The following is a 576,716-nucleotide window of genomic DNA, read 5'->3' as shown; positions in this document are numbered from 1 at the left end:
TGTCCCCAGGGGTCCCTACGGTGCGGGTGAGTCCCTGCTTAGCGGAGGCTGTACGCCGGCACTGTCAGGACCCTGATATTATAACTGACCCTTAAGTTTTTTTGGGGTTTTTTATGCAGAGAGTTATGAATCCCATACAGTCTCTGTCTGACCGGATGAAAAGTCTGAGTCAGATGTTTCAGGGTTTATCTCTGGAGCAGCAAGCTCTGGCTCGTTCTCAGCAGCAGGTTTCTGAGACAGTGTGGGGAGCTCTAGCTGCTGGGTCTCTGGGGGCTGGGTCGAATGATGTTGTTTTAGTGTCCCCAGAACCACCTGTTAAACTGCCTGACTTTTTTTCTGGAAACCAAAAGGAGTTCAGGGTATTCATGGAGGGGTGCAAACTTTTTTTTAGTTTGAGACCACGTTCCTCTGGGGATGAAAGTCAGAAGGTCGGGGTTGTTATGTCTCTATTAAGAGGGTCCCCACAAGCTTGGGCTTTCTCCCTTTCTCCCACTCCCCCTGAGAGAGTGTCCGTGAATGCATTTTTTGAGGCCCTCGGGCACATTTATGATGAGCCTGACCGAGTGCGATTGGCAGAGGACATGGTGATTAGTGTCTGTCAGGGGAAACAATCAGCTGAGTGGTTTTGTACTGAGTTCCACCGCTGGGCCGCAGAGGTCTCTTGGAACGACGCCGCACTCCGAGGATTCTTTCGCAGAGGCTTGTCCGAGCGGCTGCAGGATGCCTTGGTGTTACATCCCCCACCTAACTCTCTCGAGGACGCCATGACCCAGGCCGTCCGGATGGACCGCAGGCTGCGGGCCAGAGGGGTGATGCAGGTGGAAACTTCATTGTTCCCCAGTGGAAAAGAGACTGCCCCTGAGCTCATGGATGTAGACGCCCTCTCCCTGAAGGATATGGAGAGGAAACGCCGGAAGGACAAGCAGTTATGCTTTTACTGCGGTAAAACGGACATTGGAAAAGGGAGTGTCCTGATTGCCCGTCTTCAAACCTGGTCGGCGGGAAACGACTAGGTCTGGGTAGTCAACGGGGAGACTGCTCAGACCCTCAGGTACCCTTTTCCTCGTTTTCTAAAGTGTTACTGCCTTTGGAACTGTTCTTTTTCCTCTACAGACTTCGTGGACTGCGGGTCATCGATTAATCTCATTGACTCATAATTGGTCACACACTGCAAGATAGGGACAGTTAGGCTCAAGGTTCCGATCAAGGTGATGGCCATTGACTCCTCTCCCCTCACTAAGGAGGGAATTCGCTTTATGTCTGACTTGTTTTCGCTCAGAGTGGGCACTACTCATGTGGAAAACCTAAGTTGTTTTGTGCTGGACAATCTACCTGCAGGGTTGGTGTTGGGCATGCCCTGGTTACAACGCCATAACCCAGTTATTAACTGGAAAACGGGGGAGATTGTTCAAAGGGGGTTTAATGATTTTGAGTTATGTGATAAATCCTCACTGCTGGTTGAACCTGTTAAATCTGTGTCTGTATCATCTGTCGAGCTGGAAGGTATTCCGGAATGCCTGAAGGACTTCGAAGATGTATTCTCCGAAAGCGAGGCCGAGACGTTACCGCCACATAGACCCTTTGACTGTGCTATTGAGCTGGTCCCGGGGGCTAAATTACCTAAAGCCTGTCTGTTTAATTTGTCCGGTCCTGAGCGCTTGGCTATGAAGGAGTACATTGCTGAAAGTCTGCGCAAAGGACACATACGTCCTTCAGTCTCACCTCTGGCGGCAGGTTTCCTTTTTGTAAAGAAAAAAGATGGCGGGTTAAGTCCCTGTCTCGACTTCCGGGAGCTTAATCAGATTACTGTACGGAATACGTACCCCCTTCCGTTGATTCCCGATTTATGTAACCAACTATCAGGGGCAAAGTGGTTTTCTAAACTGGATCTTCGGGGGGCATATAATTTGATAAGGGTCCGAGAGGAGGATGAATGGAAAACCGCGTTCCTCACGACCGAGGGACTATTTGAAAATTTATGAAGAGGAGGATGAATGAACTCATGGAGATCAACATCCGACACTGCGGAGACACCATCACGTGTTTCTCAACGCAGTGATTCTAGAGCACTGCCCCCATCCCTTATGGGAAGTATGTAAAACATGCAAAACAGAAGCCGCGGAGACACCATCACGTGTTTCTCAACGCAAGCAATGACCGGCCAGGTCTTTGCCCGGGAAGGAACAACCACGGGAAGGGCAGTCTCCAATGAAGGAAACCACCTATGCCAAAACATGGTATCCATCCACAGACAGCTGTTTCGGGGTATTGCCCCTCATCAGTGTGGAGTAGGAAACTGGCTGGTAGGAGCAATGCCTAGTAAAAAGACTATGAAGAGGAGGATGAATGAACTCATGGAGATCAACATCCGACACTGCGGAGACACCATCACGTGTTTCTCAACGCAGTGATTCTAGAGCACTGCCCCCATCCCTTATGGGAAATATGTAAACATGCAAAACAGAAGCCGCGGAGACACCATCACGTGTTTCTCAACGCAAGCAATGACCGGCCAGGTCTTTGCCCGGGAAGGAACAACCACGGGAAGGGCAGTCTCCAATGAAGGAAACCACCTATGCCAAAACATGGTATCCATCCACATACAGCTGTTTCGGGGTATTGCCCCTCATCAGTGTGGAGTAGGAAACTGGCTGGTAGGAGCAATGCCTAGTAAAAAGACTATGAAGAGGAGGATGAATGAACTCATGGAGATCAACATCCGACACTGCGGAGACACCATCACGTGTTTCTCAACGCAGTGATTCTAGAGCACTGCCCCCATCTCTTATGGGAAATATGTAAAACATGCAAAACAGAAGCCGCGGAGACACCATCACGTGTTTCTCAACGCAAGCAATGACCGGCAAGGTCTTTGCCCGGGAAGGAACAACCACGGGAAGGGCAGTCTCCAATGAAGGAAACCACCTATGCTAAAACATGGTATCCATCCACATACAGCTGTTTCGGGGTATTGCCCCTCATCAGTGTGGAGTAGGAAACTGGCTGGTAGGAGCAATGCCTAGTAAAAAGACTATGAAGAGGAGGATGAATGAACTCATGGAGATCAACATCCGACACTGCGGAGACACCATCACGTGTTTCACAACGCAGTGATTCTAGAGCACTGCCCCCATCCCTTATGGGAAATATGTAAAACATGCAAAACAGAAGCCGCGGAGACACCATCACGTGTTTCTCAACGCAAGCAATGACCGGCCAGGTCTTTGCCCGGGAAGGAACAACCACGGGAAGGGCAGTCTCCAATGAAGGAAACCACCTATGCCAAAACATGGTATCCATCCACATACAGCTGTTTCGGGGTATTGCCCCTCATCAGTGTGGAGTAGGAAACTGGCTGGTAGGAGCAATGCCTAGTAAAAAGACTATGAAGAGGAGGATGAATGAACTCATGGAGATCAACATCCGACACTGCGGAGACACCATCACGTGTTTCTCAACGCAGTGATTCTAGAGCACTGCCCCCATCCCTTTTGGGAAATATGTAAAACATGCAAAACAGAAGCCGCGGAGACACCATCACGTGTTTCTCAACGCAAGCAATGACCGGCCAGGTCTTTGCCCGGGAAGGAACAACCACGGGAAGGGCAGTCTCCAATGAAGGAAACCACCTATGCCAAAACATGGTATCCATCCACATACAGCTGTTTCGGGGTATTGCCCCTCATCAGTGTGGAGTAGGAAACTGGCTGGTAGGAGCAATGCCTAGTAAAAAGACTATGAAGAGGAGGATGAATGAAATCATGGAGATCAACATCCGACACTGCGGAGACACCATCACGTGTTTCTCAACGCAGTGATTCTAGAGCACTGCCCTCATCCCTTATGGGAAATATGTAAAACATGCAAAACAGAAGCCACGGAGACACCATCACGTTTTTCTCAACGCAAGCAATGACCGGCCAGGTCTTTGCCCGGGAAGGAACAACCACGGGAAGGGCAGTCTCCAATGAAGGAAACCACCTATGCCAAAACATGGTATCCATCCACATACAGCTGTTTCGGGGTATTGCCCCTCATCAGTGTGGAGTAGGAAACTGGCTGGTAGGAGCAATGCCTAGTAAAAAGACTATGAAGAGGAGGATGAATGAACTCATGGAGATCAACATCCGACACTGCGGAGACACCATCACGTGTTTCTCAACGCAGTGATTCTAGAGCACTGCCCCCATCCCTTATGGGAAATATGTAAAACATGCAAAACAGAAGCCGCGGAGACACCATCACGTGTTTCTCAACGCAAGCAATGACCGGCCAGGTCTTTGGCCGGGAAGGAACAACCACGGGAAGGGCAGTCTCCAATGAAGGAAACCACCTATGCCAAAACATGGTATCCATCCACAGACAGCTGTTTCGGGGTATTGCCCCTCATCAGTGTGGAGTAGGAAACTGGCTGGTAGGAGCAATGCCTAGTAAAAAGACTATGAAGAGGAGGATGAATGAACTCATGGAGATCAACATCCGACACTGCGGAGACACCATCACGTGTTTCTCAACGCAGTGATTCTAGAGCACTGCCCCCATCCCTTATGGGAAATATGTAAAACATGCAAAACAGAAGCCGCGGAGACACCATCACGTGTTTCTCAACGCAAGCAATGACCGGCCAGGTCTTTGCCCGGGAAGGAACAACCACGGGAAGGGCAGTCTCCAATGAAGGAAACCACCTATGCCAAAACATGGTATCCATCCACATACAGCTGTTTCGGGGTATTGCCCCTCATCAGTGTGGAGTAGGAAACTGGCTGGTAGGAGCAATGCCTAGTAAAAAGACTATGAAGAGGAGGATGAATGAACTCATGGAGATCAACATCTGACACTGCGGAGACACCATCACGTGTTTCTCAACGCAGTGATTCTAGAGCACTGCCCCCATCCCTTATGGGAAATATGTAAAACATGCAAAACAGAAGCCGCGGAGACACCATCACGTGTTTCTCAACGCAAGCAATGACCGGCCAGGTCTTTGCCCGGGAAGGAACAACCACGGGAAGGGCAGTCTGTTTTGCATGTTGATGAGGGGCAATACCCCGAAACAGCTGTATGTGGATGGATACCATGTTTTGGCATAGGTGGTTTCCTTCATTGGAGACTGCCCTTCCCGTGGTTGTTCCTTCCCGGGCAAAGACCTGGCCGGTCATTGCTTGCGTTGAGAAACACGTGATGGTGTCTCCGCGGCTTCTGTTTTGCATGTTTTACATATTTCCCATAAGGGATGGGGGCAGTGCTCTAGAATCACTGCGTTGAGAAACACGTGATGGTGTCTCCGCAGTGTCGGATGTTGATCTCCATGAGTTCATTCATCCTCCTCTTCATAGTCTTTTTACTAGGCATTGCTCCTACCAGCCAGTTTCCTACTCCACACTGATGAGGGGCAATACCCCGAAACAGCTGTATGTGGATGGATACCATGTTTTGGCATAGGTGGTTTCCTTCATTGGAGACTGCCCTTCCCGTGGTTGTTCCTTCCTGGGCAAAGACCTGGCCGGTCATTGCTTGCGTTGAGAAACACGTGATGGTGTCTCCGCGGCTTCTGTTTTGCATGTTTTACATATTTGAAAATTTAGTCATGCCGTTTGGTCTTACCAACGCCCCCGCCATATTTCAGAATTTCATCAACGTGGTATTCTCGGATCTCATTGGTCGTTTTGTCGTTATCTATTTAGATGATATTTTGATATACTCCACCGACAAGCATTCTCATTTGGAACATGTACGAACAGTTCTCCAAAGACTGAGAGAAAATTATCTGTATGCCAAATTGGAGAAATGTGCATTCTGTGTGCAAGGATTGTCTTTTTTGGGGATAATTATATCCGGGGAGGGTTTTCGCATGGACCTCAAGAAGGTGCAGGCCATTGCGGATTGGGTGCAACCCCGAGATCTTAAGGGTCTTCAGCGCTTCTTGGGGTTCGCCAATTATTACCGCAAATTTATCTGGGGGTTTTCGCAAGTGGTCAAACCTCTCACGGATCTAACATGCAAAGGTGCTGATGTGAGAAATTGGTCCTCACTCGCAAAAGAGGTGTCATGGGAAGCCTAGGTAACTTTAGGCTGAAACCCCGGGGCCCCTGCGGTGTCCCTCAGACTAGGGGAAACCCTGTCTGTCCCTCAACCCAGGGTTTACACTGAAGTTGTGCCTGCCTGGGCCTCCACCCTATCCTTGTCTCCTGTCCAGCCCTTAGCTGAACCCACCACCCTCCACCCAGTGAGGAGACCAAACACCAGACCCCACAAATAAGTATTGACAGGGATAAAGGAAACGCACCACACCGCGTACACACAGGAGAATACAATAGTGTGCAAGGGCAACCAAAAAATACAACACAGGGAGGCAAAAATGGCAACAACGGAATATACTACACCAGAAACCGTATGCTCCTTAGACCACCACTCCAGACCGGTATCGCTAGCAAGAGCTATAGTCGGCGACGCCCATAGTCACGCAGGACAATTTAAAGACAGAGGGCGTGGCTAAGCCCTCAGCCAGAATGACAACCTGGTTAACCCAATCCAAGCCGGATCAGAAGACCAACCAGCGCTGCTGAGAACCAAGTGGTAGGATGGGGTATTACCGCTGTCTGCCGGACACCCTGGTGCGAACAGTGTCCGACATGACAAGAGGCCTTTGCGACGCTGAAAAAATGTTTTATGCCTGCTCCTGTCTTGATACAGCCAGATCCTTCCAAGCCATTTGTGGTGGAGGTGGACGCCTCCGAGGTGGGGGTGGGGGCGGTGTTGTCTCAAGGGACTGCCACTCTAACCAAACTCAGGCCATGTGCATTCTTTTCCAAGAAGTTCTCTGCTGCTGAAAGAAATTATGATGTAGGCAATAGAGAACTTCTTGCGGTTAAGTTGGCGTTTGAGGAATGGAGGCACTTTTTGGAGGGGGCAAGTCACCCGGTTACTGTGATCACTGATCACAAAAATTTGTCTTACATCGAGTCTGCTAAAAGATTAACGCCCAGACAGGCCCGTTGGTCACTTTTTTTTTCTTGTTTCCAGTTTACTATTACATTCCGTCCAGGGTCAAAGAATGTCAAGGCTGACGCCTTATCTCGTAGTTTTCACCCTGTGTCTGTCCCTGAGCTACTGTCCTCCATTCTGCACTCTGGGGTGGTGTTAGCAGGGATCTCGTCTGAATTGGAATGGGAAATTGAGGGGGCCCAGTTGCTGGCTCCTGCGGCCAAACCAGGGGGCAAGTTGTTTGTCCCAGAACAACTTCGCCTTAAACTCTTGCAAGAGTTCCACGAATCCAAGATGTGTGCTCATCCTGGTATATCAGCCACGCGACTGGCGGTGGCTAGGATCTTCTGGTGGCCTACTCTGGGTGCTGATATAAAGAAATTCATTTCTGGTTGTGGGGTCTGCGCTCGTTCTAAAAGCTCCCATAGCCGGCCGGCGGGGGAGCTGATGCCCTTGGAAGTTCCCGAAAGACCATGGACCCATCTGTCCATGGATTTTATTACCAATCTTCCCTCCTCCAGGGGTAATACGGTGGTATGGGTAGTGGTGGACAGATTTTCTAAGCAGGCTCATTTTGTACCCCTGTCCGCATTACCTTCTGCTGAGATCTTATCCAGATTGTTTGTGCAGCATGTGGTCCGCTTGCATGGGGTACCCCTGAATGTGGTGTCTGATCGTGGTGTGCAGTTTGTGGCTAAGTTTTGGCGTGCTTTCTGAAAAAAATTAGGGATATCTCTGTCCTTTTCGTCTGCATACCATCCTGAGAGTAATGGTCAGACGGAACGCACTAATCAGTCTCTGGAACAGATCCTCAGATGTCTGACTTCTGCAAGACAGAATGACTGGCGTTGGCTGAATTCGCCTTCAATAGTCGGGTGAGTCAGTCCACTGGTATGTCCCCTTTCTTCATCAACTATGGGTTCAGTCCTCATTTTGGTGAGTTTTCTCGTCTGGATTCGGGGTGCCCCGGGGCTGAGGACTCTGTTCAGCGGTTAAAAGATACATGGGCAGAAGTCCAGCGGTGTATATCTAGGTCTCAAGGCAGGTATAAGTTTTTCGCGGACAGGAAACGAACACCTGGTCCCATGTTTCAGGTGGGAGAGAAAGTTTGGCTCTCCATGCGAAACATTAAGTTAAAGGTTCCGTCAGCCAAGTTGGGCCCAAAATTCATTGGCCTGTACAAGATTGTGGAAAAAATCAACCCGGTAGCGTACAGGCTGTGCCTTCCACCCTCTTTCAAGATCCCTAACTTCTTCCATAGATCTCTATTGAAGCCGTTTGAAGCAGTCCGGGAGAGAATCCGAGTCCGCTGCTCCTCCGGTTTTGGTTGAGGGACATGTGGAATATGACATTGGTCACATGGTAGATTCTAGGTTGGTACGGCGGTCAGTACAGTACCTAATTCATTGGAAGGGGTATGGGCCGGAGGACAGGTCCTGGGTGCCGGCCCGGTTGATGCATGCGGATCGTCTGGTTCGGGCTTTCCATGCTAGGTACCCGGGCAAGCTTGGGGGTCCAGAGGCCCCCCATTGAGAGGGGGGTACTGTCATGATACCAGTGCTGGGTGACCGGCACTTCTGGGGTTAATGTTCTGATCGCAGTGCAGACTCTCACCTGCACACCTGGGACCTATTAGGGTGGCCTCTCATTGGTTCTGGGGAGGCTTCTTATAGCCTCAGGAATTTCCCATCCCCCGTCAGTTATACTTTCGCCCTTGGCATTGTGTGGTGACCCCTGAGTGTGTTAGTGCTGTGTTCTGGTTGCTTGATTCCCTGTGTATGACTCGGTCTGTTCTCTGGATATCGCTTTGGATTCTGCTTGGTACCTTCTATGTCCGTTTGGTTTTTGATCTCTGCTTGGCCCTGACTGTCCGTTCTGTCTCATCCCTGGTACTGTATTGATATCTTGTGTATCAATCCAGTATCTTTGGCTTTGTCTGACCTCCCGTCTGTTTATCCCTCCTGTACCTCGCTTGCCTGTATTGTGCCTGACCTCTGGTTTGCCCGACTCTGAGTTTTCTTCCTCCTCTGAAAGCAGGACGCTAAGCCCCACCCCCTTGCAGTCACATGACCGTTCCCATGACCGTAGGTCCTGTGCCGGCTTTCTAATCTTCTACATTCAGGTCCCGTGCATCTTTATTGTCCGGCTGTTCTTGTCCCCAGGGGTCCCTACGGTGCGGGTGAGTCCCTGCTTAGCGGAGGCTGTACGCCGGCGCTGTCAGGACCCTGATATCCAGGTGTTAGAATGGCCAATTCAAAGTCAAGACCTGAATCCAAATCGAGAATCTGTGGAAAGAGCTGAAAACTGCTGTTCACAAACGATCTCCATCAAACCTCACTGAGCACGAGCTGTTTGCCAAGAAAGAATGGGCAAGAATTTCAGACTCTCGATGTACAAAACTGATAGAGACATACCCCAAGCAACTTTCAGCTGCAATCATAGCAAAAGGTGGCGCAACAAAGTATTAAGTTAAATGGTCCGAATAATATTGCATGCCCCACTTTTCAGTTTTTGAATTTCCACAAAAATTTAAAATAACCAATAAATTTCATTCAACGTCATAATTGTGTCCCACTTGTTGTTGATTCTTCACCAAAAATTTACATTTGGTCTCTTTATGTTTGAAGCATTATATGTGGGAAAAGGAAGAAAAGTTCCAGGGGGCTGAATACTTTCGCAAGGCACTGTACATGCTAGTGTGTCCAGGAAAACACTAGTCGTTGCAGGAAGGGGAGAGGTATTTAACCTAATTGTGTTCCTGTCCCCTATTAGGGCGGTGAGACAACCTCCGATGTGGCTATCGTGAAAGGTTCCTAGAAACCGAATTACCGGTAAGTCTCATTCTATTTTTTCTCTAATAATTGTAGTGCAGTGGTGTACACGCTGTGCAGTGATGAGGCAGCGACCCAAGCAAGTTCAAAACAAATTTTTTTATTGTCCAACAAAACCCACACAGTGCACAGCACGCTGTATCCTCCGGATCGCAGCCGGGAAAACAAAAAGACAGTCCGGGTCTAGTTGCCGTGAGCGACCGCACTGCCGTGTATGCACGGGGTACCAGACCTTTTGGCTCTGCTTGGCCCTGTGTTGCCTCACACAGGGAGTGCTCTGAAGACCACCTGCTCTGTCTCCGTGCAAGACCAAAACTGACACACCTAAAACTCTTCCTGCAGGGTTTTTTTACCCTTCACTTCAATCTGTGGCCATAGGCCATTTATAAGATATGGGCTGGAGGAAACGGACCAGACCCTACTACCATCCTGCAGTCCGTTTCAAAAATAAAAGCCCATACCAGGTTTTCCGGAACAAGCTCCTTGGTCAAAAATAACTTGACCATGGTCAAACTTACTTTTATTCTGCCTTGTGAGTCATAGGCACGCTGCTGTGACCACAAGGCACTCCAGCAGATCTAATACGCTTCTGAACGCATCCTGGGGAGACACACACAGTGCCTTGCGGAAGTATTCAGCCCCCTGGAACTTTTAAACCTTTTCCCACATATCATACTTCAAACAAAGATGCCAAATGTAAATTTTTGGTGAAGAATCAACAACAAGTGGGACACAATTCTGAAGTTGAACAAAATTTCTTGGTTATTTTAAATTTTTGTGGAAATTCAAAAACTGAAATGTGGGGCGTGCAATATTATTCGGCCCCTTTACTTTCAGTGCAGCAAACTCACTCCAGAAGTTCATTGTGGATCTCTGAATGATCCAGTGTTGTCCTAAATGACTAATGATGATAAATATAATCCACCTGGGTGTAATCAAGTCTCCGTATAAATGCACCTGCTCTGTGATAGTCTCAGGGTTCTGTTTGAAGCACAGAGAGCATCATGAAGACCAAGGAACACAACAGGCAGGTCCGTGATACTGTTGCGGAGAAGTTTAAAGCTGGATTTGGATACAAAATGATTTCCAAAACTTTAAACATCCCAAGGAGAACTGTGCAAGCGATCATATTGAAATGAAAGGAGTATCATACTACTGCAAATCTACCAAGACCCGGCCGTCCCTCTAAACTTTTATCTCAAACAAGGAGAAGACTGATCAGAGATGCAGCCAAGAGGCCCATGATCGCTCTGGATGAACTGCAGAGATCTACAGCTGAGGTGGGACAGTCTATCCATAGGACAACAATCAGTCGTACACTGCACAAATCAGGCATTTATGGAAGAGTGGCAAGAAGAAAGCCATTTCTCAAAGATATCCATAACAAGTGTTGTTTAAAGTTTGCAACAAGCCACCTGGGAGACACACCAAACATGTAGAAGAAGGTGCTCTGGTCAGATGAAAACAAAATCGAACTTTTTGGCAACAATGCCAAACGATATGTTTGGGGTACAGGCAACACAGTTCATCACCCTGAACACACCATCCCCACTGTCAAACATGGTGGTGCCAGCATCATGGTTTGGCCCTGCTTTTCTTCAGCAGGGACAGGGACGCTGGTTAAAATTGATGGGAAGATGGATGGAGCCAAATACAGGACCATTCTTGAAGAAAACCTGTTGCAGTCTGCAAAAGACCTGAGACTGGGACGAAGATTTGTCTTCCAACAAGACAATGATCCCAAACATAAAGCAAAATCTACACTGAAATGGTTCACAAATAAACATATCCATCTGTTAGAATGGCCAAGTCAAAGTCCAGACCTGAATCCAATCGAGAATCTGTGGAAAGAGATGAGAACTACTGTTCACAAAAGATCTCCATTAAACCTCACTGAGCTCGATCTGTTTGCCAAGGAAGAATGGGCAAGAAGTTCAGTCTCTCGATGTACAAAACTGATAGAGACATACCCCAAGCGACTTGCAGCTGTAATTGCAGCAAAAGGTGGCGCAACAAAGTATTAAGTTAAAGGGGCCGAATAATATTGCACGCCCCACTTTTCAGTTTTTGAATTTCCACAAAAATTTAAAATAACCAATAAATTTCGTTCAACTTCACAATTGTGTTCCACCTGTTGTTGATTCTTCACCAAAAATTTACATTTGGTATCTTTATGTTTGAAGCATGATATGTGGGAAAATGTTGAAAAGTTCCAGGGGGCCGAATACTTTCGCAAGGCACTGTAGCAACCCTCACATATGACTCCAGTCACTGCCTCACATACCCCTCCTCTGTTCAAACTTGTGGTGTTGAACATTTGTCAACATACAGGGGGCCGTGACAGGGCATCCGCATTTCCCTGTTATTTCCCCATCTGATGTTCCACTGAAAAACTGAAATTTTGTAGGGACAGGAACCATCTGGTGACTCGGGCATTCCTTTCTTTTGCATTTCTCATCCAGACGAGGGGTGAATGGTCTGTTACCAACCGAAACTGACGCCCGAGCAAACAGTAGCGTAGGGACTCCAAGGCCCATTTAATGGCCAAGCACTCCTTCTCCACTATGCTATAATTTTTCTCTGCCGGGGTCAGTTTCTGGCTCACATAGGTGACTGGATGCTCATCCCCGTTCACCTCTTGTGACAGCACCTCTCCTATGCCTACCTCTGAGGCATCGGTTTGGACAGTAAAGGTTTTCTTGAAGTTGGGGCTGATGAGAACTGGCTGTCCACACAACGCCGACTTCAGAGACTGGAACGCTTCCTCCGCTTGAGGATTCCACCGGACCATCACCGTCTTCTTCCCTTTTAACAGGTCTGTTAGGGGTGCTGATTTCCCAGCAAAATTGAGTATAAATTGGCAGTAGTACCCTGTGATGCCAAGGAATGCCCTCACTTGCTTGGTACTTAAGGGGTTGGTCCAGTTTTGAATAGCCTCAAATTTGTTCACTTGGGGCTTAATAACCCCACGGCTGATCACGTATCCTAAGTACTGGGCCTCTGTGAGACCTATCTCTCATTTCTTTGAGGTTGCTGTTAACCCCACTATTCTAAGAGACTCCAGCACTGCTTCTATCTGGGACAGATGGGCATCCCTGTCGGTACTAAAGATGACTATGTCATCCAAATAGGCTGACGCATAATCCCGATGAGGCGCCAACACAATGTTCATCAGCTTCTGGAAAGTTGCCAGAGCCCCATGTAACCCAAAAGGCAAAACGACATATTGATTGATAGAGACCCTCTGGTGTTATAAAAGTGGTATTTTCATTCACTGACTCGGTTAAGGGGACCTGCCAGTAACCTTTTGTGAGATCCAGCGTGGTGAAGTACTGGTCCTCCCCCAGTCTCTCAATTAGCTCATCCACCCATGGCATGGGATAGAGGTCAAATTTTGACACTTCATTTAATCTCCTGAAGTCATTACTGAAGCGTAATGACCCATCTGGTTTTGGGATTAGGACAATGGGGCTGGCCCACTCTCTTCGGGACTCCTCAATGACTCCCAACTGGAGCATTTGCGTTACCTCGACCTCGATGGCTTGGCTTCTGGCACTTGGTACGGTTTCATCCGCATCCTTACCCGGGGCTCAGTGAAAATGTCATGTTGCATCACCGAGGTCCGCCTCGGCAGCTCTGAGAATATGTCCATATTATTCTGCACGAGGGCCCGAGCCTCCCACTGCTGCTGTTTAGTGAGAGCATCATTTATTTTAACCTGACCCTCTGCTGTGTCCTTGGCCAGTGCCAGAAGGATGCCTGTTGGTATGACTGGAGTCGCCTCCGTGACCAAACATTCCCGGTCCTTCCAGACTTTTAGCAGGTTAACACGGTACAGCTGCTCGGGTTTCCTTTTCCCGGGTTGGTACACTTTATTATTCACTTCCCCCACTTTCACCTGTATCTCATAAGGCCCTTGCCACTTGGCCATGAGTTTACTCTCTGGGATGGGTACTAGTACCAACACCCGTTCTCCTTCTTTAAAGGTCCTGACTGTGGCCCTTTTATTATACGTGCGGCTCTGAGCGGCCTGGGCATCCAACAGATGCTCCTTTACTATGGGCCTCACGGCAGCAATACGATCCTGGATGTTTGCTGCCACCTACTCAATAACACATTTATGTGGAGTGAGCTCCTGTTCCCATGTCTCTTTAACTACATCCAGCAGTCCCCTCGGGTGCCTGCCATATAATAACTCAAATTGGGAGAACCCCGTGGATTCCTGAGGTACCTTGCAGATGGCGAACATTAGATAGGGCAGTAACATGTCCCAATCCCTCCCATCCTTGGCGACCACCTTTTTTAGCATGGCTTTGAGAGTCTTATTAAACCTCTCCACCAACCCGTCGGTTTGTGGATGGTACACCGATCATAGAATCGAAAGGAACCTCCTGGGCCATCTGGTCCAACCCCCTGCTCAAAGCAGGATTCACTAAATCATCCCAGACAGATGTCTGTCCAGCCTCTGTTTGAAGACTTCTATTGAAGGAGAACTCACCACCTCTCGTGGCAGCCTGTTCCACTCATTGATCACTCTAACTGTCAAAAAGTTTTTTCTAATATCTAATCTGTGTCTCCTCCCATTCATTTTCATCCCATTGCTTCTAGTCTTTCCTTGTGCAAATGAGAATAAAGATGATCCTTCTACAATGTGACAGCCTTTGAGATATTTGTAGACAGCTATTAAGTCTCCTCTCAGTCTTCTATTCTGCAGGCTAAACATTCCCAAATCCTGCAACCTTTCCTCATAAGACAGGGTTTGCAGGCCGGTCACCATTCTCGTTGCTGTTTTCTGAACTTGCTCCAGTTTGCTGATGTCTTTTTTAAAATGTGGCACCCAAAACTGGACACAGTATTCCAGATGATGTCTGACCAAAGAGGAGTAGAGGGCAATAATGACTTCACGTGATCTAGACTGTATGCTTCTGTCAGGGCTGTGGAGTCAGAGTCGGAGTCGTGGAGTCGGAGTCGGTGCTCATTTTGGTGGAGTCGGAGTTGGAGTCGGTATAAAATGGACCGACTCCGACTCCTAAAATATATAATAAATTGGGTACAGTAATTCAATGCAGGATGTGCTGAATATTTTTTCATAGGAGTTTGGGAAAGTTATGAAATGTCCTATAAATGGCTGTTATATTCCTGATCTAAGGCTACATTCACACACAGCATTTTTCCTGTGTTTTTTGAGGATACGTTTTTCAGCTGCAAAAGCAGATCAGCTTTTTAAAAAACTGCATCACCTGAAAGGTTTTTGAGCTCATAGATAATGTTTTCAATAGCAAAAGCAGATTAGAAATCTGCTCTATCTATCCATTTATCCATATCTGTCTATCCATATCGTATCTGTACCAAAAAGAATGAAAACCGGGTAGTACACCAATATATATTCTGTTCTATCTAAATATCTTGATTATTGGATCATAAAAATGATTAAATGTCTGAGGTTCACATTGTACTACAATAAATTTTTCACTTAAATATAAGCAATATGTGTGGGAGTCGGAGTCGGAGTCGTGGAGTCGGAGTCGGTGTAAGGGAAATTGAGGAGTCGGAGTCGGAGTCGGAGTCGCAGGTTTGGCTTACCGACTCCACAGCCCTGGCTTCTGTTAATACATCCTAGAATTGCATTTGCCTTATTTGCTGCTACATCACACTGTTGATTCATATTCAATCTGTGATGTATTAGTATACCCAAGTCTTTTTCACATGTGCTGTTGCTTAGCCCTATTCCTCCCATTCTGTATATGCTTTTTTCATTTTTATTGCCCAGATGTAGTACTTTGCATTTTTCCCTGTTAAAAACCATTCTGTTAGTTGCTGCCCGATGTATGTAGCTGTTTAATTTGGAGCAGCTTACACAGCTCCCTGGTCACCTTAGACATAAAAGAGGTTCCCTTATCTGTGAAAATCTCCTTGGGTAGCTGAAGGCAGCAAAATAAGGCAAATAGTTCATGAGCTAATAGTTTAGCCGAGGTGTGGCGGACTGGTATCGCCTATGGATACCGGGTGGCATAGTCTAAGACTACCAATATGTGTTGGTGACCCCGGGCAGACTTTACTATTGGCCCTACCAGATCCATCGCAATCCGCTCAAAAGGTACCTCTATAATGGGCAGAGGCACCAATGGACTCCGGTATTTCGTGGTGGGCGAGGTCAGTAGGCACTCTGGACACGTCTCACAATACCTTTGGACCTCAGTGTAGACACCTGGCCAGAAGAACCGCTGCAGTATGCGCTCCTGTGTCTATTTGGCTCCCAAATGCCCTCCCAGCATGTGAGTGTGAGCCATATTGAGCACCACCCGATGGTAGGACTGGGGCGCTACCAGTTGTTCTACGACCTCACACTGGATTTTATCATCCCTGTACAGTAATTCCTGGTTGATCACCATCCGTGGGAACTCCATCTCCGCACTCAGTTGCGGAGCCACCCCATTTACCTCGATTACTCTTTCCCGTGCCCATGTCAAAGTGGGATCCTGGAGCTGAGCTGTCCCAAACTTACCAGAGGACAACTCCAGCTCTGGGATTGGAGGGAACTCCTCGACCTCTCCTGCCAATACCTCTAAGGGAAACCTATCAGGGTTACATTCTGTCTGTAGGTTGGCGACCCCTATGACAGGTATCCCTGTCTCAGGATCTTCATGTTTGGTGCCTGGAATACCATTGTCCCTGGGAGGGTTAACCCTGGTCTCCCACAGGGACCACAACAGGGGTAAGTCTCTTCCCAATACAGTCCCATATGGAAGTCTTTACCACTCTCACCACATGTCTTATTTCCTCAACCAGGGTGGAGAATGTGACCTCCGCGGTCGGGTACTCTCAGAGGTCCCCATGTATGCACATCACCCCCAGCTTACATCTATAAGGACTGTCCCCAGCAACCAGGGGACCCATGTACCAGAGTCACCAAGCTCCCAGAGTCCAAGAGATCTTCCGTCTGGTACCCATTAACGAGTACCTTGCACAGTTGACGTTTGGTACTGGTAGGGTCTGTAGTGGCAGTGCAGACTGGCTGGGCATACATAGATACCCGGCGGGTATACCCACAGTCCATGGGTTCAGTTGTTATGAGGCAGTTGGCAACCACAGGTCCGGGCCATTGGCATCACCAACACTTAACAACTGCACGAGGAAACCTTGGGGACAATTTAGGGGATACAGGTCTATTGTCACTCTTCTTCCGAGATACCCCCTCAGTACGGGCTCGGTCTGGTTTTTTCCCAGTGGAGGCTTGTGGAGTTTCCTCAGGCCCCTGAGTTGGCGGATCCTTACCTGACAGCTGAAACGGAGCAGTGTCCCGTATAAAGTCCTGAGTGGCCATATACCGCTCTATCAGTCCTACCACCTAGTCCAGGGTACCTGGGTCCCCTTGCCCCATCCAACGCTGTATGGCTGCTGGATGGCTGCTGGCAGAGCCCTCAACAGCCGGTCGACCACCACCCTCTCTACCATCTGGAATGGGGGTAATATCTCAGGCTGGGGCCATTTTTTAACCAGTTACAGCAAGTCATAGGTCTGAAATCGGGCAGGGCGAGTCTCGGAAAAGGACCACTGAAATACCCATTGGGCCTGCACATATGTATTAACCCCCAGTCTGGTGATCTCACCTTTCAGCCTCCCATAGTCCAGGGCTCATCCCGACTGAGGTCCAGGTAGGCGTTCTGTGCATTTCCCGTCAAGAAGTTGGCCACCACCTCAGCCCACTGAACCACCGGCAAACTCTCCAGCTCTGCAGTACGTTTAAAGATAGTGAGAAAAGCTTTCATGTCGTCCTCAGGTGCTATCTTCCTCAGCGCTGAGCGGACCTTGTACCAGCCTTCCGATCGATATATGGTTGCTGGGGCACCTGCCACTCGCAGAGCTGCAAACTGCTGCAGAATGAAATCGTTGGTTTGCTGCTGCTCCTGTAGCTGCTGCTGCTGCTGTTCCGCCTGCAACTTCTGCTGTTGCACTTGAGAGGCAGCCAACTGTTTCAGTATTTCCTCCATCCTATCAGTCGGCTTAAGCTGCAGTGTTGCAGGCCTAATATACGATATGCAGCACGCTTTGGATAAGCCTCAGTTCATACTGCCCGCATTCTCCAACATATGCTGTGCAGCGGGGTCCATGCTGTGCAGTGATGAGGCAGTGACTCAAGCAAGTTCAAAACAAAATGTATCAGAAATAAATAGAAAGTTGCCACGCTAAGAATGCTGTTTGGCCTGAAGTGCTAAATAACAAACACACAGTCAGCTGGAATCATGCAAATCAAAGCAAAGTACTCACTGGTTTGCGTGATGTGCCCTGTCTGTGATCCGTCTCTCCGTGGAGGCCAGTGAGAAGTGATGTGATAAAAAGCCTTAAGCTGAATGCAGGGAGCATCCTCCCGATTGCATTTATAAAGCCCCCTGATGCGGTGGGCCACAAACTTACGGCGAGCAGCATCGGCCGATGGTGCCACTGTGTAGTAGCGTGGCGAGCGAGGGGCGTGGTAATAGCGGTGATGTCACCAGTCCGTAATGACGAACATGTGCAGGGGCCAATCCTGACGCGTTTCGGGGGAGTCGTCCCCCTTTCTCAAGAGACCTTGAGAAAGGAGGATGACTCCCCCGAAACGCGTCGGGATTGGCCCCTGCACATGCCCGTCATTACAGACTGGTCACCGCTATTACCACGACCCCCGCTCGCCACGCTAATGCATGGCGGCACCATCGGCCGAGGATGCTTGCCGTAAGTTTGTGGCTCACCGCATCAGGGGGCTTTATATATGCAAACGGGAGGATGCTCCCTGCATTCAGCTTAAAGGCCCCGTTACACATAACGATGTCCCAGCGATCCCACCAACGATCCGACATGATGGGATCGCTGGGACATTGTTAGGCTGATCGCTGGTGAGCTGTGACAAGACAGCCCCAGCAATCAGGACCAGCGATCAGGACCAGCGACGCTGGACGCTGGTTTCTAATGTAAACATCGGGTATCCAGGAGCCGTGCGGCTCCTGGAAACCCACTATTAACCTTGGAAACCGGCGTACACGCTGGTTTCCAAGGTAAACATTGGGTATCTAAGAGCCGCGCGACTCCTGGATACCCGCTGTTTACCTTGGAAACCAGCGTGTACGCCGGTTTCCAAGGTAAACAGCGGGAATCCAGGAGTCGCGCGGCTCCTGGATACCCGATGTTTACAATAGAAACCAGCGTCGCTGATCGCTGGTCTCTCGCTGCCACACGCAGCGATGCGTGCTGGCCAGCAGGAGACCAGCGATCGACAAACGGCCCAGGCCGATCGAGAACGATCAGTAATACCCGGCATGGCGGCCGGTCGCTGATCCTCGTCACACACAGCGATTTCGCTGGCGAGATCGATGTGGCGTCACAAAATCAGCGATCTCGCTAACGAGATCGCTGTGTGTGACGGGGCCTTAAGGCTTTTTATCACTTCTCACTTCTCACTGGCCTCCATGGAGAGACGGACCACAGACAGGGCATATCACGCATACCAGTGAGTATTTTGCTTTGATTTGCATCATTCCAGCAGACTGTGTTTGTTATTTAGCACTTCAGGCCACACAGTGTTCTTAGCGTGGCAACTTTCTATTTATTTCTGATTGATTTATGTGGCAGAACAGCACACGTTATCTGCCTGTTTGCCAGCTGCTTTCTATTTAGCTGTGACAGGATTTAGCATTGGTGTGGTATTTATTCTTTTGTGTCAAAACAAAATGTGTTTAATGTCCACCAAAACTCACACAGTGCACAGCACGCTGCATCCTCGGGTTCGCAGCTGGGAAAACAAAAAGACAGTCCGGGACTAGTTGCCGTCAGCGACCGCACTGCCGTGCATGCAGGGGGTACTAGACCTTTTGGCTCCGCTTGGCCCTGTGTTGCCTCACACTGGAACTGCTCTGTCTGCTTGCAAGACCAAAACTGACATACCCAAAACTCTTCCTGCAGAGTTTCTTTTTCCTGCACTCCAATCTGTGGCCATAGTACAGTGTCCATTTTAGGACATGATCATATATCAAAATCAATTTTAGAACATGATCATATATCAAAATCAAACATCAGAAATACTCCGTCTCATACCTGATTCTGATACCTGATACCTGACTCTGATCAGGTATCAGGTATCAGAGTCAGGTATCAGGTATCAGAGTCAGGTATCAGGTATCAGAGTCAGGTATCAGGTATCAGAATCAGGTATGAGACAGAGTATTTCTGATGTTTGATTTTGATATATGATCATGTCTTAAAATGGACACTGTACATAGGCCACTTATAAAATATGGGCTGGAGGAAACGGACCGGACCTGACTACCTTCCTGCAGTCCATTTAAAAAATAAAAGCCCATACCGGGTTTTCCTGAACAAACTCCTTGGTCAAAAATAACTTGACCATGTTCAAACTTACTTTTATTCTGCCTTGTGAGCCACAGGCACGCTGCTGTGCCACAAGGCACTACAGCGGATCTAGTAGGCTTCTAAGCACATCCTGGGGGACACACACAGCGACCCTCACATATGACACCGGTCACTACCTCACATAATATATGTTTGATTGACATCATGCTGTGCATACTCATACTTTGCAGAGTAGGATGTCACTCAAAGAGAAATGGGAGTGCTTACAGTGCTTGTTCTGGGTACAGAGATGACTGCTCATTGCTTCTGCTCAGCCCAGACTGGAACTGAGCAGTTACAGGCAGGACATAATTTAATTTTCTGCTTGCAGATAAACATCACATTGGGCCGAGATCATATGTGGCACCCCAGGAGCTCCGTTGCCACAGTGGCCTTGCTTTCCTCCAGTGGGAATTGATGTCATGCCTGGAAACAAGGAAGGGATCTCCTTAGCAGGTAGTTCCAGCATACAACACAGTCACTGCTACAGGCCAGCAAAGGGAGCTCTAAACCCGACTTCTTGGGAGCTACTCTCTGGTTGGAAGCAGGAAGTTAAGGGAGTTGATGCCTGAACAGGGAGACGAGAGGATGTGTGGAAGAGAAGCTGGGGGCAGGAGCCAAAGAGGAGTTCATCCCTAGCCTTGAGTGCCAGAGACCGCACGCTGGAGTCCGAGGCTGTGTGGGTACTACAGGTCCCAGAGCAGAATCCGGAGGACAAGAGGCTGCAGATCTTCTGTCCCCAACTGAGCCTCAATGACATGGCAGCACGTGTGAGCCAGAGACGCCATAAAGGAGCGATCCCCTGAAGTAGGCTACAGCTGCCTGTCATGCGAGTGGAGTTCTACGTAAGTAACAGACAGAGATAGGAACTTGAGTGGAGTTCACAACAGCAAGTACCTCAGAGAATGACGCTAGAGAGGAGACCTCACAACCCACCTGTATAAGGATATTCCCAAATTGCTTTCAGGCTGACCGACTCCAGTACCATCTGTAACTTGAGCCCTGGACTGTACCTACACAGCACAGTAAAAGGTAAAAGGAACCTTCACTCTGTGGTGTCCTTTGAATTCCTTTCTGCAACACCTTCTCAGCACTGCTACATCTACCAACATTACTATCTTCAACATCTTACATCTGCCCTGGGACAACAGCTCTACCTGTGGAGAGCTATTCCAACTCTGCTACATCCAACCATCAGTCCCAGAGGCTCTGCACTGCAGTGCTGGTCATTTCTGATCAGATACCACAGGTGGCATTACGAACACTTTACAAACTCTTTAATTTTCCCCTGTAAATATCCCTGTTTTTTAGACGTCCAGGTCCACTGACCGGGTCATCGCCGCTGTGACACTGCCCCTTTAAGAAGTGGCCCAACACCGAGTATCCTCACTGCCCTGGCGGGGGGCTCCAACCTGGCATCACGAACCGGATATCGAAGCCCGGTATCACCGGGTACTGAGTGCCATAGACTGTATTGAACTAACTGTGTGATTGCCGCCATTACAACGCTACATGGTGCATGGGAAGCCGACGGGGCATGCCGTTGTGGGCGGAGCCGGAAAGAGAGCGTGAAAAGAGTAGTGCCGCGCACGCTCTGCTGTCAGCTGATAGCGAGCAGGGAGCTGAGGCCTGGAATCCCGATGCATACCGTTCATCCAGCCAACGGAGAAACAGCCTGGCAAGTCAGTGGAAACTCAGAGCCTGGCTAAGACTAACTAGGGGGGAAGAAAATGTCTAACGTGGGAGATTTAGCAGCAGGCACAGCCGCAGCCCCCATAGCAACGCCGCAAGATACAGAGACAGGTGCAGCTGCAGCCTTGATAGCACAGCAGAACCCAGCGGCCGGCGCAGCCACAGCCCCTAGAGCACAGCAAGATCAGGCGACCGCCGCTGCAGTCCCTATAATTATTATTATTATTTATTTATATAGCACCATTGATTCCATGGTGCTGTACATGAGAAGGGGTTACATACAAATTACAGATATCACTTACAGTAAACAAACTAACAATGACAGACTGATACAGAGGGGAGAGAGGACCCTGCCCTTCCGGGCTTACATGCTACAGGATGGTGGGGAAGGAGACAGTAGGTTAGTGGGTTGCAGCAGTTCCGGTGTTGGTTGAGGTGATATCACCGGTAGTGGTGAGAGAGAAGGAGATAGCCAGGTAATTGCAGGCTGTAGGCTTCCTTGAAGAGGTGGGTTTTCAGGTTCCGTCTGAAGGATCCAAATGTGGTTGATAGTCGGACTTATTGGGGCAAAGAATTCCAGAGAATAGGGGCTATTCGGGAGAAGTCTTGGAGGCGGTTGGGTGAGGAGCGAATAAGTGTGGAAGAGAGAAGGAGGTCTTAGGAGGACCGAAGATTACGTGAGGGAAGGTATCGGGAGATTAGTCCATATGGGGGAGACAGGTTATAGATGGCCTTGTAGGTCAGTATTAGTCATTTGAAGTGGATACGCTGTGGGAATGGGAGCCAGTGAAGAGATTTGCAGAGGGGAGAAGTGGAGGAGTAGCGAGGAGAGAGATGAATTAGTCGGGCGGCAGAGTTAAGGATGGACTGGAGAGGTGCGAGGGTTTTAGCAGGGAGACCACAGAAAAGGATGTTGCAAAAGTCGAGGCGGGAGATGATGAGGGCATGCACAAGCATTTTAGTAGATTGAGGGTTGAGGAAAGGACGGATTCTGGAAATATTTTTGAGCTGGAGGCGACAGGAGATAGAAAGAGCTTGGATGTGCGGTTTGAAGGACAGGGCAGAGTCAAAGGTTACTACGAGGCAGCGGACTTCTGGTACTGGGGAAAGTGTGATGTCATTAATTGTTATAGCTAGGTCGTGTCATGATCCCAGTGCAGGTTTTTGAGCTGCAGGTCAGGGGTTAATGTCTGGAGCTCAGTGCAGGTTTTGACCTGCACACATGGGGTTAATGATGGTGGCCTCTTTCTGGTTCTGGGAGAGCGTCTTAAACCCCTGAGAAGCTTCAATCCCTGCCAGTTATACTTTTGCCTTGGGCCTAGTGTGCTGACCCCTGTGTGCCTGTTTGTTGTTATAGCTTGTTTATATGGTTCTGACCCAGTTCTGTTTCCCGTTGTGAGTTTGTTTGTTGATTCTGTACTGCGTTATTATCTCTGTGTATGACTCATTGCCTGTGATCTGACTACTCTCTGCTTGCCCCTCTTGTACCTTGTAGCCATCTCTGTGTGTGACTCATTGGCTACGTCCTGACTATTCTCCCTGTCTATGCCCCTTGGTAACTTTGTCTCGCAGTTACCCTGCTAGGAGTTCTCTTGCTGCTCCTAGCTTCCTGGAGTTTAGGCCATGCCCCTAGCAGTCACGTGCTTCAGGTCCTGCGGCTCCGAAGTACGCATCTACTCGGCTGCTGCCCGCTCCACAGGTATCGTTGAGCACAGTTCGCTTTACTCAGGACACACGCACTGGCTCAGTGAGCAAGTTCTGTGCGGTGTTCCTGACATTATAACTGGCCTTTTCAGTTTTTTTTTCCTCTGAAGGAAAAAAAAGCGTGTTATCCTCATGGATCCCATACAAGCTTTGGCTAATCAGGTCAAGCACCTGACCCAAATGTTCCACAAACTTAATGTGGAACAGTGCACGATGGCCCATGCCCAGCAACAGTTGGTGGATACTGTGCGGGGGGCTGTCGCTGCAGGGGCTACTAGTGCTGGGGATAGAGATGTGTCATTGGCATCCCCTGAATCTCCGGTCAAATTGCCAGATACGTTTTCTGGTAACAAAGATGATTTCAGGGCATTTAAGGAGGTCTGTAAGCTCTTTTTCTCTTTGAGACCCCGCTCCTCTGGGGATGAGAAACAGAGGGTGGGGGTGGTTATGTCCCTGCTTAGGGGGTCCCCACAAGCCTGGGCATTTTCGCTTTCCTCTTCTGCCCCAGAGAGAATGTCTGTGGATGCATTTTTTGAAGCCTTAGGGTTTATTTATGATGAGCCTGATAGAGTGCGCTTGGCTGAGGACAAGGTGATGAGTGTCTGTCAGGGGGAGCACTCGGCCGAATAGTTCTGTACTGAATTCAGACGTTGGGCAGCCGAGATTTCCTGGAGTGATGCCGCCCTTCGGGGGCTGTTCCACAGAGGCCTGTGTGAACGTCTGAAGGATGCTTTGGCACTCCATCCTCCGCCTGACTCCCTGGAGGATGCCATGACCCAAGTGGTTCGCATGGATCGCAGACTGCGGGCTTGAGGCGTTATGCAACGGGAAACACCGTTATTCTTCAGTGGAGATGAGACCCGGACTCTTCCTGTGGCTATGGAGGTGAGCTCTGTCACCTGTGAGGAAAAAGAAAGAAGACGCCGCCGGGAGAAGCAGTTGTGCTTCTATTGTGGGGAATCTGGACACTGGAAGAAGGACTGCCCCTCCTGTCCGTCATCCTCCAAGATGGCGGGAAACGACTAGGTCTGGGTAGTAGTTGAGGAGGCTACCCAGACCTTCAGGTACAATTTTCCTCACGTGCAAAAATGGTGCTGCAGGTGGAACTGGAACTTGGTTATGGTCCTGTTCAGACTACTGCTTTTGTTGACTGTGGTTCTGCTGTGAATCTGATTGATACCAAAGTTATGACTCTCAATAAGATAGGGACAGTCAGGCTTCAGGATCCTGTTAAACTTGTGGCAATTGACTCGTCTCCTCTTACCCGGGGCGGTATCTGTTGCAGGTCTGAACTTTTTTCTCTAAAAGTGGGTTCCACTCATGTGGAAAAACTAAGTTGTCTTGTGCTAGATAACTTGCCTGCAGGACTGGTACTGGGGATGCCTTGGCTTCAACGCCATAATCCTACCATTGATTTGGTTACAGGGGAAATCACTCAATGGGGATGCAATGGTAAATGTGGTAACCTGGGACATCTTGTTAACACTGTTAAATCCGTGTCTGTCTCATCTGTCGGTCTGGAAGGTATTCCGGAATACCTGAAGGATTTCGAAGACGTTTTTTCCGAAAGCGAGGCTGAGGCGCTGCCACCACATAGACCCTACGATTGTGCCATTGATTTAGTAAACGGAGCCAAGTTACCTAAGGCTCGATTGTTCAGTTTGTCTGGGCCTGAGCGCCAAGCCATGAAGGAGTACATAGCTGAGAGTCTCCGCAAAGGGCATATCAGGCCTTCTGTGTCACCTGTGGCAGCAGGATTCTTCTTTGTGAAGAAGAAAGATGGTGGTTTGCGGCTGTGCCTCGACTTTCAAGAACTTAACAAGATAACGGTTAGGAATACTTACCCGCTTCCCCTCATTCCAGACTTATGTAACGAGTTAGCGGGGGCCCAATGGTTCTCCAAGTTAGATCTGCGGGGGGCCTACAATCTGATAAGGGTTCGGGAAGGGGACGAGTGGAAAACTGCATTCCTCACATCAGAAGGACTCTTTGAGAACCTGGTTATGCCGTTTGGGTTAACTAATGCACCCGCTATTTTCCAGAATTTCATCAATGTTGTGTTTAATGACCTGATAGGCCGTTTTGTTATTATTTATTTGGATGACATTTTGGTGTATTCCCCGGACAGTCAATCTCACTTGCAACATCTAAGGACAGTTCTCCAGAGACTCAGGGAGAACCAATTGTTCGCTAAATTGGAAAAATGTTCGTTTTTTGTACAGGAACTGTCTTTTTTGGGGTTGATTATGTCCTGTGAGGGGTTTCGTATGGATCCTAAGAAGGTGCTGGCGATCGCTTACTGGGTTCAGCCTCGAGATCTCAAGGGGCTCCAGCGCTTCTTATGATTTGCAAACTATTATCGAAGATTCATTAAAGGTTTCTCACAAGTGGTTAAACAACTCACAGATCTTACCTAGAAGGGCGCTGATGTAAAAAATTGGTTTGTACTCGCTAAGGAGTTCTTTTCAGCGATTAAGAAATGTTTCATGTCTGCCCCAGTGTTGGTACAACCAGACCCGTCCAAACCATTCATTGTGGAGGTGAATGCTTCTGAAGTGGGTGTGGGGGCTGTGCTGTCCCAGGGTCCGGCCACCCTTACCAATATCAAACCCTGCGCCTTCTTCTCCAAGAAGTTCTCCTCAGCTGAGAAAAACTATGATGTAGGCAATAGAGAACTTCTTGCGGTCAAGCTGGCATTTGAGGAATGGAGGCACTTTTTGGAAGGGGCGGCTCACCCTATCGCGTTTGTCACGGATCACAAAAATTTGGCATACCTTGAATCTGCTAAGAGGCTTAATCCTAGACAAGCCCGGTGGTCACTTTTTTTTTCACGATTTCAGTTCTCCATTACTTTTCGACCGGGGTCCAAAAATGTTAAAGCGGATGCCTTGTCCAGAAGTTTTGATCCAGTGTCTTCCCCTGAGCCGCTGTCCTCCATTCTTCCCCCAGGGGTGGTAGTAGTGGAGGTCTCAACTGAGTTGGAACAAGAAATTCTAAGGGCTCAGGCCCTAGCTCCGGCAACCAGGCCAGGGGATAAACTGTTTGTTCCAGATTCGTTGCGGCCTAGACTTCTGCAGGAGTTTCAGGAGTCTAGGCTGAGTGCTCATCCAGGTATCACGGCTACTAGAGAGGCAGTAGCCAGGGGTTTTTGGTGGCCTTCACTAAGGTCCGATGTCAAGGATTTTGTTTCTGCTTGTGGCATGTGTGCCTGTTCCAAAAGCTCGCATAACCGACCGGCTGGGGAACTCATACCTTCACCGGTTCCTGATAGGCCATGGACTCACCTTTCCATGGATTTTATTACCGGCCTTCCACCTTCCAGGGGTAATACCGTGATCTGGGTGGTGGTAGATAGGTTTTCTAAACAGGCCCATTTCATTTCCTTGGCAGCATTACCCTCAGCAGAAACATTGTCAAGGTTGTTTGTGCAGCATGTGGTCCGATTGCATGGGGTACCCCTGAATGTTGTGTCTGACAGAGGTGTGCAGTTTGTGGCCAAATTTTGGAGGGAGTTCTGTATGAAATTGGGCATCTCACTCTCCTTCTCGTCGGCATATCACCCGGAGAGTAATGGTCAGACAGAACGCAGCAATCAATCTCTGGAACAAATTCTCAGGTGTCTGACCTCCGCCAGACAGGAGGATTGGTGTGATGCATTACCGTTGGCGGAGTTCGCTTTTAGCAATCGGGTGAGTCAGTCCACCAACATGTCCCCATTCCTGATTAACTATGAGTTTAATCCGCATTTTGGGGAGTTTTCACGGGTGGATTCCGGTTGTCCAGGGGCAGAGGGGTCCGTTCAACGGTTAAAAAACCTCTGGGCTGAAGTCTGGCGTAATATGTCTCGGGCCCAGGGGAGATACAAATATTTTGCTGACAAAAAGAGAACTTCGGGAGACATGTTTCAGGTGGGAGAGAAGGTCTGGCTCTCCACACGTAACATTAACTTAAAGGTACCATCAGCTAAGTTGGGACCAAAGTTCATTGGTCCATACGAGATAATGGAGATAGTCAACCCAGTGGCATATAGGTTGCGTCTCCCCGCCTCTTTAAAAATATCCAATGTGTTCCATAAATCTCTGTTGAAACCCGCAGGGTCTGTCAAAGAGGACCTTGAGTCTGTTGTTCCTCCAGTGCTGGTGGAAGGTCAATTGGAGTATGAGGTCGGACATATTGTGGACTCTCGGCTGGTGCACCGCTCTTTGCAGTACCTGGTCCACTGGAAGGGATATGGACCAGAGGAGCGCTCATGGGTCCCTGCTCGCTCTGTACATGCAGATCGCCTCGTTCGAGCTTTCCATGCCAAGTACCCGGGGAAACCTGGGGGTCCAGAGGCCCCCCCGTTGAGAGGGGGGTACTGTCATGATCCCAGTGCAGGTTTTTGAGCTGCACGTCAGGGGTTAATGTCTGGAGCTCAGTGCAGGTTTTGATCTGCACACATGGGGTTAATGATGGTGGCCTTTTTCTGGTTCTGGGAGAGCTTCTTAAACCTCTGAGAAGCTTCAATCCCTGCCAGTTATACTTTTGCCTTGGGCCTAGTGTGCTGACCCCTGTGTGCCTGTGCCTGTTTGTTGTTATAGCTTGTTTATATGGTTCTGACCCGGTTCTGTTTCCCGTTGTGAGTTTGCCTGTTGATTCTGTACTGTGTTATTATCTCTGTGTATGACTCATTGCCTGTGACCTGACTACTCTCTGCTTGCCCCTCTTGTACCTTGCAGCCATCTCTGTGTGTGACTCATTGTCTACGTCCTGACTATTCTCCCTGTCTATGCCCCTTGGTAACTTTGTCTCGCAGTTACCCTGCTAGGAGTTCTCTTGCTGCTCCTAGCTTCCTGGAGTTTATGCCACGCCCCTAGCAGTCACGTGCTTCAGGTCCTGCGGCTCCGAAGTATGCATCTACTCAGCTGCTGCCTGATCCACAGGTATCGTTGAGCACAGTTCGCTTTACTCAGGACACGCGCACTGGCTCAGTGAGCAAGTTCTGTGCGGTGTTCCTGACAGGTCGGGTAAGGAAGATCTGTGAGATGGAGGAAAGATGATGAGTTCAGATTTGTCTACATTGAGTTTTAGGAAGCGAGAGGAGAAGAAGGAGGATACGGCTGATAGACACTCTGGGATTCTGGACAGCAGGGAGGTGACGTCTGGGCCAGAGAGGTAGATCTGAGTGTCATCAGCATAAAGGTGGTAGTGGAATCCATGGGACTTTATGAGTTGCCCCAGACCAAGTGTATAGATTGAGAAGAATAGGGGTCCTAAAACAGAGCCTTGGGGGACTCCAACAGAGAGAGGGTGGGATGAGGAGGTGGTGTGGGAGTGGGAGACGCTGAATGTGCCGCTATCCATGCCATATATACCGGAGCGGCCTGGCTACCGTAATACTCAATGGAGTCACATACCCTGAGCGATTTCAAGGAGAGACTGTGCAGTTTATTTGAAGTGTACCCCGTCTGAAAGCCAAAAAGTAAACATTCTCATTGAACGGTTAACTGGTGAAGCTCAAAGAGAAGTTTACTCCTGGCAGGACACTGAAAAAGAGACTGTTAAACAAGTTCTGGCCAAGCTAAGGCACACCTTTGACACCCGCACTGTAGCAAAAATAAAAATGAGGTTCTTTGGGTGCAAACAAAGGGTGCAGGACTATGCTCTTAACCTTCATGAGGTGCTGCGGGCCATAAAGCAGAATGACCAAGACAGCGTGCGGGATGGAGACAGATTGTTAAAGGAGCAATTTATTGAGGGACTCCTATCCAGCACCCGCAGAATACAGCTGCGCAGCATAGCCCTACAGAACCCTGATCTGAACTTTGCAGACTTTAAAGACAGGGCTATCCGAGTGCTGCATGTACCAAATGTCAGCCACCCAGCGCCCCCTAGGCGCCTAGCAATTACATACCACCAAGAGGCAGCATCCTTCACTCAGAGCCCTGTTGAGGCTGACGCACAGACTCTGGATAATGATCCATCTGCAGAGGTACATCTTCAGATCCAGGAGCTGACCAAAAGTATGGCTGCACTCGCCAAAACCGTGCAGTCCATGCAAGCGCCCCCAAATGAGAAGATCCAGCTGGCCTCCAGTCCAGATGACGTCCCGTGGCGATGGCAGAAGAGGATCCCACCAATCAGAGGGAGAGACAACGATCGCTATGACCAGAACGGAAGACCTATTTGCCACCGCTGCAGCAAAGCGGAACACATCGCAAGATTCTGCCATTTAAACGAGCAACACCTGGGGAAGAGGGCCAACCCCCAGGATTAGGACGACCAGGCCCACAGAACTGGCGAGCCAAGTACGTCAGAGGGCGACCGGTCCTCCCAGTTGTGATTGATGGCATCCCAATGAACGCCTTACTGGACACCAGCTCTCAGGTGACAACTATGCCATATACTCTTTACAAATAGTATTGGGCTGATTCTGAACTTACTCTCAGCCCAGGTGATGAGCTGACAGTTATAACCAGCAATGGTCAGCCTTTGCCACAAGTGGGGTGTAAGGAGGTGACCATTAAGGTGGGGCGAGTAGAATTAAAAGACCAACGCCTGATGAATGTAGACAATGATCGACGAGAATGTAACCCCATAGTGACCTTAGGTACTAATGTGATGGAAAATGGTCTTGCCGAGGTTATTGTTTTGTTGCAACAGGTAGCTGAAACTGCTGGTTCCAGTGAGCAATGGGTCCTGCAGAAGGAGATCAAGGCCCTGATGCAAAGGCAGCAGGTAGAGCAATCTGGCGGAGAAGTCGGCAGTGTCAGAAAGAGTGATTAATTCCTCATTGCAATACCCCCAAGGAGTGAAATGTTAATTTGGCGTCGAGCAGCCATGGGCCTCAGGGGAAGAGACTACCAAGCCCTGGTAGAACCAGTGTATTCTGATAGTAGGCCCACTGTCCTGACAGCCAGAGGGGTAGTTGATGTCCGCAAGGGGAGGGTACCTGTATGTTAGGGCTGGCGGAACGCACTAAATAATAAAATAATAGTAAGATGCATTTGCAGCCTGGGGTCCACCATGCAGGGGTGGTAAACTGCTGCTTAGTAATGGCGGAAGTATAAAGCGGTATACAAAAGGTCACACGTGGGTTACCGTCACCCAATGTGAACAGGGCGAACTCTGTTACCTCACAGAGCCGCACTACCGCAGAACATAAATGCCGGAGCCTGTTTAGCTCACAAAGCTCGGCAACGGAGCGCACAGAATACGGTCACAGAACTCTGCCCCAAGGACACGGGGTCAGAGTCGCTCTAGACCTTCTGAGCACGCGGTGTCACACCTGCGGACGCCACTATAGACGCTGACTATGGTGGAGTGTCGAGCACGTGCACCGTGGCGTGCGGAGCCACCGGTGGACACTGATGCCAGTCTCAGACTCTGCCTCTACCTACACCTAAGCCTGGGTGCTTAACAGGCTAGGCTGCACAACACATGCATACCAAGGGTAGGGGTTTCTTAATAAGTCATTCACCAGAGACATTCATACATGCATACAACACTCACTCCTCATAGTCTGGTAATGCAGTCTATACTAGCGCATGGCTGAGCGGCCATGCAAACCTTTTATAGCAGTGTCCTTCCGGGACCTTCCTGACCTTTCTGATGGTCCAATCTGAGCTGCAGAAGGACCTGAGCATGTGACCTCCGAACCCCAATGAGAGATCGTTCCACGGGCATGCTCAGTGAACCAAAAGGAGGACTTAGTCCCTGGAGTAGCTTGCTGCTGACCAGCATACATTGCTATAGCTGGACCAGAGGTGGTGGCAGCAACCAAACCCACAGAACTGGTCTGAGCAGAGCACCGGGATTGACAAGTCTGCTGAGCAGCCTCCTCTGCGGCCGGAGAGGAATGGGAGACTGCCGAATGCAAGGCTCGGGATTCCTGCTGTGCAGCGACAGGAACCCAACGCCTAACACTGTACGCATCTTAAATTGTGGGGAGGAGGAGGCCTCGGTATGCCACAGTTGCTAAGCTGTTCACTGTCAATAACAACGCAATTCAGACAGCAGAACCCTTGATCTAATCCGACCAGGTGGAGGACAATGGTTCTGCAAAACAGCTGGAGGAGTGGTGTCAGCAGCTGCATGTAGGCACTGACCCCACCCTCTCGAACCAAAAGAATGGGGTTTACCGAGTAGTCCAAGAGTTTGAATGGGTATTCTGCAAACACCCTTTAGACTTTGGCCAGGTAAAAGGTGTCCAACATCATATCCCCACTGGAAATCATCCACCCATTAAAGAGAGGTACTGGCCTGTACCCCAGCTCACTACCAATGTGCCAAGAGTATGTTACGAGAGATGAAGGAGGCTGGGGTGATAAGAGACAGTTGTAGCCCCTGGGCAGCTCTGCTAGTCCTTGTTAGAAAGAAAGATGTTTGTGACGGACTCAGCTCCTGCTGAGCCCATTTTTTGAGTGGACCCTCTGGGTCGTGGCACCCACCCACCGAGGGCGAGCTGACCTTGTGAGAATCCACCCCCTATACAGGGAGTGTCAGGGGCAAGACCAAGGGGGTGAGCCACCACGACTGCTGGGACCAGACGGCCGGCTCAGGGGACACTAGACGAGTGTCTGACGACAAGGACAAGCAGGAAGCAAGACGAGACTAGACGTAGGTGCAAGGTATCTTCATTAGAATAACACAAGATCACATACAGAGAAAACAAGCAAAACGTGCAAGGTGCGCGCGTGGGCACGCCAAGGTCCATAACATGGTACGTGCCAGATGGCACGCCTAAGCACAGGTAATGGCAAGATGGCATCGGACTCCGGACTGCTGGCAAACCGACAGGGTCCAGGGATCAGGCTGCGGACGTCAGCTCCGGACATCAGGCCGTAGTCATCTGGTTCCGGACCTCTGGCAACGGTCGGCAGGTTCCGGGCATCCGGCAGGCAAACCAGGGTTCAGGCAAGGAGGCACGACAGATATCCAAGCAGGGTGCGTGTTTAGGGAACACGCCAAGGTCCAAGGCTAGGTGCGTGTGTAGGGGACACGCCAGGGTCCAAGGCTAGGTGCGTGTGTAGGGGACACACCAGGGTTCAAGACTAGGTGCAAGGCAAGGTGCGTGTGTAGGGGACACGCCAGAGTTCACAAACGAGACAGGGTGCGTGTGTAGCCACGCCAAAGCATAGAATAAGACAGTGCGTGTAGAGACACGCCAAGGCACAAGGTACAAGACAGTGCGTGTAGAGACACGCCAAGGTCACAAGACAGGGTGCGTGTAGAGACACGCCAGGGTTCAGAGCAGGGTGCGTGCTAGGAGCCACGCCAGGGCACAAGGAAGGGCTGCGTGCTAGGAGCCACGCAGGGACGCACACCTCACTGGCCAATGCACACGGCTGTAACGCCAGCACGAGGCACGACTAAGGCACAGGAGGGGGCAAAGGAACCTTCGTGCTAGGAGCCACGCCAGGTTCAGGGCAGGGTGCGTGCTAGTAGCCACGCCAGGGTTCAAGGCAGGGTGCGTGCTAGGAGCCACGCCAGGGCACAAGGAAGGGCTGCGTGCTAGGAGCCACGCAGGGGGCACGCCACACTGGCCAGTACACACGGCTGTACACAAACACGTGGCACTTACCACGGCACAGGAGACGGCCAAGGGGAACCCACGCCGGGGTTCAATGCAAGGACAAGGCAGGGAACAAGGCAAGGAATACAGGCAGAAACAGAGCCAGGTCAGAGAGAGGACAGAGTCTAGCAGCGGAGCGTAGGCAGAAGCCCAGAGCCGGGCCAAGGGAAGACCTTGGGACTAGACAAAGAAACGAGCACTAAGGAGAGGAGAAATGGTGCGTGTGCCAGGGAGCACTACAGAGCACCATAGGAGAGAGCGAGGCAGAGCAAGCAAAGACTGAGACCATAGGGAGGAACACAAAGCAAGGAATAGCAAGGCAGAGAACACAGGGAGGACTACAAGTCAAAGCATAGCAAAAGCAAGACATGGCAAAACAGGCGAGGCAGAGAACACAGGAAGGACTACAAGTCAAAGCAAAGCTAAGGCAAGACATAGCAAAACAGACTAAGACAAAGAACAGCAGAAGGACTACAAGGCAAAGCAAGGCAAAGACAAACATGGCACGAGAGACAACACAAGACATGGCACAAGACAAGAGGTGGAATACGAGCACGGAGTGTGTGCAGAGACGCTATTATAGATGGCCTTGTAGGTCAGTATTAGTCATTTGAAGTGGATACGCTGTGGGAATGGGAGCCAGTGAAGAGATTTGCAGAGGGGAGAAGCGGAGGAGTAGCGAGGAGAGAGATGAATTAGTCGGGCGGCAGAGTTAAGGATGGACTGGAGAGGTGCGAGGGTTTTAGCAGGGAGACCACAGAAAAGGATGTTGCAAAAGTCGAGGCGGGAGATGATGAGGGCATGCACAAGCATTTTAGTAGATTGAGGGTTGAGGAAAGGACGGATTCTGGAAATATTTTTGAGCTGGAGGCGACAGGAGATAGAAAGAGCTTGGATGTGCGGTTTGAAGGACAGGGCAGAGTCAAAGGTTACTACGAGGCAGCGGACTTCTGGTACTGGGGAAAGTGTGATGTCATTAATTGTTATAGCTAGGTCGTGTCATGATACCAGTGCAGGTTTTTGAGCTGCAGGTCAGGGGTTAATGTCTGGAGCTCAGTGCAGGTTTTGACCTGCACACATGGGGTTAATGATGGTGGCCTCTTTCTGGTTCTGGGAGAGCTTCTTAAACCCCTGAGAAGCTTCAATCCCTGCCAGTTATACTTTTGCCTTGGGCCTAGTGTGCTGACCCCTGTGTGCCTGTTTGTTGTTATAGCTTGTTTATATGGTTCTGACCCAGTTCTGTTTCCCGTTGTGAGTTTGTTTGTTGATTCTGTACTGCGTTATTATCTCTGTGTATGACTCATTGCCTGTGATCTGACTACTCTCTGCTTGCCCCTCTTGTACCTTGTAGCCATCTCTGTGTGTGACTCATTGGCTACGTCCTGACTATTCTCCCTGTCTATGCCCCTTGGTAACTTTGTCTCGCAGTTACCCTGCTAGGAGTTCTCTTGCTGCTCCTAGCTTCCTGGAGTTTAGGCCATGCCCCTAGCAGTCACGTGCTTCAGGTCCTGCGGCTCCGAAGTACGCATCTACTCGGCTGCTGCCCGCTCCACAGGTATCGTTGAGCACAGTTCGCTTTACTCAGGACACGCGCACTGGCTCAGTGAGCAAGTTCTGTGCGGTGTTCCTGACATTATAACTGGCCTTTTCAGTTTTTTTTTCCTCTGAAGGAAAAAAAAGTGTGTTATCCTCATGGATCCCATACAAGCTTTGGCTAATCAGGTCAAGCACCTGACCCAAATGTTCCACAAACTTAATGTGGAACAGTGCACGATGGCCCATGCCCAGCAACAGTTGGTGGATACTGTGCGGGGGGCTGTCGCTGCAGGGGCTACTAGTGCTGGGGATAGAGATGTGTCATTGGCATCCCCTGAATCTCCGGTCAAATTGCCAGATACGTTTTCTGGTAACAAAGATGATTTCAGGGCATTTAAGGAGGTCTGTAAACTCTTTTTCTCTTTGAGACCCCGCTCCTCTGGGGATGAGAAACAGAGGGTGGGGGTGGTTATGTCCCTGCTTAGGGGGTCCCCACAAGCCTGGGCATTTTCGCTTTCCTCTTCTGCCCCAGAGAGAATGTCTGTGGATGCATTTTTTGAAGCCTTAGGGTTTATTTATGATGAGCCTGATAGAGTGCGCTTGGCTGAGGACAAGGTGATGAGTGTCTGTCAGGGGGAGCACTCGGCCGAATAGTTCTGTACTGAATTCAGACGTTGGGCAGCCGAGATTTCCTGGAGTGATGCCGCCCTTCGGGGGCTGTTCCACAGAGGCCTGTGTGAACGTCTGAAGGATGCTTTGGCACTCCATCCTCCGCCTGACTCCCTGGAGGATGCCATGACCCAAGTGGTTCGCATGGATCGCAGACTGCGGGCTTGAGGCGTTATGCAACGGGAAACACCGTTATTCTTCAGTGGAGATGAGACCCGGACTCTTCCTGTGGCTATGGAGGTGAGCTCTGTCACCTGTGAGGAAAAAGAAAGAAGACGCCGCCGGGAGAAGCAGTTGTGCTTCTATTGTGGGGAATCTGGACACTGGAAGAAGGACTGCCCCTCCTGTCCGTCATCCTCCAAGATGGCGGGAAACGACTAGGTCTGGGTAGTAGTTGAGGAGGCTACCCAGACCTTCAGGTACAATTTTCCACACGTGCAAAAATGGTGCTGCAGGTGGAACTGGAACTTGGTTATGGTCCTGTTCAGACTACTGCTTTTGTTGACTGTGGTTCTGCTGTGAATCTGATTGATACCAAACTTATGACTCTCAATAAGATAGGGACAGTCAGGCTTCAGGATCCTGTTAAACTTGTGGCAATTGACTCGTCTCCTCTTACCCGGGGCGGTATCTGTTGCAGGTCTGAACTTTTTTCTCTAAAAGTGGGTTCCACTCATGTGGAAAAACTAAGTTGTCTTGTGCTAGATAACTTGCCTGCAGGACTGGTACTGGGGATGCCTTGGCTTCAACGCCATAATCCTACCATTGATTTGGTTACAGGGGAAATCACTCAATGGGGATGCAATGGTAAATGTGGTAACCTGGGACATCTTGTTAACACTGTTAAATCCGTGTCTGTCTCATCTGTCGGTCTGGAAGGTATTCCGGAATACCTGAAGGATTTCGAAGACGTTTTTTCCGAAAGCGAGGCTGAGGCGCTGCCACCACATAGACCCTACGATTGTGCCATTGATTTAGTAAACGGAGCCAAGTTACCTAAGGCTCGATTGTTCAGTTTGTCTGGGCCTGAGCGCCAAGCCATGAAGGAGTACATAGCTGAGAGTCTCCGCAAAGGGCATATCAGGCCTTCTGTGTCACCTGTGGCAGCAGGATTCTTCTTTGTGAAGAAGAAAGATGGTGGTTTGCGGCTGTGCCTCGACTTTCAAGAACTTAACAAGATAACGGTTAGGAATACTTACCCGCTTCCCCTCATTCCAGACTTATGTAACGAGTTAGCGGGGGCCCAATGGTTCTCCAAGTTAGATCTGCGGGGGGCCTACAATCTGATAAGGGTTCGGGAAGGGGACGAGTGGAAAACTGCATTCCTCACATCAGAAGGACTCTTTGAGAACCTGGTTATGCCGTTTGGGTTAACTAATGCACCCGCTATTTTCCAGAATTTCATCAATGTTGTGTTTAATGACCTGATAGGCCGTTTTGTTATTATTTATTTGGATGACATTTTGGTGTATTCCCCGGACAGTCAATCTCACTTGCAACATCTAAGGACAGTTCTCCAGAGACTCAGGGAGAACCAATTGTTCGCTAAATTGGAAAAATGTTCGTTTTTTGTACAGGAACTGTCTTTTTTGGGGTTGATTATGTCCTGTGAGGGGTTTCGTATGGATCCTAAGAAGGTGCTGGCGATCGCTTACTGGGTTCAGCCTCGAGATCTCAAGGGGCTCCAGCGCTTCTTATGATTTGCAAACTATTATCGAAGATTCATTAAAGGTTTCTCACAAGTGGTTAAACAACTCACAGATCTTACCTAGAAGGGCGCTGATGTAAAAAATTGGTTTGTACTCGCTAAGGAGTTCTTTTCAGCGATTAAGAAATGTTTCATGTCTGCCCCAGTGTTGGTACAACCAGACCCGTCCAAACCATTCATTGTGGAGGTGAATGCTTCTGAAGTGGGTGTGGGGGCTGTGCTGTCCCAGGGTCCGGCCACCCTTACCAATATCAAACCCTGCGCCTTCTTCTCCAAGAAGTTCTCCTCAGCTGAGAAAAACTATGATGTAGGCAATAGAGAACTTCTTGCGGTCAAGCTGGCATTTGAGGAATGGAGGCACTTTTTGGAAGGGGCGGCTCACCCTATCGCGTTTGTCACGGATCACAAAAATTTGGCATACCTTGAATCTGCTAAGAGGCTTAATCCTAGACAAGCCCGGTGGTCACTTTTTTTTTCACGATTTCAGTTCTCCATTACTTTTCGACCGGGGTCCAAAAATGTTAAAGCGGATGCCTTGTCCAGAAGTTTTGATCCAGTGTCTTCCCCTGAGCCGCTGTCCTCCATTCTTCCCCCAGGGGTGGTAGTAGCGGAGGTCTCAACTGAGTTGGAACAAGAAATTCTAAGGGCTCAGGCCCTAGCTCCGGCAACCAGGCCAGGGGATAAACTGTTTGTTCCAGATTCGTTGCGGCCTAGACTTCTGCAGGAGTTTCAGGAGTCTAGGCTGAGTGCTCATCCAGGTATCACGGCCACTAGAGAGGCAGTAGCCAGGGGTTTTTGGTGGCCTTCACTAAGGTCCGATGTCAAGGATTTTGTTTCTGCTTGTGGCATGTGTGCCTGTTCCAAAAGCTCGCATAACCGACCGGCTGGGGAACTCATACCTTCACCGGTTCCTGATAGGCCATGGACTCACCTTTCCATGGATTTTATTACCGGCCTTCCACCTTCCAGGGGTAATACCGTGATCTGGGTGGTGGTAGATAGGTTTTCTAAACAGGCCCATTTCATTTCCTTGGCAGCATTACCCTCAGCAGAAACATTGTCAAGGTTGTTTGTGCAGCATGTGGTCCGATTGCATGGGGTACCCCTGAATGTTGTGTCTGACAGAGGTGTGCAGTTTGTGGCCAAATTTTGGAGGGAGTTCTGTATGAAATTGGGCATCTCACTCTCCTTCTCGTCGGCATATCACCCGGAGAGTAATGGTCAGACAGAACGCAGCAATCAATCTCTGGAACAAATTCTCAGGTGTCTGACCTCCGCCAGACAGGAGGATTGGTGTGATGCATTACCGTTGGCGGAGTTCGCTTTTAGCAATCGGGTGAGTCAGTCCACCAACATGTCCCCATTCCTGATTAACTATGAGTTTAATCCGCATTTTGGGGAGTTTTCACGGGTGGATTCCGGTTGTCCAGGGGCAGAGGGGTCCGTTCAACGGTTAAAAAACCTCTGGGCTGAAGTCTGGCGTAATATGTCTCGGGCCCAGGGGAGATACAAATATTTTGCTGACAAAAAGAGAACTTCGGGAGACATGTTTCAGGTGGGAGAGAAGGTCTGGCTCTCCACACGTAACATTAACTTAAAGGTACCATCAGCTAAGTTGGGACCAAAGTTCATTGGTCCATACGAGATAATGGAGATAGTCAACCCAGTGGCATATAGGTTGCGTCTCCCCGCCTCTTTAAAAATATCCAATGTGTTCCATAAATCTCTGTTGAAACCCGCAGGGTCTGTCAAAGAGGACCTTGAGTCTGTTGTTCCTCCAGTGCTGGTGGAAGGTCAATTGGAGTATGAGGTCGGACATATTGTGGACTCTCGGCTGGTGCACCGCTCTTTGCAGTACCTGGTCCACTGGAAGGGATATGGACCAGAGGAGCGCTCATGGGTCCCTGCTCGCTCTGTACATGCAGATCGCCTCGTTCGAGCTTTCCATGCCAAGTACACGGGGAAACCTGGGGGTCCAGAGGCCCCCCCGTTGAGAGGGGGGTACTGTCATGATCTCAGTGCAGGTTTTTGAGCTGCACGTCAGGGGTTAATGTCTGGAGCTCAGTGCAGGTTTTGATCTGCACACATGGGGTTAATGATGGTGGCCTTTTTCTGGTTCTGGGAGAGCTTCTTAAACCTCTGAGAAGCTTCAATCCCTGCCAGTTATACTTTTGCCTTGGGCCTAGTGTGCTGACCCCTGTGTGCCTGTGCCTGTTTGTTGTTATAGCTTGTTTATATGGTTCTGACCCGGTTCTGTTTCCCGTTGTGAGTTTGCCTGTTGATTCTGTACTGTGTTATTATCTCTGTGTATGACTCATTGCCTGTGACCTGACTACTCTCTGCTTGCCCCTCTTGTACCTTGCAGCCATCTCTGTGTGTGACTCATTGTCTACGTCCTGACTATTCTCCCTGTCTATGCCCCTTGGTAACTTTGTCTCGCAGTTACCCTGCTAGGAGTTCTCTTGCTGCTCCTAGCTTCCTGGAGTTTATGCCACGCCCCTAGCAGTCACGTGCTTCAGGTCCTGCGGCTCCGAAGTATGCATCTACTCAGCTGCTGCCTGATCCACAGGTATCGTTGAGCACAGTTCGCTTTACTCAGGACACGCGCACTGGCTCAGTGAGCAAGTTCTGTGCTGTGTTCCTGACAGGTCGGGTAAGGAAGATCTGTGAGATGGAGGAAAGATGATGAGTTCAGATTTGTCTACATTGAGTTTTAGGAAGCGAGAGGAGAAGAAGGAGGATACGGCTGATAGACACTCTGGGATTCTGGACAGCAGGGAGGTGACGTCTGGGCCAGAGAGGTAGATCTGAGTGTCATCAGCATAAAGGTGGTAGTGGAATCCATGGGACTTTATGAGTTGCCCCAGACCAAGTGTATAGATTGAGAAGAATAGGGGTCCTAAAACAGAGCCTTGGGGGACTCCAACAGAGAGAGGGTGGGATGAGGAGGTGGTGTGGGAGTGGGAGACGCTGAATGTGCCGCTATCCATGCCATATATACCGGAGCGGCCTGGCTACCGTAATACTCAATGGAGTCACATACCCTGAGCGATTTCAAGGAGAGACTGTGCAGTTTATTTGAAGTGTACCCCGTCTGAAAGCCAAAAAGTAAACATTCTCATTGGACGGTTAACTGGTGAAGCTCAAAGAGAAGTTTACTCCTGGCAGGACACTGAAAAAGAGACTGTTAAACAAGTTCTGGCCAAGCTAAGGCACACCTTTGACACCCGCACTGTAGCAAAAATAAAAATGAGGTTCTTTGGGTGCAAACAAAGGGTGCAGGACTATGCTCTTAACCTTCATGAGGTGCTGCGGGCCATAAAGCAGAATGACCAAGACAGCGTGCGGGATGGAGACAGATTGTTAAAGGAGCAATTTATTGAGGGACTCCTATCCAGCACCCGCAGAATACAGCTGCGCAGCATAGCCCTACAGAACCCTGATCTGAACTTTGCAGACTTTAAAGACAGGGCTATCCGAGTGCTGCATGAACCAAATGTCAGCCACCCAGCGCCCCCTAGGCGCCTAGCAATTACATACCACCAAGAGGCAGCATCCTTCACTCAGAGCCCTGTTGAGGCTGACGCACAGACTCTGGATAATGATCCATCTGCAGAGCTACATCTTCAGATCCAGGAGCTGACCAAAAGTATGGCTGCACTCGCCAAAACCGTGCAGTCCATGCAAGCGCCCCCAAATGAGAAGATCCAGCTGGCCTCCAGTCCAGATGACGTCCCGTGGCGATGGCAGAAGAGGATCCCACCAATCAGAGGGAGAGACAACGATCGCTATGACCAGAACGGAAGACCTATTTGCCACCGCTGCAGCAAAGCGGAACACATCGCAAGATTCTGCCATTTAAACGAGCAACACCTGGGGAAGAGGGCCAACCCCCAGGATTAGGACGACCAGGCCCACAGAACTGGCGAGCCAAGTACGTCAGAGGGCGACCGGTCCTCCCAGTTGTGATTGATGGCATCCCAATGAACGCCTTACTGGACACCAGCTCTCAGGTGACAACTATGCCATATACTCTTTACAAATAGTATTGGGCTGATTCTGAACTTACTCTCAGCCCAGGTGATGAGCTGACAGTTATAACCAGCAATGGTCAGCCTTTGCCACAAGTGGGGTGTAAGGAGGTGACCATTAAGGTGGGGCGAGTAGAATTAAAAGACCAACGCCTGATGAATGTAGACAATGATCGACGAGAATGTAACCCCATAGTGACCTTAGGTACTAATGTGATGGAAAATGGTCTTGCCGAGGTTATTGTTTTGTTGCAACAGGTAGCTGAAACTGCTGGTTCCAGTGAGCAATGGGTCCTGCAGAAGGAGATCAAGGCCCTGATGCAAAGGCAGCAGGTAGAGCAATCTGGCGGAGAAGTCGGCAGTGTCAGAAAGAGTGATTAATTCCTCATTGCAATACCCCCAAGGAGTGAAATGTTAATTTGGCGTCGAGCAGCCATGGGCCTCAGGGGAAGAGACTACCAAGCCCTGGTAGAACCAGTGTATTCTGATAGTAGGCCCACTGTCCTGACAGCCAGAGGGGTAGTTGATGTCCGCAAGGGGAGGGTACCTGTATGTTAGGGCTGGCGGAACGCACTAAATAATAAAATAATAGTAAGATGCATTTGCAGCCTGGGGTCCACCATGCAGGGGTGGTAAACTGCTGCTTAGTAATGGCGGAAGTATAAAGCGGTATACAAAAGGTCACACGTGGGTTACCGTCACCCAATGTGAACAGGGCGAACTCTGTTACCTCACAGAGCCGCACTACCGCAGAACATAAATGCCGGAGCCTGTTTAGCTCACAAAGCTCGGCAACGGAGCGCACAGAATACGGTCACAGAACTCTGCCCCAAGGACACGGGGTCAGAGTCGCTCTAGACCTTCTGAGCACGCGGTGTCACACCTGCGGACGCCACTATAGACGCTGACTATGGTGGAGTGTCGAGCACGTGCACCGTGGCGTGCGGAGCCACCGGTGGACACTGATGCCAGTCTCAGACTCTGCCTCTACCTACACCTAAGCCTGGGTGCTTAACAGGCTAGGCTGCACAACACATGCATACCAAGGGTAGGGGTTTCTTAATAAGTCATTCACCAGAGACATTCATACATGCATACAACACTCACTCCTCATAGTCTGGTAATGCAGTCTATACTAGCGCATGGCTGAGCGGCCATGCAAACCTTTTATAGCAGTGTCCTTCCGGGACCTTCCTGACCTTTCTGATGGTCCAATCTGAGCTGCAGAAGGACCTGAGCATGTGACCTCCGAATCCCAATGAGAGATCGTTCCACGGGCATGCTCAGTGAACCAAAAGGAGGACTTAGTCCCTGGAGTAGCTTGCTGCTGACCAGCATACATTGCTATAGCTGGACCAGAGGTGGTGGCAGCAACCAAACCCACAGAACTGGTCTGAGCAGAGCACCGGGATTGACAAGTCTGCTGAGCAGCCTCCTCTGCAGCCGGAGAGGAATGGGAGACTGCCAAATGCAAGGCTCGGGATTCCTGCTGTGCAGCGACAGGAACCCAACGCCTAACACTGTACACATCTTAAATTGTGGGGAGGAGGAGGCCTCGGTATGCCACAGTTGCTAAGCTGTTCACTGTCAATAACAACGCAATTCAGACAGCAGAACCCTTGATCTAATCCGACCAGGTGGAGGACAATGGTTCTGCAAAACAGCTGGAGGAGTGGTGTCAGCAGCTGCATGTAGGCACTGACCCCACCCTCTCGAACCAAAAGAATGGGGTTTACCGAGTAGTCCAAGAGTTTGAATGGGTATTCTGCAAACACCCTTTAGACTTTGGCCAGGTAAAAGGTGTCCAACATCATATCCCCACTGGAAATCATCCACCCATTAAAGAGAGGTACTGGCCTGTACCCCAGCTCACTACCAATGTGCCAAGAGTATGTTACGAGAGATGAAGGAGGCTGGGGTGATAAGAGACAGTTGTAGCCCCTGGGCAGCTCTGCTAGTCCTTGTTAGAAAGAAAGATGTTTGTGACGGACTCAGCTCCTGCTGAGCCCATTTTTTGAGTGGACCCTCTGGGTCGTGGCACCCACCCACCGAGGGCGAGCTGACCTTGTGAGAATCCACCCCCTATACAGGGAGTGTCAGGGGCAAGACCAAGGGGGTGAGCCACCACGACTGCTGGGACCAGACGGCCGGCTCAGGGGACACTAGACGAGTGTCTGACGACAAGGACAAGCAGGAAGCAAGACGAGACTAGACGTAGGTGCAAGGTATCTTCATTAGAATAACACAAGATCACATACAGAGAAAACAAGCAAAACGTGCAAGGTGCGCGCGTGGGCACGCCAAGGTCCATAACATGGTACGTGCCAGATGGCACGCCTAAGCACAGGTAATGGCAAGATGGCATCGGACTCCGGACTGCTGGCAAACCGACAGGGTCCAGGGATCAGGCTGCGGACGTCAGCTCCGGACATCAGGCCGTAGTCATCTGGTTCCGGACCTCTGGCAACGGTCGGCAGGTTTCGGGCATCCGGCAGGCAAACCAGGGTTCAGGCAAGGAGGCACGACAGATATCCAAGCAGGGTGCGTGTTTAGGGAACACGCCAAGGTCCAAGGCTAGGTGCGTGTGTAGGGGACACGCCAAGGTCCAAGGCTAGGTGCGTGTGTAGGGGACACACCAGGGTTCAAGACTAGGTGCAAGGCAAGGTGCGTGTGTAGGGGACACGCCAGAGTTCACAAACGAGACAGGGTGCGTGTGTAGCCACGCCAAAGCATAGAATAAGACAGTGCGTGTAGAGACACGCCAAGGCACAAGGTACAAGACAGTGCGTGTAGAGACACGCCAAGGTCACAAGACAGGGTGCGTGTAGAGACACGCCAGGGTTCAGAGCAGGGTGCGTGCTAGGAGCCACGCCAGGGCACAAGGAAGGGCTGCGTGCTAGGAGCCACGCAGGGACGCACACCTCACTGGCCAATGCACACGGCTGTAACGCCAGCACGAGGCACGACTAAGGCACAGGAGGGGGCAAAGGAACCTTCGTGCTAGGAGCCACGCCAGGTTCAGGGCAGGGTGCGTGCTAGTAGCCACGCCAGGGCACAAGGAAGGGCTGCGTGCTAGGAGCCACGCAGGGGGCACGCCACACTGGCCAGTACACACGGCTGTACACAAACACGTGGCACTTACCACGGCACAGGAGACGGCCAAGGGGAACCCACGCCGGGGTTCAATGCAAGGACAAGGCAGGGAACAAGGCAAGGAATACAGGCAGAAACAGAGCCAGGTCAGAGAGAGGACAGAGTCTAGCAGCGGAGCGTAGGCAGAAGCCCAGAGCCGGGCCAAGGGAAGACCTTGGGACTAGACAAAGAAACGAGCACTAAGGAGAGGAGAAATGGTGCGTGTGCCAGGGAGCACTACAGAGCACCATAGGAGAGAGCGAGGCAGAGCAAGCAAAGACTGAGACCATAGGGAGGAACACAAAGCAAGGAATAGCAAGGCAGAGAACACAGGGAGGACTACAAGTCAAAGCATAGCAAAAGCAAGACATGGCAAAACAGGCGAGGCAGAGAACACAGGAAGGACTACAAGTCAAAGCAAAGCTAAGGCGAGACATAGCAAAACAGACTAAGACAAAGAACAGCAGAAGGACTACAAGGCAAAGCAAGGCAAAGACAAACATGGCACGAGAGACAACACAAGACATGGCACAAGACAAGAGGCGGAATACGAGCACGGAGCGTGTGCAGAGACGCACTACAGAGCAAAGTGCAAGGGCACAGAATAGAGGGAGCAACCCCACAGACCCAGAGCCTTGCAGGGAAGCAACACAATAATCAGGCCCTGAGCATAGGAAGAGGCGGCCTGATATAGGGCATAGCACCTCCTCCTCCAGGTCAGGACCAGGGGAGAACTTCCGGGATTCTAGACATGACGAGATGATAGCAGAACCAGACAGTGCAGGATCTTAGGAAACGTCACATGATCAGGGTTTCAGACATGACGAGATGATCACCGAACCAACCAGTGCAGGATCCTAGGAAGAACACATGATCCGGGATTCTAGACATGACGAGATGATTGCAGAACCAGACAGTGCAGGATCTTAAGAAACATCACATGATCAAGGACTCCAGACATGACGAGAAGATCACAGAAGGCCGAGCAGAAACGCAGGGATCCTGCAGCTCAGACATGAGGTGAGTCTGCACACAGCTCTAGCGAACATGCAGGACAGCAGACAAAACATGCGCATGCACATCGCTCCAGGAGTTCTTGAGACAAACAGACATGGCAGACATGGCGGACGTGACAGTACCCCCCTCTTTAAGCCCCCTCTCACCGGGGCTGGAAAGAAGAAAAAAAAAAAAATTTTCTTCGGCAGAAACCCGAGTTTAGTACAAACCACTCCAACAATGTTGATCCGACATCTGAAACGGACACCTGCACCGGTCAAGACACAGGAGCCGCTAACGAGACATGAAGATCCAGTGGGGAGGACTGCGGTTAGACAAGCAAGTCTTCTTACTCTGGCTGCCATCATTTCCAAATGAGTCCAGAGGTCAAGGGCCAGGTCTGATTTACATCAGAAGAGTGGCCGGGGTACCGCCATATTCAGGAGAGTCCAGGAGACAGAGCAGATCAGAATCTATAACAGACGGGTCATCAGACGGGTAGCCGAGGTACCAGCGGAGTCCATGGCCTGATTAAGTGTGACGGACTCAGCTCCTGCTGAGCCCATTTTTTGAGTGGACCCTCTGGGTCGTGGCACCCACCCACCGAGGGCGAGCTGACCTTGTGAGAATCCACCCCCTATACAGGGAGTGTCAGGGGCAAGACCAAGGGGGTGAGCCACCACGACTGCTGGGACCAGACGGCCGGCTCAGGGGACACTAGACGAGTGTCTGACGACAAGGACAAGCAGGAAGCAAGACGAGACTAGACGTAGGTGCAAGGTATCTTCATTAGAATAACACAAGATCACATACAGAGAAAACAAGCAAAACGTGCAAGGTGCGCGCGTGGGCACGCCAAGGTCCATAACATGGTACGTGCCAGATGGCACGCCTAGGCACAGGTAATGGCAAGATGGCATCGGACTCCGGACTGCTGGCAAACCGACAGGGTCCAGGGATCAGGCTGCGGACGTCAGCTCCGGACATCAGGCCGTAGTCATCTGGTTCCGGACCTCTGGCAACGGTCGGCAGGTTCCGGGCATCCGGCAGGCAAACCAGGGTTCAGGCAAGGAGGCACGACAGATATCCAAGCAGGGTGCGTGTTTAGGGAACACGCCAAGGTCCAAGGCTAGGTGCGTGTGTAGGGGACACGCCAGGGTCCAAGGCTAGGTGCGTGTGTAGGGGACACACCAGGGTTCAAGACTAGGTGCAAGGCAAGGTGCGTGTGTAGGGGACACGCCAGAGTTCACAAACGAGACAGGGTGCGTGTGTAGCCACGCCAAAGCATAGAATAAGACAGTGCGTGTAGAGACACGCCAAGGCACAAGGTACAAGACAGTGCGTGTAGAGACACGCCAAGGTCACAAGACAGGGTGCGTGTAGAGACACGCCAGGGTTCAGAGCAGGGTGCGTGCTAGGAGCCACGCCAGGGCACAAGGAAGGGCTGCGTGCTAGGAGCCACGCAGGGACGCACACCTCACTGGCCAATGCACACGGCTGTAACGCCAGCACGAGGCACGACTAAGTCACAGGAGGGGGCAAAGGAACCTTCGTGCTAGGAGCCACACCAGGTTCAGGGCAGGGTGCGTGCTAGTAGCCACGCAGGGGGCACGCCACACTGGCCAGTACACACGGCTGTACACAAACACGTGGCACTTACCACGGCACAGGAGACGGCCAAGGGGAACCCACGCCGGGGTTCAATGCAAGGACAAGGCAGGGAACAAGGCAAGGAATACAGGCAGAAACAGAGCCAGGTCAGAGAGAGGACAGAGTCTAGCAGCGGAGCGTAGGCAGAAGCCCAGAGCCGGGCCAAGGGAAGACCTTGGGACTAGACAAAGAAACGAGCACTAAGGAGAGGAGAAATGGTGCGTGTGCCAGGGAGCACTACAGAGCACCATAGGAGAGAGCGAGGCAGAGCAAGCAAGGATTGAGACCATAGGGAGGAACACAAAGCAAGGAATAGCAAGGCAGAGAACACAGGGAGGACTACAAGTCAAAGCATAGCAAAAGCAAGACATGGCAAAACAGGCGAGGCAGAGAACACAGGAAGGACTACAAGTCAAAGCAAAGCTAAGGCGAGACATAGCAAAACAGACTAAGACAAAGAACAGCAGAAGGACTACAAGGCAAAGCAAGGCAAAGACAAACATGGCACGAGAGACAACACAAGACATGGCACAAGACAAGAGGCGGAATACGAGCACGGAGCGTGTGCAGAGACGCACTACAGAGCAAAGTGCAAGGGCACAGAATAGAGGGAGCAACCCCACAGACCCAGAGCCTTGCAGGGAAGCAACACAATAATCAGGCCCTGAGCATAGGAAGAGGCGGCCTGATATAGGGCATAGCACCTCCTCCTCCAGGTCAGGACCAGGGGAGAACTTCCGGGATTCTAGACATGACGAGATGATAGCAGAACCAGACAGTGCAGGATCTTAGGAAACGTCACATGATCAGGGTTTCAGACATGACGAGATGATCACCGAACCAACCAGTGCAGGATCCTAGGAAGAACACATGATCCGGGATTCTAGACATGACGAGATGATTGCAGAACCAGACAGTGCAGGATCTTAAGAAACATCACATGATCAAGGACTCCAGACATGACGAGAAGATCACAGAAGGCAGAGCAGAAACGCAGGGATCCTGCAGCTCAGACATGAGGTGAGTCTGCACACAGCTCTAGCGAACATGCAGGACAGCAGACAAAACATGCGCATGCACATCGCTCCAGGAGTTCTTGAGACAAACAGACATGGCAGACATGGCGGACGTGACAATGTTATAATGAGGATGTGTGTCGATTACAGGAAAATTAACAGCATTACCCACAAGGATGCCTATCCGTTACCTAGGATAGAGGAATCACTGGCTGCACTGAGAACCGCTAAATATTTCTCTACCTTGGATCTCACTAGTGGGTACTGGCAGGTTCCCGAGGCAGACAAGGAGAAAACCACCTTCTCAACACCAATGGGCCTCTCAGAATTCAATTACATGCTGTTTGGGCTTTGCAACGTGCCAGGAACGTTCCAGAGGTTGATGGAGTGCTGTCTTGGACACAAGAACTTTGAGACAGTGCTGTTGTACCTTGATGACATCATTGTTTTCTCGAAGACCATTTGGAGCACCTTGCCAAGGTGTCCGAAGCCCTGTCCAACTTTGGCTTGAAAGTGAAACCATCCAAATTCCACTTCCTGAAGCCCAAGGTGCAGTACCTGGGCAACGTAGTGAGCGTGGAAGGTGCGGCACCGGACCCTTACAAAGTCACTGTTATCCGGGATTGGCAGAGGCCCAGCAACATCCATGAAATACGTCAATTCCTTGGGTTGGTAGGCTACTACCAAAGGTTCATCAAGGGTTTCACTGAGATAGCCACACCCCTGCAAAACCTTCTTGTGGGCCAGCCCAAGAAGGCCAGGAAGAAGAGTCCTACATTTGACTGGAATAATGAACTGGACAGGTCCTTCACTCGGTTGAAGTTGGCTCTCATTGGAGATGAAGTTCTGGCCTACCCAGACTATGACCAACCCTTTGTCCTTTATACTGATGCCAGCAACATGGAACTGGGAGCAGTACTGTCACAGGTAGAGAAAGGCAAAGAAAGAGTGATTTCCTACGCCAGCAGGAAGCTTCATCCCATAGTTCCTCGCCATAGTCTGGGCAGTGACCGAGCGATTCAAACACTACCTAGCTGCTGCAAAGTTTACCATCTTCACAGGCAACAATCTGCTGACTCACTTGGAAACCGCAAAGCTAGGTGCGCTGGAGCAGCGGTGGATGGCCCAGCTGTCCAACTACGAGTTTACCATCAAGTCCCGAGCGGGACATATGAACGCCAATGTTGATCCGCTGTCCAGAATGCCCAACTTGCCAGATGGGAGAGAAGGTCAGAAAGCACTTGAAGAAATCGAGTTACCAGCCTTTCACCGGCCAGTTGCTGCCCAACGCTCCCAAGGGGTGAAAAACAAGTGCTACATCATGAAAGAGGCCACGCTAAACCCATTGCCTCACCATAAGTGAGCAGAGATGCAAGATAGCGACCCAGTAGTCTGACTGGTGATGGAGCTACTGACACAGGCTGACTCGTGCCCTGGTCCAGATGCTCCACAAGAGATTCATCAGTTGTGTAAGGAAAGGGGCAGGCTGTTCATCTACGAGGGAAAGCTGTGTCGGAGGAGTGTCAACGTCCAAACTCACGAACTGGTCTGGCAGGTGGTAGTCCCGAAACGAGATGCATCAATGGTCTTGGAAGCGTACCACAATGGAGCAGGACACTTCGGATGAAAGAATTTGGAGGCCCTACTTCGAGAGAGATTTGACTGGGCTGGTATGAGCAAGGCCATTGATGATTGGTGCCAAGAGTGTGGACCATGCAACCTGTGCAGGAAGGACCGTAACAGCCAGCGAGCCCCATTACAGCCAATAATCACCAAGCAGCCGCTTGAGTTGGTAGCCTTAGACCATGTGAAGCTGGTCCCATGCCGTTCAGGCTATGTCTACACCCTCACCATCGTTGACCACTGCTTAAGGTTCCTGGTAGTCGTGCCTGTCATGGACCAAACAGCAAATACAATAGCCAAAGCGTTTCAACAACACTTTTGTCAAGCTCACGGTTACCCTGAACGAGTGCTTACAGACCAAGGCCCAGCCTTTGAAGTAGAGTTCTGTCATCTGTACGGCTGCAAGAAAATCAGGACCACGCCATATCATCCACAGACAAATGGCATGTGTGAGAAAATGAACCAAGTATTAATTGACCTATTGAAGACCTTGCCCTTGGAAGAGAGAAACCTGTGGCCAGAGAAGTTGCCAGATCTGGTAGGTTTCTACAATCACATTCCTGTAAACTCCACCAACTGTACTCCAGCCTACTTGATGAGAACAAGACCTGGCAAGTTACCCATTGACTTGGACATGGGAGTCCTGACACCTGAAGTAACATCTCCAGACACAGACTGGGATACAGAGCGGCAGCAGCAGTACCGCAAAGTGCAAGAGTGTGTAGAACGAAGCCTGTCCCAAGCATGACAGAAGCAAGAAAGAGACTACAATCAGCGTGCGCCTGCAGTTCCCTTGTCGCCTGGAGAACAGGTTCTCAAAAGGAAGAGACGAGTACACAAACTTGATGATCAATGGGAAGCTAAACCATATACCATCATGCCTTCATGCTTTGACAGTACCAAGGTGTGCCTTATCTGCAAAGATAAGGGGGAGACAGGGCGCTTCCATTGCGTAGGTCTGTATGGAAAGTAGATGAGTGCACAGCAAGTGTTAGGCTCACCTGATAGGGTTGTGAGAGTGACAACACCTATAATCGCATAAAACAGCTGCAGCAGTCTGCACGAGGTCCAAGGACTTGGTACAAAGAGAAGGCTTTTAGTGCAATAAGAGACTGCGCTGCTGTGGTAGAATTCAATGTATCTTTATTGCCAACGTGTTTCCTGAGCCAGTCCCAGCTCACTTCATCAGGGCATGTTACAGAAGTTCATTGCACTGGTATATATACACATTAAAAAACAAAACAAAACAAGGGGGAGGCGCCAAGAATAGTGAGGTGACACGTCAGCATGGATACATATACATGAATCATACAAAACAATAAAACTTTATTACAACCATATTAAAAACGATGTTTAAAATGCCATAAAAAGAGTGTTGGTATAAAAAACGTGATTAAAAAATAAAACGACATGGGGGGGGATCACGAGGTAAAAGATTAAAAAATGGCTCTCGAGTCCTGGGGTGGATTATAACTTGCCTCAGAGGATATAACTCATGGTATTAGTCCACTATGCTACATGTGAAACTGGAAAGTAAGGAGAAAATGGTTAAAGTCATGTGTAAATAGCTAAAACTAGTCTCAAATATCTTTTTTCTAGGTGGAGAAAAGAGAAGAACAACAAGAAGAAACTCTCTGGAATAGGTGATATAAAAATGGTTAAAAATTGAGTGTTAAGACATAATAAAAATAAAATACTTTTCCTCTGACTGTTCCATTCCTGGTTTTGGCTTACAGATATTGAGGTAAAATACTGACCAAATACTGAATGTGTGAACGTGGCCTAAAAGTGAGACTTTTGCCGTTTTCATGCTAGTATCTTCCAGTTCCTCGAAAATGGTTGGAGCTGGGGTGGGACGAGGGCATGACGCTGTAGTTCGTCGTAATTCATGAAGAAGTCTGGCGTTTCTTACACTAGATATCTTTCTACAGTCTCAAACTAAAAATGGTTAAAAATTGAGTGTTAAGACATAATAAAAATAATAAAAAAAAATAAAAAATAAAAAAAATTCATGGGTGAAAAAAAAATGCATAAAATTTTTTTTTTTTTTTCCTTTAAAAAACGAAGATGATGATATAAAGGAATTGAAAGGATAAGATATTAAAACACAGGGTCAAAATAAAATCAATAAAAAACATCATTGATGATATTAAGACCATTGGGCTCAATAGATTTGAGTTTGTAGATCCAAAAAACTTCCTTTCTGCATAGTGATTGAAACCTATTGGGGATGTGGTCTGGTATGTGATCAATGGGATAAATGGTGGCTTTACTAAAATCTCTGGAATGTGTGGTGTCAAAGTGTCGTGAAAGTCCATGTTTTTGGAAACCTATTTTGATATTGTGACGGTGTGAATTCATGCGACAATGTAGTGCAGGGGTCCTCAAACTTTTTAAACAGGGGGCCAGATCACGGTCCCTCGGACCATTGGAGGGCCGGAATATAGTTTTAAAAAAATTAGGACCAAATTCATATGCACACTGCACATATCTTATTTAGAAATAATAAAACAAAATAGGAACAAATACAATATTAAAAATGAAGAAGTAGTTAAATCAAACTTACCGATTTTTTTGGGGTTCTTCGAATATCCTACACTTGAGTCAATTTTTTCTCTTTCTTGATATCATTGTTTCCTATGGATTCAAAATTGCTATTAGTAAAATACCAACATATATACAGCGCTACAAAAATATACCAGCAATAAAATTTCCCACACAGAGACATACAGACTGCACTGCCCATCAATGCGGCCTGATCAGCGCCCATCAATGCGGCCTGATCAGCGCCCATCAATGCGGCCTGATCAGCGCCCATCAATGCGACCTGATCAGTGCCCATCAATGCGGCCTGATCAGTGCCCATCAATGCGGCCTGATCAGCGCCCAGCATTGCAGCCTGATCAGAGCCCATCAATGCGGCCTGATCAGCGCCCAGCAATGCGGCCTGAACAGCGCCCAGCAATGCGGCCTGATCAGCGCCCATCAATGCGGCCTGATCAGCGCCCATCAATGTGGCCTGATCAGCGCCCAGCAATGCAGCCTGATCAGCGCCCATCAATGCAGCCTGATCAGCGCCCATCAATGCGGCCTGATCAGCGCCCATCAATGCGGCCTGATCAGCGACCATCAATGCGGCCTGATCAGCGCCCATCAATGCGGCGTGATCAGCGCCCAGCAATGTAGCCTGATCAGTGCCCATCAATGCGGCCTGATCAGCGCCCAACAATGCAGCCTGATCAGAGCCCATCAATGCAGCCTGATCAGAGGCCATCAATGCGGCCTGATCAGTGCCCATCAATGCGGCCTGATCAGTGCCCATCAATGCGGCCTGATCAGTGCCCATCGATGCAGCCTGATCAGTGCACATCAATGCAGCCTCACCAGTGCCCACATTGGTGGAACTCCACTTTTACCACAGGCTCAGACTAGTGTGGTGCAAGAATCCCCAATAGGCAGCATTGGTCCCTAAAAGGCAGGTAAATGTCCCCAATAAGCAGCACAGGTCCCCAATAGGTAGCACAGGTTCCCAATAGGCAGGTAAATGTCCCCAATAGGCAGCACAGGTCCCCAATAGGAAGGAAAATGTGCTCAATATGTAGCACAGTTCCCCAAAAGGCAGCACAGTTCCCCAATAGGCAGCACAGTCCCCAATAGGCAGCACAGTCCCCAATAGGCAGGTACAGGTCCCCAATAGGTAGCACAGATCCCCAATAGGCAGCACAGGTCCCTAATAGGCAGGTAAATGTCCCCAATAGGTAGCACAGGTCCCCAAAAGGTAGCACAGGTCCCCAGTAGGCAGCACAGGTCCCAAATAGGCAGGAACATGTCCCCAATAAGTAGCACAGGTCCCCAAAAGGTAGCACAGGTTCCCAATAGGCAGGTAAATGTCCCCAATAGGCAGCACAGGTCCCCAATAGGCAGGAAAATGTGCTCAATATGTAGCACAGTTCCCCAAAAGGCAGCACAGTTCCCCAATAGGCAACACAGTTCCCAATAGGCAGCACAGTCCCCAATAGGCATCACAGTCCCCAATAGGCAGGTACAGGTCCCCAAGAGGTAGCACAGATCCCCAATAGGCAGCACAGGTCCCTAATAGGCAGGTAAATGTCCCCAATAGGTAGCACAGGTCCCCAAAAGGTAGCACAGGTCCCCAGTAGGCAGCACAGGTCCTAAATAGGCAGGAACATGTCCCCAATATGTAGCACAGGTCCCCAGTAGGCAGCACAGGTCCCAAATAGGCAGGAACATGTCCCCAATACGTAGCACAGGTCCCCAAAAGGTAGCACAGGTCCCCAGTAGGCAGCACAGGTCCCAAATAGGCAGGAACATGTCCCCAATACGTACTGTAACAGGTCCCCAAAAGGCAGCACAGGTGCCCAGTAGGTAGCACAGGTCCCAAATAGGCAGGAACATGTCCCCAATACGTAGCACAGGTCCCCTAAAGGCAGGACAGGTCCCCATTATACAGCACAGGTTCCCAATAGTACCCGGAGTTAAAAAGAAAAAAAAAACAGTACTCACCTATGTCCCCTGCTGCTCTGAAGAGGCGCCCGCTCATCTCCATCTTCTTCCAGCACAGGCACAGGCGGCGTGACGTCATCAGGCCGCGCAGGCGGCGTGATGATAATCACGTCGCCTGTGTGGTCTCTGCTGCATATTGAGGGCTGCGCAGCGCCTTTCCTTGGCGCCTCGTCCCGCCCGCTATTACATGGCCCGTCGGCCCTGTAATCAGTGCAGTTTAATGTATGCCTGGCCAGGGGCCAGATAAAAGTCCTTTGCGGGCCGCATGTGGCCCGCAGGCCGTAGTTTGAGGACCCATGATGTAGTGCTTGTGTAGTGCGACCTACATACAATCTGGGACAAGGACAGGAAATGACATATATAACATGAGAGGAATGACAAGTGAGGTGGAATTTGAGGGGAAATTTTTCAAGTGTAATGGGGTGGACAAACACAGACGTGCAGTGTGAAATGGTATGACAGCAAGCACAATTAGGACGGTGACACTTATAAATCCCTGGTGATGAAATGGTATGGGTAGTAGGCTTCTGGGGTAGAAGTCTAATTGGAGCCAGAATATTCTTTAATGACCTGGCCTTTCGGAAGGTGATAGCAGGTTTGTCTGGAAGGACCCCATTAAGTATCGGGTCTTTCTTAATGATGGGCCATAAATTATTTAGAACATTTCTTATCCTGTTCTGTTGTGAACTGAATGTTGTAATAAAATTTGTTCTAAAGAGTTCAGCATCATCTTTCTTTTGTTTAGTCAGAGATTTGCTGAGGAGAATATTCTGGTTAAAATTTTTAAAAACATTATCACATGTAGAACTAATGAGTTTTTTGGGATACCTCTGAGCAAGGAACCTTTCCCTCAGGACCTCGGATTGTGTGTTAAAATCCTCATCATTAGTGCAGCTCTTTCTTATCCTTTGGAACTGATTGTGAGGAATATTAATATTGTAGTGTCCACTCTTAAAATGTACATAACTATTAGAATCCACCTCTTTAAAAAACGTTTTACTGCAAATCTTGGAATCCCTGATGAAAAATGTGATGTCTAAAAAATCCATGGACTGATTATTAACATGTGGGGTAAAAGTCAAGCCCCATGGATTATTCTGGATGGAACAAATAAGAGCACCCACATCTAAAACGTCATTGTCCCAGATTAAGAACAGGTCATCAATGTATCTTCTGTATAAAATGATGCCTTTATTAAAAGTCTCATTGGTGATAAAATTTTGTTCAAAGACACCCATAAAAAGATTTGCATACATAGGTGCTACTCGTGATCCCATAGCGGTCCCACGTGTCTGGTGATAAAATTCCCCCAGAAAAGTAAAAAAGTTATGCAAAATAAAATCCATCCCTTTGTAGATAAAAGCTTTCTGTGCAACAGATAAACGAATGTCTGATAAAAGGAACCTGTTAAAACTTTCAAGACCCACCTCATGTTCAATGTTTGTATATAAAGCAGATACATCAAATGAAATAAAATAATAAGAGTCTTTCCATAACACATCATGAACCAGATTAATCAATTCAGTGGAGTCCTTCAGGTGGCTGGGTAACAAGAGAACATGATGTTGCATTATTCGGTCAATAAAAAAGGACAAGTTACTTGTAAGGGACCCTATGCCAGAAATTATGGGTCTACCTGGGGGGTTGGTTGTAGATTTATGTATTTTAGGAAGATGATAAATGAAGGGAGTGGATGGATTTTTATTGACCAGAAATTTCTTCTCTTGATCATTGATGGTTCCTTCAGTAAAAGCTTCATTGATTAAAAGGTTATAAGCAATGGTGGCAGAAGGGATGGGATTGTGGGGGAGTTTTTCATAAAAATTGGTGTCAGATAAAATCCTGTAGGATTCCTGTACATAGTCTTTCCTGTCCTGTATTACAATACCACCGCCTTTATCAGCAGATTTGATGATAATATTGCAGTTTTTCTCAAGCTTAGTCAATGCTGCCTGCTCCCTATTAGTAAGATTTTTGTTGATAGAGGTATGCTCCTTATCTAGATCTTTCAACTGGTCTAGAAGTAGATCAGAGAAAGTTTCTAGATGGTGGCCTTTACTTTCCACAGGGTAAAAGGTGGATTTGCCTTTCACATCCAAGTGGAAGGAGGAATCAGTAGAATTAACCCCATTAGTGGGAGGAAGAGATTTTTTTATCTCAAAGTGTCTGAGGAGTGTGATTTTCCTGATAAATCTTTGGGTGTCAAAAAACAAATCAAATCCATCACTCCTGGACGTGGGGCAAAAAGACAAACCTGAGTACACAGCAAGTGTTAGGCTCACCTGATAGGGTTGTGAGAGTCACAACACCTATAATCGCATAAAACAGCTGCAGCAGTCTGCACGAGGTCCAAGGACTTGGTACAAAGAGAAGGCTGGTAGTGCAATAAGAGACTGCGCTGCTGTGGTAGAATTCAAGGTATCTTTATTGCCAACGTGTTTCCTGAGCCAGTCCCAGCTCACTTCATCAGGGCATGTTACAGAAGTTCATTGCACTGGTATATATACACATTAAAAAAAAAAAGGGGGAGGCGCCAAGAATAGTGAGGTGACACATCAGTATGGATACATATACATGAATCAAACAAAACAATAAAACTTTATTACAACCATATTAAAAACGATGTTTAAAATGCCATAAAAAGAGTGTTGGTATAAAAAACGTGATTAAAAAATAAAACGTCATGGGGGGGGATCACGAGGTAAAAGATTAAAAAATGGCTCTCGAGTCCTGGGGTGGATTAGAACTTGCCTCAGAGGATATAACTCATGGTATTAGTTCACTATGCTACATGTGAAACTGGAAAGTAAGGAGAAAATGGTTAAAATCATGTGTAAATAGCTAAAACTAGTCTCAAATATCTTTTTTCTAGGTGGAGAAAAGAGAAGAACAACAAGAAGAAACTCTCTGGAATAGGTGATATAAAAATGGTTAAAAATTGAGTGTTAAGACATAATAAAAATAAAATACTTTTCCTCTGACTGTTCCATTCCTGGTTTTGGCTTACAGATATTGAGGTAAAATACTGACCAAATACTGAATGTGTGAACGTGGCCTAAAAGTGATACTTTTGCCGTTTTCATGCTAGTATCTTCCAGTTCCTCAAAAATGGTTGGAGCTGGGGTGGGACGAGGGCATGACGCTGTAGTTCGTCGTAATTCATGAAGAAGTCTGGCGTTTCTTACACTAGATATCTTTCTACAGTCTCAACCTTCATCCACTTTGTCAGATGTGGGAAAAAAATCTGAGAAAAATGACAAAAGTTGCAACATTTTTGCACAGCCTTGCTTTGAGAAAAAAGTGCTACTTTCCAAATCTTTTTACTCCAATTTTCCTGCTTAAAGAGAATCTTTCACCTATTTTTTCGAATATGAGCTGCCGGCACCGCCATCAGGGGCTTATCTACAGCATTCTGTAATGCTGTAGATAAGCCCCCGATGTAACCTGAAAGAGAAGAAAAAGGAGTTAGATTATACTCACTGGGGGGCAGTCCGGTCTTGGTCCGATGGGTGTTACGGTCCGGCGCCTCCCATCTTCATACGATGCCGTCCTCTTCTTTCCTTCCTGTTGTGGCTTCGGCGCAGGCGCACTGCAGGACTCTGCTCTGCCCTCAACAGGGCAGAGCAGTGCGCCTGCACAGGAGCCACGACAGAAAGGAAAGAGGAAGGCATCGTATGAAGATGGGAGGCGCCGGACCGTAAGCCGGGGTGAGTATAATCTAACTCTTTTTTCTTATCTTTCAGGTTACATCGGGGGGGGGGCTTATCTACAGCATTACAGAATACTGTAGATAAGCCCCTGATGTCGGTGCCGGCAGCTCATATTTGAAAAAAGGGGTGACAGATTCCCTTTAAAAGCTTTATGAATCAGGAACTTAGTTTCTGCTGTCTATTATAAAGGAATTAATAAATCTGCCCCTTGTGCAGATGTGCAATAAACTACTGACAGGAGTAAAAAAAAAAGAAAAAAAAAGAAAATGCACTGCTATCAAATATACTGAACGTGGGTCCATTTTGGAAATCTGTGCATTCTGGATGACCACAAGTTGCATAATGCTAAATGAATACATTTTTCTGTACTCAAGTTATAGAAATTGGTTAATTCAATTTGATTTCTTACCCCACATACAGTATATGTTACAAAGAAATGTAGTCATTCTCCGACATCTAGTGGTTATTTTTGATTATTACAGAAAAATATATCATTCAAATTCAGAAATCAGGTCATAAAGCTGACCCCAGTAGGAATAAATCTATAATTCTGGACGATTTTGAAATGAAGTTGTAACTGAGCTCTATGTAGAATAGATATGTATATATACAAACACCGGCGCTCCACTGGAAGTAGGTAGAATAAGATAAATCGTGGGAAGCTGCTGGTGATTGAAAACAGGTTCCATGTATGACCTGTATATAATGTAAAAAATAATAATACTGATAATCACCTCGCTAAACCACTACGGAATTTTCAGGAATTATTACCAAAAATTATGTATACATAGATGTACTTACTACTGGTAAGTGATCAAGCCTATTCAGTGTGGATCATTGATAGGATGATGTGGGTATCCAGCAGCGTTGTGGGATTGTATTTCCACTAGTAGAAATCAAAAAATAGGAAATAAATGGGCAGAGCTAGATAACAATGTTGTCATTACCTAGAAATGGAGGGGTTAATTGTACTTACTTGCTGGTGAGTAGATAAATGCTCTGCCAGGTTAGTGTAGTGAACTTGCTTTGAAAAACGTAGTACTAAGGGATGATGTACCCTGTCTGACTTGTATTGGTAAATTCCCTTAAAATAAGTGAAATAGTGTTTGAGACCATTAAATTGATAGCAGGAAGGGAACAGTGAGTTTTATAAAACTGGTGTACTCACTAATTCCCCCATATATAATATGTCACAGGACTTCCGTTGTTGAGGCTCCTGCAATGCTGAGGGGCCGTTCCCTGGTCAGCACAGTGGCTGTTTATACCCTGATAAAAAATATATGTATCCACAGGGGAGATTTACTAGTCACACTTAAGTCGGAGGCGAAGGGTATGCACTGCAGGTTTAGTGAACTAACCTTGCCGTTGGTGATAGAGCGTGCAGGTCCTCAGTGCTTGTGACCGCTGTGTAGCGTGTGCAGCGGGAGGATAAGCACTGTGCTGGGGACTGCTGCAAGCCGCCAAAAGTCTCGCGTGCTCCGGCCGGAAGCACGCTGAGGACGCGGCAAGGGAGAGAGGGGCGGGGTAGTGGAGTGACATCACCAAGCTAGGCGGACAGGTGCACAGAGGGCACAATTTCCAACGCGTTTCGAGGAACGCTCTTCGTCAGGGATGTGCTATCTGTGTCTGAACCCATCTTTATATAGAGATACAGCCGCCCTCCTCACCTGTGTAGCTGAGATTAGTCCCTCTATATGTGGGGGATTAAGGGATCAATTGAAGGAATGTAAACAAATTTGAAAGTTGCCATGAATGGTCAAAATGCCCTATAGTGAGATGGTTTTAATGATACAGCAATTGTGTGTGGCTGAGCCTGAGATCTAATAAGGGGAAAATAATAAAAATCCATATTGTTTTATGATCAAAATATAGTGATGCATGAAATAAAAAGGTATTTTATTAATTGCCATAAAAAGCGCATAGAAATTGTGGTGAAAAAATGAAACATTAAAACCATTTTTTATTATTTATATAGTCTAAAAATAAAATATCAATGGGAATATGGATGTGAATAAAAGGGTAAAAAAAATACTCTACATATTACATTGTAGATTGGTTAAAAAAATGATTAAATAAATGAGTGGGTGCATAAAATGTGGTAAATGCAAATTCATTATGTCTATTAATGGTATATTTAAAATGCATATAACTCAATTTCCTGGTTTAGTCCCTTTGGTGCCAGTGTATCAAGATTTTGAAAATCCATTTTGATTCTACTCTTGACATGAGATTAATGCATTTACCACATTTTGCCCTCTTCTCCTCACTGATATCTTCAGCTGCTACATATAGATACAACAGTGCTGAGTTATGTATCATTACAAACACTTCCAGATCTTATATCATGGCAGTCAGTGTAGGAGAAGGGTGATAGCTCACAGCACTGTTAGAGGAGATTGGGAAGTGATTGCAATGATACATATCTCAGCTCTGCCAGGGACACATTTGTCATGAAGCAAGGTGAACATCTTGCCTCAGTTGACAGTCTAAGGTGATTTTCAGGGGGGATATTTTGCCGTCATCACACTTCAGGAGCAGGTTTGATTTAGATGTGGGCCACATCAGCCTGCAAGACTTAACAGTCTTGGGATCCTCAGGATATGTACACTATTAACAACTGTAGCCGAGCAAAGAACCATTGGCTTTCTGATCTGCCACTGACTACTAGCCTGCGGACTGTTGGAGGCCAGCACCAGGTAGAGGATGTGGGAGATCATGATGTTGTCACTGCATTGTGCCTCTGAGGCCCACAGTGAGACAAGCTGGAAGAGGAGCCTGCATTAGGTGTGTTTAATGGGGTATTCCCATCACCAAGATCCTGTCCCAATATATAGTACATGTAATAATAATAATAATATTAGGAAATACCGCTAGTTAGAAATGTAGTATAATTTTACTGATTCGCTATGTGGCATACTCCAAAAGCAGAGTATTGCAGTAGCTTAGCTATTCATAATAATAATAATAATAATATGCAGTTAAAAAGTTAACTTAATTTGTTCTATTACAGTAATTAGCTTTTGCAATCATCCTTTGAAATGTGTCTACTACATGGATCGCTCAGCAGTGTTAGAGAACTGGGAGAATGCGTCCTTTTACCTTTGGCCTGATAGGTGCACATATAATCAGGAGGTAAATACACAAATGCGGCCACAGTCTAGGTAGATACCTAATCATCCATCCAAAACAAAGAGCCATTGCAAGAAAACATATACCAAATGGTATACTTTTTTTTAGAGAGTCTCTTGTATACTTCTGGAAACCGAAAAGAGTAACTGTCAATACGTGAATGTTTTCAAACTTTGCACATGACTTTATCAGGCAATTTGACTTCTGTTCAAAATATGATCAAATTGGCCTTCAAACCCCCCCACTTTCTTCAGTCTTTTCTAATAGTTGCGTAACATCTGTACTCCCTAGAACACAGATTTTGTCTGCAAAGTAGGTTGCAGTTCAGGAGAATGCTTGCTCCCAGACGAGGTAATCCTGTCTCTTGCATCCTGACATTGCACTAAGGGCTCATATTCACATGCGAGAAACTTGGACGAGTCTTACACTTCAATACCCGGCACTGCCGCCGGGCACTCGGATCGGAGCGTTCAGCTGCATAAAAATACATGCAGCTGAACTGAACGCTCTGATCCGAGTGCCAGCGGCAGTGCCGGGTATTGACGTGTGAAACTCGTCCGAGTTTCTCGCATGTGAGTATGAGCCCTATGAATGAGAGCTGCCAGCACAGAAGCATGATCCTGATAGAGATAAGGGTCTGTTCACCTGTTGCATCTTTTGCAGCAATTTTCCAATATTCTGGCAAAAATTAAACGTGTCAACGCCATATAAAGCGGTCTCCTGCATTTTGGCATCGCATTATAAGTGAGAGATCATGCAGGCATAGCAGCAAGAGAGGTGCGCATCTTCTCTTTATCCAGCACTCCTCTCTTACTGCTATGTCTGAATTTGTCATTCATAATGCAATATCAAAATGCAACATACAATGTGCTAAACAGCAGAGCTCTCATAAGACACAACACGTCATCATACTATTTCCCTCAGGAGAAAGGACCCTCCTGCGCTAGTTCCCCACTGCATATAACATCTGTAATCCAATTATATAGACACAGAGTATGGATGTTGTGCAACAATATGAAAAGCCTGGAGAAAGCAAGAGGTTCAAAGGCAACTTTGATTATATTTTTGAACAGGAAAGGAGCCAAGCTTCCTAAAGAAGTCAACTAATTAATAAAACAAAAGGTATGAACTAAGATATAAACTGGTGTGCATGCAGCATGTAAGCACACGTTCACACTAGACACTGAATAGAAAAACTAATATTAAAGCTAAGACTGTCCCACTTGTGGTCACCGTGAGGAGGTGGGTTGGTTTTTGCATTTTTTTAAATCAAAAAACATGTTAACTAAGTTCAGTAAATTGTTTGTTTGCATGCACTATGCTATTTATTTATTTACGGCATAGTATTTAATCATTTTGTTTTCTGTCTTTGGTTTTTCAATTAATAATTATTATAATAATATTTCTATATTGTCAAACATATTTTGCAGTATTTTACAATTCATAGGGTACATGTACAGACAATTAAGACATTGCAGAGTAACACATAATTCAAAGAGGAGTTACCGCTATAAATCTGAGACGTCAATTTCTCAACCTCCAAATGAGCTCAATACAGGGGTGGGCAATTAATTTTACTGAGGGGCCACATGAGAGACCATGACAACCTCCCCATGGCCAGCATCTGAGGCACACACAGCCTCCCCATGGCCCGCATTTGAGGCCCACACAGCCTTCCCATGGCTACCACAGGGCTGCCACTAGGAATTTTGGGGCCATATGCTGGCAAAATTTTTGCGCCCCCTTGAGACTCAACCCAGGCTCCAACCGAGCTCCGCCTCCATACATCGAACCTTCCACAGTCACACGGCACACTCTTGGAAAAACTCAACTTCTACATCACGTCCTCACCAATCTGATATTAACAGTTCCCAGCAAACACCAGATCACATACATAGCTTTTGTTTTGGCCAAAGGAATTTTTAAGTCACCACCATGACAAGGTAGACTCTTTTGGCCGGGCCCTGCTCAACTCTTACCTATTAAACATTTCCTATATCCAATACTCTTTTTAGGTATATTTTTATTTATTTTTCTTTAAGGGAATGAGTCACATATATATTTTAGAATGACCATTAATGCCACATACAAGGAACAAATACCTCCATGCTGTGACCAGATCACATATTACCATCACATAGTGACCAAATAATACCATATACAGGGAGAAATACCACCACATCATAACCAGATCACATACTACCACCACATAGTGACCGAATACTACAATACTGATCATTAATAAAAAAAAACCACAACACTAATGCCATTATACACAGGAGTTCTGTATATAATGTCAGTGTACAGGTAATACAGTGATCACCAGTGACATTATACACAGGAGCTCTGTATATAGTGTACAGTGAACAGGTAAAAGAGTGTATAGTGTCAGTGTACAGGTAACACTCTGACTCACCATTTACATCTCTAGGTGAAGTCCCTCATCTTTGCTTTTCCTTTTCATGCAGCACAGACCGCCATCATTTCTTCCAACCAGGACACGTCTCTGCATAAAATAACACATAGTTACCTAGAGCTCTGCTTCCAGAACACATTCCCCACTTTTTCCCTTTCTTCTACAATACACATCTAAATACAGATGTACACCCACCATTAATATATAATTAGTTATTATGCAATCCACCATTCCAAATCTAAATTATAATCCACCACTGCGCCCCCACCAACTATAAATAGCAATTTTCCCCACCTAATAAATATATACATTAATTAGCCCCTGTACTCTTTCCTCCAAATCATTACCAGTTACTGCATCCTTAACGCCCCCCTACTATGTGCCTCCCACTCCCCTGATTCATTATATTTACATGCCCCTTACGCCCCAATTCATTGTCATGTCTTCTCTTTCCCATCTCCACCCTGTATTCATTATTAAGTGCTCTCTCCTCACATTCAATACATCATTTACTCCCACCACCCTCAAAATTCATCACTATTTGTTCTCCCCCAGGTCCTTATTTGCTCTCCCAATCCCCCACCTTCAATTCAATTGCTGTGCTACTCCCTCACTTCATCATTTGCAGTCCCCCTCACTTCATTTGCTGTCCTCCTTCCTCCTCTCTTCATCATTTGCAGTCCCCCTTCCCCCTCACTTTATCATTTGCAGTCCCGCTCCCCCTCACTTCATCATTCGCAGTCCCCCTCCCTCTCACTTCATTTGCAGTACCCCATTCTCCCCCACTTCATCATCTGCAGTCTCCTTCCATTCATGGGCAGTCCCCCTCCCCCACTTCATGTGCAGTCCCCTTCCATTCATGTGCAGTCCCCCGTCCCCTTCCTCACATCAAGATTTGCAGCCCCCACTCCATCATCATTTGCAAACTGCAGCCCCCTCCATCATTTGCAGCTCCCCTTTCATCATTTACAGCACCCCCCATCGTTCGCAGATCCCCCTCCATCATTTGCAGCACCCCTCCATCATTCACAGAACCCCCTCCATCATTTGCAGCACCCCTCCATCATTTGCAGCACCCCTCCTTCATTGGCAGCCCCCATTTCAGCATTTGCAGCCCCCTCCATCATTGGCAGCCCCCATTTCAGCATTTGCAGCCCCCTCCATCATTGACAGCCACCCTCCATCAAAGGCAGCCCCCCTCCATCATTGGCAGCCCCCTTTCATCATTTGCAGCCCCTATTTCAGCATTTGCAGCTCCCTTTCATCATTTGCATCCCCCCTCCATCATTGGCAGCCCCCTCTCCATCACTGGCAGCCCCCTCCATCATTGGTAGCCCCCTCCATCATTGGCAGCCCCCTTTCAGCATTTGCAGCCCCCCCTCCATCATTGGCAGCCCCCCTTTCATCATTTGCAGCACCCCTCCATCATTGGCAGCCCCCATTTCAGCATTTGCAGCCCCCCTCCATCACTGGCAGCCCCCCTCCATCACTGGCAGCCCCGCTTTCATCGCTGGCAGCCGCCATTTCAGCATTTGCAGTCCCCATTTCAGCATTTGCAGCCCCCCTCCATCATTGGCAGCCCTCCTTTCATCATTGGCAGCACCCCTCCATCACTGGCAGCCCCCCTCCAGCATTGACAGCCCCCTTTCATCGTTGGCTGCCCCCATTTCAGCATTTGCAGCCCCTTTCCATCATTGGCAGCCCTCCTTTCATCATCATTGGCAGCCCCCCTCCATCACTGGCAGCCCCCATTTCAGCATTTGCAGCCCCCCTCCATCATTGACAGCCCCCCTCCATCATTGGCAGCCCCCACGCCATCATTGGCAGCCCCCATTTCAGCATTTGCAGCCTCCCTCCATCATTGGCAGCCTCCCTTCCATTATTTGTGGCCCCCCTCTGTCACTGGCAGCCCCCCTTTCATCATTTGCAACAACCCTCACAGATTTAAATAATTTTATAAAAAAAAAATGTTTTTCATACTTACCTCACAAGTGATCCCCAGCAGGCGCAGCTCCGCTTCTTGTCACAGTAGACACTATACCTGGAAGAAGCCCATACACCCTAGTGTTTACAGCAGTGAAACAGATAGAATGTATGGGCTGCTGACAAGACCTGGAAGGAGACATTACAGTCTAGCGCATTCACTACTGAGACAGCTAGAATGTATGGGCCGTAGTCAGGACCTGGAGGGAGCGCATACATTCTAGCTAAACCATGTCCGACACCTGACCAGAAGTCAAGGGAGGGCAGAGGGAGTCAGAGCTGCACAGCCATTAAGGTAAGACGGCTGTGCACAGCTCTGAGAAAGCTCCCGGGCCCCGACGCCGACGTGTTCACAGCAGGCCCGCAGCACATTAGTGCACATGGGGCCCTGGCCCGATGAGCAGAAGCACGAGGTCGGACCCTGCAGGCCCCCCTGTGTGCCGCTGGTCACCGAGCCCCATACTGCAGTAAGGGCAGTAATGCCCTGATAGCAGCCCTGGGCTACCATATGAGCCTCACACAGCCTCCCCATGTCCAGCATGAGTCCCACACAGCCTCCCTATGGCCACCATATGAGCCCCATACTGCTTCCCTATGGCCAACATATGAGCCCCACACAGCCTCCCCATGTCCATGCTAAGACTCCCATAGCCTCCCCATGTCCTTGTTAAGACCCCCATAGCTTCCCCATGTCAAGATCCATATAGCCTCCCCATGTCCTTGATAAGAGCCATATAACCTACCTATGTCCATGATAAGACCCATATAGTTTCCCTATGTCCATGATATGACCAATATAGCCTCCCCATGTCCATGATACGACCCATATAGCCTCTCCACGTCGGTGATACGACCCATATAGGTTCCCCACGTCCATGATAAGACCCCATAGCCTCCCCATGTGCAGCCATACATCCCATACACATAAATAAAATAAAATAAAAAACATGTACTCACGTTTCTCCAATTCTTATAATGCTCTGCTTCTGTCTCCGGTGCGCTGACAAGCCGCGGTACACAGCTGACGAAATGACGTGACGTCATCGCATCATCTGTTTCACTCGCTGATTGTTGGAGGAAGGATCCAGAGGCCCCTCCTCCACCAATGCGGTCAGCAGGGATAGAGAGTGACTGCAGAGACAGCGAGCGGGCAGATGGAGACAGTGGGCGGGTTTTCAGACCCTCGATTGTCTCAGTCTGCAAGCCAAACTGAAACAGCCAGAGGGCCAGATGTGTGCTTAAGCACTAACATGCAGTTAATGGCAACTTACCTGCCTGTTACGCATGACACTGTTCTTTTCTGGCACACAGCGGTCACATGTAAATGATGTAAAGAACTGAAGATATAAAAAAATTATTTATTAATCCAAATGGTGATTGCTGCTGAGTCACACCTGTTGTCATCTTAGAAGAATTCTGTGGACTTTGACATGTTTGTTCCAACATGTTCTGCTTTTGCTAATAAAGATTAAAATAATGATTAGTGCTTAGGTAACAGAATAGAATTATAAAAGGCACTGAATATTGATTAACCCCTTCGCTCCCGAGCCTTTTTTCACTTTCATGATGGGCCAAATTTTACAATTCTGACCAGTATCATTTTATGTGGTAATAGCTCTTGAATGCTTCAATAGATCCCAGTGATTCTGAGCCTGTTTTTTCATGACATATTGTACTTCATGATAGTGGTAAAATTTAATCGATATGATTTGCGTTTGGGGAAAAAAAAAACAGAAATTAGGTGAAAATTTGGAAAATTTAGCAATGTTCAAACTAAAAAAACGCATGCACAACACCTTGCAATGGCCCCAAATGCTGCCAAAACACATCAAATGAGGGGCAGACACCAGGAAAGTGGCCTCAATTCACCCACAATACTAATTGTAGCATGACACTGCAGCAATCAGCCAGGCATGAGGTATCGGGGTCTGGGACAGCATTTACAGCTTTCAATTGAAAGTCACAGTAAGACAAGGTGGGAGAGGGATCAGTGTATCCCTTCTGTGCTGGGAGCCCTGATACCACATGCAACAGCTCAACCTGCTTTCACACTCAGCCACACTTAGGTGACACAAATATCAAATAAATTTTGTAGACTACTATTGTCAGAAAAATCTAAGGATAGTAACACTGGTAGTTAACTCCAAGAAAGTGGAGGCCTGACGGTCTTGGATGCCTACTGCTACAGGTAACACGCATGAAGGAGACCCAACCAGGAGTGTACACATTTACAAAAATTAGTGGCAGACACCAACAAAGTGGCATCAATTGCAATAAAGTAGAATTACTATAGCAGGGACCGACACCTCTTCCACTACATTCAACCCAGCAGATGGAGACTGTAACGGGCATCGTGGTGGAATCACTGTTCCATATCTCTCTGAAAGCCTGGAAGGGGCGTAAATAGGTGCAGTACCAAATCCTCACTCAGATAAGGTGCAGCAGGCGAAAACTGCGACCCAAGGAGGTACAAAGAGGTGGCACCAGGTGCTACTCCATAGCTGACCTACAGAATGTGGCAGCTGACCCCCTGAGTGGGTAAGCTGCTATGGCCCAATGGGGGGGATGAAAAATGCAGGCAGGCACTGTAGGGACTCTGGAACAACAAGTGCAGATGGGAACAGAAAAGCACTGGCAGGTGTGGGCTGGACCGTGTGTTAGTCAGATAGGCACTGGCAGGTGCGATCTGTACTGGCAGCTGAACAGAAGAGTGCAGACAACCAAACCATATCACCCACTTTAAATCGGGGACCAATGGTCCTATGCCGGTTGGAAAACCATTGGGCTTTTTCCTGAGAGTGGGACAACTTATCCACCACTTGGTCCCAAATCTGCTGCATTCTCTCTACCACAGAATCCACACTTGGGCAGGCCGAAGATTCCACCTGCCCTGAAGAAAATCGAGGATGAAACCCAAAGTTACAGAAAAAGGGCGACATCAAAGTGGCAGAACTAGCTCTATTGTTTAGCACGAATTCGGCCAAGGGCAAAAATGAGACCCAGTCATCATGATCAGCCGATATGAAACATCTCAAATAGGACTCCAAAGTCTGGTTTGTTCTCTCAGTCTGCCCATTGGTCTGAGGATGAAATGTAGAGGAGAAAGATAACTGAATTCCCAGTTTGGAACAAAAAGCTTTCCAAAATCTGGAAACAAACAGGACTCCTCTGTCCGACACAATGTTTTCAGGAATCCCATGCAACCAAACCACCTGTTGTAAAAACAAGGGCACCAACTCAGAAGAAGATGGCAACTTTGGGAGTGGTACAAGATGGACCATCTTAGAAAATCTATCACAGATCACCCAGATAACAGTCATTCTCTGAGAGACAGGAAGATTAGAAATGAAATCCATTGAGAAATGGGTCCATGGCCTCCTGGGCACCGGCAGGGGCATCAACAACCCACTAGAACGAGAACAGGGATTGGACCGAGAACAAGTCCCACAGGACTGCACAAAATTCCTGCATCACGAGATAAGGCAGGCCACCAAAAATACCGACTCACCAAATCTCTGGTACCAAAAATACCTGGATAACCAGCCAACGCAGAACAATGAATTTCAGACATTACTCTTTTCCTCCACTGGTCAGGGACATACAATTTTCCCATAGGGCAACGTTCAGGTTTGTCCTCCTGAAATTCCTCCAGGGCATGTCTCAAATCGGGTGAGATGGTGGAAAGAACTACACCCTCATTTAGAATGGTAGTAAGCTCAGTCACATAAAGAGAATCCACAAAGAAACTCCTAGAAAGGGCATCCGCCTTAACATTCTTAGTGCACGGAAGAAAAGAGACCACAAAATTAAAACGCGTGAAAAACAAAGCCCACCTAGCCTGTCTAGGATTCAAGTGTTTGGCTGATTCACGATAAATCAAATTCTTGTGGTCGGTGAGGACCACAACTTGATGTCTAACTCCCTCCAACCAATGTTTCCACTCTTCAAATGCCCATTTCATGGCCAACAATTCCCGATTCCCCACGTCATAGTTATGTTCAGATGGGGAGAATTTTCGAGAAAAGAAGGCAGAGGGATTCATCTTAGAAGTCACAGGGTCTCTTTGGGACAAAACGGCTCCTGCACCAATCTCAGAAGCATCTACCTCCACCTGAAATGGGAGTGAGACATCAGGTTGCCGCAGAACCGGAGCAGAAGTAAATGTACGCTTAGGCTGAGTTCACACGTGGCGTTTTTTTCGCGTTTCCGCAGCGGTTTTAACCGTGCGATTTTGCCGCGAAAACGCGAAAAATAAGCATCCCATGCATTCCTATGGGATTCCGCAATGCTGTACTAATGCTGCAGTTTTTACCGCGGCGGAATCACTTCGCGGTAAAAACCGCAGCATGCTCATTAATTTGCTGTGCACACCATGCGGAAAGTAAGCAGAACAATTGCGGATGGTACCCACGGTCTGGAGGAGAGGAGACTGTCCTCCGGGCTTTGGGTACCATAACCCTGTAAAAAATAGAATTATAAAATAAAAAATATTGTTATTCTTACCTTCCGGCGTCCCGCGCAGTCTTCCCGCTTCTCTTCACGCTCCCGTTCCCAGTAATCCTTTGCGAAAATGCCCGCGATGGCGTCCACTCTCGCGGGATCGCGAAGTCTCGCGGTCATTCGCGCGACGTCATCGCGAATTACCGCGAGATGTCGCGATCCCGCGAGAACTGACGTCATCGTGGGCATTTTCGCAAAGGATTACTGGAAACGGATGCGCGGGACGTCGGAGGGTAAGAATAACACCATTTTTTATTTTTTTTTTACATTTTATCTTTTACTACTGATGCTGCATAGGCGGCCTCAGTAGTAAAAAGTTGGTCACACTTGTCAAACACTATGTTTGACGAGTGTGACCAATCTGTCAATCAGTTCTCCAAGCGATGCTACAGATCGCTTGGAGAACGCTAGCATTCTGCAAGCTAATTACGCTTGCAAAATGCTAGTTTTTCCGTGGGAAAATCGCGGGAATTTAAAATGCGATTTTCCCGCGGACTGGAATTCCGGAATTCTCGCGGTAATTTCCGCGAGAGTTCCGGTACGTGTGCACTTAGCCTTAAGCTCCTGAAATGCCGAGACTGCCTCTGGAGACCAATTCACCACATCAGCGCCCTTCTTGGTCAAGTCAGTCAGTGGTTTAACAATACCAGAAAAATTACTTATAAATTTACGGTAGAAATTATCAAAACCCAAAAACTTCTGGACATCCTTCAAAGAAGTGGGCTGAACCCAATCATAAATGGCCTGTATCTTGGCCGGGTCCATTTCAATAGCAGACGGGGACAAAATGAATCCCAAAAATGGAATCCTCTGTACACCAAAGAGGCACTTCGATCCCTTAACATACAGAGAATTTTCCCTCAAGACCAAAACCAACAGGCACTTTTAACTCTGGAAAATAAATCAGAAATCAGGGATAACGGGTACTGATATTTAACAGTGATTTTGTTAAGGGAACGATAGTCAATACATGGCCTTAATGAACCATCTTTCTTGGCCACAAAAAAAACCAGCACCTATAGGTGAAGAGGATGGTCTAATATGACCCTTCTCCAACGACTCCTTGATATAAGATCGCATAGCATCATGTTCGGGTACAGATAAGTTGAAAAGCCGACCCTTGGGAAATTTTCACCCAGGCATTAACTCAATTGCACAGTCATAACTCCTATGAGGAGGCAAAGACGCAGACTTACTCTCACTAAGTACATCAGAAAAATCAGCCAAATAGTCAGGATTATCATGAGACTGGGGAGAGGTGGAGAAAACAGGAGTGTCAATAAGAACACATTGACAACCCCAACTCACCACAGACACAGATTTCCAATCCAAAACAGGATTATGAGTTTGCAACCAAGGAAAACCCAGAATAATAGTATCATGCAAATTGTGCAACACCAAAAATTTACAATTTTCTTGGTGGTCCGGGGCGACCCGCATTATCACCTGGGTCCAAAACTGGGGTTTATTCTCTGCCAAAGGAGTAGCATCAATACCCCTCAAAGGGATAGGATTCCGCAGGGGTATCATGGGAAAACCACAACGTTTAGCAAAGTCCAAATCCATCAGATTCAAAGCTGCTCCTGAATCGACAAAAGCCTTAGCGGAAAATGTAGATGTGGCGCCCCTGAGGCTTCAGTCGCCACAGAGGTACTGCACCTTCTCCTAAGGTGAAGTGCCCCACCATCCAGGTAAGGTGGGAACTCCTAACCATGCTCCACACCTGCATTCCACACACAGGATAGTTCAGTGGGGCCACCTAACAGCTTCAAGCTGGGGGTTAGCAGAGCACCCCTCGTGGAACCCTGCTTTGTAACACAAGATGTGCTGGGAGGCGGGTGGAGTGCAATGATACAAAAGAGAGGGAAAGTGTAAGATTTCAGGTCAGTCTGGGGGGGAGACCCAGAAGAAGTCAGTCTGGGGAGAGACCCAGAGGAAGTCAGTCTGAAAGGAGGTCAGCAGACGAGGGTCTGAGAGAGAGAGCAGGCTGACGGCAGGTCACCCTGAGAGGAGCTCAAGGCGGAGGAAGGCAGTCAGTCAGGAGAGGCTGAGGACTGGTCTTAGTGGAAGAGCTTCTCAGGAAAGGAAGAGAAGGAGAAAGAGACGTAGACTGAAGACTACAGATTCCATCAGAGAGAGATAGAACAGATCGGAATGAAGGAGAATAGAAGGACGGTGGGAAGCTGGTTGAGAAAGAGAGAGAACCCTTCCAGGCCAGAAAGCGCAAAGGCCGGGGCCCGGTCCCCGAGGTTGATTGGATCTTTATACCCAGCAACAGACACCGGAGGAGTAGTGAGCCGCTAACGCCTTGCTCCCACCATAGACTTGGGACACAACAGCTAAACAGATAGAGAGCCGGGACTCTGGAGCTAGAGTTCCCCGAAGCAGGCTACAGCTGTCTGTCATACAAGTAGAGACTAGGAACACCTAGAGAGAGGCATTCCAGGGTAACTAAGTACTGGAGTGCTTCGCACCTAAAGGCGCATTGGAGGAGTCGTTCAGTAAGGTACATGTTGGTGGAGTGTGGAAGGGAGAATCCTATCCTCCTGGAGGTTGGCTGGAGCCCTGACCTGGAGAACACAGTACGGAGGCAGGCAGTGGTGTGAACTGCAAACAGTGAGTAAAGCTTTGGAACCGCATACCCTGGTGTCCTCCAGTTATTCCCGCACCGCTACACCTGGGTAACAACATCCATACCATTCTGCGCCTCTCCTCATCCATTGCGCACCTACACTGCCCTGGGACTATGGCTCCACCTGTGGGGAGCTATACCATCTTTGCTGCACCACGCCATCAGTCCCAGTGGATCTGCATGCAGCGTTGGCTCAACATCATACTTGCCATATACCACGGGTGGCGTCACAAACTATTCTAATAAATTCTAACACCTTTAACATCACCGCCATTGATATTGGGGCCCAGGGCCACGGACCGGGTCACCGCTGCTGTGACACACCATCCCCCTTGCACCGGCCCGATACCGAGTACTCCACTGCCCTGGGCGAGCCGAGGGGCGACCCATAGACAAGAAGCAGATCAGGGCAATGGCCAAAAGGAACTTAGGCTGTACACTAGGGTGACCGGATCTCATATGGGGGGGAAAAAATGTTGGAATCTTGTCCGTCTGGACCCCACAAAACGATTCCCCTTTCCAGATATTCAGATAGCCAAAATTTGAGCTCGATCAAACGACGTTAACCCGTGCCGCTCGTCGCTCAAAGTTTGAAAAAATCCAAATTGAGGTTTTTTAAGATTTAGGTATTTTGCATAGTCTGTTAGACTATAAAGAATGTGACAACAACATTGCAGAAATAGCCCTGACCAAATTTTCGAACCATTTTTGGTATTTGAATGCAGAGTTGGTGGGATTATCGTTTTTTGATCCCACCATTACAGACAATGAAAAGTTGTTAATGGCTAATAAATTGCTCAGTAGCACAGATGAACCATCAGAGCACGCTAACCTACATGAGTTGATAATTTTACATAGTTATCTAATCTATTCTAGAGCTTTTGTTAAAGTAGTTTTTGAAACGTCAGAATATAATGCTCGGCATTTGCTTACAACTTGCAGGACATGTTGCTTTTGTTCTTCATCTTTTGTCAGAAGGTCGTTAAAGTCGGTTACTTCCTACCTCTTTTAATTTTTCTTTCCTAAGTTTTGGCTTTACAACCCTAGCATGCTCTGATGGTTCATCTGTGCTACTGAGCAATTTATTAGCCATTAACAACTTTTCATTGTCTGTAATGGTGGGATCAAAAAGCGATAATTCCACCAACTCTGCATTCAAATACCAAAAATGGTTCGAAAATTTGGTCAGAGCTATTTCTGCAATGTTGTTGTCACATTCTTTATAGTCTAACAGACTATGCAAAATACCTAAATCTTAAAAAACCTCAATTTGGATTTTTTCAAACTTTGAGCGACGAGCGGCACGGGTTAACGTCGTTTGATCGAGCTCAAATTTTGGCTATCTCAATATCTGGAAAGGGGAATCATTTTGTGGGGTCCAGACGGACAAAATTCCGACATCGATTTTTTGCGGTCACCCTACTGTACACTGCCCACCACAAATGTGTGAGCAAAACACTTTTCTCGTTTAGGGCAGACAGAAATAGTATGAGAGGCGTCCCCGCAGAAAAAGCACAACTTATTATGCCTGCTAAACTCCTGACGTTGCGCCCTAGACAAAACCATATCGCATTGCATGGGTTCAGAAATTCGTTCAAAAGGCGGCAACGCCTCTCGTGTAGTTTTATGTTCACGTAAATGCCGATCAATTTGAATGGCCAATGACATAGAGTCGTCAAGACCAGAGGGAGCAGGAAATCCCACCATAACATCTTTTACGGTTTCTGCCAAACCCTTCCGAAAGAGAGCTGCTAGGGCATCGTTATTCCATTTAGTAAGGACCGCCCACTCTCTGAATTTTTGACAATATAACTCTGCAGAATCCTGACCCTGGTTCAATGCCAATAAGGTTTTCTCAGCTTGATCAATAACATTAGGTTCATCATACAACAACCCCAAGGCTTGAAAAAACGCATCCACATTAGCCAGACTAGGATCTCTGGGTGTCAAAGAAAAGGCCCAATCCTGGGGATCATTGCACAGCAGGGAGATGACAATTTTAACCTGCTGCACAGAGCTCCCCGATGAGTTAGGTTTCAAAGCAAAAAATAGTTTACAATTATTCTTAAAATTCAAAAATTTAGACCGATCCCCGAAAAACACATCAGGAGTAGGGATTTTTGGTTCAACAGCAGATGATTGAGCGAGATAGGCAGAAATTCCCCGCACTTCAGCAGCGAGCTGCTCAACACGATCAGACAATTGCTTAGTCTCCATTTAGAGAAAAAATATCCTCCTACAGCCCCAGAAAAAAAAAAAGAGGAAAAAATATATAAAAAAATATTCTGACACTTTTTCTTTTTTTTTTTTTAAATTCTTTCCTTCTTTAGAGTACCCTAGAGTCTACAGTTAGGCTTGTGATTCTGTTATGAATGGGTTACCAAGGAGGATAGCAGGCCCAGGCTAAGCCACAGAAAACCAGAGAGGTTGGTAACTAAGCAGATTGCAGACCCCTGATCTTAGCCACACAACTAGCAGTAGCCGTGGAGCGTACCTACGATGATCCTAGACGCCTTGGCACAGCCGGAGAGCTAACTAAGCCTAAAGCAAGAAAGGGAAAATCTAAACTGCCCCGGAGCAGACCCCAAAGGAACAGACAGCCCCAAACATATATTGTTGGTGAGACAAAATGAAAACACTAACGCAGTCAGGAAAATAGACTGAGCAATGATGGGGCCCACACTGACTAGACAGGACAGGAAAGGAAAGACACTGTCTGCAATCATGCAAAAAACCCTGCAAAAAGTCCAACACGTCTGATGCACAAAAAACACTGAAGTCGCACGACTTCGCCCCCACTATATCAGCACTCTGGTATATTCTGAAAGCAAAGCAAAAAGAGACCAATATAACAGGGGACAAAACAAACTGGCACAAGCAGTAACATATGGGCGGGGATTCAGCACAGCCCCCGCCGGAGCTTGCTGACCCACACAAAGCAGAGATAGACAAACCAAGATCAAATGCAAACTGAATAGCAAATGAACCACTTAGCTGAACCATGCAGGGACAGAGCAGGAGACATCAGACCTCAGAAGGCACAGCAAGAAAATCACCAGCAGGGATAGAGGGTGTTAGGCATCTGGTTACTGCCACTGCACAGCAGGAATCCAGAGCCTTGCACCCAGCAGTCTCCCAATCTTCTTCGGCCGCAGTGGAGCCTGCTCAGCAGACTCGTCGGTCCAGGCGCTCTGCCCAGACCAGCAGTGTAGGATCGGTTGCTGCTGCCACCTCTGGTTCAGGGTTGACAACGCATGCTGGCCAGCAGCGAGCCACTCCAGGAACTAAGTCCTCCTTTCGCTCCACTGAGCATGCCCGTGGGACGATCTCTCTTTGGAGATCGGAGGTCACATGCTCAGGTCCTTCTCCAGCTCGGATTGGACCATCTGAAAGGTCAGGAAGGTCCCGGAAGGATGCAGCTATAAAAGAGCAGCATGGCCGTGCGGCCATGCGCTAGGAAAGACTCAAATAGTTTGGAGTGTATGACGATGGATGTATGTATCTGGTGACTGACTCATTATGAAACCCCTTCTGTTGTGAGCTCATCTGTTCATTCACCTTTTGTGTCCGAGGATCTCCCTCTTCTGGTGAAGGAAGGTAGTGAGGCTGATTTGGATGAAAGAAACCAAACACCTGATCAGGTGGATTGTGACTGGGTAACGGGAACTTCAGACTGGATATAAGGCAGCCGTCGCCCTTCTGAGTGGCTGGTGATTTCTCTGCTGGATTCTTGGAGACCAGTCTGATTCCTGCTTCCCAAAAACTTATCTTTGGGAAGCAGGAATCAGACTGGTCTCCAAGAATCCAGCAGAGAAATCACCAGCCACTCAGAAGGGCGTCGGCTGCCTTATATCCAGTCTGAAGTTCCCGTTACCGGGTCACAATCCACCTGATCAGGTGTTTGGTTTCTTTCATCCAAATCAGCCTCACTACCTTCCTTCACCAGAAGAGGGAGATCCTCGGACACAAAAGGTGAATGAACAGATGAGCTCACAACAACCTTCCCTTTTGATACGTATGTTTATAGGGTTTAGAGTCTGAGTCAGCGCCTGCCAGTGGCTAGTCTATAGGCCACAGTGTATACCAGCCGTCTGCAAACTAGCGTCCGATGGTGTCGCCCACTACAGGGCACTATCGAACCGCAGTAAGTGACAGCCACGGCGGTGCAACGCCTTGCGCAACCTGTGCGCTCACTTGGCCCAACCCAGGGCGATTAGTGGCGTCCACCTGAGCGGCACTGTGCAAACTTGCACATGGAATTTATTTAACCCTTGCTGGCATCGTAGTCACGGTGCCGAGTGCTAGCGGTCTAGAGGGACTTCAGTCCTGCGGTCTAAGGACTGAGTTCTGTGACTATACGCTAGCGCTCACACTGCCGAGCTCTGTGAGCAATAACAGGCGGTTATTTGGCGGTTGTGCTGCTCTGTTAGATAACAGAGTCCGCCTCGGTACATATTGGGTGTGGTTAACCCCGTGTGTTCCGTTATTATACCGCCATATCGCATCTGCCATTACCGAGCAGCAGTTAACACCTCTGCACGGTGGACCTCAGGCTGCGAACGCACCTAAACGCCATCTTTATTATTTGGTGCGTTTCGCCAGCCCGTAACAGAGGGATTCAGCTGTCTTAAATCCCAATCTGAAACCCCAGATCTCCAATCGTCATCCTCATTATCAGGTGGCAAGCCTCTGTCAATCAGATCAGCTCCACTACCTCCAGTAACTCCCAGAGGAAGCCCAGAATGAGAACTCGCAACCCCTCTGTCAATCTGACCAGCTCCACTACCTTCAGTAATAAACAGAGGGAAGCCAGAAAGGGAATTCACAACACCAATGCATCCTGAGGCCCAACTATGGCAGTGGACAGCAGCATTCATGGTTCTGCAGTTGACCATCTTGGGTCTTTTTTCAGACCGGCAAAAATCTAAAAAATCATGTTATCTGTCAACTTTTTTAAAAACAACCTAGTAGAGTAAAAAATGAAATCATTTCAGTACTACATGCATGACCTGGCACATGTGCAATCAACATGTGCTAATCTGGGAATGTCATTGTGCTAAAATGCAGACTAGTGGGTCTCGCCAACCACCGTCCACCCCATCTTCTGACTCTTCCTCCTCTCTCACCATGGCAAGTGTTGTCACACAGGTCTCTGGCCGAAGAACCTCCACTTGTTTACCCCCTACAGTTGGGGTGAATGAGAGCCTGCCAGCTGATATGGAATTGTATTGTGAACTCTCTTAATCCGACTTTTGAGGCAAGGCTCCCTCTGGTGGATACTGCTGGTAGTGGAGCTGGTCAACATGATGTTAACCCAAGAGCTGCAGAAGATATTTGGAGGAGTGGGGGTAGTGACTGGGACTACATAAGCTAGCAGACTTCTCTCAGTATCTGCCGGTGATACTTTCTTTGCTTATTGAGGATTTCTGTCTCCTGCCTGATCCTGCATTTTTCAGCTAAGTGTCATTTGCTAAACCCTTTGCATCTGATTTTGCCTTGCTGTCAGGGGTCAGCTTGCTCCCCCCAGGGGCTGCTGGCTCTTGCCCTGTATTTTTGTATCTTGTGTTTGTTTGCTCAGTTCCCTGCTGTATTAGCCTGTTGCTAGCCACCAGTTCACACCTGAGTGCTGATATAATGGGGGCGAGGTTTGTGCAAACCTCATTATTTTTGTACATCAGTCGTGTTGGAATTGTTAGGGGTTTTGCATGATTGCAGACAGTGCCTTTTCTGTCCTGTCCTATCTAGTCAGTGTGGGCCCCATCATTTGCTCAGTCTATTTTCTGTCTGTGTTTGTGCTTCATCTTGTCTCACCGACAATATTTGTTTGGGGGCTGTCTATTCCTTTGTGGATCTGCTCCGGAGCAGTTTACATTTCACCTTTCTGTCTTTCGGCTAAGTTAGTCCTCCAGCTGTGACGAAGCGTCTAGGGCAATGTAGGGACGCTCCACGGCTACTGCTAGTTGTATGTGACGTCCGTCCGTGAATCTGGGCTGCATTAGGGACAGCACCCTGAGAAACCCCGAGACCCCTAACCAATATACAGGGATCTGGAATTGTAGCAAGGCCCAGGGGGTGGCTGTCTAGAGGAGCAGTGGACCAGAGCAGGACGGTCGCCAAGGGAAAAAGGCAGGGAACCAAAAACGTAGACTGAAATCGGGAGAGCAATCGAGGTACTGGATCGGCAGGCAGGACAGAGTAGACAGTCCAGGCCAAGGTCACAAAACAAGAGAGTGGCAAAGGTACAAAAACGGCAGGCAGTAGCAGAGTCGAATATCCAGGCCAAGGTCACAAACCAGGAGAGTAGCAGAGGTACAAAATCGTCAGGCAGTAGAGGGGTCAGAAATGCAGGCTGAGGTCAGAGTCAAACAATAGCAAATCACACCGTAGCACACAGGGGAACCAAGAATATATCCTGCGGCTTGTAAGACCAGTCCCAAGGTATTTGAGGGATCAGGTCATCCCTCACAGGTTTCTGGACTGATGATGTCATCAGGACCGCCCCCAGGACCAGGCCAGATGGTGATGCACCAACCCCTCCATGACTGACAGAGGAGCGGAGCCTGCGTCCACTAGATGCCTGCGCAGGAGCCCCTTCTCTGTCGCCGCCATCACTCGGGGGCGAACCACGGCACCTCCCAGTGGCTGAGGCAGGAACAGCAGGCCCCGAGTCAGACGACGATGTGACAGTCCGGCGCCTCCTAGTGGCCGAGGCCAGGACAGCAGGCCCTGAGTCTGACGGCGATGTGACAGACCGGCGCCTCCTAGTGGCCGAGGCCGGGACAGCAGGCCCCGAGTCTGACGGCAACGTGACAGTACCCCCCCTTAAAATGGGGCCTCCGGACCCTCAAAACCCGATTTGTCAGGGTGAAGGAGATGAAATCTCCTAATTAATGCTTTGGCATGGATGTCCCCCGCGGGGACCCAGGGCCTCTCCTCCGGGTCGTAGCCCTTCCAGTGTACAAGATACTGTACAGACCCTCTTACAAGGCGGGAGTCAAGGACACCCTGGACTTCATACTCCAAGGTACCCCTGACCGAAACAGGAGGAGTAGGGGACTGGACAGGATGAATTGTAGAACGATACAGCTTGAGGAGAGATTTATGGAAGACGTTGGGCAATTTGAATGACTGAGGGAGTTTTAAACGGAAGACTGCCAGGCTAATCACCTCTATAATTTCGTATGGACCAATAAATCTGGGACCCAGTTTGGCAGACAGCACTTTAAGCTTGATGTTTTTGGTGGAGAGCCAGACCTTGTCTCCAACTCCCAGGTGCAGCCCCTTAGATCGCAGTCTGTTCGCAGCCGAAGCCTGTCTAACCTGAGCCCCTTTCAAGTTCGAGTTTACCTCAGACCAAATCGTTTTTAAGCGATGTATATTTTTCTCTACCCCAGGGAGCTCCGACATCCTGGCCGAGAATGAACCAAAGCGCGGATGCAGTCCATGGTTGCAGAAAAAGGGGGTAGTCTTAATAGAGTCCTGGTACTGATTATTTAGGGCAAACTCAGCTAATGGCAGATGTTCCACCCAATCGGACTGATGTTGTGACACATAACAGCGAAGGTATTGCTCCAGAGCCTGGTTGGTACGCTCAGTTTGACCATTAGTTTTGGGGTGGTAGGCCAAGGAAAAGGACAACTCAATACCAATGCATTTGCAGAACGCCCTCCAGAACTTTGAAACGAACTGGGTACCTCTGTCGGACACAATATTGACCGGAGCACCGTGCAGACATACAACATGCACAATGAACAGTTTACTCAAAGTTTCGGAGTTAGGTAACCCCGACAGGGGGACAAAATTACACTGTTTACTGAACCTGTCCACCACCACCCAGATACACGTTTTCCCATCTGAGGACGGCAGGTCCGTAATGAAGTCCATGGAGATATGGGTCCATGGACTCTCAGGGGTGGGCAAGGACTGGAGCCAGCCGGCAGGGCGATTACGGGGGGACTTGGCGTGGGTACAGACTTCACACGCTAAAACATAGTCTTTACAGTCCTTAACCACCGTCAGCCACCAAAAATTCCTAGTTACCAGTCTGGTGGTATTATTGAGACCAGGATGGCCTGCCAGAAGAGAGTCATGCGATTCTTTAAGAATTTGTAGGCGAAATGTAGCCGGAATGAACAATTTTTTGGGGGGCGTAGTGTCAGGAGCTTGTTCTGGGGACCTACTGATCTCCTCCAGAAGGTCCAAAGACACTGCCGACACAACGATCCCAATATCAGGACTGGTTCACAGTCCTCGGCTTGTGAGGGGCAAAAACTGCGAGAGAGGGCATCGGCCCTCACATTTTTAGTACCAGGGCGGAAGGTGATTATAAAATCAAACTTAGAGAAGAACAAGGTCCACCTTGCTTGTCTAGGATTTAGTCTTTTAGCTGACTCCAGGTAGGTCAGGTTCTTGTGATCAGTAATTACAGTGATCTTATGTTTGGCGCCCTCGAGGAAGTGGCGCCATTCCTCGAAGGCCCATTTAACTGCCAATAGTTCCAGATTACCTATATCATAGTTTTTCACAGTGGAAGAGAGTTTGTGGGAAAAAAAAGCACATGGACGAAGCTGAGTGAGGGATGCAGTGCCTTGCGATAGCACTGCTCCCACTCCGACTTCAGAGGCATCTACTTCTACAATAAATGGCGGTCCAGATCAGGCTGAACCAAAACTGGGTTGGCCACAAAGCACTCCTTTAGCGTAGAAAATGCCTGAATTGCCACAGGGTTCCAATTGGCCACGTCTGCCCCTTTCCGGGTCAAATCCGTGAGTCGTTTGGCAATTTCTGAGAAACCCCTGATGAACTTGCGGTAGTAATTAGCAAACCCTAAAAATCGCTGCAGTGCTTTTAGCGATTTGGGTTGTACCCAAGCTTTAATAGGTTGGATCTTGGCAGGATACATGCAGAACCCTTTGCCTGAGACCATGTACCCTAAAAACTGTACCTCCTCAGCAAAAAAAAACACATTTCTCCAGTTTAGCAAACAAGAAGTGTTCTCGTAGTCTCTGCAGCACAGAACAGACGTGCTGAGCATGTCACAGGATCAGCAGAGTAAATCAGAATGTCATCCAAATACACTATGACATACACCCCATAAATGTCTCTGAAAATATCATTAACGAACTTCTGGAACACGGCAGGTGCCTTACTGAGTCCGAACGGCATTACAAGGTACTCAAAGTGGCCAAGGGGTGTATTAAAGGCGGTTTTCCACTCATCCCCCTCTCTTATGCGGACCAGATTATATGCCCCCCGGAGGTCAAGTTTAGTAAACCAACGGGCTCCCATTAGCTGATTGAAAAGATCAAGGATGAGTGGAAGCGGATACTGGTTCTTTATAGTCATTGCGTTTCATTCCCGGTAATCAATGCAAGGTCTATGACCCCCATCTTTCTTCTCCACAAAGAAGAACCCGGCCCCAACTGGTGAAATGGATGGTCTAATAAACCCTTTTTTTAAACTGTCCGCTATATAGTCATTTATGGCCTGATGCTCTGGACCAGAGAGATTATATATTCTCCCTTTTGGGAGACGGGCATCTGGAATCAGGTCTATAGGGCAATCATACTCTCTATGGGGGTAACTTCTCAGATTCTACAATAGAAAAAACATCCTCATAGTCTCTGAAAGCAAACGGTATGAGGGGGTTTTTAACCTTAACTTGGTTTACTGCTAATGATATGCAGTTATCCTGACACTGCGAACTCCAGCGCACAACATCACTCAGGTGCCAGTCAATAACAGGATTATGCTGGCGTAACCATGGCATCCCCAAAATAACTGCAGCAGATAAATTATCCATCACAAAAAATGACATAAGTTCGGTATGTAATGTTCCCACAGACATAGCAATTTTGGCCGTAACAAATTTAACCCCCTCCTGAATAATAGATGTGCCATTGATAGCCGTGGTTTGAATAGGGGCATTAAGCCTTAGCAGCGGTACAGCAAGATTCCTAGCAGCCAAAGAATCAATAAAATTTCCTTCAGATCCACAATCCACATAAGCTTTTAAACACAGAGATTTCTGACCAAATGAAAGAGAGATGGGCAATAAAACTTTGGCCGCATCTCCGGGCAGTACCTGAGCCCCTGGGCAACCCTGGCCAGAGCCGTTCAGGGGCCGATGTCCCTGGAGTGTGGATCTCTCACGTTCAGCTTTCTTCCTGAAGTCTCCGGACTGCAGCATGCTTGTGCAGGAAGATGGGAGTGATCCTCAAGGCTGTGCACTGAAGCGAGTAACAGGAGTTTAGGCCAAAAATCAGCTCAGGCAGAAGAAGGAAAAAAAAAAAAGTTCAGGGAGACTGCTTTTGCATATGTTGGATATATACACAAAAATTTTCTTTTTTTTTATGACTGGATATAATGTGACATCCGTCCGCGAATCTGGGCTGCAATAGGGACAGCACCCCGAGAAACCCCGAGACCCTTAACACACATACACATACAGGGATCTGGAATTGTAGCAAGGCCCAGGGGGTGGCTGTCTAGAGGAGCAGTGGACCAGAGCAGGACGGTAGCCAAGGGAAAAAGGCAGGGAACCAAAAACGTAGACAGAAATCGGGAGAGCAGCGGAGGTACCGGATCGGCAGGCAGTGGCAGAGTAGACAGTCCAGGCCAAGGTCACAAAACGAGAGAGTGGCAAAGGTGCAAAAATGGCAGGCAGTAGCAGAGTCGAATATCCAGGCCAAGGTCACAAACCAGGAGAGTAGCAGAGGTACAAAATCGTCAGGCAGTAGAAGGGTCAGAAATGCAGGCTGAGGTCAGAGTCAAAAAATGGCAAATCACACGGTAGCACACAGGGGAACCAAGAATATATCCGGCAGCTTGCAAGACCAGTCCCAAGGTATTTGAGGGATCAGGTCATCCCTCACAGGTTCCCGGACTGATGATGTCATCAGGACCGCCTGCAGAACCAGGCCAGATGGTGATGCACCAACCCCTTCTTGACTGACAGAGGAGCAGAGCCCTCGTCCACCAGATGCCTGCGCAGGAGCCCCTTCTCTGTCGCCGCCATCACTCGGGGGCGAACCACGGCGCCTCCGAGTAGCCGAGACAGGAACAGCAGGCCCCGAGTCAGACGACGATGTGACAGTCCGGCGCCTCCTAGTGGCCGAGGCCGGAACAGCAGGCCCCGAGTCTGACGGCGATGTGACAGTCCGGCGCCTCCTAGTGGCCGAGGCCGGGACAGCAGGCCCCGCGTCTGACGTGACATTGTGTTGTTAAGATCAGAGGTCTGCAATCTGCTAAGTGACAAACCTCTCTGGTGTTCTGGTGGCATAGCCTATTGGCTCTCCTCCCCGGTTACCCATTCATAACAGAATTGGACATACCTGCTGTTTTTGACTGATCTTACATACCAAGCACACCCCATCTTTCTCAATCCACTATAACATCCCCGCCTGCACCTCTCTCACAGCTTGTCGTGTTCACCCTACTCCACCCTGTGTCGGCAGAGCAGAAAACCCTCGTTTGTGCAGATGTGTGTAAAAGATTCTTTACTCTTACACATCGCAAAGTTAACAGCTTGAATTTCACCATCTTCAATCTACAAATAATAATGACCTTTATTTATATATCGCAAACACATTCAGCAGTTCATATAAAACAGTCAAAAGTTAGCAAGTTTAAGATAATCTAACAATTAGGCTAAGTGCACACGTAGCAGAAAATTTCTGCTGAAAAACCTGACTCCCTTCCCAGAAACCGCGCGTTTTCCGCGCCGTTTTTGCGCAGAAAACGCGCGGTTTTTATGCATTTTTTTCCGCGCGTTTTCAAAACGCATAGAAATAGCCAGAAACGCGGAAAAATCTGCGAAATTAATGAGCATGCTGCGTTTTTTTACCGCGATGCGTTTTTTTGCGGTAAAAAGCACAACAATATGCACAAAAAGTGCAAAATGCATAGAAATGAATGGGAAGCTTATTTTTAGCGGTTTTATTGGAAAAACCGCTAAAAATACCGCTAAAAAAACACTGTGTGAACACAGCCTAAAAGCAAAAATAATGACAACCCTGCTCTTCAGAGCTTACAATCTACAATGAGGTGAGGTGACACCAATTAATTACAGGTGCTTATTTATAATGATGATACAACCATCTTGAGGAAATGGGGGGTAGATAAAGGCTGCAAGAGCCTTTTGGGTACAGTTGAGTTTGATGGTGAATTATGTTCAGAGAAGTAGCTATTGTGGTACAGTACAGGGTGTTTTACTGGTTGGGAGATACATTTCTCCCAGCAGATTAATGTTTGGCCGGGTTTTTCCCTAAAGACAGGACCTGTGATGATGTCATGGTCACGTGATCAGCCCATGTGATGTCTACCTCACCGGTGGGAGGGGTTATGGGCTATGTAATGGAGGTTGGTATTTGGCACATGGTGAGTGTGTGTCTGGAAGTTACAGGAACTTGGCTGGGCTTAGCCTGAACTTGTATACAGGATCCCGTGCTGCAGGACTATAGCAGCAAGACTCTCAACAACCCTGGGAATGACACCTGGCGGATGCCGCAGGACCTGGAAGCCACTTAGTTAAGCCCGTCCTATGCAAGGGGTGAGTCTGGGACCAGTGGTTCTCCAAGCTGGAGTACATTTATGTTTTTCCCTTATTTTCTGTTAACCTGCTGTTTGCAAAGTGACATTAAACCACTGAAATTAGACTTTAAGCCTGTGTGTTGCCTAGTTACTGCAGCCCTGCCATTACCTACCAGAGTGAATCCCCACAATTGGTGAAGAATGCGGGCAAACGCAGTGAGGCCAGGCTGTTTTTGCTTATTTTTGATCCGTACCCCAGTCTATGTCTTGGGTGAAACAAGTGCACAGACACAGGCGGGGAACTTTCCAGAAATGGAGGTCACGGTCAAAACGCTCATAGAGGCCATGCGACAGCAGCAGCAGGCTATGCAGTAGCAGGCTACACAGCAGCAGGCTATGCAGCAGCAGCAGGAAACCAATCAGCTGTTGATACAGCATATCATGACAGCGCAGACAAAAGGAACTAACCAGGGAATCCATGATGTCCGGAAAGCGGTTCGTACAGGGGTTCCCAAAATGGAGAAGTCGGACGATGTGGAGGCGTACCTGGAGATGTTCGAAGGAGTCGCTGAGAGAAGCTACCCTGGGACCAGTGGGCAGAAAGCATCGCTCTGTTTCTGGCCCCAGGACCTTTGAAAGCAGCCTGAGGTGTTGTCCCTCACAGCCATGCTGGACCGCATAGCGACTGATAAGTTTTGGAGGGCTTTGCCCCACTCCCTCCAGACATGGGTCGGACAGGCATCCCCTACTAATGCCATGCAAATGATAGACCTCATAGAAAGGTATGGGGCTACCAAACAGCTACAGGGTGGGACTCTCCGGAAGGTAACAGGAAGGTTCCCTAAGTCTCCACCCCTGGTTCGGCGAGCGGAACCCAGGAAGACCGCTCAGGACTTATCTGGGGAAGTAAGGAGCCCCATAATCTGCTGGCGGTGCCAGGAACCAGGGCATATGAGAGCTGATTGCCCCCACCTGGCTGAGCCCATGAACACCAACTTTGGGTACCGCCAGTCTCACTATGCCGAACTGATGTGTGCAATGGGCACCCCGAAAGGTCCCAATATGGAACATTTGTGTAAGGTTGAAGTGGAGGGCACCCTGGCTGTGGCCCTATTAGACTCAGGGAGTCTTGTAACCCGGGTACGAGCCAGCTGGATACAAACCAGCGAGTATACGGGTCGGAAAATTGGGGTGTTGTGTATACATGGGGACTTATAAGACTATCCCACCGCACTTGTGGTGATCAGCACGCCAGCGGGGAGGTGGTGCCACGAGGTGGGGGTTGTGACTAATTTGCATTATGAAGTGATAATTGGAAGAGACTTTCCTTTATTTTCTATGCTGTGGCCATCTGTTGTCTCACCCACGGAGCAACTGCCGGCACCAGAGGCAACCAGGTTACATTCTCCAGAAGTAGGGCATGAACCTGGTGGCCCAGAGGAAGAAGTGCTGGCAGTAGGGGCAACCTTCCCTTCGGTGGACGAGGGGAAGAGTTCTCCCATAGAAGTATTGGCTGGAGAGGTGGAAGACTTGCTGCCGGGACCTGAGTTGTCAGATTTGAATGTATCAGGTGACAATTTTGGTACGGCGCAACTCCGAGACCCTACTTTGGCCCGGGCCAGAGAAAATGTACTGTTTGTCAATGGCGAACCCCAACAACCTGGGGCAGCTACAGTGCTGCCACGCTTTGAGCTACACCAAGATTTGTTGTACCGAGTGGAGAAAATAAGTGGGGAACTGGTAGAAGTTACTCGTACCTCAGACATGGCTGGTAATGGACTTAGCGCATGTTCATGTACTTGGTGGGCATTTGGACCAAAAGAAAACACTAGACCAAATTCTGCAGCGGTTCTACTGGCTAGGTGTCCATGAAGAAGTTAAACGGTACTGTAGTTGCTGTCCAGTGTGCCAGGTAACCAGTCCCCAGCCTCACTTTCGGGGTCCTTTGGTGCCTTTGCCAATTATAGAGGTACCCTTCGAGAGAGTGGCAATGGATTTGGTGGGGGTCTCTCAATAAGTCAGCAAGGGGACACCAACACATCCTGGTAGTTCTAGATTATGCTACCCGGTATCCTGAGGCCATTCCTCTACACCACACATCAGCTAAGCTTATAGCAAAGGAACTCATGGGTATGTTTTCGCAGGTGGGAATTCCTCAAGAGATTTTAACAGACCAGGGAACCCCCTTTATGTCAAAAATTATGAAGGAACTCTGCCGTTTACTAAATGTTACGCAGTTGCGCACATTGGTCTATCATCCCCAAACAGACGGTCTGGTAGAAAGGTTCAATAAGACGCTGAAAAGCATGTTAAAGAAGGCAGTTTCCAAAGATGGGAAGGACTGGAATCACTTATTGCCATAATTGTTGTTTGCAGTGCGGGAGGTGCCTCAGGCATCTACGGGGTTCTCGCCCTTTGAACTATTGTACGGCAGACATCCACGGGGCTTACTTGATATAACCAAAGAGGCCTGGGAGAACCAACCTACCCCCCACAAAAGTGTGATAGAACATGTTGCAAAAATGCAAGAAAGAATGGAAACAGTCCTACCCTTAAGGGGGCTTCACACATAGCGATATCGCTAGCAATATCGCTAAAGCGATACCGATTATGTGACGCAGCAGCGATATTGCTAGCGATATCGCTATATGTGACACTTACCTCCGACCGGCTCCACTCGCTGGCTATCGCTGATCGCGCGACAACATCCTGGGCCATTTCTCGGCGGCGGCTTCCTGCTGGTCTTCCTGCTGGCGCCGACGAGCGACGCGTGGTCACAGTGTATTGCCAAGTTTTTAACACTAAGGTTTGGATACGGCTTTAAAGAAGGCTACTGCTTGCGATATAATGCAATTTTATTACAAGGTATAAAATTAGAGGAATAGTTTGATTAGATAGTATGATTGCGTACACTTTTGTGTATTTTAAGATACAAAAGTTAAGTACAGATAAAGATTAAATACATATAATGAGTAAGTATATATAAAGATTAACTATATACAGTATATTCACATCATCAATCACCAAAAGGCTTTTAAACATCATCCGTCTGGAATATCAGAAGCAACACCAAGACAGAGAATCCCTGGAAGATTCACAACACTGCACGGGCGTCACCACTTATGTAGGTATCAACACTGTACACATACAGGTATCCAGTTCTGCTTCTGTCCAAGTCATGTTTCTCTGGCGTTATATAATAAATTACACTAATGTGTAACTAATAGTTTCATCCCATCTTTCAAGTGGCCAGCTTTCAAGATTGGATGAAACAGACAACACGGCATCATCAGACAATGGGTCGTAAACCCTTACAATATAAAAGCCACATGGTTTTAGATAAAACCAACACAGACAGAGGTTAAATAAACCTTAATGTTTTACAATGACAAACATAGAAACTTAGAACTATTTGTGAAACAACAGTTCTGAAGATTGTGTCACTTGCGAGCATTGTCTGTCACATCAGAAATGCAGCTGTCTAATGGTCTGACATGGGCGGGAGGACGTCTTCATCGCCACGTCTGACAGGTAAGTAACGACCGCCGACCACTGCTACGTCGCTGGTGAGATCTGCCTGTTTGGCAGCTCACTAGCGACCATTTAGCGATGCACCAGCGATCCTGACCGGGTCGTATCGTTGTCAGGATCGCTGGTGCATCGCTAAATGTAACGGAACCCTTAGTCCGGGAACATATGGAGGCAGCACAACAGTCACAGTCTATAACCGGGAGGCTCGGGTAAGAACCTTTAGCCCTGGGGATCGGGTGTTGGTACTTGTGCCTACCGTAGATGGCAAATTCCTTGCTAGGTGGCAGGGACCCCATGAGATCATGGAAAAGGTGGGGCCAGTAGACTACAAGATACACCAGCCAGGACGGAGAAAGCCAGAACAGGTTTACCATGTTAATTTGCTTAAACCATGGAAAGATAGAGAAAACCTTCGTGGGGATAGTCTGCTGCCTGCATTTCAGATGGAGAAGGCTCCATTACCTCAGGGCGAGGCAGGAGAAGCCCAACCTGCAGTCAAAATTGCAGATACTTTGTCTCCTAGACAGGTTCAGGATGTCCAGGAGTTCATTAGCCGAAATACAGATGTTTTTTCGGAGCTCCCCAGACGCACCTTCCTAATCCAACATGACATTGTCACGGAGCCACAGGCCAAAGTCCGACTAAAGCCATATCGGGTGCCTGAGGCCCGGCGACAAGCCATCTCGGAAGAGGTGAAAACTATGCTTCAGTTAGGGGTCATAGAAGAGTCCCAAAGTGAGTGGGCCAGCCAAATAGTCCTAATACCCAAGCTTGATGGGTCTCTAAGATTCTGTAATGATTTTAGAAAGCTTAATGACATTTCAAAGTTTGACGCCTACCCCATGCCCCGGGTTGACAAGTTGATAGAGCGATTTGGGCAGACATGGTATTTTACAACTCTGGACCTCACAAAAGGTTATTGGCAGGTACCCCTAACAGAGCCGGCGACGGAAAAAACGGCTTTTGTAATGCCCGAGGGGCTGTTCCAGTATGAGGTGTTAGCCTTTGGGTTGCATGGCGCACCAGCAACGTTCCAGCGATTAATGGATATTGTTCTCCGTCCCCATCGCCGCTATGCCTCAGCCTATCTAAACGATATTATTGTGTACAGCACCGACTGGGAAAGTCACTTAGCAAAAGTACAGGCAGTGATAGACTCTCTGCGACAAGCAGGGCTAACTGCCAACCCAAAGAAGTGTTCCATAGGGTTGGAGGAAGCTCGGTACTTGGGTTACGTCATTGGGAGAGGAGTTCTCAAGCCCCAAGTAAACAAAGTGGAGGCCATTCAGAACTGGCCCCGTCCTCTTACAACAAACAGGTAAAAGTTTTTTAGGTTTGGTGGGATATTACAGGCGGTTCATTCCCAACTTTGCAACCCTGTCCGCGCCTTTAACAGACTTCTTAAAAGGAAGGAAATCTGTGATGGTCCACTGGAATGATCAGTTAGAGGGGGCCTTTACAAAGTTAAAAGAGGTACTGTGTGGTACACCAGTCCTGATCACTCCAAATTTCAAAAGAGAGTTCGTTGTGCAAACTGATGCCTCTGAGATAGGACTCGCTGCTGTGGAGGAGGAGGTTAAAGGGGAAGAGCATCCCGTTAGTTTCCTAAGCCGGAAGCTTACCTCAGCTGAAACTAGGTACAGTATTGTGGAGAGAGAGTGCATGGCCAACAAGTGGGCACTGGAGTGATTGCGCTATTTGCAGGGGAGAACATTTCGGTTGGTGACAGATCATTCCCCTTCTTACGCGGATGAGTCAAGCAAAGGAGAGGAATGCCTGAGTCACCAGGTGGTTCCTGTCCCTGCAAAATTTTAAATTTTCAGTAGGCAGACTACAGGGGAATGCAGATGCCCTGTCCCGAGTTCACTGTATGTCATGTGTCCACCCCTCTAGGGTTGAACATAGGAGGGAGGTATGTGGTACAGTAAAGGGTGTTTTACTGGATGGGAGATACATTTCTCCCAGCAGATTAATGTTTGGCCGGGTTTTTCCCAAAAGACAGGACCTGCGATGATTGATGTCATGGTCACGTGATCAGCCCATGTGATGTCTACCTCACCGGTGGGAGGGGTTATGGGCTATGTAATGGAGGTTGGTATTTGGCACATGGTGAGTATGTGTCTGGAAGTTAAAGGAACTTGGCTGGACTTAGCCAGAACTTGTATACAGGATCCCGTGCTGCAGGACTATAGCAGCAAGACTCTCAGCAACCCTGGGAATGGCACTTGGGGGATGCCGCAGAACATGGCAGCCGCTTAGTTAAGCCCGTCCCGTGCAAGGGGTGAGTCTGGGACCAGTGGTTCTCCAAGCTGGAGTACATTTATGTTTTTCCCTTGTTTTCTGTTAACCTGCTGTTTGCAAAATGACATTAAACTACTGAAATTAGACTTTAAGCCTGTGTGTTGCATCGTTACTGCAGCCCTGCTATTACCTACCAGAGCAAATCCCTACACTATATATATTAAAAAGGACTTTGATTAGGGAACGTGATAGGCAGCCCTAAACAGATGTGTTTTTAGGGAGCATCTAAAAATGTCTAAGTTGTGGAAGTGGCTGGGTGAGCCTAGGTGCAAGTATATGGCTGCTACTCTGAGTGAGAGGGGATGGAACACCCTGATGGTGTGAACTTCTAAAGAAGAATGGCGTTCAATTGGCCTGCATTTATTTATTGGGTTAAAAACAGGATTTTTGTTGGCAACGAGGAGTGTAGAGTAATCGTGGAGTTAGCAATGATCGTACAGCGGTATATACGCATATTCCATGTGTTGTAATCAGGACATGGATAAGCCATACGCGCTCTATTACTTTTCTGAGAACTGATTATTGTGAACAGCCTACGGCTTCCTCGGATGATTCGCCGCCCAATCGTGTCATTGTCTGGACGATAGGGGCCAGCTGAGAGCTATTCGCTACAAAGATCACAGAGCTTGTATGACTCATGGCCTGTGATCTCTGTGATTATTGCATGGCCATGCCAATCTGTTGGCCACGGAAATGCAGCCTTTCTGCCTTATGATACAGGCGGTTTCCAAAGGCTGATGGCCGTCGCAGTTCCCCCAATACCAGTTGCCCAGTCACCATTACTTCTCTAAGAAAGATGTGCCTGCGCTACTGCAGGTGCATTGCAACAGTGACACCTGGACTAGCAAGCATGGACAGGGGAGTTACATCTAGATGACTGGGCACTGGCTGACTCTGGTGGCTGTAGGGGCATCCGGGGAAGGGGCTGCTCCACAAGTCTTGCAATCCCTAAGGCTTGCAGGGCGATTGGGGATAGAGAAATACACCACTACACACCATAAGATGGATAACTAAACTACTAGACAACAGAGCTGGAGAACTAAACTACTAAACAGCTAGGGTTGTAGAACTAAACCACTACACACCATACGATGGATAACTAAACTAATAGACAACAAGGGTTGGAAAACTAAACAGCTGTGATTGCAGAACTAAACAAATTAACACCAGAACATGGAGAATTAAACTAATAGACAACAGGGATTGGGGAATTAAACAGCTTGGGTTTGAGAACTAAATTAGTGCACACCAGCGGATGGAGAACTAAAGAAGCAGACACCAAGGTGTAAATATAGACAGCAAGTCTTGGAATCCTCAGGGCTTGCAGAAAAATTTTTTTTGCAAAAGTTACCGCAGTGCTTCTGTTTCCTGCACCTCCTCTAGGGCCTCCACCTGCGCACTCAACTCGTGCTTTAATTAAACACAACACAAGTTCCAACACTGCAGAGAGAATACCTCCTCCACCTCCATACTGCACAGCCAGGGCTCACAGTAATCAGGCAGTGTTTACAATAATATGCCTTGGAGATCACAGTCATACAGATCAACATTTGTGGACAGCTATCCATGCAGAGTCTAAGCAATGGCTGTCTACACTCAACCTGGAGCCAGGGAAGACCGTGTGCGATAACCATGGGCGGACATACCGCCCGTTCAACTGGTGCATTGCACCGGGGCCCAGAGCCTCCAGGGGGCCCCTGCAGGGCGGCTAATGATGAGGGCAAACTGGCTGTTTTCTCCGGGCCCGAGGCTCCGGGGGCCCCTGGTCTGATTGCCCTCATGTGTAGCGGCGGCCAGGGAGCGATCCAAGCAGCTCCGCTGCCTGCAAGAGGGAATTGCATGAGTGGAGCTGCAAGGACCCGTCCTGGTTCCTGCCCGCCGCCCGCGCTTCCTGTCTCTGACTAACACAGAGAGGAGCGCGCCACTGAATGACGTCATCATTCAGTGGCCGCTGCTGTGTCAGAGCGAGGAAGCGAGGGCGATGCTGCGGACAGATGAGAGGAGAGAGGTGGTGTCTGTGTGTGTGTCTGTCTGTGTGTATATCTATGTATGTGTGTATGTCTGTCTGTCTGTGTGTGTATGTATGTATGTGTTGTGGCAGGGCTAAGGGTCGTGTAATCGATGGGCGATATGTGCCTCATAAATGGCTTGTCTCTATAATGTAAAGCCTACCAGATATTATTACTGTTGTTGTTTGAAGGACCTGTGGTGAGGTCACAGTCAGGTGACCAGTCAGCTGCTAGGTTTGTGGGTGTGGCTACAGCCTTATAATGTGGCCTGCTCCTGAACCAGGGAGCTGTATGTGGGGAGGACTAAGCCTCCCATGTGTGCTGAGACTCCTGCTCTGAGTCTACAACCACGGACATTTGTGTTATTTTGCCTGAGCTAAAGGCTACTTTTTTGGTGTTACGCTGCCTTGTGCGTTTATGACGGGAATAAACCGCAAGCACTGTTGAAAAACCTGTCTCATATTTGTCTCCCACTGCACCTAAGCGAGTCGCATCCCTACAGTGTGTATGAGTGTATGTGTGTATGTCTGTCTGTGTGTGTGTGTATGTATGTATGTATGTATGTGTGTATGTCTGTGTGTGTAGGTTAGCCTGGCCCTGGAGGAGATGGGGACATGAGGAGAAGACCGTGATGGGGAGAGAAGGCCATGATGCCTGGGGTGATGGGAGAAGGCCATGAGGGGGTGATGGGAGAAGGCCATGAGGGGGTAATGGGAGAAGGCCATGAGGGGGTAATGGGAGAAGGCCATGAGGGGGTAATGGGAGAAGGCCATGAGGGGATAATGGGAGAAGGTCATGAGGGGGTAATGGCAGAAGACCATGAGGGGGTAATGGGAGAAGGTCATGAGGGGGTAATGGGAGAAGACCATGATGGGGGTGATGGAGAGAAGGCATTGATGGGATCAAGGGAGTGATGCGGAGAAGGCAATGATGGGAGTGATGGAGAGAAGGCAGTGATGGGGTGATGGAGAAGGCAATGATGGGAGTGATGGAGCACGCAAGGATGGGGGTGATGGAGCAGGCAATGAGGGGAGTGATGGGGAGAAGGCATTGATGGGAGTGATGGGGTGATGGAGCAGGCAATGATGGGAGTGATGGGGAGAAGGCAGTGATGGGTTGATGGAGAAGGCAATGATGGGAGTGATGGGGTGATGGAGCAGGCAAGGATGGGGGTGATGGAGCAGGCAATGATGGGAGTGATGGGAAGAAGGCAATGATGGGAGTGATGGGGTGATGGAGCAGGCAATGATGGGAGTGAAGGGGAGAAGGCAATGATGGGAGTGATGGGAAGAAGGCAATGATGGGAGTGATGGGGTGATGGAGCAGGCAAGGAAGGGGGTGATGGAGCAGGCAATGATGGGAGTGATGGGGAGAAGGCAATGATGGGAGTGATGGGGTCATATAGCAGGTAATGATGTTAGTGATGGAGCAGGCAATGATGGGAGTGATGAGGTGATGGAGCAGGCAATGATGGGAGTGATGGGGAGAAGGCAGTGATGGGAGTGATGGGGAGAAGACAATGATGGGGGTGATGGAGAAAAGGCAATGATGGGGGTGATGGAGAGGGCAATGATGAGGTGGTGGGGGAAAAAGAAATGATGATGGGGTGGTGGGTGAGAATGCAATTATGGTGGTGGTGGAAAGGGCAATAAATGGGGGTGGTGGAGGAAGAAATGATGGAGGTGGTGGAATGGGCAATGATGGGAGTGGTGGGGGAGAAAGCAAAGATAGTGGTGGGGAGATGAAAATGATGGAGGTGGTGAAGGGGGCAATGATGGGGTGGGGGAGAGGACAATAATGGGATGTGAGGGGAGGAGGACAATGAGGGGTGTGGGGGATTGAGATGGGAGGAAGGGGGACTTATAACGGCCTTAGGAACTAGGGGAGGTGGAGGAAGACATTATCGCTTATTATGTCTAACACAGTCCCTTAGTATATAGTGTACTCACCATGTCTAACACAGTCCCTTAGTATATAGTGTACTCACTAATTCTGTATAACACCATCCTTAGTTACATAGTTTCCTCTTTTATTATATATAACACCATCCCTTATTATGTACCATCCTCTCTAGTTATATATGGTGCCGTCCCTTATTAGATAGCTTCCTCTGCTGTTATGTATAGTGCTGTCTCTTACATAGTGTATTCCTGTTAATTTTGTTATTTACAGTGCCCTCTTTTATTACATAGTCCCCTCTCTTTTTAGATATAAAATGACTGCTGATCGAGGAGCCGGTGACCAAACTACCAGTCCATCAGCTCCTCCATTCGAAAGGAAGCTTTCCCATGTTTCATCAGCCATCATTGCATTATACAGCTAACAAGACAGGACTGGATGTAATAAAAAACAGGGCTCTATATAATTCAATATGTAAGGGACAGTACTGTACATAACAAGGGAGGGCACTGTGTAAGGGACAGCAATATACATAATAAAGGAGACTATGTAATATATATACATGTATGTGTGTGTGGCGATATATCTATCTATCGATCTATCTATCTATATACACACACACTCACACACTCGTAGCTTTAACACCATAAAAGGAGGGGGGCCCAGACACATTTCTTGCACAGGGGCCCCAAGCTGTCAGTGTCCGCCCTGGTGATAACGGTGCAAACCTGGTGGCGGATCTACGCCAGGCCACCCTAACACACATGCCTTTCATGGTTCGCATCCTCAACCGGATGGAACAGCAATTCCTCCAACACTATCCCAGCCTGGATGCTGCTGCAGAAACCACTGTCATGCTGACTTCCACCATTCCACTTCAATTGGTATAGATATCTTTCAGACTACCAGTTAACTGGTTGATATGAGATATGATCACACCGTGGAATTAAACTCTGCATATGTTGCAGCGACGAGACCTCGTGCAGGATGACATTTTCCTGATGCCGTCATCTACATGCTGGAGCACACATTAAATAGTGTGGGTGAGCAGGGGGGGTGGCCCTGGGGAAGAGGAGGAAGCAGAGGAGGATACCTTTAAGGTTAACAATATCTATAAGTTCAGGACTGTTATCTCCCAGACGTTTGCCATGGGAGGAACAAATGGAGAAGGACCATGAAAAGGACAAGAAGGAAGAGGTTATGGACGCGCAACAGATAGGAGATGACGATGATAATTATTCCTTCTATGTTGCCCATGGTTGTCAGGAGGGGATGGAGGAAGAAAGCTTGAGTGTTATACCACCACCAAACACTATGGGGTTGGACCTCATGAAAGAGACTGACCCATGGGTGCCTTCTTATAGTAGTATCTGCAACATGATTGTTACCCGTATAGTTATGATTCCAAATAATGCTGACTACTAGGTTGCCAGTGTGTTCTAACCGCAATACAAAAGTAAATTTTGCCTGTTGCTTCCCTCCTAGAAAGGGTCGTGCCCATGCTGCAGTATCAAAACATGCTGGAAGATTTTGATACTGCAGCATGGGCAGTAAGACACCCAATTTGAATTGCAGTGATAGCCTTCCAACCACAGAAACGTTCAGTTGTCAACGCAAAAACATTAGCCATCTTGCAGCGCTGTAGTCCTGTGATACAACCCCACCAAAAACAGCATCTACATAGAGTTTGTATATTCTACCAGTGTTTGTGAGGGTTTACTCCCAGTAATTATTTTTCTACCTACACTATAAAGACATACAGATAGTAAATTTAGATTGTGAATCCCAATGATGACAGTGCAGTAATGTCTGTAAAGGGAATATTGAATTATTGGCGCTATATAAGTGATAAAACCCCCCCAAAACTGAAAGTGATGCTCAGCCACATTCTGGTGACACACACCAGTTTCGTACAGTTGTGGCCAAAAGTATTGACACCCCTGAAATTTTGTCAGATAATACTCAGTTTCTTCCTGAAAATGATTGCAAACACAAATTCTTTGGTATTATTATCTTCATTTAATTTGTCTTAAATGAAAAAACACAAAAGAGAATGAAGCAAAAAGCAAAACATTGATAATTTCACACAAAACTCCAAAAATGGGCCAGACAAGAGTATTGGCACCCTCAGCCTAATACTTGGTTGCACAACCTTTAGCCAAAATAACTGCGACCAACCGCTTCCGGTAACCATCAATGAGTTTCTTACAATGCTCTGCTGGAATTTTAGACCATTCTTCTTTGGCAAACTGCTCCAGGTCCCTGATATTAGAAGGGTGCCTTCTCCAAACTGCCATTTTTAGATCTCTCCACAGGTGTTCTATGGGATTCAGGTCTGGACTCATTGCTGGCCACCTTAGAAGTCTCCAGTGCTTTCTCTCAAACCATTTTCTAGTGCTTTTTGAAGTGTGTTTTGGGTTATTGTCCTGCTGGAAGACCCATGACCTCTGAGGGAGACCCAGCTTTCTCACACTGGGCCCTAAATTATGCTGCAAAATTTGTTGGTAGTCTTCAGACTTCATAATGCCATGCACACGGTCAAGCAGTCCATTGCCAGAGGCAGCAAAGCAACCCCAAAACATCAGGGAACCTCCGCCATGTTTGACTGTAGGGACCGTGGTTTTTTCTTAACCAATGTCTTAACCAATGTATTTAAAACCTGACAATGTGAACAGTACCCATATGAGCGGGATTCAGAAAGGTAATGTCTGAAGTGGACACGCTGTGCAAGACGGCTTTATATGTGCATGGCCCACAAGAGAGGGGTGGGAACATCCCAAAAACTTGCAAAAACATTAGACCAATTTAATACAAACGCATGGGCCATGTGGAGCGCAGGCGGGCAGGGCCGTGGGGTACTCGGTACCGGGCCTGTCGACTTCAATGGGGGACGGTGTCACGGCGGTGGCGACCCGGTCCGTGGCCCTGGGGCGTCCATTAAATAATAAATAGGATAGGGGGAAAAGTTGTTTGTGATGTTGTTAGATGTGGTAAAAATGAAGATAAAGTTTATAGATGATTAAATACGTGACGCCACCTGTGGTATTCTAGTCAGAGGTGACCAGCGGTGTTGTTCCCCTGAGACTGTTAGTGTGTCGCAGCTGAGGTGAAAATAGATCTCCACAGGTAGAGCAATAGTTCCAGGGCAAAGATGTTTGATTAATAGTTAAGATGGCTGTGAACGTTGGGGTGCAGAGAAATGAGAGGACACAGAGAGGTGCAGTTTCTTTACCTTTTACTGGCAATTGGTTGCAATCCGGAGTACCACATACAGGTGGTGGCTAGAGTCCGGCTCGCCTGGAGGCATTCAGGGGATCCACCTTGCGAGCTGGGGGTTTAGGACCTTCCTTCTGCGCTTTTTGTGTGGGTCTCTGCTGTTTGTAACTAAGATGAGACCCTCAATTGCATGATGATTTCACTAACCTGTACGGCTGTCAGCATGAGCCTATTCCACGGGTACCGTCCTTTTCACTGTCAGCCCTGGGCTCCTTATCTGCTGCCATGCCTTCAGGTGTTCAATGTCGCACAGGAACTTACAATCCCCTGTACTTTCAGATTCGGCTATCAGGGCGTACAGCTCCTGTCAACCTAGGACTCTGGCGTCCTCTTTCTCTCTATTAGCGCTTCGCTCTGGGGTCGCTACACGCAGTTTTTACCTTCCCCAGAGCCTCTCTGTTTCTGCTCATGTCCTTTCCCTCTTCACAGATCAGCTTCCCCTCACCAGCTCCTCACAGATCAGCTCCCTGTCTTGAACTCACTGGATCTTCCAGAAAGATCTTTTTACCTCACCTTTAACTGTCTATGACAATTCCCTCAGCTCACTTCTAGCTGACTCACCAACCCCCTCTGCTCCCTTTTCTGACCTGCAGCAGGAATTGTGATTTAATCTATGTTACCTGGCATGGGGGTCCCCTTTCTGCCTCCAAGTATGACTTCACCTCTTAGAGGGAGGCAATGTCACTGTGACTACCGGACTCTGGGGTGTCACAATATCATATTGCAATCTCCTGAGAGAGTGACGCCTAGATAGTTAACTTGAGTAGCTAGCCAGTTTTTTCTGCAGACCAGGGGAGTTAGCATGGGAGAGAAATTTTCCCCCTTCCTTGCTAATCTCGTTGTGGCTGTCTGGGAAGAGATTTTTTTATCTTCTTGTAAAAATACATTTCATGATCTAATTTTTTTTATGGTCGTTATATTGATGACGTGATTGTAATTTGGAAGAACACAGAGCTAGAAGTTAATTCATTTATTATGTTCATGAATGATAATAATTTTAATTTAAAATTTACTCACACTATGTCTACTACTCAGGTTAACTATCTAGATGTCACTCTGTCAAGAGATTACAATACTCACAATATATTAGTCAGTCCATACAAAAAACCTACAGACAGTAATTCTATTCTGGATGCTAGATCATGCAACCCTACACAAGTCATTTGAAATTTTCCCGTTGGGGAGTTAAAGAGAATTAAAATAAATTGATTTTCCAAGGATATTTTTGACATCCATCTTTCCTGAACTCCAATCACTCCTGTATCTGTCTGCTATCAATGGTATGTCCCGTGGCTGCAATACCTTCAGCACCCATCTTTCCTGAACCCCAATTACTCCTGTATCTGTCTGCTATCAATAGTCTCTGTCCTTTTGGATCTTTTTTTTTTTCTCTTTTCTCTCTTCCTTCCTGACTTCTAATTAATCCCCTCCTGTGTGTGCAAGCAGTGTCCCTTCTGCTCCTCCCTCCTGATCACACCTGGGCCTGTTTGATGTGCATTTGAGCTGTTATAAATTCTTAGAGATTGGTCTACCTAGACCCTGGTCTGCCATTGCAAGGATGTCATTATAAGGATAACAATTGAAATATGCTGAGAAGAGAGAGAGCACATAAAAAAATCTAAGCCTTAGCCTCCTATATATTCAGACATAGCTTGGGGGAGCATTTATGCAGGGGACATTTATGCACATGTAATCGAAGTACATGTATCAAAGTACTGGAAGTTATAACATGGCAGTTAGACAGGGCAGGAGACAGGTAAGACATTTATATACATCTATTCCCTGTACATTTGGAGTACAACAAATATATACCATATGCATTTGTGTAATTTATATCCTGGCCGCTGCATTCACACACATCCACCGCCCTGGCATTAACTCTCTACACTCCATCCATATCGGCCCCTCGCTCCTTTCCTCTCCTATGTATAGCACTCACACTCTTTTCACATTGTTAAAGTGCACAGATCCAGTCAGTCCCACCATTCAACATAAGAGATGCTCTCACAAATCACTTAACCATCGGCTCACTCTTTCTATCCTCCTTCTCCTAGTCGCAGGAGACATTGCTCCCAACCCTGGTCCCCCATGTTATAGAAAGTCAAACCCCCCCAACTGCTACACTCAGAAACCCCTCTAATCTTATTAATATTCCCTGCATGCCATCTGTCTCTTTTAATTGTGCACTTTGAAATTCTCGCTCAGTGTGTAACAAACTCTCCTTCACTCATGACTTTTTCCTTTCTAATTCTCTTAACCTCCTGGCTCTTACTGAAACCTGGATGCAGCAGTCAGACACTACCGCTGCTGCTGCTCTTTCATACGGGGGAATACACTTCTCTCATACCCCAAGATCAGACAATAGAGCAGGTGGAGGCGTTGGCCTGTTCCTATCACCAAAATGTACCTTTCAGGTTATCTCTCAACTACTTTCACTAGTCTTCCCTTCTTTTGAGGTCCATGCCGTCAGACTCTACACCCCCTTCTCCATGCGAGTGGCGGTGGTGTATCATCCTCCTGACCCCTCCCATCAGTTCCTGGATCATTTTGCCCCTTGGCTTCCACATTTTCTCTCCTATGACATCCCTACCCTCATCATGGGAGATTTCAACATCCCCATTGCTCTTCCCCTCTCCCCATCTGCTACTCACCTTTTATCTCTAACCTCCTCGTTTGGCCTTTCGCAGCTTACTAATTCTCCAACATATGAAGACGGAAACTCCCTCAACTTGGTCTTCTCTCGGCTTTGTGCAGTGGATGATTTTGCAAACTCCCCTCTCCCGCTCTCTGACCACAATCTTCTTTCTTTCTCTATCAAGAACTGCCAGGCTGCTCAGGTCACCCCCACTGTCCATACTTATAGAAACATACAGGCCACTAACACCCAGAAACTTATGAAGAACTTGCAGTCATCATTGGCCCCTATCTCCTCCCTCTCATGTCCTGATTCTGCATTGAAGCATTACAATGAAACACTTCAAAGTGCCCTGGATGAATTTGCACCCCTATAAATAGAACACCACAACATAGATGATCACTGGCTCGCTCTTGTCATCTGCACCTCAAAAACATTTCTAGAATTCGACCTTTTCTTACTTTTGACTCTGCAAAAACTCTTACTGTTTCTCTTATTCATTCTCGTCTCGACTATTGTGACTCTCTTCCAATCGGTCTCCCTCTTTCCAAACTCTCCCCTCTCCAATCTGTCTTGAATGCTGCAGCCAGGATCATATTCCTCACCAATTGTTACACCGATGCCTCTACCTTGTGCCAGTCATTACACTGGCTACCCATCCACTCCAGAATTCAGTATAGACTTATTACCCTCACCCACAAAGCCCTCCATGGCTCAGCACCACCCTACATCTCCTCCCTTGTTTCAGTATACCACCCTACCCGCGCCCTCTGTTCTGCTGATGACCTGAGGTTAGCATCCTCAATAATCAGAACCTCCCACTCCCGTCTCCAAGACTTTACACGTGCTGCGCCAATTCTTTGGAATGCACTTCCCAGGTCAATACGATTAGTCCCCAATCCCCACATTTTTAAGCGTGCCCTGAAACCGCATTTATTCAGACTGGCGTATTGCCTCAACACATTAACCTAATCTATCCCTGTGTGGCACAGCCAAAAGTTTTACCATAACCAGGTTCCCCACATCATGTTCCCACATGCTTTATGTCTGTCACGGCCCCTTACCTCTCTGCGCGCTCCATCCGGCGTGCTCCTGTTTTGCAGCGCGTCCCTGCGCCCGGCCTCCGGCTCCCACAGCGTAGGGCACTTGCTCACAGCCTTACTCCCGGGGCACAGCCTCCTGGGTAGCGTGATGCGCTGGCCCCGCCCCCAACATGGCGGCGCCCACCGCGACATATGCTTGGCATTGGGACAGGTAAGACGCCTGATTATCAAATACGGTGACTCTGCCCCGTGCGGCGTTCACTGTGTCCTCAGGCCCCTTCTCCTGTGTTTCTGTCTGCGCTGTGCTTCACCTCCGCGTACCTCGTAGCTGTCCTCTCTCTGCGCAGCCTCTGTCTTTGCCCTCTGTGCTCTGGGTTCCTAGCCTCCCATACTCTTTGAGCTCCTCTGTCCGTTTCCGCCTCCATCTTGTCCCACACCGTACCTCCCTGTTGTTCGTTCTCTCTCTCGCCTTATACTTCATTGCGCTCCTTCTCTAATTGCAGCCTCCAGCCCTTGTTACCCCTGGCTCTCCAGTCCGGTGCCTTACTAGGTCCCTGTGTGTCTCGGTGTCTAACTCTACGGATACTTCTGTGCCTCCTTACCCATCTATTTGCCCAGTCGCCCCTTTGGTTCCGGCTGTCGCGGTTCTATCCCCTGGGGGTCTGTCCCTAACGCTCCCTGTATAGGGGGCGGTCTTCACCTGGGCGCTCGCCCTCGGGGGCTCTGGAGCCGTGACCCAGAGGGTCCCCTTTCGGGTACCTTTTCTGTTCTCTTTCGTACTAGTAACACCGTAACAGCCGTAACAATGGCTGGTCCATACAATCAGGGCAACTGTTACCACCCACCTTTCGTGTCTACCTCTTTCCTCATAGACTGTAAGCTTGCGAGCAGGGCCCTCATTCCTCTTGTTATTTGTTATAATCTATGTGATTATTGCTATGCTGTAATGTCTATTGTCTGTACAAAGCCCCTCTGAAATGTAAAGTGCTGGGGAATATGTCGACGCTCTAGAAATAAAATTTACTATTATAATTATGCCAGAAATGAGCCAGAAGTGACCAGAAGGTACGTCAAAACTCTGTTTAAATATACCAAATTTCTTTCTGTCAGCTCCACACTTACTCTTACCATGCTGAAATATGCTCTAATGGTTTTGCCTCCATTACTCCTGACTCTCCTTCGCTATCCACAGACCCCCAGCAACAAAGTAATAATCTCTTCTTCCCTCTTGCCCCCATCTGACCTCCTCCGCTGACCTGCTCCTCAACTTCAGATCGCTCCTAATAACACACAAAACAAATCGCCCACTCTCCTCCTCCCACTTGCTCTTCCTCTCTCTGCTTCTCCTCACTACTGGCGACATATCTCCCAATCCTGGACCTCCACAGCTCATACCTCCCATTACTACCCCCTTCTATCACTCCCAATCCAAAAAAAACACCCGAAATCTTTCCAACCTCAAATCCGTGCCTTTGACGCCCACCACCCTGCTCCCTCTCTCTGTATCACTCTGGAATACCTGCTCCGTCTGCAATAAACTCCATGTGATTCACAACCTCTTTACCTCTCGCAATTTTTCCTTCCTTGGCCTCACTGAAACATGGCTGACACCCTCCAACACCGCCTCCCCTGCTGCGCTATGCTATGGCCGCCTCCACTTCAGCCACACGCCTCACCCTGGCAACAGACATGGTGGAGGAGTAGGCCTGCACCTTCAACCCAATCCCACCTCTTCCCTCCCTTGTCCTCCCCTCTTTTGAAGTCCACTCTGTCCGCATCTACTCTCCCTCCAACCTCCAAGTGGCTGTCATATACCGACCCCCAGGCCCCACCACTGCCTTTATTGACCAATTATCCACCTGGCTCCTTCACTTTCTCTCTGCTGACATTCCCACCATTATCATGGGTGACTTCAACATCCCCATCGACACCCACCAGTCAGCTGCTTCCAAACTCCTGTCCCTTACTTCTTCCTTTGAACATACTCAGTGGTCCTCCTCAGCTGCCCACACAGACGGACACACATTAGACTTGGTCTTCACCCATCTTTGCTCCCTATCTAACTTCACAACCACCCCTCCTCCCTCTATCTGACCACCATCTACTCACTTTCTCATCCCTGTCCTCCTCACCTGTCACCCATGTCCAGCAACACGCGCACCCCCGCAGAAACCTTGCACATCTAGACACTCACACACTCTCTGACTCTATCCTACCACTGTCCTCCATATCCTCACTCCACGATACAGACACTGCCACTAGTTTCTACAATGCCACTCTTGCATCAGCCATCGACTCGGTCGCCCCTGTCATGCATAACAGAGTGCGACAAATCAATAGACAACCCTGGCACAATAACACCACTAAAAAGCTTCATCAAGCATCCAGAATTGCTGAACGGCGCTGGAAGAAAACGCATTCCCAAGACGACTTCACTGCACTCAAACAAGCAACACTTGCATTCAAATCAGCTCTCACCTCTGCTAAACAAGCCTACTTTACATTCCTTGTATCTTCCTTATCCCACAACCCTAAACAGTTGTTCAATACTTTTAACTCCCACCTCCGCTCACCACTGCCCCCTCCAACTTCCCTAATCTCTGCTGAGGACTTCGCCATGCACTTCAAAAACAAGATAGACCAAACACGGCAAGTCTTTATTATTCAACCACCACAACCCCTTTGTATACCAGACCAATGCCCAAACGCCATAACCTCCTTATCCAACAACGCTGAAGGGGAGCGTGCTCATCTTCTCTCCAAATCACACCTCACCACTTGTGCACTTGACCCCATCCCATCCCACCTCCTCCCCAACCTCGCCACCACTCTTATCCCATCTCTAATCCACCTCTTCAACCTATCACTAACTTCCGGTACCTTCTCTTCTGCTTTCAAACATGCTACAATCACGCCTATCCTTAAAAAGCCAACCCTCGACCTAACCGCTATATCCAGCTATCGCCCAATATCGCTGCTCCCATTCGCTTCCAAACTCCTGGAGCAGCATGTCCACGCTAAACTTTCCATCCATCGCTCATCTAACCTGCTCTTTGACAATCTGGTTTCCGCCCCCATCACTCCACTGAAACAGCCCTAACCAAAATTACTAACGACCTACTTACAGCCAAAGCGAACGGACAATACTCTATACTCCTCCTTCTAGGCCTGTCCTCTGCCTTCGACACAGTTGACCACTGCCTCCTACTACAGATCCTCTATTCCTTTGGCATCAAAGACCTTGCCCTATCCTGGATCTCCTCATACTTCTCCAACTGCACATTCAGCGTCTCCCACTCCCACACTACCGCCTCATCCCACCCTCTCTCTGTTGGAGTCCCCCAAGGCTCTGTTATAGGACCCCTACTCTTCTCAATCTGTACACTTGGGTTTGGGGCATCTGATAAAGTCCCATGGATTCCAGTACCACCTTTATGCCGATGATACTCAGATCTACCTCTCTGGCCCAGCAACGTCACCTCTCTGCTGTCCAAAATCCCGGAGTGTCTATCAGCCATATCCTCCTTCCTCTCCTCCGGCTGCCTCAAACTGAATGTGGACTGATCATCTTTCCCCCATTTCACAGATCTTCCTTACCTGACCTATCTATAACAATTGACGACATCACGCTTTCCCCCGTACCGGAGGTCCGCTGCCTCGGAGTAACCCTTGACTCTGCCCTGTACTTCAAACCACACATCCAAGTTCTCTCCATTTCCTGCCGCCTCCAGCTCAAAAATATTTCCAGAATCCGTCCCTTCATCAACCCTCACTCTACTAAAATGCTTGTGCATGCCCTCATCATCTCTCGTCTCGACTACTGCAACATCCTTTTATGTGGCTGGCCTCCCTGCTAACACCCTCGCACCTCTCCAGTCCATCCTTAACTCTGCTGCCCGACTAATTCATCTCTCTCCTCATTACTCCTCCGCTTCTCCCATCTGCAAATCTCTTCACTGGCTAACACTCCCTCAGCGTATCCAATTTAAATTACTAATACTGACCTACAAGGCCATCTATAACCTGTCTACTCCATATATCTCTGAATTAATCTCCTGATATCTTCCCTCACGTAATCTCCGATCCTCCCAAGACCTCCTTTTCTCCTCCACACTTATTCGCTCCTCACCCAACCGCCTCCAAGACTTCTCCCGAATAGCCCCCATCCTCTGGAATTCTTTGCCCCAACACGTCCGGCTATCAACCACACTCGGATCCTTCAGACGGAACCTGAAAACCCATCTCTTCAGGAAAGCCTACAGCCTGCAATGATCCCTGCTGCCCCCTCACTATTACTGGTGCCACCGCCTCACCATTACTGGAGCTGCTGCAACCCCCAACCTACTGTCGCCTTCCCCACCATCCTGTAGCATGTAAGCCCGAAAGGGCAGGGTCCTCTCTGCCCTCTATATCAGTCTGTGATTGTTAGTTTGTTTACTGTAAGTGATATCTGTAATTTGTATGTAACCCCTTCTCATGTACAGCACCTTGGAATCAATGACGCTATATAAATAAATATGAATAATAATAACATAGAACAATCAAAAACGATCGATAGATTGAAACAAAGAGGATATAGTAACCGCCATTTATCGATTCTAGGGCTACATTTATTGTAAGCAAAATAAACAATCTTTATTGATAGATAATCCTAGGAGAGACAAAGATAAATCTATTACTTTTTCTACTGAGTACAGTCCTCAATATTCTGAGATCACTAATATTCATACGCAAATATTTACCGATTTTAAATGATGATGAAAAAGTATGTGAAGTTTAAAAAAAATCTAATATCAGATTTACGGCCAGAAAATCTCCTATATTAGGCAATCTTCTTTCACCAGTTTTTTCAAGAACTGCATGTTTACACACAGCCCACTTAGCTTTCATATAAAGGTTTTTTTTAAGTGTGGTCACACTTTTTGTAAAGCGTGTTCACATACTGACCACAACAAACGCCCCTTTAGTTCCACAGTTACGGGCAGAAATTTTTCTGTAAATAGCTTTATAAATTATAACACCACGGGTGTCATCTATTTAATAGAATATGTGAAATACAACATCCAGTATGTAGGATGTACTACTGGCCCTTTAAAAAAGCACATTAGAAGACACATATCAGCTCTACAGTGCTTAATACATCAGCGGTCTCAAAGAATTTTTCCCACAAGCATAATGGTAATACCAATGCATTAAAACTCATGGGTATTGAGAGTGTTCAAACCAAAGAGGGGTGGGAACCTTAAGAGGAAAATTCTCAACAGAGAATCGTTCTGGATCTATAGACTACACACCAGATTACCTTTAGGTATGAATTCCTGACAAGATCTGATTCTTCAGTATAACTGATTTTTTTTTTCTTTTGGATCTTTTTATTGTCATTATCATTCCAAAATGTATTATATTTTATGTCTGTGCTCTAGTTAATAATTCATTTATAGTGTATCTGTGTCTAGGTGACTAATGGGTTAAAAATTTGGACCGTTTAACCACTTGATTTCACTAACCTGATATCTCTAGCCATGAACTCTTTATAATCTGTTTTACTCTTACCTGTATATACCATGACTAAGGCTTATTACTGAAACGCGTAGATTTCTCATATGTGCATCATCTGTACAGTTACCCATATTGGTTGCATACTATTTTAAATGGTTTAAATAAAAAATTGTTTATATCCCTCCATTGGGACCATTTTTTCATCGCTGGAGAACTTTCCTTTATTTTTTCCTTCATCGACTGAGCCTGAGACTGGGAATGCTCTGCGCGTGATACTCATGAACAAGGTGCAAGGCATTTCGATCAGCTGATTTTCCTTATTTCCCCTTTCTGATTTTTAGTGTTTTTCAGCTGCAGAGACAGGACGACTGGTTGCAATTGAAGGAAGTAAGAATGCGGCCAAGTACAGAGATATCCTGGCTGGAAACCACTTCCAAAGTGCTCTAGACCTCAGACTTGGCCGAAGGATCACCTTCCAACAAGACAATGACCCTAAGCACACAGCTAAAATAACAAAGGAGTAGCTTCAGAATAACTCTGTGACCATTCTTGACTGGACCAGCTAGAGCCCTGACCTAAAGCCAATTGAGCATCTCTGGAGAGACCTGAAAATGTCTGTCCACCAACGTTCACCATCCAACCTGACGGAACTGGAGAGGATCTGCAAAGAAGAATGGCAGAGGATCCCCAAATCCATTTGTGAAAAACTTGTTGCATCATTCCCAAGAAAACTCATGGCTGTACTAGCTCAAAAGGATGCTTCTACTCAGTAATGAGCAAAGGGTCTGAATACTTATAACCATGTGATATTTCAGTTTTTCTTTTTTTAATAATTTAGCAAATATTTCTATTTATGCTTTTTGTTTTTTTCAGTCAAGATGGAGTGCAGAGTGTACATTAATGAGAAAAAAATGTACTTTTTGAATTTACCAAATGGCTGAAATGAAAGAAAGAGTGAAAAATTTAAAGAGGTCTGAACACTTTGCAAACCCACTGTAAGTTCTTTAGTTGATACACCTGCTCTACCCAATTTTTCAAAGCGGATAGAGTGGGAGACTTTGAAGGAAGAGAAGATAGAGTACATATAGTGTCTAATTTGTAGATATCAATATTGAGAATTGAGGGGTAGGTTATGGCCAAATTGCAATGTTTCAAAAGGTATTAAAAACCCCAGAATGCTTATTGACTATATCTGCAAAGCAATAAAGCGATAAAGTTGTTTGTTGGACCTCGGCCTAATCAAATTGTTTTCCAGGCTATCAGGTAATGCGCAGTTGAATAAAAAGGAGGTCATAGGGGAGTGCTTGGACATTAATGAAATTTTTTCAGACATGTTTTCCTAATCGTTTTAGAATGCCTTTAGTTTTTCACTGATCTCCATAGACTAAAATGGAGTGGACACATAAATGTGTTTTTAAAGCTGATGCATGTATGGAACAATGAAACTCTATGGGTCAATGTACAGTATGAGAAAAAAAACGGACATCTACATGACACGTTGGCCGTATTTCTCCAGCAAACTTGCACCTTACCAGCAGCAACTATAGGAAAGAGGGCGTTCCAATGCCACGGACAATCTTCTAGATCAGGGGTCCCCAACCGCTGGTCCGCGGCCCAGCACCGGGCCGTTGCAGAGCTCTTGCCGGTCCGCGGACACAAGGGGAGCCAGGGGCGGTGCAGCATCTGATACTCACCCTGCATCCCTGTCGGTGCAGCGGTTCATCCAGTGCTGAGCAGTCAAGTGTACCACTCATTTAAGGTCATGAATATGGACGGCACTCCTCTCCCATAGGGGTGGCGTCCATATTCATGAACCTTAATGAGCGGTAGCATGTGACCGCTCCGCACAGGAAGAAGCTGAAGCGCCGCGAGATGCAGGGAGACAAGTTCAGCGACGGGAAGGAAGTTCAGCGACGTGAGGGTAAGTATGATGGGGGAGGATGGGGGAGCCCAGCCATACATACACAAGTGGGAGCGGAGCCATAAATACATGGGAGGGAGAGTGGAAGCGGAGCCATAAATACATGGGAGTGAGAGTGTGAGCGGAGCCATAAATACACTCACTGGCCACTTTATTAGGTACACCATGCTAGTAAGGGGTTGGACCCCCTTTTGCCTTCAGAACTGCCTCAATTCTTCGTGGCAGAGATTCAACAAGGTGCTGGAAGCATTCCTCAGAGATTTTGGACCATATTGACATGATGGCATCACACAGTTGGCGCAGATTTGTCGGCTGCACATCCCTGATGCGAATCTCCCGTTCCACCACATCCCAAAGATGCTCTATTGGATTGAGATCTGGTGACTGAGGAGGCCATTTGAGTACAGTAAACTCATTGTCATGTTCAAGAAACCAATCTGAGATGATTCGAGCTTTATGACATGGCGCATTATCCTGCTGAAAGTAGCCATCAGATGTTGGGTACATTGTGGTCATAAAGGGATGGACATGGTCAGCAACAATACTCAGGTAGGCTGTGGCGTTGCAACGATGCTCAATTGGTACCAAGGGGCTCAAAGAGTGCCCAGAAAAAATTCCCCACACCATGACACCACCACCACCAGCCTGAACCGTTGATACAAGGCAGGATGGATCCATGCTTTCATGTTGTTTACGCCAAATTCTGACCCTACCATCCGAATGTCGCAGCAGAAATCGAGACTCATCAGACCAGGCAACGTTTTTCCAATCTTCTACTGTCCAATTTCGATGAGCTTGTGCAAATTTTAGCCTCAGTTTCCTGTTCTTAGCTGAGAGGAGTGGTACCCAGTGTGGTCTTCTGCTGCTGTAGCCCATCTGCCTCAAAGTTCGACGCACTGTGCGTTCAGAGATGCTCTTCTGCCTACCTTGGTTGTAACGGGTGGCAATTTGAGTCACTGTTGCCTTTCTATCAGCTCGAACCAGTCTGCCCATTCTCCTCTGACCTCTGGCATCAACATGGCATTTCCGGCCACAGAACTGCCGCTCACTGGATTTTTTTTCTTTTTCGGACCATTCTCTGTAAACCCTAGAGATGGTTGTGCGTGAAAATCCCAGTAGATCAGCAGTTTCTGAAATTCTCAGACCAGCCCTTCTGGCACCAACAATCATGCCACGTTCAAAGGCACTCAAATCACCTTTCTTCCCCATACTGATGCTCGGTTTGAACTGCAGGAGATTGTCTTGACCATGTCTACATGCCTAAATGCACTGAGTTGCCGCCATGTGATTGGCTGATTAGAAATTAAGTCTTAACACACAGTTGGACAGGTGTACCTAATAAAGTGGCCAGTGAGTGTACATGGGAGGGAGAGTGGGAGCGGAGCCATAAATACATGAGAGGGAAAGTGGGAGCGGAGCCATAAATACATGGGAGGGAGAGTGGGAGCGGAGCCATAAATACATGGGAGGGAGAGTGGAAGCAGAGCCATAAATACAAGAGAGGGAGAGTGGAAGCAGAGCCATATATACAAGGAAGGGAGAGTGGGAGCGGAGCCATATATATAAGGGAGGGAGAGTGGGAGCGGAGCCATAAATACAAGGGAAGGAGAGTGGAAGCAGAGCCATATATACAAGGGAGGGAGAGTGGGAGCGAAGCCATATATACAGGGGAGGGAGAGTGGGAGCGGAGCCATATATACAAGGGAGGGAGAGTGGGAGCGGAGCCATAAATACATGGGAGGGAGAGTGGAAGCAGAGCCATATAAACAAGGGAGGGAGAGTGGGAGCAGAGCCATATATATAAGGGAGGGAGAGTGGGAGCGGAGCCATATATACAAGGGAGGGAGAGAGGAAGCAGAGCCATATATGCAAGGGAGGGAGCGTGGGAGCGGAGTCATATATACAAGGGAGGGAGAGTGGGAGCGGAGCCATATATACAATAGAGGGAGAGTGTGAGCGGAGCCATATATACAAGGGAGGGAGAGTGGAAGCAGAGCCATATATACAAGGGAGGGAGGGAGGGAGCGGAGCCATGCATACAGGATGGGACAGGGGAGCCATGCATACAGGATGGGAGGGTGGGAACAGAGCCATGTATACAGAATTGGAGGGTGGGAGCACAGCCATGTATACAGGATGGGAGGGTGGGAGCGGAGCCATGTATACCGGATGGAAGGGTGGGAGCAGAGCCATGTATACAGGAAGGGAGAGTAGGAGCAGAGCCATGTATACAGGATGGGAGAGTGGGAGCAGAGCCATGTATACAGGATGGGAGAGTGGGAGCGGAGCCATGTATACAGGATGGGACAGGGGAGCCATGTATACAGGATGGGAGAGTGGGAGCAGAGCCATGCATACAGGATGGGAGAGTGGGAGCAGAGCCATGTATACAGGATGGGAGAGTGGGAGCAGAGCCATGTATACAGAATGGGAGAGTAGGAGCAGAGTCATGTATACAGGATGGGAGAGTGGGAGCAGAGCCATGTATACAGGATGGGAGAGTGGGAGCAGAGCCATGTATACAGGATGGGAGGGTGGGAACGGAGCCATGTATACAAGGATGGCAGGATGGGAGCAGAGCCATGGATACAAGGATGGGACAGGGGAGCCATGCATACAACAGGGGGATCCACACAGAGCTGGACAGGACGGGGTGTTATGAATGAGTCACCGTAGAAGGCAAAAACAGAAATACTAGCTAAGTCCAGAAAACCAGAGAAGTTGGCAGCTATCGGACTGCAGACCCCTGAACCTATCAACAACAACTAGCAGTAGCCGTGGGGAGTTCCTACGGAGCCCTAGACCCCTCGATCACAGCCGGAGAACTAAATAGCCTAAAGACAGAAAGGGAAATCTAAACTGCCCCAGAGCAGACCCCAAAGCAATAGGCAGCCCCCAACATATAATGACGGTGAAGCAAGATGAAAAAACACACAGATAGAAAGATAGGCTGAGCAAATGATGGGGCCCAAGCTAACTAAATAGGACAGGATAGAAAAGCTGCTGTCTGCAATCCGCCAAAACCCTATCAAAACAAGAGCCAACAGACTGATAGGGAAAAAAGCCCTGAAGACGCAAGGCTTCAAAAAGACTACATCAGTACTCAGGTATTTTCTGAAGACAGAGCAAAAAGGAATTCAGCTCACCCCAGCAGGGAATGGCAGAAATCCAGAAAAACAAGGCAAAACAAAACCAAAACACAAATGCAAAAAGGAGAGCAGAAAACTTAGCTTTTGAGGAGCAGGAATCAGACTGGTCTCCTAGAATCCCTCAGACAGATTACCAGCAAGGCAGAAGGGCGTTGGCTGCCTTATATCCAGTCAGCAATTCCAGTCACCCAGTCATCATCATCCTGCTCAGGTGCTTGGTAATCAGCCTCACTACCTTCCTTCACCAGAAGAGGGAGTTCATCAGACCTCAATGGTGAAGGGGAAAATGAACTCACAACAGTACCTCCCCCTTGAGGAGGGGTCACCGAACCCTCATCCACGCCACCAGGGCGATCAGGGTGAGCCCGATGAAAGGCACGCCCCAATCTTTTGGCATGAATATCAGAGGCAGAGACCCAGGAATTATCCTCCTGACCATAACCCTTCCACTTAACCAAATACTGGAGTCTCCGTCTAGCCAGACGGGAATCCAGTATCTTCTCTACCTCATATTCCATGTTACCTTCAACCAATGCAGGGTCCGGAGGTGCCACCCCAGGAACAACTGGTTCAACAAACCTCTTCAACAAGGACTTATGAAACACATTATGGATTTTAAATGTGACAGGAAGAGCCAAACGAAAAGAGATCGGATTAATAATCTCCAAAATCTTGTAAGGTCCAATAAATCTAGGCTTAAACTTAGGAGAAGCCACCTTCATAGCGATATTTTTTGATGATAACCAAACCATATCACCAACCTTAAACTGGGGACCAATGGTCCTATGTCGGTTGGAAAACCGCTGGGCCTTTTCCTGGGAGAGAGATAACTTATCCACCACTTGGTCCCAGATCTGGTGCATTCTCTCCACCACAGTGTCAACACCTGGGCAGGCAGAAGGCTCCACCTGCCCTGAAGAAAATCGAGGATGAAACCCAAAGTTACAAAAAAAAGGTGACATCAAAGATGCAGAACTAGCTCTATTATTTAAAGCAAATTCTGCCAAGGGCAAAAATGAAACCCAATCATCCTGATCAGCGGAAATAAAACATCTCAAATACGACTCCAAGGTCTGGTTTGTTCTCTCCGTCTGCCCATTGGTCTGAGGGTGAAAAGCAGAGGAGAAGGACAACTGAATTCCCAGCTTGGAACAGAAAGTCCTCCAAAATCTGGACACAAATTGAACTCCTCTGTCAGATACAATGTTCTCAGGAATCCCGTGCAAGCGAACCACCTGTTGCAAAAATAGGGGCACCAACTCAGAGGAAGATGGCAACTTAGGGAGTGGTACAAGATGAACCATCTTAGAGAACCTATCACAAATCACCCAAATAACAGTCATTCTCTGAGAGACAGGCATATCAGAGATGAAATCCATTGAAATATGGGTCCATGGCCTCCTGGGGACCGGCAAAGGCATCAACAACCCACTAGAGCGAGAACAAGGTTTAGACCGGGAGCAAATCCCACAGGACTGCACAAAATTCCTGACATCACGAGACAAGGTGGGCCACCAAAAAGACCGACTCACCAGATCTCTAGTACCAAAAATACCTGGATGACCAGCCAATGCAGAGCAATGAACTTCAGACATCACTCTCTTCTTCCACTGGTCAGGAACATACAACTTTCCACTGGGACAACGCTCAGGTTTGTCCTCCTGGAACTCTTCCAGAGCACGTCTCAAATCGGGCGAGATGGCAGAAAGAACTACCCCTTCGCCTAAGATGGTAGCAGGCTTGGTCACCACAGGAGAATCAGCAAAGAAGCTCCTAGAGAGCGCGTCAGCCTTGACATTCTTAGTGCCAGGAAGAAAAGAGACCACAAAATCAAAAGGTGTAAAAAACAAGGCCCACCTAGTCTGTCTAGGGTTCAAGCGTTTGGCCGACTGCAGGTAAATCAAATTCTTGTGGTCAGTGAGGACCACGACTTGATGTTTAGCTCCCTCCAACCAATGTCTCCACTCCTCAAATGCCCATTTCATGGCTAACAGTTCCCAATTCCCCACATCATAGTTACGTTCAGATGGAGAGAACTTTCGGGAAAAGAAAGCACAGGGATTCATTTTAGATGTTACAGGATCCTTCTGGGACAAAACAGCTCCTGCACCAATCTCAGAAGCGTCCACCTCTACCTGGAACGGGAGTGAGACATCAGGTTGCCGTAAAACCGGGGCAGAAGTGAATCTTCGCTTCAGCTCCTGAAAGGAAGAAACAGCCTCCGGAGACCAATTCAACACATCAGCACCCTTCTTAGTCAGATCAATCAATGGCTTGGCAATAGTAGAAAATGTTGCTATAAATTTCCGATAAAAATTAGCAAAACCCAAAAACTTCTGGAGGGCCTTCAAAGAAGTGGGCTGAACCCAATCATAAATGGCCTGTACCTTGGCTGGGTCCATTTCAATAGTTGACGGAGACAAAATAAATCCCAAAAATGAAATCCTCTGTACCCCAAAAAGGCATTTCGATCCTTTGACATACAGGGAATTCTCCCTCAAGATCCGGAACACAGTCCGAACATGTTCCACATGAGAATCCCAATCCTTGGAGAAGATCAAAATATCATCCAGATAAATAATCAAAAATTTATCCACAAAGTCTCAGAAAATGTCGTTCATGAAGCACTGGAAGACAGAAGGGGCATTAGTGATCCCAAAAGGCATCACCAGGTACTCAAAATGTCCCTCCGGAGTATTAAACGCCGTCTTCCATTCATCCCCATGCTTAATGCGGATAAGATTATATGCCCCCCTGAGGTCAAGCTTTGTAAACCAGCAAGCACCTTTAACTCTGGAGAATAGATCCAAAATCAGGGGTAACGGATACTGATATTTAATAGTAATTTTGTTGAGGGCACGATAATCAATACAAGGCCTTAATGAACCATCCTTTTTGGCCACGCAAAAAAACCCGGCACCTAAGGGTGAAGAGGATGGTCTAATATGACCCTTCTCCAACGCCTCCTTAATATAGGATCGCATAGCCTCGTGCTCGGGTACAGATAAATTGAAGAGCTGACCCTTGGGAAATTTACACCCCGGGCTCAGTTCAATTGCACAGTCAAAACTCCTATGAGGAGGCAAAGACGCTGACTCATTCTCACTAAATAGATCATAAAAGTCTGCCAAATAGTCAGGAACATCATGCGACTGAGGAGAGGTGGAAAAAACTGGAGCCTCACTAAGGGCACACCGACAACCCCAACTCACCACAGACATAGATTTCCAATCCAAAACTGGATTATGAATTTGCAACCAGGGAAACCCCAGAACAATGGTATCATGCAAATTATGCAACACCAAAAATCTGCAATTTTCTTGATGGTCTGGGGCGACCTGCATTACCACATGGGTCCAAAACTGAGGTTTATTTTTCGCCAAAGGAGTAGCATCAATCCCCCTCAAAGGGATAGGCGTCCACAGAGGTGTCATCGGAAATCCACAACGTTTAGCAAAATCCAAGTCCATTAGGTTCAGGGCTGCTCCCGAATCCACAAAAGCCTTGGCGGAAAATGTGGACAGGGAGCAGATCAGAGTAATTGCCAGAAGAAACTTAGGTTGAACACCACCCACAGAAAGCGTGTGTGCAAAACGTTTCTCTCGTTTAGGACAGACGGAAATAATATGCGAGGCATCTCCACAAAAAAAACACAGCTTATTACGCCTTCTGAACTCCTGACATTGCTCCCTGGACAAAACTCTATCACATTGCATAGGTTCAGACACTTGCTCAACAGGTGGCAACACCTCTTGTGCAGTCCTGCGTTCACGTAAACGCCGATCATCCTGAATGGCTAATGACATAGAATCGTCAAGACCAGTGGGAACAGGAAATCCCACCATAGTATCTTTTACGGCTTCTGACAAACCCTTCCGAAAGAGAGCTGCCAAGGCATTATCATTCCAGGTAGTAAGGACCGCCCACTTTCGAAATTTTTGACAGTACAATTCTGCAGAATCTCGACCCTGGCTCAATGTCAACAGGGTCTTTTCAGCCTGATCAATAGCATTAGGTTCATCATACAACAACCCCAAGGCTTGAAAAGATGCGTTCACATTAGTCAGAATAGGATCATCTGGTTTCAAAGAAAACGCCCAATCCTGGGGATCGCCACGCAGCAAAGCGATGACAATTTTAACCTGCTGCGCGGAGCTCCCCGACGAGTTAGGCTTCAAGGAAAAAAATAATTTACAATTATTTTTGAAATTCAAAAATTTAGACCGATCCCCAAAAAACACATCAGGAGTAGGGATCTTTGGTTCAGCAGCATGTGAATGAGCAAGGTAGGCGGAAATTCCCCGCACTTCTGCAGCGAGCTGCTCCACACGATCAGACAATTGCTTTATCTCCATTGAAAGAAAAAAAATTTCCCCCTACGGCCTCAGAGATATAGAGGAAAAAATATACACACTTTTTTTTTTTTTTTTTTTACAATTCTTTCCTGCAATTGAGTACCCTAGGATCTGCGGTATGGCTGGTGATTTTGTTATGAATGAGTCACCGTAGGAGGCAAAAACAGAAATACTAGCTAAGTCCAGAAAACCAGAGAAGTTGGCAGCTATCGGATTGCAGACCCCTGAACCTATCAACAACAACTAGCAGTAGCTGTGGGGGGTTCCTACGGAGCCCTAGACCCCTCGATCACAGCCGGAGAACTAAATAGCCTAAAGACAGATAGGGAAATCTAAACTGCCCCAGAACAGACCCCAAAGCAATAGGCAGCCCCCAACATATAATGACGGTGAAGCAAGATGAAAAAACACACAGATAGAAAGATAGGCTGAACAAATGATGGGGCCCAAGCTAACTAAATAGGACAGGATAGAAAAGCTGCTGTCTGCAATCTGCCAAAACCCTATCAAAACAAGAGCCAACAGACTGATAGGGAAAAAAGCCCTGAAGACACAAGGCTTCAAAAAGACTATATCAGTACTCAGGTATTTTCTGAAGACAGAGCAAAAAGGAATTCAGCTCACCTCAGCAGGGAATGGCAGAAATCCAGAAAAACAAGGCAAAACAAAACCAAAACACAAATGCAAAAAGGAGAGCAGAAAACTTAGCTTTTGAGGAGCAGGAATCAGACTGGTCTCCTAGAATCCCTCAGACAGATTACCAGCAAGGCAGAAGGGCGTCGGCTGCCTTATATCCAGTCAGCAATTCCAGTCACCCAGTCATCATCATCCTGCTCAGGTGCTTGGTAATCAGCCTCACTACCTTCCTTCACTAGAAGAGGGAGTTCATCAGACCTCAATGGTGAAGGGGAAAATGAACTCACAACAACGGGGGGAACCACACATACATTTTCTGATGATTAGAAAATAATCAGCATGTACAGTACTCCAGTACAATTTTTCTTAAGTGCTCAATGCTCCATTTCCTTGTAGGTTCCAATCATCATTAGCAGTGATGGTCATCAGTAGAAGTAGCCCAGTGCTCCCACTGAAACAGAGAAACAAACCAGGTGCTCCCACTCATTCAAATCCTATGGTGAGTTGAGTCACATTATAAATGTTATAATTAAGTGATAAGTATGCACTGCTAAACTACAACCCCGTCCATAGCCCCGCCCCCTTATGACTAATGCCCCGCCCCTGTCACACCTCCTTCCCCGCCCTGCCAGGCCATGGATGAATGGTCTTGCTTGAAGCCGGTCCCTGGTGCAGAAAAGGTTGGGGACCACTGTTCTAGATTATACAGGGCCCATCCACACTAAAAAAAGTTTATTTTATGTTACTAAATGAATACAGATGGGGATATTTCAGTTTGAAATTGTTTTAAGCATCTAGTTAAAGTTATATAGACCTTATCGACAGGCCTCCCAAAAATTCTTCTGTTACTAATATCATCACTAACATGTTTTAGTCTCTTCGTGGTGTGAATATTGTCCTACCAACTTATTCACTATGTGCATGTGGAGCGCGAGCAGGCAGGGCCGTGGGGTACTCGGTACCGGGCCCGTCGACTTCAATGGGGGACGGTGTCACGGCGGCGGCGACCCGGTCCGTGGCCCTGGGTCCTCCATTAAATAATAAATAGGATAGGGGGAAAAGTTGTTTGTGATGTTGTTAGATGTGGTAAAAATGAAGATAAAGTTTATAGATGATTAAATACGTGACGCCACCTTTAGTATTCTGGTCAGAGGTGACCAGCGTTGCGGTGTTGTTCCCCTGAGACTGTTATTGTGTCGCAGCTGAGGTGAAAATAGCTCTCCACAGGTTGAGCAATAGTCCCAGGGCAAAGATGTTTGATTAATAGTTAAGATGTCTGTGAACGTTGGGGTGCAGAGAAATGAGAGAAGGACACAGAGAGGTGCAGTTTCTTTACCTTTTACTGGCAATTGGTTGCAATCCGGAGTACCGCATACAGGTGGTGACTTGAGTCCGGCTCGCCTGGAGGCATTCAGGGGATCCACCTTGCGAGGTGGGGGTTTAGGACCTTCTTTCTACGCTTTTTGTGTGGGTCTCTGCTGTTTGTAACTAAGCTGAGACCCTCAATTGCGTGATGATTTCACTTACCTGTACAGCTGTCAGCATAAGCCTATTCCACGGGTACCGTCCTTTTCACTGTCAGCCCCGGGATCCTTATCTGCTGCTGTGCCCTCAGGTGTTCAATGTCGCAGTTTTTAGCTTCCCCAGAGCCTATCTGCTTGTGTCCTTTCCCTCTTCACAGATCAGCTTCCCCTCACCAGCTCCTCACAGATCAGCTCCCTGTCTTGAAGTCACTGGATCTTCCAGAAAGATCTTTTTACCTCACCTTTAACTGTCTTGTCATTTGCTCACAGCTGCTCTCGTTTCCATGACAACTCCCTCAGCTCACTCACCAACCCCCTCTGCTGGCCAGAATTTATAAGGCAGCTTCCTTTTCTGACCTGCAGCAGGAATTGTGATTTAATCTATGTTACCTGGCTTGGGGATCCCCTTTCTGCCTCCAAGCATGACTTCACCTCTTAGAGGGTGGCAATGTCACTGTGACAACCGGACTCTGGGGTGTTACAATATGTTATATGCAATATGACAGCAGAATTATGATCCCCCACAACCCACCATATAGTATAATGTTTCCCTCACACATAGCACCATTACAGTATGATGGTCCCCCACAACTCCCTATATAGTTTGCTGGCCCCATCCACAGCACCATATATAGTATGATGGTCCACCTTACAGCACCTTATATAGTATGATGGCAACCTCAATATCCCCCTATGTAATATAATAGATTACATTACAGTCCCCTATATAGCATGCTGGCCCCATCAGTATGATGGTCCACCTCACAGCACCTTATACAGTATGATGGTCCACCTCACAGCACCTTATATAGTATGATGGTCAACCTCACAACACCTTATATAGTATGATGGTCAACCTCACAACACCTTATCTAGTATGATGGTCCACTTCATATCCCCTATATAGTATATTGGTCCATCTCATAGTCCCCTATATAGTATGATGGGCCACCTCACAGTCCCTTATATGGCATGATGGTTCACCCCACAGCTCCCCATATAGTATGGAGGTCAAGAACACAGCATCTTATATAGTACAATGGTCCACCTTACAGACCCAAATATAGTATGATGGTCCACCCCACAGTCCAATATAAAGTATGTTGGTCAACTCCTCAGCCCCCTATATAGTATGATTGTCCCCCCTATAGCACTGTATGCAGTATTATGGTTGACCCCACAGCCCCTATATAGTATGATGGTCCCGTCATGGTATAGGACATGGTTAATGTCCTGCTCTCTCAGGGTTAACTTTTGCTGGCCTCCCTTTGGATCTGGAAGGGGTATTTATACTTACTTCAGACTAGGATTCCCTGTCAGCTATACTGTTGTTTGACTGTGTGTCTGACCCCCTGGTGTGCGTGTATAGTATACTGCAGTGCTTGATTGCCTCCCGTGTATGACCTGGTCAGTCTGCTTACTCTGTTTTCTGTCTCACGATTTGGTACTATTGTCTTCTTAGTGTCACGTCGCAGCCAGACTCAGGGCCTGCTGTTCCGGCGTCGGCCACTAGGAGGCGCCGGACGTCACTACCAGACTCAGGGCCTGCAGTTCCGGTCTCGGCCACTCGGGGGCGCCGGACCGTCACGTCGCCGTCGGACTCAGGGCCTGCTGTTCCGGCGTCGGCCACTAGGAGGCGCCGGACGTCACTGCCAGACTCAGGGCCTGCAGTTCCGGTCTCGGCCACTCGGGGGCGCCGGACCGTCACGTCGCCGTCGGACTCAGGGACGGCTATTCCTGCCTCAGCCACTGGGAGGCGCCGTGGTTCGCTCCAGGGTGAGGGTGGTGGCAGAGAGGGGGCTCCTGCACAGGCATCTGGTGGCGCAGGCTCCGCCCCTCTGTCAGTCATGTAGGGCTTACTGCATGTCCATCTGGCCTGGTCCGGGGGCGGTCCTGGTTACATCATCGGGCCGGGAACCTGTGAGGGAGGACCTGACCCCTCAAATACCTGGGGACTGGTCTTGCAAGCCGCCGGATATATTCTTGGTTCCCCTGTGTGTTACTGTGTGAATTGCTATAGTGTATACTCTGACCTCAGCCTGGATTCTTGACCATTCTATTGCCTGCCGTTTTTGTACCTCCGCCTCTCTTCCGACTTTTTGACGCTGACCTTTGCTTGGATTCCTGACTCTCCTTCTGTCTGCTGATTCTGTACCTCGCTGCCCTCCTGGTTTTACTGACCCTGGCCTGGACTTTTGACTCTCCTTCTGTCTGCTGATTTCGTGCCTCTGCGGCACCCTGGTCTCAGACTCCTGCATCCTGACCTTGATTACGGGTTTTAGTTTTGACCCCTTGGTGGCCGTCCTGCTCTGGTCCACTGCTAATCTAGACAGCTACCTCCTGGGCCTTGCTACAATTCCAGATCCCTGTATAGGGGTTAAGGGTCTCGGGGTTACTCGGGGTGCTGTCCCCACTGCAGCCCAGATTCGCAGACGGCCGTCACATTATATCCGGCCCAAAAAAGCACTGCTTTTTGTGTATATTTCCATCATATATAAAAGCAGTCTCCTGACTTTTTTTTTTTCCCTGAGCTGATTACCTGGCCTACACCTGCTCCAGTGCACAGTCTGACGGAATACCCCATCTTCCTATACCATCATGCTGCAGCCTGGAGGCTTCAAGGGAAATGCTGAGCGTCAGAAATCCACATTCCTGGGACGTCTGCCTCTGGGCAGCTCTGGTCGTGCTGTCCCAGAGGCTCAGGTATTGCCCGCAAATGCGGCTAAACTTTTGTTACCCGTTTCTCTCTTATTTTCAAAGAAATCTTTGTGTGTGAAGGCCTATGTGGATTGTGGTTCCGCAGGCAACTTCATAGATTTTTTGCTTGCAAGGAAACTTGGTGTACCTCTTTTAAGGCTTAATGCCCCTATTCAAACCACGGCGATTAATGGTACATCCATTATCCAGGGTGGAGTGGAATTTGTTACTACAGAGATTATGTCAGTGGGGGCATTACACACAGAACATATGTCATTTTTTGTTATTTCCAATTTATCACATGCAGTTGTGTAAGGTATGCCATGGTTGCGCCAGCATAATCCTATTATTGACTGGCACCAAGGGGATATCGTGCGCTGGAGTCCACAATGTCAGAATCACTGTATGTCGCTGTCAGTGAACCAAATTAAAATTAAAACACCCTTTATACCATACGCATTAAGGGACTATGAGGACGTCTTTTCCATAGTGGAGTCTGAGAAATTACCGCCTCATAGAGAGTATGACTGTCCTATAGACTTGGTTCCAAGTGCTCGTCTCCCTAAGGGGAGAATATTTAACCTCTCTGGTCCTGAGCGTGTAGCCATGAAGGACTACATAGCGGACAGCTTGCAAAAAGGTTTTATTAGACCCTCCACTTCACCTGTAGGGGCTGGGTTTTTCTTTGTAGAAAAAAAAGATGGTGGACTCAGACCGTGTATTGATTATCGTGAGCTGAACGCGATTACTGTGAAAAATCTGTATCCGCTTCCACTCATCCCTGATCTGTTTAATCAGCTACTAGGAGCCCGTTGGTTCACTAAGCTTGATCTCCGGGGGGCTTACAATCTGGTTCGCATAAGAAATGGGGTTGAGTGGAAAACAGCCTTTAACACACCTCTTGGTCATTTTGAGTACCTTGTGATGCCGTTTGGGTTGAGTAACGCGCCCGCCGTGTTCCAACACTTTGTGAATGATATATTCAGGGATATTTGTGGGGTATATGTAGTGGTTTATTTGGATGACATCCTGATTTACTCCGCTGATGTTCTTACACACGTGCAACATGTCCGTTCTGTACTCCAGAGACTTAGAGAACATTCTCTATACGCCAAGTTGGAGAAATGTGTTTTTATGGCTGAGGAGGTACAATTTTTGGGGTACATGATTTCTGCTAAGGGGTTTCGCATGGATCCTGCCAAGATCCGACCCATTAGAGAATGGGTACAACCTAAAACTCTAAAAGCGCTGCAGCGATTCTTGGGATTTACTAATTACTACCGTAAATTCATCAAAGGCTTCTCTGAGATCGCCAAACCGCTCACGGATCTGACCCGGAAGGGGGCTGACGTGGTTAATTGGAAGCCAGAGGCACTTCAGGCATTTTCTGTTTTAAATGAGTGTTTTTCTGCCAACCCAATATTAATTCAGCCTGATCTAGATCGCCCCTTTGTGGTAGAGGTTGATGCCTCTGAGGTTGGGGTAGGGGCAGTGATTTCCCAAGGCACTGCCTCTCTCACTCAACTCCGCCCATGTGCCTTCTTTTCCCGAAAATTCTCCCCTACTGAGAAAAATTATGATATAGGGAATCGGGAATTGTTGGCCATAAAGTGGGCCTTCGAAGAATGGCGCCACTTTCTCGAAGGTGCTAAACACAAGGTTACCGTGATCACAGATCACAAGAACCTGACCTACTTGGAGTCAGCTAAAAGACTGAATCCTAGGCAGGCCAGGTGGGCCTTATTTTTCTCAAGGTTTAACTTTGTGATCACGTTTCGTCCAGGGACGAAAAATGTAAGGGCTAATGCCCTCTCTCGAAGTTTCTGCCCCTCACAGGCTGAGGACTCGGAACCAGTCCCAATACTGGCCAATGGGATCGTCGTGTCGGCCGTTTCTCTGGACCTTCTGGAGGAGATCCGTAGATCCTCAGAACAAGTCCCGGACACGACGCCCCCCCAGAAATTGTTCGTTCCGGCCCCGTTGCGTCTACAAGTTATGAAAGAGTCGCATGACTCTGTCCTGGCAGGCCATCCTGGTGTTAATAATACAGCCAGACTAGTGACCAGGAATTTTTGGTGGCCGACTGTGGTTAAGGACTGCAAGGATTACGTACTGGCTTGCGAAACTTGTGCTCGTGCTAAGTCCCCCCATAATCGGCCTGCCGGCTGGCTCCAGTCCTTGCCTGCCCCAGAGAGTCCATGGACCCACATCTCCATGGACTTCATTACTGACCTGCCACCCTCAGAAGGGAAGACATGTATCTGGGTGGTGGTAGACAGGTTCAGTAAGCAGTGCCATTTTGTTCCCCTGTCTGGACTACCTAATGCAGAAACGCTGAGTAAACTGTTCGTTATTCATGTAATACAACTGCATGGCGCCCCGGTGAATATCGTGTCCGACCGAGGAACCCAGTTCGTTTCTAAATTCTGGAGGGCGTTCTGCAAACGGATTGGCGTTGAATTATCCTTCTCCTCCGCTTACCACCCTGAGACCAATGGTCAAACTGAGCGCACTAACCAGGGCCTAGAGCAGTATCTCCGCTGTTATGTTTCGGAACATCAATCTGATTGGGTGGAACATCTCCCGTTAGCCGAATTCGCCCTAAATAACCAATACCAAGAATCCATCAAAACCACCCCGTTCTTCTGTAATCTTGGTTTACACCCACGTTTTGGTTCATTTTCGGCTAAGATGTCGGACCTCCCGGGGGTAGAGAAATCCATACATCACTTAAGGACCATCTGGTCAGAGGTGAACTCAAACTTGAAAGGCTCCCAAGTCAGACAGGCTTCGGCGGCAAATAAACGGCGGTCCAAGGGGCCGCACCTGGGAGTTGGGGACAAAGTTTGGCTGTCTACCAAGAACATTAAACTTAAGGTACCATCTGCCAAACTGGGCCCCAGATTTATTGGTCCCTATGAGATTTTGGAGGTAATTAACCCGGTAGCCTTTCGCTTAAAGCTCCCTCAGTCCTTCAAAATACCCAACGTTTTCCACAAATCCCTCCTAAAAACGTACCGCTCCCCAATTCAACCTGTCCAGTCCCCTCCTCCTCCAGTTTTGGTCAAGGGTACCTTGGAGTACGAAGTCCAAGGTATCCTTTATTCCCGTTTAGTGAGAGGGTCCGTGCAATACTTGGTGCATTGGAAGGGCTACGGCCCAGAGGAGAGGTCCTGGGTCCCCGCTGGTGACATCCATGCCAAGGGGTTAATTAGAAGATTTCACCTCCTTCACCCTGACAAACCGGGTTTTGAGGGTCCGGAGGCCCCTCTTAGAAGGGGGGGTACTGTCACGTCGCAGCCAGACTCAGGGCCTGCTGTTCCGGCGTCGGCCAATAGGAGGCACCGGACGTCACTGCCAGACTCGGGGCCTGCAGTTCCGGTCTCAGCCACTCGGGGGCGCCGGACCGTCACGTCGCCGTCGGACTCAGGGCCTGCTGTTCCGGCGTTGGCCACTAGGAGGCGCCGGACGTCACTGCCAGACTCAGGGCCTGCAGTTCCGGTCTCGGCCACTCGGGGGCGCCGGACCGTCACGTCGCCGTCGGACTCAGGGACGGCTATTCCTGCCTCAGCCACTGGGAGGCGCCGTGGTTCGCTCCAGGGTGAGGGTGGTGGCAGAGAAGGGGCTCCTGCACAGGCATCTGGTGGGCGCAGGCTCCGCCCCTCTGTCAGTCATGTAGGGCTTACTGCATGTCCATCTGGCCTGGTCCGGGGGCGGTCCTGGTTACATCATCGGGCCGGGAACCTGTGAGGGAGGACCTGACCCCTCAAATACCTGGGGACTGGTCTTGCAAGCCGCCGGATATATTCTTGGTTCCCCTGCGTGTTACTGTGTGAATTGCTATAGTGTATACTCTGACCTCAGCCTGGATTCTTGACCATTCTATTGCCTGCCGTTTTTGTACCTCCGCCTCTCTTCTGACTTTTTGACGCTGACCTTTGCTTGGATTCCTGACTCTCCTTCTGTCTGCTGATTCTGTACCTCGCTGCCCTCCTGGTTTTACTGACCCTGGCCTGGACTTTTGACTCTCCTTCTGTCTGCTGATTTCGTGCCTCTGCGGCGCCCTGGTCTCAGACTCCTGCATCCTGACCTTGATTACGGGTTTTAGTTTTGACCCCTTGGTGGCCGTCCTGCTCTGGTCCACTGCTAATCTAGACAGCTACCTCCTGGGCCTTGCTACAATTCCAGATCCCTGTATAGGGGTTAAGGGTCTCGGGGGTTACTTGGGGTGCTGTCCCCACTGCAGCCCAGATTCGCAGACGGCCGTCACACTTAGGTTCTGACCTCCTGGCTTGGCTACTGATACTCCATTACACTTTGTCCCTATTGTACCGCACTGCTCGTTCTGGCTTTTTGACCTCTGGCTTCACTTCTGACAATCCCGTCTCACCTCATTGGTACCTCGTGATCTCCTGGTTCTGATCTTAGCTTGTCTGATTATTCTCCTGTGTTAATCGTCTCCTCTGCACCCCGGTGTCTGACTCCGCCCCTGACCACCTCCTACTCTGTCACATGGTTCTGGTCCTTGTTTGTACCTGGTGAGTTCCCACCGCTCTGCTCTCAGCTCCCCTGCTGCTGTGTGCAGCTCTCCCCACAGCAGTAATACCCAGAGTCATGACAGGTCAACTCCACAGTCCCCTATATAGTATGATGGTCCACCCCAGAGCCTCCTATATAGTATGATGGTACCAACATCCCCCTATAGAGTATGATGGTCAACTCCACAGCCCACTATATAGTATGATGTACCCTCAACCACCTATAGAATATGATGGTCTACCACAGCTTGCTATATAGCATGATGGTACCCCAGCAACCCCAGATATAGTATGATGGTCCTTCAACAGCACCCAATATAGCATGATGGTCCACCCCACACATCCCTATATAGTATGATGGTTCCCAAAAGACCTCAATAAAGCATGATGGTCCACCCCACAGACCCCTATATGATTGGCCCTCACAGCCCCCCAAAAATAAAAAAAAAACTTATACTCAGCTAATCCAGACACCTCATCCTCTGCAGCCTCCATCTACTTTTCTATCTGGTCTTGCAGTGGACGCTGGTGGCACGATGCAGAGACATAATCGCACCACCGACTTCACCTGTGTGGCACTGGCCTGAAGACGCCAATATTGTTTACAGTGTAGCACACAATGCAGCCCACGGTTGGACAGGCCCTTCTGTCATTTGCCAGATGGCCAGTCTGGCCCTGGTCCTCAGTACTCCAGAAATGAAGAGCAACGAGTTGCTACTGTGATCTAATACAGGGAGATCCGCAGTCCTGGGTTTTCTCTTTGCCGCTGGATTCAGTTTGTCTCCAGTCTGTGGAGGGATTTTTTTTTTTGGCTCTAGCCATTATCTATGATGACCCTGACTGAGTCGCCTTGGCTGAGTCCAGGTTGTGTCGCCTTCAGTGGGAGAATTGGTCAGTGGAGACGTTTAGCTCTGAATTCCGCAGGTGGTCAACTGATACTAAATGAAATGACCCGGCTCTCAGAAGCCAATTTCTTCAGAGTCTCGCTGAAGGATGCTTTAGCTGTATATGAAACCCCTGAGTCCTTGCAGGCTGCTATGTCATTGGCTATACGTGTTGACAGATGCCTTCGGGATAAGTGGGTAAGACCACCTTCTACAGAGCCTCTTTTTCAAGATATTTCCCCTTTGCCAGGGGAGCAGTCCAGCGGTGAACCCGGACTGGGGAGGGTGGAGGAACCCATGCAGTTAGGGGGTGCCTCTGCATTGTACATTTGCCATGAGATTCGCAAAAAAAAGGGTGTGTGTTTTTTTGTGAAAAAAGGGACATTTTATTGGGGCCTGTCATTTCATGCCTAAACAAAAGGAGACTCGTTTAACTCTTGGTAGTTTAGAGTGGAACAAGCAAGGGATGCATTTATCGCCAACCTGCAGTTCCCAGTTTGTCCTGACAGCAGAGGTGGTGCTGGAGAGCAAAACTTAGGAGATTTCTCTGTTTGACAGTGGTGCTGAAGTCAGCATGGTTGATGCTGAGTTTGCCAGAACTCACGGGCCGGTTTGCTGTGTTTTAGCTAAGCCCATTCACATCTTCACCATCGACTCAGCGCCACTTGCAAAGAAAGCTCACTCAAATTGTACAGAATGTAAGACTGAGGGTGGGGTCGGTTCATTCTGAAATAATTCCTTGCTATGTCCTGGATGGTCTTTCCACCCCAATTGTATTGGGTCTTCCCTGATTGGTGAGACATAATACGTTGGTGGGTTGGCAAGCCAGGTAGGTCATTGAGTAGGGGGATTACTGCCATGAGAACTGTTTAAATATTTAACTTTCTACAGTCTCTAGAAACCTTACCTGCATATTTGTCAGGGTTTGAGGACATTTTCTCTGTGAGGGGGTGTCAGGATTTGCCTCCTCATCATGAATATGACTCCTATAAATCTGACCCCCAAAGCTAAATTTCCAGACTGAATAATCTTTCCGGTCCTGAGAGACAAGCCATGAAGGATTTCATTACAGAAAGTCTGGAGAAGGGACACATCAGACCCTCATCTTCGCCTGTGGTGGCAGGTTTCTTCTTCGTGAAGAAAGAAGATGGTGGTCTATGATCCTGTTTAGATTTCCGGGAATTAAAACATATTACATTCCAAGACCCATACCCTCTTCTGATTACTGATCTGTTCAGCCAGGTTGTGGGAGCTCAGCTAAGGTGTTCTCCAAGTTGGATTTAAGGGATACCTACAACCTGGTTAGGATCAGAGAAAGGGATTAATGGAAAACGGTGTTCAATACCCCTTAAGGTCATTTCGAGAGTCTGGTCATGCCTTTCTGTCTGACCAATGCACCTGCAATATTTTAGCATTTCATTAATGATATTTTCCATCATTTGGTGGGTAGATTTGTGATGGTCTATCTAGATGATATTTTGGTTTATTCTCCTGATTTGGAGACACATCTGGGGCATGTTAAACAGGTGCTGCAAACATTAAGAGATATCAAATTATATGCTAAACTAGAAAAATGTGTTTTGCCATCCAGGAGGTGCAGTTTTTAGGGTACCTGTTGTCATCTTCAGGTTTTCGGATGGATCCGTAGAAGAACCGTGCGGTCCTTGATTGGGACCATCCAGAGAACTTAAAAGTTCTTCAACTTTTTTTTGGCCTTTACTAATTTTTACCTGAAATTCATCCGGAATTATTCAGTAATTATGAAACCCCTTACTTACATGACAAGGAAGGGGTCGGACTTTTCAAAATGGTCGGACGACGCCCTGTGGGCTTTTTCTCCCTTAAGAGCTGTTTTGCCACGACTTCTATACTTAGTCAACCCAATGTTTCAAAGCCCTTTGTTATGGAGGTTGATGTGTCGGAGGTGGGGGTTGGAGCTGTGTTGTCTCAGGGTCCATCCCCTAGTAAATGGCGTCCGTGCGCTTTATTTTCTAAAAAATTTTCTTCGGTTGAAATTATGACGTGGGTAATAAGGAGCTTTTGACAATTACGTTGGCATTTGAAGAATGGCAACATTGGTTGTCCATCCTAATACTGTTATCACTGACTATAAGAACTTGTCATATCTTCAATTGGCTAAATGTCTCAACCCTAGGCAAGCTAGATGGTACTTGTTTTTTAATAGGTTCAATTTTGTGGTCATTTTCCGTCCAGGGGTCAAAAATGTCAAGGCTGATACTTTGTCCCCGAGCTTCCCTGGTGGTGGTGACCATGATGACCCTGCCCCAATTTTGCAGAAGGAGGTAGTCATTTCAGCATTGTACCCTGAGCTGGATGGTGAGGTGTTGGAGGCCCAGGAGGATGCCCCGGCCTCCTGCCCTCCAGGAAAGTTTTTTTTTTGTACCACCAAATCAGTGTCGCAAGGTAATTAGGGAACATCAAAACTCTGTTTGCTGATCACACAAGTGGTAAGGCAACTATGGACCTCCTTTCTCATTGTTTTTGGTGGCTGCTTGTAGTATCTGCACACGTTCTAAAGTATCGCATACTCGTCCATCTGGTACTCTTCTGGAATGGAGGATGGAGCGCCGAGAGATGGCTGCTCTGGCATGAGGCTCCTGAGTTTTTTTAGTTTTTTACCCCGTTTAATTGTTAATTCTCCCTTTGGTTCACTCACCATTGCGTAGCTACAGGATTCGGCAGAGCTGGGAGTAGTGTGGAGACTGCGATCAGCTGGGACCGGTGTCTTTCTGTCCTCGTGGAGCTCCGTGCCTGGATTCAGCTGGGAGAGAGTGAAGCTGCTGGCTGCCTGCCTTGTACCCATTTCCAGCATGCAGATGATCCCAGGATAGGAAACCTGGTGGAGTGTGCGGTGCTGGAGTTGTTCTGGAGATCTTGTGGTCCACATGGAGCTGTAGGGCTACAGGATTCGGCAGAGCTGGGAGTAGTGTGGAGACTGCGACCAGCTGGGACCGGTGTCTTTCTGTCCTCGTGGAGCTCCGTGCCTGGTTTCAGCTGGGAGAGAGTGAAGCTGCTGGCTACCTGCCTTGTACCCATTTCCAGCATGCAGATGATCCCGGGATAGGAAAGCTGGTGGAGTGTGCGGTGCTGGAGATGTTCTGGAGATCTTGTGATCCAGGTGGAGCTGAAAGGGTGAGCTGGGCAGGTTTGGACTGACTGTTGGCGTGTCCCCTGATGTCCCTGTCTTGTTGCACCCATGCCCTCCCCCCCCCCAGCAGTGCTGGGAGCACCCTTTATGGAAAGTTGTACATTTAACTCTGCTAAGCTGTGACTGTTCAGTCTTTATAGCTACAAGCTGAGTGTAGTCATGGCCACTGCACTCTGTAAACCTACTCTTATGATTTCAAGGGACGATTTATTATTCTGGAATCATCCGCAATTTCTCATGGACTCCCCTTCTTGGAGCATGATTGCTAATTCAACAATTGAGTACATAAAATCCATTACTTCTGTGAAACCTGTGGAGGTGTACTGCAAGAGAGGTAGGAGAGGAGGAGTCCTGGCACGCCTTCGGAGGAGAGGGTTCAGAACAGCTCTTCCTTCACTCCACTTGGCTAATGTCCGTTCCTTATCTAACAAAATGGAGGAACTGAACTTACTTTGTAACATGAGATCTGATATGGCCAATTCAGCTGCTCTTTGTTTTACTGAGACCTGGTTGAATGACACCATCCCTGATTGTAGTCTGGATCTACCTGGTTTTGTTATCTACAGAGCTGACCGTGATTGTGTAGCTTCAGGTAAACAAAGGGGGGGTGGGGTATGTCTCTACATCAACACTAGCTGGTGCTGTGATGTTAACATACTGGGAAAAGGTTGCTCTCCAGATCTAGAGTACCTTGCACTCAATTGTAGACCATTTTACGCTACAAGAGAGTTTTCATCTATGGTTCTGGTTGCAGTATATATTCCCCCTCAAGCATCTGTTAAAGCTGCTATTGGTGAATTAGCTTGCAAAATATCAGAATGGGAGAAAAGATCTCCTGAAGCATTTGTGATCGTAATGGGGGACTTTAACAAAGGAAAACTCAACCTGGATCTCCCCAAATTTACTCGACATATAAACTGCTTCACGAGAGAGAACAATACGCTTGATCACTGCTATACTGTCTTAAAAGGGGCCTACAGGGCAGTGAGGAGAGCAGCAGTGGGCTTTTCAGATCATTGTCTAATTCATTTAATTCCAGCCTACAGGCAAAGGTTGAAAACATCCAAACCTACAGTTTATACAAAGAAGACATGGTCTGAGGAGGCAAAATTGCAACTGCAAGCATGCTTTGAATGCACGGACTGGGAGGTATTCCAGGAAACATGCTCGGGTCTGGATGAATGGGTTGATGCAGTGTCCTCATATATCCGTTTTTGTGAAGACACGTTTATTCCATCCAAATCTGTCCACTTTCGGGGAAACAACAAGCCGTGGTTTACAAATAAAGTCAGGTTGATCCGTAAGAGAAAAGAGGAGGCTTATAAAGCAGGCGATATTACTGAATTCAAGAAACTTAGGAACTCGCTATCTAAAGAGATCAAGTTAGCCAAACACGAGTATGCAAAGATTCTGGAGGAAAGGTTCTCATCAAAAGATACTAGATCTGCATGGAGAGGATTAAGAGAGGTCACCAATTATAAAAGCCACCCCACTATAGTGAACCCCAGCAGAAGTCTGGCAGCAGAGTTAAATGAATTCTACTGCAGATTTGAGGCAAGCTCTACACACAGTGGCTATTCATCTCTAAGCTCCTCAGTCTGTTCATATAAAGATCATTCATTGTGCAACACCCAAGTAGTGATCTCCGAGGCAGAGGTGATGCGCATCCTGAAGGGACCTAAGGTCAAAAAGGCACCTGGCCCTGATGGTGTATCTCCAATGTGTCTGAAAGTATGTGCTACCCAGCTTGCCCCTATACTGACAAATATATACAATGTGTCACTGAAAGAGTGCGTTGTACCTCAGTGTTGGAAAAATTCCACAATTATCCCTGTCCCCAAGAAAGTGGGATCCTCTGAGTTGAATGACTATAGACCAGTAGCACTCACATCTGTAGCTATGAAAGTCTTCGAAAGAATTATGATGTCCCACCTGATAAAATTCACGCAGAAGCTATGGGACCCGCTTCAGTTTGCCTATAAGGAGAATCGTTCGGCAAATGACACTGTCAATCTGGCACTGAAGTACATTTTGGATCATACAGATGAACGGCACTCATATGTCCGGATTCTTTTCATGGACTTTAGCTCAGCGTTCAATACCATTGATCCGAATTTACTTCATAAGAAAATGGTAGCTCTTGGAGTCCCTCTCAACTTATGCTTGTGGATTTATAACTTCCTGACAGCCAGGATACAGAGTGTAAAAGTTGGACCATTTACTTCGGACACCTTGGTCACAAACATCGGGGCACCTCAGGGGTGTGTTTTGTCTCCGTTACGGTTTTCTCTCTATACGAATGATTGCATCTCTTCAGCAGACTCAGTAAAAATCTTGAAATTTGCCGATGATATGACACTGATTGGTCTCATCAGGGGAAATGCTAAAGACTTGTATCGGAGTGAGGTGGAAAGAATATGTGACTGGTGTAAAGCCAATAATCTTGTACTCAACACTAAAAAAACTGCTGAGATGGTTGTGGATTTTTAGAAGTATCTCATGTTGATCTTTCCTATCTACATCCATGACGAAGTGGTTCTTAGGGTCACAGAGGCCAAATTCCTTGGTGTTATCATCTCTCATGATCTTAAATGGGGGAAAAACGTGGATGCTGTTATAAGAAAAGCACAACAGAGGATGTTCTTCCTGCGTCAGCTGAAAAGATATCGTTTGTCTAAGAATCTGCTGATCTTATTCTTTAATGCTGTCATCAGATCTGTGATTTGTTCCTTTCTGATAGTCTGGTATGGGGGAGCCACTGCGCATGACAAACTCCGCTTACAAAGGACTTTCAGAACAGCAGAGAGAATTATAGGCTCCCCCTGCCTAAAATCCAGGATCTTTATGATAAGAGTATTCGATCCCACGCATTGAAAATTTCATCCGATCCCTCTCACCCGGGACACTCCTCATTCCAACTACTCCCTTCAGGACGTCGCTTCAGAGTCCCCAAATGCAGCACCAACCGCCATATGAACAGCTTCTATCCACTCTCTGTTCAACAATTAAATCGTCATGTGTAGACTATATACTGTATCTGTCTTGTTAGATGTTACTTGTTGTATCTGTTGCCTCTTTGCCACACAGAATTCCTTGTATATATGTAATATGTACTTGGCGATAATAAATTTGATTGATTGATTCTTCCGCTACCTATTCCTAGTAATCCATGGACACACTTGTCAATGGATTTTACTACTGACCTACCGGTATCTGCAGGTAACATTGTGGTTTTGGTGGTTGTAGATAGGTTCAGTAGAATAATACATTTTGTGGCATTACCGGCACTTCCGAATGCCAAGACTCTTGCTCAGGTGTTTATAAAAGAGATTGTGAAACTTCATGGGGTTCGCTCCGATGTGGTGTAAAATCCGTGGACCCAGTTTGTTTCCAAGTTCTGAAGGGCGTTCTGTTCTCGACTGGGGGTGCAGCTGTTCTTTTCCTCTGTCTTTCATACCCAGTCGAATGGACCGAGCACGTTAACCAGAATTTGGAGACCTACCTAAGGTGTTTTGTCTCCGAAAATCATGAGTATTGGACACCCCACTTACTGCAGGCAGAAGTTCCTATCAATAATCACCGTCAAGAATCTACCGGGAGGTTCTTTGGCGCATATGATTACCATCCACAGTTTGGCACCTTTAGTGGCGGAGAGGCTTTGAGAGTTCCGGTGGAGGAACGTTTTGTTTCGTCACTCTCCTCAGTGTGGAGGGGGGTTCTGAATAATTTGATGATTATGAGACAGGTACAAACTTATTGCTGACAGAAAACACTTGCCAGGTCCAGACCTGAATGTGAATATCTTTGTGTGGTTGTCTACCATGAATATCAAGTTGAAGGTTCCATCCTGGAAGTTGAGACCTAGATTTATTGGTCCTTATAACATAACGAGATCATTAATCCAGCAGCGTTTCGTCTTGAGCTACCTCAGACTCTTAAAGTTAAAATCCACGTCTTTCACAGGTCTTTGCTCAAAAAATATGTGGAACCTTTTGAGCCCTCACCTCTTCCACTGTCCCCAATAATGGTTGATGGAAACCTACAGTTTCAGATTTCAAGGATTGTAGATTCTCGCCTACGTCGTTCCCTACAATACTTGGTGCAATGGAAGAGTTACGGCCCAGAGGAAAGGATGTAGGTCTCGGCATCAGATGTGAATGCCCCCAAGCTAGTTCGTTCATTTCATACCTCATGTCCCGAGAAGCGTGGTGCTGAGGATCCAGAGGCCACTCGTTGATGTGGGATTCTGTCACAGGTGTCAAGAGGCTGCAAACAGTCACACAGCATCTGGATGCAGAAGGTCTCTTTGGTTGGCTTTGCAGACGCCTTCCTAGTCCTTCTGACTGTTGGACCCAGTGTCAATCTCCCCCTTGGCTCTAATTGACACACCTGGACCTGGGTGTTTATAGACTTCCTGGCTGCTTCTGGGAATTACTGGTTATATCTCTCCATTTCCCCCTGAAGAGGCTTGGAGCTATAGTAGTCAGAAATCTTCTTGTTTGGTGCTGTTGGAGGATGTCTGTGTTTTCTCTCTGAGTCTACTCAAGATAAGTGTTCAAGCAAATAAAATAATCACAAAGCACTTATTTGTGTTAGTGGCCGAGAGCATGTTATATATAGCCCTCCCAAATATCTCAGAAGGAATTAGGTGAGAAACTCAAAGCATAACATTTTAAACCACAAGAAAAGGAGTACTTTGACCACCAAAAGAGTTAATGCAAAATTACACTTTTATTACATAGAAAAATACACAAATCAATACCACATAAATAGATATAAAGGAGGAGACCTAGGTAAAATCTCAGCAGGAGGATAACCAGCCCATAGTATGGCTTGGGTAACCAAAAAAAGTGTCAGTATAGAGATCTTAAATAAAGGTGAACGCAATAAACATCTCCACATTCCTAACCAAAGTCTATTCCATAAAACACCATAACATCAGTCAGAATATATACCGCAAACACTAAAGTATGCTTACCCATAGTTAGCCGGGACACCAAAGTGATCCTCCCGCACCCCTGACGCGCATTTCGCGTGGATGGCTTTCTCAAAGGGGAAGTAATACCTAAGTCCTGTCATATGGCTCTATTTATAGGGAAGTGATATGCCGATCAACACGGCGTATGCGCCCGCAGTCGCCCACGCTAGTAATTACACATCCAGTCAGCGTCAATCCAGACTGTGCATGCGGGTGATCAATCACCCAATGACGTCATTAAACATGCGCAGTGCGTACTTATTAGACGCCGGTCATAGAAAGTGCCGCATTGGGCAGATCGCAGTGCGCACGTGCACTATCAGCAGACATTTTCCCGAAGCATGCATACACATATAAGGTCTGTCAGCGGCCATTTTCCTGAGGTATAACCCTAAACTAAAAAGCGCTAACCTTAATATAAAACGAAACAGACAAGTCAACTAAACACAGTAAGTATCATACATAAATATATATACAATTAATAACAAAATGGCAATTAAATATTACATCATTATATGGAATAAACCCAACCATTGGATAAATAGACAAAAGTACATATTTCATAAATCCACGGGTGAAACAAGATTTCATATGAACTACTTAATGTGAAGTTAAATATATATATATATATATATATATATATATATATAATACACAACAATAGTGCATAATAAGTGTATTAAAAGATCATAAAATACATTGAGTGAATAATAGATACAGCCATATAATTAACAGACAATACTATACTATACCATAGTGTAACATACCATACACACATTAATAGACATAATATACATAATCCAAAACTATACAATAGCCAAATAATCATATACTACACATAACATATCTTCATCAGAGGGCAAGAGGGTATTTCATGCCCTAATTTTCAAACTACAGGAGCGGCCACGACAAATATGATCACACCCAAAATAGATGAATCCATCACAGAAGACAGTTGTGGGACAAACTAACCAACACTAAATAAAAGACAATACAAACAAGAATTAAAAATCAAGTATGTAGGGAAATAGATACAGGTACTGTGATAAAACACTCCAGGGTCGCCTTTGCTGGGGTCAAAGGTCACATGCGTTCCGCATGAAACTCAGGCGCAGAGGTGGGATTCGGGTGTAACTGACCCTGGGTCAGGTTTATTAAGAGTGAAAGCAATGCAAAAGGAAATAAAACATAAAACAAATCCTTGCCTGTCCGGCACTAACTAAACAATGGACAACCTAACTACCAACTGGCGGGCTTCTCCCGTCCAGCCAAACCACAGTTGCAGTGGGCACTGCTTTCACTCACGTGTGTGTCTCTCACACAGACAGGCTCTCTGTGTTCCCAGGCTGAGACACTCACACAACCACCTTGCATCCTTTTATATCCACCTCCCATTATCCATTAGTAAGCAGGTGCGATACTGACCAGACTGGGCCACATAGGAAAGGAATCTGGGCGAGATATACCTGCCCTCATCCACTATTCCCACATGATTCTCACAGTACACAAATATACATCTCTACACAAATACCTGGAGAGGCTGTAAGGGGAAAGGGCATCTTTAAGAAATAAATCAAAGGAAGTGTACAAATGTCAACTCTTCATTTTGACCTCTCGGAGATAGGGTGTCAAGGGTAACGATCCACTTGCACTCTCGTTGGGCAAGAATCTGTTTTAGATTGCCACCCCTGACACCACCATCTTTAAGCAGCTAGGATCGGACCCCTGATGTTCTCTGAAGTGTCTCGGTATTGTCTTCAGTGTTGAAACATCAGACACCTCTTTCACAGCCATAATGTCACGTACGTGCTCCCGGTTTTTAGTTCCCTAGATGTGAGACCAACATAGATCAGAAGGCAGGGACCAGTAGCATAATAGATCACATAATGCAGTATTACACAAAATATATTTGAATGTTAAAGTCCCTGCTACCATCTGATGAACTGAAGGTCCCACATCTAAGTATATTTGGGTACGCCACACACGACCCACAGGGGAAGCAGCCATGCCTCGGACCACCCGTGTTGAAGATTTTAGATTGTTTTGCCACATAATGGCTTTTCACCAGGTGGTCCCTTAGATTCCTGCTCCTCCTCTGTCATGTGCGGGAATTGCGGTAAATGGACTGCCAAAGTGGGATTTGGATGTAACACTGGCTAGTGTTTGTTTAAAACATCACGGATCCGGTCCCAGTGGCAATTGGAAGAGGAGGTATAGCTCAACCCATATCTCCCTTTCTTAGTTGTACTCTTCTTAGGGGGCCTCAATAAATTATTCCTCCCTGTTGATTTTGCTCATCTATATCCTGCCTTGATACACCATGCATTATACCCCCTGGCCCTAAACCGTTCCACGAGAATGGCAGACTGCTTTTCAAATCTGGTCTCAGTAGAGCAGACCCTTCTATTCCTGAGATATTGTACAACTGGGATGGCCTTAATCACCGAATAACTGTGTGCCGAGGAGGCATGTAAGAGAGAATTGACAGAAGTCTCTTTTGTCACGATCCATTTTTGGATCTGTGGCAGATTTTTATTCTCACATTATGATGTTTTTCCTTTCAGGCCATCGGGGGTTAATATCAGTTTTTCCCCCCAGTGGCTGCTGGTGTAATTACATGGCTAGTCAGTTTGGTGAAGCAGGTGGTGACCACTCCCACATTCCTTTAAAAGGTTACCTGGTGCATCAGCTGACTGTTGGGTATACAGGTCTTTTTGGATACCAACCATGCTGAAAACAGTACAAAAAGAGTACAACTGAGACAGGGAGATATGGGTTGAGCTATATCTCCTCTTCCAATTGCCGCTGGGACTGGATCCATGTTTTAAACAAACACTGGCCAGTGTTACGTGCGGATCCCACTTTGGCTGTTCATTTACCGCAATTCCCGCACATGACACAGAGAAGCAGGAATCTAAGGGAACACCTGGTGAAAAGCCATTATGTGGCAAAACAATCTAAAATCTTCAACACGGGTAGTCCGAGGCATGGCTGCTTCCCCTGTGGGTCGTGTGTGGCGTGCCCGAATATACTAAGATGTGGGACCTTCAGTTCATCAGATGGTAGCAGGGACTTTAATATTCACGAATATATTTAGTGTAATACTGCGTATGTGATCTATTATGCTACTTGTCCCTGCCCTCTGATATATGTTGGTCTCACATCTAGGGAACTAAAAACCATGACTCGGGAGCACGTACTTGACCTTATGGCTGCGAAAGAGGTGTCTGATGTCTCAACAGTACTTAGACACTTCAGAGAACATCAGGGGTCCGATCCTAGTGGCTTAAAAATAAAAGGGATTGACTGTGTCCATGGTGGTGTCAGGGGGGGCAATCTAAAACAGATTCTTGGCCAATGAGAGTGCAAGTGGATCGCAACCCTTGACACCCTATCTCCAAGAGGTCTAAATGAAAAGTTGACATTTGTACCCTTCCTTTGATTTATCTCTTAAAGATGCCCTTTCCCCTTACAGCAGGGATGGGGAACCTCAGGCCCCAGGGCCATTTACAGCCCTCGAGGACCTTTTATCAGGCCCCCCAAGCAGATTCTCAGAGACCGCATTCTTGAGCAGGGAGCTGTATTTTGATTGCCACAAGCTCATTAATTTCTCCTTGCTCTGTTAGCGCACACACACGCAGTGTCCACTACTGAACATTGAAGGGCATGCAATGAAAGATTAAGTCATGAAACCAGTGCCAGAGTCAGGATGTACTTTGTGGGCGGAGTTTGTACGGCCCCCTAAGGATGGTATAAATATCCAAATGGTCCTTGGCAGAAAAAAGATTCCCCACCCCTGCCTTACAGCCTCTCCAGGTATTTATGTAGAGATGTATATTTGTGTACCTGTATCTATTTCCCTATTTGCTTGATTTTTAATTCTTGTTTGTCTTGTCTTTTATTTAGTGTTGGTTCATTTGTCCCACAACTGTTTTCTGTGATGGATTCATCCATTTTGGATGTGATCATATTTCATAGAGTTATCATAGAGTTATCATAGAATCGTAGAGTTGGAAGGGACCTCCTGGGCCATCTGGTCCAACCCCCTGCTCAAAGCAGGATTCGCTAAATCATCCCAGTTAGATGTCTGTCCAGCCTCTGTTTGAAGACTTCCATTGAAGGAGAACTCACCACTTCTCGTGGCAGCCTGTTCCACTCATTGATCACTCTAACTGTCAAAAAGTTTTTTCTAATATCTAATCTGTGTCTCCTCCCATTCAGCTTCATCCCATTGCTTCTAGTCTTTCCTTGTGCAAATGAGAATAAAGTTGATCCTTCTACAATGTGACAGCCCTTTAGATATTTGTAGACCGCTATTAAGTCTCCTCTCAGTCTTCTCTTTTGCAAACTAAACATTCCCAAATCCTGCAACCTTTCCTCATAAGACAGGGTTTGCAGACCGGTCACCATTCTGGTCGCTCTTTTCTGAACTTGCTCCAGTTTGTTGATGTCTTTTTTAAAATGTGGTGCCCAAAATTGGACACAATATTCCAGATGAGGTCTGACCAAAGAGGAGTAGAGGGAAATAATTACTTCACGTGATCTAGACTGTATGCTTCTGTTAATACATCCTAGAATTGCATTTGCCTTTTTTGCTGCTGCATCACACTGTTGACTCATATTCAGTCTGTGATCTATTAGTATACCCGAGTCTTTTTCACATGTGCTGTCACTTAGCCCTATTCCTCCCATTCTATATATGCTTTTTTCATTTTTATTGCCCAGATGTAGTACTTTGCATTTCTCCCTGTTAAAAACCATTCTGTTAGTTGCTGCCCACTTCTCCAGTTTATTTAAATCTTTTTGAATCCTCTCTCTCTCTTTTCTAGTATTAGCTATCCCTCCTAGCTTTGTGTCATCAGCAAATTTAATCAGTTTACCCTCAATTCCTTCATCTAAATCGTTGCTAAAGATGTTGAACAATACAGGGCCCAGGACAGAGCCCTGTGGTACCCCACTTGAGACATTCTTCCAACTGGATGTGCAGCCATTTACGACCACTCTTTGGGTCCGATCACTAAGCCAGTTATGAATCCACCTAACAGTTGCCTTGTCCATTCCATACTTAGTCATTTTTTCAATAAGGATTGTATGAGAGACTTTGTCAAATGCTTTGCTGAAGTCAAGATATACTATAGCTACAGCATTTCCTTGATCCACCCAATCAGTAATACCATCATAGAAGGAAATTAAATTAGTCTGACATGACTTATTAGTTACAAACCCATGCTGACTCTGTTTAATCACTTCATTCTTATCCAGGTATTGACATACATGTTGTTTAATAATTTGTTCAAAGATCTTTCCTGGTATAGAAGTCAGACTCACCGGCCTATAGTTGCCTGGGTCCACCTTCTTCCCCTTTTTGAAGATAGGAACAACATTTGCTCTTCTCCAGTCTTCTGGCACTTCTCCTGTTCTCCAAGAATTTTCAAAGATTATGGAGAGGGGTTCAAAAATTTCTTCTGCTATCTCCTTCAGTACTCTGGGGTGTAATTCATCTGGACCTGGAGACTTGAATACATTTAGGTTAGCTAAGTGTTTCCTCACTATCTTTCTGTTTATAGATATCCTGGATTCTTCTATTCCCTTAATAGGACAGTGCATAACAGTTGATGTTACATTTCCTTTCTGAGAGAAAACAGATGCAAAATAGGAATTTAAAAGTTCAGCCTTCTCAACATCCTGTCTTACCATTTCATCATTTTCATCCTGTAAAAATCCTATAGCATCTTTGACTTTTCTTTTACTTTTGACATATCCCCAAAATCCTTTATTATTGCTTTTGACATCTCTTGCAAGCCTCAATTCATTTTCAGCTTTAGATAATCTGATTTGTGCCTTGCAGGTTCTGCAGACAGCATTATATTCTTCTTTAGATATGCCTCCTTCTTTCCATTTTATAAACATTTTTTTCTTCCTTTTTAGCATGTGCTTAAGTTCTGTGTTCATCCATCCTGGTTTCCTTAAATGCTTCCTATTCTTCCCTCTTTTCGGAATTGTTAACAACTGTGCTTTGAGAATTTCATTTTTCAAGATTTCCCATCCTTCCTGGACATTTTTGTCTTTAAGGATATCCAGCCATTGGATCCCTCCAATTCTCTTTCTGAATCCCTTAAAATCTGCCTTTCTGAAATCTAACCTTGACGTCTGAGCCTTCACAGGTCTTCCGCCTCTAGTTATCCAAAATTCTAAAATGGCATGGTCGCTACCTCCTAGGGTCCCAGCCACTTTTACCTCCTCAACCATTTCCTCCCTGTTTATAAGGATTATATTGTCATGGCCGTTCCTGTAGTTCGAAAATTAGGGCACAAAATACCCTCTTGCCCTCTGATAAAGATATTTTATGTGTAGTATATGTTTATTTGGCTACTAGCTGAAGAGCCCGGCGCTGCCCGGGCATAGTAACTTACTGTGGTTAGTTATAGCAAATTATAATTATCCTCCATCCCATAGTCCCGTGCCCATACACCCATCATACATATCCACGATCCCATAGGCCCGTGCCCATATACCCATCATACATATCCTCCATCCCATAGTCGAGTGCCCATATACCCATCACACATCCTTCATCCCATAGTCCCATGCCCATATACCCGTCATACATATCCTCCATCCCATAGTCCCGTGCCCATATACTCATCACACATCCTCTATCCCATAGTCAACCATTATGGCATCATAATGAGCGGTGGCGCTTGCAACCTATGATGACATCATAATGAGGGGCGGGGCTTGATACGCACACACTTTTTCCCCATTATGTAGATAGGGGTAAAATTGTTTGGTGAATTGGAACTCACAGGGTTAAAATTTTGCCTCACAACATAGCCGAGGACGTTCTCGGGGTCCATACGTGTGACTGTGCCAAATTTTGTGGCTGTAGCTGCGACGGTGCGGATGCCAATCCCGGATATACAAACACACAAACACACAAACACACAAACACACAAACACACAAACACACAAACACACAAACTTGAGCTTTATATATTAGATTGTATTGGATTATGTATATTATGTCTATTAATGTGTGTATGGTATGTTACACTATGGTATAGTATATCATTGTATGTTAATTATATGGCTGTATCTAATATTCACTCGATGTAATTTATGATCTTTTGATACACTTCTTATTATGCACTATTGTTGTGTAATTTTAAACATGTTATATTTGACTTCACATTAAGTAGTTCATGAGAAATCTTGTTTCACCCGTGGACTTATGAAATATGTACTTTTGTCTATTTATCCAATGGGTGGGTTGGGTTTATTCCATATAATGATGTAATATTTAATTGCTATTTTGTTATTAATTGTATATATCTTTATGTACGATACTTACTATGTTTAGTCGACTTTTCCGTTTTGTTTTATATTAAGGTTAGCGCTTTTTAGTTTAGAGTTATACCTCAGGAAAATGGCCGTTGACAGATCTTATATATGTATGTATGCTTCGGGAAAATATCTGCTGATAGTTTGCGTGCGCACTGCGATCTGCCCAACGCGGCACTTCTTATGACCGGCGTCTAATAAGTACGCACTGTGCATGTTTAATGACAACATTGGGTGTTTGGTCACCAGCATGCACAGTCCGCATTGACGCTGACTGGATGTGTAATTACTAGCGTGGGTGACCAGCATATCACTTCCCTATAAATAGAGCCATATGACAGGACTTAGGTATTACTTCCCCTTTGAGAAAGCCATCCACGCGAAATGCGCGTCAGGGGTGCGGGAGGATCACTTTAGTGTCCTGGCTAACTATGGGTAAGCATACTTTAGTGTTTGCGGTATATGCTGACTGATGTTATGGTGCTTTATGGGATAGACTGTTGTGAGTTCATTTTCCCCTTCACTATTGAGGTCTGATGAACTCCCTCTTCTGGTGAAGGAAGGTGGTGAGGCTGATTACCAAGCACCTGAGCAGGATGATGTTGACTGGGTGACTGGAATTGCTGACTGGATATAAGGCAGCCGACGCCCTTCTGCCTTGCTGGTGGTTTCTCAGAGGGATTCTAGGAGACCAGTCTGATTCCTGCTCCTCAAAAGCTAAGTTTTCTGCTCTGCTTTTTGCATTTGTGTTTTGGTTTTGTTTTGCCTTGTTTTTCTGGATTTCTGCCATTCCCTGCTGGGGTGAGCTAAATTCCTTTTTGCACTGTGTTCAGAAAATACCTCAGTACTGATATAGTCTTTTTGAAGCCTAGCGTCTTCAGGGCTTTTTTCCCTTATCAGTCTGTTGGCTCTTGTTTTGATAGGGTTTTGGCGGATTGCAGACAGCAGCTTTTCTATCCTGTCCTATTTAGTTAGCTTGGGCCCCATCATTTGCTCAGTCTATCTTTCTATCTGTGTTAGTGTTTTTTCATCTTGCTTCACCGTCATTATATGTTGGGGGCTGCCTATTGCTTTGGGGTCTGCTCTGGGGCAGTTTAGATTTCCCTTTCTGTCTTTAGGCTATTTAGTTCTCCGGCTGCGATCGAGGGGTCTAGGGCACCGTAGGAACCCCCCACGGCTACTGCTAGTTGTTGATAGGTTCAGGGGTCTGCAATTCGATAGCTGCCAACTTCTCTGGTTTTCTGGACTTAGCTAGTATTTCTGTTTTTGCCTCCTACGGTGACTCATTCATAACAGAATCACCAGCCATACCGCAGATCCTAGGGTACTCAATTGCAGGAAAGAATTGTAAAAAAAAGTGGATATTTTTTCCTCTATATCTCTGAGGCCGTAGGGGGAATTTTTTTTTTCTCTCAATGGAGATAAAGCAATTGTCTGATCATGTGGAGCAGCTCGCTGCGGAAGTGCGGGGAAATTCCGCCTACCTTGCTCATTCATTCACAAGCTGCTGAACCAAAGATTCCCTACTCCTGATGTGTTTTTTGGGGATCGGTCTAAATTTATGAATTTCAAAAATAATTGTAAATTCTTTTTTGCCTTAAAGCCTAACTCGTCAGGGAGCTCCGCGCAGCGGGTTAAAATTGTCATCTTTTCTGCGTGGCGATCCCCAGGATTGGGTATTTTCTTTGAAACCAGATGATCCTATTCTGACTAATGTGAACGCATTTTTTCAAGCCTTGGGGTTGTTGTATGATGAACCTAATGCTATTGATCAGGCTGAAAAGACCCTGTTGGCATTGAGCCAGGGTCGAGATTCTGCAGAATTGTACTGTCAAAAATTCCGAAAGTGGGCGTTCCTTACTACCTGGAATGATAATGCCTTGGCAGCTCTCTTTCGGAAGGGTTTGTCAGAAGCCGTAAAAGATACTATGGTGGGATTTCCTGTTCCCTCTGGTCTTGACGATTCTATGTCATTAGCCATTCAGGTTGATCGGCGTTTACGTGAACGCAGGACTGCACGAGAGGTGTTGCCACCTGTTGAACAAGTGTCTGAACCTATGCAATGTGATGGAGTTTTGTCCAGGGAGCAATGTCAGGAGTTCAGAAGGCGTAATAAGCTGTGTTTTTTTTGTGGCGAGGCCTCGCATATTATTTCTGTCTGTCCTAAACGAGAAACATTTTGCACACACGTTTTCTGTGGGTGGTGTTCAACCTAAGTTTCTTCTGGCATTTACTCTGATCTGCTCCCTGTCCACATTTTCCGCCAAGGCTTTTGTGGATTCGGGAGCAGCCCTGAACCTAATGGACTTGGATTTTGCTAAACGTTGTAGATTTCCGATGACACCTCTGCGGACGCCTATCCCTTTGAGGGGGATTGATGCTACTCCTTTGGCGAAAAATAAACCACAGTTTTGGACCCAGGTGGTAATGCGGGTCGCCCCAGACCATCAAGAAAATTGCAGATTTTTGGTGTTGCATAATTTGCATGATACCATTGTTCTGGGGTTTCCCTGGTTGCAAATTCATAATCCAGTTTTGGATTGGAAATCTATGTTTGTGGTGAGTTGGGGTTGTCGGTGTGCCCTTAGTGAGGCTCCAGTTTTTTCCACCTCTCCTCAGTCGCATGATGTTCCTGACTATTTGGCGGACTTTTATGATGTATTTAGTGAGAATGAGTCTGCGTCTTTGCCTCCTCATAGGAGTTATGACTGTGCAATTGAACTGAGCCCGTGGTGTAAATTTCCCAAGGGTCAGCTCTTCAATTTATCTATACCCAAGCACGAGGCTATGCGATCCTATATTAAGGAGGCGTTGGAGAAGGGTCATATTAGACCATCCTCTTCACCCTTAGGTGCCGTTTTTTTTTTCGTGTCCAAAAAGGATGGTTCATTAAGGCCTTGTATTGATTATCGTGCCCTCAACAAAATTACTATTAAATATCAGTATCTGTTACCCCTGATTTCGGATCTATTCTCCAGAGTTAAAGGTGCTTGCTGGTTTACTAAGCTTGACCTCAGGGGGGCGTATAATCTAATCCACATTAAGCATGGGGATGAATGCAAGACGGCGTTTAATACTCCGGAGGGACATTTTGAGTACCTGGTGATGCCTTTTGGTCTCACTAATGCCCCTTTTGTCTTCCAGTGCTTCATGAATGACATTTTCCGGGACTTTGTGGATAAATTTTTGATTATCTATCTGGATGATATTTTGATCTTCTCCAAGGATTGGGATTCTCATGTGGAACATGTTCGGACTGTGTTCCGGATCTTAAGGGAGAATTCCCTGTATGTCAAAGGATCGAAATGCCTTTTTGGGGTACAGAGGATTTCATTTTTGGGATTTATTTTGTCTCCGTCAACTATTGAAATGAACCCGGCCAAGGTACAGGCCATTTATGATTGGGTTCAGCCCACTTCTTTGAAGGCCCTCCAGAAGTTTTTGGGTTTTGCTAATTTTCATCAGAAATTTGTAGCAAAATTTTCTAGTATTGCCAAGCCATTGACTGATCTGACTAAGAAGGGTGCTGATGTGTTGAATTGGTCTCCGGAGGCTGTTTATTCTTTTCAGGAGCTGAAGCGAAGATTCACTTCTGCCCCGGTTTTACGGCAACCTGATGTCTCACTCCCGTTCCAGGTAGAGGTGGATGCTTCTGAGATTGGTGCAGGAGCTGTTTTGTCCCAAAAGGATCCTGTAACATCTAAAATGAATCCCTGTGCTTTCTTTTCCCTGAAAGTTCTCTCCATCTGAACGTAACTATGATGTGCGGAATCGGGAACTGTTAGCCATTAACTGGGCATTTGAGGAGTGGAGACATTGGTTGGAGGGAGCTAAACATCAAGTCGTGGTCCTCACTGACCACAAGAATTTGATTTACCTGCAGTCGGCCAAACGCTTGAACCCTAAACAGGCTATGTGGGCCTTGTTTTTTACACGTTTTGATTTTATGGTCTCTTTTCTTCCTGGCACTAAGAATATCAAGGCTGACGCTCTCTCTAGGAGCTTCTTTGCTGATTCTCCTGTGGTGACCAAGCCTGCTACCATCTTAGGCGAAGGGGTAGTTCTTTCTGCCATCTCGCCCGATTTGAGACGTGCTCTGGAAGAGTTCCAGGAGGACAAACCTGAGCATTGTCCCAGTGGAAAGTTGTATGTTCCTGACCAGTGGAAGAAGAGAGTGATGTCTGAAGTTCCTTGCTCTGCATTGGCTGGTAATCCAGGAATTTTTGGTACTAGAGATCTGGTGAGTTGGTCTTTTTGGTGCCCACCTTGTCTCGTGATGTCAGGAATTTTGTGCAGTCCTGTGGGACTTGCTCCCGGTCTAAACCTTGTTCTCGCTCTAGTGGGTTGTTGATGCCTTTGCCGGTCCCCAGGAGGCCATGGACCCATATTTCAATGGATTTCATCTCTGATATGCCTGTCTCTCAGAGAATGACTGTTATTTGGTTGATTTGTGATAGGTTCTCTAAGATGGTTCATCTTGTACCACTCCCTAAGTTGCCATCTTCCTCTGAGTTGGTGCCCCTGTTTTTGCAACAGGTGGTTCGCTTGCACGGGATTCCTGAGAACATTGTATCTGACAGAGGAGTTCAATTTGTGTCCAGATTTTGGAGGACTTTCTGTTCCAAGCTGGGAATTCAGTTGTCTTGCTCCTCTGCTTTTCACCCTCAGACCAATGGGCAGACGGAGAGAACAAACCAGACCTTGGAGTCGTATTTGAGATGTTTTATTTCCGCTGATCAGGATGATTGGGTTTCGTTTTTGCCCTTGGCCGAATTTGCTTAAATAATAGAGCTAGTTCTGCCACTTTGTCACCTTTTTTTTTTTTTTGTAACTTTGGGTTTCATCCTCGATTTTCTTCAGGGCAGGTGGAGCCTTCTGCCTGCCCAGGTGTTGAAACTGTGGTGGAGAGAATGCACCAGATCTGGGACCAAGTGGTGGATAAGTTATCTCTCTCCCAGGAAAAGGCCCAGCGGTTTTCGAACTGACATAGGACCATTGGTCCCCAGTTTAAGGTTGGTGACATGGTTTGGTTATCATCAAAAAATATCGCTATGAAGGTGGCTTCTCCTAAGTTTAAGCATAGATTTATTGGACCTTACAAGATTTTGAAGATTATTAATCCGTTTTCTTTTCGGTTGGCTCTTCCTGTCACATTTAAAATCCATAATGTGTTTCATAAGTCCTTGTTGAAGAGGTTTGTTGATCCAGTTGTTCCTGGGGTGGCACCTCTGGACCCTGTATTGGTTGAAGGTAACATGGAATATGAGGTAGAGAAGATACTGGATTCCAGTCTGGCTAGACGGAGACTCCAGTATTTGGTTAAGTGGAAGGGTTATGGTCAGGAGGATAATTCCTGGGTCTCTGCCTCTGATATTCATGCCAAAAGATTGGTGCGTGCCTTTCATCGGGCTCACCCTGATCGCCCTGGTGGCGTGGATGAGGGTTTGGTGACCCCTCCTCAAGGGGGAGGTACTGTTGTGTGTTCATTTTCCCCTTCACTATTGAGGTCTGATGAACTCCCTCTTCTGGTGAAGGAAGGTAGTGAGGCTGATTACCAAGCACCTGAGCAGGATGATGATGACTGGGTGACTGGAATTGCTGACTGGATATAAGGCAGCCGACGCCCTTCTGCCTTGCTGGTGATTTCTCAGAGGGATTCTAGGAGACCAGTCTGATTCCTGCTCCTCAAAAGCTAAGTTTTCTGGTCTGCTTTTTGCATTTGTGTTTTGGTTTTGTTTTGCCTTGGTTTTTCTGCCATTCCCTGCTGGGATGAGCTGAATTCCTTTTTGCTCTGTCTTCAGAAAATATCTGAGTACTGATATAGTCTTTTTGAAGCCTAGCGTCTTCAGGGCTTTTTTCCCTATTAGTCTGTTGGCTCTTGTTTTGATAGGGTTTTGGCGGATTGCAGACAGCAGCTTTTCTATCCTGTCCTATTTAGTTAGCTTGGGCCCCATCATTTGCTCAGCCTGTCTTTCTATCTGTGTGAGTGTTTTTTCATCTTGCTTCACCGTCATTATATGTTGGGGGCTGCCTATTCCTTTGGGGTCTGCTCTGGGGCAGTTTAGATTTCCCTTTCTGTCTTTAGGCTATTTAGTTCTCCGGCTGCGATCGAGGGGTCTAGGGCACCGTAGGAACCCCCCACGGCTACTGCTAGTTGTTGTTGATAGGTTCAGGGGTCTGCAATCCGATACCTGCCAACTTCTCTGGTTTTCTGGACTTAGCTAGTATTTCTGTTTTTGCCTCCTACGGTGACTCATTCATAATAATAGACTTTGGTTAGGAATGTGGAGATGTTTATTGCGTGCACCTTTATTTAACATCTCTATACTGACACTTTTTTTGGTTACCCGAGCTGTACTCTGGGCTGGTTATCCTCCTGCCGAGCTGTTACCTAGGTCTCCTCCTTTATATCTATTTATGTGGTATTGATTTGTGTATTTTTCTATGTAATAAAAGTGTAATTTTGCATTAACTCTTTTGGTGATCAAAGTACTCCTTTTCTTGTGGTTCAAGATAAGTGTTCCCCTGATTTGTCTATCCCATCTGTCTTTAGTTGTAGTGGGGATTTACAAGTGCTTGACCATCTTTCCCTAAGCAGTGCTTATTGCCAGGGCCAGGCAGGGATTAGGTTCCTGTTCAGTGATCGGTGCAGAACCTATATAGGGATATTCAGGGCAGACAGGGTGACTTTAGATCTACATAGGGGTCTCCACTCCCTTTTTTCCTAGTGCTGGGCTCTCTTCCCCTCATCCCTTCGTGTTGCACTTAGTCTTTCCCACACCGTGCATGACAGGTGTGTATTATAGTGTACGGAACACTGTGGGGTGTGTATTATACTGTACGGAGCACTACGGGGTGTGTATTATACTGTATGGAGGACTTTGGGGTGTGTATTATACTATGTGGAGGATTATGGGGGGTGTATTATACTATATGGAGGACTATGGCATTGTGCATTATAATATATGGAGGATTAGGCGGTGCACTATACTGTATGAAGCACTATGGGGTGTGTATTATACAGCACCTTCACTGTAGCATAATTGGACCTAAAATAGCCATATTTTAATTTTACTTGGTCATATAAATATCATGAGAAAAAAAATTCTTCCTCAAAATGGCGCTGGTCATGCAGGCGTCGATCATGCTACAGTGCAGGCGCCTGCATGATGAATGTTTTTTATTTTTCCAAACAAAAAGATACACAGTATGTAAAATAGGGGGCAGGTCACTGAGGGATCAGTGACCTGTCAGAAGCCATACAGATGAATATGTAAGCAGAGCACTACATGAAGACCCCCCACATAGCCCTGCCAAGAGGCTGCCCCGAAAATAAAGATTAAACAACAACCACAAGACAGATTTCATCAACCCAGGTATCATTTTAAACAGTATAATGGCACTAACCTGACACTGTCTGTAGGTTACTGTGCACAATTCTGCTGACAGGTTCACTTTAATGTGATGTGCGAATTCAACCTTTCACCCATAGAAATTAATGAGAAAGTTAAACGCAGCATAACATTCTGCTTTTTGGAGAATAAAACTATATGTATTAAAATATACTGTAGAGAAATCACACATGAAATTGGCCTGACAAATGCAGCGAAAAATACAGGAGAAAGCAGATTTTTATATGAAGTGTTTTATTGCCAAGAGTGAAGTTTTTGGCTGGAGAAAAAAATGCTGCAAAAACTCCACGTGTGAACATAGCATTCCAGTTTGTAGGTAATGTACCCTCCAGAGATTTTTTGTAATTTCATAGCTGGAGTGGTGATTCTGATCTAAGGTCCCTGCATCTAGTATTATATTCGCCATCGGCCGTCTTCAGCACTACCCGCCACCCCTCTGGTCCCGGAGCCGCCATCTTGTGACCTCAAATACTGACTGACTGAACGTAAGAAGTGCACAAACACTCAATGCAAATCTATGGCAGACAGCACAAGGCTCTTATAGACTTGCATTGAAAAGTGACATCCGGCTAGCTTCATCAAACACTGGAACGATCCTACAGGTCACAAACTGCTGGAGACCAACTGGAGGGGCATGGAAAAAGATGGCTACTGGTGGAATGGTGCTTTGCTTTAGTCCCTTCGAGTGGGCGCAGGTGTATGGAGGGGGCTCACCTGTATGCACTACAAAATGTTGTTAAGAATATGAGTATCAAAAAAGTGCTCAGCTCAGGCAACGTAAAAATGAAACTGTTTCTCAAAAAAGTATGACTTACCGTATATGCTTGCGTATAAGCCGAGTATATACGTAAGCATTGTCCTCTCATCACCATCCTGGTATGAAAGGGCTCATCATCCCTATCCTTGTACGCCAGGCTCCTCATCCCTATCCTCGTTTGCAATACTCCTTATCCCTATCGTTGTCTGCATGGCTCCTCAACCCTATCCTTGTATGCATGGCCCTCATTCCCATCATTTGTATGCATGGCTCCTCATCCCTATTGTCATGGCTCTGGACGGGAATTCCTTTCCCTGCCCTGGGCTTTACGAAGTTAACTTTGCTGGCGTCCTTTTGGTTTGGCCAAGGCTATATTAACCCGCTCTCCTGTGGGGGTTTTGTCAGTGATAGTTCTGTCCTCGGCTGAGCAGCTAACCTAGCTATACTTGTGTATACCATTTGTCCCTGTGTGCTTGTCCAGTGTATTATCCAGCTTGTCCCGCGTTTTGTGACTGTGTTCTGATTCTGTACCTCTATTTCTCTGGTTCTGATCTCTGGCTTGCCATCTGACTGCCCGCCTTGTCTTTACCATTGGTTACTGCGTTCCTGTGCGACTTTTCTGACTTCTATCCAATAAGTATCATTTCTCCTTGCGGAGAATGACATGCTAAGCATGTCGAGGTGAGGAGACTTAAAGCCACAATGCTCCTCTGGGAAATATGCTAATTATGCAAATTGTCTCTTCAGAGAGGAAGAGGACTAGAACTCTAGTGCCACCTATTGGAGGTAGCAATCCTTAAAGTCAATGTTGACCCTTTAACGAGCTTGGCTTGGCTTTTATCCTAAGTCATGTAACTAGGCTCGTTAAAGGGTCAACATTGACTTTTAGGATTGCTACCTCCAATAGGTGGCACTAGAGTTCTAGTCCTCTTCCTCTCTGAAGAGACAATTTGCATAATTTTCTGACTTCGGCTTGTATTTGACCATTCTTTAGTCTGTGCCCTTGGATACTGTTTCCCTCTGGCTATTGAACCCGGCTTGTCTGACCACACTCTCTCTCTCTCTCTCTCTCTCTCTCTCTCTCTCTCTCTCTCTCTCTCTCTCTCTCGCACGGACCTTAGCTCCTTCTCCAGCCACTCCCCCTGTGATCACGTGACTCAGGTCCTGTTTAGTGCAGCTTGCTCTCAACAGCAGCCATACACTTCTATTAGTTTCTGCTGTCTCCCCATTCACTCCCCCTAGTGTTCATTCCTGGACACAACCTATGTGTCCGTCACATTATCACTGACCTAAGGCTAGTTTCACACTAGTGTTTTTCTGTGCTGTTTGGTGCGCACATCAAACGCGTGACAAAATCACATACAAACGCTTGAAAACGCTGCTTTATATTTTCGCATCATCGTGCGCGTAAATTGAAAAAAACCGCAGCGTCTGTATGCGATTTCCATGCGTTTGCGTTTTTTTGCGCATGAAGGCACAATCACAGGAGGAAAATCCATGACCAATTAGTGCATCAGACTACACCAATTGGACAGCAGTGGGCGTGTTATGGGAATTCTTTATATAGACCCTGTTTACCTCTAAAGTATTCACATAGCTTGCTTTTATCTTGACGACATGGATCTGCGCTGGAAGAGTTTTCACTTCAACTTGGATCTGGACATCAGGATGACTCAGGCTTTTGCAGTAGCTTGCCATGAACAAAGGGAGAGAGAGAAGACGGCAGCGGCGGCGTTTGTGGATACATCCAATTGTTGAACTCCATGAGAGCCGTGGAGCGTACCACACCCTCTACAGCGAGCTCAAGGCAAACCTGGAGAAATTTATGGACTATACACGGATGTCTCAACAAACCTTAATGTATTTGCTTGGTCGTGTCCAAGATGCCATCCGGAGACAGGACACACAGCTCCGTCATGCGATTTCTCCTGAAGAACGGCTCCTGGTGACTTTACGGTATGTAATATTTACAAAGCAAAGCCTGCATAATTTTTTTTTCTGCCATGTAATATTCCATAGCATGCATATTTCTGGGTCGGCAATGTAATAATTGTTTTCTTTTATGGTTTAAAATAACCATTTACACCATTATTATGATTATGTTGTCTATAAGATTCCTTGCAACTGGAGAGACCCTATCTTCACTACACTTTCAGTTCCGGATTGGAATCTCCACCTTGTCGGGAATTGTTTTGGACACCTGCCGGGTTTTGTGGAATGTTCTTTGTCCAGAATATATGCCCCTGCCCACCGTGGAAAAGTGGATAGAAATTGCTGACAAATTCAGGACAGTCTGCAATTTCCCCAACTGTTTGGGAGCTGTTGATGGGAAACACATCCGTATAATAAAACCCAAAAGAACAGGCTCGGAGTACTATAATTACAAAAAGTACTTCTCTACAGTACTCATGGCCATTTCTGATGCATACTGTAAGGTTGTAGCAGTGGACATTGGTGCATTTGGCCGTGGGAATGACTCCCAGGCTTTTAAGAACTCGGACATGGGCCGCAGGTTGTATGGCAACCGATTTAATTTCCCCATGCCACGTCCTCTTCCCCACACCGAAGTTCCACCACAGCCCTTTGTAATGGTTGGGGATGAGGCATTCCAGATGTGCCAAAACCTGCTGAAACCCTACTCCAACCGGGACTTGGACCACACCAAAAAAATATTTAATTACAGACTGACCAGGGCCAGAAGAACTGTAGAGTGTGCCTTTGGTACACTTGTCTCCAGATGGCGCATTCTCGCCACAGCCATTAATCTTAAACTGGAAACTGTTGATGAGGTGCTGAAGGCCTGTGTGGTTCTCCATAATTTTGTGATGTCTAAAGAAAACCCTAATTTTGAACTAGATTCAAACCCATTGCCTGAATTCACTCAGCACCCTCTCAGGTCATCTGTCGAAGTTGGCCAAATGAGGGACCAATTTGCGGCCTACTTAATCTCAGATGTTGGCCGAGTGGAATGGCAAGAGCAAATGGTGTAAAAAACTTTTATTGTGCTTGCTGTAAATAAACCTGTCTTGATACCTGTACCAAGTGCACTAGTTCTTTTTACACTGCAATACAATATACAACTGTTCACAAGTATTCTTGTGAATTCATGATGCTGTGTTTTGTGCATAGTGAATTTACTATAACTCCTGAGTAGGTGACTAAACACACCCTATTTGTATGTCCTTTATCAAGTCAAAAAGTGTGTTCATTTGTAGCGGCAGTGTATAATACAAATAATATTTGGGTCCCATGAACTGAAGTTAAAAATTGTGAGTTGGCTATTCAATAGCATACGAAATTTTTTAGGGGACGCCTGACCATGTGACTATAAATATTATTTGTAGTATCAGCACTGTGGCTTGAGTTCCAACTGAGACTGGACAGATAATAAAGTTTATACAACTTCTACAATCCCCAGGCCTAGTGTCATGGTGAAGTGAGGATGCCCAAAAAACAAGCATTCTGACTTGTGAATGTTATCACATCTGGCAAGGTAAATACACATATGAGTTTTAAACTGCATCATCGCTACAGTCTGCTTGAAATATATTCACACTGAAGCGATGCTGCAGGTTACAAATCATATGTGTATTCAGCAGCCCAGTTTTGATATATATTGATTATACTAGGCCTGGGTATTGTACATATGACGTGTATTTTACCCATCATTTCCTCTGTTTAGTCAACACACACTGAATAGAGGGTGTGGTTAATTACAAGGTATATCTACAAATTCCTTGGCTGGTATCACAAAAAGGAGGATGGAAGAACAGACCATCCTCAAGTCATTTTTTATCATACCTGCCAAGGTGACAATAGATATGCCTTGCACTCAACACCATCCTCTATTTAGTCTGTGCAAGTTTGTCAAACTGCAGAGAATGGTGGTGAACATACAAGTCATATTTGTTTTGTTGACAACACATATGTCCTTGAACCACACAAGAAACATGTGTAGTGGAGATATGAGTGGCCAAAGAAACAAGGTGTATGGCGCTGTGTGTATACGGCGCAGTGTGTGTAGTCGGCGATAAAGACATTAATGAAACATTTATTATGGGAAACCATATTTTCACTTTTATTTTAAAGAAAAAAAAAAAATTAAAAAAATTATTTTTTCCTTCGTTTGGGAGAAATGGGTATCACGTTTGGGGTGTGCATTACCGACGACAAACTAACAGTGGACGCAGGTGTTGTCGGTCAAGGGGCTACAAAAGTGGTGTGGGAAGGGAGGTCATAGTAACATAGTTAGTAAGGCCGAAAAAAGACATTAGTCCATCCAGTTCAGCCTATAAAATTCTGTCAGAATAAATCCCCAGATCTACGTCCTTCTAAAGAACCTAACAATAAGGCTAATTTCACACATAGCGGAACTCTCGCGGAAAATCGTATTTTAAATTCCCGCGATTTTCCCGTGGAAAAACTAGCATTTTGCAAGCGTAATTAGCTTGCAAAATGCTAGCGTTTTCCAAGCGATCTGGAGCATCGCTTGGAGAATTGATTGACAGGTTGGTCACACTCGTCAAACATAGTATTTGACGAGTGTGACCAACTTTTTACTACTGAGGCCGCCTATGCAGCATCAGTAGTAAAAGAGAAAATGTAAAAAAAAATGGTGTTATTCTTACCTTCCGACGTCCCGCGCAGCCTTCCCGCCTCTCTCCACGCTCTCGTTCCCAGTAATCCTTTGCGAAAATGCCCGCGATGACGTTCGTTCTCGCTGGATCGCGACGTCTCGAGGACATTCGCGATGACCGCGATACTTCGCGATCCCTCGAGAACGGACGTCATCGTGGGCATTTTTGCAAAGGATTACTGGGAACGAGAGCGTGGAGAGAGGCGGGAAGGCTACGCGGGACGTCGCAAGGTGAGACTAACAATATTTTTTATTTTAAATTCTATTTTTTACAGGGATATGGTACCCAAAGCCCGGAGGACAGTCTCCTCTCCTCCGGACCGTGGGTACCATCCGCAATTGTTCTGCTTACTTTTCGCATGGTGTGCACAGCCACATGCGGAAAGTAAACAGAACAATGCATTCCTATGGGTGCGGGATCACCGCAATTCCGCAAAATTAATGAGCATGCTGCGTTTTCTACCGCAAAGCGATTCCGCCGCGGTAAAAACCGCAGCATTAGCACAGCATTGCGGAATCCCATAGGAATGCATGGGATGCTTATTTTTCGCGGCAAAATTGCGCGGTTAAAACCGCCACGGAAATGCGAAAAAAACGCCACGTGTGAACTCAGCCTAACTGTAAGATACAATATTGTTACACTCCAGGAAGACATCCAGGCCTCTCTTGAACCCTTCGACTAACTTCGCCATCACCACCTCCTCAGGCAGGGAATTCCAGATTCTCACTCCCCTAACAGTAAAGAATCCTCTTCTATGTTGGTGGAAAAACCTTTTCTCCTCCAGACGCAGAGAATGCCCCCTTGTGACCGTCACCTTACTTGGTATAAACAGATCCTCGGAGAGATATTTGTATTGTCCCCTTATATACTTATTGTCATTATTAGGACATGGTTAATGTCCTGTTCTCAAAGGGTTAACTTTTGCCGGCCTCTCTTTGGATCTGGGAGGGGTATTTATACTCACTCCAAACTAGCATTCTCTGTCAGTTATACTGCTGTTTTGGTGTGTCTGACCCCTGGTGTGCGTGTAATCTGCGTTGTTTGTTTGCTTCCCATGTATGACCTGGCTTGTTCCTTCACTCTGTACTCTCTCGTTTTTGCACAATTGTCTTTTCTGGTTCTGACCTCCTGGCTTGGCTATCGTTACTCCGTTACAGGTTACCCCTATTGTACCGTCTAATGCCCGTTCTGGTTTTCTGATCTATTGCTACGTCCTGACTGCCCTTTCTGTCTAATCCTTTGGTACTGTATTCCTATCTCAATGTTTCGACCTCGGCTTGATTTGGTTTCTGTCTCTGTCTATGCCCCTTGGTAACATTGTCCTGTAGTTACCTTTCTAGGAGTCTCCCTGCAGCTCCTAGCTCTGTGGAGCTTAGGCCACGCCCCCAGCAGTCACGTGCTTCAAGTCCTGGAGCATGCATTGTCACCACTGCTGCCCGCTCCGCAGGTATCTTTGTGCACAGTCTTTGTACTCAGGACACGCGCACTGGCTCAGTGAGCAAGTGCAGTGCGGTGTTCCTGACACTTATACATGGTTATTAGATCGCCCCTCAGTCGTCTTTTTTCTAGACTAAATAATCCTAATTTTGCTAATCTCTCTGGGTATTGTAGTTCCCCCATCCCCTTTATTAATTTTGTTGCCCTCCTTTGTACCCGCTCTAGTTCCATTATATCCTTCCTGAGCACCGGTGCCCAAAACTGTACACAGTAGTCCATGTGCGGTCTAACCAGAGATTTGTACAGAGGCAGTATAATGCTCTCATCATGTGTATCCAGACCTCTTTTAATGCACCACATGATCCTGTTTGCCTTGGCAGCCGCTGCCTGACACTGGCTGCTCCAGGTAAGTTTATCATTAACTAGGATCCCCAAGTCCTTCTCCATGTCAGATTTACCCAGTGGTTTACCGTTCAGTGTGTAATGGTGATATTGATTCCTTCTTCCTATGTGTATAACCTTACATTTATCATTGTTAAACAGCATCTGCCACCTTTCGGCCCAAGTTTCCAACGTATCCAGATCCATCTGTAGCAGAATACTATCTTCTCTTGTACTGACTGCTTTACATAGTTTTGTATCATCTGCAAATATCGATATTTTACTGTGCAAACCTTCTACCACATCTTTAATAAATATGCTGAAGAGAATAGGTCCCAAAACCGACCCCTGCGGTACCCCACTGGTCACAGCGACCCAGTTAGAGAATATACCATTTATAACCACCCTCTGCTTTCTATCACTAAGTCAGTTACTTACCCATTTACACACATTTTCCCCCAGACCCAGCATTCTCATTTTGTGTACCAACCTCTTGTGTGGCACGGTATCAAACGCTTTGGAAAAATCAAGATATACCACATCCAATGACTCACCTTGGTCCAGTCTATAGCTTACCTCTTCATAAAAACTGATTTGATTGGTTTGACAGGAGCGATTCCTCATAAACCCATGCTGATATGGCGTTAAACAGTTATTCTCATTGAGATAATCCAGAATAACATCCCTCAGAAACCCTTGGAGGAACTGGAGGGAAAAAACCATAATCCTTTGCAAAGGCTCCAGAATGCACTGCAAAAGCTTACCAGAATGCACTGCAACAGAGGGAAAAATACGAGCCTCAAAACTGAAAGTAAAATAACACAATAACACTGCGGTTATGACTCTGGTCACTAGAGGGAGCCAGAAACAATGAAAGCAATAGAATCTATGGAAAACTAAACATTCTATATATTCTCCAGTAAATCATCGAACAGACAATCAGAGATTAGAAATTAAATGTCAGAGACAGAACAGGACGCTTTATAAAAAGTTGGGTGTTTCTTTGTTCTTTTCCTCTGCATATCATCCGGAGTCAAATGGCTAGATGGAACGTACAAATCAGTCTCTGGAACACATTTTATGATGTCTAGCCTCCACCTGACAATAGGATTGGTGAGGCGCTTTGCCTTTAGCAGAGTTCGCTTTTAATAATCGTGTTAGCCAGGCCACTGGCATGCCTCCCTTTTTTGCCAATTATGGGTTTAATCCACATTTTGGGGAGTTCTCTCGTTTGGACTCTGCTTGTCCTGGGGCTGAGGGCGCTGCCCCGCATCTAAAGGAGCTATGGACGGAGGTTCGACAAAACATTACCAAGGCATAGAAAAAGTAAAAACTTTTTGCAGATAAGAAGAAAGTGTCTGGTCCTACTTTCCAGGTTGAGCAGAAGGTTTGGTTGTCCACTCAAAACATTAAACTTAAGGTTCCCTCTGCTAAGCTGGGTCCTAAGTTTATTGGCCCATATGAAATAATTGAGATTGTTAATCCAGTTGCCTTTAGGTTACGCCTCCTAGACTCCTTTAAGATTTTCAATGTGTTTCACAAATCTCTTTTGAAGCTTTTGGGAACTGTGGATGAGGGGTCTTTGTCTGCTGCTCCCCCGGTACTTGTTGATAGTCACATGGAGTACGAGGTGGGACGCATTGTGGATTCTCGGAGGGTGAGTGGTACTTTGCAGTATCTCGTTCATTGGAAGGGGTATTATAGTTTGGAGGACAGGTCATGGGTGCCGGCTCGTTCTGAATGTCATCCGCTCAATGCCGACTTTTACTTCCCATTGACTTGCATTGGGGTCGGGTTTTGGACGAAACTCCGACTTTTTTTGCCCTAGTCGGACCAGTTTCATCCGACTCAAATTTTGTTTCATTTGGGTTTCACGAAACCCGATCTGACCAAAGTCGCTCAACTCTACTCAGAGTGGCTCAGATTTTCTCCAAGTTAGACCTCAGAGGAGCCTACAATCTGATCCGTATCCACGCAGGCGACGAGTGGAAGACCGCCTTTAACACTCGAGACGGCCACTATGAGTACCTAGTCATGCCCTTTGGTCTGTGCAATGCCCCCTCTGAGTCCCGAACACCTTCCATGTCTCGCTCCTGAAACCTGTGGTACTAAATCAGTTTTACTCCTCACCCTGTTCCATTCCTCGGCCGGTTGGTACCGACAATACCTTAGAGGTAAGGGCTATTCTTGCCATGAAAAGAGTCAGGGGGAGGACCTTTTTTCTTATTGACTGGAATGGCTTTGGTCCCGAGGAGACGTCCTGGGAACCCCGGGAGAACATCAACGCTCCCCGCATTCTCAGGAGATTTTTTGCCAGTCGCAATGGGGGGCGACTTAAGGGAGGGGGGTACTGTCACGGCCCTCGTCTCGCCCCTGTCTACTCACCTGCTCGCTCCCGCACCACAGCCTCTCACCTCCCATCAGCCGTGACGTCACTGCATGCTTTGCGCATGCATTGTAGGCCGCGGCCGCGTCTCCCTCCACCTCCTTGTGCTCCGGCGGTGCCCTAACCCAGAAGCACCGCCGGACCAATGGGAGGCTGTCCTTGGGTATTTCAGGCCCCCTCCTGTAATGGAGGTGCCTGATCCTCGTGTTTAACCTGCACATTAGACCCTTCTCCTGTGTTCTGTGCTCATCTCTCTCACTCCTGTGCTCATCTCTCTCACTCCTGTGCTTGCTTCCCTGCAGTCCCTGCTCCATCCTGCTGTCCATGTCTACCTCCTGCCGTCCCACTCCAGTCCTGTGCCCCTGCTCCGTCCTGCTGTCCGTGTCTACCTCCTGCCGTCCTACTCCAGTACTGTGCCCCTGCTCCGTTCTGCTGTCCTACTCCGGTCCTGTGCCCTTGCTCCGTCCTGCTGTCCGTGTCTACCTCCTGCCGCCCTACTCCGGTCCTGTGCCCCTGCTCGGTCTTGCTGTCCGTGTCTACCTCCTGCCGTCTCACTCCGGTCCTGTGCCCTTGCTCCGTCCCAGGAGGAGCATTGCCGCGGCACTTCTCTTCGGCCGGAGACCGGGGCAGGAGTGCGGCCGGAATCGCGCATGCGCATAGCGCGATCCGACACCATTTTACTGAAGACACATTTGCAGTGTGTCTTCAGCAATATGGCGCCGGACAGCGCTACGGGCATGCGCGTACTCCGGCACCAGACTCCTCCCCCGGCCTCCAGCATAACGTGACAGGCAGCGCTGGAGCACAGGAAAGAAGGGTGAATATAAATGTTTTTTTTGTGTGTGTAGCTTAATAGGGGTGAGGGGGACCATGCATACCAGGAAAGGGGGGGAGAGGGGACCATGCATACCAGGAAAGGGGGGGGGAGCGGGGACCATGCATACCACGAAAAGAGGGTTAGGGGACCATGCATGCCACAAAAGGAGGGTGAGGGGACCATACATACCACGAAAGGGGGGTGAGGGGACCACGCATACCATGAAAAGGGGGTGAGGGGACCACGCATACCATGAAAAGGGGGTGAGGGGACCACGCATACCACGAAAAGGGGGTGAGGGGACCACGCATACCACGAAAAGGGGATGAGGGGACCACGCATACCATGAAAAGGGGGTGAGGGGACCATGCACACCATGAAAGGGGGGGAGAGGGAACCATGCATACGAGGAAAGGGGGGGAGGGGACCACACACCACGAAATGGGAGTGAGGGGACCACGCATACCATGAAAGGGGAGTGAGGGGACCACGCATACCATGAAAGGGGAGTGAGGGGACCACGCATACCAGAATAGGGGGGGTGAGGGGACCATGCATACCAGGATAGAGGGGGTGAGAGGACCATGCATACCAGGATAGAGGGGTGAGAGGACCATGCATACCAGGATAGGGGGGTGAGGGGACCATGCATACCAGGACTGGGGGGGTGAGGGGGCCATGCATACCAGGATAGGGGGGGTTAGGGGGCCATGCATACCAGGATGAGGAATAGGGTGCCATGCTTAACAGGATTGGGGGGTGAGGGTACCATGTACACCAAGATAGGAGGTGGGCAGCACATACCAGGATGGGAGACCATATACCAATAAAAATGCTCACCACCCGGGCATAGAACGGGTTCATAGCTAGTATAGTATAATGCAGCCACCCCATAGACCATAATGCAACCACCCCACAGAGTATAATGCAGCCCTGCCATACAATATAATGTAACCCTCAATAGAATATAATGCAGCCCCCCTCTTATAGTATGATGCAGCCACCCCTTAGAGCATAATGCAGCTACCCCTCAGAATATAATGCAGCCACTCCACAAAATATAATGTAACCCCCTCATAGAATATAATGCAGCCCCCTCATATATTATAATGCAGCCCCTCCATAGAATATATGGCAGCCCCTTCACAGAGTATATTGCAGCCCCCCATATAGTATAATGTAGCCCCTCCATAGAATACAATGTAGCCCTCCTCATATAGTATAATGCAGCACCCATAGAATATAATGTATCCCCTTATAAAGTATAATGGAGCCCCCATACAATATAATCTAGCCCCCATAGAATAAAATGTAGCCTCCTCATATAGTATAATGTAGCCCCCCTCATAGAGTATGATGCAATCACCCCCTATAGAAAATAAATATAATACAGCGGCAGCCCACCTCCCCATAGGATATAATGTAGCCCCCCCCATATTATATAACACAGCCTCCCCCATAGAATATAATGTAAAATGTACCCCCCATGGTATATAACACAGCACCACATGGTATATAGCCCAGCACCACATGGTATATAGCACAGCCACACATTGTATATAGCCCAGCACCACATGGTATATAGCACAGCCACACATGGTATATAGCCCAGCACCACATGGTATATAGCACAGTACCATGGTATACAACACAGCACCACATGGTATATAGCACAGCAACACATGGTATCAGGATCCTGACAGCGCCGGCGTACAGCCTCCGCTGAGCAGGGACTCACCCGCACTGTAGGGACCCCTGGGGACCAGAATAGCCAGAAAGTATAGGTGCACAGGACCTTAGGGATGAAGTTTAAAAAGCTGGCACGGGACCTACGGTCATGTGACTGCAAGGGGGCGGGGCTTAGCTTCCTGCTTTCACAGAGGACAGCAAACTCAGAGTCAGGCAAAACGGAGGTCTTTCACAGTACGGACAGCGAGGTACAGAAGGGGTAAACAGACGGGAGGTCAGACAAAGCCAAAAGGTCATACACACACAAGAGGGTGACGCGTTACCAAGGGGACGAGCAGAGAGAAGTCGGGTCACAAGCAGAGAGTCATACACGAGAGGTAGCGCAGTACAAGAGGGACAGGCAGAACTCGTAACAGGGACAGAGCCGAATCAAAACCAAACAAACAAGATATCAGGCACAAGGCACACGTACGCACAAGGTCAACTAACTTAGCCGAGGGCAGGAGAATAACTGACACCAGACCTAGATCCAGTGAGCATTAAATAGCCGCCCTCTGCCAGGGAGAGGCAGAATAATTAACCCCCAATCAGACCAGGACGGGCCAAAGCGAAACCCCGTCCTGGATCATGACACATGGTATACAGCCCAGCACCACATGGTATACAGCCCAGCACCACATGGTATACAGCCCAGCACCACATGGTATACAGCCCAGCACCACATGGTATACAGCCCAGCACCACATGGTATACAGCCCAGCACCACATGGTATATAGCCCAGCCACACATGGTATATAGCACAGTACCATGGTATGCAACACAGCCCCACATGGTGTATAGCCCAGCCCCACATGGTGTATAGCCCAGCCCCACATGGTATACACTCCAGCCCCACATGGTATACAGCCCAGCCCCACATGGTATACAGCCCAGCCCCACATGGTATATAGCTCAGCACCACATGGTATGCAGTCCAGCACCATGGTAAAGAGCCCCCCAGCCGAGAATGGCCCCACAGTCCAGAACACACAGCGATATATTAAAAAATAAAACCACTATTCTCACCTTCTCCTCGTGCCCGCGCTGCTCCCGGCTCCTGTCTCCTGCTCTGCACCACATGGTATACAGCCCAGCCCCACATGGTATACAGCCCAGCCCCACATGGTGTATAGCCCAGCCCCACATGGTGTACAGCCCAGCCCCACATGGTGTACAGCCCAGCCCCACATGGTATACAGCCCAGCCCCACATGGTATACAGCCCAGCAGCACATGGTATACAGCCCAGCAGCACATGGTATACAGCCCAGCAGCACATGGTATACAGCCCAGCCGCACATGGTATATAGCCCAGCCACACGGTAAAGAGCCCCCCAGCCGAGAATGGCCCCACAGTCCAGAACACACAGCGATATATTAAAAAATAAAACCACTATTCTCACCTTCTCCTCGTGCCCGCGCTGCTCCCGTCTCCTGTCTCCTGCTCTGCCTGGCACACAGTGAGAGCACGATTAAGTCATTGCACACCCGCTGTGTGTCAGGCAGAGCGGGAAATGACAGGAGCGAGCGTCTATTACACTGGTATAGTTCAATGTGGCAGCGTGAGGTGTCGGTGCTGGGGGCAGGTGGGCGGTATGATGTGCTAGCTCGGGGCCCCTGTGATCACGTGTCTCAGGTCCTGTTTAGTGCAGCTTGCTCTCAGCAGCAGCCATACACTTTTATTAGTTACGGCTGTCTCCCATTCACTCCCCTAGTGTTCATTCCCTGGACACAACCTGTGTTTCTGTCACACCTATCCTTGTAGGCATGGCTCCATCCCTATCCTTGTAGGCATGGCTCCATCCCTATCCATGTAGGCATGGCTCCATCCCTATCCATGTAGGCATGGCTCCATTCCCTATCCATGTAGGCATGGCTCCATTCCCTATCCTTGTAGGCATGGCTCCATTCCCTATCCTTGTAGGCATGGCTCCATTCCCTATCCTTGTAGGCATGGCTCCATTCCCTATCCTTGTAGGCATGGCTCCATTCCCTATCCTTGTAGGCATGGCTCCATTCCCTATCCTTGTAGGCATGGCTCCATTCCCTATCCTTGTAGGCATGGCTCCATTCCCTATCCTTGTAGGCATGGCTCCATTCCCTATCCTTGTAGGCATGGCTCCATTCCCTATCCTTGTAGGCATGGCTCCATTCCCAATCCTTGTAGGCATGGCTCCATTCCCAATCCTTGTAGGCATGGCTCCATTCCCTATCCTTGTAGGCATGGCTCCATTCCCTATCCTTGTAGGCATGGCTCCATTCCCTATCCTTGTAGGCATGGCTCCATTCCCTATCTTTGTAGGCATGGCTCCATTCCCTATCTTTGTAGGCATGGCCCCATTCTTATCCTGGTATGATTGGCCCCCATAAAAATATAAACCACTACACTTACCTTCCTGTGCTCCCTTGCAGCGTCTTGTTCCGATGCCAGCAGCTGCTTTGCTTTACGCTAGTAAGCAGCGCATGGCAGGGATGCCATGCACTGCTCACAAGCAGAAGCAGAGTACAGCTGCCATAATACTCACTGCTCACCACGCCGGAAATATATTCACCTCTCAAGTAGCGGCATATGTGACCGCCTGGCAGCTGCAGGAGCCGGCTGCTGTGGGTGACGCTGTGCGCGCTATTACAGGGAAATGAATATTAATTGCCAGTGGAGTGAATATTCATTTCTCCTTAGCAGCGGGCACAGGAATTAGCCGCAGCAGCCGGCTCCTACCTCTGTCACCCGCTGTTCCGCCGCTGCCCCTCCCCCTCCCTGTTTTGGACACCTCACTTGAGTATAAGTCGAGGGGAGTGTTTTCAGCACAAAAAAGTGCTGAAAAACTCGGCTATACTGTAAATCTAAGATTTTGTTTTTTCAATGCTTCAATAATTAAAAATGTATGAGTTTTGTGCTGTTCAAAATCATACTGACCTGCAGAATCAGGTTATGTAAATTTTACTGCACAATGAACGTTGTAAAAAGGAAAAAAAAAAACAGCTGAATTTCCTTTTTTTCTCACTTTTCACCACATTTGGAATTGTTCCCGTTTTCAGAACATTATTCAGTTATGGTCAAAAGTTTTCAGGTTTCCACAAATTTTAACTTTCAGTTTGTTGCTTCAGCGTTTATTGATCTTTGTTGGATGTTTCTTTGGTTACTAAAGTACTATTATGCATTTCATAACTTTTTATATTTTTATTGACAAATAAAAGATTATGTAAAGACTCAATATTTACAGTGCTGTTAGATTTCCAGACTTTTGCCCTTCGTCCTGGCAGCTGGATATCAGCTTCTGGGCTCATGCACACTTGCGATGAAATCGGACAAATTCAATCCGATAAAAAAATCGGATTGAATTGGTACCAATATTAATCTATGATGGTGTTTTCATCAGTGTTTTTTTCTAGATTGGATCGGATCAAGATCTGGATGGAAAAAAAAAATTGCAGCATGCTGCGATTGTAATCACAAATCGGATCGCATCCTGCAATAGAAGTCAATGGTGCGATAAAAAAAAAAAAAAAAAAAATCAGACAGCTCTCTGACCATGCGAGGGCTGTCCGATTTATACGCACCAGTGTCCTTTGAAAGCCGGCAATTCATATGCGGCTACTGTAAAATCACACTGACAGCTCAGAAAAGAATAGATTGAATAAGCCGGATTACTTACCGGTAATGCTTTTACTGAGTCCACGACAGCACCTACTGGAGGTATCGGATCTGCCCCACTGGAAGAGGAAACCCTACAGAAAGATAAAAGGGGGCAGTCCGCCTTTCCTCCTCAGTTTTGTATTTCAGAGTACCAGGAGGACCGCCAAGAGATAGGCAATATTCTTGCATTTCTAGATTTTATTTCTTCATATTAGGAGATACACTTTAATATGTGGTGTATTTATCGCTATTGTTATCTTTATAGGGAGGGAAGTGAGCGGGTGCTGTCGTGGACTCATTAAAAGAGCATTACCAGTAAGTAATCCGGCTTTTTACCCTTCGCCACGATAGCACCCACTGGAGAGATTCCAGAGACCATCACCTGGGTGGGACCACCGTGCCAAGGACAGTCCTGCCAAAGCTTAGGTCAGAAGATGATGAAAGGACACGAGCGGACCGCCCGGTAATCCTGTAGGCTGCTCTGAGGTAACGGTTTTTTGGGGTATTAACCCCATCTGGGTGGGCTGTGCATATATCCCTCAGTGGTAGGAACAATTAGCTGCTCCATTTAACATGTGTTTCAATGGTATAGTCGGTCGTGCCTTGTGGCAGCAGCATTAGATGTTTTCTGGCATTTAGCCGGATGTTGTACAGCACATGTTGATAATATCTGATGGGGATTAGTTCTCTTAGTGTGATGATCATTGAATTGGACATGCGCTGCTGTCCTAGTGATTTATGGTAGCTCATCCTTCACACTGTTTAAACCATTTATTTAAATCCTCTTAGCCCATGAGGGTGTAATATATGCCTCTTTAAATAGATTTGAATATCTTGATAATAGCTATGTTTACAGCCTATGTTTAACTGTGGCTAAGTCCTGCGTGTTTTTGCACTGCTGCACTTTGTTTGCTGTTTGCACAAGTCCATCATTTGTCCTATTTTGTCTGTTGTTTAATAAAAAAGTGATTTATATATTCAAACAATATGGATTTTTGGTCACAACTTTGTGGTTTCCACATTCTCGTCTTATGTATTATAGCGATTGATCCTTGATTGTCCAACTAAATAAGCACCTGTGTGCTAATTCATGACATACAGGATGCGTTTATATACCGTTGCTATTGTGTTTAGTGATTATAGAAGGTAGAAGGGGATGACCAAATTGCCGCCTTACATATGGCTTTGATTGGAACGTCTCCCTTCTTGGCCCAGGAGGATACCATTGCTCTGGTAGTATGCGCTCTATTGTTCTCCGGAGGGTCTTCACTTCTCGCGGAGTAGGCTAAACGAATGGCATCCCTGATCCACCGGGATAAGGTGCTCTTCGTGACTCCATACCCTTTTTTACAGCCCTGAAAAGATATGAACAGAGCCCTGCACTGCCTCCAGCTCCTGGACCTCTCAATGTATTTTAGTACAGTCCTTCTAACATCCAAGGTATGGAATTTCTGCTCCTCAGGAGTGGAGGGATCTCTAAAGAAGGTCGGGAGGAGTATCTCTTGAGATCTATGGAATTTTGTTGACACCTTAGGAAGGTATGAGGGATCTGGTTTTAATATTAACCTATCCTGGTACATCTGAAAAAAGGGTGGGTCTATGGCTAGAGCTTGGATGTCGCTCACTCTCCTAGCAGACGTTAGTGCTACTAAGAGGGCCATCTTGAGTGACAAATATTTTAGAGATATTGTGTCTATTGGTTCGAAGGGAGCTTCCGTTAAGGTGCCTAAGACCAAATTTAGGTCCCATGGAGGGATTGTAGGTATGTGAACCGGAGTCGTTCGTTCGCATGCTGTAATAAATCGTGATACCCACTTATTCCCTACTATATTGTGGCCATACAGTGCCCCTAATGCGGACACTTGGACTTTTAGGCTATGGGCCCACGTAGCGTTTTAAAACGCACAATGAAAACCGGACTCCTTCCCAGAAATCGCGCGTTTTTTTCCGCACGATTTCACCGCGATTTTGTTCGATTTTTACAGCGATTTTCTCAAGCACTTTCCAAGCAATTTGAAACATCGCTTGGAAAGTGATTGACAAGTTGGTCACACTCGTCAAACATAGTGTTTGACGAGTGTGACCAGCTTTTTACTATTGAGGCCGCCTATGCGGCCTCAATAGTAAAAGATAAAATGTTAAAAATGCTAAAAAAATAAAAAATCAGGGTATATTTACCTTCCGACGTCCCGCGCTGCCATCCCGGGCCTCAGCGTTCCCAGCGATGCCCTGCAAGACCTGTGATGACGTTGGTCTCGCGTTACTATAGCGATCTTGCGAGACCGCTAGAGTCACGCGAGACTGTCATCACAAGACCTTGCTGCAAGGCATTACTGGGAAAGCTGAGGCCCGGGAATGCAGCGCGGGACATCGGAAGGTAAATATACCCCGATTTTTTTTTTATTCTTTATTCTTTTTTTACAGGGGTATGGTACCCAGGGCCTGGAGGACAGTCTCCTCTCCTCCACACCGTGGGTACCAACCGCACATGAGAAGCTTAACTTCCCGCATGGTGGGCATAGCCACATGCGGGAAGTAAGCGATTCTCATGCATTCCTATGGGTGCGGAATCGCGGCAATTCTTTGCGATTCCGCACAAAAGAATGATCATGCTGCGATTTTTTTTTTTTTTCCGCGATGCGATTCCGCTGCGGAAAAAAGCGCAGCATTAGCACAGCATGTGCGGAATGCCATAGGAATGCATGGGGTACGTTCTGTACAAGATTTTTAAACGTTTTTGCGCCAAAAATTGCGGCAAAAACGCTTAAAAATCGCATCGTGGGCACACAGCCTTAGCGTGTTTACTGCCAGACCTAATTCTTTCCCTTTTTGTAGAAATTCCAGGATAGGAACTATCGGGATTTCTGTGGTATGAGGGGTTGTATGGAACTGCAGAAATTTCTCCCATATTTTTGTATAAATCTGAGTAGTGGACTGCTTCCTGCTTTGTAGCAGCATAGTAATTAGTGTTTCGGAAAACCCTCTTGATCTCAGTAGCTGCCTTTCAAATTCCACGCCATCAAGTGTAAACTGTCCACTTGGGGGTGGAAAAAAGGGCCTTGGGAGAGTAGGTTGGGAATCGAAGGGAGAACTCAAGGATCTGACACCGACATGGTTCGTAGCCATGAGAACCACGGTTTCTTGGGCCAGAATGGTGCTATCAAAATTACCCTCACCTTGTCCTCTCTGATCTTCCGAATGACCTGTGGCAGAAGGATTATCGGAGGAAAGGCATATGCCAGGCTGAATTTCCATGAAAGCGGACATTCAGTGGATGCGGCCATGCCTACTAGTCAAATTGCTAAGTCTGCAGTCACTCAGTGTGACTGCAGACTTATGAATTCCCCCAGCGCACTCAGTGTGAGCTGTAATGATTCGCCGTGATCGGTGGGTACGTGTGCGTTGGGCATACTCCCGGCAAAAGCCCGAATAGTGGGCGCAGCCTCACTTCATACACTTGTATTGAGAGCGGACATTCAGTGGATGCGGCAATGCCCACTAGTCAAGTATGTCTGGATGATCTGACGGGGACAGGGAGGCATATGTTTCTATTTGTCTGTTCTCTTTCGTGGCAAAGAGGTCCACCTGAGGTAGTCCCCACAGAGCTGCTATGTCCTTGAAAATTTGGTGATTGAGGTGCCACTCCCCTTGCTGAAGTGTGTGTCGGCTTAAGAAGTCTGCCTATTGGTTGTTCCCTTCCCTTGATATGGAGGGCAGAGAGGGACAACAAACAATTTTCGGCTAAGTTTAAGATTTTTGCAGCAGAAAACATCAGAGTCTCTGATCGAGTACCTCCCTGTCTGTTTAAATAGGCCACTGTAGTGATGTTGTCTGACAGGATCCTGACGTGCTTCTGCTGGAGCTGTGGAAGAAAATGATGTAGAAAATAATATACTGCCGTCAGTTCCTTTTAAATTAGATGAGTAGCCCAGTTCATCCCTATTCCACCTTCCTTGACAGAAGCTATTCTCCATATGGGCTCCCCAGCCGTGGGGGCTAGCGTCGGTGGTTAAGACATGGGATGTTAATATTACCCATGGGACTCCCGTGGACAGATGATTACTATCTAGCCACCATTCTAGAGAAGCCAAGACTTCCTGGGATAGGGTTATCTTGTTCTCGAGGTGACCGTCGTGTCGCCTGCCCTCCTGGAGGATTTGATATTGCAGTGTGCGGACATGATATTGGGCCCACTGAACTGCCGGGGCGCAAGAAGTGAGCGACCCCAATAGGAACATTGCCTCTCAGAGACATTCGTGGTCTATCCATTGCTGCCTCAACTTTATCTTTTATGAGTGCAATTTTTACCTGAGGGAGCAGACATCTCTGGGTCTTAGAGTCTAACTGGAACCCTAAGAACATCTGAAGGGAGTGTGGAACAAGTCTGGACTTCTGGAAGTTGATGATCCAGCCTAGATCCTGCAAAGATGAGACCGTATAAGCCACCCGTTTAGTACACTGGGTGATCGAGTTCCCGATAACTAAGAAGTCATCAAGGTACGGCACGATTAGGGTGTCCTTCTGACGAAGATAGGCCATCATCTCTAACATCACTTTGGTGAAGATTTTCGGTGCTGTAGAGAGACCGAAGGGCATGGCATACTGAAAGTGATGGATCTTGCCTTCGAATACCACTGTGACCCTTAGGTACCTTTGGTATCTATTATGAATAGGAAGATGGTAGTAAGCATCCTTTAAGTCAATTCCCGCCATTACATAGTTTGGAAAAAGAAGTTTAATGGTGGATCTGATTGATTCCATCTTAAACTTAGAATTTTTTATAAACGTTTTAAGCTTCCTCAAGTTTATGATTGTCCTAAACGTACCATCTGGTTTGGAAACTAAAAATAAAGGAGAGTAGAAACCTCTAACTTCTTGTCCCGCTGGGACTTAAACTAAAACCCCCTTGGATAGTAAGCTCCGAATTTCTATTTCGAGGGCCTTCTGTTGTACTATTGAGTTAAGGCGGGTTACGATAAAACAATCGTGAGGAATTTGAAGGAATTCGAATTTTATTCCTTCTTTAATTATATTTAGAATCCATGAACTTCAAGTTATTTGTTCCCACTTTGAAAAAAAAAATTTTAGTCTACCCCCTACTGGGGGGACTGTTTGTTCAGTATTTATTTTCTTTTGGAACGTTGAACCTCTAAACATGCTACCCTTTTGCTTCTCATCCTTTGTGGGCCATCTAACTGATCTATCCGCTTGTCTAATTTTCCCAAACGGTCGCCTTTTAAAGGTTCTCATGTAGAAAGAGATAGAAGAATCAGGGAAAGCCTTCTTCCTTTCTTTCGCTTTGGCGAGTAGGTCATCTATAGCTTTCCCAAAGAGAAACTCGCCCTCGCACAGGGTTGTGCAAATCTTGGATTTTGATTGCGCGTCCCCCTTCCAGCTCTTCATCCATAGCGCCCGCCTGGCGTTGTTTACAAGACCAGCCGATCTCGCTGCCAGCCGCAGGGTGTCTGCTGATGCATCGGCCATGAAGGCTGCCGCCTCTAATTAATGGAATAGTGGCCTGTAGCTTTTCCCTAGACACCTTCTGCTCGATCTGTTGATCCAATTGGTCCAACCACACGAGCATTGACCTGGCGGTGCATGTGCTGGCTTAAAAATCCCTGTAGTAGATTCCCAAGACCTTTTTAATGATGACTCTGCTTTACGGTCTAGTGGGTCGGACAGTAAGCCTGCGTCCTCTACCGGAATAGTAGACTGCTTCGAGGTAGAGGCTACTACAGCATCGACTTTTGGAATTTTGGTCTATTTCAATAGCTCGTCATCGCTAAACGGATATTTCCTCGTTGAGGTCGATGGGAGAAAACTTCTTTGATCGTGTTTTTCCCATTCTCTCTTTATTAGGGCCTTAATCGCCGGTATTAATGGGAACGCCCTCCTTTTCCTTTCCGCCAAACCCGCAAACATTATATCTTGCGTGGTTTGGACACCCTTTGTCTCCTCACACCCCATAGTGTTCCTTACGGATTTGACTAAGTTATCCACACCATCCAGGGGAAAACATGATCGTCCCTCAATTTCGAATGACGATGATGATGATGACGTGAGTGAGGAATCAGAGATTATCCCCTGTTCCTCCTCCGAATCTGAGCTGAGAGTCACTTGTCTTTTGCTCCTTGTTTCTGAGGGGGTACTGGAACGGGTAATAGCCTGTAGTTCCTCTCTAATTATGGTCTGTATGTCCTTTGATGACACTGCGGTCCCCTGTCTAGTCTCACTGGTGCATTGCTTACAGAGCTTTTTGGGGTAGGAGTCAGGGAGAGGCTGAGCATATAAAGCGCATTCTTTGTGTTTAGATTTCTCTTTTTTTCTTCGCCTGGAAGAGGGGGAGACATGGCGAAAGACAAGGGGGAAGGGAAGTCAGCTTAATAGGCAGAGTGTATATATTGCACATTCAACCAGTGAAGCTTATAGTACCGGATCAGATGGCTGAGACCCCGTCCTAGATCTTGATTCTCTCGCCTCACTCCTGCGAGCGGTGTCCGTGGATCCCTTGGCGCGGTCCCTGGAGGAGCTGCCCCCAGCAGAGTCCCCTGCCGGAGCGTGCACTTCACCTGAAGAAGACATGGCTCACTGCCGCTTACCTCGCGGTGCTTCTTTAAATAGTTTCCCCTCTCCTTTTTTTTTTTTTTTCTCTCTCCCTAGCCAGAAGTCGCTCCTCCCCTCTGGGTTCCTCGCGCCTGCGCACTTTCGCTGCCTCAGCCATCGTGCCCCGGAAGTTCACCCATTATTTCCGGGGCTTGGAGCATCTGCGCCGGCCGGCTCCCGCGCCTCCGCTCTGTCTGCGGCCCGCGCCTCTCACTGCTGCCGCCACCGCTGTTTTGATTCTTCTCCCTCTCACTCTTTCCTTTTTTTTTTTTTTCCTTCGCGCCACTGACGCACTTACCCCAGCGGCGGCCTTGAGAGTTCGGCGTTCACCCGGCGTGCTCCCCGGTGAGACCAGGCGGCCCTCCCCGGACCCGGTCATCACCCTATCCATCAGACGAGGGGGGAGCCGTCTAACGGAACCTCCCCCGATGCTGCCTCTAGACCGCAGTTCTCACGGATACCGCACAGGCGGCGTGCACTGGCCCAGGTATGCCTTCCTGTAGGATAATCCTGGAGTTCCCTGGGAACAGGAAACCAAAACTGAGGAAAGGCGGACCGCCCCCTTCTATCTTTCTGTAGGGTTTCCTGTTCCAATGGGGCGGATCCGATACCTCCAGTGGGTTCTGTCATGGCGAAGGGTAAAATATGTATACACATAGAATGCATATATGTGTTTGTGTCACTGACATGTATATATCTATCTAATATATAAAGCTCAAGTATGTGTATGTATGCATGTATGTCCAGGATTGGCATCCGCACCGTCGCAGCTACAGCCACAAAATTTGGCAGTCACACGTCTGGACCCCGAGAGTGTCCTAGGCTAGGTTGTCAGGCGAAATTTTAACCCCGCGCCTTCCAATTCACCAAACCATTTTGTCCCTATCTACATAATGGGGAAAAAGTGTGTATCAAGCCCCGCCCCTCATTATGATGTCATAATGGTTACCATGGCGACGCTGATGTCGTCATAGGTTGCAAGCCCCGTCGCTCACTATGATGTCATAATGGTTAACTATGGGATGGAGGATGTGTGATGGGTATATGGGCACTGGACTGTGGGATGGAGGGTATGTATGACGGGTATATGGGCACGGGACTATGGGATAGAGGATGTGTGGGTATATGGGCACTGGACTATGGGATGGAGGATAATTATAATTTGCTATAACTAACCACAGTTAGTTACTATGCCCGGGCAGCGCCGGGCTCTTCAGCTAGTGTGTGTGTGTATGTGTGTGTATATATATATATATATATATATATATATATATATATATATATATATATATATATATATATATATATATATATATATATTACTATGAACCCGTTCTATGCCCGGGTGGCGGGCATTTTTATTGGTATGTGCTGCCCCCCTCCAATCCTGGTGTGCATGGCACCCCTCATCCCTATCCTGGTAAGCATGGTCCCCTCACCCCCCAATCCTGGTATGCATGGTTCTCTCACCCCCCTATCCTGGTATACAAAGTCCTCTCGCCTCCCAATCCTTGTATGCATGGTCCCCTCACCCCCCCTATCCTGGTATGCATGGTCCCCTCACCCCCCCTATCCTGGTATGCATGGTCCCCTCACCCCCCCTATCCTGGTATGCATGGTCCCCTCTCCCCATTTCCTGGTATGCATGGTCCCCTCTCCCCCTTTCATGGTATGCATGGTCCCCCTCACCCCTATTAAACTACACGCATACAAAAAAAAACATTTATACTCACCTTTCTTCCCTGTGTTCCAGCGCTGTCACGTTCTGCTGGAGGCCGGAGGAGGAGTCTGGCGCTGGAGTACGCGCATGCCCATAGCGCTGTCCGGCGCCATATTGCTGAAGACACACTGCAAATGTGTCTTCAGTAAAATGGCGCTGGATCGCGCTATTCGCATGCGCGATTCTGGCCGCACTCCTGCCCCGGTCTTCAGCCGAAGAGAAGCGCCGTGGCAACGCTCCTCCCGGTCAGGTAAGTATGGCGCCGGACATAGCGGTATGCAGTGTGTGTGCGTACCACCATCTCAGACCCCATACACACTCCTCACCGCTGGCTGCGTCATTCTGTCTGGAGTCGCGCCTGCGCAGTCTATAAAGGCTTCGGACAGAGTGGCGCTTAACCGGTTATATTATAGAGATATATATATTAGCTGAAGAGCACAGTGCTGCCCGGGCATAGTAACTAATTGTGGTTAGTTATAGAAAATTATAATTATCCTCCATACCATAGGCCCGTGCCCATATACCCATCATACATATCCACGATCCCATAGGCCCGTGCCCATATACCCATCACACATCCTCCATCCCATACTCCCGTGCCCATATACCCGTTATACATATCCTCCATCCCATAATCCAGTGCCCATATACCCATCATACATATCCACGATCCCATAGCCCCGTGCCCATATACCCGTCATTCATATCCTCCATCCCATAGTCCAGTGCCCATATACCCATCACACATCCTCCATCCCATAGTCAACCATTGACATCATAATGAGCGGCGGGGCTTGCAACCTATGATGACATCAGCGTCGCCATGGCAACCATTATGACATCATAATGGGGCGGGGCTTAATACACACACACTTTCCCCCCATTATGTAGATAGGGGCAAAATTGTTTGGTGAATTGGAACGCGCGGGGTTAAAATTTCACCTCACATCCTAGGATAGTCTCGGGGTCCAGATGTGTGACTGTGCCAAATTCTGTGGCTGTAGCTGCGACGGTGCGGATTCCAATCCCGGACATACATACATACATACATACACACACACACACACACACACACACACACACTTGAGCTTTATATATATATATATATATATATATATATATATCTCGCACACACAGTATATATGTCAGATATATATATATATATATATATATATATATATATATATATATATATATAATATATATATATATTTCACAGAGAGATACATAGCAGAATCTCTATATATAAATCTGAAGGTGTGCATCACCAACCAATCACGAAGTAGCAGAGTGGGACACCAACCAATCACGAAGCAGCAGAGTGGGACGCGGTTGGACAGCAGGGCTGAGGACGGATACAGCAGGACAGTGCATGGAGAGCGGGGCTGTGAGGAACACAGTCTTCAGGACAGGGGCCGAATAGTGACGGCACCCTCCCAGCACTGTCCCGGCTCAGTCGGCGCTCCCCGTCGCCAACTGCGCTATCCCCCCTCTGCAGCTTCCCGGCCTAAATATAGTCCCCGGCTTCTACTGCGGCCTACTACAGCGCTAGGCCACGCCCCCCACAGGCCGCCCAATCACACGTGCTGCAGCTCTGCTCTAGCTCCACCCACACTAGGCCATGCCCAATCACACACACTGCAGCTCCGCCCACTCCACCCAGCGCCGCCCACTCTGGCCAAACGAACAATCTGCGCACCTCTCTCCTGGTCCCTGCGTCACCGCGTGTGGTGCATGGAGAGCGGGGCTGTGGAGGAAGGAAGACAGCGGGGCTGTGGAGGGGGAGAGCGGGGCTGTGGAGGGAGAGAGCGGGAGAGCAGGGCTGTGGAAGAAGAGAGCAGGGCTGTGGCGGGAGGACACCAGGAATGGATGTAGAGCGCAGCTGCGGAGGGATAGAACAGGGCGGCGGGTGGGGATGTTAAGGAAGACAGCGGGACCCACAGTTAGGTACTATGCCCGGGCAATGCCGGGCTCTTCAGCTAGTAGGTGATAATTCATTTGTCGGCTTTTGTAAAATCACGCTGACAGCTCACAAAACACTAGATATATACACATAGAATACATACATACACATATATATAAAATATATATATATATGTATGTGTGTGTATGTATGTATATATATATGTGTGTATATATATATATATATATATATATATATATATATATATATATATATATATATATATATAATATATTATGTACATAATATAAATATACTAAAGACATTATAGATATTGTGAGGTAGCGCTGTCATTTGGGTAGGGGATACTCGCTTGGCAGCCAATAAATCACATCCGGCACAGGTTTTCCATAAAAACAATCACAGTCCATGCGGTTTATTTAGGCATCATAAACCATGACCAGCAACATAAAGTTCATAGCAACAGCATAGCGTCCATGACAGAGCTTCCCTCTGTTATCCCTGTGGTCACACAGGTTGTGCAATGTCCAGCACACAGGCTCTCTTAGCCTCACAGTTATAGCCCCTTTCTGGGTTTACCTCATGGCCGCTTCTCCATACTGCAGACATTCATTCCCTCCAGGGAACTATCTGACACGTGCAGCCATTAACACAGCGTTCACTTGCTGTCAGGAAGACAGCCCCATCTCACTCAGACGGGACCATCCAAAACGGACCAACCGGGTCCCTGCATTCACTCCATGTTATCTACCCTGGCCACCTTATATGGTCCGTAGCCACACCCACCGGGTCACATGGCTATGACCTCATCACAGGTCCTTCAACCACTCATACACACTTTACAATAGCGTTCTTAAATATACCCCCTGGGTGGGTTTGTAGGTATCTGGTTCTGCCCATCTCACCAGCTACCTGGAGACTTCTCCCTGACACATTGGAACAAAAGATCAGCTCTGCTGATCAGCACATAAGCAAGCCTCCGTCCCAAGGCCACCCACCTTGAGATACATAATGATCCTTTAGCACCCTTCTCCTGTTACCACTCTGGACAAGGCTATCCGTTTGTCCTGGGACACCCATTAAGAGCCCCCTAGCGGACACAGTGGTCACTACACCACAATAAATATATATTTCAAAGAGAGATATATATATATATATATGTTAGTGCCAAATACAATTAGTCTAGTGGTGTTCTAAATTATGGACATTTATTTAATAAATAAATGATTTTTTCCAGGAACAAAATGGCGTGGGGTCCCCCTATAATTTATAGACAGCAACACTATACTAACTGTATTTGTCACTGACATATACATATATATATATAATTTACAATGTATATCTTATATGTATAAATTATATATACCGTATGTGTGTATAATCCGACCCGTGTATAAGCCGACCCCCCCCCCCCCCTAATTTTGCCACAAACTGGGAAAACTTATTGACTCGCGTATAAGCCTAGGGTAGAAAATGCAGCAGCTAATGGTAAATTTCAAAAATAAAAATAGATTCCAATAAAAGCAAAATTAATTGAGATATCAGGTTAAATGTTTTTGAATATCCATATTGAATCAGGAGCCCCATATAATGCTCCATACAGTTCATGATGGCCCCATAAGATGCTCCATACAAAATACACCCCATATAATGCTTCACAAAGGTTAATAATGCCCCCATAAGCTGCTCCATAGAATAATATGCCCCATGTGCTGTCCCATAAAGGTTATGGCCCCATAAGATGCTCCATAGATTATGCCCCCATAAGATGCTCCATAGATTATGCCCCATAAGATGCTCCACAGATTATTCCCCCATAAAATGCTCCATAGATTATGTCCCATAAAAAGCTCCATAAATTATGCTCCCATAAAATGCTTCATAGATTATGCCCCAATAAGATGCTCCATAGATTATGCCCCCATAAGGGTGACAGGAAAAATGCCCACAGGAAAAATGCCCACAGGAAAACAGGTGGATAGTATGCAGGTATAGGTGAGATGCTCTGCAGGGCAGAAGAATAATCTAGAATTCTAGGTGAGATGCTCTGCAGCACAGAAGCACATTTGCTTCGGCTTTTTGAGGGCAGGAGTCATGATAATGTTCTTTTGGTTCTTGAACTATGTTGTCATCTTTTGTTTTGAGAATTGAATGGCAATTTGAAGAGCGATGCAGTCGGCATCTCCAAGTCACCACTGCGTTGACAGTATGAAATGCAAGATATTCAAACCCCAAGTAAATCATAACTTTGCTGTTCTTCTGGCTAGAATACTTTAGATGAACTCAAAATACACTTTTATTGAAAAGAAATTAAAAAATATGGGGATAGATCTATTACAGTACATGTTTTAACTAACCAAAACACAATTAGCTGGCACAGCAGGAAAGCCAATGTTCACTGGGGTTGTACCAAAAGGAATGACGATTGCCAATTGGAAATAATGGGGGTGGGGAAGCGCTGGAAGGAACATGTGAAATAATGTCAAGGAAACCCAGTTGACTTCCATGGGCTCCATTGAAATACAATACAGCACAACACAAGCAGCAAAGAAAATGCAGAATGGATTTCACCACAGGTCTCTGGGCCCAGCTTACTTCTCCGGGTTCTACAGGTTTGGTTCACACATACCTAGTCGCAGAGGACAGATTCTGTTCTTATGAGTTGTCATTCCACTCTCAGTGTGGTGTGTATGAGCCTAGAGACCCTTATTCAAATCCATTCTGCATTTTTTTTCATCCTATGCCTTCCTACACTTGCAGTATATGTGTATGATACATAACTATGTAGGATCTGTTCACTTCAAGGGCCCGTCACACATAGCGACTCACCAGCGATCCCGACGATATCAACTTGTCAGGATCGTTGGTGAGTCGCTACATGATCGCTGGTGAGCTGTCAAACAGACAGCCTCACCAGCGATCAGCACCAGCGACGCCGAGCGCGCGGCGTCGCTGTGTACTTTAGTAACCAGCGCGCTGATGCAGGGAGCTGGTAACTAAGGTACACATCGGGTTTCTAAGCGGCGTGCGTCACTTAGAAACCCGATGTGTACCTTGGTTACCAGCTCCCTGCATCAGCACGCTGGTAACGGAGGTACACATCGGGTTTCTAAGCACTGCCCGGTGCTTAGTAACCCTGCGTTTACCTTAGTTACCAGCGCGCTGATCGCTGATCTCCCGCCTGTCACACGCAGCGATGCGTGCTGGCCAGCGGGAGACCAGCGATCAAAAAAATGTCCAGGGTTTTCCATCAACGATCAGCGATACCGGCAGGGGGGCCGGTCACTGGTCAGTGTCACACACAGCGATCTCGCTGTTGCGTCTCAAAACTTGTGACTCAGCAGCGATCTTGCTAGCGAGATCGCTATGTGTGACGGGGCTTTACTCTTGGTAGTCATAAGTAGACATGGAAGGAAGTGCAGGCGCCAGATTCACTGCCACTGAATCAATAGGAGAGCGGGGCTGCTATGGCACTTCCGATGTAACAGGCCAGATTAACCCCCCGCCCAGAATATACCTGGGGTTAAAGTGGCCTAGGCCAGATTATATACCTCTGGGCCAGAATATACCATGGGGTATAGTTTGGCCTAGGCCAGATTATACCCCTCCGGTTCAGAATATACCCCAGATGTCAGGCAGCACGGGGGGGCAGAGACAGTGACCGGAGTCCCAGGCAGCACACAGGAGCAGAGACAGCGAAGGGGCTCCCAGGCAGCACACGGGGCCCCAGGCAGCACACGGGGCCCCAGGCAGCACACGGGGCCCCAGGCAGCACACGGGGCCCCAGGCAGCACACGGGGCCCCAGGCAGCACACGGGGCCCCAGGCAGCACACGGGGCCCCAGGCAGCACACGGGGCCCCAGGCAGCACACGGGGCCCCAGGCAGAGCACGGGGCCCCAGGCAGCACACGGGGCCCCAGGCAGAGCACAGGGGCCCCAGGCAGCACACGGGGTCCCAGGCAGAGCACAGGGGCCCCAGGCAGCACACGGGGTCCCAGGCAGAGCACAGGGGCCCCAGGCAGCACACGGGGTCCCAGGCAGCACACGGGGTCCCAGGCAGAGCACAGGGGCCCCAGGCAGCACACGGGGTCCCAGGCAGAGCACAGGGGCCCCAGGCAGCACACGGGGTCCCAGGCAGAGCACAGGGGCCCCAGGCAGCACACGGGGTCCCAGGCAGAGCACAGGGGCCCCAGGCAGCACACGGGGTCCCAGGCAGAGCACAGGGGCCCCAGGCAGCACACGGGGTCCCAGGCAGAGCACAGGGGCCCCAGGCAGCACACGGGGTCCTAGGCAGAGCACAGGGGCCCCAGGCAGCACACGGGGTCCCAGGCAGAGCACAGGGGCCCCAGGCAGCACACGGGGTCCCAGGCAGAGCACAGGGGCCCCAGGCAGCACACGGGGTCCCAGGCAGAGCACAGGGGCCCCAGGCAGCACACGGGGTCCCAGGCAGAGCACAGGGGCCCCAGGCAGCACACGGGGTCCCAGGCAGAGCACAGGGGCCCCAGGCAGCACACGGGGTCCCAGGCAGAGCTCAGGGGCCCCAGGCAGCACACAGGATACCCAGGCAGCGCACAGGGGCCCCAGGCAGAGCACAGGGGCCACAAGCACCATATGGGGCCCCAGGCAGCACACGCGGGTCCCCGTGTGCTTCCTGGGACCCCGTTCACTGTCTCTGCCCCCCGTGTGCTGCCTAGGGCCCCGTGTACTGCCTGATCTACAGCAGTTGGGGTATATTCTGACCCGGAGGGATATAATCTGGCCTAGGCCACTTTAACCCCGGGTATATTCTGGGCAGGGAGTTAATCTCGCCTGTTACACCGGCTCCTCTGTTGGTCAGTGACATCACTATGTGCTCTTGTCTGCTGACCCGCCTGTCTTTCGAGAGCCTGCAAGAACCAGGGCTTATCCCACTGAACACCCGCACTCAATCCCCATGGGTAGAACACCACTCAGACAACACAGGGTGAGGGGAACACACATGGGTAAGACTATTGGTTCACCAACAGAAAAAAAAACAGAGGTGTAATGACTGTGCTCTCTGGCATCAAGGCCACAACCAGGCACGGGGATACAGGTGCCTGCTTCTGCTGGATCTCCGTCCTCACTGAAGACGCAGATGACATGCAGCGTGTTGCAGAGATCCGTTGGGTCCCTGCACTGCGACACATGCAGTGGCTGTGAGCTGACGTCGGAGGTGCAGCCACAGGGAGCGGCGCATGACAATGGCGCACACTCCAATGTCAGCTTCGGTGTGGTTGCGGTGGCTACAAAAGACACTGGGTTATGTGGGAGCAGAAGAAAGGTGAGTAGAATGTTTTTGTTTCTAATTATGCATTAGGGGCAGAACAGGGACACATACACTAGGATTGGGGACCATATAAACCAGGATGGGGACATATATACCAGGAAGTGGGCATATATACCAGGATGGAGACCATGTGGACCATATATACCAGGATGGGGACCATATATACCAGCATTGGGACATATACTGTTTACCAGGATGCGGACATATTCACCAGGATTATATTCATATATACCAGGATGGGGGACATTTTACTACATAATGAAGGGGGCAATTCATGTCTTTTTGTGAGTACTGATGCAGTGATGGCTCCTCTGGATCACACTGCTTCTGGTTCTGCATGTGCTGCTGTTTTGGGCTGGTGGGAGGAGTAAGACAGAATCAGTGAGAGATGAGAGCAGACTATATCTATTGCTGATAATGACAGACTGCTACAAACACAGATCTTCATTTTTGCAGTTTTGCACTAGATCAACGGTAAATCTCAAGTTAATCACATATCATGTGAACATCCTCATCTTGTACCTCAAATATCATAGATCTGAAACTTTGTGATGCTGCATTTGGCAATTTTCCGTGTGGGCAATTTTCCATGTGGGCAATTTCCTCTGTGGGCATTTTCAGGGAACCCCCCATAAGATGCTCCATACATTATGCCCCCATAAAATGCTCCATAGATTATGCCCTCATATGCTGCTCCATAGAATATGTCCCCATATGCTGCCCCATAGAATATGTCCCCATATGCTGCCCCATAGAATATGTCCCCATATGCTGCCCCATAGAATATGTCCCCATATGCTGCCCCATAGAATATGTCCCCGTATGCTGCCCCATAAAATATGCCCCCGTATGCTGCCCCATAGAATATGCCCCATATGCTGCTCCATAGAATATGCACCCATATGCTGCCCTCATAAGATGCTCCATATATTATGCCCCCATATGCTGCTGCTGCAAAAAATGCCATACTCTCCTCTCCTGCTCAGGACCCGGCACCTGAGATATTCACCTGTCCGGGTTCCATCACTGCTCACCGCTGTCTGCCCTTCCTGTGTCAGTGACCACTCAACCGGCAGAGGGCGCAGCACACACTAACCACATCATCGCGCCCTCTGCAGCCTAAACGTCCCTAACACAGCTAGTGTATATATATCTTTTACATATATATTTATGTTGCACAGTAAGATTGAATAAAAGCCGTTAATTCATTTGCTGGCTTCTGTAAAGTCATTCCAAAACCCGACATGAAATGACACATGGTTTACATACAGTAAACCTTTTTATTTCATTTATTTTTTTAATATGTCTTTGACTAATAATTAGATTAGGGTATGTGTGTAAAATTAGGGACATGTAGGTGTTAAATTAAGGGGTTAATTCTTTGAAAAAAAAATTGCGTGGGCTCCAGCGGTAAAATCGCAACCTATCCATTATTAACCCTTGACTATTAAAGTGTTAAAAAAAAAAAACACAGACCTTAAATAAAAATTATTTTAATGAAATAAAGACACAAAGTTTTTAACCATATTTATTCCTCTGCTAATCCATAAATAAACCATGGACCTGTAACAAAAATAAAACAAAAAACTAACAATATACTTACCTCTCCGCTGGTCAGTCAGGTCCCCTGCTGGTCATATTAGGGCTGGTCACATTAGCATCGGTCCCGTTGTAAACCATCTAACTCCTTTTTTACATCGGTTCAGATGTATGTAAACTGCCACGGTCCTATTCAACTGCTCCCCCCTGTCTTGCTCTACACAAGAAGAAATACATAGAGCAAGACAAGGAGGGAGGGAGCAGTTGAATAAGCCCCGCCCAGCGGACCGGACAGCGGCAGTTTACATACATCTGAACCGATATAAAAAAGGTATTTATGCATGAAAGGTGCGGGGTCAGGGGGAGCAAAAGTACTAAGAGAATCCTTATGTGACACACAATTGAATGATATCATTATATGATAGCTCAAAAAAGGGGTGACAGATTCCCTTTAACGGCTATTCTGCTATCTATCTCCATCTCAAATATATATACATACGCGTATATGTGTGTGACATATAGCCATATATAAATACACCTATTCTACGTGTATATATCTATTCTATCTATTCTAGTCTATTCTTTACTGTATGCGGCATCTGCCGGCTTTTACTGTATCTATTTATATATCTATCTATGTAATTGTGTGTGTGTATGTGTGTGTGTATATATATATATATATATATATATATATATATATATATATATATATATATATATATATAATATATGATCCCAGCAAAGAGCAAACAGATGAACGGCATACTAGGGCACACAAATCACCACATTAACAGACGGAGCTATTTATCTGAAGTATTGCGGTATATATTTCAGTCAAAAAACGGAGGTGCTTGCATGAAAAAACATGAATGTTTCAATGTGAAGCGAAAAAAGGAGAAATATGCAGCACTCACCAATGTAGCTGAAAAACTGTGTGTCTTTGTTTTACATGAATTCCATCAATAGATATGTGGACATGCAGGACGTTAGAGGAATGCTAGGGGAGGGAGGTGCTGCATATTTCTCCTTTTTTCGTTATATACACACATATACAGTCATATGTAAAAGTTTGGGCACCCCTATTAATGTTAACCTTTTTTCTTTATAACAATTTTGGTTTTTGCAACAGCTATTTCAGTTTCATATATCTAATAACTGATGGACTCAGTTATATTTCTGGATTCAAATGAGGTTTATTGTACTAACAGAAAATGTGCAATCTGCATTTAAACAAAATTTGACCGGTGCAAAAGTATGGGCACCCTTATCATTTTCTTGATTTGAACACTCCTAACTACTTTTTACTGACTTCCTGAAGCACTAAATTGGTTTTGTAACCTCATTGAGCTTTGAACTTCATAGCCAGGTGTATCAAATCATGAGAAAAGGTATTTAAGGTGGCCACTTGCAAGTAGTTCTTCTATTTGATTCTCCTATGAAGAGTGGCATCATGGGCTCCTCAAAACAACTCTCAAATGATCTGAAAACAAAGATTATTCAACATAGCTTTTCAGGGGAAGGATACAAAAAGTTGTCTCAGAGATTTAACCTGTCAGTTTCCACTGTGAGGAACATAGTAAGGAAATGGAAGAACACAGGTACAGTTCTTGTTAAGCCCAGAAGTGGCAGGCCAAGAAAAATATCAGAAAGGCAGAGAAGAATGGTGAGAACATTCAAGGACAATCCACAGACCACCTCCAAAGACCTGCAGCATCATCTTGCTGCAGATGGTGTCACTGTGCATCACTGTGCAATACTACGCACATTGCACAAGGAGAAGCTGTGTGGGAGAGTGATGCGAAAGAAGCCGTTTCTGCAAGGACGCCACAAACAGAGTCGCCTGAGGTATGCAAAAGCACATATGGACAAGCCAGTTACATTTTGGAAGAAGGTCCTGTGGACTGATGAAACAAAGATTGAGTTGTTTGGTCATACAAAAAGGCGTTATGCATGCGCTGTATTGTTGACCGATGCACAGTGACACCATCTGCAGCAAGATGATGCTGCAGGTCTTTGGAGGTGGTCTGTGGATTGTCCTTGACTGTTCTCACCATTCTTCTTCTCTGCCTTTCTGATATTATTCTTGGCCTGCCACTTCTGGGCTTAACAAGAACTGTACCTGTGTTCTTCCATTTCCTTACTATGTTCCTCACAGTGGAAACTGACAGGTTAAATCTCTGAGACAACTTTTTGTATCCTTCCCTTAAAAACTATGTTGAATAATCTTTGTTTTCAGATCATTTGAGAGTTGTTTTGAGGAGCCCATGATGCCACTCTTCATAGGAGAATCAAATAGGAGAACTACGTGCAAGTGGCAACTTTAAATACCTTTTCTCATGATTTGTTACACCTGGCTATGAAGTTCAAAGCTCAATGAGGTTACAAAACCAATTTAGTGCTTCAGGAAGTCAGTAAAAAGTAGTTAGGAGTGTTCAAATCAAGAAAATGATAAGGGTGCCCATACTTTTGCACCGGTCAAATTTTGTTTAAATGCAGATTGCACATTTTCTGTTAGTACAATAAATCTCATTTGAATCCAGAAATATAACTGAGTCCATCAGTTATTAGATATATGAAACTGAAATAGCTGTTGCAAAAACCAAAATTGTTATAAAGAAAAAAGGTTAACATTAATAGGGGTGCCCAAACTTTTACATATGACTGTGTGTGTATGTGTATGTATGTGTGTATATATAATATAATATATATATATATATAATATATCTTGAAGATTCTTTTGTTTTAAAACGATGTGTACTGTTTTTTTTTTTAACAACGCTATTTTAACATGAGCATTTACATACAGAGAACTGCTCGATGTAAAACCTCATGTTAAAATCACATTGCATACGGATTGCATACGCATGTCAAACAGAAAAAAATCACACCGAAATCGCATTACACTTGCATAGCACTCGTCCGAATCTTTGACCTGAAATCGGACCTTTTTTTTTTTTTTATCGCAAATGGGGATGAGCCCTCTGGGCCAAATCCTGACTGAGAAGCCATTCTTGTCTAATCAGTGTTAGGTTAAGTTCACATGTTCAGTATTTGGTCAGTATTTTACATCTGTATTTGTAAGCCACAACCAGGAGTGGGTGATAAATACAGAAGTGGTGACGTGTTTCTATTATAACTGTTCCACTCCTGCTTGTGGCTTACACATGCTGAAGCAAAATAATGACTGAATACTGAACGTGTCAACGTGGCCTTTATTGAGTCCGTCACGCTGCAATGATGACCCGGCCTAATAACAAAGTGTTCTGCATGCCGGCTTTTTTTTTCATTGTGAAAAATGAAAGGACGCCAAGTTCCTGTTCGCTTTGCATGTCTGCAGTGTGTCCGGTGGTTCTGCCTGAATCCTACTCAGACTATGCTCGTGTCCGGTGGTTCTGCCTGAATCATCCAAAGACTATGCCCGTGTCTGGTGGTTCTGCCTGAATCCTCCAAAGACTATGCTCATGTCTGCTGGTTCTGCCTGAATCATCCAAAGACTATGCCAGTGTCCGGTGGTTCTGCCTGAATCCTCCAAAGACTATGCTTGTGTCTGGTGGTTCTGCCTGAATCCTCCAAAGACTATGCCCGTGTCCGGTGGTTCTGCCTGAATCCTCCGAAGACTATGCCCGTGTCCGGTGGTTCTGCCTGAATCCTCCGAAGACTATGCCCGTGTCCGATGGTTCTGCCTGAATCCTCCGAAATAAACAGAGAAAACAGAATTCAAACTTACTATATATTTAAATAAATTAATAACGCATGTTTGACGATATATACTGTCTCAAAAACTATGTTTGAACCAATTCCCCTCTGAATTAAAAGGATGGCAGACCATCCAGTGTATATAAAAATAAAATGACTCGAAGATGGATGGAAATAAAGTCCCGCAGGGTGAAAAATAAATCTAATAAAAATTCCTAAGATAGATAGAGAGATAGATAGAGAGATAGATAGAGAGATAGAGAGAGAGATAGATAGAGAGATAGATAGAGAGATAGATAGAGAGATAGAGAGAGAGATAGATAGAGAGATAGATAGAGAGATAGAGAGATAGATAGAGAGATAGATAGAGAGATAGATATATATCTATCTATATCTCTTAATAAAAATATATATATATATATGATATATAAAATTTAAAAAGGGAATATATACAGTAATAATAAATGATTCAGGAACACAATACTTAATTATATTAAAATTGCCTTTATTAAAATATTGGCACAGCATATAAGTGCATAATAAGAACAAAAATACACTGACCACATTAGCAATATATGTATGGAATAAGGAAAAACCAGTCCATAACATAAGGCTTAATTAATAAACCAGGTAAATAATCAAGTGACACAAAAAAAATTACCAAATTTATATAAGCAATATATGCTCAAAGTGCTATAGTGCCACTGTGCAATCCTACTAAGAAATGTGCAACATAACCGCAATAAACAAAGTGCAGTGTATAAGATACCTGTAAGCCTGTTTGCGCTGTGTGGAGTGTATTTAAACGCGCCCCGACGCGCGTTTCGGAAATAAATCTCCTTCGTCAGGGGGGTTAATTGGTATACAATACGTCTGAAAGGTTTATTTATAAACGAATCAATTACAGGCAAAGAGCTCAGCAGTGCATGCGCCATCATTACAACCCGGAAGTCACAGGGCGATGCACACCATGTGACTAAATACTTCCGGGTATATTGAGTGTCAGTCACTATGAGACGCCGTTTCCATGAAAACCAGCGGCGTACTCAATAGCGCGTGCACATAGCTCAATGCCAATTATTTCTAATGAGGTTGATCACGGGCGGAGACCTTAACGGCGCATGCGCAACCAATGCAACACAGATGTCACAATGCGATAGGCATCATATGATGAAAGACGCCGTCGCCATGCGAACCACCGGTGAATTAGATAGCGCATGCGCACAGATCAACGCCAATGACAACATCAAACTAATTGCAGTAAAAAATTAGGAAAATAGTAGTATGTGGTAAAGTGGATATAACTCTATCACATATGAGGTATAATATGCAAATCATACCCCACAGACTAATATATATATACTGTGTTCCAAATTATTATGCAAATTATATTTTTCTCTGATTTTCCTAAATAGTCGGTACAAATGACAGTCAGTCTAATAAAAGTCATCACCCGTTAGAGTATACATCAAATTTTATTGAAGAAACCTCCTAATGATAACAGTATAATCTTCAAAATTACTTAAAACTCAAATTGCACTGTTCCAAATTATTATGCACAGTAGAATTTCTAAACATTTGATATGTTTTAAAGAACTGAAAATGCTCATTTGTGGAATTTGCAACATTAGGTGGTCACATTCACCGAACAAAAAAGCTATTTAACTCCAAAACATCCTAACAGGCCAAGTTACATGTTAACATAGGAACCCTTCTTTGATATCACCTTCACAATTCTTGCATCCATTGAACTTGTGAGTTTTTTGGAGAGTTTCTGCTTGTATTTCTTTGCATGAAGTCAGAATAGCCTCCCAGAGCTGCTGTTTTGATGTGAGCTGCCTTCCACCATCATAGATCTTTTGTTTGATGATACTCCAAAGGTTCTCTGTAGGGTTGAGGTCAGGGAAAGATGGTGGCCAAACCATGAGTTTATCTCCTTTTATGCCCATAGCAGTCAATGACTCAGAGGTATTCTTTGCAGCATGAGATGGTGCAGTGTCATGCATGAAGAGGATTTTGCTCCTGCAGGCACATTTCTGCTTTTTATACCATGGAAGACAGCTGTCAGTCAGAAACTCTATATACTTTGCAGAGGTCATTTTCACACCTTCAGGAACCTTAAAGAGCCCTACCAGCTGTTTCCCCATGATTCCGGCCCAAAACATGACTCCTCCACCTCCTTTCTGACGTCACAGCCTTGTTGGGACATAGTGGCCATCCACCAACCATCCACTACTCCATCCATCTGGACCATCCAGGGTTGCTCGACACTCATCAGTAAACAAGACTGTTTGAAAATTAGTCTTCATGTATGTCTGGGCCCACTGCAACCATTTCTGCTTGTGAACACTGTTTAGGAGTGGCCGAATTGTAGGTTTATGCACCACAGCATGCCTTTGAAGGATCCTACACCTTGAGGTTCGAGGGACTCGAGGCACCAGCAGCTTTAAATATCTGTTTGCTGTTTTGTAATGGCTTTTTAGCAGCTGCTCTCTTAATCTGATGAACTTGCCTGGCAGAAACCTTCCTCATTCTGCCTTTATCAGCACAAACATGTCTGTGCTCAGAATCAACCACAAATCTCTTAACAGTACGATGATCACGTTTACGTTTTTGGGAAATATCTCTAATGTTTTCATCTCTTGACCAAGGCATTGCACTATTTGATGCTTTTCAGCAGCAGAGAGATCATTTTTCTTTCCTAAATTCCTTGAAACCTGTGCCCTGCTTAATAATGTGGAACATCATTCTTAAGTAGTTTTCCTTTAATTGGGCTCACCTGGTAAACTAATTATCACAGGCATTTGAGATTGATTTCAGTGATCCAAAGAGCCCTGATACACAATACCATCTATGAGTTTATTTGAAAAGCAAAAAATTACATCTTTATGACACTTAAATCCAATTTGCATAATAATTTGGAACACTGTATGTATGTGTGTGTGTGTGTGTATGTATGTATGTATGTGTATGTATGTGTGTGTGTGTATATATATATATATATATATATATATATATATATATATATATATACACCCAAATAAGAACAGTGCTATTATGATTTATAAAAGTGTATGTGACAACATATATACCCTAATTATAATGTATAAATGCACATAGAAAATATATAATAATAATTAGTTCCATAATTGCATGGAATTACATTAAATATAAATAGAAAATGCAAAATACAAAATTACACCCTGAGAGAAACAAATATAAAGTGCCACAAAAAATAAATAAATGAAAAATAAAAATAAATGATGATGATAATAATAATACAAGGAAAACCCCATAAATAATAACTGAAAATACATATACAGTATATATAGGAAAAGATGGAGGTTCTTCTTGCTTCCTCTTTCCACCAGAATAAAGATGAATATGATAATCCTCATATAACCGCATCAATCACACCACTTGTCCAAGTGTCGATGTATTTGTCAAAACAGTTAGTAGGGAATTTAATAATATTTCACCGAAAATACATATGGTTATATCCACTTTACTACATACTACTATTATCCTCATTTTTTTACTGCAATTAGTTTGATGTTGTCATTGGCGTTGATCTGTGCGCATGCGCTATCTAATTCACAGGTGGTTTGCATGGCGACGGCGTCTTTCATCATATGACGCCTATTGCATTGTGACTTCCGTGTTGCATTGGTTGCGCATGCGCCATTAAGGTCTCCGCCCGTGATGAACCTCATTAGAAATAATTGGCATTGAGCTATGTGCACGCGCTATCGAGTATGCCGCTGGTTTTCATGGAAAGGGCGTCTCCTAGTGACTGACACTCAATATACCCGGAAATATTTAGTCACATGGTGTGTATCGCCCTGTGACTTCCGGGTTGTAATGGCGCATGCGCTGCTGAGCTCTTTGCCTGTAATTGATTCTATTATAAATAAACCTTTCACACGCATTGTATACCAATTAACCCCCCTGACGAAGGAGATTTATTTCCGAAATGCGCATCGGGGCGCATTTAAATACACTCCACACAGCGCAAACAGGCTTACAGGTATCTTATACACTGCACTTTGTTTATTGCGGTTATGTTGCACATTTCTTAGTAGGATTGCACAGTTGCACTATAGCACTTTGAGCATATATTGCTTATATAAATTTGGTAATGTGTTTTGTGTCACTTGATTATTTACCTGGTTTATTAATTAAGCCTTATGTTATGGACTGGTTTTTCCTTATTCCATACATATATTGCTAATGTGGTCAGTGTATTTTTCTTCTTTTTATTATGCACTTATATGTTGTGCCAATATTTTAATAAAGGCAATTTTAATATAATTAAGTATTGTGTTCCTGAATCATTTATTATTACTGTATATATTCCCTTTTTAAATTTTATATATCATTTATGTATGTATATATGTGTGTGTGTGTGTGTATATATATATATATATATATATATATATATATATATATATATATATATATATATTTATTTATATTTATTTTAGGAATTTTTATTAGATTTATTTTTCACCCTGCGGGTCTTTATTTCCATCCGTCTTCGAGTCATTTTATTCTGAATCCTCCGAAGACTATGCCAGTGTCTGGTGGTACTGCCTGAATCCTCCTCAGACTATGCCTGTGTCTGGTGGTTCTGCCTGAATCCTCCTCAGACTATGCCCGTGTCTGGTGGTTCTGCCTGAATCCTCCTCAGACTATGCCCGTGTCTGGTGGTTCTGCCTGAATCCTCCAAAGACTATGCCTGTGTCTGGTGGTTCTGCCTGAATCCTCCTCAGACTATGCCCGTGTCTGGTGGTTCTGCCTGAATCCTCCTCAGACTATGCCCGTGTCTGGTGGTTCTGCCTGAATCCTCCTCAGACTATGCCCGTGTCTGGTGGTTCTGCCTGAATCCTCCTCAGACTATGCCCGTGTCTGGTGGTTCTGCCTGAATCCTCCAAAGACTATGCCCGTGTCTGGTGGTTCTGCCTGAATCCTCCAAAGACTATGCCCGTGTCTGGTGGTTCTGCCTGAATCCTCCTCAGACTATGCCCGTGTCTGGTGGTTCTGCCTGAATCCTCCTCAGACTATGCCCGTGTCTGGTGGTTCTGCCTGAATCCTCCTCAGACTATGCCCGTGTCTGGTGGTTCTGCCTGAATCCTCCAAAGACTATGCCCGTGTCTGGTGGTTCTGCCTGAATCCTCCAAAGACTATGCCCGTGTCTGGTGGTTCTGCCTGAATCCTCCAAAGACTATGCCCGTGTCTGGTGGTTCTGCCTGAATCCTCCTCAGACTATGCCCGTGTCTGGTGGTTCTGCCTGAATCCTCCTCAGACTATGCCCGTGTCTGGTGGTTCTGCCTGAATCCTCCTCAGACTATGCCCGTGTCTGGTGGTTCTGCCTGAATCCTCCTCAGACTATGCCCGTGTCTGGTGGTTCTGCCTGAATCCTCCAAAGACTATGCCCGTGTCTGGTGGTTCTGCCTGAATCCTCCAAAGACTATGCCCGTGTCTGGTGGTTCTGCCTGAATCCTCCTCAGACTATGCCCGTGTCTGGTGGTTCTGCCTGAATCCTCCTCAGACTATGCCCGTGTCTGGTGGTTCTGCCTGAATCCTCCTCAGACTATGCCCGTGTCTGGTGGTTCTGCCTGAATCCTCCAAAGACTATGCCCGTGTCTGGTGGTTCTGCCTGAATCCTCCAAAGACTATGCCCGTGTCTGGTGGTTCTGCCTGAATCCTCCAAAGACTATGCCTGTGTCCGGTGGTTCTGCCTGAATCCTCCAAAGACTATGCCTGTGTCTCGTGGTTCTGCCTGAATCCTCCTCAGACTATTCCCACACACAGTATTTGAGCAGATTTTACACCTACAAAGACCAGAGTGTTGGCAAGAAAAATACTGCAGAAGATTCACTTTCGCTGCAGTTACTGGCATTTTTTTCTGTCCATTGGAATGGCTGAAAAATTTACAACCTGAAAGAAATGACATAAAGATTTGAAAGAAAAAAAAAAAAAAAAATCCAAATACCCCAAACCCCTCTGAAGGTTCAGATCGGCAAGGAAAAAAATGAGCAATTCCAAACTCTCACTAACTCGGATTTCCGTAAAACGCTGCTTTTTCCAGTGGCAAAAACGAAACAAGTGAAAAGGTCTAAAAATGGGATTCAGCCGAACCACCCACAGGGCCACAGGCAAAGCGCCTGCACTCACGGACACGGTCACAGAAAAACCGCAGGCGGGTGAATTCACACTCTGTTCATGTCATTACAGTATATTCTATTGCGGTTCTGTGGAGTCCCATTTTTAGGGCAAATCAGAAAGAACCCTTCAATTCACAATCCAGTGTGAACAGGGACTAAACTAACCCAGACGGACGCCATGAAATGCACCAGGCCCATCCGCTTCCGTTTGCCAGTGACACGGATCGCTTGTGCACATGAATTCCGTCTGTCCGTCACAGTCCTCGTGTGAACTGTCCGGAGCCTGTAGGTTTCGGCCACGGACGCGTCGGTAAAGTTTTGGTGACAGACAGCTGCCCGGGAAAGCCACGCCCCCCGGCGCTCCCTACCTGTCAGTGCTGCTGCCTGCGCCAGTCAGTCACGCACTCGCAGCGCAGTCACTATGGCCACCAGAGCCTCCAGCCGGCCGTACCAGATTGTCGTATTCGGGGCCTCCGGCTTCACCGGGCAGTTCGTTGTGGAGGAAGTGGCCCGAGCGGCTGATGGAGAGGACTACAGAGGCCAAGAGCTGCGCTGGGCTGTGGCCGGCCGGAGCAAGAAGAAGCTGGAGGAAGTGCTGAGCTTGGCCGCGGACAAGATGGGTGAGTGACATGATGGCGTCCACTGGGGGGCGCACTGACTCGTTCTGCCTCCCGACTGCAGTAATGGACACCACTTCCTTCAAGTGGCTGAGAATCAGCTGATGTGGGACTGCAAGGCTCAGCATGCCATGGGCCACTGTGGCTTGTATGCCATGCTGGAGAACTACAGGCTGCTGCACAGAGCGGCGCCATAGTGGCCCTCTGACACCGGCCGGACTGGGACAAAAAAGCAGCCCTGCCACACAAACCCCACCAGCCCACAAACAATAACACTCATCAGCCCCGACAGTGAATTTTTGCTATACTTTGTCGTCCCCTCATCACTCTATTAAAGGAGTTACAGTATTTAAAGAGCCACATGTTAATGGCGTCACAGTGCGTATGATTGGACCACAGCTCCATTTACATGGTGCTCTTCAAAGCTACGTTTCCCAGGATCATGGGGGTCCCAGCAGTCACATCCACAACAAACAGAAAGTCATCCCCTATCCAAAAGATAGGGGAGAACTTGCGAATTTGGATAACCCTCCATACAATATTATGGGCACCACTTAGTCCTCCTTACATTGTTATTGGTACCACTTAGTCCTCATTACAGTATTATGGGCACCATACAGTCCTCCACACAGTATTATGGGCCCCGCATAGTCCTCCATACAGTATTATGGGCACCATATAGTCCTCTATACCAGTGGTCCCCAACCTTTTTTGCACCAGGGACCGGCTTGAACCAAGACCATTCTTCCATGGCCCGGCAGGGCGGGGATGGAGGTGTGACAGGGGCGGGGCTTTGGTCATAAGGGGGCGGGGCTATGGACGCGGTTGTAGTTTAGCAGTGCATATTTATCATTTAATTGTAACATTTTTAATGTGACTCAACTCACCATAGGTTTTGAATGAGTGGGAGCACAGGGCTTGTTTCTCTGTTTCAGTGGGAGAACTGGGCTACTTCTACTGATGACCGTCACTGCTAATGATGATTGGAACCTACAAGGAAATGGAGCATTGAGCACTTAACAATTGTACTGGAATACTGTACATGCTGATTATTTTCTAATCATCAGAAAATGTATGTGTGGTCCCCCCCGTCCAGCTCTGTGTGGCTCCCCCTGTTGTATGCATGGCTCCCCTGTCCCATCCTGTATACATGGCTCTGCTCCCACTCTCCCATCCTGTATACATGGCTCCGCTCCCATCCTCCCATCCTGTATGCATGGCTCTGCTCCCACTCTTCTATCCTGTATACATGGCTCCCCTGTCCCATCCTGCATGCATGGCTCCGCTCCCACTCTCCCTCCCTTGTATATATGGCTCCGCTCCCACTCTCCCTCCCTTGTATATATGGCTCGGCTTCCACTCTCCCTCCCTTGTATATATGGCTCCGCTCCCACTCTCCCTCCCTTATATATATATGGCTCCGCTCCCACTCTCCCTCCCTTGTGTATATATGGCTCCGCTCCCATTCTCCCTCCCCTGTGTATATGGCTCCGCTCCCACTCTCCCTCCCCTGTATATATGGATCCGCTCCCATTCTCCCTCCCCTGTGTATATGGCTCCGCTCCCATTCTCCCTCCCCTGTGTATATGGCTCCGCTCCCACTCTCCCTCCCCTGTATATATGGCTCCGCTCCCATTCTCCCTCCCCTGTATATATGGCTCCGCTCCCATTCTCCCTCCCCTGTGTATATGGCTCCGCTCCCACTCTCCCTCCCTAGTATATATGGCTCCGCTCCCACTCTCCCTCCCCTGTATATATGGCTCCGCTCCCACTCTCCCTCCCTTGTATATATGGCTCCGCTCCCACTCTCCCTCCCTTGTATATATGGCTCCACTCCCCCCTCCCCTTTATATATGGCTCTGCTCCCATTCTCCCTCCCCTGTGTATATGGCTCCGCTCCCATTCTCCCTCCCCTGTGTATATGGCTCCGCTCCCACTCTCCCTCCCTTGTGTATATATGGCTCCGCTCCCATTCTCCCTCCCCTGTGTATATGGCTCCGCTCCCACTCTCCCTCCCCTGTATATATGGATCCGCTCCCATTCTCCCTCCCCTGTGTATATGGCTCCGCTCCCATTCTCCCTCCCCTGTGTATATGGCTCCGCTCCCACTCTCCCTCCCCTGTATATATGGCTCCGCTCCCATTCTCCCTCCCCTGTATATATGGCTCCGCTCCCATTCTCCCTCCCCTGTGTATATGGCTCCGCTCCCACTCTCCCTCCCTAGTATATATGGCTCCGCTCCCACTCTCCCTCCCCTGTATATATGGCTCCGCTCCCACTCTCCCTCCCTTGTATATATGGCTCCACTCCCCCCTCCCCTTTATATATGGCTCTGCTCCCATTCTCCCTCCCCTGTGTATATGGCTCTGCTCCCATTCTCCCTCCCCTGTGTATATGGCTCCGCTCCCATTCTCCCTCCCTTATATTTATGGCTCCGCTCCCATTCTCCCTCCCTTATATTTATGGCTCCGCTCCCATTCTCCCTCCCTTATATTTATGGCTCCGCTCCCATTCTCCCTCCCTTATATTTATGGCTCCGCTCGGCTCCCCCATCCTCCCCATCATACTTACCCTCACGTCGCTGAACTTCCTTCCCGTTGCTGCACGTCCCTGCATCTCGCGGCGCTTCAGCTTCTTCCTGTGCGGAGCGGTCACGTGATACCGCTCATTAAGGCCCATGAATATGGACGCCATGCCTATGGGAGATGAGTGGCGTCCATATTCATGACCTTAAATGAGCGGTAGCACGTGACCGCTCAGCGCTGGATGAAGCCGCCGCGGGATGAAGCCTCAGCGGGATGCAGGGTGAGTATCAGCTGCTGCACCGCCCCCTGGCTCCCCTTGTGTCCGCGGACCGGCAAGGGCACTGCAACGGCCCGGTGCTGGGCCGCGGACCGGCGGTTGGGGACCCCTGCTCTATACAGTATTATGGGCACAACATAGTCCTCCATACAGTATTATGGGCACCACATAGTCCTCCATACAGTATTATGGGCACCACATAGTCCTCCACACAGTATTATGGGCACCACATAGTCCTCCACACAGTATTATGGGCACCACATAGTCCTCCACACAGTATTATGGGCACCACATAGTCCTCCACACAGTATTATGGGCACCACATAGTCCTCCACACAGTATTATGGGCACCACATAGTCCTCCACACAGTATTATGGGCACCACATAGTCCTCCATACAGTATTATGGGCACCACATAGTCCTCCATACAGTATTATGGGCACCACATAGTCCTCCATACAGTATTATGGGCACCACATAGTCCTCCATACAGTATTATGGGCACCACATAGTCCTCCATACAGTATTATGGGCACCACATAGTCCTCCATACAGTATTATGGGCACCACATAGTCCTCCATACAGTATTATGGGCACCACATAGTCCTCCATACAGTATTATGGGCACCACATAGTCCTCCATACAGTATTATGGGCACCACATAGTCCTCCATACAGTATTATGGGCACCACATAGTCCTCCATACAGTATTATGGGCACCACATAGTCCTCCATACAGTATTATGGGCACCACATAGTCCTCCATACAGTATTATGGGCACCACATAGTCCTCCATACAGTATTATGGGCACCACATAGTCCTCCATACAGTATTATGGGCACCACATAGTCCTCCATACAGTATTATGGGCACCACATAGTCCTCCATACAGTATTATGGGCACCACATAGTCCTCCATACAGTATTATGGGCACCACATAGTCCTCCATACAGTATTATGGGCACCACATAGTCCTCCATACAGTATTATGGGCACCACATAGTCCTCCATACAGTATTATGGGCACCACATAGTCCTCCATACAGTATTATGGGCACCACATAGTCCTCCATACAGTATTATGGGCACCACATAGTCCTCCATACAGTATTATGGGCACCACATAGTCCTCCATACAGTATTATGGGCACCACATAGTCCTCCATACAGTATTATGGGCACCACATAGTCCTCCATACAGTATTATGGGCACCACATAGTCCTCCATACAGTATTATGGGCACCACATAGTCCTCCATACAGTATTATGGGCACCACATAGTCCTCCATACAGTATTATGGGCACCACATAGTCCTCCATACAGTATTATGGGCACCACATAGTCCTCCATACAGTATTATGGGCACCACATAGTCCTCCATACAGTATTATGGGCACCACATAGTCCTCCATACAGTATTATGGGCACCACATAATACTTCTCCCTGTCCCCACTGCTTTGGTCTCCTCAGTGTATTCTGATCCTCTGCACTACTTGGCACAGACAATTCGCTGTAGTGATGTCATTGTACCCTCTGCACTAAGACGTGACAGAGCTCAGACGCAGAGGGGGAATGATGAGAGAGGGAGCATCAGCAGATGGGCTCCCTCACTCATTATTGTATTCAACTGTGTCGGCGCTGGCACCGGAGCCCCACTGCTTACGAGCCCCATAGCATGCCAAGTCCCTGACAGCACTTGCCCGCTTTTGCCGAGTGGTGATATCAGCCTTGATATGTGTCATAATTGAGCACCACCAAATATTAAGCAGTGGGTGAAATGCTTTTAGGACACACATCCTTAAATCCAAGGCATTTATAAAAAGAAAATAATCAGCATACCGATTAAATAAGAGAAAAGTGGAGGACTCTTTATTAGCTCATGTGGTAATATTTCAATTCCATAGCAGAGAAATAATCTGTTATAGATCCAAAACTTTGTCACATGGGCTAATAAAGAGTCCGCCACTTTGCACAATTCGTCGGCGTGCTTTTTATTTTCATAGATACACACACTTAGAGTAGATACTTATATTTACGCCATGTATACAGGACAGGAGGAGTATACACAATGTACACAGTTCTACAATATATACTGTGGTAAGGAATATAGAGTGGAGCTGTGTATATACTGTATAGTGTAGAGATGGGCCAGTGTATATAGTGTGGATTCCACACTATATACTATATACACAGCAACATACTAAATACACACAACTCTACATTATAATTGACAGTATTAGGCTATGTGCACACATTGCGGATTCTGCTGCGGATCCGCAGCGTTTCTGGCCCTGCAGGTCTGCAGCAGTTTGTGCTGCGTTGTACATTACCATTCTTTGCAATGGTAACATCAAAAACGCTGTGCACATGCTGCGGATTTTTCCGCGCAGATTTGCTGAGGGTTACAATCCGCAGCATGTCAACTCTTTGTGCGGATTCCGCTGCAGTTTCACACCTTCACCATTGTGAGGTGTGAAACCGCAGGGCTAAACCGCAGGCTAATCCGCAGGTAAACCACAGGTATTTTGACCTGCAGATTTACCTGCAGATTTTTTAAAATCCGCAGCACTTCCAACTACGTGTGCACATAGCCTTATACTATATTATGTTACATACTGCTGAATATATATCACATTGAGACTACTGTATAAATATATGTATATACGGGTGCTGGGGCTGATGTATATACTGGTGCAGGGGGCTGATGTACTGTATATACGGGTGCTGGGGCTGATGTATATACGGGTGCTGGGGCTGATGTATACACTCACTGGCCACTTTATTAGGTACACCATGCTAGTAAGGGGTTGGACCCCCTTTTGCCTTCAGAACTGCCTCAATTCTTCGTGGCAGAGATTCAACAAGGTGCTGGAAGCATTCCTCAGAGATTTTGGACCATATTGACATGATGGCATCACACAGTTGGCGCAGATTTGTCGGCTGCACATCCCTGATGCGAATCTCCCGTTCCACCACATCCCAAAGATGCTCTATTGGATTGAGATCTGGTGACTGAGGAGGCCATTTGAGTACAGTAAACTCATTGTCATGTTCAAGAAACCAATCTGAGATGATTCGAGCTTTATGACATGGCGCATTATCCTGCTGAAAGTAGCCATCAGATGTTGGGTACATTGTGGTCATAAAGGGATGGACATGGTCAGCAACAATACTCAGGTAGGCTGTGGCGTTGCAACGATGCTCAATTGGTACCAAGGGGCCCAAAGAGTGCCCAGAAAAAATTCCCCACACCATGACACCACCACCACCAGCCTGAACCGTTGATACAAGGCAGGATGGATCCATGCTTTCATGTTGTTTACGCCAAATTCTGACCCTACCATCCGAATGTCGCAGCAGAAATCGAGACTCATCAGACCAGGCAACGTTTTTCCAATCTTCTACTGTCCAATTTCGATGAGCTTGTGCAAATTTTAGCCTCAGTTTCCTGTTCTTAGCTGAGAGGAGTGGTACCCAGTGTGGTCTTCTGCTGCTGTAGCCCATCTGCCTCAAAGTTCGACGCACTGTGCGTTCAGAGATGCTCTTCTGCCTACCTTGGTTGTAACGGGTGGCAATTTGAGTCACTGTTGCCTTTCTATCAGCTCGAACCAGTCTGCCCATTCTCCTCTGGCATCAACATGGCATTTCCGGCCACAGAACTGCCGCTCACTGGATTTTTTTTCTTTTTCGGACCATTCTCTGTAAACCCTAGAGATGGTTGTGCGTGAAAATCCCAGTAGATCAGCAGTTTCTGAAATTCTCAGACCAGCCCTTCTGGCACCAACAATCATGCCACGTTCAAAGGCACTCAAATCACCTTTCTTCCCCATACTGATGCTCGGTTTGAACTGCAGGAGATTGTCTTGACCATGTCTACATGCCTAAATGCACTGAGTTGCCGCCATGTGATTGGCTGATTAGAAATTAAGTCTTAACACACAGTTGGACAGGTGTACCTAATAAAGTGGCCAGTGAGTGTATATAGGTGCTGATTAGAGGCTGATCAGTGATGTATATACATACAGCCCATATATACATCAGCCTCAAGTCAGCACCAGTATATACATCAGCCCCAGCACCTGTGTATTATACAGGTGCTGATGTATATACTGGTGCTGAGGCTTACGTATAGATAGATGCTGACTCGAGGCTGATGTATATACAGTGTATATACATCAGCCATTTTGGGCACAGTGGCTGGCACTGAGGAAAAGAAAGAAAGAACAGAGAGAGAGAAAGAAAAAAAGAAAGATTAGAGAGAGAAAGAAACAAAGAGATAAAGAAATATTCTATAAAGATACTATAGCAGCCGCGCTCCCATTGTAGTGCCCACCTGAGCATCCCGCTGCAGGACAGATCATGATCCGCTCACATGGCCGGCATTCCCGACTCCAAGGCAATCCCGCTGTCCGCACTGTTGGAGGAGGACACGGTGATCTGAAGCATTCCCTGAAGTGCCTCCATGGTTCCGTCACAATCTCCTCCCAAAATTAACTAATTTCCGGTCAGCTTCTAGCACATCACTTCCGGTAGAACGTCACGTGCGAGTTTTAAAGTGCTCCTCGGGGCTCCGCCGTGTACTCCTGTGTCCGAGGGAAAAGTAAGCTCCCGGCTGGGGCAGTCTCTTTCTCTCAAAATCGGGACTGTCCCATTGGATACGGGACGGTTGGGAGGTATGAATGCTTCCCACCATACACCTCGTACACGCATGGCTTCGCACGCCTCATACACACACGGTTCAGCTTTGTATGCCTCGTACACACACAGCTCCGCTCCGTACACCTCGCGCACACATGGCTCCACTCAGTACACACTTGGCGCCGCACCGTAAAACTCGTACACTGTTCACACGCGGCCACGCTCTGTACACCTTGTACATACATGGCTCCACTCCGTAAACCTTGTACATATGCGGCTTTGCTCCATACACCTTGTATACACGCGGCTCCGCTCCATACACACGCGGCTCCACTCCGCTCCGTACACCCCGCACACACGCGGCTTCATTCCGTACACACCCGGATCTGCTCCGCTCCGTAAACACAAGGCTCAGATCCGTACACGTTGTCCACACAGGGCTCCGTTTCATACACTTCGTACACACACGGCTCCGCTCTGTAAACCTTGTACATACCTCCACTCCGTACACCTCCGGCTCCGCTCTGTAGACCCCATACACACACTGCTCCACTCTGTACAGCTCGTGCACCTCTGGCTCTCCTCCGTACACCTCATGCACCTCCGGCTCTGCTCCATACACCTTGTACACACACGGCTCCGCTCTGTACACATCCGGCTCTGCTCCTTACTCCTCGTACACATCCGGCTCTGCTCCTTACACCTCGTACACACACGGCTCTGCTCCGTACACTTCGTGCACACACGGCTCCGCTCCGTCCACCTCATACACGCTCTGCTCCGTACACCTCGCACACAAGCAGCTCCGCACCGTACACCTCGTACACACATGGCTCCGCTATGTACATCTCGTACACACATGGCTCCGCTCCGTACAACTCGTACATACGGCTCCGCTCCGTACACATCCGGCTCCGCTCCTTACTCCTCGTACACATCCGGCTCTGCTCCTTACTCCTCGTACACACACGGCTCTGCTCCGTACACTTCGTACACACACGGCTCCGCTCCGTCCAACTCATACACGCTCTGCTCCGTACACATCGCACACAAGCAGCTCCGCACCTGAATCCTCCGAAGACTATGCCCGTGTCCGGTGGTTCTGCCTGAATCCTCCGAAGACTATGCCCGTGTCTCGTGGTTCTGCCTGAATCCTCCTAAGACTATTCCCACACACAGTATTTGAGCAGATTTTACACCTACAAAGACCAGAGTGTTGGCAAGAAAAATACTGCAGAAGATTCACTTTCGCTGCAGTTACTTGCATTTTTTTCTGTCCATTGGAATGGCTGAAAAATTTACAACCTGAAAGAATTGACATAAAGATTTGAAAAAAAAAAAAAAAAAAAAACAAATACCCCAAACCCCTCTGAAGGTTCAGATCTGCAAGGAAAAAAATGAGCAATTCCAAACTCTCACTAACTTGGATTTCCGTAAAACGCTGCTTTTTCCAGTGGCAAAAACGAAACAAGTGAAAAGGTCTAAAAATGGGATTCAGCCGAACCACCGACAGGGCCACAGGCAAAGCGCCTGCACTCACGGACACGGTCACAGAAAAACCGCAGGCGGGTGAATTCACACTCTGTTCATGTCATTACAGTATATTCTATTGCGGTTCTGTGGAGTCCCATTTTTAGGGCAAATCAGAAAGAACCCTTCAATTCACAATGCAGTGTGAACAGGGACTAAACTAACCCAGACGGACCCCATGAAATTCACCAGGCCCATCTGCTTCCGTTTGCCAGTGACACGGATCACCGTACACCTCGTACACACATGGCTCCACTATGTACACCTCGTACACACGCGGCTCGGCTCCGTACACCTCGTACACACGCGGCTCGGCTCCGTACACCTCGTACACACGCGGCTCGGCTCCGTACACCTCGTACACACGCGGCTCGGCTCCGTACACCTCGTACACACGCGGCTCGGCTCCGTACACCTCGTACACACGCGGCTCGGCTCCGTACACCTCGTACACACGCGGCTCGGCTCCGTACACCTCGTACACACGCGGCTCGGCTCCGTACACCCTGTAAACCCCTCCTGACCCCACAAAAACTTCCCTCATCCAGCACCATGACAACCAGCGCAGCAGACTCCTGCAGACACCAAGAGGCAGGGATGTCACAGGAGGGGAGGAGTCAGCGGTGACATGATCAGGTGTCTGGACAGAGGAACCTGATCATGGGACCTCTCTGACTCCTCCCCTCCTGTGACCTCATCACAGGTCCTGTGCGCAGAGAAGAGAGCAGAGTGGCTGCGGAGGCGGGGGGGGGGGGTTCTCTGGAGGGCGAGGATTGGCGGCGTGGCGGCTTATCTCCCTGCCATAGCCACCGTGCCCGCAGAGGGCCGGCGGCATGAAGAACAGCCAGGCCAGTGGCCGCATCAGCTGGCAAGAAGCCAGATGAGCTGGCGCTGCCAGCCTGCAGCCCAGCGGGAAAATGCCCGGTTGGGCACATTATCAATCCGGGCCTGCCTCTGACCTTTAATGGGGTCCGGCTGGTCACTGCCCGGCTGCTGCACTACAGGCTCTGCCCTGGATATCCTCTATATCTGCAGAGCAGGGGGCCGCTCGTCCATCATGCCCCCGTTATCTCTGTATCCCACAAGCATGGGATTTAAAGGGGCTCTCCAGGTACAAGTGATGCTAAAGCCCCCCAGTCCGCCGCAGATTCAGGACTAAATGTGAGCTGTGACTGACACTTTCTGCACAAACCCTGGGCTCCAGAGGTAAACTCTGCTTGTCTGTCTGCTGCAAGTTTCCACTAGGGATTTCACCCGCTCAGTGTTGTCTGCCGCCTGTGTACCCGATCTTGGGTTTAGATCACTGATGGAATACTTTTCCGCCACAGATTACGATGCAGAGTGGGCTGTGGATCTGCGGAGAAAATCTGCAGCTTTTCACATTTTAGGGAGCAGGAGAAACTCAGTAGGATTTAATGGGGTTGTCCAACCCGGCCCACTTCTTCATCGGTAGGCATTGCCGCCATCAGGGCATTACTGCTCTGACTGGTGTATGGGGCCCGGTGAGCAGAGACGGCCCACAATGGGCCCCCTCGCCTCTGCTCAGCGGGCCCTAGCGGCAAGAATCTGCCGGTGCAGTAACTGAACCTGTGTCTGAGATGCAGGTTCAGTTAAACTCCATTGCCGTGTGGGCCCACACGGCAATAGTTAAAATCCGCCAGCTAATCGGAGGCTGGCAGCTGACGTCAGCACGCACATCGCCGGCGTATGATGTCATTTTCATTTGCCGGCGAGTACATGCTTGAACTGCATGTAGGGAGCATCGGCGCAGGAGCGTGGCCAGGTAAGGAGAAAGCTTTTTTATTTTTATTGAAAGTGGCAGGATGGGAGACACAGGGGGCAGGATGGAGACATGGTGCAGGATAGAGACAGATGGGGCAGGAATATGGGACAGGATGGAGACAGATGGTGCAGTCAGGTAAGGAGAAAGTTTATTTTTTATTTTTGATATCGGCAAGAAGCAATATGTTTCGACGGCACACTGTACACTGACACTATACACTGTATACTATATACAGCGGTCCTGTGTACAATCTCACCAGTGATCACTGTATTACCTTTACACTGACAGTATATACAGAGTTCCTGTGTATATCATTGATCACAGTATAACCTGTACAATATATACAGCTCTCGTGTGTGTATAATGTCACTGTTGATCACTGTATTACCTGTACACTGATACTGTATACAGAGCTCCTGTGTATAATGTCACCGGTAATCACTGCATACTAAGTACAGATCTACTGTGTATAATGGCACTTATGATGATATTAGTATTGTGGGTTTTTTTTTTTTTTTTTTTTTTATTAATGACCAGTATTGTAGTATTCAGTCACTAAGTGGTGGTAATATGTTGTCCGGCCATGGTGTGGTGGTATTTGTTCCTTGTATGTGGTATTATTGGTCACCATGTGGTGGTAAAATGTGATCTGGACATGGTACGGTGGTATTTGTCCCTTGTATGTGATATTATTCGGTCACTGTGGTGGTAATATGTGGTCTGGACATGGTGTGGTGGTATTTGTTCCTTGTATGTGGTATTATAGGTCTCTGTGTGGTGGTAATATGGGGTCTGGTCATGGTGGTATTTGTTCCTTGTATACGATATTATTGGTCATTTTAAAAATTGAAAAATAAATAAAAACATACCTAAATTGTATTGGATATTTTAACAAATGATTAATAGGATAGAGTAAAGTAGAACTCGGCCAAAAGAGTCTACCTTGTCGTGGTGGCGGCTTAGAATCATAGAATCGTAGAGTTGGAAGGGACCTCCTGGGCCATCTGGTCCAACCCCCTGCTCAAAGGCTTAAAAAATCTTTTGACCAAAACAAAAGCTGCTGGCTATATGTGTGATCTGGTGATGGGAACTGTTAGGCTATGTGCACACGCTGCGGATTCACATGCGGATTTTTCCGTGCGGATCCGCAGGTAAAACCGCAGGTAAAGTTATCTACGGTTTTCCTGCGGATTGGCCAGTGGTTTTCCCCTGCGGTTTGACACCTGGACAATGGAATAGGTGTCAAATCGCAGCGGAATCCGCAGAAAGAATTGATATGCTTCGGATTTCAAACTGCAGCTTTTCCGCACGGAAAAATCCGCAGCATGTGCACTGCGGATTTGAAAACCCATAGGATAAAATTATACTGTACACTGCCTGCGGAACTGCTGCTGATCCGCAGCATGTGCATATACCCTTAATGTGTGATTGGTGAGAAGTGGAGTTTTTCCAAGACAGAGCGGTGGGGCTGTGGACAGTTCGAGGGGTGGAGCCTGGGCGGAGTCTCAAGGGGGCCCTGAAAATTTTTACAGTATGGGGCCCCAAAATTCCTAGCGGAAGTCCTGTCGGAAGGAGAGCGGCGCTGATGTCGCGTCTGCATGTAACCGCTAGTATGCGTGCATGATTGGCAGGTATTGCCCACCCGCCATGCTACAGTAGGATACAGCACGATACTTGCCGCTCGCCCAGACTTGATGTCATCATCTCCTTTACTTCCTGTTGTGGAGGGAGCAGTCAGACTACTCTTTTAAGCTGACCACACACATTAGATACTCTGGATCGTGTGCATGAGGCACATGTAGCATCTGATGAATTTCAGCATGCCCAATCCGTTCCTTGGAGAGGTGTTGCCATAATGACAATGTAGACCTGCTAAGGTATAGGGGACCTGAGAACATGCAGAGCCGCATGTATAACGCCTGTGCTGCAGGAGAAAAGCCACTTCCATCCAGCATCTGATGGCGCACGCTGCTACCTTTTACTTTTAGTTTTGTATCGTAAAGGTCCCATGCAATAGACTAGAAGGCTTATAGGTCGTGTAATGAGGCTTTACGGTAAGATTAATTGCTTGTCTTCTTCTGCACCCTCAGCCTGTATTAAAGGACAGTGCAGGGCTTTTTACCATTGTAGATCTAACCCGTAACTTCGTACCAGTCACTGCTTCTATCCATTATTCATCTGTAGGAAAACCACAGCTGAAGTCTATTGACATTCTAATCTCCGACGTTGCTGATGAAGCCTCCCTCGCTGAGATGTGTAAGAAGACCTCTGTTGTTCTTGACTGTGTGGGACCAGTAAGTACTATATGTCATATAAACGGTTATAAAGTCATCACTGTCCGCATGACGTGGGCACTCCCAACTTCTGGGTTCTCCTGGCTGCGCATGCGACTGCCACATCCCGCTTTTTAAACGTCCCGGTTTACTATTGACGCCACCCTCTTATGAAGGACTTGATCTGAAACACACGTTGGGGCGCGTTCCTGCACTTACCAGTGTGACCATACTGGTAACCGCTTATCACAGCCGTTGTAAGTCATGTATTCAATTGTGTTTGTGCCCGTTACTCTTTGCTCTTGCTTTACCTTCTTGCTGCATATTGATTAGTCCCTCCTGCACCATTTTAACAAGCTCATACCATGGCACTATACAAATAATTATTTTAACCTTTTTATGTACAGTATATGTGCACAACTTTTATACTCCGTTTTATATTGCTACAACAGTGGATTGGATTACCATCATAGTAACATACATAGTTATTAAGGTTGAAGGAAGACTTTAATTCCATTTAGTTCAACCCATATCCTATCCTAACTTGCTCTAACATGTTGATCCAGAGGAAGGCAAAACCCCATGTGGCAAACGGTAAGCTTCACATTGGGGAAAAAAATTCCTTCCCGACTCCACATATGGCAATCAGTCTAGCTCCCTGGATCAGCGCAATATCAAGGAAACTAGTGTATATACCCTGTAATATTATACTTTTCAAGAAAGGCACCCAGTCCCTTCTTAAATTTTAGTAGGGAATCACTCATTACAACATCATATGGCAGAGAGTTCCAAAGTCTCACTGCTCTTAGAGAAAAGAATCTCTGTCTGTGATTATGTTTAAACCTTCTTTCCTCCAGACGTAGAGGATGCCCCCTTGTCCCCGTAACAGGTCTAAGAGTAAAAAGATCATTAGAAAGGTCTTTGTACTGTCCTCGCATATATTTATACATTGTAATAAGATCACCCCTAAGCCTTTGATTTTCCAAACTAAATAACCCCAAGTGTAATAACCTGTCTTGGTATTGCAGACCACCCAATTCCGTAATAACCTTAGTCGCTCTTCTCTGCACCCACTCCAGTTCAGGTATGTCTTTCTTATACACCGGAGACCAGAACTGTACGCAGTATTCTATGTGTGGTCGCACTAGTGACTTATATAGAGGTAAAATTATGTTCTCCTCATGAGCATCTATGTCTCTTTTAATGCATCCCATTATTTTATTTGCCTTTGCAGCAGCTGCCTGACACTGGCCACTAAATGTGAGTTTGTCGTCCACCCATACACCCAGGTCTTTTACAGTGACAGTTTTGCCCAGTGTTTTACAGTTAAGCACATAATTATATATCTTGTTCGTTCTACCCAAGTGCATGACCTTACATTTATCACCATTAAAGCTCATTTGCCATTTATCAGCCCAAGCTTCTTGTTTACATAAATCCTCCTGTAATATAAAATTGTCCTCCTCTGCATTGATTACCCTGCAGAGTTCAGTGTCATCTGCAAATATTGAAATTCTACTCTCTATGCCCCCTACAAGGCCATTAATAAATATGTTAAAAAGAAGCGGGCCCAATACTGACCCCTGTGGTACCCCACTGCTAACCGTGACCCAGTCCGAGTGTGCTCCATTAATAACCACCCTTTGTTTCCTATCCCTGAGCCAGCTCTTAACCCACTTACATATATTTTCCCCTATCCCCATTGTTCTCATTTTATGTATCAACCTTTTGTGTGGCACCGTATCAAGAGCTTTTGAAAAGTCCATGTACACCACGTCCACTGCATTCCCTTGGTCCAGTCCGGAACTTACCTCTTCATAAATGCTTATCAGATTAGTCTGACAGGAACAGTCCCTTGTAAACCCATGTTGATATTGGGTCATGAGGTTATTCTTCTCCAGATACTCCAGTATAGTATCTTTTAGAAAACCCTCCAGGATTTTACCCACAGTTGAGTTTAAGCTCACAGGCCTATAATTTCCAAGTTCAGTTTTTGTCCCCTTTTTGAATATTGGCACCACATTTGCCATACGCCAGTCCTGTGGTACAGACCCTGTTATTATGGAATCTTTAAAGATTAAAAATAATGGTCTGTCTATGACTGTACTTAATTCCTGCAGTACTCGGGGGTGTATCCCATCCGGGCCCGGGGTTGTGTCAATTTTAGTGATTTTTAGACGCCGCCATACTTCCTGCTGGGTTAAGCAGGTGACATTTAATGGAGAATTTTTATCCCTGATCATGTTATCCGTCATGGGATTTTCTTGTGTAAATACTGTTGAAAAAAAGTCATGTAGCATATTGGCATTTTCCTCATCCTCACCCACCATTTCGCCCAGACTATTTTTAAGGGGACCAACACTATCATTTTTTAGTTTCTTACTATTTATGTAGTTAAAGAATATTTTGAAGTTATTTTTACTTTCTCTGGCAATGAGTCTCTGTCTAAATCTTTGCTATCTTGATTTGCTTTTTACAGAATTTATTTAATTTTCTGTATTTATTTAATGCCTCACTACTACCTACTTGCTTTAATTCTCTGAATGCTTTATTTTTGTCACTTATTGCGCCCCTTACAGCTCTATTTAGCCATAGTGGTTTCCTCCTATTTCTAGCATGTTTATTCCCATACGGTATATATTGTGCACAGGTAAACGTCTCTCATTTTCTTTGTGTATTTTTATGTCTCAGGATATCGTCCCAGTTAATTGCACCAAGATTATCTCTCCTCCGTTGGAAATTTGCTTTTTTGATTTTTAGTGTCCTTGTAACACCTCTACTACGCATCTTATTAAAGGATACATGAAAACTTATTATTTTGTGATCACTATTACTCAAGTGACCTTCAACCCTTATATTTGATATGCGGTCTGGTCTGTTGGTTAATACTGTATTAGGCCTAGCAGTGCCCTCCCTCTTGTTGGGTCCTGAACCAGTTGTGAAAGGTAATTGTCTCTCATAGTTGTCAAAAACCTATTACCTTTTCTGGAACTGCAGGTTTCGGTTCCCTAGTGTATTTCAAGGTAGTTGAAGTCCCCCCATTGTAATGACTTCTCCTTGAGTCGCAGCTTCATCTATTTGTTTGATGGCGATATTCTCTCTTGCTTCCATTATTTTTGGAGACTTAGGCTGAGTTCACACGTGGCGTTTTTTTCGCGTTTCCGCGGCGGTTTTAACCGCACGATTTTGTCGCGAAAACACGAAAAATAAGCATCCTATAGGATTCCGCAATGCTGTGCTAATGCTGCGGTTTTTTCCACGGCGGAATCGCTTCGCGGTAAAAAACGCAGCATGCTCATTAATTTCGCGGAATCGCAGCGATCCCGCACCCATAGGAATGCATTGTTCTGCTTACTTTCCGCATGTGGCTGTGCACACCATGCGAAAAGCAGAACATTTGCGGATGGTACCCACGGTCCGGAGGATAGTAGACTGTCCTCTGGGCTTTGGGTACCATATCCCTGTAAAAAATAGAATTTAAAATAAAAAATATTGTTATTCTCACCTTCCGACGTCCCGCGCAGCCTTCCCGCCTCTCTCCACGCTCCCGATCCCAGTAAGCCTTTGCGAGCGATGACGTCCATTCTCGCGGGATAGCGAAGTCTCGCAGTCATTCGCGCGACGTCATCGCGAATCACCGCGAGACGTCGCGATCCCGCGAGAACAGACGTCATCGCGGTAATTGTCGCAAAGGATTACTGGAACCGGGAGCGTGGAGAGAGGCGGGAAGGCTGCGCGGGACGTCGGAAGGTGAGAATAACAATATTTTTTTTTTATTATTTTTTACATTCTATCTTTTACTATTGATACCGCATAGGTGGCCTCAATAGTAAAAGGTTGGTCACACTCGTCAAACACTATGTTTGACGAGTGTGACCAACTTGTCAATTAGTTCTCAAAGCGATGTTCCAGATCGCTTGGAAAACGCTAGCAATTCTGCAAGCTAATTACGCTTGCAAAATTCTAGTTTTTCCGCGGGAAAATCACGGGAATTTAAAATGCGATTTTCCCGCGGAATGGAATTCCGGAATTCTCGCGGTAATTTCCGCGAGAGTTCCGCTACGTGTGAACCCAGACTTATAACAAACCCCTATCAGTAATTTATTATTTATTCCCCATCACCTTATCTCCACCCACAGGGACTCTACATTTTCATTAGATTCATATATATTATCATGGAGGATGGGTTTTAACCCCTTTCTGCCATTAGACGTACTATCCCGTCCATGTGCCCTGGGACTTAATTGCCAGGGACGGGATAGTACGTCTAATGCGATCAGCGGCGCCCACGTGGTGAGCGCCGCTGATCGCGGCCGGGTGTCAGCTGATTATCACAGCTGACACCCGGCACAATGTGTCAGGGGCGGTCACGGACCGCCCCCGACACGTTAACCCCTTGTACACTGCGATCAAACACGATCGCGGTGTACCGGGGGTTAAAGGGAAGCATCGGCAGGGAGGAGCTCCCTCCGTGCTTCCCTGAGCCCCCCACGGCAGCGTAATGTGCAGCGCTGCTGCGGGGGACTCCTTCCCTACAGGCCCCCGGATCCAAGATGGCAACGGGGGCCTGTAGGGAGCTGACTTCCTCACTGCCTGCAAAGCGCAGGCATGAGGAAGTCCGCAGAACTGCCTGTGACAGATTGCTGATCTGTCACAGTGATCTGTGATGTGACAGATCAGCGATCTGTCAAAGGACAGTGATGTCCCACCTGGGACTATGTAATAAAGTAAAAAAAAAAAAAGTGTAAAAATAATTTAAAAAAAATCGCTAAATAAATTAGTAAAAAAAAAAAATATTCCCCAATAAATTCATTTTTTGAAAATAAAAAAAAACAATAAAAGTACACATATTTGGTATCGCCGCGTCTGTAGCGACCCGCCCTATAAAACTGTCCCATTAGTTAACCCCTTTAGCGAACCCCTTAAAAAATAAAAATAAAAAACGAAGCAACAAATGATTTATTATCATACCACCGAACAAAAAGTGCAATAACGTGCGATCAAAAAGACGCATATAAATATCCATGGTACCGCTGAAAACGTCATCTTGTCCCGCAAAAAATGAGCCGCCAGACAGCATCATCCGCAAAAAAATAAAAAAGTTATAGCTCGCAGAATAAAGCGATGCAAAAATAATTATTTTTTATATAAAATTGTTCTCATTGCAAAAAACTGACAAAACATAAAAAAACGACCTAAATGAGGTATCGCTGTAACCGTACCGACCCTAAGAATAAAACTGCTTTATCAATTTTACCGCACGCGGAACGGTGTAAACGCACCCCCCAAAAGAAATTCATGAAACGCTGGTTTTTGTTCATTCTGCGTCCCAAAAATCGGAATAAAAAGCGATCAAAAAATGTCACGTGCCCGAAAATGGTATCAATAAAAACGTCAACTCGTCCCGCAAAGAATAAGACCTCAGTTGACTCGGTGGGTCAAAATACGGAAAAATTATAGCTCTCAATTTGTGGTGATGCAAAAACTACTTTTACAATAAAAAGCGTCTTTTAGCGTGCGACAGCCGCCAGACATAAAAACCGTCATAAAATAGTAAATCAAACCCCCATTATCACCCCCTTAGTTAGGGAAAAATAATAAAATTTAAAAAAAGTATTTCCATTTTCCCGTTAGGGCTAGGGTTAGGGCTCAGATTAGGGTTAGGGGTGTGTTGGGGTTAGGGTTGGAGTTATAATTGGGGGGTTTCCACTGTTTGGGCACATCAGGTGCTCTCCAAATGCAACATGGCGTCTGATCTCAATTCCAGCCAATTCTGCGTTGAAAAAGTCATATGGTGCTCCTTCCCTTCCAAGCTCTGCCATGCGCCCAAACAGTGTTTTACCCCCACATATAGGGTATCAGCATACTCAGGACAAATTGCAAAACAACTTTTGGGGTCCACTTTCTCCTGTTACCCTTAGGAAAATAAAAAATTGGGGGCAAAAATATCATTTTTGTGGGAAAATGATTTTTTTATTTTCACGCCCAGGCGTTATAAACTTCTGTGAAGCACTTGGGGGTTCAAAGTGCTCACCACACATCTAGTTAAGTTCCGTGGGGGGTCTAGTTTCCAAAATGGGGTCACTTGTGGGGAGTTTCAATAGTTTAGGTACATCAGGGGCTCTCCAAACGCACATGACACCCGCAGACCAATCCATCAAAGTCTGCATTCCAAAACGTCACTACTTCCCTTCCGAGCCCCGACGTGTGCCCATACAGTAGTATTCTCCCACATATGGGGGTGTCAGCATACTCAGGACATATTGGACAACAACTTTTGGGGTCCAATTTCTCCTGTTACCCTTGGGAAAATAAAAAAATGGGGACTAAAAGATGATGTTTGTTGAAAAAATACGATATTTTTATTTTCACGCCCGGTCGTTATAAACTTCTGTGAAGCACTGGGGGGTTCAAAGTGCTCACCACGCATCTAGATAAGTTCCTTAGGGGGTCTAGTTTCCAAAATGGTGTCATTTGTGGGGGGTTTCCACTGTTTTGGTACATCAGGGGTTTTCCAATCGCAACATGGTGTCCGATCTCAATTCCAGCCAAAAGCGTCAAATGGCGCTGCTTCCTTTCCGAGCTCTGCCATGCGCCCAAATAGTCATTTACACCCACATATGGGGTATCAGCATACTCAGGACAAATTGCACAATAACTTTTAGGGACCTGTTGCCCTTGGAAAAATAAAAATTGGGGGTGAAAAGATCATTTTTGTGGAAAAAATATGATTTTTTAATTGTACCGCTGTACGTTATAAACTTCTGTGAAGCCCTTGTGGGTTCAAAGTTCTCACCACATATCTAGATAAGTTCCTTGGGGGGTCTAGTTTCCAAAATGGGGTCACTTGGGGGTGTTTCCACTGTTTAGGTACATCGGGCTACCCAAACGCCACATGGCGTTCCATCTGAATTCCAGCCAATTTTGCATTGAAAAAGTCAAACGGCGCTCCTTCCCTGCTGAGGTCTGCCATGCGCCGCAACAGTGGTTCCTCCCCACATATCAGGTATCAGTGTACTCAGGACAAATTGCACCATAACTTTTGCTGTCCAATTTCTCCTGTTACCCTTGGTAAAATAAAAAAAATTGAACCTGAAGTATTTTTTTAGTGAAAAAAAGTTAAATGTTCATTTTTTTTTTTAAATATTAAAAAAATTCCTGTGACGCACCTAAAGGGTTAATAAACTTCTTGAATGTGGTTTTGAGCACCTTAAAGGGTGCAGTTTTTAGAATGGTGTCACTTTTGGGTATTTTCTATCATATAGACCCCTCAAAGTGGCTTCAAATGTGATGTGGTCCGTAAAAATAAAATGGTGTTGCAAAAATGAGAAATCGCTGGTCAATTTTTAACCCTTATAACTTCCTAATAAAAAAAAAATTGTGGCTTCAAAATTGTGCTGATGTAAAGTAAACATGTGGGAAATGTTACTTATCAAGTTTTTTGTGTGCCGTATCTCTGTGATTTAAGGGCATAAAAATTCAAAGTTGGAAAATTGTGAAATTTTCAAAATTTTCGCCAAATTTCTGTTTTTTTCACAAATAAACGCAAGTTATTTGAATGAAATTTTACCACTAACATGAAGTACAATATGTCACGAGAAAACAATGTCAGAATCACCGGGATCCATGGAAGCGTTTCAGAGTCATTACCTCATAAAGGGACAGTGGTCAGAATTGTAAAAATTGGCCTGGTCATTAACGTGCAAACCACCCTTGGGGCTTAAGGGGTTAAGGATGATTTAACATATAAACACATGCCTCCCCCTCGCTTATTTGTACGTTCATTTCTGAACAGACTATAGCCCTGTAAATTAACAGCCCAGTCATGACTCTCGTCCAGCCATGTCTCAGATATCCCCACCATGTCATAATTATATTCCAACAAAATTAACTCTAATTCCTCCATTTTGTTGGCGAGGCTTCTGGCATTAGTATACATGCACTTTATGTATCTCTCTGTACCTCTATTCTTAAATTATTAACTGTTCTAACCCCACACCCCCATGCCACCCCCAATTTCATTATTTGTGCCCAGGTCTCTATCTGCACTGTCTTCACCTCCTATAAAAAGATTACCCTCACCCCCCCCCGTCCCTAGTTTAAACACTCGTTCCAGCCTTCTAGCCATTTTCTCCCCTAGCACAGCTGCACCCTCCCCATTGAGGTGCAACCAGTCCCTACCTTAGAACCTGCAGCCAACTGAGAAGTTGGCCCAGTTCTCCAGGAATCCAAACCCCTCCTTCCTACACTAATTCCTGAGCCACTTATTAACCTCCCTAATCTCCTGTTGCCTCTCTGGCGTGGCACGTGGTACAGGAAGTATTTCCGAAAATACCACCTTGGAGGTCCTTGCTTTAAGCTTGCAGCCTAATTCCCTCCTGAAATCATCTTTAAGGACCTTCCACCTACCTCTAACTTTGTCATTTGTGCCAATGTGCACCATGACCTCTGGATCCTCACCAGCCCCTCCCAGTAATCTGTCAACCCGATCAGCGATGTGTCTGACTCGAGCGCCAGGTAGGCAGCACACCGTTCGACGATCCCTGTCTTTGTGACAGATTGCTCTATCTGTTCCCTTAATAATTGAGTCCCCCACTACCAGCACCTGTCTGGCCTGCCCTGCTCTCCTATTTCCCCCCTTACTGGAGCAGACACTCCTCCGGCTTTCAGAGGACATGCCTTGCTGCAGCAGTGCTACTCCTGCACTGACACTCCCCTCATCTCCAAACTTAAACTTATTGGGGTGTGCCAGATCAGGACTCGCCTCCCTGGCGCGCTTCCCTCTACCCCGCCTTCTGTCACCCAGCTGGCTGCTTCACTGTCCTGCAGCTCCAACCTAGCATCCCCCCTCATCTATCCCATTGAGTGTCTGCTCAGTGAGCAGAAGACTCCTTTCCATATTGTCTATGGATCTCAGTGTTGCCAGCTGCACATTTAGATCCAGTATCTGGGCTTGCAAATGCACAACGTACTCGCATCTCGCACAGCAGTATGCACCCTCGACCGGCTGTTCAAGGATTTCATACATGCTGCAAAACGTACACTGGATGGCATTGGCAATAGTGGAGCACATCCTAATGGGGATTGCACCAGACAGAAAAGATAAGTACAAATAAATAAAAAGTATTAATAAAATATAACAGTAATTCAGTAATTCCTTCCTTGGAAACTCCCTGAATCCAAAGTCACTGAATCACAAGTCACACACTTACCACAGTTCGCACTTACGCTCAAGTCACACTCAGCTCGTTCACACTCGCTCAGGCAGAAGCTTTAAAAGAGATTTTTTCTTTTCCCTTTTACCAGCAAACCACCCTGCTGCTCAAAGCACTTCCAAAAGGAATCATCTTGTATTGTTGCGTCACTTTATACATGTTTAGTACATTTTTCTTTGATTCTTGTCAGCAATATTTGATCACATGTGTATGTGCAGATACTCACTGCATGTCGTTAGTGCCACCTTTTTATCCCTTCTTTTTTGTCTCAATAAACTGTTTTTTATTCCTAAAGCCCCCGTTACACATAGCGATATCGCTAGCAATATCGCTATAACACCACTGATTTTTGTGACGTTATAGCGATATTGCTAGCGATATCGCTATGTGTGATACTTACCTCCGACCGCTCCCCTGCTGGTTATCGCTGATCGCGCGAGAAGGTCCTGGATCATTTCTCGTTGTCTGCTTCCTGCTGGCGCCGACGAGCGACGCGTGGTCGCGGGCGGGAGGACATCAGGATCGCCGCGTCAGACAGGTAAGTAGCGACCCCTGACCCCTGCGATGTCGCTGGTGAGATCTGCCTGTGTGGCAGCTCACTAGCGACCACTTAGCGATGCACCCGCGATCCATATCGTTGTCGGGATCGCTGGTGCATCGCTAAGTGTAACGGTACCCTTACAAATGTCTTCACCCATGTCCCAGTGTCTCTGCTTCCATTCGTTACATGTTGTTGGTATTTATTAAAGATAATTTGTAATTTTCTGAAGTTGTCTTTGCGGATTGATACAAGAAATAAAAATTTGTGTTATTTCTTCATTATTGTCAGGATATTGAAAAACTCTCTATGGCTCGAAATTTTTTTTATTGATTTATTAAGAGCATCCTTGCAGTCTAATTATGTTTTTTCGATCTCATTGGTTCCTATAATGTTTTCACAAAAAACTGCACATTTGGAAGCGGTCTCTTAATTTTTACCAGAGCTGTAAATCCTTCTGGGTGGCATTTGCTTTCAGTCATAGGGGCGGTGTAGGGCTAGGTTCACATTAGCGTTTGAGTCCGCAGCATATCATGTTTAAGCAGCGTTTTTTATGCGTATCATCTTACGCATGACGGGAAAAAATGCTGCGTGTGCATGTGTTTTTATGCGTTTTTGCATGAATTTGCGTTGTTTATGCGCATGCGTTTGATAGGACATCAGACAAAAATGGGAGTGTCTCATGGGATTTCTATATGTATTTTGAATAACGCATGCGTATCAAACCCATGTGTGTGCATGTGTTCACATAGACAGTAATGCATTTATTTGATGCACTCGTCCATATGCATTTTTTTGAAGCGTCAATGTAAATGAAATGTAAAAACAAATAACATCCAATATTAAAGTGCATAGTGCGTAATGTATAGATGCATCAATAACAATACATGTGCAGAGGCATCACAACAAGTCACAAAGGGAAAGTGTATAACATGATATGTATAATACAAGGCAAAACATATTGGCCATACATATAACACCCCACTAAACCCACACAAAAGTCCTGAATAGGGGGAAATGATCAGTAAGTACCCTCAAAAAAGCTTAAAGAAGTGATAACATCACATGTTCTTACCTATAGTGAAGACCCACCAAGATGCAAGTGCCCCGACGCACGTTTTGCTGTTGCTTTCTCGGGGGGAAATGCATATTGTCTCAAGCGCTGTCTTAAATATACCACCATGATGCCCAGCAACAATGGAGGAAAGCACACTTCCGGCCGCGTCTGACGAGTATGCGAAGGAGGCGCTCCACGCAGTCACGTCCGGCATCATAGAGGCAGCGAATAAAGAACAAGTGTTCCATCTGCCAGCTAGTAATTCGCCGCCCCCGTGTCGGTGCCTTCTGTAACGCACACTGGGTGGAGACCGCCGCTGCACGCTATTCGTGGCAAAAGAGGAAGTCAGAATCAATCATGTATATAACACAGACAACCATGTTAACTGTGGTCAACAGGGCAAAAGTCATAACAATAAAAAAAAATCAGATATGGAAATTACAATGACTTAATAGTTAGATATATTATATATTACAACATGATATAGCACATATTAGTAACTATTAGTATATCATAAACCCATTCCCAAAATCCAACATTTAATATAACATAATTTTCTGCTCCACAACGTCCATCAGATGTCAGTATGATTAGTAGGGTCATTCTCTGTGTAGCATCTTCCATCCAAATCAGCAGTCAGATGTTAGCATAAAATCATAAAATCGTTCACTGCATCCACGGATTAGCTGGTAGTTAGAGTATCATCATGAGGGAATTTAGATATTAAGAACCAAAGCGCAGGTTAAATGCCAAGATAACATCCGCAAATAAAAAAACAACTAAAAAAAAACAAAAATAAAATTAATGGATTAAGAATGGATTCCAGAGGCATTTATTAGACGAACATCAATGGGAAGGCATAGGGACAAAGAATACTATTCGTATTATAGAAAGGATGAAAAGCTCAGCTTCTCATTAAGATCTAAAGGGGTCATAGTATTCAATCTTATTTTCCACTGACACTCAAGCTGCGCCAGCCTGCGCCTCAGATCACCTCCCCTAATACCACCATATAATTGGTCAATACCACGTATTTTTAAAAGATCCGATTTGCAGGCATGACGCAGCCTGAAATGGCGAGGAATGGTCTTTAAGGACGCTATGTCAACACTTTTCTGAGCTGCCTTAATATCTCTGACATGCTCCCTGGCTTTAACCCGTAGTTCCCTGGATGTTAATCCCATGTATATTAGACCACAGGGGCATGTCTCATAATACACAACAAAATCGCTTCTGCATGAGCTATATTCTCTGACTTGGAAAATTTGTTTTCCATCAGATGAACAAAAGTTTGTGGCCCTTTCTATATTCATGCATGCCAAGCAGTACCCACAAGGAAAATAGCCAAGACGTGGTCTCCGATTATAGAAAGAAAAAGATGGATTTGTCACATAGTGGCTGTTAACAAGAAGGTCCCGCCAACTCCTACTACACCTTGCTGTTAACAGTGGTCTCTCGGGGAGTAATCCACCCAAAACTGGCTCAGTCTTGAGTATTGACCAATGTTTATCAAGAATGTTACGAATTGTACGCCACCTGTTATTGTATGTGGAGATAAACGTAATTTGATGAGGCTCATCCACAGTCGCCCTGGAATCGGACAGGAGCTGGTCACGGCAAGACACTTTAGCCCTCTGGTAACCACTCTTAATACAGGGTTTGCTGTAACCCTGCGCATGAAACCTATCACGAAGGTCCAGGGCCTGCCTCTCAAAACGCTAATCCGTAGAGCATAAGCGTCTGATAGGCCAGTTCCGGATTTGGGATAGCTTGCACAGTTGATGGAGTGTGAGCTGATGATGCATGCAAAAGTGCATTCACCGACATCTCCTTCCTGAAGACATCGGTTTGTACCCTGTTGTCATTGCCAACAAGAATTTGGATGTCCAAAAAATCTATTTGTCTATGAAATTTATATGTAAGTTTAATGTTATAGCTGTTCATATTAAGATGAGAAATCAACCTACAAAGATCATCACAAGAAACCTGCCAAATCATTAATTCATCAATGTGGCGGTACCAGCCTTGTACCAGTGTCACGGCGCATTCCTCTTCTCCAAAAACCTCCCTCTCCCAGTACCCAAAAAAGAGGTTAGCGTATGACGGCACACACGCAGTGTCCATTGCGGTACCGCGTTTCTGTAGAAAAAAAAAAGATTTTTAAAAACAAAAAAATTATGCGTCAAAATAAAATTACGTAATTCAAGAATCAAAAGTTGAAGTGTGACATCCAGATTACTTGTTCCTAAATAGAACTATGAGGCCCTCAGTCCATCTTGATGTGAAATTCATGTATACAGGGGTTCAGTGTCTGCCGTGACCAGCCACATGTCCTGCTCCAAAGTCAGACTGTCCAACCTCCAAATGATGTCAGTGGTGTCTCTGACGTAAGAGGGAAGCGTCTCCATCAAAGGATGTAAATAATGTTCAATGAACTTACAAATGGGATCGCATAACCCTCCTATGCCAGAGACATGGTTATATTGCTGCCCGCCTGTTCTCTTAAAATATTAATTGATTTTTGGTATTGGACTTAATTTTTATTATGCACTTGTGTTGTTTGGTATTGTTAATGGACTGGATAAAGAGTGAAAGAAAAGCATTCTTTTTTTTATTTTTACCATTGCGTCTCACTTGTCCTGTATCTTGTGGGTGCAAGTAATTTCTCAAGTCTATTTTTCATATTTTAATTGAGTCATGTGACATTAAAGCTTCCCCTGTCCCATACACAGTAGATAGCTATTCGTGATGAGCGAGTGTGCTCGGATAAAATGTTAGATGAGCGTGCTCTAATACTGTGTTTGAGTTGTCGTGGCTACATGACTTGCAGCTGTTCGACAACTGCAAGACATGCATGGATTGCCGCCTGATTGTTAGGCACAAGACATGCAGCCACAGTGATTCAAACATAGTATTAGAGCACGACGAAAATGCTCTATTAACACTTGAACATGCTCGTCTAAGGCTAAGTTCACACCTAGCGGAACTGTCGCGGAAATTACTGCAAGAATTCTGGAATTCCATTCCGCGGGAAAATCGCATTTTAAATTCCCGCGATTTTCCTGCGGAAAAACTAGCATTTTGCTAGCGTAATTAGCTTGCAAAATGCTAGCGTTTTCCAAGCGATCTGGAGCATCGCTTGGAGAACTGATTGACAGGTTGGTCACACTCGTCAAGCATAGTGTTTGACAAGTGTGACCAACTTTTTACTACTGAGGCCGCCTATGCAGCATCAGTAGTAAAAGATCAAATGTAAAAAAAAATAAAGGTTTTATTCTTGCCTTCCGACGTCCCGTGCAGCCGTTCCCAGTAATCCTTTGCGAAAATGCCCGCGATGACGTACGTTCTCGCGGGATCGCGACGTCTCGCGAATGACCGCGAGACTTTGCGATCCCGCGAGAATGGACGCCATCGCGGGCATTTTCGCAAAGGATTACTGGGAACGGGAGCGTGGAGAGAGGCGAGAAGGCTGTGCGGGACGTCGGAAGGTAAGAATAACAATATTTTTTATTTTAAATTCTATTTTTTACAGGGGTATGGTACCCAAAGCCCGGAGGACAGTCTCCTCTCCTCCGGACCGTGGGTACCATCCACAAATGTTCTGCTTACTTTCCGCATGGAAAGTGCACAGCCACATGCGGGAAGAAAGCGGAACAATGCATTCCTATGGGTGCGGGATTGCCGCGATTCCGCAAAATTAATGAGCATGCTGCGGTTTTTACCGCAAAGTGATTTCGCCGCGGTAAAAACCGCAGCATTAGCACAGCATTGCGGAATCCCATAGGAATTCATGGAATGCTTATTTTTCGTGCTGTTAAAACCGCCGCGGAAACGCGAAAAAAATGCAACGTGTTAACTCAGCCTAACACTTTATCCGAGCACGCTCGCTCGTCTCTAATGGTTATTTCTCCTAACTCCCTCATACAGCATTACATCGGTGTTTCTCACCCCTTCTCAGCGGTACCCTACTCATTTTGTTTACCGTTCTGCTTCACCAGTGGCAGACCATCTCTCTGAATTGCCTTGTGCTCACTGCCAGCTCTACTCAGAGAGTCTCCACCTAGCTATAGGGAGGCATGGCCAGATCCTGCAGAAATTTAACCCGGCCAGTGTCGGACTGGAGCACCTTGGGCCCACCAGAGAAAATAATTCTTGGGGCCCACAATGTAGCTAGATAGAAATAAATACAAGGCCACCAACTGTGCAATATAACACACTAATATCAGGGTATAACATAAGGTAGTACACTTCTTAATGATATATCAGGGGTTGGCGCCCACATTTTGGTTCAAACTCAATGATAAATGTTCCCTGGTGTTTATTAACCACTAGGCCAATGTGTTATAGCACCAGTGTAGTGGAGGGGATTTTATGACATCTCATCTATACGCTGAGAAAATCCTTGGTTGGAATTGACCGATGCAGTTTTAAAGGGGATCTGTCACCCTATTTTAGCCCTATCAGCTACCGGCACCGCCATCAGGGGCTTATCTACAGCATTCTGTAATGAATTCTGTAATGCTGTTGATAAGCCCCCGATGTAACATGAAAGATAAAAAAGAGAGAGATTATACTCACCCCGGCGTTCGGTCCGGTCCGATGGGTGTCGCGGTCCGGTCCGGCACCTCCCTTCTTCATACGATGATGTCCTCCTCCTTGCTTCTCCCTCGGTTTCTGCGCACGCATACTTTATCTGCCCTGTTGAGGGCAGAGTACTGCAGTGCGCAGGCGCCGGACCTCTCTGACCTTTCCCGGCGCCTGCGCACTGCAGTACTTTACTCTGCCCTCATCAGGGCAGATATAGTACACCTGTGCAGGAGCCAAGGGAGAAGCAAGAAGGAGGACATCATCGTATGAAGATGTGAGGCGCCGGACCGCGACACCCACCGCCCCCGGTGAGTATAATCTAACGTGTTATTCTTATCTTTCAGGTTACATCAGGGGCTTATCTACAGCATTACAGAGTACATTACAGAATGCTGTAGATAAGCCCCTGATGGTGGTGGCCACAGCTTATAGCGCTAAAATTGTGTGACAGATTCTCTTTAACAAATTCACCACCAATTTCATCCTTTGCAAGACAAAGAATCATGTCAGTGGTAAAGATGCGACATTACATAGTAGTAAATGCAGCAATATCTGCACAATGTCTGTGTGGATGTTTTTGCTGTTCATTTGCTGTTTGATTTCTGCAGCAAATACATTATGTGAATGCCCCCTCTTCTAGTGGTGGGGGGTCCTAAATCACTTATATCTGACATTGGAGTAATATCAAGAGTTTTCCCTCACATCCCCCCATACACTTTTTACAGAAATCTCTCTGCCACCTATAAGACCATAATGTTTTATGAAGAGCCTCATTTTGTTAGTAGTAGGGAAAGAAAAGTTTTAGTCAGGGGTGATAAAGGGGCAGAGGGGCTCAATCAGGGTGATACAGGGGGAGGTGGTGCAGTCTGTCAGGGGTAATGCAGTGAGAGAGGGGCTCAGTCTTTGTGATACAGAGTGAGGTGGTGCAGTCAGGGTGATACAGGGGGAGGTGGCGCAGTCAGGGTGATACAGGGGGAGGTGGCGCAGTCAGGGTGATACAGGGGGAGGTGGCGCAGTCAGGGTGATACAGGGGGAGGTGGCGCAGTCAGGGTGATGCAGAGGGAGGTGGTGCAGTCAGGGTGATACAGGGGGAGGTGGCGCAGTCAGGGTGATACAGGGGGAGGTGGCGCAGTCGGGGTGATACGGGGGAGGTGGCGCAGTCGGGGTGATACAGGGGGAGTTGGCGCAGTCGGGGTGATACAGGGGGAGTTGGCGCAGTCGGGGTGATACAGGGGGAGTTGGCGCAGTCGGGGTGATACAGAGGAGGGTGGCGCAGTCAGGGTGATACAGGGGCGAGGGGGTGCAGTCAGGGGTGATTCCGGGGCGAGCGGATGTAGTCGGGTGATTCCGGGGCGAGGGTACAGTCAGGGTGATTCAGGGGTGATTCCGGGGCGAGGGGGTGCAGTCAGGGGTGATTCTGGGGCGAGGGGGTGCAGTCAGGGGTGATTCCGTGGCGAGGGGGTGCAGTCAGAGGTGATATAGAGTGAAGGGTGCAGTCAATCAGGAGTGAAAGGAGAGATGAGGTAATGGGGCCCTGATTTATCCCTAAGTAACTTAGCCCCTCCCCCTCTCTCCCCCCCCCCCCTCTCTCCCCCCCTCTTCCCCCAGACTAAAGGCCCCCCCATTTACACTTACATTTAGGCTGGCAGGGGGCCCTCCTTCAACCAATGCAGCTGTAGTAGGGAGTCCTCTATCTCCCTCTGCTGCTTACACTGTGGGGGAGGGGCATTATTGATAGCAGCTCATTACCTGAGCTGTGCTGTACAGCTGGGGAGAAGAGGACACAAACTTGAGCTAACACTGATTAGCTGTGCTGCAGCCAATCAGTGTTAGCCTTGCCAAGAGCAGCTCCACTCTCTGTGCTTGCTCATCGCAGGGAAGAGCAGTAACATAAAAAGTCATCAGGACATAAGAGCACTTACTACTTACAAATAGCGCTCCCCAGTCTGCAGCAGCCGAACATGTGATGCCCGCCCGCACTGCTCTCTGAGCAGTGAGCACGGAGCTGGGAGTAGTGGTGGTGACGTCACGCTGGGAGGAGTCACAGAGCAGTGAATATTTAATTTTTCTTTAGTAGCGGGGACAGCAGAAGCCGGCTTCTGATTCCTGGCACCCCCTGCTGCTCCGCTGGCACCAGGGGGGGCCCCCATAGCAGCTGGCCACTGGCGGGGGACCCTTGGAGCAGTGGGGGCCCTAGACAACTGCTAGCCAGTATGCCAGCAGCTGCCTATGCTTGGGCCCACCGGAGAATCCTCCGGTTCTCTGGTGGGCCAGTCCGACCCTGATCCCGGCTGTGTCCTGCAGGATTTGCCTTTTCCAGGAAAATCCCTAGGCAGAGTTTTTAGGCAGTTTCTCACAGTACTCTTGGCCAGATTGTTGGTTCCCAGGTGCTTGTCTGGATCCTGTGGGTATATTTTTGTTCTGTCTCTCCTGTTATCAACCTGGCTTGTATACCTGTCCTGTCTGACCTCTCCGCCCCTGACTTCAGCTATAGGGCTCCTGCTCACTTGCGATGAAATCGGACGAATTCAGTACGATAAAAAATGGGATTTAATTTGTGTACCAATGTTAATCTATGATAGTGTTTTCATCAGCGTTTTTTTTCCAGCTCGGATCGGATCAAGATTGGGCTTGAAAAAAAATCGCAGCATGCTTTGATTGTAATCACAAACCAGATCGCATCCCGCAATAGAAGTCAATGAATGCGATAAAAAAATCAGACAGCACTCGGACCATGCAAGTGCTGTCCAATTTATACGCACTGGTGTCCTTTGAAAAGCCGGCAACTCATATGCGACTACTGTAAAATCACACCGACCGCTCAGAAAAGAATAGATATATCCACATAGATATATACATGTCAGTGACATACACATATATATGTATTTATATTAGATTGATGGATAGAAGAAAAGCCGGTAAATCAACTGCGGCTATACAGTAAAATCACACTGACATGTTAGAATACACAAGATATAATACATCTGGGCTACACGTATGATATAATATTGCCCAAGGGAAATTTTATATTGGTGACCTTTGCATTAATATATCCCACTATATACCTTTTTGGCTGGTAGAATAACTACATTTCATTGTTCAATCATTTTACATCATTAATTTTTGTGGTATTGACTTCGGATATCCATTCCCATCACAGGCTGCCCACTTGTTTGTTTTTCTAGTATCGGGCCTTATGTGATTACCCATTTTATTGGATTTTTGTAATATCCTGTATCTCTGATATGTGTCCCTCTTTTTGACAAATAAATTTATATATGTTTTGCAATGGAAATGGATTCTATGTCCTCCTTTTTCTCAAGATATAATACATGTATACACATAGAATAGGTGTGTGTATATATATATATATATATATATATATATATATATATATACTGTATATGTCTCACTGATATACCGTATATATTTATATATACTGTATATCTCTTTATATTTCATAGAGAGGTACATAGCAGAATAGGTGATAATTCATTTGTCGGCTTTTGTAAAATCACACTGACAGCTCACAAAACATTAGATATATACACATAGAGAATATACCCGTATTTTTCGCTTTATAAGACGCACCCCAAATTTTGAGGAGAAAAAAAGAAAAACATTTTTCTTTTTTAATAAAATGGTGGTGCTTCTTATAATCCATGCATCTTCTTATTGCTTACCAGGGGTGGTGGCGGGGGTGCTGCCAGGGGTCTCTGCTGCCAGCAGGGCTGTGGAGTCGGTAAGCCAAACCTGCATTTCCGACTCCTCAATTTCCCTTACACCGACTCCGACATATATTGCTTATATTTAAGTGAAAAATTTATTGTAGTACAATGTGAACATCAGACATTGAATCATTTCTATGATTCAATAATCAAGATGTTTAGAACATAATATCTATTTATTGGAATACAACTTTAGAACACAAAAAAACTGTAATAAATTGTAAATATGTAATACACTGTATAATATCAATTACATATATACAGTACAGACCAAAAGTTTGGACACGCCTTCTCATTCAAAGAGTTTTCTTTATTTTCATGACTATGAAAAGTGTAGATTCACTCTGAAGGCATCAAAACTATGAATTAACACATGTGGAGTTATATAATTAACAAAAAAGGGTGAAACAACTGAAAATATGTCTTATATTCTAGGTTCTTCAAAGTAGCCACCTTTTGCTTTGATTACTGCTTTGCACACTCTTGGCATTCTCTTGATGAGCTTCAAGAGGTAGTCACCGGAAATGGTCATCCAACAGTCTTGAAGGAGTTCCCAGAGATGCTTAGCACTTGTTGGCCCTTTTGCCTTCACTCTGCGGTCCAGCTCACCCCAAATCATCTCGATTAGGTTCAGGTCTGGTGACTGTGGAGGCCAGGTCATCTGGCGTAGCACCCGATCACTCTCCCTCGTGGTCAAATAGCCCTTACAAAGCCTGGAGGTGTGTTTGGGGTCATTGTCCTGTTGAAAAATAAATGATGGTCCAACTAAACGCAAACCGGATGGAATAGCATGCCGCTGCAAGATGCTGTGGTAGCCATGCTGGTTCAGTATGCCTTCAATTTTGAATAAATCCCCAACAGTGTCACCAGCAAAGCACCCCCACACCATCACACCTCCTCTTCCATGCTTCACGGTGGGAACCAGGCGTGTAGAGTCCATCCGTTCACCTTTTCTGCTTCGCACAAAGACACGGTGGTTGGAACCAAAGATCTCAAATTTGGACTCATCAGACCAAAGCACAGATTTCCACTGGTCTAATGTCCATTCCTTGTGTTCTTTAGCCCAAACAAGTCTCTTCTGCTTGTTGCCTGTCCATAGCAGTGGTTTCCTAGCAGCTATTTTACCATGAAGGCCTGCTGCACAAAGTCTCCTCTTAACAGTTGTTGTAGAGATGTGTCTGTCAGTTTCTTTGTAGCGCTTGATGGTTTTTACCATTGCACTTGGGGACACTTTCAAAGTTTTCCCAATATTTCGGACTGACTGACCTTCGTTTCTTAAAGTAATGATGGCCACTCGTTTTTCTTTACTTAGCTGCTTTTTTCTTGCCATAATACAAATTCTAACAGTCTATTCAGTAGGACTATCAGCTGTGTATCCACCAGATTTCTGCGCAACACAACTGATGGTCCCAACCCCATTTATAACGCAAGAAATACCACTTATTAAACCTGACAGGGCACACCTGTGAAGTGAAAACCATTTCCGGTGACTACCTCTTGAAGCTCAAGAGAATGCCAAGAGTGTGCAAAGCAGAAATCGAAGCAAAAGGTGGCTACTTTGAAGAACCTAGAATATAAGACATACAGTATTTTCAGTTGTTTCACACTTTTTTGTTAATTACATAATTCCACATGTGTTAATTCATAGTATTGATGCCTTCAGAGTGAATCTACAATTTTAATAGTCATGAAGCTGCCCGGGCATAGTAACTAACTGTGGTGGTTAGTTATAGCAAATTATAATTATCCTCCATCCCATAGTCCCGTGCCCATATACCCATCATACATATCCACGATCCCATAGGCCCGTACCCATCATACATATCCTCCATCCCATAGTCGAGTGCCCATATACCCATCACACATCCTCCATCCCATAGTCAACCATTATGACATTATAATGAGCGGCGGGGCTTGCAACCTATGATGACATCAGCGTCGCCATGGCAACCATTATGACATCATAACGAGGGGCAGGGCTTGATACACACACACACTTTTTCCCCATTATGTAGATAGGGGAAAAATTGTTTGGTGAATTGGAACGCGCGGGGTTAAAATTTCGCCTCACAACGTAGCCTAGGACGCTCTCTGGGTCCAGACGTGTGAGTGTGCCAAATTTTGTGGCTGTAGCTGTGACGGTGCGGATGCCAATCCCGGACATACATACATACATACATACATACATACATACACACTTTGAGCTTTATATATACTAACTGTGGTTAGTTATAACAAATTATAATTATCCTCCATCCCATAGGCCCGTGCCCATATACCCATCATACATATCCTCCATGCCATAGTCGAGTGCCCATATACCCATCACACATCCTCCATCCCATAGTCCCATGCCCATATACCCATCATACATATTCTCCATCCCATAGTCTCATGCCCATATACCCATCATGCATATCCTCCATCCCATAGTCCAGTGCCCATATACCCATCACACATCCTCCATCTCATAGTCAACCATTATGACATCATAATGAGCGGCGGCGCTTGCAACCTATGATGACATCAGCGTCGCCATGGCAACCATTGTGACATCATAATGAGGTGCGGGGCTTGATACGCACACACTGTGTCCCCATTATGTAGATAGGGACATTATGACATCATAATGAGGGGCGGGGCTTGACGCGCACACACTTTTTCCCCAGTATGTAGATAGGGGCAAAATTGTTTGGTGAACTGGAATGCACAGGGTTAAAATTTCGCCTCACAACATAGCCCATGACGCTCTCGGGGTCCAGACGTGTGACTGTGCCAAATTTTGTGGCTGTAGCTGCGACGGTGCGGATGCCTATCCCGGACATACACATACATACATACACACTTTGAGCTTTATATAATATAACTTGTCACGCAAATTTCTTGATCTTCTGGCCGCGACAGCAGCCCTATCCGGCAGGAGACTCGACAAGACCGGATCCGCCTTCAATATGTGCCAAGATTTATCCAGAATCTTACGCATACGTGGGAAGTGTGAATGATAATTGCTAACAAACCTCACTTTACCCGATTCTTTACTAGATTTCAGCAAAATTGTTAATTGTGGATAGTCATATATTTGGAGGTGTATAGGTTATACCTTCAGGTGCTGGTTATGTGCGTCTTTTTAGATGTGTAATCACACTATACATATGTGTATGTTTACTTCCCCTTAATCCCCTAATTGGTGATATGTAATATTTTATCTGTGGTTCTAAATAATGAAGTTTCTCTTATATTAGTGATAAAAGCCTTTTAATCATCGTTCTTTTCCGTTCGATATGTTATATTTGATGATAGGCATAACTAATCCGAGTGGACACATGGGGACTTAAACTAATTATATGTAATGACTATTACCATGTGTCCTAGTCATACCTGGTATATTTACACCCCTACACTTGAAAATAAAGCCTGCACCTTAAGAAGATGTGGTGATGAATGAAGTCTTTTTATTCCAACTATCAATTGATGTTGATTTGTTACTGAAGACGAGCAATGCCTGTCCTGGGCGTCCTATTGGCAGCTATGAGGTGTACCTGACTGGTGCTAAAAAAAAAAAAAGGAGTGTTAGTGTGTGTGCTATCCGGCTTTCATTCTTTTTGGTACAGATATGATATGGATAGACAGATATGGATAAATGGATATATAGATAGATTAGAAATCTGCTCTGCTTTTGCTATTGAAAACATCTATGAGCTCAAAAACCTTTCAGGTGATGGGGTTTTTTATAAAGTTGATCTGCTTTTGCAACTGAAAAACGTATCCTCAAAAAACGCAGGAAAAGCGCTGTGTGTGAATGTAGCCTTAGATCAGGAATAGAACAGCCATTTATAGGACATTTCATAACTTTTCCAAAATCCTATGAAAAAATATTCAGTACATTCTGCTTTGAACTACTGTACCCAATTTATTATATATTTTAGGAGTCGGTCCATTTTATACCGACTCTAGCTCCGACTCCACCAAAATGAGCACCGACTCCACGACTCCGACTCCACAACCCCGGCTGCCAGAGGTCTCTGCTGCTGCTGCTGCCAGGGGTCTCTGCTGCTGCTGCTGCCAGGGGTCTCTGCTGCTGCTGCCGCCGCCAGGGGTCTCTGCTGCTGCTGCCGCCGCCAGGGGTCTCTGCTGCTGCCGCCGCCGCCAGGGGTCTCTGCTGCTGCCGCCGCCGCCAGGGGTCTCTGCTGCTGCCGCCGCCGCCAGGGGTCTCTGCTGCTGCCGCCGCCGCCAGGGGTCTCTGCTGCTGCCGCCGCCGCCAGGGGTCTCTGCTGCTGCCGCCGCCGCCAGGGGTCTCTGCTGCTGCCGCCGCCGCCAGGGGTCTCTGCTGCTGCTGCCGCCGCCGCCAGGGGACTCTGCTGCTGCTGCCCGCCGCTGCTGCCCAGGGTGTCCGAGGCAGCCAGTGCCTGGGATTTTGGCTGCTGCTGCCCACTGCCGCTGCCCGGGATGTCCGCCGCTGTGGGGGGCTCTGTCGACATTTCTTGAAAGACCAGAGCCCCCTGGAAGTTCCGTAGTTTCAGCCTGTGCGTGTGGACTCCAGTAAAATGGCCGCCGACGCATGCGCAGATGGAGATCTCAGCATGGACTCACAACTGCCTGGGGGGGGGCTCTGGCCTTTGTCGGAAGAGCCCCCCGCAGCGGCGGATATCGCGGGCAGCGGCAGCAGTAGACGCGAACACCCCGGGAAGCAGCAGCGTGGCGGCAGCGAACACCCCCTCATCCCAGCCTGCAGCTACTTACGGGTAAGCGGTTACCGTTATATCCACATTGTAAGACACACCCCCATTTCCCGCCCAAATTTGGGGGAAAAAAGTGCGTCTTACAAAGCGGAAAATATGGTAATACTCTTACATCTAGTTTTCTAGTGATTTTGTTGTTATCTATTCTTTGTCTATGTAGAAATAAACTAATTTTGATATACCTTTAAGACAGATTTTATGACTCTAATTGTTCTAATTTTATACATTTATGGGAGTTTTTCTGTCATTTTGACAAATTTGAATGAAGCATTTCTGACATGGTCATACATTGTATGATCTGGATTTTTGCTCTGATTTAAATTGTTCAGGTCTAGAAAATAATGCTGCAAAGGAAGAATGCTTTTCAAAAATAGAAATTCTAATAGTTTATTTATTTTTAACAATTTACAAAATGCAAAGTGAATGAGCATCGGTTCTTCTAGGTACACTTGCACACAATTTTTGAAGGATCTTAGAAAAGAGTTTGTTCCCCTCATCTTGGAGAAAAGACCACAGTTCTTCTGTGGATGTTGTCTTGTGCAAATCCTTCTGTCTCTTCATTTAATCGAAGACAAACTGGATGACAAACTGCACTCTGATCTTCTTTCATGCCACATGTCATTTACCATGGGAAAACTGAGAAAGCAACAAGACACAAAGTAGGCTGAGCTCCATAAGAGAATCACAATGTTACTATTACTATGGTAATGCAGTACATCATTGATTGAACAATCACGGGTTCAAGTCCCCTAAAAAGGCTAAGAAAAAGTCAAGTAGGAAAGATAAATATACACAATTTTAAGTCCCCCCATGTCATACAAAAATAACAAACTTATGAAAAATTAAGCATATATAGTTGTGTCCCCCCAAAAGTAGATCTATAAAACTATACAGTTATTTAAATTATACATCCCAAAAGAAAATAAAGAGTAATGCAAAATTTACCATTATTCAGTTGCACTTTCCAAAACAACACAATAAAAACATATGTATGCCTGATACCAATAAAAATAAATATCAGCTCAGAGTGTAAGAAAACAAGCTGTTACACAGCTCCATCAAAGTAAAAATAAGTTATTATTTATTACTTAACAGCATTCAACTTCCATTTTGAGCCATGATGACTTTATGGATGAACGATCTGTAAGAACATTGATCTTGTACAAGCCTAGATAGGTCCACCAGGGTCTTCTCTGCCATTATTTTGACTGTATAAAGCCATTGAGTTACTGGTCTTCCCGCTCTGTGTTCCTTCTATTCTTCCGACCATGATGTCCTCCTCCACTGACTGCTCTCTTAGTATGATGTGTCCAAAGTAGGCAAGTCATAGCTTGTTGAGCAATGATTTTGGAAAACTGCAGAAAGTAAAACATAATTAAACTTATTTTCTGGCTATAAGTAAAACTCAGAAAAGCAAAATAAAAAGATCAATAGAACATAAAAACAATAAGTCTTTATTAACCATGTATAAAAACCAATAAAAATATTAACTATTATGCCTCAAAAAAGGGGACACTAAAGTAACCTGATCAAGGAAAAAATATTCAAAAGCTCCTTTGTCATTATTTACAATAGTTGACTATAAAAGGTAAAAAATAATACAAAATTGAAATATATATGCATAATTAAGTCAAGTGACCACCCAATATACTGGGCTAATATTATTGGCAGTTTATATAGCTAACCACTCTCCGAAAAAATATGACACAGTATTGACAAAAGATGACTTGATTATGTCTATACAAAGGAGGAATAGGACAACATAATAACTTAACATATTTTATTTTTATTATTCTATTTTTTACATATTAATTTTTGTCTTCCACATTTATATTCTAATATAAATTCAATGTCTTATCTCAAGTCAAACGCAATTGTTGCCCCTGCTCCTCGACGACTATCACTTCTAACCCTATAAGGCCCTGGCAAAGGGGCCAAGAAAGGAATATAGGGACACAAATGTTGGACACTGCCTACGAGCGGAGGTTGGCACCCTATGTAAGCCCAAGTGGCGCCCCTGCTCCTGACGGCTTACCTTCTGTCCATATTGGCACAATCAGTGAGGGGGGGCAGTCTGGTGCGGTCCTGTCTGATGGGTGTTGCAGGTCCAGGTCCTGCGCCTCCCATCTTCTTGCGACACCGCCCTCCTGCTTGCTTCATCACTCTCTGACATCGCTCTCTGTTGCAGGCGTAAGTTTCTGCCCCGTTGAGGGCAGAGCAAAGTACTGCAATGCGCAGGCGCTGGGCCCCTCTCACCAGAGAAGTATGCCAAGGTAAGAGCACATTGCCAGGGAGTCATGAAGTATGCTGGAGGGCGGCGTCACAAGAAGATGGGAGGCGCTGGACTAGGACTTGCGACACTTATCGGACCGGACCGCCCCACTCGTGAGTTTATTAAAACTTATTTTTCTTTGCAGGTCAGATCGGGGACTTATCTACAGCATTATAGAATGCTGTAGATAAGCCCTGAAAGACAGTGGCCGCATCTTATAGTGGCCAAAACAGCTGACAGGTTCCCTTTACCCCCGAGGGCGGTTTGCACGTTAATGACCGGGCCAATTTTTACAATTCTGACCACTGTCCCTTTATGAGGTAATAACTCTGGAACGCTTCCATGGATCCCGGTGATTCTGACATTGTTTTCTCGTGACATATTGTATTTCATGTTAGTGGTAAAATTTAATTGATATATCTTGCGTTTATTTGTGAAAAATACGGAAATTTGGCAAAAATTTTGAAAATTTCGCAATTTTCCAACTTTGAATTTTTATGCCCTTAAATCACGGAGATATAGTGCACAAAAAACTTAATAAGTAACATTTCCCACATGTTTACTTTACATCAGCAAAATTTTGGAACCAATATTTTTTTTGTTAGGAAGTTATAAGGGTGAAAAGTTGACCAGCGATTTCTCATTTTTACAACACCTTTTTTTTTAGGGACCACATCACATTTGAAGTCACTTTGAGGGGTCTATATGACAGAAAACACCCAAAAGTGACACCATTCTAAAAACTGCACCCCTCAAGGTGCTCAAAACCACATTCAAGAAGTTTATTAACTTCACAGGAATTTTTTGAATGTCTAAAAAACAAAAATGAACATTAAACTTTTTTTCACAAAAAAATTATTTCAGGTCCAATATTTTTTATTTTACCAAGGGTATCAGGAGAAATTGGACTGCAAAAGTTATTGTGCAATTTGTCCTGAGTACGCTGATACCTGATATGTTGGGGGGAACCACTGTTTTGGAGCATGGCATAGCTCGGAAGGAAAGAAGCGCCGTTTGACTTTTTCAACGCCGAATTAGCTGGAATTGAGATCAGACTCCATGTCACGTTTGGAGCGCCCCTGATATGCCTAAACAGTCGAAACCCCCCACAAATGACACCATTTTGGAAACTACTCGTATATCCCCCAAGGAACTTATCTAGATGTGTGGTGAGATCTTTGACCCCCCCAAAGGGCTTCACAGAAGTTTATAACGTACAGCCATACAATTAAAAAATCATATTTTTTCCAAAAAAAATGATCTTTTCACCCCCAATTTTTAGTTTCCCAAGGGTAACAGGAGAAATTGGACCCTAAAAGTTGTTGTCCAATTTGTCCTGAGTACGCTGATACCTCATACGTGGAGGTAAACCACTTTTTGGACGCATGGCACAGCTCGGAAGGGAAGTAGTGTCATTTTGACTTTTTTGGCTGGAATTGAGATCGGACGCCATGTTGCATTTGGAGAGCCCCTAATGTGTCTAAACTGTGGAAACCCCCCACAAGTGACCCCATTTTGGAAACTAGACGCCCCAAGGAACTTATCTAGATGTGTGGTGAGCACGTTGAACCCCCAAATGCTTCACAGAAGCTTATAACTCCCTGTGTGAAAATAAAAAATCATGTTTTTTCCACAAACATGACCTTTTAGTCCCCATTTTTATTATTTTCCCAAGGGTAACATGAGAAATGGGACCCCAAAAGTTGCTTTGCAATTTGTTGTGAGTAGCATGGCAGGGCTTGGAAGGGAATGAGCACTGTTTGACTTTTTCAAAGTAGAATTGGCTGGAATTGACATCAGACCCCATGTTGCGTTTTGAGAGCCCCTGATGTGCCCAAACAGTGGAAACCCCCAACACACCTGTAACCCCTAACCCTAGCCCTAACCCTAACGGGAAAATGGAAATAAATCTTTTTTTTTTTTTTAATGTTATTATTTTGCCCTAACTTAAGGTGTGATAAAGGGGGGTTTGATTTACTAATTTTAGCGGGTTTTTGTTTGTCAGCTGCAATACGCTGAAAGACGCTTTTTATTGTAAAAATAATTTTTGCATCACCACATTTTGAGAGCTATAATTTTTCCATATTTTGACCCACAGAGCCATGTGTGGTCTTATTTTTTGCGGGACGAGTTGATGTTTTTATTGGCTTCATTTTCGGTCACGTGACTTGTTTTGATCGCTTTTTATTCCGATTTTTGGGATGCAGAATGAAAAACAAACAGCATTTCATGAATTTCTTTTTTTTTTGGGGGGGGGGCGTTTACACCGTTCCACGTATGGTAAAATTGATAACCCGGTTTTGTTCTTCGGGTCAGTATGTTTTGTCGCTTTTATACAATAAAAACAAATATATAAAAAATAATTAATTTTGCATCGCTTTATTTTGCAAGCTATAACTTTATTTTTTCGCTGATGACGCTGTGTGGCTGCTCCTTTTTTGCGGGACAAGATGACGTTTTCAGCGGTACCATGTTTATTCATATCCGTCTTTTTGATTGCGCGTTACTGCACTTTTTGTTCTGCGGTATGATGATAAACCATTGTTTTTTTGCCTAGTTTTTTTTTTTAAGGGGTTCACTAAAGGGGTTAACTAGTGGGACAGTTTTATAGGGCGGGTCGTTACGTACGTGGCTATATTAAATGTGTTTTTTAATTGTTTTTTTTTTATTTACACAAAAATAATTTATTAGGGAATATATCTTTTTAATTTATTTTGGAATTTTTTTTTAAATTTTTACATGGTTTTTTTTACTTAATTATTTTTGCCCCGTGTGGGACATCACTGTGAAGTGTCAGATCGCTGATCTGACACTTTGCAGTGCAGTGTCAGATCAGCGATCTGACACAAGCACTGCAGCAGGCTTTCTCGGCGCATGCTCTCAGCAGGCACTGAGGAAGCCGCCTCCCTGCAGGCCCCCGCGGCCATATTACATCCGGGGGCCTGCAGGGAGGAGACGTTTGGTGCAGTGCAGCACATCGCGCTGCTCTGAGGGTCTCGGGGAAGCACGCAGGGAGCCCCCTCCCTGAGCTATTCTTCCCTTATCCCCCGGTACACTACGATCATATTTGATCGCAGTGTGCCAGGGGTTAATGTGCCGGGGCGGTCCATGACCACCCCTGACACATAGTGCTGGGTGTCAGCTGTGATAATCAGCTGACACCTGACCGCGATCAGCGGCGCTCCCCCCACGGGGGCGCCGCTGATCGCTATGACGTACTATCCCGTCCTTGGGAACTAAGTCCCAGGGCACATGGACTGGATAGTACGTCATATGGCAGAAAGGGGTTAAGTAAATTACAAATAATCACAATCAACCTTCAATAGAAGAAAACAGGCCATTAAATCAATATAAAAAAAAATGAATGACATATAAAGTGCATAGTGCACAATGTACACATTTATCAAAATTAATGAATATTAAAGAAAAAGCCAAATCTCAATAAGAAAGCACAAAGTGCATTAGTAAATAAAGGCTACTGACTGGCTCATGATAAAAGCCAGCGCCTACAAGTGGACCCCCCCCGCTTGCTTAGGGCCCCAGTACTAGCAATACTTACCTCTCCCTGTTCATCCGCTGCATCGTCTTTCACGTGTTCTCACTCTGTGATGCTTCAGGTCAGAAGGTGCAATGATGTGACTACTGTACGCTCTCTGTTCTGAACAGTCAAAGTGCAAAAATCCGGATGACTGCGATGCTGAGGATTTTGGGGCAGAGCAGCGGCCAGCGAGGAGAGGTGAGCATTTAATTTTTTATTTTTTACGCTTTGTGCAATATATGGGGCCCATCATGTACTGGAGCATTATATGGGGCCCATCATCCTGTATGGAGAGCTATGTGGAGCACATAATACTGTATAGAGGACTAAACTGTCTGGTTTCTGAGCTAAATAAGGTAACACTCATGTAATGTAAGAAGTAAGTGAAATCTTTGGCATTGTACTATACCTGTTTTTTTCTGCCGTATCTGTGCATCATGTATCGTGGTATGTGTTAAAGGGACCCATTGATACGCTTTCACCCGGGGCCCACGAAAACCTGGAGCCGGCCCTGTACATATCCACTATGCTTTCCTGATGTATATTGAATAATGACTAATTATAGAGTGTAACCTATATGTACTGTGTTTATACTCTGTGAATGTTGATCGCTTGAGAAAGGTTCACAGTTTGAAAAGCTGAAATGTCTGTGCATATCTGGGTGAATAAAGACCCCTGTTTTTTTCACTATATCATGCCTAGAGTACTGCTATTTTTTTGCCGTATATCAGTATAATTAAATGTGTATCTACATCAATCTCTATTCATATGGTTACTGTAATGTTAAGTAAGATATGACTTCTGGAACACTCCAGAATCTTCCATTCCTCTACACTACAGATGAGAAATCTGCCTGTCACGGCTGCAAACCCCCCCCTTATTCACCCACTGCTTTGCCTGCATCTGTAATAGGACACCAGCCATTTCCTGTACAGACATTCCCTCCAGCTAAGGAATGTTGATTAGCTAAGTGAAAGGATTTCTTTTATTTGAAGCCATGAGGCCAATTCAGCTATGGGGAATATTAAAAGAAGCCCTAGCATGCACTCCGTTCGTGGCAGAAAAATGAAACGGACATTTCTGTGATATGCGCTGACCTGGCTTCACTACAGTGGCTCTTCCAAAGTTCTAACCTCAGCAGAAACAGAGGACTGGATTTCTCTGTTACGGTGTAACATAACTACTGCATGTTTGCTTTTGAATTATTGTATTCGGCCGGCTAAAAAGAATACCATGTGCGTGTTTATACGAGGTACCCTCTACAAGATAGTAATTATAAGTTTTGTAGTTAGATTATAACTCCAAGAGTGGGGGGCCGACCCTCTCCAGACTGCCCCTCTCGTGAGGTCACAAAGGCAAAGCTTTAAGGCATCCCCTGCCAAAAATCATTCAGATGAGCTGGAGGTTTTCATGCCTAAAGGACCCCCCAGATGCAGGGCGACGTGTGGCTGCTGCCCCTCCCCACATGGTAGCCTACAGACCATCTAAGCAACTGTAAGTTTAATTTCTGCTGTTAATCCCTTTTATTTTGTATTTGCATTGTACATATATAATGTCTCAACTTTATAACATCTTTTATCTGTGTACTCACTGCCCCCCTTTTGGGGAATAAACTATAAAATTTATTAGTCTGTCTTCATGCTCTAAGAACGAACGTACACGTGCCTTTAAGATAATTGCTACTAATTTGGGGGTTTGCTACGGACCCTCTTAATTAACTCATTGATTAATTGATTTGTAGCTGGTGGCAGCGAAATGTGATCCGGGCCCCGGGTACTGCTGGCTGTGATGGAAAGAGATCTTATATGCTAATTGGGTGGCTGCTGCCAGAGCATTTATAATTCCCTCACTGCAGCGTGCCAGGTGACCAGACCTCATTGAAGCAGCCGGCCGGTGACCAATTATCCCAGGTGTAGTTCCCTGACTGACCTGAGGGTAAGGGGGGTGCCGGGGAGCTGCGAGTTCCAAAGTGGGACTGAAAAGCTTTGTGGAAGATTGATAGCAGTGGTGGGACATCCAAAATAACCCCTCTGCGATAAATTGGTAGGGCAAGACTAGCTTGTTGGTTTTTTTGTCACATGGTGCCGGCGGTGGGATAACTAAGATAAGCCCTCTCCTGCGCCTGTAATAGCCGTGCGTCGGCAGTACGTCACATCCGTTCGTCCGTGACATACCGGTGTCAGTGGTGGGTCTGTGACAGTTACATTTTTATAAGTAAATGGCTGCATACATATGTACACATTATATTTATATATGTGTGTGTGTGTATGTGTGTGTGTGTGTGTGTATATATATATATATAATCAGCGTATATTACACAGACTCTATTATTCTGACACAAGCATCCTGGCTGAATGTGGCATGTAATACAAGAGTGTACTATTTCTTCACCAAATGTGTAACTTTCCATGACCCTAATTGGATTCCCATGGAGTCCTGTAAATCTTTTGATTCAGCTTTACTTTACAGTACACTATATTACACTATATTATATACTGATTTTGGGTTACACAATGATTTTTGCCATGGTACAGGTTGTGCGGCATAAAATCATTGTAAGCCGCTGCTACATGACATAGCAGCAGAAATAAAGTGATTAGGGTCACAATACATCCCCTGGGTACCATGAAAAGCAGATTGAAAAAATATCAAAACTTGTCACACCATCAAAACTTGTCACACCACTGCAGGGGTCCCAGTGTGACCCTCCTCACCTGTATTAGTGGTATGAAAAAGTTTGGCAGCTTGATCTATGTTGTGACTAAACATGTTGCTTCAGCATATGTTTATGGGATAACGTTCCTGCCTTGCGACGACAATGCCGTGCAAGTCGATGTCAGCTGCTATCCTGATTAGCGGTATGTATTGCAGTGCAGGGACCTAGTGTGTCTCCGCACTGCAACACACTTGGACACACATGCTACTGAAGTGGGGTCCCCCTCCAGTATGGACCCAATTGCACCCTCTGTGATTGCAATTGTTACGCCAATGAGTAATAGAGGACATGTGAGCGCTATCACCATTGTGATGTGAGGTGTAGTGATTGATGCTGCACTGCCACAGATGGAAGCACATGACCCTGGACAGGTCGACCTCCCGTGACTCACCCAACACACCTGCCTCCCCCTTCCCAGCATACCTTCCCCTTGCCGAATAAAGGACACACCATAACCTTAGTCTTTGGATATAATCATCGTCGGGTGCCCCCCATAATGTTTACCATGCACCCGATTTCCATTGTCAGGTGCCCCCCATAGTGTGACCCCGACTTCCTCACCGGGTATCACCCAAGTCTCACCAGACCACCACCAACACCTAACCATCCAATGGAGGGGATCCCTGCAATGCAGGAATCCCCAATTCCATCATTTTTACCAGCTTCGAGGACCCACCAATGCTTCAAATTATCAATCCATTGAGTGTACAGAAAACCTCCGGCTCACGAAGAGCCATCCGACGCCAGTCAGGAGAGGAAAACCCCCCTGGGGGGGAACCTCAAGGGAACCATGGCTCCGGATTGCCCTTCCCCTGGGCTTGGAAGGTAACTGCCAAATTAACTCCCCATGAAATGGGTATTATTAAATTAACATCGTTGATGTGGCCACTGCGACCTGATCGATCCTCTCCTCCTTAGGGTGGGTGGTTGGGTCTTGCTTGTCCACATATCCGTGTTCAAAGAGGGTGAATAGCCCCTTTCACATCCTTTTGTTGTCCTGACCCTTCCTCTGCCTATGTCACTTCCCCCCCCCCCCCCTGCTTTTTTCCCAATTTATTCCCATCTGTCCTTACGTCACTCGCTCCCTGCCAGTGTCATGCTCGCCTCCCCTCCAACCTTCCGGATCTCGTCTGGCGGCTACTGGATTACTACTCAGTCATGCATTTCTGATGCATGAGGATGCACGTCCTTTCGTACGCATGCGTTCCCTTAGACAGCAATGCGTTGATTTGACGCACTCCTCAGCATGAACATGAATGCGCATATTTGACGGATTTTTGCCGCTTCCAAAAAAATCAACATGATGCGTTCGCCAAACTCCGCCGCACACCAAAAAGCAACGCATGTGTATGCTGATGCACGCAAACTGATGCAAACGCATGCCCCTGCGTACAACATGTTAAAGATAGGGAAACATGATGCATACAGATTGCTGCGGATGAAACGCTGTGCAAACAGACGCAAATGTGAAAACAACCTAACAGCCAATGATTGTGTAGTGGGTGGGAAAATGCAGCGTTGGACACTTAGGCCAGACAGCGCTAGCTCTGGTTGAGAATTTAGATAATAAAGCATAGCAATTTGCCTAGTGTGGGGATCAGCATGTAATCAAACCCTGTGCAGGCAATGAAGTGAAATTCAGGGTGTCATAAATTCAATAGAGGAAAATTTATTAAACCACCAGTGGGTACAGCATGGTCTCGGGCTGCGGGAACAGCATGGTCTCGGGCTGCGGGAACAGCATGGTCTCGGGCTGCGGGAACAGCATGGTCTCGGGCTGCGGGAACAGCATGGTCTCGGGCTGCGGGAACAGCATGGTCTCGGGCTGCGGGAACAGCATGGTCTCGGGCTGCGGGAACAGCATGGTCTCGGGCTGCGGGAACAGCACGGTCTCGGGCTGAGCATACATAACGGTGTCGGACTGCAGGTAGAGCACGGTCTCGGGCTGCGGGTACAGCACGGTCTTGTGCTGCTGCTGGTACAGCATGTTGTCTTGCTGCTGCTGGTACAGCATGGTCTCGTGCTGCTGCGGGTACAGCATGGTCTCGTGCTGCTGCGGGTACAGCATGTTCTCGAGCTGCTGCGGGTACAGCATGTTCTCGAGCTGCTGCGGGTACAGCATGGTCTCGAGCTGCTGCGGGTACAGCATGGTCTCGAGCTGCTGCGGGTACAGCATGGTCTCGAGCCGCTGCGGGTACAGCATGGTCTCGAGCCGCTGCGGGTACAGCATGGTCTCGAGCCGCTGCGGGTACAGCATGGTCTCGTGCTGCTGCTGGTACAGCATGGTCTCGTGCTGCTGCTGGTACAGCATGGTCTCGTGCTGCTGCTGGTACAGCATGGTCTCGTGCTGCTGCTGGTACAGCATGGTCTCGTGCTGCTGCTGGTACAGCATGGTCTCGTGCTGCTGCTGGTACAGCACGGTCTCGGGCTGCGGGTACGTTTCTGTTTTCCTATATAGAGTGGGGATATAACAAACATTCCTCTACATAACTCAACGCACAGCCATTAATATCTAAATCGCTTTAAAAAAAACTGAATGAAATGGCTAAGTTGTGCCCAGTTTAGTATTTTCCCTCCCAGGTCTCACGTAACTCATTAGTGTTACAAGATCTCAGGTGTGAATGGGGAGCACGTGGGTTAAATTTGGTGTCATCGCTCTCACATACTCTCATACTGGTAAATGGAAGTTCAACATGGCTCCTCAGGGCAAAGAACTCTCTGAGGATCTGTAAAAAAGAATTGTTGCTCTACATAAAGATGGCCTAGGCTGTAAGAAGATTGCCAACACCCTGAAACTGAGCTGCAGCATCGTGGGCATAAACATACAGTGGTTTAACAAGACAGGTTCCACTCAGAACTGTCCTCGCCATAGTTGAACAAACGAGTTGAGTACATGTGCTCAACATCATATCCAGAGGTTATCCTTTCAAAATACATATATTGTTGCTGCCAGCATTACTGCAGAGGTTACAGAGGTGGGGTGGGGGAGAAAGCCTGTCAGTGCTCTATCCATATGACACACACTGCATCAAATTCGTCTACATAGCTGTCATCCCATAAGGAAGCCTCTTCTAAAGATGATGCACAAGAATGCCTGCACTTTGCTAAAGACAAGCAGACTAAGAACATGGATTACTGGAACTAAGTCCTGTGGGTTGAGATCAAGATAAACATATTTGTTTAAGTGTGAACTGCATCATATAGTGGCAGATATTTTTATGGTATTTCATTCCATCATCCATGTATGCTGTCTGACAAGTGTGAACTGCATCATATAGTGGCAGATATTTTTATGGTATTTCATTCCATCATCCATGTATGCTGTCTGACAAGTGTGAACTGCATCATATAGTGGCAGATATTTTTATGGTATTTCATTCCATCATCCATGTATGCTGTCTGACAAGTGTGAACTGCATCATATAGTGGCAGATATTTTTATGGTATTTCATTCCATCACTCCTGTGGTGGGTCTTTATTTTTTATCTATTTGGTTTCTGCTTTGAAGTGTAGAAAGGTTTTTTTTTTTTTTTTTTTTTTCTCCCTTTCTCAGTTTGATGGCCTTGTCCAGCGTTAGTTATTTACCCTGCATAGTAATGCCTGCTCTGGCCTTGTGCTAATTGGTTAATTACTGATTGTGGCCTTTTGGTGGCTGAAGCTAGCAGACATTTCATTTCATATATATTTAGCTCTGGCTGGGATAGCACGCGTGCGGGATTACGCGTGCAACAGATTAAGTGCAACAGGATAAAGTGTTTTGCAGTTAGACAATGCAGTTGGACAGGGCAGGAGACAGGTAAGGTGCATAAGTTTTTCATGCACGCTTGCTTCTTGGTCAGTCGTACTACGTATGCATTGATCATATTAACCTGCTGCTTATTTGTCTTCACTTCTGCTTTTTAACAACTCGCCTGCCCTTTTACACATTCTGTGCACTCTCTGCATATCCACCCCTCCCTTTTCCCCTCTCCCATGTTTAACTCTGAGGCTCTATTGACATTTCTTACCCACACCAAACCATCCAAAACCTCCATGCAGCACTCAAAACGTTCATACAAATCATCCCACCACCTGCTTTTTCTGTTTTTTCTCCTTTTAATAGTTGCAGGTGACATCTCCCCCAACCCTGGGCCTCCCTCCACCAGCATACATTACTCTCCTCCAGCTGCATATAGAAACCCTGCTAATCTTATTAACATTCAGTGCATGCCTTCTCCTCTCACTTTCCAATGTGCTCTCTGGAATGCACGGTCTGTGTGTAACAAACTGACTTACATTCACGATCTTTTTCTCTCTAATTCCCTTAACCTTCTGGCTATTACAGAAACCTGGATCCAGCATTCAGACACCACCGCTGCTGCCTCTCTCTCGTTTGGTGGGCTGAAATTTTCACATACCCCCAGACCTGAGAACAGACAGGGTGGAGGTGTTGGTTTGCTCCTTTCATCACAATGTGCTTTCCAGGTCATCCCCCCGGTTCCATCACTTACATTTCCTTCCTTTGAAGTCCACGCCATCAGACTCTTTAAGCCCTTCTCCTTACGAGTGGCGGTCGTTTATCGCCCTCCAGGCTCCTCCCGCCAGTTTCTAGACCACTTCACCACCTGGCTTACTCACTTTCTGTCCTGTGACATCCCCACCCTCATCATGGGAGACTTTAACATCCCCATCAATGATCCGCTCTCCCAGTCTGCCTCTCATCTTCTTTCTCTAACTTCTTCATTCGGCCTCTCACAGTTTACTTATTCTCCTACACATGAGGACGGGAATACTCTGGACCTGGTTTTCTCCCGCCCCGGCTCGCTGCACGACTTTACTAATTCACCTCTCCCGCTCTCGGACCACAACCTTCTTTCCTTCTCTGTCAAGAATTGTCTCCTCACCCGGGACACCCCCACTTACCACACTTATCGGAATACACGTACCATTAATACCCAACAGCTTAGGGACAATCTCCACACATCTTTAGCCCCCATCTCCACCCTCTCCTGTCCAGACATAGCATTGTCACACTTCAATAATACACTGAAGAATGCCCTAGATGAAGCAGCACCTTCTATACGCAGAAAGACCCGACACAGACAAAGGCAGCCCTGGCACACAACGCAAACACGCTCTCTTCAGCGCTGCTCGAGGTGTGCAGAGCGGCAGTGGAGAAAATCTCTCTTAGCAGAAGACTTCATCCACTATAAGTTCATGCTCAAAACCTATAACTCTGCCCTTCATCTGGCCAAACAATCCTACTTCACCACCCTCATCACCTCACTATCCAACAACCCAAGACGACTTTTTGAAACCTTAAACTCCCTCCTGAAACCTAAAGTACAGGCCCCCATCACCAACCTCAGCGGTGAGGATCTGGCCACTTATTTCCTAGAAAAAATCAACCACATCCATCAGGATATCTCAGCCCTATCTCCTCAGTGCCTGGATCCCCTTCTCTGCCGCACCTCAAGCTCACTAGACATCTTTGAGCCTGTTTCAGAAGAAGAAGTTTCCAAGCTCCTCGCTTCTGCTCGGCCTACAACCTGCAACAGTGACCCTATTCCTTCACAGCTCCTGCAGTCTCTCTCACCAGTGGTCACCACTCACCTGACTAAAATATTTAACCTCTCTCTTTCTTCAGGTATATTTCCCTCCTCATTTAAACATGCCATCATAACCCCTTTACTTAAAAAGCCATCCCTGGACCAGAACTGCACTGCTAACTACAGACCTGTCTCTAACCTTCCCTTCATCTCTAAACTCCTGGAACGCCTGGTCCACTCCCGTCTAATCCGCTATCTCTCGGATAACTCTCTTCTCGACCCCTTACAATCTGGTTTCCGCTCTTTACACTCTACTGAAACTGCCCTCACTAAAGTCTCTAATGATTTAATAACAGCTAAATCGAAAGGTCATTGCTCCCTGCTGATTCTCCTGGATCTCTCTGCCGCATTTGACACTGTGGATCACCAGCTCCTCCTCACTATGCTCCGCTCTATAGGCCTCAAGGACACAGCCCTCTCCTGGTTCTCCTCCTACCTCTCTGACCGCTCCTTCACTGTATCTTTTTCCGGCTCCTCTTCCTCTTCTCGTCCTCTTACTATCGGGGTCCCACAGGGCTCAGTCCTAGGCCCTCTCCTCTTCTCTTTATACACTGCCCCTATTGGACAAACAATCAGCAGATTTGGGTTCCAGTATCATCTCTATGCTGATGACACCCAATTATACACTTCTTCCCCTGACATCACCCCTACCCTAATTCAAAATACCAAGGATTGTCTGTCTGCTGTCTCTAGCATCATGTCCTCCCTCTATCTGAAACTAAATCTCTCTAAAACTGAACTTCTTGTGTTTCTCCCCTCTACTAACCTCACTCTACCTAACATCGAAATAACCCTGGAGGGTTCAACCATAACTCCCAAGCAGCATGCCCGCTGTCTTGGGGTCATATTCGACACTGAACTTTCCTTTACTCCGTACATCCGATCACTCAGTCGCTCTTGTCACCTGCATCTTAAAAACATCTCCAGAATCCGACCTTTTCTCACCTTTGAAACTGCTAAGACTCTTACTGTCGCTCTTATTCATTCTCGTCTGGACTACTGCAACTCTCTTCTGATCGGTCTCCCTCTTACCAAACTTTCTCCTCTCCAATCCATCTTGAATGCGGCAGCCAGGGTCATATTTCTGTCCAGCCGCTTCACCGATGCCTCCATCTTATGCCAGTCATTACACTGGCTACCTATTCGCTACAGGGTCCAGTATAAACTCATCTCTCTCACCCATAAAGCTCTCCACTGTTCTGCACCGCCTTATATCTCCTCTCTCATCTCTGTCTATCGCCCTACACGTGCCCTCCGTTCTACAAATGACCTAAGACTAACATCCCCCGTAATCCGAACCTCGCACCTCCGTCTCCAAGACTTCTCTCGTGCTGCTCCAGCTCTCTGGAATGCACTTCCCCAGACGATCAGACTGATACCTAGCCCTGACCTATTCAAGCGCGCTTTGAAAACCCATCTCTTCAAAGAAGCCTATCACATCAACTACTCAGCAAGCTAACTTTGCCCTGTTCCCTCCTTCCAAATATTATTCTGAATCTGCACCCTACTATTCATCTGTCTCCACACCCTTCATGCACATAACTGCATTTGATACTTGTCTATTGCACTTAAACACACGGGCTGATGACCGGATCATGCAGCTTTATATGAAAATCCCTATTATAATTGCCAGACCTGAATTAACAAGCATTTCTCACCTACTGTGTCCCCCCATTTCCTTGTAGATTGTAAGCTTGCGAGCAGGGACCTCACTCCTAATGTCATTGTTTGAATTGTCTTAACTTGTATTGAATTTATTGTCTGTACATGTCCCCGCTTAATTGTAAAGTGCTGCGGAATATGTTGGCGCTATATAAATAAAAATTATTATTAAAAATTATTATTATTTGGTTCAGATGGTGTGTGGTGTGTGTGGCAGCAACCAGGTGAGGAGTACAAAGACAAGTGTGCCTTACCTACAGTCAAGCATGGTGGTGGGAGTGTCATGGTTTGGGGCTGCATGAGTGCTGCCATCTGTGTGCAGCTATAGTTCAATGAGGGAACCATGAATGCCAACATGGTGTGCTTCAGTATGTCACAGTACATGATCCCCTTCAGAAACTGGGCCGCAGGGCAGTATTTCAACATGATAATTAAGCCAAACACACCTCTAACATGACCACTGCCTTGCTAAAGAAACTCAGGGTAAAGGAGCTGGACTGGCCAAGCATGTCACCAGGCCAAAATCCTATTGAACATCTGCGTGGCATCTTCAAACGAAGGTGGAGGAGCGCAAGGTCTCCAACATCCACCTGCTCCGTTATGTTGTCACGGAGGAGTGGAAAAGGATTCCAGTGACAACCTGTGAAGCTCTAGTGAACTCCATGCCCAAGAGAGTAAAAGCAATGCTTGAAAATAATGGTGGCCACACAAAATATTGACACTTTTGGCACAATTTGGCCTTTTTCACTCAGGTGTACTCAATATTGTTGCCAGCGATTTAGACATTAATGGCTGTGTGTGGAGTTATTTAGAGGGCACACCGAATTGACACTATTATACAAGCTGTACCCTGACTACTGTACACTGTATTTTGCAAAGTGTCACATCTTCAGCATTGTCCCATGAAAAGATTTAAGAAAATATTTACTCACTTTTGTGATATACTCTATCCCCAAGATCAGCTGTTATAAGCTGTTCTAGGACCTGATCTGCATTGTCTGGTGATGACCGCTATACAGTGACTGGTATAACGTATTGGAACTCGGTTTATATTAAGCCGGAGCTTATAATAGCTGATCAGCGGTGGTGCTGGGTGTTGGACCCCCCACACTAATCTGATATTGATTGCCTATGCTTAATATCAATATCTTGTGACATGACAGGATAACCCCTACAACAGACAAGCTAAATTTTTATGTTTTTTAACATTTAACCATTCTGGTTAAGAATGAATAAATTACTCACTACATAATTTATTAGAACTACAAGGATGTCATTTAATGCTGAAACCATTCCTGCATGTGATGCCTTGGTGCTGCACGATTTAGCAGAAAAAATTAAGGAAATGATCATTGGTATCTGCATTCACTGTAAAAATATTTATATGTTTTAATAACCATTCACTTAAAAGGGCACTCCCAAAATCATAATACAGTGGGGGAAAAAAGGTATTTAGTCGGCCACCAATTGTGCAAGTTCTCCCACTAAAAAGATGAGAGAGGCCTGTAATTGACATTACAAAACCAAACTAATTTTCATCAGTGCTTCCGATTTTAGTCCATGTACCAATTTTTTCACCATCAGTATGTCATCCATTTCTATTGTATGCAAAAAAAACAAACAAAAGCTGATGGAAGTTTCCCAAGTTTCTTCTAGTAGTCAGTCAGTGGGTGAGTGTGAGCCACAGTTCACCCCACAACTGACATGTTACTAGCTCCATAGAATATAAGGGCCAGTGATAAAGCTGACAGCAACCCTGGTACATAGACACACATGTGACTGAGCCCTTCCTTTACAACGTGATTGTACAGACCCTTCCTTACACAATATCGGATCTGATCTGGCGTCCAGGTTTCGGCTGTACCTTCACTACTGGAGTGCAGGGGTGTTCCATCAATAGCGGGGGGCCACAAGGCCCTTGAGTCCTGGGGAGCGTTTGCTCGGTTTCTCCATCAACCCAACCATCATCATAATTTTACCATCGGCTTCTTGTTCCATCATTCAGCCTGTCCCTGTGCGTCTGAGACTCAGCTCAGCAGGCGCGGTAGGCAGGCAGCAATAGATCGTGCCTGCTGTAGAAAGCCTCAGTCCCCACACTGCACAGACCGGAGCAGGGTGCTGGGGGACACGACCAGGCCTAAATGCTATAAATGCATGTGAGAATGTGAATACTTACATGTGATGTTAATCACTGCAGGCTATGAAAGTAAAACAGAGAAGTGTAAAAAGTCTATGAAATATTTCAGCTTCTTACATTGTCCTGTACATCACATACTCACAGGCTTCCATTACACCCATTACACTAGATAATGAATGGGCTGTTACATTATCACACAAGATAGACTGCACTAGTATTAATAAATCTATGAGCAGAGCGCCAGTCCGTGCCCCATGCAGCATTCGTAGAGTCCATAAACAGCACGCCTGGTATGTGACCTGGCATCTGCTGACAACTCAGGACGGCATCTGCTGACAACTATAGTATAAGATATATGGAATATATTTATACATTAGTTGTGTATTATGGGCTGCGTCCTTTATGTACATATTTATTTGGGTTTAAAAATGGGGGTAAACTGGCATCACTGCATTACTACATCTGTTTTACTGTAACAAAGAGTTGTGTGTATTTCATGGTACTATGTGCAGCATGGTGGCTCAGTGGTTAGCACTGCAGCCTTGCAGTAATGGAGTCCTAGGTTCAAATGCCACCAAGGACAACATCTGCAAGGAGTTTGTATGTTCACCCCGGGTCTGCGTGGGTTTCCTCCAGGTTCTCTGGTTTCCTCCCACATTAAAAAGACATACTGATAGGAAATCTAGATTGTGAGCCCCATCGGGGACAGTGATGATGATGTGTGCAAACTGTAAAGCGCTGCTGAATATGTTAGCGCTATATAAAAGTAAAGGTTATTATTATGCTACATAGATTTATCTCTTTAAAAGAGTTGTCCACTACTAGGACAATCCCTTCTTGAACTAAAAGTTGGGTCCCGATTAAATATTAAAGTTTATACTCGCCTCCCATGCTGGTGCTGTTCCAGCAGTGTCAGCACTTGTGGTCCCCGGAGCTCTGGTGCGGTGTTGTGACACGTGGTGCTCGGCGCCCAATCAACGCTGGCATCACTGTCCCCGCCTTTGTACAGATTGAACATGAACAGGAAGTCCAGGCTGCAGCTGATCTCAGACTTCCTTTCTATGTTCAATCCGTACAAAGGCGAGGACAGTGACTGATTGGACAGCGGGTGCCATGTGTCATTCCACTGCACCAGAGCTCTGGGACCGCAAGTGCTGACACTGCTGGAACAGCACCAGCACGGGAGGTGAGTACAGGCTTTTTTATTTTATTGGGGGCAAACATTTAGTTAAAGAAGGGTTTTCCTAGTAGTGGACAACCCCTTTAAAGGGAATCTGTCACACTTTTTTTGGTTTGCAGCTGCCGGCATAGACATCGGGGGCTTATCTACAGCATTCTGAAATGCTGTAGATAAGCCTCCGAAGTAACCTGAAAGATAAGAAAAACGAGTTAGATTATACTCACCGGGGTGGGCGGTCCGGTCCGTTGGGGCATTGCGGTCCGGTCCGACGCCTCCCTTCATGTGATGACATCCTCTTCTCCCGTCCTGTAATGGCTCCGGCGCACTGCTCTGCCCTGTTGAGGGCAGAGCGGAGTCATGCAGTGCGCAGGCGTCGGGAGCCATTACAGGACGGGAGAAGAGAACGTCATCACATGAAGAAGGGAGGCATCTGACCGCAACGCCAACCGGACCGGACCGCCCACCCCGGTGAGTATAATCTAACTCGTTTTTCTTATCTTTCAGGTTACTTCGGAGGCTTATCTACAGCATTACAGAATGCTGTAGATAAGCCCCCCCATGTCTATGCCGGCAGCTGCAAGCCAAAGAAAAGGGTGACAGATTGCCTTTAATGCCCCAAGACTAGAGATGGGCGAACCCAAACAGTAAAGTTAGGCATCCTTACCGAACACCCTACTACTGTTAGGGCATGGACACCAGGAAGTCCGTGTTACTGTTTGGGTGCAGCCACCCAGAACACCAGCTGTTTATCCCGCTGTCATGCACATAACACTGCTTCTGATCAGTGGTAAAATCATTACTCCTCCCATCAGCCGACACCTGCTGCCACTCATAACAATGAGAGCAGGTGCGGCTGATGGGAGTATTCATCAACTGGCGCCTGGGCTCTAAATGAATAATAAAAATAAAATGGGGTGGGTTGCCCTGTATTTTGGAAAACCAGCCAGGCAAAACTCACAGCTGGGGGCTGCAACCCTTGACTATTAGCGTTAGCAAGGTTGGTCATCAAAAATTAAGTGGTTCCCAGGCTGTTTTTTTTTAATTATTTAAATAACTGGCACCATTCAGGTTGAAAACTGTTTATCCCCAGACATGGATTACAGAGTGGAGCAGAACAACGGACAGGTGAGGGATATTGTTGTTTTTTTATTTTGTTTAATTACAGGAGACTAGGGATTCAATGGAACGGGTATTAGGTAAGTATAATTGTGTTTGTTATTTTTAAACAAAAAAGGAAAAACAGAAGCGCCAACTCCTCCCTGATCTCAGCTATATTATATAGATGGCATCTGCGTTTATCAGCAGTGATTGGCGTGCCCACAGATTGCTGCTGTTAATCTGCTTAATGCTGTTGTCAGTTGCTAACTGCGGCATTTAAGCATGATGCAATCACAGGGAGCCGATTGGCTGCTATGACAGCCGGGCACCGGCTAACTGTTCCCCTGTAAAGTCCAGCCTGTGGTTGGGCGTCATATAGCACAGTGATTTTTACTCTATACCTCACTGCTGCTGTATTGCTTTATACAGCACAAGCGATCAGACAATAGCAGGTTCAAGTACCCTAAGAAGACTAACAAATAAAGTGAAAAGTAAAGAAAAAAGTTATTCAAAATGTAAAAAGATAAAATTCAAATCAACCCCCTTTCCTCCAGTTAATATTAAAGAAAGGGAAAAATAAAAAACACGGTATTTGGTATCAACCTGTTCAGAAAAGTCTGATCTATGAAAATATAGAATTAATTGCCCTAATCTGTAGAAATTGTAAAGCACAAAACAAATTTAAAGAAACAAAATTGCAGGTTTTTGGTTGCTACAACTCCACAAAAAATACATAACAGCAATCAAAGCATCGTAACTACCTCAAAATATTAATACATCAGGATACCATGCAAAACAAGAAAGTGTATAAAGAACGGATATCAGACAACAGAAAGTCATTATTTACACATATAGAGACAGCATTACTGTCATTATTCTGAATTACACGGCTATTCTTATTTGGAACTTACAGAGATCGGTCTCTCATTTGTGCTCGACGTCTTCCTAGTACAAATAATCGCACAATCCTGAATAGCACAAATAATAGGTATTAGACCTACCGGTAATGATGTTTCCAGGAGTCCATCCTGACAGCACCATGGAGGACGTCCTCCTCCTCCTTACAGGGACAGGAAAGCACACGAGAGGTTAAAAGGCCATGTCCCACCCCCTTTCCCTCAGTGATTTGACAAGTACCACAAGGTGGATGATGCTAGTAATGGTTTAATGAAACAATCATATTACAGCATATGACATAACATAATACAACATAGTATAACATAACAGGGAGGGAACTACCCGTGCTGTCAGGATGGACTCCTGGAAACCTCATTACCGGTAGGTCTAATACCTATTTTCCAGGACGTCCACCTGACAGCACCATGGAGAGTACCAAAGCACCTCCTCAGGGTGGGATTACTGCCTGGAGAACTTTTCTCCCAAATGCGGTTTGTTGGCCAGCTAACACATCTAGTTTGTAGTGTTTGCAGAATGTATTAAGACTAGCCCAGGTTGCCGCTCGACAAATTTGATCAACTGACGCCCCCGCCCGCTCGGCCCATGAGGCCGATACCGCCCTCGTAGAGTGGGCTTTTAAGGAATCAGGCGGGCTGGCGCCTTCAGCCTGGTAGGCATCCGAGATTACTGAGGTAATCCAACGCGCGATGGACGCCTTAGAGGCCTTCTTCCCTTTATTCCTACCTCCAAAGAGAACGAATAGGTTCGGGTCGACACGCCAACTATTGGTGGCCTCTAGGTATTCTATAACTGCGCGCCTCACGTCTAGCGAGTGGAGCCGCCGCTCCTTCTCATTTCGGGGATTATCGCAGAAAGAGGGTAACACTACCTCCTGGTTCAGATTTCTTGAAGAGGCTACCTTCGGGGTAAATGCCGGGTCTAACCTTAGGATTATACTATCCTCTCTTATCTGGAGGTATGGATCCTTAGTGGATAGGGCCTGGATCTCCCCTATTCTTTTGGCCGTGGTAATGGCTACTAGAAAGGCCGTTTTACGAGTGAGAGCAGGGATGGCTATCTTCTCAATAAGGGCGAAAGTGTCCGAGCAGAGGAACCGAAGTACCAGGCCCAGGTCCCATGGCGGGGTGAGCTGCCTAATCGTGGGGCGCAGGCGCTGTGTGGTTTTTATAAACCTTATCACCCAGGGATGTGCAGCTAACTGATAATCGAAGAAGGCGCTCAAAGCTGAAACCTGGACTTTTAGAGTGCTGGGCTTGAGGCCTTTATTAAAACCTGCCTGCAGGAACCCTAGTATGTTAGGGAGATCAGGGGTGCCTGCCACGAGCTCGGACCTGCCACCCTCCAGACAGAATCTTTTCCATATCTTCCGATAAATTGCCGACGTCACCGGCTTCCTGCTGGCCTGTAGGGTGGATATGACCTGCTCCGACAATCCTTTTGCCTTCAGGATGTCCCTCTCAGGATCCAAGCCGATAAATGGAGTCTTGCTGGGTCCGGGTGGTGGATCGGGCCCTGGTGGATGATGTTCTCCCACAAGGGCAGCTCGACTGGATCTTCTACTGCCATGGCTCCCAGAAGGGAAAACCAGATTCTCCTCGGCCAGTATGGCACTATCAATATCACTCTTGCGTGGTCCTCTCGTATCTTTCTGAGCACTGCCGGTATGAGGGCCAGTGGTGGGAACGCATAAGAGAGGGATTCTCCCCAAGTCTGACTCAGGGCGTCTACGCCTTCTGGATGGTCCATCGGATTTAGGGAGTAGAATCTGGGAACCTTCGAGTTCTTCCGGCTTGCGAAGAGATCTATACTGGGGGTCCCCCAGCGCTGACAAAGCTGGTCGAAGATCTCTATGTTCAATTCCCACTCTGTCGGGTGGATTTGTTGTCTGCTCAGGTAGTCTGCCACTTCATTTTGGGAACCCTCTAGATGTACCGCGGTCACGGATCGAACTGTCCGTTCTGCCCACGTGAATATCTTTTCCGCCAGTGCCTGTAGTGGTTGATGTCTGGTTCCTCCTTGGTGTTTCAGGAATGCCACTGTCGTTGTATTGTCGGATAAAATGCGAACATGACGACTCTTTAGTACCAACCGGTTTCTCCGCAACGCTTCCCAGACCTCGAAGAGTTCCTTGAAATTGGAGGATCTGGCCTTGATGCTTGCTGGCCACTTCCCCTGGAAGATCTTCCCTTCTATGTGGGCTCCCCATCCCCACGCACTTGCGTCTGTGGTGACTACCACGTATGGAGAGGTTGTCCAATGCACGCCCACCTGAAGGTTCCTGGCCTGTAACCACCAGCGAAGGGACTCCTTTACTCGTCCTGAGAGCCTTAGGGGTTTGTCTAGCGACGCCTGACTCCTGTCCCACCTCGCGAGAATCTCTTTGTAACAACCGCGAGTGGAATTGGGCCCAACGGACGCACTGGATGCAGGCCGTCATGAGGCCCAGGACCTCCATTGCTTCCCTTATGGAGCATTGACGCTTCAACAGGCCTCTGGTTCTGGCCTGAATGGACTTCTGCTTCTGCTCGGGTAGCCAGGATATTCTGTCGGCTGAGTCTAGGAGGACTCCCAGGAATACCTTTCTGGTGTCTGGTGTGAGGTCCGACTTCTCCCAGTTGATCACCCAGCCCAGGAACTCCATCACAGTAGTTGTTCGGATCCTGTCTCGGATGAGCGCTTCTTTGGATCTTGCCACCAGTAAGAAGTCGTCCAGGTACGGCACATTCACAATACCCTGATCTCTCAGGTAGGCCACCACCTCTACCACCAGCTTTGTAAAGATCCTGGGAGCTGAGGCCAGCCCAAATGGAAGACCCTTGAACTGGAAATGGCAGGTCCGGGCTGGTGAACTGATCGCGAACCTTAGTAGGCCTTGGGATGAGGGATGAATAGGAACCTGATAGTATGCCTTTTTTAGGTCTAGGGTGCACATAACTGCGTCCCTGTCTATCAGAGGAATTGCGGATCGGATTGATTCCATCCAGAACCTCCTGTATCTGACCCAAGTATTTAGTGGCTTCAGGTTTATGATGGTGCGGGCCTCGCCGGATTTCTTTGTGATTGCAAACAGGGAAGAGTAGTGCCCTTTCCCTCTTTCTGACGGTGAAACTGGTATTATGACCCCTGAGTCTAACATGTCCTGAAGATCTGACCACATTGCGGAGTCCTCCCGGACGACAGTGGGGGCAATATATCTGTCGGGGGGAGGAGAATAGAGCTCTATCCTGTAACCTTCCCTGATGGTTCTGAGGACCCACTGATTGTTGGTGACTCGTGACCAGTTTGCTGCAAAGTGGCGAAGTCTCCCCCCGATGCCTATGGCGTCATTGTCTCCTCGATCTAGATGTCGATGCAAATGGGGGACCTCTGTTCCTCCCACTTTGGCTGAAGGAGCCTTTGTAGGAGCTTCTATTAGACCTCGCCCGGCCCCTAAACTCTGACTGTCCTCTAAAGAAGGAGCCTCTCCGAAAGGACTGGGACCACCTGGGCTTTTCTTCCGGGAATCCCTTATTCTTATCGGACACCAGCTCAAGGATATTATCCAGGGCTGGACCAAACACCCTCAGACCCGAGAAAGGGATGGCACATAACTTTGCTTTTAGAAGGGTTATCCCCCGACCAGGATCTAAGCCAGACTGCTCTCCGGGCCGCATTAGAGAGGGAGCTGTTTCTGGCCGCAAACCTAACTGATTCCGCCGACGTATCCGACAGGAACGCCGTGGCTGATTTCAAGAGAGGAAGAGATGCTAGTATCTCTGACCTCGGGGTCTTGTTGGTTAGGTGTTCCTCCAACTGCCCCAACCACAGGAACATAGACCTAGCCACCGAGGTGGCTGCTATGTTGGCTCTAATCAGGGCCGCTGACGTCTCCCATGCTCTTTTTAACAAGACGTCCGCCTTTCTATCCATCGGGTCTCGAAGACCGGATGAGTCCTCGGCTGGGATAGCCGACTTCTTAGTAACCTTGGCGACTGGGACGTCGATCTTAGGGACTTCTTCCCACGCCCGAGTTTCCTCGGGATCGAAGAGCAGTCTATTTTTAAAGTCTCGGGAGAGTGTCAACCGACGCTCTGCTTCTTTCCACTCCTCCTGGATCATTGCTTTGATGTGCTCGCTTACAGGGAACACCACCTGCTTGCGGGACACCAGTCCTCCAAACATTAAGTCCTGTCTGGACTGTGGCTTAGGGACTTCTTCCATCTGCATGGTATTTCTGACCGTGTGTACCAGCTCGTCCATATCCTCCAGTCTGAATAGTTACTTTCTGTTCTGCTCCTGACTATCCCCCAGGATCTCGCCTTCTTCCTCCTGATCTGAGTCCCGGAAATCGGATTCCTCGCTAGGGCTCGCCTCTGATACTGGGACTGGTTCCCACCTCGGACGCTTGCGACTTGGCCCAGGGCTGGGGGATTGACGCCGGGTTGTAGAGGCCTGAATCTCTGCCCTTATCAGCGACCTCATTTCGGAAAGTAGAGATGGCTGTTCCTCGCCTATGACCCTGGAGGTACAGGGACCGCATAGGGTCTTGCTATAGGTGTCTGGCAGCTTTACTCTGCACACCGGACATCTGACTGATTTGGAGGTGGCTTTCGCCGGGTCCTTCCCCGAGGGGGACTCTGCCGGGGTTCCCTTTTCCTGATAACATAAGGGGCACCTCATCAGATCTGGGCTGTGGGGACGGGTGGGGAGGGTGGTCTGTGCTATGCGCACTTACCCCTCCACCAGATGCAGTGTTGCCTTCCATCCCCTGGCGTCCGATGCAGTCACACAGCCTGGAACGACCTGTGACGACTCTGGAGAACGCTGTGGTCCAGGAGCGCGCGCGCCCTGGATTTGAAACCGGCGTCTGACGTCACCGGATGTGACGCTGGTAAGCCGCGCCTCCACTTCCTGCCGGGCATCTGCGCGTGACCGCGCTCGGCGCGTGCAGGGAGCCGCCTCCCCGCCTGCTATGGCGCTCCGGCCTCCAATGCCCAGCCGTCGGCGTCGTCCTGCGGGTACTCGGCCCGCCGCGGCCGATTGCGCCCACTTCTGTCGGTGCCCGCACGGCCAGCCGCCTGCGGGGGGCCGACCCGTCCTGGAGCCGAGAGCCCCCCCACCGGGAGGAACGGCTCCCTCCAGGAGCGTCGTCCTGCTCCTGGCCTTTGGAGCCGAGGGACTCCCCACCGGGAAGTTTCGGCCCCGGGACCTCTTGACAGGGGAAGGATTGGACCGGCCGCACGATCCCCTGGGCCCCTCCGGTAAGCTCTCGCGTGTCCCTCCGTGCAGGGACAGGAAAAACACTGGGGGAAAGGGGGTGGGACATGGCCTTTTAACCTCTCGTGTGCTTTCCTGTCCCTGTAAGGAGGAGGAGGACGTCCTCCATGGTGCTGTCAGGTGGACGTCCTGGAAAGAGAGGTTTCCACATAAATAGCCTAATCTCAAATGCCAGCTTTATCAATAGTGAATACTGCTGTAACTAATTAACAAATATAAGGTTTTCTTTTTTAAAATAGTATGGGACATGAGAATTGGGAAATAGGGGAAGCTTATCACAAGAAATCAGAAACTTGTATAGCTAGGAAATGGGGAATCATAAGGGCAGGACAGGAGCATCAGACGCGCATACTCACTCTCATCGCCTACTGTAACCATCAAAGGAGTTCCGGTAGAGCGGTTGACAATAGCTCCGATCCTGTGATGTCACAAGATTCTAGAATGTGCCCTGCAGCCAATCAGATCCAGTATAATCCTGTATAATAAAGTATTGGCGGATTTTTAAATATATGTAAATAACGTGGTACAGCAAATTATAGAAACCACCCCTGCGCCCCCCCCCACTCCACACACATGAACACATGTATAAAGAAGAGTATAAGGCCTCTTTCACACTTCAGTTTTTTACAATCAGTCACAATCCGCCAGGTTTTGAAAAAAACGGATCCGCAATTTTTTTTTTGAGGATCCGTTTTTTTCCCCATTGACTTTCATTATAGGCGGATTGTGACGGATTGCCGTCCGTTGCATCCGTTTTTTTTGCTGTCCGTCACCATCCTCAAAGATTTCAAAACGGAGCTTGCAACGTTTTTTTCTCTGGCGGATCCTCCAGACACTGATTTAACCCGAAATTCTTTCTGGTTGCCGGACAAAAAAAAAAAAATCTCTCCCTCTCCCTCTCCCTCTCCCTCTCCCTCTCCCTCTCCCTCTCCCGTCTGCGGTTCCTTTAAAAGTCTTCATTTGTCGGATCCGTCAAAAAAACGGATGGGTGGCATCCGTTGTCATCAGTTCTAACACGGATCCGGCATCCGTCCTTTTGGCGGATTTTGACTGATGCAAAAAACTGAAGTGTGAAAGAGGCCTAATCCAATTTTGTTCTTATATTGTTATTATACATATGGACATAAGTGTAGGGATACAGAATTTTATAGCATCTCATTCTAAATCCATAGGCATTAATGTGGAGTTTGTTTTTTTTCTACAAATTTTGGAGGTGTCTGTGGGGATTTTTGCCCCTTCAATCAGGATAGCGTTTAGGACAGTAGACACTGATGCTGGATGGGTGGTCCTGGCTAGCAATCTCCATTCTTGTTCATCCCAAATGTGTTGGATGGGGTTGAAGTCAGGGCTCTGTCCGGCCTTAGTGGCTGCAGGTCCCTCAGTGCTCCTTTACATGGTGCTGCTCCTCTGTCCTGGAAATATTCACTGCACACTCAATTTGGTTCAAGCAAAAGTGATGATTTGTATATATTTCCATAGGTACAGGGAATGGATTCAAAAGAAATCCCTTGTCTCAGTCAAGAAGCAATTTCTTCATGTTTTATTTCATTAATCTTTCTCAAATATGTCACAGGTTATTCCAGAGCCACGGTTATATAGGTGGTCCTGTAAGGACACTATGCAGCGTCATATGTTATGGCATACTACATACACAAGCCACATACTATATACACACACAAGCCACATGCTATACACACACCACATACTATATACACAATCCACATACTATATACACACACCACATACTATATACACAAGCCACATACTGTATACACACACCACATACTGTATACACACATAAGCCACATACTATATACGCACACAACATACTATATACACAAGCCACATACTATATACACACACCACATACTGTATACACACACAAGTCACATACTACATACACACACACACCACATACTATACACACACAAGCCACGTGCCATACACACACTACATAAGCCACATACTATATACACACCCAAGCCACATACTATATACATAAGCCACATAATATATACACACACAAACCACATACTACAGTTGTGGCCAAAAGTATTGACACCCCTGCAATTCTGTCAGATAATACTCAGTTTCTTCCTGAAAATGAATGCAATCACAAATTCTTTGGTATTATTATCTTCATTTAATTTGTCTTAAATGGAGAAACACAAGAGAATGAAGCAAAAAGCAAAATCTTGATCATTTCACACAAATCTCCAAAAATGGGCCAGACAAAAGTATTGGCACCCTCAGCCTAATACTTGGTTGCACAACCTTTAGCCAAATTAACTGCGACCAACCGCTTCCGGTAACCATCAATGAGTTTCTTACAATGCTCTGCTGGAATTTTAGACCATTCTTTGGCAAACTGCTCCAGGTCCCTGATATTTGAAGGGTGCCTTCTCCAAACTGCCATTTTTAGATCTCTCCACAGGTGTTCTATGGGATTCAGGTCTGGACTCATTGCTGGCCACCTTAGAAGTCTCCAGTGCTTTCTCTGAAACCATTTTCTAGTGCTTTTTGAAGTGTGTTTTGGGTCATTGTCCTGCTGGAAGACCCATGACCTCTGAGGGAGACCCAGCTTTCTCACACTGGGCCCTACATTATGCTGCAAAATTTGTTGGTAGTCTTCAGACTTCATAATGCGATGCACACGGTCAAGCAGTCCAGTGCCAGAGGCAGCAAAGCAACCCCAAAACATCAGGGAACCTCTGCCATGTTTGACTGTAGGGACTGTGTTCTTTTCTTTGAATGCCTCTTTTTTTCTCCTCTAAACTCTATGTTGATGCCTTTGCCCAAAAAGCTCTACTTTTGTCTCATCTGACCAGAGAACATTCTTCCAAAACGTTTTAGGCTTTTTCAGGTAAATTTTGGCAAAATCCAGCCTGGCTTTTTTATGTCTCGGGGTAAGAAGTAGGGTCTTCCTGGGTCTCCTACCATACAGTCCCTTTTCATTCAGACGCCGACGGATAGTACGGATTGACACTGTTGTACCCTCGGACTGCAGGGCAGCTTGAACTTGTTTGGATGTTAGTCGAGGTTCTTTATCCAACATCCGCACAATCTTGCGTTGAAATCTCTTGTCAATTTTTCTTTTCCGTCCACATCTAGGGAGGTTAGCCACAGTGCCATGGGCTTTAAACTTCTTGATAACACTGCGCACGGTAGACACAGGAACATTCAGGTCTTTGGAGATGGATTTGTAGCCTTGAGATTGCTCATGCTTCCTCACAATTTGGTTTCTCAAGTCCTCAGACAGTTCTTTGGTCTTCTTTCTTTTCTCCATGCTGAATGTGGTACACACAAGGACACAGGACAGAGGTTGAGTCAACTTTAATCCATGTCAACTGGCTGCAAGTGTGATTTAGTTATTGCCAACACCTGTTAGGTGCCACAAGTAAGTTACAGGTGCTGTTAATTACACAAATTAGAGAAGCATCACATGATTTTTCGAACAGTGCCAATACTTTTGTCCACCCTCTTTTTTATGTTTGGTGTGGAATTATATCCAATTTGGCTTTAGGACAATTCTTTTGGTGTTTTATCATTTAAGACAAATTAAATGAAGATAATAATAACAAAGAATTTGTGTTTGCAATCATTTTCAGGAAGAAACTGAGTATTATCTGACAGAATTGCAGGGGTGTCAATACTTTTGGCCACAACTGTATATACACACATAAGCCACATACTATATACACACCATATACTATATACACACACAACACATACTAGATACACAAGCCACATAGTATATATACACACACACACACACACACACACACACACACACACCACATACTATATACACACACAAAAGCTGCATACTATATACACACATCACATACTATATACACACAGAAGCCACATACTATATGCACACACCACATACTATATACACACAGAAGCCACATACTATAAACACACACCACATACTAGATACACATACTAGATACACACCACATACTATATACACACACCACATACTATATACACACATCACATGCTATATACACACACAAACCACATACTATAAACACACATCACATACTATATAAACACACAAGCCACATACTATATACACACACCACATACTATATACACACACACACGCCACATACTTGACTCTGGTAAGGTCGATTCCTTGTGGATAATTCCCTGTTCCCCCCCCCTTCAAACAAAGACCAGCAAAACCATTCTTGGGTGTAAAACGGCTGCAGCAGCCAATTTATTCATATTTTTGATACTTAAGAGACACTTGGTGAGGTCCTCGAAGCTAAAAAGGGGGGTCTGGTAGTTTATCATTCCATGGCATTGCCCCTTCCCTCCCAACCTTACTTCAAGCCATGAGACCCAGTAGCACCAATAATCCGAGGGAGAAGTTGCCCTCCTGCCGATGTGATCCCGTTCTGTTGGTTTATCATTCCAGGGCATTGCCCCTTCCCTCCCAACCTTACTTCTAGCCACGAGACCCAGAAGCACCAATAATCCGAGGGTGAGGTTGCCCTCCTGTCAATGTGATCTCGTCATTCCACCACCGGGTATCACCCAAACTCCTAGTACTGTGACCCCGGCGCTCTGTCGCCAGGTGTCACCCAATTTTTTCCTTTAATGTGAATCCGACGTTCCACCGCCGGGTATCACCCAATCTCACAAGACCACCACCACAACACCGTCCAATCAAGGAGATCCATGTATTCCAGGAGTCCCCAAAATGTAATTTTAACCAACTTCGAGGACGCACCAGCGCAACGCCGAGAGCACCTTGACCCACTCAAGTGCTCGAGACCCCACCAAACTGCATTGCTGTTGCCTCCTGTATCTTTTTTTTTTTTTTTTTTTTGTCCCCAAGTCCATAAATCCGTCCCCATCGCATTAGGTGTATTCCATCTGCCAACCAAAACACTTTTCCATACCAAAAAACTGCATGGAGTTCCGCTACTGTCCCATGCAGCTCCACAAATTTGGATACTTCCTTGTTAACTTTTCAGGGTATGACCACACTATTTCAAATTCGTGAACCCCACCCACAGCTGCTCCAAATCTTTCTTTATGTCGCAAACTAGTTGCTTCCCAGAGTGGACTCCCAGGTCATTATCCCCTACTTGCAAAACTAATATATCGGGAGTGCCATGATGAAGAACTGCTGTTTGATACTCATGTGGATTACCCTGCCCCAAGTTGAACCCCTAACTACATCTGTCTCCTGTCAGTCTCCCTGCTCGTAGCGCTCCCCAGTGAACCTGAGAATGGGCTAGAATCCAAATTAGTAGCGCAACTTGCTCTGTAAGAGAACAAACGAAAGTTAATGCACCGTTTTAGTTAACTGAAACTTCAACCATGTGATATCCGTGAGGTCATACATAGGACCGGTACCATTGTGACTTCCACCGGTCAATTTTCGTTATGATTCCTGGACTTAAACATTCTCTCACTGCCTCCGTAGCAAATGACTTCCCTAATTGTGCGGCTCCATAACCGCTTCCACCAATCACTTTTTGAAACACCTGACAAATTGATATTTTGACAAAAATGACCTATCCTCATGACATAACAGGGGTCCTCCGTGTCTGGGCCTGGAGGCCATGAAAATACCAAAACATAGCCATGGGCATCCAATAGAATCCTGCACCTTTCCCAACATAGCCTTCTTTCCTTTTCCCCTTTGATTAGTCTTCGACTTTCCAATCCCAAATTCCAACCCTCTGTGTGTGGCTATAATATCTCCAGCTAGAATTCCCACGTCTGACTAAAAATTCATTGTCAAATCAGTTCTATTCCAAAGGGGAGGGGGGGTAGCAACAGAATGCATAACTGTATAATGACATGTGTCATCCTTCAAAACTATTATCCTGCCCGTATTGTAGCCAGCTGATCAATTTCCAGGTTTTTGTCTTAGAATCACCCATATGTGCAATAGTTGGGTCTAGAAACACCCAAATGTACAATAGTTGGGTCTAGAAACACCCATATGTGTAATAGATGGGTCTAGAAACACCCATATGTACAATAGTTGGGCAGTAATAATTTTTTAAATCTACCTACTGCTATTCCTGGAATAGTGCTGAGTATATAGGGGAAGATATGATAAATATAGAGTAATTAAAAGCTGTACCCAATGTAACATCAACCTTATAACAGACTATTAACTAACCTTCATAATACCTGGACATAGTAATTGAAATAAACCTATGTTACTTGTTTTTGGTGCACTGGTGTACCCGCACTTGCTGGGTCCAGGTCCTCGGGGCTAGGCATAATTTCTTGCTGCCCTTCGCAGGTCTGAGGACAAAGAGAGTGAATCGCCCCTTGCCCTGTCCTTTGTGTCCTCATTTAACCCCACCTCCCTCATGTCATTTCCTTTGTAGCCCCCTATACCATAGCTTGTCAGCTCATCTACCCCTTTTCCCTGCAGCCATCTTGTCCCTCCCTCCCATCATCATGTCATCCTCCCATTATCACTTTGTTTTCATGTCCAGCTGATACTAAACTGTGTTCCAAATTACTATGCAAAAAGAGTTTAGGAGTGATAAGGTTAGAATTTTTTGGTTTGTCATTTAAACTCATTGATGGTGATGTGTGTCAGGGCTCTTTATATCACTGAAAGCAATTGCAGATACCTGTGCAAATTAGGTGGCAGGTGTGTCCAAATAAAGGCAAGATTACTTCCACATTATTAAGCAGCCTACATTTTTTGCCAAAATGGGAAAGAAAAAGGATGTGTCGGCTGCTGAGAAGCAACAAATTGTGGAGTATTTAGGTCAAGGCATGACTACAATCAACATTGCCAAGACACTTCATCGTGATCATCGCACAATCAAGAAGTATGTAGCTGATTCCCAGCACACACGTGTGCGTGCTGATAAGAAAAAATTGAGGACTCTTTCCAACAGGCAATTGCGTCAGGTTAAAAGAGCAGCTGCAAAAATGCCTTGTCATAGCAGCAGACAAGTTTTTGAAGCTGCTGGTGCCTCCAATGTCCCCCGAACAACAAGATGCAGGGTCCTTCAGAGGTTTGCAGCTGTGTGTAAGCCATCCTGTCGACCACCTCTATCCACTGCACACAAGCAGAAACGGCTCCAGTGGGCCAAACGATACATGAAGACTGACTTCCAAACTGTTTTGTTCACCGATGAGTGCCGTGCAACGCTCGATGGTCCAGATGGATGGAGTGGAGGATGGCTGGTTGATGGACACCCCATGAAAACTCGGCAAAGGCGCCAACAAGGAGGAGGTGGAGTAATGTTTTGGGCTGGAATCATGGGGAGAGAGATTGTCGGCCCCTTTAGGATCCCTGAAGGGGTAAAGATGAACTCCATAATCTATGTGGAGTTTCTAAAACAGCACTACCTGCCATGGTTCAAGAGGAAGAACCGTGCTTTCCGCAGCAAGATCATTTTCATGCATGATAAGGCACCGTCTCATGCTGCAAATAACACATCTGCATCTCTGGCTGCTATGGGAGGACAAACTTATGGTGTGGCCACCATGTTCCCCTGACCTCAACCCCATTGACAACCTCTGGAGCATCATCAAAAGGAGTGTCTATGATGGCGGGAGGCAGTTCACATCTAAGCAACAGCTCTGGGAAGGTATTCTGTCCACATGCAAAACAATTGAAGCACAAACCATCCAAAAACTGACAAATTCAATGGATGAGAGAGTTCAGAAGCTTCTTTCGAACAAGGGGTCCTATGTGCAAATGTAACATCACCTAGAATAAAGTTTTGACTTGAAAACTGTTTGATTTCATTTTGTTATAAGCTGATAATGCTTATAATTTCACAATTGACCATTTTTTTGTTCAAAATAAAAATAAAAAAGGTTGAAAACTCTGCTGTGCATAATAATTTGGAACATGCATTTTGAGTGTTTCTTATTTTTAAAAGTATACTGTTTTCATAGGCAGTTTGTTCAAAAACATTGCAATTATACTAGAATATTAGATGACTGGAAAATAACTATGACTGCAATTCATATAGGTAATTTAGAGAAAATATGAGGAAATATTTTTGCATAGTAATTTAGAACACAGTGTATATACACACACCACATACTACAGTGGCATTTAAAAGTTTGGGCACCCCTGGTCAAAATTACTGTTATTGTGACCAGTTAAGCAAGTTGAAGATGGAATGATCTCTAAAAGGGCTAAAGTTAAAGATGACACATTTTCTCTGTATTTTAGGCCAAAAAAATTATATATTGTCATTTTTTACATTTTAAAAATTACAATAAGGAAAATAGGCCAATGCAAAAGTTTGGGCACCCTGCATAGTTAGTACCTAGTAGCACTCCCTTTTAAAATATCACAGCTTGTAAACGCTTTTAGTAGCCAGCCAAGAGTCTTTCAATTCTTGTTTGATGGATTTTCATCCATTCTTCCTTTGGAAAATTCTTCCATTTCTGTGAGATTCCTGGGTCGTCTTGCATGCACTGCTATTTTGAGGACTAGCCACAGATTTTCAATGATGATCGACTCGGGGGACTGTGAGGGCCATTGAAAAACCTCTAGCTATCACCTTTTGAGGTAGTCTATTGTGGATTTTGATGTGTGTGATCATTATCCATTTGTAGAAGCCATCCTGTTTTCAAATTCAGCTTTTTTTACACATGGTGTTATGTTTGCATCAAGAATTTGTTGAAATTTCATTGACTCCATTCTTCCCTCTACCTGTGAAATGTTCCCTGTGCCATTGTCTGCAACACAACTCCAAAGCATGATTGATCCATCCCCATGCTTAATGGTTGGAGAGATGTTCTTTTCCTGAAATTCTATGCAATTTTTTCTCTGCACATACCTTTGATCATTGCGACCAAAGAGTTTTATTTTAACTTCAACGATTCACAGGACTTGTTTCTAAAATGCATTGGGCTTGTTTAGATGTTCTTTTGCATACCTCTGATGCTAAATTTTATGGTGAGGGTGCAGGAGAGGTTTTCTTCTGATGACTCTTCCATGAAGGCCATATTTGATAAGGTGTCTCTGAAAAGTAGAACAATTACCACAACTCCAGAATCTACTAAATCTTTCTGAAGGTCTTTTGCATTCAAGTGGGGGTTCTGATATGCCTTTCTAGCAATCCTACAAGCAGCTCTCTCTGAAATTTTGCTTGGCCTTCCAGACCTTATCTTGACCTCCACTGTTCCTGTAAACTGCTATTTCTGAATTACATATTGAACTGAGGAAAGGACAACTTGAAAACGCTTTGCTATCTTCTTATAGCCTTCTCCTGCTTTGTGGGCCTCCACCATTTTCATTTTCAGAGTGCTAGGCAGCTGCTTAAAAGAACCCATGGTGGCTGTTTTTTCGCACAAGGTTAGAGCAGGCTATGTGTTTCTAAACCTGTGGAATCTGCATCAGCTGGCCTTTCCTAACATTGAGGGTGAACAAGCCATATCCCTTACAGGCTAATTAAGGTCTGAAAACTTGGTCAAAGTTATCTGAGCACACAAATCTCCAAAGGTGCCCAAACTTTAGCATCGGACCATTTTTCTTTTTGTAATTTTTAAAATGTGAAAAAATGACTATGTATTACTTTTTATCCTAAAATACAAAACAAATGTGTCATTTTTAACTTTAGGCCTTTTAGAGATCATTTTATCTTCAACTTGCTTAACTGTTCACAATAACAGTAATTTTGACCATGCCACTGTATATACACAAGCCACATACTATATACACACACCACATACGATATACACACACAAGCCACAAACTATATACACACACCACATACTATATAATAATAATCTTTATTTTTACAGTTGTGGGCAAAAGTATTGACACCCCTGCAATTCTGTCAGATAATACTCAGTTTCTTCCTGAAAATAAATGCAATCACAAATTCTTTGGTATTATTATCTTCATTTAATTTGTCTTAAATGAAAAAACACAAAAGAGAATGAAGCAAAAAGCAAAACATTGATCATTTCACACAAAACTCCAAAAATGGGCCAGACAAAAGTATTGCCACCCTCAGCCTAATACTTCGTTGCACAACCTTTAGCCAAAATAACTGCGACCAACCCCTTAAGGTAACAATCAGTGAGTTTCTTACAATGCTCTGCTGGAATTTTAGACCATTCTTCTTTGACAAACTGCTCCAGGTCCCTGATATTTGAAGGGTGCCTTCTCCAAACTGCCATTTTTAGATCTCTCCACAGGTGTTCTATGGGATTCAGGTCTGGACTCATTGCTGGCCACCTTAGAAGTCTCCAGTGCTTTCTCTGAAACCATTTTCTAGTGCTTTTTGAAGTGTGTTTTGGGTCATTGTCCTGCTGGAAGACCCATGACCTCTGAGGGAGACCCAGCTTTCTCACACTGGGCCCTACATTATGCTGCAAAATTTGTTGGTAGTCTTCTGACTTCATAATGCCATGCACACGGTCACGCAGTCCAGTGCCAGAGGCAGCAAAGCAACCCCAAAACATCAGGGAACCTCTGCCATGTTTGACTGTAGGGACCGTGTTCTTTTCTTTGAATGCCTCTTTTTTTTCTCCTCTAAACTCTATGTTGATGCCTTTGCCCAAAAAGCTCTACTTTTGTCTCATCTGACAAGAGAACATTCTTCCAAAACGTTTTAGGCCTTTTCAGGTAAATTTTGGCAAAATCCAGCCTGGCTTTTTTATGTCTCGGGGTAAGAAGTAGGGTCTTCCTGGGTCTCCTACCATACAGTCCCTTTTCATTCAGACGCCGACGGATAGTACGGATTGACACTGTTGTACCCTCGGACTGCAGGGCAGCTTGAACTTGTTTGGATGTTAGTCGAGGTTCTTTATCCAACATCCGCACAATCTTGCGTTGAAATTTCTTGTCAATTTTTCTTTTCCGTCCACATCTAGGGAGGTTAGCCACAGTGCCATGGTCTTTAAACTTCTTGATAACACTGCGCACGGTAGACACAGGAACATTCAGGTCTTTGGAGATGGATTTGTAGCCTTGAGATTGCTCATGCTTCCTCACAATTTGGTTTCTCAAGTCCTCAGACAGTTCTTTGGTCTTCTTTCTTTTCTCCATGCTGAATGTGGTACACACAAGGACACAGGACAGAGGTTGAGTCAACTTTAATCCATGTCAACTGGCTGCAAGTGTGATTTAGTTATTGCCAACACCTGTTAGGTGCCACAAGTAAGTTACAGGTGCTGTTAATTACACAAATTAGAGAAGCATCACAATATTTTTCGAACAGTGCCAATACTTTTGTCCACCCTCTTTTTTATGTTTGGTGTGGAATTATATCCAATTTGGCTTTAGGACAATTCTTTTGGTGTTTTATCATTTAAGACAAATTAAATGAAGATAATAATAACAAAGAATTTGTGTTTGCAATCATTTTCAGGAAGAAACTGAGTATTATCTGACAGAATTGCAGGGGTGTCAATACTTTTGGCCACAACTGTATATAGCGCTAACATATATACATACACACAAGCCACATACTATGTACACACACAAGCCACATACTATATACACACACCACATACTATATACACAAGCCACATATTATATACAGTACATACACCACATACTATATACACACACCCACAAGCCACATACTATATACACAAATTCAAATTCAAAGAAGCTTTATTGGCAGGACTAAATACACATTAGTTTTGCCAAAGCAAGTGTACAAAAGGGAATAGGGATAGGGACTGTAGGGATGTTGGGTAGGGGCTGTAGGAAAGGTGGATGGGGGCAGATCCAGGAAGGGGCTATAGAAGTCCATGGCATAGGGAAGGTGGATGGGGGGATGGGGCAGATCAAGGGTGGGGCTATAGAAGTCCACGGCATAGGGAAGGTGGATGGGGGGCATGGGGCAGATCTAGGGTGGGGGCCATAGAAGTCAATGGCATATCATAGTTCTCTTTCTCGCAGTCTATGGCATGCTCTCACATTTTGCGCTGCTATCTCCACTGCTCTCTCTTCCCCCAGCAGGATGTATGTTTTCTCTTCCTTCTTCATGGTGATGAAATCCGGGAAGAGATGTGAGAGTCTCCTGAAGTGAGTGTCCCTCACTGCTGAGTATTTGTGGCAGTGTAGCATGAAGTGGGTCTCATCCTCCAGGGCCTCCTGGTCACAGTGTACGCACAGTCTGTCCTCCCTGGGCTTGTAGCTCTGCCTGTGTCGGCCGGATTCGATGACCAGACTGTGGGCACTGAGTCTACTGAGTCTATATCGGCTCAGGATCTTGCGGTCTCTGGGGTCTGGGAGTTTCTCCAGGTATGGGGCCAGTCTGTAGTCTCTCTGTAGACTCTGGTACATGGTCAGTTTCTGTGAGCTGATGATGTCGTTCTTCCAGTCACTTACGTACCTCTCCTGGCCTTCGTCTACCATCTTCCTGATTCTGGCTTTTGTCAGGTTGTTGTGATTAATGTTCTGGTCAGGTTGGGTTTGGGTGAGCTGTTCCCAAGGGTCCTGGTTTTTCTGTTTCACCTACATGTGTCAGGGCTTTATGGTGATGGGAGCTTGGATTGCTCCTACGTAGGTGAGCCCGGAATGACAATGCCCTCTTTAGAACCGTTAGGTGTAGAGGGAATCTGCCCAGCTCGGCCCAGCAAGCACTGTTGGAGGTGCTCCGATGGACTTGGAGAAGGTGTTTGCAGAATTCTAGGTGGAATATTTCTGTTGGGCTGGAATCCCACCTTGACCAGTCTGCGTAGGTGTGAGGACCCCAGACTTCGCTGCCATACAAGAGGATTGGGGCGATGATGGAGTCCAAGATTTTTAACCAGACCCTCACTGGTGGCTTCAGATGGTAGAGTTTTCTTCGGATGGCATAGAAGGTTTTGCATGCTTTGTCTTTCAGGGTCTCTATGGCTTGTTTGAAGCTCCCTGACCAGTGAATCTCTAGGCCAAGGTAGGTATATTTGTCCGTTCCTGTAAGGGCGCAGTTGTTGAGGACAAATGAAGGGTGCTGGTCTGATTTTCTCACACCACATACTATATACACACACAAGCCACATACTATATACACTCACCACATACTATATACACACAAGCCACATACTATATACACAAGCCACATAATGTATACACAAGCCACAAACTATATACACACACCACATACTATATTCACACACAAGCCACATACTATATATACACACACACACACGCCACATACTATATACACACACCGCATACTATATACACACACAAGCCACATACTATATACACAAGCCACATACCATATACACACCACATACTATATACACACACACAATCCACATACTATACTATATACACACCACATACTGTATACACACACAAGCCACATACTATATACACACCACATACTATATACACACCACATACTATACACACACAATCGACATACTATATACACTAACCACAGACTATATGCACACACACCACATATTACATACACAAGCCACATACTATATACACACACTACATGCTATATACTCAAGCTACATACTATATACACACATGCCACATACTATACACATACACCACATGCTATATACACACACCACATGCAATATGCACACACCACATACTATATACACAAGCCAGATGCTATAAACACACACAAGCCACATACTATATACACACCACATACTATATACATGCACCACATGCTATACACAAGCTACATATTATATACACACACCACATACTATATACACAAACCACATACTATATACACACACAAGCCACATATTATATACATACATCACATACTATATACACACACCACATGCAATATACACACACAACATACTATATACAAAAGCCACATGCTACATACACACACAAGCCACATACTATATACACACACCACATACTATAAACGTACACAAGCCACATACTATACATAAGCCACATACTATATGCACACACCACAAACTATATATACACACAATCCACATACTATATACACAATCCACATACTATATATACACTCCACATACTATATAGACACACCACATACTATGTACACACACCACATACTATATACACACACCACATACTAGGTACACACAAGCCACATACTATATACATTCAACACATACTATTTACACACACTAGCCACATATATACACACAAGCCACGTAGCATATACACACAAAAGCCACATACTATATACACACAAGCCACATACTATACACACTCATAAGCCACATACTGTATACACAAGCCACATACTATATATACAGACACCACATACTGTATTCACATACAAGCCACATACTATATACACACACACAAGCCACATACTATATACACACCACATACTATATACACACAAGCCACATACTATATACACAGACCACATACTATATATACACACACCACATACTATATACACAAGCCACATACCATATACACACACCACATACTATATACACACACAAGCCACATACTATACTGTATACACACACCACATACTATATTCACACACCACATACTGTATACACACACAAGCCACATACTATATACACACAATTCAATTCAAAGAATCTTTATTGGCAGGACTAAATACACATTAGTTTTGCCAAAGAAAGTGTACAAAAGGGAAAAGGGATAGGGACTGTAGGAATGTTGGGTAGGGGCTGTAGGAAAGGTGCATGGGGCCAGATCCAGGATGGGGGCCATAGAAGTCCATGGCATATCATAGTTCTCTTTCTCGCAGTCTGACATTCGCTCACATATTGTGCTGCTATCTCCACTGCTCTCTCTTCTTCCCCCAGCAGGATATATGTTTTATCTTCCTCCATCATGGTGATGAAATCTGGGAAGAGATGTGAGAGTCTCCTGAAGTGAGTGTCCCTCACTGCTGAGTATTTGGGGCAGTGTAGCAGGAAGTGGGTCTCATCCTCCAGGGCCTCCAGGTCACAGTGTTGGCACAGTCTTTCCTCCCTGAGCTTGTAACTCTGCCTGTGTCAGCCGGATTCGATGGCCAGACTGTGGGCACTGAGTCTATACCGGCTCTGGATCTTGCGGTCTCTGGGGTCCGGGAGTTTCTCCAGATATGGGGCCAGTCTGTAGTCTCTCTGTAGACTCCGGTACATGGTCAATTTCTGTGAGCTGATGATGTCGTTCTTCCAGTCACTTACGTACCTCTCCTGGCCTTTGTCTACCATCTTCCTGATTCCGGCTTTTGTTAGGTTGTTGTGATTCTGGTCAGGTTGGGTTTGGGTGGGCTGTTCCGAGGATCCTTGTTTTTCTGATTCACCTACATGTCAGGGCTTTATGGTGATGGGAGCTTGGATTGCACCTATGTAGGTGAGCCCGGAATGACAGTGCCCTCTTTAGAACCGTTAGGTGTAGAGGGAATCTGCCCAGCTCAGCCCGGCAAGCACTGTTGGAGGTACTCCGATGGACTTGGAGAAAGTGCTTGCAGAATTCCAGGTGGAATATTTCTGTTGGGCTGGAATCCCACCTTGACCAGTCTGGGTAGGTGTGAGGACCCCAGATTTCGCTGCCATACAGGAGGATTGGGGCGATGATAGTCGAAGATTTTTAACCAGACCCTCACTGGTGGCTTCAGATGGTAGAGTTTCCTTCGGATGGCATAGAAGGTTTTGCATGTTTTGTCTTTCAGGGTCTCTATGGCTTGTTTGAAGCTCCCTGACCAGTGAATCTCTAGGCCAAGGTAGTTATATTTGTCCGTTCCTGTAAGGGTGCAGTTGTTGAGGACAAATGAAGGGTGCTGGTCTGATTTTCTCTTTCTCTTGTGGAACACCATGATGTTGGTTTTCTTTAGGTTGACCGGTAGTGCCCAGGTGGAGCTGAATTTCTCTAAGATTTTCAGGTTTTCTTGGAGACCTTTCTCTGTTGGTGACAGAAGCAGCAGGTCATCTGCATACAGCAAGAATTTCACCTGCGCGTCGTGGAGGGTGAGACCTGGTGCTGTGGAAGATTCCAGAGTGGTAGCTAGCTCGTTGATGTAAATGTTGAAGAGTGTTGGGCTTAGGCTGCAGCCTTGTCTGACTCCCCAGCTCTGCTGGAAATAGGCCGTTCTTCTGCTGTTCACACTCACACTGCAGAGGTTCTCGGTGTAGGAGCTTTTGATACCATCGTATGTCTTTCCTCCTATTCCACTCTCCAGCAGTTTCAGGAATAAGCCTGGGTGCCACACCGAATCAAAGGCCTTTAAGTCCACAAAACAGGCGTATATCTTCCCATTCTTTGTATTGTGGACGTGTCTCTGAATGAGGATGTGCAGGGTGTAGATGTGGTCAGTAGTGCGGTGGTTTGGTATGAACCCTGCTTGGCTCTTGCTGAGGACGTTGTGCTCGGTGAGGAAGCTGAGGATCCTCTTGTTCAGGATGCTGTTGAACAGTTTTCCCAGGTTGCTGCTGTCACATATTCCTCTGTAGTTGGCTGTGTCGTACCTGTCCCCATTCTTGTGGATGGGTGTGATGAGGCCTTGATTCCAGGTACGAGGGAAGTAGCCGGCACTTAGCACAATATTGAAGAGTTTAACCATTGCGTCCTGTATTTCTGGTGGGCTGTACTTCAGCATTTCTGGTAGGATTCCATCCAGGCCACCGGCTTTTCTACATCTTATGGAAGAGATTCTCTCTGCTACTTCCTGTAATGTAATAGGTGTATCCACAGGGTTTTGGAAGTTTTTGACTTTTTCCTCCATTGCTTTTTGTTTTGCCATTATGCTTTCCTGTTCTTGGCTTGGTTCTTCCTTTGGAATGTCTTTATAGAGGTCTCTGAAGTACTGGAGCCAGATGTTGCCATTTTGGATATGGGTGTTGTTTTTCTGGTCTTTTGTGCCCATGTGGTTCCATAGTTCCCAGAAGGATTTGTCTTGGAGGGCGTCTTGGTGTTGGTTAAGTTTGGTGGAGATGTAACTCTGCTTCTTCCTCCTGAGGATGGTTTTGTACTGCCTTTGTATGATTTCATAGGCTTCCCTTAGACCCGGGTGGTTGGGGTCTCTGTGTTTCTTGTATGAGGCTGTTCTCAGGGTCTTCCGTACGGCTTTACATTCTCTGTCAAACCATCCGTTGATCTGTTTTTCTTTTGGTCTCTTGTAGTTGACTTTTTTTAAGATCGGACAGTCTGGCCATTGCATAGAATATATTGATGAGGTCTTTTGCAGCTTGACTCACTCCCTTTGGGTTAGGCTGGTACTCGTATTTGTACAAGTGGTGGAGCATCCGCTGTATTTCAGGTCTGCTGGGAGCCTCTTTATACTTTAATGCCGACATTTTGTGCCATTTATAGGATGGAGGCCGGGTGAAGAGGCCACTCTGCTGAGGCTTTTGAATGGATGGTTTCTCTGTAGATTTCAGGTACAGAAGAAGTTGGCTGTGGTCTGACAGGTGCATTTGTGGGGACACTATGAAGGTGCTGATATTTGCCAGGTTCATATCTGTAATGGCATAATCTACTACACTTCTCCCTACATGGGAGTTTAGTGTACACCTCCCTAAGGAGTCTCCTTTGGTTCGTCCATTAAGAATATGAAGTCCTAAACTTCTACATATGTTCAGGAGCTTTTTACCACTTTTGTTGACTGTACTGTCATAGCTGTTTCTCTCTGTGACTACTGAGTCTTGGCTGTCATTCTCTGCTCCAAATATGTAGATGTTCCCATCCGTGGTCAGGAAGTCGTTTTCTCTCCCTGTTCTTGCATTGAGGTCTCCAAAGATGAGAACTTTGCCCAGGCCCTGATAGTGGGCGTCTTCTCTTTGTAAGATCTCGAAGCAGTCTGGATTGAAGTAGGGTGACTCTGGTGGTGGTATATAGGTGGCGCAGAGGTGGACATCAGACTGAGAGGTGAGGATGGAGCTGCTGATCCTGATCCATATGTGGCTGCCTCCTCTCTTCACCGGTTTGATGTACTGGTGGAGCTCCTCTTTATACCAGATCAGTATTCCTCCTGGGCTCAGGCCCTGTTTGATGTTTTTATTTTTCAGGGCAGGGACAGAGATTTCCCTGTATCCGATGGGCGCTAGAGATTCGTTTTCGGCTCTGGTCCATGTTTCCAGGAGGATCTGAATGTCTATATTTCTCAGTCTTTGTATAAAGTCAGGGTCATTTGTTTTACATCCAAAAGCCGAGGTGTTGAGACCTTGAATATTCCAGCTGCTGATTGTAAGTGAAGTCATTTTTCTATATATGTTGGGTGTATATACCTTGTAATGAGTATGGCTGTGTAGGACACACCGGATTTCTGAATAATTTATTAATGATGTTGGTTCCGTCCAGTCACATTAGTTTCCTGCACACTGTGTTGAGCAGAGTCTTTACCTTCTCCATATCTCTGTTCTGTATATCTCTGCTCTGGATGCCTCTGTTTTGCATGTCTCTGTGTGAGGTTGGTGAACTCCTCCATGGTGGTCTCCTCCTCTTATGGTCCAATTTTGGGTGAGGGTGTATGTTTTCAGCTTCCTTTGATATAATTGTTGTTTCTTTCCTTCTTATTGTCGGGGGTCTTTTCATGGGATTCTGGTTGGTGTTGAGAGGAACAGAGGCCGCTATCTGCAGACCGGATATAACTTCAAGAGAAATGTGCTGTCTTCCAGGTGCAAAAATTAAAGATGTGTCTGACAGGATATCAGGACTCTTCAGACATACAGATGACTACCTATTCTTGCTACTACATGTGGGGACAAATGACACAGCAAGAAATGACCTGGAAACCATCTGCAGAGACTTTGAAGACTTAGGAAAAAAAGTAAAAGAACTGGGAGCGCAGGTGGTCTTCTCTTCCATCCTCCCAGTGGATGGCCATGGTACAAGGAGGTGGAATAAGATTCTGCAGGTGAACAACTGGCTACGTCGATGGTGCCGTCAGCAACGATTTGGATTTCTGGATCACGGAGTGAATTACTACGACGGACTACTTGCTAGAGATGGGGAGCACCTGACGAAGACTGGAAAGCATGTATTTGGAAGTTGCCTTGCTACACTTGTAAGGAGAGCTTTAAACTAGAACAACATGGGAAGGGAAGCAAAAGACCAGAAAAAGCCATACACCTGACAAATGCTATTGAGAACTCTGCTATTAGAAGTGGAAAGGAAGAACAAAGACAAAAGAATCTAATTAATAAAAATATTGGAGAAAGAGAAACCAATCACAAACTAAAATGTTTCTATACTAATGCACAAAGCATGGGCAACAAACAAGGAGAATTGGAACTACTAACACAGGAAAAGAAATATGATGTCATTGGAATCACTGAAACTTGGTGAGACAATACACATGATTGGAATACAAGACTAGAAGGATACAACTTATTTGCAAGAAACAGACTTGATAAACGAGGAGGAGGTGTCGCATTGTATGTTAGAAACGCGTATATCTGCACAGAGATTGAAGCTTCAGAGACTGGGAGTTCTGTGGAAACTGTTTGGGTAAGAATACAAGGACAGAACAATGGAAAGGACACCATTGTAGGCATTTACTACAGGCCGCCTGTGCAAGCTGAAGATATGGATGAACTCTTTATGCATCAAATGGCCAAGTTCTCCAAAAAATATGACATAGTTGTCATGGGAGATTTCAACTCTCCAGACATTTGTTGGGAATCTCTCTCAGGCAAAACTAACAGGTCAAGGAAATTCTTATCCTCTCTTGCTGACAACTTTATCTTCCAAAAGGTAGGGGAGAAAACAAGGGGAACTGCTACCTTGGATCTAATCCTTATAAACAGGGAGGAAATGGTTGAGGAGGTAAAAGTGGCTGGGACCCTAGGAGGTAGCGACCATGCTATTTTAGAATTTTGGATAACTAGAGGCGGAAGACCTGTGAAGACTCAGACGTCAAGGTTAGATTTCAGAAAGGCAGATTTTAAGGGATTCAGAAAGAGAATTGGAGGGATCCAATGGCTGGATATCCTTAAAGACAAAAATGTCCAGGAAGGATGGGAAATCTTGAAAAATGAAATTCTCAAAGCACAGTTGTTAACAATTCCAAAAAGAGGGAAGAATAGGAAGCATTTAAGGAAACCAGGATGGATGAACACAGAACTTAAGCACATGCTAAAAAGGAAGAAAAAAATGTTTATAAAATGGAAAGAGGGAGGCATATCTAAAGAAGAATATAATGCTGTCTGCAGAACGTGCAGGGCACAAATCAGATTATCTAAAGCTGAAAATGAATTGAGGCTTGCAAGAGATGTCAAAAGCAATAATAAAGGATTTTGGGGATATGTCAAAAGTAAAAGAAAAGTCAAAGATGCTATAGGATTTTTACAGGATGAAAATGATGCAATGGTAAGACAGGATGTTGAGAAGGCTGAACTTTTAAATTCCTATTTTGCATCTGTTTTCTCTCAGAAAGGAAATGTAACATCAACTGTTATTCACTGTCCTATTAAGGGAATAGAAGAATCCAGGATATCTATAAACAGAAAGATAGTGAGGAAACACTTAGCTAACCTAAATGAATTCAAGTCTCCAGGTCCAGATGAATTACACCCCAGAGTACTGAAGGAGATAGCAGAAGAAATTTTTGAACCCCTCTCCATAATCTTTGAAAATTCTTGGAGAACAGGAGAAGTGCCAGTAGACTGGAGAAGAGCAAATGTTGTTTCTATCTTCAAAAAGGGGAAGAAGGTGGACCCAGGCAACTATAGGCCGGTGAGTCTGACTTCTATACCAGGAAAGATCTTTGAACAAATTATTAAACAACATGTATGTCAATACCTGGATAAGAATGAAGTGATTAAACAGAGTCAGCATGGGTTTGTAACTAATAAGTCATGTTGGACTAACTTAATTTCCTTCTAGGACGGTATCACTGATTGGGTGGATCAAGGAAATGCTGTAGATATAGTATATCTTGACTTCAGCAAAGCATTTGACAAAGTCTCTCATACAATCCTTATTGAAAAAATGACTAAGTATCGAATGGACAAGGCAACTGTTAGGTGGATTCATAACTGGCTTAGTGATTGGACCCAAAGAGTGGTCGTAAATGGCTGCACATACAGTTGGAAGAATGTCTCAAGTGGGGTACCACAGGGCTCTGTCCTGGGCCCTGTATTGTTCAACATCTTTATCAACGATTTAGATGAAGGAATTGAGGGTAAACTGATTAAATTTGCTGATGACACAAAGCTAGGAGGGATAGCTAATACTAGAGAAGAGAGAGGGAGGATTCAAAAAGATTTAAATAAACTGGAGAAGTGGGCAGCAACTAACAGAATGGTTTTTAACAGGGAGAAATGCAAAGTACTACATCTGGGCAATAAAAATGAAAAAAGCATATACAGAATAGGAGGAATAGGGCTAAGTGACAGCACATGTGAAAAAGACTTGGCTATACTAATAGATCACAGACTGAATATGAGTCAACAGTGTGATGCAGCAGCAAAAAAGGCAAATGCAATTCTAGGATGTATTAACAGAAGCATACAGTCTAGATCATGTGAAGTCATTATTTCCCTCTGCTCCTCTTTGGTCAGACCTCATCTGGAATATTGTGTCCAGTTTTGGGCACCACATTTTAAAAAAGACATCAACAAACTGGAGCAAGTTCAGAAAAGAGCGACCAGAATGGTGACCGGTCTGCAAACCCTGTCTTATGAGGAAAGGTTGCAGGATTTGGGAATGTTTAGTTTGCAAAAGAGAAGACTGAGAGGAGACTTAATAGCTGTCTACAAATATCTAAAGGGCTCATTGTAGAAGGATCAACTTTATTCTCATTTGCACAAGGAAAGACTAGAAGTAATGGGCTGAAACTGAATGGGAGGAGACACAGATTAGATATTAGGAAAAACTTTTTGACAGAGTGATCAATGAGTGGAACAGGCTGCCACGAGAAGTGGTGAGTTCACCTTCAATGGAAGTCTTCAAACAGAGGCTGGACAGACATCTGACTGGGATGATTTAGCGAATCCTGCTTTGAGCAGGGGGTTGGACCAGATGGCCCAGGAGGTCCCTTCCAACTCTACGATTCTATGATGATTCTATGAGTCCAGGCCTAGGGTGGTCCCTGTTTAGTACAATGTCCTTCAGCTCTTTGGCCAGAAGGCTGACTCCTGATTTGTTCAGGTGCTTACTGTCATAGAGGTGATGGTGATTTATGGAGGGGTGTTGTGCCAGAATCACTCCTGGCACAGATTTCATTCTTGCTGTTAGGTCCATATTGATGTTCTGGATGGTGTGGTTGGGTATATCCTTTCTTGGGAGCAGAGATGACAGAATGATTTTGCTGTCAGGGAATTTTAGTTGGGCCAGTTGTCCTGAGATCTGCTGGTTCTGGTCTGGCAGATTGTTTGTGACGGTGTGTATAATGATATGGTCTGGGTTGGAGAACTGTGGATTATTGATGACCGCTGTCACCTGCTCAGTAGTTGCACAGCGGATTTTATTGACCCTTTTTCCTGGGAATAGCCGCCTTGTATTCAGGTATTTCACATTTGAGTCCATTATGAGGACGGTGTCAGGACTTTGTGATGTTGTTGGTGGGGGATGTGGCTGCTGATGGGGGTCTGTGCTGGAAATTATTCTGGTAGCAGATTCTCTTCTCTCTTCTATGGGTCTTATTTCTGGCTCACATTGATTAGACTTGGGTTCCTCCATATTGGGGTTGTTTGGCCTCTCAGCCTCCTGGCCAGTGGAAGTCATGTCCTCTGCACTCCTCATTTCCATGCCCCCTTCCTGGCTCAGATGTCCAGGTGTTGGTGATTTCAGCTTTTCTATCTCCTGTCTCAGCCTGGCATTTTCTTTCTGCAGTTAACACATTGCGGCTCTTATTTCCTGCAGGAATGACCTGTATTCACATTTCAGTTTGTTTATCTCCGTAACTATGTGGTCATTAGCATTTCTGTCACCAGTGTTTCTCAGATGGTCTTCCTTAAATTGGACAAATTCTCTTTCTAGTTGAGATAAACAGTCTCTGAGGGTCTGGGGTGAGGGGTGTGAAGCATTGGGAGCAGTGGTGTCTCTTGACGTCTCTGTAGGCGTGCGGATATCAGAGGTGGCTGTAATGGTGTGGCTAGCAGAGGTGGCTGGGGTTTGTTGTTTTTTGTGAGATTGGGCCTGGAGTTTAATATGAGGGAATCTGTCTTCAAATTGCTCCAGATTGTCCTCAGTCCCTTGTACCAGGACGGTGCCACTGTTGTACAGAGTGATGTTAAGTGAGCTGCACTCGTCGTCTTTATGGTTTCTGACTCTGATCTGCTGGTCATTATTGGTATCAGACTTGGTTGTATATTGATATTGCGCAGTGGCGTAGCTAGAGCTTTTGCCGCCCGGGGCTGTTCCCGATTTTGGCGCGCCTCCCCCCCGGGCTCAATACACACAAAGGTTACCAAAAAATAGTCAGGACAACACGCACAGAAACAAAACTCTTTATTGTTTAACTGAAACTTTAAATTGTCACTTTGGTAGTAAAGTTGATTTCAATTGTTCTAGAATCTTACTTTTCTTGCCTTTCTGTTTGCAAAATCGTTGACAACATCATCAAAGTCTATTTTTTCACTCAGCTGATGTTCAATAGACAGAATGGCCATATTTCCTAAACGCATGGCGCTCATTGTGGATCTGAGGTAATTTTTAGTCAGCTTTAACTTAGAAAAACTCCTCTCACAAGTAGCAACACTTATAGCAATAGTTAGAAAAATTCGAAGGAGTATCACAATATTTGGAACTGAGTTCTCTAGACTATATTTTACAATAAACTGCAACAGTTCAAGGGGACTGTCCTCCTTCCATGTCTCTTTTTTGTCTTGTGTAACAGCAACAGAAAGAAAACTTTTAAGCCTTTTTCTCTCAATGAGGAACTCTTCCTTATTAATATCATCGTGATCTTGATTTAGCTGACACTCATACTTCTCGTCCAAAAGGTGTGATGGAGTAAGGAAGGCATATTTTTCAGCAAGAGCATGAAGCTGTTTAAATCTTGTTGTGATCTCCTGGATCTCTCTGTCCAACGAAAGGTACATTTCTCTCATCAACTCCATTTCATACGGCAATTCAGCGCCTTGTGATTCTTCGCCTGCCATCCTTTTCTTCTTTCTAGAGCGGCGATCCATATCTATTCCCAAATCTTCACAAATTTCTTTTGCATAAGCTACTGAATGCTTAACTAATTCCTCTCTGTTTTCAGTTAAAAATGCTTTTAATGCTCCAAGTTGTGTCACATTGTTGGATATTTAATCCTTTGGTCTGTAGGTAGACCTGTGTGTCATTAATTTCTTTAAGCACAGATTCCCACAGGCCAAGAAAGCACAGGAAGGAAAAAGATTGTAATGCAACAAGCAACACGCCAGCATCTGACCTGGTAACTCTATTTTCTTCTTCACCAGTTAAAATTTTGGAGTAATTTTACAGCCTGTAATTTTACAGCCTGTAAAATTTTGGAGTAATTTTTTTTTACTGCACTCACAGCATCTCCCCACCGAGTTTCTAATACACGCTTGACACTTTGACCAGTGACTGAAATCAGAACATCCCAGCGATGGGTGGAAGAAGAAAAAAATGTGAACAAACGCTCCACAGTTCCAAAAAATGTAACCGAACTCAGTGCAACAGAAGCTGCATGTACAGTTGCCAAATTCAGCTTTTTGGTTTATTTCGTTGATGCGTCTCTGAACGCCAGTATGTTGACCAGCCATTACAGCAGCATTATCATATGCTTGTCCTCTACAATTTTGGATGTCAATTCTGTATTTTTCTAATTGTTGCAAAATCATAGTTGAAATACTCTCTGAAGTTTTACCTTTTATTTCAATGAAATCAACAAATGATTCCACAACCTTCACTTCATTTCCATTGATCATAACGTAGCGTAAAACTTGGCACATTTGATCCTTATGAGAAATATCAGGGGTGCTGTCAAATATCATAGAGAAATACTTTGCTAATTTTACTTGCTCCTCAACTTTGCTTCTTAGAGACAAATATGATGTAGCAAACTTTTTTCCCAACTTGATTCTTAGAATATGTTCACGTAGCACTGGATCATATTTCGCCAACAAATGAACTAATTCTAAAAAATTTCACTTATTTCCGGTTGATTCAGGTTCTTAATCAGTCTCATGATGAATTACTTCTCTGTGACCCCGTTAAGCCAAATTTTGTTTAGCTAGGAATCTAATGATATCCAACAATCTTGAAAGTATCTCCCTCCACTTCTTCACATTATTTTCTACTTCTTCCTGTACTTTTTTTTATCAATTGTTACGCCACGTTGGAGTCTAATTTCCAACTCCTTCCATTTTGTGAAACATTCTACATGGGCCACACTAGATTCATGGTTGTATACTTTAGGATTAAGTTTCCACCATGTGTTGAATCCATTCACTGAATCAAAATTAGACTGACTTGTTTCTGCATCTGCAAATAGTCTGCAATAAAAGCAGTAAAGGGCTTTTTTGGAAGGAGAGTACAGCAACCATGACCTCAACATTTTTTCATTATTTGGCAGAGTTTTAAAAAACCAGTTGCGTTTAAGTTTTCTGTTTTGTCCTTTGATTGATACACCCTCACGAACCACTTAAGCAAAGTCTGAGTCTAGATGCTGAACCACTGATGCACCTTGACGTACCAGTAAGAACCTTGTATCATTATTAATTTTACTTGGCCAAAGACCAACATCTTTTAAGTCAATAGCAGGAATATTTTGATCATCACACTCCTCATTGCTTCTTGAAGTTGAAGGAGCACTTGTGTCAATGTTTTGGTCATCACACTCCTCATTGGTTCCTGAAGTTGAAGGAGCACTTGGGTCAATGTTTTGGTCATCACACTCCTCATTGGTTCCTGAAGTTGAAGGAGCACTTGTGTCTAATGCTGTGAATTTAGGAATCTCCTCAGCAACAGGAGTAGTGGTATCGCGGCTGAGATATTTTAGTAGTGCACCTTCATTTTTTTTCAATTCTTCCTCCTTAGCCTTTTTCTTTTTTCTAAACATTGCACCACTTTCTTTTCTTCACTTCATTTTATCTAAGCATAACAAAAAAACAAAGTAAGGTCAGACCGGGGCCCGGGCAGTGCCAGTGCCTAGGCCACCAAGATGGCACTCCTGCAGCCGGCAAGAGAGCGGGACTGGTTGCAGACACTGACTCCAGCATTCCCAGAATGACGTCACTTTCTGCTTACGTCTGGGTGCTGCTACACATAGTCTAGCCCTAGCCCTCCCACCAAATGACCTATCGGCCCGGCAGCGGAGTACTTGGTAAAGCCTGTACGCTGTAAAGGAGTTGGAGCCTGCCACTCGCATTTCTGAATGAATGCGCTGTCAGCCCACGTCGTGGCTTTAGCCGCATCTGACACATGGCAAACCGGAAGTAACCCGGCTTGCCGTTTGCCGGAGCAGACAGGATGAAGACTGATCCTGTCTGCTGGGAATACCCCTTTAATCTCTGTGTACAGAAACCTATGCATTTTTTATAGCCTAAAACGTACACCAAAATAACAGCGTGAACCCAGCCTTTGTGACTTTTCTATGTCTCTTGTACCTTATAAATCCCTATAAAGAAATCTTTCAGAAAAGGACAATTACAGAATTTCAGAACTGTACAATACCAGAAAGTAAAGGTCTGCTTCCTGCACGGTGCACCCCCTAAACACACACCAAGAATTACACAGCGCTGCTGGTTAGCCTTACAGATAGTAAGAGTAGAGTGAACATGTGGAGTATTCTCTTTTTTAGTCACTGTGTCACCCTCAGCATTATTTGCACACTTTTTACCTGCAACTCTAGAACTCACTAGTTAGGAAGAAGGAGCCGAACTAGAGCCGAACTGCCAACTGCCACCCGCCTCACACACTCTGCCGTCGCGTCGTTCGGACCGCCCACTTCCCCGCAAGCTCCTTCATACCGCCAGAGCGGAGGGGCGGGGCCTGTCACAGGACGCTTACGAGATGTCTGCCCAGGAGCCGGATTGTAGTTGGAGCGTGAGTGCGGACCGCAGCGGACGGCTTCCTACATCTCCCCGCTAGGCACCCCTGCTCCCGGGACTAACTTTAATTAAATAGAAAAAAAACATTTGCTGCACCACCGGCGGCCCGCCCCCCGCACTGGGCCGGCCCGCACCCCCCTTCCTACGCCGCTGATATTGCGTGCACAGGGCGGTGTGCCAGGCCCAGAGATGCTCTGTGAAGAATAACACATTGGTTTTCCTTTTATCTTCCTCACTAGATGTGAAGTCAGCATAGAGCGTCTCTGGGTTTTCTCTAAAGGTACTGTCACACTCAGAGATATCGCTAGCAATATCGCTATAACTTATGACATTATAGCGATATTGCTAGCGATATCGCTATGTCTGATACTTACCTACAACCCGCTCCCCCGCTTGTTATCGCTGATTGCGCGAGAACAGACTGGACTGTTTCTCGTCGTCAGCTTCCTGCAGCGCTTCCTGCTGAGACGACGAGCGACGCGTGGAGCCGGGCTGGAGGACGCAGGATCGCCTGGTGTGACAGGTAAGTAGCGACCCCCGTCCCCAGCGATGTCGCTAGTGAGATCTGCCTGTGTGGCAGCTCACTAGCGACCACTTAGCGATGTACCAGCGATCCTGACCACGTCATATCGCTGGTCGGGATCGCTGGTGCATCGCTAAGTGTGACAGTACCTTGATTGTGGCAGTTTTTATGGCTTTCTTTGCATGACTGTTCTTCTGCCCTTCAGAGTATGTTATCTCCAGGATCTTTGACCTCCTGCTGCCTTGCGTCTCCGGCTCTCTATCAGCATTTACTTTGTTCTGTTTCTCTTGTACCAAATTAACATTTTCCATTTTTATAATTTTAATTTTTATTTCTGATAGTTTTAAGTTCTAGAAAGATTATGAGTGTGGTGAGGCTGAGGATGGTCCTACCTGAGGGTACTGTCCTCTGGATGTCAGACCTGGTGGTTGCTGTCTGTCCTCCAGGAGATTCTTGTTTTGTCCTTTAGAGCTTATTTTTCCTCCTTTTTCATAAAAATCATTAGTCCGGCTCCGTCCTGCTCACTTCTGTATTCCACGGGGATGAATTTTTCCAGGTTGTGTCCTAAAGTTTCCTCATTACAAGGTATAAAGTGATGAAAATTCAGGAGCTCATGTTCAGTCCTGCTTACTCCTGGAATGGAACACACATGCCACATACTATATACACACCACATACTATATACACATACCATATACTATACACATACAATCGACATACTATATACACTAGCCACAGACTATATACACACACACACCACATATTATATACACATACCACATACTATATACGCAAGCTTCATACTATATACACACACATGCCACATACTATATACATAAACCACATGCTATATACACACACCACATGCAATATGCACACACCACATACTATATACACAAGCCAGATGCTATATACACACACAAGCCACATACTATATACACACACCACATACTATATACATACACCACATACTATACACAAGCTACATACTATATACACACACCACATACTATATACGCAAGCCACATACTATATACACACACAAGCCACATACTATATACATACATCACATACTGTATACACACACCACATGCAATATACACACACCACATGCAATATACACAAGCCACATGCTATATACACACAAGCCACATACTATATACACACACACACCACATATTATATACACATACCACATACTATATACGCAAGCTTCATACTATATACACACACATGCCACATACTATATACATAAACCACATGCTATTTACACACACCACATGCAATATGCACACACCACATACTATATACACAAGCCAGATGCTATATACACACACAAGCCACATACTATATACACACACCACATACTATATACATACACCACATACTATACACAAGCTACATACTATATACACACACCACATACTATATACGCAAGCCACATACTATATACACACACAAGCCACATACTATATACATACATCACATACTATATACACACACCACATGCAATATACACAAGCCACATGCTATATACACACACAAGCCACATACTATATACACACACTACATACTATATACACAAGCCACATACTATAAACCTACACAAGCCACAAACTATATACATACATCACACACTATATACACACACCACATGCAATATACACACACAACATACTATATACGCAAGCCACATACTATATACACAAGCCACATACTATATACACAAGCCACATACTATAAACATACACAAGCCACATACTATAAACATACTTAAGCCACATACTATATGCACACACCACATACTATATACACACACGAGCCACATACTATATACACACACGAGCCACATACTATATACACAATCCACATACTATATATACACTCCACTATATAGACACCATATACTATATACACACCACATACTATATACACACCACATACTATGTACACACAAGCCACATACTATATACTCACAAGCCACATACTATATACATTCAACACATACTATTTACACACACAAGCCACATACTATATACATTCAACACATACTATTTACACACACAAGCCACATATACACACACGAAAGCCACGTACTATATACACACACGAAAGCCACGTACTATATACACACAGAAAAGCCACGTATTATATACACACACACACACAAGGCACATACTATATACACACACCACATGCTATATACACAAGTCACATACTATATAAACACCACATACTTTATACATACACACAAGCCACATATATACACCCCACATACTATATACACACACCACATACTACACACACACCACATACTATATACACATACAAGCCACATACTACACACACACACCACATACTATGTACACACATAGAAGCCACATACTTTATACGCACACACCATACTATATACACACCACTTATACACACCTCATACTACACACATCACATGCTATATACACACACCACATACTACACACACACCACATACTACACACACCACATACTATGTACACACATAGAAGCCACATATTATATACGCACACACACCACTTTTACACACCTCATACTACACACACACCACATACTAAACCAGGAGCATTGCTAGAGTCCTAGAAGATCAGGGGCCCAAGCCGCAAAGTGCATGTTTCCCCATATGACCCCTCTAAGCCATTTAAAATAGCATCTATACATATATAATTACAGTATACCAATGTTGCTAACCAAAAATACACAATGCAAGGACCAATATTATCAACATGCTACTTAAAAATATGGCTACACAATGTCCAATACAATCATCACTACACAGCGAATACATAATATTATAATAAGCAATATTATAAGCAAGCTGACTACATAGACACAAATGGAACCAAGATTACTACGTGTATAAGGGAACTGAGCTATGGGAGCAGAACCGATCTTACTATAAAGATAAGGGAGCAGAACCAAGCTTGCTACAGAGCTATAGGAGCAGAACCAAGACTACTACAGAGCTAAGGGGGCAGAACCAAGTCTATTAGAGAGATATGGGAGCAGATCCGGGATTACTAGAGAGATATGGGTGCGGAACCGAGCTTACTACAGTAGCCCATTCACTATCTCCATCCATCCCTCGCTCCCTCAAGATGGCTGGACCATCATTGTAAATACACCATTGTAAATACACACCTGTACTTTGTATCTCCCCCACCTCATTGTAGATTGTAAGCTCCCACGAGCAGGGTCGTCTTATTTTGCTTTAATTATTGTATTGTTAAAGTTGTTACTTTTGACTTGTGTTTTGAAACTGTTAAACTGTAAAGCTCTGTGGAATATGTTGGAGCTATATAAATAAAGATGATTATTATTACTACAGAGATATGGGAGTAGAACCGAGTTTACTATAGAGATATGGGAGCAGGACCAAACTTGCTAGAGAGATATGGGAGTAGAATCGAGCTTACTAGAGAGATATAAGAGCAAAACTGACCTTAGTACAGAGATCTAGGAGCAGAACCAAGCTTACTACAGAGATATAGGAGCAGAACTGACCTTACTACGGAAATATGGGAGCAGAACCGAGCTTACTACAGAGGTATAGGAGCAGAAGTGAGCTTGCTACAAAGATATCAGACCAAAACACAGCTTACTATAGAGATATCAGTCCAGAACCGAGCTTACTACAGAGATAAGGGAGCAGAGCCAAGCTTACTATACTGTAGAAATACGAGAGCTGAACCGAGCTTACTAGGTCTACTACATAGATACGGGAACAGAACCAAGCTTACAGCAAAAATATGGTGTCAGAATCTAGATTACTACATCAATAGAGTACCAGAACCAAGCTTACTGCCTAGATATGGTACTATAACTGAGCTTATTTACAAACACACGTACAACTCCAGAAGCATGGACATGTAAGCATACAGTATGACAGGGGTGTTACTAAGGTCCTAAAAGATCAGGAGCCCAAGCCCCAAAGTGCATGTCTTCTCATAGACTCCCCTATAGCCATTTAAAATAGCATCTATACATATATAATTACAGTATATCACTGTTGCTAACCAAAAACACACAATGCAATGACCAATATTATCAAAATTACTACTATAAAAGACCAAAACAATATGGCTACACAATGGCTACCATCACCACTACACAGCGAATACATAATATAATATGACCATTACCTCTACATTAAAAAACACTCTATACAAAGACCAATGATACCAGCATACACCATCTACTGCATAACGACTGAAATATAATAAGCTGTTACTAAATAAAATAAGGGAAAAAAACAAATGCTACTAAGAAGAGCAATATTACCACCGTACACTAACCGTATATTGGTAGATTCCAGTCCTGCAGAACATACACGTGATTACATTACAGTTATATATAGTACAAAAAAACTCTAGATTTTCAAAGCCAGCTTACCCGTACACCCCGGTGTGTGAGATCCAATATCAATCCAGGAGAAAGTCTGCACGGAGTCTCTACCATGTAGAAGGCGTTAATTCGCCGAAACGCGTAGTCTGAGAGGCTAACCCCCCCCTTCCCCTAATCTATTTATCTACTGTCCAGAAGTGTGGATTTATTTTATGATGGACTTTAATAATAAAAATCTTTGCTAATGCAAGAAAAAAACTTTAAAATTTTGCATCCTGGATTTTGTCCGCTGGAGTTTAAAGTTACATTTTTTCAGTTATATATAGTAACTTACAGATAATGCTCTTTCTGATTCGGGTTGTTTACTTTTCCCATCTTTTCCATTTGTCCCAGACCTCAACTATCAGTCACGACTCGTCTACAGTAGAGATGAGGGACTTTGCCTTTTTTTAGGGTCGAGTCGGGTTTCATGAAACCCGACTTTCGCAAAAGTCGGGTCGAACGAAATCGGCCGACTATAGGGGAAAGTCGGAGGCCGACTGAAACACGAAACCCTATGCAAGTCAATGGGGAAGCAAAGTTGGCAGGGAGTGGAGGACAGTTAACACACCTACAGTGCCCATTTCAATGCCAAAAACATCAATTCTTATTACTGAAGCTTGTCAACCTTAATTTACATCATCATAATAGTTACGCATTGAAAACTGGGGGTTATTTGGCTAAAGTTGTGGGGGGGTAGGGCTGGCTCCAGGTTTCGTGTGCCCTGGGCCAAAGAGTGTCAGTGCGCCCCTTTAACACATACCACAACTCATGATGCTCCGATACGGCACAGAAATGTAGGTATAGTACAATGACAAATACTTCACTGCTTACATGACATGACTGATGTATTTTAAATTCTACAATAGCTCAAAAAAAGGACAGTATATTATTCCATACAGTATTATGGCCACCACATTGTGCGCCATACAGAATAATGAGCACCATATATTTCTCCATACAGAATAATTGGCCACATATAATGTTCCATACAGTATATGATGAGCTCCACATAATGCTACAGTATACGATGGTCCCCATGGACGATGCTCCAGTGTGTTACGGGCCCAAATAATGCTCCACATATAATGGGCTCCATTTCTAATGCTCCAGTGTATAATGGGCCCCGTAAATGCTGCTCCAGTGTCTGATGTCCCCAATCTGCAATGCTCCAGTATATGATGGGTCTCACGGATGACGCTCCAATGTCTTATGGGCCCTCATAATGCTCCATATATAATGGGCCCCATTTCTAATACTCCAGTGTAAAATGGGCCCCATTAATGCTGCTCCAGTGTCTGATGTCCCCCGTTTGGAATGCTCCAGTATATGATGGGCCTCATGGATGATGCTCCAGTGTATGATGGGCCCCATTTCTAATGCTCCAGTGTATAATGTGCCCCATAGATGCTGCTCCAGTGTCTGATCTGCCCCATTTAGAATGCTCCAGTATATGATGGGCCTCATGGATGATGCTCCAGTATATGATGGGCCTCATGGATGATGCTCCAGTGTATGATGGGCCCCATTTCTAATGCTACAGTGTATAATGGGCCCCGTAAATGCTGCTCCAGTGTCTGATGTCCCCCATTTGGAATGCTCCAGTATATGATGGGCCCCATTTTTAATGAACCCAGGCATGGTATGTGAAAAGAGCTCCAAGGAGTAATCTGAAGTGTGTGCTGCCGCATCCTTCACTTTTGGTGTGGATGAAGGACACAAGGAAAGGGGTTGCTCCTGACCAGAAGCCTACACTGACGACTCAGTGCTTGCATTTTTGGAAACTTCAGAAGAAGAGGTGATAGAGCCGGAGGCTGTTTCAGCAATGTAAGCCAAAAACAGTTCCTGATGCTCCGGCTTTAAAAGCAGTCTACCTACTCCCAGAAAAGGGAGCCTTACAGGCCTTCCGGAGCTACACCATGACGCAGGCTCAACACCTCCTGCCTTAGCTGCTATTGTGTGTTTGGCACTACCAGCAGATGCACCACCATCAGTACCAGGTGGCTCCCCACGCCCATGGCCGTGTCTTCTTCCACCATACTTCCTCATGTTTTGGAAAATGGACCCAAAATACCAGCAGATATATGGTACTGTATCAGAAGCGTACAGCTCTATACAGTCTAGGGATAACAGTAAATCTCCGTATATATTTCATGAGTCATACACAGACGCTCACAGGCTCAGTATGGATTACACAATAAAATAAAAAGTTGAAAAAGGGTACAGTATCACCAGATACGAGGCATATATAGTATAGTGTAAGCATTCTGAATCTCCGCATATATTTCAGGAGGCAGACACAGTCAGACAATTTGTAATTTTCAGAAGTTGTCTTTGCAGATTGATATAAAAAAAAATTGTGTTATTTCTTCATTATTTTCAGGATACTGAAAAACTCTCTGTGGTTCGTATGTATTTTCAAATGTTCAGTTTGTCTGATTTTTCTCTTTATAGGTATATTTTTGAGTAAAATGTAAATTGTTCTTTTAGTCTACAAACTTCTGACAACATGTCTCCGAATTTCCAAGCAATAATTTATTTTTTTTTCTGAAAAGGAGAAATGGTCAAAATTAAAAAAAAAACAAACCCAGTGCTTTCAGACCTCAAATAATGCAAAGAAAACAAGTTCATAATCATTTCATTTAGAAACAACAATACTAATGTTTTAGCTCAGGAAGAGTTCAGAAATCAATATTTTGTGGAATAACCATGATTTTTAAAAACAGCTTTCACGTGTCTTGGCATGCTTGTCACCAATCTTTCACACTGCTTCTTGAGCAAAAATGTAAGCAGTTCTCCTTTGTTTGATGGCTTGTGACTATCCATCATTCTCTTGATTACATTCCAGAGGTTTTCAATGGGATTCAGGTCTGGAGAATGGGCTGCAGGTGACAGGGTTTTAATGTGGTGGTCTCTTAATTTTTGCCAGAGCTGTAAGTCATTTCCTCCCGTTAGCTGTGCTTTAAGGCCGGGATCACACATGAGAGAAACTCAGACAAGTCTCGCATCTTAATACCTGGCACTGCCGCCGGCACTCGGAAGCGGAGCGTGCGGCTGCATAAAAATACAAGCCGCCGCACGCTCCGCTCCCGAGTGCCGGAGGCAGTGCCAGGTATTAAGATGCGAGACTTGTCTGAGTTTCTCTCATGTGTGATCCCGGCCTTATTAAGGTGGTCAGGTAGCATGTTAACCTATTTACCTGTCATTAACACATGACGGGTTCTCTTTTAAAACCTTTCACCCACTGAACAAGCATTTTGGTAATTTGTGGGTCAGTTGTCAGCCTGGTTGCACTGTATGATTATCCCAAAATGAGCGTTCATAGGCACACTCATTCCTGATAATATGTAATGTAAATGCACCCCAAGTGTGAGCCTTTTAGTAAGGACATCAGTTATGTGCTGAGTTTATTGTTATATTCCTAGCCATATCTTCCTTTTCATACCAGCCATACTAATGTTCTACAGTAATGATGTGATGTACATAGTTCAGGTACCTGCTGCAGCCAATCACTGAGCTCAGCGGTGATACAGGCATGTATGGCTTGAGAATGCCAGCCTGTAGTCATAGTATGACACACAACCAGTTTCTGCAACAGAACGGACCTTTGTATCTATGGAACGGCAATACATTTTAAGGTCTCATTCACACGTCAGTATGTGTTGCATTAGTATTTGTAGCATTAGTATTTGTATGCCAAAACCAGGAGTGGAACTTGTATAGGAAAACTATGGTTGAAAGAGTGACACCTGTTGTCTGTCTTGGAGACTCTCCTCGTTTTGGTATACAAATACTAACATATTTGTAAAGAAACACTATGTCCAAGAAGAGGTAGGACCATGTAAAACTTTATAAAAGATGTAACATCTGCTTTGCGGTTGCACAGAGTTTCTGCTTTTATTGATATGCAAGTTAGGATCACCAGTGCACTGATACCGGAGGGTACAGAAACCATTGAAAATCAATACACTGGGTGTGGGAAGAGGTGTGGTGAAAAGTGTGGCTTGCCCAAACTCTAAGGCGCTGCGCCACAGTTTCACATCTTCTGGCTGTCCTGGTCTAGATCAATGGAGAAGTGAAGAGCCATATACTGCAAGTGCGAGGATACCCCGACTAGTGTACTTGCAAATGCTTATCAACAAGAGCTGAATTTCAGTACAGCAGTTGGTGCCGAAATAACTATTCTTTAAAATGTTTTTCATTGCCCTGTCCTGTGCTACCTCTACTTGGGCAGGATTAGTAGTGACAGGTTCCTTTTAAATGAGTGACCATTAGATGGATTCCTAATTTTAAGTAAATTAAACCCCTACAACTTTCTATCATACTTTGTTTTAACTCCTAATTATTTTAAGTTCTCATTTTGTGAAGAACAGACGGCAAACCAGCACATAGTCCTGATCACAGGGTATATTTGTATCCAGTGTTGGTTATATACAGATTGCACAAACTTTTAGAAATCTTTTAGGCTATGTGCACACGCTGCGGATTGGTCTGCGGATTTGTATCTGCAGAACCGCAGGTAAAACCGCAGGTAAAATGACCTGCGGATTGGCCTGCGGTTTATCACCTCTACAATGGAGGAGATGGTAAACCGCAGCAGAATCCGCAGAAAAGAAGTGACATGTCATTTCTTTCTGCGAATTCAAAACTGCAGCTTTTCCGCAGCTAAAAATCCGCAGCATGTGCACAGCAGATTGTAAATCACATAGATTTGCATGCTACTGTACACTGTCTGCAGAACTGCTGCAGATCCGCAGCGGCCAAAACCTCAGCGGATCTGCAGCAAAAACGACAGCGTGTGCACATAGCCTTAGGGTATGTGCGCACATAGTTTTTAGGTGCTGCAGATTTCTCCCCGCGGATTTTGTAAAATCCGCAGGTAAATTTCAGGTCAAAAGACCTGCAGATTAGGCTGCGGTTTAGCCCTGCGGTTTATCACCTATACAATGGAGGAGATGGTAAACCGCAGCGGAATCCACAGAAAAGAAGTGACATGTCATTTCTTTCTATGGATTTGAAACCGCAGCAAAACCGCACGGAAAATTCCACAGCATGTGCACAGCAGTTTCCATTTTGCATAAAATAGTACTGTACAACGCAGCAGATTCTGCTGCGGACCCGCAGGGCCAGAAATGCTGCGGATCCGCAGTGCGTGCACACACCCTTAGGCTAGGTTCACACTACGATGCTGAGGTTGGTTTCTTATTTGTCAACTTCTTTTCTTTTTTTTCTTCTATTTTTTTACAGGCTTAGCAACAAATATAAAAAAAAAAATACAATAATAAAATTCAATGCAGTGAGCGGCCCTGATTTGTAGCTGCTTATTCAGAAGTTATAAAACTGGCACAACAATGGGCATCAAAGTGGGCACTGAAGAGCATTATTGAAAGGGTTAAATGACTTTGGGCCACTGATCTCACACCACCAATACACAGATAGTGATGGCCCACATCAAATTCAGGTCATTTATTCCTGGCCCAAATGTTTTCTGGGCATCAATGTGAGCATGCTATGGGTGTAATGCTGGTGTGAGGTCAGTGACCCAAAGTCACTTAAAAACACCAGTTACTTATTGTACTGTCCACTTTGATGCCAGTTCTGATGCCCAGAACCCATTTGGGCCAGGCTAGAGTGACCTGAATTTGATGTAGGGCACCATGATCTGTGTCTGTGCTATGAGATCTGTGGCCCACAATCATTTAACCCTTTCAGCAATGCCCTCCAGTACCCACTTTGGTGCCATTTTTTGTGTCAGTTTTTTATCTTTTGTAGCTGCTTTTAAGTGTACTCGCATCAGGGCCCCTCGCTGCATTGTATTTTATTGTAGCTTTTAATTTTGGTTGTTAAACCTGTAAAGAAAAAAAAGTTCGCCAAATAAGAAACTAACTTCAGTTTCATGTTCACACTTGCGTCTGAGCCACTTTTAGGAGGGTTCTCACCATATGCTATATTCATTGTTCTGGCTTATTGTTAAAGAGGTATTTCAGAATAGGCAAATCATCGCCTCTCTACTGGATAGGTGATATCGCTTACATCATTGTGGGTCCCATGGTTGAAAGCAAAGAGCTGATGGCAGAAGCCGATTGTGCATGCATTTGGCAGTCCTGTAATGTCTATGGCACGAATGCAGATGCCAGCGTGGATCATTTCTGTACCATAGATTTTGAATGGAGGCTTAGTGCTAGCGTTATTTACTGCTGCATTCAGTCTCCATACTGGCTAGCAAATAGGATCCCAACAATGGGACTCCTACTGATTTTAGTTATCTTTCTTTGGTCAGGTCATGTCTTGCTTTAAGGTACTGTCACACTTAGCGATGCACCAGCGATCCCGACCAGCGATATGACGCGGTCAGGATCGCTGGTACATCGCTAAGTGGTCGCTTGTGAGCTGCCACACAGGCAGATCTCACCAGCAACATCACTGGGGTCAGGGGTCGCTACTTACCTGTCAGACGAGGCGATCCTGACGTCCTCCCGCCCACGTCCACGCATCGCTAGTCTTTCCACAGGAAGCTGACGACGAGAACCGGTCCAGGACGTTCTCGCGCGATCAGCGATAACCAGCGGGGGAGCGGACGGAGGTAAGTATCAGACATAGCGATATCGCTAGCAATATCCCTATAACGTCACAAGTTATAGCGATATTGCTAGCGATATCGCTTAGTATGACAAGCCGTTTAAACAGAATATCTCTGACACTCCCCGGGACGTATATGACCTATTAATATGAGCAGTCAGGTAATAGAAATGTTAAACCAGTCTTACCTCTATACATCATATTAATGATCTTGTTTTTGAGAAATGTTATATTCCGTCTTTATGCTAATTATTTCTCCCAGGCTCCAGGGCGTGTAGTGCCTGAAAGAAATCCTGGCCTCCAATCTTCAATGTAATACTACCACCCCCTTTCATGTACGCGAGTTTAGCCTCGGAATCCGGAGCCTGCGCCCTTCACTCCCTCCACAATACATACCTCATCCCCTCTTCTATGGGCACTGCATTCAGGGATCTCCTGTGCTGGCGACTTCCTCTCCAGTGACCTCCGGTGTATGTGCTGATAAGGTGCTCTCCCCACTTCCTCCCTGCACAGTCATCGCTAGGAGTCTTGTGTACATAGCAATGACTATGCAGGGATGAAGTGGGTAGAGCACCTTATCGACACGCACACCCGAGGTCACTGGAGAGGAAGTCGCTGGTGCCTGTGCAGGAGATCCCTGAATGCAGTGCCCACAGAAGGGAGGATGAGGTATGTATTGGGAAGGGAGTGCAGTGCGCAGGATTCTGGGGGCATACGTCCCAGTTGGTGACAGATTCCCTTTAAGTGTTTAGCTGGTCATACATGTTTAGAAAGCTGTCAGCTAACACTCGCCTTACCTGCTGCTATTCCTCCTGTATTTCCCCAACATACATCATCATCCAAGCCAAGTGTACGTGTGTTCTCATTAGTGATTGGGGACTAATCCACAGCCAGATATTTCCTTAAAGAACAAAAATATTGGACATGTTTAAACTTGACTGCCTAATCCTGTTCCCCTGACATCTGGGAGAGTCGGCGATGAGCCCTCAGGGAGAAATTGCATCAAATGCTCAATCTCAGTATTACCAATTGGCTTGGCAACCTATGTGACCCCACGTACCCGGACACTATTTGTTTCTTAGCTCTCCTGTTCGGCACTTTGAGGCTATTTTGCTGTTGTAATTGCATTCACCAGCATATCCTTATGAAGGTGTTATATTGATAGTTCTAGTACAGATCTGGGCAAACTGCAACCCGTGGGCCACATCCGGCCCGTTGGTTATTCCTGGACCAGGACAGGCAAAACTTTTGAACATATGAATTGACACCTGTGACTTTTGGAAGCCTGTACTTTTTACCTCCACCCATAGTCTTGATTTCAACAGTATCTGTATCCTCTGGTGTCAGTCTCTCACGTGTTTTTCTAGGGAAAATACATTTCCCACTCCTGTTCTAGACATTCACTGACAATATTTATTGCAGTGACCTAATAACGTAGTTCTGAGCCATGATGGGACTGCCATAGAGGTACACTTGGCTTCTAATCTACCGCTGGATACCCACACACTGTGACCTGCTCCATCAGATTTTTCATCTATATTCTTCTCTACTATAAGTATAACAATGAGAATGTACAACGTTAAGTTAGAAGCCATAAGACTTTGTGCCCTTTGTACCTTTGTCCTTAGGCTGAAAGTCCTTAAGTTTGAAAATAAAAAAAATGAACATTTTGTCTCAGCAATGGGCAGTTGCTTTGTTTCTGGAGACAATTACTCTGTCCTGGGACCTTGAGGTTTCATAGATTTTGAATAGAGCACATGGGACCTGCTGATAAATATACCATCTTTGGGTGAAGGGAAAATGGGAGAAGGAAAATAAATTATGCATCTCTCGTATTTGATCGTAAATGGCGATTTCTGGTTATTATTGATGTCTATGAAATGTCCTTGCTGATAAAAAACAACATGACTACAAAAATTGGCAGTGGGCTACTCAGCCCTCTAATGTAGTAGACATGACTAGGGAGTCGGTTAGCAGATTTGTCTATCCAAACTAAAGATAAGCATAAGAGAACATGCCTTTCTTTCTTTCTTTTTTTTTTTTTCGTTTAATCAAACAGTTTTTATCAGAACAAGTAGCAAAATACATTTCAGAACAATTTTTGAACACAAGTGCATTATACAGAATATATGCATAAGTTTTGTAGAAATACCCCACTATTGTTCACATGTAGATTGAACACTGAATATTTTCACCCCCACTAATCTCCCTACCCCCAAGCATCTCCTTCCCCTTCCAGTGTACAACAAACAATACATTACCCAGAGAACCATCAAAAATACATTCATTAAATTGAAAATCACATAATTTGCCAATGCCTTCGATACTACTGCAGGACATTTGATCCAATTTCCCCATTGTTGCCCAAAGTTGGCAGTAGCTCCCCTTTTGATATACACCGTTTTCGCGATAAAAATTGTATTTTTCAGACATTTTATTACGTCATCGATGAATGGCGGAGCACTTGCCGTACAATGTTTGGCAATAGATTTTCTAGTGTGATGTAATATTTGGGATATGTCCAACTGAATTGGGAAGGAATCTCTGGTGTCCGTCACCAATCCCAATATACAGGATTTAGGGTTTAGTGGGATTTGAATATGATAAACCTCCATTAGTTTAGCAACCCCTGTAAATTATAGAACTATCCCAATTGACCCTTACCTTAAGAACATACCATTCTACAATTCTTTCTGCCTTATTATATTTTAAACCCTTTATCCCCGGATGCCCTCTGATTCTAAAGGTTCTATTGTAAGTGCAAAAAGTAGTGACGACCCATAACGCGGTTAACAGCGACTGTAAGAGAAAGTTCTTACTGGGAGAGTTGGAAGAGCCGGACAAAATTGCAGAGAATCTTCTTATGAAGCTGAGGTCGAAGTTTATTCAGGAGATACACGGCAAAACAGAACGGACAATCAGAGAAGTTGAAATATGCGGGCAAAAACAGGAACTCAGATGGGCAGAGATTCGCTAGGAGGTCTGGCGATAAGGCCCTTTAGCCTGGCCATGGTGTGGCACAGCGGCATGATGGCGGTGGAAAGGCCCCGAGCAACAGTAACAGGGGATTTTTATACATAATGCTAACAAAGAAAGCTGCATTTTGCCGCAGAGGGCGTTTGCATGATAATTCAAAGGCGTTTACATGATAATAAAGTAATCAGCTGCCCACTCTCTCCAGTCCCACAAGCTCGCTGCCTCGGGGTTATCCTTGACACTGATCTCTCTTTCAAACCACATATCCAAGCCCTTTCCGCTTCCTGCCGACTTCAACTCAAAAATATTTCACGGATCCGTACATTCCTCAACCAAGAATCTGCAAAAACCCTATCCATGCCCTCATCATCTCCCGCCTTGACTACTGCAACCTCCTGCTCTGTGGCCTCCCCTCTAACACTTTCGCACCCCTCCAATCTATTCTTAACTCTGCTGCCCGACTAATCCACCTGTCCCCCCGCTATTCCCCGGCCTCTCCCCTCTGTCAATCCCTGCACTGGCTCCCCATTACCCAAAGACTCCAGTTCAAAACCCTAACCATGACATACAAAGCCATCCACAACCTGAGTCCTCCGTACATCTGTGACCTAGTCTCCCGGGACTTAACCTGCACGAAACCTCAGATCCTCACAAGATCTCCTTCTGTACTCCCCTCTTATCTCCTCTTCCCACAATCGCATACAAGATTTCTCCCACGCTTTCCCTCTACTCTGGAACTCTCTACCACAACATATCAGACTCTCGCCTACCATGGAATCCTTCAAAAAGAACTTTAAGACCTACCTCTTCCGACAAGCCTACAACTTGCAGTAACCACCGATCCACCAAACCGCTGCACGACCAGCTCTACCCTCGCCAACTGTATCCTCACCCATCCCGTTGTAGATTGCGAGCCCTCGCGGGCAGGGTCCTCTCTCATCCTGTACCAGTCGTGACTTTTATTGTTTAAGATTACTGTACTTGTATGTATTATGTATACCCCTCACATGTAAAGCGCCATGGAATAAATGGCGCTATAATAATAATAAATAATAATTCTAGAGACGTGTGGTTCACAACAAAGAACATAACTACATAATGCGAAGACATTAATTTATATTTCCCAAAACACTAAAACTCATAGAACTCAATATTCTCTCTAGCTACTGTTATTAATCTTATCACTACTTTCAGGCTTGATCCATAAATTCATGCATTTGACATTTTAATGAGTGTGTTCTTTCTACCAACAATATCGCATATACACACATTGACCATATACAGTGGGGAAAAAAAGTATTTAGTCAGTCAGCAATAGTGCAAGTTCCACCACTTAAAAAGATGAGAGGCGTCTGTAATTTACATCATAGGTAGACCTCAACTATGGGAGACAAACTGAGAAAAAAAAATCCAGAAAATCACATTGTCTGTTTTTTTTTTCATTTTATTTGCATATTATGGTGGAAAATAAGTATTTGGTCAGAAACAAAATTTCATCTCAATACTTTGTGATATATCCTTTGTTGGCAATGACAGAGGTCAAACGTTTTCTGTAAGTCTTCACAAGGTTGCCACACACTGTTGTTGGTATGTTGGCCCATTCCTCCATGCAGATCTCCTCTAGAGCAGTGATGTTTTTGGCTTTTCGCTTGGCAACACGGACTTTCAACTCCCTCCAAAGGTTTTCTATAGGGTTGAGATCTGGAGACTGGCTAGGCCACTCCAGGACCTTGAAATGCTTCTTACGAAGCCACTCCTTCGTTGCCCTGGCGGTGTGCTTTGGATCATTGTCATGTTGAAAGACCCAGCCACGTTTCATCTTCAATGCCCTTGCTGATGGAAGGAGGTTTGCACTCAAAATCTCACGATACATGGCCCCATTCATTCTTTCATGTACCCGGATCAGTCGTCCTGGCCCCTTTGCAGAGAAACAGCCCCAAAGCATGATGTTTCCACCACCATGCTTTACAGTAGGTATGGTGTTTGATGGATGCAACTCAGTATTCTTTTTCCTCCAAACACGACAAGTTGTGTTTCTACCAAACAGTTCCAGTTTGGTTTCATCAGACCATAGGACATTCTCCCAAAACTCCTCTGGATCATCCAAATGCTCTCTAGCAAACTTCAGACGGGCCCGGACATGTACAGGCTTAAGCAGTGGGACACGTCTGGCACTGCAGGATCTGAGTCCATGGTGGCGTAGTGTGTTACTTATGGTAGGCCTTGTTACATTGGTCCCAGCTCTCTACAGTTCATTCACTAGGTCCCCCCGCGTGGTTCTGGGATTTTTGCTCACCGTTCTTGTGATCATTCTGACCCCACGGGGTGGGATTTTGCGTGGAGCACCAGATCGAGGGAGATTATCAGTGGTCTTGTATGTCTTCCATTTTCTAATTATTGCTCCCACAGTTGATTTCTTCACTCCAAGCTGGTTGGCTATTGCAGATTCAGTCTTCCCAGCCTGGTGCAGGGCTACAATTTTGTTTCTGGTGTCCTTTGACAGCTCTTTGGTCTTCACCATAGTGGAGTTTGGAGTCAGACTGTTTGAGGGTGTGCACAGGTGTCTTTTTATACTGATAACAAGTTTAAACAGGTGCCATTACTACAGGTAATGAGTGGAGGAAAGAGGAGACTCTTAAAGAAGAAGTTACAGGTCTGTGAGAGCCAGAAATCTTGATTGTTTGTTTCTGACCAAATACTTATTTTCCATCATAATATGCAAATAAAATGAAAAAAAAACAGACAATGTGATTTTCTGGATTTTTTTTTCTCAGTTTGTCTCCCATAGTTGAGGTCTACCTATGATGTAAATTACAGACGCCTCTCATCTTTATAAGTGGTGGAACTTGCACTATTGCTGACTGACTAAATACTTTTTTTCCCCACTGTATTTGGTAACCCTATTCCCCTATTGATCCAATCTTCCTCTATGCACGTCTGCTGAGGTTGCTATGAGACATGATCTCATTTTCCATCCTCCATTTAGTACATTTTATTAGTTCTTTGGTAAAAGTTGATTCTTCTCCTAACTTTGACAAGATGGCTGCCTAGCTCATCATGGCCGCTCAGTATATTACAGCTGACCATTCTCTTACAGCGACCATGACCAAAACATATGTATTAAGTCTGCTCACTCTACTCCACAGCATGGCGTAGCCAACATATCTTTCCCAGTTAGCTTTAAAGAGGTTCTCCACTACATTCTATAATGCCCCCACCAATTTAAACCTTGTAAAGAGGTAATTTTGTAAATGGCTCTTGTTGTCATCTGTACCTGTGAGGGGTGCTGTTGCTGACTACTTACTCGACATCACGTGATTCCCTCTGCAGGCTCCGATGAGGTCAAGTTCCTTATCTCCTGTGTCCCTCGGGCGAGACCCAGTTGCGCACACCCCTCCTGATTGACTGGGCTGTGAATAGTGTTTCACTTCACATCACAGCCCAGTCAATCAGGAGAATTGTGCGCAACTGGGTCTCGCCCGAGGGAACGCAGGAGATACGGAACTTGAAATTACATCAGCGGAGGCTGCAGACGGTGTTACGTAATGCCGAGTGAGCGGTCAGCAATGGCGCCGCTCGCAGTCACAGCAAAAATTTTTCTTTACAAGGTTTAAATCTGTGAGAGCATAATAGACTGTAGTGGAGAACCTCTTTAACTAGTGCCACATAGACTCACCTAAAGTTTGTAATAAATGAGTTAAACAGTAAAGAAATAATGCTTCCAGTAATTTTAGCTCGTACCAAAAAATCTAGTTGTCCATTGGCTGAGATAGTGAAGTCAGATATGGTTGCCTGGGATCTTATTGTGTTCCTTGGTTGTAAGTATTTAAAAAAAATCAGAATTATGCAAAGTGAACATCTGTTTGATATTCAAAAGGGCAAAAATGGCCATCAAGGTATAATTGGAACAGATAGAATCATAGAATGGTAGAGTTTTCAAGGGACCTCCTGGGCCATCTGGTCCAACCCCCTGCTCAAAGCAGGATTCACTAAATCATCCCAGACAGATGTCTGTCCACCATCTGTTTGAAGACTTCTATTGAAGGAGAACTCGCCACCTCTCGTGGCAGCCTGTTACACTCATTGATCACCCTAACTGTCAAGAAGTGTTTTCTAATATCTAATCTGTGTCTTCTGCCATTCAGTTTCATTCCATTGCTTCTAGTCTTTCCTTGTGCAAATGAGAATAAAGGTGATCCTTCTACAATGTGACAGCCTTTGTTTGTAGACAGCTATTAATTCTCCTCTCAGTCTTCTCTTTTGCAAGCTAAACATTCCCAAATCCTGCAACCGTTCCTCATAGGACATGGTTTGCAGACCGGTCACCATTCTGGTCGCTCTTCTCTGAACTTGCTCCAGTTTGTTGATGTGTTTTTTAAAATTTAGTGCCCAAAACTGGACACAGTTGTCATGGTATTGGACAGGGTCAATGTCCTGCCCTTTCAGGGTTAATTGTGGTGGCCTCCCTTTGGATCTGGAAGAGGTATTTATACACACTCTGGACTAGGATTCCCTGTCAGCTATACTTTCGTTTAGTCTGTGTGCCTGACCCCCTGGTGTGTGTGCTCTGTTTACGTCTGTTTGTTTTGCTCTCCGTGCTTGACTCAGTCCGTTTACTCTCTTGGCTTTCTGACCTCCGGCTTCCTTTTGACTTTCCCTCTGCCTCACCCCTCCGGTACCTCGCTATCTCCCGGTTTTGACCTTGGCACGTCTGACTACTCTCCGGTGTCTATCATCTCTGCACCCCGGTGGCTGGCGCCGCCCTCGGCCACCTCCCACTCTGTCACGTGGTTCAGGTCCTGCTTGCTACCCGGTGAGTTCTTCGCCTCTCAGCTCCCTTGCTGCGGTGCACAGTCCTCCCCTGCAGCAGTTAACCCGGGAGCCGTGACAACAGTATTCCAGATGAGGTCTGACCAAAGAGGAATAGACAATGACTTCACATGATCTAGACTGTATGCTTCTGTTATAACATCCTAGAATTATATTTGCCTTTTTGCTGCTACATCACACTGTTGACTCATGTTCAGGCTGTGATATATTAGTATACCCAAGTCTTTTTCACATGTGCTGTTGCTTAGTGCTATTCCTCCCATTCTGTACATGCTTTTTTTCATTTTTATTGCCCAGATGTAGTACTTTGCATTTTTCCCTGTTACATACCATTCTGTTCATTGCTGCCCACTGCTCTAGTTTATTTAGATCTTTTTGAATCCTCTCTTTTTTTCTCTAGTATTACCTAGCCCTCCTAACTTTGTGTCATCAGCAAATTTAATCAGTTTACCCTCAATTCCTTCATCTAAATCATTGATAAAGATGTTGAACAATACAGGGCCCAGGACAGAGCCTTGTGGTACCCCACTTGAGACATTCTTCCAACTGGATGTGCAGCCATTTATGACCACTCTTTGGGTCCGATTACTAAGCCAGTTATGAATCCACCTAACAGTTGCCTTTTCCATTCCATACTTAGTCATTTTTTCAATAAGGATGGTGTGAGATACTTTGTAAAATGCTTTGCTAAAGTCAAGATATACTATATCTACAGCATTTCCCTGATCCACCCAGTCAGTGATTCTGTCATAGAAGGAAATTAAGTTAGTCTGACATGACTTATTAGTTACAAACCCATGCTGGCTCTGCTTAATCATTTCATTCTTATCCAGGTACTTACATACATGTTGTTTAATAATTTGTTCAAAGCTCTTTCCTGGCATAGAAGTCAGATTCACCGGCCTATAGTTCCTTGGGTCCACCTTCTTCCCCTTTTTTTGAAGATGGGAACAACATTTGCTCTTCTCCAGTCTTCTGGGACTTTTTCTGCTCTCCAGAACCTGCATTTTCTATTCCCTGAACGGCATATTTGATATATTATTCAGAACTAACCCATCCCTATTATCCAGAGGAAGTAGAGCAGATTTTGACCAATTTATATTTAGGTCAGAAAAGGACCCAAATTTATCTATTATTTCCCTTCCAATTATAATGGAAACGTTTGAATTATTAACAAATAACAGGTTGTCGGTGTACAAAACAATTTTCTTCCTTATAATCATATTTTATACCCTTTATCCCTGGATGCGTCTGATTCTAAAGGTTCTATTGCAAGTGCAAAAAATAATGTTGACAGTGGGCATCCTTGTATTGTACCCTATAAATTTTAGAACTATCCCAATTGACCCTTATCTTAAGAACATACCATTCTAGTTGCTGTTCAAAGTACTTTTGCTGAGACAACAGACCCTTAATTTTCAGGTCATTAGTGCCCAGAGGCCCATCTACCGCTAGACATGCGCCCTCGCTTTCATCACCAAAGCAGGACAGCACTGTCTGGTGTTGTCATGCCTGCCTCTGAAACCCAAACCCCATTTTTGGGCTGGATATGAACAGTACATGCACAGGATTTCAGAAGAAGGCACGATGACCGTGGAAAGCACTGAATTAAGACTTGGCGTAAGCTGTTGGGGACAGCTGCAGTGACAGCAGTCAGAGCTCTGCTTCCTTGGCACTTGCAACCTAATTAGAGTGAATATGTAAAATCTGCTTTCAGTTGTACCATGATCAGCAAGTAGAAAGGTATGTATTCTCGAGTGTATTATCCAATGCTGTGAAAACTCTTCCGAGTTTCATCCAGACAACTTGGTCGATTTTCATCTTTATTGTCATCCATGTGTGATCGGTTTTCACAAATGTGCACGATCAATACGGATTCTTAAGATAATAATTTAACCCATAAAAAGATGAGGAAGGAGTAAATTTCACATTCCAGCCAGGTAATAAAACAACTTCTTTTATTTAGACAATTTTAAAAAGTTTAAAAAGACCTCAAAGCCTGACGCATTTCTGGTGTCCTATGAATAAGGGTGTTGTTGAACACCAGAAACCTGTCAGGCTTCGAGGTCTTTAAACAGAATACTGTCTAAATAAAATAAATTGTTTTATTACCTGGCTAGAATATGCCAGTGAAATTTCCTCCTTCTTCCTCTTTGCTATGGCTGCTATCATTAGCAGATATGTCACCCACCGGATGAAATCTTGCGAAGAACTGAAGTCGTCAATGTGATGAGCGTCACCCAACCTCTCCCTCTTTCTTCATCTTTACCATAAAGAGATGCTACACGGATGTTTTGTATGGAATTTGAAAAAAAAAACATTTTATCTTTAACTCCACATGGACACTTGTTCCATGTGACAAACACTGTCATCTGACCAGCCCTGTTGAGTTACATTGGTCAGTGTGCTGTGCAATCATTACTCAGACAGCACATGCCCCTACTCTCGTCTGAATGAGCCCTTATCAGAAGACGTCTAAAGCTGGAGTCACACATAGCGACTTACCAGAGATCCCGACAACGATATCAACGTGTCAGGATCGCTGGTAAGTCGCTATGTGATCGCTGGTGAGCTGTCACACAGACAGCTTCACCAGCGATCAGCACAGCGACGTTAGTTACCAGCGCGCTGATGCAGGGAGCTGGTAACTAACGTACACATCGGGTATCCAAGGGACGTTCGTCCCCTAGATACCCGATGTGTACGTTAGTTACCAGCTTCCTGCATCAGCGCGCTGGTAACTAACGTACACATCGGGTATCTAAGGGACGCACGTCCCTTGGAAACCCGATGTGTACGTTAGTTACCAGCTGATCGCTGGTCTCCCACCTGTCACACGCAGCGATGCGTGCTGGCCAGTGGGAGACCAGCGATTGGAAGAAATGTCCAGAGGTTTCTTGCAGCGATCTGCGATACCGGCAGGGGGGCCGGTCGCTGATCACTGTCACGCACAGCGATCTTGCTGGTGAGATCGCTGTTGTGTCACAAAACTTGTGACTCAGCAGTGATCTCGCTAGCGAGATCGCTATGTGTGACGTGGCCTTAAGGGCAGACTCCTATTCAGCATATTGTAAACACTAATTGGCTCTTATCCACTATATAAATGATAAACCTGCCTCATTTGTGGAGTTATTTAATTCTTATCAGTTGATTAAAGATAATGCTTTAGAGCAAAGTTTTCCCACTTATTGGAAGTCCATGGTGCAGAGGTTGGTTTATAATAAAGTCTATTCTGATTGTGAAACATTTTTCCTTGAGACGCCTCCACAACATTCACCGGGACTGCAAGAATGCAGTTAGTGTAGGTGAAAGGTGATGGCAGCTCTGTACTGAGTGACCCATCACACCACTGCCTTCACGTCTAAGGCTATGTGCACACGGTGCGGATTCTGTTGCGGATCCGCAGCAGAACTGCAGGTGATGTACAGTACCATTCTAGCCTATGGAAAATTGAAACCGCTGTGCATACGGTGCAGATTTTTCTGCGCAGTTTTGCCTGCGGTTTCACATCCGCAGAAAGAATTGACATGGCAAACCGCAGCGGAATCCGCAGAAAAGAATGACATCTCCTCCATTGTGGAGGTGATAAACCGCAGGGTAATCCGCAGGTAAACCGCAGGTCTTTTGACTTGCGGATTGTGCAAAATCTGCACGGAAAAATTTGCGGGTGAATCTGCACTGTGTGCCCATAGCCTGAGAGACGGCGCAAAGCCCCCTGATCTAGTTACATTGGTCGGCATTGCTTTTGCAAGTTGCACAATCTTTTATGTTATAAAGGGATCATATTATGATGTATATTACCATTTCTGAATAATAATTGCTGCTTAAACTTCCTAGTTAAACATTCTTCACAGTGACGGACTTGTCTTCTGAATGTGCATTGTGTGTTTTAGTACAGATTTTATGGGGAAGCTGTGGTGAAGGCCTGCATTGAAAATGGAGCTCACTTTCTTGATATCAGTGGAGAACCCAGAGTAAGTTTTCGTTCACTTAATACACATATAATGGCTCATGTGCTTGTAGTTATTACATTATTTTACATAATTCTTTTCTGTTTTTAAAGATAATTACCATCTATAAACATATAGCACCTATACTTGGTAACACCCTCCTGGCATCCTCACCAATGCCAAGAAAAAGACTGTGTAGACATCCGCACTATGATTTCAATTCATTTTTTATGGAACTGTTGCAGATAGCTGCGTCTCTCAGGCCATATTTAATGATAGATGGGCAGATTAAAGGTTACAACATCTCTATACTACATGCAGTACAGTGAAAGGGATGCAGAGACCTGCATGTTGGCACTAACTTGCTGGATTTCTGGCAACTTGCATAGTTTTTCTTTAAGGATAGTGCTGCTATCGCCTGTTTGGATCTTCCATTTATGTAAGAAAACAGTGGTCAGCCACAGACAGGTGATCTTACTAAATATCATTAACCCCTTAGCACAAATGACTGTAAGTGTACATTCACGCTGGGGTTTGACAGTGTGGATGCGGCTCAGGATCTGAGACTGCTCCAAATACAGCAGATGCCAGCTGTGCCTCACAGTCGGCATGTCCTCTAATCAGCAGGAACTCTCTCCAGCTGCTGTAGTCTAACTATGTAGATGCCTCTGTCACTCTCTGACAGCAGGATTTTATTGAAGCTGTTGCCCCCTCCAGTGGGACCAATAGTTACCATGGCAGTCGGGACCCTCTAAAGGCTCCCATGGCTGCTGTCTTTGTACTGCTGTGAAGCCCAGCGACCTTCCCATAAACTAATTTGAATAATTCCACAATCCTTACTTAGTTGCCATATGTGATAAAAATGAAATAGTTGTGAAAATAGAATATTTTATTGGTGTCAAATTGACCATCCAGAAACATAAAAGAAACACAAATCGCATAAAGATTAGAAAAATGGCATATAAGATGCAGAGTAGAGGAGAAACTGCATGAGAAGTGATGTAACATGATCAGAAAAAAAAGTTCATTTATATGATATAACCAGTGATAAGTCGTATGTAGGGAATACAACCCAAGGGATTGTAGAATAAAAATGCTTATATAGTGAGCACATAATTATTGTAAATGGTTATGGAAAGGAGGTATGAATCAAATAATTAAAGAATATGAAGTACTAACCCAAATGTGATATTGGAATCACACTGTCCCTCCTCCCCACATTCCAACTTGCATTTCGTGTGGCTTCTTCAGGGAGTGATAGACCTCATAGGAACCCATGGTTTACATTGTATACTGAAGTATTGCAGTGATGTGCGCTAAGAATGCTGCAGCCAAAAGAGCGACCAAAGCAATGCTGTGAGGCCTGCGCTGGCGCCGGAAGGGCTGTCTTTTTTTTTTTTTCTTTACAGGAAGTGTTTGGGGTCCACTTTTCCAGAAGTGGAAAAGCCCTTTAAATATAAAGGGCAGCCACAGATGGGTTATAGGAACTCGCATGCAAGTTCTCTCACTGTTCCTTATTGTGCACCATGTGGGAGAGCAGCCTGTTGATCACAACCATATTATTAGATCAGGTGGACTAGCGGCAATGTACTACACTAGTCTGGCCTTGTGCAGTTGCTGGAGATTGAGGTATTAGTAATTTGTATGGCACACTTGTAAGGTTCTGGCCAGCCTGCATGTATAGGGGTTAGGGTAAGTCTGGATGGTCATAGATTTTCTCATACGAGAGAATCGGTTGATTAGGCAAATGACATTCTGAGCAGAGTATGATAAGAGTTATATCTGCGTGTCAACATAATGTTATCCGACTTTTTCAGATGAGAAAATCTGAGCACACTGAGGAGAAGATGGAGAACAACATTTCTCCATCTTTTACATTCTGTGAGTCCGCATAAATTGAACTGCACTTGTATGTCATCCGAGTGTAGTTTGATGTTTTCCATGCACCCAATGACATGAATGGCTGAGTGGCATCCAATTTCAAAAAGAAATCGCAGCATCCTGCAATTTATTTCACTGACAGATTGTCTTTAAAAAAATAATGCATCTGCAATGCTCTTTTGAATTTGAAGATGTCTGAGTGATCCGATTAAAAAAAAAAAAAAATGGAGTATGACTAGTTCGATTTATACACTAGTGTGAGTGAGCCCTTATCGATGGGCTATCAGCCAGCATGGTGCACAACACTGCGCAAAGCCTTATCTGTGTGCATGTAGAATACTAGTCATCCAGCCCATCTATGAATGATAGGTGTGTAATTATTTTATCAGTATTTTACAACCTCCCTTTCATAACATCCAGCTTGGAACTGGTATTTTAACCTGTCTTAGTAAAATTAGGCAGTCCGACCGGAATTCTTTGCATACAGAACAGTTGTTAATATTGTTATCGGCAGCACACATCCCTTAGTTACATAGGACATAGTGCTGACATTAACAATATTAATGTTTTGATCATTCACTAGGTAATTGCAGTCATATTTACACAAGGTATCAATTGCTTGTTCCTGATATCAACTTGTCTAAATGGGCCTTAAATGGAACCTGTCAGTTAATCTTTGCTCACCAAATCACGGGCAGCATGAATCAGAACCTGGTTTCATGATCGCAGCCTGATATGTTTTCCTTGGAAACGCTTCAGAGAAAACTTCTCCCCATGCCACTCCAGATGATAAATCTCTCACTATGTACAAACATGGGGGAGACCTGTCAATCACAGGCCAAGGATCATAGCGGATGCCTTATGTCTTGTCAGATGGTCATCCTATGTTTTCTCTGAAACACAAAGGTTATGTGCACAGGTTGCGGATTTGTCTGTGGAATTTTCTACGTGGATTCTTCCTCTCTTGGCAGAAAACGCAGTTGAAAATCCACGCGGATTTGCTGCGTTTTTGATTCGGAATTTCAGACATTTTTTTTCAGGCAGATTTGTATGCGTTTTCATAAGCTGTCATTTTCTTGTCCAACCTCTTATTTTACATTCTCCATTGAAGACCATAATATCATTACATACAATGTTCAAATATAATGTTTATACACAAAACAAATATAAGTGAATATAATATATATCTATAGATAGATATATAATACCAAGCCTGATGTTTAGTAATGAACATAATAAAATGGTACATAAAGAGTTAAATAAAGACACACACAAACACACACACAATCTGCGTTAGGCCGGGGTCACACTTGCAAGAAACTCGCACGCGTCTCGCACCTCGGTACCCGGCACTGTCGCTGACACTCGGACCGGAGCGTTCAGCTGCATAGAAAAACATGCTGCCGCACACTTCGGTCCTGAGTGGCGGCGCCAGTGCCGGGTATTGAGGTGCGAGACTCGTGCGACTTTCTTGCAAGTGTGACCCCAGCCTTAATCTGTTTAATTTTAAAAAAATGGAAGAAAAAATTTGTGTGGGCTCCCGCACAATTTTCAAAACCAGAACAGGGAAAGCCAGCGAATGGGGGCAGATGTTTATAGCCTGGGAAAGGGGGTAATACCCATGGAACTTTCCAGGCTGTTAGTATCAGCTCACAGCTATATTTAGCCTTTACTGGCTATTAAAATAGGGGAGCGCCCCAAAAATGATGTGTGGTCCCCCTATAATTAATAACCAGAAAAGACTATGCAGACATCTGCTGGATGATATTAATAGCCTAGGAAGGGGCCGTGGATGGTTGCCCCCCCTACCCCGGCTAAAAACACCAGCTCTCAGCCGCCCCAGAAATGGCGCATCTCTAAAGGTACTGTCACACTTAGCGATGAACCAGCGATCCCGACCAGTGATATGACGCGGTCAGGATCGCTGGTGCATCGCTAAGTGGTCGCTAGTGAGCTGCCACACAGGCAGATCTCACCAGCGACATCGCAGGGGTCGGGGGTCCCTACTTACCTGTCAGACGAGGCGATCCTGACGTCCTCCCGCCCGCGTCCACGTGTCGCTCGTCTCCACAGCAGGAAGCTGACGCCGAGAAATGGTCCAGAACGTTCTCGCGCGATCAGCGATAACCAGCAGGGGAGCGGTCGGAGGTAAGTATCAGACACAGCGATATCGCTAGCAATATCGCTATAACGTCACAAAAACCAGTGACGTTATAGCGATATTGCTAGCAATATCGCTTAGTGTGACAGGCCGTTAAGATGCGTCAATTCCAGCACTTAGCCTCTCTCTTCCCACTTACCCTGTAGCGGTGGCAAGTTGGGTAATAGTTGGGGGAGTTGATGTCACCTTTGTATTGTAATGTGACATCAAGCCCATGGCTTAGTAATGGAGAGGCGTTTATAAGACACCTATACATTACTAATCCTAAAGTTGTTACATGTTAATTAAAGATACTGCCAGAATAAAGAATTTTAATGATATAAAACACAACACAGTTTGCCATATTTATTATTACTCCTGCAATGCCCTCATTCTGCTGCGGAAAAAAAAACAAAACACAAATACTCCCGGTTCCGTTATAATCCATTTAATAATGAGTGTCCCGCTCTACAGGGCCTCCAATGATACACTGACCGGAGATAATATTCCTGCAGTATAGTTCATCAGAGTTCGTGCATTCACTTTACGGCACTACCGCTGCATTAGAATTTTCTTGCAGTGGTGCCACAAGTGACAGGACAAACTCCGATGACCTCTAGGTGGCAGAGTGATCCACCGTGGGAGGGTCACTTCCTGTCACTGTACCACTGGAGCCCTGTAGAGCGGTCACATCTCCCGATGTGACAGCTCTACACAGGAGATCATCGTGGAACCTTCGTTATTGAATGGATTACATCGGAACAGGGATTATTTGTGCTGATTTATTTTATTTTTTGCAAACAATCGAGGGCATTGGGGGAATTAGCTGTTTGGTGAGTATCCCATCATCGGCTAATGCTGTCACTGTTCTATGTGACAGCAGACATAGCCGGATGGGACTAGTAGTCCCATCAGACAATGCCTGCCTACACACAGACCTGCACACAAACACACACACAGCCGCGCACACACCCGCAGACAGACCCACACATATTCTATGCTCACACATAGTCTCCACCCACACACTCTTCCTCCTGCCTTTCTGTAGCGTTTTTCGCACACACATCCGCAGTAAATCCGCAAATCTTTTTACACCTGCGGTTTTGCTGCGGATTTGACTGACTCAGTGGAAGTCAATGGGTGCAAAAACATTGCAGATCAGCAAAAAGAATTGACATGCTGCGGAAAATAAAATGCTACAAATCCACAGCATGTGCACAACAATTATAGATTCCCATAGATCAACATTGGTTGTGCATTACATTGCAGATTTGGTGCAATTCCGTGGATCCGCAACAAAATCCGCAACCTGTGCACATACCCAAAAGCGTTTCAGATTAAAAGATTAAAACATACCAGGATGCAATTGTGCAGCCAGGTTCTGATTCATTCAGCACGCAAGTTTGCCAGCATAGATCTACTGACAGGTTCTCTTTAAAGGGAACATGGCGTGTCCCCATGCCATCCAAACCCATTAGCATTTGTTGCTAAATAACCTGCCTGAACAGCCCTCTGTAGCCTTTAACACATAGACACATGTTTAGAATTAAGGCCCTGTCTCACTAAGCGATCTCGGTAGCGAGATCGCTGCTGAGTCACAACTTTTGTGACATAACAGCGATCTCACCAGCGAGATCGCTGTGTGTGACAGCGATCAGCGAGCGGCCCCCCTGTCGGTATCGCTGATCGCTGGAAGAAACCTCTGGACATTTCTTTGGTCGCTGGTCACCCGCTGGCCAGCACGCATCGCTGCGTGTGACAGGTGGGAGACCAGCGATCAGGTGTAAAAAATAATAAAAAAAAATATAGTTATTCTCACCTTCCGACGTCCCATTCAGCCATCCTGCTTCTCTCCACGCTCCGGTCCCAGTGATCCTTTGCACGAATGACCGCGAGATGTCACGGTCTCGAGGGATAGCAAAGTCTCGCGGTCATTCATGCAAAGGATCCCTGGGACCGGAGCGTGGAGAGAGGCGGGATGGCTGAACGGGACATCGGAAGGTGAGAATAACTATATTTTTTATTTTGATTCTATTTTTGACAGCGATGGCAAGCGATGCTGGGCGCTCGGCATCGCTGTGCTGATCGCTGGTGAAGCTGTCTGTTTGACAGCTCACCAGCGATCACATAGCGACTTACCAGCGATCCTGACACCTTGATATCGGTGACTGGATCGCTGGTAAGTCGCTTAGTGTGACGGGGCCTTTAGAAAAGGCTTTAGAAACAGTGCATTTCTTATGCTAATTAGGCCTTGGCCTAGTAGATGTGTCTAGTTTCCCCAGACTAGTCTCCCGCACAGATGTTATCACACCCCTGTGGACATTGCCATTGTGGCATCATTGCCAGCATTCTGCAGAGCACGCCCATGCCTGTGGCTTTCTTTGCACACACCTTTGCTCCTTTGAAGCTTGGCGTAATCTTTCTGGGTTGAGAGGTGTCCAGAAGTGAGAATGGCAGTTTAGAAAGCTTTTTTTTATTTTTTAAACATGGGTCTAGGTGTTACACACTGTAAAGGGCAGGTTAAGCAGGGTATTTAGAAACATATAGTCTAATGCTGGTGGATTGGAGGGTATGGGGACCTGCCGGGTTCTCTTTAATTTATACCATCTATCAGCATTCAAAGCAAACTTTTAAATTATTGTTAAAATATATATGGGTAGAAATCACAACTAAATGCAATGCATGTGTGTATATAGATCATACTGTTTGCCATTGTATACATATGGCTCTATTATCTTGATATTTGCTTATCTTTTTGGCCTTTTCGTCCTATTGGGATATTCCTTTGTAATTTTTACACTGTCTGGTTTTCTTCCCAGTTTCTTGAATCAATGCAAATGAAGTATAACAGTCAGGCTGCAGACAGCGGGGTATATGTTGTGGGCAGCTGTGGCTTTGACTCCATTCCTGCTGATCTAGGGGTCCTATTTACAAGGAACAGCATGCAAGGTAAGGGCGGCACCTCACCATAAAAAAAACCCAAAAAACTGTCCGATATCCGTCCAGAAAAATGGGATGACTGTCATGCTATTTCTCTTGCAAGTACAATGTTTGTTTTTTATCACCTAGTATCCAAATGACATCTACTTGCATGCAAATACAAAAAGATTGCAATGCGATTTTAACATTAGCTTTCACTTAGTAATTCTGTCATTTACTCAGTTTTCAAAGGAAATATTATTCTTCTTCTTCAAAAGAAACCTTCCAACATTTGGAATAGAAAGCGATAAAAAAATGTAATGTGCCTGAAAATGGTACCAATAAAAACAGCAGCTCGTCCTGCAAAAAACAAGTCTTCACATGATTCTGTTGGGCGAAATAGGGAAAAATTATAGCTTTCAAAATATAGTGATGCGCTAGAAAAGCTTCTTTTAGTGTGTGACAACAGTCAAACATAAGAACCTGATATAAATCTGGTACCGCCGTAATCACATCGAACCCAAGAATAAAGTCATCTAATCACTTATACCGCACAAGAAATGGAGTGTAAAATAAAAACAAAGATCTCTGAAATACGTGATTCAAACAGCACCCTCGGAGGAAGATTACCTATAATGAGGCGGAGTGAGGCACTGTGAACGCAGTCTGACCTCTGAACCAGTGGTGTCCGTCTTTTTATGCGTGCATAAAAGTGCAGGCTGCCACAGTTTTGTGCACTTCTGAGTATAAAAACAGCTGAACAAAGGCCAAACTGAGCCCAGAGTAACTCTGCTGCCTCATTATAGTGAGTGGCTCCCTCAGGGGTTTCATCTGAATCACATCACTTAGAGATTTAGATGGAAACCCCAACATATGTGCTCCGCGTAGAGCGCCGAATAAATGTGATCCCAAATGTTATGTAAAGTAATCCTAACAAAAGCTTCAAATCAATCAACTAAAAAAGCAAGTCCCCACTCAGGCAGGTCATCTGTGCATGAAAATATAGGTGCTTCCATGTTACCGGTAGCAAAAAGGCTCTGGAGAAACGCTATGGCTCCTTGACCCCCAAAAGAAAACCATTGAATTCTGCGCTCCCAAATCTTAATTTCCCCTCCCTTCTGGGTCCCATACTGTGTCTAAGCCACATTTAGCGTCCACATGTCTGGCATTTCTGTAGCGAAGAGAGGCCGCCTAATTTACAGGTGCATGTCTACAGAAGCCCAAGCTGGGCACTTCAAACTTACTGGCCACTATAATGTACTGGTGACTACAACAACAGTTTGAAATTTTCACTAAATTTCCTCTTATTTTTCACACAAATTTTATCACTATCATGAAGTACTAAGGCATAAGGCCCCAGCTGTCCACTTTCCCTCTGTCCTTTTCCCTCCTGTTTTTTTGGAAAATAATTTATTTAGTAATAAAATACAGTACATGTAAGCTACACACGCACTGTAGTAATTATACTATATATGTCATTGACCTCTATATCTATTCTGTTGGGTCACTCTGTGCCTTTATTGTACGCGGCAGATGAAATTTCAGGTTTTCAAGGACCTGGGTATGTAAAAATTGGATGGCTTTTTTTTTTTTATACCACATCCATTGACTTGCACTGGCGAGTCTTTTCTGAGGTATATGGACATTTCCAGAATAGTGCTATATCTTTTTTTTCTCTCAGCTTGATTCGAGTTGAGAAAAAAGTCGCAGGTGAGCAGGGAATCCTAGATTAACATTGGCAGTGGATTCCAATTTTTTTTTTTTTTTTTTATCTGATTGCAATTGCCTGTTTTCCTCGCAAATGAGTGTGAGCCCTAATAGTGTTTTTTTTTTTTTAATTAAACTTTTATCTCTAATAAAGGTATCATTTCTAACATGATATTAAAGGTAATTGATATGATTAAGATACTTGAGGACCTTGTTCAGGATGCAGTAGGGAATTTATGTTGGTTTGATTAGTAATTTATTTTGTTTATAACTGGCACACAAAAGGCAAGCCCGGACGCCTGCCCCAAAGGGGCTACAGGGAGGGCGCACATGACTAAGGAGGGATGCTAGGCCTGAGGGTTAGTGAAGGGTAAGGTGTAGTGCTTTTGTGTTTGTGGGGAAGGTGTGGGTTGGAGCTATGGGGCATATGGTGCAATGTGAGTTGGCAGGGAGTGGTCAGTAGTGCTTTGTGCTTGTGGGGAAGGTGTGGGTTGGAGCTATGGGGCTTATTGTGCAATGTGAGTTGGCAGGGAGTGGTCAGTAGTGGGATGGATATATAGGGCAGAACTGTGGGGGGATGGTCATTCCTTACCTTGCAGACGTCCGGAATCGTCAGCTCCTCACATCTGGGACTTCAGCTTGAATCTTTGGATCCAGAAGATGGAATACCTCGTGGCACAGATGAAGAGGATGATGGAGCAGCGCGGCCAGCGGTGGATGAAGGAACAGCTGCAGCGATGGTCTGGTGATGGCGACGGCGGAGAAGATGGGACCCCTCTGCCTCCGAAGCGGCAGCGACGATCACGGCCTCCTGAGCACCTCAGCCCGGAGTTATGTTTGCAGCGGAGGATGAGCCCCATTAGCAGACCTGTTGCAGAAGACATCGCGGGGCTGGAGCCAGAAGTCGAGAAGCAGGCAGCAAGGTAACGGGGAGGTGAGTGACGTGGCCGGCCTCCCCTCCATTTCGGATCGCGTCATACAGTGGTGACACGCACGTCGCGGCCACGTTACCCGGCGTGGTCACCTGACCCGGCGCGGTCATCGGCATCGGTGGACGGCGGTGACGTGACGCGGCAAGGAGCCCGGTGGCGAGGTGGTGTGTGACTTCACCGGCCTCATTTCCTTTCTCGCGGCGCTGGGGGGAAGCGGGCGGTGGCTCGGTCATGTGGCCACCCTTCAGCTGCCAGGGGCCACAGGTCATGTGGTCCGGCGTCGCGTTCCCCCGGCGTTGGGTGCCAGATTCAGGAGGTGTTGCCTGCGGCTGGAGCGCCAACCCCCCCCCTGTTTGAGGCTCCGAGCCAGTGACTTTTTGCCATGCGTTCCCGGACGGACAGTCGGTCTGGGCGCTGGCGCTGCGGCCCAGGAGGGCTGCAGTCAGCGTAGATCCATGGAGAAGATCGCAGATGCGGTGCTCGACGCGGAGGACACGTGACGGCTGTTCCGTGGGGTTCCGCGGAGTCAGCCTAGTAAGTAAGGCTCACTTAAACCTTTATTAATGTCTAGATTATATTGGTTGGGAAGGGTGTTGCTACGTATGGTTTCGGGTGTTTGTCTGTGGGTTCGGAAAGATGCGCGGCTGGTCCATGTGGACAGCGTTAGAATCTGTGAGGGAATGGTTGCTTTGTGGTCCAGGAGGCTGTTTTGTGCGCTTCATGAGTGTTGAGAGGTATTTTTTAATTTCATGCTAGTTTGCTTTTATGATAGTGGGTATATCTATAGGTGACGACATCATTTTATTTTGGTTTGTATAATTGTGCTTGCATTCTCTGGGTGTTTGTGTATGACTGGTGGTGATTCCATGGCGGTTTGTGAGTAATTCAGGTGGTGATACGGATATTGGCAGAGCGGTGGTGGATAGCCATATCCATGCCAGTTTTATGGTTTATTGTTATAGGCATGGGGTCTTTGGGCTGGAGGATTATCGCCGCGCCAAGTATTTGATAAGGGTTTGATGGTAGTTCACTGATGTGGTGAGCTGTTTTATCGCCGCGCCTAGTATTTGATAAGGGTTGATGTTAGTTCACTGATGTGGTGAGCAGTTTTATCGCCGCGCCTAGTATTTGATAAGGGTTGATGTTAGTTCATTGATGTGGTGAGCAGTTTTATCGCCGCGCCTAGTATTTGATAAGGGTTTGATGGTTGTTCACTGATGTGGTGAGCAGTTTTATCGCCGCGCCTAGTATTTGATAAGGGCTTGATGGTAGTTCACTGATGTGGTGAGCAGTTTTATCGCCGCGCCTAGTATTTGATAAGGGTTGGATGGCAGTTCACTGACGTGGTGATCTGTTTGGGTAGTGCATCGGGCGGCTTAATCTTTCACGTTACAGTGGGGTGTGTTCTATTGCTGGTCAGAGGTGAGGAGGTAGGTGGTCGAGTTTTCATTAGGGTGTGTTTTATTTATATGCCGGGTTCGGTTCTCCAATAGGGGCTTTGAGTGTACTATGGGTTTTCATGTTCACTAGGGGCATTTTGGTTTGTTGCGGCAGACGTTCTGGTGAGGTCGAGATGCTTGGGACGGCAGATCTTTTGGGAACCTGCCTTTCTGACAGCAATGGATGACATTTCCCCCGGGGGGCTTGGAGTTGACCTTTTACCGGATTTGTTTTCCTGGTTAATTTCTGGGGGTACGTAGATATGGCGTGGAGCTGGGGTTATGGTTGGTCAATGTCCGGTTGTTGAGGTCCGTGGTTTGGTTTCTGTGTGGTAGTCGGGGATTATCTGGTATTAGGGAAGGTGGTGTGCTTATTTCTGTTCATGGTCCAACCCTTGACTACTTTGGGTTTCTTCATGCTCAGGGCGTTGTTGCGGTTATCATGTGTTTGGATAAGTCAAAGTGTTTGATTCACCTGGGGCCCTATGTCTAAGTCAGGTTAGGTTAACGAGTACATCGTGTCAGGTCGGGGGTCGTTATTAGGTTCCCGTGTATATCGCGCTGCTGTTTTGGGGGGTTGATTTTGGTTATTGAATACGTGGGGCTACGATCCACTGGGGGTTTTTGCATGATCTGCAGTCATATGGCGTTCTTACGGTAATTTGCTGGTCGTGGCTGCCCTGGGGCAGTTTTAACAACTTTTGTACGCAAGGACTGGTGGGTTCTCACTGCGGTTCTTTAGGGTTGCCGATTGAGCTTTTGGCAGACTGTATCGGGTGGTATTTGTTACAGCCGTTGATTGCAGCTACGTAGGAGTTTATTATACAGAGTGGATAGTTTTTCGTTACAATGGGCTAGGAGGTTTATTGTGGGTGCAGCTGGTCCTGCTTTGCCTTCTGGGTATACAGCTCTCCTTAGAGTCTTTTCTTTTTGGGTGCCCCCGGACGGGGGGGGCCAGGGTGAAGTGTTGCGCAAGGATGATGCAACATTTGAGTTGGGTAACCCAGCGTGTGCTTTACTGGTCTCGGGGGTCCTGGTTGGTGAACGGTTTGTTTATCCAGCGGGTGTTGTTCCATTTGTCAGGAATTCTGTATAGAGCATGAGGCAGGACATGTTGTTTCGATGGCCGTGTGAATGGTCTCCCGCGTGGGTGTAGCCCGTCCGGCAATACATGGCTATGTCATTTATTCCGTTATGCGCACTTGTCAGGACCGGCTGGTATTATGGGGACACGGTTGTGGTGCAGCGCTGCTGCGGGGGAGGTGTACTTTAGGTAGTGTGTGAGCAGGTTGCAGCTATAACATTACTTTCATTAATGTCGGGCTGGTGGTACGCTGTGGCAGGGGAAGCTAGTGCGATGTGCATTGACTTTTAATGATTCTAAGGACCTGGTAATCGTCTGGGGCTGTGCTCCGTTTGGGGGTGCTTTTTGCGGTGCTTTAAGGCTGAGTGGTGGACAAGCATTGGGCATCGGTGAGTGCAATGTTTTGACGGATGGCCCGGGTTTATGGTGTCTGGGGTTTTCGGGAGACGTGATGTGTGTCTGAGTTTTCCTGGACTTCAGGTGGTGTGGAGTCGCTTTTCTTTCTTTTGTGAGTAGTGTCGAATCCGCAGTTCAGCGGGGAATGGGTGCGGAGTACATCTCACTTTTGGTAAGAGGGTGGCAACAATAGTGTTGTGATTCTGGGTTCGAAGTGCACGGCTGATGCACACAATTAATTCGTTCCGGGTCGTGGTGATTACGGGGTGGATTGGTTTATGTTTTCTAGCTGGGTGGATATTTTAAGATAGATGCTATCACGCAGGGTTGACGGGACCAACAGCGTTTTGGTACTGCACGTGTGTGGTGGAGACTTGGTCGCTGGGGCGTCAAGGAGTTTGATCTGAGACATCGGGCCTGAATGCTCCTGCCTGGGAGCCATGCTCGTGTTGTTGTTCATGACTATATAGTGGGGCACGTTTTTCAAGAATCTGTCGGAGGTTGGGGAACCAGTGTAGGTTCTGTTGTTACGTCTATAATGGTTGGCTTTGATTATTATCAGGTGGAGTGCAATTTTCTGCCTGGGAGCCATGCTCGTGTTGGTGTCCATAGGGGCTCCTGTTTGGAATGACTACATAGTGGGTTTTACTGGGCACATTTTCAAGAATCTATCGGAGGTTTGGGGAACCAATGTAGGTTCTTTTGTTCATGGCAATAATGGTTGGCTTTGATTAATTATTAGGTGAAGTATAATTTTCGGAGGCGCCTGCAATGTTGCGGTCTCAACGAGGCAGAGGCGGCGGCTCAGGTTGGGGACTGGTCGCGCAGGCGGTGCATAGGATTGGACGATGCGGTTGGCTAGTTGCAGGTCTTGGGTGTGGCTGACCTTGTTGTACTGGTATTTTGGTGTAGGTTGGCATTGTGAGGTCTAATGGGGATCAGTTTTGATTGATTGGTCTTGGTACAGAAACATTGGTTACTCGAGCCGCAGAGTCGGCTCGGGTTGGGTTTTTGGTGGTGGTACTCGCACGTACAAGGTGTCATACGTGCTCGCGGTGGCGGAAAGGAGGGGGGTATTTGAAGTCGGTGGATTGCACAAAGAGCGGGGGGGTGAACCCAGTGCAGGAGCGTGTTACCCCTGGTGGTGCAATGGTATACTTGGTTAAGGTGGGTCCCAGCTGTGCTGGGTCACAGCGGGACATGTTAACGTGGGACCCTGCTGTGCTCGGTCACAGCGGGGCATGTTAACGTGGGTCCCTGCTGGGCTGGGTCCCAGCAGGACATTGGTTGGGCAACACTCGGCTGGGTGTCCTCGAGCCGGTGTGGTGCGGCTGAGGGCACGTGGTGGAGCTGGTGTTGCAATCATGTACAATGGACTCTTCATTTACCCCCCCTCCTTTTGCTGGTGGTTATGTTTATGGAATATTTCTACGTTTATGGATAAAATGTTATTGCTTGTTTGGTGTTAATAAACGGGGCTGCTGTGGCCTTTTACATCCAATGTCACGCAGTCGTGTCTTATTTAAGTTAAGAAGGGGTTTTGGGAGGGGTTATTACAGTGAAGCCGTCAGTCAGACTTTCCTAAGTCATGCAGGGCAGCACTTCGGGGCTGAAATAAATCCTAATCCTATTTCCTTCATTTAACCATGGCAGGGGATAGGCTGTCCTTCCTCTCTTGGAATGTAGAGGGTTTTAATTACTAGATAAAAAAGGATTTTGCTGTTTCTGTATTACAAGGGGCACTGGGGTGGTACTCCGGACCGAGCTCACCCACTAAACACAGTCTGTATACACCCCGAACCCTTGTACATGTGATATGAGATGGATTAGGCTTTTCCCCCAAATGAAGTTACCTTCTCTCCTTTTGTCACAGCAGTCCAGGTGATTAAAAGTCCAGAGATGTAGCTGTGTTCCAACAGGGAAAACATAACTTTTATTGAAAACAGATCATGAAGAATGGACATCCATTGGCAATCACATACACTGGATTTCCCATTCTTTCCCTGACATGAGCTGCAGTCGCACCCACTACTGCAGCAGCCAAGAATCCCAGTCGTCCAATCTGCTGGTATCTGGGTGCCTAAAACCCCTTCAGCAGAGGCCCCTCTATAGTCCAGGGAGCCTGTATGGAAGTCCTCTTTCCAGGACGTCCCTCCTGACAGCACCACTGGGAGGTTGTCCTTCTTATCCTTGATAGGGACAGGAACACAGAAGAGGTTAAATAGCCCCTCCCCACTACCACCCTCCAGTGTTTTTCCTGTCCCTATCAGACACAGAGCAGAGATCAGAGGACCTCCTCAAGAAAGCCTGGGAAGCATCAGCAGCCATTATGAAGGCTATCATAGCAGCCACCTCGGTAGCCAAATCAATGAGCTTATGGGTGAGCACACTTTTTTTGTTGCATATTGGTTTGTGGTTGACCACCACTGTTGCTGTGCGCGCTGGGTTACGTTCGCCATTTTTGCTGTGTTCATTGTGATGGATCTAGGCTGCTGTGCACACACACAGCAGCCCTGCCCTGCCCCAGGCTTTGTTTAATTTGTGCATCTGTGCCTGAGCCTGCATCGCCCTTCATCTGTGTTTGCTGGTCAGGCAATGTGTGGAGGTCAAACCTGAGATGTCTATGTTCAGACCTGGTTGGCCTTTATCTGCACTTGCTTCATCTGGCTGCACGGGAGTGATGCAGATATGCCTCAGGTACGGATTGTATTTGATATGGTCTTGCTTTTAAAATATCTAGGAGGCCGTAATGGTACAGTGAATAATAAAAAAGTAGAGTAGGACCCCGCACATGAGATTGCCTTGGCGCGGCGGGGTGGCTCAATTTATTGATCAATATTTTGCCAAATATCTCATTTTGAATACAGTTAGATGTTAATATGTGCATATGCACCTCATGTTATGCGTTCTAACCACAAACAGCGCTGGCTTCTCTCTTTTTTTTATTAATAAAGAAGGACTCGGTCATGAGCACCCTAGACTTAAAAAGTGCCTATTATCATGTGCCCATCCACATATCTCACCAGAAATTCCTCAAGTTCACGATAAAAGATCACGGGAGGATACAACACTACCAGTTCCGGTGCTTACCATTCGGACTCGCCTCGGCACCCCGGATCTTTACAAAGCTTATAGCAGAGATCATGGCCCATCTAAGGTAGAGAAATACCCTCATCATACCGTACTTGGACGACCTGCTGCTAGTGGCGTGCAGCAGGTCGTCCAAGATGGAGCAGGACCTTGCATCCACCGTATCAATCTTACAGAACCTAGGATGGGTAATAAACTGGAAGAAGTCACGTCTAAAACCAGAAAGAGAGAAAGTGTTTCTCAGAGTCCTACTAAACTCGGGAAAAGAATGTTCCTTCCTTCCCCTGCACAAACAGCAGGCAATCAAGAGGTCCAGATGGTCCAGAGACGCAAGTATGTCTCCATAAGGAAGGCCATGAGAGTCCTGGGTGTCATGACTTCATGCATATCCAGTGTACAGTGGAGCCAATTTCATTCAAGAATCTTGCAAAAAGAAGTCTTGGCGACCTGGGGCAGCAGAGAAGCATCACTGAACAAAAACATGAGACTCCACCTCGGAAAAGGAAGACCCAGGAGACTGTTGCCATGTACAAACATCACTACCGACGCCAGTCTCAGAGGTTGGGGGGCTCACATGGAAAGTCGATACCTCCAAGGGATATGGGGCCCATCAATATGCAACCGGACCTCGAATTACAGAGAGCTCAGAGCGGTCTGGGAGGCACTAAAGACATGCCAAGAAGAACTGAGGGGTCAGAATGTCAAGATCTTCTTGGACAACTTGACTACATTTGCCTTCCTTCAACATCAAGGAGGCCCCAGACACCGTCACCTACAGGACCTAGCACACAAAATATTTCATTGGGCAGAACAGACGATAGGGTACCGTTACACCTAGCAATGCCCCAGCGATCCCGACCAGCGATATGACGAGGTCAGGATCGCTGGTGCATCGCTAAGTGGTCGCTAGTGAGCTGCCACACAGGCAGATCTCACTAGCGACATCGCAGGGGTCGGGGATCGCTACTTACCTGTCAGACGCGGCGATCCTGACGTCCTCCCACCCGGCTCCACGCGTCCCTTGTCGGCGCCACAGGAAGCGCCGCAGGAAGTGGCCGACGAGGAATGGTCCAGCAGCTTCTCACGCGATCAGCGATGAGGAGCGGGTCGGAGGTAAGTATCACATGTAGCGATATCGCTAGCAATATTGCTATAACGTCACAAAATCGGTGACTTTACAGCGATATTGCTAGCGATATCGCAGTGTGTAACGGGGGCTTTAGTCCACCTGAAGGGATCCAAAAATCAGATAGCAGACTTCTTGAGCAGATAGAAGGTCCAACCTTCAGAATGGTCACTAAGAGAGGAAGTCTTCAGACAGCTATCCCAACGCTGGGGGACACCAGAAATGGACTTATTTGACACACAGAAAAATTCAAAAACATAGAAATTCTTATCTCTCAACCCGGCAAACAACCCAATAGGATTAGACGCTTTGGCTCAGGAATGGAACATGGAGCTCGCTTATGCCTTCCCCCCTACTTCCTCTTATACCAAGGGTCTTAAGAAAGTTCCAGGAGCCTGCATATCATCGCTTGAGGAAGAAGTGATTTATACTTCGAAACGCATTGGGAAATGAATGAAACATTAATCTTTTAATGCACGAGCATCTGTGTATTATGTCAAGCAGCGCACGAAATCCATAAAAAGTTCCATTAGACTATAAGAAAGATCCAGGAATGCAGAGCATCAGTAATATTGATTGTTCCTTACTGGCCCAAAAGAAGCTGGTTCTCCCTACTAAAATGGATGGCACGGGAAGATCCGATACTACTACCAGCAAGGCGGGACATTTTAACTCGAGGACCCCTTATACACCAGAGACCAGAAATGCTACAGTTATCGGCCTGGATCCTGAGGCGGAGATCCTAAAATCAAAGGGACTCTCTGACTCAGTAATGTCTACTATGCAGAATAGTAGGAAGCCGATAACCTCAGCCATATACCGGAAAATCTGGAAAACATTCTGTTCTCAATGTAAGGTGCCAGTATCAGCCTCCCAGGGTACAAATATTCCTCATATTCTCGACTTTCTCCAGGCGGGCTTTGACAAAGGACTAAGGCCTATTATGCTGAAAGTACAAGTGTCAGCCTTAGGTTCATACTTTGACTTTCCCCTAGCCAATCATCCCTGGGTAGTGAAGTTCATAAAAGCCACACAGCGTATGTGACCCACAATCCGTAGCTCGATACCACCTTGGGATCTCAGCTTGGTCCTAAATGAGCTACGCAAGAATCCATATGAACCACTAGAGCAGGTCCTCTTAAAATCAGTGACATTTAAAACCCTATTTCTAGTAGCAATAACTACTGCTAGACGCATAGGGGAGATTCAGGCCCTGTCTATAGAGCATCCATATTTAAAGATCCAGGAAAACTGCATCGTCTTAAAATTAAATCCGGTCTTTCTTCCCAAGGTGGTTAGATTTCCACCGGAGTCAAGAAATAGTACTACCTGCTTTCTGCCATAATTACAACAACGAGAAAGAACGCTCTCTCCACCTCTTGGACATTAGAAGAGCCATCCTCCAATACTTAGACCTTACAAAAGACTGGAGAATAGACTCTAACCTCTTTATCCAGATGGCAGGCAAAAACAGAGGGAAAAAGGCATCGAAAGCTACCCTGGCTAGATGGTTGAAATCAACTATCAGTGCAGCATATGTGTCGGCGGGGGAGACTCCGCCAGAAAACCTTAGGGCCCATTCTCTAAGAGCCGTTTCTTCCTCATGGGCAAAGAGCGCGGGAGCATCCATGGACCAGATATGCAAGGCCGCAACCTGGTCTAAATTTAATACCTTTTGTAAACATTATAAATTAAATGTTATGGCAAATCATCAAACAGCCTTCAGGAGGAAAGTCCTCCAGGCTGTAATCCCGCCCTAGTTGGAGTAATTTTGGTAATTCTCCCGGTGGTGCTGTCAGGAGGGACGTCCTGGAAAGTAAGAATTAGTCCTACCGGTAATGGTATTTCCAGGAGTCCATCATGACAGCTGACAGCACCCCTTATATACCCTCCCTTGGACTTCTAGTCTGATATATGATGTAAACATGTGTAGAAGGAAGTTCAATAAAATTGCATTGCATCCATCCTGGTGTGGTACTTAGAAAATCACTGAAGGGTGGTAGTGGGGAGGGGCTATTTAACTTCTTCTGTGTTCCTGTCCCTATCAAGGATAAGAAGGACAACCTCCCGGTGGTGCTGTCTTGATGGACTCCTGGAAATACCATTACCGGTAGGACTAATTCCTACTTTCGTCCGGGGCAACAGACCTCTCCCTTCTGGGTGTCTGGCAGTGCCCCTTCTGTCTGACATGTCTGCACCTGTCAAGGATCCAGGCAGAACTGGAGGGAAACACCAGCTTCCTCTCTCTGCTGCTGACCCAATCCCTCACATTAACTATTTCTTGTCCTAACTCTAATATTGTACATTTAAAGGGAACATCCACAATATAATACAGCACATTACAAGGAATAGGACACACCTAAAACAGTACAGGTACATAACCTATGTACATAAGAAGTGCACAGCAGGTCACATGGCAGAAGGAGGGGGCGCAACTGAGGGGAACGGCCATCTCCTTACACCCCCCCCCCCCTTAAGCACGGCCGGCCATGGTGACCTGGGTAGGACATATAAGAAAAAACAGTTCATAAACCACACGTAGTCTCTTAATGGACGGTCATCCCTTTAACACGGACGGCCACAGTCTCTGAAGTGGGCCTCACTTTGACCCGACAGTCCTTCTGTATGTAGGGGTCCACGTGACCCTGGTCCTGAATCCGCCCTTTTCTCACTATGGAAACAACAAAAACCCTCACTGTTGCATTGATCCACTCTCGCCTGGATTACTGCAACGCTCTATTAATTGGCCTCCCCGTCACTCGACTATCCCCTCTCCAGTCCATACTCAATGCAGCAGCCAGGATCGTCCATCTAGGTAATCGGTACTCGGACGCGTCCGCTCTTCGCCAGTCCTTACATTGGCTGCCCATTCATTATAGGATCCAATTCAAAGTACTTGTTCTCACCCACAAAGCTCTCCACAGTGCGGCACCCCCTTACATCTCTTCTCTCATTTCTGTCTATCGGCCTAGCCGATCGCTGCGCTCTGCAAACGACTTTCGACTAACCTCTGCACTAATCCGTACCTCCCACTCCCGACTCCAAGACTTCTCCCGTGCTGCTCCTATCCTCTGGAATGCTCTACCCCAAGAAATCAGGACTACCAACAATTTGCATAGTTTTAGGCGCTCCCTCAAAACACACCTGTTCAGAGCGGCCTATCACATTCACTAATCAAAGTCATTCTCTGTGTAAGTGTGCGTGCGTAGCCCATTCACTATCTCCATCCATCCTTCACTCCTGCAAGATGGCTGGACCTTCATTGTAAATACACCATTGTAAATACACACCTGTACTCTGTATCTCCCTCACCTCATTGTAGATTGTACGCTCTCACGAGCAGGGTCGTCTTATTTCGTCTTATTTTGCTTTAATTATTGTATTGTTAGCGTTGTTACTTATGACTTGTGTTTTGAAACTGTTAAACTGTAAAGCGCTGCGGAATATGTTGGCGCTATATAAATAAAGATTATTATTATTATTATTATTATTATTATTCTGAGGACGGTCTTCCACTCCCTCCTTTCAGCGGACCATGGGCTCTTTTTGACAGTGGTGGGCTGCATTTAAACATGGGGCCAGTCCAAGGGTACGTGAGGGGATAAAGTTCAGGGGCAGGCAGTCCAGCAGTCACATCCGGAGTCCACCGTCTTTGACCCCCATGGGTCGTGGTTCAGTGATCCAGTAAGGGAGGCACAAATGGGTGCAAACAAAACTGGGAGGAGGGGAAAACAAACAATTGCGGCCATTAACATGCGGCCACGTTGGGTGCCATTGTCCTTCATGCGCCATGCCAGGGCTAACTGCCTTCTTGGTGCGCAGAACAGTCCCTTAGAACAGCTGGGGTGCAACTGGCACCCATTAGCATCACTTTTTTAAAGGACATCAGTCTGGACACGGCCGCTGTGTTGCATAGTGGGCCGCATGGGGACCCTGCACTACCACGTACACGTTGGGTGAAGACCCACTGGGGGAGGAGTCCCCACTATTATTCCGACTCCGCACTCCCTTCAGTGGTGGTCCTGCAGCTCCTTGAGCCTCTGGCTCTGTAAATATCTCTGCGGCACCTCACTGCTCCGAGGCACCGCTTGCTCCTGTGATTCCAGGACAACTGCGGCCGCAGCAGCCGGCTGTTGAAGCCGGGCAGTGGCTTCCCCAACCGTCAGCCTTCCTGGCTCAGCGTTGCCAATAGCAACCGACTTTGCAGTCCTCTTCCATTGCTCCCAGCAACAAGGCTACAACAATGCCCATAGCTTTCTCCACCAATTGTGAGGTAGCGCTGTCATTCAGTTAGGGGATTCTCGCTTAGCCGCCACAAAAGCAGATCCAGCACGGGTTTTCATAAAGCAGTATAGTCCATGAGGTTTATTCATCATCATAAACCAAAGCAATATGCAACAGCATATAAACAGCAGAGCGTCCATTATATCTTCACTCTGTAAACCCTGTGTTCACACAGGTTGTACAATGTCCAGCATACAGGCTCTCTTAGCCTCATTTGTCTCACCAACGTCCGAGTCTCCTCATGGCTGCTTCAGCTTACTGCAGACGTTCATTCCCTCCCCTGGGAACTCTCAGACACGTGCAGCCATTCACCACAGCCACTTCACAGGCTGTTAGCCAGGAAGCTCCATCTCAGCGGGACCTTCCACACTGGACCAATATAATGCTCCATACAGTTCATAATGGCCCCATAAGATGCTCCATACAAAATACACCCCATATAATGCTGCACAAAGGTTAATAATGGCCCCATAAGATGCTCCCTAGAATAATATGCCCCATATGCTGCTCTATAAAGGTTATGGCCCCATAAGATGCTCCATAGAATAGGCCCCATATGCTGCCCCCATAAGATGCTACATAGATTATGCCCCCATATGCTGCCCCCATAAGATGCTCCATAGATTATGCCCCAATATGCTGCCCCCATAAAGATGCTCCATAGATTATGCCCCTATATGCTGCCCCTATAAGATGCTTCATAGATTATGCCCCTATATGCTGCCCCCATAAGATGCTCCATAGATTCTACCCCTATATGCTGCCCCCAAAAGATGCTCCATAGATTATGCCCCCATAAGATGCTCCATACATTATGCCCCCATGTGCTGCCACTGCCGCTGCATTTAAAAATAAAAAAAATTACATACCTCTCCGTCGCTGGGGCCAGGTGCCACTGCTTGCTGCTGTCTGGCACGTCATCTGTCAGTAACGTTCAGACTGCAGGGGGCGTGGCGCGCACTAACACGTCACCGCCCCCTCTGCTGTCTGAACGTCACTGACAGATGATGTGCCAGACAGCAGCAAGCAGCGATGGACCCGGACAGGTGAGTATCGCTATATTCATGAGTGTAATGAGCGGTACCATGTGATCGCTGAAGGAAGGGACATCGCAGAGAAGCTGGGGGCTGCAGAGACCTGCCAGGACCGGTAAGTATGACCTGACACCCCCGCCCCCCTCCCCCTCCGACCCCCTGGTGTATATGACTTGAATATAAGCAGAGAGGGGGACTTTTAGCCCAAAAAAGTGTGCTGAAAACCTCGGCTTATACATAGTGGAGAAATAAGTATTTGATCCCTTGCTGATTTTGTGAGTTTACCAACTAACAAAGACATGAACAGTCTATAATTTTCCGAGTAAGTTAATTTTAACATTGAGAGAGAATATAAAAAAATACAACTCAGAAAATCACATTGCATAAATTTATATAAATTTATTTGCATTTTGCAGTGAGAAATAAGTATTTGATCACTCTGGCAGACAAGACTTAATACTTGTAGGCAAGCACAGCAGTCAGACGTTTTTTGTAGTTGATGATGAGGTTTGCGCACATGTCAGGAGAAATTTTGGTCCACTCCTAATTGCATATCATCTCTAAATCATTATGATATTGAGGCTGTCGCTTGGAAACTCGGAGCCTCAACTCCCTCCATAACTTTTCTATGGGACTAAGGTCTGGAGACTGGCTAGACCACTCCATGACCTTAATGTGCTTCTTTTTGTGCCACTTCTTTGTTGCCTTGGCTGTATGTTTTGGGTCATTGTCTTGCTGGAAGACTATGCCACGACCCATTGTTAATGTCATGGCAGAGGGAAGGAGGTTGTCACTCAGAATTTTATAGTTCATGGCTCCATCCATCCTCCCATTGATGCGGTGAAGTAATCCTGTGCCCTTAGCAGAGAAACACCCCCAAAACATAATGTTTCCACCTCCAAGCTTGACAGTGGAGACGGTGTTTTTTGGGTTATAGGCATCATTTCTCTTCCTCCAAACACGCAAGTTGAGTTAATGCCAAAGAGCTCAATTTTTGTCTCATCTGACCACAGCTCCTTCTCCCAATCACTCACAGAATCACCCAGGTGTTCACTGGAAAACATCGGACAGTGCTACATTTGTACCTTCTTGAGCAGTGGAACTTTGTGGGTACTGCAGGATTTTAAACTTAACGGCGTAATGTGTTACCAATGGTTTTCTTGGTGACCGTGGTTCCAGCTGCCTTGAGATTATTAACAAAATCCTCCCATGTAGTTTTACACTGATCTCTCACCTTCCTCATGATCAAGAATACCTGACGATGTTAGATTTTGCATGGTGCTCCAGATGTCGATTGACAGTCATTTTGTATTTCTTCCATTTTCTTACTATTGCACCAAAAGTTGTCTCCTGGCAGGCGCAGAACTGTATAAGGATTGCACCTCTGACTGTGGAGCCCATCTAACAACAACAATAAAATACGGCCAGTGCCCAGTCCCCCCCCTCACACCAATCCCCTTGGTGATGCACTAATTGGGATGACCCTGCCGGCCATCCTCCCCTGATAGTGTCCCTGTCCCTCGCACCTCCACCCCCGTGCCGTACACTCACCCGGGTCTTCCGGTCCTGGCCCCCTCTCCCAGGCTGTTCGTATCTCAGCTGCATGAAGCCGACCCCCCGGCGCAGACCGCAGTACGGGGTGGTTATGCCCCAGCGCCGGGAAGCCGCAGGTCCGGGCGGCACCCCTGGCATCCGGAGCGCCTGCAGGTCCGGGTTGCGGGCTCCACCACGCCGCGCACCCCCCGGAAGCAGGCCGGGAAGCGTTGGTCCCGAGCTCCGGCTGGCTCCGCCCACTGCCAAGCATCACAATGCCAAGACCCTCCCACTCTGTTACATCACTTCCGGTCCCCGCAGCATCAGAGAAGAAGTCCTGACCAGGTCTCCATGCTACCCCTGGCAGGCGCAGCCTCTATGCCTGCTCAGGGGTACCGAGGGACCTGCAGGACACAATGCAGCTGCTGGGGAGCGCCCTGTTTGGTCCAACTAGACCGATCAGAGCGCTCCGCAACTGCAAAATATAGATGAATGTAACATTTCACTAGTGGCACCAAGCATACTGACATTTACACCTCCCCCCACAGCCCAAGTACCTAATAAAGATGTCCCATTAACCCCTGCCCCGCCATATCCCAGCACTGAGTCCATTAACCCTTTAACCACCCCCTTATTAAGCAACCAGACGGGACCCTCTACGGCCACTAACCCCTCGCCTGCAAATGATATAGCCCCTGTCATGATACCAGTGCTGGGTGACCGGCACTGCTGGAGTTAATGTTCTGACCTCAGTGCAGACTCTCACCTGCACACCTGGGACCTATTATGGTGGCCTCTCATTGGTTCTGGGGAGGCTTCTTATAGCCTCAGGAAGCTCCCATCCCCCGTCAGTTATACGTTCGCCCTTGGCATTGTGTGGTGACCCCTGAGTGTGTTAGTGCTGTGTTCTGGTTGCTTGATTCTCTGTGTAAGACTCGGTCTGTTCTCTGGATTTTGCTTTGGATTCTGTCCTGGTACCTTCTACGTCTGTTTGGTTTTCATCTCTGCTTGGCCCTGACTATCCGTTCTGTCTTATCCCTGGTACTTTACTGATATCTTGTGAATGATCTTTGGCTTTGTTTGACCTCCTGTCTGTTTATCCCTCCTGTACCTCGCTTTCCTGTACTGTAGATGACCCCCGCTTTGCCCGACTGAGTTTTCTACCTTCTTTGAAAGCAGGACGCTAAGCCCCGCCCCCTTGCAGTCACATGACCGTTCACATGACCGTAGGTCCTGTGCTGGCTTGCTAAACTTCTACATTTAGGTCCTGTGCATCTTTATTTTACGGCTGTTCTTGTCCCCAGGGGTCCCTACGGTGCGGGTGAGTCCCTACTTAGCGGAGGCTGTACGCCGGCGCTGTCAGGACCCTGACAGCCCCCTCCGAGACACAACATAGTAACAGTGGACGGTGGCATAGACGCCACACATCCTCCCAATCTACCTCCAGCAGCCCCATCACCATTCCCGCTACCCCTCTAAACGCCCCTCCCATTAACAACGCAGTCGCAGCTCCCATAGGAGCAGACGCAGATCGCGGGCCTCAGGATGGCTTTCATCAGCCACATCTGAAGAGTCCGACGCGTCCCAGTCCCAGAGTCCACAGGGCCAATATCGGGTACGCGGCAAACGCACTAAGTCGCGCGCACCCTCCAGGGCTATCAGTCGGGGAGAACCATCCACCACGGCTTTCAGCCACAACAGCTACCATGCAGTCGTACGCGAAAGAGCCGTAATTCCGCCATCACATGGTTGTAATCATGCTCAAGCGCACGACAGTCCGTCACGCGCTCCATCATTGGCTAACAACCAGGAATGCGCTTCTCAAGCTTCCCTGGTTTACAGACAACACCGGCCAGTCCACCGCTATAGCGGGTGCCAGAGTTTCCCCATCCTGTGACATCACCCCGTCAACATCAGCGGGAGCCGGGATTCCACCAGGATCGGTGTTCACTCCTCCAGAATCACGCAGTGGTGAGTGTTCAAAAACTGGCGGTGAACTATTACACTATGGGGGTAACATAAAAGAGAAGGAGCTAATCTCAGCGATAAAGGACCTAATTCTACACCTATCTCATCCGAGCGACACAATGGGGAGCACTACAACTACACAATCAGCGAGTTTACACAAAGACGCCTTCTTCTGCTGGATTAGCCCATTGGGCGCTCACATAGATCAGGAGACTAGGCAAAAAATCTGGAACAATGATTATGTTGACATATGGTTGCTGTTATCAGCTGACCAACAAACGGTGGATAAAAATAACGAACGGGGATATGATAGGAATAGACCAAAAATAGCATTAACTATGAACAATTGGCTTCAGGCCTTCGCAGTATTGGGCTGTATTATGGGCCAGAAGCATCCGGAACGCTGTTCCGAATTATTTATATATCAAGACACGATATATAATTCATACAAATTGCACGGTTGTTCAGCCTGGCGTCGGTATGACGAGGAGTTCCGCAGGCGGCCGGCTCTACAGCCCGATCTTGGCTGGGGAGTTAAAGCGACAGATGTGTGGCTGCATCTCATGCTGTCGCAGAAGTGACCCACCTTTTCAGCTACGACCACTAATTACTCCGCAGCCGCAGGTCAAAACTCAGTGGTCGTACGAAAACCCGGGGCCTGCTGGCTGTTTAACGAGGGAAACTGCCGTTTCCACCAGCTATGCAAATTCAGACATGATTGCTCAGCTTGCGGGGGGGGGGGGGGGGGACATCCAGCATCAAGATACACTCGACAGCCATACAGAGCGCCTGCAAGGCAGAACCCAAGTGAGCGTAAACGCGATGGCCCCCTGGCTAGATCTCTACCCCAATAAAAAAGCGGCACAGCAACTACTATCAGGTTTTACGGACGGCTTTTTTATTCCTTTCAAGTTTACGAGAACTTAAAATCTGCTCGTGAATTCCCTGAAATCCTAAGACAAAAAATACAAAAAGAGGTGGAATTAGGTAGAATAGCAGGCCCCTTTCAGTCACTGCCCTTCAAAAATATCAGATTATCGCCATTAGGTATTATCCCAAAAAAGGAACCCGTTAAATACTGCCTAATCCATCATTTGTCTCATCCAAAGGGTGAATCTGTTAACGACGCCATCACCCCAGAAGAAGCGTCTGTCACGCGTCCTTCGATAAGGCGGTAGAACTAGTCCGGGCAGCCGGACCCAGTGCCCAGCTGGCTAAATCTGACATTGAATCGGCATTCCGGTTACTACCGGTGCACCCCGAATGTTACCACCTACTGGGATGCAAAGTGGACCAGTATTATTATTTTGATATGTGCTTACCAATGGGATGTTCCATCTCATGTCACTAATTCGAGTTATTTAGTACCTTTTTGGATTGGGTAGTTCGGTATGAAACAGGCAGCAAATCCCTAATTCACTATCTCGACGATTTTTTGTTCATCGGACCAAGAAATTCTAAACTCTGCTCTTACCTACTAGAGAAATTCAAAACTATCTCACGGCAATTCGGTGTACCATTGTCGCCCGAAAAAACAGAAGGACCATGCAATATTTTGCCCTTTTTAGGCATCGAGATAGATACCGATTTGATGGTTTTCCGCTTACCGGTGGATAAAATACAAAAGCACAGCACATGCTTGAAGGCTTCTGCAAAGTTAACAAGGTAACACTCAAGCAAATGCAAGCATTATTGGATCTACTGACTTTCGCCTGCCGCGTAATGCCGGTCGGCAGGGCTTTCTCGCGCAGATTATCATTGGCAACTAAAGGGAGCTTCTCATCCCGGCCAGAGAATTAAGCTCACTCGTGCGTTAAAAGCAGATTTACTAGTATGGCTGACGTTCCTGCAATCGTACAACGGTCACACGTGTCATGGCTAGAGAGACTGCAAGCAAGGACTTGGGGATGGCAATAGGGTGGAGCAAAAAAGAAAGTTTTGCGGCAATCTACAAAAACCAATGGTGCAAAAACGACTGGCCGGAGCTATGGACCACATCAAGCTGGGGTCGCGACCCAGCCCTAGGGGAGATATTTGCAATAGTGGTAGCTGTGGAGATATGGGCTAATCAGTTGAAAAATAGCAACATTCGTTTCCAAACAAAAAAATACAAAAACAGCAAGGTGTCTAAACCACATGTCATCTTCATCCCTGCCCACACTTGCTCTATTACGTCGGTTAGCGCTTCTATGCCTACAAAACAATATTTGGTGTAGAGCCACCATTATGGCGGAAGTAGATGACAATATAATTAACGCATTGTTATTTTCCAATTGCCAGGCTTTCAGAATCCAGCATCCCAAAACGCAAACACTGGGTATTCAGTGTCCACTATCCCTGTGGGACATAGTGGCCAATCACCGATGCCCCTAATCCGTGCCTCCGTGTCGCCGGCTACCTGGCAGGTCTATGGTAAGGCTTGGGAGTAGTGGTGCTCATTAAGCCAGGGTAGGCCAGTTGATAAATACGACCGTACACGAGGTTCAGCGACGGCGGAGTTTTTAGTACGGCTGAAGGAAAGCAGGGCTTTGGGGACGTCGGTGCAACGGAAATTATCGGAGTTAATCTTTTTCTTTCAATTAATGGGATGGGAGGATGTAACAAAGTATTTTTTCATTAAGCAAGCCGTTAAAGGATGGAAAAGGCTTCAACCAAGCCAAGAATGCCGCCGCCCCATATCACTGAGATTATTGCATGACATTATTTCCATATCCCCATCAGTCTGCATATCGTAATACGAGGCGGTCCTTATATCTGCAGCCTTTGCAATCGCCTTTTTCGGAGCGCTGCGCATGAGCAAATTACTACCACGGTCAAAAAGCGTCATAAGGTGGCCTAATTAATGAGGACATAGTTATGCGCATTCGGGTTAGGAAATCCAAATGCAATCCCACTGGTAGGGGCTCATGAGTTCTGGTTAACGCATCAAATGGCCCTGTTTGCCCTCTAGAGATCGTTGAAAGATACGCCGTAATAAAGCACGCAAGTAGATTTTTCCTCACTCATACAGACGGGTCCCCTCTGACAAAGTACCAATTCCAAGCAATTTTTAAGCTATGCTTGGAGAAAACCGGCGCAAATCCAAAAGAGTACGGGACACATTCGTTCCGTATCGGGGCAGCCACAGAAGCAGCTAGGGCAGGAGTGTCAGAGGCCGAGGTTCAGAGAATGGGTCGTTGGAAATCCGCATGCTTCGCCAGATACATAAGACCTGATTTGCTGAATTAACATATGCTATCTCTTGCAGGAGTTGAAGTTTGGGTTGTAGGACATTCCTATGTCTATTGGGCGGAAAAAAGGGCCAAACTATGTCCGGGAGGAAGGAATTTTTACCTCCCGGGCCTAGAGGTTAACTGGAGGGGTATCAGAGGCCTCTAATGGAAACAGGTGTTCACAGAGATGGTTGACATTTCAAGGAGGGCTAAGCGCCCGGTGATAATGGTGGAACACGCGGGTGGCAATAATCTTGGCAAGCAAAAGGTGGCGGATCTGTATAAATGGATGACAACGGATATAGAACGGCTCCCCTGTTTATTCACAAATATGATACTGGTGTGGTCAGAGATGATACCATGGGCTGTCTGGCGAGGCGCAAGAGATAAAAAAGCCATAGAGCGCACAAGGAGGAAATTCAACGCCCGGATGGGAAAATTTGTGAGAGGAAAAGACGGTATCGTAATTCGTCACCACCATCTGCAACGGGATAACACAAGACTATTAAGACTGGATGGAGTTCACCTGACGGACATTGGCCTCGATATTTTTCTGTCTGATTTACAGGATGGGGTTGAACAGGCCCTAACGCTGATGGGTGGGGGTCGGAGTCCCGTGTAGGTTATACACAGGATCCTCCGTGGTGGAAGAAGCAGAGGAGGGCAAAGGTTCGTAACCGCTCGTTGGGGCAACTTGCCTGTCGAATGCAGACATGATCTTGGCGCAAGCCACCCGTTACGAAGTGTAATTGCCTTTCTCTGATTATGTAATTAATAAACTGTGACCGACCTGTTCAACACACCTAGGATTGTCTGTGTTTCATTACGGGATTGGAGGGAGGGGGGAAGGCACTGGTTATGACACACAGGTCTCCACAGTCTTCTCACCCAGCATCTTACTTATGGTTTTGTATTCCCATAGTCCTAATTTCAGCACTTTATTACCATTCTGCTGCTGGTCACTTTTTCCCCACTGTTTGGAGGCCTCTTTTTGCCTTGTCTTTTTAATTTGTCTTTTAATATATTGTTATTCAATAAAGATACCTTTATTCACACTTTTGTTTCATATCACTTCTTTATCTACATTGCACCCTACCATAGTAATTATGTTAATTATGGTTTTGTAGCCCATTCCAGCTTTGTGTAGGCCTATGATCTTTTCCTTGACATCCTTATAAAGCTCTTTGGTCTTGCCCATGTTGTAGAGGTTAAAGTCTGACTGACTGAGTCTGTGGACAGGAGTCTTTTCTAAAGGTGACTATGTAAAACAGCTGTCTTTAATCCAGCTAACGAGTTGATTTGGAGCGTTTAACTAGTCTGTAGAAGCTAGAACTCTTAATGGTTGGTAGTGGATCAAATACTTATTTCTCACTGCAAAATTCAATTACATTTATATAATTTATACAATGTGATTTTCTGGATTTCATTTTTGATATTCTATCTCTCAATGTTAAAATTAACCTCTCCTTAACCCCTTCATGACTGGAGCTTTTTTCGATTTTTCATTTTTCGCTCCCCTTTTTCCATAGCCATAACTTTTTTACTTTTCCGTCAATATGGCCATGTGAGGGCTTTTTTTTTTGCGGGATGAGTTGTACTTTTGAACGACATCATTGGTTTTAGCATGTCCTCTACTCTAAAACGTAAAAAAAAATTCCAAGTGCGGTGACATTGCAAAAAAAGTGCAATCCCACACTTGTATTTTGCTTGGCTTTTTTGCTAGGTTCACTAAATGCTAAAACTGACCTGCCGTTATTATTCTCCAGGTCATTCTGAGTTTATAGACACCAAACATTTCTATGTTCTCTTTTATCAAAGTGGTGAAGAAAAGTTCCAAAGTTAACTAAAAAAAAAAAAAAAAAAAAAATTAAGTTTTTTAATTTTTTCCTCGCTGTGCCGTTTAGCGATCGGGTTAATTTTTTTTTTTTTATTGATCGGGCGATTGTGAAAGCGGCGATATGAAACGTGTAGGTGTGATTTTTTTTTTTTTTTTTCTTTTTTGTTTTATTTTGATTGGGGCAAAAGGGGGGTCATTTGAACTTTTAGGCTTTTTTATTTTTCTCTAATTTTTAAACTCCTTTTTTTTTTTTTAACTTTTGGCATGCCACACTTGATCGGCTCTGCTACATATGCACGATGAGCAGATCGCCCATATGTAGCAGATTTACTGCATTGCGATGAGCGCCGACCCCCGGGCGGCACTCATAGCAATGTGCCTGCAACAACCATAGAGGTCTCTGAGACCTCTGTTTGTCAAGGTAACGCATCGCCAACCCCCGATCATGTGACGGGGTCTGCAATGCTCTCACTTCCGGCCCGGTGGCCAGAAGCGGTAGTTCAATGCCCGCTGTCAGTGTTTGACAGCGGGATTTAACTAGTTAATAGGCGTGAGAGGATCGCGATTCCGTTCGCTCCTATTGTACATAACAGCTGACATGTTGCGACTTTGAGGTGGGCTCACCGCCGAAGCCCATCTCAAAGCAGGGGAGTCTGACCGCTGACGTACTATCCCGTTAGCGGTCAGAAAGGGGTTAAAATTATAGATTAGTCATGTCTTTGTCAGTGGGCAAACTTCGAAAATCGGCAAGGGATCAAATACTTATTTTCCCCACCCTTTATATATATATATATATATATATATATATATATATATATATATAGCATTTGGTAAACATGGTAAAAAAAAAAAATTTAAAAAAACCATTGTGAAATTGCACTTTTTTTTGCAATTTCACCGCACTTGAATTTTTTTCCCATTTTGCAGTGCAAGATATGGTAAAACCAATAGTGTCCTTTAAAATTACTATTTGTCACGCAAGAAACAAGCCCTAACATTGCAAAAATTGACGGAAAAATAAAAAAGTTATGGCTCTGGGAATTAGGGTAGTGAAAACAGAAATGCAAAATCGAAAAAGGGCTGCGGCGTGAAGGGGTTAAACATTTTATTTCTATTACTGGAACTGCCTTACATCCTAGCAATATCCGACCTAGACATTACCCTTTTTTATTGTATATATTTGTTTTTCTTGTTATTCATATCCTTAATTAAAGTTAGGGTGTGTGCACACGTTGCGGATTCTGCTACGGAATTTTCCGCGCGGATTTCGCTAAATCCGCAGGTCAAAAGACCTGCGGGTTTGCCTACGGTTTTCCCCTGCGGTTTGACACCTGTACAATGGAGCAGGAGTGAAACCGCTGCGGATTCCACACAAAGAAGTGACATGCTGTGGATTTGAAACCGCAGCAAATCCGTGCGGAAAAATCCGCAGCATGTGCACTGCAGTTTTTTGTTTGCACTGCGGTTTTTGTTTTCCATTGAAAATAAAGGTACTGTACTCCACAGCAAAAACTGCTGCGGATCCGCAGGGCCAAGTCCGCTGCAGATCCGCAGCAGAATCCACAACGTGTGCACACACCCTTAATGTTTGAATTTAAAACACATGAGGACACATGCAGCATTTTTGCGGCTTTCTTTTCTGCAGCTAAATCCCACTATATTGGAAGTAAAAATGCTGTGTTCAAACCTCCTATTTTGCTACAATTTCAAAAACTCTGCAGTTCTAAAATTCAGTCAGGAAAGAAACAAGTCTGTACATGAGATTTCTGCAATTTTAGTTGCATAAAAAAGCTACGAAAATGCTGTGTGTGAGCATGGCCAAAGGATAGTAATAGTCACATCTACATTTTATGGTTCGTTGTTAGTGTTATGTGGACAAGAAGATACACGGAAAATACTTTATATGTTTATTTTCTTTCTAATTTTTAGGCACCTTGACAGCTGTAGAAGGTTTTTTGTCTTTAAAGTCTGGACCAGAGGTTAGTTTTATTCTTGGTGAAATAAACATTAGTAGCCTGGGGCGTAACTACAATGAGTGCAGGAGTTGTAGTCCCACCCAGGCCCTGGAGTCTAAGGGGGCCCCAAAAGTCCCTATTCGTCTATATAAAATGACCAATGCTATTAAAGACTTGCAATAATTTGGAGCCCTTTGGAGCTTTTGCATTGATGCCAATGAGCTTCAAGTCACTCCTGTGTCAGTAGCATACTGTTATCAGTGAGTCAGTGTGTACTGTGAGAGAGATTAACAAGAAATTTAAAGTTTAGATCTCAAAATAGTGAAAGGTGTCACTTAGTCACACCCCGTGCCGCACATGCTTCGCCCATATTGTCATAGATGGGTGGGACTGGGGTGAAATGGCAAGTCACAATATTTTTGCACAACTTATAAAATGATGCACCTCGTCAGACTTATGTTGTTGTTTAGGGCACGTGTCTTAATGAAGGGACCTGGCAATCAGCTATTCATGAAGCTAAAGATCAGGGAAATCTGAAGAATTTCAGAAAGCAATTGGCCCTCGAGCCACTTCCAGTTATTGGTAAAAAGTTAAAAAGAAGGTAAGATTAATTTAACTCCAACTTTCTTGTGTTTAAATATGTTGCAAAAAGACCTAGGTTGAGCTTGATGGGCCTATCAACCCCAATATTGTGTGAACTGAGGATATCACCCAGCCCTTTTTTAAAAGCTGTTATAGTGTCTGACATTACTACCTCTTGCGGTCGGGCATTCCACAGTCTGACTGCTTAACTGTAAAGAACCATTACCTTTAGCTGTCTTTTTTCCCCACCTGTAATGAGTAAAGATGAGCAAATATTTCAATATTCGATTCGGATTACGTTCGCTGAATTCGCAATATTCGCCGGACACCATTACAATCAATGGGAGGCAAAAATAAACGCATGCACCTTAGAACAGCCCCAAATGCAGCCAAAACACATCAAATGAGGGACAAACATCAGGAAAGTGGCCTCAATTCACCCACAGTACAAATTGCAGCATGGAACTGCAACCATCAGCCAGGCATGAGGTATCGGGGTCTGGGACAGCATTTACAGCTATCCAATGAACGTCACAGTAAGACAAGGAGGGTGAGGGATCAGTGTAGGGCCCCTTTGCTGGGAGCCCTGATAACACATGCAACACCTCTACCTGCTTTCATGCTGAGCCACACTCAGGTGGCACAAATATCAATTTTCTAAACTACCATTGTCAGAAAAATGTTAGGATAGTAACACGGGTAGTTGAGTTCAAGGAAGTGGAGGCCTTACTGTCTCGGAGGCCTACTGCTACAGGCAACACGCATGAAGGAGACATAACCAGGAGTGTGCACATTTCCCAAAATTATTGGCATACACAACCAAAGTGACATCAATTTCACCACAGTTAGAAATAGTAGAATAGGGACCAACAGGTCTTTCTCTATACCCAATCCAGCAGATGAACACCCTACAAGGTGTGTTCACATTTACAGAAATGAGGGCCTTACACCACAGAAGTGGCATCAATTTCACCACAGTAGAAATGGTCGAATAGGAACCAACATGTCTTTCTCTACACCCAATCCAGCAGATGAACTCCCTACAAGGTGTGTTCACATTTAACCCATTTCCGACATCGGACGTAATAGTACGCCGATGTAGGACTCCCTCCCTTTGGTGTGGGCTCCAACTGTGAGCCCACATCTTTCCTGGCACATGAATCGCGATCCACTCGCGGCTATCAACTAGTTAAATGCCGCTGTCAAACGCTGACAGTGGCATTTAATTTGCGCTTCTGGCCATCGGGCTGGAAACCCGCCCACTGGTGACCCGCGTCACATGATTCGTTGGCATGACAGCCATAGGTCTCCTGGCTGTCAGTGCCTGCTTGCTGTGAGCGCCACACAGTGGTCGGCGCTCATAGCAAGTGAGTAATTCTGCTATATAGAGGCGATCTGATCATCGCCTCTGAGTAGCAAAGCCGATTGGGTTGTGGCAGCTTCTAGTCTCCCATGGAGACTATGGAAGCATTCCAAAAGTTAAAAAAAAAAAAGGTTTTTTTTAAAAAATAAAAAATATAAAAGTTCAAATCGCCCCCCTTTGCCCTATTCGAAATAAAACAATAAATAGATCAAACACATCGCCGCGTTCAGAATCGCCCGATCCATCAATAAAAAAAGGTTAACCTGATCGCTAAACAGCGAAGCGAGAAGAAAAGTCAAAGACACAAGAATTACCTTTTCTTGGTCGCCACGACATTGCAAATGCAATAATGGGCGATCAAAAGATCGTATCTTCACCAAAATGGTATCATTAAAAACACCAGGTCGGCACGCAAAAAATAAGCCCTCACCCAAACCAAAATCTCGAAAAATTGAGACGCTACGGGTTTTTTTTTTTTCAGCAAAGTTTGGAATTTTTTTTTCACCACTTAGATAAAAAAGAACCTAGACATGTTTGGTGTCTATGAACTCATAATGACCAGGAGAATCATAATGGCAGATCAGTTTTAGCATTTAGTCAACCTACTGTAAGGCAGCGGTAGCACCGTACGCAGTGAAGAGGCAGTGGCCCACAAAATTCAAACACAAAAGTCTCTTTAAGGCCATGTGCACACGCTACGGATTCACCTGCGGATCTGCAGGTAAAGCCGCAGGTAAAATGACCTGCGGTTTTACCTGCGGATTGGCCTGTGGTTTTCTCCTGCGGTTTGACACCTGGACAATGGAATAGGTGGCAAACCGCAGCGGAATCCGCAGAAAGAATTGACATGTCAATTCTTTCTGCGGATTCAAAACCGCAGCTTTTCCGCATGTGCACTGCGGATTGTAAATCTCAGACTTACATGGTACTGTACACTGTCTACAGAACTGCTGCGGATCCGCAGAGGCCAAATCCGCAGCGGATCTGCAGCAGAATCCGCAGCGTGTGCACTTACCCTAATGTGTTCCTCACAGCATTAAAAGTCCAATCCAGACAAATGCATATAACTTCAGTGCATATACAGTGCCTTGCGAAAGTATTTGGCCCCCTGGAACTTATCAACCTTTTCCCACATATCATGCTTCAAACATAAAGATACCAAATGTTAATTTTTGGTGAAAAATCAACAACAAGTGGGACACAATTGTGAAGTTGAACAAAATTTATTGGTTATTTTAAATTTTTGTGGAAATACAAAAACTGAAAAGTGGGGCATGCAATATTATTCGGCCCCTTTAACTTAATACTTTGTTGCGCCACCTTTTGCTGCGATTACAGCTGCAAGTCGCTTGGGGTATGTCTCTATCAGTTTTGTACATCGAGAGACTGAAATTCTTGCCCATTCTTCCTTGGCAGTCTTCCTCTGACTAGTTCCCATGGGTGTCTATGCACCGTATCCAAGACTCTATTCACACAGCATTACATGTTGCAGGCACTACACACGCTAGTCCTCCTCTGACTAGTTCCCATGGGTGCCCTGCACCGCTGTATCCCAGTTTCTGTTCACACAGCATTTCGTATTGCAGATACTACACACGCCAGTCTTCCTCTGACTAGTTCCCGTGGGTGTCCTACACCACTGCATCACTGTCTGTTTACTCACACAGCAATTCACAGTCCAGGAAATCCTCCGGATCGCAGCCGGGCACCATATTCACCTGTTTTGCAATCGTTACACACACCAGTCTTCTTTCGGGCACAGGACATCCACCTCCGGTTCACCTCTGGGTACAGGACTGTCCACATCCGAGACCAGTTACCGTGGATGACTTGCATCGCTGTGTACGCTGCGGGTGCCAGGCTATTCAGCTGCCCTGACTGTTGGCTCAGCTGGCCTGCACTGCTTCACACGCACAGCCAGCGCACTGCAGGCCTCTGCTCTGCACATCAGCACACACCAGACTGACACTGATTCTCCACCTGACACACCCATACCCCTTACTTACAGGGATTTTAACTCAGAACCTGTGGCCTTCAGCCACATAGAAAACTCAGACCAGAAATGAAACAGACTGCACCACTGACATACTGCAATCAGTTTCAAAACACCTATTCCAGAGCAGGTTTTCCCCTCATCTGTCTTGGACAATAGCCTGTCCATGACTACACTTGGTTTTTTTTATTATTAAACTACATTCTGTCGAGGTAGCTATTTTGGGAGGGCTAAATTAAGCCTTCACGGTTGAGCCAGTGATTTCCAAATTAATCCAGTGTTGCTAGCAACTCAAATGACCACACGGAGACTGGGGTCTCTGTACGGGAGGATCGAGGCAGATCACTAAGCCCCTTTATTTTAGTCACATCTTTTATAATCTTTTGCTTAATTATGCAAGGTTCTCAAGTACCAATAGCATAATTTCACTTTATAAGCCAATAATATTGCAAGAAAACCGGAAACTACATATATGTCCGTACCTAAATAGCATAGAAAGTAGTATAATGGCATAGTCTTCAGAGTTTTACACCCCCCGCCTCCCTTATCTTTGTACCTGATGAGAACAGTCTGGTTTCATGACAGCCCATGCCAATTATAAAAATTTATCTTACAGCAACAAAAACGGAGAAACGAGACCTCCAGAGAATGGATAAAACGAAGCTTCAACTCTGATTTTAGTATTAACCCTTCACATTCCCCCCTAGATAAAAATTTTTAACACATATGCAGCATCAGAGGTGCTATCCCAAGCTAACAGCTTGAGGGGTACTGGTCTTCACATGACTGATGACGTGTTAACAGTCATGGCTGTCGCGGCACACCCGTCCCCCCTGTATACTGCAGTTCACGAATAACAATTTTTGATGATGGTGGTGGGGATCTTTTGTAGGTAGCCATGTGCTTGGCTTCAACATCTTCATCAAGTAGCCTTTTGAGATCGGTGCAGAGAAGAGCAGGGGCAATGACACCTTTGGTATCATCATTAGCTGTTTTAGTGCAGAATTTCCTAATACATACAGAAATACACCAAAGAACAAGTTTTAGTATCACATATACAACAAAGATACAGGCAGCAATGTGTAACAAGCTTTGTAAGATCCCAGCTATCCAGCCCCCCATTCCCTTAAACCAGTTGGCTGGATTGAGAAAGGAGAAGGTGTCTGACCACCAACTGTCCTTAGTACGATCATTATCTTTATCGTATTGATCTCTGAGTCATTGAATATCTTCTAACTTTAACTTTTAACTTCTACCAATAATAATATGGAAAATGCGAAAAACCAAAACATTATGCCCCCTTTATTTGATATTGGCTTGTTGGGTGATGAGGAGGACTTCATAGGGACCGTCATACAAGGGTTCTAGTCCGTGCTTCCTGACATGCCTCTTCACGACTACCAAATCACCAGGCTTCAGGTTATAACAGGTGTTGGTTTCTGCTGAATCTGGAAAAGAAAAGAAAACTAGAACATGGGTGTTAGCAAGATTTTTACTGAGCTGAATAACACATTGAACAGCACGGTCAGTTTCTTCTGATAACTGCTGGGGCTGGAAATTTGCAACTGGGGGCCTACCACCAAACAATAGTACAATGGGTAGGAGCTCTGGCCATGGAGCCATAGTCTCCTGCATCATTTTGGCCAATTGTCCCTTCAGTGTGCCGTTCAGCCTCTCAACTTCCCCACTGGATTGTGGGTGGTACGGAGTATGGAGGGCTACAGTGGATCCAAGCATTGTCAGAACTTCTTGATACACATGAGAAGAAAAGGCCGGGCCTTGGTCACTTTCAACAACTTCTGGAACCCCATAACTGCATATAACTTCCATCACCAGTTTCTTCACTGTAGTTTTTGCAGTCATGTTGGTAACAGGGAATGCTTCCGGCCAACTGGAGAACCGGGGCCCAGTAGAATTTTTGCACCAGTGCGAGGGCCTGATTGTTTCCTCGATGTGTAGGTCCATGTGCCCCTGTGGCAATAGCAGGGTACATCCGCTTAGGGAGACACACGAGTTGGTCCTTTTTCCAGAGACCATTATCCATTTGTGCCCCATCAGTCTTCCATTGCTTCACCTCTTCCTTTGGAGACATTCTCTGCATCGTCATTAAACGGTCTCGCGGGGTCCGACAGAAAACTTCAGTCTGTTGTGTAGATCATCAGGTTGTAGGGTCAGTGCTTCTTGTAACTGTTTACGATGAGAGTGTGTGGTCACCATAGTTGGTGTAGTTGGTTCAACGGGTAAGAGAGCTGCGGCTTTTGCTTGCATATCCGCAAATGTGTTGCCAACAGTCTGTGGACTGGTCCTAGGACCGTGCGCCTTAACTTTGATAATAGCCACCTGAGTAGGTAATTTGAGTCCATGAGGGTTTTAACAGCTTCAGCATTTTTCACTGGAGTTCCGGCAGTAGTAATAAACCCTCGATTGGCCCATAGAGCCCCAAAATCATGAGCAATACCAAATGCATACCGTGAGTCCGTGTATATGTTAGCGCGTCTGTTCTTGGCCAAAGTACATGTAGTAGACAGAGCCTGGAGTTCTGCTTCTTGTGCTGACTGTGAGGGCGGGAGTGCAGCTGCGTGAACTACAGTGTCCTCTGGTAACAGCGTATCCCGTGTGGAATCTACCAAACTCGTCAGCATATCTTGAACCATCCGTGTATAACACCAGATCAGGATTTGGGAGCGGATTCTCACTGACATTTGGTGCAGTAGCTGTTTCTTCAGTCAGAAGTTGGGAACAATCATGTTGGAGGTAATCCTCATCACTGCCATCTTCCCTTATAGTTCATTATACCGTCTTTCAAGGCGTTGTAAAGGGGTTGCATTATGCGGGATGCATCCGGTATCCACTGACAAAAATAAGTGCACAGGAAAACGCTGGCGTTCAGTTTCATCTTTTGGTAAAGGAAGGGAGCTGACAGCTAATTTTCTTTCTTCTGCGAGGTGTCTGGCACCCTGAAGGAGACAGTGACCCAAGAATATCACTTGACCAAGGCAGAACTGAAGTCTCGAGGCCGAAACCCGACAGTTCAGTGCTGCCAGATACTTAAGGAGGCTAACAATGGCAGAAATAGCAAAAGACACCTGCTCATATTTTTTTGCAAACTGGTTGGGACTGTTTTGGGCCCCTTGTGGCATAACTGTCCATGTTAACTGTCGTCCCTGATAAGTGAATGCAAATAGAAACTGGCAATCTGGGTGTAACGGAATGCTAAAGAAGGCATTGGTAAGATCAATAACTGTAAACCAAGCAGCATCCTGGGGTATTTGGGACAAAAGAGTATGAGGATTAGGCACCACTGGAGTTTCCAGAATAGTAGCTGCATTAACTGCCCGTAGATCTTGTACCAGCCGGTACACAGGGGCTGGCTAGGTGGGGTCTTTTTCTTAACGGGAAACAAGGGCGTATTACATGGAGAAACACAGGGTACCAGAGCACCGTTATCAAGTAACGTTTGTATTTGTTCCTGAAGGCCCCGCTCCTGTTCATGTTTCAAAGGATATTTATGGACTTTGGGAAAAGGGGCACCAGGTTTGAGAAACACTTTTACTGGTTCTACTGGCATTTTCCCTATATCATTTGGCCCTTTTTGACCAGAGTTTAGATGGTATCTCTGAGAGGTATGGGGTGAGTCATTGATCCTCAGGCAATATTGGGGGTGATCTGGGCCTATCAGGGCCATCATAACTGTAGGAAGGGCATGCAAAATACAGATTTCCTCACTGTCTTCATCTACATAGGGATTATATAACAAAAAAAAACATCTGACCATCATCTTGGAATTGTATTCCGGAGCAGAACTGTGATAATGAATCTGCCCCTAGTAAATTTACAGGACATGTGGGAGAGATTACAAACTGAGCAGTAACGAGAATTAGCAGGGAGGGGCTGAGGAGCAGGGTTGCCACTAGCTGAAGTCTGAGGGGGGGCAGAGTTTGCTGTGTGCTCCAATGATACTCAATGATACTGATAAGAGACTGGCTGTGTGCTCGCAGCTGCGGTGGGGGCGAAGGGGGATATGGTGTGGGCTAAGATGGGAGGGGATACTGAAGCAGCTGCTAGCTTGCTTTTTTTTTTTTCTCTCTCTCCTGAACAGAGCAGGTTAAAGTCTTCTGAAAACTTTTTTTTTTTCCTTGGATCCCCATAACCACTAGCAATATTAGGCATAGCGGGGACTGAGGCTGGCAGCGGTGGCTGATAATAGATACCGTGAGCGTTTAACAAAGAAAAGGTGGGGGCTGCGACTCTCGGTCTCCTTGTACAATTGTCATCTAGCAGGGAGACCTCTTCTTTCAAATCATCACTTTTAACTATTCGTCTGCCTGACACATTGTCTCATTAATATCAGTTCCTTCTTTAATCAATCACATTCTCACACCACAGTCACTTTCTTGAACCACAAAACATCCCGTCCCTGTCATAATAATAGACAATTTTCCTTCTTCAACATAGCAGTAACAGAAACAATCAGAATTCACTTGCTGTTCATTGTCCACATAACCTTCATTATACAATTCATGTGCCAAGCCACGGAATTCCTCAGCGCCTTCAAGTAATCCATCATCAGTCAATCTCCCTTTATTTTTTTAACTCCTTCATCCCATAGCATAGGCTGTAGCCTCCCGCCCTTAGGAAATCCCAGAATCGAAAATATTTTTCCTGCATTCCTGACAAATTTCTTTCCTCGTCTTTGAATCATAAGACTAACAGTATCTGATCCTTCACACAATTCCAAACTTTTCTTTTTCTTCCACAGAAACATAATTCTCTCCTTTAGAGCTAAATATCCTGACAAATTGTGCACAATACTGGAGCAGCCGTCTCCGTTTGTTCCACAGGATCAACCCCCTCTGGTAAGCCCAAAATTCGTGGTACTCAGTGAAAGGAGGAGGGCGTCTCAGACTATCCCTCCGGACACCTCTGGTTATATATATCTATCTATATATACCTGAGTTACGTATCCTACACAGTCTTCGATCACTCACCACGCCCAATACTAATAATGATCGGCAATTTCAGGATATTTTGACTATAAAGAGAGTCACAATCACTGGTCAATCTGGGGTGTTCATCCCTTATGAGGTACGTTTCGAGCAGTGGGCCCCCAACGGGACTGCACCTCTATATGATTCCACCCATGAATCACCCCACCAGGGGACAAACCTCAGATCCTCTTTGCAGCAACAAGCACAGGAAAACCACACCAACGGTCAGTCTGAACAGTATAACTGCCAACTTACCGTGGTTGTGGGGGATGATCAGTCCCAATTTTCCAGCACCTGTGTCCGCTCCGAGGGTCCTTTGTCTTGTTGTCCTCCGGGAGCAGAGGCGTCCCTGTTCGGGAGCCCCACGTTGGGCACCACTGTTGAGGTAGCTATTTTGGGAGGGCTAAATTAACCCTTCACGGTTGAGCCAGTGATTTCCAAATTATTCCAGTGTTGCTAGCAACTCAAATGACCACACGGAGACGGGGGTCTCTGTACGGGAGGATCGAGGCAGATCACTAAGCCTCTTTATTTTAGTCACATCTTTTATAATCTTTTGCTTAATTATGCAAGGTTCTCAAGTACCAATAGCATCATTTCACTTTATAAGCCAATAATATTGCAAGAAAACCGGAAACTACATATATGTCCGTACCTAAATAGCGTGGAAAGTAGTATAATGGCATAGTCTTCAGAGTTTTACACCCCCGCCTCCCTTATCTTTGTACCTGATGAGAACAGTCTGGTTTCATGACAGCCCATGCCAATTATAAAAATGTATCTTACAGCAACAAAAACGGAGAAACGAAACCTCCAGAGAATGGATAAAACGAAACTTCAACTCTGATTTTAGTATTAACCCTTCACAATTCCAGTCACCACTACGGCCATGCACACCTATGGACTTCATACATCTCCATGCGCAACCTGGGGAGAACACACAGCGAACCCTACCTACGCCTGTGACCACAATGCATTCCCATAGCCTCAATACGGCACCATGCGTATCCTAGGGAGACTACACAGCGCCCCCTAACTGTAACAGGGGTCATTGCCTCACACTAGTAAAAAAGCCAAACAAAAAGCCAGTGTGGGATTGCCCTTTTTTGCAATTTCACAGCACTTGGAATTTTTTTACCGTTTTCTAGAAAACTACATGGTAAAACCAATGGTGTCATTCAAAAGTACAACTCGTCCCGCAAAAAACAAGCCGTCACACGGCCATATTGACGGAAAAATAAAAAAGTTATGATCCTGAGAAAAAGGGGAGCAAAAAACAAAAACTCAAAACCGAAAATAGTTCCGGTGTTTAAGGGGTTAACAAAATGAGGGCCTTACACCACAGAAGTGGCATCAATTTCACCACAGTAGAAATATTCTAATAGCGACCAACAGGTCTTTCTCTACACCCAATCCAGCAGATGGACACTCAGCAAGGAGTGTTCACATTTCCAAAAACTATTGGCATACACTACCAAAGTGGCATCAATTTCACTACAGTAGAAATAGTAGAATAGGGACCGACAGGTCTTTCACTACACCCAATCCAGCTGATGGACACCAAACCTGGAGTGTTCACATTTTAAAAAATGAGGGCCTGATACTACTGAAGTGGAATAACTTTCACGAGAATAGAAATAGTATAATTGGGACTGACACGTCTTCCACTACAGCTAACTCTGCAGATGTAGACCAACCATGATTGTTCACATTTCCATAAATTTGTGTTAAGAGCAGCAGCAGCAGCCACAGAAGCGACACTAAAGATATCACAGAGTGCAGTTACGTGACATTAATGCATCACCCTAAAAAATGCAATATCACCTAGTCTGTACAGTCTGCGATTCTGGTGCAAAAGTCCTTGGAGGTCCATGACATCTTTATCTTAATGAAAGCTAGGCGGTCAACACTTTCGGGGGACAACTGTATGCGCTTATCTGTCAGGACACCACCTGCAGCGCTGAAGACACGTTCTGAGAGAATGCTGGCTGCAGGGCACGATATAACCTCCAAGGCATGTGAGGCGAGCTCAGGTCACTCCTCCATTTTGGAAGACCAAAATGTGAAAGGGTCCAAACCCTCCCTGATGGTATTGATATTTAGTTCTAGATACTCCTGCACCATCCTCTCCATTCGTTCACCACGTGTAAGACTTGGACTGTGTTGTGATGGTGCACGAGTGTCCAATGACTCACAGAAATTGCTTCTTCCACTTCCACCACTACTGCTGCTTCTGCGGCTAATGTTTTGGCGTTGACAAATTGACGGGCCAGAGGTTGAAAGTCTACAGCTGCGATGCGAACTGTGTGCTTCACTGCTGTCTTGGGGAAAAGCTCTCTCAAAGTTGTATAAAAGCGTGTTTCGATGCTCAAGCATTCGGGTTCCCTTTTTAGGGCGGGAATCATCTGGCAAAATTTGGTTTTATAACTTGGGTCTAATAAAGTGGCAACCCAGTAGTCAGCATTATTCCTAATCATAACTATACGGGGATCATGTTGCAGATAGTTCAACAAAGAAGACACTCATATGTCGGGCTCTACCATGAGGTCCAAGCCCATGCTGTGTTGGTGGCTGGGTAACAATGAGGCTCGTTTCCTCCGTTCCCCTCCTGTCAACCCCGAACAACAGAAAGGGGAGGATTATCCTCTTCATCCGACAGTTGCTCGCCCATCACCTCTTCCCCCTCCATTTGTTCCTCGGATCTTGCACCTTCGATAAGTTTGTCGGTTATCATCACCAGCCCCCCTCGATCGCAGTACTCCACCCTACCTCGGCACCCGCCTGTGTGACTACAGTCTTGAACTTCGTGACAATGTTATCCCTTCCGCAGCCTCCTCTGCTTCCTCCTCTTCTTCTGTGACCGCCATCTCCTCCCGCAGGCTATTCAAAGTCTGTTCCAGCATATAAATAACTGGAATAGTGATGATGACAGCGTATTCAATGCTAACCATCTTATTAGCCATTTCAAAACTGTGCAGAAGGGTCCAGAGGACTTTAATCTGTGCCCTCTCTGTAAACGTGATTGCTCCACTTCCGTACTTCGTTGGCCCAGGCTATGCAACATGATATACTGCATGAGGGCTCGTTGCTGCTGCCACAATCGCTGCAACATGTGCAGAGTTGAATTCCACCGTGTCGGCACATTGCATATCAACCTGTTAACTGGCATGGACAAAGACCTATGTATCGATGCAAGTCGATGAGCAGAGAGGTGCGAATGGCGGAAATGATCACACCGCTTACGTGCTTTCTGAAACAGGTCACCCAGGCCAGGATAGTGGCTGAGAAAACGCTGCACCACCAGGTTAAGGACATCGGCCATGCAAGGCACGTGTGAATGGCTTGCCTTGCCGTAGGGCCCAAACAAGGTTCGCACCATTATCAGACACGTCCTTCCCTGGATACAGGTTCAACGGAGACAGCTATTGATCAAATTCAGCCTGAATAGCTGTCCACAACTCTTCAGCTGTATAACTGCATTCTCCAAGGCATATCAGTTTTAAGACTGTCTGATTGCGTTGAGCCCTGGCTGCGCAGTACGGAGGTGGTGGGAGTTCGCTATGCACTGTTGGAACGCGTGTCTCGTGAAGGCAGAGGCTGAGGGTGCAGGTGGAGGCCCTAGAGGAGGCAGAAGCAGTGGTGGAAGTGTTAAATGTAGAGATTTGACCTGCAAGCCTTGGGGATTCCAAGACTTGTGGAGCAGCGCCTGTCCCCACAGCCACTAGAGTCACACAGTGCCCAGTCAGCGAGATGTAACGCCATTGGCCATGCTTGTCCAAGTATCTGTGGTGAAATGCACCCTGGTAGACAGAGATTTTGTGAAGAAACGGGTGATGATGTCTGCTACATGCTGGTGTAGCGCAGGCACAGCTTTCTTTGAAAAATAATGGCGACTGGGTAATTGGTACTGGGGGACTGCTTTCTGAAACCTCCGGTATCCATCAGGCGGAAAGGCAGCATTTCCGTGGCCAACAAATTGGAGATAGAGTTCAACCTCTGGGCTTTGTCATGCATAGTAGGAAACAATCTTTTCCGTGACCACAGCTAAGGAACCATGGGCTGGTTGCAGTGCTGTGAGAGGGTGTAGTACGGTGAACCGGACAAACTGCTAGACTGTGAGAGGTACAGGCATAAATGTTACTGTGGATTGGGAAACATGTGGTCTGAGATCAGTCAAAAACAGCAGGCATGTCCGCTTCCATTACAGCTGAAGGCAGCCTCTCAGTCAGCGTGACTCGATCAGGTAAAGAACCCAAGGTTCTACAGTCAAAGACCTGCATCTCAATAGTTGGCACGGTAACAGGAGGAGGAGGAAGAAGCAGCAGATGTGAATGATGGGCCGGCGGATGGTGGTTAATGTCCGCTGGTTCACATTTTTGCGCAGTGGGACACCCACTCTAAAGCATGTTGATGCGCATGTGAAGGTTCATACAAGTAGTAGTCAAATTATTGCAGTTTTTACCTCGACTCAATTTCTTTTGCAAAGTTGGCAGATTACGCGAGTTGGCTCATCCTTTGCAGTGTAAAAAATGGCCCAGGCTAGGCTACCCTTGCCACCCCTGCGAGCTTCAGACCCAGAGACTCTGCTGGTCAGAGGCACAGTTGTGGCTCAGGATGCATTGCTCGTCATGTCTACGATGGACGGCGCAACGTAACCTCCTCGTCTTCCTCCTCAGATGACCTACTCAGCTGTGTGCCTCTATGTTCAATCCAACTAAGATCTAACACCTCATCATCCTCATTGTTATCACATTCCTGGCCATTGGAGTCACTCTCCTCCTCTTTCCCTGACAGCACAGTACAGTCTGTGTGAGCCTCAGATATCTGAGTCTCCTCAGGATCACCTCCCCCCAGGGGTTAACGTTTGATGACGAGGGTCAGGATGCTATTGGGAGCGTGCTTCTTCCTGCCCCGAATCCAAGCTAAAAAAAATTTTGGGAATCGGTGCAGATTTCCTCATCTTGACTCTGCAAAGCTTTTGAGTACACTTCTGATGAACATGGCATATAATGTGTGAACAGCTCTACAGAATCCCCCATCTGTGGTTCCGTGTAGTCAGTTGAACGTTTGGATAGTTGGGACGCGGGTGGAAGGGGAATTTGGGAGCCACATCTGTGGACTGTACTGGGTGTGATGTTGAGGTGGAGGAAGAGGAGGAGAGGCCACTTGAAGCTGCACTTGCCATCCACTCGTGTACGTGCTCTTTCTAGGCATCATCGACAAGGCGTACCGCTGTGCGTCTGCCAAAGAAAGGTAGTGGTGTAGCATGTCCAGTAACATAAGTTGTGAGTTGTCTTTGCATAGGACGTAACGTTGCTTCACTAGTGCTTTCACCAACATTACCACCTACCCTATGTACACCTTGAACACCAAGCCTAGTTCCCCTTCCACCACGTCCTCGCACAGTATTAACAACCAAAAGTTAGATTTTAAACTCTTCACCACCTCTGCAAACAACTGAATTTCAGCAACAGTAAATTCAAAGTTGAAATATGGCGTGCTGTATTGTGTAAGTCACACACAAAAGATTTTTTTCTTTGGACCAAGGATCAGGCCTCTATAACACACTAGACACTACAAACTATTTTTCAACGCAGGTCCCTTACTGTATGACGTTAATAAGAGAAGAATTTTTTGTGGCCTATGTATCAGGCCTGTACAGCTTAATTTAAACCCAAACAAATGACAAAGTGTGATACAGCGGGTTGTCTTTTGCAACTGAAAAATGATTTATTTTTTTTTACTGCAGCAGGCTGTTTCACATTTAGCAGCAGAAAAAATTGTAACTTTTTTTAATGTCCCTTAGGTCTGCAGACAGTTTTATTTCACCACAGCACTAAATTACAAGGTGGGATACAGCAGGCCGTTTAATATTTAATTACTACCTACATGTGAATTAGAATGCTATACTCGTGTATCGATCACAATAGAAGCTGTGCACAACTTGTGCTCTGCTGGATTTGTTTGTGCACCTCAGTATGGCCAAAAAAGAAAAAAAAAGTGCTGGAAGGTAAATTTTACAGCCACACCGGACTCTAACACTATCTGACTGATAGGCAACCACCTATCTAACTAGCTATAATATGGGATACAGCAGGCTTTTCCACACTTAGCTACTTATAAAATATTATTTAGAATGCTATACTTGTACATGGAGCACAATAGAAGCAGTTCACAACACACTTGTAGGACATGTACCCTGCTGGCTTTGTCTGAGAACCTCAGTAATGCCCCCCCCCCCCAAAAAAAAATTTTACAGCCACAAAATGGCGCTAAAACCACATGTCAGATATTTATATGGAGAGGGACATGTGATATGATTTCAGCAGCCAATGATACAAGCCGTTGTGGGCGTTTCCTTTCCTGCGCCCTGCTTGGCTAGCTGCAATGTGCACACATAAAGTGTAAAAAAAAAAAAAAAAAAGAATGCTATGCTTCCAAGGACGCGGTGCCTCTGGGCTCTGCAACCCCCCTCCCCTCATCAAACGTGCAAAACACTCAAAAAACACCACCATTATCGTTGCTAAAGTGCTGAAAATATTTTTGTGGCAACGCAAATATTTTCCCACACTTTTACCAAATGTTACCGATTTTTACCGATTTTATAAAATTTTGCTCGGGCTTCCGATCACGAATCCGAATGTGCCATATTCATGCCGAATTTGTTTGGCGATAGTTTTCCAATCAAATTCGCTCATCTCTAGTAATGAGTGCCCATGGTCTTTGGAAGGAATAAGTCATGTGCCAGTCCTTTTGTATTGACCACACATATATTTAAACAAATAAATGAGATCTCCTCTGAGACGTCTTTTTCTAAGCTAAACAAGCCCAGCTTTTCCAACCTCTCATGTGAGAGACCTTCCATCCCATGTAGTCATCTAGTTGCGCACCTTTGAACTTACTTTAACTTCTGGATATCCTTTTTAAAATGTGGAACCCAAAATAGGATACCATAATCTAAATGTGGTCTCACAAGTGATTTTTAGACTGGTGACAATGAAGTCGGGATCTCAGGATTTTCTCTTTTTATACACCCTAAAATCTTGTTTGTTTTTGTGGTTGCTGCTTGACATTGAGTACTGCTGCTCAGCTTACTTGTAACCAGAATACATAAGTCCTTCTGTTCTGTAGTCTCAAGTATACTCCCATTTAATTTATATGCAATAGGATTTCTCCTTCCTAGGTGCATTACTCTACATCTATCAACTGTGACCGAGTCACTGGTGAAGTGATGGAGGGGAGATACGTGTCTCTGCGCATGATGGCGTCAGTAATGTAAAACCAGAATAGTTTCCTCCAGCACACTATGTTTATATAAACTTATATGATGGGCTGGTTTTAGTGGACCTCCATAGAGCCGGTGGGAGGGGGCCCACCATATCTCAACATGCAGAGTCCTGTTAGGACCTGTGTGATGTCAGGAGCATGCGATCAGTCACATGATGGAGAGTCACATAGTCTTGGCTAAATGGCTGATTGCCAAAGCTTTTAGTGTTCAGGAGGTGCCTGGAGAGAGAGAGCACTCCAGGAAAGTGAGTGCTAATCTGAAACGTGGTCAATACTGCCTGTGAGCGGTCTGATCCCCGCTAGGAAAAGGACTGTGTTTCTTTTTGTTTTACTGTTTTGCCCGGAAGGCCATGCTTACTTTCCAAAGCTTGGATTATGCTGTCTTCAATAAACCAAGCATTTTCTTAAAGAGAAGGTGTTCCGGTTATATCTCTGTGTCCAGCCGAGTGAGCCGCTCTACTACACAATATTAAATCTCATTTGCCAAGTGTTTGCCCATCTAGTCATCTTATTTCTTTTCATATTTCTTGTGTAGCACAGCCTCCTGTGTTTTTACTGAAGTTCACTTGTCTTCGATCCTGACCTGTCTCTTTTAGTGAACATGATAAAACAAATTACAAACTTTATTTTCTCCAAACGCTGTGTTGTTGTCCCTCCTAGAAATGTAAGAATAAATTAGCAGCTCCAGTTGTGGGAATCCCTTGCACAGTCTGACACTGAGACTTTGTAATGCCACACCCCTTTGACAAGGGAATGTTCAAACCTAGTAGTCAATTTATTTGATATTTTCCAGGAGTCCTAACAGAGGGTATGGCACAGTACACAGCTACAAGAAAAATTTTTTAGAATTATTTCATAGTGTAGTTACTAAATCAGATATGCCATAAGTGGTGACGAGTTCTTTAACCACTCCCTGACCAGTACGTCATGGAAGGGAGTAACTTCCCGACCTTGGACGTACTGGATACGTCATATCTAAAATTTGACACTGTTACGTCAGTTTCTAACAGCAGGGCTTCTGGGCTAGTTGTCATAGGGGGGTTTTGTGCCCCCCCCCCTCAACTACAATCGCTGTGATTGGCTGTTAAATTCTGAAAAGCCATTCACAGCAATTTTGGTGTTTCAGGGTATTTAATTGCTGATGTTCAGCTTCTAATCAGTTTGATTTTTAGAGGCACTGCCAATCTTTTTTCAGCATATGATCGGTTCTGTGACTACACCGATTTTATAGGCTGGAGCCTTGCAGCATCACCAGGCCCAGCACTAATTAGTGTGACGGGACGATGACCTTGATTGCACCAATCTGAGTGCAGAGACGCGATCTGACCCCACAACGACCACTCTGCACTTCTTCATCCCAGCTTGAGGGCGTTGCAGAACAGTTATTGTCATGCTCTGCTGGGCCTTGTAGTGCCACAAACCTTTTCAAGCCTGTGGCATCACTTCTGCTGGTGTTGCTGTTCTTGAAAGAAGACATTCCTGATCCCTGATTTTTTTTCTTAATCCTCCCCCTCGTCTCCTTTACCTATTCCCAACCCCCCTTCTGCTGCTGAGCGCTGATCAATTCTTGACCGCTAAGGCCTCTTTCACACTTCAGTTTTTTACAATCAGTCACAATCCGCCAGGTTTTGAAAAAAACGGATCCGTTTTTTTTTTGAGGATCCGCCAAAAGTTGCTGTCCGTCACCATCCTCAAAGATTTCAAAACGGAGCTTGTAACGTGGTTTTTTTTTTTTTTTTTTCTCTCTTTCTCTTTCTCTCTCTCTCTCTCTCTCTCTCTCTCTCTCTCTCTCTCTCTCTCTCTCTCTCTCTCTCTCTCTCTCTCTCTCTCTCTCTCTCTCTCTCTCTCTCTCTCTCACAGATTTTGTTCCACAGTCAGGTGTCCAATTTGATACTGCCAGCGTCACAGAAGTATATTTTTAAGCTGTACAAACTGTCCGTGACTACCTCGGGGTATACCCACATGTTTTGGGTTTATGAAGGGAAGGACACCTGGATTCAACCCCCTGAATGCCACCCGTGTCCTGAGAGTGAGTAGGAAAATTGTGTGGGATTTGGTGCACCCACTGCTGGATCAAGGTTATCACCTCTACATAAATAACTTTTTTACCAGCGTCCCTCTCGGTGCGAGCTATCGCAGCATGCGGTACTGTCTGAAGATATCAGAGGGGCCTCCCTAAGACTCTAATTGGGCAACTGTTCTGAAAGGGTGAGAGCAGAGACCGATGCAGCGACAACATGCTGGTGGTCACGTGCAAGAGGGATGTCTTTTTCTTGATCACCATACATGGTGATGGCAGCAACCCCACCGCAGTACGAGGTTACTCTACACAGGTCAACAAACCAGACACTGTCCTGGGGTACAACAAGAACATGGGGGGGAGGGGTGGGGGATTGAGTTGATCTCTTTGATCATGTCCTCCAGCCGTACAGTGCCATAGCTATGGTGTGGTACAAGAGGCTGGTTAAGCAGATCGTATAGATTGCATTGTATAATCCTTTTGTGCTATCGCGATGTGCAGGCTAGAACGGTACACGCCTTTAGTTCCCGGAGGTAGTGATCAAGGCCCTAATATTTGGCAGTCAAGAAGATGCAGGCCCCAGTATTTTCAGAACTGAAGGTGCCCGTGTCTTACTAGGGCAGCTTTTCTCTGGTGAGGTCGTTCAAACCTCAAAAAGAGGAAGGCTGTACCAAAAGTGCTTTGTGTGTTACAGAAGGGGGATAAGAAAGGATACCATTTGGCAATGCGACACCTATCCTGGCAAATCTAGCCTGTGTATAAAAGAATGCTTCAAACTGTGCCACACATCCATGAACTACTAAATTTTTTTCTGAGTTTCACAACTTACTGATGCACTCTACACAACTTGCGTGTGCCATTCTAATGTACGCTACACAACTCGCGTGTGCCAACCTGATAGACACTACACTGCTCGCATGTGTCAACCTGATGCACTGTACACAATCTATATATGCAACCACATTATACAATTCACATACCAGGAAAACATTAGATCAATCACAATATAGGGTCACTTGTGGGGTTTTGTCTGTTTAGGCACATCAGGGGCTCTCCAAACGCAACATGACACACACATACCATCCCTTCAAAGTCTGTGCTCCAAAATGTAACTCCTTCCTTTCGAGCCCTGCTGTGCACCCAAACAATAGTTTGTCCCCACAAATGGGCTATCTGTCTACTCGGGATAAATTGCACAACATATTTAGGGGTCCTTTTTCTCCTGTTACCCTTGTCAAGATAAAAATTGGGGGACTAAAGTAAAATTTTTGTGAAAAAAGTAAAATGTTCACTTTGTTTTCCTTCCACATTGCTTCAGTTCCTGTGCAGCATCTGAAGCATTAATGAACTTGAATGTTGTTTAAGGTACTGTCACACTTAGCGATGTACCAGCGATCCCGACCAGCGATATGACGCGGTCAGGATCGCTGGTACATCGCTAAGTGGTCACTAGTGAGCTGCCACATAGGCAGATCTCACTAGCGACATCGCTGGGGACGGGGGTCGCTACTTACCTGTCACACCAGGCGATCCTGCGTCCTCCCGCCCGGCTCCACGCGTCGCTCGTCCTCACAGCAGGAAGCGCCGCAGGAAGCTGACGACGAGAAACGGTCCAGGACGTTGTCGCGCGATCAGCGATAACCAGCGGGGGAGCCGGTCGGAGGTAAGTATCAGACACAGCGATATCGCTAGCAATATCGCTATAACGTCACTAGTTATAGCGATATTGCTAGCGATATCTCTTAGTGTGACATGCCCTTTAGAGCACCTTGGGGGGGTGGAGTTTTTATAATGGTGTCACTTTTGGGTATTTTCTGTCATATAGGCCCCTCAAAGTCCATTCAAATTTGATGTGGTCCTTTAAAAAAAAAAAAAATGGTTTTGTAAATTTTGTTGTAAAAATGAGAAATCGCTGGTCAACTTTTACCCCCTTTAACTATTCCTGACAAAAAAGAATGTTTAAAAATCTTGCTGATATAAAGTAGACATGTTGGAAATGTATGTCGGGTCAATAAATATCTGATTTAAGGGCATAAAAATCGAAAATTGTGTGTGTGTATATGTGTGTGTGTGTGTATATATATATATATATATATATATATATATCTATATCTATATCTATATCTCTATCTCAAGAAAGAACTGTAACAGCACCAAAGCAATACCTTATTGAAGTGCACGCTTCCCCAACCAGTGTTCAATTGGCATAGCAGGATAAGTAGCAAAAAAAACAGGGAAAGAGCACATGAAGTAAAAAAAGGTGAACTTTAATGCCCAATGGCGTGGCAACGTTTCGGTTGTGAAATCCTTTTAATATATATATTCGTCTTATGGTGTGTCTGTCTGTAACTGAAATCCTGCGTTGCTGATTGGTCGCGGCCGCCAGGCCTCGACCAAACATCGACAGGTGCAGTGCGCAGGCGCAGTCCTCAATTAGAAGGACACACGCCACTGCTACCGTCGGGAGATCAGCAGCGCTAGCCGCTGATCTCCTGATGGTTGCCGTGGGTCATCTCCGGGCGCACGGGCGTCCTCCGGACCCTGGGTACCATAAACGTATAAAAAAAAGAGTGATATACTCACCTTCCGACGGCCTCCGGACTTTTTCTCTCCTCTCCATGCTCCCGGCATCTTCCGTTCCCAGTAAGGCTTTGTACCAAAGATCGCTGATGATGTCGCACTCTCGCGAGAGTGACGTCAGCAGCGGTCTTTGGCACAAAGCATTACTGGGAACGGAAGATGCCGGGAGCGTGGAGTGGAGGAACACAGTCCGGGGGCCATCGGATGGTGAGTATATCACTTTTTTTTATTTTAATCTCCCGCTGGCCATATTCTAGAGTATCCAATGCTTTAAAATCGGGCCGGCAGCTAGTGTATGTATATGTGTGTATATATATATATATATATATATATATATATATATATATATATATATATATATATATATATATATATATATATATATATAATACAGTACAGATCAAAAGTTTCGACACACCTTTTCACTCAAAGAGTTTTCTTTATTTTCATGACTATGAAAATTGTAGATTCACTCTGAAGGCATCAAAACTATGAATAAACACATGTGGAATTACAATTAACAAAACACTGTGAAACAACTGAAAATATGTCTTATATTCTAGGTTCTTCAAAGTAGCCAACTTTTGCTTTGATTACGGCTTTGCACACTCTTGGCATTCTCTTGTTGAGCTTCAAGAGGTTGTCACCGGAAATGGTCTTCCAACAGTCTTAAAGGAGTTCACAAAGATGCTTAGCGCTTGTTGGCCCTTTTGCCTTCACTCTGCAGTCCAGTTCACCCCAAACCATCTCAATTGGGTTCAGGTCTGGTGACTGTGGAGGCCAGGTCATCTGGCGTAGCACCCCATCACTCTGCTTCTTGGTCAATTAAGTACACAGCCTTGGTCTTGGTACACAGCCAATGGGGTCATTGTCCTGTTGAAAAATAAATGGTGGTCCAATTAAACGCAAACCGGATGGAATAGTATGCCGCTGCAAGATGCTGTGGTAGCCATGCTGGTTCAGTATGCCTTCAATTTTGAATAAATCCTCAACAGTGTCACCAGCAAAGCACCCCCACACCATCACACCTCCTCCTCCATGCTTCACGGTGGGAACCAGGCATGTAGAGTCCATCCGTTCACCTTTTCTGCGTCGCACAAAGACACGGTGGTGTTTATATTAGATATAAAGCTGAATGTGTGTGTATGTTTGTATGTATGTGTGTATGTCCGGGATTGGCATCTGCACCGTCGCAGCTACAGCCACAAAATTTTGCACAGTCACACGTCTGGACCCCGAGAGCGTCATGGGCTATGTTGTGAGGCGAAATTTTAACCCCGCGTGTTCCAATTCACCGAACAATTTGGCCTATTATTCTTAGAATTTCTATGGTGTTATTGTCCTTCTGTAAAGCTGGAAATAACACAATTTATTACCGTGCCAACACAGACCACCCTCTGACACAGGCTGCAGTGGGAGCCCAGTATCACACATGATAGGATACAGATGATTAGATACACGGCTCAGCAGTCAGTATCACACAGGATAGGTTTAGATACACAGCTCAGCAGTCAGTATCACACAGGAGAGGATTAGACACATGGCTCAGCAGTCAGTATCACACAGGATAGGATTAGATACACAGCTCAGCAGTCAGTATCACACAGGATAGGATTAGATACACAGCCCAGCACAAAGTATCACACAGAATAGTATTATATACATGGCTCAGCAGACAGTATCACGCAGAATAGGATTAGATACACGGCTCAGCAGTCAGTGTCACACAGGATAGGGTTAGATGCACGGCTCAGCAGACGGTATCACACAGGATAGGATTAGATACACGGCTCAGCAGTCAGTATCAAACAGGATAGGGTTAGATGCACGGCTCAGCAGACGGTATCACACAGGACAGGATTAGATACACTGCTCAGCAGTCAGTATCACACAGGATAGGATTAGATACACAGCTCAGCAGTCAGTATCACACAGGATAGGATTAGACACATGGCTCAGCAGTCAGTATCACACAGGATAGGATTAGATACACAGCTCAGCAGTCAGTATCACACAGGATAGGAATAGATACACTGCTCAGCAGACAGTATCACACAGGATAGGATTAGATACACAGCTCAGCACACAGTATCACACAGCATAGGATAGGATATGGCTTTTTCTTTGCCACTCTGCCCTGAAGGCCAGCATCCCGGAGTCGCTTTTTCACTGTAGACATTGACACTGGCGTTGTGCATGTACTATTTAATGAAGCTGCCAGTTGAGGACTTGTGAGGCGTCAATTTCTCAAACTACAGACTCTAATATACTTGTCTTGTTGCTCAGTTGTGCAGCGGGGCCTCCCACTTCTCTTTCTACTCTGGTTAGAGCCTATTTGTGCTCTCCTCTAAAGGGAGTAGTACACACTGTTGTAGGAAATCTTCAATTTCTTGGCAATTTCTCGCACAGAATAGCCTTCATTTCTAAGAACAAGAATAGACTGTCAAATTTGACATGAAAGTTCTTTTTTTCTGGCAATTGTAAGAGAGTTTAATAGAACCAACAAATGTAATGCTCCAGATTCTCAACTAGCTCAAAGGAAGGTCTGGTTTGTAGCTTCTCTAATCAGCCAAACTGTTTTCAGCTGTGCTAACATACTTGCACAAGGGTTTTCAAAGGTATTCTAGCCATCCATTAGCCTTCTTACACAGTTAGCAAACACAAAGTACCATAAGAACACTGGAGTGATGGTTATTGGAAATGAGCCTCTATACACCTATGAAGATATTGCATCACAAACCAGACGTTTGCAGCCAGAATAGTAATTTACCACATTAACAATGTATAGAGTGTATCTCTGAATCATTTGTTAGCTTCGTTGGAAAAAACTGTGCTATTCTTTACTTTTGAACGGTAGTGTAAGTGTGTCTGTGTGTGTGTGTGTGTGTGTGTGTATACATATATATAATAAAATTTACACATACACACTAGTTTGCGCTTTGTTTTGCAGGGGTGAAATATTCTATAGTAATGAAGTGCAGAAGTATTCCGTTCCTTTTCCTGGATCAGATGCTGCTGTTGTCGAGAGGACCCAACGTTATCTCTATGAGAATCTGCAGGAGACTCCAGTGAGTAAAGTCTGTTGGTTGTTTCTGTAATATTTGAAAAACTATAAAGGTTGCACCATACAAAAAACGATTACTCTAGATTGAACATCGAAAATGGGGAGAAAAGGAAAGAAATCGTTATACTGTATAGTGTATATATGAAGTTTTCATCTGGAAAATTGCTATGAAAAATACAGTAAAAAAGAAGGTACTTGACACATAAATTGGCCAATATATGTGAGCCCAACTGCCAAATCAAGGTGTCCTTCAGTGTTGGGTCCCTGTCCTGATATGCCACCTCTCCTGGACAAAAATTCCCATGACTTATGGGGCAGGAATAGGCAAGCTAACTGCTTAAAATCACCTGTGGCTGATGAGAGTGGGAGTGCACATGTCCAAAAAGGGTTATATTCAAATAGAGAAAAAGCCCAGCACATCCAAGCTAGTGTGAACAGGTGCCAAAAAAAAAAAAAAAAGTATAAATTTAACCCCTTCATGACCAGAGCTTTTTTCGTTTTTCGCTCCCCTTGTTTCCAGAGTCATAACTTTTTTATTTTTCCGTCAATATGGCCATGTGAGAGCTTAGTTTTTGCGGGACGAGTTGTACTTTTGAACAACATCATTGATTTTAGCATGTCGTGTACTCAAAAACGGGAAAAAAAATTCTGAGTGCGGTGAAATTGCAAAAAAAGTGCAATCCCACACTTGTATTTTGCTTGGCTTTTTTGCTAGGTTCACTAAATGCTAAAACTGACCTACCATTATGAGTCTCCAGGTCATTACGAGTTCATAAATACCAAACATGTCTATGTTCTCTTTTATCTAAGTGGTGAAAAAAAATTCCAAATATTTTCCGAGACCCGTAGCGTCTCCATTTTCCATGATCTGGGGTCGGATGAGGGCTCATTTTTCGTGTGTCGGGCTGACGTTTTTAATGATACCACTTTTGTGCAAATAGTTCTTTTGATCGCCCGTTATTGCATTTTAATGCAATGTCGCGGTGACCAAAAAAAACCCCGAAATTCTGGCGTTTTTAATTTTTTTTCTTGCTACGCCGTTTAGTGATCGGGTTAATCCTTTTTTTTTTATTTTAATTGATCAGGCGATTCTGAACGCGGCGATACCAAATATGTGTATGTGTGTTGTTTTTTTGTTTTTTTTATTTCGATTGGGGCGAAAGGGGGGTGATTTGAACTTTTAGGGTTTTTTTTATTTTTTTTAATTTTTAAACACTTTTTTTTTTTTTTACTTTTAGCATGCTTCAATGGCCTCCATAGGGGGCTAGAAGCATGCCACATTTTATCGGCCCTGCTACATATGGGCGATGAGCAGATAGCCCATATGTAGCAGATTTAATGCAGATTTTACCACCGGGTGGCGCTCATAGCAATGTGCCTGCAACAGCCATAGAGGTCTCTATGAGACCTCTGGTTTTCAAGGCAACGCGTCGCCGACCCCCGCTCATGTGACGGGGTCGGCGATGCGCTCACTTCCGGCCCGGCGGTAGTTAAATGCCCTCTATCAACGTTTGACAGCAGGATTTAGTTAATAGGCGCGAGTGGATCTCGATTCCACTCACGCTTATTGTGGGCACATGTAAGCTGTTTATAACAGCTGACATGTCACGGCTTTGATTTGGGCTCACCGCTGGAGCCCACCTCAAAGCAGGGGACTCTGCCTACTGGCGTACTATCCCGTCAGCAGTCAGAAAGGGGTTAAAAACTGTCTCTGGTTTCTATATTTTCGTTGTTAATACAGTTAGGTTATGTGCACATGTTGCGGAATTGCCGCAGAAATTTCTGCGGAAATTCCGCAGCTCCCTGCCGCGGGAAATACGTGAGAAATCTGCATGCGTAATTCCCACGTATTTCCCGTGAAAAACTAGCGTTTTGCAAGTGCAATTAGCTTGCAGAATGCTAGCGTTTTCCAAGCAATCTGTAGCATCACTTGGAAAACTGATTGACAGGTTGGTCATACTCGTCAAACATAGTGTTTGACAAGTGTGACCAACTTTTTACTATTGAGGCTGCCTATACGGCATCAGTAGTAAAAAGATATAAAGTTTAAAATAATAATAAAAAAAAAAAAATCGTGTTATTCTCATCTTCCGGCGTCCCATGTAACGTCCCCATGCCTCAGCGATGCTCCCGGCAAGTCCCATTCCTAGCGATGCCTTGCAACAATAACCTTTGATGACGTAGCATCTCGCGAGACCGCTACGTCATCAAGGCATCGCTGGGAACGGGAGTTGGCAGGAGCATTGCTGAGGCCTGGGGCCGCTATGTGGGACACCAGAAGGTGAGAATATCACGATTTCTTATTTTAATTTTATTTTTTACAGGGATATGGTACCCAGAGCCTGGAGGACAGTCTCCTCTCCTCCAGACCCTGGGTACCATTAGCACGGTTTCCGCTTACTTTGCGCATGGTGGGCTTAGCCACATGCGGAAAGTAAGCGGAACAATGCATTCCTATGTGTGCGGAATTCCCGCGATTCCGCACAAAGAATGAGCATGCTGCGTATTTTTCCGCGATGCTATTCCGCCGCGGAACAATACGCAGCATTAGCGCAGAATGTGCGGAATGCCATTGAATACAATGGGGTTGCTTATTTTATGCGTATTTGCAGTGTTTTCGCGGCGAAAAACGCGGCAAAAACGCATAAAATCTGCGAGAATTCCGGACTTGTGCACACAGCGTTAATGTTGAAAATATGTTTCAGTTAGCGAGGAGAGTGCAACATCAGTATCATTTTCAACCTCTTAAGACTAGAGTTATATAACATGATGTGTAACTTGTAAAACATTATATTAAAATGATTGAACATTTTCCTATTGGGAGGAAAAGGCTTAAAACTATTGCAATAATTCCAACATAGCCTGCATCGTGTATTACTTATTCTCACAGTGAAATATGGATCCTATGTAGCCTTAAGTAATTAAAGGAAGTTAAAAAATCTGTCCAAAAGAATGTGGTCATTCTATTCCTAAACCAAGGGGCGTTAATATGATGTTGGTCCCCTTTCTGCAGCCATGACGGCTATTCTTTTGGGATGGTTTTCCACAATATTTGAGTGTGCCTTTGGAAGCTGTTACTCATTCATTTAGACAAAAAAAAGTTTGTGACAAAGACCTTCTTATTCAACATCAGAGTGTCATGACTCATTTTTGGAGTCGTGACAGCTCTGGTTGTCCTTTAATTTTAAATTTTGTTTTTACTTTTGCATCAGCAAAGGTTAATGTCAGTTTCCTTGCAGGCAGCTGCTTTGTTGCTGGTCAGCTAATGTGGGTGATGACCACTCCCACCATCCTTTAAATAGTCACATGACGCTTCAGCTGACTGTTGGTAATTGACCATAGACCAACCAAGAATTTTGCAGCTCTCTGGTGGCAGCAGTGTGTCTGCGAAGTTTGGTTTCCTGATTCTGTATCCTCTGTGGCGTGGAGCTTGGCAGCAAAGGCTTGAGCCAAGTTTCTTTTTTCCTTTCTCTGTCTGTTTCGTGTTTGTCACTACCTATCACTGATACTATTTACAGTGGTGACGCTAGCGCCCTTGCCGGCCAGTACACTAGCCAGGGTGTTGTGAGGTGACAGCTAGGGACTAGACACGTGAAAGTGGCGGGGGGGAAGGACCGCATAGGGTGTTAGGAGAGCTTAGGAATAGGCACAGGATGTATTAGGAGGTTCCCCATCCCTTGTTCCCTACTGTTAGGGCCTTCCTCTCCCTTTTTCCATCCTGTTGTGTGTGTGTGTGTGTGTGTGTGTGTGTGTGTGTGTGTGTGTGTGTTGTGCCGTCCGCCGGACTTTCCCAGCCTTTTAAGAAATCTGTATCTACTAACCATCTACTCTTATGAGAGAGTTACCACTGTTACTGCCTTAAGGCATGTTTCACACGTCCATTATTTTTTTTCTGGAACTGGAAAAAAAACGCTACCGGGGATGACAGTGTCCGTGTATGTAATGCCACCACCCCTCCACAGAGATATAGATTTCAGTCTAAGGAGAGGATTTACATAGGTTCCCATACAGATGAAGACTTTAGTCTAACTGAGGATTGGCATTAGGTTAGGGTCCTGTGTGTGTAATACTTGTGCCACACGTGTGGCAACCGTGTGTCGCATCAGTACCACATGCCCGAGCACCAGGGAAGCAGCAATAGAGTTACTGCTGTTCCTCGGCGCCTGGTGCTGAAGACGACTCTCATTATTCTCTCCTGCTTTGCCGGCAATCAGCTCAAGCAGGGGAGTATGATTAAAGTTATTTTAAAGTGATAACAATGACAGCAGGCGCCTGATGGGACTGTTACTCACATCAGCCTACACCTGCTGCCGCTAATTAATAAATAATTTAAAAAAACGACGTGGGTTCGCCCAATTTTTGACATCCAGCCTCGCTAAAGCTGACAGCTGGGGGCTGGTATTTTCAGGCTGATAAGGGGCCATGGATATAGGCCCTCAACAGCCTAAAAATAGAAGCCCGCAGACACCCAGAAATCTATTAGATGCGCCAATTCTGGCTCTTTGTCTGGCTGTTCCCACTTGTCCTGTATCGGTGGCAAGTGGGGTTCATAATTGTGGGGTTGATGTCATCTTTGTATTGTCTGGTGACATCAAGCCCACGGCATAGTAATGGAGAGTTGTCTATAAGACACCTCTCCATTACTAATCCTACAGTTATACGGTAAATAAAGACACAGCAAGTATAAAGTCCTCTATTAGAAATAAAACAAAACACACTTTTCCATTTTTATGTAAAAATAACAAACACAGTTGGGTGAGTATAATGCCTTATTCTACTGAGTCGTTTGTATCCTGTAATAAAGCAATAATAAAAAAAAACAACAATATTCCTCAACTGTCCGTCGTTCCAAGTCTGGGGGATAAATAGTTTTCAACATGGACGGTGCCAAGATGCGACCGTCTAGGCTGAGAACCACTGCTGAATCACTGACCAGCTATGACATCATTGAGGTTACTGCCGATTTGTGAGGCTGAGACTCCAGCTGGGCTGAAATGGGGTGACCTCTGCACTGGGGAAAAAGTCAGTCATGAGGTCACCGCAGTTCAACCTCAGTGACTTAACCGCAGATCATGATGAGAAATTCTCACAGTGATCTGCTGTGAACTCACTGAGCTAAACTTTGCGACCTCATGACTTTTTCCCACAGCGCTGAAGTCTCCGCAGTTCAGCCTCACTGACCGGCGGTCACTGGAATGCAGCCTCACTGACCGGCGGTAACTTCGATATTGTCACCCCTGGTCAATAATGCTGCACTCGCAGCAGTTCATTCACCAGTGGTTCTCATCCTGGACGGTCGTATCTTGCCACCGTCCAGGTTGAAAACTATTTATCCCCCAGACTTGGATAGCGCCGTTGGGCAGCAAGACGGACAGGTGAGGAATATTGTTGTTTTTATTTTTGTCTTATTACAGGAGACGAGGGATTCAGTAGAATTAAGCGTTAAGAGCCTGTCACACTAAGCGATATCACTAGCAATATCGCTATAACGTCACTGGCTTTTGTGACGTTATAGCGATATTGGTAGCGATATCGCTATGTGTGATACTTACCTCCGACCGCTCCCCCGCTGGTTATCGCTGATCGCGCGAGAACGTCCTGCACTGTTTCTCGTCGTCAGCTTCCTGCTGTGACAACGAGCGACGCGTGGACACGGGCTGGAGGACGTCAGGATCGCCTCATCTGACAGGTAAGTAGCTACCCCCGACCCCTGCGATATCGCTGGTGAGATCTGCCTGTGTGGCAGCTCATTAGCGACCACTTAGCGATGTACCAGCGATCCTGACTGCGTCATATCGCTAAATAGAAAAAAACACGGCACTCAGTGTGGATGGAGGGAGGTGCATATGTCGGGTATCCAGCCAACTAACAATGTAGTACAAAAACTTGGCACTCAAAAGAAAAATTGATTTGACAGTTCCTTTATTGTAAAAGGCATCCAGTTAAATATACTTCTTTTACTTCTTTAAACGTTTTTGGTCATACAATTGACCTTCATCAGAAACAGAATTTTTTCATAGTTGGTTTTAACTGAGAGGAACTGTAATGGAAAATTCCATATATTATTATTAAAGAACCGCTGTCATAAGTAGGCACTATTCAGTACTGGGTATATTCATTAATAATGTGGAGAAACAGACGTCTGGGAAGCAGCAGCTACTGAGGATGAAAGGACACCATTCATGTAGGAAATCACCAGACCCACGGGTTTGACACCTTGGGTTATACAGGGATCGGTAGATCCAATAATTAGTGTGGGTGTCCAGAAATTTGTACTGTAATATATTCAGGAAACTATCCTGTATTGTTTGTGACAGGCATGAATGTCCACAACTGGGTGCTGTGATTCTTCAAATGGTCTGTCCAGCCCAGGGAGGCAAGTGTGTCACAGGGAGAGTGAACGCGCTGTTCAGGAGAAGCACTGAGGGTGCAGAGGAATAGCGCTTGGTCTGTGGCTGGACGCATGTGCTGCTGGTATGAGAGACGCTGTGACATATTGCGTCATATCGCTGGTCGGGATCGCTGGTACATCGCTAAGTGTGACAGTACCTTTAGGTAGATGAACAAAATTGTTAGTTATTTTTAAATAAAAATGAAAGTTGTATTTTATACTTGCTGTGTCTTTATTTACCAGATAACTATAGGATTAGTAATGGATAGGTTTCTTATTGACACCTCTTCATTACTAAGCCATGGGCTTGATGTCACCAGACAATGCAAAGGCCGGACAAAGCGCCAGAATTGGCGCATCTAATAAATGTGCATTTTCTGGGCGACTTCAGGCTGCTAATTTTATGCTGGGGGGGCCTGTATCAATGGCCCCTTACCAGCCTCAGCTCCCAGCTGTCTGCCTTAGCAAGGCTGGTTATCAAAAACGAGGGGACCCCCACAGCGTTTTTTAAATTATTTATTAGGAATATCCTCATTCCCCAGCAGCAGCAACAGCATGACAAACAATGACTTCGGCCCGGTGGGGGGAAGGCTCTCGAATTTCTTCCACACTTGGCAGTCGGTCTCCAACTGCCTTTGGGTCCTCAATGTCATCAAGGAGCGTTTTCTCTTGGAGTTCGAGTCCTCTCCCCCTCGGGGTCTGAGAGTCACCTCCCTTCCATCTCGGGAGGCTCAGACAACACTAAAGTCTGGCATACAGGTCCTATTGCAGTCAAACGCCATTTCCCAGGTTCCTATGGAAGAACACGGAAGGGGTCATTATTCTCAGCTGTTTCTGGTAAAAAAGAAAAAAAAGCCCACGGGAGAGGCGAAAATAATAATACACTTAAAAGACCTAAATCGGCACATCGCACACCGCAAATTAGTAGATAAAAACAGCCATTCCCCTGATTGGACCTCACTCCTTCATGGCAACCATAGACCTGAAGGACGCTTATTTCCATGTTCCTATTCATCCTCGCAACAGGAAGTATCTGAGGTTTGCAGTTTGACGAGATCTAGAGATAAAGCACTACCAATACAACGTGCTCCCCTTTGGCACATCCTCTTCCCCACGAGTTTTCGCAAAGATAATGGCAGAATCTGTGTGCCACATTCGGAGTCAAGGCATCTGCATTGTGCCTTACCTAGACGACCTGCTGATAATAGGCGCTTCCTACCAGACCCTAGAGAACCAGGTCTGGATATTCTTCGATCCTTAGGATGGATTCCAAATATAAAAAAATCCCAGCTCCAGACCTCTCAAAAGAAAAGATTTCTGGGAGTCATGTTAGACTCAGGAAAGCAGATGTCTTTCCTTCCAGAGGACCATCGGATTGCCATAATTTAAAAAATCTTGGACTTCAGAAAACAGAAGTCCCAGACCCTCCGGTTAGCCATTTCAGTCCTAGGGTCAATGACGTCCTGCATCCAATCAGTGTCCTGGGCACAGGCCCATTCTAGAGTACTTCAGTCTCACATCCTAGGAAACTGGAATGGAAACCACCGCTCCTTAAACAGAAAGATTCTGACTCCAGGAAAAGTAAGAGCTTCCTTGGCTTGGTGGATAAACCCCAAGAATCTGTGCAAAGGTGTGAGTTGGTCTCAGTCCCCTTTAGTCACGGTAACATCGGATGCCAGCAAAAAAGGCTGAAGAGCCATAGTATCCCAGACCCCATTCCAGGGGTTATGGAGTCAGGAAGTAGGTGCAAGATCCTACATATTCAGTGAGCTAAAGGCTGTTGAGGAGGCTCTCCTGGCAACAAGAAACCTGGTCCAGGGTCATCAAATCAGAGTATACTCCGACAACATGACTGCAGTAGCTCACCTCAAACACCGAGGGGGCACGAAATTCGACAGCTTAAAATGCATTTCAGAACGAATATTTTCTTGGACCGAAAAGCGCCTTCTTTAGTTGACAGCAGTCCATCTAAAGGGGACCTCCAACCTTCAGACAGACTACCTGAGCAGACAATGTGTTCAGCCTGGTGAGAGGAGTCTGAACGACAGAATTTTCAGGGGTCTAGTGAACAGGTGGGGCCTTCCAGAGGTCGATCTGCTAGCATCAGAACGAAATTCTCAAGTGAAGAACTACTTCTCCCTGAACCCCAGGGACAGATCCCTAGGAAAAGATGCCGTTGCTTACAAATGGAATTTCCTTCTTCCGTATGCCTTTCCCCCAATTCCAATTCTGGCCATGACTCTGAGGAAGATCAGAGAGGATCAAACTCCAACTATCCTGGTAGCTCCGGTATGGCCAAAAAGGAGCTGGTTCATCTTAATAACAGAGCTTCAAATAGACAGGCCAGTCCACTTACCCCTAGAGGATGACCTTCTCCTACAAGGCCCCTTATACCACCCGAATCTTCGGGAGTTGAAGCTAGCTGCCTGGTTACCGAGGCCCAGGTCCTAAGAGCTAAAGGTCTGTCAGATGCAGTAATCGCGACTCTACAGAAATCAAGGAAACCAGTCACCAATGCCATCTACAATAAAGTGTGGAAAAAAATCTTGTCATGGTGTCTTCCGAATCCTCCTGACCCTGCACATCTCAATATTTCTTGTATCCTGGATTTCTTACAGAGAGGGCTTGAATTAGGCCTGAGGCCCAGCACCTTGAAGGTACAAGTTTCTGCATTAAGCTCCATGTTTGACCGGGACTTAGCCAACCACCATTGGATAAGGAGGTTCATGATATCAGCTACCAGACTACATCCGAGGAAACATGCTGTTGTTCCCTCACAGGACCTGAATATGGTGCTTAACCCCTTCCTGACATCCGACGTACTATCCCGTCCATGGGACCCGGGCCATAGTACGCCAAACATAAAAACCGCCATAAATAGTAAATAAAACCCCCCGTTATCACCCCCTTAGTTAGGGAAAAATAATAAAATAAAAAAAATGTATTTATTTCCATTTTTCCATTACGGTTAGGGGTAGGGTTAGGGCTAGGGTTAGGGTTAAGGCTAGGGTTAGGGTTAGGGCTGAGATTAGGGTTAGGGGTGTGTTGGGGTTCGGGTTGGAGTTAGAATTGGGGGTTTCCACTGTTTGGGCACATCAGGGGCTCTCCAAATGCAACATGGCGTCTGATTTCAATTCCAGCCAATTCTGAGTTGAAAAAGTCAAATGGTGCTCTTTACCTTCCAAGCTCTGACATGCGCCCAAACAGTGTTTTACCCCCACATGTAGGGTATCAGCCTACTCAGCACAAATTGCAAAACAATTTTTGGGGTCCAATTTCTCCTGTTACCCTTAGGAAAATAAAAAATTGGGGGCAAAAATATCATTTTTGTGGAAAAAAATGATTTTTTTATTTTCAAGTCCGAGCGTTATAAAATTCTGTGAAGCCCTTGGGGGTTCAAAGTGCTCACCACACATCTAGACAAGTTCCTTGGGGGTCTTGTTTCCAAAATGGGGTCATTTGTGGGGGGTTTCCACTGTTTAGGTACATTAGGGGCTCTCCAAATGCAACATGACACCCGCAGAACATTCCCTCAAAGTCTGCATTCCAAAACGTCACTACTTCCCTTCCGAGCCCCGACGTGTGTCCATACAGTAGTTTTCTCCCACATATGGGGCGTCAGCGTACTCAGGACAAATTGGACAACAACTTTTGGGGTTCAATTTCTCCTGTTACCCTTGGGAAAATAAAAAAATTGGGGACTAATTGATCATGTTTGTGGAAAAAATACGATTTTTTTATTTTCATGCCCGGGCATTATAAACTTCTGTGAAGCACTCGGGGGTTCAAAGTGCTCACCTCACATCTAGATAAGTTCCTTAGGGGGTCTAGTTTTCAAAATGGGGTCATTTGTTGGGGGTTTCCACTGTTTAGGTACATTAGGGGCTCTCCAACGGCAACATGACACCCGCAGACCATTCCATCAAAGTCTGCATTCCAAAACGTCACTACTTCCCTTCCGAGCCCCGACGTGTGTCCATACAGTAGTTTTCTCCCACATATGGGACATCAGCGTACTCAGGACAAATTGGACAACAACTTTTGGGGTTCAATTTCTCCTGTTACCCTTGGAAAAATAAAAAAATTGGGGATTAATTGATCATGTTTGTGGAAAAAATACGATTTTTTTTATTTTCATGCCCGGGCATTATAAACTTCTGTGAAGCCCTTGGGGGTTCAAAGTGCTCACCTCACATCTAAATAAGTTCCTTAGGGGGTCTAGTTTTCAAAATGGGGTCATTTGTGGGGGGTTTCCACTGTTTAGGTACATTAGGGGCTCTCCAAAGGCAACATGACACCCGCAGACCATTCCATCAAAGCCTGCATTCCAAAACGTCACTACTTCCCTTCCGAGCCCCGGCGTGTGCCCATACAGTAGTTTTCTCCCACATATGGGGTATCAGCATACTCAGGACAAATTGGACAACAACTTTTGGGGTCCAATTTCTCCTGGTACCCTTGGGAAAATAAAAAAATGGTGACTAAAAGATCATGTTTGTGGAAAAAATACGAATTTTTTATTTTCACGCCCGGGCGTTATAAACTTCTGTGAAGCACTGGGGGGTTCAAAGTTCTCACCACACATCTAGATAACTTCCTTGGGGGGGTCTAGTTTACAAAATGGTGTCATTTATGGGGGGGTTTCCACTGTTTAGGTACATCAGGGGTTATCCAATCACGACATGGTGTCCGATCTCAATTCCAGCCAAAAACGTCAAATGGCGCTGCTTCCCTTCCGAGCTCTGCCATGCGCCCAAATAGTGGTTTACCCCCACATGTGGGGTATCAGCGTACTCAGGACAAATTGCACAATAACTTTTAGGGTCCTGTTACCCTTGGAAAAATAAGAATTGAGGGTGAAAAGATCATTTTTGTGGAAAAAATATGATTTTTTAATTGTACGGCTTTATGTTATAAACTTCTGTGAAGCCCTTGGGGGTTCAAAGTTCTCACCACACACCTAGATAAGTTCCTTAGGGGGTCTAGTTTCCAAAATGGTGTCATTTGTGGGGGGGGGTTTCCACTGTTTTCCAATCGCGACATGGTGTCCGATCTCAATTCCAGCCAAAAGTGTCAAATGGCGCTGCTTCCCTTCCGAGCTCTGCCATGCGCCCAAATAGTGGTTTACCCCCACATGTGGGGTATCAGCGTACTCAGGACAAATTGCACAATAACTTTTAGGGTCCTGTTACCCTTGGGAAAATAAAAATTGGGGTGAAAAGATCATTTTTGTGGAAAAAATATGATTTTTTAATTGTACTGCTGTACGTTATAAACTTCTGTAAAGCCCTTGTGGGTTCAAAGTTCTCACCACATATCTAGATAAGTTCCTTGGGGGGTCTAGTTTCCAAAATGGGGTCACTTGTAGGGGGTTTCCACTGTTTAGGTACATCAGGGACTCTCCAAACGTGACATGGCGTCCGATCAGAATTCCAGACAATTTTGCATTGAAAAAGTCAAACAGCGCTCCTTCCATTCTGAGCTCTGTCATGCGCCGAAACAGTCGTTCCCCCCACATATCAGGTATCAGCGTACTCAGGACAAATTGCACAATAACTTTTGCAGTCCAATTTCTCCTGTTACCCTTGGTAAAATAAAAAAAAATGAACCTGAAGTACTTTTTTTGTGAAAAAAAGTTAGATGTTCATTTTTTTTTTTTAAATATTCAAAAAAATTCCTGTGACGCACCTGAAGGGATAATAAACTTCTTGAATGTGGTTTTGAGCACCTTAAGGGGTGCAGTTTTTAGAATGGTGTCACTTTTGGGTATTTTCTATCATATAGACCCCTCAAAGTGGCTTCAAATGTGATGTGGTCCGTAAAAATAAAATGGTGTTGTAAAAATGAGAAATCGCTGGTCAACTTTTAACCCTTATAACTTCCTAACAAAAAAAAATTTTGGTTCCAAAATTGTGCTGATGTAAAGTAAACATGTTGGAAATGTTAGTTATCAAGTTTTTTGGGTGCCATTTCTCTGTGATTTAAGGGCATAAAAAATTCAAAGTTGGAAAATTGCGAAATTTTCAAAATTTTCGCCAAATTTCCGTTTTTCTCACAAATAAACGCAAGTTATTTGAATGAAATTTTACCACTAACATGAAGTACAATATGTCACGAGAAAACAATGTCAGAATCACCGGGATCCATGGAAGCGTTCCAGAGTTATGACCTCATAAAGGTACAGTGGTCAGAATTGTAAAAATTGGCCCGGTCATGAACGTGCAAACCACCCTTGGGGGTGAAGGGGTTAAAGGGCTCACACAATCTCCTTTTGAACCTCTGTCATCTTATGCTCCTCTCTTGTAAAGCTGCCTTCCTTGTCGCAATAACTTCAGCAAGGCATATGGGAGAGCTGCAGGCTCTTTCAATTAGGGAACCCTTCTTGACGATTAGAGATGATTCTTTAGTCCTCAGTCTTGATCCATCTTTCCTTTCAAAGGTAGTGTCTGACTTCCATAGATTACAGAACATTATCCTCCCTTCTTTCTGCCAAAGCCCAGCAAACCCTAAAGAGGAAAATTCCATATGCTGGATGTGAGGCATATAATTCTGCATTACCCGAGCTTTACCAAACCCTGGAGAATCGACCAGAATTTGTTCATCCATTCATCAGGCAGAAATAAGGGAAAGAAAGTAACAAAAAAATACTATTGCGAACTGGATCATGAAGGCCATTTCTAAAGCATATCTGACTCAGAACATGTCACCCCCTGCAGGGGTACTTCAGTTTCCTCGGCTGAAAAGGCAGGTGCATCCTTTGAGCAGATCTGCAGGGCTGCAACTTGGTCTTTGTTGCATACTTTTACTAAACATTATAGGTTGGGCCTTTTGTCCAACAGGGAGTTAGTCTTTGGCCGAAAAGTGCTTCAGGCCATTGACCCCCCCTAGTGCAGTATAGGTTGGTATTCCTCCTATACTGTCGCGGAAGGTTGCTAGAGAAAATAGAATTAGACTTACCGGTAATTTGAGCATGAGAGGTACCAGCACAAAAATAGCAAAATTTCACATATACAAACTCAGAAATACATAACAAAAGATACGGAGAAAGAATGAGTTTACCGTATACAATGAAAGTATTTATTAATGCAAAAAAATCCTTCAGTTACATAAATAGTAAAATTTACAGTAAAATATTTTATGTCAATTAATGTGTATGGATATATATGATCCACAAGACTTCTGGCCACAGACTACAAGCATAGTGTAGCAGAGCAGAGGAAAAATTACTACCGTATATACTCGTGTATAAGCCGACCTGTGTATAAGCCGACCCCCCTAATTTTGCCACAAAAAAAACTGGGAAAGCTTATTGACTCGTGTATAAGCCGAGGGTGGTGCTGCACAAGGGTTAATGGTGGTCCAAAAAGATGCTCCATAGATAAATACCGCCATAAAATGCTGCAAAAGGGTTAATGGTGGCCCAACAAGATGCTCCAAGGATAAATACCCCCATATATTGCTGCACAAGGGTTAATGTTGTCCCAAGTAGATGCTCCATACATAAACACCCCCATATGCTGCACAAGGGTTAATGGTGGCCCAAGTAGAAGCTCCATACATAAATACCCCCATATGATGCACAGGGATTAATGGTGGCCCAAGTAGAAGCTCCATACATAAAAAAAACCCCATATGCTGCACAAAGGTTAATGGTGGCCCAAGTAGAAGCTTCATACGTAAAATACCCCCCATATGCTGCACAAGGGTTAATAGTGGCCCAAGTAGATGCTCCATATATAAACACCCCCCATTTGCTGCACAAGGGTTAATAGTGGCCCAAGTAGATGCTCCATATATAAACACCGACCATATGCTGCACAATAGTGGCCCAAGTAGATGCTCCATATATAAAAACCACCCATGTGCTGCTGCTATAAAAAAAAAAACACATACTCACCTCTCCGTCGCTGGGGGCCAGGCGCCGGTGTAGCCGCTGGCTCAGGCCCCCGGCACTGGCTATATTTACCGTTCCCGGTTCCATCGCTGTCTCTGGGTCCTGTGCAGTGACATTAGCAGAGGGCGTGCACTGACGACGTCACTGCGTCATACTCGCCACCCTCCTGGCGTCCGGTCTCTTCAGTCCCTGCTTCCAGCATGATGTTGGCGTCCAAGCTGTTCCTGCTTTCAGCGGTCATGTGGTACCGCTCATTAAATATAAGCATAATCATGAGTTTAATGAGCGGTACCACGTGACCGCTGAATGCAGGAACAGCTGGGACACTGAGATCATGGGGGAAGCAGGGGGGCTGTAGAGACCATGCCAGGAGGGGGGAGTATGGTCTCTGACACCCCCCACTCCCCCTCCCCCGCCGACCCCCGTATATGACTCGTGTATAAGCCAAGAGGAGGACTTTCAGCCCAAAAAAATGGGCTGAAAATCTCAGCTTATACACGAGTATATACGGTATATTAAACCAATGGTGACTGAATGGGTTAACACACATCAAACAGCTGATCTAATCAGTGTAAGGTGGCTCACATAGCCAACCATATAAACATTAGCTGAAATGAGTGTCCTCAAATAATGAACCCTGTTGTGAATTCGCTTTCTGGCCTACCTCTGGTTACTACTGAAGGTAGTGGAGCTGGTCAAATTGACAGAGGGGTTGCGAGTTCTCTTTCTGGGCTCCCTCTGGTGGTTACTTGAGGTAATGGAGCTGATCTGATTAACAGAGGCTTGCCACCTGGCAATGAGGAGGACGATTGGAGATCTGGGGTTTCAGACTGGATTTAAGACAGCCGACGACACCCTCTATCCCTTCTGGGGATTTTTTCCTGCCTCCTGAGGTCTTAGTTTCCAGCTCAGTCCCTGCATGATCAGTTAAGTGTTCTTTTGCTATGCTGTTAACATTTGATCTGGTTTTGTCTATTTCAGTTTTGTGTGGGTCAGCCGGCTCCGGCTGGGGCTGTGCTGAATCACCATCCATATGTTACTGCTTGTGCCAGATGTTTTTGTCCCTTATTAGATTGGCCTCTTTTTGCTCTGCTTTCAGAATATACCAGAGTGCTGATATAGTGGGCGAAATCGTGCGACTTCAGTATTTTTTGCATCAGACGTGTTGGGCTTTTTTGCAGGGTTTTTTTGCGTGATTGCAGACAGTGTCTTTCCTTTCCTTTCCTTTCCTGTCTAGTCAGTGTGGGCCCCATCGTTTGCTCAGTCTATTTTCCTACCTGCGTTTGTGTTTTCATCTTGTCTCACCGACAATATGTGTTCAGGGGCTATCTATTCCTTTGGGGTCTGCTCTGGGGCAGTTTAGATTTCCCCTTTCTTGCTTTAGGCTTAGTTGGCTCTCCGGCTGTGTCGAGGCGTCTACGATCATCGTAGGCACGCTCCACGGCTACTGCTAGTTGTGTGGATAGGATCAGGGGTCTGCAATCCGCTTAGTTACCAACCTCTCTGGTTTTCTGTGGCTTAGCTTGGGCTTGCTCTCCTCGGTGACCCAATCATAACAGAACCCCACCACGGTGGCAATAGTGAATATGTATGCACATATGCACAGGCCGCTACATAACTAGAAGAAATAAAAGGTTAATTACCCAAAGTAATTGCCCGTGCTGTAACTGCATCCCCCGACACGCGTTTCGCTAGATATTTCACGCCCCCTGAGGAAGCAGCGAAATATCTTGCAAAACGCGCATCAGGGAACGCAGTCACAGCACGGGCAATTACTATGGGTAATTAACCTTTTATTTCTTCTAGTTATGTAGTGGCCTGTGCATATGTGCATACATACAGTTAGGTCCATATATATTTGGACAGAGACAACATTTTTCTAATTTTGGTTCTAGACATTACCACAATGAATTTTAAACAAAACAATTCAGATGCAGTTGAAGTTCAGACTTTCAGCTTTCATTTGAGGGTATCCACATTAAAATTGGATGAAGGGTTTAGGAGTTTCAGCTTCTTAACATGTGCCACCCTGTTTTTAAAGGGACCAAAAGTAATTGGACAATTGACTCCAAGGCTATTTCATGGACAGGTGTGGGCAATCCCTTCATTATGTCATTCTCAATTAAGCAGCTAAAAGACCTGGAGTTGATTTGAGGTGTGGTGCTTGCATTTGGAAGATTTTGCTGTGAAGGAAACAAGCGGTCAAAGGAGCTCTCCATGCAGGTGAAACAAGCCATCCTTAAGCTGCAAAAAAACAGAAAAAACCCATCCGAGAAATTGCTACAACATTAAGAGTGGCAAAATCTACAGTTTGGTACATCCTGAGAAAGAAAGAAAGCACTGGTGAACTCATCAATGCAAAAAGACCTGGGCGCCCACGGAAGACAACAGTGGTGGATGATCGCAGAATAATCTCCATGGTGAAGAGAAACCCCTTCACAACAGGCAACCAAGTGAACAACACTCTCCAGGAGGTAGGCGTATCAATATCCAAATCTACCATAAAGAGAAGACTGCATGAAAGTAAATACAGAGGGTTCACTGCACGGTGCAAGCCACTCATAAGCTTCAAGAATAAAAAGGCTAGACTGGACTTTGCTAAAAAACATCTAAAAAAGCCAGCACAGTTCTGGAAGAACATTCTTTGGACAGATGAAACCAAGATCAACCTCTACCAGAATGATGGAAAGAGAAAAGTATGGCGAAGGCGTGGTACAGCTCATGATCCAAAGCATACCACATCATCTGTAGAACACGGCGGAGGCAGTGTGATGGCTTGGGCATGCATGGCTGATAGTGGCACTGGGTCACTAGTGTTTATTGATGATGTGACACAGGACAGAAGCAGTCGAATAAATTCTGAGGTATTCAGAGGCATACTGTGTGCACAGATCCAGCCAAATGCAGCCAAACTGATTTGTCGTCGTTTCATACTACAGATGGACAATGACCCAAAACATAAAGCCAAAGCAACCCAGGAGTTTATTAAAGCAGAAAAGTGGAATATTCTTGAATGGCCAAGTCAGTCACCTGATCTCAACCCAATTGAGCATGCATTTCACTTGTTAAAGACTAAACTTCAGACAGAAAGGCCCACAAGCAAACAGCAACTGAAAACCACCGCAGTGAAGGCCTGGCAGAGCATCAAAAAGAAGGAAACACAGCGTCTGGTGATGTCCATGAGTTCAAGACTTCAGGCAGTCATTGCCAACAAAGGGTTTTCAACCAAGTACTAGAAGTGAACATTTTATTTACAATTATTTAATCTGTCCAATTACTTTTGGTCCCTTTAAAAACAGGGTGGCACATGTTAAGGAGCAGAAACTCCTAAACCCTTCATCCAATTTTAATGTGGATACCCTCAAATGAAAGCTGAAAGTCTGAACTTCAACTGCATCTGAATTGTTTAGTTTAAAATTCTTTGTGGTAATGTCTAGAACCAAAATTAGAAAAATGTTGTCTCTGTCCAAATATATATGGACCTAACTGTATTCACTATTGCCACCGTGGTGGGGTTCATTATTTGAGGACACTCATTTCAGCTCGTGTTTATATGGTTGGCTATGTGAGCCACCTTACACTGATTAGATCAGCTGTTTGATGTGTGTTAACCTATTCAGTCACCATTGGTTTAATATAGTAATTTTTGCTCTGCTCTGCTACTATGCTTGTAGTCTGTGGCCAGTAGTCTTGTGGATCATGTATATCCATACACATTAATTGACTTATAAAATATTTTACTGTAAATTTTACTATCTATGTTATTGAAGGATTTTTTTGCTTTAATACTTTCATTGTATATGGTAAACTCATTCTTTCTCCGTATCTTTAGTTACCGGTAATTCGGTTTCTTGAAACCTTCCACGACAGCACTATTTTCCTCTCTGTATTCTTGGACGAATTCTGAGAATCTTAAGGTAACCGGTGCTATGGTGTTAAGTTATAAGTCACTGGTGAAAGGGAGGTGGGAGGGGCATTTTAACCTCTCTGTGCTGCCTGTCCCCCATTAGGGAGTGGAGACAACCTCCTATGCTGTCGTGAAAGGTTTCTAGAAACCGAATTACCAGTAAGTCTAATTCTATTTTTAATAGCCAGAAAAGGCTAATTATACAGTTGTGAGCTGATATCAGTAGCCTGGGAAGCTCATTGGGTATTACCTTTTTCCCAGGCTATAAACATCGGCCCCCAGCCATCGGTTTTCCGTCTGCTAGTTACGAAACTTACACGGGAGCCCACGCCATTTTTTTTCCGAAAAATATTTTAATTAAATACATGTACAGTAAGCTCCATACACTGTACTAATTGTATTTGTCACACACATCTGCATATCTACCTATTCTGTGTATATACTGTATATACACTATAATATATATATATATACACACAGCCAGTGTGTCTCTGACATCTATATACCTATGCATTCTGTGTATATATCTATTCTATTCTAACCTGTCATGCTGTGATTTTACTGAACGCAGCACATGAATTGCCGGCTTTTATTCTATCTTTTACCGAATGTTACCGACTTTTTCTGATTTTAACATAACTGCTTGTGTTACCGATCGCGAATCCGAATGTACCATATTTGTGCCAAATTTGTTTGGCGATCGTTTTCTGAACATATTTCCTCATCTCTAGTAATAAGCAATCAGTATGAATAGCTAAACAGAGCACCAAATTAAGACCCTCCACAGTTCCGCCCACAGGCCGCCCTGGAGCACAAGAATCTCATTAACTGAAAATAAAGATTAAACAACAACCACAAGACTGATGTCATCAACCAAGGGATTATTTTAACCCCTTCCCGACATGCGCCGTACTGGTACTGCTCTGTGGGAACTGTGTTCCCGCAAACCACAGTACAGGTACTGCGCTGCTATTTCCAGTCATCACGGTGAATTGCGCGGTGACCGGGTTAAGATGGTTGCTGTCCCTGACAGCAGACCATGACTGCACGTTGACACAGGGGTCAGTACCGTGTAAGGAGGTGGATCGGACCGTGGGTACCTGCATGTCTGGTCCGGAACTCAAGGGGCTGCATCCTCTGTTTCTGGGGGGAAGCCTGAAGGAGGTGGACCTTCCCCTGCTGCAGGAGGGAAGGAGAGGAGAGACAGAGTTTCCTGCTGACAGAAGGGAGCGGGGAGAGCCCAGAGAGAGTATCCTGACACAGGGGTATAAGAAGGAAAAGCGCGCGCTGCAGCAGGAGTTGGCGCCAAGTAAGTGCAGCGCACAGAGGAGAGCGCGCTCTGCATCCCCCTCCAGAGAATGCTGGCCCTGTGACAGGCCGTGCTGCTGCCTGGAATAGGAGCTGTGGTGCTGGGGGAATTAGACGTGCCAGCAGAGTGGAGTGTGCGGAGCTGTGCCAGCAGAGCGGAGCTAAGCCAAGTGTGGTACACTAGGAGACAGTGAGTACCGCACCCGCTCTTCCCAAGAGTGACTGTATACTCAAGAGACCTCCTGCTGAGAACTGAGACAGACCAACAGTATGCTTTGAGCGCCGTCTGTGTAAAGGTGGACCTGCCAGCCTCCGTCACCTGAGGAGACTCCCTTGACAAGACTGAGACAGTCGCTAGTGCATGCTGGCCGGCATGCGCAATGACATATCTGAGCCCCTGAGAGTAGTAGCTGGACTGACCAAGGAGCGCGGCACTGTCCCTGCAGTGACACGTTTTGAGTGTGGACTTGTGACTAAGAGTGGTGAAAGCAGAACCCCGCTTACCGCCCAGCATCCTGTTGTTTTCCCTGGAGGTTTTCTTTATCGTGGACAGAGAATTGAGACTGCATGTGCCGCTGTTGTCTGTGCCACCGTTGGAACCCTGTCCTCTCTCACAACAGAAGACTACAGTCTGATAAGTTTAACCTCTTTAATACTGAACTCTCGTTTGTTCCTCACCTACCCTGCCAACTTTCCAGTTCTGCTCCATTCCTCGCCGTCACCCTACAATCCCTCACTCCCTGTGTGGCGCACATCCCCTGTAAATAAACCTGTTTAACCCTTGCTCTGCCTCCACGTGTGTGACTGCATCCCGCGTTCCTGAAGGTTATTGCAACCGTTCACTCGCATTGGCGATCACTGTGATTGGCTGGTACCAGCGAATCACAGCAATGTGACAATGAAGTTATTTAAAAAAAAAAATGACATGCTGTGATCGGTGCTGTATGACACAGCACCAATCACAGCCGTCACAATTTATGAGGTGATCGCGACGTCATCTCACCTGATTAACCCCTTTGGCACTGATTGAATGAACAATAGTTAATGGCCAGTCAGTGCCAAAGGGTTTTTTCTAAAAATCTCTGCAAGTCATCTTTGACTCAGATTTGGTTTGCAGAGTGGTTGTCAGCTGAGTAAAAGATTCATTGGTGGCCAGTGTGATTTTCCCCCTCTGCTCCAGAGTGATCCTCTTGCGATCTGCCTGCTGTGTTGTATGCTGGCTGCTGTGTGACTCGATGATCACAGCAGCAGCAACCCCCCCATCCCTGTCAGTGTCTCCCATCACTGTTCCAGTACCTCCCATCCAACTCCCCTCCTCTTACAATTTAATTTTTAGCACACTTTTTTGCCCCGGCAGCTCCATTGCTGATGACCTCTGGGGAAAATGGCCGCTGGGGGCGGCGCATGCTCAGATTCAGATCTCGTCCCGAGATCTCAGAAGACGAGATCTGAATCTGAGCATGCGAGGGCTTCAGCGGCCATTTTCCCGGAGGCCACCGCATCGCAGCAGTGGAGCTGCCGGGGCCTCCGGGCTTTGAGGAAATGCCTACGGAGCCCTGACGCTGGACAAAGAGCCGCCGCCCTCCAACTGCACAAAGAGGAGCCACCGCCGACCCCCAGCACAGAGACCCGCAGATAGCACCGCTGCCACCAATGAGGTAAAAGGGGGATAACTCCACTTACACCTTCCCTATGAGACGCCCCCTCCTTCATCATCGGGACCACTCCCTTCACCATATGCAGATTGGTCAGCACCCGGCATATAATACGACCCCCCGACTTTGAAGAAGATTTTCAAGGGTTAAAAGGTCGTCTTATACGCCGGAAAATACGGTAGTAGTTTTTTCAGAGGTAGCGTAGCCAGCGTCACAGTGTTAGTGACGACCAATTGGTTTTTTTAGAAAAAAAATATAGTAGTTAGTACATTGTAATTTTAGAGGTAGCGGGTTAGTATAGCCTGCGTCTCAGTGTTAGTGACAACCGATCTTGTTTTAGGGAAAAAAAGCAAAATCGTACAGCATAGTTTTAGAGGTAGCGTCTTTTTATTTATTTATTTTTTTGCATAAAAATACTGCTATCTCTGGGTAATTTCTAGTGCATTACGGGAGCGTAAGTTACGTCGGTGACGTCTGTTTTTCTTTTGTAAAAAAATTATTTGCGTCGGGTAAATTTATAGGGAGGGCATTAGTGTAGTGAACGTCTGTATTTTTTTTAATACAAACTTATTTTTTTTACATTTGATATTTCTTTTCATTGTTTTTCTTCTGTTTCTCCAACATTTTTTTATCTACTTTTTATAATAAATAGTACCCTATACACAAGCCTCACACATTACACTTGTAAAAGCACCACTTACATATACATCCCTGAGGTTTGAAAAAATAAAATAAAAATGGCCCATTCGTTAAGATGCTATTCACCAGAGGAGGCATACGCCTTCCTTGCCTCCGCACTGATTCATCCAGTGAGGAAGATCCCACATTTGTCTGTTGCTCCTCATCCTCTTCCTCCTCCTCATCTAGTGAGGAATGACCTCCAGCAAGGCGCCCTACGACCTAGGCAACTCCTGCAGCAATAGATCCCATATGGATCACACACCCCGAAAATTAACAGCCCATCATTCCGGATTTCATTGACACCAGGAATCCAGTTTGATGCCACAGGCCTCACTGAAATTGATTTCTTCAAATTCTATTTCAATGAGGAAATTAATAAATGGTATGGTGGCCCAGACAAACTTGTATGCCCATCAATTTTTCACCCAAACTCACACGTCATTGTACGACAGACCCCTGTAAATGCAGCAGAGATGATGACATTTTGGGGAATTGTGCTGCATATGGGCATAATCCGAAAACCAGAGCTTCGGCAATACTGGAGTACAAGGACACGATTTAAAGCAATCAGAAAAATTTTACAAAATAGTGATAATGTGCAGTGTCCTCCCCAAGACGATCCAAACATTGATCGTCTATGTAAAATTTGGCCAGTGGTTGAGCACTTCAGTAGAAAATTTGCTGAGGCGTACAACCCCCAAAGGGATATCGCTATAGATGAATCTAGGGTTCATTTCAAAAGGAGACAAAAATTCTGATAATACCTGCCCAGTAAGATTGCCCCCCATCCTGGGGGTGAGTGGGAAAATTGTGTAGGAATTGCTGCACTCACTGCTGGATAAGGGTTATCACCTCTACACAGATAACTTACACCAGCATCCCACTCTTCAATTCAAGACCCTCTCTCAGAGGTACAGTTGCATGTGGCACCATGCGAAAAAATCGAAGCCCCCTAAGCCGCTAATTGGGCAAAATCTGAGAAAAGGCGAAAGCAGAGCCCAATGCAGTGACAACATGCTGGTGGTCAAGTATAAGGACAAAATGGATGTCCTTATCATGACCACCATACACTGTGACAACTGCTCCTTTGTCACTGTTCATGGTACCACAACACAAGCCCCAAAGCCAGATTGTATCTTGGATTACAATTGGTACATGTGGGGTGTAGATCTTTCAGATCAAGTCCTAAAACCATACAGTACCATGCAAAAAGCCAAAGTATGGTACAAAATATTGGCCGTGCACATTGTACAGATGACACTGTATAATGCTTTTGTGCTGTTCCGAGCTGCAGGCAATACGGGGACCTTCCTTCAGTTTCAGGAGGTATTAATCCAGGCACTAATGTTTGGCATTCAGGAAGGTGAGGGTTCCATTACTTTTGAAAGTGATAGTGCCCATATTGTCCCATTCAACATTTCCCAGGACTGGTTCCCCAAGCAGCCAGGACAGGATGATCGCAAAAACGGTGCAGAGTATGCTCCAAGAGGGGAATACTAAAAGACACAATTTACCATTGTGAAACCTGGCCTTTGCATTAAGGATTACTTCAAAGCGTTCTACACGTCCACAAATTAATAAAATTAGTTTATACCCTGTTGACGCAATACACTTTTATTATCTGAAGTACTCCGCACAACTTGCTCATAACACCACATTATAAATTCATACACCAGCAAAATCAAAAGCATTATATTCATTACTATAAAACTAAGCCTATAAATAAATTCATTCAGGGGTTAGCTTCTAAAATGGGATCACTTGTGGGGGATCTCCACTGTTGAGGCACATCAGGGGCTTTACAAACGCGATACGACGCCCGCAGATCAATCCATCAAAGTCTGAAGTCCAAAACGTCACCCCTTCCTTTCCGAGCCGTGCTGTGCACTCAAATAGTGGTTTTCCTCCACATATGGGGTATAAGCATACTCAGGAGAAATTGCACAACAACTTTATCGGTCCATTTTCTCCTGCTACCCTTTTGAAAAATCGGGGCTAAAAGATCAGTTTTGTGGAAAAAAAATAGATTTTATTTTTTTTATTTTCATGGCTCTATGTTATAAACTTCTGTGAAGCACCTGGGAGTCCAAAGTGCTCACCACACAGCTACATAAGTTCCTTGAAGGGTCTAGTTTCCAAAATGGGGTCACCTGTGGGTGTTTTCCACTGTTTAGGCACATCAGGGGCTCTTCAAACGTGACATGGCATTCGTTCACCATTCCAAATGCCAATTTTGTGTTCAAAAAGTCAAAAGGTGCTCCTTCCCTTTTGAAACCCTGCCGTGCGCCCAAACAGTGGTTTTCGCCCACGTCCGGTGTACCGGCGTACTCAGGAGAAATGTTTCCTTTTTTGCCTGTTACCCTTGTGAAAATAACAAAATTGTGGCTGAAATATCATTTTTGTTACTAAAAAGTTAAATGTTAATTTTTTCCTTCTACATTGCTTCAGCTCATGTGAAGCACCTGAAGCGTTATTAAACTTCTTGAATGTGGTTTTGAGCACCTTGAGGGGGTGCAGTTTTTAAAATGGTGTTACTTTTAGGAAAATTCGCTGGTCAAATTTTAACCCTTATAACTTCTTAACAAAAAAAATGTGGTTACAAAATTGTGCTGATGTAAAGTGCAATATGAGTCTCTGATGATTTATCCCTTTCTCACATTTGACGTACTATTCCGTCCATGTGCCCATGGACGCGATAGTACGTCATACGCGATCAACCACGCTCACGGGGGGAGCGCGGCTAATCGCGGCCGGGTGTCAGCTGATTCTCACAGCTAACACCAGGCACTAAGTGCCAGGAACGGTCATGGACCGCTCCCGGCACTTTAACCCCCAGGACACTGTGATCAAACATGATCGCAGCGTACTGGTAGCAGGCAGAGGTTAGTGCATAGAAGTTGCAGCGCTGACAGCTTCCATAGCATGCAGATCTGCATGCTATAGAAGCGATTAGCCTACATAAAATGAGTGTCCCATAGTGGGACAAGGTGTAAAAGTTAGAATTAAATTTAAAAAACAATTAATTGTAAAAATATTTTAAAAAATAATAAAAACAATATTCCATCAATAAATAAATATTTAAATAAAAAAAAACTAAGCAATAAAAAGTACACGTAAGTAGCAACCCGACCTATAAAACTGTCCCTCTAGTTAACCCCTTTAGTGAACACCATAAAAAAGGCAAAAAACAATGCTTTATCATACCGCCGAACAAAAAGTGTAATAACAGGTGAGCAAAAAGACGGATATAAATAAACATACCGCTGAAAAAGTCATCTTATCCCACAAAAAACAAGCCGCCATATAGCTCCATTACCGGAAAAATAAAAAAGTTATAGCTCTCAGAATAAACCGATGCAAAAATAATTATTTTTTCTATAAAATAGTTTTAGCAATCTTACCACACGCGGAACGGTATAAACGCCCCCCCCCCCCAAAAAAAAGAAATTAATGAATTGCTGGTTTTTGTTCATTCTGCCTCACAAAATCGGAATAAAAAGCGATCAAAAAATGTCATGTGCCCGAAAATGGTACCAATTAAAATGTCAACTCGTCCTACAAAAAACAAGACCTCACATGACTCTTCGGGCCAAAATGTGGAAAAATTATAGCTCTCAAAATGTGGTGATGCAAAAACTATTTTTTGCAACAAAAAGCATCTTTAATAATAATAATAATAATAATCTTTATTTATATAGCGCCAACATATTCCGCAGCGCTTTTAGTGTGTGACAGCTGCCAAACATAAAAACGTGCTATAAATAGTAAATGAAACCCCCCTTTATCACCTCCTTAGTTAGGCAAAAATAATAAAATAAAGAAGTATATATTTCTATTTTCTCATTGGGGTTGGGGTTAGGGTTAGGCTTGGAGCTATAGTTAGGGTTAAGGTTGGGGCTAAGGTTAGGGTTGGGGCTAAAGTTGGGTTTAGTGTTGGGATTAGGGGTGTGTTGGGGTTAGGGTTGGAGTTAGAATTGGGGGGTTTCCACTGTTGAGGCGCATCAGGGGCTCTCCAAACGCGACATGGTGTCCGCTCTCAGTTCCAGCCAATTTTGCATTGAAAAGACAAACGGCGCTCCTTCCCTTCCGAGCTCTGCCATGCACCCAAACAGTAATTTACCCCCACATATAGGGTATCAGCATACTCAGGACAATTTGCAAAACAACTTTTGGGGTTCAATTTCTCCTGTTACCTTTGGGAAAATAAAAAATTGGGGGCAAAAAGATCATTTTTGTGAAAAAAATATGATTTTTTATTTTTACGACTCTACGTTATAAACTTCTGTGAATAATTTTGGACTTCAAAGTGCTCACCACACATCTAGATAAGTTCCCTAGGGGGTCTACTTTCCAAAATGGTGTCACTTGTGTGGGGTTTGTGGGGTTTCCACTGTTTAGGCACATCAGGGGCTCTCCAAACGTGATATGGTGTCCAATCTCAATTCCAGTCAATTTTGCATTTTAAAGTCAAACGGTGCTCCTTCCCTTCCGAGCTCAACCATGCACCCAAACAGTGGTTTACCTGCATATATGGGGTATCCTCATACTCAGGACAAATTGTATAAATATTTTTGGGGTCCAATTTCTTCTGTTACCCTTGGTAAAATAAAACAAATTGGATCTGAAGTAATTTTTTTGTGGAAAAAGTTAAATGTTCTTTTTTTAAAAAAAAAAATAAATCTAAAAATTCCTGTGAAGAACCTGAACATTTAATAATCTTCTTGAATGTGGTTTTGAGCATTTTGAGGGGTGCGGTTTTTAGAATGATGTCACTTTTGGGTATTTTCTGTCATATTGACCCCTCAAAGTGACTTCAAATGTGATGTGGTCCCTAAAAAAATGGTTCTGTAAATTTTGTTGTAAAAATGAGAAATCACTGGTCAACTTTTATGTAACTTTATAACTTCCTAACAAAAAATTTTGGTTACACAATTGGGCTGATGCAAAGTAGACATGTGGGAAATGTTAATTGCAGTATTAAGTATTTTGTGTGACATATCTCTGTGATTTAAGGGCATGAAAATTCAAAGTTGGAAAATTGCAAAATTTTCACCAAATTTCTGTTTTTTTTCTTAAATAAATGCAAGTCATATCAAATAAATTTTACCACTATCATGAAGTACAATATGTCACGAGAAAAGTGTCAGAATCACCAGGATCCATGGAAGCGTTTCAGAGTTATTACCTCATATAGCGACATTGGTCAGAATTGTAAAAATTGGCTTGGTCATTAACATGCAAACCACCCTTGAGGGCAAAGGGCTTAAGGGCATAAAATTAAAAGTTTGAAAATTGCGAAATTTTCACCAAATTTCCATTTTTTTCACAAATAAACGCAAGTTGTATCAATGAAATTTTACCACTATCATGAAGTACAATATGTCACAAGAATACATTCTCAGAATCCGTGGGATACATTGAAGTGTTCCAGAGTTATGACCTGATAAATTGACAGTGGTCAGAATTGTAAAAATTGGACTGGTCAGAAAGGTGAAAACATCCTTTGGGGTTAATCAGTACAACGGTGCCAACCTGACAGTGTCTGTAGGTTACTCAGCACAATGCTGCTGACAGGTTCACTTTAATTAGGTAACACCCTGAATAACTGCCTTTTACCCACTAATCCTTATGGGTTTTGCCTAATATTGTTTTTTTCCCACCATTCTTTTGGACTTTATGTATTTTGCTATTTTATGCGGTACCCATTTTTTTAATGTCTTGCGGTGGATACCATGACATAGGATACCCGGCATATATACCTATTTTGGCATACCTGATTGCAGGTCACTGACCACCTATGCTCCGGGCTAGACTCTTTACCTGATCTTTGGCTACTATTTGTGATTTACTCACACTAGCATCTAGAGATTAACCCAAATACATTGATGAAGGTCTATTACGACCGAAACGTTTGTTACTAGTGGCTACTGTATGTGTTAAAATTCTGATTTTTTTTTTGCACCAAAAATCCCTGAGTGTGCCCGGTATTTGATACTTTACATGATAAGTCAGGGGATCCAGCACTCAGTAGATATTATTTTATTTCAGAAATTCATATTCATTTTTCTTAATGTTTAAATGGAATTAAATATTATATGATGATATAGCGATAATCTAATACATGTGATCTGCAAGGAATAAGGCTATGTGCACACACTGCGGAATCACCTGCGGGTTTTTCCCCGCGGAACCGCAGGTAAAGTGGCCTGCGGTTTTGCCTTGCGGTTTCACACCTCTACTATGTTAAGGGTGTGAAACCGTAGCGGAATCTGCAGAAACAATTGACATGCTGCGGTTTATATACCGCAGCAAAACCGCGCGGAAAAAAAACGCAGTGTGAGCACTGCGGTTTTGAAAACCCATAGGGTTACATGGTACTGTACCATGTCTGCGGAACTGCTGCGGTTCCGCAGGGCCAAAACCGCAGCAAAAACCGCAGTGTGTGCACATAGCCTAAGTGATTTTTTTTTTCTCTCCTAATTGCAGTAATTGTCGTCCATTTAAAACCATGACGATAACTAAACTGATAACCTGGCACTCAACTTAATGCTTAGTGAGACAGTTTATTGTCGTACCAGAAAATGTTTCGGTCAGTATAGACCTTCATCAGTTACGTGCTAGTATGTTTGAATGCAGTTTAGAGGAGGGCGCTTTTTATGATTCTCATAGGTGAAGCCGATAATCAGATGGTCAGAATGCTGCTGTAACGCAGAATGATCTTAACAGTGGGCAGTATAAGCGCAGCCTGGTCCTCCTGGACAAGCGGTGTTCACCCGCGTCCAGGAGGACCAGGCTGCACTTATACTGCCCACTGTTAAGATCATTCTGCGTTACAGCAGCATTCTGATTATCGGGAGTTGGAAGTTTCGCCCCCTGCCGTTCGCCCCCTGCCGTTCGCCCCCTGCCGTTCGCCCCCTGCCGTTTGCCCCCTGCAGTTTGCCCCCTGCAGTTTGCCCCCTGCAGTTTGCCCCCTGCAGTTTGCCCCCTGCAGTTTCGCCCCCAGCAGTTCGCCCCCGGATGTTTCGCCCCCAGCAGTTCGCCCCCGCATGTTTCGCCCTCAGCAGTTCGCCCCCGGATGTTTCGCCCCCAGCAGTTCGCCCCCGCATGTTTCGCCCCCAGCAGTTCGCTCCCAGCAGGTCACCCCCGGATGTTTCGCCCCCGGATGTTTCGCCCCCAGCAGTTCACCCCCGGATATTTCGCTCCCAACAGTTCGCCCCCGGATGTTTCACCCCCAGCAGTTTGCCCCCGGATGTTTCTCCCCCAGCAGTTCGCCCCGCATGTTTCGCCCCCAGAAGTTCGCCCCCAGATGTTTCGCCCCCGGATGTTTCGCCCCCAGCAGTTCGCCCCCGGATGTTTCGCCCCCAGCAGTTCGCCCCCGGATGTTTCGCCCCCGGATGTTTTGCCCCCAGCAGTTCATCCCCGGATGTTTCGCCCCCAGCCGTTCGCCCCCGGATGTTTCGCCCCCGGATGTTTCGCCCCCAGCAGTTCCGCCCCCGGATGTTTCGCCCCCAGCAGTTCACCCCCGGATGTTCACCCCCGGATGTTTCGCCCCCAGCAGTTCGCCCCCGGATGTTTTACCCCCGGATGTTTCGCCCCCTGTCAGTTCGCCCCCAGCAGTTCATCCCTGGATGTTTTGCCTCTAGCAATTTGCTCCTGGATCTTTCGCATCCGGGAAAAACCTGCCTGAACTGAACATTGGCAGGTTTGCTTATCACTAATAATACACCATATGAGTCTAAGATATACAATTCTGATCAAATTAGTTTTTTTTATTCTCAAACTTTGTTTTCTAGATGAGTAATTTTACAAACAGACAGGAAAATAGTAGGATTTCATTGGTTACTAAGGAGGTCGTGCCCCCTTGGGAGCAGAACGGATCCTGGCTCCCTATGATACATTCAGGGCTGCTTGTTCACAGCCCTCTGCAAAGCTCCCCTTCACTCTCCGCTCATGTGCTCTGTCCTGGACAAGAGGAGGGCTCCCCCCTGCCTGTGTAAAGCTGTTACAGGACGGAACACATAGGGGGGGCTTTGCAGAGGGCTGTAAACCAGCAGCCCTTTATACATCATAGGGAATATATTGTTAGCTGCATGCTCCTGTGCAGCCACGCCCTCTAGAATCCATCCACAAGTACTGCTACTAAGGAGAAACAACCTCCTTAGCAACCCCTGAAATCCTGCAGCACATGGAGCTTTAAATTGGATGAGACTTTTCACACAGAAGTGAAGCTGCTGGAAGGTCTCCTTTGGAAATGAATATCATTGGCACAGGTACTATAACATAACATGTTTTTTGCAGAGTTATGCTTTAACTGTATATATCAAAACTGTTTTAACAAGAAACATAAAAAGGTATAGAGGGGAAGGATTAGAGAAAAAGAGAAAATACAAATTGCAGGTTATAATGCTTGAATTATTTTACAGCTAAAAACACTGCTCTCAAAACATACAATATGTGACCATGAACTAAAAATCAAAGCTGTAGGCAATGCCTCTCAGATAATCCATCAAGCTTCTATTATCGAAATCTTGCACGATACGTTTAACCCTTGCTGAAATTGCAGCATACTTTTTGTTTCTTGCAGCGATGGGATTTCCTGCTATTATCTGAATAATTTCAAAACTATGGAGCTCTTGCTGATGTTTCAGACAGTTAATGAACCAGTATATATTTTGGAAAAGAGTACCACATGTTTCTCGAAAGCTACGGTGCCATCCTTCGACATCATTATTCGTTCGCTGTTGATCATTCAATGTTCGTTCATACACATTCCAGAATTGAACTGGAAACAAAGGTGCTTGACGTCCTCTGCGATTCATTCGACCGATATAGCTGTCTTCAAAATAGTTGGCAATAGGTATTGCTTCTTGTGGAAAGTCAGGAGCTTCCACCAATTCTTCAAATGATTGCACAACATTCTGTGGTGGTAGAAAGGCCAGGGCAGGTATCATGCGTATCCAACGGGCAAATTCATGGTCACCTTGGTATTGCATCTTGAGTCCTTCATTTTGAACTTTACGCCAAACCGACTGTGAAAGGTGGAAAAAGCAACCGGTCTTCACAAGGTTGGGGAATTCACTTTCAAATGCCTGTATTGCAGCTAGTTCAAAATCCAACATCAGGTTGTCTGGCTGCAGTCCAGGCTGCAAGTTCTTCAGCTCTTGCAGCAACCTCTGGTATGTAGAATGGCTCTTGTCTGTCAGCAAGGTGAGCACTACAGGAACAACAAGGCCGCTGTGGACTACATGGATTGTGTAAAGTTGCTTAAACAAGGCTGGTGTAGTGAAAAACATGCCATCAGCAAACCACTCTTTACTTTGTGCCAGTAGATGGAGATTGTCTCTTGTTCCAAATATCAACATACGGCTGTGTCCATTTCCTAATTTAAAATGAAAGTATTAGTAGAGGAAATAACAGAAAAAGTGTAACAAGCAGCAGACAGAGTTTTGGGATAAATTCACAAAAAGAATATCCTAATCAGAAGATGTCATATCTCACATTAAATACTCACATTTTGCTCCAGATTTTCTGATTTCATAATAAAAAAACTGAAGCAAAATCTAGTGTGAAGGGGCCAACCAATAGTTTTTTACAACATATATTGTCCCAGTGGAAAATTATATATTTTTATTTAAAATTAAAATTACTTCCAAACTTGAAATGGGTCACATTTTTAGGGTACCTTTAGACCCTTCAACTAGACAGCCGTTCAGCACGGCCGATCGCCACTATGCTGAACGGGCCGTCTAGTTGACAGCCGCATCCAGACGCGGCGTGCGGCTGGACGTCTGAATGAACGACTGGGCGGTCCGCCCGCCTGAATGGGGCATTCCATTCAGGCGGATGGGCACGCTAGCCGTCGGGTGGGCAGCGCGGACGTTCGTGATGTCTGCGCTGCCTATGCTGTCTCATTGAGAGGATTGTGCAGGACGCAAAAAAACGCCAGTAAAATCACCAGTGTGCTTTTGGCCTAAGGCATAACTGAATGGTCCATTAGGCTGGGGTCATATGCAGCATTAATGTGTAAATCCCATCCACATGCTGATGAAAAAATTTTGTTTACAAAAAAAAAACATGCAGTGCAGCATGTCAATGTATGCTGCCATTATACAAACAAAATTCCAGCCATTCAGACAAGGGGCTGAAATCCTGCACTAAAACCTACACCTAAATCCATAGAGTTAAGTGAAGATTTTGATACAGAATTAGGGTACCACAATAGTGGCCACAATTGCAGGCACAAATAGATTCCTGTGGGATCTGCAATTGCTACCGCAATCACAGCCGCTGCGGAGATGCCGCTCCGCAATCCCCTTCTGTCAGTGGGCACGAGGCCTCAGGCTTTATCCAGACAAGCTGGATTTACAGGCGTATTCCGTGCTGTGTTTCCTGCCTGAAACCCGCCCTTTCATGTCTATGGTGCGGGTTACGGGCGGATTCCGGCCGGGGCCGGAAAACGCCCCACCGGAAAATAGCTTCAAAGCTATTTTCCGGCGGATCCCGGAAGGAATGGGAATGGGCAAGAGGGAAACCTCCCGAAAAATGCCTGCAAACCACGCCAGATATGCTCGGTTTAGGCCATAGCAGGGCATGGCCACGCCCATAGCAGAGCTTGGCCACGTCCCCTATTTGCAGAAGCGTTTTGCCAAAGCGCTTGCAAAGTGCTTAAAAAGTGCTTGGATGCAGCAGGCAAAACGCATCTGCAAATCATGGCGTATCTCACCTGAGCTCCGGAGTTCAGCCCGACCTGTCCACGGATCTGCAGGACTGAACTACGAGAGCCGAGGAATCAGCAGGCGATGGCAGTTCAGTCCGTGCATGCCGCAGACAGGCGAGACTGAACTCCGGGGCAGCATCCAGGACATGTATGGCCAGTACAATGCTGCATATTTGGAATTAGTGTTGGCCGGTCCGATCACTGAAGATCGTAATTTATTACGATTTTCAGGCTGATCGTTATTTTAAATTACGATCCGATTTGTAGCCAGATCATGATGATGATCTGAATTAGAAATCGGAATCCTCCGTAATCTGAAAACACTGTCCGGGCATACACTCCCGAACAGTGTGCGTATATATATATATATATACACACACACACACACACTATACAGGTGTACAGCGTGTGTGCATATTTAGCTTTAGTAAATGGCTCCAGGCTGCGCTGTTAAAAAATAAACAAACCCAGTTACCTCTTTCTCCAGTGTCCAGTACTGGCTCCGGCTCCTAGCCCAGCAGTGCAGGGAATCCCGAAATCCAGGCGGCGCATCGCCGCCTCTGTGCCTGCCGTACTATAACTACAGTGGAGAGTGATCCCAGGACCGCTCACTAGACTGTCCTGGGAAAGCACCACATCACGTCACAGAACAGCCCGTTACATGTGCAGAGGTGGTGATGCACAACCCAGAATGCATAGCATTGGGATTTCGGAATTCCCTGCACCGCCGGAGACAGCGCTGGACACCGGAGAGAGAGTTGAATAACTGGGTTTGTTTATTTTTTAACAGCGCAGCTTGGGGCCATTATATATATGCAAGAAAGCTGGAAGAAAAGTGGCTCAACTGAGATTGTTGCTGAGGACTCAGTGTGCTGCTAGAGCAGGGGTTGGCTTCCGCCCGTACTTAACATGCATCCATGAAGAAAGACCTCCGCGCTCCTGAAGTCCTATACAAATCCTTTATTGCATTTCAAAGTTCCAAAAGTGCCAGACCACCATCACCCACCCACATATATGCATATATATACACACACACTGTTTGGGCGTACAGTGTGCATATATATATATATATATATATATCTACATCTAGCTCTGGAGATTGGATCTGAATTAATTCCAATCTTTCGGTATGATCAGCCGGATCTGATCCTATCTTTCCAGTGATCGGCCAACACTAGTTGGAATCAGTAGGCCTCACTACATTATATTACCCTCAAAGTTTCCCTTGAAGGCAAAAATCACATATTATTTTATATCAGCACCTTATAGTGTAGCATTTTTCACATTTGTGCAAAATAAACTTTGCAATAATTATGCATAATGGAATTGTTTTAATACAATGTTAAATGGTTAAGTAGCTTACCAGAGGCATGCAGAAGGAACTGCTGCTGGACACCATCAATACTGATCTCCTGGAACTCGAGGGGGATAACAAGTTGATCAAGGGTTTGAGGTAACCTTGGGATATTGCCAAGTTGCCTTGCTAATCGTATTGTCCTCTTCAGTGATGCTTTCCTTGGGAGAAGTGCTGCAACATTAGAATGGGCTCCTGAAGCAACGTCTGTGAGAATCTGTTGTGGTGTCTCCTGTGTTGTCCTTGCCCTGGTCACAGCCTCATTAACAAGTCGGATTGCTTCAGGTCTTGCAGCTTGTGCTGCGTGATTGTGAAGATTGACTACTTTCACAACTTCGCCAGATACTTCATTGGTCCAAACACGTCCCTTGCAAGTCGACCGTTTTTCACATACCCAGATGGAATGGACATCATCAGCGGTTCGTTTGGAAAATAAGTAAATGTGATTCTCGTGGACCAACTTGCTCCTTCCACGTTTGGACAGAACTGAATTCATAGTTGTAGAAAGTGAATTGCTGTGGAAGCTGACTGATTTTTTGTGGCAGTACACTTCTCTCTTTGTGGAGATTTCAGACACTGCTATATTCTGATATACAGATGGAATAAAAGCTAGTCTAATGTAACTTGCAGGACATGTGACCATGCTACTTGTTACATCTGCAACAAAACTTGCAACAAAGCAGGTCAGTGCTTGGTCAGGTAAAAGTTCAAAATTGTTTAGATTTTAGGCCTCTTGCACACTGTAATTTTAGAGTGGTTTCACACTTGTGTTTGTGGCCGCCAGAGGTCGATCCGCTCTGGATCTGACATCCTGCTGACCCCAGGGCAATGCTGGCTGAATGCTGGTATTCCGCTTGCATTGCCCATAGAAGTGAACGGCTGGGTTCCACGATCTGCAGACGCCCGTTCGCTTTCGTAATGCCGCATTCCGCTATCAGTGTCAGAACAAAAAGAAGAGCATTTTCTTCTTTTCGTTCCGCTGCAGGTTAGCGGAATGCGGCATTACAGAAGCGAACGGGCGGCCTGTAGTGCATATGTAGCGGAAGTTTGAAAGCACCCTTATGCTGCCACTGTTTTAGAACTCCAAAGCACGTGCTTAACTGGCATTTTTCAGAGCGCTTTTGTGAGTGCTCTCGGTAATGACCCATAAGATACAGGCTATTGATGAACGCTAAGTGCTCAAAAATAGCTCCTGTAATAAAATAAAAAGAGCTGGCCGAAACAACACCTCGCTTTTCTAGCCATTGACTTATCTACTATATAATTTTCTAAGGGTCACTTTCGTCTTTCTGTCTGTAACGTTTTATTCGTATATTCATTGGTCGCGGCGTCTGTCATGTAAATCCAAGTCGCTGATTGGTCGTGGCAAAACGCCCACGACCAATCAGCGACGGTCACAGTCTGCCATAAAAATAGCCGCTGCTTCACTGCCCTGTACTCACCGCTGACCGCTCACACAGGGTTAATGCCAGCGTTAACGGAACGCGGTGTACCGCACTCCGTTAACGCTGCTATTAACCCTGTGTGACCAACTTTTCGCTATTGATGGTGCCTATGCAGCATCAATAGTGAAAAGATGTAATGTTAAAAATAATAATGATAAAAAAAGTTATTCTCACCCCCTCCAACGTCGCGCTGTCCTCCGCGCCTCTCTCCGATGCACACCGTCCAGGACCTGTGATGATGTCACGGTCATGTGACCGCGACATCATCGCAGGTCCTACGCTCAGACCGGAAGCCACCTCCAGCACTGCAGAGAGGCGCGAGGACTTCAGGGCCCGTGGCTGAGGTGAGTATATCTTTATTATTTTTTTTTAAACACGAATATAGTGCCCACATTCCTAGACTACGTGGACAGTGCAATATACTACGTTGGCTGGCCAATATACTATGTGCGCTGTGTAATTTACTATGTGCGCTGTGCAATTTACTACGTGCGCTGTCCAAAATACTATGTCGGCTGTCCTATATACTACGTGGCCTGTACAATGTACTACGTGGACTGTCCAATATACTACATAACCTGTGCAACATACCACAAGGCTGTGCCTTCTAGAATAGCCAATACATTAGAATCGGGCCACCATGTAGTATATTCAAAATTGGCAATCTTCTTAGCGATTTTCCAGTGCTTAGCACTTGGGAAAGTGGCTACTGTGAAAGCGGTCTTAGGGCTAAAACACAAGGCCAAAATTCCCTGCCTAATTTGGGGCCGAAACATCTGGGGGCAAAAAGCAGGGGGCGAAACATCCGGGGGCGAACTGCTGTGGGCGAACTGCTGGGGACAAAACATCTGGGGGCAAACTGCTGGGGGCAAAACATCTGGGGGTGAACTGCTGGGGATGAAACATCCGGGGGCGAACTGCTGGGGGCGAAACATCCGGGGGCGAACTGCTGGGGGCGAAACATCCGGGGGTGAAACATCTGGGGGCGAACTGCTGGGGGTGAAACATCCGGGGGCGAACTGCTGGGGGCGAAACATCCGGGGGCGAACTGCTGGGGGCGAACTGCTGGGGGCGAAACATCCGGGGGCGAACTGCTGGGGGCGAAACATCCGGGGGCGAACTGCTGGGGGCGAAACATCCGGGGGCGAACTGCTGGGGGCAAAACATCTGGGGGTGAACTGCTGGGGATGAAACATCCGGGGGCGAACTGCTGGGGGCGAAACATCCGGGGGCGAACTGCTGGGGGCGAAACATCCGGGGGTGAAACATCTGGGGGTGAACTGCTGGGGGTGAAACATCCGGGGGCGAACTGCTGGGGGCGAACTGCTGGGGGCAAAACATCCGGGGGCGAACTGCTGGGGGCGAACTGCTGGGGGCGAAACATCCGGGGGCGAAACATCCGGGGGCGAACTGCTGGGGGTGAATCATCCGGGGGCGAAACATCAGGGGCGAAATGCTGGGGGCGAAACATCCGGGGGCGAACTGCTGGGGGTGAAACATCTGGGGGCAAAACATCTGGGGGTGAACTGCTGGGGATGAAACATCCGGGGGCGAACTGCTGGGGGCGAAACATCCGGGGGCGAACTGCTTGGGGGCGAAACATCCGGGGGTGAAACATCTGGGGGTGAACTGCTGGGGGTGAAACATCCGGGGGCGAACTGCTGGGGGCGAACTGCTGGGGGCAAAACATCCGGGGGCGAACTGCTGGGGGCGAACTGCTGGGGGCGAAACATCCGGGGGCGAAACATCCGGGGGCGAACTGCTGGGGGTGAATCATCCGGGGGCGAAACATCAGGGGCGAAATGCTGGGGGCGAAACATCCGGGGGCGAACTGCTGGGGGTGAAACATCCGGGTACGAACTGCTGGGGGCGAACTGCTGGGGGCGAAACATCCGGGGGTGAACTGCTGGAGGCGAACTGCTGGGGGCGAAACATCCGGGGGTGAACTGCTGGAGGCGAACTGCTGGGGGCGAAACATCCGGGGGCGAACTGCTGGGGGTGAAACATCTGGGGGCAAAACATCTGGGGGTGAACTGCTGGGGATGAAACATCCGGGGGCGAACTGCTGGGGGCGAAACATCCGGGGGCGAACTGCTGGGGGCGAAACATCCGGGGGTGAAACATCTGGGGGTGAACTGCTGGGGGTGAAACATCCGGGGGCGAACTGCTGGGGGCAAAACATCCGGGGGCGAACTGCTGGGGGCGAACTGCTGGGGGCGAAACATCCGGGGGCGAAACATCCGGGGGCGAACTGCTGGGGGTGAATCATCCGGGGGCGAAACATCAGGGGCGAAATGCTGGGGGCGAAACATCCGGGGGCGAACTGCTGGGGGTGAAACATCTGGGGGCAAAACATCTGGGGGTGAACTGCTGGGGATGAAACATCCGGGGGCGAACTGCTGGGGGCGAAACATCCGGGGGCGAACTGCTGGGGGCGAAACATCCGGGGGTGAAACATCTGGGGGTGAACTGCTGGGGGTGAAACATCCGGGGGCGAACTGCTGGGGGCGAACTGCTGGGGGCAAAACATCCGGGGGCGAACTGCTGGGGGCGAACTGCTGGGGGCGAAACATCCGGGGGCGAAACATCCGGGGGCGAACTGCTGGGGGTGAATCATCCGGGGGCGAAACATCAGGGGCGAAATGCTGGGGGCGAAACATCCGGGGGCGAACTGCTGGGGGTGAAACATCCGGGTACGAACTGCTGGGGGCGAACTGCTGGGGGCGAAACATCCGGGGGTGAACTGCTGGAGGCGAACTGCTGGGGGCGAAACATCCGGGGGTGAACTGCTGGAGGCGAACTGCTGGGGGCGAAACATCCGGGGGCGAACTGCTGGGGGCGAAACATCCGGGGGCGAACTGCTGGGGGCGAAACATCCGGGGGGCGAACTGCTGGGGGCAAAACATCCGGGGGCGAAACATCCGGGGGTGAACTGCTGGGGGCGAAATGTGCGGGGGCGAAACAACCTGGGGGCGAAATGCTGGGGGCGAAATATTCGGGGGCGAAGTGTACCTGGGGGTGAACTGCTGGGGGCGAAATGCTGGGGGCGAACTGCTGGGGGCGAAACTTCCTAAAACCCTGATTATCGGCTTCACCTATGAGAATCATAAAAAGCGCCCTCCTCTAAACTGCATTCAAACATACTAGCACGTAACTGATGAAGGTCTATACTAACCGAAACGTTTTCTGGTACTACAATAAATTGTCTCACTAAGCATTAAGTTGAGAGCCAGGTTTTCATTTTACTATGTATGGTTTGGGAACCTAACTTGGCACCATTACAGTAGTGCACACAGTGTTTTCTCCTAGATAACTAAACTGAGACGCAAGGGAAGGTTTCGTCAATTCCCCTGAACAGTGGACCTGTGCACTGACGCGCAGTGTCCAGAACGCATAGGTTATTTCCTTGTTTGAGGCTTTCTTTGACATGCACATTGATGCTAGAATACATGCCGTATATTACATGAGGCGCATAGGTCACTTTCCTCCTTGTGACATTATATGACATGCACATTGGTGGTGGAATGCACGGCATCATCTAGGCAATCATGCTGGGTGCATTTACAGGCAGTCAATTGTAGCTCTCTGTAATGACCTGTAATGGACCCTTATTTTCTTCTCCTGAGAAACATTTTTTTTTTTTTTTTTTTTAACTTTTTTATTAGATGATTTGACATATTAAAATGCTATGAAACTATAAACAAATATTATGACCTCAAGATCCCCAAGTTACCAGCTACATCCTCAAGATTGTACCATATTGCACCTTTAAATGCTACCATTAATTGATCTCTGCTTGTGAATAACTACATTCAATAAAAGTCATCCATTTTTTGAAAAACATTTCAGTATTCTTTTCTTTTTGGGATTCTGTATCTATTTTGTCCATCAACATTAAGGATTTTATAGTATCTATCAGTTCTGAAACACTCGATGGTTTCTTCTCCAGTCAGTGTCTCAATATACATTTCTTAACTGCCAGCAGAACGATATGTACAGCATCGGGAGCACTATATATTTTATTATTTGATTCACTTATCAGGCTCTTGAAATGAAAAACACATGCCTGTACATTTTTGGGTATCTCAACCTTCCAGATTCTCTGTATGTATTTAATTACCTCGGCCCAGAATCTTTGAATAATTGGGCATTCCCACAAACCATGTAATAAATTGGCCCTGTGTAGACTACATTTTGGACACCTAGTAAGATAGTGAGCAGGTGCACCATTGTAGGCAAGAATAAAAGCGTATATCGCTTGGTGTATCAATTTATAATGCATCTCTCTTCACTGCTCATTAATCATTACCTTTCTTGAGAAACCTTTCTTAGGCTAGCTTCACACTAGCGTTCTGGGCCGCAGTGCACGGCGCCGCTAAGCCCCGCCCCCTGCCGCACCCCCTCCGGTCATCTCCGCCTAGTATCGCCCATCGCTGCATCCGATTTGCACACCCTATCCATAGCATAGTGTGTGCAGACCGTGCGCTAGTAGGATTTTGCGTGTGCTGTGCCCTTTTTATGGTGCGCCGAACGCACCATGTTGCATTTTGGTGCGCTCGGAGCACCGTCAAATGGGCGCAGCGCACGGAAAATCCTACTAGCGCACAGTCTGCGCACCCTATGCTAAAGATAGGGTGTGCAGATCGCATGCAACGATGTGCGATACTAGGCGGAGATGACCGGAGGGGGCGCGGCAGGGGGTGGGGCTTAGCGGCGCCGTGCGCTGCGGCCCAAAACGCTTGTGTGAAGCTAGCCTTAATGAGGCGAAATGCCTCGAGGATGAGTATACCTACTAATGATTTTGCGTAGCACTGCTATACATGTTAATGTATACCATTTGGTTGGAGGATCATTTGAGATGGGCTAGTCTACAAATTAATGTTCATTTACTGATTTTTTTTTTTTTTTTTCCTGGCATTGGTTTGATGCAAATCTTATGACCCCCCAGGGCTGATCTAGGGATTGCCAGGGTCAGTTAGCATTGGGTGGGGGGCTCCATCTCTATGTTATCTGTAGAGAGCCAACCACTGTGGTCAGACAAGCGACAGAAGTGGGGCATATTAGCGTCCAGTGTTTTTTTTTCTCTAATTTACCCTTGATATCATGATCAGTTGACAGTAGAGGGATTTTGTCCCTTTTTTGTAAACTTTATTACCCTTCTGCTACTTATAAATTACTAGCTGAAGAGTCCGGCGCTGCCCGGGCATAGTAACTGGCGTCCCGCTCTCTACCTCCGAAGTCCAGCTCTCCATCCGCTGTCCCTCATTCTCCCTCAGCAGTCCCGCTCTCTATCCACCGTCCTGCTCTCTTCCTCCACAGCCCCTGTCTGCACTGGCCGTCCCGCTCTTTTCCTCAGCAGCCCCACTTTCTCTTTCCGCAGCCCATCTCTCCATCCACCGTCACGCTCTCTCCTTCCACAGCCCCACTCTCCAATCGCCGTCCCTCATTCTCCCTCCACAGCCCCGCTCTCTCCCTCAGCCACTGGCTGTCCCGCTCTCCCTCCGCAGCCCAGCTCTCCACTGGCCGTCCTGCTCTCTTCCTTCGCAGGACCGCTCTCCACTCGCCGTCCTGCTCTCTCCCTCTGCAGCCCCTGTCTCCACTGACCGTCCCGCTCTCTCCCTCAGCAGTCCAGTTCTCTACCTGCGTCCCACTCTCTCCTTTAACAGGCCCGCTCTCCACCCGCCATCACCCCTCTTCTTCCTCTGCAGCCCCGCTGTCCATGGGCTGTCCCGTTCTATCCCTCCGCAGCCCTGCTCTCCATCCATGTCCTGCTCTCTCCCTCGCAGCTCCGCTCTCCACCCGCATCCAGCACTTTCCCTCTGCAACTCTGCTCTCCATCCGCCAGTGAGCGGGGCTATGTGGAGTGGGCATGTCTTGATACATGCATACATACACTCAACTTTATATATACAGAGACTTATAAATTATAATGTATACATATAATTTTTATTAATATTGTGCGCCAACATATTCCGCAGCACTTTACAATCAAATTATATATTTATGTCCTTTTATAATGTATATCTAATAAACTTTGTTTTTAGGAGGTTTTCTCACTGTGAGACATATTGCAATATAGAAAACTCATTAATCAATTGTTATGGTGAACTCTTTTTTGGCATGAAGTCTAGCCTTCATTGAAAGTAAGATGTCTAGCCCAATCCTTGGAACACCTACAATATTATATGTTCTTCCATTTCACAGTAGCTTACGCAATACTCACTCCAGTAGAGTACTCCATGCCTCCATTAAAACTAGTTTCATCCATATTGACATATAGTGAAACTTGATCAATCACTACCAAGATCTTGTTTCCATTGTTCCAAAGGCCTATGGGAATATGGTAAAAGGTTTTTATATAACTCTCAGTGACACTTGGCATTGTGCATGGTGATCCTAGACCCATTTCATAAAAGCAAAATGTACTTTATGAATTTGGTGCATTAATCGCTACAGGAATTGTGTTTTTAGATGTTGCGTTTCTTTATGTGATTACATTACTGTCAGTGCATGTAAAATGCAGAGATGTCTGTTGGGGCATACCTGATATGTGAACAGGGACTGATTGTAGACAGCAGTTTTGATGCCTTTGTCAGCACCATGATCTGCATTGATCATGCTGTATAAAGTGTTAATTGTCCAGGATTAGAGTTTACAACCAAAGTTGTAATCCTCAGATAATTGAGGTCATTACATAGACATACAGGTCTGAATGCAGGAAATCTTCACACAATATACATGTACATTATGATGTCAGAAGAGGTTTTAGGGGTTCCCATCTCACAATTATACCATAAATTACTTAAAGAAGCAAGTGAATGAACTGAATGGCCTTCTGTCCAGTGTATGTACATTGGTATAATATATATATTTTTCCTCTTCCTAGGTGCAATATGCTGAATATGCTGCAGTGGGTGGTATCGCTTCTGTTATAAAATTGATGTTTGCAGGATTCTTCTTTCTACTTTTTACCAAATGCAGCTGCGGTCGGAAACTTCTCATAAAGGTAAGCATTTTTTTTTTAGAGTAAAAAGGATCACACTGGCGCTAAAACCCCTGCCGGAATGTAGAAATACAAGCTAATGGCAACACGACAAGGAAAATGCCCAACCTTGTCTACTGGCAGATAGATATAACAAACAAAATGTGATGCCGCGCTAAAATGACAGCCAGTGACAATGGCTGCCCCTTATCCCTGACACACATATCAGAGCATGTGTGAGAAGCCACAAGGTAGCTGGACTCAAAATGAGCACAAAATAAATGCTGAATGTGCCACAAATAAACAGTGATCAAGTCAAAGAGTAAGGGTACCGTTACGCTAAGCGATTCACCAGCGATCCCGACAACGATATGGATCGCTGGTGCATCGCTAAGTGGTCGCTAGTGAGCGACATAGCAGCGGTCGGGGGTCGCTACTTACCTGTCAGACGCGCGATCCTGACGTCCTCCGCCCGCGTCCATTTGTCGCTCGTCGGCGCCACAGGAAGCCCAGCAGGAAGCGCCCGACGAGAAATGGTCCAGGATGTTCTCGCGCGATCAGCGACAGACAGCGGGGGAGCCGGTCGAAGGTAAGTATCACATGTATCGATATCGCTAGCAATATCGCTGCTACGTCACAAAACCAGTGACGTTACAGCGATATGGCTAGCGATATCGCTATGTATAACGGGCCCTTAAGTGCAAAGATCCTTGTGATCATTAAGGGCTTAACTCGTCCTCTATAGAGGTGTTAGCAGCGTACAAAGTACAATGAGCTCCCTGACGTGACCAGCTGCTGCCTACCTGTGAAGCTAAAGGTACCAGAGCTGTATGCTGCTGTAATGTCCCGCCCCGTGTCAGGGGAAAAGCCGCTGTCACGGGGTGCAGGAGAGGTGGAGAGCAGCAGTCCCGCTGCTTAGATGAAGCGCAAGGCAGAGCCAGGGGAGCCCCGGCCGGTGGCGTCCCTGGTTGCCACGCGAGGAATGAAAAACAAGATGGCCGGTAGGCTCCACCCACTGGTGACATCATCGGGTACAGTGTGCTAGTAGCTCAGAAAGATGCAGAGGGAGGCCAAACCAACGCGTTTCAAAGAGCCACGCTCGTCTTCTCCCTATATATAGCTCAGATATATTACCCTCTGTGTCCGTAGGGATGATTACCCCGCAGGGTTCTCTAAATCTGTGCTTATTTGCAGCCTCACAAACCTCCCCAAAACACCCTCCCTGATACTAATGGCCAAAAAAAAAAAATATATATATATATATATATATATATATATATATATATATATATATATAATAATTAATAATACGGAAGCATCCAAACCAGGTATGCCATAATTGCTCCAATACGTTCTAGCAACAAGGAAAGGAGGACAGAGATAAAACTTGAAAATGGCAATATGAATAAAGTTAAAATTAGTAGAACTAGCTTTATTAGATTTACAACCAAAAAGTGGACAACATATATTATACAATATTTTACATAAAACAAGTGTGAATAATATAAAAACGTATCAAAAACGTAGAAAATACATAGAAAAAAAAGGGTATAACTCTTAAATCATTAAAACTAAAAAACACCCTAAATGTTATGTACTAACAGATGGTTAAAGGGTCCCCCAAAGAGTGCACCGTACTCTGTCTCTACCGCCCCGCGCAGCCCCCCATGGTCCGTACCTATAGGGTGAACATAAAAATATGGGATTCTATAACTATATATAAAAAAAAATATAAATTTTTTTATATACAGTGGGGAAAAAAGTATTTAGTCAGTCAGCAATAGTGCAAGTTCCACCACTTAAAAAGATGAGAGGTGTCTGTAATTTACATCATAGGCAGACCTCAACTATGGGAGACAAACTGAGAAAAAAAAATCCAGAAAATCACATTGTCTGTTTTTTTTTCATTTTATTTGCATATTATGGTGGAAAATAAGTATTTGGTCAGAAACAAGCAATCAAGGTTTCTGGCTCTCACAGACCTGTAACTTCTTCTTTAAGAGTCTCCTCTTTCCTCCACTCATTACCTGTAGTAATGGCACCTGTTTAAACTTGTTATCAGTATAAAAAGACACCTGTGCACACCCTCAAACAGTCTGACTCCAAACTCCACTATGGTGAAGACCAAAGAGCTGTCAAAGGACACCAGAAACAAAATTGTAGCCCTGCACCAGGCTGGGAAGACTGAATCTGCAATAGCCAACCAGCTTGGAGTGAAGAAATCAACTGTGGGAGCAATAATTAGAAAATGGAAGACATACAAGACCACTGATAATCTCCCTCGATCTGGTGCTCCACGCAAAATCCCACCCCGTGGGGTCAGAATGATCACAAGAACGGTGAGCAAAAATCCCAGAACCACGCGGGGGGACCTAGTGAATGAACTGCAGAGAGCTGGGACCAATGTAACAAGGCCTACCATAAGTAACACACTACGCCACCATGGACTCAGATCCTGCAGTGCCAGACGTGTCCCACTGCTTAAGCCTGTACATGACCGGGCCCGTCTGAAGTTTGCTAGAGAGCATTTGGATGATCCAGAGGAGTTTTGGGAGAATGTCCTATGGTCTGATGAAACCAAACTGGAACTGTTTGGTAGAAACACAACTTGTCGTGTTTGGAGGAAAAAGAATACTGAGTTGCATCCATCAAACACCATACCTACTGTAAAGCATGGTGGTGAAAGCATCATGCTTTGGGGCTGTTTCTCTGCAAAGAGGCCAGGACGACTGATCCGGGTACATGAAAGAATGAATGGGGCCATGTATCGTGAGATTTTGAGTGCAAACCTCCTTCCATCAGCAAGGGCATTGAAGATGAAACGTGGCTGGGTCTTTCAACATGACAATGATCCAAAGCACACCGCCAGGGCAACGAAGGAGTGGCTTCGTAAGAAACATTTCAAGGTCCTGGAGTGGCCTAGCCAGTCTCCAGATCTCAACCCTATAGAAAACCTTTGGAGGGAGTTGAAAGTCCGTGTTGCCAAGCAAAAAGCCAAAAACATCACTGCTCTAGAGGAGATCTGCATGGAGGAATGGGCCAACATACCAACAACAGTGTGTGGCAACCTTGTGAAGACTTACAGAAAACGTTTGACCTCTGTCATTGCCAACAAAGGATATATCACAAAGTATTGAGATGAAATTTTGTTTCTGACCAAATACTTATTTTCCACCATAATATGCAAATAAAATGAAAAAAAAAACAGACAATGTGATTTTCTGGATTTTTTTTTTCTCAGTTTGTCTCCCATAGTTGAGGTCTACCTATGATGTAAATTACAGACGCCTCTCATCTTTTTAAGTGGTGGAACTTGCACTATTGCTGACTGACTAAATACTTTTTTTCCCCACTGTATATATATACTAGATGGTGGCCCGATTCTAACGCATCGGGTATTCTAGAATATATATGCAGTTTATTTTTGAATATTTAATAATAATGCAATAATGCACCCCCCAATCCTGATATGTATGGTTCTCTCACCCCCAATCCTGATATGCATGCTACCCCTCAACCCCCTATCCTGGGATGCATGGTCTCCTGACCCCCCAATCCTGGAATGCATGGTCCTCTCACCCCCCCAATCCTGGTATGCATGGTCCCCTCACCTCTCTTTCCTGGTATGCATGGTCCTCTTACTCCCCTTTCCTTGTATGCATGGTCCTCTCATCCCTCTTTCCTGGTATGCATGGTCCTCTTATCCCCCTTTTGGGGTATGCATGGTCCCCTCACCCCCCAGTCCTGGTATGCATGGTCCTCTCACCCCCCAATCCTGGTATGCATGGTCCCCTCACCCCCAATCCTGATATGCATGGTCTCCTCACCCCCCTTTCCTGGTATGCATGGTCCCCTCTCCCCCCTTTTTTGGTATGCATGGTCCCCTCACCCCCCTTTTGTGGTATGCATGGTCCCCTCACCCCCCTTTCGTGGTATGCATGGTCCCCTCACCCCCCTTTCGTGGTATGCATGGTCCCCTCACCCCCCTTTCTTGGTATGCATGGTCCCCTCACCCCCCTTTCTTGGTATGCATGGTCCCCTCACCCCCCAATCCTGGTATGCATGGTGCCCTCACCCCCCTTTCTTGGTATGCATGGTCCCGTCGCCCCCCAATCCTGGTATGCATGGTCCCCTCAACCCCCAATCCTGGTATGCATGGTCCCCTCAACCCCCTATCCTGGTATACATGGTCCCCTCACCCCCCAATCCTGGTATACATGGTCCCCTCACCCCCCTTTCCGTGTAGCTGCGACCAATCAGCGTCGCGGCCCTCTGTCCACAACCAATCAGCAACGCGGCCCTGTAGCCGCGACCAATCACTGCCGCGGCCCTGTACAAAAATATTAAAAAATTTTAAAAAAAGTTATTCTCACCTTCCGACGGCCTCCTGTCTTCTTTCCACGCGTCCGGCCTCGCTTTCCCAGTAATGCTTTGCGGCTTAGACCGCTGATGACGTCGGTCTTCTTTCTCGCTCTCGCGAGAGTGACGTCGGTCTTCTTTCTCGCTCTCGCGAGAGTGACGTCATCAGCGGTCTAAGCCGCAAAGCATTACTGGGAACGCGAGGCCGGTCGCGTAGAAAGAAGACAGGAGGCCGTCTGAAGGTGAGAGTAACTTTTTTTTATTTTAATTCTCTTTTTTACAGATTAAGGCCTGTGCCTGCCGCTGAGTGGTCGCGGCCGGCGCAGCTTACCATTACAAACAGATGCGCCTGTCGCTGATTGCTTGCGGCCTGGCGGCCGCGACCATTCGGCGGCCCGCAATTCCGGTTACAGACAGACGCGATAAGGTGTGTGTATATATATACATATATGTGTGTATACAGTGTATATATACACATACAGTGTGTATATATATATATATATATTGTGGTGTAATGACCACTGTGTCCACGAGGGGGCGCTGTGTGGATGTCCCAAGAGTGTGAGTGGTTGAAGAGCCATTATGTATCTCAAGGTGGGTGACCTTGAGATAGAGACATATGTATGTTTATGAATGCTATTGTAAAGTATATATGTCTGTGTGAAGGACCTGTGGTGAGGTCATAGTCATGTGACCCGGTGGGCGTGGCTATGGACCATATAATGTGGCCAGGTTAGGTCACATAGAGTGAATGCTGGGACCTGATTGGTCCAGTTTTTGGAAGGTCCCGTGAGGAGAAGGATCTCCTCACTAACAGCAGCCTGTGGAGTGGCTGTGTGTGTAATGGCGGCCAGTATCTGAGAGTCCCTGAGGAGTGAGTGGACTTCTGCGGCCTGGAGAAACAGCCATATGGGAACCCTGACGTGGGTGAGATAACCCTGGAGCTAAATAGCCTGTATAATGGACGCTCTCCTGTAATGCTGTGTATATTGCTGCTGGAGGTTTATGAAGGATGAATAAACCTCATAGACTATGATTTGTTGGAAAATCCTGTGCCGGATGTGTTTTTCGATCGCTGCAAGCGAGAACCCCTTACTTACATGACAGCGCTACCTCACAAATATATATATATATATATATATATATATATATATATATATATATATATATATATATGAGCAAGTATACCTGAATATATAAAAATATAAATATATAGAGAATCGGGGGGGGGGATAAGGGAAAAGATGAATACTGATGACATTAAACCTACTGGATGATTAAAATACAAATAATTCAAGTTCTTGATTGAGGCCACTTGGGGCCAAGCTATCCAGAGTAAAAATCCAGTGTGTTTCTGCCCTGGACATACATTTAATAAAATCACCCCCTCGTGGATTATGATAAACCGTTTGAATACCAGCAAAAACAATCCACTTAATGGACTTATTATGTTGTTCCGCAAAATGACGGAATAGGAGGTGTCCAATAAAGCCCCTCTGAATGTTCTTAAAATGCTGCTTAATTCTAACCATGAGGCGGCGCTCAGTGCGTCCCACATACAATTTCTTACAGGGGCATTGGATTACATATATGACCCCTTCTAAAAAACGCGAAATTGATTCTTTATTATTAAAAACCTTCGTCCCACTAGAATCAGTGAAATTGCATTGTTTTGTTTTTTCAAAGGAAGTATGTATTCAGCCGTAGCCCGTCCTACAGGGGAAGAAACCAGCATTATGATCTGCAGTCTTCTTATCACTCTTCATTCTAGTCTCCTTGGTGCCTATAGCTAATTTGGTTGTGGGGGCTATTAGATTGCCTAAAGATCGGGCTTTTCGGTAAACAAATTTTAGAAAACTGGTAAAAAATCCCCCACTACATTATCTTTTTGTAAAACTGACCAGTGTTTCTTAATAATTTTAGTAAACTGATTGAAACCAGTGTGGAACTGGGTTATGAATGGTAAACGGCCTATCTGATTTTTAATATTAGGAACTTCCATAGGTTTGGACCAGCTCGTGTGAACTAGTGTGCTCCTTGAAATTGTTTCTAGTTCCATTTTGGCTTGTTCAGGCACAGGTTCCGGGTAACCCTTAGTCTGGAACTGTTGTGATAGATGGTCTGCTTCGTTATGGAAGTCACTCATTCTAGTGCAATTGCGCCTAATGCGTGTAAATTGGCTTTTCGAGAGAGAGAAAGAGATTTATCGCTGCTGCCAGAACGGCGTTTAGGGTTAAAATGCATGAAAGGAAAGATCTCCCGGGCATGCGCTTTTTAAAATAGTGGGTCCGCCGCTGGGAAAAAAGTTCCTTTGTCCATCTACTCCACACGGCGGATGCTAAAATTCAAACGGATCCGTCAATAAACAGATGCAACAGACGACCATCAGTCATGATCCACCACTATTGCAAATCTATCCGCCAAAAAAATGGCGCATCCGCTTTTTTATAAAAACGGCGGATTTTGACTGACGTCAAACAGCTGAATGAAATGTGAAAGAGGCCTAACAGAATGAATGAAATGTGAAAAGCTGCCAAGAGGCGAGATATATATAAAAACCAGAGTGCAGCAGTGCCTAGATAAACTGTATGAAAACACTGAATATGTATATTTTAAGCTGCATTACTGCCATATAGGCTTGCTTAGGTACTTCATGCACAAATTGGCCATTTCATTTGACCCACCAGCAAGGTGACCGTTCTTTAATTCTTATTAATACTTTTTTTTTTTTTTTACATTTTGTATCTCTGGCAGTCAGGACAATTTTCATACTTTTTTGATATGTGCAAATGAAATGTGCGCAGTGCCCATTATAAGATAAAAACATTTTTTACGCACGTCCATAAATTGTGCCATTTCTGCTATGCCAGTGTTTCTATTCTCATTGTCACATGATCACAGCAGCCAATCAGCAGTCACTTTGCAGCCATTTAGACATGTGACTTAACAGAATAGTGTAGGCTGCATTGGTTGCATTGGCTGCATCTGTGATGTTACACCACAATGTCACATGATTTGCCAAGAATGGCAGTACTGAAAAATAAATTCCCATTAGAGGAGTGTGATCCTTAAAACCTAGTGTTCTACAAGGACAGGAAGAGATCACACATTTCACTCCTGTCCCTGCATCCTGTAAGCTCTCCCACAGCCCCTTTTGCTCCCCTGTCCCTCGGTTTCCTTCCTTTACCTCAGGAATGTTGAACTTTAATACACAGAGTGCCAAAATTAAAAGCTTGGGCAAAGTCACGGGCCAATCTTGATATTTATTTAAAAAAAAAGTCTACATTTCAGAAAGGTTTCTTTATCAAATATAACTATGACCTTTATCATATGGAAACAAACTTAAAGGAGTTGTCTCACAAACAAATTACCGTACATTTTAATGAATAGATCTTTGGAATAAAATATTGGAATACTATAATATTTTATGTAAGAGCAGTAACAAGCATATGGCCCAGTGGCCTAATTTAAATATGTAATAACAAAGGATAAGAAACCTTGAATAATAAAGTATGATGCAAACAAAAATGCCACCAAACACCATATGATATCCCCACAGTGAATTCCTCCACATTACCCAGCACACGCACGGTATGACGACCCTCAATCTCCTCTACAAAGAGAATGGTGATTCCATCACAGCAGTATTCTCAAACTGTAATCCCCACATAGTGTTCCACAGAGTAAAATGACCACAAAAAAAGTGCTCAATACAGTATAATGGCCACACAAAAAGTGAGGCCATTGTAATCCTGCTCAGTTTCCTCTAGACATTTCAGTCAAAAACACAATGGAGAAACTACATCCCATAGTGTTAGGTCGGGATCACACATGCGAGGAATACGTCCGAGTCTCGCTTGTTAATATGCGGCACTGCCGCCGGCACTCAGGAGCGGTATAGAAAAAATTAAGAAACCTTTGAGAGGAGGAGATTTACATAGGATACTTTTAAATCGAAAAGCTTGGTGGATATTTGAATTAAATGCTAGAATCCCACAAGGATTAAATATTAAACATGATTTAATATATCATTATTAATATTGCAAGCTAAAATTATGATTATTTGTATAAATTATTTCTGATATGATATTTGGTTAATTGAGCCCTACAGCATGAATTAAACTCCAAGATATTGAATTGATAATGGAGAAAAGGAACGGTTATGTAAAAAATCGAAAAATATATGGATCAACTAAATGTTATTATAATTTTGGATTAATTTGGTTATAATGAATTTGTACCATGTGTTATTCAGGTGCTGCTTACAAAATTAGAATATCATCAAAAAGTTAATTTATTTCAGTTCTCCAATACAAAAAGGTGAAACTCAGATATTATATAGTCATTACAAATAGAGTGATCTATTTCAAATGTTTATTTCTGTTAACCAATTCGCGAAATGCACTGCACTAGTGCTGCTCTGTGGGAGGCATGTTCGTTCCGAGAGCAGTACTAGTACGGCGCCGCGATCACGCGGCTTCACGGTGAACGCCGCCGCGATCGCGTGCAGGTGTCAGCTGTATGTGACAGCTGACACCCCGCCGCAGCACCCACGATTGGTGCTAGCACCGATTGTGGGCATTTAACCCCTCTGATGCAGCTGTCAGTAGTGGCAGCGGCATAAAGAAGCATCGCGCAGAAAGGGGGCTCCTTGCACGCTTCCATCATAACAACATGATGCGATCGCATTGTTCTGATGGTCTCCATTGAGACCCCCCGGCACCAAGATGGCCATGGGGTCCTTCCGGGTCCTGCAGGGAAGGTAGCTTGTTAGCGCCTGCCAAGTGCCGGTATGCCTCCTTCTCTGCCTGTATTGTGAGGAAAGAGGGAGACACAAGCGCAGTATAGGGTCTTATCCCACAAATAAAGTAAGCGGTTTGACAAAAAACTGCTCACCTGGTAGTAGGTATTCAAAGCATGTATAGATAAGGGCTGCTGCAGATCCACAAGTCGGTCACCGACTATCTGAAACAGAGCTCTGCAAAGGAATACGTGGATTTCGTCCACGCTGCCCAAATGATGAAATTCCAGAAGGTTAATAAGGTTTGACAGTGGTTTATTCTACGCGTTTCAAGGTTTTTTGCAACCTCTTCTTCAGGAAATACCACACGTATTTCCTGAAGAAGAGGTTGCAAAAAACCTTGAAACGCGTAGAATAAACCACTGTCAAACCTTATTAACCTTCTGGAATTTCATCATTTGGGCAGCGCGGACGAAATCCACGTATTCCTTTGCAGAGCTCTCCTTCCCTGCCTGTCAGATCCTGATCTGAAACTCTGCAGTGCAGAGTGTTAGATTAGCGATCTTCTGTAAAATAGTAATGTCCCATACTGGGACAGTGTAATAAGGTTGAAAAAAAATATAATGTGAAAATTTAAAAAAAAAAAATAAAAATCCCCAAATAAAGAAAAAACAAAATAATTATTTTAGCGATAAATACATTTATTTATGTAAATAAAAAAACAATAAAACTACACATATTTGGTATCGCCGCATCCGTAAAGACCCGCTATATAAAACTGTCCACTAGTTAACCCCTTCAGTGAACACTGTAAGAAATTTAAAAAAAAAAAGAGGCAAAAAACAATGCTTTATCGTCATACCCCCGAACAAAAAATGCAATAAAAAGACCGATGTAAATAAAAATGGTGCGGCAGAAAGTCATCTTGTCCTGCAAAAAAACAGCAGAAAAATAAAAACTTTTTATAGATTTAAGAATAAAGCGATGCAAAAATAGTTTTTATTGTGTAAAAGCACCAAAACAAAAACAACAATATAAATGCAGTATCTCTGTAATCATAACGACCTGAAGAAAAAAGCTGCCTTACCAATTTTACCACACACGGAATAGTATAAAAGAAAAAAAAACCTGTTCCAGAATTGCTGTTTTTTGTTCATTCTGTCTCCCAAAAATCAGAATAGAAAGCGATCAAAAATGTCATGTGCATGAAAATGGTACCAATAGAAATGTCAGCTCGTCCCGCAAAAAACAAGCACTCACATGACTCTGTCGGCCGAAATGTGAAAATGTATCTCTCAAATTGTGATGCAAAAACTTGTTTTCGCAATAAAAAGCATCTTTTAGTGAGTGACAGCTGTCAAACATAAAAACCCGATATAAATCTAGTATCACTGTAATCACACCGACCCAAAGAATAAAGTCGCCTAATCACTTATACCACACGAGGAACACCATAAAAAATAAATAAAACCATTTCTTCACATTCTGTTGATTTTTTTTCTTTCTGCCTCCCAAAGACTGCAGTAAGACTCTGTTCACATTTATCCTGCACTCTGTGCTGAGTGCTTACACCGGGGTTTCCGTGTAAATCCCTGGAATACGTGATTCAGACAGAACCTCTGGCGGAAGATTCCTTATAATGAGGAAGATGAGGCACTGTGGACGCCATCTGACGTGTGATCCAGCGGTGTCCGTCTTTTTAAGATTGCATAAATGTGCTGTCGGCCACAGTTATGTGCACTTCTGAAAAGGACACCGCTGAACAGAACCCAGACGAAGTCCAGAGTAACTCTGCTGGCTCACTATAGTGAATGGATCCATCGGGAGTTTCATCTCATTCACATCACTCAGAGATTTAGATGGAAACCCCAAAGTATGTGGTTAGCGTAGAGTGCCGGATATGTGATCCCAAAATATTCTCAATAAAAGCTTCCACTCAATCCACAAAAAAGGCAAGTCCCCACTCAGATATGTCATCTGTTAACGGAAATATAGGGGGCTTCCACGTTACTGGTAGCATAATGGCTTTGGAAAAGTGAAATGGCTCCTCACTCGCCAAAAGAAATTCAGAAAATTATCTGCTCCCAAATCCAAATGCCCCCCTCCTTCTGAGCCCCAGTGTGCCTAAACAACATTTAGAGTCCACATGTTTGGCATTTCTGTAGTGATGAGAATCCCACCTAATTTACAGGTGCGTGTCTCCAGAAGCATCAGCTAGGCATAATTCACTGGTCACTACAATGGCAGTTTGCAATTTTCACTCAACATCAACTGCTGCCTGTTTCGGGAAAACGCCCGTTGAGTCAAAACAGTCACTACATCTGTAGATAAATTCCCAGGGGGTTATAATTTCCAAAAAGGGGTCACTTGAGGGAAGATTCTGCTTTTCTAGCACTTAGGGGCTTGTTATATGGAATTCACAAACTAGTCTAGGAAAATCTGCGTTCCAGGAGGCAAATAGCGCTCTGTCCCTCCCGAGTCCCTCTGTATGCCAAAGTAGTACTGTACAGCCACATATGGGGTATTTCTACATTCAGCATAAATTGTGGAACAAATTCTGGTGCCATTTTTACCCATTTTCCAGTGGTAAAAATGTTAATTAGTTTTTCTTCAGTGCCCAGTGGTATAAAAGTTTGTGACACAGCTGTGGTGTCCATATAATCATCCATTATAAGTTTATGCTTAGAGCGAACCTGTCAGCAGTTTTGGCTGATATAAGATATGGCCACTGCCTTTCAGGGCTTATCTACAGCATTCTATAATGACCTGAAAGATAAGAAAAATATGTTTTATTATACTCACCCGTGGGGGTAGGGGGCGCGGTCCAGTCCGATGGGTGTCGCAGGCCTGGTCCAGCGACTCCCATCTTCTTGCGATACCGCCCTCCTGTTGCTTCATCGATCCCCGGCATCACGCTTCTGCGCAGGCGTACTTATCAGCCCTGGGCAGATTTTTCTAATCTTTCAGGTCGGACCGGGAGCTTATCTACAGTATTACAGAATGCTGTAGATAAGCCCTGAAAGGCAGTGGCCGTATCTTATATCGGCCAAACCTGGCAACAGGTTCCCTTTAAAATATGCAACACTGCCCTAAACCTCTCCAAACAAACCTATTTCAACACCCTCATCACCTCACTGTCCAATAACCCTAAACGTCTTTGACACTTTTCATTCCCTACTCAAACCCAGAAGTGCAGGCCCCAACCATGGATCTCCGTGAGGACGATCTGGTCAATTACGTCAAAGAAAAAATTAACCAGATCCTACGGGAAATTTTCTCCCAATTCCCTCATACCATGCACTGTCCTCCCTCCCCCACTGCATCTAGCTCACTCTCTGATTTTGAACCAGTCACAGAAGAATAAGTGATCAGGCTCCTTGCATCTTCTCACCCTACTACTTGCGCCAGTGACCCTATTCCCTCACATCTCCTCTAGTCCCTTTCCCCTGCTGTCACCACTCACCTAACAAAAATATTCAACCTTTCTCTTCCGGTATCTTTTTTCCTCCTCATTTAAGCATGCCAATATACATCCATTACTTATAAAACCATCCCTCAACCAAAACTGTGCTGCTAACTATAGACCGTCTCTAATCTTCCCTTCATCTCTAAACTCCTCGAATGCCTTTTACACTCCCGTCTTATCCTCTCTCTCAGATAATTCTCTTCTCAACCTTCTTCAATCAATCTTCTTTACACTCTAATGAAACTGCCCTCACTAAAGTCTCTAATGATCTACGAACAGCTAAATCTAATGATCTATATTCCATGCTAATTCTACTAGATCTCTCTGCAGCATTCAACACTGGATCATGAGCTCCTCCTCACTATGCTCCACTCCATTGGCCTCAAGGACACCGTTCTCTCCTGGTTCTCCTCCTACATCTCTGACCACTCCTTCACTGTATTTTTTGCTGGCTCCTCCTCCTCTCATCTTCCCCTTACTGTTGGGGTTCCTCAAGGATCAATTCTAGGACCCATCCTCTTCTATTTGTTTGTCCAATAGGGGCAGTATACAATGAGTACATTTGGTTTCCAGTACCACCTCTATGCTGATGACACCCAATTATACACCTCCTTTCCTGACATCACGCCTGGCTTTTTAGAAACCACCAGTGATTATCTTACTGCTGTCTCCAACATCATGTCCTCCCTCTATCTGAAACTGAACCTGTCAAAAACTGAACTTCTTATGTTTCCTCTGTTAGAATCTGTTCAGTTTGTGACTATCCACCATTTTCTTGTAGTGTTCTGGCTACTGGTCTTTTTCCCCTGGTGCTGGGTTTGTCTAGGGTCAGGTGAATGTATCACCCTTTATTAACCTGCACCTGTCTCCCATTCGTTGCTGGACAACAGTGTAAATCCACTTGAAGTCTGGCTTGGAGCCTTGCTTTGCCTTCTGTGTGTTTAATTGGTGCAGTTCTGGGACCTCTGGTTCTGCTAGTGTTAGTTTCTGTTTCCAGTTTGTTTCTGCAGCCTTCTCTTTGTTTCTATTAGGAGGTGACCCGTTTTTGTACTCAGTCCTTAGGGGGAACGGGGTCCCTGAAAGATCTATCTATAGGTCTTCGCTTGAGATTAACCTAGGATCGTCGGTGGGTCTATTCACAAGGAATGGGTCGCCCACTCCATCGTAGGGTATCAGTCTAGTGGCAGTGCAGGGTCAGTTTTCCCCCTCCTACCCTAGTCCTGTGCTGCAGTACCGTAACATCCTCCCTCTACTAACCTACCTATGCCCGACAATGCCATTTCCGTGTGTGGTTCTACCATTACTCCCCAGCAAACACGCCTGCTGTCTTGGGGTCATACTTGATTCAGAGGTTTCATTCACCCCCACATCTGATCACTGACTCGCTCTTGTCATCTGCACCACAAAAACATTTCTAGAATTTGACCCTTTCTTAATTTCGACCCTGCAAAAACTCTTACTGTTTCTCTTATTCATTCTCGTCTGGACTAATGTAATTCTCTACTAATTGTTCTCCCTCTTGCCAAACTCTCCCCTCTCCAATCTGTCTTGAATGCTGCAGCCAGGATCATATTCCTTACTAAGCGTTACACCGATGCCTCTATGTTGTGCCTGTCATTACACTGGTTACCCATCCACTTCAGAATTCAGTTTAAACTTATTACTCTCACCCACAAAGCACTCCACGGCTTAGCACCACCCTACATCTCCTCCCTCATCTCAATCTACCTCCCTAACCATGCCCACCATTCTTCTGCTAATGACCTGAGGTTCACATCCTCAATAATCAGAACCTCCCACTACCGTCTCCAAGACTTTTCATGTGCTGCACCAATTTTTTGGGAATGCACTACCCAGGTTAATTCAGTTAATTCCCAATACAGTTTTAAGCGTGCACTAAAAACGCATTTCTTCAGACTGGCCTACCGCCTCAATACATTAATCTACTCCCTGTGTTGCCCATTCAAAATTTTTACCATAACCATGTTCCTCATATCATGTTCTCATACGCTTTATGCATTTAATAGCCCTCTGTATCTGTACTTTTATATATTCTGACTGATAACCGGTTCATGCAGCATTATATGAACACCCAATTTCCTACATTATGGCTGGTCTGAACATCGAAAGCAATTGTTACCATTCACCTTTCATGTCTCCCCTATTTCCACATAGATTGTTATCTTGCAAGCAGGGCCCTCATTCCTTTTGGTATCTGTTGATCTGTGTAATTATTGTTATGCTTAATGACTATTGTCTGTACAAGTCCCTCTAAAATGTAAAGAGCTGCGGAATATGTTGGCGCTATAGAAATAAAATTATTATTATTATCACTGCACCCTAGATGAATTGAGAGGTTTATTTTGTAAAATGGGGTAACTTAAGGGGGGTTATGCTGTTTTAGCACCTCAGAGGCTCTGTCAGTGTAACATGGCACCCTCAAACAAGTGCAGCAAAATCTGCACTCTAATATGGCGCTACTTCCCTTCTGAGCTAAGCACTGTGCCTTAAAAGTAGTTTTTGACCACATATGGGGTATCGGTGACCTCAGGAGATATTGCACAACAAACTTTGGGGTCCATTTTCTTCTTTTGCCCTTGTGAAAATATAAAATGTGTAGCTAAAAAATAATTTTTGGGGAAAAACGTGATTTATTTATTTTTTTTTTTTCCTACTGTTTAACGATCTAAACTTCTGTGAAGCGCCTGGGGGTTCAAGGTGCTCAATACACATCTAGATAAGGTCCCAAAGGGGTCTAGTTTCCAAAATAGTGTCATTTGTGGGGGGTTTTCACTGTTTAGGCACATCGGGGCACTTCAAACGTGACATGGTGTCCGCTAATTATTCCATCAAATTTTGCATTCAAAAGGTCAAATGGCGCTCCTTCCCTTCCAAGACCTGCCGTATTCCCAAACAGTAGTATTCCCCCATATATGGGGTATCGGCCTACTCAGGAGAAATTGCACAACAAGTTGTATGGAGCAATTTCTCCTGTAACCCTTATGAAAATGCAAAATACGGAATTATGGAATTAAAAAATATTTATTTGGGAAAAATTTGTTTTTTTTGTGTTTTTTTTTTTTTTAATTTACACGGCTCTACGCTATAAACTTCTGTGAAGCACCTGTGGGTTGAAGGTGGCTTCAAAATGGTGTCACTTGTTGGGGGTTTCCACTGTTTAGGCACATCAAGGGCTCTCCAAACGCGACATGGCGTCCGCTAATTATTCCAGCGTATTTGACATTCACCAAAGTCAATTGACGCTCCTTCCTTTCAGAGCCCTGCTGTTTGCCCAAACAGTAGATTTCCCCCACATATGGGGTATTGGCATGCTCATGAGCAATTGCACAGCAAAATGTGTGGTCCATTTTCTCCTGTTACCCTTGCGAAAGTAAAAAAAAATTAGGTCTAAAGGAAAATTTTTGTGAAAGAAAAGTAAATGTTTATTTTTTCCTTCCACATTCCAAAAATTTCTGTAAAGCACCTGAAGGGTTAATAAACTTATTGAATGTGGTTTTGAGTACCTTGAGGGGTGCAGTTTTTAGAATGGTGTCATTTGGGGTATTTTCTGTCATATAGGCCCCTCAAAGTCACTTCAAGTGAGAGGTGGTCCCTAAAAAAATAGTTTTGCAGATCTTGTTGTAAAATGAGAAATCACTGGTCAACTTCTAATCCTCATAACTTCCTAACAAAAAAAAAGTTTCAAAAATTGTGTTGATGTAAAGTAGACATAGGGAAATGTTATTTATTAACTATTTTGTGTGATATGATGCTTTGATTTAGGGGATAAAAATTAAAAGTTTGAAAATTGTGAAATTTTCACTAAATTTCCATTTTTTTCACAAATAAATGCAAGTTATATTGAAGAAATTTTACCATTATCATAAAGTACAATATGTCACGAGAAAACAATCTCAGAATTACCGGGATCTGTTGAAGCGTTCCAGAGTTATGACCTCATAAAATGACACTGGTCAGAATTGTAAAAATTGGCCTGGTCATGAAGGTGAACATAGGCTTCGTCTCAAAGGGGTTAATGTTGATGATTATGGCTTACGGCCAATGAAAACCCAAAAGTCAATATATCAGTAAATTAGAATACTTTATAACACAAGCTTGAAAAATTATTTTAAAATCCGAAATGTTGGCCTACTGAAATGTATATTCAGTAAATGCACTCAATACTTGGTCGGGGCTCCTTTTGCATAAGTTACTGTATCAATGAGGCGTAGCATGGAAGCGATCAGCCTGTGGCACTGCTGAGGTGTTATGGAAGCCCAGGTTTGCTTTGATAGCAGCGTTCAGCTCGTCTGCATTGTTGGGTCTGGTGTCTCATCTTTCTCTTGACAATACCCCATAGATTCTCAATGGGGTTAAGGTCAGGTGAGTTTGCTGGCCAATCAAGCACAGTGATACTGTTGTTTTTAAACCTGGTATTGGTACTTTTGGCAGTGTGGTCAGGTGCCAATTCCAGATGGAGAATGAAATTTCAATCTCCAAAAAGCTTGTCGGTAGACGGAAGCATGAAGTGCTCTAAAATTTCCTGGTAGACAGCTGCTGTGACTTTGATCTTGATAAAACACAGTGGACTTACTGTACACCAGCAGATGACATGGCTCCCCAAACCATCACTGATTGTGGAAACTTCACACTAGACCTCAAGCAGCTTGGATTGTGTGCCTCTCCACTTTTCCTCCAGACTCTGGGACCTTGATTTCCAAATGAAATGCAACATTTACTTTCATCTGAAAACAACACCTTGGACCACTGAGCAACAGTCCAGTTCTTTTTCTCCTTGGCCCAGGTAAGACTCTTCTGGCGTTATCTGTTGGTCATAAGTGGCTTGATACAAGGGATGTTACACTTGTAGCCCATCTCCTGGATATGTCTGTGTGTGGTGGCTCTTGAAGCAATGACTCCAGCAGCAGCCCACTCCTTGTGAATCTCCCCAACATTTTTGAATGGCCCTTTCATAACAATCCTTCCAAGGCTGCGGTTATCCTGGTTGCTTGTGTACCTTTTTCTACCACACTTTTTCCTTTCACTCAATTTTCCATCAATATGCTTGGATACAGCACTTTGTGAACGGCCAGCTTCTTTAGCAATTGTGGCTTACCTTCCTTGTGGAGTGTGTCAATGACTTCCTTCTGGACAACTGTTAAGTGAGCAGTATTCCCCATGATTGTGGAGTCTACTGAAACAGACTGAGGGACCTTTTTAAATGCTTAGGAAGCCTTCGCAGATGTTTTTGTTAATTATTATTTACTGAGATAATGACTTTTGGGTTTTCATTGGCTGTAAGCCATAATCATCACCATTAACAGAAATAAACACTTGAAATAGATCACTCTGTTTGTGATGACTCTATATAACAAGTTTCTCTTTTTGTATTGAAGAATTGAAATTAACTTTTTGATAATGTTCTATTTTTGTGAGAAGCACCTGTATGTTTCTTCAAAGTTTCTCTTTTATAGGTAAGAGCTTGATGACATGTGATTGGTGGTTCTATACCACATGGCTGCACAGGATATGACATAAACAGCTATTCAGTGTTAATATAGTATGCAGTGAATGAGGATTAAATTCCGAAACGTGTATGCTAGATTTCCACATTTTTTCTGCCCATATACACTGATGCGACTTTTTAATTCTTCAATAAGACTTCTGAATTTTATTTAACATGCTGGATATTTTTCTATTTCCACAAAAAAGTGATCCATATAGTATAATTAGCTGAAGAGCCCGGCGTTGCCCGGGCATAGTAACTATCTAACTACGGTTAGTTATAACAAATTATAATGATTATATCTATAAATATAAAGCTGAGTGTATAGCCCCGCCCATTCGCATAGCCACATTCACTAAAATATCCCACATCATCCCGTCAGCCAGAGCCACTGCACTACTACCCTTAATATCCCATATCATCCAGTCAGCCAGAGCTACCGGACTTCTACCCCTAATATCCCACATCATCTCGTCAGCCAGAGCCACCGCACTACTACCCTTAATATCCCACATCATTCCGTCAGAGCTACCGGACTACTACCCCTAGTATCCCACATCATCCCATCAGCCAGAGCCACCGGACTACTACCCCTAATATCCCACATCATCCCATCGGCCAGAGCCACCGGACTACCACCCCTAATATCCCACATCATCCCGTCAGAGCCACCGGACTATTACCCCTAATATCCCACATCATCCCATGAGAGCCACCGGATTACTATTCCTAATATCCCACATCATCCCATCAGAGCTACCAGATTACCGGATTACTACTTCTAATATCTCACATAATCCCATCAGCCAGAGCAACCGCACTACTACCACTAATATCCCACATCATCCTGTCGGCCAGAGCCACCGGACTACTACCCCTAATATCCTACATCATCCCATTAGCCAGAGCCACCGCACTACTACCCCTAATATCCCACATCATCCCGTCAGAGCCACCGGATTACTACCCCTAATATTCCACATCATCCAGTCAGCCAGTGCCACCGGACTACTACCCCTAATATCCCACATCATCCCGACAGCCAGAGCCACCGGACAATTACCCCTAATATACCACATCATCCTGTCAGCCAGAGTCACCAGACCACTACCCCTAATATCCCACATCATCCCATCAGAGCCACCAGACTACTACCCCTAATATCCCACATCATCCCGTCAGAGCCACCGGACTACTACTGTGATGGAAATATATACATTTCATATAGATCTCACTTGTCTCACTAATATCCCACATCATCCCATCAGCCTGGGGTCAGAGCCAGAGCGCTGAGTGGAATTGCCCTAACTTCCATGCCGGGGATCCCTTTAAGAGAGGCTAAGTGGATTTGCCCTGACTTCCATACCAATCAATGATCCCTTTAATAGAATCCTGGGGTCAGAATCAGAGCACTGAGGGATTTGCCTTAACTTCCATACCGGAGATCCCTTTAAGAGAGCCTGGAGGTCAGTACCAGAGCATTTGAAGGCAATAGGCCTGACGTCCATACCGGGGATCGCTTTAAGAGAGCCTGTGGTCAGGACCAGAACGCTGAGTGGAATTGCCCTAAAGTCCATACCAGGGATCCCTTTAAGAGAGCCATGGGTTAAAACCAGAACGTTTAGTGGAACTGTCCTAACTTCCATATCGGGGATCCCTTTAAGAGAGCCTGGGTCAGTACCAGAGCATTTGAAAGCAATTGCCCTCACTTCCATACCAGGGATCCCTTTAAGAAAGGTCTGGGGTCAGAACCAGAGTGTTGAGTGAAACGGTCCTAGCTTCCATACCAGGGATCCCTTTAAGAGAGGCCTGGGGTCAGAACCAGAGCGCCGAGGGATTTGTCCTAACTTCCATACTGGAGATCCCTTTAAGAGGTAAGATGTGCCTATGGGATGGAGGATGTGTGAAGGGTATATGGGCACTGGACTATGGGATGGAGGATGTGTGATGGGTATATGGACACTGGACTTTGGGATGGAGGATGTGTGATGAATATATGGGCACGGGAGGGGGATTCATTTCTGTCATGTGCTCTCTGCTCCTTTCTCGGGGGGCAGGCAATGGCTGGGATGCTAAATTTCTCCCACCCGGTCAGTGTCTGCTGAGGTGTTGTGGAGTGGGAAAACTGTTGCTCATAGCAACCAATCACAGCTAAGCTTCTTTTAAACAGCTCTGGTGAAATGAAATATGCTTAGTGATTGGGTGGAACTATGTGGAGTGGGTGTGGCTAATACACGCATACATATATATTTGTGTGTATGTGTGTATGTATATATATATATATATATATATATATATATATATATATATATATATATATATATATATACTAGAAAAAGGCATCTGTATGCTTAGTGGTGTTGACAGGAGCAGCGGGCATGTCTCACACTGTTTGCGCTTTCCAACAATCTGTTTTATATCATTCCTCTGTATTTTTGGATTGTATGTGTTGGGTCATTTGACGTCTTTTACCCCTTGTGGCAAAGTTCAGGATAAATCGCTGATAATATCCCACAATTCCGAAGAACCGCCCTGACTTGCTTTTTGGAGACCGACTGTGGCCACTTCTGGATTGCCTCCACTTTGTCCACTTGCGGCTTTATCTCGTCTCTTCCAACCATATAGCCCAAGTACTTTGCCTCCTCTTTCCTGTGGGGTCACTTCTTTAAGTTTATGGTTAACCCTGCTTTCCTTAGTGCTTCAAGTTCCGCCTGGACCTTCTGCAGGTGACTTCGCCAATCCGGGCTGAAAATCACAATATTGTCTAAATAAGCAGCGGTGTTTTTCTTCTGAGAGACTAGTATCTGGTCCATAGCCCTCTGGAAGGTGGTCGAGGCTCCTTGTAGTCCAAATGGCATCCAGGTATATTGAAAGCACCCGTCAGGTATAGAAAAGCCTGTCTTCTCCTTGGCACTTGGAGATAGGAGAATTTGCCAGAACCCCTTTGTTCGATCCAGGGTGGTGATGTACCCGGCTGGCCCTATCCTCTCGATAAGCTCATCGACCCGGGCCATCAGATATGTGTTGAACTTGGATACTTCATTGAGATTTCTGTAATCATTACAGAAGCGCCACTGTGCATTCCACTTTGGCACCAGGACAATAGGGCTGGATCAGCCGCTCTTTGACTCCTTGATGACACCCAGGCTCAACATTCTCTTCACCTCCTAGGAGTTCACCTGCGGTGAGCTTAAGGAATCTGATATAGCATTTGGTTCACCCTCACATGTGGTTCATTCAAGATCTCGTGCTCCACCACCTGCGTACATACTGGTAACTCCAAAAACGGGTCTCGGTTCCACTGAAGCAGCTCACGGCACTGTTGTTTGTAGGCCGGCGAACATGTCTCTGTGATTGTAACATCCTCGACCTTGGCTTCAGGATGGGCTCTTAGGCATGGTGTTTCTACCGGATCTCTATCTTGCCACGGTTTCAACAGGTTAATGTGGTACACTTGGTATGGTTCTCCCTGGTTGATGAACCTTATAGTTGACATCACTCATTTTCTCGACCACCTCGCATGGACCTTGCCACTTGGCCAGGAATTTGCTTTCCACAGTGGGGATCAACATGAGCACCCGGTCCCCAGGGCTAAGCTATCTCAGCCTTTCTGCCCTGATTGTAGACACTCGCCCGTGGTTTTTTGTGCTTGAAGGAGACTCTCCTTCACAATCGGCATCACCCTTGCAATTCAGTGCTGTATTTGGGCAACATGCTTGATGTCGCTTCGGTGGGGTGTAACTTCTGCTTCCCAAGTGTCCTTCGCAACATCTAGAAGTCCCTGGGGGTGCCGTCTATATAACATCTCGAATGGTGAGAACCCCCGTAGAAGCCTGTGAGACTTGCCTGATGGAGAATAGTAGGTATGGTAGGAGGCAATCGCAATCTTGGCCATCCTTCTCCACGACCTTCTTCAGCATGGACTTGAAGGTCTTATTGAACATCGTCACCAGGCCGTCTGTCTGCAGATGGTACACCAACATGCTAAGTTGGGTAATCTGGAGGGCCTTGCACAACTTCCTCATTACCTTGGACATTGAACTAAAACAGTGTTCCCTGGTCTGTCAGGATCTCCTTCAGCAGGCCCGTTCCGGAGAAAATATGTACTAGCTCTCGTGCTATAGTCCGAGCGCATGAACTTCACAGGGGTACCACTTCCGGGTACCGCGTAGTGTAGTCTATTACCACGAGCATGTATTGATGACTCCTGGTGGACTAAACTAAGGGCCCGACCAGGTCCATGGCAATCCGGTCAAATGGGACTTTTGATTATGGGTAACGGAACTAGGGGACTACGGAAGTGGGATACAGGGGCAGGTAGTTGACAGGTAGGACAGGAGTGGCAGAAATTATCAATGTCCCTGTGACACCCAGGCCAGTGAAACTTCTGAAGGACTCGTTGTTGGGTCTTACCTACACCTAGGTGCCCCCCCCAAGACATGAGCATGGGCCAGATCTAGTACCCTACATTTATAGGGTCCCAGGACTAATAGCTGCTCTGATACTTCCCCTCTCTGTTTAGTGACCCCATTTAGCAACTCCCCATTGACAGCAAAGTGCAAGAACCTGGTGTCGGCACCCGGCTTTTGGGCAACCCTATTTATCACAGTCAAATTTTCCTGTACATTTTTCAAAGTCAATTCCTGCATTTGGGCAGTCCCAAAATTCCCGTCAAAACCCCCCAGTTCAGGAATTTCAGTCTCACTGGGCACCATCTTGTCCTCGTCACCAGCCAGGACACACAAGGGGAACTCAACCATCTCTGACTGTGATGGGGTTTTGACAGGGTTGGGCTGGCTCCTGTCTGCGTCCTTTGATACCTCTGCCTTTCCCCACAATCCCAGAAAAGGCAGAAGTCCCTCCCAATTATCACGGGGTTCAGCAAACCTTCGACCACCCCGACCTCATGGGACTCCGTACCCTGGCTTGTTTTATCTGACACCCTCGCGGCAGGATAGTTCTTCGTGTCCACGTGGATACAGTGTACACCCATGTGTTTCCCCGGGATCAGCTCATGGGGAAGTGTCACCAAACTTCTGGAGTCTGAGACCTGTCACTAGCACCCCATTTATTGACACGGGACATGACTGAGGCCCATCACTGGGCAGAGACTGTCCACACTGCAGGCAGGGTAGGCATAGTAGGAGCAGCGGCTCCCTAGGCTACAGTTCATCTCTTCAGAGGATAAGGACAACGGGAGGCTATATGTCCAGGACCGTGACATCTCCAGCAAAGCAAGTCTCTCCCGGTGGCTTTTGACAACCCCTCAATGACCCCTTGGAATCTAGGACTCCCTCAGTGGTGGCTTTACTGCTCCTCTTTTAGGGCTTGGGTTCTCGTTGAGTACCCAAATATGAGGATGCACCATCTGAGATTTCTTGGACACACGATTACAGCCAAGTATATTTTACAAAACATATTTGAAAGAGAACCTACAGTATTTTGAAGCTCTCGCCGTGGGCCATAGAGACATCACTCTCTCCGGTGTGGTCCCTGGCTTGCTCCATTTGACTGACAGGTTCTCTACCATGTGTATACATGGGTAGTGACCTGTTAATCATCCGGAGCGGGGCTCGGCGATCCATCTGAAGACCATGTCAGATTCATCATATGTCTTACTATGGACCCTGACTGGCTTTTCAAATTTTGTCTCTGAAATGCCTGAGCGTTTTAACCCCTTCATGACCCAGCCTATTTTGACCTTAATGACCTGGCCATTTTTTGCAATTCTAACCAGTGTCCCTTTATGAGGTAATAACTCAGGAACGCTTCAATGGATCCTAGTGATTCTGAGATTTTTTTTTAGTGACATATTGGGCTTCGTGTTAGTGGTAAACTTAGGTCAATAATTTTTGCATTTATTTGTGAAAAAAATGGAAATTTGGCGAATTTTCAAATTTTGATTTTTATTCTGTTAAACCAGAGAGTTATGTGACACAAAATTAGTTAATAAATAGCATTTCCCACATGTCTACTTTACATCAGCACAATTTTGGAAACAATTTTTTTTTGTTAGGAAGTTATTTGAGTACATATGAGTACACCAATACCTCATATGTGGTCATAAACCAATGTTTGGGCGCACGGCAGGGCCCGGAAGGGAAGGAGCGCCATTTGACTTTTTGAATGGAAAATTAGCTCCAATCGTTAGCAGACACCATGTCGCGTTTGGAGAGCCCCTGTGTGCCTAAACCGTGAAAAAACCCCACAAGTGACACCATTTTGGAAACTAGACCCCTTAAGGAACTTATCTAGATGTGTGGTGAGCACTTTGAACCCCCAAGTGCTTCACAGAAGTTTATAACGCAGAGCAGTGAAAATAAAAAAATCATTTTTTTCCTCAAAAATTATATTTTAGCCTGCTATTTTTTATTTTCACAAGTCTAACAGGAGAAATTGGACCACAAAAGTTGTTGATCGATTTTGTCCTGAGTAAACCGATACCCCGTATGTGGGGGGGAACCACTGTTTGGGCACACATCGGGGCTCGGAATGGAGGGAGCGCCATTTTCGAATTCAGACTTTGATGGAATGTTCTGCGGGCGTCATGTTGCATTTGTAGAGCCCCTGATGTGTCTTAACAGGAGAAACCCCCTACAACTGACCCCATTTTTGAAACTAGACCCCCCAAGGAGCTTATCTAGATGTGTAGTGAGCACTTTGAACCCCCAAGTGCTTCAAAAAAGTTTATAACACAGAGCCGTGAAAACAAAAAATCTTTTTCCTCAAAAAAAATGATTTTTAGCCCGCAGTTTTTGATTTTTACAAGGGTGACAGGAGAAATTGGACCCCAAAAGTTGTTGTCCAGTTTGTCATGAGTACGCTGGTACCCCATATGTGGGGAGGAACCATTGTTTAGGCACACGTCGGGGCTCGGAACGGAAGTAGTGACATTTTGAAATGCAGCCCCTGATATGCCTAAACAGAAGAAACGCCCCACAAGTGACCCCATTTTGGAAACTAGACCTCCCAAGGAAGTTATCTAGATGTGTGGTGAGCACTTTGAACCCCCAAGTGCTTCACAGAAGTTTATAACGCAGAGCCGTGAAAATAAAAAATCATTTTTTTCCACAAAAATAATTTTTTAGCCCCCAATTTTATATTTTCCCAAGGGAAACAGGAGAATTTAGCCCCCTAAGTTGTGCATTTCTTCCTGAGAATGCTGATACCCCATATGTGGGGGTAAACCACTGCTTGGGCACACGTCAGGACTCGGAATGGAGGGAGCACTGTTTGAATTTTTGAACGCAAAATTGGCTGCAATAAATGGTGGCGCCATGTCGTGTTTGGAGACCCCATGATATGCATTAAACAGTGGCAACCCCTCAATTCTAACTCCAACCCAAACCCCTAACCACAACCCTAACCCTAATCCCAACCCTAACCCCAACACACCCCTAACCCTAATTCCAACCCTAATTCTAACCCTAATATAAAAATAAAAATATTTTATTTATTTTATTATTTGTCCCTACCTATGGGGGTGGAAAATGGCAGGGCCCATGATCAGGGACGGCGGGACACCGAGAGCCACAGCAGGACTCGGAAGGGTACTGGGGGGGTTATCGGAAGGCGGGGGGAGCGGAGGGAAGGGGTGGGGGAGCAGATGATGACAGCGGCGGCAGATGGCCCCCGTCAGTCGTGGGGGGTGTCGGATCGGTGTCTCCAGCCATGCCCGATGCTATTTCAGCATCGGCCATGGCTGGATTGTAATATTTCATCAAATTTCATTGATGAAATATTATCGCTCTGATTGGCTGTTTCACTTTCAACAACCAATCAAAGCGATCGTAGCCATGGGGGGCGAACCTACCCCCCTGGGGTGAAGCACAAAGCCTCCTGTATCTGCGGGTCGGGTGACCTTTCAGTAACCCCGGTCACCCGACCCGCAGGAGGGTGATTTATATCATGACGCCTATGTAGGCATCATGGGTCATATTGGCACGCGTTTTCATGATGCCTACATAGGCGTCATGGGTCGGGAAGTGGTTAAAGTAAAACCTACCTAGCTGCAATCATGCAGCCAAGCTCTGATTCATGCTGCCCATGGTTTGGGCATCGTGAATCGACTGAGATTCTCTTCTAATGCTGCCAGGCTTGCAGTGGCAATGATTACTCAGGTAAAGACTACAGTTTCCATGAAAACCGTGTACAGCATTCAGATTTGTTTGAAAAACTTAATTCGGCTTTTTACTGCACGTTTTGCCTTTTCGTAATTTTGTCATGATTTGTGTGTTTTTCTTTGGTTTTCATATACAGTACCCCAAATTCTTTTCGTTTGGTTATTTCTCCAAAGAAGGTCCAACTGCGAATCAGGTATAGTGCCATTACTTGTTTGTGTGTGTGTTGTTTTTGTTTTGTTTGTTTTTTCCCTTCCTTTCTGTCTGGAAGAAAATAAATAATGGTGAATACAAGTTTTGAGCAGGATTACATGCGTCAGAACAGTGAGTTTGAAACTTTTTTGTTTTAAATTCTAAAAAGATGAATTACAGGGTTTTCTACTAGCATGACCTGGCTACTATCTGGAATCACCTGGCAAAACTTAGATTGGTCAAGTGAAAATAAATATCAATAGGATACAAACATGACTATGTAATACAATAGGGTTACATGGCATTCTTGGCCAAGATGGGATTTCCTGTCCATACAGTTGTGTGAAAAAGTGTTTACTCCCTTCCTGATTTCCTACTCTTTTGCATGTTTGTCACACTTAAATATTTGTTTCAGATCACCAAACAAATTCAAATATTAGACAACGATAACACAATTAAACACATAATGAAGTTTTTAAATAAAGGCCTTTATTATTAAGGGAAAGAGAAATCCAAACCTACAGGGCCATGTGTGAAAAAGTAATTCCTCCTCTCCCCCCATAAAACATAAATTAACTGTGATTTAGCACATCTTTGAAAGCACAGTTCAAATTCCCTAGCCACATCCAGGCTTGATTACTGCCACACCTTTTCTCATTCAAGAAATCACTTAAATAGGACCTGCCTGACAAAAAGAAGTAGACTAAAAGATCCTCAAAAGCTAGTCATCATGCCGCAATCCAAAGAAATTTTGGAACATTGAGAAAACCAAATAGTTGAGATCTATGAGTCTGGAAAAGGTTATAAAGCCATTTTTAAAGCTTTAGAACTCCAGCGAACCACAGTGAGCACCATTATCCACAAATGTCGACAACATGGAACAGTGGTGAACCTTCCCAGGAGTGGCTGGCTGACCAAAATTACCCAAAGCATAACGACAACTCAACCAAGAGGTCAAAAAAGACCTTACAACAACATTCAAAGAACTGCAGGAATCACTTGCCTCAGTTAAGGTCAGTGTTCATGACTCCACCATAAGAAAGAGACTGGGCAAAAATGGCCTGCTTGGCAGAGTTTCAAGATGAAAACCACTGCTGAGCAATAAGAGCATAGAGGCTCATCTCATTTTTACCAGAAAACCTCTTGATGATCCCCAAGACCTTGGGAAGAATACTCTGTGGACTGATGAGACAAAAGTTAAACTTTCTCTCATAACCTCCCACGACAGCACACAGAAGGATGTCATCTCATCCTAATAGGGACAGGAAACATGAAAGCCATCAAATAGCCCCACCTCCTGTCCCCAGTGTTTTTCCTGGCCCTGTAGGGATGAAGAGGTCATCCTGTGGTGCTCAGTGCTGGCGGCAGACAGCAGACATTTCTTATAGCTAGACAGCGGGAGATCGGTTGGTTTCTCACCTCCCTCTCAGAGTTCTGTTCCTGGCTCCGCTGGACTCAGGATTTGTTTTCCCTCAGTCTGCACCTCCAGGTAAAGTCTGGGGGAGTTCTCGGGCGGGAGACCTCTCTAAGATCTCTGGCTCCCATCTCCTCCTCCTGCTCCTTCTGGATCGTAAACCAGGACATGGCGACGAAATCGTGCTTCCGGCTTCCCTCGGTGTAAACCTGATGCGGTTCCGGCGGCTGGATGTGAGATCAGATGCCAGGCGGCATCCTGATAAGGTCACATCTGGTTTTGTGTTCCGCGATGGAACGCACTGGGACATTCAAATGCAGGAGGCTGATGGACACCGCCTGAGGATATCTTCAACCTGTAAAAGCGGGGGGAGGGAGCCCCTCTGATTAGGGGGAGGCGCTGGTTCGGTCGCCTTACATAAAGAGCCCCAAACGGATGGTTAAGCCATATAGGACATAACTTTGTGGTAGCATGGAGTCGGGTCCTTTCTTCTCTACATCTGTGGAGCCCAGCGCTGTTCCGTTCCCTTAAAGTATACAGGCTTTGGATCCCCTCCATGGTGCAGGTATAGATGTTTAAAGATCTTTTTACCATCTACCCTCTCAGGGGGACAAGGAACCTGAACCAAAGAGTAAACCCAAGGCCATTGACTGTAGATGTGCAATTTGTGCGAAAGCCCTTGTCTCTTCACAGAGGACGCACCTATGTTAGGACTGTATAAATTTCTTAAAGAAGAACATCCCTCCTTAAGGGATGAGAATAAAGGGATAGTCCACCAAGAGATAGTCTTCCCTGGCTTCCTTCTTCCAGACCGTACCTGTTGCCAGCACACCTCCAGCGGCCAAAAAGAGAAGAATCTGTCAGGAAGAGGATTCGGATTCCCAGGATTCCATGCCAGAAGAGTGCCTGGAGGAGGGTCAGCTGAGTCCCGGTCCTGAAATACAGGATAGGAAATACTACTTTTCCTTGGAAAACATGAAGGAACTCCTCACAGCTGTGAGGAGAACCATGGAGGTGGAAGAGGAAAGACCTACAGTCATGGCCAAAAGTATTGACACCCCTGCAATTCTGTCAGATAATATTCAGTTTCTTCCTGAAAATGATTGCAAACACAAATTCTTTGGTATTATTATCTTCATTTAATTTGTCTTAAATGAAAAAACACAAAAGAGAATGAAGCAAAAAGCAAAACATTGATCATTTCACACAAAACTCCAAAAAATGGGCCGGACAAAAGTATTGGCACCCTCAGCCTAATACTTGGTTGCACAACCTTTAGCCAAAATAACTGCGACCAACCGCTTCCGGTAACCATCAGTGAGTTTCTTACAATGCTCTGCTGGAATTTTAGACCATTCTTCTTTGGCAAACTACTCCAGGTCCCTGATATTTGAAGGGTGCCTTCTCCAAACTGCCATTTTTAGATCTCTCCACAGGTGTTCTATGGGATTCAGGTTTGGACTCATTGCTGGCAACCTTAGAAGTCTCCAGTGCTTTCTCTCAAACCATTTTCTAGTGCTTTTTGAAGTGTGTTTTGGGTTATTGTCCTGCTGGAAGGCCCATGCCCTCTAAGGTAGACCCAGCTTTCTCACACTGGGCCCTAAATTATGCTGCAAAATTTGTTGGCAGTCTTCTGACTTCATAATGCCATGCACACGGTCAAGCAGTCCAGTGCCAGAGGCAGCAAAGCAACCCCAAAACATCAGGGAACCTCCGCCATGTTTGACTGTAGGGACCGTGTATTTTTCTTTGAATGCCTCTTTTTTCTCCTGTAAACTCTATGTTGATGCTTTTGCCCTAAAAGCTTTACTTTTGTCTCATCTGACCAAAGAACATTCTTCCAAAACGTTTTAGGCTTTTTCAGGTAAGTTTTGGCAAACTCCAGCCTGGCTTTTTTATGTCTCGGGTAAGAAGTGGAGTCTTCCTGGGTCTCCTACCATACAGTCCCTTTTCATTCAGACGCCGACGGATAGTACGGGTTGACACTGTTGTACCCTCGGACTGCAGGGCAGCTTGAACTTGTTTTGATGTTAGTCGAGGTTCTTTATCCATCATCCGCACAATCTTGTGTTGAAATCTCTTGTCAATTTTTCCTTTCCATCCACATCTAGGGAGGTTAGCTACAGTGCCATGGGCTTTAAACTTCTTGATGACACTGCGCACGGTAGACACAGGAACATTCAGGTCTTTGGAGATGGACTTGTAGCCTTGAGATTGCTCATGCTTCCTCACAATTTGGTTTCTCAAGTCCTCAGACAGTTCTTTGGTCTTCTTTCTTTTCTCCATGCTCAATGTGGTACACACAAGGACACAGGAGAGAGGTTGAGTCAACTTTAATCCATGTCAACTGGCTGCAAGTGTGATTTAGTTATTGCCAACACCTGTTAGGTGCCACAGGTAAGTTACAGGTGCTGTTAATTACACAAATTAGAGAAGCATCACATGATTTTTCGCACAGTGCCAATACTTTTGTCCACCCTCTTTTTTTATGTTTGGTGTGGAATTATATCCAATTTGGCTTTAGGACAATTCTTTTTGTGTTTTTTCATTTAAGACAAATTAAATGAAGATAATAATACCAAAGAATTTGTGTTTGCAATCATTTTCAGGAAGAAACTGAGTATTATCTGACAGAATTGCAGGGGTGTCAATACTTTTGGCCATGACTGTATATGTACAGTGCAGGAGGAAATGTTCGGGGGTCTCCGATTAAAAAGAAAGCTGGTATTCCAGATACATAAAAACACCCATGAGATGCTCCAGAGAAGAGGTTAAGCACCCCTCCAGAGTTAAAGGGCAGATTTCCAGTAAATGAAGAGACTGCGGAATGCTGGTCTGAAGTGCCTAAGGTAGACGTTCAAGTTGCCCGGGTTGCCAAAAAGACTACCTTGCCATTTGAGGATTCTTCCCAGTCAAAGGATCCCCTAGAGTGCAAGATGAAGTGCCTCCTCAGAAAATCCTGGGAGATGTCAGCTGCACTGCTGAACACAAATGCGATCTCTACATCCGTAGCCAGGTCAATGTCTTGCTGGTGGGGGGCAGCTAGAAGAATACCTGGTGACAAGGACCCCAGAGAGGGGATTATCTCCTCAGCACTCCATCTCCAGAATGCTACAGTCTTCTTGGGCGACGCCTCCACAGTATCCCTCAGAGTAGCAGTGAGATCATCAGCCCTTTCCTACTTGGTAAGATGGGCTCTTTGGCTGAAGTCATGGAGTGGTGATGTAGCATCTAAAATCAATCTATGTTCCATTCCCTTTAAGGGGAAATATATGTTCGGGCCAGCTCTGGATGACTTGTTGGAGAAGACTTCAGACCCGAAAAAAAATCTCTGCCCGAGCCAAAAAGTTCCAAAAAGAGGTACTTTCGGCTCCGTCAGTGTCAACCTTCCCTGTACAGCGGTAAAGACAGGAAGGTGGAGCTACCCCCAAAGGTGGCTGGAGGTGAAATTTAGTTCTCTCCCAGGGCCAGCGTCAAGTAAACCATGACACTCAAGGGAGAGTAGGAGGTTGCATGTCCCATTACCTTCCACATTTGCGAGAAATATGCACCAACCTTTGGGTCCTAGAATCCATGCAGGCAGGGGTGATGATAGTGTATACCTCCTACCCTCCACAGAGAGTAAGAATAACACAGCCCTCTGCACAGGTGCTCCAGGATGCCCTGAAGTAAGGTCTGAGAAACTTGCTTCCCTCAGGGGCAATTTCACTAGTCCCGGAGATGGAGAAGATCAGGGGTCAATACTCCCATCTGTTCTTAATAAAAATAAAAAAAAATGCCAAGCGGATCCTACTCGATAATAAATTTGAAGCCACTGAACCAGTATATCAGATACAGGAGGTTCAAGGGGGAGTCCATCAAATCAGCAGTTCCCCTGATTGGGAAGGACTTTGCCATGGCGACAATCGATCTGCAGGACGTGTACTATCATGTCCCAATTCATCCCAACCACCGAAAGTTCCTGAAATTTGCGGTTGCAAAGGGGAGCAGAGAACTCCTTATCAGTTCAATGTACTCACATTTGGAATATCTTCGACACCCCGAATATTCACAAAAATTATGGCAGAGTTCATGGCTCACATCAGAATTTGACAGATCTGCTTTATTCCATATCTCGATGACTTCCTGGTGGTTGTACCGTCAGTACTGTCATTGCAAGAGCACATACAAACAGCAATTAAGATTCTGACCTCGCTGGGGTGGCTGATAAATCAACAGAAGTCAGATATGAACCATTCCACAAAAAATACATTCTTGGGAGTTCTCCATCCCTCCAGGGTCACTGGTCAGCCAAAATCAGCAGACAGTCCTCGAATTTCAGAGAATTGAAGGCGGTGGAAGTGATCCTCAAGGCAGCAACGTCAGTGGTCCGAGGTTGACAATATGAAGAAAAAATGCGGCACGCACCAAATTGAGAAAAAATTCCATTGTCCTTTATTTCACCATATGTGGCTTCGACAAGATATCAGACATGCAGTGTTTAAGGAGGCATACAGGGAGAAAGGGACTACGTCCGTTTCGCGTGTAATCGCTTCAACGGGTCCAGGTGGGTAATTACGTGAGGTAATTTCCTTTATAGGGGTTAAGACCATGATCAAATATAACAAACATTTGTGAACCTTAAATTGTGAAACATATACTGTATATACTCGATGCCCCCCCCCCCCCCCCCCCCGGAGAAGCATAATAGCGAAACGTGCATTGGGGTCTGCCTTCCCACGTCTGCTGCAGGTCTGTCTTTTGTGTCTACCTATGCTTTAGCACCTTATATCTACTTGGTTTACTTAGTGTAGTGCTTATGGTCAGGATCTTTGTGTATACTAATATCTATATTATTGACCTGTGTTATTGTCTTACAATATTGGACATCAGTCTTATAACATTGAATATCACTCCTTTGTTATATATTATGAAATTCTAAAAGTGCTATGAAGCTTAAGCACTATTCACTTTATGTAAAATTCTTTTTTGCAAGCATATAGGATTGATTTCAGCCTGACCCTACCATTATTTACTTACTACCCTTATATCTATTTTAAATCACTACCAGTATTACCATTTTAGATTTTTTTTTTAGGCATGTCTATAGACCTCTTTGTTACCGTCCTGCTCTGGCGTGGCACTTAAATGACGCTTCCTTTTGTACTTTTAACTGCGTTTATATTGAATACATACTGATGCGCTAACGCAATGTTTTTTATCCCAATCAGCTTTCGCATGACGCCAGAAAAACGCAGCGTATGCATGCGTTTGCGTTATTTATGCGCATGCGTTCTATAGGACAATGCTTTTCCAGGAGAATTTCCTTGACACAAGCCACGTCCAGTGGGCATGTCTCATGGATATTCTGCATATAGACCCTTGTACAGATGAAATATTCAACTTTTGCTGCTGTATCCAGCTGCAAGATGGATCTTGGCATGGAGAGCTTCTATCGTAATTTGGATTTCTACTTGAAATTGGCTGTTGCTTTTGCTGTGGCTTGTGAAGAAGAAAGAAGAGAAAGACGAAGAAGATGTCGTCATCGCTACTGGCAACACCCCATCGTTTAAATCCGAGAGAGCTGTGGAGCCTACCACTCATTGTACAACGAGCTGCGTGCAAACCCTCAGAAATTTTTCGACAACACAAGGATGTCGGAACAGAGCTTCGATGACTTGCTGTAACGTGTCCGAGGATCCATCACCAGGCAGGACACACAGCTACGTCGAACAATTCCTGCTGAGGAATGAATGATGACCGTAAGGTATGTAATTTTGAAATAGAAAACACCTGTAATTAATATTATTGTTATAAAAGCCATGTACTGATTTTTGTTTTTCCATTTTCTGTTCTGAAGATTCCTGGCTACTGGAGAGACCTTATCATCTCTACAGTACATTTTCAATTCCGCATTGGAGTGTCCACCCTTTCTGGGATTGTTGGAGACACCTGCCGTGCTTTATGTGACGTTCTGCCTGAGGAATTCCTCCCCCTTCCCACAACTGAACTCTGACTGGAAAATTCCGCAAAATTCCAGGACATTTGTAATTTTCCTAACTGTTTGGGGGCTGTGGACGGCAAACATATTTGGATTAGGAAACCTGCTGGCAGTAGAAGCGAGTATTTCAATTACATAAAATATTTTTCTATTGTTGTCATGGCGATTGCAGATGCTGACTGTCGATTTGTCGCCATGGACGTTAAATCATTTGGACGAGGTAATGACTCACAGACTTTCAAAAACTGTGACATGTGCCAATGTTTGTATGGGAATAATTTCAATTTTCCACAGCCACGACCTCTTCCGAACACTGAAGGACCGCCAATACCGTTTGTTGTGGTTGGGGATGAGGCGTTTCAAATGTGTTCCAACCTCATAAAACCGTACTCAAGTCGGGACTTGAATCACACCAAACGGATTTACAACTACTGACTACAAGGGCATGTAGAACTGTGGAGTGTGTCTTTGGTTTGCTGGCATCTAAATGGTGCATTTTGGGAACACCCATCAATCTAAAAACTGAGGCAATTGATGAGGTTGTGAACGCGTGTGTTGTTCTGCACAATTACATCCTGGCAAAAGAGCGACCCAACTTAGAACTTGATGAACCTCTTGCTATCACATTGCAAGATTACCAAGATCACCCACTTAGGACAACAGTGGAAGTTGCCCAAATGAGGGATAAATGTGCTGCCTACTTTGTTTCTGATATTGGACGAGTGGCATGGCAAGACAAACTGGTTTAAGCCGCTAATAAGTAAAGTGTACCTGTAATGTTTGCTGACTTTAATACTAACACCTTCACTGTAACTTTAATACTAAACACCTTGACTGTAACACCCGTTAATACTTCACTCAACAATACACACGTTTAAATAAAGAGAGATAAAGAAAACACATTGAGACAAGGATTGTGAAAAAATAATTTTTATTAACAAAAATAAAAACAATGTTTAATTTAACACTTCCTGGACCTGCTCATTCTAAAGAAAGCATGCATATCGGACGAGTATAAGCTGACCTGAGTATAAGCCAAGACCCCTAATTTTGCCACAAAAACTGGGAAAACTTATTGACTCAAGTATAAGCCTAGGGTGGGAAATGCAGCAGCTACTGGTAAATTTCAAACATAAAAATAGATACCAATAAAAGTAAAATTAATTGAGACATCAGCAGGTTAAATGTTTTTGAATACAGTTCATGATGGCCCCATAAGGTGCTCCATACAAAATACGCCCCATATAATGCTGCATAAAGTTCATGATGGGCCTCATATAATGCTTCACAAAGGTTAATAATGGCCCCATAAGTTGCTCCATAGAATAATATGCCCAATATGCTGCTCCATAAAGGTTGATGTCCCCATAAAATGCTCCCTAGATATATATATATGCCCCATATGCTGCTCCATAAAGGTTCATGGTCCCATAAGATGCGCCCCATATAATGCATAAAGGTTATTGCTCCATAAGATGCTCCATATATCTCGATGGCCCCATAAGATGCTCCATAGAATATGCCCCATATGCTGTTCCATAAAGGTTATGGCCCCATAAGATGCTCCATACAATATGCCCCATATGCTACTGCTATGATTAAAAAAATGACATACTCACCTCTCGTCGCTGGGGGCCAGGTGCCGGTGTTCTGAGCAGGCGGGGACACCGGCGTGCTTTGGGGGCCAGGTGCCGGTGTTGCTGCTGGCTCAGGGCCCCGGCACCTGCGATATTCACCTGTCCCCGTTCCACCACCGCACGCCACTGTGTCTTCTGGGTCTCTGTAGTGACTGTTCAGGCAGAGGGTATGCACTAACTACGTCATCGCACCCTCTGACCTGAACGTCACAGCCAGAGGACGCGGAAAACAGAGCGGCGCGCGGCGGTGGAATGGGGACAGGTGAATATCGCATGGCTCACCCCATTCTCCCCGTCATACTCGCCTCCTCCTGGCGCATCTCTGCAGTCCCTGCTTCTCCGACGGTCTCCGGTAGCTCCTTCCATTGTTCAGCGGTCACGTACCGCTCATTAAAGTAATGAATATGCGCATATTTATTACTTTAATGAGCGGTACCACATGACCGCTGAACACAGTAAGCGCTGCGGCGTCGGAGACCATCTGAGAAGCAGGAACTGCAGGGACCGCGCCAGGAGGGGGTCAGTATGATCTGACAGCCGCGCTCCCCCTCCCCTGCCGAAATGAAGAAATAAAATTAAATCAGGAGTTTTGTTGGTGTAAGAATTTTGCCTACGGCTTCAATTTCAATTTTTGGGGGGGATGCGAGTATATAAATTCTCCACATCTACAGATGCTAGGGCAAAACTTGTTTGCCAATCTATTTCTTTCAAGGCTAGCAAAAAGTCCCCTGTACAGATCTATTCGGACAATGTGACCACGGTCGCACACCTGCGTCACCAAGGAAGCTCGAAGACATGAAAGGCATCTCAGTGAGAATATTTTCTTGGGCCGAAGAGAATCTTCTCTCCATGTCCGCTTTCCATATAAAGGGAATAGCCTGTTAGGTTTGGCAGAACGCACCAAATGTAGATTATAATGAGGTGCGTTTGCAACCCGGGGTCCACCGTGTGGTGATGGCGAAACCGCATCTAGAGGACAATAGCAGAGCGTAGCTGCGAGTAAGCACCGTAAACACACCGAGTTAAATGTCATTCGGTGTGAACAGAGTGCAAAGCGCCTGACTGTTACGCCACAGAGCAGTACGAAAACTGAGAGCACTCTAAGCTATGCCCTGTTAGACATCATAGGAGCATAGAGGAATTGACGCTAGTGAGGTGCCTATAACTCCCCCCCCCACTATGCTGGTGATTGAACCTGCTCTGACACACGGTGGCTTTTGAGCCCACGCCTGAGGACGCTCTGTGCAGACGCTAAGTTCAAGCGGAAGTTCCCACCCTACACTGCCTGTCTAGGAGACACACTCAGTGCTATTAGCGGCACACGTGCACACAGGTTGGTAGCTGTCCCACCTACACACAGCAAATAAGCATGATACTAGCGCACAGGCGTTCCCCATTGAGAGCCTTTTATGTTTAATCTCTTTTTATTAAAGTGATAAAACATTACAACATATCACAAATACAAACATACATAGACATAGACTAAAGTAGTCACAAGACTTCTCAAAATAATGCGCATCTTGCTTCACGCAAATATGGTGTCATCACAGAATCATATTTACTGGTTAGTACTGTATAGGTTCATTGCTCAGCTCTTCTGTTCTTTCCTAGCATTTCACAGTTTTCACCACTTGTTGCTTCATTTCGATATTTATTTCGTTAAGCAGAAATCTATTTCCAATTGCTATAATTATCTATAGTATCCGCCCAATTTATCATCATTTATCCCTGAAAGCAATTATGATTGCTTATGTTATTACGTCAGAATTAAAGGGAGAGTAAGAAGAAAAGAAGAAAAGGAAAGAAAAAATGGGAAAGGAACGGAAGGACAATGCATCCGCTGCCCTCTGAAACCAGCCCAGGAGTGCCGAAGAGAAACCCCACTATCGGGAAAGTCCTTCCCATTTCTCCATGAGAGCCCCGAAACTCCAAGTCCCTGAATAAAATCCAGGGTTGCCATGTCCGTAAATACCTCGAGTTATCACCCAAAGCCTGTGCAAACAATTCTTCCATATGGTGGATATGTGAGAATTCTGTTAGCCATTCAATCATGGACGGGATTTTCGTTGTACGCCAAAAATCTCAGGATGCTATTTCTTTGTTTTGCAATTGGTCCCGGTAACATGGACAGGATGGCCATCTGTGGAGTGGGGTTTATATCATCTCCTGATATTTTATTATAAGTCGAGAATACTTCTCCCCAGAAACTCTTTATCCCTGGACACTGCCACCAAATATGAATCAAGGTTCCTCTTGCGTTCCCACAGCGCTAACACCCATCCGCCACCGAGGGGAATATTGCATGCAACCTCACAGGGTATTGGTACCATCTAGTAAGAATTTTGAAATTCTTCTCTTGGGTATGGCTAGCCGGAGACATCCCATGAGCGCAGCGGTATGCCGATGTGATTTCCCTCAGTAAATGTGCACCCCAATTCCGCCTCCCATGCTCTAATATATCCCGGGATTACTGTTGGAGTATCCTCGTTTAGTAATTTGTACACAAGAGAAATTTGGTGCAATGGGGGTGTCTGTTGGGCGAACATCTTCTCAAACTGTGTCAGAGAAGGTGGTGATCTCTCTCCACCAGAAATTCTTCTGACAAATGATTTTAATTGTTCATACTCCTAACCAAGCTCGTGTATGTGTGGGGTAATTGTCTTGTAACTCGTTGAGGGAGGAAAGTCCCCTCTGCAAGTTTATTTGATATATTCTTTGATCGGATTCCACCCTCCATCCCAAAAACCTCTCACATTGAATGCCTGGTGGAAAATCAGGATTAGTGAATATAGGAGACAATGGAACAGTTGCGCTCATTAATTTTTTCTTATATTTTAGCTTGTACCAACTCTTAAGAATCTCGCCAGCCATCATATCCCGACAACCCCCCCTATATTCTCCTTATCTATGGTCACTATCCACGGTAGATTTCGTAATGGAACTAGGTATCCCTCCTGTTCCAGTCCCACGCATTGTTTGGTCTCCCGTCTGTAATGCCAATCAAAATGTATGTCTTTAAATCTGGAAGTCCTGCCCCCCCTTGTGATTTAGGTTTCGTAAGTGTTCTGTAACTCAGCCTATATCTGTTCTGACGCCATATAAAATGTATTAGAGCTGATTTAATAGTTTTAAAGAAACTTCGAGGTGGCATGATCGGTACTGTCTGGAACACATAAAGGAACCGGGGAAGCACATCCATCTTGAATGTATTTATACGGCCAAACCACGAAATCATTTTCTGATCATACTTTTTTAGATCCTTTATAGTTTTATTCAGTAGGGTTTCATAATTTAGTGTGTATAATTTGTTTAGGTCTGAGGGGACCTGTATGCCCAAATATTTAATGGCGCCCATCTGCCATTTGAATGGGAAATTTTCTTTTGCCCTCTCCACATCCCCCCCATGGTAAAGTGATATTAAGTGCCTCGGTTTTGCTGTAGTTTATCTTAAAATTACTGACCTCTCCATACTTTTTGAGTTCGGACATTAGTGCAGGTATGGTGATGTGAGGTTGAGAGATGTATAAAAGAAGATCATCTGCATACAATGACGTTTTATAATGCTTCTGACCTATCTTGATACCCCATATGCTAGGGTTATTCCTCACCGCTACCGCTAAATGCTCCATTGCCACCGTATACAACAAGGGCGAGAGAGGACACCCGTGTCTCGTTCCATTATGAATCTGAAAGGGGTCCGAGACCAATCCATTAATTTTAATTGTAGCTGACGGGTTCGTGTACAGGGCCGCAATTTTGTATAAAAACCTGTCCCCCAGCCCTATCTGTCAGAGGGCTGATTGAAGGAAGCTCCACCTCACTCGGTCAACCGCCTTTTCGGCGTCCACCGATATCAGTCCCAGGTGCTTCCGGTGGGTCCTGGCATGAGCGATTAAAGATATAGTCTTCAACACTCCATCACGAGCCTCTCTTCCCTGAACGAAACCCACCTGGTCTGAATGTATGATATATGGTAATAGGGGTGCAAGTCTGTTGGCCAGTATCTTCGCGAATAGCTTTACATCTATATTTAATAAAGAGATCGGTCTATAGTTAGAGACCACTGTTGGATCTTTTCCCGGTTTTGGCAATACTGTGATATAGGCCGCCGGAGATTGATGCGTAAACCCTGATGATTCAGAAATGGAGTTATAAGTCCTTGTCATATGTGGTGTTAACTGTTCTCTGAATAGTTTATAAAAGTGGGGGGAAAACCCATTTGGGCCAGGGCTCTTCCCGTTCGGTGTATTCCTTATGGCCTCATCCACCTACTGTGTCGATATATCTGCTTCTAGCTCATCTGTTATCTCTGTGGAAAGTCTAGGAAGTGGCATGTCTGCTACATATTTATCTATTTTAGTCTGTATGTCCTCTGCGTGATTAGTCGACTGCGCCCCTTCCAAGCTATATAGCCTCTGATAGTATTCTCGTATTGTTTCCAGAATCTCCCCTGGGTCGTGAGTCTCCGTTCCCGTACTTCTCTAGATTTTTGGAATATAAGTCGTCTGAGTCCTAGGGTGTAATAATCGTGCTAGGGGGCGGTCGCATTTATTGGCCTTATGGTAAAGGAGACTTTTGAAATTATTTCTGAATTTCAATGATTGTTCGTTTAATATATTTCTAAGGGTCTCCCTATGTTTAATTAATTCCCCTAGTATTACTGGTGACATAGTATTTTTATGTTTTTGCTCCAATACATATATAGAATCCAGCAATTCTTTTGTTTTTTCCGATCTCTGCTTTTTAAGACGGGATCCATGTTTTACCAGGATACCATGAAGCACGCATTTAAGGGTCTCCCATTTCACCGGGGTCGGGGTGTCGTCGTTTGTGTGATCTGACCAAAACTGATCTATTGTCTTTTTTATCTCTGTCGTGCAATTCAAGTCTTTCAGCAAATTGTCATTCAATCTCCAAGTCCAGGGACGGTCTACGATGTCCGGTGGGGAGACATCTAGGAACACTGGGGCATGATCCGACCACAAGAAGCTACTGATAGACGGTCGGGGGCACCAGGACAGGGCATGATGGCTGACAAGAAAAAAGTCAATTCGGCTCTACCTCCAGGATTTTGCGCTCTCCAAATGTCCACCAGCTTCTTCCCATGGATAGATTGTTTCAGAAGGGACAATTGTCTAGTGATTCCTCTCACATTTCATGTTGTGGTATCTATTCATGGGTCAAGAGTGTGATTGAAGTCCCCCCCTATTACCATCACCCCCTCAGCAAATTCCGCTACCCCCTTCAGAAAGCCCCGACCAGCCCTGGCCTGTTTTTCGTTTGGGGCATACCACCCCGCAATAGTGTAAAGGGTTGTATGAATCCTAAGTTTTAATAGTAAGTACCTGCCCTCTGGATCTGCATTTGTGTCCTCGACCGTGTGCTGGAGGGACTTGTGGATCGCCACAGATACCCCCCTCGATCGGCTTCCGGGGCAGGCGCTATGGAACCACGTCGTAAAGTATCGGTCCCTGATAGTAGGGATATGATTTTTTTTAAAATGAGTCTCCTGAAGTATAAGTATTCGTACCTTAAGCTTGTGCATTCCATATAGGATTTGTGTCCTTTTCTGGGGCGTGTTAAGTCGCCTAGCGTTCAGGGATCCCATAGTGATCTTTGGCTACATTGTTGCCTGAGTCGTACCTCCTCCCTCCTGTCTGAGAGGGCCGCGGATGCTAAAGTAGATCTAAGTTATCAAAGAGATATAGATAGTGGATAGAAAGGTAGATAATTAGACACGTATTCAGTTAATTGCGATATCAGGGTCAATATCTGTCAATACGTAGCACGTCTTTGAAGCCCGAAGTGGTATGTTCTATGTAGGAAACCTTCTTATATACTAAGATATACGATGGAGGAATATGTTAACTGCCAATACAGTTCAACGGGTTATGGCTCCTCCGTGGGGTCGTAAGCTATGCGCGATATGGAGTGAGACTCCCCCCTCCGACACAACCATCAGTTGTCTCCCTCAACTGAGAGGGACAAATGTAAACTTTAACTGTGAATTAACCGAAACCCTTCATATAACGCGGTAGAGCCAGAATATGGTTTGCAAACCTTGTTCTAGTGCCACTCACATCTCTAAATTCCCCATCAGGCCCCGAATGAAAGCTACACCAGGCTTAAGCAATAACACAGGAGTGCCGGATGTCACAGACGGGTCAATGATTTGTTACAAAATACCATCTACATACTGTAATAGTATGTTGCAGAAATCAACTATCTTCCAATACAGTCATGAACTTGTCTTCGGTTTAGACTTCCACAGCGGGGCAGAACGATGGCGCAATATTTAGTACCCCTAGTAGAGGAGAAAGAGGAAAAAAAAGGGGGGATTTTTAGAGAGGGGAGGAGAAGGAAGAAGGGGAAGTGGGGGGGAAAGGGAGACGAGAATAGGGGGAGAAAGGAGAGGGGGACTGGGAAGAGGGAGGGAAAAAAGGGAGGGAGGGGAAGGGGGCACCGTTTTCTTTATTCCCGTTGATTTCCTGTGGAAAGTGTCTGTTTTCTTTTTGCTATGATCTGTCTATCTTGAAGACCTTGCGGAGTCAATAACAGTAGTTGCTTTGATAAATATTCCGTTCCACGATACTATTCATTTGTTAGTAAACTGGAGTTTAGACACCCATCTGCGCTCCTGTCCCCCATAAGAGTGAAACCAGATATATCCCGCAATCCCCTTCCCCCACCCAAACAGGCAGTCATGGAACCCGTTCTGTCATGGTCCTGACTTCATGGTTCTCTCCCATCTTCGTTGCCTCTGGGATCACGCCCTTCCCTGTCCAGTCTTCTGCCTGCTCTCCTCTGCCTTTGAGGGAGAGGTTGCCTGGGAGGGTCTGCTCCTCTATACTGCAACGGCAGAGAAGGCCAATCTGTGATTTCCACCCCTGGGATGTTAAGCGCCGCCGAAAAAGCAGGGATGCCATTCGGGTGACTCAGCAGGTGAACCCTGCCCTCTTTTTGGACACGTAGACGGATCGGAAACCCCCAAGTGTATGATATATCATTCTGGCGTAGGACGTCCAGTAATGGGCGGAGAGCTCTCCTCCTCTGCAGAGTCCACCGAGATAGATCAGGCAATAGCTGGATCCTGGTATCCTTGTATTTTATAGTGTTCTCTATTCTTGCCTTGGACATCACTTCGTCCTTTACTTGGTATCTATGCACCCGGCATATCACATCACGTGGAGGAGCCTGGTTATGAGGTCTTGGGCCTAACGCCCTATGAGCCCGGTCTAGTTCAAGAGGTGACTCCTGTGGTCGCTGCAGAACAGAGTTAATTACTTGCTGTAGTGCGCTGCTTATGTCTTTGGGTGCCACTGTTGCTGGTAACCCCCGAACTCTAATATTGTTCCACCTTCCCCTATTTTCGGCATCATCAAGCATATCTGCCAGCATTTGAATGTGATAGGATTGATCTGCAAGCGTCTCATCCTGAGCATCCAATCTGGCTGTCAGTGCCGCGATAGCTTGGTTATGTACATTAACCTTTTCATTGCACTGTTGTATCTCATCCCTCAAGGTTGATAATTCTGCCTTATACGACGTCTCTAGGCGGGTCACATATTGTTCCATGTCCTGTCTGGTGAACATATCACGTAGTCTAGCATTCAACAGACCCAGATCGAATCCTGGGGTCAATTGTGTGTTATATCCATAGCCCTGTGAATCATATGCAGGATAGCAGTGAGAGGGCATCGCCTGTGGGGCCTGGGTTAGTGTGAGGCAACCCTCCTGAAATGGTTGGCCGCCCCCCACAGTTACTATAACAGGGGCTGTGATGTGCTGTGAGGATTCAGAGAAGCTTCTGGGGTGGGAGGACACGGGGCTCTGAGATGAGCCTTCATTGTAGTCCATTTCACAATCTTCCTCTTCTGTCCTATGCTCTTCCCCGTCTTCCTGTATCTCCTCTGTCACTGCCAGCGCTGACCCCAGCTCTCCTCCCCAGCTCCATCTTGGCGTGCCGCTGGTAGTGATTGATGTCCTCCCTCACACTCCCCAGTGCCAAAAGCAGCATCTCCGCTGTGTCTCACCTCCTGTGTCACTGATCTGTCGGCCCTGCTTCCCGCCCCTGCTTTTGCTGTGTCAGCATCTGTTGCAGCGTCTGCTGCCTCCTTCTCATCCCCCGCCGCCATGTTTCTCAGGCCTTCTGCTCTGTCTGGGCCGACCAGGAATTTTGTTATCTGTTGAGCGGCGGGCTCTGCCACCACCAAGGGGGCTCCCCCGTTTCCCTTCTTCTTCTTGGCACCCATGGTGGTGCTGTTGGGGTCCGGAATCGTGTGCTGATATGATTTTTAGTCGATTTTATGGAGGGAGCTCCTCTGCCTGCTTCCTCACTCCACCGCTGCCATGCCACGCCCCCATTGAGAGCCTTTTATACCTTTAGCTCAAGTCCAGACAGACAGGACCTTACCTGTTTCAGCAATTCCTGGATGACCCGCCAAACAAGACTCATGACATTCCGTAAACAAAGCTCTCCTCAGGGCTTTAGGCACAAGCAATTTCCCATATGGACTGTTGGTTGGTGCTGCATCCTTGGCTTTAAGAATGCTATTTTCCAACTCAGAACCAAAAGCTGCCACCACCACCCCTTTCTGCAGAATAGATTCCTCCTTTTCAGTATTAACCGCTGGGGAGAAACTTCAAGACAAAGCATCAGCTTTAACATTCTTTGTCCCAGGGATATATGTCACAAAGAAATGGAACCGGGCAAAAAATAATGCCCACCTAGCTTGACGAGCATTCAAACTTTTAGCAGCATCCAGATAGATTAGATTCTTATGATCAGTGAAGACTTGTATAGGATGCCTAGTGCCCTCCAAAAAATGTTGCCAATGCTCAAACGCAAGCTTAATAGCCAGCAATTCTCGGTTCCCAACATCGTAGTTGAGCTCCGCCTCCGAAAATTTCTTAGAAAAGAATGCACAGGGATGTACTGTATCCTCTCCCTCCTGTGACAGAACAGCCCCCACTCCTACTGATGAGGCATCCACCTCTACCAGAAAGGGCTTAGTCCCGTCTGTCTGGATCAAAACGGGAGCAGAGCTAAACTTCTCCTTGAGATGCTCAAAGGACTTAACAGCCTCAGGGGACCATTGGACAGTATTGGCACCCTTCTTAGTCAGATCAGTAAGGGGTTTGGCGATAACAGAAAAATTCTTTATGAATTTTCTGTAATAATTAGCAAACCCCAAGAATCTCTGAATTGACTTCAAGCATTCAGGTCTTGGCCACTCCAATACCGCCTGAACCTTCACGGGGTTCATCTCAAACCCATCACTGGAAGCAATGTACCCCAAAAAGCTAATTTTCTGTACCGCAAACTCGCATTTCTCCAGTTTAGCAAAGAGTGTGTTTTCTCTCAGAATCTGCAGAACCTTGCGGACTCTCTGCCAATGCGACTCCAGATCGGGCGAGTAGATCAAAATATCATCAAAATAAACGATAACACTCCTACTGATCAATGGCCTCAGAATGTCATTGATGAAATTTTGAAAGAACACCGGAGCATTTGTAAGGCATTACTAGACACTCAAAATGACCTTCTGGGGTTTTAAAGGCTGCCTTCCATTCATCGCCTTCTTTAATTCGCAGCAAATTATATGCGGAGATCAATCTTAGAGAACCACTTGGCTCCAACCAGTTGGTTAAACAAATCCGGAATTAGCGGCAAGGGGTAAGGATTGCGCGCAGTGATCTTGTTACTCTTCCTGAAATCCAAACACTGCCTAAGACCCCCATCTTTCTTTTTGACAAAAAAAGAATGCCACAGGGGACTTGGAGGGTCTTACATGACCTGCAGCAAGACTAGTGTGCAGGTATTGCTTTAAGTCCTCCCTCTCGGGGATCGTCAGAATAAATAAACGACTCTTAGGGAGAATAGCACTTGGGACGAACTCTATAGCGCAATCGTAATCTCTATGCGGTGGTAGAGCTTGTGACTCAACTTCAGAAAATACTTTCCAGAATTCCTGAATGGCTTCAGGTAGTTCATTTTTCACCACAGCAGCGATGTGTACATCACAACATTTCCCATAACACCCCTGACCCCAGGATCTTATAGTATTTGACAACCAGTCCAGTACAGGATTGTGCACTTTTAACCAGGGCAACCCCAGAACAACTGGAAAAGGCAATTTATCAAGTACAAACAAATCTAAAGATTCCTGGTGCTCCATATTCACAGTGAGTGGAAACCCGGTGACCTTTCGGGAAACGCACCCATGCTCTAGTGGAGTGTTATCAATCGCCACTACAGGAAAATGAGATGATAAAGGTACAGACTCAATCTTATACTTGTCTAGAAATTGTTGATCAATCAAATTCAGTGCAGACCCACAGTCCACCATCACTTGAAAATCCATAGTATGACCATGACAGATAGAACTACCAGAAAAAGAAACTCCTGCGGACCGTAAAAATGCAATACGAACGGGTGGGCCAGGACACTATTACGTCCACTTTCTCCGGCTCTGGACTCATGGAACCCCCACCTACCCGGTGCCCCAGGTAGTGGACTTTGCTCATGCCCATTTGGCACTTTACCGGCTTGATGGTCAGACCTGCCTGGTGAATACGCTTGAGCACCTCCTGGAGATGCTGAAGGTATTCCTCCCAGGTGGAACTGAAGACGGCAATATCGTCCAGGTATGCCACGGCGTACTTCTCCAGTCCCTGAAGCAGGTTGTTCACCATATGTTGGAAAGTGGCAGGGGCATTTTTCATTTTTCATGCCAAAGGGCAGGACCGTGGACTCGTACAGTCCAAAGGGGGTGATAAAGACGTATCTCTCCTGCGCCGCAGGGCTCAGGGGAATCTGCCAGTATCCCCGACTCAAATCCATGATGGATATGTATTTTGCATTCGCCAACCGCTCAAGCAGATCCTCGATGCGCAGCATCGGGTGTGCATCAGAGGTTGTGATGGTGTTGAGCCCCCTGTAGTCCACGCAGAACCGGGTGGTCCGATCCTTTTTAGGCACAAGAACTACAGGTGAGGCTCACGCGCTCTTGGACTGTTGAATCACCCCCAGCTGTAACATCTCCTCGATCTCTTAGCGCATAACCTGCTGCACCTCCTCAGAGATCCGATAAGTTGTTCGCCGTAGTGGGGCATGATTCCCGGTGTCCACCTCATGGACCGCTAACTCAGTCCGTCCGGGTCAGTTGGAGAACACGGCCCGGAAGAGTTCCAGGGTGGCCAACAACTGCGACCACTGGGGTACGGTTAGCGAGGCACTTACCTCCATGTCCTCAATGGACCCATTGGCCTTGGCTTGGGCCAGCATGTCCAGGAGGGGGGTCTGCCTCCCCATCCTCGGGCAGGTTGCAGACGTTCAAGATGAGCCTTCATCAGGTTGACGTGAAAGGCCTTGCGCCTACCCCAAGCATGATCAAGCGTGACCACGTAGGTGACCGGGTTGAGCTGTTGGTGTACGTCGTATGAGCATTCCCAGGCTGCCTGAAGCTCATCCGTTGGTACGGGGACCAGTACCCACACCTTTGACCCACCTGGTAGGTCCGCTGCCGGGCGTTCTGGTCGTACCAGTGCTTCTGGTCAGCCTGAGACTGCACCATGTTGTCATGTACCAACTGCGTCAATGTCTGCATCTTGTCACGGAAGAGCATGACATAATCCACAATGGACACTTCCATGGGGTTTGGCTCATCTTCCCAGGATTCTCTTATCAACCCAAGGGGTCCCTGGACTCGCCTGCCATACAGGAGCTCGAACAGGGAGAACCCCATCGAGGCCTGGGGAACTTCTCTGTAAGCGAACAGCAGGTGTGGGAGGTACCGCTCCCAGTCGCGCCCTTGGGTCTCCACCAGCATGCAGAGCATCTGTTTGAGGGTACCGTTGAAGCATTAACACAAGCCATTGGTCTGTGGGTGATATGCACTTGATACCATGTGCCTCACCAGCATTTTCTCACAGAGAGCCTCCATTAGGCGAGACATGAATTGGGTTCCTTGATCGGTAAGCTTCTCCCTGGGAAATCCTACCCTTGAAAAGATGGTCACCAGTGCATCCACCACCTTATCCGCCCTGGTTGAGGACAGAGGTAATACCTCTGGGTACCGGGTAGCGTAGTCTACTACGATGAGAATGTATCACTTTCCAGAGCTGCTGGAGACAGCCAGCGGGCCTACAAGGTCCACCGCGATTCTCTGGAAAGGCTCCTCTATCACCGGCAAAGGGATCAGGGGAGCCTTACCCACTCTTTGACAGGTGGCACAGGAGTGGCAGTATTGGGTCACGTCTGTCCCCATCTTGGGCCAATAGAAGTGTTGAGACAGCCGGGCCTTAGTTTTGCTGATAACAACTCAGCCCTAAATTGATAGGGGACTACCAGCTGTTTTTCCCTCAACAACTCCTTTTGGGATTCTCCTGGCACTGTCTCCAGGTACAACCTTTCTGGTTCCCAGAACACCCTCTCCTTATCAGTCATGGAGGGGGGCGTCTTGGCGAGGTCTCTCAGTTTCTCCAGGCTCGCATCTGAGTGCAGAGCGGCTTGGAACTCCTGACTGGAGGCAGCCAGAAGTGACATCAAGGTCCCTTCCTCACTTGGACCCTCTGGAACCTGCTCTGGGTTCACCTCTGGTTCAGTCTCTCCTGTAGCGGAGGAGGGTCCAGAATGCAGGGCGCTCCCTGCGGTCCGGGAACTCTGACTGCAGGTGACAGCGGCTATATATGTTGTCTCCCCGGGGATTTATACAGACCCATCAGCCGACGCTGCTATGGACGTTACCTCCCCATCCACCCCCAACATTTCAGGACCAGTGCTACTTATGGTCCAGTTACTTTCCTCGGTGTCACTGGTCAGTGGCATGGCATCACCTTCCTCACGGCTCCCATGCACCTCCCCATTTCCTGTAGCACCGATGCTTGCCCCTGCTAGGGGTCCCTCAGCAGTCTCACTCAGCAGAGCGACGGGGCTGAGCAGTCCTGTACCTGTGGACACATCAACCTTTGCAGAAAAATGGTTATCAGGTTCAGTTGGCACATTTACATCATCATCAGCATCATTCCTAGGGAAAGAATGGTTATTAGTTGCATCATTACTCATCAAAGCATTGGCAGGTAACACATTCAGTTTCCCATTATTATCATCATCATCAGGGTTAACATTACCCTTATCAGATTGAGGAGGGGTGTCAGGGACATAATATGCAACCATCCTCCCCAAATCAGTCCCCAATAAAACATCAGTGGGCAGGTTTTCAGACACCCCCACTTCCTGCTCCCAGCACCTCAATCAAGAAAAACCCGGGCCATTGGCAAGGGACAGCGGTTGCCCATAATCCCGGTGACAGGGTTTTCCCCTCAATAAACTCTTCAGGGGCCGCCAGTCCAAGACAGATGAGGGTTCGTTCATCCCCGGTGTCCTTGAGGCCTGTAGCAAGACGGGCCCCCACCCGGACGTGCTGCACGTTGTCATCAATCCTCCCAACCGCACCACCCACCAAAAGAGCAGGCGTTGGGCCCGGAGGCCTTGGCTGGGGGGTTCTTCTGCCTCTCCGCACAGGTGGCAGCGATATGTCCAGTCCGTTTGCAGCGGAAGCACTGGCGAGGGTCTGATGTAGGCAAATGGAACAGGGCCTCCGGAGGGATGACTGGCAGGGGCGTTGGGGTTGGTTGCAGGCTTACCCCCTCTCCAGCTAGCGGTTACTGGCTTCCGAGTCTCCGGTTTCCGGTTGGCCTCATAGTTGTCGGCAGTCTGCGCTGATTTATCTGCATTTGTTGGTTCTCGGTCCAGGATGAACTGTCAGACCTCAGCTGGGCACAGATTTAAGAACTGGTATTTTATCATCAGGTCTTTCAGCAGGTCAAAGGTGTCCACTGACAGTTCATGGATCCACGGGTCAAAGTGGGTCCTGAGTCCTTGCACCACATAGGTATAGCTGTTGTGTGGGCCACGTTGGAGTTTCCGGAACTTCTTGTGGTACACCTCAGGGGTTAGCCGGTATTTGGCGATCAGAGCTGGCGTTATAGTCGTTATCTTGTTCTGACTAGAGTTGAGCGACTTTGGTCGGATCGGGTTTCATGAAACAAAATTTGTTTCAGATGAAACTGGTCCGACTAGGGCAAAAAAAAGTCGGAGTTTCGTCTGAAACCCGATCCCAATGCAAGTCAATAGGGAATAAAAGTCGGCATTGAATGTCCTCCGCTCAATGCCGACTTTTATTTCCCATTGACTTACATTGGGGTCAGGTTTCGGACGAAACTCCGACTTTTTTTGCCCTGGTCGGAGCAGTTTCATCTGAAACAAATTTTGTTTCATGAAACCCGATCCGACCAAAGTCGCTCAACTCTAGTTCTGATGGGAGAGAAGCAAACGCCTCCAGAGCTTTGCCTTTTAGCCCTAGGGTCAAGTACCTGGCCCATTGTTTCATAGGCAGCCAGTACTGTCTGCAGGCTTTCTCAAAAGCCCTCAGAAAAGTGTCCAAATCTCCGTCCTTTTCCATCACGGGAAAATGCTCTGGCTGTGGTTTAGGACTCTGGGCGCTGCTGGGCTCATGGCTCCGGGCTGCAGAGAGTATTTCCCCCTGCTGGAGCACCTCAAGTTCGTGGTCTCTCTAAGCTTGGGCCTCTCGCTGGGCTTGGCGCTCGGCTCTCTGGGCCTCTGCCTGGTGCTCAGCTCTCTCTTGAGCTTCCAGGATCAGCTGTAAGCTCCTGTCCTTATTGTCGGTGGACATCTGTTGCAGGGCCATTTGCAGATAGCGGTCCACGACTACCTGGCTGCTGGTCAGGCTGGCCTGCACCAGCTGGACCTCTGCGGCTGCACCATCAGCAATGGTGCTGTCTTCTGCGCCCTGGCTCTGCTCCCATTGCACCAGAGCCGTGACCAACTGGGCTTTGGTCTTGTCGGCGGCATTAATCTGGTTTGCCGTGCACAGGGCCCTAAGGGCGTCCTTCTTAAGCTGCTTATAATGAGCTTCTCCTCTCGTAGCCATGGTTACCAAATAAAAGATAGGATAGAAAAAAAGAGAAGGAAGGGGGTAATGGCAAGTACACACAATTGTCTCAGAAATAATAAGCACTGAGTTTCGGTCTCCAAAACTGTTGCTGCAGGGTCCTCGGAAGCACCATGCAAGTCTTTAGTGAGAGGAGTGATTGCTCACACCAGATCACTAATGCTCTATGATTCCACCGTTCTGCCACCAATATGTCACGGTCAGGGGATGTGACCTTTGGCCACACACGGCTATCACAGACACAGGGGGCTTATCTTAGTTATCTCACCGCTGGCACCATGTGATAAAAAACAGCAAGCCAGTCTTGCCCTAACAATTTACCGCAGGGGGGTTTATTTTAGTTATCCCACCACTGCCACAATATGTTACAAGCTGTCTGGATTTATGGATATCCCACTTTCCAAGTCCACTTTGGAACTTGCAGCTCTCCGGCGTCCCCTTACCCTCAGGTCAGTCAGGGAACTACACCTAGGATAATTAGTCTGCGGACGAGCTTATTGTTTTGCAATGGCTATTAGGCCCGCTTGCAGTGAGGGAGTTATAAAAGCTTTGGCCCCAGCCACACAATCAGCTTATAAAACCCCTTCAGTCACTGCCAGCGCTACCCGCCTAGCCAGAACACACTTCGCTGCCACCAGCTTCATATTAATATTTAAAATTAATAGAGGGGTTCGAAGCAAACCCAAATCAGTAGCGTAATTATCTTATAGGCACGTATTAATTCGTCTCAGAGCAAGGAGGCAGAACAAATAAATGTTATAGTTTATTCCCAAAAGATCGGCAGTGTTTACAGATGATAAGGCTTTACGATATGAGACAATAATAGTATATACAATGCAACTACAAATAAAAGGGATTTAAAAAAAAAAACAGAGGAACTTACATGTTGCTTAAATCATTTCAGGCAGAACCATGCTGGGGATGGAGCCAGACATCATAGTTCATGGATGAGGACTTGTGGCAACAGCTCCCAAGCATCACCTCTGACTGGGGGGGGGGCTCAGTTGCAGACTTAGAAGTCTGGGCTTGTGACATCACCAAAGGGGCTGTCTGGTGACAGTCCTTCCTCCTGCTCTTACAGTTACAATCTGGCTGAAAAACTTATCATAACCATAACTCGCAAGAGGGTACCTCGTATAGAAACGCACATAGTTTCATCTTTTCCAGCCTGTCGCTGGCATTCATCCAAAACCAAACTCGAACTAGTTATTTCACACCGTTCAGGAGAAATCCATTTCTCTGGTCCTGTTGGTGCTGTGACCATGAAAAACATGGGCTAGGAAGCTGAGTCGACGCCCATCACAAAAATGGAATTTTCATATTTCTGTCACTGATTGCGTCCGAGATACGGCCTCTTTAATATTTCCCACACTTATATCCACGCACATGGGCTCAGACAAAGAAAAATTCTCTCCTGACTAATTAACATTCCTTGCAGTGAGGGAGGGGTGGCGGAAAAGAGCTAGTGTAGTGTTACAGTGAGCATGTGTGAAGCTGCAGGCACAAGGCTGCAATGTGTGACAAGGGGGGGAAGAGGGGGGGTCGCTTGGCTCTGTGCTGCTATGAATCATTCTAGAGAGTGTAGAGAATGGATGATTCTGGAATGTTCCGGAAAAAGTCATGCATGATATTTTTACATTATCGTTACAATTACTACCTTCCTTCTGCCAAAAAAACAGAAAAGAAGAGTTCCATTCTCTGGATATAAGGAGAGTGGTCCTACATAACCTCCACGTAAACAAAGAGTGGAGGAGGGATAATAACCTGTTCGTTCAACCCTATGGTCAGAATAGGTGAAAGAAAGCATCCAAAACTACAGTGGCCAATTGGATAAAAAGAGCAATCTTTGACGCTTTCCAGGTTCAAAATCTCACGTTTCCACAGAAGTTCACAGCTCATTCCACCAGAAGCAGTCTCCTTGGTGGAAAAAGCCAGCGCCTCCATCAAACAGATATGCAAAGCCGCTACCTGGTCGTCTGTCCACAACTTTGTCAGGCATTACATACTTGACTTGACATCAGTTAAAGATTTATCATTTGTGAGAAGGATTCTCCAGGCAGTTATCCCTCCCTAGACATTAGTCTTTGGTATTCCTCCTGGGGGGCTATTAGGGAAAATAGAATTAGACTTACTTTTAATTCGGTTTCTAATAACCCACCAACTCAGCACAGATAATTCCCTCCCCTTGCTCAATTATTGGATCCAGTAATAATAAATATGATTTAAAGAGTTCATACTATAGTAGTCCTTTATAATCACACTGAGGAAAGGAGGTGGGAGGGGCTATTTGACCTCTTTGATGTTTCCTGTCCCTATTAGGATGTGATGACATCCTCCTGTGTGCTGAAACCGAATTACAGGTAAGTCTAATTTTATTTTTTGGAAGGTTCATGCCCTACTACATCTAGTGTAGAAGTAACACAGCAGTTCATTACAGGAAAGGAATATCATACCAACAGTAAAGTCGTGGTGGTAGTGTGAAGGTCTGGGGCTGTTCTGCTTGTTCAGGACCTGGAAGACTTGCTGTGGTAAATAGAACAATGAATTCTGCTGTCCACCAAAAAAATCCTGACTGAGAATGTCCTGCCATCCGTTTGTGACTTCAAGCTTAAGCTCACTTGGGTTATGCAGCAGGACAATGATTCAAAACACACCACCAAGTCCACCTCTGAATGGCTTAAGAAAAACAAAATTAAGATTTTGGAGTGGCCTAGCCAGAGTCCTGGCCCTAATCCGATTCAGATGCTGTGACATGACCTTAAAAAGATTGGATGCTAGGAATCCCTCCAATGTGGCTGAATTGCAACAATTCTGCAATGATGAGTGGGCCAAAATTCCTCCAGAGCATTGTAATAGACTCATTGCCAGTTATTGCAAACTCTTGACTGCAGTTGTTGCTGCTAACGGTGGCCCAACCAGTTATTAGGTTTAGGGAGCAATCTTTTTCACATTTTAATTTTTTTTTTGTTATACACCTTAGTAACTGCACATTAATATGCGATTATACTGCAGCACAGGTGCCACGGCTGACACCTGCCTGCAGAAGTTTTTTTTTTTTTTCTGCTGTATATACAGGTATTCATTATGTAAATTAGGGGGCAGGTCACTGAGGGATCAGTGACCTGTCAGCTCAGCAGTCTGCATTATGAGTACCTAATCAGGGCACATGAAGACCCCCCACAGACCGACCGCCAGCACGGGCGTATCATTAACACAAAACTGAAAATAAAGATTAAACAACAACCACAAGAACGATTTAATCAACCCAGGTATAATTTTAATCACTATAACGGCGCCGACCTGATACTGTCTGTAGATTACTGTGCACAATCCTGCTGACAGGTTCCCTTTAATAATACTCTCATTTTAAAACTGCATTTTTTGTTTAATTCTTATGTTTGTCTAATATTTAAATTTGTTTAATGATCTGAAACATTTAAGTGTGACAAACATGCAGAGCAATCGGAAATCAGAAAGGGGACAAACACTTTTTCAGCAACTGTATGCAGAGTCCAGTAGTAGCTGAGCCAGCAGTATTGAATTGAGTCCATCACTCCCACACCCATATCTTTTTTTTTTTTCAATGCTTTTGAAACTACAAAGGATAGTGTAAGATTAGACCCAAACCACAGCCTGCCTCACTTTCTTAGTTATGTTATGTCAAACATGGTGGTGGCAGCATCATGGTTTGGACCTGCTTTTCTTCAGCAGGGACAGGGAAGATGGTTAAAATTGATGGTAAGATAGATGGAGCCAAATACAGGACCATTCTTGAAGAAAACCTGTTGCAGTCTGCAAAAGACCTGAGACTGGGACGGAGATTTGTCTTCCAACAAAACAATGATCCAAAACATAAAGCAAAATCTATAGTGGAATAGTTCACAAATAAATGTATCCAGGTGTTAGAATGGCCAAGTCAAAATCCAGACCTGAATCCAATCGAGAATCTGTGGAAAGAGCTGAAACTGTTGTTAACAAACTATCTCCATCAAACCTCCCTGAGCTCGAGCTGTTTGCCAAGGAAGAATGGGCAAGAATTTCAGTCTCTCGATGTAAAAAACTGATAGAGACATACCCCAAGCGACTTGCAGCTGTAATAGCAGCAAAAGGTGGCGCAACAAAGTATTAAGTTAAAGGGGCCGAATAATATTGCACGCCCCACTTTTCAGTTTTTGAGTTTCAACAAAAATTTAAAATAACCAATAAATTTTGTGCAACTTTACAATTGTGTCCTACTTGTTGATTCTTCACCAAAAATTAACATTTGGTATCTTTATGTTTGAAGCATGATATGTGGGAAAAGGTTGAAAAGTTCCAGGGGGCCGAATACTTTCGCAAGGCACTGTATATGTATGTGTGTGTGTGTGTATATATATATATATATATATATATATATATATATATATATATATATATGTGTGTGTGTGTGTGTGTACACACACTAAGTGGGTATGGAAAGTATTCAGACCCCTTTACATTTTTCACTCTTTGTTAAAGTTCATTTTTTTTCTCCTTAATGTACACTCTGCACCCCATCTTGACTGGAAAAAAAACCCAGAAGTTTAGAAATTTTGGCAAATTTATTAAAGAAAAACTGAAATATCATATGGTCATAAGTATTCAGACCCTTTGCTCAGTATTGAGTAAAAGCACCCTTTTAAGCTAGCACAGCCATAAGTCTTCTTGGGAATGATGCAACAAGTTTTTCACATCTGGATTTGGGGATCCTTTGCCATTCTTCCTTCCAGATCCTCTCCAGTTCTGTCGGTTTGGATGGTGAACGTTGGGGACAGCCATTTGCAGGTCTCTCCAGAGATGCTCAATTGGGTTTAGGTCAGGGCTTTGGCTGTGCCAGTCAAGAATAGTGCAAAAAATAAAGGTAACCAGCTCACCTGCTTTCTTGGCTAGTAGTGGTGCGTGGAAGCTCAGATATTTTGTGAAGCCACACGTGGAGTAAATCAATAATGAAAAAGTTTCCAGCTTCCAAATATACAAAAATGTATTCAAGGCATAAGAACAAGTATAAACGGACACTTTGGTATGTAATTTTTGATTATACACCATGTGTGTTGTAACTTGATTGGTGGGTGGTAGTATATATCTCCCATTATGTTCACCCCAAAGCAGCTTGAAAAAGAACCTATTGTTCGATACGCATTGCTGTGTCTTTCTGCTATGATGGGGCATGTCCGTTTATTTGTCAAGAATAGTCACAGAGTTGTTCTGAAGCCACTCCTTTGTTATTTTAGCTGTGTGCTTAGAGTTGTTGTCTTGTTGAAGATGAACCTTCAGCCAAGACTGAGGTTCAGAGCACTCTGGAAGAGGCTTCCATCCAGGATATCTCTGTACTTGGCCGCATTCATGTTTCCTTCAACTGCAACCAGTCGTCCTGTCCTTGCAGCTGATAAATACCCCATAGCATGATGCTGCCACCAACATGTTTCACTTTTGGGATTATATTGGGCAGGTGATGAGCAGTACCTGGTTTTCGCCACACATACTGCTTCGAATTATCACCAAAAAGTTCTATCTTTGTCTCATCAGACCAGAAAATCTTATTTCTCATGGTCTGGGAGTCTTTCATGTGTTATTTAGCAAACACTATGCTGGCTTTCATATGTATTGCACTGAGGAGAGGCTTCTGTCGGCCACTCTGCCATAACGGCACAACTGGTGGAGGGCTGCAGTGATAGTTGACTTTGCCAAACTTTCTCCCATCTACCTACTGCATCTGTGAAGCTCAGACACAGTGATCTTTTGGTTCTTCTTTACCTCTCTCACCAAGGCTCTTCTTCCACGATTGCTCAGTTTGGCTGGATGGCCAGATCTAGGAAGACTTTTGGTGGTCCCAAACTTCTTCCATTTAAGGATTATGGAGGCCACTGTTCTCTTAGGAACCTTGCCACAATTCTGTCTCTGAGCTCCTTGGCCAGTTCCTTTGACCTCATGATTCTCATTTGGTCTGACATGCACTGTGAGCTGTGAGGTCTTATTTAGGCAGGTGTGTGCCTTTGCAAATCAAGTCCTGTCAGTTTAATTAAACACAGCTGGACTCCAATGAAGAAGTAGAAACATCTCAAGGAGGATCATAAGGAAATGGACAGCATGTGACTTAAATGTGAGTGTCTGAGCAAAGGGTCTGAATACTTATGACCATGTGATATTTGTTTTTCTTTTTTAATACATTTGCAAAAATGTCTACATTTCTGTTTTTTTCAGTCATGATGGGATGCAGAGTGTACACTAATGAGAAAAAATGAACTTTTTTGACATTACCAAATGGCTGCAATGATACAGAGTGAAAACTTTAAAGGGGGTCTGAATACTTTCCATACCCAGTGTGTGTGTATGTTTGTGAATATATATATATATATACACACACATACATGCACAGCTCTGGCATAATTTAGAGACCACTGCACAGGTTTATAGAAATCAGTTTCTCTACATGAAAGCCATTCCATTCCATGGTCAGTTGAATTCCAACCAGAGTACACCTCATTCTACTTAATTAATGTGCCTCTGATTGGGTCATCACCTGAACCAAATCTTATTTAACGAAGGAAAGTATAAAAAACCCTGCTGTGATGTTCACAATCCTCTTGAAATAGGACAAGCTGGAAGGCAGAACAAGTGTTAGTAATATCCCAAAAGTAATAGGAAGGAAAAAATAACTTAACCATGCGAAACAACCTGAAAAGTCTTGAGTGAGGAAAAGAAGGGCTCAATTCTGGCTTTATAGCTGAGAGATACAGTGAGTGTCATGTTGCCTCCATCCTTAAAATTTCTAAGACCGCACTTCATTACAACAAGGTCAAGCAGCAGAAATTGGGGACAACAAAGCTACAGACCGGCAGAGGGCGAAAACGACTCTCCACTGATCGGAATGAACATCATCTTATTCCTATGTTACTCAGCAACCGCAGGATTACATCAAGTGACCTAGAAAAGGAATGGAAAATGGCAGCTGGGATTGGTGCATGGAAAGAACAGTTCGTAACAGGCTCCTAGAGGCAGGGCTCAAGTCATGTAAAGCTAGAAAAAGCCTTTCATCAATGAGAAGCAAAGGAGAACCAGGCTGAAGTTTGCCAAAGACCATAAGGATTGGACGATGGAGGACTGGAGTAAGGTAATCTTCTCTGATGAGTCTAGTTTTAAGCTTTGTCCAACAACTGGTCGTCTAGTGGTTAGACTGAGACCTGGAGAGGCGTACAAGCCACAGTGTCTTGCACTCACTGTGAAATTTGGTGGAGGATCGGAGATGATCTCTGGAGATGCTTCAGCAAGGCTGGAATTGAGCAGGTTAATCTTTTGTGAAGGACTTATGAATCAAGCCGCATACAAGGTTATCCTGGAAAAACAGTTGATTCCTTCTGTTCAGGCATCGTTCCCCAACTCTGAGGACTGTTTTTTCCAGCAGGACAATGTGCCATGCCACACAGCTAGGTCAATCAATGTGTGGATGAATGACCACCACATCAAATCCCTGTCATGGCCAGCCCAATCTCCAGACATGAGCTCGACTGAAAACCTCTGGAATGTAATCAAGAGGAAGATGGATAGCCACAAGCCATCAAACAAAGAACTGTTTACATTTTTGTACCAGGAGTGGCATAAGGTCACCCAAAAGCAGTGTGAAAGACTGGTGGAAAGCATGCCAAGACACATGAAAGCTGAGATTAAAAATCTTGGTTATTCCACAAAATATTGATTTCTGCACTCTTCTTGAGTTAAAACTTTAGTATTGTTGTTTCTAAATGTTTATGAACTTGTTCTCTTAGCATTATTTGCGGTCTGCAAGCACTGCATTTTTTGTTATTTTGACCATTTCTCATTTTCTAAAAATATATACAAAATTTAATGCTTGTAAATTTGAAGACATGTTGTTAGTAGTTTATAGAATAAAAGAGCAATTCACATTTTACTCAAAAATATATCTATAAAGAGAAAAATCTGACAAACTGAAAATTTTGCAGTGGTCTCTTAATTTTTGCCAGTGCTGTGTGTGTGTGTATATATAATTTATTTTTTTTGCTTATTTAATCCATGGAGACAATTTGAAAAACTATGGATTTTTCATTATGGAAATATGAATGTTATGTCTGCAATAAATTTATTTGCTGTTAAATATTGTACTGACAGATAGCAGAATCTTCGTTCTCAATAACATTCTTCGGGGAGGGTTACAGTCGCGGCATAGACCCACAACAGGCAAAACCCAATGTGAAAATCTGCACACAGGTTTCAGGACCAGGTAAAGTAATCCCTTCTTTGTTAAACTAAACTTCTAGTAAAATAATATACTGTAAATTATCTCAAAGTTGTTCTTTTCTTAAATAGAATTTTATTGGTATTTTTCCCAAAAATTGCTTCACAGAAATTGGATATGTTACTACCCCAATAACCATGGTTCAAGCTGGAATGACTATTCTAAAGGAGCCAGAATCTCTTCCAAAAAGGTACCTGTAGTATTCGAATACAAACTGCTTACTAATCTAATCTAATCGTGGGTACAAAGCCTCTTGGACATAGAGTATGTCACAAAAGTGAGTACACCCAACACATTTTTTGCAAATATTTTATCTTTCAGGGGACAACACTGAAGATATTAAATATTGATTCAATGTAAATTTGGTGTGCTCTCTAAATAACTCACACACTCATTCATTCATGTCTAAACCGCTGGCAACAAAAGTGAGTACACCTCTAAGTAAAAATGGCCAAATTGTGCCCAAAGTGTCAATATTTTGTGTGGCCACCATTATTTTCAAGCACTGCCTTAACTCTCTTGGGCATGGAGTTCACTAGAGCTTCACCGGTTGCCACTAAAATCTTCCACTTCTCCATGACATCACGGAGCTGGTGGATGTTATTGTGCTCCTCCACCTTCCATTTGAGGTTGCCCCACAGATACTGTTTTGCCAGTCCTGCACCATTATCCATAGTTTCTTTAGCAAGATAGTGGTCATCTTGGGGGTGTGTTTGGTGTTATGTTGGAATACAGCCCTGCGGCCCAGTTTCTGATGGGAGGGGATAAATGTTCTACTTCAGTATGTCACAGTACATGGTGGTATTCATAGTTTTCTTTTTTTTTTTTTTTAACTGTGTATTTTATTAACATTTTTAAACAGATACAGAAAAAGTACATGAATGTATAGATATGTCTCACAAGCTTGTTAGCAATAACTGTAAACCAGAAATCAGTATACATATCTTAATATCCACTAATACAATGAAAAAAGGGAATATGACAAGACGAACAATACAATACTAGACAGGGAAATATAAGGAGGGGGGGGAAGGAGCGGGGAAGGTGAATATTTCAGGCTTCCATCAAGGCCAAACTTCACTGTTATTCTTTATTGGCCCAATAAGTGTCCCAAAGTGACCAAACACTTTCAAAAAGATCTACCGTGTCATTTGACAAGGCAGATAGATACTCCATCCTTCTCACATCTTGGATCCGAGAATGGAGATCGGCAAGTGAGGGTGGGTGGGCTAACCTCCAGTTACAGGCAATTAGACACCTGGCGGCTGTGGTCATATACAACAGTAACCGCTTCACTCTCTTCCCCAGCTGAACAAGTGGTATATTTAATATGTAGAATTTAGGATCCAGGGGAACCCGAAGGTTAGTTACTTTATAAATAAGAGATTGCACCAGCCTCCAGAAACCCTGGATATTGGGGCATACCCAGAATATGTGCGGTATGTCTCCTCCTGTAGCTCCACACCTCCAACAATTGTCAGGTATAGTTGTGTTTAGTTTATGTAGTAGTGATGGGGTGTGATACCAATACATAATTAATTTATACTGATTTTCCTTATAAACATAGCACGAAGATGTCTTTGAGGCAGTATCCCAGATCCGTTTCCACGTACACAAGGGTCTCCTCTTTGGTCAGACCTCATCTGGAATATTGTGTCCAGTTTTGGGCACCACATTTTAAAAAAGACATCAACAAACTGGAGCAAGTTCAGAAAAGAGCGACCAGAATGGTGACCGGTCTGCAAACCCTGTCTTATGAGGAAAGGTTGCAGGATTTGGGAATGTTTAGTTTGCAAAAGAGAAGACTGAGAGGAGACTTAATTGCTGTCTACAAATATCTAAAGGGCTGTCACATTGTAGAAGGATCAACTTTATTCTCATTTGCACAAGGAAAGACTAGAAGCAATGGGATGAAACTGAATGGGAGGAGACACAGATTAGATATTAGAAAAAACTTTTTGACAGTTAGAGTGATCAATGAGTGGAACAGGCTGCCACGAGAAGTGGTGAGTTCTCCTTCAATGGAAGTCTTCAAACAGAGGCTGGACAGACATCTGACTGGGATGATTTAGCGAATCCTGCTTTGAGCAGGGGGTTGGACCAGATGGCCCAGGAGGTCCCTTCCAACTCTACGATTCTATGATTCTATGGTCTCACCAAGGAAATCTTCCCATTTCCTCATATAGGTGTGATTTGGCTTGTCTTCTGGGCATGGGGCAACTAAAATACGATATATATCTGAGATAAGGCCTTTAGTAGAAACCCCAGCTCTGCATAATCTTTCAAATAGTGTAGGGATAGAGACTTCTAAGGAGGCAAAAAGGGAATGCATCAGGTGTCTTACTTGTAAATACCGATACTGGAAATTGCCAGGGAGATTGAATTTAGCAGATATGTTGGCGTAGGGGAGAAGGACTCTGGAACTTGCGTCTACTATGTCAGCAAAGCAAAAGAGTTTCCTGTCAAACCATGTTTTAGTCGCTATACCCTGCATACCATCTGGCATTCTGGGTTTAAAAAGAAAAGAAGTCAAGGGAGAACGTTCGGATTTAAGTGGAAACTTTTTGACACAACAGTCCCATATCCTCTTAGTGAAGGCTATAGGGCCCAGGGTATGTGGATCAAGCTTGTTAGATGAGGTGCCCCAGAGGTAGGAGTTGGGGTGTATTGGGGCAAGCCATAACTTCTCTATTTCCATCCATCTAGAGAAGGCACAGTGATTAGACCATGCAGGGATGTGACGTAAGTGTACTGCCCAGTAGTACCTAGTAATATCTGGGACCCCCAAGCCTCCTCTCAGTTTACTGTCAAATAAAGTGGTTTTCTTGATTCTATGTCTCTTGTGGGCCCAAACAAATTGAAGTATACTAGACTGAATGTTGCGCAACTCTTTGTATGGCACACACACCGGAAGGGTCTCAAATAGGTAAAGTAGCTTTGGCAGAACAGACATTTTGACTGCAGAGATTCTGCCAAACAGAGACAACGGGAGCCTGTTCCAATTGAGCAGGAGCTTTTTTATCTCAGTAAATAAACTAGGATAGTTCTGCTGGTATAATAGCTTATACTTAGATGTTAATTGTATCCCCAGGTATGTCAAGGATATATTTTTCCATTTATAGTTGTAGTTTTCCTGTAATGAGGAAACCCGCACCTGTGGAATATTAAGAGGCAGAGCTTCCGTTTTGTTCTGGTTGACCTTATACCCCGACAGCCTTCCAAATTGTAGCAATAAGGAATGCAAATTCGGGAGGGTGATATGTGGTTGGGACAAAATCAATAGGACATCATCCGCATATAGAGATAGCTTAAACTCCTTATCTCGTACCATTACTCCACGTATATTAGGGTCTTTGCGAATAGCAGCAGCCAATGGTTCAATACACAAGACAAAAAGAAGGGGGGACAAAGGGCATCCCTGACGGGTGCCGTTGTGTATTTGAAAGGGTTGAGATGTGGCATAAGGAAGCCTGACCGAAGCTGAGGGGCATGAATATAGACTTTTCAGGGCAGTAATAAATGCACCCGAAATTCCAAAATGATGTAACGTTTCGAACATGAATGGCCACCCCAGTCGGTCAAATGCCTTCTCCGCATCCAAACTAAGAAGGAGTGCTTCACTCTCTGTCTTATTAACAACCTCTACTAAGTCAATGATCTTCCTGGTATTGTCTCCTCCCTGTCTACATGGGACAAAACCCACCTGGTCTTTGTGTATTAGGTGAGGGAGTAGCGGTGAAAGACATAGAGCCAGTAGTTTAGTAAAGATTTTCATATCAGCATTAAGGAGTGCTATGGGCCTATAATTGGCACATTCCATAGCATCCTTCCCCGGTTTGGGTATAAGCGTAATGTAAGAATGTAGCATACTTGCGGGTATAGGGGAGCCCGTGAGGAAGCTATTAAATAATTTAACTAAATAGGGGGTGAGTCGAACCGCAAACGCCTTGTAGTAGAAGTATGTCAGGCCGTCTGGACCCGGTGATTTTCCATTAGGAAGTAATTTAAGCACCTCTCCTACCTCTTCACCCGTGATTTCTTTATTCAGTGTATTTCCAGTGTTCTTAGTAAGAGTAGGCAGCTTACACTGCTCAAGAAAGGAGTGGATTAGGTCCCTCTGTTTTCCTGGGTCTGTAGGAAGAGTGCTAGGCAAAGAATACAATCTTGACAAATAATCCTGAAAGATGTTTGCGACTTTAGTGGGATCATAGAACATATTCCCTCCCGAATCCATAGTTTTCTAAATGAACTGCAGCTCCCCACAGTCGGCAGCACTCAAGCAACCCCAAACCATGACAGTCCCACAATCATGCTTGACAGTAGGCAAGACACACTTGTCTTAGCAATCCTCACTTTGTTGCATCAAATGGTTAGCACCATCTGAACCAAATAAGTTTATCTTGGCTTACTGAAACCATGTCCTGTAGTCTGCTTGTCTTCCATAAGCTGTAGACCATTTAAATGCAGAGTTCGGCGTCTGGTCTGAGCACTGACAGGCTGACCTCCCCACCACCCCGTTAACCTTTGTAACAATGCTGGCAGCACTCATACATCTATTTTGAAAAGACAACCTCTCGATATGATGCTGAGCACGTGCACTCCACTTTGGTCCACCATGGCGAGGCCTGTTCTGAGGAGTAGAACCTGCCTTGATAAACTGCTGTATGGTCTTGGCCACCATGTTGTTGCAGCTCAGTGTCCGGGTGCTGGCAATATGCTTATAGCCTAGGCCATCTTTAATGTATGTAGAGCAACAAATCTTAGGGTTTTTTTTTTGCAGATCCTCAGTGTTCTTCACCATGAGGTGCTATGTTGAACTTCCCGTGATGAGTATGAGAGAGTGTGAGCGTTACCACACCTGCTCCCCATTCACACCTGTAACACTAATAAGTCACATGATGTTGGGTAGAGAAAACTGCTAATTGGGCACAATTCAGCTATCTTCATTGCTAACGGTTTAGACATCAATGGCTGCATGAGGTGTTTAGATAGCACACCAAAGTTACACTGTTATACAAGCTGTACACTGACTACTTAACATTGCATCAAAGTGTCATATCTTCAGTGTTGTCCCACAAAAAGATATAATAAAATATTTACAAAAATGTGAGGGGTGTACTCACTTTTGTATTCTACTGTATACCCAAATTAATACAAATGCATGGGCCATGCGCATATAGTGAACAAGTCGGTAAGACTGTTTACACCACCTCACACAGTATGTCCACATCAGACATTGCCTCTCTGAAACCTGCTCATATAGGTACTGTTCACATGGTCAGGTTTTAAATACATTGGTTAGGACCGCTCTGATGGGTATACCTTGGCATTTGGTAGAGCGGCTTAGTACACATTTTTTGCAGAAAACGTATCAACTAAATACCCTGTTTTGTTATCTTTTTACTAGCACCTGCTGTTTATCGTTGAAATTTTTTTACAGCAGAGTATTTTTTCACGTTTGCTGTATTGTGTTTCTCTGTGTATACTCAAAATGTCCACTACGATATAGTAAGAGAAGGGGAAGCGGCACTCCAAATATTTCAGCAAAGGTTGACTTTTATTGGCCCATGAGGCAACTTTTCAGTTGCCACATGGGTCAATAAAAATCTACCTTTTACGCAATTAATTGAAGTGCTGATTCCTTTTTCTTACTACATTTATCTACAATCTTTTTTTATACTGTATAGCAGAGGTGGGCAATTAATTTTTCTGAGGGGCTATATGACCCCATGACTGTTGTGGAGGGACTAATCATACTGCTTCTGATATCCAGCCCTCAGTACCATGAAAAACATCTTCCCTAAAAACAGTATGACACTCACTCACACTCTTGCTCCTCACACCATGATCCCACACATAGAATGATGACCCCATAGGCAGTATAACCTCCTACAGCGCCTTATGTGGGCAATGATGATTAAGACCCACCCACCATATTCCTCTTTAACACAATATGATGACCTCCACAGGCCCCACACACAGTATGATGCCCCCCCCCCCACAAAGTATGATGGTCCCACAGCTCAGCACACAGTATGCTGGACCCCACAGCCATCCACACACAGTATGATGCCTGCACACACAATGTAATGACCCCATAGCCCTCTAACACCGTATGGTGATATCCGACACAAAGCATGTTGGCTCCCCTCACAATATAATTCCTCAAAGCCCCACAACACCATATCCAAAGTCCCCCCCCTAAATAAAAGAATGACCATAAGCTAACACTCCTCACCTAGCCCACATTCCCCCGCTGCTCTTTTCTGGTTTTTGCTTCATGCTGACTGTGCCCTCCTCACTAGATCAAGATGCAGCCTGTCTGTGGGTCACTGTTTTCAGGTCATCTGATGTATTAAGGAACATACAAAGGGCAAAATGTGGCCCCCAGAATGTAGTTTCTCCAGGTCAGCGCTAATACATGATAAATATACACAGCAGCCACCTGACATTGAATGAACACAGGAAAGCCATGAAACATTACTGGATAACAATCTTTTGTCTCATTGTGTGCATTAGTTCAGCTTCTTAATGGTTAATGTGAAAATCTCTACTGTTTCTAATGTTTCCATTTTGTAGAATCCTGTTTTTAATTTATATTGTTGAATCCATTTAAAGGGCTTGTCTCTGCTTATAATATCGATTTTCTATCACTGCAACGTCAATGGGAGCAGAGCTGTAATTTCCTGAATTTCATATCCGCTTGCCCATTGATCTACTTTTGTTAATATTAAGATTACAAAACAAAGAACTTATGAAAATCCCGGGATCAAGAGACTCTTTAATAATAATATGCAAATGATGAAAAAATGGAGACAAGATTTTCAAAAGCTTTCTATTTATTTGATGTAGAGTATGATCACCACATGCAAAAATACATGCACTTCCACGCCTTGGCTTGCTATTAATGGTTGTCTGAGGACTATTTTGCAACATTGAATGACATTGGGCATGTAAAACATTCAAGATCCATTGCTGGCAGCTCCAATTGCAATTGTCTCCCATAGAGCACATTCAGGACATCATTGGTCGGCACATCCAGGGGCACTGTAGGCTATGGTAGTATGTTTCGGCCATGCAGGCTTCTCACAGTAACACAAGCAATATGTGGCTTAGTGTAATGTTGAATAATTGCTCCTGGTACGATACACTTTGAAGAAATGGCTGTAACACCGAGATATTGGTGTACCTGGAATGAACACTACAGCAGCCCGGTTACCATATATTATGCCACCCCACAGCATAATCCTGGGAGTAGGACCGATGTGACATTGCCTCGTGAAGGTCTCTTCAAGGTATTGCCTACTTCGTCTCCAGATAGACGTGAAGTTGGAATTGAGGTCTATCCTCTTCAGTGATTTGCCCCGCTTTTTGTCTTGGATGCAATGAAAACCAGAGATTGGTCTGGTGATGATGTGGACAATGCCATGAAGAGGCCTTCACAAGACAACTGTCACAGCCCACACGGGTAAGTCCAGTGGACGACACCACAAACACCAACAACGGGATGGAAAAAGGGAGAGGAAGGCCCTAACAGTAGGGAACGAGGGATGGGGCACCTCCTAATACAGCCTGTGCCTGTCCCTAATCTCCCCTAACACACTATGTGGGTGTCCCCCCCCCCCCGTCACGTGCCTATTCCATCGCTGTAAACTCTCACTAAACCCTGGCTAGTGCACTGGCCAGCAATGATGTTACCATCACCACTGCAGATGGTTTAAACATAGGGGGTAATAATAAACATGAGACTGACAAGGAAAGGAGAACAAGAAACTTGGCTCCAGCCGCTGCCGCCAATCTCCACACAGCAGCGAACATGAAATCAGGAAAACAAACTCCACAGAAGTAGCAGATAAACCGCTGGCACCAGAGAGCTCCAAACTCCTAGGCTGGTCTACATAGAATAACTATCACCAACAGTCACCTGATGCGTCATGTGACTAAAGGAGGATGGTAGTGGTCACCACCCATATCAGCTTACCAACAACAAAGCAGATTCCAGCAAGAAAACTGACATTAACCCTTGCTGGCACGAAAGCAAAAAACAACTTTTAAATTAAAGCAGAGCCAGAGCTGTCACAAACCCAAAAATGAATTGTTGTATGATTCAAGATCATAAGCCTGGATAAGCCCTTTTATTATTCTTTTTGTACAAGATTCAAAATTTTTCACATTTACATCATCAATGTCTATAAAGCAGGTTGTGCGTCTGAACAGTTTTGCTGAATTTCCTGCGCTGTTATTTATTCATGGTGTAATCTGAATTTTAATATATATGTGTGTAATTTTTTTTTTCTCCCAGTGGAGGAGTGTACACTCCAGGAGCAGCATTTTCCAAAACCAAGTTGATTGACCGACTGAACAAGGCTGGCATTCATTTTACTGTTCTTAGCCAGACGGAGTAATACATTCCACTATAACTACCTGTATGACAAACTGGTTCAGCACTTAGTAACACATTCAATAATTATTTCAAATTAAAATGAATTGCGTTAATAAAAAATTCTGTGTAAAATGAGAATTGTAACCATGTTTTTCATTAATAAAAAAGTCTATACTAAAGGGGTATACTCACAGTATGAAATTGGTATAGTTGGAGATTATGTAAGTAATTTAGAAAAAAGCAATTTAATTGTAAACTTATCAGCTTTCATTCTCCTGCTGTGAGATTTTTTTTATCTTGCATAATGTACAACTTTGTGCCAAGGACACCAACCACCAGAGGCTGGCTGAGCATGTGCAGTTGTTACCTTCCAATAGAGGGGTTAAACCCTAATATACCAGCCAACTCTCCCCTTCCCCTTGAATTCTATACCGCAAATATCTGCTTTATTCTTCCTACCAGCCCCTGACCTATTATCAGTCATGCAAAATCACAATCACTTAGGCCACCAGCAGCAGTTTCCAGAGCAGTTCTTGTACTCCTTGCTTTCACTTTCCAAGCCCTATTTTTGCTCAAAGTGGTAACAGATTCCAGGTCAAGCAATAATAGACCGTTAATGTGCCACTCAAACCTCTCTAAGCGAGCACAAACTCGGTAGACTAAGCTGCTAAAGCAGAATTGTCACTCAAGGAGGTGTGCGCCCTTACCCCCACAGTCCCAACAGTAAGGAGGCGAAAAGCTGTGCAGCAGTGTGCTGCTGAGCACACAAGTTACGAAAAACTTTACAGTAAGTAGTTTGTTATGGCTAGTTCAGAAATTACATGCTCCTATTTTAGTTAAAGAAGACCTTGCACCATGTTTTTTCATATTGAACTGGACCGAGATTATGGCTACAGAACTGAATAAAACATGTTTTATCTTTTTTCGCCTCTCCTATGTGGATACTTTGAAAAATTAAAGTATTTGGCCCCTAATGAATTAATTCCAAGTGGGTGTTACGAGTGGGGTCATGTACTTAATTTCTCTGTATGATGCTGACCATTCATAAGTGAGCAGCAACTCTCAAAGGAAAGAAGAACATGCTTCCAACATAACTTAGAACAGGTTTCTTGCTGTGTGAGATGTTATGACACAGACCTGATCTGCTGGTCTAACCTCCAACATGAGTTAGTGTGGGGTGAGGGGCCGTGCAGCTGAGGTATATTACATTACAAACCCTTCTATAACTTTCCTCCTTTCATAGCACTGTCGGCTCTGCTATGCTTCCCCTTTTCCAACACTTTCTTTCAGGATCATACCTATATCTGTTGCGCTCAACTAACCTCCTGTGTCAGATGTAATGACTGTCTGATCTCACTGCAAAGCAACATGCCTGTTCTGGACTACTCCTTAATGTGATATGACAAACTGCTCTGATCTATCTGCAGAGCCATTACACCAGGGGTGGGGAATCTTTTTTCTGCCAAGGGCCATTTGGATATTTATACCATCCTTCGGGGGCCGTACAAACTCCGCCCACAAATTTCATCCTGACTCTGGCACTGGTGTCAGGACGTTATCTTTTATTGCATGCCCTTCAGTGTTCATTAGTGAACACTACGTGTGTGTGCTAACAGAGCAAGAAGAAATTAATGAGTTTGTGGCAATCAAAATACAGCTCCCTGCACAAGAATGCGGTCCCTGAGAATCTGCCCGGGGCCTGATAAAAAGTCATCAAGGGCCGTAAATGGCCCTGGGTCCTGAGGTTCCCCAGCCCTGCATTACACCTGTATAACTGTGTTTACTGACGCCGCCCAGGACAGAGTGTGGAAGGAGGAGCAGTATAGGAAGGCTGACAGTGCCTATGAAAGAAGGTGAGATAAATGTTTGTAATTTGACACTGCTAAACTTGGCTGCACCACTCCTTCCTACTCACCAAGTCATGCATGAGGTTAGAACTGGAAGTGAGCCGATCAAATAAAATTTATATTCACCTGAATGTGTGGTTGTTTTGGGGAATTTCCATTTAATTGAGAATAGCTTAATGTTTAATGTATGTCTATGCTCTGAGGTCTGGAGAGACCCCAGAGCATAACAAACGTAATATGTAAAATATTACAAACAAAATCTTTACAGTCAGCTCCTCAGCCCCAACGCTTATTGCTGCCACCCATCCAGTCCTTAACGCATCTTCAGATTGCCGCCGCTCGTGCTGAAATTCCCAGGCATCTCGCGCTAGGCCAGGACTTCCGACTATGATGGAGCCTAGGTGGGTTTTGCACATGCGCACAAGGTCACGGTACATACCATTAGTGACTCCGCAACCTTTCGAATGCTTGTGCAGAACCCTCTTAGGTTCTCATCAAAGACAGAAGTACCAGTACAGCTTGTGAGACCCAAGGATTTCGCCGCAAGTAGAGGCTGAAGTTGCTGTGAGGACTGCACGGATGAGGTAACTATGATGAAGAGGTGAGTATAAGAAATCTGTCAAGACACAGCTGTAGGGTGGCACAGGACCAGGGACTCCTTCCCTGTCCCCAACACTATCGGGTGCCCTACTCCCTGGGATACTTCAAATGGCGAAGATGTTAGCCCTCTGTCTGTTCTCTTCCCCCACCCAGGGAAGAAGGGGCGCTACTGTGCACCATAGTACACCAACCTAACAAAAAAGGCAACAGAAACAAGAGCTAACAGAAAACTCCAGGCATACAAAATATTGACTCACATATAACAGAGGAACGCAATGGGTTGTGAAAGGGGAATGAACCAAAACAGAGGATAAGGAATTACTATGCATACAAACCAAGCAACAGTCACTAATAACTCCTTCAACTCTCCTCATATGAACTCCTCTCCCTCTGTTAGCAATGCAGCAATAAGGTTAGCTTGACAAGGATTAGTATCAGAGCCCAGATTGTAAAGGGAAAAGGAGTGGCTAACCGAGCACAGGCATTTCCAACATGGCTGTTTAACCTCTGTTCTGACGGAAGGAATAAACATTTAAAATGAAAGAGAAGTGCTTCTCAGCGCCGGAGAAGGAGCAGTCAGACGCTGAGGTCTTCTGACTCCACACTGTTGCAATAGCCGCTTCACAGAATCTTTTTTTTTGTTGTTTGTTTTTATAAACATTTTGATGGCTTTTTTATGGTTTAGAAAGTGGCATCTATTTTTTTTTAATTCTCACAGATGCGAATTTAAAAAAAAAATCCACATTTTGAATATTTTTTTCAATTGTATTTGAATACAAGGTGGGCCATTTATATGGATACACCTAAATAAAATGGGAATGGTTGGTGATATCAACTTCCTGTTTGTGGCACATTAGTATATTGGAGGGGGGAAACTTTTCAAAATGGGTGGTGACCATGGCGGACATTTTGAAGTCAGCCATTTTGGATCCAACTATTTTTTCAATGGAAGGAGGGTCATGTGACACAAACTTATTGAGAATTTCACAAGAAAAGCAATGGTGTGCTTGGTTTTAACATAGCTTTATTCATTCATGAGTTATTTACAAGTTTATGACTACTTATAAAGTGAGGCCCATTGTGTTGGATTGTCAATGCAACCCTCTTCTCCCACTCTTGACACAGTGATAGCAACACCGCAGAAGAAATGCTGGCACAGGCTTCCAGTATCCATTGTTTTAGATGCTGCACATCTCATATCTTCACAGCATAGACAATTGCCTACAGATGACTCCAAAGAAAAAAGTCTAAAGGGATCAGATCAGGAGACCTTGATGGCAATTCAACTGGCCCACAATGGCTAATCCACTTTCCAGGAAACTGTACATGTAGGAATGCTCGGACCTGACACCCATAATTGATGGTATGGTCTGGTGTATGGGGTACAAAGATAGTGGGGCCATTCTTCATCAATGGAGACCTCAATGCCACTGGTTATCTGAAATTGCTACATGATGATGCGTTGCCTTTATGTACTGAAGATGGCACGTTCCCTGAGTTTTTTCAGCAAGATGGTGCACCACCACATTATGGGTATCAGGTCCAAGCATTCCTACAAGGAATCTGACCCCCTTAGACTAGCATTTCTTCTGCAATGTTGCTATCAGTGTGTCAAGAGTTGCATTGACAATCCACCACAATGGGCAGCACTTTGAACACATTTTATAAGTGGTCATAAACTTGTAAATAACTCATGAAATAATAAAGTTACCTTAAAACCAAGCACACAATTTGTTTTTCTTGAGAAATTTTCAATTAATTTGATATGTCACATGACCCTCTTCCCACTGGAAAAAATAAAGTTGGATCCAAAATAGCCAACTTCAAAATAGCCGCCATGGTCACCACCCATCTTGAAAAGTTTCCCCCCTCCCAAATATTAATGTGCCACAACCCATTTTATTTAGGTGTATCGATATAAATGGCCCTGTATATTTGCTCATCTCTAGCCAGGAGATCAGAGCTGTGTCATTACATCTCACACATTGGGAAACCTACTCTGTGCAAAATTTTATTTACAGGGAACCTCTACCCAGTCCCCTGGCAACGAGCCGCACAATTCAGAAGCATTGAAGGAATTCCCAAGCACTTACCCCTGGTTGCCTACCACAATAACAATGCTTGAAAAAGACTTAGGATTGGGTCGAAACGTTGCTTTCTGCTATCTTCAGAATCATCTAATTTTGTTACATTTCTAGTGTGGTGTCCACTGTAAATAACATTTTGCACATTTTGCCTTCACCTATGAGTGCAGCGGCTGTTTCTCCTACTATTTATTTGGACTTAGTCCTGTTCAGCCAGCAGCAACCTACGATGCTGAGTGTGCACATTCTCTAAATTCCCCTATCGTTGGACAATGTCAGACAGGGGTAAGGCTAATTTCACATTTGCGCCTTTTTGCGCAGTGCATCGTGCGCAATTGAAACGTATGCAAAAAACGCATGCAAATGCAGCGATTTTTATATGCATCAGCGTACGCATGACGACAAAAAAACGCAGCGTTTGCATTTTTATGTGCATGCGTTCTCTAGGTGTCACATTTCACAGGAGGAAAATCCTTGAAACATACTCCACCAATGGGACACCAGTGGGCATGTGTCATGGGAATTCTTTATATAGACCCTGTAGCTGAATTCTTCAGATTTTGCTGCTTTTTCCTTTGTCAACATGGATCTGCGTTGGAAGAGTTTTCGCTTCAACTTGGATCTAGACATCGCGCTGTCTCAGGCTTTTGCATTTGCTTGCCAGCAGGAAAGGCAGAGAGAGAGACAGTGAAAACGGCAGCGGCGGCGTTTGTGGATACATCCGATTATTGAAGTCCGGGAGAGCCATGGAGCATGCCACACCCTCTACAGCGAGCTCCAGGGAAACCCGGCGAAATTTAGTGACTATACCCGTATGTCCCAAGAAACCTTCATGGATTTGCTTGGTCTTGTTCAAGGAGCTATACGGAGACAGGACACACAGCTCTGTCATGCGATTCCTCCTGAGGAACGGCTCCTGGTCACATTACGGTACGTAAAATTTAAAAACCAATGCCTGCATAATTGTTTTTGTTCTGCCATGTACAATTCCAAAGCCTGCAGAATTATTGCTCTACCATGTAGTAAACAAAAGCCTGCAGAATTATAGTTATGCCATGTACAAATATTTTTTCATTTCCGTGTTTTGCAAAACGCTAGACATAAGTATCAACTTTTTTCTTTCTCTGGCAGATTCCTGGCTACTGGAGAGACCCTATCTTCACTCCACTTCCAGTACCGGCTTGGAATCTCCACCTTGTCGGGAATAGTTGCAGATAACTGCCGGGCTTTGTGGAATGTTCTCTGTCCAGAATTTATGCCTCTGCCCACCGTGGAAAAGTGGACGAAAATTGCTGAAAAATTCTGGACAGTCTGCAATTTCCTCAACTGTTTGGGAGCAGTTGATGGGAAGCACATCAGGATAACCAAACCCGCAAGAAGTGGATCGGAATACTATAACTATAAAAAGTACTTTTCTACAGTCCTCATGGCCATTGCGGATGCAGACTGTCTGTTTGTTGTGGTGGACATTGGGGCATTTGGCCGGGGGATTGACTCCCAGGCTTTTAAGAACTCAGACATGGTCCGTAGGTTGTATGGCAACCATTTTAATTTCCCCCTGCCATGGCCTCTTCCCCACATCGAAGTTCCGCCACTGCCATTTGTAATGGTTGGGGATGAGGCCTTTGAAATGTGCCAAAACCTGCTGAAACCCTACTTCAGCTGGGACTTGGACCACACGAAAAAAAATATTTAATTACAGACTGACCAAGGCACGAAGAACGTGTGCCTTTGGGATTCTTGTCTCCAGATGGTGCATTCTCGGCACAGCCATTGATCTTAAACTGGAAACAGTGGATGAGGTGGTGAAAGCGTGTGTGGTTCTAAACAATTTTGTTATGGCTAAAGAGCACCCTAACGTTGAACTAGATGAACCAGCTGCCAACCCATTGCCTGATTTCACTCAGCACCCTCTCAGGTGCGAAGAAAGTGGTGGGTGAAGGAAGCTCAGTGATAGAACTGGAGGCAGGGTGAGACACAGTGTGAGGTGAGGGGGGAGGGAGGGTAAGAGTTTTCCTCTTTTTATGTCCAGTTTTGTGTTACCAGTGGCCCATGGGTGTGTCCTGCCTGGAGCACCTGGTGCTTCTGGACCTCCTGGAGCTGGGGGACCTCCTGGCAGGGTCCTGTAGCTGCTGCTGCTGAGGCATGCTGGAAGTGGTCGTGGAGGTCCTGACAGGGTCCGTGGGCGCAAACAGTGAATGTGCGTCCCCCAGCTGCTGCACGGTGGTTGTGGTGGTCCAGGCAGGAGGAGTGGTGGCGGTGCTGGTCCAGGCAGAAGGAGTAGTGGCGGTGGTGGTCCAGGCAGAAGGAGTGGTGGCGGTGGTGGTCCAGGCAGAAGGAGTGGTGGTGGTTCAGGCAGGAGCAGCGCTTGCCATGGTGGTGGCGGGGGAGTGTCCAGCAGCATTCGGCCTTGTGGTGGTGTACTGGTGTCTGGCATGACTTGGAATGCTGGTGGCTGTGGTATGCAGCAGAAGTCGGTAGTGAGGTGAAGCGAGTCAGTGGTGGCACAGTTGGAAATGCTACCACTGACTGCTGCATGTACTGACTCTGCTGCATAGCCTGCATGTAAGCAGTGTTGCAGGCCTGCATCACATTCAGCTAGAGATCTGGACTAAGGTGTTGCGCTGTGCCCCAATTTAGTGGAAAAAATGGTGCGCTGGTCTGTTGAGGTAGGCTTCCAGGCGGACAAGGCGACGGTCGACAGCCTGAAAGCGGTTTTCCATGAGTGCAAAACCACTCTCCAGTCTGTCTGACAGCGCCTTGAGGCCATTGTGAAAGACCGAGCTCAAGTGAATGAACTCTGGCATGACAGTCCTGTCCGAGGCCTTCTGCCGCTGGTGGAAAGTGCCCGCAAAACCAGTGACAGAGACCTGGGACAGGGTTACACCTGATTGACCAGCTTCCTTGTCTCCAGCTGTCTGTGGTGCCGACCTACAAGCTGCTTCTTGGCTGTCGGATGGCTGGGACGGGTCCGAGGTCATTTGATGAAGGACCGCTCCAGGAGCAGGTTGCAGGGTGCTGCTCCAGGTGCTGTGAAAAGAAAAGAAAAACATTAGTATCATGCATTTACAATAGTTAAAGCGCCAACTCCTGTGGAATAGAAAAACACAATCCAATAGAACAACAAAATACTTAAGACTGGTCCTTGCCACCAGAGCTTAAGTAGGCCAACGCCCGATGGTATCTGTATTTTCTGGAGGTCATTGCTGCAGCACCACTGGGAACCCTGCTCTCCTGACGTACATCGCTGTTGACGCGGTCCGTCATCGAGCGCCAACGGGTTCTGACATTGTTCACTGTGGAAAAAAAAAAATTAGACAATGCACTGTAGGCCGGGATAACACAAATGTGTGTGATTCCTTATACAGCCCCATCATCATTATACAGCACCATCATCATCATTATATAGCCTCATCATCAGTATAAGACAGCCCCATCATCAGTATACAGCAACATCATCATCAGTATACAGCCTCATCATCATCAGTATACCTCATCATCATCCGTATACAGCCCCCATCATCAAAAGTATGCATCATCATCATCATCAGTATACAGCCTCATCATCATCAGTATACAGCTCCCATCATCAGTATACAGCAACATCATTATCATCAGGTCACTGCCGCATCACACAGGTTTTAAATACTTACGAAATTCCTTGCGGACCCATGGAGAGGCGTTGTCCCTGCCATCCATCAGCGCTGCGGCCACCTCATTCCAGAGCCACCGGGTCACCACCTTGTCCGAGTGCAGTGGATCACGGCTGTCCCACAACGGGACTCGCTCCTGGACCAACTGTATGAGGGCATCATTGTCCAGAGCGAGTTCTTCATCCCGTTATGGAGCCTAGAAAAGAAAGAAAAACATTAATCTTGGAAAGATTTTGAAATGAAAAAGATAGAAAAAAAATACAGAAAAGAAGCAAGATTTCGGATGAAAAACAGGCCAGAAAAAAGAGAAAAAAAAAAGAGAGTACAATCACAGTCAGTCTATACTTACAGGCCGTCTCCCCACCTGCACTTGGACCAGCTGCTCCTGCTGTTCCTCCTGTTCCTCCTCACTTGCCATGGACGATGAGGTCTGAAAAAGAACAAATATAATTTGGCACATGTGTAGATGCAACAGCGAATACTTACCCAAACTGTAAGGAAGGAAGGTACTCACATCACACTCTGCTTGGGCCAGTTCACCACTGGCCGGTCTGTATTCCTTCTCCAGAAGACATGCTGCAATAAAAAAGAGACATCAGTACATAATAAATTGAGAAAAAAGTATAGGCAGACATTAGGTTTAATACTCACATTTAAAGTTGCTGCAAAACTCCAAAGGGTTTTTCTTCACAGTATTCGCTGCTTCCCTCTTCCAGGATGGCTGTAGAGTAGTGGACTGCCAGTGTCAACACCTTCTTTTATCTACACAACCCCCCAAACAATGTTTCTTTGTTTAGGGGGTGGATTAAAGCAGTGTCTAGACAAGTTAATTAAAAAAAATGCATGCATTAAAAAGCACCATGCGTTCCCACAGACTATAATGCTTTGTTTTGGCGCATTCTGTGCGCACAGCGAACGCATGCGTTTTTTTGCTCCGTCCAAAGGCGTAAAAAAACCCGCAACGTGTTGCATTTTTTTGTTCCGTCCAAAGGCGTAAAAAAACGCAACATGTGCGCACACCTGGAAAAAGCGCATGTGTGCGATAACGCAGACTAACACGTGCAAGCGCAAGACCATGCGCCCGCTATGTTAAACATAGGTGCGCATAACGCATGCGACCGATAGCGCACGATGCACTGCGCAAAAAAAGTGCTAATGTGAAACCAGCCTAAGAAGTACACGCCTCCAGTGAAAATGCTCTAAGAATACCCACTAGTAAAATAAATTCACTCCCTGGGTGTCAGCTAATTTGCTAATATCTCCTCTACTTAAAAAAAATGAGATTAAAAACTTTTACATCCTGTGCCCACTTCAAATTTGGTGAATGGACCTCTAACTTCTTTTTGTTAATTTATTATATTAACATTCTTCTGTGCCACAAATATAGCTTATCACTTATCAATAGCATAGGAGATAAATGTCTGATTTTTAATGGTCACACCACAGTGACCTTAACCCCTTTCTGAAATCAGACGTACTATCCCGTCCATGGGACCCGGGCCCCTATGCCCATGGATGGGATAGTGCGTCTAGCGCGATCAGCGGCGCCCACGTAGTGAGCGCCGCTGATCGCGGCTGGGTGTCAGCTGATTATCACAGCTGACACCTGGCACTATGTGTCAGGGGCGGTCACGGACCGCCCCCGCCACGTTAACCTCTTGCACACCGCAATCAAACACGATTGCAGTGTACCAGGGGTTAAAGGGAAGCATCGGCAGGGAGAGGGGGCTCCCTCCGTGCTTCCCTGAGCCCCTCACAGCAGCGCAATGTGCAGCGCTGCTGTGGGGGGCTCTTTCCATGCAGGTCCCCGGATCCAAGATGGCGACGGGGGCCTGCAGGGAGCTGGCTTCCTCAGTACCTGCAAAGCGCAGGCAAGGAGGAAACCTGCACACTGCCTGTGACAGATTGCTGATCTGTCACAGTGATCTGTGATGTGACAGATCAGCGATCTGTCACAGGACAGTGATGTCCCCCCTGGGACAACCTAATAAAGTTAAAAAAAAATGAAAAAAAAAAGTGTACAAATAATTTTTAAAAAATCGCTAAATAAATTAAAAAAAAAAAAATATATTCCCTAATTCATTTTTTGGAAATAAAAAAAAAAACAATAAAAGCACACATATATGGTATAGCCGCGTCCGTAACGACCTGCCCTATAAGACTGTCCCATTAGTTAACTCCTTTAGCGAACCCCTTAAAAAATAAAAATAAAAAACGAAGCAAAAAATGATTTATTATCATACCGCCGAACAAAAAGTGCAATAACGCGCGATCAAAAAGACGCATGTAAATATCCATGGTACCGCTGAAAACGTCATCTTGTCCCGCAAAAAACGAGCCACTACACAGCATCATCAGCAGAATAAAGCGATGCAAAAATAATTATTTTTTATATAAAATTGTTTTCATTGCATAAAAGCGCCAAAACATAAAAAAATGACATAAATGAGGTATCGCTGTAACCGTACCGACCCGAAGAATAAAACCGCTTTATCAATTTTACCGCACGCGGAACGGTGTAAACGCATCCCCCAAAAGAAATTCATGAAACGCTGGTTTTTGTTCATTCTGCATCCCAAAAATCGGAATAAAAAGCGATCAAAAAATGTCACGTGCCCGAACATGATACCAATAAAAACATCAACTCGTCCCGCAAAAAATAAGACCTCACATAACTCAGTGGGTCAAAATACGGAAAAATTATAGCTCTCAATATGTGGTGATGCAAAAACTATTTTTACAATAAAAAGCGTCTTTTAGCGTGTGACAGCTGCCAAATATAAAAACTGCCATAAATAGTAAATCAAACCCCCCAATATCACCCCCTTAGTTAGGGAAAAATAATAAAATTAAAAAAATGTATTTATTTCCATTTTCCCATTAGGGCTAGGGTTAGGGTTAGGGTTGAGATTAGGGTTAGGGGTGTGTTGGGGTTAGGGTTGGAGTTAGAATTGGGGGTTTCCACTGTTTGGGCACATCAGGTGCTCTCCAAATGCTACATGGCGTCTGATCTCAATTCCAGCCAATTCTGCGTTGAAAAAGTCAAATGGTGCTCCTTCCCTTCCAAACTCTGAGCTCTGCCATGCGCCCAAACAGTGTTTTATCCCCACATATGGGGTATCAGCCTACTCAGGACAAATTGCAAAACAACTTTTGGGGTCCTATTTCTCCTGTTGCCCTTAAGAAAATAAAAAATTAGGGGCAAAAATATCATTTTTGAGGGAAAAAATATGATTTTTTTATTTCACGCCCGGGCATTACAAACTTCTGTGAAGCCCTTGGGGGTTGAAAGTGCTCACCACACATCTAGACAAGTTCCTTAGGGGGTCTAGTTTCCAAAATGGTGTCATTTGTGGGGGGCTTCCACTGTTTAGGTACATCAGGGACTCTCCAAAGGCAACATGACACCCGCAGAGCATTCCATCAAAGTCTGCATTCCAAAACGTCACTACTTCCCTTCCGAGCCCCGACGTGTGCCCATACAGTAGTTTTCTCCCACATATGGGGTATCATTGTACTCAGGACAAATAGGACAACAACTTTTGGGGTCCATTTTCTCCTGGTACCCTTGGGAAAATAAAAAAAAATGGGGACTAAATGATCATCTTTGTGGAATAAATACGATTTTTTTATTTTCACGCCCGGGCGTTATAAACTTCTGTGAAGCACTGGGGGAGTTCAAAGTGCTCACCACACATCTAGATAAGTTCCTTAGGGGGTCTAGTTTCCAAAATGGGGTCACTTGTGGGGGGATTCCACTGTTTAGGTACATCAGGGGCTTTCCAAACACGACATGGTGTCCGATCTCAATTCCAGCCAAAAATGTCAAATGGCGCTGCTTTCCTTCCGAGCTCTGCCATTCGCACAAATAGTCGTTTACACCCACATATGGGGTATCAGCGTACTCAGGACAAATTGCACAATAACTTTTAGGGTCCTGTTACCCTTGGGAAAATAAAAATTGGGTGTGAAAAGATCATTTTTGTGGAATAAATATGATTTTTTAATTGTACCGCTGTACGTTATAAACTTCTGTGAAGCCCTTGTGGGTTCAAAGTTCTCACCACCTATCTAGATATGTTCCTTGGGGGTCTAGTTTCCAAAATGGGGTCCTTGTGGGGGGTTTCCACTGTTTAGGTACATCAGGGGCTCTCCAAACGTGACATGGCGTCCGATCAGAATTCCAGCCAATTTTGCATTGAAAAAGTCAAACGGCGCTCCTTCTCCTTCCCTTCTGAGCTCTGCCATGCGCCAAAACAGTGGTTCCCCCCCACATATCAGGTATCAGCGTACTCAGGACAAATTGCACAATAACTTTTCCAGTCCAATTTCTCCTTTTACCCTTGGTAAAATAAAAAAAATTGAACCTGAAATATTTTTTTTGTGAAAAAAAGTTAAATGTTCATTTTTTTTTTTAAATATTCAAAAAATTCCTGTGAAGCACCTTAAGGGTTAATAAACTTCTTGAATGTGTTTTTGAGCACCTTGAGGGGTGCAGTTTTTAGAATGGTGTCACTTTTGGGTATTTTGGTTCCAAAATTGTGCTGATGTAAAGTAAACATGTGGGAAAGGTTACTTATTAAGTTTTTTGTGTGCCGTATCTCTGATTTAAGGGCATAAAAATTCAATGTTGGAAAATTGCGAAAATTTTCAAAATTTTTGCCAAATTTCTGTTTTTTTCACAAATAAACGTAAGTTATATGAATGAAATTTTACCACTAACATGAAGTACAATATGTCATGAGAAAACAATGTCAGAATCACTGGGATCCATGGAAGCGTTTCAGAGTTACTACCTCATAAAGGGACAGTGGTCAGAATTGTAAAAATTGGCCTGGTCATGAAGGTGCAAACCATCCTTCGGGGTAAAGGGGTTAACGATTCAGGACATTGGGGTCTCTGTGCATGTGAAACAGTGCTATACTCAGTTATCACCATCGTTAATCTCTAATGGAAAAATGAATCTTCTAATTAATAGAACAAATGACCGCCATACACAACTCAATCCCCTATACCAAGACCAATACTACCACATACAGGGAAGAAATACCACCACACCATGACCAGACCACATAGTGACCGAATAATGCTACACACAAGGGACAAATACCACCACACCATGACCAGACCACAGAGTGACAGAATAATACTACTTACAAGGAAAAATACTGCCACACCATCACCAGTCCACATATTACCACCACATCGTGATTGAATAATATGACATATTACCAGCATATAGGGACCAAATAATACCACATACAAGGAGAAATACTGTGACCTGACCACAAATTACCACCACATACTGACCGAATACCACAATACTGATTATGAATACAAACCACAATACTAACAACACTGTTATTACCACCAGTCACATTATACACAGGAGCTCTGTATATAGTGTAAATGCACAGGTAATACAGTGATCACTAGTGACATTATACACAGTTGCTCTTTATATAATGTCAGTGTACAGATAATAGTGGTCACCAGTGACATTATACACAGGAGCTCTGTATATAGTGTCAGTGTACAGGTAATACAGTGATCACCAGTGACATTATACACAGGAGCTGTGTATACAGTGTCAGTGTACAGGTAATTGTTGTGAGTTCATTTTCCGGTCCACTGGTTGTGCGTTCTCCTTCCAGGCTCCCTCTGGTGGTAACTGGAGGTAGTGAGGCTGATTTAATCAGTAGAAATCTGCCACCTGTTAATGAGGATGATGATTGGACTTCAGGAATCTCAGACTGGATTTAAGACAGCCGACGCCCTAGTCTGGTGCTGGTGATTCCTTCTGACTTGTCAGGTCTTTGTTTTCAGCTCTGTTCCAGTCATCTAAAGCTAAGTTTTTTCTGCTAATGTTCACACTTGATTTTGTTGGTCTATTCAGTTTTTTGTGTGGTCAGCCAGCCCCGACTGGGGCTGCGCTAAATTTCCACTCTTATTTATCTGTATTTGCCAATTTGCTTTTTGTCCCTTATTAGATTGGCCTCTTTTTGCTCTGTCTCAGAATATTTCAAAGTGCTGATATAGTGGGAGAAGTCTAGTGACTTCAGGGTTAATTTTGCTATCAGAAGTGTTGGACTTTATTTTTGTAGGGTTTTTTGCAGATTGCAGACAGTGTTTTTTCTTTCCTATCCTTTCTAGTTAGTTTGGGCCCCATCGTTTGCTCAACCTATTTTCCTGCCTGTGTTTGTGCTTTCATCTTGTTTCACCGTCAATACATGTGAGGAGGCTGTCTTTCCTTTGGGGTCTGCTCTGGGGCAGTTAGTTGTCTCCTTTTCTTGCTTCAGGCTTATTTAGTCCTCCGGCTGTGACGAAGCGTCTAGGACCATCGTAGGTACGCTCCACGGCTGCTGCTAGTTGTGTGGTTAGGATCAGGGATCTGCAATCTGCATAGTTACCAACCTCTGGTTTTCTGTGACTTAGCTTGTTTTGTTTTTTTTCTCCTCGGTGACCCATTCATAACAGAATCACCAGCCATACCGCAGATTCTAGGGTACTCAAAAGCAGGAAGAGGTTGTTAAAAAAAAAAAAAAAAAAAAAAAAAAGGAAAAAAGAACAAAAAAGTGTCAGAATTTTTTTTTTAATTTATTTTTTCCTCTTTTATTTCTGGGGCCGTAGGAGGATTTTTTTTTCTTTCCTAATGGAGATTAAGCAATTGTCTGATCGTGAGGAGCAACTTGCTGCTGAAGTGCAGGGAATTTCCACCTACCTCATTCAGTCACATGCTGCTGAACCTAAGATCCCTACTCCTGATGTGTTTTGTGGGGATCGGTCTAAATTTCTGAATCTTAAGAATAATTATAAATTATTTCTTGCCTTGAAGCCTAACTCATCGGGGAGCTCTGTGCAGCAGGTTAAAATTGTCATCTCCTTGCTGTGCGGCGATCCCCAGGATTGGGCTTTTTCTCTGAAACCTGAAAATCCTGTTCTGACTAATGTGGATGCATTTTTTCAGGCCTTGGGGTTGTTGTATGATGAACCTAATGCTGTTGATCAAGCTGAGAGAACCCTGTTGGCATTAAACCAGGGTCAGGATTCTGCAGAGTTATACTGTCAAAAATTCCAAGAGTGGACGGTCCTTACTACATGGAATGATAGTGCATTGGCAGCTCTCTTTCGGAAGGGTTTATCAGAGACCGTAAAAGATGTTATGGTGGGATTTCTTGTTCCCTCTGGTCTGGATGATTCTATGTCATTAGCCATTCAAGTTGATCGGCGTTTACGTGAACGTAAAACTACACGGGAGGCGCTGCCACCTTTTGAACAAACGTCTGAACCTATGCACTGTGATGGGGTTTTGTCTAGGGCGCAACGTCAGGAGTTTAGAAGGCGTAATAAGCTGTGTTTTTTTCTGTGGTGACGCCTCTCATACGATTTCTGTCTGCCCTAAACGAGAGAAATGTTTTGCACACACATTTGCTGTGGGCAGTGTACAACCTAAGTTCCTTTTGGCAGTTACTCTGATCTGCTCCTTATCCACGTTTTCTACTAAGGCTTTCGTGGATTCAGGAGCAGCGTTGAATCTGATGGATTTGGACTTTGCTAAACATTGTGGTTTTTCCATGACGCCTCTGCAGACGCCTATTCCTTTGAGGGGTATTGATGGTACTCCTTTGGCGGAGAATAAACCTCAGTTTTGGACCCAGGTGATAAAGCGAGTTTCCCCAGACCACCAAGAAAATTGTACATTTTTGGTGCTGCATAATTTGCATGATACTATTGTTCTGGGTTTTCCCTGGTTGCAAACTCATAATCCAGTTTTGGATTGGAAGTCTGGGTCTGTGGTGAGTTGGGGTTGTCAGTGTGTTCTTAGGGACGCTCCTGTTTTCTCCACCTCTCCTCAGTCTCATGATATTCCTGATTATCTAGTCGATTTTTCTGATGTATTTAGAGAGAGTAAGTCTGCGTCTTTGCCTCCTCATAGGAGTTATGACTGTGCAATTGAGTTGATGCCTGGGTGTAAATTTCCCAAGGGTCGGCTTTTCAAATTATCAGTACCAGAGCATGATGCTATGCGGTCCTGTATTAAGGAGTCGTTGGAGAAGGGTCATATTAGACCATCCTCGTCACCTTTAGGTGCTGGGTTTTTTTGTGGCCAAGAAAGATGGTTCATTAAGACTGTGTATTGATTATCGTTCCCTTAACAAGATTACTGTTAAATATCAGTACCCGTTACCTCTGATGTCTGATTTATTCTCCAGAGTTAAGAGTGCCTGCTGGTTTACTAAGCTTTACCTCAGGGGGGCGTATAATCTTATTCGCTTCAAGCACGGGGATGAATGGAAGACGGCGTTTAATACTCCGGAGGGACATTTTGAGTACCTGGTGATGCCTTTTGGGCTCACTAATGCCCCTTCTGTCTTCCAGTCCTTTATGAATGATATTTTCCGTGACTTTGTGGATAAGTTTTTGATCATCTATCTGGATGATATTTTGATCTTTTCTAGTGATTGGGATTCTCATGTGGAACACGTCCGGACTGTGTTCTGGATTTTGAGGGAGAATTCCCTGTTTGTTAAGGGATCGAAATGCCTCTTTGGTGTACAGAGGATTTCATTTTTGAGATTTATCTTGTCTCCATCGACTATTGAAATGGACCCGGCCAAGGTACAGGCCATTTTTGATTGGGTTCAGCCTACTTCTTTGAAGGCCCTCCAGAAGTTTTTGGGTTTTGCCAATTTCTATCGTAAATTTATAGGTAATTTTTCTGGTATTGTTAAACCACTGACTGATCTGACCAAGAAGGGTGCTGATGTGCTGAATTGGTCTCCTGAGGCTGTCTCAGCATTTCAGGAGCTTAAGCGGAGATTTACTTCAGCTCCAGTTTTACGGCAACCTGATGCCTCACTTCCATTTCAGGTGGAGGTAGATGCTTCTGAGATTGGTGCAGGAGCTGTTTTGTCCCAAAAAGACCCTGTGACTTCTAAGATGAATCCCTGTGCCTTCTTTTCTCGAAAGTTCTCCCCATCTGAACGCAACTATGATGTGGGGAATCGGGAATTGTTGGCCATGAAATGGGCATTTGAGGAGTGGAGACATTGGTTGGAGGGAGCTAGACATCAAGTTGTGGTCCTCACCGATTACAAAAATTTGATTTATCTGGAGTCGGCCAAACGCTTGAATCCTAGGCAGGCTACATGGGCCTTGTTTTTCACACGTTTTAATTTTGTGGTCTCTTTTCTTCCGGGCACTAAGACTGTTAAGGCAGATGCCCTTTCAGGAGTTTCTTTGCCGATTCTCTTAATGTGACCGAGCCTACTACCATCCTAGGTGAGGGGGTAGTTCTTTCTGCCATTTCGCCTGATTTGAGACGCGCCCTGGTGGAATTTCAGGAGGATAGACCTGAGCGTTGCCCTATGGGAAAATTATATGTTCCTGACCAGTGGAGGAAGAGAGTGATGTCTGAAATTCATTGCTCCGCATTGGCTGGTCATCCAGGTATTTTTGGTACCAGCGATTTGGTGAGTCAGTCTTTTGGTGACCTGCCTTATCTCGTGACGTTAGGAATTTTGTACAGTCCTGTGGGACTTGTTCTCGGTCTAAACCCTGTTCCCGTTCTAGTGGGTTGCTGATGCCCGTGCCGGTGCCCAAAAGGCCATGGACCCATATCTCAATGGATTTTATTTATGATCTTCCTGTCTCTCTGTCTGACTGTTATCTGGGTCATTTGTGATAGATTTTCGAAGATGGTCCATCTTGTACCACTCCCAAAATTGCCATCTTCTGCTGAGTTGATGCCCTTGTTTTTACAACAGGTAGTTCGGTTACATGGGATTCCTGAGAACATTGTGTCCGACAGAGGAGTCCAGTTTGTTTCCAGATTCTGGAAAGCCTTTTGTTCCAATCTGGGAATTCAGTTAGCCTTCTCCTCCGCGTTTCATCCCCAGACCAATGGACAGACTGAGAGAACAAACCAGACCTTGGAGTCTTATTTGAGATGTTTTATATCTGCTGATCAGGATGATTGGGTCTCATTTTTGCCCTTGGCCGAATTCGCGCTGAACAATAGAGCTAGTTCTGCCACTTTGATGTCACCCTTTTTCTGTAATTTTGGGTTTCATCCTCGATTCTCTTCAGGGCAAGTGGAATCTTCATCTTGCCCAGGTGTGGACACTGTGGTTGAGAGAATGCAGCAGATATGGGACCAAGTGGTGGATAAGTTGTCACTCTCTCAGGAAAAGGCCCAGCGATTTTCAAACCGGCATAGGACCATTGGTCCCCGGTTAAAGTGGGTGATATGGTTTGGTTGTCGTCTAAGAATATTCCTATGAAGGTTGCATCTCCAAAATTTAAGCCAAGATTTATTGGACCTTTATAAGATTTTGGAGATTCTTAATCCTGTTTCTTTTCGATTGGCTCTTCCAGTTACATTCAAGATCCATAACGTATTTCACAAGTCTCTGTTGAAGAGGATTGTTGAGCCAGTGGTTCCTATGGCAGCACCTCCTGACCCTGTGTTGGTTGAAGGCAATATGGAATATGAGGTAGAGAAAATTTTGGATTCTCGTTTGGTTAGACAGAGACTCCAGTATTTGGTCAAATGGAAGGGTTATGGCCAGGAGGATAATTCTTAGGTCTCTGCCTCTGATATTCATGCCAATAGATTGGTTCGTGCTTTTCACCGGGTGCATCCTGATCGGCCTGGTGGCGTGGATGAGGGTTCGGTGACCCCTCCTCAAGGGGGGGTACTGTTGTGAGTTCATTTTCCGGTCCACCATTTGTGAGTTCTCCTTCCAGGCTCCCTCTGGTGGTAACTGGAGGTAGTGAGGCTGATTTAAGCAGTAGAAATCTGCCACCTGTTAATGAGGATGACGATTGGACTTCAGGAATCTCAGACTGGATTTAAGACAGCCGATGCCCTAGTCTGGTGCTGGAGATTCCTTCTGGCTTGTCAGGTCTTTGTTTTCAGCTCTGTTCCAGTCATCTAAAGCTAAGTTTTTTCTGCTAATGTTCACACTTGATTTTGTTGGTCTATTCAGTTTTTTGTGTGGTCAGCCAGCCCCGGCTGGGGCTGCACTAAATTTCCACTCTTATTTATCTGTATTTGCCAATTTGCTTCTTGTCCTTTATCAGATTGGCCTCTTTTTGCTCTGTCTCAGAATATTTCAGAGTGCTGATATAGTGGGAGAAGTCTAGTGATTTCAGGATTAATTTTGCTATCAGAAGTGTTGGACTTTATTTTTGTAGGGTTTTTTGCAGATTGCAGACAGTGTCTTTCCTTTCCTATCCTTTCTAGTTAGTTTGGGCCCCATTGTTTGCTCAGCCTATTTTCCTGCCTGTGTTTGCGCTTTCATCTTGTTTCACCGTCAATACATGTGTGGGGGCTGTCTTTCCTTTGGGGACTGCTCTGGGGCAGTTAGTTTCCCATTTTCTTGCTTCAGGCTTATTTAGTCCACCGGCTGTGACGAAGCGTCTAGGACCAAAAAAATACAAATTTTATTTAGAGCAATTAGTAAAATCCAATCGACAGGTATATATGGGGGAAGATATAGGAAAACGCACACATAATGGTGGTACATAAGCACATGCAAAGGGACGTACACATCCAGATTAATATAAAACAGAATACTCAAACACAATCAGACCAGGAGGACATATTCCTGGCATAGTAAATTACACCTAGATGCCCCCTCTGTTGTGTAAGACCTAAATATAGATCAGTCGCTAAAGACAACTATGGAAAGGGGAGAGTGGAAAACCACTGATAGACGACCACAGATCCGATATAAAAGAATATATATATATCTTTATTAGGACAAATAAACAGATCCTGGACAAAACAGTGCTCGGTAGTGCATTAAAATAACCCACGCACCATGGGAAACATAGCAGACCTCCCTAAAGAACTTTAGATAATATAGTCCAAATGGACACTATAACCTCCTCACATGAATAGATGTACAGTATTATCACTATATCAAAACATCTTCAATATTACTATTGAACATACCAGCCCTAATAACATATTATACAAATATACGTGGCCAAAATATATATGTATATATATAGACACTGTATGAAAATATGATGTAACCTAAACATATTATCAGAGAGCCACTATAATAATAGACAGAGGGTGTCACTATAAACATGCACCACCAAATGGCTATACACATACCTCATTATGACTATTATTTCTATCAAAAGGGCCTTACCTGGCCCAAAGACAGGATGAAGTGACAACAGATCATACAACTAACGTCTCATTATGCGAGGAAAAATTATGCTGGTAATAATTACCGCTCCTTTCACTGTATGCGTTTTTGGATTAGAGAGCAGTAACTACTGTATAGTGGTTACAGAGGATAGAGATCTTGAGATTTTTCCTCAACTTTTCTAATTTTTCCTCGCATAATGAGACGTTAGTTGTATGATCTGTTGTCACTTCATCCTGTCTTTGGGCCAGGTAAGGCCCTTTTGATAGAAATAATAGTCATAATGAGGTATGTGTATAACCATTTGGTGGTGCATGTTTATAGTGACACCCTCTGTCTTTTATTATAGTGGCTCTCTGATAATGTTTAGGTTACATCATATTTTCATACAGTATATATATATATATACACATATATATTTTGGCCACGTATATTTGTATAATATGTTATTAGGGCTGGTATGTTCAATAGTAATATTGAAGATGTTTTGATATAGTGATAATACTGTACATCTATTTATGTGAGGAGGTTATAGTGTCCATTTGGACTATATTATCTAAAGTTCTTTAGGGAGGGAGGTCTGCTATGTTTCCCATGGTGCGTGGGTTACTACCGAGCACTGTTTTGTCCAGGATCTGTTTACTTGTCATAAAAGAATATATATATATCTTTATTAGATCGGATCTGTGGTCGTCTATCAGTGGTTTTCCACTCTCCCCTTTACATCCAGATTAATATATACTAGTAATGAATAAAATGATCTCACAATTGTGATTTAACCCAAGGGGGGGAACACCCGTAGTATATAATACCAGAGGGAAAATAACGGACACACACACAGCTGGGGTATATACCACAATCATTCCCCTTAGCTATATCCATAAGAATCCCACCCTGCTTACTGCTCATGGCCTCCCATGTTACTAATCACTACCGCAAAATTGCCAATCAAATACAAGGAGTTAAATTACCAACTATTGGCGGCAGCAGCAGGAACCGTACTGTAACCCGGATGAGCACGTCAGCCCCGACGCGCGTTTTGGTCCTCCTTCAGGGGGCATAACTACATTGATGACTGCCTGTCTCTTTATACCGCCTGGTCATAGCGCGTTTGACCGCGCCACCGGAAATAGCGGTCCCGAACCGGAAGTGACGCGCGCCGTTGTCAAGACACCAACGACGCCAGCCAGCGTCGGCGTCATGCCGGAGGAGGAGCCACAAGGAACCACCAATGCATAGAGATGCCGAAAGCAGGCGGGCGCAGGAGGCTCGTGACAAACAGGCGCGTACAGGTCGGGAGAGCTAATCACATAGGGAATGAATGAATATATATAATTAAAAATACACCATAGTGACTTAAATGTGAAACTGGATGAAAGCATCATATGTGGGAAATTAATACAAGAAATATACAAAAAATATATATAACAATATACCACATATATATAAGAAAAAGAAGGACTGAGAGAAAAAAATCATACATACATATATACTAATAGAACAAAAATATTCAATAGCAAAGTAGACGTGTGTGTGTGTGTATATATATATATATATATATATATATATATATATATATATATATATGTATATCAATCGCTTCTTCATCAACGCTTCCAACACTGGTCATAGGACGTAGTTCCTCATATGTTGTTGGAAAAACCGCTGATCCGATACACATCCAGCACACATAGGCCATCATCATGATGATAATTTACTAAAACAAAAAATCAAAAATTAAAATATGGACAACACAGAACGTGAGCGTTCTCACTGAAACAGAACAGTGTGATCAAAGGAATGGGGCAAAACTAACATGTTCATTCAATCCAGATGGATGGACAGTACCAAGTGTCCAAATCCACCTGGATTCCAACTGGGCCAACCTTTTAGATGTGTCTCCACAACGAATACCAACATTCAACATATCAATACCTCTAACCCTGAGAAGACTACCATTGCAACCATGAAACCTCCTAAAATGGCGGGGGATGGTTTTTGGCGATGAGGGTTCCTCAGCAGACACCGCTGCCTCAATCCCCAATACGTGCTCACGTACACGTTTTTTAAGCTGTCTGGTGGTCATGCCCACGTATATCAAATTACATGGGCAAACCGCATAGTAGATCACGTTTCGACTCTCACATGTAATATATTTTTTAATCTTATATTCACGAGAACCATCTTGGCTCGTGAATACCTCAATGCGGTCCATATTGGGGCAGGCCACGCAGTGTCCACAAGAGGAACTCCCAAACCGCCTAGCCATCAGATCCAAAAACGTATCAGGTATCATACTCGTATAGTGACTACTAACTAATGTATCACGTAGGTTCCTAGATCTCCTAGCCGCAATGGCAGCCCTCTCAGGGAGGAACCCAGACAATACCGGGTCAGCCTTCAAAATATGCCAAGATTTATCCAATATTCGCCTCATATGAGAAAAATGTGAGTGAAAGTTGGTAACAAATCTAATTTTATTTGTCTCATCCTTAGACTTCTTCCCATACAGGAGCACATCTCTCGATGAATGTCTGGCCCTGTTGAATGCTCGTTTAATTCTTCCGTTACTATACCCACGTTCAGACAGTCTTAATTTTAGGTCATCACTCTGTCTAAAGAAATCCTCATCGGTGGAACACAATCTGCGTAATCTCAGAAATTGACCCGTTGGAACAGATTGGATCATGTGGCCAGGATGGGAAGAGGTCGCATGCAATAACATATTCGTGGAAGTTGGCTTCCTAAATATGTTAGTCTGTATTTCACCCCTTCAAAGTGACATCCAAAAATTCAATAGTCACAGGATCGAATTTATGTGATAAAAATATTCAATCCATTAATATTAAGTGACTTCATGAAAGTATGGAGATTGTCACTTGTACCCTGCCAGATCAGTAGTATGTCGTCGATGTACCGCGTCCAAGAGAGGACGCGGCACATCGGCGACGACCCATTAGGCAGGGAGAGGTCTCTCTCCCACAGCCCCAGGAACAGGTTAACATACGCAGGGGCGAAGGACGCCCCCATAGCTGTCCCCTGGAGCTGTAGGAAGAAAGACCCCTTAAATATGAAGAAATTATGAGTTAACGTAAAGGTTAATAATTCCAAAATCAGTTCCCTGATGTCACCTGGCAGATTTGACATATTAAGGAAAAATGATGTAGCACGAATGCCATCTTCATGCATGATACTGGTGTATAGAGACTCAACGTCTCCAGTCACCAATATCATATCATCCTCCAATTGGAGTCCATCAACCCGCCTAAGTAATTCACCTGTATCTTTCAAAAATGATGGCAACCCCTCCACAAGCGGTTGCAGTTTGGAGTCTATCCACCGATTGACATGTTAAAGATAATTACCTCTCCCTGAAATAATGGGGAGACCTGGGGGTGTCTGCGCGTCCTTGTGGATCTTAGGTAATAAATAAAACGTAGAACTAGTTGGTTCAGATACAATTAAAGCACTAGCGAACTCCTTAGATATTACACCAGCCTCCTTAGCTCTATTAATAATTGTAGACAGCTGTGTGGAATAGGCGGACAAGGGGTTAAACGTTAATTTCTTATAATGTATTTTATTATCAAGTTGTCTAAAGGCCTCACGCTCATAGAGCACTTTGGGCCAAACCACCACGTTACCCCCTTTGTCCGCCGGCTTAAACACAACATCATCATGATCCTGTAGGGCGCGCAGGCGTCCCCGCTCCTCTCTGGTCAAGTTGTCGCCATGGATATATCGTGGAATCTCAAGAAACTCCCTACTCACAATTTGTACGAAAAGGTCCACATTCGGACATGAAGATAGAGGAGGGAATTTCCTAGACCTGGGACGTATCGATGGTGGTACCTTACCTCCTTCAGGGGTGTCATGTCCGGTGGATAGTTCCTCCAAAGTCTGCAGCGCTATTTGCTCTTCTTCTGTAGGAAATAATTTGGAGAGGTTGCCATCAGTGTATAGTGTGTGTGTACATGTAATATATGTGCAAAGAAAATTGTTTCAGCTCACCCCCATCTGTTTTCCATGAGATGTATTCAATCCGAGCATGGACCCGTCTCCACCAACATCAGAAATATCCAAGAAAAAGTAGAAGTCCAGCTCAAGGATAAAAATGTTGAAGCTTTATTGCAAAAATCCAATAAAAACAATTTTTCAAGAAGAGGCTGCTATGTCCATAGAAAGTATACCCCGAAGGGATTACTTGGAAATGATCTGCAAAGCACCTGGATGTGTTTCGAACATCTAGTGTTCTTAAACTCAGGTAGTTTAAGAATACTAGATGGATATATATACAAGGGGAAGGGGCCCAGGATGGATATATATATACGGGGGGGAAGATATATATACACACACACACATTATATACTGTATATCTAATATATAAAGCTCAAAGTGTGTATGTATGTGTGTATGTATGTGTGTGTTTGTATGTCTGGGATAGGCATCCGCACCGTCGCAGCTATGGGCACGGGCCTATGGGATCGTGGATATGTATGATGGGTATATGGGCACGGGACTATGGGATGGAGGATAATTATAATTTTCTATAACTAACCACAGTTAGTTACTATGCCCGGGCAGCGCCGGGCTCTTCAGCTAGTATATATATATTACATACACACAGGGGGAAGGGGCCCAGGATGGATATATATTTACAGGGGGAAGGGGCCCAGGATGGATATATATATACAGGGGGAAGGGGCCCAGGATATATATATATATATAATATATAAAGCTCAAAGTGTGTATACTGTATATGTATGTGTGTGTGTCCGGGATAGGCATCCGCACCGTCGCAGCTACAGCCACAAAATTTGGCACAGTCACACGTCTGGACCCCGAGAGCGTCCTAAGCTATGTTGTGAGGTGAAATTTTAACCCCGCGCGTTCCAATTCACCAAACAATTTTACCCCTATCTACATACTGGGGGAAAAAGTGTGTGTGCGTCAAGCCCCGCCCCTCATTTTGATGTCACAATGGTTGCCATGGCGACGCTGATGTCATCATAGGTTGCAAGCCCTGCCGCCGCTCATTATGATGTCATAATGGTTGACTATGGAATGGAGGATGTGTGATGGGTATATGGGCACCGGACTATGGGATGGAGGATATGTATGACGGGTATATGGGCATGGGACTATGGGATGGCGGATATGTATATGGGCACGGGACTATGGGATGAAGGATGTGTGATGGGTATATGGGCACTGGACTATGGGATGTAGGATATGTATGACGGGTATATGGGCACGGGACTATGGGATGGCGGATATGTATATGGGCATGGGACTATGGGATGGAGGATGTGTGATGGGTATATGGGCACTGGACTATGGGATAGAGGATATATTTGACGGGTATATGGGCACGGGACTATGGGATGGCGGATATGTATATGGGCACGGGACTATGGGATGGAGGATGTGTGATGGGTATATGGGCACTGGACTATAGGATGGAGGATATGTATGACGGGTATATGGGCACGGGACTATGAGATGAAGGATGTGTGATGGGTATATGGGCACTCGACTATGGGATGGCGAATATGTATGATGGGTATATGGGCATGGGACTATGGGATGGAGAATATGTATGATGGGTATATGGGCATGGGACTATGGGATGGAGAATATGTATGATGGGTATATGGGCATGGGACTATGGGATGGAGAATATGTATGATGGGTATATGGGCATGGGACTATGGGATGGAGGAGGTGTGATGGGTATATGGGCACTCGACTATGGGATGGAGGATATGTATGATCCTCCATCCCATAGTTGAGTGCCCATATACCCATCACACATCCTCCATCCCATAGTCCCATGCCCATATACCCATCATACATATTCTCCATCCCATAGTCCCATGCCCATATACCCATCATACATATTCGCCATCCCATAGTCGAGTGCCCATATACCCATCACACATCCTTCATCTCATAGTCCCATGCCCATATACCCATCATACATATCCTCCATCCCATAGTCTCGTGCCCATATACCCATCATACATATCCGCTATCTCATAGTCCCGTGCCCAGGCTGAGCAAACGATGAGGCCCAAACTAACTAGAAAGGATAGGAAAGGAAAGACACTGTCTGCAATCTGCAAAAAACCCTACAAAAATAATGTCCAACACTTCTGATAGCAAAATTAACCCTGAAGTCACTAGACTTCTCCCACTATATCAGCACTTTGAAATATTCTGAGACAGAGCAAAAAGAGGCCAATCTAATAAGGGACAAAAAGCAAATTGGCAAATACAGATAAATAAGAGTGGAAATTCAGCACAGCCCCAGCCGGGGCTGGCTGACCACACAAAAAAACTGAATAGACCAACAAAATCAAGTGTGAACATTAGCAGAAAAAACTTAGCTTTAGATGACTGGAACAGAGCTGAAAACAAAGACCTGACAAGCCAGAAGGAATTACCAGCACCAGACTAGGGCGTCGGCTGTCTTAAATCCAGTTTGAGATTCCTGAAGTCCAATCATCATCCTCATTAACAGGTGGCAGATTTCTACTGATTAAATCAGCCTCACTACCTCCAGTTACCACCAGAGGGAGCCTGGAAGGAGAACTCACAAATGGTGGACCGGAAAATGAACTCACAACAGTACCCCCCCTTGAGGAGGGGTCACCGAACCCTCATCCACGCCACCAGGCCGATCAGGATGGCCCGGTGAAAAGCATGAACCAATCTATTGGCATGAAAATCAGAGGCAGAGACCCAAGAATTATCCTCCTGGCCATAACCCTTCCATTTGACCAAATACTGGAGTCTCTGTCTAACCAAATGAGAATCCAAAATTTTCTCTACCTCATATTCCATATTGCCTTCAACCAACACAGGGTCAGGAGGTGCTGCCATAGGAACCACTGGCTCAACAAACCTCTTCAACAGAGACTTGTGAAATACGTTATGGATCTTGAATGTAACTGGAAGAGCCAATCGAAACGAAACAGGATTAAGAATCTCCAAAATCTTATAAGGTCCAATAAATCTTGGCTTAAGTTTTGGAGATGCAACCTTCATAGGAATATTCTTAGACGACAACCAAACCATATCACCCACTTTAAACTGGGGACCAATGGTCCTATGCCGGTTGGAAAAACGCTGGGCCTTTTCCTGAGAGAGTGACAACTTATCCACCACTTGGTCCCAAATCTGCTGCATTCTCTCAACCACAGTGTCCACACCTGGGCAGGACGAAGATTCCACTTGCCCTGAAGAGTATCGAGGATGAAACCCAAAATTACAGAAAAAGGGCGACATCAAAGTGGCAGAACTCGCTCTATTGTTTAGCGCGAATTCGGCCAAGGGCAAAAATGAGACCCAATCATCCTGATCAGCAGATATAAAACATCTCAAATAAGACTCCAACGTCTGGTTTGTTCTCTCAGTCTGTCCATTGGTCTGGGGATGAAACGCGGAGGAGAAGGCTAACTGAATTCCCAGATTGGAACAAAAGGCTTTCCAGAATCTGGAAACAAACTGGACTCCACTGTCGGACACAATGTTCTCAGGAATCCCATGTAACCGAACCACCTGTTGTAAAAACAAGGGCACCAACTCAGCGGAAGATGGCAACTTTGGGAGTGGAACAAGATGGACCATCTTCGAAAATCTATCACAAATCACCCAGATAACAGTCATTCTCTGAGAGACCGGAAGATCAGAAATAAAATCCATTGAGATATGGGTCCATGGCCTCTTGGGCACAGGCAGGGGCATCAGCAACCCACTAGAGCGAGAACAGGGTTTAGACCGAGAACAAGTCCCACAAGACTGTACAAAATTCCTGACGTCACGAGATAAGGCAGGCCACCAAAAAGACCGACTCACCAATTCTCTGGTACCAAAAATACCTGGATGACCAGCCAATGCGGAGCAATGAATTTCAGACATCACTCTCTTTCTCCACTGGTCAGGAACATACAATTTTCCCACAGGGCAACGCTCAGGTTTATCCTCCTGAAATTCCTCCAGGGTGCGTCTCAAATCGGCGAAATGGCAGAAAGAACTACGCCCTCACCTAGGATGTTAGTGGGCTCGGTCACATTAAGAGAATCGGCAAAGAAACTCCTAGAAAGGGCGTCTGCCTTTACATTCTTAGTGCCTGGAAGAAAAGAGACCACAAAATTAAAACGCGGGAAAAACAAGGCCCATCTAGCCTGTCTAGGATTCAAGCGTTTGGCCGACTCCAGATAAATCAAATTCTTGTGATCAGTGAGGACCACAAATTGATGTCTAGCTCCCTCCAACCAATGTCTCCGCTCCTCAAATGCCCATTTCATGGCCAACAATTCTTGATTCACCACGTCATAGTTGCGTTCAGATGGGGAGAACTTTCGAGAAAAGAAGGCACAGGGATTCATCTTAGAAGTCACAGGGTCTTTTTGGGACAAAACAGCTCCTGCACCAATCTCAGAAGCATCTACCTCCACCAGAAATGGAAGTGAGACATCAGGTTGCCGTAAAACTGGAGTTGAAGTAAATCTCCGCTTAAGCTCCTGAAATGCTGAGACAGCCTCAGGAGACCAATTCAGCACATCAGCGCCCTTCTTGGTCAGATCAGTCAGTGGTTTGACAATACCAGAAAAATTACCTATAAATTCACGATAGAAATTAGCAAAACCCAAAAACTTCTGGAGGGCCTTCAAAGAAGTAGGCTGAACCCAATCATAAATGGCCTGTACCTTGGCCGGGTCCATTTCAATAGTCGATGGACACAAGATAAATCTCAAAAATGAAATCCTCTGTACACCAAAGAGGCATTTCGATCCCTTAACAAACAGGGAATTCTCCCTCAAAATCCGGAATACAGTCCGGACGTGTTCCACATGAGAATCCCAATCACTAGAAAAGATCAAAATATCATCCAGATAGATGATCAAAAACTTATCCACAAAGTCACAGAAAATATCATTCATAAAAGACTGGAAGACAGAAGGGGCATTAGTGAGCCCAAAAGGCATCACCAGGTACTCAAAATGTCCCTCCGGAGTATTAAACGCCGTCTACCATTCATCCCCGTGCTTGATGCGAATAAGATTATACGCCCCCCTGAGGTCAAGCTTAGTAAACCAGCAGGCACTCTTAACTCTGGAGAATAAATCAGACATCAGAGGTAACGGGTAGTGATATTTAACAGTAATCTTGTTAAGGGAACGATAAATACACGGTCTTAATGAACCATCTTTCTTGGCCACAAAAAACAACCCAGCACCTAAAGGTGACGAGGATGGTCTAATATGACCCTTCTCCAACGACTCCTTAATATAGGATCGCATAGCATCATGTTCGGGTACTGATAAGTTGAAACGCCGACCCTTGGGAAATTTACACTCAGGCATCAACTCAATTGCACAGTCATAACTCCTATGAGGAGGCAAAGACGCAGACTTGCTCTCACTAAATACATCAGAAAAATTGGCTAGATAATCAGGAATATCATGAGACTGAGGAGAGGTGGAGAAAACAGGAGCGTCCCTAAGAACACACTGACAACCCCAACTCACCACAGACCCAGATTTCCAATCCAAAACTGGATTATGAGTTTGCAACCAAGGAAAACCCAAAACAATAGTATCATGCAAATTATGCAGCACCAAAAATTTACAATTTTTTTTGGTGGTCTGGGGCAACTCGCATTGTCACCTGGGTCCAAAACTGAGGTTTATTCTCCACCAAAGAAGTAGCATCAATACCCCTCAAAGGAATAGGCGTCCACAGAGGCATCATGGAAAAACCACAACGTTTAGCAAAGTCCAAATCCATCACATTCAACGCCGCTCCTGAATCCACAAAAGCCTTCGTGGAAAACGTGGATAAGGAGCAGATCAGAGTAGTTGCCAAAAGAAACTTAGGTTGTACACTGCCCACAGCAAATGTGTGTGCAAAATGTTTCATTTAGGGCAGACAGAAATAGTATGAGAGACATCTCCACAGAAAAAACACAGCTTACTATGCCTTCTAAACTCCTGACGTTGCGCCCTAGACAAAACCCCATCACTTTGCACAGGTTCAGATGTTTGTTCAAAAGGTGGCAGCGCCTCCCGTGTAGTTTTACGTTCACGTAAACGCCGATCAACTTGAATGGCTAATGATATAGAATCATCCAGACCAGAGGGAGCAGGAAATCCCACCATAACATCTTTTACGGTCTCTGATAAACCCTTCTGAAAGAGAGCTGCCAATGCATTCCATGTAGTAAGGACCGCCCACTTTCAGAATTTGTGACAGTATAACTCTGTAGAATCCTGACCCTGGTTTAATGCCAACAGGGTTCTCTCAGCTTGATCAACAGCATTAGGTTCATCATACAACAACCCCAAGGCTTGAAAAAATGCATCCATATTAGTCAGAATAGGATTTTCAGGTGTCAGAGAAAAAGCCCAATCCTGGGGATCGCAGCGCAGCAAGGAGATGACAATTTTAACCTGCTGCACAGAGTTCCCAGATGAGTTAGGCTTCAAGGCAAGAAATAATTTATAATTATTCTTAAAATTCAGAAATTTACACCGATCCCCAGAAAACATATCAGGAGTAGGGATCTTAGGTTCAGCAGCATGTGACTAAATGAGGTAGGTGGAAATTCCCTGCACTTCAGCAGCAAGTTGCTCCACACGATCAGACAATTGCTTAATCTCCATTAGGAAAAAAAAATCCTCCAGATTCTAGGGTTTAAAAAAAGAGGAAAAAATATAAAAAAAAAAAATTCTGACAATTTTTTTTTCTTTTTTAACAACTTTTTCCTGCTTTTGAGTACCCTAGAATCTGCGGTATGGCTGGTGATTCTGTTATGAATGGGTCACCGAGGAGAAAAAAACAAAACAAGCTAAGTCAAAGAAAACCAGATAAATTATCAGGTGGCAGATCTCTACTGATTAAATCGGCCTCACTACCTCCTGTTACCACCAGAGGGAGACTGGAAGAACTCACAACTGGTGGACCAGAGAATGAACTCACAACAGCGCCCCCTAGCGGACACAGTGGTCACTACACCACAATACACACACAGGGGAAAGGGGCCCAGGATGGATATATACATACAGGGGGAAGGGGCCCAGGATGTATGTATGTATATATATATATACAGTTAGCTCCATATATATTTGGACAGAGACAACATTTTTCTAATTTTGTTTCTAGACATTACCACAATGAATTTTCAACAAAACAATTCAGATGCAGTTGAAGTTCAGACTTTCAGCTTTCATTTGAGGGTATCCACATTAAAATTGGATGAAGGATTTAGGAGTTTCAGCTCCTTAACATGTGCCACCCTGTTTTTAAAGGGACCAAAAGTAATTGGACAGATTAAATAATTGTAAATTAAATGTTCATTTCTAGTACTTGGTTGAAAACCCTTTGTTGGCAATGACTGCCTGAAGTCTTGAACATCACCAGACGCTGTGTTTTCTCCTTTTTGATGCTCTGCCAGGCCTTCAATGCGGTGGTTTTCAGTTGCTGTTTGTTTGTGGACCTTTCTGTCTGAAGTTTAGTTTTTAACAAGTGAAATGCATGCTCAATTGGGTTGATATCAGGTGACTGACTTTGCCATTCAAGAATATTCCACTTCTTTGCTTTAATAAACTCCTGGGTTGCTTTGGCTTTATGTTCTGAGTCATTGTCCATCTGTAGTATGAAACGCCGACCAATCAGTTTGGCTGCATTTGGCTGGATCTGAGCACACAGTATGGCTCTGAATACCTCAGAATTCATTCGGTTGCTTCTGTCCTGTGTCACATCATCAATAAACACTAGTGACCCAGTGCCACTGGCAGCCATGCATGCCCAAGCCATCACACTGCCTCCGCCGTGTTTTACAGATGATGTGGTATGCTTTGGATCATGAGCTGTACCATGCCTTCGCCATAATTTTCTCTTTCCATCATTCTGGTAGAGGTTGATCTTGGTTTCATCAGTCCAAAGAATGTTCTTCCAGAACTGTGCTGGCTTTTTTAGATGTTTTTTAGCAAAGTCCAGTCTAGCCTTTTGATTCTTGATGCTTATGAGTGGCTTGCACCGTGCAGTGAACCCTCTGTATTTACTTTCATGCAGTCTTCTCTTTATGGTAGATTTGGATGTTGATAAGCCTACCTCCTGGAGAGTGTTGTTCACTTGGTTGGCTATTGTGAAGGGGTTTCTCTTCACCATGGAGATTATTCTGTGATCATACACCACTGTTGTCTTCCGTGGGCGCCCAGGTCTTTTTGCATTGATGAGTTCACCAATGCTTTCTTTCTTTCTCAGGATGTACCAAACTGTAGATTTTGCCACTCCTAATGTTGTAGCAATTTCTTGGATGGGTTTTTTCTGTTTTTGCAGCTTAAGGCTGTGTGCCCACGTAGCGATTTTTAAGCGTTTTTGCCGCAATTTTCAGCTCGAAAACGTTTAAAAATCATGTACAGAACGCCCCCCATGCATTCCTATGGCATTCCGCACATGCTGTGCTAATGCTGCGCTTTTTTCCGCGGTGGAATCGCATCGCGGAAAAAATCGCAGCATGGTCATTCTTTTGTGCGGAATCGCAAAGAATTGCAGCGATTCCGCACCCATAGGAATGCATGAGAATCGCTTACTTCTCGCATGTGGCTATGCCCACCATGCGCGAAGTTAAGCGTCTCATGTGCGGTTGGTACCCACGGTGTGGAGGAGAGGAGACTGTCCTCCAGGCCCTGGGTACCATACCCCTGTAAAAAAAAAAGAATAAAAAATAAAAAATCGGGGTATATTTACCTTCCAGCGTCACGCGCTGCATTCCCGGCCTCAGCATTCCCAGTAATGCCTTGTGGCAAGGTCCTGTGATGACGTGGTATCGCGAGATCGCTATAGCAACGCGAGACCAACGTTATCACAGGTCAATGCAGCACGGGACGTCGGAAGGTAAATATACCCCGATTTTTCTATTTTTTTTTTAGCATTTTAACATTCTATCTTTTACTATTGATGCCGCATAGGCAGCCTCAATAGTAAAAAGCTGCTCACACTTGTCAAACACTGACGAGTGTGACCAACTTGTCAATCACTTTCCAAGCGATGCTTCAAATCGCTTGGAATGTGCTTGAATATCGCACGCGAAAATCGCGGCAAAATTGCGAACATAATCGTGGTAAAATCGCGGTGAAATCGCGCGAAAAAAACCGTGCGATTTCTGGGAAGGTGTCCGGTTTTTAGTGTCCGAAATAAAACGCTACGTGGGCACATAGCCTAAGGATGTCTTGTTTAACTTGCATGTATAGCTCCTTTGACTGCATGTTTCATTCACAGCAAAACCTTCCAAATGCAAGCAACACACCTCAAATCAACTCCAGGCCTTTTATCTGCTTAATTGAGAATGACATAACGAAGGGATTGTCCACACCTGTCTATGAAATAGCCTTGGAGTTTAAAAACAGGGTGGCACATGTTAGGCTGGTTTCACATTAGCGCTTTTTAAGCGCACGCACGGCCGGGGGTAGCTCCGCCCCCGAGCCGGCTCTCTGCCCGGCGTGCCCGCCCCTTGCTTGTAGCGCCGCCTCCTAGCGCACAGCGGCCCCTGCGATCGGCGCACCCTATCTTTAGCATAGGGTGCGCAGATCGTGCGCAGGCCATGCGCTAGTTGCGCTTTGACCTGCGCTGCGCACTTTTGACGGTGCGCCGTGCACGCCAAAATCCGAAAAGTTTGATTTTGGCGCGCAGGGCGCACCGTCAAAAGTGCGCAGCGCAGGTCAAAGCGCAACTAGCGCACGGCCCGCGCACGATCTGCGCACCCTATGCTAAAGATAGGGTGCGCCGATCGCAGGCGCCGCTGTGCGCTAGGAGGCGGCGCTACAAGCAAGGGGCGGGCACGCCGGGCAGAGAGCCGGCTCGGGGGCGGAGCTACCCCCAGCCGTGCGTGCGCTTAAAAAGCGCTAATGTGAAACCAGCCTTAAGTAGCTGAAGCTCCTAAACCCTTCATCCAATTTTAATGTGGATACCCTCAAATGAAAGCTGAAAGTCTGAACTCCAACTGCATCTGAATTGTTTTGTTTAAAATTCAATGTGGTAATGTCTAGAACCAAAATTAGAAAAATGTCACTGTCCAAATATATATGGACCTAACTGTATATATATATATATATATATATATATATATATATATATATATATATATATATATATATATATATAGGAAGGGGCCCAGGATGGATATGTATATATATTGTGAGAATCATGTGGGAATAGTGGATGAGGGCAGGTATATCCGCCCAGATTCCTTTCCTATGTGGCCTAGTCTGGTCAGTATCGCACCTGCTTGCTAATGAATAATGGGAGGTGGATATAAAAGGATGCCAGGTAGTTGTGTGAGTGTCTCAGCCACCAATTAAAAAGATGAGAGGCGTCTGTAATTTACATCATAGGTAGACCTCAACTATGGGAGACAAACTGAGAAAAAAAATCCAGAAAATCACATTGTCTGTTTTTTTTCCATTTTATTTGCATATTATGGTGGAAAATAAGTGTGGCAACCTTGTGAAGACTTACAGAAAACGTTTGACCTCTGTCATTGCCAACAAAGGATATATCACAAAGTATTGAGATGAAATTTTGTTTCTGACCAAATACTTATTTTCCACCATAATATGCAAATAAAATGAAAAAAAAACAGACAATGTGATTTTTCTGGATTTTTTTTCTCAGTTTGTCTCCCATAGTTGAGGTCTACCTATGATGTAAATTACAGACGCCTCTCATCTTTTTAAGTGGTGGAACTTGCACTATTGCTGACTGACTAAATACTTTTTTGCCCCACTGTATATCCATCCTGGCCCCTTCCCTGTACGAGAGAGAAAGAAGTAAAAAAAATAAAACATCGCTCTTACCTGCCTGCGCTCCCGGTGGCATCCTCTTCTGCATGTCGGCGCGTTCATACTAAAATGGCCTCCGACATAGCAGAGGTTGGTGAATGTGTGCACCCGGCGCATGACATTGACGTCATACGCCGGGCGCACACTTGCTAGTATCGATCGGGAGGTGAGCCGCAGCAGTTCAGGTAATGAACGCTGCGATCGAGCGTCCCTGCACATAGCGGCGGCCTGCACTTTTAAAGGGCCCGCTCCCCTTAAAACCGCAGACTTTTTTTTTTTATCTTCTTCTTCTTCTCTCCTTCCCGGGCCCACCGGGGCAATCCCCGATACCCTGCCAGGCCAGACCGATGTTGATGACACCCGCAGACCATTCCATCAAAGTCTGCATTCGAAAACGTCACTACTTCCCTTCCGATCCCCGACGTGTGCCCATACAGTTTTTTTCTCCCACATATGGGATATCAGCGTACTCAGGACAAATTGGACAACAACTTTTGGGGCCCAATTTCTCTGGCAAAATTAAAACATTGGGGACTAAAAGATCATGTTTGTGGGAAAAAATATGATTTTTTTTATTTTCACACCCGGCGTTATAAACTTCTGTGAAGCACTTGGTGGTTCAAAGTGCCCACCACACATTTAGATAAGTTCCTTGGGGGAGTCTAGTTTCCAAAATGGGGTCACTTGTGGGGGGTTTCCAGAGTTTAGGTACATCAGAGGCTCTCCAAAGGCAACATGACACCCGCAGACCATTCCATCAAAGTCTGCATTCCAAAACGCCACTACTTCCCTTCCGAGCCCCGACGTGTGCCCATACAGTTTTTTTCTCCCACATATGGGACATCAGCGTACTCAGGACAAATTGGACAACAACTTTAGGGGTCCAATTTCTCCTGTTACCCTTGACAAAATAAAAAAATTGGGGACAATGTTTATGGAAAAAATATGATTTTATTTTCACGCCCGGGCGTTATAAAATTCTGTGAAGCCCTGGGGGGTTCAAAGTTCTCACCACACATCTAGATAAGTTCCTTGGGGGGTCTAGTTTCCAAAATGGTGTCATTTGTGTGGGGTTTCCACTGTTTTGGCACATCAGGGGCTTTCCAAACGCGACATGGCGTCCGATCTCAATTCCAGGCATAAAAGTGAAATGGCGCTGCTTCCCTTCCGAGCTCTGCCATGTGCCCAAATAGTGGTTTAGCCCCACATATGGGGTATCAGCGTACTCAGGACAAATTGCACAATAACTTTTGGGGTCCTGTTACCTTTGGGAAAATAAAAATTGGGGGTGAAATGATCATTTTTGTGGAAAAAATATGATTTTTTAATTGTACGGCTGTACGTTTTAAACTTCTGTGAAGCCCTTGGGGGTTCAAAGTTCTCACCAGATATCTAGATAAGTTTCTTGGGGGGGTCTAGTTTCTAAACTGGGGTCACTTGTGGGGGGTCTCCACTGTTTAGGCACATTAGGGGCTCTCCAAACATGACATGGCGGCTGATCTGAATTCCAGCCAATTTTGCATTGAAAAAGTCAAAAGGCGCTCCTTCACTTCTGAGCTCTGCCATGCGCCGAAACAGTGGTTCTCCCCCACATATCAGGTATCAGCGTACTCAGGACAAATTGCAAAATAACTTTTGCTGTACAATTTCTCCTGTTGCCCTTGGTAAAATAAAAAAAATTGGACCTGAAGTAATTTTTTTGTGAAAAAAAGTTAAATGTTCATTTTTTTTTTTTTAAAACATTCAAAAAATTCCTGTGAAGCACCTCAAGGGTTAATAAACTTCTTGAATGTGGTTTTGAGCAACTTGAAGCGTACAGGTTTTAGAATGGTGTCACTTTTGGGCATTTTCTATCATATTGACCCCTCAAAGTGACTTCAAATGTGATGTGGTCCCTAAAAATAAAATGGTGTTGTAAAAATGAGAAATCGCTGGTCAACTTTTAACCATTATAACTTCCTAACATAAAAAATTTTGGTTCCAAAATTGTGCTGATGTAAAGTAAACATGTGAGAAATGTTATTTATTAAGTTTTTCGTGTGCCATATCTCTGTGATTTAAGGGCATAAAAATTCAAATTTGGAAAATTGCGAAATTTTCAAAATTTTCGCCATATTTCCATTTTTTTCACAAATAAATGTAAGTTATATGAATGAAATTTTATCACTATCATGAAGTACAATATGTCACGAGAAAACAATGTCAGAATCACTGGGATCCATGGAAGCGTTTCAGAGTTATTACCTCATAAAGGGACAGTGGTCAGAATTATAAAAATTGGCCCGGTCATTAACGTGCAAACCACCCTTGGGGATAAAGAACCTAGACGTGTTTGCTGTCTATGAACTCGTAATGATCTGGAGAATTAGGCCATGTGCACATGCTGCAGATTCATATCCCCTGCGGTTTGACACCTGGACAATAGAATAGGTGGCAAACCTAGCAATAAAGCCAATCAAAAAACAAATGTGGTATTGCCCTTTTTTTGCAATTTCATTGCACTTGGATTTTGTACTTTTGAACATCATTGGTTTTAGCATTTTGTGTACTCGAAAATGGGGGAAAAAAATCCATGTGCGATGAAATTGCAAAAAAAAAAGTGCAATACCACATTTGATTTTGGATTGGCTTTTTTGCTAGGTTTCCTAAATACTAAAACTGACCTTCCATTATTAGGCTATGAGCTCCTTTTTCCCCTTTGTGGTGGGGATTTTTGTACTTGCAGCTGATTCAACATATATTAGCGTCACTGTATTGTTATCTATTTTTATTATTTTTTACCACAACCAATAGCTGGCTGCAGTATACTGTATCTCCGTTACTGAATGAGCATAAAATATATATATCCTCTCTAAATGAGTGATTTATTGGAAGATAGGAAGGACCGTATTAATTACATTCAGACCTTCTTTAATATGGGCCCTAAAAAACTACCCAATAATTTTAGTGAGGACAACATACACTCCGTCAAGGAGTCACTAAAACGACTGGAGCAGTTACTACTATTAAAGGAAATGAGAGATCTGTGGGAAGTAGTCACATTGGAACGCTATTTGGCGTATGACTGCATCCCAAAAGGTTTACTTATCCAGAACCCATTATCAGGAGACATAGGAGATGAATCCACATTAAATGAATGGGATACCCTTTTAAGAGGCTTTTCATAGCAGGCTGTATCCTTCATTATAAATAAAAGGAAAAACCAACTTATGGCAAATAAAAATGAAATTTTTAAAATCTTCAAAGATATTGACCCCTACAAAAACCACCCAGAAATTAGAAATCTCTCTAGTAGTTAGAAATCTCTCTAGTAGTATCAAAAACCGCATAAATAATAAAGAGAAGGAAATTATTGAAAAGAAAAAACGTAAATGCAGTCCCTAATTATGCATCTAGACACCAGAGAGATGAACAAGAGTTTGAAACTATTGACCAGATCGGGGGTAATGATGTCTCCCTAAACACGTCAGTAGGGGATTTTTCAGTATACCACCCTTCTGACAATGGAGAAACGCCTGATTACTCCCTCCACCCTGAAGTTTCTATAACCCCTAGAACTGCTGGTCTATCTAAAAATACTAATCAACCTCAGTCAGTTAATATCCATAATAATGATAATACTACTCCAATTTTGACTCATAATCAGTATGAAATTTTGGACACAATAAATGAACCATCTAGTAGTAATAGTAAAGATGTAATTGAACCAGAAACAAGTACATCAATAGGGTCACATAGTAAGGCCAAGACCAGGAACATTCAACAAAAAAATGAACGGAGAGGAACCAATCCGTTTTTTCAATTGGCCCGCAGAAAAAACGCAACAGGGGCTGTAAGGGGGGGGGGAACTCTCCCAAAAAAAGAAAAATTCAAAAGAAATAGGTAACGAAACCCAAAAAATCTTCAATCTGAGCAGCCACCAACTTAAAACTAGTGAGGAGTCATTACTAAAGAAGGGATTGAATTTTTCCCCAGCAACCAAATTTAATAAATTCCAAGCTTTCATTGGTATTAAACAATTTATGCGCAAGTTAGCGCTAAAGAAGTATTTCCTTAAAAAGACCTCATTAGACACTAGAACGTTCACAACAAAGTGAAGAAACATTATCTAACTGTACAAATCTGAGAACTACCGTATTTTTCGCTTTATAAGACACTCCAGATTATAAGATGCACCACAAATTTTGAGGAGAAAAATAAGAAAAAAATATTTTTTAATAAAATGGTGGTGCCTCTTATAATCCTTGCATCTTATTGCTTACCGGGGTTGGTGGCTGCAGTGTAGCGGGGTCCCAGGCTCGCTGCTGGAGCAGGCGTGGAGTGATGCTGCAGGCTGCATTCAGTGATGAGGGGGGGCTCCGATGTGTGCCGTTGCTGCTGCTGCAGGGTCTTGTGCTGCTGCAGGGTTTCTCCGCTTGTCCGGCGGTTGCTGGCCGGTGCTGCGGGTGTCTCCAGTGCCCATTGGTGCGGCGTTGTGTGCCCGCCGATGCCCGGGGCTCTGCCGACATTTTTTTCGACAGGCCAGAGCCCCGGCATTTCCTCGGTTCCCTGTGTGCGTGCGCTGTGGTGCCGGTAAAACAAATGGCCGCCGGCACATGCGCAGATGGGATCTCGGGACTCAGTTCTCGAGAGATGAGATCTGAAATGAGATCCCTTCACATTGCAGTTGAGGATGTGATGAGACGCTGGCGCAGCATCCGCAACCAGTATCGGCGGGAAATACAGCAGCGGCCCAGGAGTGGGGCAGCAGCACCGACCAAGCGGAAATACATATATTTTGACCGCTTGTCTTTTTTGGCACCCATTATGGATCTCAGACCGTAAGTACAGACATCACACCACATGACACATATGCTGTTTAGGTTCAGAGCTACATTTTTTTTTATTACATTTCCTAACAGCACTCAGTCCAACCTCACAGAGAGGGAGACAGGGTCGGATTCTGAGGCCACTATAGACCCGGCCGGGGGAGGTGAAGAGGTGGTTGGCCCATGTTCTGAGCCGAGCATTTGCAACCCCCAAGCTCCACCAGGACCAGCATCAGGTTCTGGACCTGGTCCAGAACCAGCAGAGCCACCAGCACCCAGCAACATCGAAGACTCCGGCAACAGCAGCAGCCCTACTGTACCTCTGGAGGGCTACCCCCAGCCTGTAGCCGTAGGCCGCCGTGGGAGACGGAGAAGAGACAACACTGCCTCTGATACCCGGAGGCATGTAGACACAGGTGTTCTCAATTACCTGTCCAGGGATGCCCAGGATGAGGGTGAAGAGGCATATTCACGAAGCCTGGCCCAGTACCTCCGTCCCCTACCCTGTGAGGTGAGGCTACGTATGCAAGGATCCTAATTGATGCATGCACACACCCCCAATGACCCATATGAGGTGTTTGAGTATCTTGAGAGGTGGCAGCTCTCACCCCGTAACCGTCTCCACCTTGCCCGACAACCAGATGTGCATGCTCAATTAAGATCTGAAGTTCTGCCTGCACGTGTGCCTTCACCTCCACCCATTCCCCCCCCAAACCAACCTTGGCCACAACATGGCCAAATGGCAGCCTATAACCAACCTGCACAATATGGCCACTTGTACAGACCTGGTGTTGGAGGCTGGCCCCAACCTGAGTTTGGACAACATGGTCATATTGGGGGGTATGATGGATGTGGCTACAATCAGCCACAGGAGTATAATCTCCATTTTCCTTATGGCCACTTTGGCGTGCAGCTACATGACCATGGCCACATATTACCACAGGGCCAAGATCATCCAACCCAACAGGGTGATGGTCAAGCTGGGCACCCCAACCTCCAACAAAGAGATGAAGGCCTCCCGCCATCACCTCCGCCAAGCTACCAGCAGTTATATAAAAAAAAGTTGGTTATTTGTTTGCATTAGCAAATGTTTATTTCTTGTTACCTATTTGGTTGTCCAAATAATGTGCAATACACAAAAGCCCCAATGTTCAGGGCAATATCTGCCATATGACAAAAATATGGTAAACACTATCATAAGTTATTTTTTGCATTTATAAAAAAATTGGAAAATGCAACTTTTGGCCTCTTCTTTCATTATTTTCAGCATTCTAATAAGTAACACAACTTTAGGCCTGATAAACAGAACACACAAACTATAGGACAGTAAAAAATCATTTTTATATACACACACATAAGAACATCACAACATAGATACAGCCTGATCTTGCCAGGTAGTAGCACCCTGAGGTGAAACAAAATACTGGGTGAACACATCACGGACTTTGATTCCTGAGAGAGGACGAGATAAAGGGAGCACATGTGGCCTAGGCCTATCCCCATTGTCCATCACACCTTCAGCCACATCAGATGAGGAGCAATCATGCAGTCTAGTGAAGTTATGGAGGACCACACAAGCTTTGATGACCTCATTGACGTTGGCTTCACTCAGTTGAATGGCAGACTGGAGAACACGCCATTTGGTACAAAGAATGCCGAAGGTGCACTTCACCAGTCTTCGGGCACGTGAAAGGCGCAAATTAAAAATCGTTCGCCGGTGGTCAAGGTTTCTGTGCGTGTATGGGCTCATTACATGCCTGGTCAATTGGAATGCTTCGTCCCCCACTAGGACATAAGGCACCGCTTCTTGATTTGAGCCTGGCAGCTGACATGGTGGTGGTAGGTCCAACTGGTTATTGCACAGCCGCCGACCCATAATGGAAGAATTGAAGACTCTAGAGCAGGGTTCCCCAACTCCAGTCCTCAAGGCCCACCAACAGGTCAGGTTTTCAGGATTTCCTTAGTATTGCCCAGGTGATAATTGCATCACCTGTACAATACAAGGGAAATCCTGAAAACATGACCTGTTGGTGGTCCTTGAGGACCAGAGTTGGGGAACCCTGCTCTAGAGTCTTCAGTTCTTCCATAAGCCCCAATGTCTACAATTATAAAACTGTAGTTACTGTCAACCAGAGCCAACAAAACTACAGAAAAATATTGCTTATAATTATAGAATTGGGACCCTGAGTTTGGCGGCTTACGCACACGGATGTGCTCCCCATCCAGGGCTTCAATACAATTGGGGAATTGGCAGTGCAACTCAAATCCCCTGGCAATCCTCAACCAGTCCCCCATCTTTGGCTCTGGCATGACCAGTTGATGAAGTCTGGTCCAGATTTCCAAACATGTAGCCCGAACGATGCCATATATTGTCAATCGCCCAATCAAAAACTCCAGATGGAGTGCGGCATAAGAAAGGCCAGTTGTGAGGAACCTACAATTAAACAAATGGAGAAAATATATACATTACTACATGATAAAGGATGCACACATTACATATAGATCACCAGAACAGTGGGTAAGTAAGAAGCTAGGCTAACACTACATATACACACGTAACACGGCTATGTAATGTGTAATCAAACATCATAGTATTCTTACTTAGAGCATATATTTGTGAAACAGTAATAATGCCACTCAGCAAAAAAAGGGGTCACTGAGTAAGATAATTAATTTGAAAACGAATCAACTACATACATTCTGTAGCTGAGGAATACATACCGTAACGTAAGGAGAAGCCGCTCCACCGCAGGGATACATTTGCGCATCCGGGTGTCCTGGAAGGTGATCCCTGGGCGCACTGTCTCCAACAAAACATCAAAGGTAGAAACGGTCATCCGACAATAAAGGAAAAACTTGTTGGGATGTGTCCTCCGAGCTACATATGCGTAAAGCCTGTGAAAATGGCCTTTAGTGAGGCGTTGTCTCAAATGCGGATGCACCCACATTCGTCTCCGTCTCCTCGGATCCACAATCACTGGGTATGGCTGGCCAAAGCGGCGGGACAAAACCCAGTTGAACAGAACACGGTCAGTTGGGGTGACCTCAAGTGTGTCTGACATGTTTGCTAACAACCACCAAGACACCAACACAAGCACAGGAACAAAATGGCCAGATTGAAGGCTGCCACCTGATGTTGAGGCAATAAATAGGGTTGCTGATGATGATTTAAATTATGTGCAGGCCTCAAAACCGTTAAATGTCCATTTTGCAAGGTTGCGAGAAAAAAAACACTATACGGATTACATATGGATGCTTACATAGGAAAAATACGCGGCCACACCCTGACAACAGATTACATATGGATCACTATTTAGGGACCATTTATGCGTATTACGGCCGTACAATACGGTCCGTATTTTTTTACATTGTGTGTGACGCCAGCCTTAGAGTACACGACATGCTAAAACCAATGGTGTCTTTGAAAACTACAACTCGTTATGCAAAAAATAAGCCCTCACATGGCCATATTGACGTTAAAATAAAAAATTTATGGCTCTGGAAAGAAGGGAAGTGAAAAATGCAAAACCAATAAAAGCTCCAGTCATTAAGGGGTTAATTGTTTTCACAACTTACATTAAAAAGAACCTAGACATGTTTGGTGTCTATGAACTCGTAATGACCTGGAGAATAATAATAGCAGGTCAGTTTTAGCATTTTGTCAACATAACAAAAAAAAAAAATAAAAAAAGGAGTCTGAGATTGCACTTTTTTGCAATTTCACAGCATTTAGAATTTTTTCCCCGTTTTTGAGTACAGAAAATGCTAAAACCAATGGTGTCGTTCAAAAGTTGAGTGTCCGGTCTGCATAGTGGGCATATCTCTGATCCCATAGTTCTGGCCTTTCCTGGACCAGAACTATGAGCGTCTCCACATTTATATGCAGGGTCATGCTTGAGGAATCTGTGGAGGCGTTCTTCCATGGCCAAGCTTCCTGACAAGGCCTGATGCAATTTCCTTTCTCCTGGAGAAGTCTTGCGTTTTTCTCGCAAGTCACACTTGTGGTCCGTGTGTAAACCGATTTTTTCTCGCACCCATAGACTTGTATTGGCCGAGAATCAGTGACATGCTGCGATTGTCTCAGGCAGAGGAAAACGGCCAAGAAAAAAATCGGATGCTGTGAGCTGCCCCATAGAATAACATTAGGACGAGTGCAATGCGATTTTTTTTTTTTTTTTATCGCATTGCATTCATCCGATTTTCTCGCTAGTGTGACTCCGGCCAAGTTATATGGTAAGCGTCTCATATTTTTTCCTAATACTCCATAGCTGTATTGCTATTCAAATCTCATATATTCTATATTGACATTCTTTAGCATCATAGAGTGCAACCTTATTTTGTATAGTGTATAATAATAGGTCAGTTTTAGTATTTAGTGAACCTAGCAAAAAAAAAAATAAAATCAAAAAACAAATGTGGGATTGCACTGTTTTTGAAATTTCATCTTACTTGGAATTTTTTTTTCCGTTTTTGAGTACAGAAAATGTTAAAACCAATGGTGTTCAAAGGTACAACTCGTCACACAAATTAAGCCATCATACGGCCATATTGATGGAAAAATAAAGTTATGGCTGTGGAAAGAAGGGGAGCGAAAAACGCAAAACCGAAAATAGCTCTGGTCAGTAAGGGGTAATTAGTAGATTTCACCACTTACATTAAAAAGAACCTAGATATGTTTGGTGTCTATGAACTCGTAATGACCTGGAGAATAATAAAGGAAGGTCAGTTATAGTATTTAGTAAACCTAGCAAACAATAAATAAATAAAAAAACAAATTTTTCTCCAGTTTTTGAGTACAATACATGTTAAAACCAATGGTGTCATTCTAAAGTACAGCTCAACCCACATGAAATAAGCCCTCAAGCAGCCATATTGATGGAAAAATAAAAAAGTTATTGCTCTGGATAAAAGGTGAGCGAAAAATGCAAAACCTAAAAAAGCTCCGGTGATTAAGGGGTTAATTGTTTTCACTACTTACATTAAAAAGAACACTGATATGTTTGGTGTCTATGAACTCATAATGACCTGGAGAATAATAATGGAAGGTCAGTTTTAGTAATTAGTGAACCTAGCAAAAAAGCCAATCACAATCAAATGTGGGATTCCCCTTTTTTTTGCAATTTCATCGCACTTGGAATTTTTTTCCCATTTTCGAGTGCACAAAATGCTTAAACCAATGTTGTTCAAAAGTACAACTCGTCAAGCAAAATATGAGCCTTCACCTGGCCATATTAATGGAGAAATAAAAAAGTTATGGCTCTGGAAAGAAGGGGAGTGAAAAACGCAAAACCAAAAAAAGCTCCGGTCATTATAAGGTTAATTAATTGTTAAAAAGAACCTAGACATGTTTGGTGTCTATGAACTCGTAGTGACCTGAAGAATAATAATGACAGGTCAGTTTTAGTATTTAGTAAACTTACAAAAAAAGCCAATCAAAAACAAATGTGGGATTGCACTTTTTTTGCAATTTCATCGCACTTGGAATTTTTCTCCCGTTTTCGAGTACATGACATGCTACAAATCAATGTTGTCCTTGAAAAGTACAACTCATCATGCAAAAAATAAGCCCTCACATGGACATATTGACGGAAAAATAAAAAAAAGTTATGGCTCTGGAAAAAAGGGGAGTGAAAAACGCGAAACCAAAAAAAGCTCCGGTCATTAAGGGGTTAATTGTTTTCACCATTTACATTAAAAAGAACCTAGACATGTTTGGTGTCTATGAACTCGTAAAGACCTGCAGAATAATAATGGAAGGTCAGTTTTGGCATTTTGTCAGCCTAGCATAAAAAACAATGAAAAAGATGTGTGGGATTGCACTTTTTTTGCAAATTCACAGCACTTGAAATTTTGTTCTCGCTTTTGAGTACAGAAAATGCTAAAACCAATGGTGTCGTTCAAAAGTACAACTCGTCACGCAAAAAATAAGACCCAAATCGCCATTTTGATGGAAAAATAAAAAAGTTATGGCTCTGGAAAGAAGGGGAGCTAAAAAAACGCAAAACCTAAAAAAGCTCTGGTCATTAACCCCTTAAGCCCCAAGGGTGGTTTGCACGTTAATGACCAGGCCAATTTTTACAATTCTGACCACTGTCCATTTATGAGGTAAAAACTCTGGAACGCTTCCATGGATCCCAGTGATTCTGACATTGTTTTCTCATGACATATTGTACTTCATGTTAGTAGTAAAATTTCATTCAAATAACTTGCGTTTATTTGTGAAAAAAACAGAAATTTGGCAAAAATTTTGAAAATTTCGCAATTTTCCAACTTTGAATTTTTATGCCCTTAAATCACAGAGATACGGCACACAAAAAACTTGATAAGTAACATTTCCCACGTGTTTAATTTACATCAGCACAATTTTGAAACCAAAATTTTTTTTTGTTAGGAAGTTATAAGGGTTAAAAATTGACCAGCGATTTCTCATTTTTGCAACACCATTTTATTTTTACGGACCACATCACATTTGAAGCCACTTTGAGGGGTCTATATGATAGAAAATACCCAAAAGTGACACCATTCTAAAAACTGCACCCCCTTAAGGTGCTCAAAACCACATTCAAGAAGTTTATTAACCCTTTAGGTGCGTCACAGGAATTTTTTGAATATTTAAAGAAAATGAACATTTAACTTTTTTTCACTAAAAAAATACTTCAGGTTCAATTTTTTTTATTTTACCAAGGGTAACAGGAGAAATTGGACTGCAAAAAATATTGTGCAATTTGTCCTGAGTATGCTGACACCCCATATGTGGGAGAAAACTACTGTATGGGCACACGTCGGGGCTCGGAATGGAAGTAGTGACGTTTTGGAATGCAGACTTTGATGGAATGGTCTGCGGGTGTCATGTTGCCTTTGGAGAGTCCCTGATGTACCTAAACAGTGGAAACTCCCCACAAATGACCCAATTTTGGAAACTAGACCCCCTAAGGAACTTATCTAGATGTGTGGTGAGCACTTTGAACCCCCAAGGGCTTCACAGAAGTTTATAATGCCCAGGCATGAAAATAAAAAAATCGTATTTTTTCCACAAACATGATCAATTAGTCTCCAATTTTTTTATTTTCCCAACGGTAACAGGAGAAATTGGACCCCAAAAGTTGTTGTCCAATTTGTCCTGAGTACGCTGATACCTCATATGTGGGAGAAAACTACTGTATGGGCACACGTCGGGGCTCGGAAGGGAAGTAGTGACGTTTTGGAATGCAGACTTTGATGGATTGGTCTGCGGGTGTCATGTGCGTTTGGAGAGCCCCTGATGTATCTAAACTATTGAAACTCCCTACAAGTGACCCCATTTTGGAAACTAGACCCCCCACGGAACTTATCTAGATGTGTGGTGAGCACTTTGAACCCCCAAGTGCTTCACAGAAGTTTTAACGCCTGGGCGTGAAAATAAAAAAATCATTTTTTTCCACAAAAATGATATTTATGCCCCCAATTTTTTATCTTCCTAAGGGTAACGGGAGAAATTGGTCCACAAAAGTTGTTTTGCAATTTGTCCTGAGTACGCTGATACCCTATATGTGGGGGTAAAACACTGTTTGGGCGCATGGCAGAGCTTGGAAGGGAAGGAGCACCATTTGACTTTTTCAACGCAGAATTGGCTGAATTGAGATCAGACGCCATGTTGCGTTTGGAGAGCACCTGATGTGCCCAAACAGTGGAAACCCCCCAATTATAACTCCAACCCTAACCCCAACACACCCCTAACCCTAATCTGAGCCCTAACCCTAGCCCTAACCCTAGCCCTAGCCCTAACCCTAGCCGTAACCCTAATGGGAAAATGGAAATAAATACTTTTTTAAATTTTATTATTTTTCCCTAACTAAGGGGGTGATAACGGGGGGTTTGATTTACTATTTATGGCGGTTTTTATGCTTGGTGGCTGTCGCACGCTAAAAGACGCTTTTTATTGTAAAAATAGTTTTTGCATCACCACATATTGAGAGCTATAATTTTTCCGTATTTTGACCCACCGAGTCATGTGAGATCTTATTCTTTGTGGGACGAGTTGACGTTTTTATTGATACCATTTTCGGGCCCGTGACATTTTTTGATCGTTTTTTATTCTGATTTTTGGGACGCAGAGTGAACAAAAACCAGCGTTTCATGAATTTCTTTTGGGGGGGTGCGTTTACACCGTTCCGCGTTCGGTAAAATTGATAAAGCGGTTTTATTCTTCAGGTCGGTACGGTTACAGCGATACCTCATTTAGGTCGTTTTTTTATGTTTTGTCTTTTTTTGCAATGAAAACAATTTTATATAAAAAATAATTGTTTTTGCATCGCTTTATTCTGCGAGCTATAACTTTTTTATTTTTTGCGGATGATGGTGTATGGCGGCTCGTTTTTTGCGGGACAAGATGACGTTTTCAGCGGTACCATGCATATTTATATGCGTCTTTTTGATCGCGCGATATTGCAATTTTTGTTCGGTGGTATGATAATAAATCATTATTTTTTGCTTCGTATTTTATTTTTATTTTTTAAGGGGTTCGCTAAAGGGGTTAACTAATGGGACAGTTTTATAGGGCAGGTCGCTACGGACGCGGTGATACCAAATATGTGTACTTTTATTGTTTTGTTTTTTTTTTATTTTCAAAAAATGATTTTATTGGGGAATATTTTTTTTTTTTTACTAATTTATTTAGCGATTTTTTTAAAATTATTTTTACACTTTTTTTTTTTTTTTTTACTTTATTACATAGTCCCAGGTGGGACATCACTGTCCTGTAATAGATCGCTGATCTGTCAGATCACAGATCACTGTGACAGATCAGCGATCTGTCACAGGCAGTTCGGCAGACTTCCTCATGCCTGCGCTTTGCAGGCAGTGAGGAAGTCAGCTCCCTACAGGCCCCCGAAGGCCCCCGTCGCCATCTTGGATCCGAGGGCCTGTAGGGAAGGAGACCCCCGCAGCAGCGCTGCACATTGCGCTGCTGTGGGGGGCTCAGGGAAGCACGGAGGGAGCCCCCTCCCTGCCGATGCTTCCATTTAACCCCCGATACACCGCGATCGTGTTTGATTGCGGTGTACAAGGGGTTAACATGTCGGGGGTGGTCTGTGACCGCCCCTGACACATTGTGCCAGGTGTCAGCTGTGATAATCAGCTGACACCCGGCCGCGATCAGCGGCGCTCACCACGTGGGCGCCGCTGATCGCATTAGACGTACTATCCCGTCCTTGGGAATTAAGTCCCAGGGCACATGGACGGGATAGTACGTCTAATGGCAGAAATGGGTTAAGGGGTTAATTAATTGTTTTCACTACTTACATTAAAAAGAACCCTGACATGTTTGGTGTTTATGAACTCGTAATGACCTGGAGAATAATAATGGAAGGTCAGTTTTGGCATTTTGTCAACCTAGCAAAAAAAAAAAAAAAAAAGCATTGTGGAATTGCACTGTTTTTGCAATTTCACCGCACTTGGAATTTTTCCCCAGTTTTTGACTACATGACATGCGAAAACCAATGGTGTCTTTCAAAAGTACAACTCATTCTGCAAGAAAAAAGCCCTCACATGGCCATAATGATGGAAAAAGTTGTAGCTCTGAAAAAAAGGGGAGCGAAAAAACGCAAAACCTAAAAAAGCGCCGGTCATTAAGGGGTTAATTGTTTTCACCACTTACATTAAAAAGAACCCAGACATGTTTGGTCTCTGTGAACTTGTAATGACATGGAGAATAATAATAGAAGGTCAGTTTCAGTATTTAGTGAACCTAGCAAAAAAGCTAATCAAAAAACAAATGTGGGATTGCACTTTTTTTGCAATTTCATCGCACTTGGAATTTTTCTCCCGTTTTCGAGTACAAGACATGCTACAAAGCAATGGTGTTGTTGAAAAGTACAACTCATCATGCAAAACATAAGCCCTCACATGGTCATATTGATGGAAAATTAAAAAAGATATGGCTCTGGAAAGAAGGGGAGTGAAAAACGCAAAACCAAGAAACGCTCCGGGCCTTTAAGGGGTTAATTGTTTTGACCACTTACATTAAAAAGAACACTGACATGTTTGGTGTCTATAAACTTGTAATGACCTGGAGAATAATAATGGAAGGTCAGTTTTAGTATTTAGTGAACCTAGCAAAAAAAATACAATCAAAAAAGATGTGTGGGATTGCACTTTTTTTGCAATTTCACCGCACTTGGAATTTTTTACCGTTTTTGAGTACACAAAATGCTAAAACCAATGAATGATGTCGTTCAAAAGATCAACTCGTCATGCAAAAAATAAGCCCTCACACGGCCATATTGGCGGAAAAATAAAAAAGTTATGGCTCTGGAAAGAAGGGGAGCGAAAAACGCAAAACCGAAAAAAGCTCCGGTCATTATGGGGTTAATTAAATGTTTTCACCACTTACATTAAAAAGAACCTAGACATGTTTGGTGTTTATGAACTCGTAATGACCTGGAGAATAATAATGGAAGGTCAGTTTTAGTATTTAATGAACCTAGCAAAAAGCCAATCAAAACAAATGTGGGATTCCCCTTTTTTGCAATTTCATCGCACCTGGAATTTTTTTCCCGTTTTCGAGTACAAAAAATGCTAAAACAAATGGTGTTCAAAAGTGCAACTCGTCACGCAAAAAATAACATGGCCATATTAACGGAGAAATAACAAAATTATGGTTTTAGAAAGAAGCGGAGTGAAAAATGCAAAACCGAAAAAAGCTACAGTCATTAGGGGTTAATTGTTTTCACCACTTACATTAAAAAGAACCTAGACATGTTTGGTGTCTATGAACTCGTAATCACCTGGAGAATAATAATGGCAGGTCAGTTTTGGCATTTTGTCAAACTAGCAAAAAAAAAAAAAATCAAAAAAGAAGTGTGGGATTGCACTTTTTTTTGCAATTTCACCGCACTTGGAATTTTTTCCCTGTTTTTGAGTACATGACATGCTAAAACCACAACATACCAAAACCAATGGTGTCGTTCAAAAGTACAACTCATCCCACAAAAAATAAGCTCTCACATGGCCATATTGATGGAAAAATAAGACCTTTATTTATTTGGAAAAAAGGGGAGCGAAAAACAAAAGTGCAAAAGCTGAAAAAACTCCGGTCATTTAGGGGTTAAAGGGCCCTTTAATTGTGGCTGGCCCTTTAACTGTAGCTGGCCCTTTAATTGTGGCTGGCCTTGTAATTAATTGTGGCTGGCCCTTTAATTAATTATGGCTGGCCCTTTAATTGTGGCTGGTGTTAGGGCTGGCAGAAAGCACCAAATAATAAAATAATAGTAAGGTGCGTTCGCAGCTCGGGTCCACCGTGCAGAGGTGGTAAACTGCTGCTTAGTAATGGCGGACACTAACTGAGCACCGGCGGGATAACTGCTGACCCGGTGTGCACAGGAGCGAAGTCTGTTACTGCACAGAGCCGCAGAAGCCAACGCCGGAGCCTGTTAACTTCACAGGGCTCAGCACAGTGAGCGCTAATAAAGGGACACAGGACTCTGCGCCAAGGACACAGGGTTGGAGTCCCTCTAGTCTCACTAGTGTTCGTCACCGCAACTGCAATGCCAGGACTGAATAAAGAAAGGTAGCACCGCTACTAGTACATACAGCGCCGCACTGGCGGACGCCACTAACCAGCTTACGCTTAACTGGAAAGCGCTCTATCAGCGCACGGCGCCGCACTGACGGACGCTGCAGCATGCGGTACAATGTGCCTTGTGCTGGATGGCACACTTTGGCTTTACTTTGTGAGAGGAGCCTGGGACACTGCGGCGCTAGGCAGTGCCACTACTCGGCACTGATTCTGAACACTAACCGTGAGCACGAACACAACCAAGGGTAGGGGTTTCTTAATGAGTCAGTCACCAGTCTCAAACATCCATCATCACACACACAACTAACCATTAGAGTCTATAATAGTGCATGGCCAAGTGGCCATGCGACTTTTATAGCAGCGTCCTTCCGGGACCTTTCCAGTAGTGGACCAATCCGAGCAGGAACGGGACCTGCGCATGTGACCTCCGACCTCCAATGAGAGGTCGTCCCACGGGCATGCTCAGTACCCAAAAGACAGGACTTAGTCCCAGAAGCGTCTACTTGCTGCTGACTCAAGCATGGAGTCATAGCAGAGCCAGAAGGAGCAAACAGACGGGCTGCAGAGGAATGGGAGACCGCAGAGGACATGGCTTGAGATTCCCCCTGTGCAGTGGGGGAAACTCGACGCCTAACATTACCCCCCCTCCCTTCTGAGCCTCGCTATGCTCAAAGGCCGCAATGAGAAGAGGAGCATGGATGTTTTCCACAGGTTCCCAGGTCCGATCCGCTGGGCCATGACCCTTCCAGTCCACCAGATAATACTTTTTACCACGTACCACCCTGCAGCCCACAATGGCCTCTAACTCATACTCGTCCAAGCCCGATGTCCCGGCAGGTGACTCGGAGAACCAAGACATGTGGACGGGCTTAAGGAGGGAAACGTGGAAGGTGTCGGTGATACCCAGGCGTGGAGGAAGGGGCAGCCGGTAGACGACAGGATTAACCTGTTCGATGACCTTGAAGGGACCTATGTAGTGAGGCTCGATCTTTGTGGACTTGATCCGCAGCATGATGCTACGGGCGGAGAGCCACACTAAGTCGCCAGGGGCGAAGGTTGGAGCAGGGCGCCGGTGTGCGTCCGCCGAGACCCTCATTCTCTCATTGGAGGCCTGGATGGCATCCTGAGTGCCTCCACCATGCAGTCTGCCACCCTAGAGTCGGTGGATGACACGGGCATGGGCACAGGGACGCGCGGATGCTGGACGTAATTAAGGAGCAATGGCGTCTGGCCGGTGGAATTGGCCACAGAGTTGTTCAAGGTGAATTACGCCCATGGTAGCAAGGATGCCCAGTCATCCTGCCTGGCCAAGACAAAATGTCGTAGGTATGTGACCAGGGTCTGATTGGCCCTCTCTACCAACCCGTTTGTCTCGGGATGATAAGCCTAGGAGTAATTTAGCTCAATGCTGAGCAAGCGACAGAGCTCTCTCCAGAACCGCGACGCAAACTGGAGACCCCGGTCACTCACAATATTGTCCGGCATGCCGTGTAGGCGAAAGACTTGTTTGATGAACAACACTGCCAGGCCTCGTGCGGAAGGTAGCCGAGAAAGGGGCACTAGATGCACCATTTTAGAGAAATGGTCGGTGACAACCCAAATCACAGTGCTGCCACTGGACTTGGGCAGGCCCACCACGAAGTCCATGCCAACCTTTTCCCAGGGCCTGTCCGCCACCGGCAGGGGATAAAGTAGCCCAGGGTGCCATTGTCGGGGAGACCTATTCTTGGAGCAGGAGGCGCACGCCTGAATGTAGTCTCCGACGTCTTGGGCCATCAATAAGTCCTCGCCAGTAGCTCAGAGGTCTGCTTCGTCTCAAAGTGTCCACTCACACTAGACGCGTGAGCCCAAGAGAGGACCTCCGGTCGCAAACGGGCAGGGACAAAAGTCTTGCCCAGAGTCACTGACTCAAGGGTGACCGGAGCCACAGACCTCAGATTCTCAGATGGGAGAATTAGCCGAGGCTCCTCATCCTCCTCCTCCACTGACACCACGGAGCGAGAGAGAGAATCGGCCCGGACGTTCTTCTCACCGGAAAGGAAATGAAGGGTGAAGTGGAACCGAGAGAAGAAAAGGGACCATCTGGCCTGGCGAAAATACAGCCGCTGGGCTGTCTGTAGGTATACCTTATGGTCAGTAAACACCTGGAAATGGAATCGAGCCCCTTCCGGGAGGTGTCTCCACTCCGAGAAGGCCAATTTCATTGCTAGCAACTCCCTGTCCCCAATGGAATAATTCCTCTCCGCCGGTGAAAAGGTCTTGGAATAGAAGAAGCAAGGGTGCTTCCGACCCTGAGAGTCCTTCTGGAAGAGGACCGCACCAGCACCGACGGAAGAGGTATCTCCCTCCAAGATGAATGGCTAATCTACATCGGGGCGATGTAGAATGGGAGCGCTTGCAAAGTGCTCCGACCATAACTTGGGGGTTTGCTCCCTTCTTGGTGAGGGCAACCAAGGGAGCTACCAAGGTGGAGAAGTGGGTAATGAACTGACAGTAGTAGTTCACGAACCCCAGAAAGCGCTGCACCGCTTTGAGGCAGTGGGGTTCCTGCCAGTCCATTACTGCCTGCAGTTTGGCAGGATCCATAGCCAAACCCTGGGCAGAAATAATATAGCCCAGGAAAGGCAAGGACTCCTGCTCGAACAGGCACTTCTCCAACTTGGCGTAGAGGGAGTTGGCCTTGCAAACCTCTCTCCGGTGGAGTCAATATCTGGTGAGAAGATGAGAATATCATCCAGATAGACCACCACCGAGGTGGAGAGCATATCTCGAAAGATATCATTTACAAAGTCTTGGAAGACAGGCAGGGGCATTACAGAGCCCAAAGGTATTCGTAATGGCCATCCCTGGTGTTAAAGGCTGTCTTCCATTCATCGCCCTCACGGATGCGTATCAGATTATAGGCTCCCCACAGAGCCAGTTTGGAAAAAACCGTCGCTCCTCGTAACCTATCGAACAGTTCCGATATCAGGGGCAGAGGATACTTATTCTTAATGGTTATGGTGTCAAGACCCCTGTAATCGATGCAGGGATGTAGTTCTCCATTCTTATTATGGACAAAGAAGAATCCCGCCCCCGTTGGTGACACTGACTTCCTAATGAATCTCTTGCCAGATTCTCCCTGATGTATTGAGACATGGCCTCTGTCTCCGGGAGAGATAAGGGGTAGACTCGACCCCGGGGAGGCTCAGCACCTGTCAAGAGGTCAATAGGATAGTCATAGGGCGATGTGGTAGAAGGGTTTTCGCTGCCTTTTTGGAGAACACGTCTGCATACTGACGATAGCGTTTGGGAAGCGGGGAAAGATCTGCGGAGACCTCGGTGGAGGCAACCTGAACTCACTCCCTCATACATCTACCCTCACATGATTTACTCCAACCAAGAATCTTCCCCGAGGACCACTCTATATGGGGAGAGTGATACCGCAACCAGGGGACCCCTAGAAGGACCTGGTCAATACCAACGGGCACGACGAGGAGGGATATCGTCTCCTGATGAGATGGAGACACTGAGAGTAACAATGGGGCGGTCTGGTGGGTAATCTGTGAGGGCAGAGTTGCGCCGTTCACCGCTCTGACGGTGACTGGCCTAGATAACATAACCAGGGGTATTGCGTGCCGTTGAGCGAAGGCAGGCGACATAAAATTGCCCTCCACTCCAGAATCCATGCAAACCTCCACCGCCAGAGTGGAAGAACGAAACTCAAGCGTTCCCTTAAAGGACAACTTGGAAGAAAATGCCGCTGATTCTAGTGAGCCACCTCCTACGGCCACTAGGCAAGAGCGTTTTCCCAGCCGCTGTGGGCACCGGTTGGCAAGGTGACCGGACTGCCCGCAAACATGACAGATCACAGGGGTTCGAGTGGGACTGGACCCCTCACGGGAAGCCCCCTGACGCTCGGACGCCTGACAGGAGATTCCAGAGGTTTAGCAAAACTGGGTGCCAACCTAAACCTCTGCCTACACTGGGACCGCTCCAATCTTCGCTCTGCAAAACGAAGGTCTATACGGGTGGAGACGGTGATAAGCTCATCCAGTGTGGTGGGAATCTCCCTGGCGGACAGAGCGTCCTTCACATGGTCAGCCAAACCTCTCCAGAATGCCGGAATGAGAACCTTGTCTGGCCACTCCAACTCCGAGGCCAGCGTCCGGAACTGGATGGAGAAGTGGCTGACCATGGAGGAGCCCTGTGACAATGCCAGCAGCCGGAGTGCGGTGTCATGGGTGACTCATGGTCCCAGGAAGACCTGCTTCAGAGTGGACAAGAACTGCGAGGCACTCTGCACCGCATGATCACCACGCTCCCACAGCGGTGTGACCCACTCCAAAGCCCTGCCCGACAAGAGGGAAACAATAAATCCCACCTTAGCCTGCTCGAAGGGGAATCGTGCAGCCAGCAGCTCCAGCTGTATAGTGCACTGGCTCACGTAACCCCTACAAGAAGCACTATCGCCCGAGAACTTCTCGGGCAGCGGGAGGCGGGACAAAGTCTGGGCAGGGATCGCAGTGGTCACACGGGAAACAGCCTCCGTGGCTGCCTGAACAGCGACCGCAGTGACATCCGCAGCTGAGGCTGAACACTCGAGAGTCGCCAACCTGCTCTCCAGCTGCCGGATGTACTGCAGCAGTTGCTGTTCGTCCGCCATTACTAGCCAGACCCTGGCGCTACTAGTATAATGTTAGGGCTGGCGAAACGCACCAAATAATAAAATAATAGTAAGGTGCGTTCGCAGCCCGGGGTCCACTGTGCAGAGGTGGTAAACTGCTGCTTAGTAATGGCGGACACTAACTGAGCACCGGCGGGATAACCGCTGACCCAGTGTGCACAGGAGCGAAGTCTGTTACTGCACAGAGCCGCAGAAGCCAGCGCCGGAGCCTGTTAACTTCACAGGGCTCAGCAGGGTGAGCGCTAGTAAAGGCACACAGGACTCTGCCCCAAGGACACAGGGTTGGAGTCCCACTAGCGTTCGACACCGCAACTGCGATGCCAGGACTGAATAAAGAAAGGTAGCTCCACTACTGGTGTATGCAGCGCCGCACTGGCGGACGCCACAAACCAGCTTACGTTTAACTGGAAAGCGCTCTATCAGCGCACAGCGCCGCACTGACGGACGCTGCAGTATGCGGTACAATGTGCCTCATGCTGGATGGCACACTCTGGCGTTACTTTGTGAGATGAGCCTGGGACACTGCGGTGCTAGGCAGTGCCACTACTCGGCACTGACTCTAAACACTAACCCTGAACACAAACAGCCAAGGGTAGGGGTTTCTTAATGAGTCAGTCACCAGTCTCAAGCATCCATCATCACACACAACTAACCATTAGAGTCTATACTAGCGCATGGCCGAGCGGCCATGCGACTCTTTTATAGCGTAGTCCTTCCGGGACCTTCCTAGTAGTGGACCAATCTGAGCAGGAACAGGACCTGCGCATTTGACCTCCGACCTCCAATGAGAGGTCATCCCACGGGCATGCTCAGTACCCAAAAGACAGGACTTAGTCCCAGAAGCGTCTACTTGCTGCTGACTCAAGCATGGAGTCATAGCAGAGCCAGGAGCAACCAGACACCTAGCATCAGCCTGGGCAAGACTCCTGGAGTGATGTCTCTGCTGAGCAGGAATCTCTGCGGCTGCAGAGGAATGGGAGACCATAAAGGACATGGCTTGAGATTCCCCCTGTGCAGTGGGGAAAACTCGACGCCTAACAGCTAATTGTTTTCACCACTTACATAAAAAAGAGCCTAGACCTGTTTGGTGTCCATGAACTCGTAATGACCTGGAGAAAAATAATGGCAGGTCAGTTTTAGCATTTTGTCAACCTAGCAAAATAAAAAATAAATAAAGTGTGGGATTGCACTTTTTTGCAATTTCAACGCACTTGGAATTTTTTTCCCACTTTCGAGTACACGAAATGCTAAAACCAATGGTGTCGTTGAAAAGTACAACTTGCCACGCAAAAAATAAGCCCTCACACAGCCATATTAATGGAAAAATAAAAAAGTTATGGCTCTGGAAAGAAGGGGAGTGAAAAACGCAAAACCGAAAAGCGCTCCGGTCATTAAGGGGTTAATTGTTTTCACCACTTACATTAAAAAGAACCTAGACATGTTTGGTGTCTATGAACTCGTAATGACCTGCAAAATAATAATAGCAGGTTAGTTTTCGCATTTTGTCAACGTAGCAAAAAAACAATCAAAAAAGAAGAGTGGGATTGCACTTTTTTTGCAATCTCACCACACTTGGAATTTTTTTCCACGTTTTCGAGTACATGACATGCTAAAACAAATAGTGTCATTCAAAAGTACAACTCATCCCACAAGAAATAAGCCCTCACATAGCCATATTGACAGAAAAATAAAAGAGTTATGGCTCTGGAATGAAGGGGAACGATAAAAGGAAAACGCAAAATCAAAAAAAGCTCCGGTCATTAAGAGGTTAATTGTTTTTACCACTTACATAAAAAAGAACTTAGACATGTTTGGTGTCCATGAACTTGTAATGACATGGAGAATAATAATGGAAGGTCAGTTTTAGCATTTTGTCAACCTAGCAAAAAAAAAAAGAAAAGTGGGATTGCACTTTTTTGCAATTTCACCGCTCTTGGAATTTTTTTCCTGTTTTCGAGTACACAACATACTAAAACCAATGGTGTCGTTCAAAAGTACAACTCATTCCAAAAAAAATAAGCTCTCACATGGCCAAATTGATGGAAAAAAAAGAAATTTATGACTGGAAAAAGTTGAGCAAAAAACAAAAGTGCAAAACCGAAAAAAACTCTGGTCATTAAGGGATTAAAGGGCCCTTTAATTTTGTCTGGCCTATTAATTCTAGCTTTCCCTTTAATTAATTGTGGCTGGCCCTTTAACTGTAGCTGGCCCTTTAATGGTGGCTGGCCCTTTAATTAATTGTGGCTGGCCCTTTAATTGTTTTCACCACCTACATAAAAAAGACCCTAGACCTGTATGGTGTCTGAACTCGTAATGACCTGGAGAATAATAATGGCAGGTCAGTTTTAGCATTGTCAACCTAGCAAAAAAACCCAATCAATAAAGAAGTGTGGGTTTGCACTTTTTTTGCAATGTCAACGCACTTGGAATTTTTTTCCCGTTTTCGAGTACACGAAATGCTAAAACCAATGGTGTAGTTGAAAAGTACAACTCGTCACGCAAAAAATAAGCCCTCACACGGCCATATTGATGGAAAAATAAAAAAGTTATGGCTCTGGAAAGAAGGGGAGTGAAAAATGCAAAACTGAAAAAAGCTCCGGTCATTAAGGGGTTAATTAATTATTGTTTTTATCACTTACATTAAAATGAACCTGGACATGTTTGGTGTCTATGAACTCGTAAAGACCTGGAGAATAATAATAGCAGATCAGTTTGAGCATTTTGTCAACGTAGCAAAAAAAACAATCAAAAAAGGAGCTTGGGAATGCAGTTTTTTGCAATTTCACTATACTTGGAATTTTTTTCCACTTTTAGAAAACACAAAATGCTAAAACCAATGGTGTCCTTCAAAAGTACAACTCGTCACTAGAGTTGAGCGAAACAGGTCGGTCAGATTCAAAAGTCGCCGACTTTCGCCAAAGTCGGGTTTCATGAAACGAAACCCGACCACAGTGTGAAGTTGGCCATGCGGTCGGCGACCCAAGCGCCAAAGTCGGGTTTCGCCGAATGCTTGCACATGACTTTTTTCAGCCAATGAGAGAAGCATAGCGTAGCGTAGTGGGAGCGTAGCTGGAGAGGGAGAGAAGAGAGAGAGATTTCGCCGCCTCTAGGGTTAAAATTCATGCCAGGTGTTTACAGTCCTCCACTCACTGCCGACTTTTCTCCCCATTGACTTGCATTGGGTTTCGTGTTTCACGACTTTTCCCTATAGTCGGCCGATTTAGTTTGACTCGACTTTTGAGAAAGTCCCTAAAAAAGGCAAAGTCGCACATCTCTACTCGTCACGCAAAAAATAAGTCCTCACACGGCCATATTGACGAAAAAATAAAAATTATGGCTCTGGAAAAAGGAGAGTGAAAACCACAAAACCGAAAAAAAGCTCCAGTCATTAAGGCTATGTGCACACATAGTACAATGTTCTGCGTTTTTGGTTTTGCAAAAACCGCATCTCTTGGCAGAAACCGCATGTGTGGTTTTTCTGCGGTTTTTAATGCGTTTTTTTTGGCAGATTTGTCTGCGGTTTTCTACAAGAAAAAGATAAATAAAGTTGGACAAACTACACTCCAGGAAAAAAAAAGGTGATATCATTTCCTGCTCCAACCCCCCAGCCTCCATTTTCGTTTTAACCAAAAAAAGAATGATGACTGACAGAAATGAGCACCACAGTGCCCAGCGGGATGAAGATGTGCAGCGCCTCCGCAGGCCCTTCCTCATGCTGGGGTATTTGCTGCAAATCCTGATGCAGCACAGACAGCAGGTGATAGATTAGGGTTTGATTACGTTCGTGTTAATATTTTTTTGGATAAGGAACGTGATTATATTTTGGATTACATTATGGATAGGATTGGGGTTTGTTGGGAATAGTTGGTTTTGGATTAGGGTTGTGATTGGGTTAGATTATTGATTTGTGTTTTGATTATTATTAGACTTTGGATTGGGTATGGGATTAGGGTTTATTGGTGGGTTTTGGATTAGTGTTGTGGTTTGGTTATGTTTGTGATTATTGGTTGGATTATGAATAGATTTCGGATTGGTGTTTTTTGGGAAATCAGAGTTTAGATTATGTTTTGGATTAAGAATATTTTAGGGAGGTTAGCAATCCTAAAATTGTTCACATATCTTTGTTTTTTGAGTGTGCTGTGTACTAAAAGTATATTTTTATTTCAGGCCCTGCAGCACCAGCGCAGAAGGAGAAAGCAGAGCCGTAAATTTTGGGTGCACCCACTCTTAGTGGACAGAACTGACAAAGGGCATTTTAATGTTCTTTATAATGATTTGAGGCGGTAAGTTGCAAAATTACTCAAGCTGTTTTACAATGTAAAATGTGTATAAAAGTATGTAATCATTAACGAACCATTTTTTTTTTGTTTACTTTGCAGATATCCTGAAAAGTTTGTGTCCTTCTGCCAGCTTCCAATCACCGCCTTTGATCATTTGCTTGAAATCGTGGGTCCTCATATTACATTTGCTGATAAGGTTATGAGGAAGGCAATCACTGCTGAGGAAAGGCTGCTCATCACCTTGCGGTAAGTAAATAATTTTCAGTTTCAATGTCATTACGCCCCTTTCACACATCAGTGTATCCGGTACCGGTTATTATAGAGTCATATGTTAAAGTTTGGGCACCCCTATTAATGTTAACCATTTTTCTTTATAACAATTTTGTATTTTGCAACAGCTATTTCAGTTTCATAAATCTAATAACTGATGGACTCAGTTATATTTCTGGATTCAAATGAGGTTTATTGTACTAACAGAAAATGTGCAATCTGCATTTTAACAAAATTTGACCGGTGCAAAAGTATGGGCACCTCAACATAAAAGTGACATTAATATTTCGCAGATCCTCCTTTTGCAAAAATAACAGCCTCTAGTCGCTTCCTGTAGCTATTAATGAGTTCCTGGATGAAGGTATTTGTGACCATTCCGGTTTACAAAACAATTCCAGTTAAGTTTGATGGTCGCCGAGCATGGACAGCCCGCTTCAAATCATCCCACAGATGTTCAATGATATTCAGGTCTGGGGACTGGGATGGCCATTCCAGAACATTGTAATTGTTCCTCTGCATGAATGCCTGAGTAGATTTGGAGCGGTGTTTTGGATCATTGTCTTGCTGAAATATCCATCCCCTGCGTAACTTCAACTTCGTCACTGATTCTTGCACATTATTGTCAAGAATCTGCTGATACTGAGTTGAATCCATGCGACCCTCAACTTAACAAGATTCCCGGTGCCGGCATTGGCCACACAGCCCCAAAGCATGATGGAACCTCCACCAAATTTTACTGTGGGTAGCAAGTGTTTTTCTTGGAATGCTGTGTTTTTTAGCCTCCATGCATAACGCCTTTTTGCATGACCAAACAACTCAATCTTTGTTTCATCAGTCCACAGGACCTTCTTCCAAAATGTAACTGGCTTGTCCAAATGTGCTTTTGCATACCTCAGGCGACTCTGTTTGTGGCGTGCTTGCAGAAACGGCTTCTTTCGCATCACTCTCCCATACAGCTTCTCCTTGTGCAAAGTGCGCTGCATTGTTGACCGATGCACAGTGACACCATCTGCAGCAAGATGCTGCTGCAGGTCTTTGGAGGTGGTCTGTGGATTGTCCTTTACTGTTCTCACCATTCTTCTTCTCTGCCTTTCTGATATTTTTCTTGGCCTGCCACTTCTGGGCTTAACAAGAACTGTACCTGTGTTCTTCCATTTCCTTACTATGTTCCTCACAGTGGAAACTGACAGGTTAAATCTCTGAGACAACTTTTTGTATCCTTGAAAAGCTATGTTGAATAATCTTTGTTTTCAGATCATTTGAGAGTTGTTTTGAGGAGCCCATGATGCCACTCTTCATAGGAGAATCAAATAGGAGAACTACTTGCAAGTGGCCACCTTAAATACCTTTTCTCATGATTTGATACACCTGGCTATGAAGTTCAAAGCTCAATGAGGTTACAAAACCAATTTAGTGCTTCAGGAAGTCAGTAAAAAGTAGTTAGGAGTGTTCAAATCAGAAAATGATAAGGGTGCCCATACATTTGCACTGGTCAAATTTTGTTTAAATGCAGATTGCACATTTTCTGTTAGTACAATAAACCTCATTTGAATCCAGAAATATAACTGAGTCCATCAGTTATTAGATATATGAAACTGAAATAGCTGTTGCAAAAACCAAAATTGTTATAAAGAAAAAAGGTTAACATTAATAGGGGTGCCCAAACTTTAACATATGACTGTATTTGGACCATGTAACGGAGACACTGACACAGGTAGACACACTCTAAATAATGGGTCTATGTACATGTCAGCGTGTTTTTTTCCTACTTTCTTTTTACACTGGGCTGTTAGCGACAACATAGAATACTTCATAGAAGACCTGAAAGGCGGTTTAGGCATCTATAGCGCCCATACATGCTGACAGGTTATATTACATTTTTGTGTGACATTTCTAATATTTGTTTTTTTCAGGTATTTGGCCACAGGAGAGAGCTACACATCCCTACACCTCCAATTTAGAGTTGGTAAATCCACCATCTCTCAAATTGTGAGGTGCACATGTGCCGTCATCTGGCTGAAGTTGCAGCCCATGGTGATGCCTTCCCCAACCGAGGAGACTTGGCTGCAGATTGCAGCAGGCTTTCAGTCTTGGCCAATTTCCCAAACTGCATAGGTGCAGTTGATGGTAAACATGTAAGAGTGCAGAAACCACCACGATCAGGATCACGCTTCTTTAATTATATGAAGTATTTTTCAGTGGTCCTGATGGCGGTGGCTGATGCACATTACAAATTTGTTGCCATCAACGTTGGTGCTTATGGCAGTACTGGGGATTCTCGGGTGTTGCGAACATCACATGTTGGACAGCAAATTCTTCGAGATGGCGAAACGCTCCCAGCCCCAAGACCTTTGCCGGGTTCCACACATCCAGTGCCCTTTGTGATGGTATCGGATGAGGCCTTTCCATTAATGACAACCCTGCTGCGCCCATACCCACGAAGGGGACTGACTGCCCGGCGGAGGATTTTTAATTATCGGCTGAGTCGTGCACGAAGATATGTGGAATGCACCTTTGGGATCATGACTAGTCAGTGGAGGATCTTTCACACTGCCATCCAGTTGGATCCAGACACCATTGACACCGTGATTAAGGCATGCTGTGTACTCCACAACTATTCTCGTGAGTACAGTACTGACATAGATGTGGAGTACCAGCAGCCACAATGTAATCCAATGCGCTATGTGGGAAGGCCATCCAACTCGGGTGTGCGTGTGAGAGAAACCTTTACTGACTATTTTATGAGTCCAGAAGGTGCCGTGCACTGGCAATACTCCTGTGCTGGTGTTGGGCAGTCTGAACAGCAGTGAAAGATCAGAGAAGAAGAAGATTGAGCGGCAGCTAAGAAGGACCCGTCTTTTTCTTTTGCAATTTTTTTTTTTATTGATAACAACATAGTTTCTATGGGCACAGGCCGGACCACCCGACCCCCACTATGGAGAAGGAAATGTTTGTTGGTACTTTTATACCGGTGGTCTATTGATTGGACTGAGGATGTACTATGCTAAAATTATAGTTTCTATGTATCCTTACTCAATAAAAAATATTGTAATTTCGAATTTTATGGTCATCATTTTAATTTGCACAAGGAGCGGTTTATTGTAATTTATGTAGATCCCATACTCCCCTCAACTTACACCATCACCATACTTTGACTCTACCCAATAGTGTTGTCATGAATGATGTAGCCATTACACTGGCCATATGTAGCCGTTGTGTAGCCCCCTTATAATTTGGAGAAAGAACACAAAGTAAAAGTAACCAGAAAAATTTATTAGAAAAACAATAAACTTTATGACAAACATTGTCATTAATTTTTCAATTTGAAAGATAACATATGGCCACAAACATTTGGCACAACACCAAAAAGGTCAACCAGAAACTTTATTATTTAGTTCAAATTATGGTACTGTGGGTAGTACCCATAGTTTGTTGCGGCATCCTGATTGTAAGTTTGATTGTTTGGGGGTCCAAGCAGCTCACTAGTGTATGGGCGACTGGCTTGATATTGTTGATTTTGTGGTTGGCCTTGGGTTTTTTTCCGGAATAGTCCGAAAACCGACATCAAAATGTCATCATATGGCAAAATAGGTGTGGGATCATGCAACGCTGTAAGCGACATTTGGACCATGCTTGTGAAAATGTTCTGGCGATCCGGTGGCAGAGAGCGAGCCTTGCTAGTGATTTGCAAAGCGAAGAAATAAAATTTGTCTTCTGTGGTTGACTTTTTTTTTATCAAGGCTAGCGTCTCATTTGCCGCTTTTATTGTTTTATCCTCTTTTTTTTTTGTTTGTTTTGGCTCTCCTGACACTGGACCGCCAGCCGTTCCTCTACCAACTGTTTCCACTACAACACAATTTTCAGCAGCGGTGGACGAAGATGCCCCAGCATCTGCAGACAATGGGCCACCACCAAAACCATCTTCACCAGCTGAAGAACAGGTCGCAGGAGCTCCAGTTGAACGTCCAGATGCCTCTTCCGAATCTTCCTCTGCTGGAGGGACAATGTTGCCTTGAGTGCTGTTTGAGGAAAAAAACCCAAAACATAATCTCAATATCTTTACGAGTCAGAGTGCAAACGCAAGACAAGTGACATGCTGTGGGGACAAAACACGTGTCACATGTCCGGGGTCGTAGCTCTACAACCTCCACTGTTTGTACACATAGTGTAGAGGGAAATTCATCACATGTCTTCTACTATGATGTTCTATGTGGGCACAAGAAATGAAAATAACGGTGCAGTTGTATGCAGCGTTGAATAAGCAGCCGATTGTGTTATACCACCTTCAAATAGAGGAGATATTGCTTTAAAAGACTTTGTATAAATAAAAATTATTTACCTACGCAATATCCTGCCAGTTACCAAAAATTGTAGTTCCTCATAAAAAGGGAAGGAGTGTCGGGTGGGAGAGGATCCACTTTTATTGCAGCTTGCCACATATTTATGGAATCTGTCCTTCACGGATCTCCATCTTTGCTTTACATCTTTCTCTAAGAAAAAAGCAACAAAACATTACTTATAATATTTAGGTACACCAATTTTTGTAGTGTAACGAACATTAGAATTACCAATTTGCAACTGTGTTGTATTGTTACAAGAATCCCAGTCAGGATACAGCTGGCGTAACACTTTGGTCCAGCAGTGATCGCGGTAATAGCAGTCCTTGTAGGCCTCGTCAGAAGGGTCCCATATGGGTGAAAAATCACGGACCTACAATGTAGAGATTCCAATCATTAGATACTATGTTTACCCCCCCAAAAAAAAAACAGGGAAAAGCATTATGAAAAAAAAAACCCCTAACCCTACCCCTACCCTTAACCCTACCCTTTACCCGAATCACTACCCTTAACCTTTATCCTAATCTTTTCCCATACCATAATCCCTACACTAATCCCTACCATAATCCCTACACTTAGTACAATCCCTACCTTAATCCCTACACTAATCCCTACCATAATCCCTACACTAATCCTTACACTTAGTACAATCCCTACCATAATCTCTACACTTAGTACAATCCCTACCATAATCCCTACACTAATCCCTACCATAATCCCTACACTTAGTACAATCCCTACACTAATCCCTACCATAAGGCCGGGGTCACACTAGAGAGGAATACGGACGAGTGAGAGGCGTAAAAAGCACGCATTAGACATGGACAAATTATTCTCTATGAGTTTGCTCCCAACAGCCGTATATTTCTCGGGCGTATTCTACGGTCCGTGCCAATCGCAGCACGCTGCGATTGTCAGCGTACTACGCCCGTAATACGCCAATGCAAGCCTATGGGTGCGCAAAAAATACGCATTACACACGGACCACACATGTGACTTGCGAGAAATACGCACCCGGTGTCTTTTAACAAAAGCCGGCAATTCAGTGCGCTATACAGTAAACTCACACTGACAGGTTTAATAAAGAAAGAAAGAATAGATATATACACAATAGAATACATACATATATATATATACATACATACATGTCATTGTGACAAACATATATATATATATATATATATATATATATATTTATATTTCAGAGTTCTTCATAGCAGAATAGCCGCTAATTAACTCTATCAAATAATTGCCCAACCCGACATGAAATGACACATGGTTTACATTCAGTAAAGCATTTCATTTCATGGTTTTTTATATGTCCTTGACTAATAATTAGATGAGGGTTTGTGTGCAAAATTTGGGAGTTGTAGTTGTTATTTTAAGGGGTTAATTATTTGTTAAAAAAATGCGTGGGCTTCCCATTGCCCTATATTGGTGGCGAGTGGGTTAATCTAACAAAGGGTTAATGTCACCATTCGATTGTAAGGTGTCATTAACTCTTTGTTAGATTAACCCATTCGCCACCGCTACAAAGCAATGGGAAGCCCAAGCATTTTTTAACAACGAATTAACCCCTTAAAATAAAAACTACAACTCCCAAATTTTGCACACAAACCCTCATCTAATTATTAGTCAGGGACATATAAAAAAACATGAAATGAAATGCTTTACTGAATGTAAACCATGCGTCATTTCATGTCGGGTTGGGGAATGATTTCATAGAAGCCGGCAAATTAATTAGCGGCTATTCTACTATGAAGAACTCTGTGAAGTACAAATATATATATATGTTTGTCACAATGACATGTATGTATGTGTATATATATATACACTCACTGGCCACTTTATTAGGTACACCATGCTAGTAACGGGTTGGACCCCCTTTTGCCTTCAGAACTGCCTCAATTCTTCGTGGCAGAGATTCAACAAGGTGCTGGAAGCATTCCTCAGAGATTTTGGACCATATTGACATGATGGCATCACACAGTTGGCGCAGATTTGTCGGCTGCACATCCCTGATGCGAATCTCCCGTTCCACCACATCCCAAAGATGCTCTATTGGATTGAGATCTGGTGACTGAGGAGGCCATTTGAGTACAGTGAACTCATTGTCATGTTCAAGAAACCAATCTGAGATGATTCGAGCTTTATGACATGGCGCATTATCCTGCTGAAAGTAGCCATCAGATGTTGGGTACATTGTGGTCATAAAGGGATGGACATGGTCAGCAACAATACTCAGGTAGGCTGTGGCGTTGCAACGATGCTCAATTGGTACCAAGGGGCCCAAAGAGTGCCAAGAAAAAATTCCCCACACCATGACACCACCACCACCAGCCTGAACCATTGATACAAGGCTGGATGGATCCATGCTTTCATGTTGTTTACGCCAAATTCTGACCCTACCATCCGAATGTCGCAGCAGAAATCGAGACTCATCAGACCAGGCAAGGTTTTTCCAATCTTCTACTGTCCAATTTCGATGAGCTTGTGCAAATTGTAGCCTCAGTTTCCTGTTCTTAGCTGAGAGGAGTGGTACCCAGTGTGGTCTTCTGCTGCTGTAGCCCATCTGCCTCAAAGTTCGACGCACTGTGCGTTCAGAGATGCTCTTCTGCCTACCTTGGTTGTAACGGGTGGCAATTTCAGTCACTGTTGCCTTTCTATCAGCTCGAACCAGTATGCCCATTCTCCTCTGACCTCTGGCATCAACAAGGCATTTCCGGCCACAGAACTGCCGCTCACTGGATTTTTTTTCTTTTTCGGACCATTCTCTGTAAACCCTAGAGATGGTTGTGCGTGAAAATCCCAGTAGATCAGCAGTTTCTGAAATACTCAGACCAGCCCTTCTGGCACCAACAATCATGCCACGTTCAAAGGCACTCAAATCACCTTTCTTCCCCATACTGATGCTCGGTTTGAACTGCAGGAGATTGTCTTGACCATGTCTACATGCCTAAATGCACTGAGTTGCCGCCATGTGATTGGCTGATTAGAAATTAAGTCTTAACACACAGTTGGACAGGTGTACCTAATAAAGTGGCCAGTGAGTGTATATATATATATATACACACACACACACACACACACACATGTATTCTATGTGTCTAGATCTATTCTTTTGTTTGTGTTATAAAACCTGTCATAGGACTCCATTATATGTCCATTTTGCAAGCCGGCGAGAAAATCTCGGCATACGGATTCCATACGGATGCTTACATGCGCAAAATACGCGACCACACCTTGCTTACGGATGACATACGGAGCACTATTTAGGGGTCATTCATCCATATTATGCCTGTAAACTACGGACCGTATTTTGCGCCGGTTCGTGTGACCCCGGTCTAATCCCTACACTTAGTAGAATCCCTACCATAATCCCTACACTTCGTAGAATCCCTACCACAATCCCTACACTAATCCCTACACTTAGTACAATCCCTACCATAATCCCTACCATAATCCCTACACTAATCCCTACCATAATCCCTACCATAATCCCTACACTTAGTACAATCCCTACCATAATCCCTACACTAATCCCCACCATAATCCCTACACTTAGTACAATCCCTACCATAATCCCTACACTAATCCCTACCATAATCCCTACACTTAGTACAATCCCTGCACTAATCCCTACCATAATCCCTACACTTAGTACAATCCCTACACTAATCCCTACACTAATCCCTACACTAATCCCTTATCCCTACCATAATCCCTACACTAATCCTTACACTTAGTACAATCCCTACACTAATCCCTACACTTAGTGCAATCCCTACCATAATCCCTACACTAATCCCTACACTTAGTACAGTCCCTACCATAATCCCTACACTAATGCCTACCATAATCCCTACACTAATCCCTACACTTAGTACAATCCCTACCATAATCCCTACACTAATCCTTACACTTAGTACAATCCCTACACTAATCCCTACCATAATCCCTACACTTAGTACAATCCCTACCATAATCCCTACACTAATCCCTACCATAATCCCTACACTAATGCCCACCATAATCCCTACACTAGTCCCTACCATAATCCCTACACTTAGTACAATCCCTACACTTAGTACAATCCCTACACTAATGCCTACCATAATCCCTACACTAATCCCTACCATAATCCCTACACTTAGTACAATCCCTACCATAATCCCTACACTTAGTACAATCCCTACCATAATCCCTACACTTAGTACAATCCCTACACTAATCCCTACCATAATCCCTACACATAGTACAATCCCTAACATAATCCCTACCATAATCCCTACACTTAGTACAATCCCTACTATAATCCCTACCATAATCCCTACACTTAGTACAATCCCTACTACAATCCCTACCATAATCCCTACACTAATCCCTACCATAATCCCTACACTAATCCCTACTCTTAGTACAATCCCTACACTAATCCCTACCATAATCCCTACACTTAGTACAATCCCTACCATAATCAATATCACAAACAGAATCTAAAATACGTCCTGGGTTTCTCAATTACATGTTGGCTGGGAAGGGTTAATGTATGTGCAGCCTTTCTGTCTCTAAAAATGGTGGGACCACCCAAAAAAAAAATTACGTGGGGTCCCCCTATATTTTAGGGCCAGAAAGGCTAAGCAGACAGCTGAGGGTTATTATTTGTAGCATTGCTATGAATATCAGCCCACAGCTGTCTGCACAGCCTTTCTGGCTATAAAAATAGGGTGACCACCCAAAATTTTTTTTATGTGGGGTCCCCCTATATTTTAGGGCCAGAGAGGCTACGCAGACAGCTGCGAGCTGATATTCATAGCCTAGGAAGGGGCCATGTATATTGGCCCCCCGGCTACAAATACCAGCCCGCAGCCGCCCCAGAAACGGCGCATCTATTGATGCGCCAATTCCGGCACTTAGCCCCTCTCTTCCCACTTCCACACAGTGGTGGGATGTGGGGTAATAAAGGGGTTAATGTCACCTTTCATCGGTGACATTAAGCCCGGTTAATAATGGAGAAGCGTCAAGAAGTCGCCGATCCATTATTAATCCAAAAAAGTAAAATTTTAAATAAAACACAGATACAAAAAAAAACCTTTAATGAAATAAAAACACACAGTTTTTGACAAAAAATCTTATTTTACACTCAGTCCATTGCGACGCCCTCGTTCTCCTAGAAAAAAATAACAAACCAAATTCATACTCCGTGTTCCGACGCAGTCCATAAACAAGGGTCCCACGACGATCTGCCATGGAGAACAGTCACATCCTGAGATGTGACCGTCCTCCATGGATGCAGAAACACACTGACAGGAGCTAAGCTCCTGCAGTGTGTTACTGCGCATGCGCGAGAGAGTTTACCGGAGTTCATTAACTCCGGTACTCTCCTTTACGGCACTGCTTCCGGTGGAAAGGTCACACGCAGCTACATTGCCGTAAAGCGAGGTCCCGGAGCGCCCGAACACCGGGAAACTCAGCGAAAAAGTGCAGGAGCATCGCTAGCTGGTGAGTATATATTAAATGTTGTATGTCCTTTATTGTATGTTACATGTGTTCTATGTGTATTGTATGTGTCATGTATGTTTTTTTTTTTTTTTTAACCATTTCACTGAACAACTGTGCACGGTCGGCCCAGGGACTACTCTCCCATCCTATATCCGGATGGGAGCAGCAGTCCCATACAGCGACTGAGCACAGTTGCGGGCCTACCGTCGCATGGGGACTGACGCACACAGACTGACGCACACAGACAGACACATACAGACAGAAACATACAGACTGACGCACACAGACATACATGCATACATACCAAATCAATGAGCCTGCCCACATCGATCCCCATGCGACGGTAGCCTTCCATGATGTTAAAGATGGCGACTTCCTTCTTCTTCCCTACACTACACTCCGCCCACACACTTTCTCTTCCTCCCTACATCACTTCCTTCTGCTGCGGTTTTGCACCCAATTCCGCAGCAAAACCCGCAGATATTTTTCTCTCTGCGGTTTTGCTGCGGAATTGAAAGACTCAATAGAAGTCAATGGGTGCAGAAATGCAGCAGAACCGCAAAAAGAATTGACATGCTGCGGATTGTAAACCACAGCAAAACTGTGCGGAAAAATCCGCAGCATGTGCACAGGTTTTTATTTTTTCCATAGAAAATAATGGTATTGTAAAACGCAGCACCAAAACCGCTGCAGTTCCGCAGCAGAATCCGCACCGTGTGCACATAGCCTAAGGGGTTAAATAATTGTCTTCACCACTTACATTAAAAAGAACCTAGACATGTTTGACGTCTATGAACTCGTAATGACCTGGAGAATAATAATGAACGGTCAGTTTTAGCATTTAGTGAACCTAAGAAAAAAATCAATCAAAAAAGAATTGTGGGATTGCACTTTTTTTGCAATTTCACCGCACTTGGAATTTTTTTCCCGTTTTTGAGTACATAACATGCTAAAACCAATGGTGTCATTGAAAAGCACAACTCAAAAAAGCTCTGGTCATTAAGGGGTTAAATAGATTGATGAACAGGTGAACAGGAGCTTTGTTAAGCTCTATATCCTTTGAAAGTACATATCACCAAGACTACAAATCTAACTAAACTACAACTAAATAGTGAGATGAGAGGAATTCCAGTTATCCCAGATTTTGTCAAATTTCCTAAACAACCCCTATTTTGGTAAAGTGCTCGCTCATATGGAATGACCGAGTTTACCAGGTCAATCCAGGCTCTTAGAGAGGGGTGTGACCCTCCCATCCATTGTAGCGCCAACACCTTCCTAGCCAAAAAAAGTGTCTCGCATAGAAAGATCCTAACATAGTGTCCCCATGTCTAGCACTCCGAATAAACAAACTAATGGACTGAGAGGAACAGAAATTTGCACTAAGGATGTTAGCAATGATGTTACTTCAGACCAGTATGAAAGGACAATGGGGCATCCCCACACCATAAGTATAAAGTTTGCTTCCATTATATGACACCTCAAACATTCCGAGGACTGGAAACGACCCATTTTGAAAAGTCGTGATGGAGTTAGGTACGACTGGTGTAATATACAACTCAGTCATTCAATTATTAATAGATGGAGATACTTTAGTTGGAGATTCAAGAATCTCCTCCCAATCCTCAGCCTGAGCATCAGGAATAAGATCTCCCCACTTCCCCCTAATCGTCGTCATAGCAGAGTCAGTTCCCGCAGACAACATGTACATATAAAGAGTAGAGGTAAGGCCCTGAGGGCCTTGGGATTTAAGGATTCCTATTAAAGCGAGAGATGAGATAGGTTGGGTCATGCCTGAGTAAGGCCGGAGTCACACTAGCGATAAAATCGGACGAATGCAATGCGATTAAAAATCGCATTGCATTCGTCCCAATGTTATTCTATGCTGCTGCTCCCATCATGCATTTTTTTATCGGATCCGTTCCTCGGACCGAGACAATCGCAGCATGCTGCGATTGTCACCTATTTTCGGATCGGATTCGACAATGCAAGTCTATGGATGAGATTAAAAATCGCATTGAAAACGCACCACACATGTGACTTGCGATTAAATCGCAAGACTTCTCCAGGTCAACAGGAAAGAGCATCAGGCATTGGCATTGGATGTCAATTTGATGCTTAGATGCGAATAAAATCGGTTCATCGCCGGAAATTCTGAAGACAGACGGATCCCTGGACAAGAAATCTTTGTGCGATTTCGTACCGTTAAAATTGGTCCGAATTTTTAATCATTGTGTGTGACTCCAGCCTAAGGGTCCCGTTACACTAAACGACGCACCAGCGATCCCGACAACAATACGACCTGGTCAGGATCGCTGGTGCGTCGCTACATAATCGTGAGCGAGCTCTCAAACAGGCAGACTCACCAGAGATCAGGACAAGCGAGGCGCTGGTATCCAAGGTAAATAGCGGGTAACTAAGCGTGCGCGTGACTTAGTTACCCGCTGTGTACCTGGGATACCAGCTCCCAGCGCGAGCACGCTGGTATCCAGGGTACACAGCGGGTAACTAAGCCACGCACGTGCTTAGCTACCCGCTATTTACCTTGGATACCAGCTCCCAGCGTCTGCTTACAGAGCTGGAGCTCGCTGATCGTTGGTCTCCCGCTGCCATGCGATGCGTGCTGGCCAGCGGGAGACCAACGATCAAAAAATGGCCCAGGACATTCCTGCACGATCAGCGATACCTGGCAGGGGGGCCAGTCGCTGATGCGTGCCACACACAGCGAGATCGCTGTCGCGTCACAAAATCGGTGACGCATCAGCAATCTCGCTTAGTGTAAAGTACCCCTAACGTAGATGCGACTGGACAGCTGATCTGAGTTGCAGATAATGAAACAATTGGGATCTAGGGACATTATATTTAAGTTGGATTTGTTCAAAAGTGTAAGGTAGCGCTTATTGTTAGTGTCGGGGGACACTCACTTGGCTGCGATGTTGATGCATACAGGAACACTTTCCACAGTCTAGTGCAGTTTATTATGCCTTCATAAACCGCTGGAGGAACATGTTACACGTCACGTGCTTACACATAGTCCATCACAATCCTTGGTACACGGCTTTAACACGCTGTTACTAAACACGCTGGACCTCTTTGTCCAGTTACCATGGGCGACCGCACGCCGTACAGTTCATTAATGTCCATAGAATATCACAGGCACCAACAGTTATATCCCCATGTCCGGGGTTACTTCGCAGGAGCTCCTGCTCCAGATGCAGACTCTTTGGTAGTCGTCTCTCTCAGGGAAGCTGCTGAACTGGGATCACCAGACAATGCCTTGCTCACCAAGCCACCTGACAGTCCAGATCCACAGACAGACAGTAGCTCCCCCAATGCAGTGCCGTCACTGACTCTGTAAACACACGTGGCCTGTCTGTGTGCTATTCAGGACGTCCATCCCCACTTTGGAACCGTCCAACACACAGGCCTCGCCGGGTGCTATTCAGGGATCTGACCCTCCTCCCAGGGTCTCCCAACATGACCTTGCACCCTGAACCATTCAGGTACATACTCTCTCCCATGTGACCAGACCTCAGGCACATTATATGGTCCGTAGCCACACCCACAGGTGAGGTGTGGATCACATGGCTCATGACTTCATCGCAGGTCCTTTCAACACACCCAGCCATACACACACAGGCTTTACATTGGGCGTTCAGACACATGCCCCTGGGTGGGTTTGTAGGTGACTGGTCCCACCCATCTCACCAAGTCACCTGGAAGCTTCCCTGATACACAGCAACAAATCCTCAGCAGTATATCTCTGCTGATTAATACATATTCCAGCTTCCATCACAGGGCACCCACCCCTGTGATACATATTAACCATTTACAATCCTGCCGCTCATCATTTCCCCATCACAATAAAGGAAAACGCCTGCATGCATGTCCTGGCTAGCCCATACAGCGCCCCCTAGCTGTCACAGGGGTCACTGCATCATAAAAGACATCAGGATATTACCTTCACATAAGTCTTTAATCGAGGAAACATTATGTGAGATCCAAAAGCCAGCGGATGGGTGGTTCAACAGCATCAGGAAATAGTTATTGTTCCACAGTGGCATTTCAGCTATAGTACCCTTAAAGAGGATCACGTTTTTGACCTGTCTCTAGACCGACCTCGCCAAACGAAGTAGAGGCAACAATCTAGGGGCATTAAGTTTATCTGTTTCAAGAAAACCCAATGGACAGCCAATCTCGGCAACATGAACAAGATGATTTTCCGAGTTGGGCAAATAATTATCCGGCATCCACTTACTTAAAGCTTTAATCTGTCCTGCTGGATAATACAAATAAAAATCCGGCAGTGCCGCTCCCCCCATCCGCCTAGACCTCTGTAAAGTAGACAGTTTAAGATTTAAGGTCTAGATTTCCCCCATATAAAGGACGTGGTCAGGGAGTTCAGATTGGTGAAGATGGATTTAGAAACCAGCACCGCACTATGCTGGAGGGAGTAACTAAGTTTGGGAAATAGAATCATTTTTATTAGATTAATACGGCCGGCAACAGATAGTGGAAGTTTACTCCAAGAGGAAAATTTGAGTTTGACTAGTTCCAGTAATGGGAGGATATTAAGTTGTAAGTCAAGTTCACTACTTTTAGATATGTTGGTTCCTAAATATTTAAAATGAGACACCATAGGCAATAAGGACAAAGAATTAAGATGGGTCGTAGGGCCATGAGAGAGGGGCAAGAGAGCGGATTTACTCCAGTTGATATATAGGCCGGAGTATTTGCTAAATTTATCTATGGTAGCAATCACGTGTGGCAACGTCTCATCAGTTTTATCCATAAACACCACCATGTCATCAGCGTATAAACCAATAGTGTCTAGACGATCTGCTATATTTATACCTCTAATACTTGGAGAGGACCTCACACGTATTACCAACGCTTCTATAGCAAGCAAAGAGGGCCGGGGAAAGGGGGAACCCCTGGCGCGTCCCCCTAGATAGAGAACAGGATTCAGATATGGAGTTATTTATGATTATATGAGCTTTAGGATTTGCATATATTACACCAATCCATTTTTGAAATTTAGCACCAAAGCCTTATCTGTGCAAACATGCAGACAAGAATAGCCATTCAAGGGAATCGAAGGCCTTATCTGCGTCTAGCAACGCCAGGGCCAAATTTTTATCCGGTACCAGAGAGCTATATTGAACCACCGATTGGACCCTCCTGATGTTGATAGAGGTGCTTTTACCAGACATAAGGCTGGTTTCACATTTGCGTTTTTTTGCGCTGGAAAAAAACGCATACGTGCGCATGCGATTTTTCCCCTATATTTAACATGGGTGCGCATACCTGCGCACTTGTAAGCGCATGTATGCGATTTTCATGCGCTGCGTTTTTTTGGGGTGTGCGTTGGTATTTTCCAGACGCTGCATGTTGCATTTTTTGGCCCTTGAAAAAATCGCATGCGCACGTATGCGCACGTTTTGCGCTAAAAATGGCCATTATAGCCTATGGATGCGCATACGTGCGCACTGGCATGCGCAGGTATGCGCTTTTTTAGCGCAGCGTTTTTTGGGTGGTGTCCACTTTTTATCCTAGTTAGAATCTTCTAAAGTCCAAAAAAAAAAGTCTATATAAAGGAGGTGCCTGCCAAAACTCTGCCACTACTACACTAGACAGATTGAAGAGCAGACATTCAACCAAGAACCCATTATATCAGCGAAGAATGTGAGTATATTACATTATATGCCTGTCCTTTTAAATTATGTATGTACTAATGATTTTTATTATTTTTACATGCAGTATGTCTTCAGAATCGGAGTATTCCCCATCGCGGCAGGAATTGGCGCAAGCAGACCGTGAGGTGATTATTTTCGTGCATCTGGTAAGTATATCTGCTGCTTCTCCAAATCTCTTACGTTTTTTTCAACTTTCAGACATCGTCATCATCATCTGCGGACGGGAATAGTGAGGGCGAACAGCAGGAGCAGCGAAGCCAATTCCCGGTGGTTATACGTAATGTAAGTATCAAATGATTTGTAATGTTTTTTTGTTTTTTTTTATCTTCTATTTTTACTCTTTTTTTTGGTTCTTTTTTTGTAACTTTTTAGTCAATTTAAATTTGATTATTCTAATGAATGTGTTTTGTCTAGGTTCCACAACGGGATGAAGACGTCTACCTGGATAATGAGCAGCTCATCAGCCTGGTCCAGGAGCGTTCGCCGTTGTGGGACAGCCGTGACCGGCTGTACAAGGACAATGTGGTGACACGGCGGCTATGGAATGAGGTGGCCGCAGCGTTGATGGATGGCTGGGACAGCGCCACAGCATCCGCCAAAAAGGCGTTTAGTGAGTATTTCCCTGCTCTGTATTGTGCCGCAGTGACTGTTGTCCTTGACGGCACTGTTGGGTTTCGTGCTAGGCGTATTCTAGCAGGAAACCCAACAGTGTCATCGGTGTCTACAGTGACTGCTTTGAGTATTGTATTGCTACATTGTGCCGCATTGACTGTTGTCCTTGACGGCACTGTTGGGTTTCGTGCTAGGCGTATTCTAGCAGGAAACCCAACAGTGTCATCGTGGTCTACAGTGACTGCTTTGAGTATTGTATTGCTACATTGTGCCGCAGTGACTGTTGTCCTTGACGGCACTGTTGGGTTTCGTGCTAGGCGTATTCTAGCAGGAAACCCAACAGTGTCATCGTGGTCTACAGTGACTGCTTTGAGTATTGTATTGCTACATTGTGCCGCAGTGACTGTTGTCCTTGACGGCACTGTTGGGTTTCGTGCTAGGCGTATTCTAGCAGGAAACCCAACAGTGTCATCGGTGTCTACAGTGACTGCTTTGAGTATTGTATTGCTACATTGTGCCGCATTGACTGTTGTCCTTGACGGCACTGTTGGGTTTCGTGCTAGGCGTATTCTAGCAGGAAACCCAACAGTGTCATCGTGGTCTACAGTGACTGCTTTGAGTATTGTATTGCTACATTGTGCCGCAGTGACTGTTGTCCTTGACGGCACTGTTGGGTTTCGTGCTAGGCGTATTCTAGCAGGAAACCCAACAGTGTCATCGTGGTCTACAGTGACTGCTTTGAGTATTGTATTGCTACATTGTGCCGCAGTGACTGTTGTCCTTGACGGCACTGTTGGGTTTCGTGCTAGGCGTATTCTAGCAGGAAACCCAACAGTGTCATCGTGGTCTACAGTGACTGCTTTGAGTATTGTATTGCTACATTGTGCCGCAGTGACTGTTGTCCTTGACGGCACTGTTGGGTTTCGTGCTAGGCGTATTCTAGCAGGAAACCCAACAGTGTCATCGGGGTCTACAGTGACTGCTTTGAGTATTGTATTGCTACATTGTGCCGCAGTGACTGTTGTCCTTGACGGCACTGTTGGGTTTCGTGCTAGGCGTATTCTAGCAGGAAACCCAACAGTGTCATCGGGGTCTACAGTGACTGCTTTGAGTATTGTATTGCTACATTGTGCCGCAGTGACTGTTGTCCTTGACGGCACTGTTGGGTTTCGTGCTAGGCGTATTCTAGCAGGAAACCCAACAGTGTCATCGGGGTCTACAGTGACTGCTTTGAGTATTGTATTGCTACATTGTGCCGCAGTGACTGTTGTCCTTGACGGCACTGTTGGGTTTCGTGCTAGGCGTATTCTAGCAGGAAACCCAACAGTGTCATCGGTGTCTACAGTGACTGCTTTGAGTATTGTATTGCTACATTGTGCCGCATTGACTGTTGTCCTTGACGGCACTGTTGGGTTTCGTGCTAGGTGTATTCTAGCAGGAAACCCAACAGTGTCATCGGGGTGTACAGTGACTGCTTTGAGTATTGTATTGCTAAATTGTGAAGCAGTGACTGTTGTCCTTGACGGCACTGTTTTTTTTTATCAACAGTGGACAAAGTCCGAACACGTTGGCGTTCGATCAAGGACCGCTTCAACAGTGATGTTCGTGCTGAGGGCCAGGTTCGCAGTGGATCTGCGTCAAGGACCAGAACTAGATACCGTCACTATCACGCGTTGCAGTTCCTAAGACCGGTCCTTGCCACAAGATCGTAAGTATTATACATTTTGGGTTTTTATTTTTATTAATCTGTGTTTTTCTAATCCACAGCTGATGCTTCTTGTAAAGGCATGGTAGTAATGATTTTCCTTTCTTCCACAGCACCTGGAGCAGCACCCTGCAACCTGGCCCTGGAGCGGTCCTTCCTCGGACGTCCTCTGACCCGTCCCAGCCATCCGACAGCCAGGAAGCACCTTGCAGGTCCCACACACACACAGCTGGTGACCAGGAAGCTGGGCCATCAGGTGTTCCCCTGTCCCAGGTCTCTGCCACTGGTTATGCGGGCACTACCCGCCAGCGGCAGAGGGCCTTGGACAGGAATGTCTTGCCCGAGTTTATGCATTTGAGCGAGACATTTAATTCCAGCCTCAAGTCACTGTCCGACAGAGTTGAAAGCGGTTTTGCACTGATGGAACGTGGTTTTAACCACTTTGAACACCGCTTCAATTCTGTAGAACAGCGCCTTGACCGTCTGGAGGCCGACCTCAACAGACCAGCACACCATTTTTTTAGTAAGATTGAAAAGGGCATGGCGGAACACCTTAGTCCTGATCAACAGCTGAATGTGCTGCAGGCCTGCAACAATGCTTTCTTGCAGGCTATGCAGCATAATTGGTACGGTCAGCAGTCAGTGGTGTCCTTTCCACCTGTGCCACCATTGACTCGCTTCACCTCACTACCGACTTGTGCTGCATACCACTGCACGGACACCTCTCTTCAAAGGCTGGACACCCACCGTTACACCACCACAAGTCTGAGTGCAGCTGGTCACTTCACCGACACCACCATGGCAAGCGCTGCTCCTGTCTGGAGCACCACCGCCAATCCCATGCATGCGTGGAGCTCAGCCACCACTAGGCAAACATGGAACAGCCCTGCCGCTACAACAACATGTAGTAGCCCTGCCACCACCACTCTGCAAACCTGGGCCATCACTGCCGCCACCAGTCCTCCTGCAAGGACGAGCACTGACCAAGAAGAGCAGCATCAGCCACCTCAGCAGCAGCAGCCAACTCAGCAGCCGCCACCTCAGCAGCAGCAGCCACCTCAGCAGCAGCCGCCACCTCAGCAGCAGCAGCAACCACCTCAGCAGCAGCCGCCACCTCAGCAGCAGCAGCAACCACCTCAGCAGCAGCAACCACCTCAGCAGCAGCTGCCACCTCAGCAGCAGCCGCCACCTCAGCAGCAGCCGCAACCTCTGCAGCAGCAGCCGCCACCTCAGCAGCAGCAGCCATACCAGCAGACGGGGGACCTACATTCCATATTTGCCCCTACTTCAAGGCGAAATCAATCAAGGCGGGCATTGGGCCAAAGTCGGTCCAGGCACACAAGCCTACGGCGACATGCCATTACAACTAATGTAACTGAACAGATTTCCTCTCCTACAAGTGTTCCAAGTTTAATTCCCTTAACTGGACTACCTTCCCCCACAAGTTTTGTTGCCCCTTCCCCTCAAACACCGTCTTCAACTGCAAGTGTTGCATATTCCCTGCACACCCCCAAATTGAAACCATCTGCCCCCAAACGCCGTAAAAAATAATTTTTAATTTTTTTTTTTGTGATAAAAAATAAATTTACATTTGTGGTTCACCATTAATAAGTTTCATTAATGTTGTTTGCGCCGCTCACACACACTGATGGGTAAATACATGTTAAAAACCAACCCAAGGGCTAGTATAGTCATATGTGAAATAACATGGACTAGTATAGTCATTCCAAGGCCTAGTGTAATAACTCTAGTTTTACCAAATAGAATCTGGTTTCATGAAAAACAAATTGTTGAAACTTGTCTAAAAAATAAAGTTTCTTTCTATTTTCACCACTTTGTTTTTGGTGAAACAAGATGCTAGTTGTTAAAAATCGAGTTATTACAGTAGGCCTTGGTATGACTATACTAGGCCGTGGTATTTCACATATACTACTAGCCCCAAGGCCTAGTATACTCATATTTGAAATACCACGGCCTAGTATAGTCATTCCAAGGCCTAGTGTAATAACTCTAGTTTTACCAAATAGAATCTGGTTTCATGAAAAACAAACTGTTGAAACTTGTCTAAAAAATAAGTTTCTTTCTAGTTTCACCAGTTTGTTTTTGGTGAAACAAGATGCTAGTTGTTAAAAATCGAGTTATTACAGTAGGCCTTGGTATGACTATACTAGGCCGTGGTATTTCACATATACTACTAGCCCCAAGGCCTAGTATACTCATATTTGAAATACCACGGCCTAGTATAGTCATTCCAAGGCCTAGTGTAATAACTCTAGTTTTACCAAATAGAATCTGGTTTCATGAAAAACAAACTGTTGAAACTTGTCTAAAAAATAAGTTTCTTTCTAGTTTCACCAGTTTGTTTTTGGTGAAACAAGATGCTAGTTGTTAAAAATCGAGTTATTACAGTAGGCCTTGGTATGACTATACTAGGCCGTGGTATTTCACATATACTACTAGCCCCAAGGCCTAGTATACTCATATTTGAAATACCACGGCCTAGTATAGTCATTCCAAGGCCTAGTGTAATAACTCTAGTTTTACCAAATAGAATCTGGTTTCATGAAAAACAAACTGTTGAAACTTGTCTAAAAAATAAGTTTCTTTCTAGTTTCACCAGTTTGTTTTTGGTGAAACAAGATGCTAGTTGTTAAAAATCGAGTTATTACAGTAGGCCTTGGTATGACTATACTAGGCCGTGGTATTTCACATATACTACTAGCCCCAAGGCCTAGTATACTCATATTTGAAATACCACGGCCTAGTATAGTCATTCCAAGGCCTAGTGTAATAACTCTAGTTTTACCAAATAGAATCTGGTTTCATGAAAAACAAACTGTTGAAACTTGTCTAAAAAATAAGTTTCTTTCTAGTTTCACCAGTTTGTTTTTGGTGAAACAAGATGCTAGTTGTTAAAAATCGAGTTATTACAGTAGGCCTTGGTATGACTATACTAGGCCGTGGTATTTCACATATTACTATACTACTAGCCCCAAGGCCTAGTATACTCATATTTGAAATACCACGGCCTAGTATAGTCATTCAAAGGCCTAGTGTAATAACTTTTAATGGAGCAGATTACATTCATCCACTCAATGCTGACTTGTATTCCCCATGGACTTTCATTGGGGTTGGGTTTTGAGTGTTGTGTTTTGAGAAAATCACATACTTTGTTTTAAACTATTTGCACAATTTTATCTTGAAAAAAAATGGTTTCCTGATTCATGGCCTGCAGCTTTGCTCATTCCAATATATTTCACGCAGACTAGCAATGCTGCATTTTAACTCGTATGTGTATTTACCTGCCCAGGTGTGTGAACATAACAAAATTCAGTTATACATGGGAAGTTTTTTAATTAATCGGAGTTTAAAAAATATAGTGCACTCAGTAATGGTATCAAATAAGGATTTTTATTACCATAAACAACAACATTACACCATTTCATCTTGCCAGTGCACCCGTCCTACATCAGAAATAAAGTAGGCCGCAAATTTGTCCCTCATTTGGCCAACTTCAACGGATGACCTGAGAGTGTGCTGAGTGAATTCAGGCAATGGGTTAGGAGCATCATCGTCCAGTTCAAAGGTCGGGTGCTCTTTAGCCATCACAAAGTTATGTAGAACCACACAGGCCTTCACCACCTCATCGACTGTTTCAAGTTTAAGATTAATGGCCGTGCCCAGAATTCGCCATCTGGAAACAAGAATCCCAAAAGCACACTCGACAGTTCTTCTGGCCCTGGTCAGCCTGTAATTAAAAATTTTTTTGGTGTGGTCCAAGTCCCGGCTGGAGTAGGGTTTCAGTAAGTTTCCGCACATTTGAAAAGCCTCATCGCCAACCATTACAAAGGGCAGTGGCGGAGCTTCGGTGTGAGGAAGAGGCCGTGGCATAGGGAAATTAAATTGGTTGCCATACAACCTCCGGCCCATGTCTGAGTTTTTAAAAGCCTGCGAGTCATTACCACGGCCAAATGCTCCAATGTCCACTGCTACAAACATACATCCGGCATCCGCAATTGCAATGAGTACTATTGAAAAGTACTTTTTGTAATTATAGTACTCAGATCCCGTTCTTTGGGGTTTGATGATCCGTATGTGTTTCCCATCAACAGCTCCCAAACAGTTGGGAAAATTGCATACTGTCCAGAATTTGTCAGCAATTTCCATCCACTTTTCAGCGGTGGGCAGGGGCATAAATTCTGGGCAAAGAACATTCCAGAGAGCCCGGCAGGTGTCAGCAACAATTCCAGACAAGGTAGAGATTCCAATACGGTACTGGAAGTGTAGTGAGGATAGGGTTTCTCCAGTCGCCAGGAATCTGTGAACAGACAAAGAAGTAAAATTAATATTTATGTATATTATTTTTAAAAACTATAAAAAAAATATTAGTACATTCACGAAAACTAATTACCCAAGGTTTTGAATACTAAATTTACAAAAAAAAACATCAGACCACACCCCTTTGTTTTTAAAACATACCGTAATGTCACCAGTAGCCGTTCCTCAGGAGGAATCGCACGACGGAGCTGTGTGTCCTGTCTCCGGATGGATTGTTGGACACGAGCAAGCAAATCCATGAAACTTTCGTGGGACATCCGGATATAATCAGTAAATTTCTCCGGGTTTGCACGTAGCTCGCTGTAGAGGGTGTGGTATGCCCCACGGCTCTCCCGGAGTTCAACAATCGGATGTATCCACATACGCCGCCGTCTTCGCTGCCTCTCTCTCTTCCTTTGTTCATGGCAAGCAACTGCATACGCCTGAGCCATCGCGATGTCCAAATCCAAGTTGAAGTGAAAACTCTTCCAGCGCAGATCCATGGTCACGAGAAGAATCAAGCAAATGTGAAGAATACTGTAGACAGGGTGTATATATATTAACATACCACACCCACAATGAAGTCCCATTGGTCTTGTGTGTTGTTGAATGGTTGTTTTTTCTTTTTTGTGGGGTTTTTCCAAAATCTGTAAAAAAACGCAAACGCACAAAAAACGCATACAAACGCGCAAAAACGCTGCGTTTTTTTCCTGCATGCGCATTAAAATGCTGGAAAAAAACGCAGCGTTTGTATGCATTTGTATGCGTTTTTTTAATGCGTTTTTTTGCGGGAAAAACGCGCTGCAAAAAAAAGCAAGTGTGAAACTAGCCTAAAACCTGTTTGGTCTGGGTGTATAAGATCCAATATAACTGAGTTTAATCTAGTAGCCAGAATCTTAGTGAAGATTTTATAGTCTACATTTACCAGTGAACCAAATCTTATTTAACAAAGGAAAATATAAAAAAAACCCTGCTGTAGTGTTCACAATCCTCTTGCAATAGGACAAGCTGGATGGCAAAACAAGTGCTAGTAATATAACAAAAGTAATAGGAATTAAAAAACAACTTTTAACCATGCCAAAGGAGTTGAAAAGAAAAGTCTTGAGTGATGAAAAGGGTTCAATTCCGGCTTTACTAGCAGAGTGATACAGTAAGCATCATATTGCCTCCATTTTTAAAATTTCTAAGACGGCAGTCTATTACAACAAGATCAAACAGCAGACATTGGGGACAACAAAGCTACACACTGGCAGAAGACTAAAACGACTCTCCACTGACCGGGATGACTGTCATCTTATTCGAATGTCGCTCAGCAACCGCAGGATGACATCAAGTGACCTATAAAAGGAATGGAAAAAGGCAACTGGGGTGAAGTGCAGAGCAAGAACAGTTCTTAACAGGTTCCTAGATGCAGGGCTCAAGTCATGTTCATGTAAAGGTAGAAAAAAGCATTTAATCAAAGAGAAGCAAAGGAGAACCAGGCTAAAGTTTTCCAAAGACCATAAGGATTGGACCATAGAGGACTGGAGTTAGGTAATCTCTGATGAGTCTAGTTTTCAGCTTTGCCCAGCACCTGGTCATCTAATGGTTAGATGGAGACCTGGAGAGGCAAACAAGCCACAGTGTCTTGCACCCACTGTGAAATTTAGTGGCGGATCGGTGATGATCTGGGGATGCTTTAGCAAGGCAGGAATTGGGCAGGTTAATCTTTGCATCGGACGTATGAATCGAGGTTATCCTGGAAAAACAGCCGATTCCTTCTGCTCAAGCAATGTTCCCCAACTCTGAGGACTGGTTTTCCAAGCAGGACAATGCACCATGCCTCACAGCTAGGTCAGAGTGTGGATGAATAATAATAATAATAATAAAAATTTTTATTTCTATAGCACCGACATATTCCGCAGCACTTTACATTTCAGAGGGGACTTGTACAGACAATAGACATTACAGCATAACAATAATCACATAGATCATAACAGATACCAAGAGGAATGAGGGCCCTGCTTGCAAGTTTACAATCTATGAGGAAAAAAGGGAGACACGAAAGGTGGGTGGTAACAGATGCCCTGATTGTATGGACCAGCCATAATGTTAAGTGTGTAACAGTACAGATGCAGAGGGCTAATGGATGCATAAAGCATGTGGGAACATGATGCGGGGAACCTGGTTATGGTAAAAACTTTTGGCTGTGCCACATAGGGATAGATTAGGTTAATGTGTTGAGGCGGTAAGCCAGTCTGAATAAATGAGTTTTCAGGGCACGCTTAAAATTGTGGGGACTGGGGACTAATCATATTGACCTGGGAAGTGCATTCCAAAGAATTGGCGCAGCACGTGTATAGTCTTGGAGACGGGAGTGGGAGGTTCTGATTATTGAGGATGCTAACCTCAGGTCATCAGCAGAACGGAGGGCGCGGGTAGTATGGTATACTGAAACAAGGGAGGAGATTTAGGGTGGTGCTGAGCCGTGGAGTGCTTTGTGGGTGAGGGTAATAAGTTTGTACTGGATTCTGGAGTGGATGGGTAGCCAGTGTAATGACTGGCACAAGGTAGAGGCATCGGTATAACGATTGGCGAGGAATATGATCCTGGCAGCAGCATTCAAGACAGATTGGAGGGGGGAGAGTTTGGTAAGAGGGAGACCGATTAGAAGAGAGCTACAATAGTCGAGACGAAAATGAATAAGAGAAACAGTAAGAGTTTTTGCGGAGTTAAAAGTAAGAAAAGGTCGAATTCTAGAAATGTTTTTGAGGTGCAGATAACAAGAGCGAGCCAGTGATCGTATGTGGGGGAAAAAAGAAAGCTAGGAGTCAAGTATGACCCCAAGACAGAGGGCATGTTGCTGGGGAGTAATAGTGGAACCACACACAGAAATGGCAATGTCGGGTATAGGTACATTAGTAGCGGGAGGAAACACAAGGAGTTCAGTCTTTAACAGGTTCAGTTTCAGATATAGTGAGGACATGATGTTAGACACAGCGTTTAGACAATCGCCGGTGTTTTCTAGAAAGGCTGGCGTGATGTCCTGGGTGAAGGACCATCACAACAAATCCCTGTCATGGCCAGCCCAATCTCCAGACCTGAACCCCATTAAAAACCTCTGGAATGTAATCAAGAGGAAGATGGATAGTCACAAGCCATCAAACAAAGAAGTTCGAACTGCTTAGACTTTTGTACCAGGAGTGACATAAGGTCACCCAAAAGCAGTGTGAAAGACTGGTGGAAATTAAGCCAAGACACATGAAAGCTGTGATTAAAAATCATGGTTATTCCACAAAATATTGATTTCTGAACTCTTCCTCAGTTAAAACATTAGTATTGTTGTTTCTAAATGATCATGAACTTGTTTGAGGTCTGCAGGCACTGCATTTTTTTGTTATTTTGACCATTTCTCATTTTCTGAAAATACAAAATTTAGTACTTGGAAATTCGAAGACATGTTGTCAGTATTTTACAGAATAAAAGAGCATTTTACATTTTACTCAAAAATATACCTATATAGAGAAAAATCAGACAAACTGAAAATGTTGCAGAGGTCTCTTAATTTTTGCCAGAGCTGTATACCTGACAGCAGCCCATACATTCTATATCTACAGTTACACCGGACAGGAGCCTGTACAGTCTATATCTTCAATAATATATACCTGACAGCAGCCCGTACAGTCTATATCTACAATAATATATACCTGACAGGAGCCCGTACAGTCTATATCTACAATAATATATACCTGACAGGAGCCCATACAGTCTATATCTACAATAATATATACCTGACAGGAGCCCATACAGTCTATATCTACAGTAATATATACCTGACAGGAGCCCATACAGTCTGTATCTACAATAATATATACCTGACAGGAGCCCATACAGTCTATATCTACAATAATATATACCTGACAGGAGCCCGTACAGTCTATATCTACAATAATATATACCTGACAGGAGCCTGTACAGTCTATATCTACAATAATATATACCTGACAGGAGCCCATACAGTCTATATCTACAATAATATATACTGTACCTGACAGGAGCCCATACAGTCTGTATCTACAGTAATATATACCTGACAGGAGCCCGTACAGTCTATATCTACAATAATATATACCTGACAGGAGCCCATCCAGTCTATATCTACAATAATATATACCTGACAGGAGCCGGTACAGTCTATATCTACAATAATATATACCTGACAGGAGCCCATACAGTCTATATCTACAATAATATATACTTGACAGGAGCCCATACAGTCTATATCTACAATAATATATACCTGACAGCAGCCATACAGTCTATATCTACAATAATATATACCTGACAGGAGCCATACAGCCTATATCTACAATAATATATACCTGACAGGAGCCCATACAGTCTATATCTACAATAATATATACCTGACAGGAGCCCATACAGTCTATATCTACAGTAATATATACCTGACAGGAGCCCGTACAGTCTATATCTACAATAATATACACCTGACAGGAGCCCATACAGTCTGTATCTACAATAATATATACCTGACAGGAGCCCATACAGTCTGTATCTACAGTAATATATACCTGTCAGGAGCCCGTACAGTCTATATCTACAATAATATATACCTGACAGGAGCCGGTACAGTCTATATCTACAATAATATATACCTGACAGGAGCCCATCCAGTCTATATCTACAATAATATATACCTGACAGGAGCCGGTACAGTCTACAGCTACAATAATATACACCTGACAGGAGCCCATCCAGTCTATATCTACAATAATATATACCTGACAGGAGCCTGTACAGTCTATATCTACAATAATATATGCCTGACAGGAGCCCGTACAGTCTATATCTACAATAATATATACCTGACAGGAGCCTGTACAGTCTATATCTACAATAATATATGCCTGACAGGAGCCCGTACAGTCTATATCTACAATAATATATACCTGACAGGAGCCCATACAGTCTATATCTACAATAATATATACCTGACAGGAGCCCATACAGTCTATATCTACAGTAATATATACCTGACAGGAGCCCATACAGTCTGTATCTACAATAATATATACCTGACAGGAGCCCATACAGTCTATATCTACAATAATATATACCTGACAGGAGCCCGTACAGTCTATATCTACAATAATATATACCTGACAGGAGCCTGTACAGTCTATATCTACAATAATATATACCTGACAGGAGCCCATACAGTCTATATCTACAATAATATATACTGTACCTGACAGGAGCCCATACAGTCTGTATCTACAGTAATATATACCTGACAGGAGCCCATACAGTCTATATCTACAATAATATATACCTGACAGGAGCCCATCCAGTCTATATCTACAATAATATATACCTGACAGGAGCCCATACAGTCTATATCTACAATAATATATACCTGACAGGAGCCCATACAGTCTATATCTACAATAATATATACTTGACAGGAGCCCATACAGTCTATATCTACAATAATATATACCTGACAGCAGCCATACAGTCTATATCTACAATAATATATACCTGACAGGAGCCATACAGCCTATATCTACAATAATATATACCTGACAGGAGCCCATACAGTCTATATCTACAATAATATATACCTGACAGGAGCCCATACAGTCTATATCTACAGTAATATATACCTGACAGGAGCCCGTACAGTCTATATCTACAATAATATACACCTGACAGGAGCCCATACAGTCTGTATCTACAATAATATATACCTGACAGGAGCCCATACAGTCTGTATCTACAGTAATATATACCTGTCAGGAGCCCGTACAGTCTATATCTACAATAATATATACCTGACAGGAGCCGGTACAGTCTATATCTACAATAATATATACCTGACAGGAGCCCATCCAGTCTATATCTACAATAATATATACCTGACAGGAGCCGGTACAGTCTACAGCTACAATAATATACACCTGACAGGAGCCCATACAGTCTATATCTACAATAATATATACCTGACAGGAGCCTGTACAGTCTATATCTACAATAATATATGCCTGACAGGAGCCCGTACAGTCTATATCTACAATAATATATACCTGACAGGAGCCTGTACAGTCTATATCTACAATAATATATACCTGACAGGAGCCATACAGTCTATATCTACAATAATATATACCTGACAGGAGCCCATACAGTCTATATCTACAGTAATATATACCTGACAGGAGCCCATCCAGTCTATATCTACAATAATATATACCTGACAGGAGCCGGTACAGTCTACAGCTACAATAATATACACCTGACAGGAGCCCATACAGTCTATATCTACAATAATATATACCTGACAGGAGCCTGTACAGTCTATATCTACAATAATATATGCCTGACAGGAGCCCGTACAGTCTATATCTACAATAATATATACCTGACAGGAGCCTGTACAGTCTATATCTACAATAATATATGCCTGACAGGAGCCCGTACAGTCTATATCTACAATAATATATACCTGACAGGAGCCTGTACAGTCTATATCTACAATAATATATGCCTGACAGGAGCCCGTACAGTCTGTATCTACAATAATATATACCTGACAGGAGCCTGTACAGTCTATATCTACAATAATATATACCTGACAGGAGCCATACAGTCTATATCTACAATAATATATACCTGACAGGAGCCCATACAGTCTATATCTACAGTAATATATACCTGACAGGAGCCCATACAGTCTATATCTACAATAATATATACCTGACAGGAGCCCGTACAGTCTATAGCTACAATAATATATACCTGACAGCAACCCATCCAGTCTATATCTACAATAATATATGCCTGGATGGAGCTCATACAGTCTGTATTTACAATAATATATACCTGACAGGAGCCCGTACAGTTGTATCTATAATAACTAGAGGTGTGTGTGTGTACACGTGTGTGAGTACATGTGTGTGTGTACGTACGTGTGTGTCCCGCAGCTGCCTGCCCACCCACCTCCGTGTAGTCACAGCCGGCAGGAAAGAGGGTGGTTTGCGGCCTGTGCTGGAGATGTGAGTACGTGTGTGTGTGTATATGTGAGTACGTGTGTGTATGTGAGTACGTGTGAGTGTATGTGAGTGGGTGTGTGTGTGTGCGCGTGTGTGTATGTGAGTACGTGTGTGTCTGTGTGTGTATGTGAGTACGTGTGTGTGCATGTGAGTACGTGTGTGTATGTGAGTACGTGTGTGTGTATATGTGAGTACGTGTGTGTGTAGGTGAGTACGTGTGTGTGTAGGTGAGTACGTGTGTGTGTATGTGAGTACGTGTGTGTGTATAAAAGTACGTGTGTGTGTGTATATGTGTATGTGAGTACATGTGTGTGTGTGTGTATGTGAGCGTGTGTGTGTATGTGAGCACGTGTGTGTATGTGAGTACGTGTGTTTACATTTATATATATGTGTGTGTATGTACCCTCTGGTGGTGCCGCACCCCATCTCCAGCACAGGCCGCAAGCCGTGGTCTTTTCTGCCGGCTGTGATGGAGGTGGGTGGGCAGGCAGCGGCGGGTCCGGTGGGGGGGTCCCTTGGCGGCGGCGGGTCCAGCAGCGGCGGGGGGGTCCTGGTGGTGTCCCGCTGGTGGTACTGTGGAAGGGCGTGGTACCACTAGTGGGTGCCATATTGGAATAACCATCACTTGGGTATTCCAATATGGCGGTTGACGTACTTCGAATGCGGCGCAGTGGATTGTGGGATTCGGGTACATCCAGATGGAAGTGGATGATGGACAATTTAAGGCAATCATATATATAGATAATATATACCTGGCAGGAGCCCATACAGTCTATATCTACAGTAATATATACCTGACAGCAGCCCATACAGTCTGTATCTACAATAATATATACCTGACAGGAGCCCGAATAGCCTATCTACAGTAATATATATCTGACAGGAGCACGTACTGTCTATATATACAATAATATATACCTGACAGGAGCCCGTATAGCCTATCTACAGTAATATATATCTGACAGGAGCACGTACTGTCTATATCTACAGTAATATATACCTGGATGGAGCCCATACAGTCTATCTACAGTAATAAATACAGTGCCTTGCGAAAGTATTCGGCCCCCTGGAACTTTTCAACCTTTTCCCACATATCATGCTTCAAACATAAAGATACCAAATGTAAATTTTTGGTGAAGAATTAACAACAAGAGGGACACAATTGTGAAGCTGAACGAAATGTATTGGTTACTTGAAATTTTTGTGGAAATTCAAAAACTGAAAAGTGGGGCGTGCAATATTATTCGGCCCCTTTAACTTAATACTTTGTTGCGCCACCTTTTGCTGCGATTACAGCTGCAAGTTGCTGGGGTATGTCTTTATCAGTTTTGTACATCGAGAGACAGAAATTCTTGCCCATCCTTAGCAAACAGCTCGAGCTCAGTGAGGTTTGATGGAGATCGTTTGTGAACAGCAGTTTTCAGCTCTTTCCACAGATTCTCGATTGGATTCAGGTCTAGACTTTGACTTGGCCATTCTAACACCTGGATACGTTTATTTGTGAAACATTCCATTGTAGATTTTGCTTTATGTTTGGGATCATTGTCTTGTTGGAAGACAAATCTCCGTCCCAGTCTCAGGTCTTTTGCAGACTCCAACAGGTTTTCTTCAAGAATGGTCCTGTATTTGGCTTCATCCATCTTCCCATCAATTTTAACCATCTTCGCCTGTCCCTGAAGAAAAGCGGGCCCAAACCATGATGCTGCCACCATGTCTGACATTGGGGATGGTGTGTTCAGGGTGATGAGCTGTGTTGCCTTTACGCCAAACATATTGTTTGGCATTGTTGCCAAAAAGTTCGATTTTGGGTTCATCTGACCAGAGCACATTCTTCCACATGTTTGGTGTGCCTCCCAGGTGGCTTGTTGCAAACTTTAAACGACACTTTTTATGGATATCTTTGAGAAATGGCTTTCTTCTTGCCACTCTTCCATAAAGGCCAGATTTGTGCAGTGTACGACTGATTGTTGTCCTATGGACAGACTGTCCCATCTCAGCTGTAGATCTCTGCAGTTCATCCAGAGTGATCATGGGCCTCTTGGCTGTATCTCTGATCAGTTTTCTCCTAGTCTTAGATGAAAGTTTAGAGGGACGGCCGGGTCTTGGTAGATTTGCATATGAATGTGATCGCTTGCACAGTGCTAGTTGGGATGTTTAAAGTTTTGGAAATCATTTTATATCCAAATCCAGCTTTAAACTTCTCCACAACAGTATCACGTACCTGCCTGTTGTGTTCCTTGGTCTTCATGATGCTCTCTGTGCATCAAACAGAACCCTGAGACTATCACAGAGCAGGTGCATTTATATGGAGACTTGATTACACACAGGTGGATTATATTTATCATCATTAGTCATTTAGGACAACATTGGATCATTCAGAGATCCACAATGAAGTTCTGGAGTGAGTTTGCTGCACTGAAAGTAAAGGGGCCGAATAATATTGCACGCCCCACTTTTCAGTTTTTGAATTTCCACAAAAATTTAAAATAACCAATAATTTTCGTTCAACTTCACAATTATGTTCCACTTGTTGTTGATTCATCACTAAAAATTTACATTTGGTATCTTTATGTTTGAAGCATGTGTAGAGGTCCACCAAATGAGAGGACAGGGATTTACTCGCTTAGCCGGTCTTTGAGGCATACGCGGGGACACTCCGGGTTAAACAGTTTCATCCGGTTTATTAATCATCAGCATAAACCACTCTTCATGAACATAATAGCGTGCAGCTTCCTGTACAACGTCCGTTAAACATGCAGCGTTACCACATAAAGCAAACTAAGTCTCTTACTGACCCCGGTCAGCGTTACTCACAGTTTATCCCTCACAGGTTATCAGGGAAGCGGCCGCATTGGGATCACCGTTCCAGACAGTGCCATGCTCACTAGGCCGTCTACAGTTTCAGACCCGAGCCGTCACAGACTCTACCAGGTCTGGGCCTTTCTACGTGCTCTTCCAGGAAGTTCAGTCCAAGACACTTCCAACACACCCAGGCCTTCCGGGACCTTGCACTCTGACCACACAACCCCCATGTAACCCAACCTCAGTCACACTATATGGTACATGACCACACCCACAAGTGAGGAATGGATCACATGGTCATGACCTCACTACAGGTCCTATTACATACAGTCAGACACATACAGGCTTTATCATGGGCGTTCAGACATAAGCCCACATGCATATTCTGAGTAGCATATACAGTGCCCTCTAGCTTTAACAGAGGTTACTGCACCAGACATGATATGTGGGAAAAGGTAGAAAAGTTCCAGGGGGCAAATACTTTCACAAGGCACTGTACCTGACAGGAGCCCATACAGTCTATGTCTACAATAATATATACCTGACAGGAGCTATACGGTCCATGTCTACAATAATATATACCTGACAGGAACCATACAGTCTATATCTACAATGATATACTGTATATCTGAAAGGGGCCCGTACAGTCTATAGCTAGTTATTTTGTCCAGCCTACCATATTTTTCGCTTTATAAGACGCTCCGGATTATAAGACGCACCACAAATTGAGGAGAAAAATAGGAAAAAACATTTTTTTTAATAAAATGGTGGTGCCTCTTATAATCCAGGTGTCTTATTGCTTACCGGGGGTGGTGGCTGCGGTGAAGCACGGTCCCAGGGTCGCTGCTGGAGGAGGCCGCTATATTGCCGGAGCCAAAACAGAGGGAACCGAGAGGGATCCCCGGGGCTCTGGCCTATCGCAAAATGTCGGTAGAGCCCCAGGATTGGAACCGGAGACACCGCTGGGCACGTGGAGACACGGCTGGGCACCCGGAGACACCCACAGCGCCGACGGATATCCGGACTCCCCTGCGGCCTACACCCAGTAATGTATATCCTCTTTGTAAGACGCATCCCCATTTTCCCCCCAAGTTTGGGGAAAAAAAGTGCGTTTTACAAAGCGGAAAATACGGTATATGGCGATTATTTGGCATTTGTAACAGCCCTTGTGTCGGCATATTTTACAAACTATCCTGGCTAATGTTATATACAGGTGCAGTCCTTTTTTTTTTTCACCCCCACCTGCCTTCTTAATATTGGTGTCTATTTGTCATCTGCAACTTTGCTGGTTATTTATATATATTGTCTGTGCTCGCATTTAATAAAGGATTTTGATATTTTTATACTACTTGGATTCGTTTCCTCCCTATTTTCTCCTAAATTTGTATGTTTATGGAGCGGAGCATAATATTATTATGGCGGCTTATTTCCATGGATTGCCGCATTGTGTTGAAAGTATTGGGCTCATGTTTATTTCCAATGATATATACCTGAAAGGGGCCCGTACAGTCTATGGCTACAATAATATATACCTGACAGGAGCCTGTACAGTCTATATCTACAATAATATATACCTGACAGCAGCCCAAACAGTCTATATCTACAATAATATATACCTGACAGCAGCCCGTACAGTCTGTATCTACAATAATATATACCTGACAGGAGCCCGTACAGTCTATATCTACAATAATATATACCTGACAGGAGCCTGTACAGTCTATATCTACAATAATATATGCCTGACAGGAGCCAGTACAGTCTATATCTACAATAATATATACCTGACAGGAGCCTGTACAGTCTATATCTACAATAATATATACCTGACAGGAGCCATACAGTCTATATCTACAGGAATAGATACCTGGATGGAACCCATACAGTCTATATCTACAATAATAAATACCTGACAGGAGACCGTACGGTCTATATCTACAATAATATATACCTGACAGGAGCCCGTACACTCTATATCTACAATAATATATACCTGACAGCGGCCCGTACAGTCTATATCTACAATAATTTATACCTAACAGGAGCCCGTAGAGTCTATATCTACAATAATATATACCTGACAGCGGCCCGTACAGGCTATATCTACAATAATATATACCGGACAACGGCCCGTACAGTCTATATCTACAATAATATATACCGGACAGCGGCCCGTACAGTCTATATCTACAATAATATATACCTGACAGTGGCCTGTACAGTCTATATCTACAATAATATATACCTGACAGGAGCCCGTACAGTCTATATCTACAATAATATATACCTGACATCGGCCCGTACAGTCTATATCTACAATATATATACCTGACAGGAGCCCATACAGTCTATATCTACAATAATATATACCTGACAGCGGCCTGTACAGTCTATATCTACAATAATATATACCTGACAGGAGCCTGTACAGTCTATACAGTAATATATACCTGACAGGAGCCCATACAGTCTGTATGTACTATAATATATACCTGACAGGAGCCCATACAGTCAAATTCAAAGAAGCTTTATTGGCAGGACTAAATACACATTAGTTTTGCCAAAGCAAGTGTACAAAAGGGAATAGGGATAGGGACTGTAGGGATGTTGGGTAGGGGCTGTAGGAAAGGTGGATGGGGGTAGATACAGGATGGGGCTACAGAAGTCCATGGCATAGGGAAGGTGAATGAGGGGATGGGGCAGATCCAGGGTGGGGCTATTAAAGTCCATGTTATAGGGAAGGTGAATGGGGGGCATGGGGCAGATCCAGGGTGGGGTCCATAGAAGTCCATGGCATATCATAGTTCTTTCTCGCAGTCTATGACATTCGCTCACATATTGCGCTGCTATCTCCACTGCTCTTTCTTCTTCCCTCAGCAGGATACATGTTTTCTCTTCCTCCTTCATGGTGATGAAATCAGGGAAGAGATGTGAGAGTCCCTCACTGCTGAGTATTTGGGGCAGTGTAGCAGGAAGTGGGTCTCATCCTCCAGGGCCTCCTGTTCACAGTGTTGGCACAGTCTTTCCTCCCTGGGCTTTTAGCTCTGCCTGTGTCAGCCAGATTCGATGGCCAGACTGTGGGCACCGAGTCTATATCGACTCAGGATCTTGCGGTCTCAGGGAGTTTCTCCAGATATGGGGCCAGTCTGTAGTCTGTCTGTAGACTTCGGTACATGGTCAGTTTCTGTGAGCTGATGATGTTGTTCTTCCAGTCACTTACGTACCTCTCCTGGCCTTCGTCTACCATCTTCCTGATTCTGGCTTTTGTCAGGTTGTTGTGATTGGTGTTCTGGTCAGGTTGGGTTTGAGTGAGCTGTTCCAAGGGTCCTGGTTTTTCTGTTTCACCTACATGTGTCAGGGCTTTATGGTGATGGGAGCTTGGATTGCTCCCACGTAGGTGAGCCCGGAATGACAGTGCCCTCTTTAGATCCGTTAGGTGTAGAGGGAATCTGCCCAGCTCGGCCTGGCAAGCACTGTTGGAGATGCTCGGATGGACTTGGAGAAGGTGCTTGCAGAATTCAAGGTGGAATATTTCTGTTGGGCTGGAATCCCACCTTGACCAGTCTTGGTAGGTGTGAGGACCCCAGACTTCGCTGCCATACAGGAGGACTGGGGCGATGATAGAGTCGAAGATTTTTAACCAGACCCTCACTGGTGGCTTCAGATGGTAGAGTTTCCTTCGAATGGCATAGAAGGTTTTGCAGGCCTTGTCTTTCAGGGTCTCTATCGCTTGTTTGAAGCTCCCTGAGCAGTGAATCTCTAGGCCCAGGTAGGTATATTTGTCCGTTCCTGTAAGGGCGCAGTTGTTGAGGACAAATGAAGGATGCTGGTCTGATTTTCTCTTTCTCTTCTGGAAAACCATGATGTTGGTTTTCTTTAGGTTGACCGGTAGTGTCCAGGTGGAACTGAATTTCCCTAAGATTTTCAGGTTGTCTTGGAGGCCTTTCTTGGTTGGTGACAGAAGCAGCAGATCATCTGCATGCAGCAGGAATTTCACCTGTGCATCGTGGAGGGTGAGACCTGGTGCTGTGGAAGATTCCAGAGCGGTAGCCAACTCGTTGATGTAAATGTTGAAGATCGTTGGGCTTAGGCTGCAGCCTTGTCTGACTCGCCGGCTCTGCTGGAAATAAGTCGTTCTTCTACCGTTCACATTCACACTGCAGAGGTTCTCGGTGTAGGGGCTTTTGATAACATCGTAGGCCTTTCCTCCTATTCTGTTCTCCAGCAGTTTCAGGAATAAGCCTGGGCCTGGGTGCCACACCGAATCAAAGGCCTTTTTAAAGTCCACGAAACAGGCGTATATCTTCCCGTTCTTTGTATTGTGAACGTGGCTCTGAATGAGGCTGTGCAGGGTATAGATGTGGTCAGTGGTGCGGTGGTTTGGCATGAACCATGCTTGGCTCTTGCTGAGGACGTTGTGCTCGGTGAGGAAACTGAGGATCGTCTTGTTCAGGATGCTGTTGAACAGTTTTCCCAGGTTGCTGCTGACACATATTCCTCTGTAGTTGGCAGGGTCATACCTGTCCCCATTCTTGTGGATGGGTGTGATGAGGCCTTGGTTCCAGGTACAAGGGAATTAGCCGGCACTTAGCACAATATTGAAGAGTTTAACCATTGCGGCCTGTATTTCTGGTGGGCTGTACTTCAGCATTTCTGGTAGGATTCCATCCAGGCCATCGGCTTTTCTACATCTTATGGAAGAGATTCTCTCTGCTACTTCCTGTAATGTAATAGGTGTATCCACGGGGTTTTGGAAATTTTTTACTTTTTCCTCCATTGCTTTTAGTTTTGCCATTATGCTTTCCTGTTCTTGGCTTAGTTCTTCCTTTGGAATGTCTTTATAGAGGTCTCTGAAGTACTGGAGCCAGATGTTGCCATTTTGGATATGGATGTTGTTTTCCTTGTCTTTTTTGCCTATGTGGTTCTATAGTTCCCAGAAGGAGTTATCTTGGAGGGCATCTTGGAGTTGTTTAAGTTTGGTGGAGATGTAACTCTGCTTCTTCCTCCTGAGGATGGTTTTGTACTGCCTTTGTATGGTTTCATAGGCTTCACTCAGACCCGGATGGCTGGGGTCTCTGTGTTTCTTGTTTGAGGCTGTTCTCAGGGTCTTCCGTACAGCTTTACATTCTCTGTCAAACCATCCGTTGATCTGTTTTTCTTTTGGTCTCTTGTAGTGAACTTTTTTAAAGTCTGGCAGTCTGGCTATTGCATAGAATATATTGATGAGGTCTTTTGCAGCTTGACTCACTCCCTTTGGGTTAGGCTGGTACTCGTAGTTGTAGAAGTGGTGGAGCATCCGCTGTATTTCAGGTCTGCTGGGAGCCTCTTTATACTTTAATGCCGACATTTTGTGCCATTTATAGGATGGAGGCCGGGTGAAGAGGCCGCTCTGCTGTGGCTTTTGAGTGGATGGTTTCTTTGTAGATTTCAACTACAGAAGAAGTTGGTTGTGGTCTGACAGGTGCGTTTGTGAGGAGACTATGAAGGCGCTGATATTTGTCAGGTTCATATCTGTAGTGGCATAATCTGCTACACTTCTCCCTACATGGGAGTTTAGTGTACAACTCCCTAAGGAGTCTCCTTTGGTTCGTCCATTAAGAATATGAAGTCCTAAACTTCTACATATGTTCAGGAGCTTTTTACCACTTTTGCTGACTGTACTGTCATAGCTGTTTCTCTCTGTGAGTACTGAGTCTTGGCCGTCATTCTCTGCTCCAAATATGTAGATGTTCCCATCCGTGGTCAGGAAGTCGTTTTCTCTCCCTGTTCTTGCATTGAGAACTTTGCCCAGGCCCTGATTGTGGGCGGCTTCTTTTTGTAAAACCTCGAAGCAGTCTGGATTGAAGTAGGATGACTCTGGTGGTGGTATATAGGTGGCGTAGAGATGGACATCAGACAGAGGTGAGGATGGATCTGCTGATCCTGATCCATATGTGGCTGCCTCCTCTCCACCGGTTTGATGTACTGGTGGAGCTCCTCTTTATACCAGATCAATATTCCTCCTGAGCTCTGGCCCTGTTTGATGTTTTTATTTTTCAGGGCAGGGACAGAGATTTCCCTGTATCTACAATAATATATACCTGAAAGGAGCCCATACAGTCTATATCAATATATACCTGACAGGAGCCCATACATTCTATATCTACAATAATATATACCTGACTGGAGCCCGTACAGTCTATATCTACAGGAATAGATACCTGGATGGAGCCCATACAGTCTATATCTACAATAATATATACCTGACAGGAGCCCATACAGTCTATATCTACAATAATATATACCTGACAGGAGCCCGTACAGTCTATATCTACAGTAATATCTACCTGACAGGAGCCCGTACAGTCTATATCTACAATAATATGTACCTGACAGGAGCCTATACAGTCTGTATCTACAATAATATATACCTGACAGCAGCCCGTACAGTCTATACAGTAATATAGACTGTAATATATACAGTAATATATCTGGCTTCAGTACTTTGGAGGCCTCTACAAAGACATCCCGAAAGGAAGATCAAAACCAAGAACGGAAAAACTTTACGGAAAAACTAAAAGCAATGGAGGAAAAAAAATCAAACATTTCCAAAACCCACTGGATACACCAATCACACTACAGGAAGTTACAGAGAGAATCTCTTCCATAAGGTGTAGAAAAGCCAGTGGTCCGGATGGAATCCCACCAGAAATGCTGAAATACAGCCCACAGGAAATACAGGCAGCTATGGTTAAACTGTTCAATAATCCGCTGAGTGCTGGCTATTTCCCTCATACCTGGAATCAAGGCCTTATGTCACCCATTTACAAGAGTGGGGACAGGTACGACCCTGCCAACTACAGAGGACTATGTGTCAGCAGCAACCTGGAGAAACTGTTCAACAGTATCCTGACCAAAAGGATCCTCAGTTTCCTCACTGAGCATAACGTCATATGATATCATCAAAAGCTCCTACACCAAGAACCGTTGCAGCGCGAGTATGAATGGTGGAAGAACGGCTGAATTCCGGCAAAGCTGTGGAGTAAGACAGGGCTGCACCCTAAGTCCAATGCTCTTCAATATTTACATCAATGAGCTGGCCACCGCTCTGAAATCTTCCACAGCACCAGGTCTCACACTCCATGACGCCCAGGTGAAATTTTTGCTGTATGCAGATGACCTACTGCTGCTGTGACCAACTGAGAAAGGTCTCCAAGAAAACTTGAAAATGTTGAATTCAGCTCCACATGGTAACTACCGATCAATGCAAAGAAAACCAACATCATGATGTTCCAGAAAAGAAAACCAAGATAGAACCAGCACCTTCCATTTGTTCTCAACAACTGCGGTCTTACAGAAACGGACAAATACACCTACCTGGGACTGGAAATTCACCAGTCAGGGGGCTTCAAACAAGCTATAGAGACCCTGAAGGACAAGGTCTGCAAAACCTTCTATGCCATCTGAAGGAAACTCTACCATCTAAAGCTGCTGGTGAGGGTCTGGCTAAAAATCTTCGATGCCATAATCACCCCAATCCTCCTGTATGGCAGTGAAGTCTGGGGCCCTCACACATACCCAGACTGGTCAAAGTGGGATTCCAGTCCAAAAGAAATATTCCACCTGGAATTCTGTAAACACCCTCTCCAGGTCCATTGGAGCACCAACCACCAACAGTGCCTGCCGCGCTGAGCTGGGCAGATTCCCACTGCACCTAGCGGTCGTGAAGAGGGCGCTGTTCTTTCAGGCTCACCTACAGAGTAGCAACCCAAGCTCCCATCACCATAAAGCCATGCTACATATAGGTGGTCTCCACAAACCAGGACCCCTGGAACAGCTCACCCAAACCCAACCTGACCGAACCTTCAACCATAGCAACCTGACAAAAGCCAGAATAAGGAAGATGGTAGACGAACGGCAGGAGAGGTACGTAAGTGACTGGAAGAACGAGATCAGCAACTCTTAGAAACTGACCATACATGTACCAGCGTCTACAGACTGGCTCCATATCTGGAGAAACTTTCGGACCTCAGAGACCGACAGATCCTGAGCCGGTATAGACTCAGTGCCCGCAATCTGGCCATCAAGTTCGGCCGGCACAAATAGAGCTACAAGCCCAGGGAAGACAGACTGTGCCTACACTAATATATATACCTGACAGGAACCCATATAGGCTATATCTACAGTAATACTGTATATACCTGACAGAAGCCCATACAGTCTGTATCTACAGTAATATATACCTGACAGCAGCCGTGCAGTCTATATCTACAGTAATATATACCTGTCAGGAACCCGTACAGTCTGTATCTACAATAATATATACTGGTCCGGACAGCAGCCCATATAAGCTACCGTATATACTCGAGTATAAGCCGACCCGAGTATAAGCCGACCCCCTAATTTTGCCACGAAAAAACTGGGAAAACTTATTGACTCGAGTACAAGCCTAGGGTGGAAAATGCAGCAGCTACTGGTGAATTTAAAAAATAAAATTAGATACCAATAAAAGTATAATTAATTGAGACATCAGTAGGTTAAATGTTTTTGAATATCCATAATGAATCAGGAGCCCCACATAATGCTCCATACAGTTCATGATAGCTCCATACAAAATACACCCCATATAATGCTGCACAAAGGTCATTGAATAATATGCCGCTCCATAAAGGTTATGGCCCCATAAGATGTTCCATAGATTATGCCCCCATATGCTGCCCCCGTAAGATGCTCCATTGATGATGCCCCCATATGCTGCCCCCATAAGATGCTCCATAGATTATGCCCCTATATGCTGCCCCCATAAGATGCTCCATAGATTATGCCCCCATATGCTGCCCCCCATAAGATGCTCCATAGATTATGCCCCCATATGCTGCCCCCGTAAGATGCTCCATAGCTTATGCCCCTATATGCTGCCCCCATAAGATGCTCCATAGATTATGCCCCCATATGCTTCCCCCATAAGATGCTCCATAGATTATGCCCCTATATGCTGCCCCCATAAGATGCTCCATAGATTATGCCCCCATGTGCTGTCACTGCTGCAGCATTTAAAATTAAAAAAAATTACATACTCACCTCTCTCCGTCGCTGGGGGCCAGGTGCCGGTGTCACTGCTGGCACCTGAGATATTCACCTGTCTGGGGTCCATCGCTGCTTGTTGCTGTCTGGCACAACACTGACAGATGACGTGCCAGACAGCAGCAAGCAGCGCTGGACCCAGGACAGGTGAATATCGCTATACTTACCCGTCCTGACGCTGTCTCTGCAGCCCCGTTCTCCTACGGTCTTCCTTCCTGCCTTCAGCGGTCACGTGATACCTCTCATTAAACTCATGAATATGTGCATATTCATGAGTTCAATGAGCGGTACCATGTGACCGCTGAAGGAAGGAAGGGAGATCGCGGAGAAGCTGGGGGCTGCAGAGACAGCGCCAGGATGGGTAAGTATGACCTGACACCCCCCCCCTCCGACCCCCTGGTGTACATGACTCGAATATAAGCCGACAGGGGGACTTTCAGCCCAAAAAAATGGGCTGAAAATCTCGTCTTATATTCGAGTATCTGACAGGAGACCGTACAGTCTATATCTACAATAATATATGCCTGACAGGAGACCTTACAGTCTATAATTCAAATTCAAAGAAGCTTTATTGGCAGGACTAAATACACATTAGTTTTGCCAAAGCAAGTGTACAGAAGGGAATGGGGATAGGGACTGTAGGAAAGGTGGATGTGGCAGATCCAGGGTGGGGGCTATAGAAGTCCATGGCATAGGGAAGGTGAATGGGGGGCATGGGGCAGATCCAGGGTGGGGGCCATAGAAGTCCATGGCATATCATAGTTTTCTTTCTCGCAGTCTATGACATTCGCTCACATACCGCGCTGCTATCTCCACTGCTCTCTCTTCTTCCCCCAGCAGGATATATGTTTTCTCTTCCTCCTTCATGGTGATGAAATCCGGGAAGAGATGTGAGAGTCTCCTGAAGTGAGTGTCCCTCACTGCTGAGTATTTGGGGCAGTATAGCAGGAAGTGGGTCTCATCCTCCAGGGCCTCCTGGTCACAGTGTTGGCACAGTCTTTCCTCCCTGGGCTTGTAGCTCTGCCTGTGTCGACCGGATTCGATGGCCAGACTGTGGGCACTGAGTCTATACCAGCTCAGGATCTTGCGGTCTCTGGGGTCCGGGAGTTTCTCCAGGTATGGGGCCAGTCTGTAGTCTCTCTGTAGACTCCGGTACATGGTCAGTTTCTGTGAGCTGATGATGTCGTTCTTCCAGTCACTTACGTACCTCTCCTGGCCTTCGTCTACCATCTTCCTGATTCCGGATTTTGTCAGGTTGCTGTGATTGGTGTTCTGGTCAGGTTGGGTTTGGGTGGGCTGTTCCGAGAATCCTGGTTTTTCTGTTTCACCTACATGTGTCAGAGCTTTATGGTGATGGGAGCTTGGATTGCTCCTACGTAGGTGAGCCCGGAATGACAGTGCCCTCTTTAGAACCGTTAGGTGTAGAGGGAATCTGCCCAGCTCGGCCCGGCAAGCACTGTTGGAGGTGCTCCGATGGACTTGGAGAAGGTGCTTGCAGAATTCCAGGTGGAATATTTCTGTTGGGCTGGAATCCCACCTTGACCAGTCTGGGTAGGTGTGAGGACCCCAGACTTTGCTGCCATACAGGAGGATCGGGGCGATGATAGAGTCAAAGATTTTTAACCAGACCCTCACTGTTGGCTTCAGATGGTAGAGTTTCCTTCGGATGGCATAGAAGGTTTTGCAGGTCTTGTCTTTCAGGGTCTCTATCGCTTGTTTGAAGCTCCCTGACCGGTGAATCTCTAGGCCCAGGTAGGTATATTTGTCCGTTCCTGTAAGGGCGCAGATGTTGAGGACAAATGAAGGATGCTGGTCTGATTTTCTCTCTCTCTTCTGGAACACCATGATGTTGGTTTTCTTTAGGTTGACCGGTAGTGCCCAGGTGGAACTGAATTTCTCTAAGATTTTCAGGTTGTCTTGGAGGCCTTTCTCGGTTGGTGACAGAAGCAGCAGGTCATCTGCATACAGCAGGAATTTCACCTGTGCGTCGTGGAGGGTGAGACCTGTTGCTGTGGAAGATTCCAGAGTGGTAGCCAGCTCGTCGATGTAAATGTTGAAGAGCGTTGGGCTTAGGCTGCAGCCTTGTCTGACTCCCCGGCTCTGCTGGAAATAAGCCGTTCTTCTGCCGTTCACACTCACACTGCAGAGGTTCTCGGTGTAGGAGCTTTTGATAACATCGTAGGTCTTTACTCCTATTCCGCTCTCCAGCAGTTTCAGGAATAAGCCTGGGTGCCACACCGAATCAAAGGCCTTTTTAAAGTCCACGAAACAGACGTATATCTTCCCGTTCTTTGTATTGTGGACGTGTCTCTGAATGAGACTGTGCAGGGTGTAGATGTGGTTGGTAGTGCGGTGGTTTGGCATGAACCCTGCTTGGCTCTTGCTGAGGAGGTTGTGCTCGGTGAGGAAACTGAGGATCCTCTTGTTCAGGATGCTGTTGAACAGTTTTCCCAGGTTGCTGCTGACACATATTCCTCTGTAGTTGGCTGGGTCATACCTGTCCCCATTCTTGTGGATGGGTGTGATGAGGCCTTGGTTCCAGGTACAAGGGAAGTAGCTGGCACTTAGCACAATATTGAAGAGTTTAACCTTTGCGGCCT

The 576,716-nt window shown here is 45.4% G+C and overlaps 2 protein-coding genes across 4 annotated transcripts; one reads left to right on the top strand and one right to left on the bottom strand.

The window, feature by feature from the left end:
* The first annotated feature begins 192,767 nt into the window (after positions 1 to 192,767).
* Positions 192,768 to 472,393, top strand: LOC141049027 (saccharopine dehydrogenase-like oxidoreductase). Of its 3 annotated transcripts, XM_073545126.1 has the most exons (12): positions 192,774 to 193,086; positions 206,030 to 206,139; positions 306,409 to 306,489; positions 313,306 to 313,435; positions 338,977 to 339,026; positions 339,473 to 339,603; positions 362,766 to 362,883; positions 405,118 to 405,237; positions 431,545 to 431,601; positions 463,746 to 463,857; positions 463,981 to 464,062; positions 472,175 to 472,393. In XM_073545126.1, exons 1-12 carry the CDS (start codon positions 192,888 to 192,890, stop codon positions 472,275 to 472,277), a joined length of 1,293 nt encoding a protein of 430 aa, XP_073401227.1. In that variant the 5' UTR covers positions 192,774 to 192,887; the 3' UTR covers positions 472,278 to 472,393. The 3 variants fall into 3 exon arrangements, with proteins under 3 accessions (XP_073401229.1, XP_073401228.1, XP_073401227.1); XM_073545128.1 differs by lacking the exon at positions 306,409 to 306,489 and having other exon boundaries at positions 192,768 to 193,086; XM_073545127.1 differs by lacking the exon at positions 431,545 to 431,601 and having other exon boundaries at positions 192,768 to 193,086.
* A 63,328-nt stretch (positions 472,394 to 535,721) lies between these two features.
* Positions 535,722 to 543,227, bottom strand: LOC141049003 (uncharacterized). Its single transcript, XM_073545092.1, has 4 exons — positions 543,177 to 543,227; positions 537,602 to 537,743; positions 537,373 to 537,523; positions 535,722 to 537,052 (listed from the first exon to the last, which is right to left on the bottom strand). The coding sequence occupies exons 1-4, from the start codon at positions 543,225 to 543,227 to the stop codon at positions 536,425 to 536,427; spliced, it is 972 nt and encodes a 323-aa protein (XP_073401193.1). The 3' UTR covers positions 535,722 to 536,424.
* Positions 543,228 to 576,716: the final 33,489 nt, after the last annotated feature.

This window comes from Dendrobates tinctorius, unplaced genomic scaffold (genome assembly GCF_039654945.1).
Source record: "Dendrobates tinctorius isolate UK_male_01 unplaced genomic scaffold, ASM3965494v1 ptg000140l, whole genome shotgun sequence".
In the NCBI taxonomy this organism is placed as follows: Eukaryota; Metazoa; Chordata; class Amphibia; order Anura; family Dendrobatidae; genus Dendrobates; species Dendrobates tinctorius.
The sequence above is the reverse complement of the archived record's forward strand: the minus strand, read 5'-3'. Positions and strand labels throughout refer to the sequence as shown.

What these genes read in the sequence shown, in the direction of transcription:
- LOC141049027 (XM_073545126.1), top strand. Translation starts at nt 192,888, where the DNA reads ATGGCCACCAGAGCCTCCAGCCGGCCGTACCAGATTGTCGTATTCGGG. An exon ending in TACAAGGAACAGCATGCAAG is followed by an intron (nt 313,436 to 338,976) that starts GTAAGGGCGGCA and finishes TCTAATTTTTAG; the next exon opens with GCACCTTGACAGCTGTAGAA. An exon ending in CACACAGGTTTCAGGACCAG is followed by an intron (nt 463,858 to 463,980) that starts GTAAAGTAATCC and finishes ATTGCTTCACAG; the next exon opens with AAATTGGATATGTTACTACC.
- LOC141049003 (XM_073545092.1), bottom strand. Translation starts at nt 543,227, where the DNA reads ATGGAAGGCTACCGTCGCATGGGGATCGATGTGGGCAGGCTCATTGAT. An exon ending in TGGGCAGGCTCATTGATTTG is followed by an intron (nt 537,744 to 543,176) that starts GTATGTATGCAT and finishes TCTACATTGTAG; the next exon opens with GTCCGTGATTTTTCACCCAT. An exon ending in TACAACACAGTTGCAAATTG is followed by an intron (nt 537,524 to 537,601) that starts GTAATTCTAATG and finishes CTTTTTTCTTAG; the next exon opens with AGAAAGATGTAAAGCAAAGA.